Consider the following 479,415-nt stretch of genomic DNA (forward strand, 5'->3'; position numbering starts at 1 on the left):
ACGAGTAGTGACAACGTGGTCGCCTTGGCTGCCTGGCTGGAGGAGCAGCTGGGCCCCCAAAGGCCCCCCGGAGATAAATATTGTTTTTCATTTCTATCTGATTTCCTAGTATCAGTAAATGCCCCCTGGCCGCTACAATGCTGTTAAAAATGCACCAGCAGACCCTGGTGGACACCAATTAACCTCCGAAACAAGGAACAGGAAAGGAAACGTGCTGTGGCAGGAGGCCACCCCCACTCCTTCCCATCCTTGTCTGGAGATGGAGAGGGACACCTTTTTCTCACGTACTGAATGTGTACTAAAAATGAGTAAGAACTGAACAGAACAGTCAGTAGAGACTCCAGTGTTCGCTTCTGAATGGTTCTCCGGCAACAGGTAACTGCTCCTGCTCCCAGAAACGGCGCTCTGCACGGATGAGCAGGACACAGTGGCCTCCCTGAGAGGCGTGCCCGGTCAGAGCCGCACCCCGCGGAGGGGAGCAGGGGTCGTGGATGTGCCACGGGAAGAAGGCAGAGGCTCATCCGCACAATGACCTGCGGAAGGTGGGGGCCGGAATTCCGGCCCCCCAAGTGGCCAGAAGACCATTTCCTTGTTGGTCTCTGAGCATACACGGAGCAGCACCTTGTCAGTGGGTGTGATTCTTGTGACGTTGTGACGTCCAACAGCCCCCATTAATTCACACTCGGTGCCAGCATGACTCATGGCCTTGAATCAGCCATTGTTGAGTCTGAGGGAGGCAAATGCAAAAACCAGTGGGAAAAGGTGTTGAGAGGGAACGTTCTGTTCTGTCCTCCCGTGAGAAGTGCCTGTTTGGCAGAGCTGTGGCAGGGACAATGATCTAGGAGATGTCCTTGACAATTCTCAGGCTGTCAGGCTGAGAGGCAGCGAAGATGGGGACGTCACTGGCAGCTCCTGATGAAAGGAGGAGAACAAGAACCCATTCATTTAGTCACAGCTATTTATTAGGCTTCTCCCTGTGACCAGCACCATTCCAGTCGCTGCAGATATGCCGGCGATCAAGGGACCGTCCTTCTCATGGAGCTTAGCGGGGATACACACAAGGAAAATGGGTGCTCTCATATCAGTTTTCCTGAAGCTTCTGGGAGCCAACGCTCAATTCCGTGTAGGTGTGTTGAGATCGTTGGGGAAATTCTACCTTAGTCTGTTCCAGCCGCTACAATAAGAATAGCACAGACTAGGTGGCTTAGAGACAACACAACTTTATTTCTTGTAGTTCTGGAGGCTGGGAAGTGGTGTTTAGTAAGAGCTGGCTCCTAGACTGTGTCTTCTTGCTGTGTCCTCACATGGTGCAAGGGGCTATGAGGCTCTACGGGGTCCCTTTTACTAGGGCACTAGTCCCATTCATGAGGGCAGAACCCTTACACCCTCATGACTTAGTCACCTCCTAAGGGCCTCACTTTTTTTTTTTTTTGCAAGTTTATTTATTTATTTTGAGAGAGGGAACGCAGCAGCAGAGGAGGGACAGAGAATCCCAAGCAGGCTCCACGCTATCAGCACAGGGCCCCACCATGACCTCAGCTGAAATCAAGATTAGGACACTCAACTGACTGAGCCACCCAGGTGCCCCTAAAGAACCCACCTCCTAACACCATCACCTTTGGGGTCGGGTTTCAATATAGGAATTTGGGGGGACACAAACATGCAGATATGGTCCCTGCCCTCACAGAGTGGCCTTCTCGTGGAAGAGGTACCCGCGGGCAGTGGTGAGGCATCCTGAAAGATCGGGGAAGTAAGGGAGAGAAGGTTCACCTTGGAGAAGCTGAATTATGGACTTGAGACCTCCTACATCAGAGCTCAGTGCGCAAAGTCACCTTAAGAGAGAGTCAGTCAGCAGGGCTGTAATTGGATTTAATGCGGAACTTACATCAAGAAAGACCGTGCGGTGCAGAAAACAAATCACCGGACAGGACCCCCTCCCCCGCCTGCCCAGCACAGCTGGGGATTTGGCGCCCTGGTCCCACCCTGCGGCAGGGGTGTCCTTGTGGCCTGGAGGCACTTCCCGGGCTGCTCGTGGGTGGCAGCTTGCACTATTTGTACCCAACTCTTCCTTCCCTCCCTGCCCTTGCTATGCTTTCCCTGAGGCGAGTCTATTCCCAGCCCTGTTGTCTTTGGCCTTGGCTTGCTTCAGCCAGTGGAATGTTCGTAACCGTGATGTGAGCAGGGGCCTAAACGTGCCTGCGTGTTTGCCTGCTTCTTATGCTTCTGCCATTTGCCCCGAGAAGAGTTTGTCCCAGAAGCCCCTTCAGTCCGGGTCCCCAGAATGAGACACATGTGGAGCTGACCTGACCCCACACTGCAGCCCGAAATAGGGCCTCCATAGTCCACCTGCAAACTTGTGAATGGGGAATGAACGCTGGTGGTTTAGGCCAGTGAGGTGTTGGGTTTGTTAGGTGACATCATCATATAACACCTGACTGATACACAGAGCCCAATGCGGTGAACACGCCAATCACGAAGTGGCTTAATTGCTCACTGCTGCTCTGGTTCCCGGCTCTCTAAACCACCTTCTATTTACAATTGGCTTCCTGTACAGGGTGCCTATAGGGAGAGGAGGAGCTGGTCAGGCTTATGTTAATATCTTTGTTAGTTTGATCTCCTCATAAATTGTCAAGTTGGCCTTACACACCAGTCTCCTGTGAGTGGTTAAGAGGAGACAAGCCTGAGGCTGATGCTCTCAGAGACGCTGGCAAGGTTCACCACGTGGGGCCGGCGTGTGGCAGACGTCTGTGCCACGTGGCCTGACAGGCAGCCAGCCTTCCTTAAGCTACACTGCCATGCGGCCAGAAGAAACTCCTCAGAGCCAAGTTCACAGATCACTGCAACACCATGTAGCACCACCAAGATGGAACAGCCATGTCTGGTCACAGCGGTAGCTCTCAACTTGGTGAGGGGAAGCTATCATATGATACCAAGTATCATGGTTTCCAGGGGCAGGATCACAGTGAAGGGGACTGGAGGGTGGGGTGTAATTATGGTAACGTTCCCTGGTCTCCCCCATCACAAGTTGGTGACCACTGAGTCAACAGGATCAGAAAAGCTTTGTGGGGGGGATGCATCATCCAAGATAGGTTTTGGAGGATGGACAGAATTTTGTTAAGCAAAGATGGGAGTGCAGGCATTGCAGGTGCAGAGAATGACACCGGCAGGAGTGCGAGTGGGTCGGGGGGATGTACAGGATGCACTGGGGGAAAGGCAAGGCGAGCTGATCCATGTGTCTAGAGCACGGGACGCAAGCTGACACCGTGGGAGATGTGGGGATGGGAGGTCAGGCCTGTGCGTCGCGGAGGGTCCAAATGCCTGGGTGCGGTATGAATATTCCGAGGGGCAGGCATGGACCTGGGATCACTGCACCACAGTTCAGGCCCCTTCCAGCCAGGCCAGGCAAGCAGACCAAGATCCCAGGGGCCTATTGTGACCCTGATGCCCTGAGAACCAGGGCCCATACCAGTGGCTGAAGCCCCAGCTGGAGGAACACCTGGTCTGGATCTTGGGGATGAGAGGGAGGCCAGGGACTGGCCTCACTCCATTCTACGAGCCATGATTGGCCTGGCCTGTCTCTGCTCGTCCCTGCATCTGACTTGGCTCTCGGTCTCAGCTCCGGGTGCACTGGTTGTGTTCCCAGTGATTATGGCAGGCTCCGAAGTGTGGCTTAGTGAGTGATGCTTGGGCCGCATCCTTGGCTGGCTGTGGCCCTACTGGACCGGGTTTCTGTTTTGTTCTTCCTTCTCTTTTCTTGGAACAGAGGAGAATGGGGCAGGGCTGAGGTCGGGGAAAACTCTCTCTGTGGTTGCTTCCCCTAACCTCCCTATAATGATAAAGACCCACGTGGCCCAAGAGAGGGGCTCTGGTTCCATAAGCCACGTTGGCCCCATGTAGGACTTGCAAAGAAGGGTCAGATCCTTCTGTGAGCCAAGGCCTCTGCCTGATGATACTTGGCCTCTAGACGTGCAGGCTGTTTCTAGAGAGGACTTTGTCCGGAGAAACCAATCCATTCATTCATGCCCTCATCAAGCATTTCCCGAGTATGGCCAGGTGCTGTGTCAGGTCTTGGCAGGATAGCGATGGCCAAGACAGACAAGGCCTCTGGAACTGACACTTCGGTGAGGCACATCCGGGCCTCCGAGGCAGGTCTGCACCAGCAATAGGGAAAGAAGTCTGGTGTCCCTTTTGGGGTGGGCTGTGGTTGGGCAAGTCTTTAGCTATGGCTGAGGAGGGCATGGAGCCACTGAAAGGAGCTGTCTGGGTGCACTGCAAACAGCCCACTCTGCCTGACAAGGGCAGGGGGGGAAGTACGTGTTCCACGGCCCCCTCACTGTCACCCAGGCCTGTCCAGTGCTGGCCTGTGCCCCACCCCGTTTCCAATGCCTCCTTCTTTCCACTCCTCCCCTTCAAGACCTCGAATCCCATTTTAACCAAACTCCACATACATAAATGTTCCTGTGCTGCACATGGGAGATGGAAGTTGATTTGCCCTGATTTACCCTTGTTTGCGAAGCCACTGAGAGGGCTCCACCTCTGATCCTTTGGCAGAGCCGCCGTCCAGTCAGTCCTGCAAGGAGACTGTGTCCCTCCCACTAGGGGCTCAGATGGGTGGTTTGGAGGGAGAAGCCCTTTGTAAGTTTTTGCGTGGGTGACAATCTGCGGTGAGTTCAGATAAGAGCAAAGAGGCACTGAATAAACATAAGTCATTTTCCCCATACACTGTCTTGACCTGGTCTTATCAGTAGCAGGTATTTGATACATTCTGGTTGGATTGTTTTTAGGCCTTTCCTGTCCAGAATGCTGCAGTGTCGATGCAGGGAAGACTTGGAAGCCATTATACCACACAGCCCAGCAGCTTCTCAACAGTATGACCCCAAGACAGAAGCTAAGAGCGCCTGGTCTGTCCATTTTTCTAATTAAGGTATCTTTTACACAGAGCAAGACGCACCCTTTTTAGCATATGGTTGGTTCTATGAGTTGCAACAGAGGCCCAGAGTTGTGCAACCATATCATCACCCCAGAAAGTTCCCTCACGCCTCTCACATAGTCAACTTGTCTACCCATTTCCTGCCTCTGGCATCCCAGATCTGTGTTCTGTTTGTATAATTTTGCCTTTCCGGAATATCGCATACATGGAGTCATACAGTATGTGGCCTTCTGAGTCTGGCTTCTGTCAGTTAGCAATGCATTTGCGATTTAGCCTTGTTATTGTGTGTATCAGTCGTTCGTTCCTTTTTATTGCTCGGTAGTATTCCATGGTGTGGATGGACCACAGTTCATTCATCCCTTTCCTTCTTGAAGGCATTTGGAAGGTTTCCAGTATTTTTTGGTGATAATGAATCAAGATACTTTAAGTGTTCCTTTTCAAGTTTTACGTGAACATAAGTTTTCATTTCTCTCAGGTAAATAACCAGACGTGAGATGTGCTGGTCTTATCCTAAGTGTATGTTTAACTTCGTAAGAAACTGCCAAACTGCTTTCCAAAATGGCTATACCGTTTGGTATTCCTGTCAGCAATGTGTTATGCTAAGTGAAATAAGTCAGGCTGAGGAAGACAAATACCATATGATTTCACTCATACATGAGATCTAAAAAAAACCCAAGAACCAAATGAATAAACAAACAAACAAACAGCAGAATCAGGCTTGTAAACACAGAGAACAACCTGATCGTTGCCAGCGGGGAGGGGTTCCGGGGGGTGGACAAAATGGGTGAAGAAGGGCAGTGGGAGATTCAGGTTTCCGATTATGGAATGAGGAAGTCAGAGGAATAAAAGGCACACATAAGGAGTACAGTCAATGATACTGGAATAGTCTTGTATGGTGACAGATGATAGGGATACTTGCGAGCAGAGCTTAAGGCTTAAACGTGTCGAATCACTATGTTGTACACCTGAAACTAATGGAACATTGTGTGTCAACCACACTCAAATAAATTTAAAAAAATAGAACAATGTTAACTAAAAAGTTCTTGTTCAATGTCTCCCCAGAATATGACAGCCAAGAACACTCATTTAATTTTAGGATATTTGTTGTGGAAAATTTTAATTTCTATATTTAAACTATAAATAAACTCCTTTTATAAATTAAAAACAAAACAAAACAAAACAAAACAAAAGCAAAACACCCCAGACCCCCACAGTGCATGAGAGTGTCAGCTGCCCCATCCTTACAGGCATTCAGTGATGCCAGATTTTTGTCGGTTTGAAGCCACTCCAATAGGTAATCAGTGGTATCCTGCTGTGGTTTGAATTTGCATTTCCCTGATGACTAATGATGTTGAGTATCTTTTCATGTACTTATTTGCCATGTGTATATTTTCTTTGGTAAATTGTCTGCTCAAAACTTTAGCCCATTAAAAAAAATTAGATTCTGTTTTGAGGTTTTTTGTTTTTTTTTTTTTTTAGAGTTCTTTATACCTTTGACACACAAATCCTTTGTCATAATATATTGCAATTATTTTTGCTTTGGATACTCAGGTTTATCTCTTAGGACAGTTTAAAATAAGAAAAAAAAAGTTTTAAAAATCTTTACCTTCTTTTAAACTGTTCTTGGAGATCTTAATTTCTTCGTGTAGATCCAGATTTCTGTCTAGTACCATATTCTTTTTCCTGAAGAATTTTCTTACACTATATATCTGCAGATAATGAATTCTTTCTGCTTTTTTTTAAGGTGTTTATTTTATGTTTATTTTTTGAGAGAGAGAATTCTAGGGTGACAGGTCTTTATCTTCCAATACTTTAAAGATGTTAATCTGTTATCTTCTGGCTTCCATAATTTCTGACGAAAAATCTTCTACAATCACACCTCTGTATATAACATGTCTGTTTTCTAGTTGCCCTCAAGATATTGTCCTTATCACTGGTTTTCGGAAGTTTGAGTAAGACTTGTCTGAGTTTTTTGTTTGTTTGCATTGTAGGGAATAGGCTATTTATTCTGGTGTGGCCCTCTGACCTTCTTGGGTTTGTAATTTGATGTTATTTTATTTTTGGAAAATTATTGGCCATTATCTCCTCAAATATTTATTCTGCCTTATTGCCTCTCTCTTTACCTTCTGGGATTTCAACTATACTTGTTAGACCATTCATTATTGTCCAATATCTACTGGATGCTCTATCCTTTAAAATGGTTTTTTGCTCTTTTTAAAACTCTTCTTTGTGTTTTAGTTTGGGTAATTTCCATTGACCTCCCTTAAAAGTTCACTTTTCTTTTCTCAGTAGTGTGAATTATTCTGATAAGCTCTTTGAAGGCATTTCTCTTCTCTTTATTACTATTTTAAAAAATTCTACCACAGTTGATTTTCTAACAGTTTTCATCTCTCTGCTAAAATTTCTCAGCTGTTCATGAATGTTGTTCATCTTTCTCACCAGAGCATTCAACATATTATTCATATTTATTTGTTTAATATTTTAAAGTTTATTTTTTGAGAGAGAAAGAACACACGTGGGGGAGGGGCAGAGAGCGAGCACATGAGAGAATCCCAAGCAGGCTCTGCACTGACAGCTTCCCGTGGGGCTTTAACCCACAAACCCCTCAGGGATGATGACCTGAGTGGAAATCAAGAGCTGGATGCTTAACCGATGGAGCCACCCAGGCACCCTTATTTATAGTTATTTTAAAAATCTCTGTCTCCTAGTTCTAACATCTGGGTCATCTCTGAGTCTGGTTCTTTTTATTATTATATCTCTTTGCAGGGAGTTGTTTTTCACTTGCTTTGTTGAATGTCTTATAATTTCTGGTTGAATGCCAGACATGGTATGTAGAACAGCAGAGACTGAAATACTTATGCCTGCAAATGGGCAAGCCTTTTCTTCTGCTTGACTGCTAGTGTGGGGGGTGGGTCAAACTAGTCAGGAATAAAACTGGGTTTGGGTTTTGTTGATGTAGTTACCTTCAGTGCACCACCAGCTTCAAATTTTTCTAGAGATGCTTTGTGTTTAGGGTGGTGGCTGGGGTGCAGAGAGTTTCTATCATTTCTGTTACATTCTCAGCTTTCAGTCTTGTCTGCATGTCTGCACCTCAAAGAGGGTGTCCAGGTCACGTGCCTCCCCCTTGGTGCTAGTCTGGGGCTGGTGGACAAAAATATTCTGTTTCCTGACCCAGCTTTGATCTTAGGCAGGTCCTGTGTCCTTGGGTCTTGGGGGTGAGGCTTTCTCCGTGATCCAGCCCACCTTCCTGTGGCAGCCAAACTCTGTCTTGTAACTGGTGGGTCTTGTGAAGGAGAGAGTTTCCTATTCCTCTACCAGCAGAAGACCTCTAAGGATATTAGTATAGGATTCTGGGCTCAGAATGGTTTCCTCCTGACCCCACTTCGGGGTAGACTTTTATTTTTTTTTACCCTTACGCCACCTGCAATAGGTCTTTACCTGTGTTCTGGGGGTGATAGAGTTTTCTGTCCCTCCCCTCTTAGGACGTTAGGGCTTTATTCCAAAGGAGGCAGGAGTCCTGTATGCTGAGCTTTGTGCCCCTGCCACAGATGATTCAGTGATGTGTCTCATTTTTCCTTAAAAGGGCCCATCTTTACTTAGTTTTCAGACTACTTGGTTGTCCTGCAACCTTGGCTTTCTGATGGGTTCAATAAAAGTTATGGTTTTCTTGTTGTTAGGGTAGGAGTGACATTCTTTCTACCTTTCTTCATCCAAACCGGAGACAGAATTATCCATTTTGAATGGGAAGGAACAAGAAAAATGGAGGATAAACCACCGTGGAAAAAGAAAGGAGACTTTTCACTAATGGAGAAGAAGGATGTACCAGCAGACCAAGGACATGGTATCCCAAGACAAGGATGGGGGAGGTTTGCTAAATCACAAGAAGCGGAAAGGTGTGGCTCAATTAGCAGTTAAAATGTGCAGTTGTTCACTGAGACAGACACAGCCATTCACTGGGGCTGAGTCTGTGCGTGTGTCAGCCATGCAGGGCGAGCCCGCTGGAGGTGACACGGTGAAAACATGCCCCATAAGGTTAAGGAGGCTAAAACCCACAAGCAAGAGTCCCACTGACCCCTATTCTTCACAGAAACGGTAACCTTATCCTTTAGGAGCAAACAACAGGAAGAGCTCTAGCCGGCCCAGGCCAGTTTGAACCTGACCACTGACTCACACCTGCATAGATGGACCACGGAGTGTCCACAGTTACCTCTACCTCTTTACAATGCGAAAATCTCCACCCAAAGAGGAGCACCAACCTCATTAACATAACACGGTGCACGTATAGGCATGTTTTCGAAGCATGCCTGTGTAACAACACTAGGCCCCCCCCTTTATGTGTGATCACAAAACTCCTCTTTCCGAATATTCATCCTAACTCTAAATAAAAGAAACCCATTCATCCCCATTCAGGGAGTCACGGCTTTGGAAGTTATTCCCCATGATCCCCATTTGTTGCAAATCATTTTCTTTGTGTGACAACTCACAACTCAGAACTCTGGGTACAATGGCAGAAGCCTACTCCCCTGATACGCCTGAGGGACGAGAAAGAGGGAGCGGGCAAGTACTGACCTTTGCACAATGAAGGGTGGCTGGCATACAGCACCACGTCCCCAAGTGCCCAGCAAATGAACCCTGCAGTGTCTTCTCCCCGGCAACTCTGAGACTGCTTTGTGCATGGGGAAATTTCCATCTCCTGATTTCAGTCACCTCTGGATTCCTGCCTATTCTTTCCCCACAATATTTTTCTTTCCACCCTCATTCTGGACTCCTGTTTGTCTCTCTGTTTATAATCTCCTCTCTCCCCTTCAGTCCATCCTATGATTCAGCATCATAAAACATAAAGCATCAATGTCTCTCTTTATTCTCACAAAATGTCAACAACTCTCTCTTGCCTGGGCGACAGTCACAGACTCCAATGCCTATGGGGACCAGGCAGGAAGCATGACTAAGTGAGGAAGGCAGGACTGAGTAGGAGCACATACATGCCTGGTCACAGCGAACAAGTGCTTCTCAACTCCAGGTTACCCTTGTCAAGTGAGAATACAGGCCATGTGGACAGGTTTTCCGATTTTCCCGGGTAAGCCGGAAATCTGGCTTTTTGCATGAATTTTCCTATTTGTAATGTTGGCAACTAATTTAAAAATTTGTCAAAATAGTGTGTGGGCCAGAGAAAACAATCTGTGGCCGGATATGCCATGACAGCTGCCGGTCTGCACCCCTGGTGTGGAAAATCAGCTCCACGCTTCTCAGCCGGATATGAGAGGCATTGCTCAATCCACCACCCAGCCTTTTCTTCAAGGATTCAGGACCTGAGCCCGTACACCAGAGAATTCTCCTTCTAGTCCACGGTACACATTACACAGCAGTCTTCCCGCTCATCCAGTTGAAGAATGCCCATTGGCACTGACCTGTCCTGCATTTCTTATCATTCAACCCTCCCTGATTTCCAGAGGCTGTGTGCCTCCTCTCCAAGTACAAGGTCTTTGACAGCTTCACAACCCCTCACCTGGCTTTTCTTTGTATCTGTAAACTTCCTTAATGAATGTACTCATTTTAAAAATGAGTTATATTTAAAATGTAACTTGAGTTATACAGACCAGACAATTCACTACTGAAGGGTACAATTCCACAATGTTTAGCACATTCCCATTAACCAATTTGCTATTTGTGTCCTACTGACTTCCAAATAGGATTTGGGGTTGCTTACAAAATTAAACACAATACAAACAGGACAACTAATAAGAACAATACACCTCCCCAGTTATCAACAGACTTTGCCAGGCATCCAAATGAGTTACTCCACTTGAGCATTTATTTTAGCCTGAGTTCCCTGGCAGAGAAGAAAAAAGAGAAATGAGTTGTCTGATAAAACAACACAGACAAATTTCTCAAGAGAGATGCTCTTTCCTGGCTAAGCGTCCAAGGAGGATGTTTGCATAAAGAGCCATTATTTGTGACTTTTATTGATAGGCAAATGACTTTCGTTCAGAACAATATTGACACTTCTCCACTTAAATAAATTATTGACACAATAGACTTGTTGGCAGGAATAAAATGTTCAGTATAACATTGCAATTAAGAACACAGACTTTGGGATCAGAAAAACTTCAATTATTAGGTGTGTAACCTTGTGCAAGTTACTTTGTCTCTACAGGCCTTAGGTGCCTCATCTGTAGAATGGGGTTAAAGGCAGGGTGTCTTTCAATGAATTTTGGCAGGAGGATTAAATGAGAAAGTAAGGTTAAGGTGGTGCCTACAGCATTTCTCCACTGCAAAGATACTGTTTCATCTTCCCCTTGATTAATAAGTATCTTTTGAGGAGATACTTTGAGAGTATGTAAATATCTTGTTACCTCTCAAACTTTAACCCACTCGTTTTAGTATTCATGGATAATTCTCGCCCAAATCAATCATTACTGCCAAAGGATGACTGCCAAATGACGATCTTTTAATATCATCATTCCTTCTGCAATTATAAGTTGACTTTCAACAGTAAAAAAAAAAAAAAAAAGCTTTCTGAAATTAAAGATTGTCTAAATAAATAAAAAGATATCCCATGTTCATGAACCAGAAAACTTAGCATTCTAAAGATGGTAATACTCTCCCAAATTGATCTATAGAGTCAACACAATTCCTATCAGAATCCTAGCTGGCTTTTTTTTTTTTTTTTTGCAGAAATTAACAAGAATTAAGAAGCTGACTCAAAATTGATAATAGAAATGCCAGAGTCCCAGGGCAACCAAAACAGTCTTGAAAAAGAAGAACAATGTTGGAGAACTAACACTTTCTAATTTTAAAACTTACTTCAAAGCTACACTAATCAAAACAGTGTGGTACTGGCATTAAAGGATAAATGTACAGATGAGTAGTACAGAATTGAAAGTCCAGAGATAAACTTTTAAATTTATGGTCACTTGGTTTTCAGCAAGAGTGCCAAGACAATTCAGTGGGAAAGATGAGTCTTTTCCAAAATGGTGTTGAACAATTGGATATCCATAAGCAGAAGAATGAAGTTGGATGCCTTATATTATACGATGCTAAAAGAAAAAAAAAAAAAAAAAAGGACCAAAGTCCCAAATTTAGGAGTTAAAAATAAAACTATTAGAAGAAAACATTAGAGTAGATCTTCAAGACCTTGGGTTAGGCAATGCCTTCTTAGATAAGGCACCAAAAATACAAATGACAAAAGAAAATATAGATAATTGGACTTCATCAAAATTAAAAACATTGGGGCACCTAGGTGGCTTAGTTGGTTAAGTGTCCAACTTTGGCTCAGGTCATGATCTCATAGTTTGTGAGTTTGAGCCCAATGTCAAGTTCTCTGTTTTCAGCACAAGGCACACTTTGGATCCTCTGTCCCCCCTCTCTCTGTACCTCTTATTTGTTCTCTCTCAAATAAATAAATATTTTTTTAATTAAAAACATTTGTGTTGTAAATAATGCAACCAAGAAAGTGAAAAGACCACTCACCCACAGAATGGAAAAAAATATTTTCAAATCATATACCTGATAAGTGACTTGTATCTAGAGTACACAAAGAGCTGCTACAACTCAATAATAAAAAGATCAATAACCTAATAAAAAATGGTTAAGGATCTGGATAGGCTTTTCTCTAAAGAGGACCTACAAATGGACAGTAAATGTATGAAAAGATGCTCAGCATCATTAGTCATTAGTGAAACGAAATTCAACACCACAACGAGATACCATTTCACACTCAGCAGGACAGCTATCATCAAAGAGACAGATAATAATGGGATAAGGAGAAACTGGAACACTCATATTTTGCTAGTGGGAATATAAAACGCAAAATGTGAAAGGAGTGAAGCTGCTGTGGAAAACAGCTTGGCAGTTCTTCAAAATGTTAAACACAGAGTTACCATATGCCAGCAAAATCACTCCTAAAGAAATCTACCAAGGAGAAATGAAAACATAGATCCACATAAAAATATGTACATGAATTTTCATGAATCTGTACACATAAAAACTTGTACACATAGTTCATATATTTATTCATACTAGCTAAATAGTGGAAATAATCCATATGTCCACCAACTGATGAATGGATAAACAAAATATGGTATGTCTATACAGTGGAATATTATTTGGCAATAAAAAAGGGTAAAGTAATGATACATGCTACAACATGAGTTAACTTTGAAGACACAAATGAGAGAAGCCAGTGACAAATGACCACATATTGTGTGAATCCATTCACATGAGATGTTCAGAGTAGAAAAATCTACAAAGATAGAGAATAGACCAGCCTGGGGCCGAGGATGGGGTCAGAAGGGAAGAATGACTGCTGATGGGGACACGGTTTCTTTCTAGGGTGATAAAGATACTCTAAAATTAGATGTGGTCATGGCTGCACAACTCTGTGAGTATACTAAAACCACTTAACTGTATACTTTATTTTAAGTGTGTATATATATATATATATATATATATATATATATATATATACACATATATATATACACACACATATATATATACATATATATATATAATATATAAGTATAATATATATGTAACATATTATATATACATTTATTTATTTATTTTGAGGCAGGGAGGAACAGAGAGACAGGAAGAGAGAGAATCCGTGAAATCCAAGCAAGATCTGTGCAGAGCTCAACCTGGAGCTCGATCCCACAAACCACAAGATCATGACCTGAGCTGAAATCAAGAGTTGGCTGCTTAACTGACTAAGCCACCCAGGTGTCCCTCAACTGTATACTTTAAATGGGTGAATTGTACAGTATATGAATTCTGTCTCCATTAAACTACTGAAAAAATCAGTACAGAAACATAAAAAACATTAGATTTATAAAAAGGGAGAACTTTTCTTCCCCCTATTATTTATTTATATCAATATGGATTCATGGATTCAATAGGTTATAATCCTTTGCCATTACCATTTATTTTGATGCTCAACTTGCCCCGTTTTGCCACCAGGAACACCTTCAAGCTGGCTACTGTGTCCTTTTGACGTGTATCGATAATTCCTGGAGCATTTCTTTACTATTGTTTTCTTTCCTTCTTGGCACACGATAGCCCAGGCTTATCTTACATTTTTCCTTTCCAGACTGGGGCCAGACATTGTTCCAAAGAGCCCTGGTTTCTTGGTGGAGAATAGTACTTAGAAACCAAGATCTGGGCACGAGGTGTGTTCATTGTTGGTGGGGTGTTAGTGCTTCTCTCAGCAAACAGAACTGAGATTTACAGAAATCTGAATCATCATATGTATGTACATACATGCATGCATACACATACATGCCCTCACAATCTATATCCATTTCTATATTTAACTGGACTAAAACCTACAAGTTTACACCAATACTGCCCATTTCAACATAATGCCAGAGGGTCCATTCTCTGATTCTCTCTTTCCATATTTGTAACTCCTTTTTCTGATGGTAATAAACCTGATATCCATTATCCACAATAAATGTACTTATTAGCTCAATCCTAGAATATTCAGAAAGTAATTTCAGAATTGCTAGCTCATGCCTCTGAGAAAATGAAGCCTACTAATTAGAGTTCAATATTTATTTAGTGGGTTTTGTTTTTGTTTTTGTTTTTAGCCCAAGAGTATTGAGTCCAAATACTGTGTTCAAAAGTTAATTGGGTTAGTTCTTTTTCCTCCATTTCAGTGTGGTCACGTTATTCATTTGAATTATGGTTCAGTTTGTTTTTGTTTGTATTCAGTTTTGAAATTCCTCCCCCATCCTTGCGGATTTTCTTCCTTCCTTCCTTGCTTTCTTCCTTTTTAAATTCTTTCTTTCTGTGTGAAATATTAAGGTGGTTCCAAAGCTAGGGATTGAACAAAAAGTTATATTTGAAAAAGTGTCATTCTCCCTCTCATTCCCTCTACCCTTTTCTCTCCATTTCCAATCATATCCTGTAGGTAACCAATCTCGTTAGTTTCTAGTTTATAGTATTTCTCTTTGGTCAAATGAGTAGATAGAAAGATACATATTTCCTAATTTACTCTCTTCTTTTCACAAAAGACAGCATACTGTAGATGCTTTTACATGCTTTACTTTTTTTTCACTTAACCTACATCCTAGAAATCATGCTCAATCAATGATTAGAGATCTTCTTCATTTTTTACAGTTGCATAGTACTCCATTGCGTGACTGTACCAGTTTATTCCATCACTCTGCTGTGTGTGTATAACTAGGTTGTTTCTAGTATTTTCTATCGTTGGAGTGTATCTCCAGAGAAAATCCTCAGAAGTGGAATTGCTGGGTCAAAAGGTAAAAGCATATGTGGTTTTGTTAGCTAGACAAATTCCCTTTATGAGGGTTGTAACGATTTGCACTCACATCAGTAATCTATAAGAGAGCCTATTTCCCTGCAGTCACACCAACACTGTGTGTTGTAATGCTTCCTAATTTCTGTCAATCCAATGATGAGAAATGGTATCTCTATGTAGTTTTCATTGGCATTTCTCTCATCATGAATAAGGTTGAGCATATCTTTATACATATAAGGACCATTTTTGTATCTTTTTCTGTGAATTGTTGATTCATGTTTTTGCCCATTTTTATTTCATGGTTTTTAAATATTCCCCCATTTAAAAATAGTTGTTTATATAATACATATATTAACTCATTACCTGTGATGTATGTTGAAATGATTTTCCAAGGTTGTTAGCTGCCTTTTAACTTTATATATATGAGGAAGTCTTCTTTAATGTAATTGAATTTATTAATTTTTCTTTTATCGCATTGAGGTTGTGAGTCACAGTTAAAAGCCTTTCCCTACATCCAGGTTCAAGAGGAGTCCATCCATGTTTTTTTTTTAATTTTAATTTTTACAATTTAATACATGTTTATTTATATAATTACTAATTTACTGGATACTTATGCATGTTTTATTTTAGTCCTTGTAGGATTTTATTTACATAAATTTAGATTTATATAGCTTTTTAATTTTTTTAAAAAATTGAATTTTAATTACAGTACAGTTAGCTAACATTCAGTGTTGTTAGTTTTAGGTGTACAATATAGTGATTCAGCACTTCTATACATTATTCAGTGCTCATCATAATAAGTGTACCTTAATCTCCTTCACTCACTCCCCCCCCGCCCCACCTACTTCCCTCTGGTAAACCAGCAGTTTGTTCTTTACAGTCTCTTTCTTGGCTTGTCTCTTTTTTTCTTTGTTCATTAATTTTGTTTCTTAAATTCCACATATGAATGAAATCATATGGTACTTATCTTTCTCTGACTAACTTATTTCACTTAGCATTATATTCTCTAGCTCCAACCATGTTGTTGCAAATGGCAAGATTTCATTCTTTTTTATGGTCAAGTAATATTCCATTACATATATATACACGTGTATATATATACGTATATATATGCGTATATATACGTATATATACACGTATATATATACACGTGTATATATACATATATATATATATATATATATATATATATATATATAACCACATCTTCTTTACCCATTTGTCAATTGATGGACATTTGGGCTGCTTCCATAATTTGGTTACTGTAAATAATGCTTCAATTCACATAGGGGTGCATATATCTTTTCAAATTAGTGCTTTTGTAATTTGGGGGGTAAATACCCAGGAGTGGAATTATTGGATCCTATGGTAGTTCTATTTTTAATTTTTTGAGGAATCTCCATACTGTTTTCCACAGTGGCTGCACTGTTTGCATTCCTACCAACAGTGCACAAGGGTTCCTTTTTCTTTCTCTAAATCCTTTCCAACATTTGTTGTTTCTTGAGGTGTTGATAGCTTTTTAGATAGTCGATCCAGTGGGAGTTTATTCTTGTATATGATACGAAGTAGGAGGGATCTACTTTTATTTTTATCTTTAAAAACATTTATTTTTAATATTTTTTAAACATTTATTAATGTTTATTTTGAGAGAGTGAGAGAGAGAGTGCGCATGGACGCAAGTCTGAGACAGGAAGAGAGAGAGGGAGAGAATCCTAAGCAGGCTCCACACTATAAGCACAGAGCTCCACTCAGGGCTCGGTCTCACCAACCATGAGATCATGACCTGAGCTGAAATCAAGAGTTGGAAGCTCAACTGACTGAGCCACCCAGGAACCCCATCTATTTATTCAAAACAGGCATGTGAACTGTATCCTTGAGGACACCCGTAACTTGCTTCCTCGGGTGTATCCTGCATTTAAGTCCAATGTCAAAGTCCATGCCGGGGGTGGTAGCTGCTCCCTCGCTTCATTAAAGATTATGTCTCCTCTCCCTCATGTTTTGTTATTCTTGTTTTTTGTGGGTTTTAAGTAAAAAGGGTAGGGTAAAACTTATCTTGACTCTGCTATCTTTAACTGGAAGTCTGCTAAAATATATTTTTTATTTTTATTTATTTTTTCAAGATTTTACTTTTTAAAGCAATCTCTATACCCAATGTGGGGCTCGAACCTACAACCGTGAGATCAAGAGTCACATGATCCAACAACTGAGCCAGCCAGGCAGGCGCCCCTGTTAAAATGTATTTTTAACTATGACATTTTAGCTTTACTAAAAATAATTAAAAGTACAGTTTGAATTTTTATAAAAAGTAGTTCAGTTGACTGGGAGTGGGAAAGATGCCTCCTGGATGAACAGGGAGAGTGTTAAGTATAAATGAAAGCATTAGGGTTGGGTAAGGCAGCTAAATTTATAGTAAAAACAGGTTTCAGGGAGTTCAAAACCTATGAAAGTATGGAAAATTGTAGGTTTCCTCCTACAATCCTCCAACTGGCTGAGTTAGATTGTGCCATTCTTCTCAAATTTGCAATATAACCAGACGGTGGGGACAGCAAATCGTCACTGAGCAAAGTATGTGCATTTTCTTAAATTATGCTCCGAATTATAGATCATCCTTCCAAAGGCAAACCATACAATTATTAGCAAGATTCCTATTAGCTCATTGACTATTTTAATAAAACCTTCTATTTTAATAGAAATAACATAATTAAGTGGAAAAGCATCCTAAACTTTTGCTCATTATTTGTATACTTCTTATTCAGAAAGTCTGGCCACTGGGACCATCTCTCTAGCTTAAGTGCCATTATTAACCTGCTGCGAGTTACTCAAATTTCAGCTAGGAAACCTAGAAAGAAAGAAATAGCTTCTATGTGTAAATTCTGTCAAACCTAACCTATAGCATGGCCAGTATCAGTCACTAAATCTTAATCTCTAAGACTTTACTGAGGATTATTTCGTCAGATCAGATGTGCGGTGAGGCAGCCAGGTAACTTGGGAGTGGTTGGCACGTGTGGGCTAGGAAGAAGTCACACTGAAAACAGGCAAATCCTTCTTTATAATTTTGCTCAGTGCAGGCCTTCTCCCAATATCCAAAGGGACTGCAATTTGTAACCAAAGAACGGGCCATGCATCTTCTTCAAGAAGGGGTTGCCATGAACATCGGGTCAAGAGTGCGGGTGAACTTGGCTTGTCATCCTGCCTTTACTCTTCAGCTAAAGAAGGAAGTAGGTCAGGGAAGAGCATGTGGAAAAAAAGATCAAGTGTTCTCATTTTTATTTTCAAGTTCAAGCTGTTTTAGGGTCATCATCCAACCTTTGCAGAGTCTTCCCATAAAGTAGAGAGGCCCTAAATTAGCTGAGCAACTGCAGTTTCCAGATAGAGGAGAGGTCATCACCTGGTAACTGGTCCCATCTCCCAGCCCACTGCACGACCTCATGGACCAGGTGTCCCCTGAGTTGTCTCTTTACCACTCACTTGGCAAATGCCTATTGCCTACTCCGTGTACTTTGTAATGTATTAAGTGCCACGAGCCTGTGAAAACAGTTGAGGGGATTTTTGCAATGTTTCTGTATTAGTCTGCTCTAGCTACCATAACAAAACAGTACAAAACTAAGTGGCTTAAATGACAGAAAATTGTTTTCTGACAGTTCCAGAAGCTGAGTCTAAGATCAAGGTGCTTAGTTTCTGGTTAGAGCTAGTTAGAGTTAGCTTAGAGCTAGTTTCTGGTTGAGGCCTTTCCTTCCTTGCTTGTAGACTGTCACCTTCTTCCTGTGTCCCCACATGCCCTATTTTCTGTGCCCATGTGGAAAGAGAAAGATCTATGGTGTCTCTTCCTCTTCTTATAAAGAGATCAGTCCCATCAGATGAAGGTCCTACCCTTATGACCTCATTTAACCTTAATTACCTCCCTCAAGGCCCAATCTCCAAATGGTCACATTTGGGGGTTAGGGCTTCAGCAAATGAATTTGGGGGGACACAATTCAATCCCTACCAGTTCATTTCTGGAATTTTTAGATTTTTTTTTTTTTTTTAAGTTTGAATCACAGATACTTTTGGTCTATGGGAGATTTTACCTAACGTATTATATACATTCACCATTACCTAAAGTAGGCGGGTTGACTGGGAAAACCGGATCAAGGACTCCTACTCCCAAATACCTGGGTGTTAACAATGAGATGGATCCACACAGTAATCACATCTACAGGGCCGCTCGTAAACTTGTAGGGTGGAGACTCATCTCCACAGTCCTGCCAGAGATCACCCATATGCTCCTAGCATGGCGCCTTGCACACAGTGGTCACGCCATCCAAACGGGCTGAGTGAATAAATGAACAAATGAGTGAGTGACCCATGATGACTTCCACCGAATCTTGGAAATGTCAAATATATGGGATTTTAGTAAAAGGAGGCCTGCTCTTTCCCTCCTGTCTGTCATTCACACCGTTCTGAGTTTGAACCTTGAACATCTTATCTTTAGCTCTGGGTTTACTTCACGTGCTTTAGGAAGGGTAGGGCTCCCTCCAAGTCTTTGTGAAGTGAGCCTTGGATAAACGGTAGAGGTGTGAAAAGCACCTGTCTAAGAAGATCTGTCAGACGTCTCCTGTGGGTCTTTAATCTGTTTCTTCCAGGGAGTGTGGCACTGGCAGTTCACGGAGGTTCAATCAAATGCAGACAGGTGGGAATGGGTTTCCTTCTCCACACAGCTGGCTAGATGGTGAGTCTCTTTCTTTTCTTTCCCTTTCCTTTCCTTCCCTTTTCTTTTCCTTTCCTTTCCTTTCTCTTTCCTTTCCTTTTCTCTTTTCCTTTCCTTTTCTTTTCTCTTTTCTTTTCTTTCCTTTCCTTTTCTTTCCTTTTCTTTTTTTCTTTTCTTTTCTTTTCCTTTTGCTTTGCAGTGCTCACAAACTTATTTTGAGCTCTAAGATGACTGGGACTCCAAAGGATAAGACTAATGCTGTTTGATAATCAAGGGGAAGACTATTTTAAAAATCTTTTTAAGGATTCTGCCAGCTTAACTTTAAACTACATATGAGCTGCACTGCATAGGGAAAATGTTCAGCCTAGGTCTACTTCACGATGATTATGTTAACGATAAAGTATTTCATAATTTTTTATCTATTTGGGATAAATTAAGCAAATTAAGCCTACCTTGCAAAACCTGAATTGGAATAAAGCTATTAGAGTAGGATTCCTACTCTAGCAAAACTATATAATTAAATGTAGAAGACTTAATAAATATTTGATAAACTCAATTCGACTTAACATCCACTGAGTGCCTACTATATATGTATGAGGCATAATGCTCAATGCTATAAGGTTTGCAAGAAAAAAATAATTTCTCAAGTAGCCTTGGCTTCCTAAGTATTTTATGTCACAATAATGTGACAACATATAGTGTCTTTTTACAAATCAGCTTATGCATTGCATCTTTAAGCACTCAGCTTCCCCTATTATACAATTTTCATCCTACTTTACCTCAGAGGAGTTCTGTGAAAATGAACAATTATAAAAAGTTCTGACCTTAAGAATCCCTTGTAAAATGCTACAGCTTAAATAATCCTGTTAAAAACATTAATTTAAACAGAGTATTCTCACTGAGAGCCAAAACAAAGGAAAGAAACTCATTTACGGACTTCTCTGCCAGGGGTACACAGACACACTGTCATTTGCTGATCTAATTCTCTCTTCGGCTTGCAATGTTTTCCCTAAGCTCACACGAAGAAATCTACCAAGAGAGAAGAGAGTTCTCTCACCTACAAAACTCAATCTGGATTCAAGAGCCGACGGATAACACTAGTTCCTCTCAAAAAGGCTCTTATTACTGAATGGATTTTTTTCCCCACCCCCTTCCTGCACTCACCAGAAGGCTCCATAGAAAGTCTCCATAATTTGCTCCTTTGTGTTTCTCATTAGGGCCTGAGAGGAACCCTATTGAGCTTCCCTGACATTATCTCGGTCCACCTGATGCCTGGGTGTTTTGAAATGTCATATTGTTTGAGGGATAATACCAGCCCTGATTGTGTCAGTCACAGAGCTGGGCATGGAATAAGTAAGTGAAGGGGGACCACAAGGAAGAAAGTCAAGGTCATTCACACATGTCGAAGAACTGGGCCCTCCTTACTGTCTGGGACATTTGGGAGCCAAACTGGCACCGGCCGCGCAATCCCAGGGTGAACTCCATGTATGCACCTGGCAGCTCGCTTCTTGGTCCCAGTAAGAAGTAAGTTTGAGCCCCTTCATCACAAAGAGGGGGAATCAGGGGCAGTGAAGCCTTGTAACTATGACAACCACAGACAACGAAAGAGAGCAGTGAGCTGGATCTGTCAAGGTAGATGCTTAGCGCAGTCAAGGTTGATCTGCTCCCAGGGGAATAGGTTTGCAGCCACAGGCAAGTCCCACTTGCCCCAGTGTGGGTAACTGCAATGGTAGACCCTGCCAAAAAGTACAGGTCCTCGTTTCTGCTGGCTGCTGATGTTTCCCTCCCCTCATGGGCGTGCCGACCATCCCTCCCAGTCTGTGAATGCGAGCGGAACATGGCACCCGCTTCCTCCTTCCCTGCGAAAACCCATCAGTGCTGCACCCTCCTTGGCTCTGTGGGGTGGGCTAAAGTAGTGGGCAAGGCCAGCCAAGTGTCTATGATCCCAGGACACTAAGAACACGCAGGGCCAGCAAACCACTCTGGTTGCCTCGCTTACTCTGCCCTCCTAGGCTCTCGAATCTCCTTAGGGAGTTCTTGGGGGGAAATAAACACAATTGGCATGTGCCTCAGAGATAATTTCATCCCAGATCTGCAATCTCAACAGCCTGCTGAGATATGTGCCAGGTGAGTGTGTAAACATGTAAATCAGGCTTAAGACAATAAGGAGTTGTGGGGCCAGTGTCTCAACTGGCCATCTTAAAGGAATGCAAATTTAATACAATGAAAAACCAAATCGAAATGAAACGGAACATGCAGCCTAAATAAAACACATCTGTGGGCTTCAAGGGTCCCACAGGCCACTAATGTGCAATTCCTGATCTGGTCTATGCCCTCTTTTTATGGATGCAGAGACCGACCGAGTCCCAGGGGGGAAAAGTTACTTGTTCCTGGGCAGGGCTAGAACCCAAGTTACCTAAATTTCCACCTATGGCTGGTGACCTCATAAAGCCTGCCTCATTATGTGTTGGGGGCTCAGCAATGGAAATTGCTAGACTTCTAAGTCCCAAACCTTTGGATGTATGGACACCAAGCCCCACCTGACCAGGACTGCCTGGGGAAGGCTGAGCCGCCCATTGTGGACAGGGTTCCCAGACAGACCTCATGGCCTCTGTGGCTCAGTTTCTATATCTAGAACCTGGAGATGAGCTTCCCAATTTGCCCACCTTTTATCACAAGAGGTTCCTTAACCATTGAGCTTCCTTGTCTGGGGGATGGTGGTTCTACAGAAAAGGCTGCTGTGAGGAAGTAATGAGCTGCTCATGGAAGGCCCTGAGAAGAGCACCTGATGCAGAGTAATTGCTCTTTAAGCGTCTGTTAACATTGTGGGGTTGTTGTATAGGTGTTATTACTGTTTGACGTAGCCTACAACACCGTTGGCAGATGAGTGAATGAAGATGTGGTGTCTCTCTCTCTACACACACACACACGCACGCATGCAATGGAATATTATTCAGCCATAAAAAGGAATGAAACCTTGCCATTTGCAACAACATGGATGGATCTAGAGAGTACAATCCTGGGTGAAATAAATCAGAGAAAGACAAATACCATATGGTTTTGCTCATATGTGGAATTTAACAAACAAAGTAAATGAGCAAAGGAAAAGAGAGAGAGAGAGACCAACCAAGAAATAGACTCTTAACTCTGGAGGACAAACTGGTGGTTACCAGAGGGGAGGTGGGTGAGTGAAATACGTGACGGGGATTAAGTGTATAAGAGGACACTTATCACGATGAGCACTGAGGAATATACAGAATTGTTAAATTGCTATATTGTACACCTGAAACTAATATAACACTGTACGTTAACTATGGTGGAGTTAACATTAAAAAATTAAAAAAAAAAAATGCCATTGGTAAAATTAAATGTTACCCAAAAGCCTAACTAATAGGAAATGACTCAACAGAAGTTTAGTATGTGATTCACACAGCACACCAAGGAAAATTACAAGGAGAGAAATTACACGGCCCAGCCAGGAAAATAGAATAATGAAAACCAAGCAGCGATGCTATCCAGGGTAAACCTTTTCACCAGCCAGGAAGATAAGAATTAAGCAAATTTGTTCTCAAGAAAGATATGGCAGAGAGCTTTCTCTGAAAAAGAAAAATGGAACAATCTGCTTACTAAGTTCTCTCAGGAAAGAAAATTTCCTAAGTAAATACTTCGTATTCAGAATGATCATGAGCCACAAAAGGCATTTTCCTCAAGCGAACTGAGATAGAGTTTCTTGTAAATTAAAAACTTTCCAAAAAAACAAAAAAAGGGGAGAGTGGAGGCCAATTCATCAGGAGCTATTCAAATGAGCACACCTTCCCAACCACTTGAAGATGCTGGCCTCAGCAGAGGTTCTGCGTGCGGGAAGCGAACTGAGGAGTGTCCCCTTCGGAGCCTTTCCTCCTCACCCACCTCAGCCCCGCAGACATTTCTGCCTCACTTGATGTGCAACACTGCTTTCTCCAAGCTTCTGAGATCAGCCCTCGCGGCACGTTGTCGCCTTCCCCAGGGGTCAAATGCAGTGCATGGATATAGAAGCACTTCCACATCAACATCTCGTGTGCAATCTTGGGCCCCTCTCCCTGGGTGGTCCAGGGCCCCGGAATCCAGTCCCTATGTACCTTCTCCTGAGGACAGTCACCTTCAGTTATCAGCAGGCCTTGCTCTTCCCCAGCTGGACTGTGGTAAGACTCGACCCCTGGTTTTGGTCTGGTGTAGGGAGGGGAGGCAGGGGCACATCCCGAGAGGGGTACACATTCATTGCCTCGAGAGGCAACAACACCTGCATGGTCTTCCAGTCCTCTTCTAGCTGGGGGAGGGAGGGCACCACGGCAGGGTCTCGAGGTTTCAAGAGATCTGGGGCTTCAAGGTTCTCAACTGCATCTCCCAGAATGACCCCATCTCCATCCTCAGGGTGCCTCCTTCCCAACGCAGGTCCTGAGTGGGCCCGGCAGACTTGCTGGGGTTGAGAATGCAATGCTTTCTGGGGGACTGGAGGCTTCATGCCCTGCGTGGGGCTCAAACTCATGGCCCCGGGATCAAGACCCGAGCCGAGATCAAGAGTTGGACACTCAACTGACTGAGCCACCCAGGCGCCCCCCCCCCCCCACTCTGCTTTTCATAGTCTTTCGCCAAGGTGTCAGCGGAACTCATTAAAAAGCATCTCACCTCATTGGGAACATTCATTTCATTATAATATTAGTTTAGGCCCTTAACCTCTCAAGGGCTGGAGACATTGGCTTTGCCAGGACTCCTCCCCCAATCCCAGCCCCACTCTCCTTCATGGAAGTCTTCCAGTTTTACCACTCTGTGTGGAGGGACGCAGGAGGAAGGAGCTGAGCCGCAATATGGTTGAAACAGAGGCCTCAGCATGTTCCACAGGAGCTCTGGAGCCGGACCGCCCTGCCTGGAGACAACAAGGCCCGAACCCTGAAACTGTCCCATTGTCCAATCATTGGATGTGGCTGCCCTGGTGAGCAGTGGGCCATGGACAGTTCCCAGGGAGGGACTCAGCTGAGAACAGGGATGGTCGCCTGCCCAAGCAGCTGAGGGACAAGTGGCCTGGCCCAGGGGGGGCCGAGAGGTGCATACGTTGGAGGTACACACGTGGCACACCCTTCTTTTGTTCATGCAGATGACGTTGCCTCATCACCTCCTTCCTCCCTGGGCCCCTCCACCTGCAGCCAGGGATCTCTCCAAAACGCAAATCCAATCACACGATGGCTGACCTGCCTAAAACCCTATCGTGGTCTCCCGATGCCCTGAGACTAACATTCAGTTGCCTTAACATGGCTCATAAAATTTTGCATGGTCTGACCTCTGCTTATCTTTGTGGTCTCATTTTTCAACACCTCTCTTGAATGTCTTGCTTCTGACCACAGGAAGAGCATTTAATTTCATCGCCGTGCCAGGCCTGTGCACGTGTGCGTGCATGTCCGGGGTGGGGCAAGTGAGGGGTGTCTGGAGGGTACTCCTTCCGCGCTCGTCTCCTCCCTTCCCGTGACCACTCCCTCAAGCACCTCCGACTTGCTCATTCCTCCTTATCCTTCACTCCTTACCACTCAGCTCCTCTGAGAAGCCTTCCCTGATCCCCCAGTGTAAGGAAGGTGTTTCTCCTCTGTGTTTCTCATACTTCCTGTACTTCTCCTGCAACCATGCTGTTCGTCCTATGTTTTAATTGTTTGCTATTCGGTCTCCCTGAAACAACAATGACCGTGGCTATCTTATTCACTGTCGTATTTCTAGCTCCTTGCAGGGTGCCTGGTGCACAGTCTCCTAAACGAATGAATATACGGTGGCTGGAGAGGGGAGCAGAAAGAGGCATAGTCTGACCATTCAACAGAAAGAAAAGACGGAAATTAACCACTGAAGGTAATTATTACCACTTTTGGTCAAACAGGCTCAGAAAGAGAACGGAAGTAGTTCTTAGCGCAGATTCTCTCTGAGCACAAAAGCCGATGGTATCTATCAAGCAGGTGAGGAAGGTGAACTCACCCAGTGAAAACGGGATTCAACACTGACCTTTACAGAAGAGCTTGGTGCCATTCTGGATGCGGGAACCCGGGGCGGGAGCGGGAAGGCCAGAGATCTGCAGGGAATCTCAAAGAAAGCCAACTAAGCAGTCAGGGAGTCAAAGTGATTCCTGCAGAAAGACAGAGGCACCGGACAGGTTAGGACCCTGGCTTAGAAGGTTTAGGCCAAACGGCACAGGCTGAAGTCTCCAAAATAATACAGGATATGAACACAGACTAATGTGTGGAGGCTGAAACACTGGAATCAGAGGCATCCTGGTACATGACATCAACATAAGGAATGTAAAAATACTTTCTGTGGCAGGAAGCAGATATACAGACTCCACTTCCAAGAAGTAACGGAGGCAAAAATGGGCATATCCCTCACTTGGAGAAGGGCTGGATAGAGACATCGCTGCCTCACTTCTCCAACAAAGTGGGAGGCATGGACCCAAAGGATCGCCCTTCTCTCACTGGATCTGTTCCTCATGATGCCCCACACAGTCAGGGTTGCATCCACAGTAGGCATCTCACTGGTGGTTGTTAACAAGTCCTTCAGTTATGAAAAAGACATAAATAATTTGGCAAAGCACCTTGGCTTTTAGTAGAAAAAAAAAAAAAGAAACTCAAAGTACAGTCCTTTAGAGCACAGAACCTCTCCTGAATGTAACACAGCCTCTCTAGACAGCCATTTATCGTTTTGTGCCCCAGTTTCCTTCTCTGTAAAGCTGGATTGTTACAAGGATTAAATAACTGAATATATGTAATGTTTGGCTGGCCATTTACCTCTCTGGCTTCTTCATTGGTAAGAAAGAAAATGTAATACCCCACACAGGGTTGTTATGGATATCAGATGACAAAGCACCTAAGAAATCTCTGCATGTGTTCAAAAAAATTTTTTAACATTCATTTATTTTTGGGGGGTGGGGAGCGTGAGTGGGGGAGGGGTAGAGACAGAGGGAGACACAGAATCCGAAGCAGGCTCCAGGCTCTGAGCTGTCAGCACAGAGCCCAGTAAGGGGCTGAAACCCACAAGCCATGAAATTATGACCTGAGCCAAAGTCAGACACTTACCAGACTGAGCCACCCAGGTGTCCCTCTCTGCATATGTTTTAAAGTGCTGCCTGTGAGTTAGAAGGTCAGTGTGTGTGTGTGTGTGTGTGTGTGTGTGTGTGTGTGTGTGTGTGTTCCTTTAAGCAGTTTCTGTTGTATGTGTCTTTTAAGAATAATCTCTTATCGCTTCTCGGCCTTTTGGCTAAGATCAAGTGTAGAATAATCTCTTGATGCTGGGAGTGTGCCCGGTATGTTTCCTGAGAGGCCATGAATGGATGGTGGACAAGCCCATGCACAGACCCCAGGGGAAAGCATTTCGCCCCCTCTGTGGAGCAAAGGTACAGAAATCTATCCAAAGGGAGGGATATTACCGCTCCTGTCTGTGGCCATTCCCAGCCTCTCAGACCCTCACTGATCCCCATCCAAGGACAACAGCTACACCCTGCCACAGCCATCTCAGAATGTGCCTCTGCTCTGGCTGACCTGGAATCCTCTCTTCTTACACCAGGGTGCCAGATGCTAAGCAAACAGAAAACCACATGCTTAGATGCGCTCGCTCTTTTTTGGGGTGTTTTTGTTACCTCTTGACGACAGACGTTTGTATCTGAATTGCTTCCACAACATTAACCTGGTATTTTGCCCTGAGAGGTTTTCAGTGTTGCGATGCAGTAAAGGACAAACCCCAAAGCCATGAATTGCTATGACTGTATACGGTCATCTCCTAACTCATGCTCCCTCTCTGCTCCTCTCTTAATATATATGCCTGCTATCGACAAATCACACCTTGTATAAACTGTGTGCTTGAATCTTTTCCAGATGCCGGAAGTATGATGTTAACAATGAGAAAAAGGGAAGGGAAGGCTTTCAAACCTTGAAGCTGTGTTTGAGAAATAGTTACAGATAGAGATACAAGCTATTAGGCCTTTTCCCAGAAGAACACGAGTAGAATGAAAAATCTATCTCAGTATGGGCGAAAAAACACATACAGTTTGTTTTGGTTTGAAAGAATATCGGTATAATAAGGGCCAAACTGAACTCTGAGCATGTACAAGCCTTTGGCACTTATGTGCCATCAAATCCAAACTGTTCAATTACATCACGTTATTAGACCTGCTCTTTTTATTGCTATCACTACCAATACTAGTCTTACTATTACTACTACTACTAATTAACGAGTATCGCTCTGTACCAGGCACAATGTCCTCTACTTGACAGACACCATTTCCCCAAAGCCTCACAACAATCCCATGAGCAGATAGCATCAGTCCCATTTTACAGGAGAGGAAATGAAATCTCAGTGGTTAATGAGGTAACTGGCCCCAAGTCACAAGAAGGTAGTGATGCCAACAGGATTTGAACCCAGGCTATTTAATCTAAAGCCGGATTCTTAAACTCTATGCCACCGCTGGCTGTGGGCTTTCTTTTTTCAGGATCGTGTTCACAATTTAACCCCAGCTATTTTTCACATTATGAGAGGCCCTGGATTCACGGAGATGGAAAACAACAGACCCTCCCTGAGAAGTGGAGGTGGGCCACTGGCTGGTCTCTCCAGCTAGCAGACCAGCAGCGTCTGCACGTCAGCTTCAACGGGACCATGAGTCACGCTTTTGCCTTAACAAAATGAGATGTATAGCATTATGGACTTTCAGAATAAAGTTTGCGTGTCCTCATTCATTTGGGCATTAGCCAATGGATTTCAACCATTCTTTATCCTTACGCTAGGTCGAGTTCCAAGCTGGTGATGATGTTTTTCTCAGAAATCTGAAGGCGATGCTGTACTGCCTTGTAGAGTTAAGTGTCGCTACTGAGAAATAGGATGCCATTCTAATTCCTGATCCTTTCTTTGTGAATTGTTTCCTCGGGAGCTTTGCTTTTAGGGATTTCTCTTCGTCTCCGGTATTTTGAAAGTACACGATTATGTGCCTTAGTGTGGGTCTATCTTTGCAGTGGGCTCTTGGTTGTCCCCTCAATCTGAGCACTGGGATTTCTGGGGGACATTTAGAAAAACAGATTTACTGACATATAATCTACATTCCATAAAATTTGCCCACTTAAAGAAAGGAGTCAATTCAATAGTTTTTTTGTTTTTTTTTTAACGTTTATTTATTTTTGAGACAGAGAGAGACAGAGCATGAATGGGGGAGGGTCAGAGAGAGAGGGAGACACAGAATCGGAAGCAGGCTCCAGGCTCTGAGCCATCAGCACAGAGCCCGACGCGGGGCTTGAACTCACGGACCGTGAGATCGCGACCTGAGCCGAAGTCGGCCGCTTAACCGACTGAGCCACCCAGGCGCCCCATTAGTTTTTAGTATATTTACAGAGTTGTGCAGCTATCACCGTAATCTAATTTTGGGACATTTCCATCACGTCCAAGACAAACCTTGTACCCACTCGTCATCATCCCCTATTTGCTCCCACCAGCTCTAAGTAATCACCCATCTATTGGGGGCCATTCTTTTGAGTTATTACTTTAATAATCCTCCTCAATTTTCTTTGTTCCCTCTTTCTGGAATGTCTTTTATTCAGGTATTGGGTCCCTCAGATTAATGTTTTAGTTTTCTTACCCTTCCTATTTCCATCTCCCTTTTTCTGTTCTGTGTAAGGGATATTTCCCCCACTAAAGCTCCACACCTCTTATTGAAAGTTATATTTCCAGCAGAATATTTTTAGTTTGCAAGAGGCCCTTTTTCCCCCCTCTGAACATTCTTTTTGTAACATTCTGTTCTTTTTTTCATGAATGTAATGTCTTCTTTTATCTCTGAAGATATCACTTATAGCTTTTGTTGGAGTTTTCTTCTGCTTTTTGCATTACTTATTTCTTCTGAGTTTGTTTTTTTTTTTTCTTCTTCTTCTGTTGTTTTGGTCTCTGAGTTTCATAGTAGACCTTCCTCAAACATTTGGTGACTGCCGATTCATACTTAAGAGTGAAGCACTCAAAAGTATTTCTGTGTGTGTAGTTATAAGTTTATTGCGTGGTGATCACCCCTGCTCCTGTGTTTTCATCACTTAAGGGCCTTTAAAACCAATACAAATGCCAAAGCCCACCCCTGGAGTATCTGATTTAATTGGCTGGAATCTTGTCATTCATATTAAAAAAATTTTTTTTAATGTTTATTTATTTTTGAGAGAGAGACAGAGACAGAGCATGAGCAGGGGAGAGGCAGAGAGAAAGGGAGATACAGAATCTGAAGCAGGCTCCAGGCTCTGAGGTGTCAGCACAAAGCCCAACACAGGGCTGGAACTCTTGAGATGTGAGATCACAACCTCACTTAACTGACTGAGCCACCCAGGCACCCCCCGCCTCGTCATTCGTATTTTTTAAAACTCCCCAGATGATTCTGTTGTAGAGGGGAAGGAATCCCTGTGGGGGCCCGAGGCGGGGGGAGGGGGGGTCCTCAACTACCAATATAGGATATATTTTTCCCCCAGAGTAATCAGATCCCTCAGAAAAGAAACTTTCCATCTCTTACCTTGGCATCTGACTGCTGACATCCTGAGACCCGCCTGGAAGAAGGGGCTGAGGGTCTCCCAGTCAGCATGTAGGTACTCACACAACCTGGTGTTCTGCAGAGTGGTTGCACCCTTGACTTTGCCCTGTGCGCACAGGTCTGGAATCAGAGAGGAAGTCTCTGGTCCAGTGGTTCTCAATGCTTAGTGTCCAGCATCAGCAACACCTAGAAATTTGTTAGAAGTGCCAATTCCCAGGCCCCATCCTGACTTGCTGCATCAGAAACTCTGGTTGGGGGGGTGGGCATCTGGGTGGCTCAGTTAGTTGAGCGTCTGACTTCAGCTCAGGTCATGATCTCACGGTTCAAGGGTTCAAGCCCTGCGTCAGGCTCTGTGCTGACAGCCCAGACCCTAGAGCCTGCCTCTGATTCCCTGTCCTTCTCTCTCTGCCCCTCTCCCACTCGTGTTCTCGCTCTCTCTCTCTCTCTCTCTCAAAAAGAAACCAAAAACAAAACAAAAAAACCTCTGGGAGTGGGGGCCCAGCAACCTCCAGGGAATTCTGATGCCTGCTCACGCTTGGGGACTACTCCTCTGGGCTTCTGTCGAGGAGCAGGGACTGCGTGGGTGCTCAGAGCGTGGGAGGGGACCTGAGGATCCAGGAGCTCTCGAGCAGGCCTTCCTCCGGTCTCCAGCATCTCCAGAAGTCCCTGGGCCCCTCTCTCCACAGCCCGAGATTTTGTAGTGGAAAGCAGTAATTTGGGGTCTTTCTTCCATCTCCAGTTTTCACTCCTCTGGTTTCCTAAGACAGTTTTAGCTCCTCCATTTGCTTTCCAGTCCCTGGATTTTATTGTTCTCTCCTCCTTTGCGGTGCTGTTTCTCCTTGCAGCGCATGTCCTTTTTAGTCCCTTGGCTGCCATTTTAAGTGAGGTTGCAGGAGGGTATTTAATCCACCAGGCTTAACTGAAGTCTCATGATATAGATTAAGTGAATAAAGCACATTGCAGGGTGAAAAAAAACAACCCCAAAACTAGATTCTATATTAACAAAGAAAGAAATAAAAAGCACAAAACCACGATATATGATTTCTATATTTGTATGTGCCTGTACGTGTATTTTAATACATGGTATGGATATACTCTCAACTCCTAATGTTACCTCATGGTAATTGTCTTAGGGAGGTGGGGATGGGGGGAGAGGGAGGGACACTATTACTTTTTAAATTTATTTACTCCTGAATTATTTGAATTACTACAAAGAACAAGTATTACTTGTAAAAAAATTTTTAATGTTGAAAATCTATTTGCTTTGCACGAACTGACCTTATTTATTTAACTCATTTAAGTTTATTTATGTATTCTGAGAGAGAGCAACTGGGGTAGGGGCAGAGAGAGAGAGGGGAGAGTGCGAATCCCAAGCAGGTTCCCCACCATCAACACAAAGCCCCATGTGGGGCTCAAACTCATGAATTGTGAGGTCATGACTTGGCCCGAAACCAGGAGCTGGGCGCCCAACAAACCAAGCCACCCGGGCACCCCTATTTATTTATTTTTTAAACATGTTTATTTACTTTTGAGAGACAGAGAAAGAGAGTGCAAGCAGGGGAGGGGCAGAGAGAAAAGGAGACAGAGGGTCTGAAGCAGGCTCTGTGTTGACAGCAGATAGCCTGATGTGGGGCTCAAACTCACCAACCGAGAGATTGTGACCTGAGCCGAAAGTGGGTGCTCAAATGACTGAGCCACCCAGGCCACCCTGAACTGACCTTTTTAAATTTACACAGTGGCCTGTGTGACCCATCCAGGGGTGGGAGGGTCTGGGGTTTCAGGGAAGAAATAGCCCTAAGTCCCAGATGTTGTCTCAGATTTAGGCTGGCCCCAAACAAAGTCAGAAAGATCCAAATATTCAAGTACCCAAAGTACCTGCTTCTATCCGTATATTTGGTATAGAATAAAAGAAGTGTTCTTGGGGCGCCTGGGTGGCTCAGTCGGTTGAGCGTCCGACTTCAGCTCAGGTCATGATCTCGCAGTTCGTGAGTTCAGGCCCCACGTCGGGCTCTGTGCTGACAGCTCAGAGCCTGGAGCCTGCTTTGGATTCTGTGTCTCCCTCTCTCTGTCCCTTCCCTGCTCGTGCTCTGTCTCTCTCTGTCTCTCAAAGATGAATGAACGTTAAAAAAAAAAAAAAAAGTGTTCTCATCCCTAGCTGGAGATTAGACTTGCCCTGGAGTACAGAAGAATGTGAGCAGCCACAGAAACAACAAAACACCTCACTGCCCCACCCATGGACTAATTAAATCCCAGGCAATTCTAATGTGCAGCAAGGGTTGACACTCATTTATGCAGATGTTATTTTAATCCCTTAAAAAAAATTTTTTTTTAACATTTATTTTTTGAGAGACAGAGACAAAGCATGAGCAGGGGAGGGGCAGGGCAGAGAGAGAGGGAGTCACAGAATCCGAAGCAGGCTCCAGGCTCTGAGCTGTCAGCACAGAGCCCGCCATGAGGCTTGAACTCATGAAGTGTGAGATCATGACCTGAGCCAAAGTCGGACACTTAACTGACTGAGCCCTTAACTGATTTAATCTCTTTAAAATCAGAAAGATCAGCTCTCTGAGGTCACTCGGATCTTAAAAACAGATCGCTTTGCTAGATTTTTAAATTCTTCAACTTTCTGACATCAGATAGCACAATACTGGGGAAGTTTTTAGTCTGTCTTAAAATACTACCTAGATTTGGCTTTGCAAGAACCACAGTGATCAACTGTGCACTATATCTCACAGCATTTGCAAGCTGAATGCTCTCTCATGGGCCTCAGAGATAATGCGACTCTTCATTTTACAGATGAGGAAATGTCGCCCAGAGGTATTCTCTCACAGATTTACTAAACTGGGGGGGGGGGAGGGTGGAGAAAGAGAGAGAGAGAGAGAGAGAGAGTGTGTGTGTGTGTGTGTGTGTGTGTGTGTGAGAGAGAGAGAAAGAGAGAGAGAGAGAATGAGAGAGGAAGAGAGAGAGAGAGAAAGTGAATATTGTAAAAGACTTCTATTACTTTTACAAGTGTATGTAACTGGTTTATTCTATATTATGACAGAAACATTCTCTAAAGATCAGTTTTACTTAACCTTGAAAAAAAAATCAGTCAAGGTCCAAATGAATTGAGAATTGCTCATCTATTCTTCCTTGTGGATTTGTACTAACTCAAGTCCTGGCCTTGGCCTCTTGCAGAAAACAAAGAATAATTTTCTTTAAAAAAAAATTCTGTATCTTTATCCAATGTGCTTCTCTAAGCTTCTTCTTTGCAGCTTTACTGAAAGTATTTTGTTTCAGAGAGAAATCCTCTCGGCTTAACCTGCAATGTCCCAGAACAAATGGTGTGCTGTGTGAGCCAGGCACTAGATTGCCAGCTTCTGTGTCTGAGAGCCACGGAAGGCTTGAGGTCAACGTGTTTTCCTTACTGAGGTCAAAGTGAGTAACAAGAGAAGGTACTTCACAGCAGGAAACAGGTCACTCATGTAATGAGCTAGGACTCTTAAGTTCAGGAGGGAGGAAGGAAATTAATGCTCATTGGGTGAAAATTTATTCTTGGGTTTTCCTCTATTAAAATCACATTACATTTCCAATCTACACCATTACAAACAACATAACATGTGCTATGTTATCTCAAATGTACATTTATGGCTTCTTAGGCATATCTGTTAACCTACATGTATATTTACATCCCATGCCTGCATTATTTAGATGTACGTATTCCCATATGTACAAAAGTATGTCCTCATGTACGTGGTCTCATGTGTACTTTTGTGTTGCATCACGTGTATACTCGATCATTGGCATATTTTTTCCTATTTTTATTAAGATTTATTGAGGTATAATTTACATGAAATAAACACATATTTGAACTGTACAATTTATAAGTTTTTATATATGTATACACCCATGAAACCATTACCACAATCAAGATAATGAATATATCCACCTTCCCAAGTTTCTTTTTGGCCATCTGTAATCCTTCTCAGTCCCTCTCCACTCTCCTATTCCCCCTGCTGATCTGTTTTAATTTTGCATTTTGTAGAATTTTATACAAATGGAGTCATGAGTATTACTCTTCTTTCTCTGGCCCCTTTCAGTCAGCATAATTATTTTCAGATTCATCCATATTGTTACACATATTGGTGGCTCATTCTATCTTGTTGCTGAGTATTTACCACAATTTATTTATTCATCCACTTATTGATGAACATTTGGATTATTTCCACTTTCTGACTATTATGAATAAAGCTGCAATAAACATTCATGTACAAGTCTTTGTATGAACACAGCTTCCTTTCTCTTTGGTAAATACCTTGAAGTAGAGGGGATGGTTCATAAGTTAGGCATATGTTTAACTTTTTAAGAAACTGTCAAACTTTCCCATAGTAGTTGTACCATTTTCTACTCCTACAGTAGTATATGAGAGATCACCCTGGCTAACACTTGGTGTGGTCAGACTTTTTATTTTAGACATGTTAGTGGGTGTGTAGAGGCATCCTGTGGTTTAAATTTGCATTTATTCAATGACTAATGATGTTGTGTATCTTTTCATGTGCTCATTACCCATCTGTATATCATCTTTGGTGAAGCATCTGTTCAAATCCTTTGCCACTTATTTATTAGGTTGTCTCTTTTCTTATGATTAAGTTTTAAGACTTTTTATGAATTCTGGATACAAGGACTTGGTCAGCCCTGTAATTTGAAAATATTTTCTCCAATTCTATGGCATTTAAAAAAATTTAACAGTGTCTTTCAAAGAGCACAAGTTCCTAATTTTTGTGAAATCCAATGTATTACTCTTAGAAATGGATTGTTCTGTTGGCTAAGAAATCTTTGCCTATTCCAAGGTCACAAAGATTCTCCCCTATGTTTCTTTTTTTAATTTTTTAATGTTTATTCATTTTTCGAGAGACAGAGCGCGAGCAGGGGAGGGGCAGAGAGAGAGGGAGACACAGAATCCAAAGCAGGCTCCAGGCTCTGAGCTGTCAGCACAAAGCCCAACATAGGACTCAAACCCACGAACCGTGAGGTCATGACCTGAGCCGAAGTCGGATGCCTCCCCGACTGAGCCATGCAGGCGTCCCGTCTCCTTTGTTTCTTCTAGAAGTTTTATAGCTTTAGGCTTTATATTTAGATCTATGATCCATTTTGGATTACTTTTTAATATCACGTGAGATATAAGTCAAACTTCATTTGTTTTTGGCATAGATACAAAATATTTTTTACAAAATGTTCCTTGGGGCACCTGGGTGGCTCAGTCGGTAAGCGTCCGACTTCGGCTCAGGTCATTATCTCCTGGTTCGTGAGCTCAAGCTCCGCATCGGGCTCTGTGCTGACAGCTAAGAGCCTAGAGTCTGCTTTAGATTCTGTGTTTCCCTCTCTCTCTGCCTCTCCCCTGCTCACACTGTGTCTCTCTCTCATAACTAAATAAACATTAAAAAAAAATTTTTTTTTAATTCTAAAAGATGTTCCTTTCTCCACTGTACTTTTACACCTTTGTCAAAAATCAATTGACTATATATGTGGGGTCTATTTCTGGACTCTCTAATCTGTTCCATTGATCTATTTGCTTATTATTCCTCCAAAACCACATTATCCTCATAATTGCAGCTTTAAAACAAGACTTAAAATCACATAATGTAAATCCTCCAAATTTGTTCTTTTTTTTTCAAAAGTGTTTTGGCCATTCTAAGTCCTTTGAATTTCCATATGAAATTTAGAAGTAGACTATCAATTTCTATAAAATAGCATGGTAGAGTTTTTATTAGGATTGCACCGAATCTATAGGTCAATTTTGGAAGAAGTGACAATGGTGAGTCTTCTAATCCACAAACGCAGCATATCTCTCCATTTATTTACATTTTAATTTTTCTCAGCAGTATTTTGTATTTTTAATGTACTAGTCTTGCACATCTTTTGACATTTATTTCTTTTTTTAAGTTTATTTATTTTTGAGAGAGAAAGAGAGCAAGTGGGGGAAAGGCAGAGAGAGAGGGAGAAAGAGAAAATCCGAAGCAGGCTCCACACTGTCAGCATGGAGCCTGATGCAGGGCTCAAACTCACGAACGTTGAGATTATGACCTGAGCCAAACTTAACCAACTGAGCCACCCAGGTGCCACAATATATATATTTCTAAGCATTTCATAGTTTCGTTGCTATCATATATTTTTAAATTTCAATTTCTAATTGCTGCTAGTATATAAAAATGCCACAGATTTGTGTCTGTTGATCTTGAATCCTGAAATCTTCTTAAACTCACTTATTAGTTCTAGTAGCTTTTTTTTGCAGATTCCATAGGATTTTCAGTGTAGATAATCATAGAGTCACCATAGTTATTATTTCTGGTGTTTATTAATCCTTCACAGACCCATATTACTACCACTTGGTATAGTTTTTCTTATGCCTGAAAATTACCTTTAATATTTCTCACACCATGGATGTTCTGGTGACAATTTTTCTGTCTTTTCTTTTCTTTCTTTCTTTCTTTCTTTCTTTCTTTCTTTCTTTCTTTCTTTCTCTTTTTTTCTTTCTCTTTCCTGTATGTGTGAAATGTCATATTTTGCTTTTGTTTTTGAAAGATATTTTCACTGGGTTATGAAATTCTACATTCACAGATTTTCTTTCAGTAATTTAAAGATGTTCTGACTGCTTGTAAGATTTTTCTCTTTATCAGTGGTTTTAAGAAATTTAATTATGATGTGCCTTAGTGTAGTTTCATTTATGTTTATTGTGCTTGGGGTTCACTGAGCTTCCTAAATCTATGAGTTTACAGTTTTCATCAATTTTGGAAAATTTTAGAACGTTATTTCTGCATTTTTTCTGTTCTCTTTCTCTATCTTCTCCTTCAAACTCCAACGACCTCATTGGCTTATTTTAGATTACCTAAAAAATAAATAACTGTAGCCCATAGATGGATGGGACACAGAGAAGGTAATACAACTGGTCTTTGATTTATCATAGCAAATGAGATGGAGAAAGAGATAATCAAGGCGAGATGGGTAATGTGCTGGGTGAGAAGTCAGAAGTTCCTTGTTTGAACTGCACCAAAGTTAACTATGCAACTTGACATTCGCCCCTTTATCTTTTTGGATCTCAATATTCTCAACTGTGAGATCTGGGAGTTGTTCTAGGTGACACTTGAAGTTCTCATCAACTTACATAGTTTTTGATCCTGGGTGAATTTTGTTGAGAGGAAAGGGGAAAGAAAGGACTGCATTCATTCTCATATCTTCACATGTGTCTAGTATCCATTCATCTTCTCCCTTCTTAGCGTAACGAGTTTGAGCAATCTGAGCTCAACAGTTAGGGAACTTGGTTATTTGGACCGATCCTCTCTTTGAAAACAACTAAAAGCTGAATTTTTTAAAATTCCTTAAAAACACCAAAGAGTCTGACAAGGTTGTGTGAAATTACTAGGCAAATCAGGAACTGAAAGAAATAAGCAGAATACTGAAGCCACACTTGCCTGTCCAGGGAATTGATTTATTATTGGCCTAGATCCCTAAAGATAAGGATGTTCCCAGTGACTGAGAATTTGATGACATAATTTATCTTCATCCAATGGATGGGACAGTGACCTTAAGAACACGGTCCATCTCTACAGTGAATTCTTTATTTAATATTAGTTGTGTTCAAGGATTGGATGTTCTGTCTGGAACAAAAACTGTCATTATGTAAGAGAGCTCAAGCTGAGCTTTTAGATCATTAAACTACTTGACATGACTCTAAGTTCTTATTTCACAGCCAGAAATTCTTAAACCATATTCCTAGGCCTTCCATAGGTTCTGGAAAAGATGTGCAATTTCGCCGGGCAGGACCTCCCCCTCATTCTGCCACTTACTTTCCCAGTTGCTTTCATTTCTCCCAACTGTCAGGCATGTTGTGAAATTGAGTTTCAGTATCATTCTATTCCAATCCATCAGCTCAGATACTAATCATGAAACAGGTCAATGTGTTAGCTCCCAACAAAGCATTTCTGTTTTAGATTTGCCAAAATAGACTTCCAAAGGCATGTGCTTATAAGGATGATTGATGAGTCAACAAAACTTCAGTGGGGTCACTTTTAATTTGGGCCTGGGAAAACTAACAAGCCCTTTGTACCTCCCGGTTGTCAACAGTGGCCCACATGAGTAGGAGGCATCACAGAAATAACTCCTGTTCAATCCAGGCCAACTCAAAGATTCCCCTGGTGTCGTGCTTATAGCTTGAGAATTATGGCAACCAGGATATAAGCAGTGCTGGAGGTAAATGTTCTCATTCTTTTGCTTTGTATTTCCAAAGTTCCATTCACAATGTCCATTACATGTGTGTCTGTGTGGCTTGGATGGTGACTGAGGCTCCATAAGGAGTGTTAATTGCAATGATGTAGAGAGAATAGTTGAGGCTTATGTATCCTAGTGGAAAAGCCTTTTCAGGCCTGTTCTCTGTCTTCTGCTCCTTCTCCTCAAAGGATGCCCTTTTAAGGTTTTTATTCTCTGGAGTGAGGCTGTTATTCCATTCTCTAATTCCCCAAGAGGCAGTCAAAATTAGGAGGGCTTCTGTCTCTATTGCTTTTCCTGGACTTACACATCTCCAATGTATAATTACAATTGCAACATAGTAGTAGTCTTTCCTGCAGTTTTCAGAAGCAAATTAAGCTATCAATAAACCTTCTAGATCAAGAAGTTAGGAATGCATCTTTTACTCTAAATCAGTATACCGCCTATTCATGGGAATGATGTTTTGGGAAGCATACAGCCCCTCTACCACAACACACCTTTCACAACGAATATTGAGCTTTTACAACGTGCCAGGCACTATTCTAAGCCAGAGACACAGAAGTTAATAAAAACAAAGTATTTATCTCTTATCATTATACAGTTGAGATAATACTCCCTGGCCAGTTTACTCTGTGAGCATGATCTTCAGCAAGACTCAAAGCACTGTGAATTACATTTATGTAGCAATTGGAGGATTTACATTGATTTCAACTGCAAAGGAAATGGCAATGTCCCTACCTTACTACCCACCCGCCATGACACCTAGCAAACACATACATTCTTTATACTACGTGGCTTAGGTGCTTTTCAAACCAGGACTCATGATACTGCTTATTTGTTTAAAAATAAACACTAAACATCAAAACATTAGCTGCAGTTTCAAGTAGCATACTCAATGCATATTTATTTTGTTACAGCGTTTGGAAAGTGAGAGGATTCTTTTTAGTGCCAAAATAGCAAAGAAAAATATGAAACACAATAAAGAGACTGGAGCCTAAGCTTTGACCTAAAGTGCTACACATTGACTCTGATTCTTTTTGCTTTCATATGCCACGAGAGGTTCTTTTTTTTTTTCTTTTCCTTTTGGCATTAAATTGACCTTATCTGTCAAACCCAAAGACTCAAGGCTGCAATACAGCATTATGCCTTTGTTCTCATAACCCTTTTACTACCTTATGTAGTTTTCAGGAAGCTAGACTTAAAAAACCAATCATAACACAGTGTCTCTTTCCACCAAAGATTTTTTCCTTCATTTTAAGAGTTTTTAAATATTTTGTAATGAATTCCAACTGGGATGCACATGGGTTGGGCAGTGGAACAAGGATCATTTAACTGGCTCTTGCTGAAGAAGAAGGAAAATCTTAATAGGAGAACGTATTTATTTAGGTTGCTTGCATTTAAGAGAAATGTCCTTTCCCCCCTTCCACTCAGATGGGCTGTTCATTAGCTAGACTGAATCACAAAGCAGAAGCAGAAAGAGTCTGGTTGGAAGCTGCCACCTCTTCAACAAAAGCAGCCACGTACATGAAGGGTTTAATTCGCTTCATGTGGTCCAGGGCTGAGTGGAGAAGGCAATGGGACATCTGGAACATAGATGAACATATTCCCTGATGGAGGCTGGGAGCAGTGCAATTCCTCTCTGATTAGCAATCTAAAACATGCACTCTCTTTGCACCTTTCATTCAGCCAGAGAGAGGCTGTTCCAGGTATGAACATCAAGATTCCATGGGGAATAAGTAATTCAGCTGAGATGAAAGAGCCAATAAGTATTTCAGCTCAGAGCTCAAGGAAACTCCGAACCTAATATGTTGAGAATAAACATCTCCTATTATGGAGAACTTGTTTTGGCTCTAACCCTCTATTACCAACTGCTCTGAGGGCTCGGAACCTCTGATAGTGCTGGGAGAGAGGTTCATTCTTTTAAATTTCACCTTAACCCCTGCCAAGTGGTGTTATAGAACAAGCAGGAAAAAATGCTAACCCTTCCTCCACCATTTCTGTAACACTTCCATCTGGGTATCCATCTGGGAGAATTTCAGAAAGTCTGGAATGTGTAGACATTTCAGACACAAATTCCCACTTTCCTTTGCTCAATTAAAACTGAACATTGTTACTACTTACACTTTGTTCATTCTTGCAAGTAGCTTACTATGGTCACCTGGCCAAAATAATGACCCTGTCTTTCCTTATGCAGACTAGGCGAGTGACATCTACTGGAAATGAGATAAATTTATCCTAAGGTATCCTTGGAAACAAAGAACAGATTTGGAACAGAGGACTAAAAGTCAGACATTGCTAACTGCATATCTTGTTTTCCTCCAAGGGCTTCAACTTTTTCTTCTCTTGCCTGCTCCTTCGGATACCCAACATTCCTATCAAGCATACCTTCCACTATCTTTTTAAAGGGCTAATTCCCAACTTTTCCATGAAAAAGTCCCTTGCCAATCTAACATAGTGACTTTCCTCCTGCCAAACCACCGAACAAATCATACATTGAACAAAATCTTCTGTTTCTCTCTCAAAGTACTACCACTATTGTGCACATCCAACGAGATATTTATTGAAAGGAGAATGTACATCAGACCTAGATGTTGCCCTTACGGAGCTTGTAGTCCAGTGGAGAAGATAGTTATATTACAAGCTGAAAGTAGTAAGGAAAATAGAGAATGCAAAGATAAACTACTGTCCTTTACAGTGTCACTTTGGACTCAGCAAAATCAGGGTAAACTTTGGGAAGAAGGTAAGGTGTGTGGAGAGCTGTGACGGATGAATGGCTTATGTGGCTCTAGAATTGGCAGAAAGGTCATTCCAGACATAGGAAACAACGCGGGCTCCAAATCTGAAGGAAGGAAAGTATGGATCATGTGTGAAAAGCATCAAATAGTTTCCTTTGATTACAGGGAAGTGATCAAGAAATATTTTATAAAATGGGGTTAAATAGGAAACTGGGGGGCACATAATGGAGACCAAAGAGTTTACAAATTTGCATCGGGACACACGGGAGGTTTCTGAGAAATTATATGCTTTCAGGGCTGTATTTCAGGAAACTGACCTGGGAACAGCATGTATGCTGAAATGGAGACAGTGGAGTTAGAGAATCCAGTTAGGAAGCAGTTGTATAGTTTAGAACAGAAGTAATGAGGTTGTGGCAGTGAATGGAGAGTTGACAGATTGTAAAAGTACAACTGGAACTCAGAAACTGATGAGAATTTGAATGAACCTGGAGGGCGGGAGAGGAGACACTGATAACTCCAAAGTGTTCAATTTGGAGGACTTGGAAAGCATTAACACATCGCCGTAGGGAATACAGGAGGAAGGAAAGAGAAATGAAGAAAAGAACAATGAATTTCGTTGAGAACGTGTTGAGTTAGAAGTGGAGGTGGTGTATCATTGACATGTCCAGCATGCAATTGGTTTATGATGTTCCCGAGCTCTGTGTAGGTCAGGGGCAGAGTCACTAATGTAGAGATCATTGCTAAAAGCATAAACCTTGTTAAGGTAGAGAGCACTGTGAGAGAAAGGAGAGAGATAAGACAACTCAACTTTGGACACATTTACTGAAGGGGTAGGCTATGAAAAAAGACCCAGGGAACAAACAGAAAAAAAAAAATGCTCTGAAAGCAAGGAAGAAAGCCAGAAGAATACGCTATTATAGAAACTAACAATGGAAAAGTTTTGTTTGTTTGCTTGCTTGTTGTGGAAAAGTTTTAATAATAATAAAAAAGACTTAGCTAACAATGTTGAATGCTGTAATGAGTTCTAGGAGAATTACAAAAAGTGGTCTTTGGATCTGGTGTGGCAAATTACTGATTTTTAAGAAAGCCGTTTTTGAAGAAGCCAAGCATTTTAAAGGGTTAATGAGTAAGTTAGGGAGTGGGACAGAGAAAAGAGCCCTTGACCGGGAACCAGAGACCCTGAGTTCCAGCTTGGCCTTGCTGTTAAGCTGCTGTATGACCTCTTAACCTCTCTTGAGCTGTTTCTCAGTCTTCAAAATTCTATAAAATCTCTCCTGACTATCATTTCCAAAGATTCAAGTAAGCTAACTATGGACCTAAACTTTACGGAGATCCTGAGCTACTGATTTTTATTGGGTATATGCCAATTTCAATACTTGTAACTTGTGTAAAAGTGAGGCTCTAAGTGTTTCCTAATACAAAATAATTCAGACCGTATTCAAGTATCTGCTTCAAGGAAACCTTCCTCCAGCCTCCTCCCATCCCCAGTCCTTTACTTTTAAAAACTAAGCTAAGATAGTGTCTCTAGTTTATCCAGCAACTTGTCCTATTGCCTAAAATCAGGGGGTGCCCCCAAAAGCCTTTTTTGTTTGTTGAAGTCTATTGGGTAGTATTAACAATCAATCCCCAAATCATGGCTTTCCAGCCACGTATGATCATATTCTTGTACAAGGGCATTTTCTGAAACTCAATGTCTCATATCACAAAATCAAACCAGAAATATGTTATTCAAGAAGAACCCAGATGCACTGAAGAAAGAACATTTGCTTTATCTGGGGGCTTTTAATCTATCAGGATCCTATAGCAATACAAACTCAGAATCACTGAAATGTTAAGTACTATAAAACTTTTAGTTGGGTTCAAGCACATAGTTTCGTAATATATTCGAAGTTAGTGTAGGTGTGAAGTAGTTTGATTGAATCTTGCGATTAAAGTTAAAAAACAATGCTTTAACACACACACACACACACACACACACACACACACACACACACACAGACGAGGATAGGATAACTTTCTCTTGTTGAGACACCAGTAAATTTTCCTGGAGTTCTCATCCCTTGCCTTTCTTTCCTCCAGAGAGGTTGGCCTGTTCTTTCTCAAGAATTCTTGTTTTAATTCCAAATGGATATTGTAGAAAATAAAGGGGTAAAAATTTAAGTTTGTTTTTGAAAGAACATATAACTCAGCTCCAAATTTGGTGGAGAAAAGGAGAAAAAAAAGGACAGTTAGCATCTTTTGTGCACCTGTTATATGCCCAACACGTTCATGTACATTATCTTACTCAAGCCTGACAATAAGACTTTGCAGTAAATTTAGCTTTGGTGTTAGAGATAAGAAAAATGAGGCTCAGGGAGGTTAAGCTATCCTCTCAAGGTCAAATGGCAAGTTATAAAACTAGGATCGAAACAAGAGCTGAAACAAGACTCCAAAGCTCAAGCATGTTCTACTTTACCATGCAGTTCAGTCTAGTGAAAAATTCACTCTTGAAAAGGTCTTAGCATTTGAGGCATAAAAGAGTATTTGTTACAATTCACTGGAGCCTCCAAATTCTGTTGTATCTGCACTGAGTCCGATCGAAAAAAACTTAAACAAAACAAAAACATCCCAAAACATCACACACACTCTTAGTTCCCCTCCCAACTGAAATTCAGTAGGGAGGACAGTTCCTGAGTCATGTTCACAGAAAGCTGTCCTTGGATTCTGTTATTGAGCTCACACCCCCATTCCTGACTTCCCAAGTGGCACCGAGAAAGAGAAGAGGAAATGTAAGAAAAGTATAAGATGGGATCCTCTGACACCGTGGTGGAAATTAGCACATTTCCCAGAAGACCAAGATAAAAATGCATGTGAGAAGAACAAGGGAAGCAAACAGATGGGGCAATAAAATGGAGGCGGAATGAGCTCATCAGGATTTCCAGCACACGGTTTAAGTCCATACTGGGCTCTCAGCTGACCTGGGAGCCAGGAGACATAGTGAATGAGTGGGTGGTTACTATGCTGCAGCATCAGTTACACGAAGAGATTAGGTGGAGCTGATTCACTGCGGCAGGATCGGCACGACTTTTCAAGTGGAGGAAAATCTGTGGGCCCTGGTCTCAGCCACTCGCATAACCATCCTTATGGACAGCATGAGTCACATGTGTGGGATCCTGCAGGTAGACAGTATTGTGCCGTGAGTAAACCAAGGGCAAGCTTTCACGTCGCGGAGAGCAGGTCTCAACCACAGCTACGGCACATCTTTGTGTGAAGGTTTATCCGCCGGATATGCAAACACCCCGCCTTCCCATACTCCTCCTGGGCTACAGGTGGTTCGTAACACAAACAGAAAGGACACGGCTCCGGAACGCTCGTCATACCGAACTGTGATTCTTTTCCAAACTATCAGACCCCAGAAGGGTCTTTGGAAGAGTCTAGTCTAAGCTCCTTACCTGATACACAGCAAACTGAGGTCCAGGGAAGAGGAATGACTTGCCCCAAACCACTCAGCTAGTGACAGAGTGGGCATGAGGACTCAGTTCCCCCCGTTCCTAAGCCAGCAGACTCTCTGCTGCACCAGCAAGCCAAAGTCAAACCCTAAATAGCATACACCCCGCGAACTAAGCCCTCTAATTATACTGCCTCCAAAGGAAATAACATCTTAAATGCCTGGGTCTCTCTCTCCAGGCTTTGGCAATTTCACTGACAATTTCCCGTACTGGAATCTCTTTTGAGAACTTTAAAAGTAATTATTTTCGGATATATGCTTTGTTATTTTTATGCCTTCTTACACACTGCTTTCTTTGTTCATGAGAAAATTAGGATTCTGGAAATACACTTGACTTTATTTAATTATTAAAGGAACAAGCATCCATTTCAAGTAGTTGCGAACGTAAATGTCATCGGTGTGCGTCAAGAATGGATGTATGGGAACAATATAGGCTATATTACTCTATTTTGACATCCAATTAAGATCTACTTTGGTCTCAGGAAAAATCATCAAACCTATGGAGTGAAAACTGAAGAGCGAAATCCTTACCTGGATCATTCTGAACATGTCTGGATTTGGTGCCTTTATGGAATCATCTAAAACATAACATTTGTTAACATGTTTTGCAACCTGACTGCCTTCATTATTGCAGCCTGTGTATATGTGGGCTCGCTGGAACTTTGGGGGTTTTCAAGGAGCTGAAGTAAGGATGTAGAAGGAATGAGCCCATTCAAGGTCATGCTTACTAGGTGACGCTGATGCCTCCTGGTGACCCCTACCAGCAGCAGCATAAGCCCATTACCCAGTCTCCCTCCTCCCCACCTCATACCTTTCTTACAAACTTATATTCTTACCTGAGCCATCATCACTTCCATTGTCCTCTGCTTTGGGTGTTGTGGAGAACAGATTTTCTGGCTCTAATGTTTATCCATGAAGAGATTTCCACGAATAGAACTTTCCTCGTAATTTAGTAACATTGTCCTTGAAAACCCCACGACTATTTACATAACAGAAGCTATTGTTTGAAGTGCAAAGCAGGTCAAAATTTGGTTTCTGGAGATTAATCACTGCGGTCTGTTTTATATTATCATAATAATTTCATTTATTTTGATACAATTTGTTTTCAGCATCAACCTCCGCTTCTGTGCACAAGTGACAAATCCATTTGTTTCTGGTATAATGGATAATGTGATTAATGACCTTGCAACAGGATTTCTTAAAAACACGGAGGAAAAAAAAAGTTTCCATTTATAATGTGCAGTAAACCAGCTCAGTCTGTAGCTGTGCCTCAAAAATCCCTCTGAACTTGTTTGCACGCCACAGCCAAGATTTTCAAACAAATTTGCTCCTGCCTTTTGGGGTTTCTGTCCAAAGCTGTGCTCTCCAAGAACGAGCGGACAGCGGAGTCAAATTGGGAAAGTGGATCTACGGGCAGCCCGCTCGCAGGGGTGGGGCCCCGGTATACTACGCGGTGCCATCTCCGTGGCCGCGCTCCGACGAAGCCAAGGAGCCCAGGCCTCGCTGAGTAAGGTCACACCACCTACTGGGCTGTCGCCGGGCCCGCACGCGACGGCTCTGCGGGCGGCCTCGTGACTCCGGCCCCCGCGCCGGGCCCCCCGGTGGGGGCCGCGCGCGCGCGCGAGGGTGTGCGGGCGCCCCCTCCGCGCAGTCAGCATCCGGCGCGCGTTTCCGGTGCCCGCGGACCTGAGAAGTCTTCCGCAGGCGGCGGGTGGGAGTGGGGACCGGGGGGGTGGACGTGCACGGGGGCGACCGTCGTGCGTCTCCTTCCCGCCTTCGGGTGACGCGGGCGCGGCGGCCCGCACCGGGAAGCCCACGAGGCCCGCGGGGGAGGAGGGGTCTCTCGACGGCAGCCTTGGGTTCGAGTTCCTCCTGGGGCTCCTCCTCACTGTCCTCACTTGGGGGGCGGGGGTCCCTCCCCACGGGGGCGGCGGTGGCCGCTGAGCGAGGCCTCGCGCCGCGCCGGAAACCCAGAAGGCGCCCCGGGGAAGCTCCCGGCTTCTCTTCAGCCCGCGACGCCTGCGTCCTCGGGTGGGTCCTCGGGGCGCCTGGACACGCCGGCCAAGGCTCGCGAAGGCACTCGAGAGTGTTTTTTTCCCCCTTTTTCCTCAGTTCTTCCTTGCTGGGGGCCCCGGGACCCCGCGCTCGCGCCCCCGGCTCTGGCCCACAGGCCCGCCCGCCAGCCGCGAGAAGGCGCCCCCGCCCCGCCCCCTCGCTGACGTGCGCCCAGCCGGACCAATCAGAGCTCGCGGCGCTGCGCCCCACGCGCCGGGGCCTTCTCCCCTCCCAGCTTAAGAAAGGGCGCGCGGGCCGGGTAAGAGCAGAGTGCTGCGCCGGGCGGAGCGAGCGTGGTGTGTTAGGCGGACGGTTCCACCGGCTCCCGCGCTCTAGCTGCCCTCGAGCGGCTTGCCCGGCCGCAGCCCGCCGCGGAGGCGCCTCCGCCGCGCGCCCCGACGGCGCCCTCCCGCTCGCCCGCAGATGCTGGAGTGAGCGTTGCGGCGGCGGGATGCTGGCGCTGCTGGCCGCCGGCGTGGCGCTCGCCGTGGCCGCCGGCGCCCAGGACGGCCCGGCGCCCGGCAGCCGATTCGTGTGCACCGCGCTGCCCCCGGAGGCGGCGCGCGCCGGCTGCCCGCTGCCCGCGATGCCCATGCAGGGCGGCGCGCTGAGCCCCGAGGAGGAGCTGCGGACCGCGGTGCTGCAGCTGCGCGAGACCGTCGTGCAGCAGAAGGAGACGCTGGGCGCGCAGCGCGAGGCCATCCGCGAGCTCACGGGCAAGCTGGCGCGCTGCGAGGGGCTGGCGGGCGGCAAGGCGCCGGGCCGGGCGGCCGCGGGCAAGGACACCATGGGCGATCTACCGCGGGACCCCGGCCACGTCGTGGAGCAGCTCAGCCGCTCGCTGCAGACCCTCAAGGACCGCCTGGAGAGCCTCGAGGTAGCCGGGTGCGGGGGTTCTGGTGGGGGGAGGATCCGAGGAGAGGGGCAGAGGCGGGGCGCAGGGTCCTGGCTGCCAGCCTGGGCGGGCCCGGACGCGGGGCGAGCTGCGCTTGGGGCCAGGGGAGGGCTTCTCGGTCCTGCTCGCCAACTTACTTGGGTGGCTCTCAGTCCGCCCCCACCCCGCTTCCTGCTGGAAGGAAGGGGTTAACTCCCTCCCCGCTCGCCGGGACTGTCCGCCGGGTGGACAGTCACTTCCCGAGGTTCCAGCGAGCGAACCTCTAACCTCTTGTAGATCTCCGAGTCCCTCGGAGCCGGACGCGCTCCCAGAAGCTGTGCCCGGTGATACGAGGCTGCCGCGTGAGGTCAGCTGCCCTGGGCGTCCCGTGTTCTCCTTTTAGAAATCAGCTCGTGCTGGACCCGAGCGGGCGGAGACCTGAGGGTCTTGCCGGGGGCGATCGCGGGCGGGTCACGGGCCACACAGTTCGCGCCTTGGAGGAAACCCCGTTAACTTCAAAGACACTGTCCACAAATTGCGACCTTCTGAGGTGCCCTTCCAAAGGAGAAGGAGCCTTACTCCGTGCTTTCTTGGAAGGCGTATGCAGTTTGGAACTTTGAAAGAAATTCTCATGTAACTTCATCTTCACTTTAGAATCCTATTTAAGAAGCGTGGATGTTTCTGTTGGAAACGTTTACCAGAATACTTATTAGGGAAACTAGGTTTCAATTACAGGTGGTAATTATTGCAAAATTATTTGAGGATTTCCCGCGGCATGATGGCTAAATACAGTATTTTCAGCATCTGTATGTTCCCTGATTCATGGCGGTTAACAACAGCGAACGTTTCTAGTCACTAAATATGCACCAGTCGTGCTGTCTAATTTTAACCCTTACAACAGTCCTTTGAGGCAGATCCTACTGACTGCATTTTACAATTCGGAATGCTTTAGAGAGAGGGTACATAGCTTGCCAAGGATTCATGGCTAGGCAGCGGCAGTGTGCCTCCAGAGCCAACATGATGGTAGAAGAGTAGAATAAAGAGGAAGTGAGGATTTAGAAACAGCATTAAAAGCAGAGATTCCTGGAATTCAGAAGTGTCATGTTTTAGAGCTCTCATTTTCCAGTAACATCTCTGGCAAGCATGGTTATTCACCTTTTTGCCACACGGGAATTTGGAAGCTGTTTTCATTTCTAGATGAAGGCTCATCAGCTTTGAGTACCATTTGATAAGCAATTTTTTTTCAGTCGTAGCTCTGTTGCAGTCTTAACCCAAGAATGGTGGATAGTGATTAAAATTTTGACTTTTTAGCAAGAGGAGAAAACCAGCTTTCTGAGAGAGAAAAATGAAATTCCTGAGTTTCAGATATTGCAGCAAGGTAATTCTTGTTTGGCTTTGAAATCCTTTCCATACAAAAGAAGAAAAAAAGCATCAGTGAAGTGCGCCCCTTGGCACGGTTTAACACTCCCGTTTGGGAAGCTTCTCCCCGTGTGGTTGGGCTTTTAGAGCTGCGTTTCACAATTTCTGTCTCAATGGCCTTAATACTTCTTCACGCGTCCCTCTCCCCAACTGGAAGCACCAGCTCCGAGTGAACGTGTCCACCGCGGTGCTGCCCGGCGACTTCCGAGAGGTCCTCCAGCGGCGACTGGGGGAGCTGGAGAGTCAGCTGCTGCGCAAGGTGGCCGAGCTGGAGGACGAGAAGTCCCTGCTTCACAATGAGACCTCCGCTCACCGGCAGAAGACTGAGAGCGCGCTGAACGCTCTGCTGCTGAGGGTGACTGAGCTGGAGCGAGGTGAGTTCTTGGCCGGCTCCTCTGTCGCCCTCTGGCTGACGTCCCTCCCAGCCCTCCACCCCACCGCCTTGGTGTTTGGCTGCAGGGTAAGGGCGGCTGGGCTCCAAGCGGGGCAGAGAGGCTGGCCCCGCAGCAGCGGTCTTCCCCATTTACACATCAGGCCACTAGGGCCCTTGAGGGAGTGGTGGCTTCCAGACCCCTCTGCCTGCTGACTCTTTTTGCGCTTGGCTCTGGGGCTGCTCCTCCCACATCGTCCCCAAACCTGCCCGTCCTACGTGCGGAAAACCACGGGATTCTTTACCATTCCAGCAGCGCTCCACTTTGCCTTCTCCATTTCTCAAATGAAACGGGGTCTCTTTCAACTTGAGGCGTCGCTCCTGGTGCACAGGGGTTTAGGGTTTCTGCCTGAGGGTTGCCCGGCTTCACAGCCTCGTTGACACGCCTTCCGACTTGGTGGAGACTGAAGGCGCCGATGGCTCCTGGGAGCGGCCTGGTTTCCATCCCTTGCAGTTGGACCCAGAGTGTCTGCAGTGATGGGGCACTGCGTGGGGATGGCCTGTGGCTGGCTGAACAAATAATAAGTGTGATTGAGGATGGTCCTGCCAGGAATCAGCCCCAACCCTGGCCCACTGGCGTTATGCACGGATACACTGTGTAGCTTGCCAGGCACGGTGGCCAAGTTGCTACAAGGATGTAGGTCGATAGAAGGCTGCCGAGTTAGTGTGGAGTAGTGCCAGGCAGTGTGCTGAACACGTCACACCGGTGAGACGGGACTTCTCTTACACCCGTGACACCAGTGAGAAAAATGCTCCAAAGCTTTCAGCCAGAGGTATGTTGTGGGGGGGATGGGGGGAGGGGACCGAGGTGGGGCCTGGGCCTTGGCCACACGGGAGCTGCCGCTTTGTCACCGTCCCTCCCATCCCCAGCCTCGTTCCAGCACCCACACCCTCAGTACGTAAGTTCTGCAGAAGCCCTCGGAGCTCTTCTGGCACAGAAAGGAGGGCCATGTCCTAGCTGGAGCCCAGTTCTGCAGGCCAGGGCCCCTGACTGGCCTTCCTGTAGGGCCCCCAGGACCTAGACTCTAGAATTCTTCTGTGTGCTCCACCCGGTTCGGGGATGAGTCTTTCGAGGAAAGTGATCATTTGCTGACCAGTTTGTCTCCTGGGTAACTTTGAGTTTGTATCTGTCCTGTTTGTGGTCAGTCTAAAGGGGTACATAAACTCCCAGTCCCCAGATAGACCGCGAGTGGAAAATATAACGTGTTCTTCAGAGCATCCTGCTGAGCCCCGCGGAAATGGACCTCAAGCATGTGCAAAGTAGGGGACTTAGGGGGTCTCTGGCCCTCGGTCCATCATCTCCTGCCCATTAAGTGCCTGTTCTGGGCCAGACACTAGGCTGTGACTTCCACATTCTGTGACCCTTGCAACAACCCTATGAGGTAGGTATTAGTGATGGATGAGAGACCGAATCAGATACCTGCATCCACGTGTCCAGCAGATTGCAGAGCTGGGGTTGAACTTGGTGGTGACCCCCGCAGATGAGAGGCTTGGAGGCTGTAGCCTAGAGTAGTGTGTGGGCTCTAGCCCTGTTGAGCAGCAGCCTCCCCAGAGCCCAGTGGTGAGCGTCCAACCCTGAGTGGCCCCTGGACCCACAGATGCTCATTTTCTTTGTTGTGGGACCTGCTCGTCTGCAGGGGCTTCCAGAGTGGGGGCCGGCCAGCCAGCCAGGCACAGCCCGCCTCAGAGTCTTGCCACTGGGAAGAACACTTCTCTCTTTGGCTCCCACTGCCCCCACCCGTTTTCACTTGTCTGCCACCTGCAGCCTCTGATTTATTGGTCAGGCCTTTTAATGCCTTAATTGGTTTTAACTAAGTTTCCTCTGAACCTCCAAGCTGTTTGATATAGAGGGCACCAGCTTTCAGGGTGTGGGCCCCCTCCTCTGCCCCTCGGCTCTCCCAGGTCTAATTAAACCTATCTGTTGTCACCTAGCTAACGATATTACCGACACTGAGCCTTATTAAATCAGCAAACCTGCCCACCTGCCGGGATAGAAGCCATTTCTCTTTATTAGATAACCATGCGTTCGTGAAGAACAGGGCCGTTTGCAGACTAAATACTAGGGGCTGCACATGGTTGAGGGAGGACTGCCACTCCCTGCTCTGTCATTCATTAGCTGTGTGACTGAGGGGTAAGTCATCTCGCTCCTCTGAGCCTTGGTGTCTCGGCTACACAACCTGCAAAATCAGGAGTTGGGGCTTTGTAGTCTCTTGATTTTGCTTCAGCCTAACACGGGGTGAGCCCCAGCCTATGCCCTGCCGGGGGCCCCCTCACCTTCCCCAGGTGACCAGGTCTTGCCAGCCCTTACCAGGTGCTTAGCAGCCCCGAGGCCTGGGAGGTCAGGACGGATGAGGCAAGACTGCACAATCAGCCGATCCGAGTAAATAGTACCCATGAGACCCAGAGTCTAGTGTTTCTCTGCCGCCTGTTCCGGAGAGGTTGAAAGGGCGATGCTGAGCCCTGTTGCCTTTCTGTTCAGGTCTTCCTTGGTTCTATGGTTCACACCACGGCACCAAAGAGCTTCTTATGCGTTATATACTATGAACACAAATGAATTGGGGGCATTGTAGTGGAGAAGGGCTCATCCATTCTGGCTTGCGTTCTACAGAAGGGGCTGATTCATCCACCAGAGACACAGGCAGTTTGGCTCCATCGGTTTTGGGTCCAGAGATCCTGGCTGTTTCTCATGGTGACGGAGTCCTTCTGGCCCCTCGCGGATGTCTAATAAATACTTGTCAAATGAGCGAAGGGTGTTCGGGCTCCTTCCCTGGCAGCATCTAGTGCCCAAATAAGAGGGAAGCTTTTGCCCTGACAACTCACAGGGTTGGGTGGTACCCCACAAACTTCAGAATCTGTGATAACCAGAGACCGGGTCGTGCCTTCCATGTATTTATTTTTGTTGTTAATTTTGGGATTAAATCAAAACTGTTGGAAATTACTTAGACCCCGTGAAGAGTACCAGTTGCTTTCAAAGATTTTGGAAACCCCATTTACATGGGGACAGTCAGGGGGTCCTCATCAGTCCCAGGTGGGCCCCAAAGTCTCCAGGCTCTGGCGAGGTGTGCCTAACCTCAGCGGGGAGGTAAACCTCCGTATTTCTCTGCCTCCCACTGGTTCCAAACCGCAGGAAATGGTCAACAGATGCAGTCTTCTCTTGAGGAAAGGGCAAATCATGAGCAAGGTGGTCCGTGTCAGGGATTTAGTCCAAAAAGCCACTTCTAAATTAAGTTATAGTGTCCAAACATGGCCGTGGACTCCTTTGCCTGGGTGGCAGTGATTCTTTAGGGTGAGAAGTGACAGGGACTTGACAAGTGTCCACTGAGTGCCCAGGTCCCTGTTAAGACTTCCCGCCTCCAAGTCCATCAGGGTTCCAACCCCGCCCTTGCTGAAGGAGCCGGGATTTCAAGAAAATAGCTGAGGAAGGGTTTTCTGGCTTAATTTAATCAGAAAATTATTTTTGTTAAATGTTTGTTTTTGCAAGAGAGACAGAGATAGAGCACGAGTGGGGGAGGGGCAGAGAGAGTGGGAGACAGAATCTGAAGGAGGTTCCAGGCTCCGAGCTCTCAGCACAGAGCCCGATGTGGGGTTTGAATCCATGAACTGTGAGATCATGACCTGGGCCAAAGTCAGACGCTCAACCAACTGAGCCACCCAGGCGCCTCTAACCAGAAAATTAAATCCAGCTTTCCTCCTTCCTCCAGCTTTTAGGAGCAGGGAGGTTCTTGTTTACTCCTGGGTTGTAGAACTTTGAACAGCGGCTTCCCAGTAGCAGGTGCTCTGGGGCTCAAGGGACCAGTCTGGGGGAAGTGGGGGTCCAGGAGAGCAGTCGCTCTGGGCTGCACCAGCGGGGAGCAGGCTAACGCCCCGCGGCCTCTCTTCTCCACCCCCCTAGGCAACAGTGCGTTCAAGTCTCCTGATGCGTTCAAAGTGTCCCTCCCCCTCCGCACAAACTACCTGTACGGCAAGATCAAGAAGACGCTGCCTGAACTGTATGCCTTCACCATCTGCCTGTGGCTGCGATCTAGCGCCTTGCCGGGCATCGGCACCCCGTTTTCTTACGCGGTGCCTGGGCAGGCCAATGAGATTGTGCTGATAGAGTGGGGTAACAACCCCATTGAGCTGCTCATCAACGACAAGGTGAGGCCTGCTTAGACTGCCACCTTCTCCCATCACGGCAACGGTCAGGGTGCTGCAGAGTCTGACAGCCAGCTGCTGTAGGGCTGTCCTCCTCCGAATGGTGATAGCTCTGCACAGACTCAGCCCGGCCTAGGGCAGCAGGGGCGGGCGGCTATGGCTGGTGGAGATCCAAGGTGGGAGTCTGGCCTAGAAGCATCTCAGGGTCCAGGCCAGAGGTCATCGAGGGAACAGAGCTGAGGTCTCTGTGGGCCAGCCTGAATCGTCACTGGCCCTTGGGCCAGTCAGTGAGGGCTGTTCTCCAGGGCCATGCTGATTAGGGGAGGGAAAGTGTGTGTGTGTCTTTCTCTGTGGAGGATACTTCTCAGCATATCTTTTGGGGGTGGTTTATTGAGATATAATTTACATACAGTAAGACCGAGAGTTTTTAGCATACAGTTCGACCACTTTTGACAAATGCATGCAGTTGTGTGACCGCAAGTAAAATATGAAAGCGTTCCATCACTCCCCCCCCCACACACACACAATTTCCTCATTCCCCTGTGTAATTAGCTTCTGCCCCTACCCCAGCCCATGGCAACCACTGATCTGTTCTCTGCCCCTATAGTATTGCCTTTTGTAGAGTAAATATCCTTTTTTAATAGACGGGCTGGTCTCATCGTTCAAGAGCATGATCTCCTCGAGAACTTGGCTCTGGGCATCTGTGAGACCTCTAGGAGCCCCACTTAAACTTCCATTCTGAAGGCAGACTCAACATAGCCAAAAATGTGTCCTCACATCCTTGCTGGAGCTGAGCACTTGAATGGCCTCTCCGGCTCCCTGCTACCTCTACCCCGGCCTCTTACCCTGCTTTTATTACTGAACTGCCCTGGGTGGGGTTTGTGTAAGTGGGAAATGGCGTGGAATCTCCCTGCCAGGCTCCGTCTCACGGTGACCATGTTCCTGAGCCAGGGATTAATTGTTCTAAATAACGCTCTTGGACACAGGAGGGCCCAGAACCTTGTTTTCCTTTTGGGTTCGGTGGCATGTAAACAGCCAATTCCCAGGAGGAAGCGCCAGGTTGCTAGGATACCAGCAGTAACAACAGGACAGTTCCTGGTTGGGCTGGTCTGTGGTGCTCACAGGATGCTCACAGGCGACCACGTGGGTCAGAAATGCCCTTCCCCTGGTTCTGTATGGGGGTCTGAATGTGCAACCTCCCCCCCCCCACCCCAGCACACTCTCCCACATAATTGTAGGCCTTTGGTTTTCTGCACAGGAGGACACACACAGTCCCCAAGTGCCGTGATAGAATTTGAGACCCTGCCTCCAGTGTAGATGCCTAGTCTGATTGTTTTCCAAAGATTCCTTCAGGTTCTTCAGCACGAGGCATTCGGGCTGAGTGTGGCCAGGCGGGGGCTGATTCTTCACATCTGCTTGGTCTGCACAGTGTCCCAGATTCTCAGCCAAGCCGGGGACTGAGGGTGTCCAGTTGCAAGCAGGGCCACCCTGGGGGCAGGGCATGTCCCCAGGCTGTCTCTTTCCTCTTGATTGTCTGTGTTTCGCACACACACAGACCAAGGCCCTGTTTCCCACATAGCAGAGAAGGGGTAACCAGCTGGGAGCAGCACGATCTCTGATCTCTGTGCGCGTCAGACTCCTGGGAACCCCATGGGGGGCCCTTACCTGCATGTTGCTGCCTACAGGTTGCACAGCTGCCCCTGTTCGTCAGTGACGGCAAGTGGCACCACATCTGTATCACTTGGACAACACGGGATGGCATGTGGGAAGCTTTCCAGGATGGAGAGAAACTCGGCACGGGGGAGAACCTGGCCCCCTGGCACCCTATCAAGCCAGGGGGGGTGCTGATCCTTGGGCAAGAACAGGTAGGTGCAGGGGATGCAGGATGGGGTGTGCTGGCCAGCCACGCGTCACGAGGCCGCACCTGCAGGCTGCCCCCTACCCCCGCAGCCTGCCCAGCTGTCAGCCTGCCACACCTGGTCACTGTGGTGTGATGGCCACTTGGGTCCATTCTGTCTTGTGGCCTGAGCGGCCGGGGGCGGGGGGACCCGGTTGTGGTATGGTGGGTCCAGATAGATTCCAGAATGGAGTCCACCGTAGGTGGGCAGGAGTGTCCCTGAGCTCATGCTGCCATGGAGTGACCATGGGTTCTCTCTCTAGGCGTTTGACCTCTTCTGGGCACAGCACTGATTCAGGGTGCCCGGGGCTGATATGGCATCTTCCGGGAGCTGCTGGCTCAGTGTCGTGGGGCATGCCTGTGTGATGCTCAGCCCCTCGGGGGAGCTAGGGGTGGGAACGTGACCTCAGAGGCTGTCCTTACTCCCTGAGACAGAGGAAATCTAAGTTGCTTGTCTGCTCTTGGGCAGATAAGAGTTGACGTTTGGGTCTGTGTTTGAGGTTTGCTGAAAGCCAGGGAGTAGAGACCAGTTCCTTTGAGAGCTTTGAGTCTGGGCCCATCCTTGGCCCACTCCCTGCCTCACTACCCTGTGACTTCCCCTCTGGGAAGGGCTGGGAGTCTGGAGACCCGGGTCTAGTGTTAGCTTTGGGACTTTGGGCCAGTGTCTTTCCACTGTAGCCTCGGGGTAGTTTGGCATGTCCTAGAGGTCTGGAACGTGCAGGAATCGGGTCAGGGAGGGAGTGAGGTCAGAGTTGGGGGAGTCAGGAAAATGCTTCAGTCTCCCCCTCTCCCTCCTCACTCTGCACCCCTTCCCAAGGCCATTACATCCCTGGAGATTTAGCGGGCACGTTTGCTTTCTGAACCTGTGCCGATGTGGTTCTGTTCCCCCCCTTCCCAGGACACTGTTGGGGGCAGGTTCGATGCCACACAGGCATTTGTGGGGGAGCTCAGCCAGTTCAACATATGGGACCGCGTCCTTCGCGCACAAGAAATTGTCAACATCGCCAACTGCTCCACAAACATGCCAGGCAACATCATACCCTGGGTGGACAACAACGTTGATGTGTTTGGAGGGGCTTCAAAGTGGCCCGTGGAGACCTGTGAGGAGCGTCTCCTTGACTTGTAGCTACCTTCTCCTCTGTCTAGGGGTCTGGGGCTGGTGTCTCCTGTCGGAAGTGCAAGGCCACCTGCTCCCCCAATTAAACTGTGTATAGAGCCCCTGCCACAGTGGCCTGGGGCCCCCAAAGCTTGTTCCCAGGGAATCTCTAAGACTGAGGCTCTGTGGCAGCACCTGTCACTGGATTCTTTGTTCCTTCCCAAGATTTTGTTGTGTCGAGTAGGGAAGAGGCCCTGAGTTGCAGGTGGGAAGATACCTGACTTCCTGCTGGGGGTGGGGGGGATCAAGGTCTTCGGGGCCCTGTTCAGAGCCCCTACAGTTGCTAGTGAATCACAGCCTTGCCCACCCTCCCGGATCCGTGGTGTCTCACGTACGCCTTCTGTCTGTCCCCTTTTGAGGCCGTGTGGCCATCCCACCCGAGTATCTGTGTCCCTTATGTATCGAGTGTATCCTGCTGTCCGCCGAGCACGCAGCAAAGCAGCCCCCACCACCTGCGGAAGGGCTTTCTCTTGGTGTTCTTTCCGCTGTAAGGAACCCTTGAGCTTGAGGAAGGCAGGCTGCCCAGACAATGCCCTGCCTTCTCCAAGGTGGAGGGGGCGTCACTGCCTCTAGAGGGGGCGTCACTGCCTCTAGAGGGGGCTGGGAGCTGGAACTCAGAAGGGCGTTCTGGAGAAGGGCCGCGGCAGCCTTCCATCCCCCTCTGTCACCTCTCCCTCCGACCGATGCTTTGATGGGATCATCGCTGGGAATGGCTTCTCTGAAAAGCCTCTTCACTCCTCTGGTGCCAAACGTTCAGTTGCAGCTTCTACAACCATCCGGTGTGGTCAGGGGGATTTCATTTTTTTTCCTAACAGAAAAGAACGGCCATTATTAGCAGGCTCCCATTTTTGATGTTTCGCCCCACTGTGAGGAATGTGCTAGTTTTCATTCACGTTGATTGCTATAAGCTGTGGACTGTTTCAAGGATTTCCCCCAGAACTTCTTCAGGAAAAGGAAGTCATTCGGCCGATAGTTGCTTAGTGACTCCAGGCTGCTTAATTTATTGGACAGAGGATAGTAATTTATTTTAAGGACAAAGTGGTAAAGTGGGGGAAATTTATAAAGTTAAATATTATATATTTTATTTTTCATACATGTTTCAAGTGCGAATTGTGGAAATTCCATTTGTAGGACCAAGCTGACATGCCCATCCCAACATTGTATGCTATGAGAACTCTTCGGATGATGGAATTCTGATTAAAGTGCACTGGAAGATGCCTCCGTGTCTGTTTGCTCCAGGTCTGGGGCTGAGGGTGGGGGTGGGGCTTTGCCACAGTCGGCACGTCTGGGGCCTGTGTGTCTGTCGGACCTGGGGGCGCCGAGGTGCAGCACTGACCCCTTCCCTCCTTGGTGCCAGGCGCGGACTGCGGACGCCCCACGGGCTCTGCCCTGCCTCCCCGCCTCCAGCCGGCCCCCCGTTCTCTCAACCAGGAATCGAGCTTACCTAGAGGTCCCTGAGCAACCCGTCCCAGGCATGACCCCTGCTCACCACCCACTCTGTGTGTGCTCACCAGATGTCTCACTTACCCCTCCTAACAACCCCCTGAAAGTGAATCCCGATCGTAGGTGACTACGTGGAACAGTTGAACGGTGACTTGGGTCACACGGCTGGTTAAGGGCAGAGCTGGGGGTCAAGCAGTCCTGAGACCCTGGAGGCCCTGCCCCTGCTGTGATTACCCCCGCGATGGCGTGGTTGACCGGGAGCCGTGGCTCGCCCAGCCACCCAGCATCACGAGTATCGTGTACTGCTTATCGCTCGCCCAGGAAGAATCAAATATCAAAACTCGAAACCGTTTCTACTGAACGTGTGTTGCTTTCATGTCATTGTGAAGTCGAAAACTTGTGAGTCAGGGACCATCTGTACACTGAAAAACTACAGAACACGATTATTTTTTTTTCTTTTTTTTTTTGATAGAAAATTATAGAGGGAAATCAAAGAGAATCTAAATACATGAAAACGTATCTGTGTTTATAGATCAGAAGAACTAATATTGTCAAGATTGCCATTGTGGACACGTGGTGGGAAAAATTTGGTTCAGATGTCAAGTCCGATGACACTCATATACCCCTGAGAGGGCACGAAAAGGTTTAGTAGATCATGAGACTAATAACCGAATGGGGGAGATCATGGTGGTACCCACATGGGTCCGAAAATGGCTTGAGAGAACAGAGAGAAAAACTGGCTTGGTTTTTTTATGGTGGCTAGTGGGTAGGGCCAGAGCGATGATTCTTCTGTGTAGTTAACACACCTCACTGGTGTCAAAGGAAGAGGAATTTAGGCTCTCCTGTTACTTGTCCAGATGTGGGGAAAGAGGGAGAAGTGAGGCTTAAGCGCTGTCAGCAGTCAAACATCAGAAAGTGTAGACAGACACGTGATTACAGCACACCTCAGATGTTCGATGCCTGAAATGCACCATGTTGCATTTAATTAGATTTGAACTTGTGTAAGTCGTTGTGAGGTCTGTAGCTTGAGGCTGGTAAGAATTCTGGAGGTAAGAGTCCTGTCGAATGCCTGTTCGGGGGCCCAGAATTGTGTATCTTGAGAGGTACGGTGAGTATCTCGACCCCTGTCAATAATATCTAGAACTGTGTAGGAGACCAGTATTTTGGTGAGGTCTTGCATTGTGGCTTTCATAAGTAGAGAGACTCGTGTGATCTTGATTTATATTTTGGGTATCTGTGGGACAGGACATTCCCAGAGTTCTTTACCCCCAAAGGGGCAACTTGGTTCAAGAATCTAAAGATGTACAGATGGGTCAGTTGTTGGCCAGGGCCGCTAGTGCTAAGATTACTCTCTGAAGTTTGGCCAGTTGTGCTGACCCTTGGGTCCTACTATCCTTCAGGAACATCCTGGGTGAGGGATAAAAAACATTAACTCCCCGAGGAACACTAGCAGGTATCATGGTGGTAATACCATCTGAAAAATGTGAGGACTCCCTTTGCTGTTTCCTTAGCTGATGGCAAGGGGCTCCTCAGGTGGCCAAGGGGTCTGGGAGCAGGGTGACGTCCTCCAGCACCAAGGCATCTGGCAGGGGACTGAGGACAAGGAAGGCCACCCTCTGCTGCAAATGAGCTATGCCAGAGGGTCCAAGATTAGCTCTGTTATGTAGCAAAAAGGCCTTGGTGACTGTGCTGAGCTTGTTGCTGGGATGTTGGCTTTCATGGCCCAAGACATATGGACAGCTGGGCATGGGAGGCCTCAGGCCAGGGCCTGTGACAGCAACTGTTTCCAGAATCACATAGTATGCAACCAGCAATTGCTGCTCTAATGGCATGTAGCATGAGGCCAAGGAATCTCTTGTATTAGAAGCCCATGAGTAACTTAGAGTGGTCCACAGGCTCTGGGAGGCGTGAGAGGGGATTGCTGAAGCCTCTGTAGTGAAGCACCCTCTGGGGGCACTGTTGGGAATGCTCGTTGCATTGCAATTTGGACAGATTCTAGAGCCTTTTATTGTGGGGGCCCCACTTGAGGTGGGCGATTTGCAAGTAACAGCACAAGTGAGCTTAATAAAGTCTGTAAATGCAGATTGCACTGCTTCCAGAACCCAAGAAAGTCCTAGAAGAGGTTAGGCTTGTTTTAATGTTGAGGATACTGAGAGACAATAGCCATTTTTTGGCAATGCCCAAGATGGGATGGCCTTCAGTTTACCAAACAGTTATTAGGAATTTAACCGAGGTTTAGGGGTCTTGCAGTGAGAGCAGGACAATGATCTGCTATAATTGCATCAAGATACAGGATTCAGTCTGCGACACACAGTTAAGTGTCGGCCAAGGCATATGACCCAGGGCCACTTTAAGGAGAGAACCAACCCCACGTTCCTGTCTAAAATGCCACTTACCTAAACTTCTGATGCAAGTCAGTTAAATCCGTAACAGTGACTCCCAAGCTGGTGTGCAGTTGGCTTGAGGACAGGGAAAGGACACTGGCTTGGGGTTTTTACAATGGTTAGAGGGTGGGACTGGGGTGAGGTGTCCATGTATAGTTTGAACTTCTCACCTGCACCAAGGGAGAGAGCACCTGGGCTCTCTCATCAGTTTGCCCAGGTGTGGGGCAGAGAGGAAGAGGGAGGGAAAGGCAGACATCAAAAAATGGAGTCAGAGGATTTCCTTGCAATGACAGTACCCGCCAACTGGATGGGCAGATTTAACACCATCCCTATTAAAAACCAACTTGACTTTTTCCAGAAATTGGCAGGCCAATCCCAATCCCAATCCCAATCCCAATCCCAATCCCAATCCCAGGTGTCTCAGTCAGTTAAGCGTCCGACTTCAACTCAGGTTATGATCTCATGGTTTGTGAGTTTGAGCCCTGAGCCGGGCTCTGTGCTGACAGCTCAGAGCCTGGAGCCTGCTTCTGACTCTGTTTCTCCCTGTCTCTCTCTCTGCCCCCGCTCACACTCTGTCTCTCTCTCTCTCTCTCTCTCTCTCTCAAAAATACATAAACGTTAAAAAAAATGCAAGAGACCCAGAATAGCCAAAACAATATTGAAAATAAAGAACAAAAGTTGGAAGACTCCTACTTGATTTCAAAACTGACTACAAAGCTATAGTAACAAGACTGTATGGTCCTGGCTTAGGGACAGATGTATGGTTTAATGGAAGGGTTTCAGAGTCCAGAAATAAACCTATACTTTTATGGTCAGTTGATTTTTGACAGAAATGCCACGACCAGTCAGTGGGGGAAGAAGAGTCTTTTCAACAAATCCTGCTGGGATAGCTAGATATCCACACGGGGGGAATAATGAAGCTGGATTTCTGCCTCACACCATAATATAAAAATTAAGTCAAAATAGATGAAAGAGCCTACATTTAAGAATTAGAACTATAGGGGTGCCTGGGTGGCTCAGTCGGTTGGGCGTCCACCTTTGGCTCAGGTCATGATCTGGTGGTTTGTGAGTTAGAGCCCCACGTCGGGCTCTGTGCTGACAGCTCAGAGCCTGGGGTCTGCTTCAGATTCTGTGTCTTATACGCTCTCTGCCCCTCCCCCACTTGTGCTCTCTCAAAAATAAGTGTGAAAAGAGAAGATTTAGAACTATAAGCTCACAGAAGAAAGCATAGGTGTAAATATTTGTGACCTTGGATTAGGTACTGATTTCTTAGATGTGATACCAAAAACAAGCAACCAAAGGAAAAATTAATAAGTTGAATTTCATCAAAAGTAAAATTTTTTGTTTCAAAGAACACTGTTAATGTGAAAAGGCTACCCAGAGAATGATAGAAAATATTTGCAGCTATATATCTGATTTTAAAAAGCCTAGTATCCAGAATATGTAAAAAACTCTTAATCCAGTAACAAAAATTGACAAATAATACATATAAAAGTGAGCAAAAGATTTGACTAGGTCCTGCTCCAAACAAGATATACAAATGACCAATACCACATGCAAAAATACTTAATATCATCAGTCATTAGGGAAATGCAAATTGAAACCACAATGAGATACTATGTCACATCCGCTGGGGACAGCTGCAACTAAAAAATAAGTAAATAACACATGTTGGAGAAAATCCAGAGAAACTGGAACCTTTGTACATTGCTGGTGGGAATGTAAAATGGTGCATACACCTTTGGAGAAAGCGTTTTGTCAGTTCCTCAAAAAATTAAAGTTACCGTATGACCCAACAATTCCACTCCTAACTATATACCCAAGAGAACTGATAACATATACCCACACAAAATGAGTACACAAATGTTCACCACAGTGTTATTCATAATAGCCAAAAAGTAGAAACAACCCAAATGCCTAGCTACTGATGAATGGATTAAAAAATTGTGATACATACATACAATGGAATACTATTCTTTAATACAAAGGAATGATATAGTGATGTACACTCTAATATGGATAAATCTTGAAGACACTATGCTGTGAGTGAAAGAAACAAGTCCCAAAGGACCACATCTTATGTCATTGATATAAAATTTCCAGACCAGGCAAATTTATAGAGACAGAAAGTAGATTAGTGGTTGATGGGGGCTGGGTGTAGGTGTGGGGATAGAGAGAAATGGGAAGTGACTGCTAACGGGTATAGAGTTTCTTTCCAGAGTGATAAAAATGTTCCCAAATTGGGGCACCTGGATGGCTCTGTTGGTTGAACATCTGACTCTAGATTTTGGTTCAGCTCATGATCTCATGCTTCATGAGATTGAGCCCCGCATTGGGCTCTGCACTGACAGTGTGGAGCCTGCTTGGGATTCTCGCTCCCTCCCTGTCTGCCCCTCCCCCACTTATTCACATGGGTGCTCTCTCTCAAAATAAATAAACTTAAAGTGTTCCCAAAATGATTGTGGTGATGGTTGCAAACGTCTGAATATTTTAATATCTACTGAATTGTACATTTTATGAGTGAATTTTATGGCATGCAAATTAGATCTCAATTTTAAAAAGAAAAACGTGAGGTTTTGGACCTGAACAGGTGGCAGATGCCATTTCTTGAGATGGGGAGATGGGGGAGAGCAAAAAAGCAGGTTTGAGAGGGAGGAGACTCAGGAGTTCTGGTTTTGAACGTAGATTTGAGATGCCTTCAACTCATTTCGGTGGAGCTGTCCAGTGGGCAATTGGATTTTGCAAGAGGTCCGATGTGGAGATTAAAATTGGGGTTAAAAACACGGCTCCTACCAGGGTGATTGCCCACCCTCTGCACTTTTTGAGAGTAAATGTAAAGAAGCATTTGAGCTCATCCTTCAGTGGACGACAGGCTCCTCCTCCCTGGTAGGAGCCGTACTCATGCACAAGCCAGTCTAATTCGACATGCATTTATGGATCCTATTTGGGACAGTATTTAGAAGGTTGGACCTCCTCTCACAGTCTGTTGTGAGACACAGTCAAACCGATTAAGCCAAGTAAGCAAAGCATCGTCTCTGAAAGCTTATAGATGGCCAATGCTGGGGTATGGGCAGTTTCCATAGGGACTTGTCTGTTAATGACCCCTTGCTCCATATTCAGCGGCAAGCTGAACCCACCCAACCATTGACCTTGACCTCAATGGCTCATAGAGCAGCCAGTTGACTCTGCCTGGGGTTGGCTTTGGGCAGTCATACAGAAGCCACTTGAGTGTTACTAGGGATTTCAGTAGGATAGGGAAGCTTGTCAAGGCCAGGATTACGTGTGTTTGGTTACGGGACTTTGGCCTTGACAGGCTGCTGGCCTATTGTTTTCTCAGGGAAGCACCGGGCAAATTTACCAGGTGGTTTTACTTCTCTCTACAAAGCAGTCCTGCTCTCTGCAGTTGTCAGTGCAAATATCCACGAGCACATTTTAAAACCCTGTTCAAGCAGAAATAAAACACAGAAGACTGCAGCTTGTGGATAGATTCACATTTCTTTGTCACTCATTATCATGCCCCAGAGAGCACGTCCTGAGGGAATAATGCAGTCATATCCTGGCTTTCTGTGCTCAAGGGAATGGCATAGATCATGAAGGGTCTATATCTCCACTTGAGATTCAGGTCTTGCAAGAAATACCACGTCTATTTTCTTCCAAGACTATTTTGAGACATCCTATATACAACAGACTAGGTGTAATATATGTGTGCAGTTTAAAAATAATCCTAAGTGAACATTAGTGTACCAGCCACTCGGTTTAAGGAATATTTGTTCAGGGTCTGCTTTGTGCCGGATACTCTTCTAGATACTTGGTAGATGCCAATGAATGAAAGAGAAAAAAATCCTGCCCTTGTGGATCTAACATTCTGGAGAGAGGAAATCAACAGTAACTCCTAGATGCTTGCATGAACAGATTATAGAATTTGTTAGGAGTTGGTGAGTGCTCTGGGAAAAGGACTAGTAGAGCGGAGTGGGGTGAATAGGAGTGTGGTTGTGGGGATTTCTCAGCAAGGTAGGTTGATGGGGGGCACCTGGGTGGCTCAGTCGGTTAAGCATCTGACTCTTGATTTTGGCTCAGGTCATGGTCTCTCTGTTTATGGGTTCAAGCCCTGCATCAGGCTCCGTGCTGACAACATGGAGCCTGCTTGGGATTCTCTCTCACTTCTCTTCTCTTCTCTTCTCTTCTCTTCTCTTCTCTTCTCTTCTCTTCTCTTCTCTTCGCCCCCCCCCCCCATAAATAAATAAACATTTTTTAAAAGGTAGGTCAATTAAGTAGGCTTTATTGAGAAGATGGTGTTTGAGCAAAGATTTGAAGGAGGTGGGAGTTTTGACCACACAGATCTTTTCTGCATGATCAGACTATGGGCTCATCTATGACACGATTTTTTAAAAAAAATAACTTAATATGACACTTTTGCTATTTCTCCAGGATGGTGTGTGTAGCTGTAATTTATTAAATTTCACCACTGTGTAGTCTTTCTTGAATGTCCAAACCTCATTCATCTATTTGTTCCTTAGCCAATGAACTTTCTTGGATGGCAGATATCTACTGGTGCAACCTGCAAGAATTTTCTCCAGGGCTAATGCCTAGGAGTGCAGTTGCTGGGCTGAAAGGTAGGAACGTCTTCACATTTAAACAAATGTTATGGTTGGAAATGCATCTCCCCACCAAAATATGTCGAAGCCCTAACCCCCAGGATCTGTGAGTATGACCTGATCTGGAAATAGGGTCTTTGCAGAAGATGGAGTTGAAGTGAGGTCATTGGGATGGGCCCCAATCCAATATGACTGGTATCCTTATAAAAAGAGGAAACTTGGGTGCAGAGACAGACAAGCACAGGGGGAAGACAACGCGAGGACACAGAGAGAAGGCCATCTGTAAGCCAGGGAGCACCTGAAGCTACCAGAAGTGAGGCGACAGGCCTAAAACACACACCAATCACAAATCCCATGTTGCCAACTGTACTTCTGGCCGCCTGGCTGTAAATTGGGTTCCCATGACCTGCTCCTTGGGTTTGGTAATTTGCCAGAATGGCTCCAAGAATGCAGGGAAATAGTTCCATGTGTTGGTTTATTATAAAGGAAATAGTAAAGGATAACAGATAAGCTTCCAGGTGGAGAGACACACAGGGGAAGAATCCCAAGTTTAGGAATTTCTGTCCCATGGAGTTGGATCGATGACCTTCCCGACACGCGGATGTGTTCATCTCCAAACCTCACACTTTGGGGATTTTTATGGAGTATTCATCACATAGGCATGACTGTTAACTCCATTTCCAGCCCATCTCCCCTCTCCAGGGTAGAGTGATGAAATTTCCAAGCATCTGATCATGGCTTGGTCTTTCTGTGACCAGTTCCATCCAGGAACCCACCAAGAATTGCCTCATTAAAATAAAAGATGCTCTATCACCCAGGAAATTGACAAAGCATTTAGGAGTTCAGCTTCAGGAACTGGGGTCAGAAACCAATGTGTATATATTTTATTATTTCATAATGCCTCACGTAACTTTTTGGGCATACAGAGCAGAAAAACTTTTTAAGTTTATTTTTGAGAAAGAGAGAGAGAGAGAGAGTGCATACTTGTGTGTGTGTGTGTGTGTGTGTGTGTGTGTGTGTGTGTGTGTATGCTCGTGAGGGCAGGGGAGGGGCAGAGAGAGGGAGAGTATTGCAAGCAGGCTCTGTGCTCAGTGCAGAGCCCTCCTTGGGACTCACAAACTGTGAGTTCATGACCTGACCCCAAATCAGGAGTCTGACCCTCAACCCACTGAGCCACCCAGGCACCCCAGAAAAAAATTTAAACATATTGAATGAACACTTACAATAATTGTTTTAATGTCCTTGTCTCTTTATTTTAACATCTCTGTCAATTCTGGGCCTGGCTTCCAGGAGCCCTGCCCCACAAATGCTCAGTAGTCTGGGGAGGGGTGTGGTCTGTCTGCCATCTCTGACGTTGTCTGCCCCTCTGTCCAGACACAGTGGGATGACTGAGTTGTCTGCCCCGGGAGGGTGGCAGGCCTGACTGGGAAGAGCCTTCTAATGACCTTCTTTTGGGCACATGCTCATGAGGCCCAGCAGCCCCAGCCTGTTGTGAGCTGGCCGGTGTCGCTGGGAGATGTGGCCATGCCCATGCCCTTCCCCGCGGGGAGCTGTTCTGCAGGACCAGAACCGAGGACTGGGTCTTCATTGTCACCCAGGGCAAGACTTCAACTGGTTCCCAAGCAGCCCATTAGAAGCGGGGCCTCTGGCAGAGCGGAGGAATCCAGGTGTGGCAGACAGAGTCTGTGCCCAGGAGCATCACACCGTCCTGATCCCGGCCCTTGTCTGTGATGTGTGTGTGTGTGTGGGGGGGGGGGGGCAGGGGGGTGGAGGGCTGAGCTCAGGTATCCCCACCCAGCTGCCTCTCGGCCCTCAGAGAGGAACTTCTGCCTGGGACCTCTCCTTACAGCCCACCTCCTGTTCTATTTTAAGAGTCTCCGGTGCAAGAAATAGGAAAAAAGGAATAAATACATATATTTGTGTTCCGGCAGAGAGAGGAGGCAGAGTGTAGATGGCTGCAAGGAGACTCTGAGAACAGTGTCTTCTGAGAAGAATCAGACTCACTCAGGTGGGCGAGGGTAGGGGCTGTTTACCTGTGGGGAAACTGAGGCACCAGACTTCCAGAAAAGCCAAGAGTCAATCTCAGGCCTCTTAGTAGTATACCCTGCATGCTTGGTCTACACGTATTATTCTCTTGGTAATAGGATGTAATCTTTTTTACTCCCTAGGATGTAATTTAAAAATAGATGCAGCCTTTGGCTGACTTACAAATCAAGGTGTGTACCTGGACCCATTAACCTGCAACCCGAGGTGACAGGGACGGCCCGCAGGGAGAGCCCCAGGTCCCTTCTTCAGGTTTCTGCAGGAACACTGAGCCCCTCCCTGGCAGTGCAGGGCCACGGGCTCTGCTTCCCTGGCTCTCTCTGCTGAGACATACTTGGCAGAAACTGTCCACGTGCCTGGCACACCCCGAGCCCTGACCCAGAATGTGGCTAAGCCCTGAGCACATCCACAGGGCAGCACACTGATGCCATCATTCACAGCCACTCAGCTGGTGACAGTTGGTCAGGGGGGCCTCGTGCCCTGAGATGACAGCAGAGCCGGGTGGCTGGGTTCTGGGCTCTGCTGCACTTGCTGTGTGGCCTTGAGTAAGCCACTTCCCCTCTCTGGGCTATCTGGAATGTGGTCCAGAGATCTCGACATCCCTTTGTCCTGGAACCCAGCTGGGGGGATATTTACAATAATCCCTCATGGGGATGTTCCAGGGGGCTGGAATTCATTTAAGCCACGTGACATCCCTGAAAAGGCAGGCAGGTTTGTTGTTCCCATTTCACAGATGAGGAAAATGAGACCCAAGCAAAAGAAGGGGCTTACTGACACAGAGGATGCCCACCCAGGATCTGGCCTTGGACATGCTGTCCTGCAGGCATATTTCACCCAGAGACTTGGGGAATAGGGGCATGAGGTGGGGCACGTACCCCTGGGTATTACTAGAGGCATCTGAGTGCCCCCTCCCCCTGGGGACCTGGGGACAGCCCCCAGCCAGCTGCGGGAACCCACAGCAAAGCCTCGTTCCCATATCCTCAGGTCTCTTCTCCTTCCTACCTGGCTCTTTCTCTCTCCTTCAGCAAATATTTGCTATTGCTCAGCTAGGTGCTGCCATGGTTACAGGCATCCCAGGAGCTAAGGGTCCAAGTCGGACTTTAAACCTCTTTAAAATTCAAGACCCAGAGTAAACAGCTGCTTCTCGAAAGCTCAGTCCTGCAGGTGACAGTGCTCCCATCACTCCAGACTGCAAGGCCCTTGCCGGCGGAGGGGTTGAGAGCAGTGGAGGCGGGGCTCCAGGGTGGCACCAGGGCCCCACAGCCCCGGGTGGGAGAAGAAGAGCTTGAGGCCACGCAGGCCCCCTTATGGGGACACCCGGGCATGGTTTCTGCTCTGAAGAGGTGCCTCCTCTGGGCAGCGGGGACCCAGCTTCCAGTGACGCCAGGGGACTGCGGACCGGGGTCTGAGTTCTGATCGGGCACCCTCCATCCCAGGTGTGAGCCTGGGGAAAATCTCGGTTCTCTGAGCCCTTAGTTTGCTCATCTATAAAAGAAGGGCAATTAGCCCTCCAGGGCTTATTTGGAGGAGTGAAGCCTTCAGAGGAGGACATGTTTTCTGAGTAGGAAAGTGTGGTTGTCAGCGGATGGGAGGCCCAGAGGTCTGGTTCTAATAGATGCAAATGCCCAAGTTTCTTTGCACAGCCTCTCCCCTGGGTGACTTGGGGCCGGGACTCCACGTCTCCGAGTTGCAGTTTCCTGCCTGTGTGATGGAAGAGAAACAATGCACAGCACTGGGTTGTTCCAAGAACTGAAGGAGCTAAAAATGCCTGTATCAGTTATCTGTTACTGTGTAACGAATTACTCCAAAGCGGAAGGTCTGAAGCCAGGCAGACCTTTATTGTCTCGCCAGATCTGTGGGCTGGGAATCCAGGAGTGGCTTAGCTGGGTGGTTCTGGCTCAGAATCTCGGGCTTGTGATTAAGACGCTGGCTGGGGCTGTGGTCTCTGAAGACTTGACTGGGCCTCAGGGGCCACTTCAAGATGGCTGTTGGCAGACCCCAGGTCCTCACCACGTGGGCCTCTCCAAAGGGCTGCTCGCGATGAAGCAGATCTGACCGCAGTGGTGTCTGTCGTAACCTAATCTTGGGGGATGTGCCATCACTTCTGCTGTGTGCAACACGGCTCCAAAAGCCCTGATGTGATACAGGGGCAGGTGGGGCTACTCAAGGCTCTGTGTTCAGGAGGTGGAGATCACGGGGCGCCATCTTGGAGGTAGGCTACCACCCCTGGAAAGGGCCCACCCAGTGCCCCGGTGTACAGGAGGCGATACAGTTGTTATGCAGCACTTACAATGACTTAGGTTGGAGAAGGGAATGTGGGAAAGATAACAGGCTGAGAACTAAGTCTCCAGGTGCCAGCTGAGACACGTTCCCTGGGCCAGGCAAAGAGACTCGGTGACCAGACTTACAGCGCCAGCAGGAGGGGCAGGAGGGGATCCCTCAAGGGGAGACTGGCGGGCACCAGGCACAGAGAGGGCCGGGACAGCCTCCGTCAGTTACGGCCAGATCCAGGTGACACGCCACGGAGCAGACAGGCAGGCTGCGGTGGCGTGGACACCCTGGGCACTCTTGTCCCTGGAGCTTCCCTCTAAAGCTGCTTGTCCCACGCAGCACACTGTGTCCACATGCACTGTGAAGTCTTGGGAGCAGCTCTGCTTGGCTTCTTAGGGTTTCTTCTGATATGAGTCTATTCCAGGCACCAGTCACTTTCGTGCATTCTCCTGAGCACCTTGCTACTCACCTGTATTCCCGAAGCCTCATTCACCCTTCTTGGGGCCCAGAGATGAATTCAACAATCGCCCAAGTGCTTGGAAGATGCAGTCTGGAATGAGATTCTCTCCACATGCCGCCTCTCTCCCATCGCCCAGGAACCTACTCAAATGACACGGCCCCCAGAGAAGCCCCCGTCTCCAGGGCCCCATCTCTCCTTCCCTGACCCCTACCCTGCTTTGCCTTCTGCAGGGCACAGATGGTACTGTGCCCATTACCTTGCATTTAGGATGGCTTGTTCACCTGCCGTCTCCCATAGGGCCGAGGGCTCCAGGAGAAGCTGGACTGTGTCTCCCCGCCTGGTTCTGTATCCCCTGAGCCCAGCCCCGTGCCAGCACCCGGTAGGTTCTCACGAAAGTTTCTGTAGGAAAGTGAATGAAGGAGGAGAGAGGAAGCTGCCACTTTCTGGTGGGGAGGCCCTGCCATGCCCAATGGAATAGCCATTATATTTTGAGACACAGATGAGACCATGGAGCCTCCTGGCTCTGCAGGGACAGGCTGTGCGAACCCAGGGAGAAGGCAAGGAGAATGGGGAGCCTGTCTAGCAATTCAAGACAGAAATGGCGGTGGCTGAGCCAAGGGTGGTGGCAGGGGAGTTGGCGAGAAGGGCTTAGCTTCCAGACTGACTCTCAAGGTAGGGCCGCCAGGGTTTCCCTGCAAGTTGGCTGTGAGGATGAGGGTTTGGGGCAGAGCCCGGGGTGTGCTGGTGCTGTGTGCTGACCCTGAGAATAGGGGCAGTGGATTTGGGGACGTGGTGTGGCCGGTGTGGGCACTGGAACTGGAGGGGTCTGTAGGCATCCAGTGGGGACATGCGTCAGAGTCCAGAGACCAAGAGTCAGGCTGGGGATGGGAATGTGGGAGCTGAGGCGCAGAGATCAACATGAAGCCATACAGCACCCAGCTGCCCAAGGGGGCGCTGGGTCCTGAACACCCCAGGTTAAGAGGGCAGGAGAGCAGAGGAACTGAGTAGGAGCAGCTGGGGACAGGACGAAAGTGCACAGTGTGGCATCCAGCACGCTTTGGGAAGGAGGGAGACAGGTGACCACCTGCCAAGTGTGCTGGGTTGAATACCTTCCGCCCCAAATTCATGTCCACGTGGCCCCTCAGTGTGACCTCAGTTATAGGGGCTTCGCAGTTAAGATAAAGTCATACTGGATTCGGGTGGGCCCTGCGTTCAGTGACGGGTGTCCTCATAAGGGGGAGACACAGAGACACAGAGGAAGAGGTGATGTGGTCACAGAAGTAGGGATGCAGTTACTAGCCAAGGAGTGCCACCTGTGAGCTGGCAGGGGTGAGGACAGGTCCTCTCCTGGAGCCTGCAGAGAGAGCATGACCCTTCAGATACCTGATTTTGCAGAACTGGGAGAGAATAAATTTCTGTTGTTTGAAGCTGCACAGTTTCGAGGCGCTTTGCCCCAGGAAACGAACACAGATCCCTCTCTGTTGCCAGCCCACCCCAGGGGACATCCAGAGGGTTGTCCAGAGGGTTGCACCTTGACCCACTCTGCTTTGTCCCCTCTGTCCTCCTCCTGCCCTGACACACCGCAGCCGAGACATATAATGACTCTCTGTGGGGAGCCTCTAGATGAGACCTCTGTGTCCGGGGGGCCGGGGTTCGAGTCCTGCTCTGCTACTTTTTAGCCTTGCTTTGTCCTCACCTGACAAATGAGAGCAACAGCATCATGAAGGCCTGAATTCACCCACAGAGGTCTGCCTGGAGGGCCCGGCACAGAGTAGGCTCTTAGAAATAGCAGCTTCCGCCCGGCACAGAGTAGGCTCTTAGAAATAGCAGCTTCCGCTCCCCACCGTGCCCAGGTGGGGACGTGATCTGTGGAATTCACCAGGGAGGATGAGCCCCGCCCCTTGCATCACAGGATGTTGTGGATGGAAAGAAGGAATGACAGGAAGACTGTTGTAGGTCTTGCTGCAGAGGGGAATCTTTGCCCCGGCCAGCTTTGGGGGCGGGGGTATGTCTGGGCTACAGTCTAGCTTTTGGCACCAGGGGGGCACAATACGCCGTACTCTTAGGGTTAACAGTTAAATACAGGATGCCCAGTAAAATCAGAACTTCAGATAAACGGCAAATAATTTGGTAGTATAAGTATATCCCAAATACTGCATGGGATATACTTAATGATACCAAGTTATTTGCCGTTTATCTGAAATTAAGCGTGGTGGGGTATTTTGTGTTTTTATTTGCTAAGTCTGGCAACCTTTCATTTGCTAAAGCCTGCTTCCCTCCACTAGGATTTACGGTCAGGTCTTGTGAAGAGGCCATCCACCGACCTCTTGGCTAGAGAACCACAGAGTCATCCCCTCACCCACCTCGGCCTCTCTCCACCTCCCACAATTTGGCTCCTTGTCCGCCATGGGCGAAACACTCTTTCCCGTTACACCTACGCCCCCAAATATGAGGAATCAATCACAATTTTAGGAAGAAAATACAGGTGTCGTGGGAGAAAGACAGAGTGAATTCAGAGTTCATTAGGCAAGCTAATCAAGTTGTCCAGCCGTGCCTTGCCGCTTCTTGGAGCCATCTGGCCCTCCTGGATCAACGCTGGGCCCAGTGGGAGGTGTTTTTCAGTGGAGGAGGAGCACAGAGATGCCTGCAGGTAACTGGACGGGAGACCCTGGCAGAGCCCGGAGGCCCTCGGAGTTCATCACCTCCCACAGGGCAGCAAGCTCAGTCAGGACCTCCCGCCAACTCCCATACTCCTTTTCTCTCGAGCTTCCTGCGCAGGAGAAAGAGGAGCAAAGGGCTGCCATTGGCCGAAGAGCGTCTGCTCTCCCACCGATGTGTCGTGGGCACCTGCCACCCTTCCGGGCGGTGAGTCGGCCAGACCACATTCCTGTGCTCCCAGAGCTGATGGTCCAGACTGGGTGAGGCAGTCAGCACAGCAGCAAGGACTTTCAGAAGGACCAGCTTCCCGAGCTGCAGGACTGCTATGGCCCCCACCCAGTTCCCTGGCAGGCCGGACCCCCTCATCCACAGGGGCCAGCGATCCGTTGTCTTGGTGGGCACCAGCACCAGGCAAATTTATCCTTCGCTTGGCTGGCACGTCAGACCCCAGGGTCAGAGAGCAGGCTCGCTTGCCCACCAGAGCCCAGCCGCTCTGGATTCTCAAGATTTCCCTCCCACCACCTCCCTTCTCCCTGCAGAGCGTACTGTCTGGGCCAAGGTGTCAAATGGCCACCCAGAAGCTGCAAAAGCTCTTCTGTCCCTGTCCTGTATGTGTCTTAGCTTTGGTTCCCCAGGAGCAGACCCGGAACAAGGACTCAGGTGCAGGTGGTGACTGGGGAGACGCGCCAGGTAGGCATGGATTAAGGAGCAGGGAGAGCAAGGCGGACAGGGAATCCGTGAGGGGCGTGTTAATGAGCGGGCTCCCGTGGGAACTGGGACTCACGATTGTCCCACCAAGAGACGATTTAGCTACTTCTCATCCATGTTCCTTTCCTCCACAGCTGATGCTGATTCTGAGGGTGTTAAGTCCCTGGATTGCCTGGGCTTCTCTGACCACGGGCTCGGCTCCTTCCCAGGCACCAGAGGCAAAGCTGCCATGCCAGTGTGTCCAGGGGCTGCCCGTGGGGGCGGGTGAACCCAGAGTCATCTTCCCAAACTGAAGCTCTGTCCCCATTAAACGCTAACTCCCCAGCCCCCTCCTCCAGCCCCTGGTAACTACCATTCTACTTCCTCTAAACATTCTATCATCTGACTCTCCTAGGTCCCTCATATAAGTGCAATGATACAGTATATGCATGTTTGTGCCTGGCTTATTTCATAACATAATGTCTTCAAGGTTCATCCATGTGGTAGCATGTGTCAGAATTTTCTTCCTTTTTTTTTTTTTTAAAAATGTTTATTTAATTTTGAGATAGGGAGCACCAGTGGGGGAGGGACAGGGAGAGAGGAGGGCAGAGGATCCAAAGCGGGCTCTGGGCTGACAGCAGAGAGCCCTATGCGGGGCTCAAACTCATGAATCGTGAGACCATGACCTGAGCCAAAGTCGGACACTCAACCAACTGAGCCATCCAGGCACCCCTAGAATTTTCTTCCTTTTTAAAGGCTGCATAATATTCGATGGTAAGTATAGACCGCATTTTGTTTATCCATTCACCTGTCGATGGATACCCGGCTTGCGTCTACATTTTAGCTATTATCGATAATGTGATGAACACGGGTTTACTCACCAGGGATTTCTGAAGAGACTTGAATGAAGGGTCTGTTGACAGAGTTAGGGGCAAAATGGAAGAACCAACAAAAATGGTGATACACCCAGAGACTCCCAAGAGTGGAAAGTCATTACCACCTCCAAGGCCTGATGGGCAAGGTCAAGGAGAGGAGGTAGCAGAGTCCAGGGAGTGTTTGGGGCTGCTCAGCAGGAACTGTAGCTTCTAGAACCACAAGGAAGCAGAGGGGTGGCAGGCCCATTGGTGATGGGACAGTGATACCCTGACATCCTTCCTCCAGCTATCTGATCTGGTGAGGCCTTCCAACAGAGCCTGGGTGTGCACTGGTCAGCTATTGTCATTATCATGCTGGTAACGTGACATTCAGTGGCTTCAAACAACAATCACTTATTCTCACATTCAAGGATATTCCGATCAATGGGGCAGCTCTGCTCCATCTATCTCATATCTCGTCCTGTGGCCCAGCCGGTACCCAGGGTGCGTCCTTGTCGTGGCCAAATAGAAGCACAGGAAGGCAAGTGCATTTTAGCCTGAGTTCCTCATGTCCGTTGGCTTCCCGTTGGCCAGGTCAGTGGGTGGGGAGGACCACTCTGCCTGCCACCAAGCCATGGCAAGGGCGTGGGGGTGTATTTCTGTTATTGGGGAGTGAGGAATCAGAAGCGGTGATCCATCAACTAGGGAAGGGGGCGGATAGTCTTCAGAGTCAGGTTCTAGAAGCCGAGGGAGATGGGGGTAGTTGGATGGGCAAACAGACTGGGGAGTAGGCCCCTTCCCTCTGAAGGCTCATCCCACCCCCTCTCCACGTGAGTCTGCATAGTCCCCCCTCCCTGCCACCAGCACACATGTCCTGCAGAGACTTAGCATGTGGTGCTCTCGGCCGCCCTGGTCAGAGGCCGGAAGGGTTAACTGGAGAAGAGTGCACCGAATCACAGAGACTTTTTCAAAGACTTGATAAATAAATCACCACTCATGTTTAATTCAAAGCCCCCGCTGCCTACAGAGAACACAGGGAAGAAGCGATCTTTCAATTAAAACAGCTCTGAGGGGCTTCTCCTGCTCTCCTGGGGCTTTCTGGCCTCTCCCTCTGGCTGGAGGAGGCCCCGGCAGGGAAGGCCAGCGTGATCCTGCAGTGATCCCAGGACAGCTTGGAACAGAACGCAGACCCCTCATGTGGGCTGTCCGGGGTCCCAGCCTCGGCTCACGGGCCACCCTCCTCCCCGATCTCACTCTCCCAGATTGCCCCTTCCGGGTTCCTCTCAGAACCCGGTTTTCTCTTCTCCATAGCTCACGTCCTTATGCGAAGTTTTTCTGTAGGTTTTCCTTGTTTCTTTATCGTCTTTCTCCCCGGCTAGAATGTCATCTCCATCAGAGCGGAAACTGGGTTCATCTCACTCCCTGCTGAATCCCTAGCATCCAGGAGAGCGCTTAGTAACACAGTAGATGCTCAATAGCTGTGTGTCTATGTTTGCGCCTTCCCACTTCTAGGCTAAACACCCCCAGCTCCTCCGTTTTCGAGCACAAAGCAGGACCTGGAGCATCTCCTTTGCTCCCTGGGTTCCCCGAGCATAGGTCTGAGCAAGAAGGCCAGAGAAATGTGGGGCCCCATGTTGCAACAGCCCGGCACCATGCTGAGCACTTTGCACGGATGGACCAGCCCGGCACCACCAGAGCCCATTTTACAGATGAGCAGACCAAGGCACATTGAGATAAAGTCACTTTGGCCAGGTGGCACCATTAGTAAGTGTGGTGGAGGCAGGACGTGGACCCGGGCCCAGGGCGTCCAGCACAGGAACCCTGAGTCACTCTTCTCAAAGGTGAGAGCTTTTTATAACCAGCGGGTGCTGTGAGGGTTGGGTTACCACACACCTCAGGAAACCCCAAGTGGCAAAGTCAGGACTGGAGACTAAAGAGAGACCGACTATTCTTGTAGGCTGGGATCAAAATAAACTCTCAATCAATAGTTTGGACTTAAAACCTAGTCTTTCATGTTTGTCAGAAATATATCCTGTTCCCAGGATAGCTCTCTCTTTTGGGAGTGATCTAGGTGCCAGCATTCAGCACACCTTAGGTGATTTATCTCAGCAATATCATGCAATTGATATTTTTTAAAAAGATTTTATTTTTAGAGAGAGAGAGAGGAAGCGTGTGAGCAGGGGAGGGGCAGAGAGAGGGAGAGAGAGAATCCCACACAGAATCCATACTCAGCACAGAGCCTGACTTGGGGCTGGACCTTACCAACCGTGAGATCATGACCTGAGCTGAAACCAAGACTTGCATGCTCAGCTGACTGAGCCACTCAGGTGACCCCATGCAACTGATACTTTAAATCTCCATTTTCTCTGTAAGAAAACTGAAGTCCCCCAAAAGTCGAATAACCCAGTCATCCCCCTTGGGAGTGTCAGAGTTCGGACCCCAGAATCATGTTCTTTCTACAGCAATCCCATAGTAATTACGCTGTTTGTTGTAATCACCCTCACCAACATTTAACGGACACTTACTGGATGCCAGACCGTGTGTTCAGCAATTACAGTTGTTAACTCATTTGATCCTAATTACAACCCTAGGAGGCAAATACTATTTTTATCTCCACTAATTACAACCCTACAATAAAAAAAAAAAAATTTTATCTCCATTTTATTTTTTTTAAACATTTTTTATTAGTTTATTTATTTTGAGAGAAAGAAGGAGCTGGGGAGGGGCAGAGAAAGAGGGGGACACAGGGTCTGAAGCAGGCTCTGTGCTGAAAGCAGCGAGCCCAGTCCAAGGCTTGAACTCACGAACCATGAGATCATGACCTGAGTCAAAGTCAGTAGGTTGAGCATCTGACTTATGATTTTGGCTCAGGTCATGACCTCACGGTTTGTGATATTGAGCCCCCCTGTCGGGCTCCGTGCTGGGATTCTCTCTCTCTCTCTCTCTCTCTCTCTCTCTGCCTCTCCTGCTCGCACTTACTTTTCTCTTTGTCTCTCACACAAAATAAGTAAATTAAAAAAAAATAAAGATGAGGAAATTAAGGTCCAGATGGTTAAGGAACTTTTTAAAAATGTAGGTTGTACATTAGCATTCAGGGGTGTTGAGGCCACCAGATCAGGAGACAATTGCCATTGAAAAGATAGGTTGTTGGGGCTTCCGGGTGGCTCAGTCAGTTGAGCGTCCAACTTCGGCTCAGGTCACGATCTCCTGGTTTGTGGGTTCGAGCCCCGTGTCAGGCTCTGTGCTGACAGCTCAGAGCCTGGAGCCTGCTTCGGATTCTGTGTCTCTCTCCCTTTCTGCTTCTCCCCTGCTCACGTTCTCTCTCTCTCTCTCTCTCTCTCTCTCTCTCTCTCTCTCAAAAATAAATAAACGTTAAAAAAATTAAAAAAAGGAAAGATAGTTTGTTTCTCATAGTTCCCAAGAGGCCACGCCACACCATGCCACGCTATGCAGGTTACACGGGAAATCACTATCATTGGTCAGAAGGCAGAGGCAATTAGGGAGAAACATAGGCAAGAGACTTTATTGTGGCTTCCAGGGGAAGGCGGGCTTAGGACTGGCTAGTTTGAATAAGTTCAGAAGCCTCCGGGGCGTAGGGCTATCGCTAGTTGTCTGGTACCTGGCTGTGGGCTAATGAGGGCAGGGGGTAGTGGCCCAGAAGGTGAGAGCCTGATAGACAAGGAGGCTGAGGGTATGAGCTCCAGACTGGTTGGTATGCATGTAAAAGACACAAGGTGAGCACTTGAGAGGCCCCAGGAATTGGCTTAGCCCTGGGATGGGCCAGTCTCTCCAGGGTCAGCAGCACATGGTCCCCCGAGGTCACCCAACACAGGACCGGAAACCTAGGTGGGCTGGCTTCAGAGCCCATGCTCTTAGCCCGTCTACAGTGAGATTTCCTCTCTGCGGCAGAGACCCGCTAATACAGCTCGGGGAGAGCTCAGGGGAAGTGACCGCAAACACTGATGTCTGAACAGAGATGAGCCGTGGGAGGCTGCAGGCGGGAACGTGGCGGGGGGGGGGGGGACAGGAGCCAGGAAGGCTGTTTGGGGCTTTCTTCAGGCAGACAAAGAGTCCCCGAGAGGCTGGTTATGAGCCAGCATTGCTGTTGTTCATACTATCATTTCAATTTGGGAGAAAACCAGCCACACCTGACGGCAACGTGAATCCCACCCCCATCGCGAAACAGCCCAAACTGGATCCAACAGACCCCACTGCCTGGCTGGGCCGCATCCTGATTGTGTTCTGACACGGGAGCGTCACCACCGAGCTTCCAGATTATTTGGATAATATGCCTTATTTGGGATAGGCAGCTGGAAGAGAGGAACAGCCTGCACTGAAATAGCAACATCTGTTGAAACCTCCCAGGAGAAAAATTCTCCTTTTGTTGTATATTAAGTCATTAAAACACAAAAAAGGAAAAGGGACATTAATTTCCCCACCATATGCAGACAATATTTTAATGCAAAGGTACCAAGGGAAGTGTCGCCTGCCTTCTGCTGACAGTCTGTGGAAGGAGTGTCAGGCAAGCGGGGGAGTGGGGTGGGGGGGAGGGTGACCCTCCACAGGAACCAATTTGTCCCCTGCAGACAGGGGACCAAGGAGCCTGGACTGGCTCTGCTCAATCCCATATTCTGAGTTTCTTTCTGCTTCCTGGGTCTGAGCTTGGCTCGGAGCTCTGGGGTCTGCACCGGGGTCTCGGGCTCGTGCTTAAATCATTGTCCCAGGTCCTTTTCTTATTTTATTTTTTTAATATAATTTATTGTCAGATTGGCTAACATACAGGGTGTAAAGTGTGCTCTTGCTTTTTGGGGGTAGATTCCCGTGGTTCATCACTTACATACAACACCCAGTGCTCATCCCAACAAGTCCCAGATCCTTTTAGAGGCCACGGTCTCCCCAAACCTGGGTTCCCTCACCTTCTGATGGCTGATTAATGACACTCGTTCTTCCTGTCCCATCGTGCTCATCCGGATCACCACACGCAGAGTGTGCAGTGGGTTCGTCCAAGCTGCCTCATGAAAGGTTCTCTTGTCATGCGACCCCTTGTTGCAGGGGCTTTTTGGCCCACTGCCTCTAATACCCTCTGCCAGGGTATTAGCCCCTGCACTCTGCGTGCTGAGAGTGCAGCAAATGCACAGAGCCACTGCCTGTTTCTGTATTGAGGGAGCAAATTACCCCTGGGCCGGTGCTTCTGTCCTCTGCCTTCCCTGACTTCCTTGGCCCAGACAGAACATCCTTCCTGCTCCATCCCCTGGGCACAGGGGCCCCATCTCTGCCCTGAGCCGGACATCCGCCCAAACAGCTTCCCCAGGCAGTGCCTTCCAGGCCAGGCCAGCCCTTAGCAAAGCCTGTTTGCATCTTGAGGATCAGCCCTCACACAGCCACTGCCTTTTTATTTTTATTTTTTTAAGAGAGAGAGAGAGAGAGAGGCAGAGGGCGGGGGGCAGGGGGAGAGAGAGAGAGGCTCCCAAGCTTGCTCCAGTGCAGAACCCCCTATGGGGCTCGATCTCACGAACTGTGAGATCATGACCTGAGCTGAAATCAAGAGTTGGATGTTTAACCAACTGAGCCACCCAGGCGCCCCAGAGCCACTGCCTTTTGTGTGCCTGGGACAGCCCTCATGAGTGGATAAAAGCCAACGTCTTCCTTCCAGAATGCCCTTGATGCTCCCTCTTGGGGAAACATGGTATTCGTTTTCTACCCTAGGAACAAAAAGCCTAGAACAGAGTGTCGTTTGCAATGGTAGCAATCACCCCAGCAAGGATCCTGGCTCTTGTTACCAGTTGACTGAGTAGTTTCCCTGGAAGAGCATATTAGTCAGGTTAAGCGAGGCTCTATGGCAGCAATAAACACTCCCAAATCTCATGGCTTTAACCCAGTTGATGTTAATTTCTTGCTCACATAAGTTCCGTGGCTGGTCCGGGTGACTCCCCAGACAACCTTCCTCTATATGTTGTCCTGACGGATACAAGCTCTGTGGTCTTCAGTCTCCCCGTCAGCACGACCTTCCCAGGGAAAAGGGGTCCTGGAGAGTCACACTAGCTTTCACAGGGTTTCACATGGAAGGTCACATGACCCTGCTGCTCCCATTTCATTGGCCAAGGCAAATGACACATCCATGCCTGGTTCCAGAGGAGGGCAGGAAGGTGCAAGCATCCTCGGAGTCAGAAGGAGAGGAGAGTTGGAGGGTGGGGGGCAGTAGTAATGCCCCCCACAGCCAGCCCCTCGCAGCGCTCACCGTGATCCAGCTGCTGTGTGTGAACCCATTGAATCCTCATGGCGATCTACTCTCATCCCCCTTCTACAGATGAGAAAACTGAGGCTCAGGTGAATGAAGTGACTTGCCCAAGGCCTGCACAGCCATCCAGTGGGTGCCACCTCCAGATGAATAGCACTGATAGGGACACAGAAAGCAGACCCCGAGCTTCTTGGATTCCCCCAGAGCTGGCTGGGGCTGGACTCCAGTCTCCTCGGAGGGGGAGGGGGCAGTGGTGGCAGCGGCCCAGCAGGGTATAAACTGAGATCAACACCAGATTCCCAGCTCTCCTGCGGGGAGCAGCTTCTCTGCAGAGACCTCAAAATCTTTGTCCCAGTCATAACGCGGTTGAGCCACTGAAAAAATGGAAATTTCTACCCCTAAAACTCTCTGGACACTCTGGTGGTGTTTTAAAGTCAGAATTCTTGGCTTTTGACAAATGGAAGTTCATTCTAATGCTGTTTTCCAGGGCCCAGCCCAATGCCCCCTTGATGAGCAGCCTCAAAAGTGTGCAACACCATGGGCTGTGGAGGCCAGGGGTCAATTATTTTTATTTGCTCATAAGAAGCTACAAATCCAATAAATGGTGGATGAAATAAGTAAGAAATTTCTTTGCATCATGAAACAAGGATCCTGGGGAGGGCTACCCTTGATGTCATCAGAAATCCAGATTATTTCTACACTCCTACTCTGCCATCCTTGGCATGGGGATTTGACCTCATGGTTACAAGATGGCTGCTACGCCTCCAGGTATCATACCTGGACTCCAGACAGAATTAAAGGGCAAAATTTGAAAGGCTGAATTTGCTCCAAGAGCTTCTTCCTGGTTCTTTTCGCTTACACGTCGGTGGCCAAAACTGGTCACTTGGTCACTTCTAGCTGCAAGGAAGTCTGACGAGATGAGTGTTTTAGCTTTCCATTCTCTTTGGGAGAGAAAGAAAGCAGGTCGGGAATGGCTCTGGGCACCGGATGCTCTCTGGCTGCCAGAGACAGGCAGATCTGGCAACATCACTTACAATGACCTTGCACAAAGTATTCCTTTGAACTTCTATTTATTCACTTGGAAAATGAGGACAATTACAGCGCCTCCCTCCCGGAGTCGCGATGCCTGGAATACAGAAAATATCGAATACATGGTAAATATTATTTTAATTATTACAATGGGAAAACAATATTTATGTAAAAGGCAGGCAGCAGACCCAGTTAATATATTTCTGGAAAATTACCCAACTATCCCAAATCACACAGAAATATATTCCAAAAGTCCCTGTAGAGGTAGCTTAGAGTTCTGCTTGAAGAGGCCTGAGGGTGAGGTGGAAACCCCTAACCTGCTTCCCTCCGCAGCCTGTAGGGGAGCAGAGCAGGGAGGAAACAGAAGGAGAGTGTGACCAGGGTGGGGCGCTCCCAGGGCCATAGTTCTGAGCCTGCCTGGCCCCTGCAGGACTCATGACCGGATGAGACAGCAGAGTGACAGAGCCGCAGGAACCCAGCCGCCTGCCTGGCCCACCCTTACCAACCCCCCCACTCCCCCCGCAGAGCTGGGACCCTCCCCACCCCCACTCACTATGATGCATTTTTTTCTTGGAACAAACAGATGAAAGATGAAAGAAAGCTGGGGGCGGCTGGTCGGGCCACTGGAAACATCTCTGAGCAGGAAGCAGCAGCTGAACTGACTACCCTTTGGAGCCGCGGGCTGCAGCCCTGGTTGCCCTGGGGTTCCTGGGGTCCCGTGAGGATGAGAACCAGAGAATGAGAAGAGCAGGCAGGCTGAACTCCTGGGGAGGAAAGTTCCAGTCTTTGCTCCTCTCGCCCAGGGAGCCCCAAGGGGTCAAGAATGGGAGAATGGACGGATCAACCATTGGGTGCCCCCAAGACCATTCTGGTTGGGGCTTGTCTCCTAGGAGCCCTGTCACCGCTGATCCTAAGGAAGGGACGTGAAAGTGTCCTGGGGTCGCGTAGAGGCAGCAGCCACAATCCGTATGGGCCGAGTGGGTAGACGCAGTATCCGGGATGTTGTAGGTGCTCCAGAAATCCGGGCTGGGGTGGCAGATGTCAGGTGCCGCTCCAGGAAATCCACACAGCCACTACTGAATTGGCTGGATGCCTGGCCTGACTCCCTCTGATGAGCGACCTCTGTCCTGCCACCTCCCCAGCTGGCCCGCCTCCTCTAGTGTGCCTTTGCAGCAGGAGAGCCAAAGGGGGACTAGAAACAGAGCATCCTGACCGGTGAGGTCACGCACGCCTAGTGAGCATACATTGAGCACCATCTGTGTGCATGGCCCTGGGCCAGAAGGGGTCAGCGCCCAGCGTTGGAGGCTGCCAAAGGTCTGTATGCAGCTCTCGATTTTCATTTAAAATCTGCTGTTTTTCATCTCCGGCACGTTCTTCTTAGAGACGACTCATGGAGTTAGTCACTCAGAGAGACACAAAGGAGAAATTAAATTAGGAGTATTCCTGTCCTAATGGCAAATCCAAACAGACACCAAGCAGCTGGCTCTCTTGGGGAATCAGCCTCCCCACGTGAGGTTGGATTTGGGAAAGAAACCAGAGGCTGTTAACTGACACATAGGGCCTCCTTCTGGGGCCTGTGGGCTAAGCTGGGACAGGGGGAATAGCGTCCATCAGTCCATCCCTCCCCCTACCAGCCCCCACCCATCCCCAGAGCCTGACCTATAACCAGGTTTGACTCATTTATTTGAACTTCTCATTAACCTCCAAGGTCATTCATGCCTCAGGCCCTTTGCACTTGCTCGGCCCTCAGCCAGGGAATGGGTTCTCCCCCAGATCTTCACAAGGTCCTTTCTCAGGCTTTAGCTGTCAGCACAAATGTCATGACGTCCTAACAAAGAGTGGTCACTCAACCCCTATGCCCTTTCTCCTGTTCTATTCTTTACTAACACTTATCTTGAGACGTCTCCTTCTTCGCTGCTGATTTGCTCACTGTCCTCCTCCCTTCACCTGGGAGCGGGTGTCGTGACCCCAGTACCCAGAAGGAACGTGCACACGGTAGTGCTCAGTAAACATTATCGAGCAAATGAAAGAACCCTATTTGGCGGATCATATAACGGAGGCCCAGAGGCTAACAGAGTTGCCAAAGTCCACAAAATGGGTCAGTGCCAGGATTCAAACCCAGGTCTTGGGTCTCCACATCTTGTGTTCCTGCCATCTAGCCCCACTCTCTTGAAGTTTCCAGGCTGCTTCTTGCTTCTGTCACAACTTACCCCTCCTGGGTCCTGCTCCCTTGAGAAGGGCAGTGACCTTTGAAGCCACGCATCCCACCTCCCTGGGAGGCGTTTGGTGCATCGACTGGGCCCAGAGGTTGGGCGGCCTGGCCTCTGAGCTCAGTTCTATCACTCACAGCCGCTCGACCTTGTTAAGTCACTTACCATCTTGTGCCTCTGTTTCCCCTTCTGTAAACTGGGGGTGATAGTAATATTGCCCCTCTTAAAGAACGTGTAACAGTTAAATGAAGTCATACACATAGAGCCTCGGAACTGAGCCCTACACAGAGGAGCAACAAAGGAACATCGTTGTCATTGTAGGGATGGCCTGTCCTCCTAGCCGTCTTGCCCTGAAGGCCACACGGCATCTCCCGCCGACCCTCCACCCTCCCCACACGCCACTGCTCCCCTCAGCTGCAGCACCCGCCACGATCCCTGAAGCCAACGAACTAACGAACCACATCCTCCTGGTGGGAATGCTTTCTTTCCTCGGAAAATCCCTCTCCACAGCCGCCTCCTCTGAGAAGCCTTCCTGGATTCCCGGCCCAGCAGCAAGCTAACACTGGAGCGATACCACAGGGAGGTCAGGTGGCAGGGAGCCAACTCACAAGCCACGTGGAGCCATTTTAGAAGCAAATCTCCAGCCCCGGGTGAGACTTGCCACTGATGTCTCAACTGCAACCACCTGGAACCTAAGCTGGAACCACCCAGCTGCATCACTCCCAAGTTCCCAAGCCACAGAGAGCAAGGTCGTAAGTACTCTTGTGGGGTTTTTAATGTTTGTTTGTTGGTTGGTTTATATATTTTATTTATTTGTTTGTTTGTTTGTTTGTTTGTTTTTATTTATTTAATTTTTGTCCAAAGCTTTTATTCCCATGCTTGGTACAGTATCCATACAAGCAGCCGGCCCTAAACAGTAGCTGTTCTCAAATAGGTCACTGCCACACCTCGGCCAGGTGAGTTAAATTCATGCAGCCTCAGGACCGAGACCAGCTCCTGTCAAGTAGACCGCGGTCCTCAAACTGCTCCCGGCCCCTCACTGCCCTCCCTTCGGGGCCCCCCACGACGCGGTTAACCCGCAGGTCCCGATGATCACGTGAGAGGACAGCACTTCCACAAAAGGAACAGGAACGTGCGGACACGGAGTAGCAGGGCCTATAGGACGTCTCCCCAGGGCCCTTTCCATAAGGACCCCGACCTGCTCGCAGCCGGGTGTCCCCGTGTTGCTCACGGTTACAAGGGCCGCGGGGGGAGGACCTGGCGGCCCCAGTTATGGGCAAGCGCGTGCGTGCCTCCTGAACCCGGCGCCACGCGCAGGCGCGGCAGGGGCTCAAAGGCAGCGCGTAATGTTTATTTATTTTTGAGAGAGAGAGAGAGAGAGGGCGCAAGCGGCCGCGCAGAGAGAGAAGGAGAAGGAGAATCCCGAGCGGGCTCGGCACTGTCAGCGCAGAGCCCAACACGGGGCTCGAACTCACCGACTGTGAGATCATGACCTGAGCCGAAACCAAGAGTCAGATGCTTAACCAACCGAGCCTCGTAAGTACTCTTGTTTTAAGCTAAGTGTTGGGATGACTTTTTAATGCTGCAATAGATGACTAATGTCGCGTATAAAACCCCACCAGAGGGCATTGCGCTCTGATGGGGTGACTGTGAGGTGGTGCTCCGCCGGAGTCCTGGGGTGTCCCCATGGGATTACTGCCCGTATCTCACTCTCCCACCCCATATCCTTCCCTCCCAAATAAGCCACTTGTCCTCAAATCCTTGTCTCTGAGTCAGCTTCTAGAGGCCCAAACGAAGACACAGGGAATGTCAGTCTCCACCATGTGGTCCTGCCTCCTCTCTGAGTATCACTGCCGGGGGGGGGGGGGGGGGGGGGGCTGCACACACACAGCTCATCCAGCCCTGAGGGCCTGCTTCTTCTATGGGTCTCTCACCTCCCAGGAAACTCACCTCCTCTTTCCTGAGCAGAAAATCCCTCCTGAATCCAGGCTGGTGTCAGCACTCAAGGCCTGAGGATCCCAAGGGCACCCCAAACCCTTCCCTGTCCACTCCTGTTCCCAGCATGCGTCCAAGAGTTCCTACCAGTGTAGAGAATCTGCCCTTCACTCCCACTCTGCAGCTGGCATAAATACAGTCTCCCCACAGTGGATTAGTTTTCAAATGTATGGAGATGGTGTGATAAATAACTTTTAAATTCTTTTTTAAAATGTGGGGTGCCTTTGCACCCCAATGTTTATGGTAGCACTATTGACAATAGCCAATGTATGGGAAGAGCCCAAATGTCCATCGACAGATGAATGGATAAAAAAGAGGTGAGATATATGTGTATATACACAGTGGAATATTAGCAATAAAAAAGAATGAAATCTTGCCATTTGCAACAATGAGGGTGGAACTAGAGTGTAATATGCTAAGTGAAATTAGAGAAAGACAAATATATGACTTCACTCATGTAGAATTTAAGATACAGAACAGATGAACATAAGGGAAGCAAAAATAATATAAAAGCGGGGGGGGGCAAAGCGTAAGAGACTCTTAAATATAGAGAACAAACTGAGGGTTGCTGCAGAGGTTGTGGGTGGGGGGATGGGCTAAATGGATAAGCGGCATTAAGGAATCTACTCCTGAAATCATTGTTGCACTATATGCTAACTAACTGAGGTATAACTTTAAAAAAAAAAAAGTGTGCCTGAATTCATTCGAATAGCTGTTTGTTCTCTACTGGTGTCTCCATCCACAGGCTAAGTGGATTTTTCTGACATTACAAAGGGGTCCTCCCCCTGATTAAGGTTGGGGCCCCGTGGTGCAACATAGGCCATTAACCCAGGGTAGCAGTGTGGTGACAGCCGTGGGCAGTGCCAGTTTAGGAAGGGAATTGGGAGGTGGGGGAGGCTACCTCACAGGTGATGTCCAGGTTTCCCAGGATACGTGAGACTCCAAACGGCGATCTTGCCGTCAGACGTGGGGTCTGATTTGTGTTCTGAAGTTGAGGTCACTGAGGCCTCGGTGGCATCTGCATCAGCTGTCCCTGTGTCAGGACTTTTTGCCTCAGTCCTGGTTGTTGACTTTTCTGCTCTTGATTTGGGGGGGGGGGGGTCTGCAGCATCTGGGACCTCCAACAGGTCTGTTGTCTACAGTTGTGCAGGGTCATAGACACATGGTCCTAGAGGGTTCCATGCACAGGGATTTCTCCAGAGCATTCCTGCCTTCCTGCTATTTTCATGCTTTTCATTTGCTTGTCTGTGTCCCTCCAACCCTGAGCCCCATGTGAGCTGAGTCTTTATCACCCCTGTGCTGCGTGCCCAGCTGAGGCCGAGCCATCAACATGGCCACCAGAACCATCACACCAGCCACACGTGTGATCTAAATTCTCTAAGAGCCATTTTAAAACAGCAAATGCAGCAGAGGAGATGGATTTTAACATTATATTTTATGTAAGCCAAAATACCCAAAATGTTTATCATTCCAGCATATGATCAATGTAAGATTTATTAATGAAATGTTTTACTTACTGCATATCCCTATTCAGACCCCTAAATTTTCACCAGAAACACCTGATCTGTATTTAGACTTCATAAAATTTGTGGTTGAAAAAAACAGATTCATGGGGCGCCTGGGTGGCTCAGTTGGTTAAGCGTCTGACTTCTGCTCAGGTCATGATCTTGCAGTTTGTGAGGTCGAGCCCCGCGTTGGGCTCTGACAGCACAGAGCCTGGAGCCTGTTCAGATTCTGTGTCTCCTCCTCTTTCTGCGCCTCCCCCACTCATACTCTTTCTCTCTCTCTCTCTCAAAAATAAATAAACATTAAAAAAAAATTTTTTTTTAAGCAGATTCAAATGTCCAAGTTGTTCCAAACATCCTTGAGGGTTTTCCAAGAACTGTGTCAAGCATCTACTTTAACATTTAAATGAATGCAAAACAAACAAAAATTTTAAATGAAGCGTTCAGCTCCTTGGTCACTCTAACAACATTTGGGGCCAGTGACCACTCTACTGGGCAGCGTAGATCGAGAACATCCCACTGGGCAGAGACTTCTGTTGGACACAACAGATCCCAGCCTTCATGTTCTTTGGACAGGGGTGCTTATTAACAATGAGTTGGGACCCGTCTGGACGCTGACTCAGACCCTCACCTCACCCCCGAGGGGTTTGGGGTGGAGACGCACGCTCCGCCTGGCACCCCCACCCGTGAAACTCGTAATGCCTCTACAACCCTCAAACACAATTCTGCAAAGGACGTGGGCAAGAAAGCCCAGAATGAGAAGGTGGATTGATTCAATATTCCCCCTAGACCTTTGTGTTCCAGATGGGGCCTTGGAACCTAAAAATGTCAATATGCTCCTCAGAGACCAATGCTTCCAAGAACGTGTGGAAAAGCAAAGTCTGAGACCAGCGCATCTTTAAACATTTCCCGGGTGGGGCCCATCTAGTTCATTTCTGGTGACACTTAAGGGTGGTGAGGGGCTGTCTGCCCATTAAGCCGGCCACAGGCTGCCGCTTTAATTTACTTTCCGCTATTTCGGGGCCTTGGTCTGCTTGTGTGGATTTTCTCTTAGCCTCAAACAAATAAATAATTCATCCCCAAAGCGGCACATTTGCTGGTACTGCTTAGATTAAAATCCCTAAAATATGTATTTCATTTGGATTTGGTGGGGCCGTTATCAGTCTCAGATAGCACTGGAGCTAAAATAAAATCTGGAGCTCTTATGAGATAACCCACAAGTCAACTCCGGACGTTCTCTGAATCTGGATTCTTCTCACTGTGGTCTCTCCTAATGACCGGCCTGGAGACAGCAAGTGGCGGTGTTTTTATAGCGCAAGCTGGTCCTCTGGCTGAGTCCTCCTAATTACCGTGTTGGAGGGCATGTAGCACCTGCTTCCTGTGCTTGTAGAACTGAGGAAATGTGCTATGTAATATTTATGGTTCCTGTAAAAATCACGGAATAATTTTTGGGGCCTAGCATTTGGTGGTGTTTGCAGTAGAGGCTCCCAGCCTTCGAGAAGGTGCACCCTCCCCGCCGCCTTCAATGGGGTCAGGCACACCTGCCCGGGGATCGTGCCCTCCTTAGGGGCGTGTGGCCGGGCTCTCCTGGCAGCACTGGCCTGAGAATTTGGGTCAGTGATGGGATTAAAACCCCATTTAAAGATGCTCAGAAACGTGTTAGCCTCCGGCGAATTCATTCGGAATCCTCACAACTGTCCTGCGTTGACCTTCATCGTGTGTCTGGCAGAAGCTGGAAGAAACCAGGGAGGAGGGGAGAGTCTTGAAGATGGTAAAGGTGGAGGGGAGAGGGGGACCCCAGGAGACCCAAGATTCTGCCAGCCTTCCTCCCTCTCTCCTTCCCTTCCTCCCTTCCTTCCTGTAACATTAAAAACTTTTTTAGATGGGGCAGCTGGGTGGCTCAGTCAGTTAAGGGGCTGGCTTCGGCTCGGGTCATGATCTTGCAGTTTGTGAGTTCGAGCCCCGTGTCGGGCTCTGCGCTGACAGCTCAGAGTCTGGAGCCTGCTTCAGATTCTGGGTCTCCCTCTCTCTCTGCCCCTCCCCCACTCACTCTCTGTCTCCCCCAAAAAATGTTAAAAATTTTACAAAATTTTTTAAATGTTAATTTATTTATTTTGAAAGAGAGAGAGCGAATGAGGGGGGCAGAGAGAGAGAGAGAGAGAGAGAGAGAGAGAGAATCCCAGGCAGGCTCCAAACTGCCAACACAGAGCCCCACATGGGGCTCCAACTAACAAACTGTGAGATCATGACCTGAGCTGAAATCAAGAGTTGGACACCCAGGTGTCCCCTTCCTGTAACATTTAATAAATACCTACTAGGGGCACCTGGGTGGCTCAGTCGGTTAAGCGTCCGACTCTTGGTTTTGGCTCAGGTTATGATCTGACAGCTTTGTGGTTTCGAGCCCCACATTGGGCTCTGTGCTGGCAGCATGGAGCCTGCTTGGGATATTCTCTCTCTCTCTCTCTCTCTCTCTCTCTCTCTCTGTCTCTCTCGCTCGCTCGCTGCCTTTCCTCCACTTGTGCTGTCTCTGTCTCTCTCAAAATAAACTTTAAAAAAATTTTAGTAAGTACCTACTATGTGCCAAGTACCCATAAAGAGGCCAAATATCACCAACGACACAGCCACGTCCTTGAAGCACACGGTCAAGAAGCACATGGCCTGGAGGAGGGGAGTTACCCTCAGGAATCACACGTGTAAATGCACAGTGGTGCCAGCCGCTACAGAGAAGCATCCAAATGAGTGTTTCTTGAACATGTCAGAGGCCAGGGCAGTACAGGTTTTGGTCCTCACTGGCCTGATACCCACGTGGGCGCAGGGCAAGGCCTCTGCGTGTGCCGGCACTGTGACGCCCAGCCCGTAAACGTCCGCGTCATCGATGCCTTCATTCACTCCCTCCATCCACGAGCACTTGCCATGCGGGCCCCGTGCTGGGCGCTCACAGGCGACCCTAACCCAGCTAGGAGACACCAGTGGCAGGGGTGAGCTGTGGAGGGTGAGGCCTCGTGCTCAGGGAGGAGAAGGGGGGGTCAGTGTGGACAAAAATGAAGGCCCCCCCCAAATGAGGACCAGCCACGGCTATTTATTCAGAGCCTCCTAAAGCAAATAAACCCGTCATTTGTGTTTGGCAGAGATCAAAGGCGGGCAGCAGGGTGGTGGAGTTTTACAAGGGGCCACAGGGAAGGCTCAGACTTGCCCTGGCTGGGGGGCCTGAGGAAGCTGGAGGCGGGCTCCCTAGAAGTGGGACATTCTATGTGATCGGTTAGGGGACCATACTTGGCTTTCTCTGGTTTGTCCTAAGTTGGAATCAGGAACAAAAACGAGCGAAGCGGCCAGCCGATGAAGTCCTGGCCGTCTGGGGCCCGTTGCTGCGGGGGGGGGTTCAAGTTCTGTCTTCACATACGGTCTGGCCCCTGGTTGGCATTTCAGTCTCTCCTCTTGAGTCCCCCTGCTCCCTGCCACCCTTCGAATGAGACTTCATTCCACGTCCTCACATCAGGAAGGCATCATAGAGGGGGGGTGCATGAGCTGAGTCTGGAAGGGAGAGGAGAGTTGAGTTGTCTCGGGGAAGGGCACTCAGGGCAGAGGAAGCAGCCTTGGGAAGGAGCCCGGGACCCAGGGAGTAGTGAGCACTTGGGGGCGGGGGCACCAGAGGGCTTCGTGCCCACAGAGGCAGGGAGATGGGATGAGACCAGAAAGAGCGAGAACCCGGGTCATCCGGAGTCTGGAGGTTACCTGGGGGCAATAGGGAGCCACCCGAGGGCTTTCGGAAAGGGCAGGCCACGATCTAAAGTGAGAACTAGAAAGTGGGATGTGCCATCCTGGGGACAGTTCATTGTCGTGGGGTGGGGGCTGCGGGAGGCGGTGCTCAGGGGGAGATGGGAAGATTTGCTGTCGCACTGGTCTGGCCAAGAGACGAGGGGCCAGAGCCATAAGAAGAAGAGTCAGTGGAGACAGGATGGACAGCCCCAGCCGTTCCCGTGAGGGATCCTGGGTGTGGAGGTGACACAGAGATGCTCCTGGGTTCCACGCAACAGCCTGGGTGTCCCTAGGAGCAACTCTCAGGATGTGTGGTGCCATATTCTCCAACTCGTCCTTCACTGAAATGTTACGGGGCAGTACCTCATAGTTAGCGCAAGTTAGCTTGCACAGATGACCAAGGAGGCCGTGGCCAATCACTGAGCATGTGCAGTGTGGTACTATGAATGAATGCATGCACGAGTGAGTGGGTGAGTGAGTGAAGGACGGGATGAATGAATGATACAACAAAGCTCCTTCATCCAACCAGAGCGCTTCCTTGCAAAGCAAGAAGTCGGCTCCCTCAATGACTGGGATGTAATTTAGTTCCTAATGAGCCTTTGAGTGTGTATCGTAATTAGGGAGCACTCTGGCGGGCGAACCTGTCGGCCGGACAAGCCACTTCTTTGTTGAGTTGAGCTAAGATGGTGATTTACCAGAGTGAAAACTAATAAGATTCCATAGTCACCAGCTTTTATGTGCAGTCATATAATATGGGTGTAATTATACGCGCGCATCCGTAAATTGGACACAGACCTAAAGAGCATGTTTCTTCTGGTAGCAAAGCGAAAGACTCGGCAAAGCCATAAAAGATATCACGGTGCCTGCTGTGTGCGTGTGGAAGCTGCCATTGGTGGGGTGTCTGTTTCCACGAACTCGGTGATCTGGGGGCTCTTTTGTGATTCGGCAGTCTTGCCCTTTCTTCTTGAAGTCAGGCAGTGCCCAGTCTTGGCGGCCTCCCCACGTCTCAACCACTAACGTCGGCGAAAGCTTTGTGCTGGCTGAGAGCATTTCTTGCACTTTGTGTGGCTTCCAGCCGTGTTGTTGGTTAATCACAGAGCTTAAAATGTGATCAGACAAGATCTGACTTTAGCCTTTCTAAGCTGGCAATTTTGCAGAAGGCCCACGGAATGACATTCGTTACTTTAATTGTAAAGCCCTTGAACTACTGGTTCTACCTGAAGCAGATAGAGTGGCGGTGGCTGGGGTGGGGGTGGGGGGGTGGATTGAACAGCAAGCCTGCCCCCTCCTGGAGCCATTCCTTCTCCTGTAAAGGAGGGGTTTGGTCCAGGCTGCCTCCTTGTAAGACCCCCCCCCCGCCACCCTGTAATATTCTAAAACCCTAATTACTCCCTAGGACATGGCTTCTGTAACTGTCTTTTAACCCCACCTTGTAGGAACCAGTCCAGAATTGGGTAAAAAGGCTGAGAAACAGATACCCAGGACAGTTTGGCTGCTCAGTGCTCAAATGACTCTGGGGAGATACTCTTGTTACCCATTTGCCAAGTCAGGTTGATTCAGCCTGGCCCTTGCAGGCTCTTTGAAACCCTGGAGGGAGAGTCTGTTGGGGGGCTGAGCTGGGGTTTTGGGGGGGTAACTTGTGTGCAGATTTCCCAGTGCTTTTGTGGCTAATCCTATGTGTCGGCTGCCCTCTGGGGAGGCTGTGGGGGATGGGGGGGATCCAAACTGTCCAAGGTCTCTGAGGCCTTCCAGGAGGAGACAGACCGGTGGTCACCTCACCAGCTGGGTGGGATTCTGTTGGACAGATAGAAAGAGACAAGGCATTCCGTGTTTTCATCTGGGCGGTGACCACCTGGCTATGTGTGCAAAGATCCGCTGAGCCCTTGGAATGCTCCACCTGATAAGAGTGTCTTTGCTTACTTGGAGGCCTTGGGCAATGGCAGACAGTCTAGTAATATGATTTAGGATGGGGGCTTTGGGTCACAATGGTCAGCTTGACCTCCAGAAGGGCTGGAGACTGAGGTCAGCCATACGGGGAGTCAACCATGTCTGTGTTATGGATCCCCAGTAAAGACCCTGGGGGCGCCTGGGTGGCTCAGTCGGTTGAGCGTTCAACCCTTGATTTTGACTCAGGTCATGATCCCAGGGTCGTGGGATCCAGCCCTGTGTCGAGCTCTGCGCTGGGCTTCTCTCTCTCTCTCTCTCTCTCTCTCTCTCTCTCTCTCTCTCTGTCTTCCCCTCTGCCCCTCTCTCCCATTTGCGTGCTCTCTCTCTTTCTCTCTCTAAAATAATAAAAATAAAAATATAAGACTCTGGACACCGAGGCTGGGGGGCTTCCCTGCTCATGCATATTGTCACATGTCACTGGGAGACATCTGCACTGCCCTTGACTCCACTGATAGGTGACAGCTGGAAACTCCGTGTTTGTGTCTTTTCTCTCCTCTGCCCCATGAGCCTTTTCCTTGTCCTGATCTTCATCTGTATTCTTTCACTGTAATAAACCTTGACCTTGTGTGTAACAGCTCTTGGCGCATTCTGTGAGTCCTCTCAGTGAATTAACCAAACCTCAGGGTGGTCTTGGGGACCACTGACGTCAGAAGTAAGGACTCGTGGACTGTTCCCCTGACTCTGGAAATGGCCAGGCCCGCAACTGGGTTTTCTACCATTTGCAGAATACACGCTCAGTCTAGCTCACACCGGCCACCTGCACCTGGAGGAGATGAGGGAGGACGAGGGAGAAGTCCCTTGAGGCCCTTTCTGGAAGCTATTTCTCTTCAGAAGAACAGGTCGCTGCCACCTGGGTCCTCGCACGGAAACTCCAACAAACAAAGAAACAGGCACATTCCTGATCTGCAGAGTTACGGACCCTCCTTGGGACAGGGCCCTTTGAGTCTCATCCTCCCTTCCGTTTTCGCAGCGGCCTCTCCTCCCCCGTCACGTGTCCCCGGAGGAAAGTGAACGTTTCCAAGAAACCGCGGACCGCGTGAGATCAGTTTCTTTAGATCCCATTGGACGTTCCCCCCCTGGTACCCACAGAATCTGAAAAAAAGCAAATGAGTTCTGGAGAGAATTTATTGGGGGAAGACAAGATAGCAAACAATTATGTGTATCTGTTGGTTTGTTTTTCACATCTGGTCACCAGGCCAAAGAAACATAATTAATTTTTTGGTTCCAAAGAAACAATTCCACCAATGATACACATCTTTAATTAGCCCAGCTCAACAATTGTGCCCCTGTACTTTATTTCAGGGAGCTCCACGCTGACACGTTAATGGAAGATGGTTCCAGACTCCGGGGTAAGAATAAAAGTGATTGCGCAGGCCTGAAATGAAGGTGGTTGCTTGCACAAGATAAGCCCTGGGTTTCATTCTAGAAGTGATCTAATCGGTGGCGCATCTAGGAGCCACATGCAAATGGGAGAAGAGCAGTGTGGAATCCGTTGGGGGGGAAGGAGGGGGTAGGTTCGTCTCTTGAGGCCGTATTTTGCAAGTGGTGGAAATGCAATACGGACTAGCTTGAACATCCAGAACTTTTGTCATCTTACAAATCTGAAGGGTTGTGGCAGGGCTCTCCGAGCGGCCTCCGACCCGTTTCTCTGCCATTCTCTCATCTCCCTTCCTCGGCTTGTCGGCTTCCTTCTCACACTGGTTTCCCTCCCAGTCACAACACGGCTGCCAGGAGGCCTGGCAGGAGGCATGTGGCTGCAGGCCTCCTCCTTCTCGTGGGGAGGGTTGGGGGGAGTGAGCAGAATAGCCTCCCACAACCCTCGGAGTCCTGAGCTCGGCTCTGATGGGACCAACCCGGCCGGGGCCTGATTGGCTTAGGTGAATGACTCACGTATGTACCAAATGGCCACACGAGGAGGAGCTGAGTGTGGTTAGAAAGGAGTGATGGGTTGAGGGGCGCCTGGGTGGCTCGGTCAGTGAAGCGTGTGATGCTTGGCCTTGGCTCAGGTCGTGACCTCACGGTTTGTGAGTCAGAGCCCCGCGTCAGCTTTGGTGCCGAAAGTGCGGAGCCTGCTTGAGATTCTCTTTCCTTCTCTCTCTGCCCCTCCCCTGCTCTCTCTCTTTCTCAAAATAAATAAATTAACATTAAAAAAAAAAAAAAAAGGAGTAATGGGTTGATACCAGTAGCATTAGTAGGATAATTTGAAGAGAGCTGACTAGAGACTCAGAGGCGTGAGCAGGGGGAGAGGAAAACCGTGAGGCTGAGGCGGTGCCCTGGGCTCCGTGACTGCCCCTAGGCCTGCGGGGGCCAGGCGCGGGCATGGTCACTGAGACTGGCATCAGAGGGACCAGAGGGGAGGGAACCACCTGGCAGGACCCGTGGCCCTGGTCCAAAGAGCAGCCAGCTGGTGCTGACAGTGCCCATAAAGAGCTGAGAAACAAATCCCAGACCCCACTCTCTGCCCTCACTCTATCACCTGCTGGGCTCCCCATTGCCAAACCTGACAAGAAGCCAGAGGGCAGGGAGCCTCAGGGTGTGGCCGGCACAGAGCAGTCCTGGGCTGAGAACAGCTTGGAGGAGCCTGGAGGAGGGTCCCCAGGGCAGGAGACGGAATCCTGGCCCGTGGCGTGGGGTGCAAACACAGCTCCCGGCTCCCTCCAGGAACCAGGCAGGGGCATCTACAACAGGTCAGACCAGCTTCCCCAGCAAGCCTGTTGGTCCTGATGTGTGAGCCCTCTAGGACCAATAGGGAAAGTTTGCTCTCCTAATCAAAAAGTTGCTCTGTGAAATCTAAACCTGGCAGATCAGGTTTCAAATCGTGGCTCTGCCATTTACCAGCCTTGTGAATAGAAAGAAGTTAACCTTCTCATAATCTAGCTTCCTCATTCATAAGAAGGGAAGCATAACACAACTGGCTGTTAGGGGCATTAAGTTAAATAATGTGTGCCAGAAGCCTGGCATGTAATATGTGCTTGATATATGCTGTTACTGTTTTTGACTGAGATACACTGTGATGTATTTACATTGTGATACAATGTGATACATTGCCCATAAAGCCTTAGACGATGCTCTACATGGGGCCCTGCGCTGTCTTTTTTTTTTTTTTTTTTTTTTTTGATGATTTCTCTAAAGAGTTGGCATCTCAGCTAGACCAGAATGGGCAAGAAATTTTCCAGGTGAATGCCACTGTAAGGAAGATCTTTCTCTAGCTGCTCCTTGATCGCATCATTGTGCTGCTCAAACATCTGCTATGACTCCCTATTTCCTGCCATAATAATTCTGAGCCTGTGTGACCTGAAGTCATCTGCCCACACCATCCCCATCCATGGGAAAGCTGTGCCCGGGCCCATAGTTCTAAACAGCTGGAAGTCTCCCCCCCCCCCCCACATTCTCATCTTCCCAAATCCATAAATCCATCCCACTTAAGCTTCAAGACTCAAGGAGGCTCCCCTGATCTGCACAGCCCTGTTTCCACACCCACACATCCCTCCCCGTTGGATCGCTGCTATCTGCTAAGGCCCTTACTCACCAGCTCTGAGTTGCTGGTTGTGGGAGCTCAGAATCCTGGCACATAGCCTTGTTCACAGTAGGCACTCCATAAATGTTGGTTGAGTAAATACGTCATTATTTGCAACTCAATAATTTAATATTTTATTAAAAATATTTGATAAGTGACAAAGAGTCTCCATTTTCTCATTGGTGAATCTTAAGGATTATGATGAAAAATTAACCGATATGAGTCCCCACATTTGATGTATAAGACATCACAGGGATATATATATATATATATATATATATATATATATGAACCCCTTCCCACTAAACATACCCTCACTGCAAACTACAGGTAACCATTGGTCTGCTGTCCAAATGGAATAGAGATCTCTTTCCTAAAGTGTAATGAAAGAATTAGACTACAAGTGCTCTTAGTGGGTTGGCTTCTTTCACTCACCTCGATGTTTTTAGATCCATCCATATTGTTGTATCCCTTTTTAAGACTCACTAGTATTCCATTTCATGGATGTATCACAATCTGTAATTTGTCAGTCTTTTCATTTGTTGATGGACATTCGAACATTGTCTGATTTGGGTTATTATGAATAAGCTTTCATGAACCTTTGTGTATGAGTCTTTGTGTGGACATATGTTTTCTTTTGGGTAAATACCTAGGAGCGGAATCACTGAGTTGTACAATAAGTGTATAATTAACTTAATAAGAGACTCCCAAACTGTTTTCCAAAGTGGTTGTGGCATTTCACATTCTGGCCGACAAGGTATAAGAGTTCTAGTTGCCCCAGATCCTTGTCAACATTTGGTGTTGTCAGTGTTAAATTTTAGCTACTCTAGTGGGTGTAGAGGTAGCATCTCACTGTGGTTTTAGTTTGCAATTCCCGGGCAGCTAATGATGTTGACCATCTTTTCATGTGCTTGTTGGATATTCACGCATTTGCTTTTGTGAAAGGTCTGTTCAAATCTCCTGTCCACTCCTATGGTTTTAAAGCCTGCCTCCCACATAAACCAAAAAAAAAAAAAAAAAAAAAAAAAAAAAAAAAAATTCCTGAGTGGTGTCACTTTCCCAGCTTCCCTTGCAGCTAGCCTGTACTCGTGAAATCTAGGATTGATGAATCCGAGGCAACCGGCCCATCCCACATAAACCAAAAAAAAAAAAAAAAAAAATTCCTGAGTGGTGTCACTTTCCCAGCTTCCCTTGCAGCTAACCTGTACTCGTGAAATCTAGGATTGATGAATCCGAGGCAACCGGCCCATCCCACATAAACCAAAAAAAAAAAAAAATCCTGAGTGTCACTTTCCCAGCTTCCCTTGCAGCTAGCCTGTACTCGTGAAATCTAGGATTGACGAATCCAAGGCACCCGGCCCAATCTGTGCTTTCTGAGCTGGTGATTGGACAAGTAGGGATGTTTCTGCATTGGTGGTAACACTGGCTGCCGTGGTACCCGTGGCCACACACATTGACCAGTGACCTCTATCAAGTGTTGAAGTGAAGCCCAACCCACTTGATTTTTTAGAGCCCAGCAGCAGGGGCCTCACCATGTCAGGCCTGTGACTGACTCTGAACCAGCTTCCCCAAATCCTGCCTGTGATCCTGGAGCCACCCAACCTCCTTTTAGTGACCTCCTTTCCTGCTTGCATCAGCCACATCCACTGAGTCTGTTTCTTTTTTTTTTTTTTTTTTCAATTTTTTCAATGTTTATTTGTTTTTGAGATAGAGCGTGAGCAGGGGAGGAGCACAGAGAGAGGGAGACACAGAATCCGAAGCTGGCTCAAGGCTGAGCTGTCGGCACAGAGCCCGATGCGGGGCTCAAACTCGCAAACTGCCAGATCATGACCCGAGCCGAGGTCGGATGCTTAACCGACTGAGCCACCCAGGAGCCCTGCTGAGTCTGTTTCTATCAGGACACAGCTTGGAGCACAGTAGGTTGGTATGTTGATTTCTGGCGTACTGGGAACGTCCAAGATTGTGACTTTCTCGGTCTGAACGAGAGCCCATGAATTAACATGCCACTTGTCACTGCACCCATTACAGGTTTGGCTTGCTTGTCAACTTTTTGCCAAAGGGCTTGACAATAAAAGACACTGTTGAAAATGAAATCTTATAATTGCCTTTTTTAAAGAGGGCTCTTTTCCAAAGGCTGGATCTCCGCCTGCATTTGCATTTGGACTTGGGAAGCGAATACAGTATGATAAGTATTTATTTTTAATAATCTGATAGCATGCAAATACATTTCCCATTTCCCCACTTCTTTCCCTTTGTGAACCTTTGTGCCCCTGACAGAAATAAGAACGAGCAAAGACTCAACACCTAAAAATGCAGCTGGGGGTTTCTCCACCACTGTCCTTTGGGAATTGCTAGAAAATTTCTGAAGTTACAGGCTTGGCACCCCACTCTAAGTACAATTTTGGGATAGCACTTCTCAGGGCAGGGCAGGGTCTAGGTTTTGCAGGCTCTGAAGTGCCTATGATTTGGGGGCTAAGAAGAGAATGCAAAACTATCACGAAAGCATTAGAAGCAGGTGTTGGAGGGACACCTGGGTGGCTCAGTTGGCCGAGCGTTCGACTTCAGCTCAGGTCGTGATCTCACGGTTCTTGTGGGTTTGAGCCCCATATCGGGCTCTTTGCAGACAGCTCAGCGCCCGGAACCTGCTTCAGATTCTGTGTCTCCCTCTCTCTCTGCCCCTCTCCTGCTCATGCTCTGTCTCTCAAAAATATATAAATGTTAAAACAAAATTAAAAAGAAAGAAAGATGCAGGTATTGGAACGGGCCCTTGCAAGGGAGGGAGCTGAAGCCTGAATTTCATTAGCTTCATAATATGTCTGTTTCTTACTACCACTGCTATTCTTTAAACATCAGCAACAAATTGTAGAGGCTGTGTGCTTCCTCCCATGTCGTTGGTCTACCAGTTGGTTGAACTGCCCCCAGAGCTCTGGGCTTTCTCCACTTTGGTCTGATGCCCAAACAGCGTGAGCCAAGGGACACAGATTTCCGTGCTCTGTGGTCAGGGCCAAGTGTAAGTTCCATGCTTGTACAAGCGGCACGGGGTCAGCTCATTCTCAGCCAAGACGCTGCCCTCGAGTAGCTGAATGTGTGCGCTACATCAATGCGGCCACAGGAACAGCGGATGAAGCCTCACCACGTGACTCACTCCAAGTCTTAGCACGAAGGAGGACGGAGCCAGAAGAGGATTTGCAGCATGATCTTACTTTTAAGATCGTGTGTGTGGTCATAGATACCTTTACAGTGAGGATGAGTCTATGCTCCAGAGATGGCTGAAACCTCATTTCCTCCCTGCCAGCTCTCCTGCAGTGTGACCTCGCTACTCCCTTACCAAGGGCTGGGAGGGTCTAATTCTCTTGCCCTTGAACCTAGGCTGGCCTTGTGACTCACTTCTAACTGATAAAACGGAGGGGAAAGGGAAGCCTATGACTCGGAGACTCTTGAAACCCTTCCTCTCCAGACCAGTTCCTTTTGGGACACTCTGTGCGCGAATTGGCTGCTATGCTGTGAGGATGCCCACGCCACACGCAAGGTCACGTTTAGGCACTTCGGGAACATCACTTGCAGGTGGGCCCAGCCTTCAAGACATCCCAGTTCAGACAGTGGCTGCGTGAGTGGAGAAACCTCCAGACAATCCAGTCCCCTGTCGCTGTAGGGGTCTTTCCAGCTGAGGCCCCAGACGTGTGGAGTGCAGCATGTATCCTGCCTGGATTCCAGACCCACAGACACCGTGAGCTTTCGAAAACATTTGTGTTTCATGCCACTTAGCTTAGGATAGCTCATTATGCAGCAACAGATAATGAGATATATAGCTATATGTTTGTTCAAGGTAATATGAACAGAGAAGGGATGGGTTGAGATGTATGCCAGGCCGTTGACATTGGTCAGAGATGAGGGAAGGCAGGGAGGGAAGGAATGGGGGAGAGAGAGAGAGAAGATAAGCCAAAGAAAAGTTTCCCATGATTCAGTGTGCTGTGTGTCTGTGTGTAAATGTTTGGTTTTTAAAAATTAATTTATTTTTTAATTTAAATCCAAGTTAGTTAACATATAATGTAATTATGATTTCAGGAATAGAATTTAGTGATTCATCACTTACATATGACACCCAGGGCTCATCCTAACAAGTGCCCTCTTAGTACCATCACCCATTTGGCCCATCCCCCACCCAATACTCCGCCAGCAACCCTCAGTTTATTCTCTGTATGTAAGAGTCTCTTATGGTTCGTCTCCCTCCCTGTTTTTATCTTATTTCTGCCTCCCTTCCACTATGTTCATCTGTTTTGTTTCTTAAATTCCACGTATGAGTGAGATCACATGTTTGTTTTTCTCAGACTGACTTATTTAGCTTAGCATAATACCCTCCAGTTCCATCCATGTAGTTGCAAATGGCAAGATTTTATTCTTTTTGATTCCTGACTAATACTCCATTGTACATATAGACCACATCTTCTTTATCCATTCCTCAGTCAATGTACATTTGGGCTCTTTCCATACTTTGGCTATTGTTGGTAAGCGCTGTTATAAACATTGGGGTTCATGTGCCCCTTCGAAACAGCACACCTGTATCCCTTGGATAAATACCTAGTAGTACAATTGCTGGGTCGTAGGGTAGTTTTATTTTTAATTTTTTGAGGAACCTCCACACTGTTCTCCAGAGTGGCTGCACCAGTTTGCATTCCCACCGACAGTGCAAAAGTGTTCCCCTTTCTCCGCATCCTCACCAATATGTGTAAATATTTAAAGAGATTTTCGTGAGAAGTTGGTCTCCAAAATGTTTGTGATCGAATGTAGGTGGTTTTTCTTCCTTATAATTGTCTATGTTTTTGCAATTTTCTTTACAATTATCAGGTGTTTTTATATAATCAGAAAACAGGACAAGCTTTTTTATAAAGTTTTTATTAAAAATTTTTACTTAAAAAAAAACTGTTTGGAGCGGTCCTCACTGAGCAGAGGGTCATGCTACAGTGAGTCAATCATCCCAAAGCCCACGGCTAGGTGCAGCCTCTCAATTATTGACCCTTTCCTGGACCAGGGTCCCCAGCCTTGTGTCCGGGGCTCTGCAGTAACCTCCAAGGATGTGGCTTTCTGGAACAGCCTTCACTCGCCTCCCTCCACGCCCCTGACCCTCAGGGGATCCTCTGTGAGTCCCACCGTTTGCCTGATCAGCCACTGGTCATGTGGGTGCGTGACCACTGGCATGACCTTCCCCCTCCAACAGGACCTGCGTTTTCTTCCACAAATGGTAGTAGAAGCCAGAAGAGGCAGGGGTTGAAGGCCTGCCTCTGGATTGACACCTTCCCCTGGATTTTTTTTTTTCTTTTTTTTGAGAGACGGAGAGTGGGATAGAGGCAAAGCGAGAGGAGAAAGGGAATCCCAAGCGGGCTCCACGCCGTCAGCGCAGAACCTGACGCGGGGCTCCATCCCACGAACTGCGAGATCGTGACCTGAGCCAATAGCAAGAGTCGGATGCTTAACTGACTGAGCCACCCAGGCGCCCCTGCCACTGGACTTTTTAAATAGCTTTATTGAGATATAAGTCACATACTCTACAGCACACCCACTCAAAGCAGACGAGCCAGTGATCTCTAGCATGTTATGTAAAATGTTTTAAATTGTGATAAAATACAGATCACGTAAAAATTGCCATTCTAATCATGTGTAGGTGTATAATTCGGTGGCATGAAGTATACCCACAATGCTGTGCAACCGTCACCACTATTTATTTCCAAAGCTTTTTCATCACTCCAGACAGAAACTCTGTATCCACTAGCCAATAACCGCCCCCCCACCCTCCTTCCCCCAGCCCCCGGTAACCTCTGATCTACTTTCTGTCTCTACGAATTTGCCTATTCCAGATACTTTACATAAGCGGAATCACAGGGTACATGGTCTTTTGTGTCTGTCTTCTTTCACCTCGTACAATGTCCTCAAGATTCATTTATGTCGTAGCACGTGTCAGTAAGTAAGTTCTTCATTCATTTTTTTAAAAAAAATTTTAATGTTTATTTTTTAAGAGATGGAGAGACAGAGTGTGAGCGGGGGAGGGATAGAGAGAGAGGGAGACACAGAATCTGAAGCTGGCTCCAGGCTCTGAGCTGTCAGCACAGAGCCCGATGCGGGGCTCGAACTCATGAGCTGGGAGATCATGACCTGAGCTGAAGTCGGACGCCGAACCGACTGAGCCACCCAGGCACCCCCAGTTCTTCGTCCATTTTTATGTCTGAATCACACCCATTGTACGGATGTACTCCACTGTGTTTATCCATCCGCTGGTGAGCACTTGAGTTGTTCTGTCTTTCCTACCACTGGCTTTTTTGAGACCCAAGAGTGTGTTTCTCCTTGAAGATACAGGACACATTTTCCTTGATCAGGATTCAAACTCTGTCCTGGGGACATTTCAGGTCTGGAGTAGGGAGGGACCGGGTGAGGAGGAACAGCTGTGGATACGGATGGAGCCTCACAGGTGGCTGGCCCACACCTGCCAGTGGCTAACACAGACTCTGGGTCATTCCCTGCACTCCGACCTGGGCTAACTCCACACCCTCTCCGGAGCTCAGTTTCCTCATGAACGCCTCCACGTGGGCTGCTTCAAGGACCAAATGGGATGTGCAGGTAGAGCACTTTGCCCAGCGCCCGGTCCGTGATGAGCACACAGCGCGGGGACATCCTGCAGCTGGCACCTTCCACCTGGCACCGTCTGCGTCCGTCTGCCTGTGGCTTTCCTGGAAGCTCTGATGGTGCCCATGGCACAATAAACAGGGACATACAGCCACCCCTATTCCAACAGCCTCCCGCCAACCGTGTGTAAACACCAGCCCCCTCGCACTTGGGCGTGGGTATCCAGGTGCGTGTTTCATAGCGCTTCCCAGAGTCCTCAGTGGGGTGAAGCTCCAGTTGGCCCTGGGGGGAGGCCGGCTTGGTGTCACCCCCTCTGCTGGCTGCCTTCTCTTCCTCGTCTCGCTTCCCCTCTCTTCCACCGATGTTCCGTGGGCTTCCTGAATAAACAGCATGTGCTTGAATCCTTGTCTCAGGGTCTACTTCTAGGCAGAATTCCAATTAAGACCCCCATATACTAGTAGGAGTAGCAGCAGCAGTCAACGGGGTCCCATCTCAATCTCCACCTCCTCCAAGAGGCCTCCCCTGACTGCACCCACCGCAGGGACCACCCTCTCCTACAAAGTTGCAGCCCTCGGCGGCCGGAGTTTTCATTTCTCTCTTGAGCACGTCCGCCTTATTTCATTCCAGGTCTCATCAGTTGCATGCAGAAAATGCTAATTCTGTGGGCTGGCCCAGGGGGCTGACAATGGCACGCTCTGAATCTGTGATGAAGCCATCCCGCCTTTGATGGAAACAGAAGATGAAACGTGGCTCAGCGCATCCCAGGGAGACGGGGCCCGGCATGCAATATTTAAACGGCCCTTTCATGAAAGGGAGCTACCCAGGCTCTTAACATCGGTGTTCAAGAAAGTCAGACTCGATTTTTAGCCTCAGACTGATGTTTGGGTGCACTTCGTGTTTTAAATACTCATTTCTGTGGCCTTGATATATTAATCCATCTCCTTTCAAGTTTTACAAGCCTAACGTGCTATTGTCGGTACTTTGTTGGGAGGTGGGCGTGAGAGGTAGGGACTCATCGCATCGAAGAGGGAATTTCACTGTCCCTCAGAGGTCAGTAAAGCTGACGCCTTCGACGTGGAGACATGAGACACCAGAGGCATCGTTCACACGATTCAGGGCCTTGTCTGTTCTTCCTCTTTCTCTTCCCTCTTTGTTTCTGCTTTTTTATTGAGATATAACTTCTGATAAAGTGGACAGATCTACGCTCACAGCTCAGTGAATGTGTGTGCATGTGCCCCGTGTAACCACCACCAGATGAGGGTGTAGAACATTCTGTCACCCCAGAGGGACCCCCATGTTCCTTCCTATCCGGCAGCCCTAAGGAAACCACTATTCTGACTGTTGTTGCCTAAGATTTGTCTTGGTTTCAAACTTCGTATAAATGAGGGGTGCCTGCGTGGCTCAGTAGGTTAAGCATCTGACTTCCGCTCAGGTTCATATAAATGAGGGGTGCCTGTGTGGCTCAGTAGGTTAAGCATCTGACTTCCGCTCAGGTCATGATCCCGTGGTTCGTGGGTCTGAGCCCCGAGTCGGGTTCTGTGCTGACAGCTCAGAGCCTGGAGCCTGCTTCGGATTCTGTGTCCTCTCTGTCCCTCCCCTGCTCATGCTCTGTCTCTCTTTCAAAAATACACATTAAAAAGAGAAATAATTCTGCATGGACCTTCAAGTACAGGTTTTGCCATGAACATAAGCAGTCATTTGTGTTGGATGTACACCCAGGTTTGGAATCATTGGGTCATACAGCATGAATGACTTCAGTCGATCCTGCTGAAATAACTCTCCCAAAGTGGTATACCAGTTGACCTTCCCACCTGTTGATGTGAAGTTTCTATGTGTTTGGCATCTGTGACAGTATTTGATTGTCTTTTAGCCATCCTAATGGAGATGCAGAATCATTTCTTTTTTAATTAACTTTTTATTTTTGAGTAACTGTAGACTTACAGAAATGTTGCAAAGATACTACAGAGTTCCTGTATTCTCTTCACCAGCTTCCCTGAATATTAACACCCGAAAACCACACATATACATATATATTATTAATTTATTAATACTAAGTCCTTTAAACATATTTTTTTCTATTAAGTTTATTTATTTTCAAAAGGGTGGGGAGGGACATAGAGAGAAGGGGACAGAGGATCTGAAGCGGGCTCCATGCTGACAGGAGACAGCTTGAACTCACAAACCATGAGATCATGACCTGAGCCAAAGTCAGACACTTAACTAACTGAGCCACCCAGGTGCCCCTTAACGCTGACTCCAGGTTGTCTGAAAGTAAAGTACATTCTCCTATGAAAAAAATAAGATACCCCCAACCTATTCTGCACAATAACTAAATTTGCTTATATGCTTGTAAATGTTAACATTTTCAATGGTACCAATGAATGATATGTCACTTGTTTAACGAAAATATCTAAATTACACAGGCACCTTAAAATGAGCTTAGGCCATACATTTATTTTGGATATTTGGAATTTTTTTTTCAGGATAATGAAGGTCTTCACACTCCTCCTTATTGTGGTTAGAGAATTAATCATTCTATGCATATATTGAACAAATTCTCTTTACTTAAAAAAATCATTTAATGTTTTTATTTATTTTTGAGAGAGACAGAGACAGAGTGTGAGCAGGGGAGGGTCAGAGAGAGAGGGAGACACAGAATCCAAAACAGGCTCCAGGCTCCGAGCTGTCAGCACAGAGCCCGACGCAGGGCTCGAACCCACGAACCATGAGATCATGACCTGAGCCGAACTCTGATGCTTAACCGACTGAGCCACCCAGGCACCCCCAAACAAACTCTCTTTAAATCATCCCATTTTTTTTCTTCTTACCCCCCAAATCAGAGGAGAAAATCAAACAAAATTATCAAATACCTATATGGGTAAAGTTCACACTTAGATTTCTTTTTAATTGTGGCAAAATACACATAACAGAAAATCTACCACCTTAACCATTTTTAAGGGTACAGTGCAGTCACGTTAAATACATTCACGTTGTTATGCAGCCGGTCTCCAAAACGTTTTTATCTTGCGAAACAAACTCTATACCCATTTAGGATAACCTTATTAAAGTATAAACCAGATATTCTCTTGCTTAGAACCTTCTGAAGATTTCCCATTTCTCTTACAAGTAAATCTAGGCTCCTAACGATTAGGGCTTGCCGAACCATCTGGGGCCCCGGTGTTCTTGTTTCTTGGCCACACGCAGCCCTCCCCACCAAGGGCCTCTTCCGAATCCTCCCATGGCTGGTCCCTTCCTTTTTCATTCTAGTCACCACCGTCTGAAGTGATCGTGCTCCGTGATGGATGTGCGGTCCACTGTCTGCCCGCCCTACTGGATGCAAATGCCTGGGCTGCCTTCCCGATTACAGAGACCCCAGGGCCTAGCACGGGGCCTGACATTAGTAGGTACTCAACTAGGGTTTGTTGAGTGAATAATCAAAGGTCGATGGTGACAGAGAAGGCGACAGGCTAGATGCTCTGGAGGAACACACAACCCACTGAGGCAAACGTGCCTCCCCACCCCCGCCCCCATCCCCATACACCTGCAGGGGTGCCACTGGGTCAACTCGAGAGGACACGAACAGTGGGTGGTGGCGAATGAGTCAGGGCTACATCAGAGCCACAGAGCGATGCATACAGAGACTTACTGTCGGTGTCATGGGCTGAATTGTGTCTCCCCCAACCCACTCACAGGTTGAAATCCGGTACCCCAGAATGTGGCTGTATTTGGAAATAGAGTCTTGAAAGAGGTAATTCAAAGAAACCAATGCCGCCAGTGCCTTGATTCTGGACTTCCAGCTTCCAGAACTGTGAGAAAATTAATTCTGTTGTTTAAGCCTCGGGCATGCAGCGCTGGTTAACTCATACAATAGGGCTGACCCTTCCCCCATTGAGGACCCGAGGGACTTATGGCTCGTGACCTGGCCAGTGGCAGGTATGAGCTGGAGGGGAGGGGAGGCAGGCAGGACAGACCAGGCCTGCCAGGAGACTAGTACCCGTGGGGACCGGAGAAGCTGCCGCTTTTGCTGCAGAACCCCCCACACAAGGGCATGTGGCTCAAAGGTGGAGCTGCTTCAGCTCTGTGGCCAGAGCTGGAGGATTGTGCTCACCTTCAGCAAGCACCTGCATGGCCTGCTGGCCAGACCTGGCTTCCCAGGGACTTGGAGCTCAGTCAGTCACCCAAGGGATCAGCAGATCGGCCTCCCAGTGGTGTGATGGGATGCCCGGGCCACAGGGTGGCACCGATTTCCTGGACTTCTGTAGACAGCTACAAAGGGTGCTTCTGATGGGCCAACAGGTGCCCAGCGACCCAGGTCACCACATGGCCCCGTGCCCCATGATCGGATCCTCATTCCTCATGGCGTTTGTTACTTCTGCATTTCGTGGCGCATTGAACCAGTTGCTCAGCTGTTGGAGAATCACTCCGTGGATTCTGTGCCCATCGTGCGTGTCAGATGAAGCCGCGTCCAACGGCTACTTATCAACGAAGGTGACTGCATCTCGAAATAAAAGTTGTACGTGTAATTTGCCACGGATCGCATGGCTGAGACTTTAACAAGACACAGGAATTTTGAAAAAATGTTTTTACTTATTTATTTTGAGCGAGAGAGAGAGAGCAGAGGAGGGGCAGACAGAGAGAGAGGGAGTGAGAGAATCCGAAGCAGGCTCTGCACTGACAGCACGGAGCCCGACATGGGGCTTGAACCCATGAAAAGTGAGATCGTGACCTGAGCTGAAACCAAGAGTCAGATGCGTAACCAAACGAGCCACCCAGGAGCCCCAACAAGATTCGGGAATTTTTAGAAATATGCTGCCATTAGAGCATCAGCTTTTCCAGGATAAGCTTAGCATGCGGGATGTTAACAAGCCAACCTTCTATCAAATACAAGCAAGAGTGAATCTTCTGTGTGGCTGGAACGTTATTACAGTTACAGAAAGAAACCACAGGCCTTAAGATTCGAGCTTCTTTTTCAGACGTATTTTAAAAATCTCAAACCAAATGATATCTTAAGTAGACAGAGACTGATTTTCACATAATCCAGGGATCATCTGTCTCAGTGGCTCACAGACAAGCCCTCATTAGCTGTTCCACAATATACTGGAGTCGAACGTTATCGCTTACATTAAGCATCGCAAATTAAAGGGAAGGCCTGATTTGCTTGGAACAGAATACTCCATATGCCACATCAAAATCACAGAAATAATTGGATGTCAGAAATACTTTTTAATTGCTGATGGTGTTCTGCCAATAAACAAATTACTTTTTACCGGATTGTGTTTTGGGACATCCGGCCGACCCTTTGACACCAGAAAGAAGGATTTCCCATAAATAAAAGCTTCAGGGCAATTTCATGTTGTGATTAGTGTTTCTTTCCCATGCCACCGGATTATTAATAGTTGGGATTTGTGTTTCATATCAAGGCAGGAAATTAATCACGTCATGTACAGGACTCCATGTAAAGAAATACTTCACGAGGTCCCATTTATTTCAAAAAGGAAAAGGTAGTTAAGCATTTAAATTAAATAAACGGATCGATGTGACAGCAATTGCTGGGGAATGATTTGTCACATGGCAAAGAAAACGCACTGAAGATACAAACAGCTGTTTCTCAGCTTAAAGTTTATAGTGTTTCAAAATTCAGGAAATGACTTTACAGTGTTCTGGTTAGATTCAAATTTGTAAAATTAACAGAACCAGCCCGTAATACAGCGTTCTGCATTATAAAGACATTTGGGTACATTTACCAAAGTACAACATTCTGGCAAAATGGCCCACTTGTCTGTCATGTAATTAAAGCGGGCTTCGTGTTAGAGTTACGTATTATGTTAGTGATAATTTCACTACCAAGATATCATTTATATACCAAACCCAAGCCCGTGCGTAGCTTTGCGTGGCAGTTGAAAGAAGAGTTACTGAATTTAATGCAACGGGGTAATTATGGTATAAAATGTAAGTAGCTTTATTCTGAGGTTGGTTCAAAACTAAGATCAGGCATCTGAGGCCTAATAATCTTTGAGAGCTCTCCCTGGAGAATGTAATGTTATATTTATTCTTGAGAGAGAGGGGGAGACAGAACATGAGTGAGGGAGGGACAGAGAGAGAGAGACACACACACACAGAATCCAAAGCAGGCTCCAGGCTCTGGGCTGTCAGCACAGGGCTTGATGCAGGGCTTGAATTCACAGACTGTGAGATCATGACCTGAGCCAAAGTCAGATGCTCAACTGACTGAGCCACCCAGGCGCCCCTCCCTGGAGAGTGTTTAACATGCTGATAACAAGTTAGATCGAGCAGACTTTTCAAGTATAAAGTCCCCAAGGGAAGAACAGAAACCCCAATCAAGGGGTTTCTCCACCAAACCCACCCCAGCTGATCCCTTTGGTTTGCCCTTTTTTTCCAAGGTCCTCACTAAATATCTGCTTTCTTAAGAGAGGGGATTTTGAACATCAGTGAGAGAAATCATTGCAATGATTGAAATAACGGATTCTTTTGGAAGTTGGTTAATAAAAGCAGGGGAAAAAAATCAAGCATTCATCCTGCCTTTTCTGTATAAATGTTTCCTCAGAAAAACCAAATACTTAGGGGCATTTTTTCCTTTGTAGAAATCTTCCAGCTAATACACACAGAAGAGAACATAGACATTGCAAACTAAGCAATGACACAATCTTTAAAAGAGGCCATCTGCCATAAAACATGTCCTACCGTCACTCATGAAGCGATCTTGCCAAAATCTCAGCCTGAATCTGACAAATCTTTGGATTTACTTGATTGACTTAAGTGCAGGGGACAGGGAACAGGTTACAGGACACCAGGTAGCTGCAATCAGCAAAATCCAGATTGGGGAATCCAACGGAGCCAGCAGCCAAGTTTCTTCAACAAATAAATCACAAAGGAGGGAGGGGAGAAAATAAAGAGAAAGATCCAGGGAGGGGAAATTCTCCACAATAAAAGAGACATAGGATGATTCCATTGCAATGTGTGGGCCTCATCTGGATCCTGATTCAAACAGCCTGTAGTGGGGGCGTCTGGGTGGCGTTTGGTCAGCCAAGTATCCGACTCTTGATTTCAGCTCAGGTCATGATCTCACAGTTCGTGAGTTTGAGCCCCACATTGGGCTCTGTGCTGACAGCATTCCCTGGAGCCTGCTTGGAATTCTGTCTCCCTTTCTCTCAGCCCCTCCCTCACTCTCTCTCTCTCTCTCAAAATAAATAAACTTAAAAACAATGTTTAATTAAAAAAAGTCAAATAGCCTGTAGAAAATATATACATTTTTAAGAGAACTGGGGAAATGAGAAAATCGAATGCTTGAAAATATTTGCAGTATTGGGGACTTAGAGTTAAATTTTTAGGTATAATAATAATACTGTGGTTATGTTTTTTAAAAAGCAAGTCTTTGGGGCACCTGGGTGGTTCAGTCAGTTAAGTGGCAGACTTCGGCTCAGGTCATGATCTTCCGGTTTGTGAGTTCGAGCCCCGCATTGGGCTCTCTGCTGTCAGCACAGAGCTCACTTCGGATCCTCTGTCCCCCCTCTCTCTGCCTTTCTCTCTCTCTCAAAAATAAATAAACATTAAAAAAAAAACAAAAAACCTTATCTGTTAGAGAGACACATTACCGAAACATTTACTGATGAAAGATGATGGCTGGAGTTTACTTCAAAACAGCCCCGGGTGGGGAGGCTGGGTGTGATGTGGGGGACAGAGGTGGAACACGAGTGTAACTGAGCCCAAGCTCCTTCCTTTCACAGGACGGGCCAGTAAGTCAAGGAACAAGATGTTGGGGGCAGGGAAGGCAACTTTACTCGGAAAGCCAGCAAACAGAGCATGTGGTGGGCTCTTGTCCCAAAGAAACAACTCCTCTCGCCATGAAATTCAAACTTCTTTTCTGCCCGCAGAAAGGGGGACGAGTGAGGGGCATTGGAGTCAAAAGATCACTAACCTCTGTAGCCTGGGGCGGAAGGTCATGCAACTTTTTTGTTCTCAGTTGATGTGGGGGTACAGGGATCTGGTCATGCCATTCCCATAAATCTTAAACATGGAGTCATTTCTGTCTTCCTTGCCTCCTCAGGTGAGGTAGGTTTTGGGTAAAAAAGCAGCTTTTGCAAATCTGAGCTGTAAGCAAAATTCCTTCGATGAGCAGCAGGCCTATGTGCAGGGCTAATCAGAAGTTCCTGAGCTAGGGGCGCCTGGGTGGCTCAGTCGGTTAAGCATCCGACTTTGGCTCGGGTCTCCATCTCATGGTCCGCGAGTTCGAGTCCCGCGTCGGGCTCTGGGCTGATGGCTTAGAGCCTGGAGCCTGCTTCCGATTCTGTGTTTCCCTCTCTCTCTGCCCCTCCCCCATTCATGCTGTGTCTCTCTCTGTCTCAAAAATAAATAAACGTTAAAAAAAAAAAAAAAAAAAAAAAGAAGTTCCTGAGCTAGAGGAACTCTAAGCGTGACTCTCGGTTTCGGCTCACGTTTTCATGAGACGGAGCCCAGCTTCCGGCTCTGTGCGGAAAGTGCAGAGCCTGCGTGGGATTCCCTCTCTCTCTCTGTCTCTCTGCCCTTCCCCTGCTAATGCTATCTCTGTCTCTTTCAAGGTAAAATAAACTTAAAAAAAAAAAAAAGAAGTTCCTAAGCTAATAGGTCACAGCAGCAAGGGAAACCGTAGCAACATGGAGTCAGACATGCTAAGTTTCTCCCTCGGGAGTGACTGTAAGTTGGCCACTTACTGAAGCTGAGGTGGGGGTGGGGGTGGGGGCGGGGGCGGTGGGTACTTGACATTTACTTTCTCTATTGTTATTTGTATTTGAAATTTTCCTTAATAAAAAGGCTTTTGTTTTTAATGTTTTTTTGATGTTTATTTTTGAGAGAGAGACAGACCATGGGTGAGGGAGGAGCAGAGAGAGAGGGAGACACAGAATCTGAAGCAGGCTCCAGGCTCTGAGCTGTCAGCACAGAGCCCAACACGGGGCTTGAGCCCACAAACCGTGAGATCATGACCTGAGCCGAAGTCAGAAACTTAACCCACTGAGCCACCCAGGTGCCCCGAAAGCCTTGGTTTTTTTTTTTTTTAATTTAAGATGCAGTGAACTTCCCAAAGTAGTAATAACTTTTTAACCAAGTTCAGAAGTTAATTTTTAATTGGCTAAAATATCTGATCAACAAATGGGTTTTCTCTCAGTGGAAGAAAAAAGTGATTTTTTTCCCTCAGAAAAGAAAATTTTGCCTGATATGTTATGCTTACTAGTAAATTAAAAAAAAAAAAAAAAAATATATATATATATGGCCAGCTTGAGGACCTCAGTGAACCTAATGTCTTACCCCCACCTCTGTGATGATTTCTCTGGAACCCTGTTGCCCAGCCCTGTATGCCCAGGGTCCCTATGCCTCCCAAGGCAGTTCTCCCGATGCCTCAGCCTTTTTTAGGTACCACCCTCTCCAAACCTTCTCAGTAGCTGCTAGCATTCCACAGCCCCCCCACCCCCGCAGCCCCTTTGTGTGTCTTTAAGGCCAATTTGTCCCTGGCTTCCATGGCTTTGTTAATTAAATTTGTTCTCGAAGGTGTGGCTTATCAACAAACCTTGCATTTACTGAAGTGGCCATAAAGGAACTCCTAGTAGGTCAAATTTCACCATTGCCCCTGCAGGCTCATCTACAGAAAAGTTTTGCTTTTTGCTAAAAGGCATGCCCCTCTGGGCTGAGGGCTCAGTGTGCCCGTGGGACTTAGTCGTCTGTCCAATTCATCAAACCCACTGATTCGGTCCCCAGGAGCCAAGAGTTTTGCACTGCACATGTTGAAAGGGTTTTCCACAGGTGTTCAAAGACATGCCCTAAAGTGGAGGTCCTGTGGCGCCAGCAGCCTGAGCGGTGTCTGTGGCCCCCTGCTCCTTGACCATGTGTCTCAAGGTCTGAGGTCACGAGCACCTCCTGGGATCTGAGGGGTCCTTCGCTGTCAGCCTGGCCTGCCTGTCTGGGGCAGCTGCCGCGGGAGCGACCTGGACCCAGAATCACCCTCCAGAGAGCAGGGAGGGAAAGTTGGCCCTGACACAGCATCTCTGAGCCTCAGTTTTCTTGTCTGCAAAATGGGGAGAGAATAAGGGTACCTACTGTATTGGTTTCCTGGGGCTTCTATAACAAATGACCACAGACTTGGTAGCTTAACACAACAGAAATTTGTTGTCTCACCATTCTGGAGGCCAGACGTTCAAACCCACGTCCCTGGTCTAAATTCAGGGTGCTGGAAAGACGGAGCTCCCTCGGGCGGCTCTAGGGGAGGATCTGATTCTTGCTTCTTCCAGCCTCCAATGCTGCCTCCATTCCTTGGTTTGTGGCAACATCGCTCCAGCCTCTGCCTCGGTGGTCTCGTGGCTTCCTCCTCTTCTGTGCCAAACGTCCTTCCGAATCTCTCTTATGAGGACACTTTGGGGAGCATGTTAGAAATTCAGACTCTTAATGCTCACCTGCAGAGATTCTGATTCTTTAGGCCTGGGGGCAGGAATCTGCACTATTTTTTAAAGTTATTTGTATATATTTATCTTTTTGAGAGAGAAAGAGAACAGGCTGCGGAGGGGCAGAGAGAGGGAGGGAGAGAGAGAGAAATCCCAAGCAGGCTGCACGCCGTGGGCACAGAGCCCAATGCGGGGCTCAAACTCACAAGCTGTGAGATCGTGACCCGAGCTGAAACCAAGAGTCAGACGCTTACCCAACTGAGCCACTCAGGCGCCCCTATGTGTTCAGAGCTTTTATGAAAATGTTTCTGAAATGTATTACGTATTCTCCCCGACAGTGTTTCCGGACAGTAGCTCAGCCTTTTACAGTGAACACAGCGATGGAGGCCACACGATTCTTGCCTTGCCCACCTGTCATCGGAGCAGCCCAGCAGGTGGAAAGACGGCGAGGCGTCTGCTCCAACCTGAAAGCACGGACGCCTTTAGCACTCAGGTTCCCGTTTTCGATTTTCCAGTCTCCCTCCTCCTGCCAGGTAACTATTGTTTCATCTGTAGGCATCCCTCCTGCAGGCAGACGTCCCCTCTCTCTCACTTCCCCTCATTTTATTTGGACTCTTCTAGCAGCTGTGGGCTGGGAAGTGATACTACCGAGGCTTGTTAGCACTTTTTGCAAAAGAACAGTTAATGGCCTTGAGGTAGGAGCCTTGAGGAGGTCTCTGAGGACAATCATCTTTTATTATTATTATTGGCTTATGTACCTTCCTCCACCACCAAGGAGAAACGCTTTGTATCCCTCACGTATTTTTAGTTGACTTCAAATTTTTTCATGAATTTAAATGGTTGCAAAGGATAAAATGTCTTACAGTTTGTAAATCTTAACATTGTAAAAATACTACTATGATATCACTCTCTTAAATGTATCCAATGAAACCTAAATGCCATGGTAATTTGATATCCATCGTCCTTCATTTAGAAGATACACGAAAAAGCTCTTCTTTTAATAGTCAAAAATTTTGTAACTTCTGTGTCTCTCCTTGAACTCGTATTTCCATTCCATTTCTTCCACAAAATTGCATTCTCACGTAATATATTTTTATGCTTGAAAGTATTTTATTAATCATCCTATCATAATTCTCTCAACAAAAAATACAGAAGTTAAAATTACATTTTTTAATTACCTGTGACCATAAAGCTCCAGAGTTAAATTTTTTTTTTTCTGGGGTTTGAACTAACAGTACAATCATGACTATCCAATTTATCAAAACCAATTCATCGCACATCTTTATAAATAATTATAAGCATAAAAATAAAAGTTGTTAGGACTGCATCTGTTAGTGAGTTGGATAGGCTGTCTTTATTCTGTTAGTTCGGGAATCTGTGGGTGAGCATAACCCTTGCTGCAAAGACCCAGAATTTAGCGTCGATTTTTCTCCTGTTTAAAAAAAAAATTTTTTTTTTAATGTATATTTATTTTTGAGAGAGAGACACACACAGTGAGCGAGGGAGGGGCAGAGAGAGAGGGAGACGCAGAATCCGAAGCAGGCTCCAGGCTCTGAGTTGTCAGCACAGAGCCCAACACGGGGCCCCGAACTCACAAACTGCGAGATCATGGCCTGAGTTGAAGTCAGATGCTCAACCAACTGAGCCACCCAGGAGCCCCAGATTTTTCTCCTTTTTTTTTTTTTTTTCAAATGTAAACTTAAAAAACAGACTGGTTCAGGGGTGCCTGGGTGGCCCAGTCGGTTAAGTGTCCGACTTCGGCTCAGGTCATGATCTCTCAGTTTGTGAATTCAAGCCCCACGTCAGGCTCTGTGCTGACAGCTTGGAGCCTGGAGCCTGCTTTGGATTCTGTCTCCCTCTCTCTGCCCCTCCCCTGCTCATGCTCTGTCTCTCTCTCAAAAATAAATAAACGTTAAAAAACCAGACTGGTTCATAAAATAAGTAGATGGGAATGGAGGGGGTTTTGTTACAGCAGCTCTCCTCAGCCATGTGAACTCTGTCAGCCTTATGGCCAAAACTCACATGCTGATCTATCATGAAAAACTTTCCATCCGGTGACAAGTTCATTTGGGCTGAAAGCCCAGTTTTGGAAACACTGTGATTTGTACCCATTCTCCCTCTGCAATAGGGTTCTAGATGGAGGCAGAGAAACTGTGGGGGTTGGGGGGGCAGAGAGGAAAGAGAGGAGACAGGAGAGAGAGAGGAGAGAGGTAGAGAGAGGGGAGAGAGAGGAGAGGAAAGAGAGAGCTAGGGATAGGAGAAGGGAGTCTTCGGAGGGCAAGGCAGCTAAGGGAAAGGTTGATGTCAGCTGCCTTCTCTGCTGAACACAATCCAGGAAGCTGATTTCCTTAACCCCGTGCGCCCCAGTTGAGATGGGAGTGCCAGAAGCTCCCAGAACTTGGCCTCGGAAGCCCAACCAGGTGAGCACTTGGATTGATGGAGGGCTGTCTCACGCCTGGAGAATGTCGGCTTCCTGGGGACGGCCCTCCTGGGCCTCGCTTTGCTCAGTCCCCAGCGCCTGCGCAGGGCTGTCCACGCAGGCAGGGGAAGGGGATGTGTGAGGCTGAACTGTGGCGGGAGGCTGGGCCGGGAGACCCCCACGGCGAAAACGCCGCGACACCCACACTGACAATCAAGAGCGAGGAGGCCATCTGGGCATTGCTTCCGTGGTGCCAGCCTTCAGCTCGGCCCGTTTCGACGTGTTTCTGACAGAGCTAACCAGAGAGTCATCAGTAGAGCTGAAACCCTTTTCGATTTCACATTTGTGTCCATTTCTTCATTCACCGATTGGGCGGGCAGGAAGCCTTCATTAGGTTTCTGCCTTCCGCGTCCCGCACCCCATACAGAGCACAGGACACACACGTGAGTTGGGGGAGCCTCCCGTCCTCAGGGGCCTCACCATGGGGAGGAGGGACCGACAGGGAGACAACAACCCTCACCTGGAACAGAAATCCAGCCCTGGATGTGGCAGGAGGAGAAGAGATCTGGGATCTGGAGGGCTTTTCAGTGGTGGCCCTTCACGCTGTCTGCTCTGGACGGGCACCCACACCCACCTTTTCCCATCCGGGTAGGTTGGCATTTGGGGGAGGGGCAACTCTGATCTCGAAGCGTTCCCCAAACACTGACAACTTCCAAATGGTGCCTCTTTTTATTTAATTTTTTTAAATGTTTTATTTTATATTTGAGGGGGGGGGGTGAGCAAGGGAGGGGAAGAGAGAGAGGGAGACACAGAATCTGAAGCAGGCTCCAGGCTCCGAGCTGTCAGCACAGAGCTGGATGCAGGGCTCGAACTCATGAGCAGTGAGATATGACCTGAGCCGAAGTCAGACACTTAACAGACCCAGCCACCCAGGCGCCCCCACACTGTGCCTCTTTGATGCGTGATGTGAGAAAAGTTTTGGGGTGGGGGAACTTCAGTGTTCCTGATCTCCCCAGGTGGGTGCCCCCAGCTCCCCATCTAAACCAGAGCTTAATGCTGGGCTGTGTCAGGTCACTGTCCTTGCCTGACTATCCTTGTCTTCTTGTCTCTCTGTTTTTAAAACAGTGATGATTTAGAAAGCTTAATGTTTGTTGAGCATTATCTTTTTCTTTCTTCTCTCTGTCTCTCTCCCCCACCCTATTCCCCACCTCCCTTCTTCCTTCTCTCCTTTTTTTTTTCATTTTGAGATCAAATTTATCCAAGCATAATTTACATACAATAAAATTCACTTCTCCACTTAGACATTTCTAAGAGTTTTCACAAATGCCTATAGCGTGTAACTCCCATAGTCAAGATACGGAACATTTCCATTGTGCTAAAAAAAACTCCCTCACACCCCATTGGAATCAACCACTCCCCCTCCCTCACCCTGGCAACCACAGACAGATGGACAGATGTGTTCTCCATCCCTAGAGTTTTTTCTTTTCCAGATTGTCATATAGATGGACTCATGCAGAAGGTTGCCTTTCACTTCTGGCTTCTCTCAGCATAATACACATGTGATTTACATGTGAACTACAGGGTATCGATCCACTCCCCCATCGAGGGATGCCTGGGTTGTTTCCAGTTTGGGGCGATTATGACAGATTTGCAGTGGAGATCAGAGCACAGGTCTCTATGTGGACATAAGCTTTCATTTCTCTTGGATCAATGCCCAGGATTGTGCTGGCTGGGTCAAATGCTAAGTACTTTAAGTTACTGGTTCTCAACTGGGGGTGATCTTGACCCTCAGGGACATTTGGCAACACTGAGGCCATCTTTGGTTGTCACACGGCAGGTGCACATGACAGGCCCTAAGGCAGAGCGTTCAGGCCCAAATGTCCGCGGGCCTCAGGGTGAGAAAGTCTGGCTTCCGCTTTTGAAGAAACTGCCAAGCTGTCCTCCACGGTGACCGAGCCAGCGTTGACTGAGAACTTTGGTTGTTCTGTGTCCTTGCTGGCATCTGATGCTGTCAGTCTCTCCTTTTCAAAATATTTTTTATTTTAGGGGCATCTGGGTGGCTCAGTCAGTTAGCGTCCAACTTCAGCTCAGGTCATGATCTCACAGTCCATGGGTTCAAGCCCCGCATCGGGCTCTGTGCTGACAGCTTGGAGCCTGGAGCCTGCTTCAGATTCCGTGATCTCTCTCTCTCTCTGCCCTCCACAGCTCACACGCTGTCGGTCTCTCTCTCTCAAAAATAAACAAACGTTAAAAAAAATTAAAATATTTTTTATTTTAGCTGTTCTAATAGGTCATGTCTCCTTGTGGTTTTAGTTTGCATTTCCCTGATGACTAATGACACTGAGCATCTTTTCAGGTGCTTTTTGCCCGTCCATGCACAGGTGACCCTTGCACGATGCAGGGGTTAGGGGCACCGACCCTCAACCCCCCTCCCCTAGCTGAAAATCCACATGTAACTTTTGACTCTCCCTAAATCTAACTATGAACAGCCTACTGCTGACCAGAAGCCTTACGGGTAACATAAACAATTAACACATCTTTTGTATGTTATTATTATATACTGTGTTCTTACAATGAAGCAAGCTTGGGAAAAGAAAAATGTTATTAAGAAAATCATAGGGAAGAAAATAATACATTTTACAGAACTGTGATGTATTTATTGGGAAAAAAATCTGCCTATAAGTGGACCCGTTCGAACCTGTATTTCTCAAGGGTTAATTGTACTTACCTTTGGCAGTCTGCCCAAATCTTTTGCCCATTTTTTACGGAATTATTTGTTTTCTTTATTATAGACATTTCTTATTTCTTTCCTATTTTAATCCCCATAATAATCCTGTGAAATGGATTTGACAACTCACATTTAATGCATAAGAAATAGAGACTCTGAGATGTCATAGGACACATGGGAGACCCCAGGGATCTCTGACTCTTCCCCGCCCCCCCCCCCCCCCATCCAGGCATCTTTGGTGACAGAGTCCGTGCTCTAAGCCATAGAGAGCATCGAACCACTTTCCTTTCTCCCTTCCATCCTTCCTTCCTCCCTCCCTCCTTCCTAACTTCCTTCCTTCCCTCCTTCCTTCCTTCCTTCCTTCCTTCCTTCCTTCCTTCCCTGATCTGTCCCTCATTTTCTCTTTTCCCCTCTCTTTTGTCAGACAAGTTCTCTTTGAATGAACAAGAAAGAAGCCAAACCAATTTTTTTAAGGAAACAAATTCTGTGTATTTCTTGATGAATGCTGGCCTACTTAGCTCAGAGGAAGAATTTGAGAACAGAAATTTCTTTGCTTTTTCCTGGCCAGAACTCATGCTGAGATGGGGGAGGGGGTTAGATTATTATTTTGACAGAGCTAAGAATTATTTGGATGAAAAATGGATCCCCACTTGAGCGGGAACGAGATCTCATGGCAAGAACACAGGGGTGAGGTTACCGATGGCCTTGATATACAAGACTCCAAATTAATAACTTAACTCCCGCTTTCTTGCAAACCTGAGATATCAGCAGTGTTTCCTTGGCTGTGACTTAATAATTGCAACCTGTGTTCCAAGGAAGGCTTCGTTCTTCTCTAAATGAGCAATATAAAAAGCCAGTTTCCAAGTATGTGCAGCATGAGACACGTTTGGTAGAGTTAACATCAGAATCTCATCAACAACAAAAGAGAGGAAGTAACACTTTGGGAGGCTGCCCGTTCGATTGATCCAGTAAATTCTCCCAACAAAGCACCAGGGTCCCCAGCTTTGCCGCTCACGTGCTGTGGTGACCCCACCACCGGTGCCCATGACCCTGGCCGCTCCTTGGAAGAAGCAGGAGGGCACAAACGTGCAGCCCATTACATGGCCGGGCTCGTGGGCGGAGTGGGCTCGCCACACAACGGAAGCCCCCAGATCTCTGGCTGGTCCCACATATCTGCTCCCACATGTCTCCGTTTACGAGGACTGTCTGATGTCCTTTTCCTTCCCGACACCAAAAATGTGATGTCTTCTCTGACATCCAGTTCTCCAACTCCCCACACACCAATGGCGTGTCCTGCAATTCAGTCTTATTGTGACGCTAACTCCCAGGGTTGGCACGGAGCCCGCATGTTAAGGACTCAGGCCCACAAGATTAGCCCCCTACTTTAGACACCGGTCACAAGTCCCAGGGGCCACCTGCACTTGTGGTTGGCCGGCTGTCAATTCAGGGGTGCCCACGCCTCCTCCTCAGGTTTGATAATTTGTTAGAACAACTCACAGAACTCGGGAAAACACTGCTCACGTTTACTGGGTTTCCTATAATGGGTACAACTCCAGAACGATCAGAGGAAGAGGCCAGGTGTGGGGGAAGGGGTACAGATCTTCCGCGTCCTCTCCGGGAGCACCACCCTCCCAGTGAGTCCGTGTGTTCACCAGCCCGGCAGCTGATGCACGTTTATAACCCAATCTCCAGCACCCCTCCCCTCCCCGTAGTCTGGGGGGAGGGGCTGGTGAGGCTGAAAGTTCTCACCTTCTTTGTTTAATTTACTTTTTATTTAATTTTTAATCGTTTTATGTTTATTTTTGAGAGATAGAGCAGGGGAGGGGCAGAGAGAGGGGGACAGAGGATCCGAAGCAGGCTCTGAGCTGACAGCAGCAAGCCCGACATGGGGCTTGAACTCACAAACCGTGAGATCATGACCTGAGCGGAAATCATGAGCCAGACACTTAACCGACTGAGCCACCCAGGTGCTCCATAAAAGTCTTCACCCTCTGGTCCCATGTTTAGTCTTTCTGGGGACCAGCCCCCATCCTGAAGCTATCTAGGGGCCCACACAGAGTGACCTCGTTAGCATAAATTCAGGTGTGGTGGCGAATGATGATAGCAGTTAGTGATGAGGGGCCTGAGAGCAGGCTGGAGGGCAGGGGTGACTCAGAGTTGGGGTGTAGACATGAGCTGGTAGGGCCTAAAGGTGGGTGGAACCAAAAGTAAAAAAAAGTGGAAAGAGGGAGAGGCTGGCTGGAAAGAGGCTGGGATTAGGCGGGCGGCTAGCTAGCCCAGGTGCCCTGTGCGCCACCCCGGCCGGCCAGCCCCTCCCCCTGCGTGTCCCGCTCTGGCAGGGCTAGGTTTGTGCACATCAGTGGGAGCCAGGCCCCAGCTCTGAGGGAGGAGTGGTGCGAGGGGTCAAGAGAGTTGCTCCATCCACAATTCAGTCCGTCCGGCTGCCATCAGAGGCAACTAGAATTTGATCCAGGGGTTCCTGCTGACCCCAGGGAAGAGGCCAAGCGTTAGATGCCAGTGCAGAAAGGACACCCGGGTGACTCAGTCGGTTGAGCATCCGGCTCTTGATTTCGACTCAGGTCATGATCTCACTGTTGTGGGATCGAGCCCCATGTCAGGCTCTGCACTGAATGTGGAACCTGCCTGAGATTCTCTCTTTCTGCCCCTCCCCCACTTGCACTCCCTCCCTCCCTCCCTCCCTCTCTCTCTCAAAAAAAAAAAAAAAAAATCCAGTGCAGAAGGGCAAATGTGAGCACCACCCCCTTGAAGGGCAGCCTGCCCCAGGCCATGGAACTCACAGAATTCACAGCTGCCCCTTTCCCTAGACCCACAGCCAGATCTGCCAAAGGCTTGGAGGCAGGGAGTACCCCTCCCCACTTATTATGCCAGGCGGGGCCTCTAGGCTCTGACGTTGACCCCAACAAAGGCTGAGGCCCCAGTGGTGTCCTGCCAGCTCCTGGGGTAACAGGTAGACCAGGGCCCACGTGGTTGTTCTGGAGTCATAATGAGAATGCTCCAAGCCCCTAACCACCAGGTTGCTGGGGATCCAGAGCCTGGAGATACCATGACTCATTAGCTATTATTTTTAGTTTTATGCCACAGAAGATGTGCAGGAACGAGATCAGCTTAAATGTCTTGCTATAAAAAGGATGATGGATGGGGGGCGGTGGGAAAAGACAGAAAGCCAGACAGACATGGACAGACAGAGACCGAGGGGAAGAAACTAAGAAATACACCAAGATGTTAGCAAGAGTTTCCCCTAAGTGGCAAGATTAGGAATAATCTTAAAATATTTCTATAAAGAATTCATATTATTTTTATAATAAAAAAATACATGTTAAATAAATGCACAAGGCATGAGAAGTCCTGAGAAGCTATTCTAGAATCAGCATTACGCAGGCCTTCTACCTAGTTACGGGCCTTGCTGGTAGAGAAGACCGCTTCTCTCCCAGGGGTTTCAAAGAAAGTTCTGGAACCAACATGAACTACACATGCACTCCTGAAACAAAAACGGCTTTCTCACCTCCTGGAGTTCACACTGTGTAGTCCTCTCTCCGTGGATAGGACTGGTCTGTGTAACTAAGAGAATGTTGCTGAAATGAGGGAGTGTGACTTCAGAGTCCAGGTCATAAAGGACATTGTAGCCTCACCTTGTACATCTTAGCTCTCTCACTGTAGCCAAAGCCAGCCGCCATGGCAGCAGAATACTCCAACAGCCCTGTGGAGAACTGAGGCCTCCCTCCAACAGCCAGTACCAACATGGCAGCCATGTGAGTGAACTTCATGGAAGGGGCTCCTCCAGCCCCAGTCAAGCCTTCAGATGACAGCAGGCTGGGCTGGTCACCTGACTGCAATGTCATGAGAGACCGGGAGCCAGAATCACCCAGCTTAGCTCCTCCGGAATCCCTGAGCTACAGAGACCATGTAGAACCTTTGTTCTTTTAAGTTTGAGGTAATAGATAATTAACACAAATGGTGACCTTATTTTTTGTAATGTTTATTTTTGAGAAAGAGAAAGAGAGAGAGAACGTGTGAACAGGGGAGGGGCAGACAGAGAGGGAGACACAGAATCTGAAGCAGGCCCGACGTGGGGCTCAAACTCACGAACCATGAGATCATGACCTGAGCCCAAGTCAGACGTTTAACCAACTGAGCCACCCAGACGCCCCTATTCTTTATTTTTAATGTGGCCCATATTCTATTTCTATTTGGGTGGCACTCTTCTGGAATCTTCTCTGCTTCTTTCGCCAGGACTGTTTCCTGAGTACCCTTCAGCTGAAGAGGAACTCCTCTTAGAAACTCAGCCTCGACCATCCTAGTTCATCTTGAGGCTGTATGAATGCCCTTGACTTCCAGAAAAGAAAAGCACAGAGGTGAAAATTGTAAAATATTGTCTCATTTTTGGCTTATCTCCCCATCACTCCCTTCTGTGGGAATGGAGACACCCACGTGTTCTAGCACTTTCTCTCCTATCTGTCTCTCTCTCCCCTCTTGCTCTGCCCTTCAGTGACATCTCTTCTCTTCCACCTCTAGCGGCCCACATGTGTGTCCTCAGACACCCGAAGGGCGTTGGGAAGGGGGGAGACCTGGAAGGTGCAGCCAGGACCCTAGGATAGAAGCCGCAGAAGGCGGGTTTCAGCTCCAAGAGAAAGAAATGCATGGCCTGTCACGGCCACAGCATGTGAGACAGGCCCCCTTGGGAGTCTGAGCAGAGGCCAAATGACCAGCACTGGGGTTACGGTGCAGCACAGGCTCTCAAATGCTCATCTGCACCAGAATCGCACAGAAAATACATTCAAAAGGTGGATTCCCAGGGATCCACGCCCCTAGAGGTTCTGAGTCATCAGCCCTGAGGTGGAGCCCCAAAGCCTGAGTTTTTACAAGGAGATCAAAAGAACACATTCTGAGAAGAGGAAATCCCTCTGCTGGCTGGGATTAACTCTAGTAGGCTATAGGGCTCAGTGCTAAATTGGTGTTTGTTGAATGGCTATATGCAACAACAAATAACGAATGACTTTGAAGACCTATTAATACTCCTCTGGCCTCCTCCTGTCTTGGGTGAGGCAGGCAACAGCTCTCGGAAAGGAGACTTTACCTCAGCAACAACCCTCTGGAGTCCTCAGGGGCCTGAAAAACTTGCTATCTTCAACAATGTTATATTAAAAGTCTTGGCTAACTTGACCTTGAGACAGAATCCTTCCAGCCCAAGCATCCTTGACATTCTCAGACGAGCACTGGGTCTGAGTTAGAAGAAACAGGCTACTTTATCTCCATGGGTCATGTGAGAGTTATTCCGCTCAGGCCGCCATAACAGAATACCACAGACCGGGCAGCTCGAACACCCAAAATTAGTTTTCTCACAGTGCTGGAGGCTGGAAGTCTGAGGTCAAGGTGTCAGCAGGTTGGTGTCTCCTGAGGCCTCTCTCCTTGGCATGTGGATGACTCTCTTCTCCCGTGTCCTCAGTGGTCTTCTGTCCATGTGTGTCTGTGACCTAATATCTTTTTTTTTAATTTTTAATTAAAAATATTTTTAATGTTATTTATTTTTGAGAGAGAGAGAGAGAGAGGCAGAACATGAGTAGGGGAGGGGCAGACAGCTAGGGAGACACAGAATCCGAAGCAGGCTCCAGGCTCTGAGCTGTCAGCACAGAGCCCGACGCAGGGCTCGAACTCATGAACTGCGAGATCATGACCTGAGCCAAAGTCAGACGCTCAACCAACTGAGCCACTCAGGTGCCCCTCTTCTTTTTTTTTTTTTTTTTAAGTTTATTTATTTATTTTGAGAGAGAGAGCCCGAGCAGGGGAAGGGGCAGAGAGGGAGAGAGAGAGTAAGGGAGGGGCAGAGAGAAAGAGGGAGAGAGAGAATCCCAAGCAGGCTCTGTGCTGTTAGCGCACCATCTCACAACCGTGAGATTGTGACCTGAGCTGAAATCAAGAGCCCAATGCTCAACCAACTGAGCTACCCAGGCACCCGTCCTAATCTCTTCTTATAAGGATACTGGTCTTATTGGTGAGGGTCAACCCTACTGACCTCATTTTAACTTAATCCCATCTTTAAAGACCTCATTACCAACTACAGCCACATTCTGGGGGCCCAGAGGTTAGGACATCAACATATGAATTGGGAAGGGGGCCCAGTTCAGCCTGTGACCATTTGCAATCAGAAATTTCTGATTTCCAAAGAGTGGTGGGTCCCCATTTATTGGAATGGAGCCTATACCCCAAAACCCATGGAGGTCAGGGCTCCTGTGGACGCCCAGATCTCACACAAAAAAAAGTGAAGCAGAGTCATTTCTATATGTTCTGCATATGACGTGGTCACAATGTTGGTGCCACTTCTGTGGCTAAGAGGTGGCACATAGGGTGGTTTCCTTAGTCACCACACAGAGAGGGCTCTGTCCTGCCTGCCCCATGGACACCCTTCCTGACATGACCCCCTGTCTGGGCACAGCCTCCCCCTCCCTGATCTTTCTTTCTCTTTTCTCACATTTGGGCTTGGGGGAGGTTGAGTCACTGAAGGAGCTTGACAGAATGGCTCACAAAAGTGGTTTTATTTTAATAATTATCAGCCCCAGATGCTTCCCCCGTGAGGCTCCTCACTTGAGCTGTGATAAACCCAGCAACCGGAAAGTCACTTTATTAAACCATAAATGTTTGCCACAAATCACAACTAAATTAGCCCTTGGTGGAAGATGCACAGAAGCCCAGCCTGCTGCTTTCATTCTGTGAGCTGGGGAAAGGTAAAAACACACTTGGAACACTGTCTCATTAGGCTATAAAAAATCCCCAATGCCTGCGGGTTTGGACGTGCGTGACATAAATGCACATGAGTGGGCACATGTGTGTCGAGGATGTTGAGAGTGGAAGGGACAGGAGCAGAAGTTGCCCTTGCTGCCATCCCAGGCACACTGGTCCCCACCTCAGCACACCTGTCTGTCAGTCCTGCTGCTGAGCAGAGGGCCACCAGCACTGGTCCCGCCCTGGGGGGCCCCAGATCTCCCTCCACCTCAGTAATGCCCACATTGGAGCAACGACCATCCAGGGACCCAATGCTGCAAAAACTAAGCCAGGAACCCCTCTCCCAACATGTTCTTGAGAATCCCTGCTTCTCTCTTGGACTCCTTTTTTTAAGCTGTAAAATGGAGGAAATGGGGTAAATCAGTGGTTTTCAAACCATACCCCATGGAACCCCAACAGAGACACATCAGAGACCCCGGTGATGATCCAGGGGCAGTCTGAGCGGGCAGGCTCCAAGCTCCCACTTCACTTCTACCCGAACAATTCTATCTTTACCTGCTTTGTATGTGGTCCTGGAGGGGATTTGTTTTAAAGGGGTCTGAAACCAAAAACTGTTCACAATACACTTGACTTAACGGCCTCTCGGGAGGTTTCTGGTTCTAGGCTTCGTGAGATTGTGATTCATTCATGTGATTCTGGGACCAGAACAGACTCTTGGTGGGGAGGGTCTCTTCCCAAGCTGCTCATCAGTGGATGGTCACCTCCACAGCTGTCTGGTGGTGGGGTCTTGTGACTCTACCTGGTATCATAATTAACCCAGTGCTTGCTGCTTGTTACTATGACTGACTGCTCCTATGTCCCCCGGAGAGCCTGGCTATGGTAAGTCAGAGCAATACGGGTGCATCTGTGTCACCAGTCCCCATTCCTGTGCCTGTGGCAGGCATCGCCAATCGATCACCATGCTTTCCTGCTGAGCCCAGACTGGTGCTATTCATTCCATTGTTCCAGATAGCCCCACCAATTGATATGCAAGAGCATGCAAGATACAACCTGCTTGCCATGCTTTTCTCCTTCCCTTCCTGAAAGAAAAGCCCCTGAAAACATGGGGACGGGCTTTGTTGTGGCTTGTACATGATGTTCTTCAAAGCATTTCCTAACCCATTCACAGGGAGCTTGGGGAAGATCTTCTGTATTTGTGGTGGCTCTTATCCAAGAAGGCCCCCCTCCCACACTGAACACAGCTGACCTGCATAATCCCTGGGATGTTGTGGAAATGACAGCATGACTTCAGACACTAGATTAAGTAAGACCTTGTGGCTTCCGCCTTGTTTTTTTTTGGGTCACTCTCCCTGGAAGAAACCAGCCACCGTGTTGTGAGGTGGTACCCTGTGGGGAGGCCCGCATGCCACCAGCAGCCAACACTTGGCTTGCCAGCCATGCAAGCGAGCAGATCTTCCAGTCCCGGTCAAGCCTTCAGATGACGACAGCACCAAAAACCATCTTGACTGAACCTTGTTAGTGAGCCCCCGGCTAAGCCGCGCTCCCATTCCTGACCCACAGAAATTGTGTGAGATGATAAATGTTTACTGTTTTATGCTGCCAAGACTCTGGGGGAATTTGTTACGCAGCCGTGGGTGACCGTTACAGTATCTGAATCCACACGTGCCGGAGCAGAGTGGGGCACTCCAGCACAAAGAGAGGTACTATGGTGATGTCATAACTAATCACGGATTGTCACAGAGCTCTGTAAATAGAGGATAATTTGACCCCAAACAAGGTGGGATGTTAGTAAGGAAATGGAGTGGGAGTTTCTTTGACGTGGTTCTGACTCACCCAGTGATTCCTCACTCCGGTTTCCTTTTCCTGCCATCTCTGCTTGTGTAAGCACATCTCGGACTGTACTTACAAATCAAAATCAGAAAGCCTCAGATCTCTCTCACCCTGAGAACTTATCATCTAAAATCACAACCAGGAGGCCTAAATAAAGAGAAAAGAAGGAACAAAAGGAAGAAAAAGGAACGTTTTGGTCTCCCACTGCCCTTTCTCTTTCTATTAAAATACTTGTCCATCACGGTTATGAATCTTGAACCCTAATGAGTCGCCAAGCACTGCTGGTGTTTATTGCTGTGATCTGAGACCTTTTTGTGTTATTTGTTTGGACTGAAGCTAAGTCATAGATTTACTGCTTTCCTCGTGACCGGTCTTAAAACGCGTGATTTAAGCTGTCAGAATGCAAATAACTCCAGATATCCTTGTAAATGGAGACACCAAGGAGGGTTTTATTGTTGGAAAGAAAATAGTGGATGACAAGTAATGCTGATAACAGTACAATGGACTCTATCCATAAAAGAAAATAGAAAGAGAAAAGAGACACCAAAAGAAGGAGGAAAAGAGGGGAGGGAGAAGTGTTAACAGCTAAATCTCTGGCCAAACTTAATTTTAAAATCCAGACAACCAGCCTCCCTAACTCTTACACCATCAGTGGTCTGTGAAATTAAATGCCCGCTTTCCTGGCCTGTCTCTGGAATGTCTCCCCCCACCAGCTGACCTACAAATACTTTATATATAGAGAGAGAGGACCCCATGACCTCACAATGGGTCCAATCGATGGAATTTTGGCTGCACATCGGCCACTCTCAATGCCGAACCGCCAGCCTGGTGCCCCCCTAAGCCAAAGCTGCTCAGCCAATGTTTGTCAAGTGACCAAGTGAATGAAAGATGTGTCCTGTGCAGTTAACTGGCACTTGTGACTACGATCACGCTGGAGTCCTGATGGAGCCTGGCAAGGGAGATAATATTCCGATTTTACAGATGAGGTTATAAGGCAGGGCCAAAGTTGCAGGGGGTCGTGGTGAAGGGAAGTGGGCTCCATCAACCTGCAGCCGGTTTGTACACCCTGCAATCAGCAGACATCCCATAGTGATGCCTTCTCAGCAGTAGAATGCAGGTTCCGGACATCGGCTGGAACTTCAGAATATTCTGTCCCCTTCCTCTGATAGCAGCATCTTTCATGTTTGGAGGCTGGGGAGGCAGGGAGAAGGCAGCGCGGTCTCGATCATCTTCCAGAGGGTCAGCCTCCCCTCTTTCTTGTCTCTGCTCAGTGCCCCTCAGCAGAGCTGTTCTTAACCTGACTGCACACTGGACTTACCTGGGAGCTTTAAAAAATACCACTGCCCTGGCCCTGGCCCAGAAAGTCTATAATTCAAAACCACACCAGGACCGAGAAGAGCTGCCCCAGGGAGAGATGGTCACCTTCTAGGAAGAATGTTCCAGCTTCATAACCCCTGGGAAATACCACCGTCTTGATGTTGGAGGTTTTGGACTTCAGTTCTGGAATCCGGGCCTCACCCCGGCCACCTGGCGATCTGTTTGAAATGACAAATGTCGTCCCCAGCTTCTGATCCAGTAGCTTGGGTGGACCCAGGAAGCGGTGGCTTTGTTGAGACACACATGGCTGGAGAGATCCAGGAACTGGGCTGGGTTCGGAGGGAGAGAAGTGGCTCTTTTCAACTCTCCCTTCGGCTGTGTCCTCTTAACCACAAAGGACAGGAGTGCTAACGGCTGCTATTGGGGAGTAGGTGGTGCCGAATCACCTGCAGGCAGCCATTACTCTCTGTTAATGGGGGAAGGGACTCAGGGGAGCCGCTGAGCCCAGGGTTATATAGATGTATATGTAGATGTGTGTGTGTGTGTGTGTGTGTGTGTGTTGTACACACACACAACACACACACACACACACACGCACACACACACATATATATATATGTATATAGATGTCACTTCTCAGACTTGGTCTGCCATCACTGAGGTTGTGGTGGCCCCAGTGCAGGGCTGACGACCATTCTGGATCTGCTGGGAATGCCTCCACCCCCAGTAGGTGCATTCGGATATAACTAGGCCAATGGGCACTGAACCCCACTGTGCACCAGGCACTGCGCTGGGCCAGGGAGACAAGTATGAGGGACCCTGGGCCCATGAAGTGACCAACCAGGAGTAAACAAATGAGGCCACATGAGGAACAGACACTAAGCAGTGGGGGAGTAGGACCATGGGGGCTTCGTGGGAAATGTAGCCTTGGGGGAGTGCCCTGGAGGAGGGAAGTTTTCTTAGGTAGACATTCAGATGGGGCAGAGTGACAGGGGTTGAGGAGACAGCACTAAAGCCTCAGAGGCCTGATTACCAGGGCCCATGAAGCCAGGGTAGGGGTATAAGCCATGATCTTAAGAACAGCAGAGAGGCTTTGAAGGGTTTAGTGGGTGGTTCAGAAATGGGGCCAGCAGGAGGGGGCTTCATCTGCCACTGGTCTGGGCTGAGACCTAGGCTTTTGAGTCCAGAGGCCAGGTGTAGACCCTGGCTGTGTCACTTCCTGTGGGGACTCCCTGGGCAAAGTCTCTACTCTCCTTGGTTCCTATTCCCACTATTGTAAAATGGGGGTGAGGGTACCTGCCACATGGGGAGGGGGAGGGAGCATGAAGTCTCACAATGCCTGTGAAACATTCAGCACAATGTCTGCCCCATGACAAGCTGCCAATAACTGTCAGCTCTTACAATTATTCCCCTGCAGCTCCTAACATAGTCCCAAACATATCTGATGTTTAGACTATATGAATGAATGAATGAATGAATGAATGAAGTCCAGCCTCATTTAAAAAAAATTATTTATTTAGGGGTGCCTGGGTGGCTCAATTGGCTAAGCATCCGACTTCGGCTCAAGTCATGATCTCACAACTCGTGGGTTCAAGCCCTGCATCAGGCGCTGGGCTGACAGTTCAGACCCTGGAGCCTGCTTCGGATTCTGTGTCTCCCTCTCTCTCTCTCTGCCCCTCCCCCACTTGTGATCTGTCTCTCTATCTCAAAAAAATTTTTAAGAGAGAGAACATGAGCAGGGGAGGGGCAGAGAGAGAAGGAGAAAATCCCAAGCAGGCTTTCTGTTAGCACAGAGCCAGACATGGGGCTTGAACCCATGAACCGTATGATCACGACCTGAGCCAAAAGCAAGAGTCAGACACTTAACTAACTGAGCCACCCAAGTGCCCCGGTCTAGCCATATTTTATAAACATAGGACCTGAGAAGGTCAGGTCAATCAAATCTATGGCCCAGGGCAACACAGGTATCAAGGAACAATTTAAGACAGATTTGTACACTGAGCATGAAGGGCCAAAATAATAATGCAAAGCCCTCCAAAATACTGCAGTGCCTTCATCAACGCTCTCTCAGGAGAGACACAATAAAGCGATGGTCCGAACTGGAGTTGTCACTGAGTCTTACCATATTTCTGTTATTTTAAAGTTCTTGTATTAGTCAGTATAGGAGAAGCTTTGTGCATTAACAAAATAACCCTAACATCTCAACGACTCAGCACAACACAGATTTCATTCTAGTTCACAGTCTATATCCAGCACATGTAGGCAGGACCAGTGGAGGGACCGGATATATTTTCTCCATGCAGTCACTCAGGGATCCAGGTTGATGGGGGGCCTTCTCAACCATCCAGACAGGGGAAGGAGAAGCTGGGGGATGGTGCCTCCTTTACGGTGCCTCGGCTTGGAAGTGATACATGCCGCTTCTCGTACATCATCAGCCAGACCAGGGCTAACAGCAAGGACGCAGCTGCCGGGAGCTGGGAAGGAAGAGGAGAACAGAAGATGGGTGCACAGGAGTAATATCCACACCGGTTCTTAATCCCCCTTTATTTTCTAATGAGAACTTTTCATCAAGACTCTAGAGCAGCTAGGTGGGTCAGATTCACAGAAATCTGACTTGAAACTTTCTATGCCTTCTCTTTTCTCCAAGGCCGGACTGCGATTTGCCTGTGTGACCTCTCTCTGTAGCTTGTAGAGACACAGGCAGAGAGCATTACAGATCTATGGTGGCCTTTGCTATACATTTTATGCTTTGATTTTGTCCATGCTCATGTTCATTATATGGCTGCTATTCCTTTATTTAGCCAATTTGACGGCGACAAATCCAAGCCTGGATGGAGAGTAGGGGGTTAAATTAATCTGACAACAGTATCCTTGCTATTACAGGGGAGCTTGTAACATCAGTTGGGCTGATTTAACAAAATTTATAATGTATTCCGCAGTTGATGGCTTGAGCCTAATTGAACACAAATTTATAATACCATCCAGTGTTGTAATTAAAATGTGGTAAAATTAGCCCATCAAATATTGTATATACACACACTCTCACAGAGCCATCAACGGCTTTGTTTTGTATACGGTCAATTACGTTTTCAAAGTGGAATCCTCAGAAGAATCCATCAGACATTTCGAGATGGAAAGAAACCAATTGAGGACTTAAGCCTGCTCTAAATTGACCAGGAAACACCTGGAAAATTGTTTTCAAACAATGAGAGAAATTAATTTTCCAACACAGTGATTTTGGGGTGCAATTAGTCTCCCACGTTATTTGAATGACCACAGGATTAAGGGACCCCGGTGGTGGCTCGGATGCATGAAAAGGGAGTTGTCTGTGTATCTCAGTCTAGAGTCCAGGCCATGCAGGAAAGAGAAGAAAAGACATCCGTCCCTGCCCCCCAAAACCACGATGACCCTTAAAAGGCTGATCTGCTTCAAGGTGGATCATCGTGCGGGCTTCCTTACCTACAATGACTCTTTTTTATGTGACGACTTATTCTACCACAAGGGCATCTTCAGATCAAAAATTACATTTGAGTCTAGACATACTCTTTCCTTAAATATTTTAAGAGGAGAATAAAAGGAATGTGGGGACACAGTGCTAGTGATGGGGAAACCATTCTCACCACCAGGGACTCATGTTTGCATTTTTATTAGCCTCCTGCTGAGGTAGAGCGGCTGGGGCTCTGTCTTCAACTTGGAAAAAGCAGAGGAAGGGGTGGCCTAATAATGAGATGTCTTGGTTGCTCCTCTTATTTGGGGCATACACACTGATCTGCTCTGGGCGGCAGGGTGGGGTCCTCCACCTGAGCCAGCCCCATTCTCCCCTCACTGCCCCCTGGCAATGTTGGGTTGAACTTGGCATTAGCAGAAGGCAAGGGTAAGACCCCAACTTCAAGCTCAGGGTCTTTCAGGTTGGATCATCCACTAGAATAACTCATGGGACTCGGGAAAACACTGTACTTACTGTTACAGTTTTATTAGAACAAAGGGAGACAAAGGGCAAAGTCGGGCAGGAGCCCAAATTTGAAGCTTCTGTGGTCCTCTCCCCATCGAGTCCCAGACGGTGTTTCCCCCTCCCAGCTGTGATGTGTGACAATCGCTCAAAGAATATATTGCCAGTCAGGGAAGCTCTTGTGAGCGTCAGTGTCCTGAGTTTTTATTGGGGTTTCACTGTATAGGGATGACTGAATCCCCTGGCCACGAGGCTGAGTCTCCAGCCCCCTCCCCTACCACAGGTCAGGCTAATAATACATGCCTGAAAGCCCCCAGGGCTCTAATCATGTGGTTGGTCTTTCCACTGTGGCCAGCCTCCACCCTGAGCCATCCCCTAGACCTAAGCTACCTAGGAGTCTACCAGAGTCACCTCATTAGCATAAATGATCAGCTGTGGCCTGAGGGTCCCATGAATAACAAAGACCCTTCCATTACTTGGGAGATTCCCAGTGCTTAAAGGTTAACTCGCAGGAGCTAGGATCAAGGCCAGACCTCTTTTGGGGAGAAGTCAAATTCCTTAGACACAAGGTGATATTCCTCCCTGGGAGGAAAAACTAACTGCCTCGTCAGGTTTTACCTGTGGGCAGACTGAGCTAGAGATGCCCAGAGAGGCCAGGCTCTTCTCCCATGTTGCCCAAATCACACACACATATCCGATCACGTCTCTCCACCCTCACCCCTGGAGCTGCACCGGCCTCTCACTGTGCCCTCTTCTTTTTTTTTTTTTTTTTTTTTTTTTTTTAATTTATTTTGAGAGAGAGAGAATGCGAGCAGGAGAGGTGCAGAGAGAGGAGAGAGAGAATCTCAAGCAGCCACGTGGGGCTCGATCCCACAAACTGTGAGATCATGACCTGAGCCAAAACCAAGAGTCAGATGCTTAGCCAACCAAGCCACCCAGTGGCCCCTCACGGTGCCCTCTTCTTATAAGGACACCAGTCATGCTGGATTAGCATTCATCCTGATGACCTCATCTTGATTACACTGGCAAAGATCCTGTTTTCAAATAAGGTCACATTCACAGGTACTGAGGTTGGGACTTAAACACATCCTTTTGGGGGGATGCAATCCAACTTGGAAGACAAAGAAGATTCTGGACATTTCTGTCTTGCTTATATCCTGTCCTGGATCCCCCCGCCCACCATCCCCAGCCCCACAAAAGTCCCTACTGGAAGGAGAGACGATGTCATTACCCGGCCCCACCGACACCCGGTGCACATGCTCACCAGATAGAACTTGCCCTGTGCCGGGAGCAAAGGGGGGCCCCGGTGCCTTCGGGGTCTCCCTGGTGGGCTGGGGGGACCAGGCCTCACGTCTGCAGTGGGGCCAGGCCGGGCATCCGGGGTCCATGCCCAAGCAGGGAGCCCGCTGAAACAGCAGTGGGTGTCAACGTGGTGTGGGGCCACCCTCTCTGTTGTGGTTGGTACAGGGTCCAAGCCTCCACGGAGACGGTAAACACTCCAACCAGGGAGCCCACTAGTGACTTGTGCAAGACGCAGCAGGGTTGGCTGGGGGCTTCTCCAGGGAGGGGACATCGTGTCCAGGCTGGGCCCTAGAAGGGCCCTGCTTTCTCAGGGAGAACAACTACCCTCATCTCAGGAAGCTAGTTCTTCATTACTTTAATCTTTCCCTCAGCTCTTTGCAGCTTTTCTTTTATCCAAGCAAGTCAGCCCCCGCCCCGCCCCTGCATCCTGGGAGCAGGTGGGGCAGGAAGTCTGTGCCAGGAGACTGTCCCTAACCTCGGCTGCTTGAGGGGAGGGTGGGAGGGCGTCATCTTATCCCCACAGTTAATCCTGAGGTCTGCTGTGACACACCCGCTCCCAACGCATCCTGGGTTCCCCCCACTCCCCGTGCACCCCGCAGCCATGCATTGGCTCGAGCTATTGTAACAACGCACCCTCACCCTGTGCAGCTTTGACAAGACAAGTTCACGGTCTCACAGTTCTGGAGGCGAAAGTCCCCACTCAAGGTGTCTTAGGGCTGCGAGGGACAGTCGTGTTCCAAGGCTTTCTCTAAGCTTCTGGAAGTTCCCTGGCTTGTGGCGACATAAGTCCTAACCTCATGTGGTGTTGTGCATGTTCAGGCATGTGTGCATGCACGTGCCTGTGTCCACATGTCCCCCTCCCCTTTTTTTAAATGTATCTTTTTAAAAATGCTTATTTATTTTGAGGGGGGCGGGGCAGAGAGAGAGAGAGAGAGAGAGAGTGAGAGAGAGAATCCCAAGCGGGCTCTATGCTGTCAGTGGGGCTCAAACTCGGGGATCGTGAGATCGTGACCTGAGCCGAAATCAAGAGCCAGACACTTAACCGGCTGAGCCACCCGGGCACCCCTATACGTCCTCCTTTTTAAGAGGACATTGGTCATATTGGATTAGGGCCTATCCTAATGATGTCATTTTAACTCTGTAGAGACCCGATCTCCAAAACGAGGTCACATTCTGGCGTCCTGCGGTTTAGGATTTCAACATTCGGATTTGGTGGGAGACGCGATTGAAGCCCTAACATGGCGGTATCCAGCCCGCATCGCAGCCTCACCTGGAGGCAGTCAGATCCCTGCTGCTGTGAAGCTGCCACTCCCACGGGGACCCTGTGTCCCTCCAGAGTGGTTCCACAGGACCCTGGGACCAGGGCTTTTATCCGGGATATTGTTACAGATGGCACCTCTAAAAGCTGTGTTTTAATACCCTCTCAGCGGCCAGCCCTGCTCCCCGCGACCTCCCAGCCACAGCCTCGTGTCATCACGGGCCCCACCGGCTGTTAGCACTGGGCGGGGAGGTGGGTGTCTGTAATCATCTGAACTGCTGGGAATGGGGGGCAGTTATTTGGGGGACACATTGCAGGGGGTAGGCGCCAGGCGGCCAGCCTGCAGCCGAGCCCGGACGTGCCTGGACGCACGGCGGCAAGGCTTGAGATTCAACCAGAAATCAGGTCCCCGCCCTCCGCTGCGTGGTTCTTCTCTTTCCCAGCCTTTTCTGCAGGTGATTTGGAAGCTTCCAGTGGAGATACCCTGTGGGCACACCGTCCCAGGGGTGTGTCCCACCCTTATTCCTGCTCAAAATGCAAAATACACACGCAGCCAACCCTCACTTCTGCAGACGGCAGCTTGGATTGCACACCTGTTCCCAACACAGCCTGGAAGAGTGTTTCATTGTGTTCCTTCGACGCCCCACATTCAGTTATCTCTTGACAAACGGTGGGCTCGTATCTAAACTAAGATAAACTAGACGGGAGTGCCTGGGCGGCTCAGTCAGTCAAGCGACCGACTTCAGCTCAGGTCATGATCTCGAGGTCTGTGAGTTTGAGCCCCGCACCAGGCTCTGTGCTGACAGCTTGGGGCCTGGAGCCTGCTTTGGAATCTGTGACTCCCTCTCTCTCCACCCCTCCCCTGCTCATGCTCTGTCTCTCTCTGTTTCTCAAAAAAATAAATAAATGTTAAAAAAATTTTTTTTTAAATAAATAAACTAGACCCCTTGTTTTTCATCAGAGGCAGATGGGCTCGTGCCTTTGAGTCGGGCTTCTTGGGCGCATCCGAAGAGCTCGTCAAGGTCACGGGGCCCAAGGACTTGCTGTGACAAGGGAACAAATCATGTGGCATGTCCCCCAATCTGACAGGTATGTGGATTGAGCCGAAAAACTCTGTCACAGAAAAAGAAACACTAATGCCGGTGCTGGGTCAAGGGCAGCCTTGGGTCCCAGGGGACCCCGCCCAGCAGCTGTTCTGTGTTTGGGTGGGGGACGGGGGGCCGAGGATGAACAATCAGAGTGCAAGGGCACACAGGGACCCTGGAGTTAACGTCATAATCACCATAACTGTTATTGGTGGGGAGTTAGCTCCAGACCAAGTGCCCCGTATCCGTTATCCTCTGATCTCACCATCTCCTTCCTCCTCCAGGACCCCCAGCGCCCAGGGCCCAAAGTCGCAGGGTGCCGTGTGGAATCCACACCCCTGACCCTGTTTGTGGGCGTGTCTGTTGGTGAGGCCGGAGCGTAGTACTTGAAATCAGACCTGGAATCTGAGCCGGGCTGTGCCATCACTCACCGTGTGGCCGGGACTGACTCACCTCTCAACCCCGACCTTCCCCGACCTTCAGGCTCCTGATCTGTGAGTGATCACTCCTTACCCACTCCACTGCTTTAGAGGAGAAGACAGGCAGATGGGACATGATTCAGGTAGGAGGCGGATGGAGAGGAGGCTGGACAGCTGAGTCTGTGGTGATTACAGTGGGGAGTGTGAACTTCATGCCACAGGTAATGGAGAGCCAAGGGAAGGCCTGTGACTTGAGGAAAGAGTGTTCTAGGATCATCGCTGGGGCCAGACCGTGAAGGGGGTGGTGATGAGAAGGGGTGGAGGGGAGGACCCGCTCTCCCCGGTGGGCCCGAAGGACACCTGCAGGGCCACAAGGCAGCAGCCCAGGGCTGGCTCTGAGGGCACACGGGGAAGGGACAGCCAGGCCCCGGGCAAGGTGTACCCCAGGTAGAGCTGAAGCTGGAAATACATTTTCCCATCCAGACCCCTGTCGATTATCCTGAGAGAAGCCAGATTCTGCCTGGGGCCTGGGGCTGTGTCAGGCACTCGGGGAGACACATTAGCCATTCGGGAGGACTCTGAACCATCCCCAAACCCAGCCCTTCCCAACACTTGGCGAGACCCTGACCTGCCAGGCCGGTGTGGTGGGGAGGGCCCAGGAGTTCAGGCTCAATCTCGAGGCTGGCTCTGTTGGCCTGGAGCTGTGGCTCATCAGAAGAGAGGATGTTCCTTACAAGGCCTGGTCACAGACAGAAGTGTGGATCCAGATGCCCCCAGCGTCACCCCCCAGCCCCCGTTCACAGCTGGGTCTTGAACCTGGGTCCTCAGGCCAGCGTGGCCCGAGTGCAGCCCTCAGCTGGGTAGAGGTAGCTCGGGGCCGATTCAGTTTGATTGAACCAACACCACCTGCAGGCCTCAAAGCCCTCGGCTCCCCAGGGCTGCAAGCTGCACCCCGCCTTGCCCGTGAGGCTCCTCCACCACGAGGCCCCTTCAGCCGGGCCCGGCTCTTCTCCTTTGTAGGACCCACCGTGACCTCGGCAGGTGGATTCTGTGAGGTCGTGGGTTTCGTGTGCATAGATACACAGCCCCCCAGATAGAAACTGCTTCACGTGAACAGGGCCACCACTGCCACAGCCTTCAGCTGTGTCTCACGCTGGAGGTGCCCCGGGATTTTGTCCCGTCTCTCTGGATCGAGTGTCCCTGCTTTGGGCCTGCCCCACGGCCCAGAGGGAGGCGGGGACACAGCAGGACGGTCCTGCCCCTCACTCCCCTTCGCACTGGGAACACGACCCCGCCCCTCACCGGTGGCCCTCGGTCTGAGTGCCTCATTTCCCGTCTTCACGGAGAGACCCTGTGTCAGCTTGCTCAGGCCGCTGTAACAGAGTACCACAGGCTGGGGCCTTAAAAGGGAACTTACCGTCTCACCGTTCTAGAAGCACAACATCAAGGTGTCGGCAGGACTGGTTCCTTCTGAGGCTTCTCTCCATCCCTTGAAGATGGCCGTGTCCTCCCCATGTCCTCACGTGGTTATCCGCCTGTGCACGTCTGTGTCCTGACCTCCTCTTCTTACAAGGACACCAGCCACGTTGGGTTAGGGCCACCAAATGGCCTCGTTCAACCTTAGTCGCCTCTTTATTTTTTTATTGATTTTTAATGTTTATTTTTGAGAGTCAAAGAGGGACAGAGTACAAACAGGCGAGGGGCAGAGAGAGGGGGAGACACAGAATCCGAAGCAGGCTCCAGGCTCCGAGCTATCAGCACAGAGCCCCACACGTGGCTTGAACTCACAGACCGCGAGATCATGACCTGAGCTGAAGTCAGACGCTTAACCGATTGAGCCACCGGGTGCCCCAAACCTTACTCACGTCTTTAAAGGCCCTGTCTCCAGTCACGTAATGGGGTACTGGGGACCTCAATATATAAATTTTCAGAAGACGTGATTCAGCCCATAAAAGCCATCTCCTCAGAAGGGCCTTCTCTGACCAGCCCTGACCCCAGTCTCCCTCTCTGTCACATCCCCCAGGAGCACCCAGCGCTCCTGACAGACCCTGTGCTCCCCGCACTACCCAGCCCCCCACCAACCACGAGGACGGAGGCCTCTCAGGAGCAAGGGCTGTCTGGCAGGGGGTGGCCACTGTGCAGGGTGTCTCTGCCCCATGCAGGCTGTTGAAACAGGCCCTCCCGGTCCAGGGAAGGGCACTGGCATTCTCCGGAAGCTTCTGCATCTCGTGCCTGTGGTTTGGGAGGAGGAGAGGCTGCCCCATCATTTCTGGAAACAGAATTCGGTGGGGCGGGTGAGAAATAGCCTGTGGGCTCCAGCTCGCCTGCCTGCAGCCTGGCGGGCACGAGCAGCTCTTCCCCCTCCGTCCCAAACCCACAAGGGGCAGGCGTCCCAGGGAGCCCATGCTCCCCATGCCCCCTGCCTGCACCTGGGGCCCCCGCGTGCCAAGCCCTCTGCTCCAAGAGGCTACGCTTCCCAAACCCACTGCCTAATTAGTTTGCTCCCACCAACCCCTGACAGGCAGTGACCACAGGGCAGGAGACCTATTTGGTGGCAGATGTCACACGGCTCCCCAGCACGTCCCGGGCAGGAGCCCTGCACCTGCACACCTTCATTAAGCAAGTTAATTACTTGCCAACTTACGGGCCCGATCAGGCCTTCTGCATGGAAAGCTTTGCACCCTCGCAGCCTTGGGGCATCCCTGACTCCCACATAGGACCCCGCTTGGGGCTCTTCTGAACATTCCAGAATCCCTGCTCATCATTTAGCGAAGAAATCTGGCCGCAGACTCACAGGCAGAATGAGCGAGGATATTCATAAAGCCCAAGGCACGAGGGAGGAAACAAGTATGTTATGAAAATGTTTTCAGCGACAAACATACCTCGTTTGCCCCCGGGGAAATAGTTCTTCTCATTTGCTTTGTACCTACTGTGTGCAGGTGGGGGTGGGATGCAGGGGACCCTGCGGTGTTTGCACTACGGCACAGGCACTTGCTGACCTGGCTGTGGCTCAGGACCCCAGACAACCCTCTGTCCATTCTTTAATCCCCCCTCTCCACAGCAGTCTCCTTCTATAATAAGGAAGTGTGAGGTCCCCATCCACAAAGCCACTCAATATTTCACAATTAACAAACTCTTTTGTGATGCCTGGGTGGCTCAGCCGGTAAAGTGTCTGACTCTTGATTTCGGCTCAGATCATGATCCCATGGTTCGTGAGATCGAGCCCCACATTGGGTTCTGTGCTAACAGCATGGAGCCTGCCTGAGATTCCCTCTCTCTCTCTCTCTCTCTCTCTCTCTCTCTCTCTCTCTGCCCCTCCCCTGCTTGCTTGCTCTCTCTGCCTCTCAAAAAGTCAATTACAAATTCTTTTATATACTAGGTTATTGGAATCCTCTCTGAGAGATCCTGTGTCCACTTTACAGGTGAATAAACTCACGTGTAGAAGAGGTAAGTATATTAGAACTCTTCCAGTGGCAAGTAACAGAAAGTATTCAGCTCAATTTGATTATGAAGTGCGGGGGTGGGGGGAAGAGTAATCTCTTGGGTCATACAAGTGAAGATTTAGGAGTAGGGGTAATATTGGCTTCAGGTATAGTTGGATCCAGGTGTCAAAATGGGTCTTCAGTAATCTATCTATCCTCAGTTCTTGACTCCAGGCCCTCTGAGCTGGCTATATTCTCGGACAAACTCTGTCCTTACAGTGCAAAAGGACCAGCAGCTACTCCAGGCTTCTGTCCCACCAAGTGCGTCACCACACTGAGCAGGTCAAAGCGAGACAGGTACTGGGACCTACCTCCTGCCCTTGACACCTTGCTCGAGGATTCACAGAGACCATCCAAACCCCCTTCCTGGCCTGGGCTGACTAAGCTTGCTGGCCCCGGGCTCCCTTGGACCACCTTGCCCAATGGGGCAAGACATCGGACTCTGCTTCTCCAGAGTCCCTCCATCCTGCTGCCTGCTCTGTCTATACCACCAACACCTTTTCTCTGTGGCCCAGCCACTGTGCTCTGCTCTAAGTCATGCGCAGTTACCAGAGGGTACCGGCCAGCTGGTGGTCTACAGGGGCCCATCTGAGGTGGAGGACCCTCCAGCTCACGGGTTATGTTCAACGGGCACCTCCGTCTACAATAGCTCCCCAGACCCACCAGCTAGAAACCCTACGGTGCATGGTGAGTGTTGGTCCACAGAACGGCCACCCAGAATGGAGCTGCATCCACAGTGGAGGTAGAGGGTGAACCAGCAGCCTCAGCAAGGGGCCACAGGAGTCATTAGGAGATGCTGCGGCCTGCACTCAGGGACAGGGGACAGTCCCGCCTGCAGGCCAACCACAACTTTAATGAGCTGGGCCCAGCATCAGGGCCCCCCGTTCCCAAGACTACAAGATCTGGAAGACAGCAGCTGACACCACAGCTTCTGGAACTTCATTGCATTTGTCTGTCCCCTGTATCACCCAGAATTTGAAGACTCCAAGCTAGGCATGCACCAGAAACTCAACAGATGCTTGTGGAAGCTAAAACGTTTCTCATCCGTCTGCCTTGGCCCCATCTGTAACACTCACCCCTTCCTCCCTCTTGCAATTTCCTGAGGGATCACCCCCCACCATCACGAGGCCAGTGGCTATAGCATAGGGAGGCTTGGCTGCTGTGGCTTGGGTAGAAGAATCTGCTTGGATTGCTCACCTAATTTCAGTTTTTCGTCAATAATATGGAAATATTAGTAGCCCTCTTTCCATTGCAAGTAAAAGAAACCCAAGCTCAAACGTTACTTAAGCAGAAGGAAAAATGTGAGGATTCAAGTTACTAAAACATCCAGAGTGAGGACTTCAGGCACAGTCGGATCAAGGGGCACAAGCCTGGTGTTCAAGGCTCATTCTCTGGGCCACACTAGCCTCTGAGTTGGTTTTGTGTGGATGGGCTCCTTCTTCTGTGCCTGTGTTTGAATCTGCACTCCCCTAACACAGATCCTGAGACAGATATTTGAGTGAAAATCTTTTATTTGGGAGTTTTGGGAGGTAGGAAGTGAGACAGGGAAGGGAAACACTCAGCATAGTACATTGCTAAGCAAATTGCCCCTACGGGCACCTGGAGGTTAGGCCCACTGAGGAAGCCAGGGAGACTGTTCAGCACGTGCCCCAGGGTTGTTCTGCCTGAGGGGCGAGGGAGCTGGGCTGTTTGCCCACCATTGCGCATCCGGCCATCCAGTTAACTCCTGGCACCTGGTGAGCTCACTCCCCAGCCGGGGAAAGCTCTGAGGCACGGACCCGGACCCGTAGGAAGCAATGCCTGGGGTTTGCTCTGTTTGCACCAACCGATTCTTGTTCCGGCCTCCGAGCCAATCACTCTGGCTAGCACTGATTGGCCGAGAGGGTCACGTGCCCCGGCCTCCGCGGAATCTGCTCAACGTCCTGTTAGGTCGCGTGCTCACCCCAGAACTTGGCACACGCGGACTCGTCCTGTATCGCGTGTTCGCCAGGCCTCCTGCTGGTCCGCCCCAAACTATTAGACGAGGGGAGGAAAAGGGGGTGTTATAACCAGGGAAAAAGGGACCGGTAGCTGAGTAGGGGGAGACCACAGACCTCACCCCCAGAGACCCATTGGGTCGTTTGAGAATCAAGGACAGCCAGCTGCGGAGTGTGGAGGGCAAGGCTCGGCACCTGACGGGCACCTGGGGCTCGTCTCAGCCAGCGACCCCCACGCCCCCACGGGATCCACGGATGTGCCGCCCTAAGCCTGCCGCTTCGGTTCTCCCTTTTCGGGGCTTTCTTTTTTCTTCCGCTAGATTTTTGCATTTTTCTAAAGTCTCGGACTTTGTTTTTTTATATATATACAGAAAAGAAAATGGGGAAAAAATTTTTTTTAGGCTGCAAGTCGGAGCTCCCAGTGCCTGCTGCCTTCCCCGACCCTCGCATCAGCTTTGCGAGAGTGTGCTCGCTCCCCAGATGGCAGAGGCAGCCATCGGGTCGGGGGCCAGGCCTCGGCAGCGGCAGGTGACGGTGATGAGGGGGGGCAGCCGGCCCCATTAAGTCAGCACAACCCGCCCGGGCGTGGGCGAGCAGAGTCCTCGGACTTGGCCCTCGTCAAGGGAACCGTGCAAGCAGCCGGCTAAATTCTACAGCCTCGTGGCTCAAACACGGGCTCATCACAGGCTCTCCTAAGGTCTAGCTGGGGCTTCCTGGCATTATGCTTTCATCCGGGACAGGCTTATTGAGTACTTGCTACCTGCCAGGCACCGTCCTAGGCACGGGGGACACAGCAGTGAACGGAGAAGCCCAAACCCCTGGCTTGGTGGAGCGTACATTCTGGCAGGGATAACTAATTGTAAAGGTAACGATTAGGTGAGTTGGATGGTGTGTTAGGAGATAGTAAATGCTATTTAAAACTAGATGAAGGTAATAGGGACCTGGAGAATGGGAGCGGGGTGGGCGTGGGGTCTTAAGGGGGTGGGCCAGAGTGGACCTCCTTGAAAAGGTGAAGTGCCATCAGAGATTTGAAGGAGAAGGGAAACGAGCCGCTGGATGTCCCAGAGACCAGGGTCCACCAGTGAGGACAGCCAGCGCAAAGGGCCTGGGGTCACGCATGCCTCGTGTGTTCCAGCAGCAAGGAGACCAGTCGCAGATGGGGCTTAGGCAAAGAGGACAGAGGTTGGAAGTGGGGTCCTGCCCGCCCTTGTAAGAACTTCCCTCTGTGAGGTGAGCCTTCAGAGGGTTTGGACAGAAAAGGGAGGGGAAGAGGCAGGGCCCCACCTGGTGCTTTCCCTCTGGCTGCCTGCTGAGATTCGATTGCAGGGACAGAGGTGGACTCGGGAAATGCAAATGCAGCTGAGGAGGACGGCTGGGAACTGGGTGGGAGCAGAGCAGGGTGGATTCTGGATACCTTTGGAAGGACAGATTAGGCAGGGGGTGTGAACAAGGAAAGGAAGTCAGGCAGGTCTCCAGGGATGGGGCCTGAGTGTGAAGTGGCTGGAACGGCTGTTAACCTAGGCGGAGACGTCCTTCAGCAGGGCTCGGGGTGGTGCAGGGAGGTGCTGGGAATTCAGTTTGGGGATGGAAAATTTCAGACACCCAAGTGAAAATGTCAAAAAGGCGATTGTGCGTGTGGGTCTGCAGGTGTCAGAGGGATGCGTTCCGGGGTCATTGAGGGAGTGCAGCGGAGGGAGAGGTCCAAAGCCCAAGCCCTGGGGCCTGGTTAGGACTTAGGGAGTGATAGAGAAACCTGCCTGCAGGGTAGGAAGCCAGTCCAGGAAGCCAGGGGGAGAGATTCTCCCAGGGGCTTGGACTGAGCTCACAGAGCTCCAGCGGCCGAGGTTTGAGTTTTCGAGAGGAAGGGAGCCCAGGAAGGTCGTGCCGCACAGGCGAGCAGGCAGATGGGCCACTGGAGCAGGGGGTGGGGTGGGGAGAGCTTTCTCGGCTGCAGCAATGCCGGCACCTCCCTGCGTCTACACCGCGGGAGTAGAAAGAAAGGGCGCATTCCTGATGCAAGTCGTGCCTTCGCCGCTCACATCCCCGGGGGCTTTTACCAAATTCAGAAGGAATCCAGGCGGCCCACAAGCTACCAACGGCCACCCCCAGACAGATGTCACCACTTTCCCGCCCGTGACTCCTTCAGGCTGATGCAGGGCCTGGCAACCCGTTCCTGCCCCCTCCCTCCCCCTCCCTGGCTGAATAAGTTAGGCACTATTCTAAGTTCAAACTAAATAAAGCAGTTTAGAGTGACTAATTCTTTGTGAAATGTATGCTCCCCAACGTCTTTGCTGCTACCAATGCCGGGCACCATTTATCACCCTGATTTCAGCTGTGTGGATTCTGGAAGGAGCTCCCAGGCTGAGGTGGCCTCGTTTCCAGCAGCAGGGCAACCGCACCTGAGTCCCCCACCCCTTCGTCTTCCTCCCCACCGGGGGCAGGGTTGCAGGAGTGACTCTGGGGTCTGCAGTGAATAGGGGCGGGTTTGTAAGAGATGCCATCTCCCATGTGGCCATTCGCGAGGCCACCTCAGGACTTCACAGTTGGAGAGGATGGAAGGAAGGTGCTGGGCTGGGCTGGGCCAGAGACCGTTTCTTAGAGAAGATGTGACACAAGCAGGACCCCGAGGGCCAGGGGCTTCGGAAAGGTGACCGGAAGCTCTGGGGGCACCTGCTGAAGGGCTTGGAGTGAGCAAACACGTGGAGGAGGGTCTAGAAGAACATGAGTGGAGCATAGAGGGGAGGGAAGGCCCTTCTTCCCCCAGGCCCCATCCTTGCCTGTTCAAACCTGCCCCTGATCCTCAGGCAGAGCCCTCTCTCCCTGCTCTGGACTCCCAGCCCCTCAACCTTCCCTGACCCCAGCCCAGTGGGGTCATCTGTGTCCAGACTGGCCTTCCCCTAGACTAGACACTCCTTGCTGTGTTGAAGTCTAGGAGGAGGGGCATCTGAGAGAGAGAGAGGGAGCAGCCAGTGCAAAGGCCCTGAGGTCCAGCATGCCTCCATGTGCGCAAACAGCAAGGAGACCAGTAGCCAGAGAAGTAGCATCCCAGGTCTGATCCATAGGCTGGCGCAGGGTGGGAGCCTTCAGGATGACAGGTGAATGAATGGAGGGAGGGGAGGATAGAGAGGTACGCGCGTGTCTGGTGGACAGCCTCCATCCGGGTTTTACCGCAGTTATGTTATGCTCTGGTCCTGAAACGTGCCTGTTTCGGTGTGCCATGAGCGTGGGGGTGGTTGCGGAGTCCTGTCTTCGTCTTGCTGGGACCATGCAAAGCCGTCGGGAGCTGGATATCAGGACCCCGATGATGAACCCAGGCTGGTGGCACCTGTCTGCCTGGAACACAGGCACCCCTCATGCCCATTGTGGGAGCCTCACTCTTCTGTGTAAGATGGGGGGCTGGCTGAGGTGTCTGGAGTGGAGAGAGGAAGAGAGGCCTCGGACAACCTAGCTCTTGTAAACAGCGCTGTGGGCTGGAGTGGGTTTCCTTCTAGATGCAACTGGGGATGGCAGGAACCTCCCTGGAGACCCCAGAAAATTCTGAGTCACCTTAGGGAAGGCACTAGAAGCAGGGACAGGGGCCTGGGAGCCCTGAAATCCTCGGCATCTGGCTCCGAGTTGGAGCAAAAAGCCGAGCGTGGACCCTCCTCCATCCTGTCGGAGGAGTGAGGGCTGCAGGTGTGGACCCTGGAGGCTTCCACTCAACTGATGTTTGGTGCTGCTTTTTTTTTTTCCTCCAGAAGGAGTCAAGTCCAGGGGCCAACTCAGAGGGGAGGCCTTGACTCCTGAGGGATCATCTTAGTAAACAAACATGTATGTACTAGATACACCCCACGGGTCTGTTTGTTACTTCTCATAACCTTGGAGGCAGCAACCCATTTCCATCTTAAAAGTGGGAAAGAGGCCCAGAGAGGTTGTGCGACTAGCCAAAGGTCACAGAGCACATGAGTGACTGAGTTGGGATCCAAACCAAGATTTTTCTGGCTCCCAGGGGACTCTACCGACCCACTGCTTAATATCAGTCTGAATCCTGGTCTCAAGGAATGGAGGTTTTGAGGTTGGAGAAAGCATTCGATTTTCACCTTGAAGGAATGATTCTCCCATCCCCAGAGTTCAAAGGGGCCTCGGTTATTCTTTCTACTGTCAGATTTCCCAGAAAATCAAAGGCCCTAAATTTATTGTGTTTAACACGACTTCTCAAGCATCCCAATAATGGCTCTGATTTATAGCCAACGCGTTGTTTTAACCACATTACAAATGATAAAAATCAGTCCTGCAAATACACCTCAAGAGAAACCGTATTAAAGGAAGAAAAGAAGCGGTGAGATTAGATGTTGCATTAAAAGATAGAGTGATGGATTAAGGCCCAAAGTGTAAATTTAGTGAGACTCGCCAGAAAAAGTTGGAGGGGCAGTAAATCCAAAGTGACAATCTCTGTGCGGTGTACCAATATTTGTCACTTTTATTATAGTTTGTTCAGAAGTTGTAGATGGGTCATTATTTTTTTTTAAAAAAAGCACAACAAAGTTCAATAAAGCTTAGAAATGAAAGCTGCTTTTGCTTCAGATACAACCTAAAACCTCAAATCCAACCCACTGTGTCTGATCACAGAGTATTACATAATGGAAGTTTCTTCCTGTGATGTCCAGAAACCATTCCAAACCCAGAAAATGTGGGGAAGGCTCTTGGAGGATCCCAGGTCATACCCGGAAGGCAGGGAAAGACAGTGCCCACATCTAGAAAGTGGCAGAACCCCACCCCCACCCATGCCCTCATTAACGGCAATAACAATGACAATATCAGAGGGTCTGACGTTTCTCCCTGTCACTCATTCAAGGGGCTTCTGAGAGCCATCTTTTTGTCCTTTCTGGTCCAAGCTGACCCATCCATCAACCAAAGTGGGTATGATCAGTCCTTGTAGCACCAGGTGGCTTTGTAGGCACCTCTATTCTAGCCGCTCCCTCTGCCTGTTGTGACTCCTTTCACCTACTTGGCTTCTTTCCCTACCTCCTCCTTTTTAGAAACCCCCACTGTCTCGGGGCACCTGGGTGGCTCGGTGGGATAAGCGTCCGACTCTTGGTTTCGGCTCAGGTCATGATCGCGTGGGTGGTGGGTTCAAGCCCCACGTTGGGCTCTGTGCTCATGGTGTAGAGCCTGATTGGGCTTCTCTCTCTCTGCCCCTCCCCACTTGCGCTGTCTCTGTCTCTCTCAAAATAACATAAATAAACTTTAAAAAAAGAAACCTCACTGTCTCAATGAGGTCTACTCTGAGCACTGTCTTTTAAATGCTCTGTTTATTGAGGTGTGATCTGCAGGCAGTGAGAGGCATAGAGCTTAAGTGTGTAATTCAATGAGTTTTGACAAATACATCCAGGTAAACACCACCCAAGCCTAGATATGGAACAATGACCATCATCCTTCTTTAAAACTTCAAATTGTTTCCCCTTCTCCATCCCCCGCTGCTTGATATTTTTCTTTTCCCATGATACTCATCACCTTCTAATTCACTTAGTGATTTTTATGTGTATTTATTTACTTATCCATTCTATTTTTTACCCATTTACAGTATTACTGCGTATGGTCTTTTTCACCAAAATAATGTAAGCACCACAAGGGTGGAAATGGTTCTCTCTCTTGTTCACAGATCCCAAGAGCCTAGAATAGGGCCTGGGACATAGTAGGTGCTCAGTAAATATATTTGGAATGAATGAATGAATCCCCACTTCATAGATGAGGACAGTGAGTAAATTGCTGAAGAGAACACCATGAGTTGGTAAAGGAGTAAGAAAGTGAACTCAGGTGGTCTGGCTCCAGGGTACCATGGGTGGTCAGTGTCTCATGATGCCTCTCAAGAATGAGAAGACCCACCAGGTTAGGCTCACCCAATAGTCCACCCAATAGGCCCAATAGTCCTGCCTTTCCCAAGGCTTCCAGTCACCATCTTGCTTCAGCCTGCACTCATGAGTCTCCTGTTCTTTGTGACCAGCTCATCAGGCAAAACAGAACATCCACTGATGGTAGAGACTGGCCTGTGTGCACTCGTGCTCTGGACTGTGAGCTCATCAACTGTGGGGGCCATGTTTGGGTCACACTGAGGTCCATGTGCCCACATAGTGACCTCCCAAGGTATAGACCAAAAATGCCTGTTGAAAATAGGTGGATAGATAAATGGATGGGTAGATGGATGGATAGATGGATGGGTGGATGGATGGACAATTGAATAAGTAACGACATAAATACATAACTGTACTTCCCAGAAAATCTTCTGGAATCACAGAGTATATCACCAAGGATGGAGACATATTAAGACAGTGAAGGTTAGGTGGAGACAGACTTGAAAAGCAGCTGGCATTTGTTTTGGGGAGATCTGCTGCCCAGATACCAAGGCCCTCATTCCACCCAAAGGCTGATTTGCTTGGATGGAGTGAAGTGAAAATACAGAAGCAATTGGATAGGACAAATGCACACTACAGTGTGGACAACCTCCAGACCTCATGGCTTTCCCACTCAATTTAAAGATGAGTTTATAATCTGGAGGAATCTCAAGCATGATTAGGAAAAGGATTATTTGGGGATAAGAGACAACCTCCTAGTCCCAGCCCCAATGCCTTACTCATACATGTCATGTAGGTAGCTTCCCACTCTGCCTTCTATTTTAGGGGAACTCTGATCACCTCTAAATCCTTCCCCCGAGCCCTGTCCTCCCAGTAGACTCAGAGGAAACTGTTTCCCCTAAGGGTGTAACTTTGAGTATGTTTCTGTTCCCCAGAATTCAAGCTTCTGTCAGTTCTGTCGAAAGAGGTTCTTTGTTGTCATATTTTTAAAGAACTCTAGAATTGCTCTACCAAAGTTTCCCCCAAAGAGCCCGAGACCCAGACCTGCTTATCAGATGTTATTAGGACCTAGCAGAATCCTGTGGACATGGGAGGGGAGAGGAGACAGACTTGGAGATCTAGCCAAAAAGCCATTCCTTCTCTTTCTTTCCTTCCCCTATAGATTGGCACATGGCCAGTGTGAGGACAGTCACGTGGGGGTTCCCCCATGGACCATACCCCCAGCATTCACACTTTTGTATGGTTTTCTCCCACTCTGGGCTTGGCCATGTGACCTGCTATTGCCAACGGGATGTAAGGGAGCTTGACCCAAGCAGAGTCCTGAAAGGGCACATGCAGATTAGGGCTTGTGATCTTGGAAGATTCCCTGTTAAAACTCTAACACCCTGCTGGGGAGACCATGCTGGGGTGAGAGATGTGCTCAGCCAACCCTCAGCTGTTCCAGCCATCCCAGCCGAAGTGCCAGGCATATGGGTGAAGCCATCTGGAGATTCTCAACCCCAACTGAGCCCCCAAGTGACCACAGCTACACAAGGAACACCAGATGAGACCAGCAGAAGAAACTTCCAGCTGAGCCCAGTCCAGTTAACAGAATAAATACATGGTTGTTGTTTTAAGCCATCAGCTTGTAGAGTGGTTTGTTATACAGTGTGGTGGATTAAAATATGTCCATAAGTTTTTTGTTACTCCCCCCCACCACCACCAAAAAGAGCCTAATTCTCCTCTGCTTGTGTGTGGACTGGACTTGGTGACTCACTTCTAATGAATAGCATTAGGAAGTTCTTGTGTGTGACTTCCAAAACTAGGTGATTAAAGGCATTGCTGCTTCCTTCCTCGCCCCCTTCTCCCCCTCTGTCTCTCAGACAACTGACTTTGAGGAAAGCTAGCCACCATGTCATGAAGACACTCAAGCAGCTCTAGGGAGTGATCCACACGTGAGGAACTGAGGCCTCCTGCCAACGGCCATGTTGAGTGCGCCATCTTGGAAGCAGATCCTCCAGTCCCAGTTGAGCTTTCAGAAGACGGCAGACCCCACCAACATCTTGACTGCAACCCACAAGAGACCCTGAGCCAAAACCATTCATCTAAGCCACTCCCAGATTCCCGACTCTTGGAAATCGAGTGAGATAATAAATGTTCATTATGTTGAGCTGGTAAGTTTTGGGGTGATTTGTTATACAGCAGTAGATAATTAACACACCCAGCAAGAGATAACTGAAATAGCTGGTGTGCTCTGGTACCATGCCAGAGGTTGTCAACGTTCTAGACTGTGACATGGCATATGGCCTCTCCTCCAAGCTTCCTGAGTGTTGCTTGTCCTGGCTACTCCCCTGGAACCCCCAAACCTTCTCTTGATTTCCCAGTTATAAGGGGGTCATCTCTGGCCTGGCAGGGGTCCTACAGAACCCTGGAGCCTGCTCTGGCATATGGCCATGTCTATCCACAAACACCAAAGCCCAATTCATGGTGATGTCAACTATTTTGATGCCCCCTCACTCACTCATTCTAGGGGTTAGCAGAGAGTTGTCATGGCTGTCTTCATCATGGCTGTCTTCACAAGGGAGACCTGTGGTGTCTCCCTCCCTATCCTGCCTCTCAGAGGGAACAGCCAACAGGGTGGTTTGGGGGAGGATGTTTTCCCAGGACGTCTCCCTAAGGAACAGGGTCTCTTGTGCAAGAACCAGAAGGCTGTTTGATTCCCACCTCTTCTGGAGCCCCTCACCCTGCCTAATACAAGCAAAAAACATCTTGCAGACAAATGCATGTACATCTCTCTGCTTTCCATCCCTCCCTTTGATGGATTTTCCTATCAGTAGAGGGATGCCATCAGAGCATCACAGAATGAAGCTCTTATGTAAATCTGCCCCTTAGGACTCCCCCTCCTATAATCAGGCATTTTCATACATTGCTGGTAGGAGTACAAAATGGTACAACCCTCCCATGGAGGGAAATCTGATCATAGCTAACAAAACTTCATGCCTTTTCCCCCAATCCAGCAATCCCAGTTTCTGGAATCGACCCTGAAGATACACTTCCAATGATACTACACAGATATACTGGTAAGTGATGACAACATTATCCGTAATAAACACTCATACATCTGAGAGTGGCTGAAAAGCCTGTGGTACATTCGCATAATGGATACTATGCACTTGTTGAAAAAAATGAAGATCTCTATATCTTGATATGGAGTGGTTTCCAGGATACACTGCTAAGCGGAAAAAGCAGAGTATAAAAAGTATTTACTGTGTGGTTGTTGTTTGTATAAAAAAGAAAGGAAATATATATATATATATCGGCTAATTTAATATATATATATATATCAGCTCTATATATTGACTAATATCGGCTAATTTTTGCAAACAGAAACATCAGACAGTAACCTCAAAATTAATGAAATTGGCTACCCCAAGGGGGCTACTTCTCTGACTATACCTTTTTTATGCAGTTTTCACTTTGGTATCCAAAATGAACTCAACAAGGTTGGAGGGAAATGCCCCCAAATGATTAAGAACATAAAAACAACAACAACAACAACAACAACAACAACAACAACAAACCAACAAAAAATGAACCATACTATATATGAAACTGATGACATAACCATATAGAGAACTTTTTACAAAAAATAGTTAATCCAGGAGCACCTGGGTGACTCAGTTGGTCAAGCATCTGACCCTTGATTTTGGTTCGGGTCATGATCTCACGGTTCTTGGGATCGAGACTTGCATTGGGCTCTGCACTGAGTGTGGAGACTGCTTGAGATTCATTCTCTCTCTCTCTCTCTCTCTCTCTCTCTCTCTCTCCCTCTGCTCCTCTCCCCCACTCATGTTCTCTCTCTCTCAAAATTAAAAAAATTTAAAAAAATAAATGAAAATAGTTGACCCAAAGTTAAAATAATTTTTTTAATGTTTATTTATTTTTGAGAGAGGGAGAGAGAGAGACAGGGCATGAGTAGATGAGGGACAGAGAGAGAGGAAGACCCAGAACCCGAAGCAGGCTCCAGGCTCTGAGCTGTCAGCACAGAGCCCAACGCGGGGCTTGAACCCACAAACCTCATGATCATGACCTGAGCCAAAGTCAGATGCTTAACCGACTGAGCCACCCAGGTGCCCCTCATCCAAAGTTTTTTTTAAATCCCCTCAAGCTTTCTTAGTTGGCAAGTCTCAGCCACAATAGGCATTCAATAAATGCTTTCTGAAGTGAGTGAGTGGATGGGTGGATGGATAGGTCAAGGACAAAGGCAGGGAGCTGGGTGTTTTATTTTCCCCTTAGCCCAGATGTCTCTGGGCCAGTCACAATTTATGTAATGTAAGGTCTTCGTATTGCAAAAATGAGCCGCAGGCTGTTTCCATGGCCCTCTATGACATCTCATGCTCCCCAACACGATTCTGAAATCCCACTCTTGCTGGCTTCCTCCCGTTCCTGGTCCTGCCCACCCCCCACTTCCTTACCAATCTCCCAGGGGAGATGCTTCTTCATAAAACAATTGCTATTTCATTTGTTTGCTGGGACTGCCATAACCAAGAACCACAACTTAGGCAGCTTAACAGAAACGTATTGTCTCTAGGTCCTGGAGGCCTGGGGGGGTCCAAGATCAAGGTGTTGGCAAGGTTGGCCCCTTCTTTGGGATCTCCTTGGTTTGTAGATGGCTGTCTTCTTCCTGTCTCACATTGTCCTCCCTCTGTATGCGTCTCTGTGTCCAAATTTCCCCTTTTATAAGGATGCCGGTTGTATTGGATTAGAGCCCACCCTGATGATGTCATCTTAACTTGATCATCTGCAAACAGCCTATTTCCAAATAAGGTCACAATCACAGGTACTGGAGGTTAGGACTTAAATACCTTCTGGAAGGATACAATTTAACTCATAACACTTGCAGATGACCTTGACCTGGACAAAGGCATTGCTGGTAACCAGCAGGACTACTATACGGATTAATTATTAATACATATAAAACATCAACAACAGTGGGGGGGGACATAGCAAGTACATGACTGTTTATGACGATGACAATGATGATGATTACATACTGAGACATGGCCTCCACTCTCACTCATACTCTAAGGGCTCACCAATGAGCAGATGACACCCCAGTGAGCCACCTGCCAGTCATTTTCTGTCCTACCCTCAATGACTGGCCGCTTGACAGGTTCACCGGGCCCATGGCCCAAAGTGACAGGTCTGGTTCTGTGTGTTCAGGCTCAGAGGAAGCCCAAACCACTTATAGAAAAATGTGAATCCGAGAAGGAAAACTAATACCGGAGGGACCAGGGCTATCTCACATTCCCAATGCCAGTAGCCTTGACACTCTGTTGTAGATGTGATCAGAAAAGTTTCAGCTCTCCAGAGTCTCCCCTAATGTTCATAACTGTACACAGGATTTAGCGTCAAGAAGACGCCCAAAGAGCAGGCGGGTTTGTGCTGCGTTGGCAGACATCAGGGTCCTAAGGATCAGAAAGGCCGGCACTGCCCACCGGCCCACGCGGCCGGGAGGTCTGCCTAGGACAGCCTAGGAGGAGGGCTGGGGAGGAGAGGCCCCTTTCTGGCCCCCGTATCACACAGACTTGCGGCCACCTTTGCAGGGAACTCAGGCTGGTGTCTGTCCGGCTCTGCCCCAGGGTGTTGCCCTGGCTCCACAGTTCCCTCAGGGTTGGAGAGCCTAGACGGCCCCTCCTCTTTCCCCTCATCAAATACTAAGCAATTATGTCAAAAGGATGCTGAAACAGGAGGCCGCCCTGGCAGGGCTGGGAGGTGGGGAGTGGGGGGGTGGGGGTGGGAGGCGGGGCCGCAGCTCTTGGCTTAGTTCAAGGCACAGGGTCCCATGTGCTGCCAGATGACAGAATGCATTTGTGCATGAAAAGAGAAGCCTCAGAACAAAAGACAGAGAACAACACATGCCCCGCTCTTGGCCTTGGTGATGCTTGACATTTCTGGGAAATGAATTTAGCGCAAAAACCAACAATTCAAAACCTTGTGCCAAGTAGCTGATGCGAATAGAACCAGTGGGGGAAGGAATAACGTGAAGATGAAGCAGGTCCCAAAATAGCTGTCGTTTGCTGCTGCGTCCACACGGGCAGAGGGAGGCAGGCTGTCAAGGGAGCTGTGTATGAAAGCAGGAAAAGAGGTGGGAGTGAGGGCCCGGCTATTGAGGGAAAGAGTGTACGTGTATGGGTGGCGGGGCTTGGCGGGGGGTGGGGGGGGCGGATATTCTGCTTTATTCAGATTCTCGGTCTATAAACTCCCATCAAACCGTCCAAACCCAAATTCCAATTCCCCCGAGGGTCTGGCCGCTTACCGAGCCGTGGCCGTCGTGTCCCAAGGCCCTTCCTACTCAACATGTCCCAGAAGGACTTATTCTCTCATTGCCCGCCCCCAACACACCCCAAACTCGCTCCTCCCCACCGCCCCCCATCTCAGGGCGAAGGGGGGTTGTCTTCCCCTCGCCTTCCCCCATCCAAACTGCCTCTGTATCTTCCATGTAGAGACGGCCTTGGGCCGTGTGAATGGGTACAGGCTTGAGAGCCAGACTGCCAGCGTTCTGAGTTCAAATCCCACTCTCCCACTTGCTAGCTACGTGACCTTGAGCAAATTTGTTTCAGGGTCCCCTTCCGTAAAATGGTAATGACAACAGTACCTGTTTTCTACGGCAGGTAGGAGATCTCAATGACTTAGAACTTGTAACAGGACAGAGCTGTCTACATTAAATACTCAAGAATGTTGACTCTTATTATCTCTGTCATTAGTATATCCTTGCTCTCAGATATGCCCCATTTCCCTGTCCCCACCGTCCCTTCCTGAAATCTTCTCTGCCCTCTCAATCTTCTTCCAACCTCCCCCTGCCACTGGGGCATCCAAGGTGATGGTCAGCCAGGAGGGCTGGCTCCTGGGCAGGGCCAACGCTATTCCTCATCTCAGAGGTTGAAGGGACAGCCCTGTCCCTCCCCTTAAGACCACTCCCGTCCTTCCTGGCCCCTAGATACTCTTACCTTGGAGGCTGTAGTGTGTTGAATAGCATGTTCTCCAAAATTCACATCCACGCAGAACCTCAGATCTTGTGATCTTATTTGAAAATAGGGTCTTTGCAGATGTCATTGAGCTCATTTGAGGTCATGCTAGATTAGGGTGGGTCCTGAATCCGATAGCTGGTGTCCTTATAAGAAGAGGACACGACACAGAAAAAAGTACACACAGAGAAGGCGGCCGTGCAAAGACACAGACAGAGACCAATCAGAGTGAAGCAGCCAACACACACATGCCAAGGATGGAGGGAAACCACCAGAAGCTGGAAGAGGCAAGGGGGGAGACCCCCTAGAGACTGTTGGGAGCGTGGCCCTCCCAACACCTTGATTTTGGAACACCGACCTCCGGAAGTGTGGGAAAATACATTTCTATTGTTTTACGCCATCTGGTTTGTGGTAACTGGTTACGGTGGCCTCAGGAAACAGCACCTACGTGTCCCCGTGCTCCTCATTCAGTACCCCTGACAAGCAGCCACCTGGGAGTCAACCTGCGTCCCTGCTGACCAGCAGCCAGGATGTGACATTTTGTAGGTGTATTTTATTTTATTTTATTTTATTTTATTTTATTTTATTTTATTTTATTTTATTTTATTTTATAGAAAGAGAGAACTAGCACGAGGGAAAGGGGCAGAGGCGGGGGGAGAGAGAGAATCTCAAGCAGGCTCCATGCTTAGCATGGAGCCCAACACCGGCTCAATCCCACGACCCTGGGATCGTGACCTGAGCTGAAGTCGGACACTCAACTGACTGAGCACCCAGGCGCCTCTATTTTTTTTTTTTTTTTTGACGTTTTGTAGATGTTTAATTAAATTGGTATTGATTCAGATTTTGCAATTTCTTTTCCATATTGCACAGCCAGCGATAGCTTTTCCCTGTTTCAAATGTTTTCTTAGTCTTTGAAAAGCCTCAGCACAAAGGCCCTGTGCTTACATGACCTGGCAGGTGGAGCACCCCCACCCTGATGCCTCCTTTCTGGACTTGGAGATGCCCCCGGGGACAATGCGAACCCTGCCCAGCCGCCACTCGCTGCCTGCCCTTGGTCAGAGAAAGCGGGCCCACTCCTGCACGGCCAGGGACCGGCCTCAACACCTCTCCCGTCGGGGCTATGGAGGGGGCAGGCGTCCACTCTCTCCCCACTCCCTGGGGCTCCTCCAGTTGGACCCCTACAGAGCCAGGCAGAGGTTTGGCCAAGGGGCAGTGGGCGCCGGTGGGCGGAGACCCTCCCTAACATTCCTGGCCTCCTCCAAGCCTCTGAACTGTCTTAGAGATCGAGACTTTACGAGAGAAAAGGTCAATGCCTGACCTTGGGGAGAGCCCCCCTTTGCCCTGCCCCTCCTTCGTGGATTGCACCCCTGCCCTTTGCTTCCCGTGGCTCCCTCTCTGCCGGTCTCCCGTGTGCCTGTCCCCCACCTGGAAGGCGCCTTCCGCCTTTTGTGCCACCCAACGCTGACTGTGTCCACGAGATTCTCGGGAGGCCTCGAGCCACATCCCGCCCTGAGCCTCGGTCTCTTCCTGTGATGAAGCAGGAGCACAGAGTGCGGGTGAGCATGAGAGAGGGTGCCTGTCTCTCGCGTCACTGGGCGGCCAGGCGATGCCTCAGGACAGAGTGTGACACACGTGCAGCCAAGTTGAAGGCAGTAAGTACCACCCAGGGAAGAGACCAGTGCACGACGGAGACCATGGAGAACACACACACACACACACACACACACACACACACACACACCGAGCTCAGGTGGTCAGGTGGGGCGGGGTTTACTCTCAGCGAGGTTGGAGAGGACAGATGCACAAGCGCCAGCCCCTTGCCGTGCCTCAGTCCCCCATGGGCTGCCCGCACCCCACTTCCTGCTGCAGTGGAAGGGCCCCAACCCATCCCGTGTAGGGTCTGAAATACAGACAGCCGCGGGCACGCCCGAGGGCCACTGACCCGCACGCTCGAGCAGAACGAAGGAACACACACTGGGTCTGAAATACGTAAAGGTCCCCCCATGCGAGGCAATCATCCCTTCCCAGCCTGCGCGGGCTCCCTACCTCCTGAGAAAGAAGGGTTCCAGGCCAGGGTCCATCCCTATGTGACCAAGCAGGGACCAAATGGCTGCCTTTCCCAACACAGCTCGTTAAGTGACACCCGTTATTTTACCTCCAGGCTTTCTCCCCTTTCCCTCCGGGGGCCATACCTCCACTCACCGTTATTTCACAGGCTGTGAATCCCTGACCCGCCCCATCCACCCATACTCTAAGGGGGTGGGGTATCCTGCAGAGCAGATCACAGCTCCCACCCATCTCGGGACACTTAACCCTCTCGTGTTTGCAGGGTACCCACCTACAATGTGGAGCCCCACGCCACATTCGTGGGCCGTGGACCTCCTCTTCGAACAGCGGCTGCCCCTCCCCTCACAACCTGTGCCATTTTACGGGATCGTTACCTTGTGGAAATGGAGACAAGTGGCAGCTACATCCCCGGTCTCTATGGCTCCGTCCATATCATGAAGCTCCAAGATCTTAATGTCCCCGTGGTGCAACTTTTAACTTCTTCTTAACTAAGAATTAGCTCAGAGGTAATTGCTTAAATCGCACCGATGAAAATCAATATGGGGTAAATTAAACGAAAAGCAAAATTTATCCTGAACGTGTTCCTTGTCGCCTTTGAATAATGCGATGACAAAGCAACTATTTTACCTCCCAGGCTTGAAGTCTTTGTTCTTGGACATCTCGAACGGAGATGTAATTATAGGGCCCATTTATCAAAAAGATTAAGGAAATCGGGGAATGGGAATTGGTTTGCAACAGTTGTGCGGAAATTAGATCAACGTGACTCTCGGGTCTGCGTTTTTCATGCCGTGTCCGGAAAGTTTCTCCAATTGCACCATTTTCTGGCTTCCCTCCCGGCCCCACAAATCAACAATCACACACAAGGTTGATCCAGAAGGAGTGTCGGAGCCGAGTGCAGGAGGCCAAAGAAAGGCCCTGCGTCCCGTCCTAACATGGAAGCCTGGGCCTCTCCACACTGGCGGGAGAAAGACTTGTTTTTCTCAACCCTCGTTGCCAAGGATACGGCATCCAATCCTCCGGATCTGAATGAAAGAGCCTGGTTTCCGGGGTTTTTTGTGCATTTCATAATTTAGAATGCGTTTGGCTTTCATTTGCAACCCGGCCTGCCAGCCCATCTCCCCACAGCTCCGCAAAGCTAACCCGTAATGAACATGAATAAATCAAACCTTCTCCGCTCCAGCTGCCTCCTCGGGAGGAATTTGGGGTGTTGGGAGGATCAGAGGATTCTCCTGGTTGGGGGTTCTTGAGACCCACCCTGGGAGCGGCACCCAGGGAACTTGTACAAAATGCACACTATTGATCTCTGCTCACAGGGAGAGGCCCGGGTGGGTTTTGCAGAAGTTCCCTGATTGTTGTGGCACACACTTTGCTCAAGAACCTGGAGTCCACGCCCTCCCTTCTGGTGAGGCCACTGAGGCCCCAGGAGGGGAAGAAAGGTCTCCAGGAACAGCCCTGAAGGTCATTAGCAGCAGCCCCGGCAGTGCCACGGAGATGGGAGCAGAGGCCCCTCTCCTGGCTCTGCTACTTGCCACCCGTGTGACCTTGGGCAAGTTACTGGATGACTCTGTGGTCAACTTCCTTGGCTATAAAATGGGGAGAGTAACAGACTGTCCTCTTGCCGGGTTACAGGCGATAATACACATATACGCCGGCATGTAGTGTCCAGTGTTAACTTTTACCATGTGTGTTTGTTGGTTCTGCATCATAATGAAGAAAGTGGGGCCTTGGAGATGCCTCCCTGCCTCAGCTGGCCATTCCAGATGTTTCCAGGGACGGTCATTTCCTGGTCCAACCCTGGCCTGGCCTGCCCTCTGGGGAGCACTGAGCCATGCCAGGTACCCTAAGGGCCCTGGGCACTCAGGCCTCCCCACCTCCCGGTTTCTGGGCACATCTCCAGGCTCCTTCTTTGGCTGTGTCATCTTTGCACCCAGAGCCCCGCTCTATACCTCTCTGAAAACTCTGGGAAATTGTTCCCCATCTCGAAGCTGTATTCGTTTCCTGTAGCTTCTGTAACAAAGTGTCGCAAACTGGGGGGCGAGCGGGCTTATAAAAGCGGAACTGCATCCTCTCACAGGTCTAGAGACTAGAAGTCCAAAGTCAAGGTACCAGCAGGGTTGGTTCCTTCTGGCAGCTCTGAGGGAGAATACATTCCAGGCCTCTGGCTTCCGGAGGTTGCTGGCAATCCTTGGTATTCCTTGAAGGAGCGTCACTTCAGGTCCTGGCTCTTTTCCGCCACATGCCTGTGTCTTCTCTTGTTTCTTATAAGGACACTTGTCATTGCATTTAGGGCTCACTCTGTTAATCCAGGATGCTCTCATCTCGAGATCCTTCACTTAGTTACATCTGCAAAGATCCCTTTTCTAAAGAAGGTCATATTCCCAGGTTATGGCGGATGGGGGAGAGGGCGGTTAAAACTTAGGTATATCTTTTGGGGGCCACAGTTCACTCCACAATTTCTGCATTTCCTTGATTCTAAGATTCTGTTTCCTCCCATATTTTAATGTTCCTGAAATCTGCATGTATCTCACGACCAATGATCATCTCTGATGCAGTATTTTGCCCCCTGCCCCAAGCTGTTATTAAATCAGTGGTGGTTGTATCTTCTTATCTACAATGACTTGATGAGGAGAAGGTAGGTAGTTCAAGGCTCTGGTCAAAGGAACCCACGGGGCTTCCAGGCTGGTGACTCTTCTTACTGGAGGCTAGCCCTGTCCCCTCTCCCTTTGCCACCTGCTAGCAAACATAGGGCACCCAGGTTGAGTCTCAGAGGGCTCCGGACCAGACCTCTCCTTTGGCGAGGCCAGCCTAGCTTTCTCACCACCACTGGAGGGCTGTGGTTCTGTGACCTACACCCCACAACTGCAGCTCTCCAGGCCCAGAGAGGAGAGGATCAGCCTCTCCTTTGTTCATATCCAACCTTTCTCACCCCCCGGGGCTCATTCCTGATCCTTTGAATGTCAGCTATAAATGTTACCTCTTCAAAGAGGACCACTCCGTCCCAGGCAGTGCCCCTTCCCTCGCCCCTTTTCATCCCACCCAGCATACACACACAGCTAATCCCTCTTGATCATGACAGTGGTAATCATTTTGTTACTTTTTTGCTTTATTTTGATCAGTCTTCCCCCCCTAGACTCTCTAGCTCCATGATGGCAGTGCCCAAAACCCACTCATTCACTCCAATTTTCACATTTCCAACTGGCCACCCAAACCACCTGGCAAGCGAGTGAAGGAACAAATGAACACGTGAATGAAGAATGAATGAATGAGTGGGTGAATGACTTCAATCCACAAAACACCCCCAGGAGAGATTTTTACTGCCCAAGACACTGAGCTCAGCGAGTTACGTCTGATGCAGGGAACACACAGGCAATAAGTGAGGCTCCAAAGTCCTTTATTAGCAACAGACAAGTGTCATTAGATACAGTTTGCTGTCAAGTCAGAGCTGGCCCCTGGTGCACAGAGGGTCCCCATCAGGAGCAGCTCAGGCTGGGCGCCCTGGCACTCAGCCCTGCTCCTCAGGGTCCAGCCTGGGGATCCTACAAAGGGAGGGGTAAGACCCCCAGCGTGAGAGTCTCCTCGCAGACCTCCCCCTGCAGGGAGGTGGACTGACCCAGGACCCCCAGTGCTGTGCTCTGGGACATGCTGCTCCCAGCTGGTGACTGAGGACTCCAGGCCTCCCCAACAGCCTTGCCAAGATCCTACGATGCTCCACCCCACAGCCCCTCCCTCATTCTTGCCTTCCCTCAGTGTTCACCCTACATCGTGGGCTTAGGGGACCCCAGTTTTTCCCACAAGTGTTTCTCCTAATAAAATTTTAACACGGGTCTTAGCACCCAATCTCGGGGGTGCAGAGGGAGTCCTATCTGCTTGTGAGGGGACCTGTAGGGATGAAACTCCAAAACAGTCACTGTCCTAGGCAGTGGGGGCAAAGAAGGGGGTCCCCAGCTGGAGCCCCATGAGGCTGCCAATGTGCTGGCAATTGGGTTGGGGGCACTGAAAGGGAGAAGCTTGAACTCGAGCAGTTTCGACTGCAGGCATTCCAACTCAAACCGGCAGAAGCGAAAAATGAAAGGCTCATGTATTAACCGAAAATCCGGGGAGGTCTCCCTCCCGACCAGGAGGGTGCAGGGTTCCGGCCTGCGGGGCGACTTCCCCCGCGCGCGGTCGTCCAAACGCCAACTCCCGGCTCAGCCAGTCTACGGGAAAGCCCACATGGAACCCTGTTTCTGATTGGCTCAGCTTGGGTCACATGCCCAACGTTGACCAATCACTTTGGCCAGGGAAATCAAGTGTTCTGATTGGCTAGGCCTGGACACGTGTCCGGGGCCTTGGCCCAGGGAGAAAAGCGCTGTTCCGCGTGGAAACGTGAGGAACGTTTACAGCTACTGTAAGAGGGGAGCTGAAGGGTGACCGTCAAGGGCAGCGTGTGCCCCACCTCGGGAAGCTGGCCAGAGAGGAGCCCCGGGGCCCACGGGGGCATCCTTTACTCAAAGTCCGGGCTCACCCAGGAACAGGACCAGAGACATTCCCGTACATCCCAGAACTTTCCGGGGCCTCGTCGGTCTTATCTCCAAGGTCAGTGGGAAAACTGAAAGTGACGAGGATTGGCGTGGGGCAGACTGCTGCGGAGACAGGCTTGGTCCTGAGGAAACGGGACAGGTGTGTGAGGTCAGCTTTAAGAAGGAAAGGAAAGAGGCTGAGCCCAGGGTCTGGGCAGCAAGGGGAGGGAGGGGGTGGCCAGGAGTTTGAGCCAAGAACTCCCAGAGTGCATGCTTTGTGCACAAATGTCCACCGAGAAGATCCTGTGAAGCAAGTAAATAAACAAGGAACAGAGGTCTGGCCAGCCAGGTTAATCTTGATAAATGGGTCTGTACCCTCAGTCCCTTTTCCCCTCGGAATCCACAACCACCTTTGATGCCTTTCACAGCTGGGCCCAGATATTTCCTGGTTTGGGACAATAGGGCATTTGGATTTTTTTAATGGCAGAATCGGGAAGCTAATTAGGCCATTACTCTTCAAAGATTTAATTTGCTTTGATGGGCCCATCTATAATCATATTTCCAAACAGCTTCTATTTAATTACTGCACAAAATGAATGAGGTCCTTGAGCAATTTGTGTCTGATAAACTCACCTCCTGTTTTAGTTCCAGAGACAAAGACAAGGGGGGGGGGAACAGATGGAGGGGGTGGGGGTAGGGGCTGACACCTCATGTGGCCATTGTCTCCCCTCCTCGCGCCCGCCCCCGCCCCACCAGGAGAAGTGTTGTAGGGATCTTGTCTCAGAGCACTGATACCACAGCAGGAAGGACGCCGGTGGGAAAGGTGAGGCCCCACTTCCCTCTGGAAGGGGATCATCAGAGGTCCGGGGATAGAAGTCCCAAGAGGGCAGGGATTTTATCCAACTTCTTTATATATATAAAGTTCATTTATTTATTTTGAGAGAGACAGTGTGTGTGTGCATGTGTGCATGAGGGGGCGGGGCAGAGAAAGAGGGAGAGAGAATCTCCAGCAGGCTCCGCACTGTCAGCACAGAGCCCAACTCCGTACTCGGTCTCACAAACCGTGAGATCATAATCTGAGCTGAAGTCAGGAGTTGGACGCTCAACCAACTGAGCCACCCAGGCGCCCCCTCGTCTGGCTTCTTTACTGCCACAGCCCAGTGCCTGAACAGGGCTGGACAGCAAGAGGTGCTCGTAACTTAGCTCACCGCTAAGTGGGTGCATTGGGTGGACTTGACTGAAGTCTGTGTTCTTACTCCCTAAGGGGTGGGACAAAGGTGTTCACTGCCATGCTGGCCCTCTGCCATCTGATCACCTGATCAGCTAAGGAGTCTGTCATGTAGCCACCAGGGCACCCGTTGTCAAACCACCCAGCCTTCATTCTCCCTTTTTCCGGGGATGGCACCCTCAGTTGGTTATGAGGGACCTCCTTTCTCCCTATCCTCTGTCTTGGTGGGTATTATAAGTCGAGTGGTCTCCCCCTCCCTAAATTGGTATGTTGAAGTCCTAACCCCCAGTGCTTGAGCATGTGACCTTATTTGGGAATAGAGTCATTGCAGATGTCATCAGTTAGGGTGAGGTCATACTGGAGTAGCTGGGCCCTTAATCCAATAAGGCTGGTGTCCCTGTAAAAGGGGGAAAATCAGACAGAGACACACAAACTCAGAGAGACCACCACATAAAGACTAGAGTGATATTACCACAAGGCAGGAAACCACCAGAAGCTGGGAGGGAGGCCGGGAATGGGCCTCCCCCAGTGCTTGCAGAGGGAAGATGGTCCTGCCGATGCCTTGTATATCAGCCTCCAGAACTATGATACAGTACATTTATGGTGTGTAGGTCACTCAGTTTGTGGTATTCAAAACATTTTTTTCTAAGTTTATTTAGAGAGAGAGAGAGAGAGAGTGAGTGGGCAGGAGAGGGGCAGAGAGAGAGAATCTCAAGCAGGTCCCACGCTGTCAGCACAGAGCCCGATGCAGGGCTTGGACTCACAGACCACGAGATCATGACCTGAGCTGAGACCGGGAGTCTGATGCTTAACCAACTGAGCCACCCAGGCTCCCCTGTGGTATTTTTTTTAAGTAAGCTCTACATCCAATATGAGACTCGTGCTCTCAACCCTGAGATCAAGAGGCACATGTTCTAATGACTGAGCCAGCCAGGTGCCCCAGTTTGTCATATTTTTAATGGCAGCCATCATGGACTAATACTGTGGGAGCATCAGTCACAACACCCCTACTTGCTCTGGCCCTGATGCTGATGTGATGCCGTGTCCCTGAAATTCGAATCCCATAGTTATGGTGAGGCCTGCCATATTCCACCCACCAGCTGATTTTCCTGGGGGAACCCCCCTCCAACTTCCCTTTCAACTCTCAGCTGCCTCAAGCCCCCTAATAGTGAGTGAGGCTTACGGTATTTGGAACGTTTTTCTGTTGCTGGCAATCAGATGTTCCTGACTGATGCCAGAGCTACAGAGCTGCAAGGCAGATCCCCAGGCAGGGAGGGAACATCGGGGTTGCTCAGCATGGAATCACCCGCTCCTTCCTGCCCCAACCACACACATCGTTCAGCTAATCTGTATCATGTGTTTGGTTCAGGGATGCTGCCGTGAATAAGGCAGCAGGAAGAGAGATGATTAAATAAGCAATTACAGTTCATCTGGGTGGGTGTTCTGACAGGGCTCTCTGGGTGCACAGATGAGGGGCACGTAACTCGGGGTGGGTAGGGTGGCTGGTTGCTAATGAGGAGGGAGCAGTGATGCCAGGGGAAGGAGAGAATGGAGCTCGGGTGACCAGCTGTCCTGGTTTGCTGAGACTGTCCCAGTTTAGCATTGAAAGCCCTGAGACCTGGGAAGCCCCATGATATTAGGAAACCTGGAGTATTGGTTCCCCCCAAGATGGGGCACCCAGGGGATTGTGAGTGGCTGGAGCAGAGAATGTAGGACAAAGGACAGAAATTGAGAAGGGACAGGATCGTCAGGAGGCTTGCTGTCCACGGAAGAAGGTACGGATCTTAGCAAAAGGAAAGGGATAATCTAGGGACGCCTTATGCCAGAGCAGGACGTGCCAAGATCTGTGACTTTTCCAAGGGGCTCCTCTGGCTGCTGTGTGAAGAATGGAGTGTGGGGGTTTATGGGGGCAGACAGACCACCCTCGCACAGGTGCGCTGCGGGCAGGGCCCCGGGTGGCCATGGAGGTGATACAGGCAGTGATTCTAAGCCTTTTTGGGGAGAGTGGTGGCAACAGACCTACTGTGAGACCCTGATGAGAGTCCTGGATGCTCTTCCCCACGGGATGCACGTGGCTATATGCACTCACGTGCTCTTTCTCTCTCTCTCTCTCTCTCTCTCTCTCTCTCTCTCTCTCTCTCTCTCTCACACACACACACACACACACACCGTTGCAAATGGTTTTGGGGATTTTACAGATGCCTAAGACCCACCATGGAGCCAAGATTCTGAACCCTCCATTAGAGCTCTGGGTGGTCACATACTGTGTTGGCATTTGCCATTTCTTTGACAATCCTGTGTCACATCTCTCCTTCCAGTACCTGCCTCCCACCCTGAGGGCCAAAGACACTGGACAACCCCCCCCTCCCCCGCTCAGCAGGAGCAGAGGAAGACCACTAGGCTCATCCATCTGGCTCCTGGTTCTCATCAGCCCCAGGCTATGGGACAGTGCCTTATCTCGGGCTTCTGTCGTGACGGGCCCTCTCCCAGGCTGTCACGGTGGTCTTTGCTTCCTTGGGCCTGCTGGTATAACAAGTAAGTGGTGGGCCCAGGGTTCGAACTTGGGTAGGTCTGACTCCCAGCACATTGCACTTCTGAATATCTCAGTGCCTGCAACGTATGTGTGTGCACTGTGTATAAGATCAAGAGAGGGGAGGGGCATGCCCAGCACTCTCCTTTTTATTTGAAGATGATGTTACAGATGAAGGAACGGCCTGCACATGGCTGAAATACAAATGGGTAAGCAATTTTGTTCCACTCCAAACTCCACGGACGAAATCGTGCCTGATGCATTATGACGGATTCTTGGGGGCAACGCAGCAGAAGTGCTCTGTCTTCTCCAAGGGGAAGTCCCAGTCTTTGACTTTACCACCCAGCATCCCGGCCCCCAGGAAAGAAAGCGCATACCAGGCATACACGTGATGATGCTGTCTCCAGGAAGCAGGAACCACTAGGAAAACAAATAATAAATAACACGATTCAAGAAGGAAGAGCATTTCCCTGCCTTCTCTTTAACCCATGGGGACAGTGATACTGATGGGGTTTTAAGGTCTCTGGGAAGGAGACACATGTTTGGAGCTCCTGGGGAGGTAGGTATTGATGGGATGTTGGTATAGGCTACAGGCGCCTGTTGCTTGTCACTGGGGGGGGGGGGGGGGGTCTGAAAATGAATGTGAACTATAAATTCCACCAGTAGAAACTTCCTAAGGTAGGACTTTAAAGCACTTGGAATTTTCGCAGCCAGCAGCCAGAGGTCTGGCCTTGGTCGACAAAGGGCTCAGTGTGGAGCAGACGGGCCCCGTCTGTGCTGTAACATTGCCACCACCTCCAGTTCAGACCCACACACCGAGATGAGACACGGCTGTTCTGGCCCCGTCCCTTAGCCTTTAAGCCACGCCACTGGCCACCATCAAGTGCCCGAGACTTTCCAGGGACCCTCTGGCTCGCGCTTCGCTGACCTAAGCAATGCTGTTGGCTCAGACCCTGGCCCGGCTGCCCCGCTCTCGTTCTTGCCGCCTACAGTTCATGAATTGGGAAACAAAGGCATCGATTCAGCCCACGTGGTCGCCGTGTTTCGGGGTGTAGTTGGAGGAGAAACAACTTCAGCCACAGGTCACGGTGGAGGGAGACCCCAGCCAAGGCGGGTACTGCCTGTCCAGCCTGGAATGATCCCAGGAAAGAAACCGACTCTGCTGGAGCCACTGGCTCGGGGGGCTCTGCCAGGCTGTCCCGGGCAAGGGTCTGACCTCACCAGACCTCTTACTCCCTGCTGTTCACGTCACCCACCTCCCTGGGCTGTTGTGGGGGGTTAAAAGATAGATTCTTTGGGGGCACCTGGGGCTGCTGACAGCTTGCAGCCTGGAGCCTGCTTCAGATTCTGTGTCTCCCTCTCTCTGTGCCCCTCTTCCACTTATGCTCTGTCTCTGTCTCTCAAAAATGAATAAACGTTAAAAAAATTAAAAAAAAAAAGATATATTCTTTAACTCAGGTCACCATAACAGAATACCGCAGACTTGAGAGGCTTGAAGAACAGAGATCTATTGGGTCACAGCCTGGAGGCCGGAAGTCCAACATCAAGGTGTCAAGAGGATTGGTTCCTGCTGAGGCCTCTCTCAGTGGCTTATAGACAAACGTCTTCTCCCTTTGTCCTCATGTGGTCTCTGTGTGTCTGTGTCCTGATCTCATCTTACAAGGACACCAACCAGAATGGATTAGAGCCCACCTTAATGACTCTGTTTTAACTTAATCACCTCTTTAAAGACCCTGTCTTTGGGGCACCTGGATGGCTCAGTAGACTCAGCTTCTGACTTCCGCTCGGGTCATGATCTCACGGTTTGTGGGTTTGAGCCCCACATCAGGTTTTATGCTGACAGTACGGAGCCTGCTTGGGATTTTCTCTCTCCCTCTCTCTCTCTCTCTGCCCCTCTGCCACTTGTGTGCACGTCCTCTCTCTCTCTCTCAAAATAAATAAATTTAAAAAAATAAATAAATAAAGACCCTGTCTTCAAATACAGTCACATTCTGAGGTCCTGGGGGGTCAGGGCCTTGACATACAAATTTGGGGGGGGGGTGCATAATTCAGTCCATATCAAATGAAATGCTACATAGAGACTGCCGGACACGTTGAAGGTGTTTGGTAAGCAGGAGGAGGCATGATTCCCATCTTTAGGGCAGCTGAGAAGGCAGACAGAGACAGAGTATAGGAAACACTGCAGAGTTCTGGCATCTTTCCTCAGTCTGCCCTTCTGTCCACCAGGAAGCCGTCCTGGGCTTCATAGTTAATTCTTCAGAGAGGAGGTAGTTCAGTGTGTGGCCTTGTGCGAACCTGGATCTCCCTAGAGCTTCTGATGATGGACTCATGGGGCCTCGCGGCAGGAATCCGAGGCCTGCTCCCCTACGGCCAGTGCCGATCGTGGGATGTCAGTGGAACCTCTGGCCCGTGACGGGGTCATGGTGTCACGACCTGCCTCTGTGCTCCTTCCCGTGTTTGAGTCCACTGGGTCATGGGGCAGGGAGGCAACCCAATTTCTGCCCCTCTGACTTTCTTTTTCCTGACCTGAACCTTTGGCAAGATTTCCTCCCCGCATGCCCCCAGAGCACCTCAGGATTGTTTAGCCAGGAATGACCTGGCCCCAAAAGCAGCGGGCAGGCTCTCGGCTCCATTCAGGGCCCAGCAGCCCAAGAGAAGGGTCAGAAGAGGGAGGTTTCCTTACAAAGCAAGATTTCATAGCATCTCCTGGCCGTCTCTCTGGTGGCCTCCCCTTCTCCCCACAGATTTAAAAATCTGGCCAAGCCCAAGACAGGCTTTTCTAAGCTGGTTGTGTCAAAAGGGGGGTCCTCTTGGTCTGCACTGGCCCATCTTCCCACACACATGGATGTCCTTTCTTCCCTGAAACTTTGACACATCATATCCATTGGAAGATAGTTTCCAAAACCGTCAGCAAATTGGTGATAATCTTCTGCACCAAAAATACAACTAAGGCTCTTGTTTTGTTTTTTTACATTTAAAAGTTGGATTACAGTAGACTTGCCCCCTGGAGGCCTGTGTGTATGGAAACAATTGTTTCGAGTCCAGACGGTTTGACTTGATGCATTTTACAGGGGTGCCGTAGCCAGTGTCTGTTCATTATGCACAGAGCTGAGTTCTTGCCCCGACTAAACCACACTTTGAGTAACGGAATTTCTGCTTTTTCCTGGCCTGCCTGGTGGATCTCAAAAGCTATAAGCGGCATTTGGGGTCAAGCTTCAGGACCCGGATTGCACAGAATGGAGCAAAGGCCACCCTCTTCCTCCAAATCTCTCCTTCCCCGAATCATGAGATTTCTCCCGAGGAGCATTCATGTCATGTTGCCTACCCATCAAAGCTCCTTTCTTCTTTCCCTTGGAAATCTGATGAGATCAAAGTGTCAGCTTTCACCAGCAACAGCCTGAAGGAAGTGAGAAGGCAGATGGGCCTCGCCCACCTCCGCGGCCCGAGCCATGCTGCCAACGCCTTTTGAAGGAAATGCTAGACTTTTCCCCCATGCACCTGGCTCCCCTGCAGATTCATAAATGGCAGTGCCTACAGGAAGTGGATGGGCTCCTCAAAGAATTCAAAATAGAGCTACCATATGATGCAGTAATTCCACTTCTGGGTATTTACCCAAAACACTTGAAAGCAGGGTCTCAAAGAGAAATTTTTTACACCCGTATGCATAGCAACATCATTCACAAGAGCCAAAAGGTGGGAGCCACCCACACGTCCATCACCAGATGAGTGGATAAACAGAATGTGGTCCATCCGCGCAATGGAATAGTATTCAGCCTTAAAAAGGAAGGCGATGCGGTCACGTGCCACAACATGGGTGAACCTTGAGGACGTTGTGCTGTGAAATAAGCCAGTTACAGAAAGGCAGATTCTGCATGATTCCACTTACATGAGGTCCCTGGAGGAGTCAAATGTAGACGGAAAGTAGACAGAAGCCAGCAGTTTATGCTCTGGCTCCCACTGTCATTGGCCACAGGGCTGTTCTCTTGGTGCTCAGCACATGCGGATCTGTCCCACCCAAGTGTGAACCAAGAGCAAGCCCACGCAGAGCTGGAGGTACTCAGGCCCAGCTGCCTCCCACGTGACATGCACTGTGTGGCCTGAGGTTTCAAGGTGTCCCCACTACACTGGCTCCCACCTCGGTTATGTGTGCAGTGAAGGTTCTGATGTTGCGTGTGTGGGACGGCAGGATGGGTGGGGGAACCTGTGAAGGTGGCAGTCCCCCAGTCGTGGCTAAGTGGGAAAGGGAGATCGGTAGGAGTAAGTAGGAGAGCGTGGGCCTGGAAACCAGCAAGCCTGGGTTCACATCCAGCATCCACATCCACGAGATGCATCAGGACATGGCTTCGAGCCTTATCTAAAAATAAAAAATCCTACCAGATGGGGAGTATGGTGGGAAGCCCTGTGAGATTTCACAGGGGTCTGGGGAGTGTGGGCTACCCTGGTGACTCACTTCTAAAAACAAATAGAACATGGCAAAAGTTATGAACTGTCACTTCCAAGATTAGGATAGAAAAGGACTGTGACTTCAACCTTGCTTGTCAACTTTTGTCTCTCCCCTCGCTCCAAGGGAATTGAGCCACCATCTTGTAAACTAACTTCTGGAGGGACCGCATGGCAAGGAACAGGGGGCAGGTCCTGGTCAACAGCTAGGAAGGAACTGAGGCCCTCAGAGAACTGAATCCTGCCAACAGCCAAGTGACTGGATGTGGAAGTGGACCCACCCCAGTTGAGCCTTTAGATGGGACCATAGCCCCAGCCAACACCTTGATTACAGCGAGAGGTTATCAGCTGAACTCTCCCAGCTAGCTGTGCTCAGATTCCTCACCCACAGAAAAACATGAAATAAAATGTGTTGTTTTAAACCACTGCTCTTGGGGTAATTTGTTACAAAGCAGTAGACAGCTAATAGAGGGGGTACAGGGTTTGGTATGCAGTATTCTTACAGATACTGGTTCGTTTCTTTTTCTCTCTTCCTACCACAAATCTCTCTTTCATAGCTCTGCCAGCCTGCCGTGCTCATGCACCCGGAGGGAGATCTGCACCAACCCCTCAGAACAATAGCTTGCTGAGTGACCCTGAATCATCTGGAGCAGGTCACATTGTGCCAGCCTGTGTAAGACTGGGTGAGTAATGGCATTGTGAAAGTTTTCCCTGAAAAAGAAGTGAAATCATACTAAAAATAATAATCATGAAAAGTCAAGCCACTTAGTTAAAAAGAAAGAACTAGAATTCACCTCAGAGAACTTGAGTCTACCTCCTCACCTGGCAAGTAGAGAAACTGAGGCCTGGAGAGTAGGAAGGTTGTTTGAAGAGCAGAACCAGATAGTTAATCATGGAAAAGCAACGCTTAACTGGGTGTTTCTTGGTGAACTAGAACAGATTGTCTGTGATTGGGCCAAACTCAAGACGTGATTCTTGGGGAAGCAAAACCGGGCCTCAGGGCACCACGGGCCTGCCGGACATGAGTGCCTGAGATGAGAGGGTCCTTGGGAGTGTAAAGGGGCACCATTTGCTTGAGCTCAAGAGGACAGCCACCCATGTATGAGTGGGCTGGAGGGGACATGAGTGAAGAAGGGGCTTCTGTGTTTGGAAAGCCAGAGGCTCCTAGACTCCTACAAACACCTGCAAAAGAGGGTGCCGCCGTGGGGAGGGAGGTGAGATGGCCATCGGAAGTGCTTCCTGGGTCCCCTGGGCCTGGCTGGCCCTCAGGACACAGGTGAGCTCTTGGTCTGTCTCCATCTGGGTGCAGCCACCCATGTGCACAGGTCACTGAGGTCCTGGCCAGCTCCGGGAGGCTTCCCCCAGGACCAGGACCCATCCTGGGGAGCACAGGGGGTCCAGGGATGGCTCCAAACTAAAGCTGCTTGGGACAAAGTGGGGATGAGGTCTGGGTACCAATAGCTCTCCAGCACCTCCAGGTGATGCCTGAGCTCCTCGCCTCTGAACCTGTTCTGCCTTCGCCTTGCCTCCCACCCCCTGCTGTAACGTAACACGCAGTGCTCCCACCGCTGGATAAACAGAACGGCACCTCCTCCCAAAGGTGAACGTGGGATCACCACACAACCCAGCGCTTCCACCCTGCATATATACCCGGAAGGGCTGAGCGAGGACTTGAAGAAATACTTGATTTTAGCGCTGTTAACTCACAGTTACTCACACGAGCCTACAAGAGAAAGCAACCAGATTTCCATCAGCAGACCAGTGGACCAACAGAAGATGGTCTATCACATAGAATAGAATGTTATTCAGCCTGAAAAGGGAAGGAAACTCGGACACGTGTCACAACAAGATGAACCTTGAGGACACAGCTTGGTGGAACGAGCCAATCACAGAAAGACAAAGGTTGTCTGATTGCACTTGTACGAGGTCCCTAGAGCTGTCAATACAGAGAGAAAGTAGATGGGGCGTGCTCAGGGCTGAAGGGGAGGGGAATGGAGGGTTAGAGTTTAATGGGTGCAGAGGTTCATTTTGGGGAAGATGGAGAAGTTCTGGAGATGGATAGTGGTGAGGAGAGCACAACGGTGTGAACGTGCTTAATGCCACTGACCTGTGCGCCTAAAAATGGTGAAAATGGTCTATTTTATGTGTGTTGTACCACAGGAAAAGTGAATACATTAAACAACTCGGTAGTGGTGAAGGGGCTTTGCTCTCTCCAGAGTGAGCAAGATCATCTACTGAGCACCCCCTCTGTGTCCGGGCAGACCCAGAACCGGTGGTCTCCGGGGTCCTCATGCTGAGGCAGCCCACCCTGGGGTCTGGAAAAAGACCCACTTTGAATCCCAATAGACCACCAGACAGACATAGCCCTGGGCACCCATCGCACGAGATTACGTCCGGAGCTACAGGCCCTAGGGAGACATCAAGGCCGATGCCACACAGGAAGGCCAGATTGCTGTACCCATCCTTTGTGTCCAGCTGTGTCAGAGGCCGGCGGAGGTGTGAGCCATGCAGACTAGGCACTGCACATGTAGGGACAGAGGTGGGCAGGGCAGTGGATGCTGGCTTCGGGTTGAGGGCCATGAGGGAAGGACAGGGCAGCTCTGTGTCCGTCAAGCCTTTGTAAGGCTGTGAGCTGCGGCTCAAGCCTATCCCTCCCTGTCCCTGGTCCTCTGTCTCCCCTGTACGAGAGTCGGATGGTCCTTAAGGGCTGTCCCAGGACAGCAGCCGGCTGCAGTTCCCTTTGAGGGATGAACGTGTCCTACACGAGGGATGAACGTGTCCTACGCGTGGGATGAACGTGTCCTACGCGTGTAGAGCATCACAGCTGGAGCAGTGTAGCAGACACCCGTGCTGTTGCCTGGCCAGTGGTTCCTAGTGACCTGGAGAGCTCATCAAATTAGAAGTGCCCCATCTTGCCCCCTGAGAGTCAGCACTGGGGGCTGTGGACTCTGATGATTCGGACCTACCACCCCAACACTTCTGAGCCTGGGGGGCCCCCACCATTCACTTCACAGATGAGACCCAGGGAAAGATGAAAATGGCACCAAGATAGGTTTTCTCAAAACGAATAACCCAAAAGAGGCAGCTCGTATTCCTTTCATTTCTTGGGATCCAGCTGGACAAGGCCAGGCAGGAGGTGGAGGAGGGGAGCCTCTCTGTCCTCTGTATCATCTTTGTTGCCATGACAACAGCAGCCATTCTCTCTGGAGTGTTCCAGGTGCTGATGCTTTACAGGGGCTTTCTAATACCTCCAGACACTCTCTCAAGGTAGTTGCTACTCTCCCCACTTTATGGATGAGAAAATTGAGGTTCAGAGCGGTTGGCAGACTGGCTCAGGGTCCCCCAGCAGAGGTAAGGCCAGGATTTGAACCTAAACTAATCCCCTTACATCACACAGCCTCTGAGGTCCAGAACTGAAGTGACACCCTGAGCATGGGGGATGACCGGAGCTGAGGAGCACCCCCCGTCCCCTCGTGATTGTGGCAGGTCCCCAGGGCCAGATTGTCAGCACTGGGCTCAGCAAATGCTGCTGGTTGGAAAGCCCAGGAGCCACCCCTGCCCCAGAAGCCAGCTCCGGGGGAACTCACAGGGCTGCACCGTCCAGCCGACTGGACGGCAGGCCAGCAGCGAGCGCATCCTCTTCCCAGCAACATTCCCGAGAGCCCGAGCAGTGGGTGCATTCCCTCAGCTGCCCCTGCACGTCTGCATTCCCTGTCCCTGCCCCCCCCAGAGGGTCAGTTGTACCCACAGTGTTGGCCAGTTTCCAACCCTGTCGGGGAGGCGCTAATAGCTCACAGCGGGCACGGGCTCAGTTTGAATCAGGTTGCTGTTGATGTTATTTGCGGAGAAATGTTCACTTCCAGCCCCCACGCTGTACAAACAGACCGGGGCTCATATCCAGGACTGAATGCCAACCAATTCCAGAGGGGTGGCGGGAATGAACTCCACTGCCATGCCGGGATCAGGGGGCAGGCTCTAGCCTGACGGGGGACTCCAGGGATGGGCTGGTGGGAGCTGTATCAGGGTCAGGGGCAGGGGGTTTAGTGGGAGAGGTGCGGACAGGCAGACTTGCCCAGGGGCAAGATTTGGAAACTGCAGCAGCCGGCCTGGGGTCCAGGCTTGCCTCCCTGTGCCACCAGGCCCAGGATGTGAGTCCCTTGGGGCCACAGGCCAGGCAGCGCCAGCCCTGGAGGGCAAGACCGGCATGCAAGTTCAGCTTGCCCTGAGCACCAGCCACAGGCTCCGGGGCCAGGGGCCAATGGTGAGAGAGGACAAGGTCCTTTTGTGCCTCCTGCAAGGATGGCATTCTTCCCTCCAGTTCTCCCCTCCAGGCCTCTCCAGGACTCACGCTCAGGCCCTCCCCTCCACGTCCAGGTCGTGCCTTGGCGTGCGGACATCTGTGTGCGTCGTGGTCCTGGGAGCAGGGACTGTCTAGTGCGTGCCTCCTGGACACACAGCTAGACTGTGCTTCCCAGCCCCCCAACCCCTGGGAGCCTGGCCCATCAAACCCTCCTTCCCTGGATCCCAGGCCCCCCCCAGGGAGAGTGGGGCCATTTGCTGGAAGGAGCCTGGGCCCCTGCATGACCGTGTGGAGCTGAGCAGCCACAGAGCCCACGTCAGGCTCAGGTGTGAGAGACAAGTAGATGTCTACTGTGGGAAGTCACTGAGCTGTGCTGTGGTGTGTGTGTGTGTGTTTTTAATGTTCAGTTTGAGAGAGAGTATGAGAGAGAGCAAGTGAGGAAGAGGCAGAGAGGGAGACAGAGTCCAAAGCAGGCTCCAAGCTCCAAGCTGTCGACACAGAACCTGACACGGGGCTCAAACCCACAAACCGTGAGATGCTGACCTGAGCCAAAGTCGACGACACGAACTCGAACTCTGTGTCTGCCTCCACATGGCTTTACTTGGCGTCTGTGTGCAAATGCATGCATCCGGGCCTCTTCTCTTTTAAGGACACCACTCACTGAGCCAGGAGTTAAATCACTGCCCTGTTGCACCAACCTGTGGATGGGATTGGTGGCCCGGTGAACCACGGCCTTCTGGTGTTCATGCCCTCCCGTGGTCTTCCTCCCACTGGAGCCAACCCTGTGACTAGAATGTGCCACATCCGGGCCTGGCCTGCCAGAGGGCTGCCGGCCTCTGCTGCTCCCCTCCTGGACCCTGCACCTTGGGGAGCTCTGTGCACCCACCTACCAAGTCCAGGTCCCCTCCGGGAAGATGAGCCGGAGAGGCAGGCTGTTGTACTGTGCGGAGCAGGGAGAAGCCCAGTGGCCTCATGGTCCCGTCGAGCCCCCGGATGACACCAGCCCAGCCTCTCTCTGGAGGCTTTCAGGGGGATCAGAAGAACTGCCCTGCTGAGCCCCGCCGGCCCACAGGACTGGGAGAGAGAACAGAATGGCTGTTGGGGAGCAGTCTGTTACTTGGCAGTGGAGAAATTCAGTTACAGGAATCACACTCCACCTCCTTTGGGACTGGAATCTGCAGAAAAATCCTTTGTGAAACCTCAGTGGGAAAGGACCCCAAGAAGCACGTGTTTGTGTGTCTACTGGGATCGAGGCTCTTTGGGGAGGCTCCCTTTTCCAACCATCTCTACTCTGCTGTCCTTTCTTTGATGTTGGAACTAAGAATTATGGAATTGTTGGAAGCAGTAGGGCCCAAAGAGACTCAAGCTTAGGGGCCTCGGCATGATCCCACAGGTCGCCCTTCTGACGAAGGTCTCCAGGGACACCGGCCTGTGTCAGGACAATAAGCCTTCTCCAAGGAGGGCTAGCGCCCCCTCTGAGAGCCACAGTGTCACAGGGAAGCCACTGAACCCAGTCACCCAGGTCCAGGGAGTGCAGCTAGAATGTGGAGGAGGAAGGGCCACAGGCAGGGACAGGGCTCACATCTGCGCTGAGGGGAAATGGTCCCTCCACACCCAGCAGGCACCTGCTTTCAGAGGGTCCTGCAGCTGGGTGGTCCAGCCCAGGCCTCTGTGTAGACGGGGCCCAAAGAGGGCAGGTGCTGCCAGCAAGGCACTGGCCTGGTCTGGCCTGCTCCTTGGTCCTGTCCCCATCCAGGGCTCCTTCTAAGTACCCACATCCCTGCTGAGGTTGTCCAGGCCAGAACAGTGGCCCTCTGGGGCACAGCGCTCCAGGCTGAATCCTGGGTGGGCAGAGAGAGAGAGAGGCAGGAGAGCCACCCCCACACAGCATCCTGTCCCCTCTGGCTGCAAGCACAGCTGGACTCGGGCTGACTGGCTGTCACGATTGTCATCTGCCCTGGCAACAAGCCAAGGCTGTTACCGTGAGTGCCATTGCCATGGAAACCATGAGTCAGGGCCGCACTTAACAGAGCCAAACCTGCCAGGGGCTCTCAGGGCCTCTCGTCTGCCAAAGGGAAAGGCGACACCAGCATGTAGCATCTCCTTGGGACTCATTAACAGGGCGGAGCGGGGGTGACAGGCAGGGGGCACGTGGGGAGGAAAGGAGAGGGAGAGAGGCAGGGGAAGATAGAGGAACCAATAGTCCCGGGACAGGCTTAGGGCCTACAAGCTCAGACCACAAAGACCAAGGGGTCTCTCCCAAGCGCCCAGATCTGCCACTTATCAAACCCAAGAGGCCAAACTCCCAGAGTCCAGAGCCCAGGGCTGGGCCCCACCATGATGACGAGTCGGGGTGCCTCTGGATCACAGGGTTGTCAGGCCCCCCAGCACAGCTGTCACTTCCAGGGGTGCAGGTGGGGGGGGGTTGAGGACTTACCCAGGGCCACACAGTGGGCCCGTGTGGGGCCAGAAAGGCAAGAGGAGGAGAACCTGACCCCGTCCACATGAGCCTTTTCCAGCTCCTCATCGTCCCATGGTCAGGTGGCCTCGAGGCTGCTGGCTCTGGAGGTGGCAGGCCCCACACAGGTGTCCCCGTGGCTTGGGCCCAGCAGAGAGCAGCCCCAGCCCCCAGATCCACCCTGGGTGCCCAAGTTGTCATGGTAAGTCACCTGCCAGGTTCCCAGGCTGGCCCACACAAGCCTCATTGCCACATTCCTCTGCCTCATGGTCCAGAGTCTGACCCTTCCTGAGAATCCGGCAGACCCCGCCCCAGGGAGGCCCCAGCCGTCTCCAGACGCACAAGCCCACGGGTGAGCTGTAGGTGAGGACAGCCGTTACCTGCCCACCCCGGGGTGACTATTCTCTCACGTCTTCACTGATAACGGCCAGTGAGGTGACTTAACAAAGGCCACAGAACTCACTTTGACCCAAGGACTTGGTGATGACAGAACAGCGTCGGTGGCCACTCTGCCACGGAGCACGGGCCAGGTGGCTGAGCCGTTCATGGGAAGCCCTGATGTCCACGCTCACACATCTGATGCCAGGGAGGCTGTGGGGATGGGGGCAGCCCCTTTCTCTCAGCCAAGGCCACGTGGCTCCTGAGCTCCAGGGTGGGGGAGGGGCTGGGGCAGAGGGCTGACCACCAAGGGGATGCAACCATTCAGCTGGGAGGGAGGTGCTCTGGCCTTTTCTGCCGGTTTGCCGAGCGAGCGACAGAAAGTTAGATGAAATGTTCAAATTGCCGGGGAAGAAAATCAAGCATCATATGCTGGCTCCCTGGGGATGGTTGTTACCACTGGTCCTCAGGCAGCAGAAAGCAGAACGAAGGGACATTGGAAAGCCGGCCAGAGGAAGAGCCATTTCTGACCTGACCACCCTTGTGGCTTTCAACAAGGGAGGAATGGATAGATCAGGGGCGTGTCTGTCAGGTCCCCTGTGGCCCTTCAGCTCAGCAGCCAGGGGACCGCTGGGGCCAGGAGGCCCTAGCATTCCAATGCGCTGGGGGGCGGGGCTGGATTCAAAGGCCCCTCCTCCCTTGTGCAACAGACACCTCACCCCGGGCTTGGGCCCCAGCCCCAGCTCCTCTCCCGAGTCAGGTAAGTGTGATTGGTGCAGAGCTATGAACGGGTGAGTATGTGAGCAAAAATCACACATCTCTGTCAAGGCCAGCACTTCTCACCTTTTTTCGCATTATCACCTTGCTAAAGAGACTTTTTAGACATCTTTTAAGTAATCGTCGCATCCCCCATGAAATTAAATCCCAGGGAATATGACTTTAGAGGTAGCACTGAGCTTTGGACCAGCACAAACTGTTGCAATAGCTTCGACTCGCTTGCGCCCTCCTCCCAAAGCAACTCTTAGGTCTTGGGGGTGCTGTCACCCCATGGACAATGTCTGGTCTAGTCGGCACATGGGTGTTGCATGTTGGGGAATGGCCACCGTTCATCTGTCCAGCTGACATCCTGTGATGGGTCCCGGGACTCAGCACCAAGGCCAGAATCTCCCTACATCCTGTCCATGGGAAGTAGACTTGTGGGAGGCCGATGGAGAAGCCATTTCCAGATTGTTCACCGATGTGACACGCGTGTCCACTACCCAGGACCCTTTTCCAGTGCAGGAGGCAGTGGGAGCTGGACATGGAAGGGGAGAGAGAGATGAGTTGTCCTGGCCGGTGTGCTGGGCCAGCCTGTTCTCGGCAGAGAACAGTTTTGTGGTGATCGAGCCACAGGACAGGACAGGACCGGACATGTGCCCCCCGCTCACATCTCTCTGAAGTCCCAGCTTTGTGACCGCACACTTGGCCTTCCTGCGAGGTTCTGTGACAGATGCCGCCAGCACTGCACCCGGATCCCCTCAGGCCACCGCGATTCCAGCTGGCAGCCTCCATGTCTCGTGGCCTGAGGACTTGCTCCTGCTCACGCAGCTGGCCGGAAGTCTCCAGGGCCCATCTTCAACCGGCGGCTGCTGGGCGCCCCGGTGCATCCATACCCCCCGGGTGGGTAACTCCACAGTGCGTGCTCCACACTGTCTCCCGCGTCTTCCCAGAAGCTTTCAGCTTTCAGCTTCCCATTGTGCAAACTGGCTGCTTCACTTTTCATTGGCCGCCTTGCAATCCCTGCCTCGCAAAGGCCCCTGGGACGCCTCCCAGATAAATCACTAGCAGTTGACGCCTTGTCTCAGGGTGTGTTTCTAGAGGAGCCCAAACTGAGGCCCCCATCCTGCCTCATTCTGCAACATTCGTTTGCTGTCCACTGTCACCTGCTGCTTTGTGGCTCACACTCTGAGAGCCACGGCTGATTTTTGTTCACTATCTGCGGATGGCTGGACACAGCTCAGAGAATGGAGTGAGGGGAGGCCTGGCAGAGGAGGGGCCACTTGAATGAGGTCTTGAAGGATATATAGGAGTTTGTGGAGGAAAAAAAGCACAGGAATACCACTACCCCCACCCCCATCATCGCCCTGAGCTATTTGCAGAAGGTGCCTGGACAACTGTGGGGTCCTGAAATGTGACGCTGTATAGGTCTGACTGGTCATTCCTCAGCTCTGGAACCTGCAGTGGCTCCCCACGGCCCGTACCAGGTCCAAGCTTTTTGGCTTATCGTTTGAAGTCCTCTGTAAACTGGCCCCACTGTGCTTCCACGCTGTTACTCATGTCATTGCTGCCGCTGACTGCCCTCCTCCGTGAGCCCAACCTGGCAGAATTCTGTCTGTCCTTCTGCGCCATCCAAACACCCTGCCCTCCAGGCAGCCATCGGTGGTGGCCTCAAAATAACAGCTCTCAGCTTTGTGCCCATAGAGCACGATTGCCAGGCTCTGGGGCACCTCCCAGCCCCAAACTAGGGTGAGTCACCGATCTGTGTCAAGCAGAAGCTATTCGAAGTCAGGACCTCTCACCTGGGCTCCCTCATATCCCCCCGTTCCAGCAGTAACGACCTAATGCATCTGGACCATCTCAGAGGTCCCTTGCATCTCTGCTTTGACCTGGCATGGAGAACGCATCTCCCCCAACATGGGCTGATTCTGATGGACCGTACGGGGTTCCCATGCAGCCCCCCCGCCCCTGGGATGGATTTACAGTTTGGTTTATGGTTTATCAGGGAAAGAATGGAGCTCATCAGGAAGGCTGCCGCCATCCCAAGTGCTTTTTAATTATGTGAAAGACGAGGGCCCACTCTCTTAAGGGAGGAACCCGTCCTTCACCTCTTCCCCCCCCCCCCTCAAATGTCACATTATCAGAGGCGGGGTCGGGGGAGGAGACCCTTGGAGCGGGGACAATCCAGGTGGCTCAGGATAGGGCTGATTCCCCTTGCCGATGAGCCTAAGGCCTGAATCAGAAGTTTTAACATATTCCTTAATTAGAGCCCGACCTTGTCCTCAGCTGCCCAGCAGAGTGGGCCCCCGATAAGACCAGGCAGTACTATTGTCTTCATGCTTATGAGGTGGGCCCACTGGAAGAGCGCATTCGAAATGAGATTACATCTTATACATGTTTAATGTACTGTTCTCGCCATTTAAAATGCGGCTCTATTAAAATAGCAGGGAGGGAAAATTGACTCTCCGAGCTGGGTGTGAGAGAATAGATCACTAGTGAAATGAATAATATATTAACAGAATAATGATGTTGCTTCTCATATTAATCGTATAAATCACAAGATTCTCAAGCTGTCAGCAGAAGTTTAAAAAAAAAAAATAAATAAAGCTGACTTCCAGACGGAGAGTACTGAGCCCCGGAGGGTGTGGGAGCTGGGGTCACACTGGTTATGAAACGGGTTCTCCACGCAGGGCTGCCAGGGACCGGGACTTGCCCTGGAGGCGACAGCGATGTTGTGGGGAGGCCACCACTCCATTCCAGCCAGCAGCCTTTACTGTGCCAGCCAGATACAAGAAACATCAATGAGATGTGGCCCCCTGCCCACAGGCCAGGCCAGAGGGACAGGAATGCTTAGAGGAGGCTCCAACCTCGTCATACAAGCCAGGACAGAGACTCAGGCGGTGGAGGGGGCCAAAGCCCCGCGTGCCCCGCCCCCAGGGCCTGGCACCAGCCAGCCTCCAGTCCTGTCTGTAGGTCCAATACTACAGTCATTTGCTGAATGAGCGTCTGGTGACTCCGTAGGGTCCTCCCAGGGCTCTTGAAAGAGAGAAAGAAGGTGCTGTAGGGATGGGCGGGGCCGGGTGTGCGGTGTGGTGGGGGCCGTAAGGAGTGACTACAGTGGTCGTCGCCGTGGCAATGAATGCCACATGCACACATACATACATCTGCATGTAGCTCCACCGAAGGGAGGTTGGGGGGTGGGATGCACCAGAAATTGGGGCTGGGAGCATCCTAGGAAAATTCCTCCCATCCTCTCAGGAATGTTTGCCATCAGGACTCTCTGCCCCTTGTGTCCCTGTGGACCACGAACACTGAGCTGGCTGCACTGACCTCTAATTGTTTGGAACATAGAGAAGAAAGCTACCTCCCCACCCCCCGCCAGCCTCACTCAACCCCGGGAGCAGAAATCCCGGGACTCACAGGCAGCCCCAGCCCTGCCAGCCTTGACACACGCCCCAGGTAATCAGCCACAGTCACTTCGTGTGAGCACTGGGCTGGAACCCTCCAGGCCGTCTTGGCTCATGTCCACAGCCAGCACATGCTGTGTGTGGTCCCCTGCTTTACGGGTGAAAGAAACGAGGATCCCAGTAAGTAGGGTACGTGCCCACAGCTGCCCAGCTGCTGAGTGGCAGGATCATTTGGGCTTTTGAGGGCATTTTCTACTCCTGCACCCACTAGTTTTGGGCTTAACCAGGTGACCCAAGCAATGGGATCCAAGCAGATGCTAGAGGAGCAAAGACACACAATGTGCCAGCCCTCTTCTGCTTCTGCCATTGCGGTAAGGAGCGCTTCCCCCCCGCCCCGCCCCCAGGAGCTACGGCCCCTTCATCCTGAGCCCCAACATGAACACAGGACAGACCCAGGCCCCACTTGCATACGGAGCAGAGCTGCCCTGCAGAGCCCAGCCAGGTTCCGGGGCCCGCAGCAGATTGTGGGCCCACGAGCATGAGCATAAGGGCTTACTATTGTGAGCCACAGAGCCCTGGGCTGGTTTATGATGAAGCATCTCTGTGGCCATTTCTGGCTGGGCCCCAAAGCCCAGGCTCACCGATGTGCTAAACCACCTCCCGCAGGGCTGTAGTGGGAGGGTAGAGGCTCACACAAACCCACTAACTTCCCAGCTTGCGTCCCACCGACAAGTCTGAAGAATTGTCTTTCTGCAGGAAATCCCCTGCCTGCCACGGCCATGGCCAGTGCAGGGTCCTCACCATGGACGTCTGAGTCAAGTCTCAGGTCTAAGCCGCCTTCCCCACTGGACTTATGGGGGCCTAGCAGCCATGTGTATCCATCAATGCAGGAGTATTAATAATCCTCAGAACTAACATTTCTGAGCCCTGATAGCGTCCACCCCTTTGCTGCACCATTTCTCATCATCCTCATGATCCATGAAGTGAGCTCCATCACTACCAGCCCCAGTTTTTGGAGGAGGAAAGTGAGACCCAGAGCACTTGCCCAGTGTCACGCAGCTAATAAACACAGAAGCTGTTTCTCCAACAGAAAGGGGCATATCTCCCTACGAAGAGTTCCCACACCCAATATCCCACTCAACCCAACATCTACTCCCAAATAGCCAAGACCTCCACTCCGGGCCCTGGGGGTGGACCACTGGGTCCCACCCGGCAATCAGTCTCATTTGCAGCCTCATCAGCCCTGGCTGACGGTGGAGGTGGGTGAGCATGTTGAGTCCAGCATGGCCAGCTAGGCCACGGGTGAGGCTGGACCAGGCAGAAAGGTGAGCCGATTTCAGTGGTGGTGCCCGGCCTGCTGGCTGGGGCCTCACCAGGTCTAGGGCACTGATGAACCTGTGGAAAAAGCGCCATCTCTGATTGCCTTTGTGGCCCTGTGCTTCTCTCTCAAGGCTGAGGACTCAGAGGTGGGCAAAATTCGCCCTATGTTTCCCCACACAGACATTTTAGCAACCACCAGGATCCATCTCGCCTGAGAAATCATTGGCAGGGCATCACTACTGGTCATCGAACGTGCTCGGGGACAGTGTCCCCCGGATGTCCACAGTGCTGATGAGCCTGGGCCTAGGGCTGCAGCCTTGCCCTCTAACGGCACCCACCTCCCTGGCTGGGGGTGGGGGGGGGGGCAGATGGGGGAGTTCCTGGAGGTGCTTGTGGAGAGCCTGGCAGGCCTAAGCTCTCAGCATAGCTGACTCCCCAATGACTGTTGTCATTGGTGCAAAGCTGGACTCCCTTCTGTGCTGGGGGGCCCCCCCGTTCCCCTGGCAGGGACCGCATCTGAGCAGGGAGCTCTGCCCAGTGGGGCCAGCCTTGTCTGGGCAGATGCTGGAGGGGCAGAACTGGGGCTCAGCTGGCTGAGAGGTAAAAGCGTCTCCATGGCAACCAAACCCACCCCCCAGAGGGGGGTCACTGGCTTCACTTTTCCAGGCGACAGGAGGGCAGCCAAAACCCACAAGCTGGAGAAACTGGGGCATAGACCAAAGGCTCTCACTGCACCAGATCACAAGCTCCCTAGGCCCCTGGGCAGCAGTGGAGCCGGGAAACTAGGCCAAAGCCCGGAAGTCCCATCTCCCCCTTGCTCCCGCGCTGGGAAGGCTCTTGAAGACGTCTCGGGCCTTGGTGGGGTGGCTGTGAGCTATGACACGGAAGGGAAGCTAGTATCGGGCTGTGGGACTGGAGAGCAGGCAAGGGATCCCGCCGAGTTGTCCGGAGTGCCGTCTCCCTCCTCCGAAGGAGGAAGGATAGGAGCCCTTTACTCCTTGGTGGCTTTCTCTCCACGACGTCTTGAACGTCCACCTCTGCTAGCCAGGGATGACCGACCATCAGTGTCCCCGATGACATAGAACAGATCGCTGTGTACGTAGTTCTGCCTCCATGTAGGGAAATAGAAGGAAACCAGAACTCAGCAAGGACACCAGTGTCACTCGACGAGGCAGGGCCAGAGTTGGAAGCAGACCCCAGCTGCCCTGACCTCCAGTGAAATCATCTAGGGAGATTTAAAAAAATCCCAATGCCCAGGCCCTACCCGGGGCCGATGAAACCAGAATCTCTTGGCGTCAGCGGCAGAGATTTTTGTCAGGGTCCAGGTCCCGTCACCGGGCAGGGTCGACATGCCGCTGCTCGGTCACCCGCCTGCTCCCCAGCTGACTTCATCCATAGGCTGTGAAGTCCTCTGCAGGGCTTGAAGCACTTTTAAAAGCAACATGTGAACCTTCTCCCTGCAATCTTGTCTACATCATTCACTCCCTTGACAGACTACATCTTTATAGATGGTTACAAAGTCAAATTCAAATGATCCAAAGTTCTCAACAAGTGGAGACCATTCAACTTCCCTTCCTTCCCACAGCCTCTGCTGAGGCTCACACCCGCTCACACGCAGATGCCTTCCTAGGGGGTTCATGTCTGTCCTCTGCACTGCCCCCCCCCCCAGGGCTCTTACCCATCCTGGGCACTGAGCACCTGTGTCCACATCATCTGCCCCTCCCACCCTCGGTGTGGACTCCACGTCTAACTCACACCGTCGGTCCCTGACATGCTGTTCCTGGCCAGGTGGGTGAATATTGAGGTGCACCTATCATGATGGTGACTGTCAGGTGAACCTGAAAAATAAACATGAGATACGGAGATGTCCCCACTGACAGGTTTTTTTTTTTTTAATGCTTATTTATTTTTGAGAGAGAGAGAGACAGAGCATGAGCAGGGGAGGGGCAGAGAGAGAGGGAGACAGAATCTGAAGCAGGCTCCAGGCTCCAAGCTGACGGCACAGAGCCCGATGCAGGACTCGAACCCGTGGACCGCGAGATCATGACCTGAGCCAAAGTCAGACGCTTAACCAACGGAATCACCCAGGCACCCCGGGCCGCCCCCTTCTGCCGATAGTTGTGTTTCATTCTGACCTACCTTTCTGGAGGTCATTGTCAAAGAAGCAGCTTTGAAACTCCCTGCCTAGGAGGCAGCTCCTTTGGGAGAATTGAAGCCCGTGAACGTTGTACTCTGAAAAGCGTGTAGCTACCTTTTGGTCATTTTAAGAAAAGTCTCCGCTTTCCTTCATCCTAATTGACACAAAATCGTGAGGGTGGAGCCCTCCGAATGGGATTAGTGCTCTTATAAAAGAGACCACAAGTGGGCTCCCTCTCCCTTTCAGCCTTGTGTGAGGACACAAGGAGGAGAGAGCTATCCAGGAACCAGGAAGTGGGTTCTCACCAGACACCAGATCTGATGCCTTCATTTGGATTTCCAAGCCTCGGAAGTGTAAGAAAGAAATTCCCCTTGTTTATAAGACCCCCAGTCTGTGGTAGTTTGTTAGAGCAGCCCAAACAGACTGACATAATGGGTCTACAAAGCACACAACCACAGTGCCCCCCACCTCCAGACGCCATGTCAAGCACTCGTGGAGGACTCCGGCGATCGAAGGAAACCTGCTGCAAGGCCAGCTCAGCGAGGTCGGGCAGGAGAGCTGACAGGTCAAGGTCCTGATTGTAACTGGGCAGCTCCCCGGCTCCGGGGTCCTGGGCACCGTCTCTGCGCACTCGCAGATGCCCACCCACATCCAGGGGCCGCCCGGGATTGGGGGGCAGGGTCTCCATGCACAGAGCCTCCGTGGAGCCTGCATGCAGACCCACGGCCCCCAAAAGCAAGCTCCGTGGTGGCGCACGAGGCTCCACTGGCCAGGACATCTGCAAGCACCATGCATAGGCTGGAAGAGTCCCGCATCAGGGACCTGGGTTGTAACTTGGAACGCCCAGCTGGGATCCAGGCTGCAATTGAGAGCGTTGCGGAAACAGACGGCGTCCTTCATATTCATGCACGGGGGAAGATGCGATTCTTCCCGAACTTGCCCAGAGCTGACAGCAGCGGTGAAGTCCACAGCCTCGCTCCCGGCTCTCGGTGTCCCCCAGGCCCGCACCTTCCTCTGAAGGACAGTTTCTCCAGGTGCCCATCAAGGAGTGTGTGGCCCAGCCGGGCCGAGGTGGAGACTCAGAAATCGGCTCTCGCAGACACAGACTTGCTTTTTCTTTGAGCTCAGCAGGCCCCGCCCCTCTCCACTCCTAGCTTGGGCATCAGCAGACGATGCTGGGAGTGCAGGGCCAGGTGGCTGTTCAACCCAGGATGGCAGCCTGGGAGTCTATGCCCCCTTGGCCCATCTGGTCAACAAGGAATGGAAGATCAGAGGATTGGAACAGGTTAATGGAACATTCTAGGTCTCAGCTATGAGAACCTTTGCTCGAGGGGAGAATTGAAGGAATGAAGAAGGAGGGGGCAGTTTTATCCTGGTCTCATAAAAAGGCAATGTGAACAATCCTCAGCTGCTACTGGGCCCATTAAAGGCCTAATTTCCATTCACCTATAACTTTATTAGGCTCATCCGAGCTATTCATCAGACAAGCCTGTCTTGAAAAGGGTGGATAGTGGCTTTTATTAAAATGTCTTCCCCGTGGCAGATGCATTAGGTTTTATGGCCCCGCACACACAGCTGCCTTCACAATGGGAAAGAGCTGCCTCACCATTGCTAGGGACGACAGAGGTGACAGGTAAGACCTGGGAGACCAGATGTCCCAGACATCCATTCCCCATGCATGGGCCTCAGCGTCTGGAGTGGGTGTTAACCTCATCTCTGCAAGTTTGGGTAAAAATTTCCGTCTCAGAGAGCTACCAGAGGACTCTTGCACATCCCCGGCCCCCACCAATTCCCAGCTGCTCTGCCCTTCAGCCACGTGCTGGAGTCTGTGTGTATTTTTGGAAACTGGTCCCAGAGTAGAGCCTTTGGAATCTGGATAAGGGGTGGTCAGGCTGCTGGAAAACTGTGATAGGGGGCCCTGGGGTCCCAGGGCTTGGCAGGTTGTGGAAAACGTGGAGGGAAAGTGACACAGGAAGCTAGACAGAGAGCCGCTCAACAGTAGAGAGAGAGGGAGGAGAGCCCCCAGCAATGGAGGAAGGGAGCGTCTTCCCTGACTTCCCTGTGGGGTTGCAGGTCTCTTCTGCCTTGGATAAAAACCCCTTGTGGGGACAAGTGGGCCAGGGGGCTCAGAGTGAATCCCCCAGGATCAGGGCCAGCTCTGCAGTTTTGCCACCAAGTGGCCAGGAGCAAGTTACTTCGCCTCTCTGAGCCTTGGTCTCCTCATCTGTGAAACGGAGCTCACGGGCCATGATGCTGAATCGTTGGTAGGATTAAAGCAGACAGATCTCGCAAAGCATTTAGCAGCGGGCCTGACACATAGCAAGCCCAGAACTCGCACCAGCTGTTATTATGATGGTGGCAATCGTGCCCCATGATGAGCAAGTGTTGATGGTGACAGAGATGCCAGATGTTCTCCCCCGTGCTCAGCTGGAATGAGGAGGCTGGGATATCAACTCCTCCCAAGTTAGTTCCAAAGCCAAGTGGCTGCTGAGCCCCAGCTGACCACAGGAAGGGAGGGTTGTGCTCTAGCCCAGGTGAGTTGGGTTGCACATTTGTCTGTCTGCCCCAGGAAGAATTTCTAAATAATTCATTGTCATTGACAATCCTTGCAATGTTACTAAAGAGAACATACCGAAACCCTACCCATCTAGAGATAATAGTGCTAACCTGTCTCATGGGCCGTCGTCTGGATTACATGAGTCAAATCACAAAAAGAACTTGGAGCCAAGTGCTGTGTGTGTATTTAGAGTTTTCTTGGGGATTCTGGCTGCCATCATGAAACAAAATGGCAGCCAGCATATTTCCCACAAGCAGATCGCTGGTTGTTTGTGGGGCTGTTTCCCGGATTGGTAGAGGTTGTAGAGAGAGGGGAAGAACCTGAGTGGAGTCAGCTCACCTCTCGAGCCCAGGTCCTACTCTGGTGCCTGGTCACAGGATGGGCGTCTCTTCCCATACCCTTGACCCCTGCTGCCCATGACATTCCCTTGCTGCAGTACAGGGAGTCCAGAGAGAGTAAGTCGGAAACCCTGAGGGGCACTGGGAGACTTGGGGGCTTTGGGGCAGGGGTGAGGCATAATCCACCTAGGTTTTAACGGGCTGAGACCAGACCACGAGGGGATGGGACAGAAGGTATGGCAGTAATCCAGACAAGAGATGGTGATGCCATGGACCCAGGCTAGGACATGTAGAAGTGGAAAGAAGTGGGTAGATTCTGGATAAAGTGTGAAAGCTGCCAGTGGGATTTGTTGACAAATAAATGAGCTATTTGAAGAAGAGCGAGAGCAAAATCCAGAGCAAGCCCAAGTGTGGCCTGAGACACAGGAAGAATGGAGCTGCCATCACCCGAGATGGGGAGGCTGTGAGGAGCAGGATGGAGGTGGACCGATGCTGACAGGAGATGAGGGGCTCTCCCCAAGCCCACTGGGAGCCCGTTTCAGGAGACAGGAAGAGGCGGCAAGGGCAGGAAAGTGGGAGATCAGGGACCCCACCAGCCTTTTGAGTGTTCGTCTTCAGGAGGGCTGCCCCGCGGAGCCCTCACCGGCCAGCCCGGCCTTCCACTCCTGCAAAGCCTCGTGCCTGTCTTGGGGGAGAGAGAGAAAAACACCTTCAGGGAGGAGATTGGCACTTCTCCTCGTCATCACACAGCCCCGAACTTCTAACAGAGCAGAGGGTCCTCTAAAAGGAACTGTTGACACCTGGCCCTGCCTGCTGCCTTCCCTTTGATGGGCCTCCTCGTCTCCAGGCTCGGCGCCTCTCAGGCCTGAGCCTGCTTGGACATTCTGCACAAAGGTGCGACTTGCCTGGTAAAGAACCAGAATTCCTCTCACTTCAGAAAGAAAACCTCCGCGTCTGCCAGTGGCCTCACATCTCTCCCTCTCCATTCTCAGCGTGAGGCTTGGGCTCTTTATAATTCATCAAAAAGGCCACACATAATGAGCTCAGCTCGTACTCTGCAGCGAGGGCTGTCAGCTCACCTCTTAAGAGCCCCCATCCTGGCCGGGGACCCTTAGATCTCGTCGTCCTGAGGCTGAGGCTGAATCACCTGTGAGTCAGGCATCGGGCTGAGCCAGCACTGCCCTCCTCCCGAGGACCTTGCAACCTGTGTTCCAAGGAGGCCTGGCCAGCGGCTTTCACTGATGCCATCTCAAAATTCTCCTGACCATGCTGGAAGGAAGGTACCTACATACCCATTGTGCAGACGTGAAAACTGAGGTGCCGTGAGGTTTAGCAGCTTACCTGAGGTCCCTCGGCAGGTGTCTAGTAAAGAATCAACCTGATCCTGGTCTTTGTCCTCACCTCCTGGGAGGTGGTCTCTTAGCCCTTGGAATGTCCCGCCTGACAAGAGGGTTTTTGTTTACCATATGGACCACGTCTATATGCCTGAACCCCGATGAAGAACACCAAGACTCAGGTGAGCCCCCTGGTGGACAGTGCTCCATGCATGTGGTCGCATGTTGTTGCTGGGCAATGTGAGCACTGTCCTTGACTCCACGAGGAGGGGACAACCGGAAGCTCTGCATGGGGAGCCCTCCTGGACCCTGCCCCACAGGGTCCTTCAGCTGATCTGAATCTCTGTCCTTTGCTGTAATAGACCATAGCCATGAGTACAGCAGCTCTCAGCAAGTCCTGTGAATTCTTCCAGTGAATTAATGGAACCTGAGGGTAGTCTTGGGGACCCCCAAATTTGCAACTGGTATCAGAAACGAGAGTGGCCTTGGAAACCCCTGAATTCTGCCACTGAGGTCAGAGGTGAGGACTTGCGACCTGTCCCCTAACCTAGTCCGCTAACTTCTGGACTAGAAGAGAAGAAATTTCGGGGGCACCTGGGTGGCTCAGTCGATTAAGAATCTGACTTCAGCTCAGGTCGTGATCACACAGTTTGTGAGTTTGAGCCCCACCTTGGGCTCGCTGCTGTCAGCACAGAGCCCGCCTCAGATCCGCTGCCCCCACTCCCCATCCGCCCATCCCCTGCTCATGTTCTCTCTCTCAAAAATTAAAAAAAAAAAAAAGATATTTATATATATGTTTATATAATCTAATTGTATATATAATTATAATTTATATTTAAAAACAGATATCTCTGCTGTTTTTAGCCACCGTAAGCCCAGGATGAGGACCTCAGCACCTCTGTAACTCACCAGCTCTGAGTCTGTGGTAATTCTATAGCTGCCCTAGGCAACAAATACAGGCCTTCCCCTCCAGAAGCTTCTGCCAGAGCAACGCTCTGCTTTCAGCTCCTAGAGAAAGGCCCCTGCTCCGACAGCATCTTTCTCAGGCCACCGGCAACTTGCCTTGTCTGTTCGTTCCCTCAACCACCGTGGTGGCCCTGAGAGCAGGCTTTCCTTGCCCCTCCCCCACTTTCTCCCATTCAGGGCCGCATCAAGGGTCCTGGGGCCGTCCTAACAAATCACCGCAAACTGGGGGGCTTGAACAACAGAAATGGATCGTCTTGCAGGTTATGGCGCCTGAGTCCAGGATCAAGTTCTCAATCCCCTGTGGAGACTGGGAGGGAGAAACCACTCCATGCCTCCCTCCCGGCTTCTGATGGCTGCTGGCCTGCAGACACATCAATCCAACCTCTCCTCCACTGTCACTGTCACATGGCCTCCTCCCCTGTGTGTCTCTGTGTCACCTCCTCTTCTTCTAAGGACACCAGTCATTGGATTAAATGATCCCTAAAACCGGAGTGGTTTCCTCTTGAGGTCCCGTAACTAACTCTATCTGCACAGGCCCGATTCCAAATAAGGTCACCTTCTGAGGTCTGGGGGGACATGGCCCCTGGCCTCATGGGACACATGACTGGGGAGGACCAGGCCGGACCAGAGGGAGATTCACTGGGCCACCCGCCCACCGCCCGGCCGCCCTGCCTCCCGAGGGGACGGGGGGCACTCTGGTGTCACCGTTCCTGCCAGAGGAAGGAGGACCCGGTTCTGGAGCCAGGCGCTGGCTTCCAGAGTGTACGTGCTCAGGAGGCTGTCATGTTGATGAAAATACCGCAGAGCCGTCTGCAGGGTTCTTCCTTCTCACTGCCTCTCCAGCGCCTGAAATAAATGAGAAAGAGATGTTCCTGGCAGAGTCTGTGGAGGAACTCCATGGCAGGAATGAAAATTGGCTGCAGCATCCAAGAAATCCTTGAATGGAAAGGGATTTCTAGGACAACACACCTCTAGGAACAGAGAGTGTCAGTGGTAAAGCCCGGGGGAGGGAGGGAGGGAGGGACGCCAGCCTGCAGCGGGCGTGTCTGCGCGCGTCCACGGACGTGCCCCCCGCGTGCACACCGGCGCAGGTGCACACACCTGCTGGCGGGGCAGGAGCGCGGGCGGGCGTGGGGGACGCAGCCCAAATCACGGCCCACGTAGGCTTTCTTCTACTGGCGGACCATCTGTCCGCCCCTCCTGCCACCCCCACGCCCACCGGCCAGCTGGGGTCACCTTGTCCTGCTACATTTTCACAAAACTGGCCTTGGCCCCTGTCCAGGGCCTGGGAGGGACGCCAGCCGCCTGCTGTCCCCCGGCGGGTTCCGCTGAGGCTCACGCGGCTGCAGCCCCCCCTGGCGCCAAGTTCCTGCTTTCACTGAAACCTGCATCCGCCCTGCGTCTGGTCTCCTCAACCAGCTCGCCCTTTTCCTCCAGGCATCACATCTTTGGAGCTTCAGGGACTGGCTGAACTGCCCGTGAACTTCCGCCTGGCTCCGTCACAGCCTCCAGCGTCCTTAAACTAAAACGAGGCAAGCCCGCGGCCAGTCCTCCTCTGGGGCCGTCCTGGCCAGAGAGCCCTCACCTACCCCTGTTCGGGCCTCACCAAGGCCCCTCTTTCATCAGAAGGCCCACGAGGGGTTGGCCAAACAAAGACCGTCCCTGCTGCACCCCCAGCCCCTTGTCCCTCCAATCCCCCATCCCTGCCTCAAATGGAATCTGCCAGATCCACAAGCCCCACACACCGCTAAGGCCAGGAACACAACCCCTTCCAGCCCCGCCCTGGGGGACCCTCTCAGCCCTCCTCAAGGCAGTCGATCTCTTGGTCCTTCTAGAAACACATGTTGGAGAAACCTGCTGGTGTTTGCCCCAACCTCAAGCTGTGGTGGTGAGAATCCAGGGAAGTGTGTGCCTGATCTGAAACCCTTTTCTTACAGAGAGGAAACTGAGGCCAGAGAGAGAATCAGCTCGCCTAAGTCACGCCATGAGTGAGTGTTCCCAGGGAACAGAGACCCCAAGTCTCCTGACTCGGCATGAGGTCTTTATCCCAGCCCGTGGGGCCGGCAGGCGCTCCCAGGCACTGAGCTATGAGTGGGGGTTTCCTTAAACACCCCAGAATCCTCGAAGCTCTTGGAATCCCCAGCTCTCTGAATGAGCGTCTTTTCCCGGCTGTTAGAGCTGGGATCTCTGATGCAGCCAAAATTCGGTTGCAGGCAGGGCCTGGATGTCTCTTGGGAACCCCTTTCCCTGTCTCTAGGTTCGGGGGTGCCAGACTATGATGCAGACAGAATTTAGCACCATCCTGTCTTGTCTCCACTCCAGTCCCCAAGGTACTCAGCGTCCCCATCCTCCTCCCCCTTGGAGGAGGACATTTTTGCCAAAAGCATTAGAGAACTGTTATGGACTGAATGTTTGTGTCCTGCCCACTCCGCCAAATTCATATGCTGAAACTCTGATGCATCCCCAGTGGGACTGGTATTAGGATATAATCCAGGTTAAATGAGAGCACAGGGTAGGGCCCTGACCCAACAGGATTAGTGTCCTTATAAGATGAAACACCAGAAGGGTGCCTGGATGGCTCAGTCTGTTAAGCAGCTGACTTTGGCTCAGATCAAAGTGGGTTCGAGCCCCACATCAGGCTCTGTGCTGACAGCTCAGAGCCTGGAACCTGCTTTAGATTCTGTGTCTCCCTCTGTCTCCCTGCCCTTCTCCCACTGTCACTCTCTCACTCTCTCAAAAAATAAACATTAAAAAAAAAAAAAGACGAAACACCAGAATGTTCTCTTTCAAAACCCATGCACCGAAGAGAGGCCATGTAAGGACACAGCAGGAAGGTGGCCGACTGCAAGCCAAGCACAGAGCTCTCACTAGAACCTGAATCAGCCGGAGTCTTGATCTCAGACTCCCAGCTTCCGGAACTGTGAGAAGATAAATCTCTGTTTATACCCAGTCTGTGTGGTATTTTGTTGTGGCAGCCCCAGCGAACTCAGACAAGAACCAAAATATTTACAGATTGAAATGAAATCAAGTGTGAGAGATGCCTCAAAGCAGTACAGAAGAGGAAGTGAGCAGAGAATAAACAGGATTGGCTGCAAGCCGATAATTGTTGAAGTTTGGTGACAGGTGCATGGCAGGAAGGGGGGGGGTCCCACTTTTTCTCTCTACGTTTATGTGTTAGAAATGCTCTCTAATAAAATATTTGGGTTTTTTAGTTTGCTTATTTTATTTTGGAGGGGGAGGGGCAGAGAGAGAGAGAGAGAGAGAGAATCCCAAGCAGGCTCCATGCTGGAACTCATGACACATGAGATCATGGCCTGAGCTGAAATCAAGAGTTGGACATTCAACCGACTGAGCCACCCAGGCACCCCTCCGATGAAATGTTTGTAAAAATAGTATAGTGGAGTGGGCTATGAAATCATTTCAGTGGGTCACAATCAGCATTTTTTAAATGAGAAAGAATAAAATAGATTATACTAGAATCACAGAATTACAATAATGTAATACTTTGTGAAACTTTTACAGGGTGTGTGTGTGTGTGTGTGTGTGTGTGTGTGTGTGTGATGTACTGGGTCTGAATGTAAAATGTACTTCTTACTGTGGGTCATGGTCAAAAGACCTGGAAAGTCATTTCTCATGGTTGATTTGACCATGGCCTCCACAGTCAGATTGCCTGGGTTCTGGTTCGGCCGCTTCCTCCTGGCTGTGTCGCCTTGAGCAAGTTACTCCACTTCTCTGTGCCTTAGTGCAGCTAATAATCACAGCCTCCATCCTAGGATCGATGTGAGTTTTAAGTGAGCTAATACGTGTCAAGTGCTTCCAGCCATTCTCCTAACACAGTGCAAGAGCTCAATACGTAGCAACTATTACTGTAGTGGCCATGATATATAAAGCGGATGGTACTATCGCGTCAGGAATTTGTTGGCCTGAAATGGGAGGACGTAGGTTTTATAAGAAGAGAAAGACAATGCGCGACCACTGTTACAGAACGAAAACTCACTGAGTAAATTTGAGGATCCAGTTGGCTTTAATCAACAATTCGTGATTCGGTCAGCATCCCATCCAGTATCAGACAGATATCTGCTCCCAGGAGCTGTACAATATGGAGGGCTTTTACGGGCAGGGGGCAGGGCAAGGAGGTTATTAGCAAAAGAAAAGAAAGGCTTATTTCAGTCAAGGTATCTTCCCTCAGGGAAGAGATGTGGTCTTATCATACCTCACTATGCTGATGGGGAAATTCCAGACTGATCGCTTTAAAGTTCCACTTCTAGGGGCCCCTGGGTGGCTCAGTCGGTTGAGCGTCCAACTTCAGCTCAGGTCAAGGTCTCCTGGTCTGTGGGTTCGAGCCCCGCGTCAGGCTCTGTGCTGTCATAACAGCTCACAGCCTGGAGCCTGCTTCAGATTCTGTGTCTCTTGCTCTCTCTGCTCCTTCGCCACTCATGCTCTGTTTCTCTCTCTCTCTCAAAAAATAAACATTAAAAAAATAAATAAAAATGAAAAAATGAAGTTCCACTTCTGGAGAGGCTGACATTTCAGTAGTCTTAAAAAAAATTCTTTTTTAACATTTATTTATTGAGAGATGGAGCATGAGCCGGGGAGGGGCAGAGAGAGAGGGAGACACAGAATTCGAAGCAGGCTCCAAGCTCCCAGCTGTCAGCACAGAGCCCGACTCGGGGCTTAAACTCACGAACCGCGAGATCATGACCTGAGCCGAAGTCAGATGCTTCACCGACTGAGCCCCCCAGGCGCCCCTGACATTGCAGCAGTCTTAAGTTTACTATCCTGGGGCAAGTGAGTCTGCTTTGGGCCTTTTCTTTTCTTCCTTCCTTCCTTCCTTCCTTCCTCCTTCTCTTTCTCCCTTTCTTTCTTCCCTTCTTTTTTTAAACACCACAGAGGGAATAATGGTGGAATTTTAGGCAGCGTGGCCCTTCAGTCATTTACGAATATTAACTATTTCACTCAGTAAGTATTATGGAATGCCCACTATGTGCTAGTCCCAAGACACTGGCCACAGAGAGTTGAACAAGACAGATATGGCCCATGCCTTCATGGAGCCCACCCTACCTAGGAAGAAAAAGCAAACAATTCATTGTGATAAAAATGTCATTATTAGGAGTCGCCTGGGTGGCTCAGTCAGGTAAGTGTCTGACTTCGGCTCACGTCATGATCTCACGGTTCGAGGGTTCGAGCCCCGCACTGGGCTCTGTGCTAACAGCTCAGAACCTGCTTCTGATCCTCTGTCTCCCTCTCTCTCTGTCCTTCCTCTGCTCTCTCTCTCTCTCTCTCTCTCTCTCAAAATAAATAAACATTTTTTTTTTAATTCCATTACTGGGATGGGAAACAAAATAGGGTGATGGGGAACCGCAGAGAGGGGGAGGCGGTAACCTGACAACAGATTGTTGTTAAGACTCAGCCAAGGGGCGCCAGTCTGGCTCAGTCAGTAGAGCACGTGACTCTTGATCTTGGGGTTGTGGGTTCGAGCCCCACGTTGGGTGTAGAGATGACTTAAAAAGACTCAGCTAAGAGGAAGACTGGGAGCCAATGCTGGGAGGCGAGAGGTCTGGGAATGAAAGCAGCTTCCCAGTAGGGTAGCTGGCCCACCAGCCAAGTGTGGTCTTTACGTTGAAATCCATGAAAATGAAACAGAATTAAAAACTCAGTGCCTCAGTGCTCAAAAGCCACACTGTGCCAGACAGCGCCTAGGGCAAGTGTCCAGAACATTCTCATCATCTCGGAAAGTCTGTCAGCCGGCGCTGGTGGAGACCCCAAGCTGTGCTGTCCATCGTGGCAGCCACTGGCCACAGGTGGCAGCTGAGCACTTGAAACGTGGCCTGTGCCACTGAGAAATGGAATCTCAATTATTTTATTTTAATTAATTAAAATTGAAATTGAAAAAAGGATCTCTAATTCAGTCATTGGAAGACTTTTTTTTTTAAGTTTTCATTTATTTATTTATTTATTTATTTATTTTGAGGGAGAAAGAGAGAGCCCGTGGGCAGGGGGGAGGGGCAGTGAGAAAGAAAGAGAGACTCCCAAGCAGGTTCCGCACTCACAAACCGTGAGATCATGACCTGAGCCGAAATCAAGAGTCGGATGCTTAACTGACTGAGCCGCCCAGGTCCCCCTGGAAGGCTATTAATTCTATTTGGAACAACTCGGGTGTATGAATCCAGTTTCCAACTACACATTTTATGAAATCTAAATACAGAGCAAGTTGAAATATGCTCTCAGAGGAAAACAAGCCCACCGGATGGTGAAGACGCAGTACAAAACAACAAAGGTAAACCATGTCATTAATAAACTTTATATTTGATCATATATTGGGATGATAATATTCTGAGTATATTGCACTAAAAAAAGATATTATTAAAATAATCTAGCCTGTTTCTTTTCATTTTTAAATGTGGCCATTAGGAGACTGTCAATGACTTACGTGGCTCAAATTTATTTCTTTTTTAAAAAAAATTTTTTTTAAGTTTATTTTTATTTTGAGAGAGAGAGAGAGAGAGCACGAGCAGGGTTGGGGTAGAGAGAGAGGGAGAGAGAGAATCCTGAGCAGCGTGGAGCCTGACATGGGGCTCCATCTCATGAACCATGAGATCATGCCCTGAGCCAAAATTGAGAATCAGATGCTTAACCAACTGAGCCACCCAGGTGCCCCAGGTCAAACTTATTTCAATGAGACAATGTGGGACTAGGGTTTAGAGAGATGGGCAGTGAGCCAAGAGGTCTGTAGTAGATATGGAGGTCTTGTTGGCTCAACATGGATTTTGAACTTCTTCCTGGGTAATGGGGAGCCACGGCAGGTGTTTGAGCAGAGCAGTGATGCCTCTGGAGGCTCTTCCTGGCAGCTTTGGGGAGAATGGGGTGGAATGGGATACCAGTTGGAAAGCCATGGTCATCAAGCTCAGACAGGAGAGTGGCTTGGATTTGAACGGTGGCTGTAGGGACACAGGGGTGCTGCCTGTTTCCCTTTCAAGGGGATTTTGCAGACATTTCATCCCAAACTTCTGCTTTTATCTTATCAGCCACCCCCAACTGTGGGGGGACTGGAAAATGTAGTCATTTAATTGGGCTCATGGCGATCCAGAAAAAAAATGGGACCCCGTCCTAAGGAAAACAGAACAGAGGCTGGGTGGGCAGGTAGCCCCCTCCACTGAGAGAAAGTCAGGGAAAGAGAGACAGACGGCCCAGCCAGCAGGGTGGGAGGGAACCAAAGGGAACACGGGGTCTGTACGATTCTGAGAGGGTGGGCTTGGCAGAGGATGTCACCCACCTTGATTTTGACCTCAAACTTTTTTTTTTTAAGTTTATTTATTTATTTTGAGAGAGAGAGAGAGAGCACACAGGAGGGGCAGACAGAGAGGGCGAGAGGGACAAATCCCAAGCAGGGCCCGCACCATGAGTGTAGAGCCCGATGCGGGGCTTGAACTCAGGAACCATGAGATCACAACTGAGCTGAAAGCAAGAGTCGGCCACTTAACTCACTGAGCCGCCCAGGCGCCCCTTGATCTCAGACTTTCTAATGAGTAAATTTCATCTTTCCCGCTTATGTTTGAATTCTGGCAAAAGCTCCTGTGGGCAGAGTACCCGCTTCACACGGTAAGAACTGCCCTGAGCCAGCAAGACCCCACGTGACTGACCCCAAGACAGCGATCCCCCTGGCCTTTGCTGCCCCACCTGCACAAACCCCCAACCTCTGTCCCGCATTTTCCTGATAGAAACTGGGAAGTGTTTTCCGTGCTTGGGCACAGTCTTTGAGACACCAGTGTGCTCTCGTCCCGGTGTCGGCCTTTCTTGAAATAAACCCCTTTCTTGTTTCACCTGGTCTGTTTGGGACCCCCAGAGTCCGGTGCTCCTGCACCCCTGAGCCCCAGCTACAGGCTGCTCCCAGGACCCAACGCACCTGAGCGCCAGGCAAGACGAGGCCCCTGGCTCACGGGAGGCGCTCGACAAATATTTGTCCAATAATGTCCGTTTAGCCACGTGAGCATTACTGATAACCTTGGGAAGAGCAGTGTAGTGGAGATGTGGGTGGGCAGGGGAGGGAGAGGGAGGTGAGGCTTGAGTGGGTGTGATTCTTTCCAGAAGTTTGGGTGGGGAGGGCAGAGGCGGAGAAGGAGGCAGGTGGAGGGAGGGACCGCGTCCTGCTCAGCTCTGAATCCCAGGACCTGGCATTATTATTGTTTTTTTATCCCCATGCAGATGAAAAAGCTAAGGCTCCAAGAGGAGGACCGACTTCCCGGGTCTCCAGAGGGGACTGAGATCCAGGCCTGTGCCCTGAACCCCGCCCACCCCTGCCCTCTCCCACTCCTTCCCAGCATCGTTTTTTCTTTAATGAGCTGGCTCTTTGATAATCGCAGTGGGCCTTTTATGAACTAAACAAACCGAGGCTGCAGGGCATTTTTTTTTTTTTAACAAAAGAGCTCATTGAATAAGCAATGGGCTTTTCTGCAACTATTTTTAAAGATGGAGCTGCAGGCTGGGCTATGAGGAAAATCACAGAGAGCAATCTTCTGAAGGTCACCCAGCACCCAGGGAAAACTCCAGAGCTGGGGTGCACCTCACAGACCCCCGTGCGGGGCCCTGTGAGAAGGCGGAGGTCCTGGGTAAGAATCCAGGCACCCGGCTCCGTCCCGCCTCGGGGGCATCCAGGGCAGCGCTGGCCCAGCGTGGCCCTCCAGCCTCTGCAGTGGCCCCAGCCTGCTCCCTGGGACCAGAGGATTCTGCTCTCCGAAAGGTGCTAGCTGTGTAACTCCCATCACCCCCTGCGCTGCCTCTGCCTCTGGTGCCCGCAGGCAACTATTTTACCAATCCGCTCCCTCCCCTGTGCCCTGGGCCAGAGACATGGCTGCCTGTATTTAGGGCATATTCACCGCAGACAACTGCTCCGTGCTGGGAACCAAGACCTCTGACTCGACCCCTCGCTCAAGGAGCTTGAAGGTGGGACCAACGTTTCTGGGGACGAAGAGCTTTCACGTACATACATCCCCACACCTAGTTCCCATCCACTTCCAAGGCACCGTTTCCAGGGAAACAGAGTCTCAGAGAAGTCAGTGGCCACATGTGGCTCAGCTGGGACTCTTCCTGTGTCCATGGTTCCAGCCTTCCTTGTACATGGCAGGGGGCCACCTGTCCCCGTATGATCTCGGGCTCAGGGGACGTGGAAGGTCCTGGAACTTCCTGTGAGGGCCTGATTGGTAAGTGCTGACAACCAGATGTTTAGCCAGCCCCGGGAGGGACAGGCTCACTCTGGCTCGTGTGCCAGTAACTCTGACTCTCTGGGCCTCAGTTTCCTCCGCTTTAGATTGGGGTTGGTAACAGTACCAGTGCTATTGGTGGCCGCTAATGTTTCCTGGTCCTCACTATGGGCCACGTGGCACAGAGTCTCCTAGGCAGGCCCCGTTCTTTCCCCCAGTTGAGACAAGGAAAGTGAGACTCGGAAGAACAAAACGACCCGTCCAAGTCCACACAGCTTGCAAGGATTTGAGCCTAGGCAGTCCTGCCCCCGGCTTACTCTGCTGGCTGGAGAGAGGTTGCCTTCCTCTCCCCAGCCTTCGACCCTGGGCGCCCCCTGGTGGTCAGAGCTGCTCCTGCAGCTCAGCCTCTGTTAACTCCCAGGACAGGTGGACCCCTTTGAAGGCCTGAGGAGCAGCAGCTGGGAGCCCACCAGGGCCCCACAGAAGCCAACCAGCCAGGAGGTCAAATCCCAGCTGGCCCACCCCTCCCCCAGCTCTTCTGCCCTTTCTGAAACAAAAGCGGGCCTCAGTGTCCCTTTGCCTCCAGGTCTTTGTATCAGAGGACCACCCATCACGGCTTTCTGGCTTTTGTGGCGAATGCTGAACTCGAGGGTTTGCTCCAGGCCAGACCACTGGGGAGATGGGGGTGCAGAGCCCAGAGGGAGGCATCCGTTCGTTAGTAAGAATGACTGAGTAGGCTACAGCTGAGCTGTGCTGCGTTCCTAGGAATGCTGGTGTTGGCTTGTTTGGACACGAATGCCCTTCCCCCAACACACGGTGAGCCCCCGCGCGTGCAGCCTAAGGCAGGTGGGCATCAGCTGCTCCACCCTCCTAAAGCTTGATGATCTGAGTCATCGGCAACCATCTTCCCGTTGTTCCCTCCAGAGTGTCAAATAAAAACAAATCCAGGCTTCGTAAGAGAGACTTTATGCGAGAGGGAGAATGCTCTGGCCATCGGGTCTGTCTGGGGGGAGGCAGAGAGCCTCTCTGCTGCAGAAGGGAGCAAGCAAAGCAAAAAGGAGCCGGCGTGGGAAAGCGGGATGGAAGGTCAGCGAAGGCCTAGCTCTATTCCAGGGATTGCTGGAGGGGCTGACTGGTGATCCAGGCTGAGGACTGAAGTTCAGCGGCCCTGAGGAAGGAGAGATGTGTAACCAAAGTTTGGTTAACAAGCCCTTGGCTCTGACTGACCAATGGAGAAACACAGTTCAGGTAATCATTTATGAGTCCACAAAAGGGGATTTGGAGGGTCTGTGTCTGTCCTTGTCATAGGTAAACAAGGACGGGGGGGTGGACATCCATGAGTCTTCTCTACGTCACGTGGAGGAGGTTCATTCTTTGCAACAAGTCATTTTCCCGAACACAAAGGGTGGGGGGTTCCTTTAAGAGCTGCTGTTTTGCAGGAGCACGGGGCTTAGGTAAAAATCCACATTGTCGGGAGTCAGAACAGTGTTCTCATTAACAGATTGAATCTGAAGATAGCAAAAATGTTCATTGTGTCCACAACGAAATACAGGAGTAAAGAGATCAGGGGCAATAATCTTGGTCCTAATTGTTAAAATCGGGCAGAAGTGAGCATGTTGCCCTGGGAATAGCTAATAGCTAGTGGTGTTGCTCGTAACAAGGCACTGGCTGGACTGTTTGCCGCGGTCTGTGCCCCATTGAGCTCAGAAGCCTAGAGCGTCTCCCTGGGAGACCTGGGCCCGGGAGGAAACCTTGTGGTTTTCTGCCAGAAGAGCCACACACACATGGTCACCAGAACTCTCGTCGCTATGGTCTGGGCTGGAATCAGGAAAGTCAGCCTCTTCTGTACCAGGCCCTGTGCTGGGCTCTGCACAGATTTTGGGCATGTTCTCCAGGCAGGCATGGGGACAGCAGGAGCGACAGTCCCTGACATTGGTGGCCGTTTCTGTGGCTCTTGGCTGGTCATCCCGGGGATGGAAAGCCCAGGAGACTGGGCCTTGCTGGTTCATGGCTGCGTTCCCAGCACTTGGCAAGGTGTGAGCATGCCGAATGAATGAAGGGTGAGCCCTGACAGCACTGGGGGTGTGGTTAGACCACACGCATCATGGTGAAAGGGGGAATGTTACCGTGAACGAGGCGGGAAAGCCAAGTAGGAGTAGCCTGAATGCCAAGCTAAGAGTTTGGACTTGGTGCTAAAGGTGATGGGGGTGCCTTTGAGGTTTTCCAGCTGAAGAGTGAGCTGATCTAAGCTCCACTTGGGGCCAGAGGTTGTGGTTTCTGTTGGCACCTGTCATGTCCCTCCAGTCTCCTCTGGGACCAGGCTGGGGGTGGCCCAGCGCCCAGTGGAACACTCTTGGGGAACGGGTGGGGGAGGGGCGGGGGCGGGACGGAAACTCCTGCTTGAGTGGGAGCCACTCTGCCAGGGAGGCCCTGCCTTCCCTACCTTGCTCTGCGGCTGGCTTCCTCTCAGAAGAGCTTAGAGCACCCCCTGCTGCCTGTTCCGGGATGCACGCTGGGGCTTTGCGGGGGGTGGGGAACAAAATGAAAAGGAAAGCTAGGTCCACATCTCCGCTGGCAGGACCTCTGCTCTGACCACGGTCTCCGAAATACTAACTCAACACATGACTCTCATGACTTTACAATGTGGCCAGCATGCTTTGCATCACCAGCTCTTGAAGCGAATGTGATTCTTCACGCTCCTGCTTCCCGGGTCTGGGGGTCTCAGCTCCCACTCTGGGGGCCCCAGGAGCCTCCCCCCCCCAAACACACACACATGTCACCAGGTTCTGGAGAACTCCAGGTTTGGCCTGTGTCAAGGGCTGAATAGTGTCCCCACCCAAGATCATGTCCGCTTGGAGCCTCAGAAAGTGAAGCTTGTTGGAAATAAGGTCTTTGCAGGTGTAATTAGTTAAGGAGCTCAAGATGAGATCATCCTGGATTTCCAGTGGGGCCCGAATCTGATGGCTGGTGTCTGTGAGAGGAAGGAGCTCGGGGACATGGGGGAAGAAGGTCACGTGGAGGAGGCCCGAGACTGCAGCGACGGGTGTCAGAGACAAGGAGCCCAGGGTGGCCGGCAGCCACCAGAAGCCCCTGTGTGAGGGTCGCCACCAGCATTTTATCCCACTCCCGAGGCCCAGAGCACTCGGTGTGCCATTCACTTGCATGCTTGGACCCACACCCATGCATGCACACCCATGTGCACAGGCACATACACATGCATGCATGTGTGCAGTGTACAGAAAAGAAGAGACGCAAGCTGGTCACAGAGACAGAAGAAGTAGATGTGGAGGGAGCCTGCTGTCACAGTGGTCCTAGCTGGGAGCAGCAGCTGGCCAGCACTGAGGGAGGGGTGTTTAGCACAATGATTAGCACACCCTGGATCCCTAAAGTCCTCCCTGTCTCTCCAGGGTCTGTGTGCAGGGATCCAGCCTGTGGCCTCTGCTCCCACTCCTTCCGTGACCCCAGCTCTGTTTCCTCCTGCGGGGGCGAGGCAGCCCCTCATCACAGGGGGCGAAGGTCCCGCGAGCAGATGAGAGATGCTGCCAGGGAGGCAGAGATGGCTTTCCCGCCTCTGGGCCATGGGGGGGTCAGAAAGACACCCACTGATGAGGAGTTCACTTAGGAACCATCCCTCACCAGCGAGGGGCGTGTGCGTCTGCGACACGGATCTGGTCAGAAGCCGGAAAAGACGGCGGAGACCCCAGGAGGGTCGTGCAGCGCCCCTCTGTCTCGACGCACACCTGTTCCTCCAGAATCCTTCATCTTCGGTCTCCACAACAGCCTCTTGCCATGAGGCAGCGAGCCGGGAAAGAAGCGTGCGCGCCTGGATCTGCTGCGCCCTCGGTATAGGGTCTGTCGATGCTGCCGGGATGTTCTCTGAATGAACGCCTGGAAGATGCACCCATTCACTGTCATTTTTTTTTTAATTGAAAAAGAGTTGATGAGGTTCACGTAACATACAATTGACCGTCTTAAAGCAAACAGTTCAGTAGTGCATTCTGGACACTACCCCTGTCTCTAGTCTCCAAGTGTTTTCACCGGTTCAGAAGAACACCCGCTACCGGCTAAGTTATCACTTCCTGTTCCTCCCTCCCAACCGCCGGCCAACCACTGATCTGCTTTCTGTCTATGGATTTGTCTATTCTGGACATTCCATACGCATGGAGTCACATAGGTGGCCTTCTTTCACTGAGCATTGTGTTTTCAAGGTCAGTCCACATCATGGCAGGTATCAGTACATCGTTCCTTTCAAAGGCAGAATAATATTCTATTGTGTGTATACACCACAACCCAACTTGTTTGTTTATCGAGAGAGAGAGAGAGAGAGAGAGAGAATCCCAAGCAGGCTTCACACCCAGAGCCCAACACAGGGCTCCATCCCATGACTCTCGGATTGTGACCTGAGCCAAAATCAATGAAGAGTTGGATGCTCAATCGGCTGAGCCACCCAGGCACCCCCACAATTTTTTAATTCTTCTGTTGATGGACGCTTGGGCTGTTTCCACCTTGTGGCTATTGCAAATAGTGCTGCTATGAACATTCGTCATGAGTGCGTATCTGAGCATCTGTTTCCAGTTCTTTTAGGTGCATACACCTAGGAGTGGAATCACCACACACTAAGCATGTAACTTTTTGAGGAACCGCCCACCGTTTTCCATTTTCCATTCTCACCAGCACATCCTCGCCAATACTTATTATTTTCTGTTCCTGTTGTGTTCTGTTGTGTTGTTATGATAGCCATCCTAGTAGGCATGAAGTGGTATCTCATTGTGGTTTGATTTGCATTTCCCTGATGACTAATGATGTTGAGCATCTTTCCATGTGCGTAACGGCCATTTGTATATCTTCGTTGGAGAAATGTCTATTTCAAGTCCTTTGCTCATTTTTTAAATTGGGTTGTTTGTCTTCCCGTTGTTGGATTGAAAGAGTTCACTCTTCACACAAATTGTGCAGAACAAAAAAACGAAGGCTAGGATTGTCACTTGCCCGAGGTCTTGGGAACCTGGCGACCCCTCAGATCTCCACTTCTGCAGCCCCCTCCCTGCCTCAGCTGCAGTTAGGTTATTTCTGTGGCTGGAGCTGTTGGTTCGCGCTGACCTGTGGACACCTCAGAAAGGCTATTAGGGAAGGAAAAGATGATGCAGAACAAAGGGGGTCCCCTCTTCCTGAGTCCCAGGAATGCCTCTGTCTTGGAAGGGGCTGAATGCTCTGGAAGCTGATTCCCAGGTAGGCTGCTCCAATTGTGTGAGTGTGAGTATGTACATGTGTGTGGCGTGTGCCTGTGTGTTCGTGCATGTGCACAGCTGTGCACGCGTCTGCAGTTGACAGAGCTGCCAGGACCCACACCATCTGTGTCCTTTGTGTCCCCTGCTGTGGCACCTGCCAGCCACCACTGGAAGGAGGAAACTGCGCGAAGCATGGCTGGGTGGGGCTGCCACCTGCTGGCCACACTGGGCACTGCAGGTGGACCTCAGGCTAGTGTGGGTGGCCCCGCCTCCTCTCCTGGGTCAGATGCTCAGGGCAACAGCCAGAAGAAAATAAAGTCCCCCCTGTTGCCCCCGCGCCCTTAGGGCCTCTCTAGGGGGCCTGATAGCCTTCTTAGTACCATGAGCCTCTCTCCAGTTCAATCAAACCCTCAGAATAAAGTTTTTAAAAACTTAATATAAAATAATAGGAATTCCAAGGAAACTACACTGAAATACAGTTATCAAAATAGTGATTGTAATATATGTCCTTAGTGAAGTAAGACCCAGCAGCAGGTCTACCAGCAAATGTAATTTTGAAGACGTGGCCAGCATAGAGGACGTTTGGGGAGACCCGCAACAATTGAAATGTTTTGTGAAAACACTTGTGATTTCTATGGAAGGCAAAGCCATGGGAACTGCTGATGGCACTGCCTAGATTTGTGGTGGATGGAAACGCCACGATTTGATTAAAGGTTTGTGATGTTGGAGATGCAGTTTCTCCCACCCGAGCTTGCAAATTCGCTCCATGGATCCCTTGGGGGTCGGGCACCCCAGGGTAAAAGCCCCTGGCCCAAACCCTGCCTGGTGGCTCCAGCTCCTCCTCAGCCCCCTGGCCAGATGCCAAGCAGGTCCCCTCCAAACTCACCCCTTCAGCCCCTGCCACACCATCCACAGCCTGGCTGCCTCCCTGCTCCCACCCTCTGATCCCCTTGTTCAACACAGAACGAGGCATCATGCTCAGAAGCCAGCCCAGTGGCTTCCTGCTCTGATGGCCGACAAAGAACAGAACCAATTTCTGAAATGCTGTCACATGAGGCAGCTCTAGGTCCTCTAGGCAGAGAAGAACCACCCCCTCCTGCCCCCCGCAACTGATAACGGTCCCTCTTTCCAGGATACAGGCAGGGAGACCTCTGAATCCTGTCACCTGGACATCACCCCAAGACCCAAACAGAGGCTTCCAGACCATTTGTCCTTCTGGACCATCTGGGGAGAGATACTGAGTCCTATCCTTAGAATCTTCTCTTTCCTACATTCCGGACATTGTGAAGCCACAAAAGGGGGAAGGGCATTTTTCCTCCCTTCCCGGTGATACTTAATGAACCCCTGCTGCGTGTTGGGCACTGTCCTAGGTGCTGGAACTACAGACAGTAAATGCAGTAGTCCAAGGCCCTTCCTTCCTGGAGTTTTTGTTCTGTGGAGGGAGGCAGGCTAAACAAATAAATTAGTAAAACGAACAGTACGCTCTAGGGTGATCTGTGCTCTCGGGAGTGGGGAATACGAGGTACAGGAGGCAGGGAGTGCGGGGGTCAGCCTCACTGAGCAGATGGTACTGAGCAGGAGGGAGCCCTGTGCCTGTGTAGGGAAGAGCATCTGGCAGGGGGACAGGCAAAGCAAAGCCCCGAGGAAGGCAGAACAGCAGGGGGGTGAGGGCAGGGAGGCCAAAGGGCCAGGTCCTGCTACCCTACGGGCCGCCGGTAGGACTCTGAGCTGGGAGACACCGAGGGGTTTGGGTGGACGAGGACAGTTGGTGCAGTTGCGCGCGCAGGCTTGGGGCAGAGTGAGGAGTGGGGCCCTGCAGCGGGGAGGCCTCCGCCAGGGCGGGGGAAGCGGTCGGGCGCCAGACCGGACCCGTTGGCTGGGCGGGTGGGCACGCAGCGGGAGACGGAGCTGCCAAGCGGACACGGGGAAGGGCATCGGTTTCCTGTGGCTGCGGAAACACATCCCACAAACCGGGTGGCTTAAAACAACAGAAATCTATTTTCCCTCCAAAATCCCCTCCCCCCACGTCTCATTGCGCAACCGCAACCGTATTTGGAGATGAGGCCTTTAAAGAGGGAAGTGGGCAGAGACCGCATAACAATCCAGGGGCACCTTGAAGACCCGCCTTGCTCAGGGTGAGGAGACAGCCTGCAAAGTATACAGCTCTGCCTCTCGGCCCAGCGTGTACCCGACAGCCTGCGTACCCCCAAAGTTTGCAGGCCGAATGTTTTCCTCCCGAGTCGGACCGCAGCTGTGTGCATCTTCAGTTGGCAAAGTTACCCCTCCCTCTACCGCTCCATTTTTCTCCTGCATTTCTGTCCCAGTGGTTCTTTCTAGCTCTTTCATGTGGGTGACTATTTGTTTTTGTTTTGTTTTTATTCTTTTTTTATGTTTTATTTATTTTTGAGAGAGAGAGAGGCAGCACGAGCAGGGGAGGGGCAGAGAGAGAGGGAGACACAGAATCTGAAGCAGGTTCTGTGCTGTCAGCACAGGGCCCGACGCGGGGCTCGAACCCGCAGACTGCGAGATCATGACCTGAGCCGAAGTTGCACGCTTAACCGACTGAGTGACCCAGGTGCCCGTTTTTTTTTTTTTTTAACTGTCTTAACTTCTGTAAGACTAACACTGGAGCACCCCAGTTTTTACAGATACAGATCTCCTTCTGTAGCACAAACAACCCCTTCTGAATTCCTCTGGGTGGAGTTTAGGTGTCTTAATCCTGGGTTCTCTTGAAGGCGAGTGCAGGGACAGAAGCTGTATATATCCCAGCAGGGAGTGGTTCTAAATGACGTGTGACGCGTAGCCCTCATCTGTTGGGAGCACACTAAAATAACTCAAGGCAAGAACAGCCCCCTCTCTCCCCCAGCTTTCTCCAAGGTCTTGTTTGATCCTCGGACGTTATCCAAGGCACAGGGGTCCCCCACAACACACTCAGGTCCCTTCTCATCCCGAGGCCTGACATACCGACCCCGGGTCGGGGGGCAGAGCAAAGGTGTAGGTGGCAGCATCCGCCCCATATGCCAATGATGCTGAAGCCTGACAGAGTTCCCCCCATGACTTGGCTCATTAAACGTGGGGCTTCCCAGAGTGGGACAGCCACGGTGGGGTTGGGGTTCATTCCTACCCATGTCCAGCTTGGGGCTTGGGGCACACCCGCTGGCTGGGTTGGGTGGTGAGGGTGGTGGGAGAACAGAGGTAATTAAGAAAAAAGCCCAGGGGCACCTGGGTGACTCAGTCAGTTGAATGCTCAGCTCTCGATTTCAGCTGAGGTCATGATCCCAGGGTTGTGGGTTCAAGTCCTGCATCAGGCTCTGCACTGAGTGTGGAACTTGCTTGAGATTCTCTCCATCTCTCTCTTTCCCCCTCTCTCTCCCTGTGCCCCTCTACCCTGCTCACTCTGTCTCAAAAAAGGAAGGGGGGGGTGCCTGGGTGGCTCAGTCAGTAAAGGGCCCGACTTTGGCTCAGGTCATGACCTCGTGGTTCTTGAGTTCGAGCACCGCATCAGGCTCCGCGCTGATAGCTCAGAGCCTGGAGCCTGCTCCGGATTCTGTGTCTCCCTCTCTTTCTCTGTCCCTTCCCTGCTCATGCTCTCTCTCTCTCTCTCTCTCAAAAATAAATAAATGTTAAAAAAAATTTTTTTATAAAGCCCAAACCTCTTCTGGAAGAAAAGGAGCTTAGGAAGAAGCGGACTCGGAGCGTGCAACTCAAAGTGTGGTCCTTGGACCAGCAACATCAGCGGTATCTCGAATCTTGTTAGAAACCTAGAATCCCAGGCCCTACTCGTGACCTCCCGGATGAAAGTCTGTGGCTTAGCAAGACCTCTGGTGATTCTCAGGCACATCCAAGTTCAAGAAGCCCTGCAGGGACCAGAGGCGCTCACACTCGATGGGGTACCAGGACTCCCGCGGGCCTGTGGGGACACAGGTGGCTGCCCCTGGCAGGTGCGGACTCAGGTGGGAGTGGGGCCCAAGGCTCTGCGTTTCCAAGTCCCCTGAGCGCAGCCTTCCTCCCCACTCCATCTAGCGTCTGCTCGTCTGCTCGGAGCCTCAAACCTGGCTGCATGCTGGAGTCACAGGGGGAGAAGGAGGAGGTGGAACCGGACCCGCCTCCACGAGACCCGCCTCAGAGTCCTGGTGGCTGTTTAAGGAAGACTAGTCAGCACGACTGACCGGTCCCCGACACCCCAGACAGCAGCTCCGTCCACACCTGCCAGAGAACACAGAGGGGATGCCCTGCTGCCACAAGGCCCAACCCCCTCCCCGCCACCCCCCCTGCACAGAAAAGAAAGGGACTCTGGCTGCCTGGCATATGCTTGGCTATTTGAGAACACACAAGCTTTATTCAGCAATAATGGCAGTATTTCATGAGAATGAGCTGGAAACAGCAGGAGTGCTGTTGTCTGCACAAAGTCTGACAGCAAAGATTACGGCAACGGGGTTTTGCCCCCGCAGCCCTGGCCCTGCCCCAAACAGGGCCCACTGACTCCAGGCTCCTGCGCGGCTGTGCTGGGGCCTCATTGCGGCCTCTTTCTACACCTGCACCTGCCCTCTCCTCGTGCTCTCCCTCCGCGGGCCACTGCCCAGCCCCCTCGGGCTCCCTCCAGTCCTGCCTCCTCCTTCCCAAGGCCACGCAAGAACACCGTCTCCCACAGTGAACCCACGTCCCCACCGGCGTGCTCCTCCTTTGCTGTGAGGCCTCTTCCTCACTGGATGAAGGCGCTATTTTGAAAGCACTTCGCACTCACCAAGCGTTAGCCCTGCCTGCACCCAACCCAACAGCAAGCAGGCAGGAAACGGGACCCGGGAGCCACAGGGACAGTGCACAAAGGGAGGGACCGGGACGAGGAGCTGTGGGGGCCAAATGGAAAAAGTCAGATGTCATTTTGGTTCGAATTCAGGACCCAGAGAACATTAACTGATACACAGGAAATCATCTGAGATGCCTGTGTGACGCATGTTGTGTGTTTGTGTGTGTGTGTGTGTGTGTGTGTGCGCGCGTGCACGCATGCACTTGTCTCCGTACATACGACCTTTTGTGACATAGCCTTAACCATTGGTGACCATCCACCTGGTTCTCTGACCTGGGCAGGGCCATCTGGGGGAGGGAAGCCCGAACCGCAGACGGACGGCCAAAGTGCCGACATGGGAAGGATGGGTGAGGGGCAGCCAGGCACGCCTGGGAGAGAGGAGGGACCCCGTCGAGTGTTGGGGTCCTGCTTGGGGATCTTCAAAGGCAAGGGGGTGGGGTGGGGCTGACTGAGAGGGGCTTACAGCAGAGGCTGGACTGTACAGATGGGCTGATGGCAGGGGTGTGGGGCTGAGGTGGGGGGGGCTCGTGGCGGCAGCTGGAACTACGGATGGATGGCCAGCAGGGTGGACAGCCCCGCGCACATGAACCCCTCTCCTCGGTGGCACGCGCCACCCTGTCTGAAGCGCCCAGCGGGCAGTCAGTTAGTGCTGAGACGGGACTGGGGGCTGCTCACACAGTGTAAGTTTTGACGGATTTGTAGAGGGGCGGCAGGAGCCCATGGTTCTCGCGGACAACTTCCAGGTACTCAGATGGAGTCTCCAGCAGGAAGGGCCCACAGCACATCTGGCAGCAGCACCTGACCCCAGCGGGCGGCTCCGGGTTCTTGTCAGACATGGGGGAAAAGTCAAAATCAGCCACCTATGGTGAACAAAACCCCATGGGTCAATCACCCGCCTGCCGGACCCCCTTCAGGTGGCCTTATGAGCTCAGCTGCCTGGAGACACACAGTGCTTTCCCTGTGCCTTTGGCTTTTCTGCTCTTTGGGCCTCCCCGTGGTGGCTGCCCTCTCCCTTACCAGGGGCACAGCTGCTAGGCAAGGGGTGAGCACAGGAGTTAAGTCACATGGGAAAGAGCCAACTCAACTTGGCCCAGTCTGAGCGCCTCTTGGGCACATCCTCCCCAGCCCCAGGACCTCACTCTGACATCCAGACCCCCTCCGGGTCCCGTTCTCCAGCCGGAGCCTGGTGACCCGGCCTCCACCCCCCTGAATACCCACCTCCACCATGTCCTTCTGATGAGCGGCATTCCGCAAGGTCATGTACATGATGAAGGCCAGCATCATGGTGATAAGTGTGGCGCACGGGAAAGCAAAGACAGCCGGCTGGATGCCTGGGAGTGAGAGAGGATGAGGTCATGGGTCTGGGGAGTTGGTGGAGAAGGCTCGCTCTCAGACCACAATGGGGCATAGGACAGTCAAACCCCACAGGAGCTATCTTTTCCTTATGTACATGCATTGAGAATCTCATCTAGGATTCTACAAAAACCAAGCTGGGGTGTGTGAGGGCGTTAAAATATGTCCACATGGGGCACCAGGGTGGCTCAATCCGTTAAGCATCCAACTCTTCATTTTGGCTCAGGTCATGATCCCATGGTTCCTGAGTTCGAGCCCTATATAGGGCTCTGTGCTGACAGGGCGGAGCCTGCTCAGGATTCTTTCTCCTTCTCTCTCTGCCCATCCCCCACTCACACACGCATATGCACACACATGCGCTCTCTCAAAATAAGTAAATAAACTCTGGGGCGCCCGCATGGCTCAGTCGGTTAAGCGTCCGACTTTGGCTCAGGTCATGATCTCATGGTTTGTGAGTTCGAGCCCCATGTCAGGCTCTGTGCTGACAGCTCACAGCCCGGAGCCTGCTTTAGATTCTATGTCTCCCTCTCTTTGCCCCTCCCATGCTCATGCTCTGTCTCTCAATAATAAATATGCGCTAAAAATTTTTTTAAATAAACTTTATTTTTTTTAAAGTTTATTTATTTAGAGAGAGACAGAGACAGTGTGAGTTGGGGAGGAGCAGAAAGAGACAGAAAATCCCAAGCAGGTTCCGTGCTGCCAACGCAGAGCCTGACGCGGGGCTCGAACCCACAAAGCCGTGAGATCGTGACCTGAGCTGAAACCAAGAGCCTGATGCTTTATCAACTGAGCCACTCAGGTGCCCCAATAAATAAACTTTAAAAAATAAAAATAACACGTGTCCACATATTACTTGACAGTCACTTTCAAGAGGTGTACCCTGAGCGTGGGCTGGACTCAATGGCTTGCTCCTACCGAACAGCACAGGACAGGAATGACGACTTCCCAGTCCAGGCCATAAAAGACACCGCAGCTGCCTCCTTGCTCTCTTGGGTGATGTGCACTGGGGATGGGAAGCCATGCTGTGAGGACACCCAAGCAGCCTCGTGACTTGTTGTTGCTTTCTCCCCTCCACCAGCCCTGGGCTCACTCACTGACCCTCCTGTCAGGAAACTGCACGGGGGAGCAGGAACAACCCAGTGTCTGCAGTTAGGCGGTCCTGGGTTCGAACCCCAGCTCTGACCAAGCTCTCTGATGCTAACACTGACCCATGAGGCTGCTTCGGGGACGCCACGAGGTGAGGGGCATGAATGTGTCAGGTGCACGGCAGGTGATCAGCAAGTATGGGTTCCCCTCACTCCTCCCCGACCCTGCCCCTTGGTATAGATGCCACAGTAAGGCATGAGGCTGTGCTTTCCAAGAAAAGGCAGCACTGATTACCCAGAATGCTATCTTCTCTGCACAATTCAGGGGGAGCCCAGGCACTCCGTGCCCAGGAGATCTGGGGGAGGCAGCGCCCAAGACCTCTAACAATGGCCACAGGTCACAGAGTCTCTCCACAAGGCCAGCCAGGGCCCAGAGTGGAGCACGGCATCTGCCCAATGGCTCAGACAGGGACTGGGGAGACTGGAGGGGACAGTAGCAGCATCCGGGGCACTTGCCGGGCTGACCGGGGGGGCAAGTGCGGCCGGCAAGGTTTTTTGTGTACCCTAGAGGCTGGGACCTGGGTGGGCACCTGAAAGACCCTTCCTCAGGGTTCTGGCATCCACTTTCTCCTGTCTGTAAGGAAGTGCTTTTCTGGGGTCACGGAAGAGCCCCCCTGGAAAAGAAGGGTAGAACTTCACGCCGCCATTGGCCAATCCTGTGACTATAAGCCAGTGGCCGGGCCTGATATGACTCGGAGAAGAGCATTCGTTGCAGGGGAGACGGCCAGGGATCCTTACAAATGACAGGAACCTTTGTGAGTACCTCCCACTCCCCAGGAGAACCACAACATCCTGAGGGTCTGAGGCTACCACTGGGGACGCTGGTTTTAATGGTGGCAACAGCGGCAGGATCGGGGAGATGGTGGAGGAGGGAGGCTCGTGATCGTGGTGGCTTATTTAGGGGAGCAGCATTCATGATGGGGACAGCGTGGCATTGGTAACATGTGGGAAGGACACGGTGGCGAGAGTGATGGCGGCAAGAGAGAGACAAAGCCGGGTTGGTGCTGGGCAGCATGGATCAATGGCACGTGGTCCAGACGGTGGGCATCCCAACTGGTGTGGGGGAGGGGAGGGGACTGCCGGCAGCAGCGAGGGTGGTGGTGGTCGAACCGCGGGGTGCTCTGGCCCTGGTGTTTGGGGAAGGTACAGGCACGGGCCAGGAGGTTCAGCGATGACTGTCACGTTGGTGGGTCAGCTGGAGGGAGCATACTGGTGGCGGTGGCAGGCTTGACTGTGTGTTGCGGCCTGGGTGGCACGGGAGCAGAGGACGAGGGGTCACTTACTGGAAGGCCACACCTGGATCCTGTGGTACTGATGCGTCTTGCTGATGACATTCTCGGCCCGGATGCTGAAGCAGTAGTCCCCGGGATCCCTGAAGGTGTGGGTCAGGTTGTAGGCCGTGCTGGCCACGGACACCGGGTGGCATTCCCCTTCTTCCAGCGGGAGGCACTCGGGCTTGAGACGCCAGCACACGGTCAGGGGAGGGCTGCGGGGAAATGGGGGTGTCTTTTCAGAAATGGCTCCGCAAAAGGGGCGCCTGGGTGGCTCGATCGACTTTTGGTTCGCGTTCAGGTCATGATCTCGTGGTTTGTGGGTTCGAGCCCCACGTCAGGCTGACAGTGCAGAGCCCGCTCGGGATTCTCTCTCTCTCGCCCTCTCTCTCTTTCTCTCCCCCACCCCCCAAAATAAATAAAATAAAAAGTTAAAAATACGGCTCAGCAAGGAATGGGAGCACAGACCAAGTCTGAGAAAGGCCAGGCAGCCGTGAACTTCAGTGTACTTTTCAGGACAGAACACCTAGCTGTCCTCTAGGTGGTCCTTCCTCTTTACACCTTCCAGACAAGGGAACATGACGGTACAGGTACATAAGATGGTCCCAGAGCCCAAGAGGATGCCAGGCTTAGTGAAGCAAACGGGGACAGGCTGGTAAAACACCCCCCCCCGCCCCCTCAACCATCACATCTGCCGAGTCCGAGTAGCTCCCACCCCATTCTTCAAGGACCAAGCCCCTGCCCCCAAAGCTCCCGGAAAGCTCCAAAGACCAACTCCAGCCCCATGGCGCATCTTCCTCGTTCCTTGGTCACTTTGCTTGCTCCCCATCTAGACCTGCTTCCCGCCGGGGAAGCTTCATGTCCGGGGTTAAGGGACAAGGGTCCTCAGAGGGCTGGGGCCCGGCCGCTGACCTCTGCAGCTCCGTCCACCCTTGTGCAGAGAACATGTCCAGCTTCTCTGTCGCTTACTACAAACTCGGCCCGAGGCTGTTCTTGCTGACGGCCAGGCCAGTTCCTACCCGGGACGGTCTCCTTTCTGAGGCCATGGAAGCAGACCGAAGCCACATACAGAGGGCTTTTCACACGGCTGCTTCCACACCTGCCTTTGCCTCAACACCCACACCGCAGACAGCTCTAAAGGGCCCGTGCTCCCTCCCCGGGACCTCGGGTGTGGAGCCCTGCCCGCAGCTCCTCCATGGCTGCAGGGCAAGGTGGCATAAGCCTTCCCCGGCCCCTAAACCTGGGGCCCCTCAGGAGATGGAGCAGGCTCAGGGTCACCCATGGGAGAGTATGGGCAGGGCAATGCGTCACCCGCTGTCCACCGTGGGGTTCACTCACCTCCCCAGGAAGTTCAAGGTCACTGTCATCTTTTGGAAGGTCTGAATTAGGGTGGGCCCCAAGACCTGGATGCCTCGAAGGGTTTCTGAAAGGCAGAGAGGGGCCCCGTTAGACCCGGAGACTGAGGACAGCTGTCTCAGCGCTCCCACAGCTCAGGGCCGTGTGACCACCGCCTTGTCCTCCCCCAGGCTCTCCCTTCCAAGGGCAGGTGGGAGGTCTGTCCCGGGCGTGCTTGGGTCCTGCCTCCCCAACAGCAGCAGGTTCCAGAGCCCGCTCAGAGTGAGGACACTGGAGGAAGCAGGCGGAGCTCTGGGAACCAGGACCAAGGGCTGGCTCGGTGTCAGTGCCCCTCCCCCATCGCCTGGGCACCGTGGGGAAAGCACCGGGCCCATTAGCCTGCCCGGCAGCACACAGAGAAATCTGCCACAGGGGCCCAAGCGCCCCCTCTTGCCAGAGTCGGGGAGAGGCGGGTTGGGGTCTGGTGGCCACGTGACCTCCTCTGTGGCCTTCAGTGCCCTCTTAGAAGCGGGGATGATGACAGACCACGCAGAGGGGATGTCAGGGGAACAAGAACAGGGGGTGCACAGCCAAGCCCAATCTGGGGCCCGACCAGAGCCCCTCTGATCTGCGCCTGATCCAACCTTGGAAGGAGTGGTGCCCAGGGCTGCCCAAGGGGCCACGTGCTCAACCTGCACCAGCCCCCAGGGACCCACCCTGCAGCTTCAGGGAGGCAGAGAAGTCTCCTGTCTTCTGCAGAACACCCTTCCCGGCATCCTGCGTTGCCTGTTCCCACTCTGCCACCACCTTGAGCTTCACAGTGAAGGTCCCAATGATCGAATAGTTGTAGTAGACCACTGCATCTTCAGTCACCATCTGGGTGCTGTAAGGTGGCAGGAGGGAGACAACGGAAGTGACTCACGTGACCTCTCAGAGTCAGGGGTGTCTGCGGGGTGACAAGCTCAGCCCCCAATGCCTTGTGAGAAAACCACTGGTCATCATAGCAGCAGCCCCCAGAGCCACCAGGACGCAAGGTCAGCTGTGCTTGGGTCAAGTGGCTGCCTGTCATCCTCGTGCTTGTAAGTGACAGGTAGGAGAACTCCCAGCAACAAGTGCCTGTCACCTGCCAGGAAGTGCTCTGCCCCCTTCAGCCAGGAATCTAAAAGAGGCCCTGCATTAGAGACAAGGACAATCCTGGGAGGGAAAAAATATGAACTTTGGAGTTAAGACATACTTGGCTCTAAATCTCAATTCTAGATGTCTTATGTATAGAAATGTAAGCCTTACTTTTCTCATTGTAATAGAGAATCATACCTCCATATAAAGTATATAAATTCCTGCAATTACCTGAATTACTTCAAAAGGAAGTCTAATAACAATAAAGAAAATCTTTGTGTTGATTTCTCAATGCTCTTTATATTTGAAGTTTAACAAACCTTTACCTATTTTCCAAATATTTTCTCCCAGTTTAACCTTGTCTTTTGGTTTGATTTACTTCTTTCATACTCAGATATTAAATCTAGTGATGCCAAATCTAGCATTTTTTTCCTTTATAGTGTCTGCCTGTTTTTATTCTTACAAAATGCTTTCCCCACTGCCAAGTCATCCAATTGCAGGGGATCATCTACATCTCAATCTAGTCCTGGCTCATTATGTGTACTTTGTAATCTATCTGGAATTGCTCTTGTTAAGGATCAGATTGTTTTTCTTCTAAATAGTTAACCCACTGTCCTAGTAACATTTATTAAATAAGTAATATGTCTTTACTCACTGGCTAGAAATACCACTGTTATCATATACTAGATGTGCATTTAAACTTTGATTTGTGTCTGCCTTTTCCATTCTGTTCTACTGAACACACTTTTGTGATTTGTAGTTTTTAAAATACATTTATGTATTTCTAATTGTACTCCCCAACCCCATTCATCATTATTCTGCTTTGATGATCTTTTTTTTCCTTCTGACAATATTCAGAAATTCTCTCTTAAAAGTCTTTTTGAGGTTCTAGGTATAATCTGTGGTTTTATCCACAGAAATCCTACAATTTTAGGTTAAGTTCATTCTCTCAGCTTTTACAGTTTATAACTATTGTGAAAGATTTTTTCCATTGCCATCATATGGAAAGGCTATGATTTTTGTTTTGTAAGCACCCATATTACTAAAATCTCTTTTTAGTTCTAAGATTTTTTTAGTTGGGTCTCTTGTGTTTTCTAGGCCATCTGTGTGTGATGTTTTTGTCTCCTGCTTTACAATATTTATATCTCATTTCTTTTTCTTGTTTTATTTCATTGGCTAGTAAGAATGTTCAAATATAGTAACAATAGTAAATAAAGCATTTAATATTAAAAGAAATGCCCCTAATTAATATAGATGCTGTCCCCTGGTTTGAGACAGATGTTCTAGATGTCCTTTATGTTCTAAAACCACATATATGTTTATAACCATATGTTTTTATATACATACACACGTATATATACATTTGTGTATACGAATATATGTACGTGTGTGTATATGTGTGTATTTACGCGCCAAATTTAGATGCACTGTAGAAGCTTTGTCACATTCCAGAAATTATACTTATTGGAATATTTATTGGATTTGCATCAAGCTTACAGGAGAACTGGAAGGAAATGGGCATCTTTACAATATTAAGATTCAGCATCCTGGTCCTGGACATGATGTACATATGCATCTACTCAAATCTTTGATACCTCTTGGCACACCCTATTGTTTTCTTCACACGGGATCTTGCCCATTTCCAGGTAAGTGTGTTCCTGTGTTTGTTTTATGAACTATTTTTGCTATAATTAGGAGGAGTCCCCACTTTGCTCTCTAATTGATTACTGTACATAAGAAAGCATGCTGGGCCTCTAAGTCTCGTGGGGGTGAGGAGTGGTGCGTGAGAAAGATTACTGAGCCTTCGATGAACTTGGAAAATTGGTCTGTTTCTCTGCCAGACTGAAAAATATCATAAGGAACGCCAAGAAGTGAAAGGCGGAAAAATATGGAATAGAGTGGGAAGGACCATCAGCCCGGGACTTGACGGGACCTAAGTGGAGTGAGGGGTCTCCACGGGGCACTCACCCTCACATGAGCTCAGGGTATCTGGGGGCTGGCTGCTGGAGCTGCTGGAGCTCAGTGCTTGACCCACTTCCTGACCTGCCTCCTCCAGCCTGGCTTGTTTGGAGAGGGGAAGTCAGGAGAAATGAAGCTATAACACCCGAGTTCTAACACATGCGTATAATCTCACACGCCATCACCCAGGTATGTCCTTCCGGAGTCAAATGGAGAAAAATTCTACTCTGACCTTTCTTAAAAGGCTGTCTGGAGGCACCAATGACCTCCTCTACTAGGTTGCAGGCACCTAGAAGGCAGGTCCTGTGACTAACTCACCACTGGTCCCCACACACCCCGAGCTTGATACAGAGCAGGTGTTGAAGGAATGTTTGGAGAGAGAGAGAGAATGGGCAGGTGAAGGTCAGAGAGTACAGAGCACCCTGCATGGGACAATGGGGCCACCACCCATAGGCCAAAACTTTGGGGCATCAAGAGGGAAGAGCATACCCATCTCCGAAGTCCCAGTTGTAGAGAAATGAGGCGGTCTTGAAGAAGTTGCTCGGGTCATGGAGGAGGAAGGAAACTTTAAGGACTGTCTTGGTGAGGTAAGAGCTGGGCCAGGGCAGGGAGGTGTTCTGGGAGACAACGAGGTTCCCCACGAGGAGCTCTGGGAAGAGAGACCGAAGGTGGGTGAGTCCACCAAGGGAAGGGGAAGGCGGAGCCAGGGAGTGACCTCACATGCTAGCTGGCAGGACAGCCTCTCCCTGCCCTGCCCTTCTGGCTGTCAGGGCTGGGTGGTGGCAGGAGAGGACGCTGCGGGTCCCTGAACACAGAGGCGCACGCCCCCCACATCATTGCCTCTGCTGCACGGACACTGGTGCAGACTCATGGCACACATCACATGCTCAGCGTTGCTCCTGCACCCCTTTCGCCAGGATCCTGAACTTTCTTAGCACAAAAGATGCCCAGGACCAGAAGGAAATGCGTAGGCTTTGAAAGAAGTTTTTGAGAGATATTTCAAATTATTAGAGTCTAGAAAAAAAATGAGCATGTCTACTGATGGGCTCTGTACCCAGTATGCTGGGCTGGGTAAGGACCACCGTTCTGTGTCTCTGTCTGTAAAAAAAAAAAAAATTTAGGTACTCATTTTTTTTCAACCCAAAAGCAGAAAGTAAGGTGTGCCTGATAAAGCTCATTTGGAAAATGCAGAAAAGTAGAATGAAAACAAAAGAGACTGCCTATCATTAGGGCACCTGGGTGGCTCAGTTGGTTAAGTCTCCGACTTTGGCTTAAGTCATGATCTCACATTTTGTGAGTTCAGTTGAGCCCCACGTTGGGCCATGATCTCACGGTTTGTGAGACAGTCAAGCCTCACATTGGGATCTCTGCTGTCAGTGCAGAGCCTGCTTCGGATCCTGTCTCCGTCTCTCTCTGTCCCTCCCCCACTGGTGCAAGCTCGCTCTCTCTCTCTCTCTCTCTCTCTCAAAAATATAAACATTTAAGTAAAAAATAAAAAAAGAAACTGCCTATCATTCAAACACAACTATTCTTGATGTTTTGAAGAACTGCAAAGCATTTGTGCCTACGTTAATAGCTGGGGTATTACGTACACATGCACATATTAAACAGTTGATCAAATTGACTATAGAAGTTTGCGCTTTGCTTTTTAAAATCTAATACCCACGAGTATTCTCCAGAACATTATCAGTTGTTTGGAAAGATCATTGTTATTTGTTATACAAATTATATCCATATACTTAGCTAGTTCCCTTACGGCTGTATGCTTAGTTTGGCTAATGTTTTCTTCCGTTATTAGATATTACACACACCCCTGCCAGGAACATTTTTGTGCACAAAGCATTACCCAAATGGAAATGCATTTCCTGAAGACAAATATACTCCAAGAGAGCAGGGCCTTTTTGGAAGGAGAGAGCAGTGGTGGGGTAGGAAGGTGGGAGGAATGAGAACCGACAGACCAAAAGCTGAAACAGTGCATAACCATTGATACATATGAATCAGCTGCTCTCCAGAGGGCTGTGTTAATGTATGTACCCCTAGGAGCAACATTTGCTTTCAGTGTCCCTTGCAGCACAACCCTGCCAGCAGTGGGTATTGCCATTTTCTGATCCTCTGTTAACAAACACAGAAGGGACCATGAGTCTGCTTTGGGTTTATGTGATTACTGACCAGGCTGGATGTTTTCCTCTGCCCCACATTTGAAGGCAAAGTAGCAAACAGAAAAGGTCCTCACCTGTGATGGGGAGGACAAGGAGGCTCCTCGCCACGGGCTGGCACATCCAGCAGTCGGCAGCGGTGACCCAGACGGAGACAGGGAAGTCCCCAGGCACGTTCCCCACGGCACGGATGGTGGAGCTGAAAGCCTCGTCAGTCTTCCCCGTGAGCAGCAGCGGGGTATGGATCCAGTGGAAGCGGTAGACGCGGGTGTTGGAGGGCAGGACCAGGCTGCCATTTTCGTTGGCCACCAGGCTGGCTGTGATGGTCACCTCCGCCCCTGTGGTGGCAGGGCCATCAGTGGTGAGGCGGAGTTCATATAGCCCTGGAAGCCCAGAGACAAAGACTATTTCAGGAGAGGTGTGACAAGGAACCCCACTGTCCCTGTCTGGGCTGGCTTTTATTATCCTAGTCTACAAGTGGAGAAACTGAGGCCCAGGCAGCTCAAGTGACTTGCCCAAGGGTCATATGGCTAGTTCATTGTCAAGCTGGGATTCAAACCCAGGCCCAACTGACTCCATATATTTTCTTTTTATGCCAGCCAAGCAGGGCCTTCCAGAACACAGGCCTGACCCGGCCAGACTTATTTCTCAGCTGTGAAAATAACTGCCAATGTATGTCACAGGAGGGATTAGCTGCCAAAAAATGCCCTCTATTACCTGGTCTTTTGGACCAGACGACATGTCAAACAAAACTCCAATCTGAAACACAAAGCTGAGTCTGGACCCTGTAAGAGTCCTAACGCCTAGTGACAGAACAAGCCTTGGGACAAAGGTCCACTTTGATTCGAGCCAAGCCCTCTTCCATTGTGGTCGGTTTCTGAATCTGTAAAGGAAGAGGTTCTAGATCCGCACTGGCCACGCGTGGCTGTCTGAGTTTTGACTAAAGTGAAACAAAAGTTAAAGCCCACGTTCTCAGTCACGGTAGCCTCATTTCAAGCGCTCAACAGCCACGTGTGGCTAAGGGTCGCCATATTGGCACAGATACAGAATATCTTCATTATCACAGATGGTCTGACCCGACTGCATTGTTCCAAGCAACCTCTGGGATTTCTGCTGGGGACAATGCAGCAACTGTGTGACACCAGCAGTTGACTCCTTGGGGGACTTGAAATGAAATCCTGAGGATGCAGCTCTTACGGGGAACCTGGGAATTAGTCTTGCAGGATCCCAGCAGAGAACAGGGCCTTGAGCATATGGGACAGAGGTTGGGTAAGAGGGCTTTTAAGTAACACTCCCTTCCCAACTACCACATTGAAGGGAAGACTGCTTGTAAACTGAAAATAGAGAAAATTAAAAATTAAAAAATTTTATTAAAAATTAAAATAATTGGGGTACCTGGGTGGCTCAGTCAGTTAAGCATCCGAGTCTTGGTTTCGGCTCAGGTCATGATCTCACAGTTCATGAGTTCAAGCCCTGCATCAGGCTCTGCGTTGACAGTGTGGATCCTGCTTGGGATTCTCTCTCTTCCTCTCTCTCTCTCTGCCCCTCCCCTGCTCTCTCTCTCAAAATAAATAAATAAACTTAAAAAATTAAAATAACCAGTAACAATCACTGTTACCAAATTTGGGCATGTCCTACTTAAAAAAAAAAAATTATGCTCGTACTTTGGAATTACATGTTCCATTGTTTCCAATTCTGTATCATGGGCATTTTCCGAAGTCATTATTCTTTGATTGCTTTACATAGCTGCACAACATTTTGTCATACAAACAAGGTAAGATTTTTAAAATAAGGTTTCTTTCCATCATAAAAGTAATACATACGTACGTGTAAAGAATAGTAGACGTGTCCCATTATCCTACCTCCTAAGGACAACAGTTACAACCATACTGCTGTCCTCATGTCTGTTTTTGACGCACAGGAGTTTTTAAATTTTTTAAAATTTATTAAAAAAAATTTTTTTTAGTTTATTTATTTGAGAGAGACAGCTTGAGCAGGGGAGGGGGCAGAGAAAGAGAGAGGGAGAGAGAGAATCCCAAGCAGGTTCCGCACGTTAGCACAGAGCCCGATGTGGGACTCGAACATGCGGGAACATGCGGGGCTCAAACTCTTAAAATCGTGAGATCATGACCTGAGCCAAAACTGAGAGTTGGATGCTTAACTGACTGAGCTACCCAGGTGCCCCTAGAAGTTTTTAATTTATTTTAATTGAGACATAATCACACTCTGCACACAATTTTGAATTATTTTCTCATGTGTCATGTCCGTGGTTGCACTAATGTGAATTTCACTATCGGCATGAGAATCCATCAAGCAGGTGTATCTTTTTTTTTTTCTTTTTTCAAGTAAACTCAACCTCGGACTCATGAGATCAAGAGTCTCATGCCCTACTGACTGAGCCAGTCAGGAGCCCCAAGCCTGTGTAGTTTGATTCACAGAACCCTTCCCTCTTGTCAATAGCATTACTGCTGTGTCTTAGTGACTATTTTCCTGTCATTTGTAAATTTCCTCTATAGGTGAGATTTCTGAAGGGCTCCAGGTTCGAGAGCGTCCAGCCTACGACAGCATACGCCTCACCAGAAGAAGTGATGCAGAAGGAAGGCTGGAGGGGCTGCAAGGCTCACCCTGCTCATTTATTTCACTCACTCCCACCCACCTTCCTGGCCTCACGCACCTGCTCTCCTGGCTTTAAGCACCTCCTGAAAGAAACCAAGTAACAGACCTACTTTCTGGGCTCCAGACCTGCACTGAGCAAAAGAGTAGCTACTAGCCACAGGTAATTAAGCTTAACTTAATTTGATTACTTAAAACTAACCAATACTAAAAATTCAGTTCCTCGGTTGCACTAGCCACATTTCAAGTGCTTCATAGCCAGGGGTGGTTAGTAGCTACTCTTCTGGACAGCACGGACGTAGAATATTTCCTTCATCACAATGTTCCGTTGGAAGGTGCTGGCTCTAGACCCTCTGGAGTTCTCCCCTCCCCATTTTCTGCCATTGCTCTCTGTTGGGCCTGGAGGGACCAGCTGTCCCAGGAATCTACCCTAGGGCCTTGTTACTACCCCTTCCAGCCAGGCACATTTGCTTCCCCTTCATCACTACTAGCATTGCTGAAGGCCAGCATTACTGGCTTCATCCTTGGCCCTGGCCCTCGGCCTCCAGTCCTTCCCCATCTCAGCATCATCCCTCCCACCCCCACCAACAACCTTCCTCCATGCTAATGTGTTCATGGACCAGCTTCAGTGTGGAGTCCAAATTCACATCTTGGCACATCCATGCTGGGGCCGGCCGCTTTAACTCTTACAGCTTCTCCCCCATGTTCTGTCCTTCCTAGCCTCGGGGTCTTTGCACATGCTGTCCTCACTGCCCTTCTCCACCTACATGTCAGGGGATATAACCTCTTCCAGGAAGCCTTCCCTCAACCCCTCACCCCCTCAGGGCTCTCTGAACAGCTTGAGCACTCAGTGGTCCCAACCCTCCTGAGTTGGGATGAAGGTTTCTTTGTCTCCTTTGGCAGGTGCACCACAAGCTCGAGGGTAGGGGTTATCCTCATCTCCCCATGTGCTTAACAAAGTGCTTGGCACATAGTAGGTGTTCAACACTGCTGCTGACCATGGCACCTGGAGAGAAGAGTGTGGCTGAGGGACCAGCCCACCTAGCAGTGCCCCAGGAGAACATTCACCCAGGTGGTACTGACTGAGCCCTTTGCCTTGTGCCCCACAAGTGCTGGGAAGGACCCAGAAGTATAGGACACACTTCCTGCCCTCAGGGAGCTCATGAGAGACCCGCTAGACTCAGCAAATCTGGGACAAGAGCGAGTGTGGGTCCTCAGTGGCATCCCATTTGCCTTGTGGCCGCACTACCTGCCCCCACCAGGGACTCCTGCTCCAGCCTTTCCCCTCGTCCATGTCACATATTCCCTGTTCTGAATCCCCTTCCCCAGAGCCATATTTTGGACTGTACGCTCATTTGGACTGGCACTGAAAACGGGACCTATGGTGTCTTAATCCCAGAGAGTTCCAGATGCTATGGCAGAAATTCCTGCAAGAAAATACAGTGTGTATTTTACACTGAGGGAAAGGAGTGCATTGAGGTCCCCGTGGAACTACCTGGAGTCACCAAGCAGATCCGTACCCACCACCCCCTCCCCTGGGCTGAGTTCTCTTCTCCCTCCCTTTGGCTGCCAGGCTTCACAGAAAGACCATCTCCTCCCTTCTCCCTCTTGCTCCAGCCCCCACCCCCCCACCCCAGGCGAGGAGTGTGGGCCAGAGCTAGGCTGGCAGGTGGCAGGGACATTCGGCTGCATGCTAATGGCCATCCAGCATCTGCAACGAGACTGGAGACAGGCGCATGTCAGCGCTACGCAGATCCGTTGCCAGGGGAATAGAACTCACTAGAGAGCAGACTGGCTGGGAGGAGGGATGGGTGGGGGCGGGGAAGGGCTGTGGCTACAGACACTGGCCCAGCTCCTAAGAGCCCCCACACCTGTCCAGACACAAGGAGGCTCCAAGGACATTTTTTCTCAAGCTTTTTTTTTTTTTTTTTTTTTTTTTTTTTTTTTTTTTTTTAAAGCAGATGTTTCATGCCCCTGGTGATGCTGCTCCTCTCTGTCAGGGCTCTCAGAAGGGCGCAGGGCATCCAAGTGGACCGTGAAGGCTGTGCCACTTGTGGCTGATGGAACCAAGCCCGAGTCCTATTGCCCTCCCCATCTAAACCCATCTTTTCAGGTTGGGGAGCCCAGGCGACATGGCCTTGGAGTACAGAACAGCTAAGGGAGGGGCTGAGGGGGCTCCACGGGTGCACTGAGTGACCCAGAGCTGAAAGGGTCAAAGCACAAAGTGAAGTGGCCACTGCCAGGAAGCCTGACCCACAGAAGCAACACTCACTCACTAGCAGGTCCCCAGGGCTTCCACTTGGAGCGCATTTTCCCTGACGACACAGCATGTGGGAACCTGGAACGTTCTAGAAAATGGCTACGTCAGTTCTTTCACACTGCCCATGTAGGTAGCCTCAAACACTTCCCAGGGTACGTCTGAAATCTGAACATAACCTGGAATTAACGAATGATCCAGGACAAGGACTCTGGCCTATGCCTCTCATGTGGGAGGCACCTGGTGTGGGCTGACCCAAACCCCAGGAAGAATGGAAAGGGCTTCCAAGTCTCTCTGCTTTTCCTGTGGGAGAAGGTATGCTCCCCAACCTCATTCCCGGCTCTCTGGCTCACATCACGAATAGGCCAGGCTGGAAACCACACATGATCTCCAAAAAATTAATTTACCTTTTCTTTTTTTTTGTTTTAGAATTTTGGCCACCATTGATCACTTCTGAACACAGGTAAACCCAATGGACAAGAGACCCCGTCTCTCTGTGAATTTCCAGGAGGGAAGCAGGTAATCCTGACCAAACATAATTCCCACAAAATTCTATTTTCATCCCTAAGATGCAGGTTTTTATTTTACCTTGGGGCTTTTCTTTCACAATTTTGATTAAATCTCTTCCTCTTTCTACCATTATTGGAAGGGGGCGCGTAATGAAAAAATGTTGGATATTTAACACAAGCACATCCCCAGAGCTGTCCACATCCCACCTGTCCCCCAACAACTCTCCAATCCGGGTCCTTTTGTTGTCACCAAAATGTGGCAGAAAGGTTAATGCTGGCCTTCCGGCGGTGGGGTTGGGGGGAGCACCCAGCAGAACCTGTCAGCTTGGGGTCCATTTTGGAAACCATTCCAAAGACGAAATGGCAGACTGGCCTCTTGGACTCTAAAATCGCAACCTCGCCAAAGTCTTCCTCGAGCGGGGATGGGGGTGGGGGGGGGTGGGTACCTCTCCAGATAAGGCGACATTTAAAGGCGCTGCTCCGGGGCAACCTGCCCGCGCTCCCTGGGGGGCTGTGGCGTGATGACCGACCCGCACACTCCCGGTGTCCCCGCATCGTCCTCCTCACCGCTCCCCCCCCCCCCCCAGCGGCTGCGAGGTCCCCAGCCATCCCCCCGGATGCACCGGCCACCGCGCGCGGTTCCCAGGGCAGGGGCGATCCGGAGGTGGCAGCGGGAACCGAGGAGCACGGGGAGACCCCTCGAGTGCCGGGACGACGTCTGGGGAGAAGGATGGAGGGAGAGATGAGAGGGCTTCGAGGGGCCGGCTGGCCACGCTCTCCTCCGCAGCGCGCTGCGGAGGTCTCCCGGGAGGAAGGAGGCGCGCGCAGAGCGCACGGCGCCACCTCCGCGGCCGCGGCTGGCGGCTGGAGCGCCCGCCGGAGACCGCTCCGAGGCCCAGCGGAGGGCGCGGCGCCTTACCTGCGGCCACCCCAGCAGGGGCCAAGGGCAGGAGGCAGGCGAGCCAGAGGACGCGGCTGAGGCGCGGCCAGAGGGCCGGGGTCATGGCTGCGCCGGGAGCCGCAGGAGCGCCGAGGGGACGCGGCAGGCTCGGCGGCGGCCGCTCCTCGGGGCGCGCGGGGCGGGCTGCGCGGGGAGATGCGGGCGCGGCGCTCGCTCGTCCTCGCCTCGCGACGCTGTGTCGCTGCGCGCCGCCGCCGCCCACAGCCAGCCGCGCCGACCCCGGCCCGCGTCAGCCGCGCCGCGCCCCCTCCCCGCGTCCCTCCCTCCTCTCGCCGCACCCCCTTCGGTCCGCACGAGCCCCCGCCTCCCCGAGTCCGCGCTCCCGTCGCCTGCGCCGCCTCCCCCTCCCCTCCCCTCTTCTCCCTCTACTCCTCTCCTCCCCACGATCCTCCCCACGATCCTCCCCTCCTCTCAGCGCCCCGCGTCCGCGCCCGCCGGCTCTGACTCAGCGTCCCCTGAGGCGCGCGCACCGCTGCAAAGCCGCGCGCAGGCCCCTTTCGGTTCTTCTCCAGGTGCCATTTTCCCTCTTGACGCACACGATTTGGAGATGCGGCTCCTCGTTCACTTGGAGCTCTCACTGTGTGCCAGGCGCTGGGAGAAGGGCCTGCAAACGCCTCATATCCTCCCGGAGAGAGGGGCTCAGGTGCCCACCCTGAGACATGACGTTCCTCTCTGTGCTTGCTGTAAAATGGGCTCGTGCTCACACCAGGGCCCTAGCTGTCACTGAGGGCCTTGTGACACTCAGAGAACTGCAAGGAGGAGTGACCAGGCCCCTCCTTGGACACGCCTTGGCCTAGGCAGGCGCTTCCACCTGCCTTAACGGAGCGGAACATGTCTTTCCTTCTGGAAGGTGGCTCTGCCTGTCTGGCCTTCAAGACTGGACGCTGGTTACCAGGATCCCTGTCTCAGCTCTGCCTTTGCTTTCCTCTGTACTTGGGCAAGGGATCCCACCCAGAGGGGGTGGGGGTGGGTGTTGGATGGCCCCTCTGGCCTGGTGGGCACTGATGGGCCACTACTTGAATTGCAGCATGGGAGTGAAGGCACCTATAGGTATGGCCTCTGTCTCTGTGACAGCTGTGGTCCCCACTGAGGATGGGCCCGCTGGCCACACTGCCATCTCACCTTGATGGAGGGGGAACAGATTGGAGTGAGCTCTCCTTCCCCCATAAAGTTAAAAATGCTAGTAGGTGTCACTCCACAGAAGCATCAGTCACCAGCATGGGGACAGTACCAGGCCTAGGAACCGGGAGACTTTGGATCCTTCCTGAGAGTTATGTGACCTTGGGAAAGTCACTTCCTCTCAGTGCCTCACTTTCCTTTTCTTGAAAACGGAAATACTCCCTATGACATATGTTGCCAGGATTAAATGAGTTAATGCTTAGAACAGTGCTTTGGACATTGCACTCAATCAGTGTTGGCTGTCATCATTAGAATTGCTTACAGACCTGGGAAAGTTGTGCTTGTCCATCAGGAACTGAGAAGAAAATTGTGCTTGGAAAAAAAAGTTTGTTAAGGTTAGAAACTGAGATTCAGATATTTAACTATTTAACATTATTCAAAGATCTGGTTATTAGTTTCTTTTAAAACAAACTAAATGCAGGGGCTCCAAGCTGGCTCAGTGGGTAGAGTGTATGACTCTTGACCTTAGGGTTGTTAAGTTTGAGCCCCATGTTGGGTGTAGAGATTATTTAAAAATAAAGTCTTTAAAAATCTTTTTAAATAAATGAACTAAATGCAGAAAACAAAATAATAAGATTTTTTTATGTGTATCTGTATTGCATTGAATGTTACAGTAGTCACACATAGTCGTATCTATGTCACAGAAGCCAAATGCAAGGCCACCCTGAAACTGATACTCAGACTGTGAGGCTATTGGGGGAAAATACCGTATTATGAGACAGTGAATGAGAGGTGGAAGGAACAGTGGTTTTCTTATATTGGATCTTAAGAAGATTCTCTCTGAGGAGGTAACATTTGAGCTCGTCAAGGATGACAAAGAGCCAGCTTTGTGCCTCTGAGGCACAAAGGTGGGCATGATGCATAGTAAGGCAGGCCACCGTGGCTAGAATATGAAGAATGAGGTTGGGAGGTACATAGGGCCAGGGAATGAAGATGAGCTGAAAAGACTTTGGAGGGTTTTAAGCAGAGGTGGCATGGATCTAATTTACCTGATAGGGATAGAGTTGACACTGTCTCTGACCTCTAATTCAGGGAAGAGACAAGAAAAGAGATAAAAATCATTACAGTATTTTGGGTACCTTGCTAGGAGAAGCTGGGGCCATGGGAAGTGTAGGGATTTAGCCAATGTTAGAGCTAGGCTTAACTATAGGTCTCTAGCCTGTGCAATGCATCTGAAACTTATCAAAAGATGTCTACCCTCTGCTTTTTTCTCTACCCCCTTCCCACCAAACAATATTAAACAACAAGTGTTTGCACACTGATTTCAGCTCTCAGATTATTCAACCTTCCCCAACTTTGGACTGACTACTTTTGGGGGTGGGGAGTGATTTTGGCTGCAACTTTTTCCACAGTGGAAAAGGTGTTCTGACCCATTTTATTTCTCCCAGGGTAGAAATAAGTGACACTAAATGCATCCACTTAAAATTCCAGCACTTCAATAGAGGATTGTTCTTGGGTAGCAACGTTAAACAAGCAAGGAGCATGCTTCTGAATAGGGCTTCAGGATTTCTTGCAGGCATTACAAGCTGTCTTTATTACGAGGTGTGAAATGTATCTGTCTGGGAAGGGGATACAAAGACTTTGGTAACTTAGCGATTACAGGTCCTGGAAGTGGTGGAGAGTAGTCATCACTTTAATGCTCTGTCCACCTAACCATGGGTTACCAGGAGCAGTTCACTATTCAACCACTATCCTAGATGGAGTCGTAGGTGAGGCCCAACAATACTTTTCCCTTCTAAGGCCCCTTGGTCCAGCCCACGCCATCTCACCTGGGCATCAGGGCGTTATGCCCCACTCCCCTTCCTTCTCATCACTGCTCTATCCTGGTCCAGAGACATATGCCCGCCAGGTATGAGGTGACAGAGATCCTCTGCGCGGTCCAGCCTCTGGGTGATGTAGCCGCAGAACAAATGATCAGGTCGACAATCTCCGAGCAGAACACCAGGGCTTTCCTTGTTTTCCAGCCTTCGCCTTTCCAAGGCCTCTGCTTGCCTCCACCTTTCCACTGGGTTAAGAACTACCCCAGAAAAGGAAGGAGGTGGGGGAGAAAACCCCGCCCCACTGCCACGTTCAATTCAGGGATGGACTCTTCCCGGGCCTGACCGCCGCCTCCTAAAGAAGCCCCTTGGGGGCCCACCGCCCTGCAGCAGCCCCCGATGTCCCTACCCTACCCTCTCGGGCCTGGCTCCTTGAAGTCAGATTTAGGGCAGCAGGAGCCCAAAGACTCCCGCCACCTGCCTGCCCACTTCAACCTTGCCGGCGGCCCCGCCCACGCAGGCGGAGGTTTAAAGGGCCGGGCGGGCCCACCCGGGCGCAACGCCCCTCCCTGCTCCCGCCGCCTGCCCAGGCCGCACCCACTTGGGGGCGGCGCGCCCGGGCCTATTTCACCCGCGGCGGGCGCGGCCGCTTTAAGCGGGGGCGGGACTGCACGGCGGCTGTGGCTGAGAGGGCTTCGCTGGGGGTCGCGGGCTGGAGCTGCAGGAGGCCGGCCGCCGAGGTGAGGGTAATCGCGGGCAGGCGCAGGCAGGCGAGGGAGGGCAGCGGAACGGCCCCAGGAGGCTCGCGCTGCTGCCCGGACCAGTGCGGCGGGGACCCGGCGTGGGGAGGCCTGTGCGGCGGCTCCGCGGAGCGACAGAGGTAGGCTCCGTACGCCGGGTCCCCCTAGGTCCCCCCCCCTCCCAGCCCCCACCGGGGTCCAGCCCGGGAGGCGGGGGCCGGCGGCCGCCCTGTAGCCTCCGGCTGCCTGGCGGCGCTGGGGAGCTCTGGGAGGCGGACGGCTAGCGGAGCGGGAATTGGCCCTCGGCGCTCGCCGTAGCACGGCTTGGAGGGCGGACGCTGGGTGCCCGGGGACGACGACAAAAGGAGGGAAGCGGAGAGCCGTTTGAGACCGGGAAGAGAGAGCGTGAGGTTGGGGCCCCGTTCCCCCGGGGGCGCCCCGGGCCAGCCTGGCACCTCCCGGCCTCCACGCAGGCCCCTGGCTCGTCCGGTCCGGCGCGGAGAGCGAAGGTAGCGGCGACGACAGCGCCCCCTCTGGTCCGGCGGCGCCGCCTCAGTCGCGGCGCGGCGCGGCGGGGCGGGGCGGCCGGGCCGTTTGTCTGTGCGCGGGCGCGGCGCCGGCTCCGGCCTTCCCACCTGGGCCGGGACGCGGGCTTCCGTCGGGCCCATGGCCGGCGGCATCATCGAACTGCTCTCCCGCAGACGGGCGGAATGGGCCGTTTTCCCTTCTCAGCCCACCCCCCACCCCCCACCCTCACCCTCACCCTCACCCTCACCCCCAGGCCCAGCAGAACGCGGGGCCTGGCCTCTTGGGGCCCCGGGCGATGGAAGAGTTGACTTCGGTGAAAAAGGGGGTCCAAGGAGTTTGGGCACGACCCGAAGTTTCGTAGGCACAGAGAGGCCCTCACCCTGACGCTTGGGTCCCCAGGGATGAGAATATGGGGGCATTCGGTGAAATGCCCGAAAGAGGAAGCAGTAAGTAGTCAGGTCTTCCAGCAGGGCTGACGGAATCCCCCTCTTCTGTCTCCGTGAGTTTTCCTGCCCGGAGCAGGAGGAGCGGGATAGAGCACCTCTCGGCGTCTTTTCTGCATCCAAGTGCTTTTTTTGGTGGTCTCGGAGACCGTGGCCAGAAGAGGCTTTGTGGAGTCAGGGTGTCCCCATCATTTGGGGCACAAGTGTGAGCTGCAAGGGAGTGCATCCGGTAGGCAGGGCTTTTCAAAGGTCCGCAGAAGACGCAAATTAAGTCCTGAAACTGCGGCTTCGTGCCCAGTGGAATTAAACAGTTCTATACACAAGGAAGATGGGTAAAAGCAAATTCATCAGGTTCTCAAGATACTTCTGTGAGGGCTCTTAAAATTCAAACCAAGTGTCAGCCTGGAGAGGTAGCTCCTGAAGTGTGGTCATCAACGACCTGAAGCATGCATGCATGCATGCATTCATTCATTGAAGGAGTATTTTCGAAGTACCTACTTTGTGCCAGCTGCAAACAAGATTTACAGCTTCCTGGGCCCCTCACTGAACCACAGTCTCTGGGTAGTGCTTGGAAGTCCGTCTTTGGCACCTGGTGGTCTTAGTGCACACAGAAGTTTGAGAACCAATCACCTAGGATAGAGGTTGCCAAATCCAGTCAGCTGCCTGTGTTTGTTTTTGTTTTCTTTTTTAGGATTTTTATTTTTAAGTGATCTCTATGCCTCTGCACCCAACGTGGGGCTTGAACTTACACCCCAGAGACCGAAAGTCTCATGCTCTACTGACTGAATCAGCCAGGTGCCCCTCAGCTGTGTGTTTTTATATAGCCTGTGAACTAGGAATGCTTTTTACCTTTTTTATTATTTTTTTAATGTTTTATTTATTTTTGAGAGAGAGACAGAGTACCCACGGGGGAGGGGGAGAGAGAGAGGGAGAGACAGAATCTGAAGCAGGCTCCAGTCTCTGGGCGGTCGGCACAGAGCCCAATGTGGGGCTCGAACCCACGAACGGCGAGATCATGGCCTGAGCCAAAGTTGGCTTAGCCGACTGAGCCACCTAGGCACCCCGGTTTTTACATTTTTAAATGGTTGAGAAAATCCACAGAAGATTTGTTTCACAGAAGAAATGTTTCATGACATTTGAGAATTATATGAAATTGAAATTTCAGTGTCCATAAATAAAAGTTCTCTGGATCACAGCCATGATTTTTCGTCTGTGTGTTGTCCATGACTATTTATTGGCTATAACAGAGTTAAGTGTTGTGATAGAGACTAAAAAGGCTAAAATGTTTACTTTCTGGCTTATAGAGAGTTTGCCAACCCCTGGCCTAGGGAAAGAAAGATATACAGTAAGGGGGGGAGGGGGACATCTATTTATAAAAATCATGTTTAGAAGTTAATAGATAAAATGGATATAAGTAAATTTCATTTTCCAAAAAGAATGAGTAGTATTCTGGGTTAATTAAAAAGTATTTAGTTTAATGTAGTTATTTAGGTAAGATTTTCCATAGAGATTGTGAGCCTGTGCCTGTAATAAGTTGACAAACCATGTGCTTCTTTTCACAGGCTGGGTGAACTCATGGACCTGATACCTTTCTCTTGAGAAACAAACCAGCTGAAAAAAAAAAATGGCATTTGTTGCAACACAAGGGGCCACGGTGGTTGACCAAACCACTCTGATGAAAAAATACCTTCAGTTCGTGGCAGCTCTCACGGATGTAAATACACGTGAGTCAATTCTGTTGTTAAGAAGTACATTATCGGGACTCATTCTGTTCCGTTCAAATGACATGCACCTGGAGTTAAATAGTAATGTCAGCTTTTATCCTAATTTTCCCATTCCCTGCCTTGTGGAGAAGCAAAGTGATGAGCATTGCTGGCTGGAGCCCCAAAGAGGCACACGTGTGTGTGTGTGTGTGTGTGTGTGTGTGTGTATGTATGTATATATCTGTGCCCTTGTCTGTGCATGCACACATATGTCTGGGAGTATGAGTGTGTGTGACTGGTGGTAGGGAACTAGTTATGTGCCTTCTGTTGGACCATGACAGTCAAACTGATAAGATCTGATTGCTTCTCTTAACTCCCTAAATCTTATCATTTTCTGAAGATCCTTAACGTAATTTCAATTACCTGATGACTTGTTTTGTCATTTACAGCTGATGAAACAAAGTTAAAAATGATGCAAGAAGTTAGTGAAAATTTTGAGGTATGAGCTTAATTTATTTTTTTTCTTGTGAGCTGAATATTCACATGTGCTTTCCAACTGCTCCTCTGTCAATTTTACTAGTAAGTCAGAAATCGTTCTCTCTGTTAGTGTGACCTATTGCATTTCAGAACTGAAATTTGACCTGCACACAGTATTGTCCAACTTCCTCACCTAGTGACCGTGAACTTCAAGTGATGTTGAGGAATGTTGCTTTGGTTTTGGTGGTTGAACTTGTTTTCGTTTTGAGGCATATGCTTTCAGGATGTGCTCACACTTGTGTGGTAGATTTGTTGTATTCACATAATAACAGGTGGAGTGAGAGCTGGAAGTCCGTTGTGGCTCTGTTACTTAATCACTTCCGTGACCTTGAGCAGTTTCTCTCTTCTGAGTCTCCCATTCCACGGTTTTATAGTGTCATGTTAGGTCTCTGTGCACTTTTCTTCAGTCTGTCTTGTCTGTGTTCTTTAGATTGGATAATTTCTACTGCCTGCCTTCAGGGTCACTGAGTGTTTTGTGTCCTCTCTAGTTTGCTGAGATGTTTTAAAATTTCAATTTATTTTTTATATTACTTCAGTTATTGTCCTTTCAGTTTTGGAACTTCCATTTGGTTCTTCTTTTTAGATTTTGGGTCTTCACGGAGATGATCATCGTTCATTCATGCCCATTTTGTTGTTCTTGGAACACGTTTATAATGACTGCATTCAAGTCTTAAGTGAATCTGGGGAGTCACATGATCCTGCCTCTTTGCACGTCTGGGACTTTTTGAGTATGCTGAATATTGTATGTGAAACGTAGGGACTCTAGCTTCTTCCGTTCCCTCCCTCTGAAGAGTGCTGGTATGTTGATTGTGGTAGGCAGTTCAGTGGCCGGCTGATCTCCTCGAACCCGCAGAGGCTGGGTTTTATGCTATGGTATGGAGGACCTGTGGGAAGGCTGAGACGGTCCCCAGGTGTCTCTGAGTCAGTGGAATTTAGCCTCCAAACTCCAGCTCCGGGTGATATCAGAAGTTGATTTGAGGCTTTGCTTGTTTAGAGGCCTTACTCTAGGGCATGGACCTTGCTCAGCTGGGTGTCTGGGGTGAGAAAGAGGTGTTAAGAAAGTGCAGTGTGACCAGGCTGGACCCACAACATCCTCCAGCACTGCTAGACCCCTGATGGGTCTTCGTCCCTCTTGGTGAGCTGCAGGTAGCGTTACCTCCTCTTACCTGGACGTGCAGCTCAGCCCTCAGTCAAGGTCTCAAGGACTCAGAGAAGACCATCCCTGTACTTCCTGTTTCTCTGGGGTTCTCCTTTGCAGGTTCCAGCCACCTGAACTGCCTGAAACTCTGGTGTTTGCTCCTCAGCTCAGCAGGACCATCATACCGTCCTTGGGCGCCAGCGTGCCGAGCCCCTGTCAGGGCATCCGTGCCTGAGCAGAGAGCCGTTGTGGCCATATAATCTCCCCTCTGGAGATCGTGGCCCTTGTCCAGCACCTGAAAACTGTTCTCTCGTGTTTTGTCCAACTTTATGGTTAGTCTGGTGCTGTTAGTTTCATAGGCAGAAGAGAAGGTCACCTTTCTTACTTTTCGTGTGGAGATAATAAAACCTTTCTCAGAGAGTTCATGTAATTAACAAAATGTTTCTAGCTTCTGACGCGGTCATTTGAATTGCAAAGGTCGGAATCAGTGGGGATGAATCAGATGCCCTAGGATCTGTAGTAATGGGGAGTATTTCCATTTGGTGGGAGTTTTTCTTTGGTAGTTTTGTTCTAAGTAGACGTTAAGGACTTGTTGCCCTGAACTGAGCTGGAAAAAAAAAAAATCCTGAGATATTTAGAGATTGAGCTAAAGAGCTTTCTTTTCTGCCCAAGCTGCTAACGCAAGCTGTTAAAAACAAAACCCAAAAAAACTAAAAAAAGAGGTGGAAGGGAGGACACGATAGGCCTGCGTTCTGCGTTTTTGGCAGAACTGGTAAGTGAGAGCCACAGCCCCAGTGGGTTTGAGAGGATCAAGTCATGGAGGGTCTCGTGAACCTGCCGAAACAAGCAGTTGAATCCGGCCTCTGAGTGTGGGCACGAGGCTATCTGGATTAAGTGTCTGGCCCCTTTGCCTCTTGTTTCATTTCTCGCTGTTAGCAAGTTAATTTTGGACTTTGGTCCCCAGTGCATTGATTCAATCCAGAGAACTAAACGTTTACCAAAGCAGTATACTTCGGGCTTTTTAAAATAGTGACTTTTGAAATCTGTATGATATGAACGTTTGCCTTAAGTAAAATCCAGAAAACTAAGCCCTTCAAAGAATTAAATACTAGGATGAGCATCGGTAGGTAATTCTGAATTGCCACCATTTCCACCCTGGAAGAAAGTCTGAATGGGACGAGTGAAATTAAAAACAATTCCAGTGCTTTCAGGAGCCTTAGAAATTTCCTCAAGCACTTAGGAATAAAATTGTGATCTAAGTAAATGTTCTATGGACCATCTTTCAGAACAGAAAATAAAAGCTTCGAGTTAGAACTCGCATGAAAAATTCATACGGATCAAAGAGCTGGGGGCTAAGTTGTAATGCTGGCAGCACAACGGGGCATCTTGTTGAATGAATGAATCTTTTTTATGGGAGAAATTTGAAACTGACGTTTTGAGAGCTATGGAATCAGTGGTTGCTAATGGGCTTATGTGCGGATGAGCTGGGTTTCTTGGTAACCTTGGTAATGTTCCAGCATGAATCTTCTACCTTATGCCCTTGAATGTGGGCATCTCCCTAAAAAGTCTTAAGCTCTAGGCATGAGAGGTGACAAACACAGTTCCTGCTCCCAGTGAATTCATAGTCTGCTCCGGGGGAGCTGCGAGGCATGGTGGGGTCCCCCACGGTGCACTGTGTGAATGGAGCCCTGGGTTTGCCCCGGGAACCTGGTGGTGCTCAGGCGTTATTTTTGCATGGCACCACACTCTTTTCTGGTTTTCGCCTTTTCCTCTGTCTTACCCTTCGTAGATTCCCCTTCCAAGATTACCTTAGTGTGATAGACAACCCTACACTTTTATTTTCAGCCCAGATCAGTGTCTGGAGTTTGAGACACTTGTATTTAGTTAACTGCCCAGATGCTTCTTGCGATAGTAACAATTTAACCACTTAGTCCCTTGCTGCCGTCCCTCCCATTAGGAACTAGTTTTAGTGCCTTTTACACCCAGGCTTTCTCGTAATTTTGTGCCTTTGTGTATGTTTTTCTTCAAACCTTGTCCTTTTCCACTTTTTCACGTGGCTAACTCCTGCTCACCTTTTAGGTTTGAGCATAAACGTGGCTTCTTGGGGAAGGCGTTCTCTGCCCTTGGTTCCATTCACTACATCGTGTCCCATTTATAGATGTGCCCTTAGTTGCCATTACCTCCTCCATCATAATTCTGTATTGTTCTTTATCGGTCTTCCCAGCACATGACTGCCTTCCCCATCTCTGAGGGCACGAATTGTATCTACTTTCTTCATTGTATCCCCGCAGAGCACGTGATAGAATCCTCAATGAGAATTTGTTGCATGAGCAAGTGAGGCCTTAGCAGGGGAGGGGACTTGGCTGTTAGACTTAATTTGCATCCACTTCTAAAGCTTACAGACGGACTGACATTCAGCAACGTTTATAACCTCTCTGAGCTTCTTTATCTGAGAAATGGAGACAATACTTACGTTGGGCTTGTGAGGACCAAGAGAGAAAGAATAAAAAAAAATGTATTACCATAGCACGGCGCTCTGGTAATAACACCAGATGACATTTATTGAGCATTTACCGCAGAGCATTTGCTGCATTGTATATCAACTCATGTAGTCTTTTTTTTTTTTTAATTTTTTTTTTTTAACGTTTTATTTATTTTTGAGACAGGGAGAGACAGAGCATGAACAGGGGAGGGTCAGAGAGAGGGAGACACAGAATCTGAAACAGGCTGCAGGCTCTGAGCTGGCAGCCCAGAGCCCGACGCGGGGCTCGAACTCACAGACCACGAGATCGTGACCCGAGCCGAAGTCGGCCGCTTAACCGACTGAGCCACTCAGGCGCCCCTCAACTCATGTAGTCTTTACATGATTACTTACATCAGGAAATAATAGGATTCTCAACAGATGGGGATGCTGAGGCACAGAGGCTGAGTAACTGCCCAAGGTTCCCGCTTCCTAAGTGGGTTCCAGAAAGTGCTCTAGGAGCCATTTTACTGCACGGTCTCCAGACTGCAGTTTCATTTTCTGTTCTTTTAGAATCAGTGCTGGGATAAATAATGGATTAGGTTGGGTTATAATCCAATTAATGTAGATCTAACCAATAAATTAGCTTCAGATTAGAAAGAGGTGTCAGTGTGTTTAGGCTCTTTGTTTTCCACCTGAAGAAAGTAAGATCTAGAAGCTAAATGACCTTTCAGAAGTTTCTTACTCAGGTGGTGGCACAGCCACCTTCTAGAGCAGGCTCGGAGTTCCACATTTTCCACAGTGCTAGTATTTCTACTTTTAACAGTAAATGTTAACATTTGGGCTCTTAAATTGGATTTCAGGAGCAGTGGTCATTTTAATAAATTTAAAACTGCAATCACGAGACCCCAGGGGCGCCTGGGTGGCTCATTCAGTTGGGCGTCCGACTTCGGCTCAGGTCCTATTCTCGTGGTCTGTGGTTCAAGCCCTGTGTCGGGCTCTGTGCTGACAGTTCGGAGCCTGGAGCTTGCTTCTGATTCTGTGTCTCCCTCTCTCTGGCCCTCCTCCTCTCATGCTCCGTCTCACTCTCTCTCTCAAAAATAAATAAACATTAAAAAAAAAAATTTTAAGGGCGCCTGGGTGGCTTAGTCGGTTAAGCGTCTGACTTCAGCTCAGGTCACGATCTTGCGGTCCGTGAGTTCGAGCCCTGCGTTGGGCTCTGGGCTGATGGCTCAGAGCCTGGAGCCTGCTTCCGATTCTGTGTCTCCCTCTCTCTCTGCCCCTCCCCCGTTCATGCTCGGTCTCAAAAATAAACGTTAAAAAAAAAAAATTTTAGGGGCGCCTGGGTGGCTTAGTCGGTTGAGCGACCGACTTTGGCTCAGGTCATGATCTCACGGTTTATGAGTTCAAGCCCTGTGTCGGGCTCTGTGCTGACAGCTCAGAGCTTGGAGCCTGCTTTGGATTCTGTGTCTCTCTCTCCCTGCCCCTCTCCCACTCATGCTCTGTCTCTCTCTGTCTCAGAAATAAATAAACATTAAAAAAAATTTTTCAAAAAGTTTTAAAACTTCAATCACAAAAGCCTCTAAAAGCATTAAAAATTACTGTTGGCCTCGCTAAAGTGTTTTCTCTTTTGAGGTTATAGTGTGAATGGGAAATGAAAATATGAAAATACGCAGACTTAATGGGGTTTTCTTTTATCCTTGCCTAATTAGAATGTCACATCATCTCCTCAATATTCCACATTCCTCGAGCACATCATCCCCCGATTTCTCACATTTCTTCAAGATGGGGAGGTCCAGTTTCTTCAGGAGAAACCAGCCCAGGTAATCTGTTCAGAAATGTCAGCGAGCAGAGAAAATGTTGGCTTGCAAGCATTTATGAATTAACACAAGTGAGAAAACTTAGGGTTCCACTTTAAAATAAGAGACGTTTTGGGGCACCTGGGTGGCTTAGTTGGTGAAGCGTCTGACTTCAGCTCAGGTCTGATCTTGCCATTCGTGGGTTTGGGCCCATGTCGGGCTCTGTGCTGACCGCTCAGAGCCTGGAGCCTGCTTTAGATTCTGTGTCTCCCTCTCTCTCTGCCCCTCCCCTGTTCACACTCTGTGTCTCTGTCTCTCTCTCTCAAAAATAAGTAAACATTAAAAAATAATAAATAGAGTAGGAGAGGTTTTGTCACGTAAGGATAGTTTTGTCCCAAACCATGCCTCTTCAGTTAAATGTCTTGGTTTTAATTCTTTACTTTTGCTGACTGGTGACATGTATACACTGTGTATTATAGACGAGTTCATATATCCACAAAAAGAAGGAGTGATCCCTTAGGTGACCCTCTCCATAGCTAGTGCCTCATCCATTCTCGTAACTTCTGGCCAGTTTTGCTTTATCTGTACCCGCCCCAGTGCTTTGCACCCCCCCCTTCCCACCTTGATTATTTTAAGACTGTCTCATCATAATTTTTTCTATAAATATTTCAGTGCATGTCTCTTAAAAATAACTCTTTAAAAGTTAACATAATGCTAAACAAAGCATTTTCATGTTGTACCAGTTGAAGATCTACACATTTGACCTACCTTTTAGTAGTTGACTCCACAGTCGTACTCCAGGAGCTTAGTCAGCTTGTGATGCAGTCAGTCCTCGGGCCCAAGAGAATCAACCAGGGAGAGGATCATAGGAACCAAACACATGATGGAGGGAGATCCCAGACCAAGTTCAGTTTGTGTTGTGCTCTTTCATGTGAAATGCAGCCAGCAATCACACACTCGTGCCCTTCCGCTGGAAATAGTGATAAGTTTTCAAAGAGGGAAGGTTAGGCTTGGTTGATTTGGTACACGACTGTGGACAGCTTGAAGTAATGGCTTGCGGTATGTACCTGGGATTACGTTTAAGTAATTTACAAGACTGTTCCTGAAATGGGGTCCATCTTGTAGTTGGGTGGTTCCCAGTGTGGGGTGCAGACAGCCGTGTAACTTGGAGAGTATAAAAGAATTATTCTGGGATTCTTGGAAGGATCTGATATTTATGTTTTTTATTTTTCTTCACCAGCAACTGCGGAAACTGGTCCTTGAAATAATTCACAGGATACCAACCAACGAACATCTTCGTCCTCATACAAAAAACGTTCTATCTGTGATGTTTCGCTTTTTAGAGGTAATCTTTGAGAATTCTTGTTATTTAGCCATATTCAGACTTTCAGTGGTTTTCTTCTTGTAGAATCTGGTATTCCGGGCTTACTTCCCTTTCACTGAAGTTGTGATTCGCATGAGTAAAAACTTTCTTAATGTCCATTTTGCCAACCAAATTACTAAGAAATATTAATTGAAGATTCATGGAGTCAGCAGGGAATTGAGTAGACATAGTGGAAATGTTTGGAAAGGTTTGGGTAGACAGACTCAGAGTGCAGGGCCCTTTGGTTTTCTTCTACTTCGGGCACAGTAGATGCTGCTAAAGAGTTCCTCAAACTCTTCGGGTGAATCCACCTGATACCTGTTAATGTTAACCTCTAAAACTTCCCTTGCTGGTTAGTCCCAACGGGTGTAGAATTCTGTTGTATTTCGGGGCCGCTTGGAAGGGTGAGCTTCGGAGGGGGATAGAGTTGGATTCAGAGCCTCTTCTGCCATGGGTTAGCTGCTGTGGTAGCCTCATTGCTTACCTTCTCTGAGCCTTAGCTTCCTCATAGGTAAGATGTGGAGGACACCCCCATTCAGAGAGCGTAAAGGATTTAGCAGATTGTCCAATACGGGGTGTATGCTCACCAGTTCTGTTGGCAGTATTTTTAAGCAACGAGAAAGCGTCCTTTGGACCATTAAGACCTTCCTTCATGGTGTGACTTGCCAGAGTGTTGCTCTCCACAGCTCACTGGCAGGATACCCTTCCGTTGGTCCACCAAAGACCTCAAAAGCTTCTTGTCTGAGGCTACTGTGTTCTGTGTTCAACACATGAAATCTGGGTTGGCTGACGTTGGGTGCGTGTACAGAAAAATGCTTAGAAAATAGCCTGTGATCTTTAGATTAAAATAACCTTAGAAGTATAACTCTTTTTAAATGCCTTTTTTTTTTCTTTTTTAAGACGGAAAATGAAGAGAATGTTCTTATTTGTCTAAGAATCATTATCGAGCTACACAAACAGTTCAGGCCACCCATCACACAAGAAGTAAGTGTTTAGACTGATAGCATTTATAAAAGTATGTCAACAGGCTTTTTCTTTTGCATAATTTGTGTACTCTCTTTTAGAATTGATGGGACATGCTGCTTTCCAGAAAAGGATAGCCTCAGTCTGGGGGAAAGTCTTTATGGGTTTCACAGTGACTTTTGTTTGGTCCATGTTTATATGAATATTCTGCTGAATTTGTACATTAGTTGAAACGTGGTAAACTACTAAACTGGCAGGGCTGCTTGGGTAATTCTGGTATTTACAGGTCTGATGTGCTGGAAGGCTCCAGTCATTGTATGCTCTGCAAGGGTGTGAGATGTGGGTTCTGAAGTCAGAACTCGCTTGGAATCTCAGCTCTGTAACTCAGTAATTGACCATCTGTAATTGGCATTGGGTCAGCTCCTAGCCCTTTGGAGCTTTTTCCATAAAATGAGCGCCCTCACAGGACATAGCCACAAAAGATTGCTTGAAGAATTCAGTATGAAAGTTAAGTTCTTAGCAGAGTGATTGGTACCTACAAAGTAAGCATTAAACATGCTGTTAGTCATAATTAAGGTAGTATCTTCTCTAACATTAACTTTAGTAAATGCATGTTGTAGATTATTTTGGGGTTAAAAGAGTAAAGATGAAATAGAATTCCTGTCATCTTAAGAAAGCGATTTTGATGTCTTGATTTCTGTTCCTTGTCCCCATCTTATGTATATGTATATTTCCTACGTAAGAGTGTTTTCCCAATCGTAAAAAATTCTTTACAAAGTTGATTTTTAATGGATGTGTAGTAGTCTTTCTTACGATGCTCTTGTTTTTAGGTAGTTAAGGTATTGCAGAATTTTTATGTTAGGACTATTGCTGAATATCTTGTTTACAGTTCAAATTATTTCATAGACTGGTTTTGTAGTAGAGTTATCAAGTAAGCGAGTTAATGTTTTAATGCTTCTGAGAGATATTGATTGTCATTAAGTTGATTTCCAGAAGGGTTTGAGCGGTTCATGCTTCCCTTGGTAGTATAGCAGAGTCTCCCTCTGGTTGGATTCCATCTCACATGGGTAGTAGTACTTTTTGAAAGGCAATAAGTGGTATTTATTTTCATTTTTGTTCCTTTGCTCTTCCTGATTTAGAAACTTACTTCCTTCTTATTTCTTTTTTTGTCTGTTCACGTTCATTGCCTGTTGGAATTTGAGTCTGACATTTTTCCTGCCTGTTTTATGAGTTCTTGTACATTAAGACTATTAGCACTTGCATTACTTACTGTATTTTCTGTTTATAAATTTCTTATGTTGTCTTTTTAAAATTTTACTTTCAGATTCATCATTTTTTGGATTTTGTGAAACAGATTTACAAGGAGCTTCCAAAAGTAGTGGTATGTTTTTAATATCATTTGAATCTATTATTTGTATACATTTATTCCTCATTCCAAAGGGAATTTGAAATCGTTGGGTTGAAGGAATAATTGGGGGGAATGCAAATTTGAGGATGAGGAGTGTTTAGTGGTGGTCAGAATGGAGGTTGATAAATCAGCCATTTAAAAGGAGTTCTTTTGGTTTCACTGTTTAAATACGTCATTTTTTACGTAAAAGCAGTGTGTTTTAGTGTAGAAATTTGCAAAAAAACAAAAAACCCAAGGTAAATTGTCTGTAATTTTCTCACTTGTAAGCAACCATTGATGTTAAAGTTTCACTTTTTCACTTTTTTCACGCTTTTTAAAGATGGTTGCACTCCTATTGGGAGGTTTTTTTGGGAGGTAGTGTCTGCTTTTAGATTCCTTTTCAGTGTCATTAAAATTCCTTCCTGTATTGAAAGAAGTCTTTCTCAGTGGCTTCAGCAGTGTGGAAGCGCATGGCGTGCATGAGGGCGGTCTCCTTCCCACCTGACTCTCACCTAATAGACGGTGCCACTGGGACCAGTTTGGAACATCCTATAACACAGCTCTCTGCCAGCAGTCATAGTTCTTAGTGGCCCCATAATTTCTCGTCCTGTGCGTGTACCTGGATTGTCTCCTTGATGCTGGTTTTCCCAATTTCCACTTCCTGTCACAATCACAAGTAATACTGGTAAAAAATTTTTGGTAAAAATCATTGTGCATGAGTCTGTTCGTGTATCAGAGTTTTTCTAAAGATTTTTTTTTTTTAAGCTTTAAAGGAATTTTTTAAAAATCAAAGAAGTAATATCCTTTTGGTATTTTAAGGATTTTAATCTACGAGCGTATAAAATTTCATTTGTTGCATTCTGAAATTGTCAAGTTATCATTATTACTGAGTTAGCAAGTGCTGACACTTGAAATTGAGTCAGTAAAGCTGCTTTTCATGAGAAGTGGTCTTATTTAATCTAAAGCCCAAATCGCATTGAGAACTAAGGATGGCAGTGAGGCCCTGGCTTTTAAAAATGTCTGTGCTTTGCTTCCATTTCTGTCTTTGATCTATGTGTAGGAGACTGTTTGGAAAGTGGATTCAGTGGGGACTAGCTCTGAGTTTCCTACCACCAGAGGGAGGGGCTACATCCCCCCCCCCCCAACTGAGGTAGTGACGTAATGCTATGCACCTGATCTCTTACCAGCCAGGAAAAAAGGAGAAACTACTTTGGCTGAGTTTTTTGTTTTCCATTGTTGACGGTAGAGAATGTCGCTGTCATGTTCTCTTTGTCCATAAAGAGAACCCCAAGTACTATGGCATCAGTGCAACGGAAAAGCGTACAACACTGGGTTTGCTCCATCAGGTGTCAGGTGTGTCTCATTGAGGAATATTGTGTCTGACTCGGAAGAATGATTTCTGCTCTTTCTATGCAGAACCGCTACTTTGAGAACCCTCAGGTGATCCCCGAGAACACAGTCCCTCCCCCAGAAATGGTTGGTATGATCACAACAATTGCTGTGAAAGTCAATCCAGAGCGCGAGGACAGTGAGACAAGAACAGTAAGTTTTTTTCCATCGTTTTGCTTTGTTTTTATGCATGTCTCCTATACTTCGTAGAGGAAAAAAATGAGGTACTCTTCATGTATATTTTTAGTGTATTTTGGGGATTTTTCCTCTAAGCACTTGAGGTATTGAAGATCAGAGGCGTGTGAGTGCTTGAGAGTGTCACTGGTTCTGCTGTGCAGCCCGCAAGTCCTGAACGTGAACTGTTGCTCACTGTGGATGGGAAGATAAAATGATAAGACAGTAGTGCAAATCCAGAATCCTCTGTTGGGAAGAGCAGCTGCCCAGGCGAGGTGACCTCTCTTCCATCCTTAGCTTTGACATTGACGACGTCCCTTTAAGCTGCATATAAATTTGCGATTCAGTACCTGAGAGCATGGGCTCTGAGGACAGAAGCTTAAAACTTGGGGACGATGTTCCAGCCCCGCCACTTAGGCTTTTTTGGCTGTAGCAAAGTACATAGCTTTTGTTCTGTCCTTAATTTTCGTCTCCTTATCTGACGAGCCCGTCTGGTGGGATTTTGTGAAGGTAATGCCAGTATTGTCTGCAGGTGATGTGAGGTATTTGACGCGTCTGGGGTAAAGGTAACCTGTACTGAGCAGTTACTGTGGCTGTGTTATTAGGATCGATCCAAGGATACTACCCATCTGTATTTATTTCACTGCCACCGTTTTGCAGCATGTTTCAGTTTGTGCTAGAATAAACAGGAAACTACATGTTGGAGAAAGCTTTCTTTCCTTTTCTCCTCCTGAATTAGGAACTCGGTTTCGATGTCCGTCTTTGTGTTTCTTTTCTTGTTTGTCTGTTCCCGTCCGTTGCCCCTTCTGGATCTCTGTGTCTGACATTCTCCTCACCTGTGCTGGGAGTTCTTAATATGTTAAGACTAGTGAATTTTTTCTTATGTTTATCGTAAGCGCTCTCTATTTATAAATACCTTTGAATAAAGCTGGGTAAATTTGTACTTTTTGCTGTTGTTCTTTTAAGTAAAATAATAGATACTAATTGGAAATTTCCCTGAAAAATAAAAAATAAAGTTTCCTCAGGTGATTTGAATGTCTGAGTTTAGACGAATTTTGCTGATGTTTTTACCATAGGTGGTGACGTTGGAAAGTATGTAAAAACCTTTATATTAAACGACAGTTCTCTGTGCTTTATTTTCAAAGTGGTTTGGATCTTTCACTACAGATATTTACAAAGATATGGCAGTATTTTCCTCCTCGTTTCCCTGGGGCGATGCTGAGTGGTGGGTTATTTTAAGTGCCATGGTGATAACCTTGGCCCCATTTGCTTCTGTCTTACAGCATTCCATCATCCCAAGAGGGTCTCTTTCTCTGAAAGTGTTGGCAGAATTGCCCATTATTGTTGTTTTAATGTATCAGGTATGTGTACTGCTTACTAGTTTCTTGGGGTTTTGGCTTCTTATTTTATGACAAAATTCATTTCTGATTTTCTGTGGCAAACAGAACGTGTGTGGTGCACACGTGCTAACTAATGTAATGAGTCTTAGAGTTTTTCTTGGTATGCCAAATTATTTTGCTATAGCAGAGTGTAAGAGCCTGAAAATCTGATATGTTTGCTTTTAGCTCTACAAACTGAATATCCACAATGTCGTTGCTGAATTTGTGCCCTTGATCATGAATACCATTGCAATTCAGGTATCTGCACAAGCCAGGTGAGATTTCTCCGGATGGCGACATGGCTCACTGCCACGGTTCTTTAATTCCAAGTGAAAATATGCTTACTGTCGTCTTTCGTAAGACACGAAAATTTTGAGTGATAAAAGTTCTGGTAAAGCGATACGCGTTTTTGACTTTTTGAACTTGTGTTTCAGTCAAGATGTTAGTGGTTATTTCAGTTCCTTGTTCTGTAAAGATGAGCTGATAACCGCGGGTTTGGGGGTCTTGTGAATTTAGAGCTCCCGTTACGTGTTCCTGTGCTCACTCCCAGCTGTGGGATATCCAAGCCTCTCCACCTTCAGGCCCCTGCTCTTGCTGTGCCTTTCAGCCCGAGTGCTGGAACGTTTTCTCCCCCTCGTTCCCTTCCCCTCCCTGTCAGCCTTAACCACCGAGTATGTGAACCGTGCACATTCATCTTGCGAGGCCCCCTTGAAGCTTTTCCCCAAATGTAACAGCATTCCTCTTAAGACCTTTGTCACTTACTCTCTTGACTGTAACCCATCTGGCTCTGAGTCATTGGAAGGCAGGACCTGAGGTTAATCAGCCGTAACAAGCCCCGGTGGCCCTTTCTGTGGTCTTTTATGGAGCCCCTGGTCCCCTGATGCAGTCTGCTGGCTGCGTTGATCAGTCTGGCGTTGGCTGTTTGGGTGCACGTTATGGCTGCCGTGCCGCGGCTTGGAGAACGGCTTGCTTTTTATGCTTTTAAATCCTTTGTGTTAATCTGAACTGGTTGGTGCTGTGTTTTTGTCTGTGTAGAAATCAAACTTTTGGGGCTTAGTAATTATCGTAGGCTTTGATTAATATTAACATAACCTAAGGAGTTAAGAGTTAATATTGTAAATTCTATTCATTCCTCATTCAGGCAACATAAGCTTTACAACAAGGAGTTGTATGCTGATTTTATTGCTGCTCAGATCAAAACATTGTCATTTTTAGCATATATCATCAGAATTTATCAGGTAAGTTCACTGATTTTTAAGGCAGGTTTACTGAGATCTAATTTTACACACAGTAAAATTCACCTTTCGTAGGTATACAGTTCTTCGAATTGACAAATTCATACAGTTGGTAACCACTAACGCACCAAAATCTAGAACATTCCTACCACCCCCAAAATTCCCTTTTATATGTTGTCCATTTCCTCCTCGGTCCCTGGCAAACACTGACTTTGTGGCCCCTAGTTTTGCCTTTTCCATAATGTCAAAAAAACGAATCCTATGGTGGGTAGTGTGGGTAACCTTTTGGGTGTCGCTTCTTTGACTTAGCAGTAGTGCGGAGGTTCATCCTTGTTATTTTATTTTTATTGGTGGATAGTCGTCTTAGTCTGCTTAGGCTTCCCTAACAAAATACCATAGACTGGGTGGCTCGACCAACAAAAATCGGTTTTCTCACAGTTCTGCAGGTTGGGAAGGCCACGATCAAGGTTCTAGCTGGGTTCAGTTTCTGGTGAGGACTCTTCCTGGGTTGTGGATCACTGCCTTCTTGCTGTGTCCTTGCCCGGGGCGGAGAGTGGTAGTGAGAGATTGCTTTTTCTCTTCTAAGGCCACAGTCCTATTGGATTAAGGCCTCATTCTCAAGATCCCATTTAATCTTAATTACCTTCAAAAGACTCTGGTTTCCACGTCCAGTCACAGTGAGGGTGAGGGCTTCAGCCTGAATTTGGGGGGTCACAGTGTGGTCTATAGCCACAAGGTATGGATGCACCAGTCTGTGTTTATCCATTCCACAGTTGCTAACCATTTGGGTTGTTTCTGATTTTTTTTAAAGCAACTTTATCAGGATATAATTCACATATCCTAAAATTCACCTTTTTAAAGTGTATAATTAAGTGCTTTTAGTGTATTCATAGAGATTTATACAGTCAGCGCCACTATCTAATTTTAGAACCGTTTCTTCACCCTCTGAAGAATTCCCATACTGATCGGCAGCGGTGTGATTCGTTCTAGGCCCCTAGCCCTGGCTACCACTGATGTCCTTTCTGTCACTAGATGCGCTGATTTCATTTCTGGCCATTGTTGATAAGGCCGATATAAATAAATACTGGTGCACAGGTTTTTGTGGGGACGGATTTGGTGCATTGAGTTTTGCTGTTGGAAGTTGGTGTGACAGCAAGTTATGAGGAGAGATTGGAACTTTAAGATAAAAAATGGCATCCTTAATTAACCGGTGAGAGAGGGCGATGATGTCTCTGTTTTTCCCCCACTTGTAGTTGTAGTCTGTCCTTATTTCAGTCTTGAAGAACTTGAAGGAGAGAAACGACACCTTATTTCCCATCAGTCATACCACGTTTTTGAATAAAAGTCTTGTGTAGCTGTAGTTATTGTAAAGTGTGGCATGAATTTAATCCTGATCTATCCTGTAGCAGTGAATTAAAATTTTTTTCTTAAGGGAGAGACTTTATTATTTTCAGGAAAAGTGAAAATGGAAACGTATGCCAGATTGTTTACAGTAAAAACTACCTTTGAAAGCATTCTTATTTTTGTCCCTTCTTAAGTGCATTTGTCTCAATAATGACACCGTATACTACGAAAATGTATGTTTGGTTTCAAAAATCTGAATTAGTGGTGGCTCAGTCAGTTGAGCATCTGACTTCGGCTCAGGTCACGATCTCATCATAGTTCATGAGTTCGAGCCCTGTGTCGGGCTCTGTGCTGACAGCTCAGAGCCTGGAGCCTGCTTTGCATTCTGTGTCTCCCTCTCTCTCTGCCCCTCCTTTGCCCGCGTGCTCGCTCTCTTTCTCTCTCTCTCTCTCTCTCTCTCTCTCTCTCTCTCTTTCTCTTTCTCTTTCTCTCTGTCTCTCACAAAAATAAATAAACATTGGGGCACCTGGGTGGCTCAGTCTAAAGTGTCTGACTTTGGCTCAGGTCATGATCTCGCGGTTTGTGAGTTCGAGCCCTGCGTCAGGCTCTGTGCTGTCAGCTCAGAGCCTGGAACCTGCTTTGGATTCTGTCTCTCTCTCTCTCTCTCTTCCTGTTCCTCTCCCACTTGCTCTCTGTCTCTCTCTCAAAAATAAACAAACGTTAAAAAAAATAAAAAATATTAAAAAAATTTTTTTAAATCTGAATTAGGTACTCCTGGATATTTTATTTTATTTATTAAAAAAAATTTTTTTTTAAATGTTTATTTTTGAGAAAGGGAGAGAGAGCATGAGCGGGGAAGGAGCAGAGAGAGAGAGGGAGACACAGAATCCGAAACAGGCTCCAGGCTCTGAGCTGTCAGCACAGAGCCTGATGCAGGGCTTGAACTCACAAACTATGAGATCATGACCTGAGCCGAAGCCGGACGCTCAACCAACTGAGCCACCTAGGCTCCCGACTCCTGGATATTTTAATCAGCTTGAGCTACCTTGGTGAATTGCCTTCTTAACATGCCTCAAAAGGAAACGGATTAGAGCTTATCCTGAGTTGATGAAAGGTGTCTCTGGTGTCATTCACAACTTAACGGGATGACGGAGTGGATGATGTATGTCTTAGGAAATTTTCAATATTTACTTCTGCTTTCTCACCACTGATGAAATGATTCAGATTCATTATTAAAAGTTGGGAAAATACAGAACAGTACAAAGAAGTTGTCTGTAATTCCATTGTATAGAAGAAACCTTACTTACATTTCTGTACATCCTTCCACTGTGGCAGCATGCATGCAAACTACAAAAACTTTCTGGATAATACTTGCTTATTAGGATGACCACTTTATGAGGGTCCCTTGAAAGAAGCTTAGTCTTACTGAACTCTTTTGAAGTTTATAAAATGGGGGCTTTTCTTACTACCTATCTGTAACTGTTGCTTTCCTCCTTCTTTTTATAGGAGTTGGTGACTAAGTACTCTCAGCAGATGGTAAAAGGGATGTTACAGTTACTTTCAAACTGCCCAGCAGAGACTGCACACCTCAGAAAGGAACTTCTCATCGCTGCAAAGCATATCCTCACCACAGAGCTAAGAAACCGTATGTCCACCTTGTCTCGGGATGTTTGTGCGGCCATACTGGCGTGGTCCTGTCACGATCTTTGGGGTGGGACCGCGGGTCTTTAATTCCCTCAGATGTTTTAGGCTCCATGTGTCCTTCTTTCTGTATTGCTGTGTTGTGTTTGCTTTTCCCCTTCCTTTCTCTGCCTCTTGCCTCCGCCCTCTTGGGCTGCCTCTCTTTGCCTGCCACCAGGTTTCTCTGTGTTGTCCGAACAGTCTCATAATTAGCGTGGTCGTTCCCTTAGCGTAGCGTATGTCCTCAGCATCTCATGGTATTTCTCTGCCTTTTGGGTGCATATCTTTTGAAATGGCAAGTAACTGTTTGCTTGTTGATTCATAGCCAATAACCCTTGAAAGGTGAGAAGAAAACTGTTTTCTTCCTCCGTGCTGTGAAACAACTTGGGGGATTGGTCCTGTTTTGATGCATAAGACTGATAATTGTTTGGCTAATCTGATAATTATATTTTTTCTGTCGATTATTGATACATTTTTTTTTTTTAATATTTACTCATTTTTGAGGAGGGAGGCAGAGAGAGAGGGAGATACAGAATCTGAAGTAGGCTCCAGGCTCTGAGCCCAATGTGGGGCTCGAACCCACGAACCACAGGATCATGACCTGAGCCAAAGTCCAGACCCTTAACCAACTGAGCCACCCAGGTGCCCCGATACATAATTTTAAAATATTTTTGTATTTACTATGTCCAAATTCCATCCTAAATGTTTTGAGGGGGATAATCTTTTCCCCCAGTAATTGTTCAATATTAAGTGGGTTTTTTTTGCCTCTGGTTTGTAAATCAGAACATATATAAAACTAAGATTGGACTTTTTTTACATAATTCTTAAACATGAAGGGAAAGATACAGTTTATGTGCTTACACGTGAGCTAATATAAAGCTCAAATGTTTTTGTTATTAAAATACAAGTTATGCATGTAGATATAGCTGAGTAGAATATAGATATTTTTAAAACCCTTTGTGTGTGAAATGTAACATAGCAGAGTGCACAAAAGAAATGTATGATTTTGCCAAAAATTACAGAACCGACGTGCGTGAACATCACCCAGGATGAGAAATTCAGCGTCACCACGCAAAGCCCCCATGTGCCTCCAGGGCCGAGGGCCATTGCGACTTGTCCAGTCACGGCTCCATGGCTGTATGTGCTTTTTCTCCGTGTTCATCTCTGAACACTGTTGAAATAGAAGAATTTTACACGGGACACTTTAAAATCTCTCCACTGCAGTTCTCGGTAACTGTTGGCATTCCTGCCATTTCGAGTGAGGAGGATCTGGGGGTGTCTTTGGGGAGCTGTGTAGCAGGTTTCTACTTGTGGAAACGCTGACAGAGCGCTTCTCGGACAGCCTGTGTTCCGTCCCCCACAGCCCAGCCGTGTGAAGCCACGCGGCTCGGGTTCGGTCTTCGGGCTGTGCCGCCAAGACGGGTGCATTTCTGAGCTGCTGCTCTTGGGGTTTGACCACATCAGTCGTGTTGAATACAGCTTTTACACCTCCCTTGCACCCCCCCCCCCCCCCCCCCCCCCCCCGCGCGCCCTCCTGCCTTTTAAGTCTTTCCACTGATGGGTTTGATTTTTTTTTTTTTTTTTAAACAAGCTGTTTTAGGATACTTTATTTTGAAAGTATCTTAGGTAACAACATCACAACTTACAAAGGTGTCTATTTAAAAGACACGCCTAATCACATTCGTTATTAATAGTATTATATATTAGTAAAATATACAAAAAATGTGTATATATACATAAAATTTACACGTCCACCAACATTTTAAGGTATCTGAAACGATACTAATAGTAACCCCTTTGCACGAATTCTGAAGAGCAGTAGTTTGAGAAAACCTGGCTGTTTCACAAAGTTACCCATTTTCTTAGAGATTCTGATTCTGGGTCACGGAGGGAATCTGGGAACTCATGCCTGCGCCTTAATTTCTTACCACTTCCTCCTCCCACTCTTTGCTTGTCTGTAGCCAGCCCGCCAGTGTTTGGTGCCTGAGTCCTTTGCATCTTTCCTTCTGTGCCTCCTTCCTATTGACTACCTCTGAGGACGTTCCAGGCATGTCCCCTTCTCTGACTTCAGAGGGGCAGTTTGTCACTGCTTTCATTTCATTTTCATTTCATTTCATTTCATTTCATTTCATTTCATTTCATTTCATTTGGTACTTGTCCCTGTGCTGCCTGGCTTTGGGAATTAGCCAGAGATGTGCTCTGTGCCTCTCTGCGTCTGTTGTGTCTTTGACCCTTAATAGCTATTAGCTGGCGAAGGATGTATTTTATTTGACTTATCAAAGATGGCCACGGTGTCAGACTTGTTCTAGAATCTAAACATTCTCTGGATGTTTGTGGCCAGAGCTCCCGGCAGCAGGGCGGGGGGTGTCTGTATGGCAGAGAGACCTAAAAAATGTGGGTTGCTGCCCTCTGTGCACATCCTCAGAAATGTGAGTTGTCCCTGAGTGAAGACAAGCTGTTTCTACTCTGGTTGGCTCTACAGGCCCACAGGGGAGCAGGGAGGGGGTTTGGTGAGGGTTCCACCTGTAGGATTAGAGACAGAACCCTAGTGAGCCTCACTCATCCAGAGAGTTGGGACCTATGTCTACCAGAACCCTGCAAAATTTCTAGACTTTGGTTCTTTATGTGGAGAAATACCCTTCTTTCTCCGTATTTCTCCATAATGAGTAAGCATAAAATGTTTAAGAAGGGGAGGACTCCAGGGCAGTGAATAAAGGGGCACTTAGAGGATACTGCCCCTCTTCTCCAGGCAGGTGTGGGCCAATAGTGGCAGCTTTTTTTTTCCCCCTAAGATTTTTAAGTAACTGCTATTACTTAAAAATAGCACTTACTGCTACACACTTAGTCCAGTGTGGGGCTTGACTCAACCCCAAGATCGAGAGTCACGTGCTCTTACGGCTCAGCCCACCAGGTGCCTCAATGGCAGCAGCTTCTGAGGAGGATGGGGTGGGCCTGCAGTGAAGCGCTGGGGCAGGTTCTCTGCCAGGGGCCGGGAAGCTCCCTTGGTCTGGTTTGTCCTCTGATTCTGCGTGTGATCCCAACTGTGTCTTTGACAGCACACGGCCCAGCAAAGCCGGGGTCTTTGACTGAAATACAGCACGTGTGATTTTCTCCTGCCCACGTGTCTCCCAGTCTAGATGGCTTGTTGACAGCAGGCTGGCTACCGTGAGGAAGCCTGCTGTGTCATGGGTGTAATTGGTGACGTGTGCACCGGGTGTTTGTGTTCTAGAGTTCATCCCTTGCATGGACAAGCTCTTTGACGAATCCATACTGATTGGATCAGGATATACTGCTCGGGAGACTCTCAGGTACGATATTCAGCCCATGAGATCTGTTGGCTAAATCGGGGGGGTCGGTGTGGTGGGCCCTGGCCCTTCATGTGTGAGCCTTTCAACAGACGCTCTCAACAGACCTTTACTCTCCCGTGGGGATTTAGAATTGTGGGAAATTTGGAAATGATTTAGGTTGGTTTTTGTGTGTTAGCTTAAAGGGAAGATTCAGAGTAGTTGTCTTGATGTCAGTTGTAGGGACAACTTGATCTGACTCGTATTGGTTTTTTGTTGGGGTTGTTTTGTTTTGTTTGCTATTTATGTAATAAGTGCATCTCTTTATTATAAAAGAATGTTTAAGTACCCAACGAGAAGAAAGAAGGGAAGAAAACAAACCTCTTTGTTCTACATAAGGAGTTCAAGTAACATGGATAATATTTTGGTGCATTTCCTTCTAGTCTTTGTTTTTTATTCATTTCATAAAATAAATGTGGTTATGACCATGTTTCTTTCTAAAGGAGAAAATTAACAGTTTATCATTTTTTACAGTGTAAAATGAGTCAACATTAGTAATTTTTTGGTTCTAATTTGGGAGCTGTGATAGATCTTTTGAAAAATAGGAAGAATACTTTGAATACGATGTAGACTATTCACTGTGATGGCCGTGTAAAATTGTTACAAATACGAAGACACTTTTTTTTTATTTTTTTAATGTTTGTTTATTTTTGAGACGGAGACAGAGTGTGAGTGGGGGAGGGGCAGAGAGAGAGGGAGACACAGAATCTGAAACAGGCTCCAGACTCTGAGCTGTCAGCACAGAGCCCGACGCGGGGCTCGAACTCACGAACCATGAGATCATGACCAGAGCCAGAGTCGGAGGCTTAACCGACTGAGCCACTCAGGCGCCCCAATACAAAGACACTTTTTATGTAGCTTGGGGTTGAACCAGCCTGCAACTGGGCATCAGATGGTGTCACTCCTAGAAGACCTAGAAAGCGTGCCCCGGGTGCACCGCCCTGTGCTGTGTTCCTGGGGCAGGTAGTAGGAGAAGTGGTGGCCCGCAGACGCGGCCCTGCGGGCATGTTGGGACGGACGCTCACTAGTGGGGGGTCTCTGCACACAGGCCCCTCGCCTACAGCACGTTGGCCGACCTCGTGCACCACGTCCGTCAGCACCTGCCCCTCAGTGACCTCTCCCTCGCCGTCCAGCTCTTTGCCAAGAACATCGATGACGAGTCCCTGCCCAGCAGCATCCAGACCATGTCCTGCAAGCTGCTGCTGAACCTGGTGGACTGCATCCGTTCCAAGAGCGAACAGGAGAGCGGCAACGGGAGGGACGTCCTGATGCGGATGCTGGAGGTACCAGCTCTCCTGGGAGGTGTGGGCATCCTGCATGCTTTCATCCCGATGCCCACTTATGGACTCGTACCGGTGGTTTACTGACCAGGTCATGCAGCCTTCCGATTGCCGAGCTCAGTCCCGGGTGTCAGACCACCTGGGTTCAAATCCCCTGCTAGCCAGTGCCCTTGGACAAGATGCTTAACATCTCTGTGCCAGCCTGCTCCTAGCCAGGGATACAGTCAGTGTCTGCCTCCCGGGATTGTCGTGAGCGCTAAGTAAATGATACGTGGACGCTCCCCACACTGTTCCTGGCGAGTATTTCAGGGACACTGTGTGGTTCCTGGCAAGTGCCTAGAAGAGGGATTACAGAGATGCTACGGTTCCTGGCGAGTACCTAGAAGAGGGATTACAGGCACACTGTATAGCCAGGGGAGGCGCCCGGTTGGGTGCGTGGGGACAGAGTACAGTGTGATTGCTGAGGCCAGCAGGTGATAGTGTGGGTCTGGAGTAGTCCGGGCCACGCGTCCAGGCTTCTGCGACAAGTCCCCCAGCTTTTCTGAGCCAGATTCCTCACAGTGACAGTGGAGGTAGGGACGCCACTGGAGTTCTCCTTGGGGAGGATGGCACACTTCTCTTCGGCAAGTGGCTTCAGAGAGCTGCTCCTGTCTCCTGGAAGGGCTGCCAGCCTGTGGAAGAAGAATGATTTTTGTCTTTCTCTCCCCTTGCTCTTTCTGCTAGGTCTTTGTCCTCAAATTCCACACCATCGCCCGGTACCAGCTCTCTGCCATCTTTAAGAAGTGCAAGCCTCAGTCAGAACTCGGAGCGGTGGAGGCAGCCCTGCCCGGGGTGCCTGCTGCCCCTGCGGCCCCGGGCCCCGCCCCCTCCCCTGCGCCTGTCCCCACCCCCGCCCCGCCCCCACCCCCGACCCCAGCCACCCCCGTGACCCCGGCCCCTGTGCCTCCGTTTGAAAAGCAAGGAGAAAAGGATAAAGAGGACAAGCAGACATTCCAGGTCACAGATTGCCGAAGTTTGGTCAAAACCTTGGTCTGTGGCGTCAAGACCATCACGTGGGGCATAACGTCATGTAAAGCACCTGGTGGTAATTCCGCTCTTGAATTATTTAGATGGGATGTTTTCTGCAGAGTGGGTGTTGTTCACCTTAACTGATTATGCTCTCTCTTTTCCAGAAGCTCAGTTCATTCCCAACAAGCAGTTACAGCCCAAAGAGACTCAGATTTATATAAAACTTGTGAAATATGCAATGCAGGCTTTAGATATTTATCAGGTAAGGAAGTGCCCTCAAACCAGGCTCCTGAGTGTGGGAAACGCCTCTGGGGTGAGGGTGCCGGTGATGTGATGGAAGGGGTCCTAAAAGGCTCGTTTTGGATTGTCTGCAGTGTTCGTGTCCCCAGATTTGCTCTTGTTCTGTAGTGTAGCATTGCTTTAACGGTGAAGATTTTCCTTTTAAGTGTCAGCGTGAGCATTTGGTGGGGGAGGCGGTCTGTGTACATGGAATGCAGTGGAAGCAAGATGGAAGTTTTACTAAATTCTTGTGTGGAACGCTTAGCAAAGCTTTTTTGCTTGTTTTAATTATTTTCCAAAACTAAGCTGAGAATAGAGAATTAAAAAGATGGGAGAACATTTATTATGTAATTCAAATGCTGTGTTTTAAACATGCAGCTGGTCCAGTTATGTTATGGAATACATTCAGAGACGCCTGGTTTTAACATCCATGGGTTTCTTCCCTGTGCTAGGTCCAGATAGCTGGAAATGGACAGACCTACATCCGAGTAGCAAACTGCCAGACCGTCAGAATGAAGGAGGAGAAGGAGGTGTTGGAACACTTCGCCGGCGTGTTCACAATGATGAATCCCTTAACGTTTAAAGAAATCTTTCAGACGACAGTCCCTTACATGGTGGAAAGAATCTCAAAAAATTATGCTCTTCAGGTATAAAACTCTGTCTTATCCTTTGAACGTTGATTGTAAAATTACTTGTTGATGTGTGGAGCGCTTGGCATTTTCTTTATTTTGAGGGTGTTCTAAATGATATGCCTAAGGATGTGCTGGTAGAAAAATGTAGAGAGGTGTTAGGACTTAATATTTTTTGTTCAAAATATCAAGATGTCTTGGATCAGTTTCTTTCATTAGTAGAAATTAAGTATATGTTAGATGTAGGCTCCTGGTATTTGATAGTGAAGATAAAATAACGGACGTGAGTGTTTGAAGTGAACGGCCCTACTCCGTGCTTGGCAGATTTACAAATTTTTTTCCTAGGGTGGATAATTAATTTCTTGTGCTGTTACAGATTTGGTTTTGTGTTTTTGGAAAGTTCATTACTTAGTGTTAAGGCTACTTTGAGGATTGTTTTTGTCAAGCACGTTTCTCCTTTTGACAGATTGTTGCCAACTCCTTCTTGGCGAACCCTACTACCTCGGCTCTGTTCGCCACAATCCTGGTGGAGTACCTCCTGGACCGCCTGCCGGAGATGGGCTCCAGCGTGGAGGTCTCCAACCTGTACCTCAAGCTGTTCAAGCTGGTCTTTGGCTCAGTCTCCCTCTTTGCAGCTGAAAACGAACAAATGCTGAAGGTAAAGCTCGTGGAGCCAAGTGTACTTTGTTTTGGGGGAGTTTTTGGTTGTGTTTTGCTTCCTGTTCTCCATTGGCACGGAAACGGGAGGTGTTGTTTTTAGATTGGTGAAGTGCTCTTTGAGTTCATAGATATTTGGGCCAGTAAGGGCCTAAATGTGAAGAAGGTTTCAGAGGATTCATCCATGATTTGAAATGAAACTTCAGAGTGCCCGTGGCAGGCAGTGGGTTGTCGTTAGTATTGCCACCACTAAATTTTTTTTTTTTTAATTCCAGTTTCTTTCTCTGGATTACACAAATAAAATAGCACATCGTTCGTATTTTAAAAATGGAGTGATGGGAAAAAAACAAGGGAAAAATCCCTTTACCGCCTTCTCTTGTCCAAAGAGAAACAGGTGGCTTTTGTAACAGTTCTGATTCTGCCAGCCGTCTTCCGCTCTAACTTTGTGTCTTCGCCGTGTTCTTATCTTCCTTGGCAGTACGGGGAACATTTCATTTCAGGACCACTTGTTTGTTTTTCCTCTTTATGAATTCTAACTAATTGGTATCCCTTACTAGGACCGTTTCGGAGGGACATGTCTCCTAACGTAGTGGATGACCAGTGCAGTCTAATTCCATCTCTTCAGTTACTTGATTTTAGCAAACGGCTAAAAAAAACTTACCCATGGTTATATGTCCCACTGAAAAGGCAGCAGACGGTGGCACAAAAACCTAATAAAAATTCATTTCCACTTAAGGCAAAATATTTTAATTCCTGTAGGAAGCTGAGTATTAGCAGCAGTTTTATCTGAAGTGTGATGTCTTCCCGTGGGGGGGGCTTCTGAAGACACAAACAAGATCCTTTTTTTTTTTTTCCTCCTGGAGCAGTAAATGTACAGGCGGTGACCAGGAGCACCAGTAATCTCTGTTTTCATGTGACCGCTCCCTCAGGTTTTCTCCATTCTGTCGCAGTCACTTAGCAACAACCTGAACATTACTTTTGTGTTCACCTAAAAGAAAAATACTTGTATTTTTCTAAGAACAAACGCTTAACTGTAATATGCGTCCACACAATTTGGTGTCTTTGAAAAATTTAATTTTTGCCGATATTAGATGCACAACAACAAAACCAGAATAAAACCTGATGGTGGGATACATGCATACGTACATTGTGCCACGTATGACAACAAATTGGGAACGATGTCAGTGACACAGTTCACTGTAAACATACCTGTAGAATATTTCGTGTGCAGCTGAACCTGTTACATGTTAAAATCAGCATTTGAAGTACAAAATAAAAAGCTAGTCTGGCTTTAGATGTTAATTAAAGTTACTATAAGCTGATAGAGTACTTTTTTTATTATTATTATTATTATTATTATTATTATTATTATTAAAGAAAATTTCTTGATTAAGTCTCCCAAGATCTTACGATCTCAATTTTTGAGGCTCTTCCAGACGTTGTGTGTATCCTTTTTGATCGTGAGGTTTCACTTCCTTTCGGTTACTTTCTGCGTTTAGATTGTTCTAGGAAATGGGCATCTTCATCCTGTTTGATTATTTAGTCTTAGGAGGGAAGTGGCCATATTGAGTTGCAGAGCAGAGCGGACAGACCCTCTGGTTCCTGCTCCAGAGCATTACCTTTTCAACATCGTGTAACTGCACAGTAACGTAGGAGCCTATTAAACGCTTCTTCTGCAGCCATCCTGGTGGAAACCAGCATAATATCTCAAGGCAAATTAATCTGAGCCAAATAAAGGATGGAAAGGTCTTGTTTTGTTTTGCCTTTAGGAGTGAACTCGTCAGAACTACCTTCCATCCCTGTTTACAGTGAACCTTCAGCATGAGTTCTGAGGGTGTCACCCATCCTCATTTAGAGCATGTTAACTTGCCTTTTCTCCACCGCGCAGCCCCACCTGCACAAGATCGTGAACAGCTCAATGGAACTTGCACAGACTGCCAAAGAGCCCTATAACTACTTCCTGCTGCTCCGGGCCCTGTTCCGCTCCATTGGGGGAGGTAGCCATGACCTCCTGTATCAGGAATTTTTGCCTCTCCTACCAAACCTCCTGCAAGGTCAGAGCAGTGATTTTGGTTGCCTTTTAGTCTTGTGTGCATGTATGGGTTTGGCTGACTGTGGTTGTGGGGTCCATTCATCCTCTGCATCCAATGATGGTCTTGGTGAGGGGATATATGTACGTATCCCCTGCCAGAGGTGTGTGTGTCTGTCCATGTGTTCATGTTCCCGTGTCCCACTCTCTTTAAAGGCAGTAGGACTTTTTTTTTTTTTTTTTAAGTTTATTTATTTTTGAGACAGAGAGAGACAGAGCATGAACGAGGGAGGGTCAGAGAGAGTGGGAGACACAGAATCAGAAGCAGGCTCCAGGCTCCGAGCCATCAGCCCAGAGCCCGACGTGGGGCTCGAACTCACGGACCGCGAGATCGTGACCTGAGCCGAAGTCGGACGCCTAACCGACTGAGCCACCCAGGCGCCCCAAGGCAGTAGGACTTTGAAGGGAGCCCCCTTGTTCAGGGATGGACCTTCCCCTCCCTACTCAAGAGTTGAACAGGAGTTGGAAGGTTTCCATCACCCTGGTTAGGACTTGGTTGTATTTTTGTAGCATTTGGTAAGCAAGTCTACAAAGTGGTTTCTAGTGGCTTAGTAGTAATATCAGGGATCCCTAGTTTGAGAGAGAGTCAGAATAAGAAGAGAAAAAGCAGTTATAAAGCTGATTGATAAGTGTGTATTTTTACTTTGAGGTAAACTTACGTAACCAGAATCCTGCAATTCCGGTGTGACCAGGAATGCTTTCAAGATATAGAGCTAAAGGGGATCCTTAAAGAAAAGCCATTTACAACGTATAGTACCCAGGAGGCTTTGGGAAAAAGTCGGCCATGTTGCCTGTAACATGGCCATGAGTCCACCCTGCAAGGTGGCCGGCCCATGATCCAGTTCCGCCATCTGTTATTTAACCCCATCTCCAGTCATTCCCCAGCCTGAGTCCTCTGTTCTGTGGGGTCTCATTTCCTCCTCCCCAGGCTCATTTCTCCCTACCTAGTTTTGTTTGAGTGGATCCCCTTCTGGGAACTTAACCTTTCTCCTTCTCCTCCTTTGGACCCTGAATCCAGTGCTGTTACTTTGTGATGCCTTCCCTGATCGATCTTTTCTCTGCGCTCTCTCCATCCTGCACTGCCTGGGATGCATCGACTGTTCTAGGCCTTTCTCTTTCTAGCTGGTCTCTGAGCACTCAGGGCAGGTCCTGATCTGACATGTTTCAGTTAGGAAGGAGCTCAGCTTACCCTCACAAAAAGTAGGGATGTTGTCTTTGTGAGAAGGAAGATCTTCTCCATTTGCAGGAAATGAAAGTGGATTTAAAAAAAAAAAGTTTATTTTACAGCGGAGACCTCAACTGTGGTCTCTTGGAAACCTGAAAAAACATGTGAGGTTGTAAACCTCAAGCTTGAGGTGAATGTACCTTATTGGAGTCTTGTGTCTCTGGATCGGGCTTGTTAAAAACAACAACATGATTCTTAAAAGATCCATGTGTGATATTAGGTATCTCATTAGGATTAATTAACATTAAATAATTGTATCATAGCTTACGTTATAGTTGTATGCAGCCTGCTGTTGTCACCATGAACTTGACGGACAGAAGGGTCATGGTTGTAGAATAGGTTTAGCTGATGTAGTAGATGAGACCTAAAACGTCTTCCTGTCATTGCGCTGACGTTGACAGTAGAAGGTGGAACAGTTATTCTGTACGATTAACTCTGGCCCGTCTGGGGGTGATGTTCTTCTCTGATGCCTGCAAACCCCGCTTCTAGGCCTGAACATGCTGCAGAGCGGCCTGCACAAGCAGCACATGAAGGACCTGTTCGTGGAGCTGTGTCTCACGGTGCCTGTGCGGCTGAGCTCCCTCCTGCCCTACCTGCCCATGTTAATGGATCCCCTGGTGTCTGCTCTCAACGGCTCACAGACACTGGTCAGCCAAGGCCTGAGGACCCTGGAGCTGTGCGTGGACAACCTGCAGCCCGATTTCCTCTACGACCACATCCAGCCTGTCCGCGCGGAGCTCATGCAGGTAAGTGTGCGTTCTCGCAGGGGCCGGCCCAGCGCCGGCTGTCGGGCGCTCACGGATCCGGTTTTCCCGGGGCTTCTAGACTAGTGTTTCCGGAAATGACAGCCCCCCCCCCCCCACCCCAGTGAGCTGCCTGCGCCCCGTGTTGGGCTCTCTGCAAGATGAAGTGGTGTAGTTTTTAACCTCTTCATGAGTCTCCTGGCTTATGAAAAGATGTGTAGAAATATGTATTAAGTAGACATTTGTTTTGCAGTGTTGCCCTTTTTTCAGAGGGTTTTCATGAGGGTCACAGACTCATTAAGTTGATGACCTGTGAGGGCAGGTGCTGTGGTTACTATGTGCTGCCGGGAAGAGACTTTCTTTGATCTCAGGATGCTGCAGTGAAGAGAATCACGCTCCTGAGGGAAGTGCAGGTGTGCACTTTCGGGTCAAGGGAAATGAAGCAGATAATTGAGATGGTTTTGAAAACATGTTTTCTTCCTTAGAGTTTGTATGTCACATACTAGGTTTTGCCTTCACGTTTTGCTGTCGTTACGGATTCGTAATGTAGTCGGTAATTGTTCGAAGTGTAGGCTGCCTGTCACTATACTGCCTCTCTGCTTTGGAGTATTTGGCCCCAACTAGAGGTCCGAATGCCAGCTTCAAAGGATGGAGACTCAGTAACCCTAAAAGACAGGAGTCTGGATTGGAAACTGCAGTGTGTGCACTTGAAGCTGGGTTTGGGAGACTTTCCTCCCCAGTCCTGAGATAGGGACCCTGTGTGCCATCTGGGTGGGAGAGGATGGGCCTGGCGGTTGGGTCAGGGCCTCCAAGTCCACTTTCCCAGCCATCCTTTGGAGGATTGACGGAGAGCCTGCCTCAGGAGAGAACGGCACTGTTGGTTCTGGAAGGCAAACCCTGGGCCTGACCCAGGTGTGGGTGAGCAGCATGTGGGAGGAGGAAGTGGGGCTGGGCTCATGGGCCTCTTGCTGTTTCATGAGGCAGACAGTCCTGGGAGACAGGGGCGAGGCTCCTTCCTGCTTTTGGAGCCCCAGTAATCCCCGTCCCCCACACTAGACAAGTGTCATAGTCTGTTTCTCTGTGGTCTCCTTAACCAGCACTCGCTCCCAGTGCCACCCCCTCCCGGGGGATTAAGCAGAAATTCCCTCTCCTGAGGGTACGTGAAGAGTGGTGGAGCCGGGTGGAGTGGTAGAGGTTGGGGGGGGCGGGGGGGGGGGGCTTAGCACCTCTCAGCAGGGGTTCCTGACGGACAGGCCTTGGTGGACCTTTAGGAACATAAGAGAAGTTGAAATTTTGCCTTAAAGAAAATTCTAAGATTTTACGTTGGCTGTTGTTAGACGCTAATATCTGGTATTGTTATGGAAGGTGATCTAAGAAAATAGACATTTTTTTTTTTAAGTTTATTTTGAGAAAGCGAACACACCCGCACCTGCACATGAACTGGAGAGGGACAGAGAGAGAGCAAGAGAATCCCAAGCTGGTTCCTTGCTGTCCATGCAGAGCCCAGTGAGGGGCTCAAACTCACGAACTGTGCGATCGTGTCCTGAGTCAAAATCAGGAGTCGGACCTTAAACCAAATGAGCCGCCCAGGTGCCCCTAGACAGACATAGTAATTTGGAGGACTTAGATAGTTTAGGTGAAAGAACGTGGGAAGATTGACAAGAGTTTTTGGAAACAGTTGAGTGTGTGTGGTCCTTATGCACTGATACAAGGTGCGCGTACTTGTTACCTGTTCCCAGAATGCGGCCTGTCATGATTGTGTTTTCGCCCTTCACCATCCTTTCTAACATGAAGTTTGAAATGTATAAGATTGTTTATATATCCTATTTGTAGGAATTTATCTTGTTTGTAAGTTATAAAGCCTATTAATCAAAGTAAAAACCTGAGAACTCACCATCAAATCCAGGACAAGAACTTTAACAGTAAAGAGCATTTCCCTCCATGCCTCTTCTGGTCCCATTTTGTATATATGTTTAGACGATATATTGCTTAGTTTTCTTGCTCTTGAGCTCTGCGATATTTATCATATGCTACTGTGTGTGTTTCAGGAGCGTGGAAGAACATTTATGTTTAAATCTGCGTTTTCTTTTAAAATTTTTCAGGGAGGATACATAAGATTAATAACATTGGCTTCTCCCAATAAGGGGAAATTTGTGTTTGGGGGACAGAGATGGGAGGAAGAATTTTTGCTGTATAATTTTCTATAACTTGAAAAGTTTGATTTGTGAACCATGAGGATGCCTTGCCTTGCAAGGATTTTAATCAAAGTACTTTGGTTTTTAGGCTTTATGGCGCACTTTACGCAATCCTGCTGATAGCATTTCTCACGTGGCCTATCGTGTACTTGGTAAATTTGGTGGCAGTAACAGGAAGATGTTGAAGGAGTCCCAGAAGCTGCACTATGTTGTGACTGAGGTTCAAGGCCCCAGTATCACGGTGGAGTTTTCTGATTGTAAAGCATCTCTTCAGCTCCCGATGGAGAAGGTAAATTTGGAAATCTGCAGGAGCTTCTTAAAGATACTATACATTTCATTTTAAGAAAGTGAATTTCTGTTTGAAAATATGTAAATAAAACATGTCTTTCTTGCGAGGGAATTTCTTTTTTAAGATTTTGTTTGTAAGTAAGCTCTATACCCAGTGCGGGGCTCTAACTCACAACCCCAAGATCAAGAGTCAAACGCTCTACTGACTGAGCCAGGCAGGTGCCCTTTGGGAGGGAGTTTCTAGGTCAAAGGACAAACTGTTTTGGGGGACCAGCTTGGGTGGCAAAGGGGCTTTCCTAACACCGGGAGGCCGGTGGGGGTGTACTGCCCGGAGAACTCTGGAGCAGTTTCATGTTTCCCGATGGAACAGGAGACACTGCCGCCCAGCCCACCCCTTCCTTGAACTTAGTCCGTTTCACCGCCTAACAGGCTTTACTTCAAGTGTCATTAGAACCCAAGTTTATCCCATACTTGTCATTCCTGAGCCCCCACTTCTCCCATTCTCTATCGAGACGTAGCACCTGCTGTCTCTCCTGGCTCCTGAGCCCTCTGCGGGCAGCTCTGTGGTCTCTCTCCATCTGCCATTTGGAACTCCTGTCCCGTTGGGTAGCAAATGGGCAGACAGTGTGCCCAGCATCATGCCCGAGTGTCCACTCTGCTACTTTTGCTTTGTCATTTTGAAAACTCTTCCCCCTTTCACCTCATCGAGCCCTCCTGGTCCTTTGTCACATGCATCTTGGTCCACTTTACCATGATCTACATTGTTGAGGTTGACTTCTCCGCCTTATTGTAGAGCCAGCCTTCTTCCACCCACCCTTAGTGTCTTTTGTTACCGTGTCTTTTCAGGATGTTTGTTACCATGTCTTTTCAGGATGTTTATCTAGTTGTTACATACTGGGTATTTTTTTTTTTTAATGTTTTGTTTATTTTTGAGAGAGAGCATGCAAGTTGGGGAGGGGCAGAGGGAGAGGAGGACAGGGAATCTGAAGTGGGCTCGGCACTGACCGCAGCAAGCCTGATGCGGGGTTTGAGCTCACGCACCAAACTGAGATCATAACCCGAGCCAGAGTCGGACGCTCACCCGACTGGGCCACCCAGGCACCCCATACTGGCTGTTTTTTTAAAGGGTGTTAGAGTAGGCCTCCACGTGCATCTAAGTGACTCCGCCGTTTTAGGAAGCCAGATGCCAGCTGGATTCCTGAACTCCTTGCAGACAGATCTGGTCTTAAACCAGCATTTCGTGGCCTGGACCCACTCAAAGCCCTCCCTTTGCTCAGGGCTAACTGTCCTGTTGTGTCATAGTGTAGAGCTCTGCCTGTTCACTTCTCTGTATTCAAACCTTACCCACATAGTGAGTTCTGTGATTTTTTTTTTTTTTCAATCAGGCTTTATTAAATATCTATGGGGAACGATGCCTATCATGGATAAATGTCCCTCTGGGGTTCTCATCCATCATCCTCTCTCAATATCCTGTATCCCCCACTTCTCAAGCACTCACATTGTCCCTGACCCTCCTCCAGCCCGTAGATAGGTGTCCTCTCCAGGCCTCAGGGTGAGACGCAACCCTGGCTTCTCCCCCAAACCTTAATAAAAATATTTGCCAAATAAGCACTGGTTTCCTCCTAAGAGAATACAGCTAAAATGCTGCCTTTACATTGCAAGTTACTGAAGTGAACACCCTGTGTCTGAAGCATGTTCCCACAGTGTAGGTAATTTCTTAACCCAGGACTATTTGCTTCAGCCCTGTCAGTGGCAAGCTTGGTATTAGTCATGAAAACTAAGGTATCTGACTTTCATTTGATGCTGCATAGACTAAGCAGAGCAGGAAAATCTCTTTCGAAGTAGTTTTTCCCCCAAAGAAGAAACCAAGTTTTGAAGATTGGCTCCCACATCCTCCTGGACTCCCCTACAGACTTCGGGTGCACGAGGGGCCGGCTTCCTAGCAGGCAGAGGCCGAGGGCGCGCAGCACCCCACACAGCTGATGGGGCTGCCGGGGCCAAGGGCATGAGCTCATGGCCAAGCCAGGTGCTGGCGAATTCTCACAAATAATCCTACTTGTGGCACGTTACAACGCTCTGTTCTTTTGGCAGGTAATTGGCTCAAAGGTTGCATTGATCCTTACTGCTTCTGAAATTGTCTCCACATGATTTGTTACCTGTTGGTGACCAGGGCAGAGGCGGTGGGAGGAGGGACAGTGCTGCGGTGCCCTGGGCTCGGGCACAACAGTGAGGACCTGTTGTCATGCTCTTTGTGACCGTGTGTGAGTGTTTAGGGCAGGGCTGCTGGCCCTGTCAGCATCCACTGCTTCCTCACACACAGCCTAGATGAATCTTTTAACGCCCATCACTTCTTCTGCTCACAGGGTTTATAGCTATAGAATTGTCATTGAGGCTAATCTCTTAGCTGTTAAAGGCTTCACGTGATTTTTTGTTTATGATTATGCCTCCCCAGCCTTCCTGGTCAACCTAATTGAACAGGATAAAATGTACGTATAACTGTGTAGGTTTTCTGAAAAAATAAAGAAAGCTCTTTTGTCTTGTAAAGAGAGAATTTTGTAGTCAGGTAATTTCTGCATAAACTACGCTTTTTGTGTTTCTTTGCCGTAGGCCATCGAAACCGCTCTAGACTGCCTGAAGAGTGCCAACACGGAGCCTTACTACCGAAGGCAGGCGTGGGAGGTGATCAAGTGCTTCCTGGTGGCGATGATGAGTCTGGAGGACAATAAACATGCCCTCTACCAGCTTCTTGCACACCCTAAGTATGTTGGGGACGTGGTTTTCTGCGATTGGTGCATCTTCCATCAGGATTTAGGGTGGAGAGCACCTCCCGGATCTCCGCGGTGCTAGGACTTTGCTCCGTCAAGTCGGGAAATCAGCCTGTGATCTGCCTAGTGATGCTTCTCTGGGCTTTTCGAGAAAATGAAGAGGCGAAACTGGGTGCTTGAGGATTAGAATTTACCTCCTTTGTAGTCTGACTGTTGCCTCCTGAGGCTGTCAGCTTCAGGGAGCAAGGGTCCTGGCCTTTTCTGTCCTGTTATGAACCATTATATCCTTAGCGCTGGGCACGTGATAGACATTCAGCGGATCTTTTGCTTTTCTGGTCCATGGTGACCCTTCCATTCCCCAGATGCTTGTCATGTGATATTTATATTTTGTTCTTATCAGTTATTGCTATGACCTTATATGGTGGTCTTTTGTGATCATGTGTGGGTGTTAATCTTTCTGTGTTACATGTTTCAGGGAGGGGACTTTGGCTCTGTATTTACACGTTTCTCAGAGCATCGGTGGTGGGTGGTCCATGTACTGTCAGTGAGGCCTCTAATAACCGGGTCTGATATAGTTCCCGTGGTGATTTTTCCTTTCTTTTCTTTTTATTTTTTTAAATGTTTTCTTTATTTTTGAGAGAGAGAGAGAGACAGAGAGCTAGCAGGGGAGGGGCAGAGAGAGAGGGAGACACAGAATCTGAAGCTGAGCTGTCAGCACAGAGCCCAATGTAGGGCCCAAACCCATGAACCGTGAGATCATGACCTGAGCCGAAGTCGGACGCGTAAGACTGAGCCACCCGGGCACCTTGGCATGGTGTGATTGTTCAACATACAATAGGTGTATAGCTGCCTTCAAGAGTTTTCATTTCTATTTGATTGTTGATGGGTTTCTTTCTTTCTTTCTTTCTTTCTTTTTTTTTTTTTTTAAGTTTATTTTTGAGAGAGATAGCGCGAGTGGGGGAGGGGCAGAGAGAAAGGGAGAGCCAGAATCTGAAACAGGCTCCAGGCTCTGAGCTGTCAGCACAGAGCCCAATGCGTGGCTTGAACTCAAAATAGCAAGATCATGATGTAGGCCAAAGTCGGATGCTTAACCGACTGAGCCACCCAGGCACCCCAAGTGATCGGTTTATTTCTTAGAATTTGACTTAGTTATAAAAGACAGAAGTCCAACATCCACTTTCTTTAAAAACTATAAAGATACTAAATCTGTTGCCACAGTGTAATTTTGCTCTGATTCCTTGCCTGTGCTCATATTAGGTAGAACACACTTGGGATCTCTTGAACCATTGGTTATAGATATTCTTGATGAAGTTCATCCTGTTTGAATCCAGGTGTTACTGGATTTAAAGCAGAGAAATGAACGCACTTCGGCCTGTCTGAACAAGGGGAAGGTTGGCAAGCTGAAAATGAAAACAGAAGTGCTGGTGACATCATCAGGCCGGGACTTTGGTGTTGTGATGACAGATCCAATCTTGTCTTTCAGCTTTACAGAAAAGACCATCCCTAATGTCATCATATCACATCGCTACAAAGCACAGGACACTCCAGCTCGGAAGACGTTTGAGCAGGCCCTGACTGGGGCGTTCATGTCTGCCGTCATTAAGGATCTCCGGCCCAGCGCCCTGCCCTTTGTCGCCAGCTTGATCCGCCACTACACGATGGTGGCAGTTGCCCAGCAGTGCGGTGAGTGGGGCGGTGCAAGTGCTCGCGTGACTTCCTGGGGCTGCTTCCGAAGCTCCACGAGGACTGCGTGGTATTTCAGAGAAGCCGTTTGGCTGGTTGATTTTTGGCCTTTGCTTTTTTAATCCCCACTTATTGAGGATAATTGATATTTCAGTGATGGGTGCAACATTAACTTAAAAATTGTTACCACGTTTCATTTGTAAAATATGTCCGTTTAATATTTTGGCCCTTTGTTCTTCATGAAAATGGGGGCAGAATACTTTTGGGCACTCTGCATGTAAAAGTTTGTGGTCCCCCTTGTTGCCGGTCTTTCTTGTGTTGTTTTCCAAGGCCGAGCCTCCTCCTCTGTCCTCCTGCTGTCAGCTGGCTTCCCCCAAGTCTTTGTGCTTTTCTCGGTTCCTGGAGTGGTCATCCCTGCCACCCCTCAGGCTCTGGATGGGGACGGGCCACTTTTGTTTGTCTCTTTGCTTCTCTTCCTAATCCATCCGGACGGGTGCTTTTGCAGAAGGCAGTAAAATGTCCTGACACTGTCAGTTGCTGTGTAAGTTTCTGAACACTTACTCCCAGCTTCTGCAGCTCCTCCCAGACCGGCGCTGGGCAGGTGTTCCCAAGACCCCTCACCCTCCAGAGCAGCAAAGCAACTTCCTTTGAACACTGCAGAACACCTAGAACTTTCCCTCTTGTATCTCTCCTTGGCTTTCTTGGCCCGGATAGTCAATGCTGTAAGGTTTATTTTAGATCATTCCTCAGTGTCTCTCCGTTAATGTCTTTTCCAGCAGACTTGTAAGCTGCTTGATAATGCCTATCTTGCTGGGTGCCTCCAAGGCATTAATTAATAGCAGATTATTTTCTGTGTGTTGGGTGTCAGGCCCAAGTTGCTTTTTAATTGTTATTTGTATGTCAGGAAGTCCAGAGCATAGCCCACAGTCATTTCTGTGCTGTGCCCCTTGGTCTCTTCAATGATTTTTACTTTTTTTTCTTTATGTTTAATTTACTTTTGAGAGAGAGCATGAGTTGGGGAGGGGCAGAGAGAGAAGGAGGCTCAGAATCTGAAGCAGGCTCCAGGCTCTGCTGTCAGCACAGAGCCCGATGCCGGGCTCGAACTCATGAACCACAAGATCATGACCTGTGCCGAAGTCGGATGCTTAGCCGACGGGGCACCCAGCCCTCCCTAATTTTTTTAAAACAAGGAACCTGATGGTGATTTTCATCTTAAACTAATGCATTTTTGAGTTATGACCGAGAAAATCTGAAAAGAATGCTGTTTATAACGGAAATAATTCAGAAAAATCACCTTAGTGTGAATTAGACCACTTAGTTTACAAGTAATTGCAATTTAACAGAAGTTGGTCTAAAGTACCAGTGCTGGCAAATTAGTCGGAGAAGGACAAGTCTCACATGGTTTCGTTCATAGGAGGTCTTTAAGATACAAAACAGATGAACATAAGGGAAGGAAAACAAAAATAATATAAAAACAGGGAGGGGGACCAAACATAAGATACTCTTAAATATAGAGAACAAACAGAGGGTTGCTGGAGGGGTTTTGTGGGGGGTTGGACGGGCTAAATGGGTAAGGGGCACTAAGGAATCTACTCCTGAAATCATTGTTGCGCTATATGCTAACTAATTTGGATGAAAATTTAAAAATAAATAAATTATTAATTAAAAAGTTCTTTCAAAAAGGAAAAAAAAAAGTACCAGCGTGAGCTTTTATTGAGCTCCTGACCTCTAGTTTGAAAACGAGGTAGTTTAGGGGTGCCTGGCTGTTGGAGTTGGTAGAATATGCAAGTCTTGATCCTCAGTCTTATGCGTTTGAGCCCCATGTTGGGTGCAGAGACTCCTAAAAACATAAACTTAAAAAAGTTTTAGGGGCGCCTGGGTGGCTCGGTCAGTTAAGCATCCGACTCATGATCTTAGCTCAGGTCATGATCTCGCTGTCATGAGCTTGAACCCTGCATGGGGCTCTGCGCTGACCGTGCAGAGCCCGCTTGGGATCCTCTCTTTCCCTCTCTCTCTGCCCCTTCCCTGCTTGCACAGGCGCACGCTCACTCTCACTCTCTCCCTAAAAATAAATAAACTTAAGTGTTTTAAAAATGAGGTAGTTTTGGGGCGCCTGGGTGGCTCAGTCGGTTAAGCGTCCAACTTCGGCTCAGGTCATGATCTCACAGTTCGTGAGTTCGAGCCCCGCGTCGGGCCCTGTGCTGACAGCTCGGAGCCTGGAGCCTGTTTCAGATTCTGTGTCTCCCTCTCTCTCTGCCCCTCCCCTGTTCATGCTCTGTCTCTCCCTGTCTCAAAAATAAATAAAACGTTTAAAAAATTTAAAAAATGAGGTAGTTTTGCCATTTGAGGGACAAGAACGTCCATGGAAATAACCTTGACTTTCTCCCATGCCTGCTGCCTCTCTTTCAGGTCCTTTCCTGCTTCCTTGCTACCAGGTGGGCAGCCAGCCCAGCACAGCCATGTTCCACAGTGAAGAAAATGGGTCCAAAGGAATGGATCCCTTGGTCCTTATTGATGCAATAGCCATTTGCATGGCATACGAGGAAAAGGAGCTTTGCAAGATTGGAGAGGTGGCACTAGCTGTGATATTTGATGTTGCCAGTATCATCCTGGGCTCAAAGGAGAGGGTAAGGAAAGACTGAGAAGCATCTGCTCTTTTGGGGGTGTTTGTGCCTGCGGGTAGCCTGGAAACTGGTGGTTTAAGAGTTGCAGTAACATGATAGTTTGTGCTTCTGTTTTTCTCCCCAGGCCTGCCAGCTGCCTCTGTTTTCTTACATCGTAGAACGCTTGTGTGCGTGTTGCTATGAGCAGGCCTGGTATGCAAAGCTGGGGGGTGTGGTGTCCATTAAATTTCTCATGGAGCGGCTGCCTCTCACTTGGGTTCTCCAGAACCAGCAGACGTTCCTCAAAGCGCTTCTCTTTGTCATGATGGACTTGACTGGAGAGGTAGGTAATGGGTGGTCCCAAACCTAACCAAGCTGTTCCAGAAACTGATTTGCCTGGAGAATAGTTAGTATGAAGCAGTTCTGGAAATGGGCTCTCCTAGCAGCTCAGATTTCGTTATGGCATCTTTAATAAAAGGACAGGTCAGAACCACCATAGGCTCTCCCTGGTTGTCTAAATATCTGTCTGCCTTGCTAAGGAATAGTCACAGGCCAGAGTGCATAACACGGCACATCTCTCTGTAAAGGGAAACAGTACTACTTCTCACTCTTGCCATAGAGCTAAATAGTGCAGGTGTTGCAGGAGTTTCTGTGGAAGCTGCATTTTTCGGAACCTACGTGCAGGTGTAACTCGAACAAATAGAATACAGTGGGCATTGCCAGCTCGTCTGTCACGTAAATATAAGGAGTGTGTCCAGATCTGCATTTTCTCTTCTGAGTGACCTATGGAAATTGTAGGAAGGCGACTTGGCCCCTGAAGTACTGAATGGGGGTTGTTAAATTAGCTGGTGTAAGGGGTGCGGGTGCTCAGCCACAGCCCTTTTCGTTCTGAGGAGTCCCTGGCCTGCAGGTTTCCAACGGGGCGGTTGCCATGGCAAAGACCACCCTGGAGCAGCTTCTGATGAGGTGTGCGACACCTTTAAAAGACGAAGAGAGAGCCGAAGAGATCGTGGCAGCTCAGGAGAAGTCCTTTCACCACGTGACACATGACTTGGTTCGAGAAGTCACCTCTCCAAATTCCACTGTGAGAAAACAGGCCATGCATTCCCTGCAGGTCTTAGCCCAGGTCACTGGGAAAAGTGTGACAGTGATCATGGAGCCCCATAAAGAGGTGAGATTTCTGCCACTGGAATTAGGATCATTTGAGCAAAACTTTTGAGACAGTTTTCCTTCAAATCTGACTTGAAGGTGATGTATGACTGGGAACTGTGTGTCCACCTCACGGAGTGCTACTGGACGTGCTCTCTCTGATCTCAGAGGCAGAAAGCGGCGTGCTTGTATCAGTGGCTATACTCGTAGTTGTCAGTGTCAGGAGAACAGAGGGCCCGTTTCCTGGGTCTCTGTAGTACAGTCTGGTCACTCTTGTTTTAAGAGCAGTGACTCTGGAGACTCAGGAGGTAAATGTATTTGACACTTAACTATCTATGATCCGGTGTTCGCACACGGAACCTCCCCTCCCTTCCCTAACTAAAGGACGTTCGTGATAACTTTTTATCTCGTGGTTCTCAAATTGGTAATTATTTTCGAGTACTGTGAGGAGCAGTATTTGCTTTTTAGGGACAGCTGGTCAGTAGTGCTTCCTCCTTTCCTCTCCCAGGTCCTCCAGGATATGGTCCCACCCAAGAAGCATTTGCTCAGACACCAGCCTGCCAATGCGCAGATTGGCCTGATGGAGGGGAACACGTTCTGTACCACGCTACAGCCCAGGCTCTTCACAATGGATCTTAACGTGGTGGAACATAAGGTGTTCTACACAGAGGTAGGGGGGTGGTGGTGCGGCGTGGTGTGGATGGTGATGACGTGTGTCTGGTAGCCTGTCTTTGTGCGCAAAGACTGGTCAGGCAGCATTCAGAGAAGGCATAGGTGGCGACCACAGGCAATCAACCATAATCTGGCCCAGCACGCCGCACAGGTACGTACGTGACAGGCCTGGTGACGAGAGATGTTCAACCACGTGTGGCTGTTTTCCGAGTCCATAGAACTGTGTGAGCCCTCTACGAGGAACCTTGCTGTCCAGGGCCTTAAAGATGTCATCTAGAGAAAGATGTACCATCTGCTCTGATCACCGTCATCAGCTGGTGCCCAGAGTAAGACTGGCTCAGAGCAAGGGCCGGTTTATTGAATATGTTCGTCACTTAAGAATGTGCCATGCACCGTGGAGAACCTACTTCACAGGAATGCCTTTATTTGGCCCTGATGGCACTCCATGAAATACAGATACTGACGATCCTCGTCTTGGGCAGTGGCAGATGGCATCTTAACAAGTGTTTGTCTCTGTAAACATCCCAGTATGGGGTGACATTAGACAGTGAGAAACAAATTGAACTATAGATACAATCAAATTCTAAGCATTAATTCTTAGAATACAATGTTGGTCTGGGGATCAGTCTCTAGACTGATCTTTTTTAAGACCTGAATCATACTCTGGAGGCATTGTCAGAGTAAACTGAGGCAAAGGTCATAAGCAAGTTTTTTCAGTCCACACTAAGTTTGAATTTCCAGGTATGAAAAATTTGCCTCTTGAGTCTTTAAGTCCTATGTATTTGCTTGGACGTACGATTGTATGATCACGTGGTCTAGCTCTGATCTTTTATACCTTGTTGCGTCCCTTGTGTAAGAGTCGATGCTCATAGGACCTGCCAAGGTTCTAGGAGAGCCACCAGAGGATGGGAGGAAGTTTCCTTTTGGTGGATCCAGGTAGATGTGTTTTAACCCATGTGGAAAATTCCTCACCGAGCTTAAGACCAGATCCTTAAGTAGTGCTGGGAGATAAATCTCAGCAAATGTGTCTGGTTTCCCAAGTGCTAATCAGTGTACCAGCTGCATCAAAACATGTGAGGATCTTTTGAAAAATAGAGCCTCTGGAGTCCTCTCCCTGGAAGTTTGGGGTCAGACCTGCAAATCTACCATCTGCAAGCTTCCCCCAGCTTCCCGGGTGATTCTGGTACAGGTCATGTTCGGAACTCGCTCTGTCTAGATGTAGATACAGATACAGTTGTCTGTATGTGTGTGTGCACACGTGTTTTATATGAGGAGAGTAGTACTGATGGAGTGGAATAGGGTGGTGGCTTGAAGTGCTTTCTACTCTCTGTCTTTTTTTTGTTGTTTTAAATCTTTTACTAGGTAGGAATCTTTAAGGAAAAAACAGTAAAGTTAATAGTGTTCTTTTAAGATGTAAATAGAAGGGGAAAATAGTAGTAGAACCACATATGTGGTATTTTAGGTATTAGACATATAAATATATGCTGGCTTGTGATAAAATGTCCAGAAACATAAAACGTAGCTACAGGAATCTCTGACTAATGGTATTCCCAGTGACTTTCAACTTCTTTCTTTATGCACTTTTCTGTACTTGGCGGGGGGGCAAACTAGTATCACCACTGAAATGCTGAATTATAGAACACACACGATTGTCGAGCACTGGCCCGAGACATTGGGAAGCAGCTCTGAATAAGGAGGGAGATGTACCTGCCACCATGATATCTGCAGTTCACGTGGTCCCCTGTGTAGAGAAAAAAGGTTACGGTATCAGAATGGGTGAGAAAATGTCTCATTTCACTGCTGAGGCTGAGTTTGCTTTAGAAGGAAACTCAGTTCCATTTGGTATTAAATTCTCTAGGATTTGAATTTAGTTCGTTGATTGTGGTGTGTGTGTGTGTGTGTGTGTGTGTGTGTGTAAGATTGCTGTGTTCTGTTATTTTCAAGGTTATTGTGTCTTGACAGGAAGAGCAGGCTAAAATTATTGTATCTTTTGCAGCTGTTAAATTTATGTGAGGCTGAGGACTCCGCTTTAACAAAGCTGCCTTGTTACAAAAGCCTTCCGTCACTCGTACCTCTGCGAATTGCAGCGTTAAGTAAGTTAATCAAAATTAAGTCATGAGTATGAAGGTGCAGGGAGACAGTGGCTTTTTCTGTTTTTTTTAAATTTATTTATTTGAATTCAAGTTAACGTACAGTGTAGTATTGGTTGCAGGAGTAGAACCCAGTGATTCATCACTTCATGTGACACCCAGTGCTCATCCCAACAAGTGCCCTCCTTAATGCCCATCACCCATTTAGCCCATCCCCCACCCACTGCCCCTCCAGTAACCGCCAGTTCTCTATATTTAAGAATCTCTTACGGTTTGCCGCCTTCTCTGTTTTTATCTTATTTTTCCTTGGGTTTTTTTTTTTTTTTTTTTATCTTTTTTAAGGTGGAATCAAAAAACTTGTGTTTGTAGGAGAACGTAGGGTAGTCAAGCTTCCAAGACTCCAGACACATCCAAATGAGGCGCTGCACGTGGCAGTCTGCCTTTCTTCAAAAAAAAAAAAAAAAAGTATTTGTGAAACTACCTAATGAGATGTCAATAGATTATACCGATTGTTAGGATTTCAATAATTTTTTACTCCTATAAATGATGCATTTTACCCTATAATAATTAAATCTCTATTCTGTAGTTCTGTCATGACTCTGGTACTCTGGTTTAAGAATTGTCATAGCTCTCGGGGCACCTGGGTGGCTCGGTCAGTTAAGCGACCAACTTCAGCTCAGGTCATGATCTCACAGTCCGTGAGTTTGAGCCCCGTGTCAGTCTCTGTGCTGACAGCTCAGAGCCTGGAGCCTGCTTCGGATTCTGTGTCTCCCTCTCTCTCTCTGCCCCTCCCCTGCTCATGCTATTTCTCGGTCTCAAAAATAAATAAAAAAACATTAAAAAGAAGAAAAAAGTATTGTCATAGCTTTCATATATTGCCATTTGCACCCAAATCAGAGTATACAGTAAGATTTACTACAACCTGTATAGGCTTCTCAGTGGCTCCATAGCATTTGAGAATCCTGCCACCTCTAGGCTTTTGTGAGGAACGTCAGTTACACTGTTGAATTTTTACTCCTTTGAATTCTCACTTAGAATGGTCCCCCCCCTTTTCTTTCTTTCTTTCTTTCTTTCTTTCTTTCTTTCTTTTCTTTTCTTTTCTTTTCTTTTCTTTTCTTTTCTTTTCTTTTCTTTCTATATATATATAAATACCCAGTACGAGGTTTTTTTTTTTTTTTTTAGTTGACTTTTTCTCTTGCTCTGTTGGGTTTTACGTTCCTAATAAAACATTGCCAAGATCTTCCTTGAGTTAGGGGTAGAGGAGGTAAGAGGCAGACCATTATACCTGCGCTTGAGCAAGGGGCTGGGGTGTGGACGACACAGCAGGTGGGAGTGAGGGGGGTGCTCCGCAGCCACGGTTGGAATCTTTGCTTGTGTCGGGATTGCTTTCTCTGCATGCTTTTCATTCCTGTTGGCTAATAACAGGCATTACTCTTGGATGTTATCTCTCAGCTAACATGTGGGATTAATGTGTGTCCCCTTTTCTATGAATATTTGCATTTTCACAGCCTTTAACTCCCCAAGATGGGAGGAGGCTGCCTGGTCAGACATGGATAGTGGAAGAGAAGCCGGGCTGTGTGTGTGTGTTCCCTTCAGCACTAGAGTTCAGGGCCAGCCCTCTGTCAGTCCAGCATGCGTCTGCTTACACTCAGCCATGCTCTCACCCCATGTGAGGATGGGGGAAGTGGTGTCAGTGCGCACTCCCGCTTTTCCCCCTCCGGCCCTTCTTCCTTCTATCTGGACCGGGTAATATTTGTCATGGCCTTTCTGACAGGCTGTTGACTTCCCTCCTAGATAACCCTGAACATGTACGTGAGCTAGAAGACCATGTATTACTTTGTCTTTCTTGAGGTTGGACACTTGGGAGGTGGTTCAGTGATTCATAGTTTGTGTTGATCGGTAAGAGCCTTTAGACAAGGAAATTATTCATATAATTTTCAGGTTAATAATGAAATTGTGTTGATCTGTCTCCCTAAAGATGCGCTTGCTGCCTGCAACTACCTTCCTCAGTCCAGGGAGAAGATCATCGCTGCCCTCTTCAAGGCCCTGAATTCCACGAATAGTGAGCTGCAGGAGGCTGGAGAAGCCTGTATGAGAAAGGTGAGTGAGTGCGTGTGTGTGTGCGCACACACGGGTGTTAGTTCTGCCTTTAGGTTCATCCTGTTCACCTCGTTTGTGTGCCTGGAAGTCTCTGTTTCGTACACACTGCACTCTGATAACGTCTCTATTTGTTTCGTGGTCCTCATGAGCCTTTTAAAATATTAAATAGTAATGAGCAGTCTCGTTCATTTCATCATAAACTTCCAGAACGTATATGGTTAATATTCCATTTTCCAAGGAAAACACACACTTATTGCTAGAGCTGAATGAGCTCATTCTGTTTTAAAGTATATTCTGTTAACTGTTTTCCTTTGTAACTTTTTTTTTTTTTTTAATAGTTTTTAGAAGGTGCTACCATAGAAGTGGATCAAATTCATACACATATGCGGCCTTTGTTGATGATGCTGGGGGATTATCGAAGCCTGACACTGAATGTCGTGAATCGTCTCACTTCAGTTACCAGGCTCTTCCCAAATTCCTTCAATGATAAATTTTGTGATCAGATGATGGTAAGCCAAATGCATAAATACTCTCTAATCAGCCTGAAATTTTAAGTTATTTTTTTTAAGTAATACATATACGTGGTTTAAAATTCAAAAAGCATGAAAGGGGGAGGCACCTGGGTGTTGAGTACCCAACTCTTGATTTCAGCTCAGGTCATGTTCTCACCATTCGTGAGTTCGAGCCCCTTGTCAGGCTCCAAACTGATCACGCAGAGCCTCCTTGGGGTTCTCTCTCCCTTTCTCTCTCCCCCTCCCCTGCTTGCATGCATGCGTGTTCTTTCTCTCAAAAATAAATAGATATTGGGGTGCCTGGGTGGCTCAGTCGGTTGAGTGTCTTACTTTGGCCCAGGTCACGATATTACAGTTCGTAGGTTCGAGCCCTGCATCCGGGCTCTGTGCTGACAGCTCAGAGCCTGGAGCCTGCTTCGGATTCCGTGTCTCCCTCTCTCTCTCTGCCCCTCCCCTGCTTGTGTTCTCACTTTGTCTCTCTCAAAAATAAATAAACATTTAAAAAATAAATAAGTACCAAATGAATATCTTCTCGATTTTGTAAATAAATAGATAAATAGATAGATAGATAGATAGGTAGACAGACAGACATTAAGAAAAAACAAGAAAGGGTTATTGTGAAAGACCCCCCCCTCGTTCCTGTCCTCCAGTGGCCGCCTCCGGTTCCTGTGTTAACAGTTTCCTGTATGTCCCTTAGAGATGTTTTATACTCAAAATAGGACATAGGTATATTCTTTTGTTTCCCTCAAAAGGAAGCACAACGTATACACAGTTGTTACTTTGTTTACGACTCATCATTTCAGATGAGAACATGAAGTGCTTCTTTCTTCTACTCCTTTCTCCTATTCCCTTACGTGGACGTGCCCTAATTTGTCTCACTGTTCCCCTGCTGAGGAACACCTAGGTTGTTCCCAGTCTTCTGCTGTTACGTAGACAGTGAAATAGTGGAACATGTGTAAGAACTTTTGAAGTATTTTGGGTTTTTAGAGATACCAAGGAAATAATTATGCAAATAAAAATACCTGTTTGACCCTGTTTAAATTTGAAGCATAAGCAGTTGAAGGAGGTTCAACTATTAACTTTCGTGTACGCTCAGTTTTGCTCCTGGGAAGTAGACGGTTACAAATAACTTTGGGTTTCGTGGCACATTACTGCAAATGTGCATGTACTTGGCATGCTTCTTTCTTAAGTAGCCTTTGACCATTTAGGTATCTCAAAATATCGAAGGTATTCGTTTTGGTTTTGGCACAGGTTTTCCGCAGCCGTAGACAGGAGTAGACAGGTACAGATAGAGCGTGTGTGGGGTGCAGATGTGTGAGGACCACACCGCTTTTACCTCACGTGTGGTTTCTTCATGTCTGCAGACCCCGAAACAGCGAACAATCACCAAAACACCTACCTGGGAATTGGTAGCATTACGGTTGGTCCTAAAAATTGTAGCTGCTGCCCTATTGGAGTAGAACTGGGAAACAGGGTATCACATGGAAATACATTTTCCAGATTGGAAGCCGCCTTCCCGTTAAGCATCCAAGCGTAACACACACCCCCCGCCCCACCAGTTTACATCCGTACAGACATTCACAGATGTGGTTCCAATAAATGAAGTTGTATCGCCTCCTAACGAGAGCACATCAGTTACGCTCTTTATCTTCCGTCACGTCACAGCTCTTGGCACACTTGTGTGTCAGATCTGTGCGTGTTCTCAGTGTCTCTGTATTTGTCTCACCTCTCAGCTGTCCTCTCGCTGCTTTTGCAGGCCTGCAGGAAGCAATGTGTTTGTGATCCGTTGGTTGTTTTACAGCCAGTCTGATCCTTCAGATTTGCTGTGAGCTGAGAATTCATTTGGTGAACATCGTTACCCAGACCTTTTAGAACAGCGTGAAGAGACTTACTACCTCACAGCCTGTAGTTCCTGACTTAGGCCCGGAGTCTTTTCCCGGAAGTCAAATCCGTGGGTTTGTGTTTCTGGTTTGTGTAGGGGATCCCCCCTCCCCCTGCTCTGGCATTACAGCTGCTTTCAGAATGGTGAAAATTTCTCTAGGAGCAGAGAGTGTTGATGTACTTGGATAAAGAAAGACTGAAGCTGCTGTTGGTGTGGCCGTTCTCATTTGACACCCACCTTGCCAGAGACCAGCCTGTGTCCGTGCCGACTCTGCTTTCGTGTTCCCGGCATGGGTCTCCTGATGTGCCCGTGCCCGTGCCTGCTGCTCTCGGGCAGGGCTGGTACGCTGGTCAAGGACAGACACATTTGCCCTTCTGTGTATGTTCTTCAGAGCCGCGTTCCATCACTGAGCCTTCGTCTTGCCACGCATGATCCGCTTTTGAGGAGAACGGCTCAAGCCCTTGGTATAATTTTACGAGCGAAGACACCTCGGTGTGTAGGATAGGCATTCATGATAACCACCTTAAAATTTTTGGTGATTAGTATCTTTCCAGGAATTTTACTGGCAGAATGTTGTTAGCTTAGTGTATTTAATTTCTTTAAAAGTGTGTGTATTTTAGTGTTTCTCACTGCCTGTTCTTGGGAGCACTGGCTCTATAAGCGTTTAGGTGTATTCATATCATCCGTCCCCAAGCCTCTTTTATCCCGGAGTCTCCTTTAAAACAGCTAGTTAATTCCCCACAGGGCATCAGTGTTTGAAGGACAAGTTTGGACATGTGGGACAGTGAAGATAGTTGAGTTATTTGGATGCTCTTGGGCTTTTAGCTATAGGTTCTGAGTGCTTACCTGCCAGGTTTTGCCGGCCACTGTGGCTGGGAGGCTGGCCGGCATACACCCAGGCCGGGCCAGAGTTACGCCGGGCTCGGGGATCCCTCTTCTCGGGTTCTTGCCGCAGAACACGGAATCTTATTATTAGCTCACAAAGGTTGCCCTTGCCCTGCACAGAATAGAATTGCTCCGTGTTTGCACTAATTGTACAGCCTCTGACTAGATGGGATCCATGATCATCTCCCAGCCCACCCCCCGCACCCACCTTGTGCCCCCTCCTGCTCAGCCAGACATTATTCGTGGCTTTAGGGCCTTTCTCTCTCCTCTTCTCTGCCTGGTGTGCTCTTCCCTTGTGCTTCTGGAGTGTCTGCCTCAGCAGGGCCCTCCCTGACCTTGACCCCCTTATCTGGCTGATGCCTGTTCCTCTTTGACAACCCCTTGCCGTGACTGTTCATGGCAGGCACCTGTGTACTTTACCTTATTCTCCCCACTGGAACCGAAGCCGAACAAGGAGGGATGATGTCGGCTTGTTCCTTCTCCACAGGGTGCCTCGCCTGGCTCCTCGAGGTGCTCATGAACAGCTTCAGGGCAAAGGGACGTGGTAGTGAGAGGGTAGCAGTAAAATCCCAACGTCAGAATGGCCGGGTTTCGGGACGTTTTCCACTCTACCAGCATAAACTCAGCCTTCTAGAAGTGACGCAAATGCCAACTGCTCTCTTCTCCAGTTCGGTGGTTGGGCCATTTCAAACATGAGTGCTGCTGTCCTCACATTGAATATGATGGAAATTCATGGTTACATATGAACTTCCACCTAAGAACAGCAAGGCCTTGAAATGATCCTGTGTGAGGCAAAAATGTCTAAGAATGTGGTTTTTTTTTCAACAGCAACATCTACGAAAGTGGATGGAAGTGGTGGTCCTCACCCATAAAGGGGGCCAGAGGAGCGACGGAAACGTGAGTGACTTCTTCGCTTCTGGGCAGGGCAGCTGTGCCCGGCACTGCTGTTGCCAGTGTTAGTGTTAGAGCAGTGCTTTTAATTAAGACGCTGGTCAGAAATCTAGTTTATAGGAACTGTTGACCATATTTTATTAGCATTACGTTTTGCTTTTATTTTTCTGGATGATTGAACATTCCTTTTTATGTTTCTTTAAAATCTCTTGTTCACTTTAATATGACATTTTCATTGATGAGAATTCTGGGAAGCTTGAAATGTTAGTCTTTTAATTCTAGTTTTGCTTTAAAGTGTACAAAGTGTATTTTCTAGACTGTTCTTGGCAGCTGCTGTTTGCATGGTGGTGCATTCCTCAGCTGTTGTTTTCCATTGCTTTCCATCATCATTGCCTCATAAAACTAAGTATAGATTTTAGGACTTGAAACAGTAAGGATAATGCAGTAAAGCATCACATAAGTACTGGTGTGTATGTTTATGGGTCTCAATCCTCCACCCCAGCTATTTGCCAAAAATCAAACAGCCAGTACTTCGAAACACATTTTTATGACTTTAAGTTAAATATTTTTACATGTCTGACGTTGGTCATTCTAAGACTTTGCTGTTAAAAATAACGGTTCTTGCTGTTTTGAATCTAATTTGTATATGTTAATATTCTTCTCAAATATTTTTTAAGTTGATGACTGTCCTATCGGTAGGATCATGTTTTCCCTAAGTTCCTGTTACACCTGGTGAAATTGTACGGCAGTGTCCTAAGGAGGGAATGCTAGAGCTCTTCAGAGGCGTGATCAACGTGGCTTTCTGTATTCTGTGCCTGTTTGTTGGATGCTGTGTTTCATCCCAACTTGAATTTTTTTTTTTTTTTTTTGGCTTTATTATGCTTTGTTTTGACCATTCTGTGTCAAGGTGTTTTGTTTATGTAAGTCTTGATTCCTGCTGCTTCTAAACAGCCAGCTGAGCAAAACTAATCCAGGATTCCAAACTTTCTAGGAGCGTTAATACCACCATAATAACCTCTTTGAAGGTTTGTTATCAGTATACACAGGGGAATATCAGGAACTCTTGGTGGGGGAGAGCAGAGTGGGTTTTAAAAGCCTAAACTCTTGGGAGTAGGTACGGGTGCCTCTATTGTTTTTCCTCCCCATCTCTCATCTGCTAGGTATTTTTGCTCTAAATTTTTTATATTTGTTTTATAATAGGCTGTTAATTCCCCGAAACACACGATTCTAGAATAAACATTTAAAAACCTAAGGGGCAGGTGAATTCCTTCCATTAGATCAGAAAGATTCCATAAAGTTTGACGGAAGTCATTTGGAGGGCTCCGTTGGATGGGGCAGTGGGCGGGGGGCGGAGCTGTGGGCCTCGGGAGATCTTCCAGCTCCCGTGGGAAACATGGTGACCATCCATCCTGGGAGCGTGCTCCTGGCAGGCCTGGGAACACCCAGCTCTGCAGGTGCGGCCTCAGGCCATGGTGTTTGGGGTCTACCTGCAGCGTGCCCACGGTTTCGTCATCTCAGCCCAGGGCCAAGCCACCTTTCTGTTCTTGAACTCTGATCATTTTTTATGGATGTTGTTCACGATTGGGAATGGATCTCAGAACATAGGTTGTCCCCATTTGGTTGAATCCCCAAATAATAATTACATAAGGGAGAACCTCTAACTGAAGACATGTTAAATATAAATAGTTGACTATTTATAATGCTGGGTGTACCCTGATGATCAGAGCTTTGCACTAGCACCGTGTTGAGAAAGGTTTCCCATCTGAACATCGAACCCCCCCAGGGGAGAACTCACAATCGCTTGTGGAGCTGTGTCTGTGTTGGCATGCATGGCTTCACTTGGCAAAGTGACCCAGGTATCTGTGCGTTCTTCTGGGTGTGGGGGCTGTGTCACCGTGACCGGCTGATGGGGCTAAACCACCTGGCACTCTCCTGGCTACAGCTGGGAAAGACAAAGAAAAATTCTTTAATGACAGCGCTGTACATGAAAACTTACTCTGAATAGAAACAGATATTTAAGTGCATTTGCACACAACTGGGTCTGACAGTTTCTCCCCCTGGGCAAGAGTTCCAAAATTCCTGCTTTTCAAATTTGATTTAAGGAAGGGATATGCTCCATTCTACAGTCTCTGAAGGGCTCTATTTTGACATCTGAAGGGTGGAAAGTGTGCTTTTTTGCTGTTGAGCATTTGTTAATTATTGTGCTTTTTCATCATTGTCTTTACTGTCTTGTTTCCCCCAATAATCCTTACTGTGTATGAGTATATGGGAAGTTTTTATGTAAATAACATAAATAGAAAAAAAGATGATTTTCCTCCCCATCCTCAGGAAAGCATTTCCGAGTGCGGGAGATGTTCCTTGTCTCCATTCTGTCAGTTTGAGGTGAGAACAACCCTATTAAAAGTCAGTTTATGACTTGCCTTGTGAAGAACGGTTTATATTTTCTTTTCTTTTCTGTTCTTTTTACCTTTCTGTTGCCTTTTTTCATGCTGTAATTTTTGTTTTGGTTCAGCCTGCCATGGAAGGGGTAGAGGTGAGAATCTCAGTGGAGGCCCAGGAGGGGGTGTTGTCGTATTTGGTTTTGCTGTGATTTGTGGTTCTGTGGTGGACGGAGTGCGTTGTGCCTTGGAGTGCAGTGAGCCGTATTGTCTGTCTGTGGCGGAGTTGTATCAGTACCGTTGCTGTGAACTGTCCGGATGCCACGCATGTTACCTATAGGACGTTTTCAAGCAAGAGTCCAAGTGCTCTGGTTTCTGTATGTTAGAATCGCAGTATGTCAACACCGTTTAAGATTCAGCCGGGTTTTGCTCTCATAATGGTGGTACGAACTCCTACATCTAACAGCCTCTTGGGAGGAAACTACACAAAGAACATCACCCCTGCTAGGGACTGAGAGGAGCTGTTTTCTTGCACACACCTGAGTGCCTGGCTGCCTGCCCAGAGTTTAAAACCTCCCTGCCCCTCCGTGTCTCGTCCCCCCGCATCTCTCGCTCATGCACACCACACTGACGTAGTCCCCGACACCGTGACTTTGGACAGTCAGGACCCTGAGCTTTCCCTCTGCTGTAAAATGGGAATGATAGCATCTTTCAGTCCTGGCTTCTGGCGATGCTGTGGAGACCAAAAGAAGTGATTTTGTGCCCGCGCTTGGAAAACGTAAACCACGATACGAAAGTACCATTCTTAGAATGTTACAATTTCAGAGTAGACCTTGCTCTGTGTTCTGGGGAATTCCGCAGCGGAGAACTCTACAGGTGAGGTGGGGTGACACTGAGCCATGTTTTCTCGTTTCTTCCCCATCTCACTGTTGGCCTTGTGGTTTGTCAAGGCATTTGCGGAGGTATCTCAGATGCTCCTGGGATGGGGCCCCTCCTGACGGGTGTTTATCATCCCCATTTTACTGTGCTTAGAGTAACGGACATCCTACTGCACACGGTGCGGGGGGGTGTACATCAGGGAGTCTTCCCTTCCGTGGCCGTACTTCTGGCCACGTGGAATCTCTGAATTGCGGATAAAAACTGTGGGAGCCAACACTGAGCATGGAAAGTGGGACTGAGAGCGATTGACCACTGAGCTGTCAGCACCTGGAAAAGTGCAGAAATCTTGGCAATTCACATTCTTTGTACGATTCCATAGAGCCATCTGTCAGCCTCATCTGTAGGTCTGGTTGACGAATATTTTTAGTACCGTGGTCAGTCGTTTATTTACGTTCATGTTCAACTTTCAGGATAAATACTTAAGGATTTTTTGAAGGCTTTTCTCGTGCTAAGTTTTGAGGACAAGAGAAGTCTGTGTCCTCAGAACTTAGTGTATTGGGAAGACCCCGTGATGTCACAGCAGAGCAGACCCCGTGATGTCACGCTCCCCTGGCCACAGGCTTGCTCGTTCCCTCCTCCATGAGGCTCTAGCGTAGCAACCTGTCAGGTCACGTCCAGCACTTGTCCATGCTCTTGAAAACAGACACGGCACAATCACATCAGGTACACAGCTCCCTCTTCCCTCCGTTGACAGATGAAATCTGAAGGCCAAGGGCAGTTAGTTTCCTTGGGCCACGGCAGTAATCTGACATTGGTAAATTGTGGCTTTTTACATGTTAATTCTTTGCTTCTGGTGGCTAGCCTTGCGAATGTAGCTAGACCATTGTAGGGTCTGTAGTGATGTTGAGATCTCTGGCTGGCAAAATTAATTGGCCTGTTTTGTAATTTCTGGGTTTCTTCACTAGGAAATGAAAATTTGTTCGGCAATTATAAACCTTTTTCATCTGATCCCAGCTGCACCTCAGACTCTCGTCAAGCCTTTGTTAGAGGTTGTGATGAAAACAGAACGGGCTATGTTGATTGAGGTAATGGTCAAATTGGGGTTAATTCTGATTCTTCCACCATCTGTTGGCTTGTGATGTTTTCACTTCGTCATATCTTAGATGGGGTACTCTAACAGCACAAAGATGTTCCGTGCTAGTATTCGCTTGTGACTGTTGCATGCTCTGGTTACGAGGAGGGACAAATGCATTCTCCTGCCATGGTAGGTTGGTGGACCTAAGAAGCTTCAAGCCCTGAGAGGATGCTGTTTCACCCACATGTTTTCTAGGCCGGCAGTCCGTTCAGAGAGCCTCTCATCAAGTTCTTGACTCGGCACCCCTCACAGACGGTGGAGCTGTTCATGATGGAAGCCACACTGAACGATCCCCAGTGGAGCAGAATGTTTATGGTAGGCACACGGGGAGCTGGGGTCCAGTGTCCCTGCAGGTTCCTGTCAGCCGGTGTGCTCTGCAATCTGAAAGTCATACTTCGTTGTTCAGTGCCCTGCTTTTCTTTTTCTGTAACATATCCAAGTGTTAGAAACCTCATTGTCGTGTACGTGGAAAGTGTGGGCCAAGGAACCCCTCTCTGTAGGATTTGGGTGGTGGTAACAAATGAATGAACTGCTAGGATTATGGAGTCCACAGTCACGAAGTATCATTACCGATAAGGAGCTTTTTGTTAAAAGGGTGCTTATAGCAGCTTTTTAGCCTGCCTAGACAGATTTGGAAAGAACCATAGTGCTCATTCATCTAAACCCTTTGTGAGCCCTGACTGGTTTAAAATAGCTTGTTTGTTCTGTTTTCAGAGTTTTTTAAAACACAAAGATGCCAGACCTCTGCGAGATGTGCTGGCCGCTAACCCCAACAGGTTCATCACCCTGCTGCTGCCCGGTGGCCCCCAGACCGCCGTGCGCCCTGGCTCGCCCAGCACCAGCACCCTGCGCCTGGACCTCCAGTTTCAGGCCATCAAGGTAGCGTCTCCTCACCAGACACCTGAAATCTTCAAAGTTCAGGTGAGATGCTTAGAGAACCCCGCCAGTTCCCTAATTGTCGCTTCTTTGACAGATCATAAGTATTATAGTTAAAAACGATGACTCCTGGCTGGCCAATCAGCATTCTCTGGTGAGCCAGTTGAGGCGTGTGTGGGTTAGCGAGACCTTTCAAGAGAGACACCGGAAGGAGAATATGGCTGCCACCAACTGGAAGGAGCCCAAGCTGCTGGCCTACTGTCTGCTGAATTACTGCAAGTGGGTGCATCCGTTTTGCTTTCTGTCCAGTGACTTGTTCCCTCCCCCCAGTAAGCTACACCGGAGCCCCTCTGAGAATTTGTGCTCAGCCGTGGTCCACTGGCCACGTGCACCCACGTTGTCGCGAAAGCAGCCATAACATAGCCTGTTCTCTCATTTGACCCTGCAGAAGGAATTATGGAGACATAGAACTGCTCTTCCAGCTGCTCCGGGCCTTTACTGGTCGTTTTCTCTGCAACATGACGTTCTTGAAAGAGTACATGGAGGAAGAGATTCCCAAAAACTACAGCATCGCTCAAAAGCGTGCCCTGTTTTTCCGTTTTGTGGACTTCAGCGACCCCAACTTTGGAGATGAACTGAAAGCCAAGGTGAGTCTCACGGTTAGGCTGTTGTTTTGCCGTGGGCGTCGGGGCTAGTTTTCTAGGGAACCAGGGGCACTGTTTGTGTTCTGCTATGCCTCTGCGGACACTTAACTAGTAGTCTGGACTGTTGGCGAGGAAGATGCCGCCGTCGAAAAACTTACGGCGGGTCCAGAGTGAGCCAGTGTTGCAAAGTAGGTTGTTGGAGTCCTTGTTTTTAGTAAATGCCTCGTTTGACACGGGAAGAGTAGACAGACTCAAGTTGCTTTTCCTCCTGTTTTGACCCACCTTTCTTGCTGACTGCTTGCGTCAAAGTCAGGTGATGGGTCACACCCTTGACTGAGATCTCGCTGCACGGGTGCAGTGTCCAAGCAAACCCTGGGGGCCCTACCCACCTTGGTGAAGAAATAAAGAGCACGGAGCACAGCGTTGTTTTCCTCCTCCTTCATGTTTACGTTTTCTTGTAGGTTCTGCAGCATATCTTGAATCCTGCTTTCTTATACAGCTTTGAGAAGGGAGATGGGGAGCAGCTCCTAGGACCTCCCAACCCAGAAGGCGATAACCCGGAGAGCATCACCAGTGTGTTTATAACCAAGGTGGTGTCACTATCAGTGCTTTGGCATGAAAAGCAACGTAGTAGATGAGAGAGAACGTGTGAGTGTGTGTGCACGCGTGTTTTGTATGATGGGTTCGCTGAAATAAGCTTATTTCCCTAAGGTTCTAATCTTCCACAGTTGCATTGGTTTATAGAATTGCGTTGGTCATATTAGAATGCAGTGCATTTTTTTGAGGATACTTAAGAATGAACTGACTTTCCACACAAATAGATTCCAGTGAGAAACGGAACATATGTCAGTAAACAGTTAGATGTTGGAGTTGTTTTGTAAAAATCCCTCTTGCTGGTTAGAGTCTTGACACACGGTTTTTGTCTTCACTTTTGCAAAAGAATCTACTAAAAGTCAGTGGAAACAGACCAGATCTAGTTGCCACCATGACCCTTATTGTCAAGTTAACGAGACCAATGTGGCAGCAGGGATGTGTGAGGTTACCTTAGGTGTTAGGTCTCTGTATGTTTACAGTAGCGTTTCCGGTTTGTGCTAGAGAGGTTTTCCTGAGTGACGTGTTTGAGAAATGGCTGCCCGGCGTTCCTCTTGGTGCCTCGGCTGTCCTATGCTGGCTTGGTCTTTGAACTTTGCCTGCAGGTGCTGTGTTCGCCTGTAGGCTGGTAGAGCATTCTGTATACACATGGTTTGTTGGAGTGCTGTGACCAACGGGCATTCCTCTGCAGGGTGTTGTCTGAACGCCCTTTAGGAGGACCCGGTTTTCTCACTCCTTCCATCACCGTTCCGTCCTGGGGCCCAAGTGGATGGGACTGTTCCCATTGGCAGTTTACTGGTTCCTGAAGATGGGCGTCCTTCCTGCAGTTTTCACCCCACCTCCGCTCTCTCTAGGAATGAGAGCTGAGCCCAAGGAATTGTTTTGGGTCCCCATATTGACACTTGCCTCATTCCGGGCAACTGGGGGAGATGGTGCCTGAGATGCGGCCCCTTCCCTTGTGCTGCCTTCTCTAGACTGTCTTTTGGGTCAGATGCTGCTGACTCAGCACAAGTGAGGAGTTGGGATTTCGAGGTCAGGTGAGGGTTAGTGGCACCGGGCAGGTGGGGGCCCCGGGAGAGGCTGCCGGGAAGCAGCAGGTCCAGGGGAGAGGGGACTCGGGGAGCCAGAGAAACCCCAGTAAAAACACAGTTGTGGTGGAAGACTTCAGCCTTTCAGAACTTTCTGGAAGAAAATGTAGTTAGGCCTGGAATGGAGAGTCAGCGCACTTGATTCAGTAGAGACCTGCGGGGTATTCCTCGGGGTGGACATGTTTTCTCATATTCATAAAACAGAAATGTGTCCGATACTTGATGACAGAACACTGTAACAATTTCTTTAGAGATTTGTTTTCCAGGTAGCATTTTCTTACGATAATACTGCAAAATAAGGACTAGACAGACACTTAACAGCTGACTAGGCAAAAAATCTCAACTACTTGGAAATTAAGAAACTCTGTCCTTGGGGCACCTGGGTGGCTCAGCCAGTTAAGTGTCTGATTCTTGATTTAGGCTCAGGTTGTGATCTCATGGTTCATGGGATCGAGCTCTGCGTCCCTGCTTGGGATTCTCTCTCTCCCTCTCTCTCTACCCCTGCCCCGCTCTCATGTGCGTGCTCACTCTCAAAATAAAGAAACGTTAAAAAAAAAAAAAAAAAAAAAAGGGGCACCTGATTTTCAGTTGGTTAAGTGTTCAACTTTGGCTCAGGTCATGATCTCGTGGTTTGTGAGTTCGAGCCCCGCATTGGGCTCTGTGCTGACAGCTCAGAGCCTGGACCCTGCTTTGGATTCTGTGTCTCCCTCTCTCTCTGCCCACCCCGGATCATGCTCTGTCTTCTCTCTCAAAAATAAATAATTTTTTTAAAAAATTAAAAAAAGAAAAAAGAAATCTCGTCCTAAAGAAGAGGCCCTCCTTTTCCCCTGAAGGTCCTTCACCCACTGTGTTCAGACTTGTAAGCCCGCCCTTCGTCAGTGAAATTCGTTCCGTGAGTCTCTGATCCGCACACATAACGGGAAAATGGGCATGACCTCGTTGGTTCTCTTGTAAAGCTTGATGTTGTATATGCCGTGCGTGTGCGTGTGTGTGTGCGTGTGTGTGTGTGTGTTTAGGCGCGCTCGTGCATGTGTGTTTGAAGGTGTAAACCTGTCGTGTGGCCCTTGGCTGGTGACACGGCTCAGGACTGGACCCGAGCTCCGTTCTGCTGGTCTCGCCCGCAGGTGCTGGACCCGGAGAAGCAGGCGGACATGCTGGACTCGCTGAGGATCTACCTCCTGCAGTACGCCACGCTGCTGGTGGAGCACGCCCCGCACCACATCCACGACAACAACAAGAACCGCAACAGCAAGCTGCGCCGCCTCATGACCTTCGCGTGGCCCTGCCTGCTGTCCAAGGCCTGCGTGGACCCGGCCTGCAAATACAGCGGACACTTGCTTCTGGCGCACATCATTGCCAAGTTTGCCATACACAAGAAGATCGTCCTTCAGGTACCGCGGGGCGCCCTCCCAACCCCCCCCCCCGCCCTCCCCCCCCCCACCCCGCCCCAGGCGTTGGGCAGATTTGCACACACGCTTCCCCCCACCCCCCCTCCGCAGTTGTAGCCTCCTTTGCTGTTGTCCTTCCCGGCACCGTTGAAAAATAGCTGGTTTCTGCCGCGTTACAAACACCGTGAACCCTCCCATGACCGCTCACCGTGTCCCCCCGCTCCGCGGTTACTGCTGTGCTCCGTCGGCCCTCTGCGGCCTTGCTGCTGAAACAGCAAAGCATCTCTTTTGCCCATCTCCTGCTCCTCTGCACGTTGTAGCCTGGCTTCTGACCTGCTGGTCCATTGAGACCATTCTGCAAGGGCCCAGCCCGTTCCTTAGTTAAAGACACTAGACACTCTAGAACCCTCATCCTGTGCTGATCCTCTGCCAACGATGAGCACCCTTCTCCGAGTCCCCGGAGGGGTTAGGCCTTGACGCCAGGCCGCCCTGGGTTTGAGTTTCTGTTTTGCAGTTGCAAGTTTGTGACCCTGCGTTTAGTGTTGTCTCTTTAAGAATTAAATGCGGTAGTACGCTTTAGTGCTCAGTTTGTCCCATTCACGTTGCCTAAGCGATCGTCCTTGTCCTCTTCTGTGCGGTCACTCCTGATTGTTTTCCTCTGACCACTTCGTCTAGTGACCTCTGAGGTGTTACGCCCCAGACCACAAAGCCAGCGGCCCCTCCGTCATCACCTCCCACAGGCACGTCTCTGGGGCGCTGCTCTCCCAGCCGGAGACGCAGGGACCATCCGCGATGCCCTCTAGTTCCCGGTCGGGGCATGGGCGAGTCCTGTTGATCTCCGGCACCTGCCCTGCCCCCTCCATCTTCCGTACCCATCAGGTGGTCTTCGTGTCGTGACCTTACTTAACGTCAGGACGTCACCTCTCACTTGCGCTTTCCCAAGACTGCCTCTGAGGGCAGTCCCTTTTACTCGTGTCACGTTGTGGTGAAAGAAATGATCCCTGTACGTCAGCTAACTTCCCACGAGTTACGCGAGGCAGAGTCCCTGTAAGGAGCCAGATCTTCCTCTGTGTGCTCCACCCTGGCCCAGCACGGGCACGAAGTGGGAGCTCGGTAGGAGGAGGAATAACGTATTCATCTCAAAACTTAAGGAAGGAGAAAGCAGCTTTGTTGTTTCCTGAGAAGACAGCCCTAAGCAATTTTGTAAAAACCGTTTTTGCAAAAACACCCGGTCTCGGTTCAAAGTGATTGTTCTCGTCTCCTTTCTCCAAGCCTTCGTTCTCACCGTGTGTAAGAACCTCTTCCCTGTTTTAGGTCTTTCACAGTCTCCTCAAGGCTCATGCGATGGAGGCTCGAGCCATCGTGAGACAGGCGATGGCCATCTTGACTCCGGCGGTGCCGGCCAGGATGGAGGACGGGCACCAGATGCTGACGCACTGGACGAGGAAGATCATTGTGGAGGAGGGCCACACGGTCCCGCAGCTCGTTCACATCCTGCATTTGATCGTGCAGCACTTTAAGGTGTGTAGATAGCACCACAGGGGGTGGGGAGCGCACGCTGAGAGCACCGGAGGACCATAGGGGGTGCGTCCCGCGCGGTCAGGCATTTGCTTTCACCTCTTGCTTATCTCTAATTGTTTGCGGTAATAACGTGGTTAGTCATCTCTCACTAAAGGTATTTCTGGTCCATTGGGGGGTGGGGGTGTATACGTGTGTGTGTGCCCACTTGTGCACGTGTGTTGGAGTCGCGAGGCGGTGGTCCCGGTGTGACCCAGGCCCCGTACCCGCAGGTCTACTACCCTGTGCGGCATCACTTGGTGCAGCACATGGTCAGCGCCATGCAGAGGTTGGGCTTCACGCCCAGCGTCACCATTGAGCAGAGGCGGCTGGCTGTGGACCTGTCTGAAGTCGTCATCAAGTGGGAGTTGCAGAGGATCAAGGACCAGCAGGTACGGCTGCCAGACTTGTCCCGTCGTCCCAGACTGAATTCCTTCCGCTTCTCCCTAGAAATCAGTTTGTAAAGTCACACCTGTGTGTTTTTTAAGCCGGATTCAGACATGGACTCAAATTCAAGTGGCGAAGGAGTCAACTCTGTTTCATCTTCCATTAAAAGAGGCCTGTCGGTGGATTCCGCCCAGGAAGTGAAACGCTTTAGGACGGCCACTGGAGCCATCAGCGCGGTAAGATCGAGTGCTTTCTGTTACGGGTTCTGCGCTTCTTTCATTCATTCCACAAATTCCGAATGTGGGCTAAGTGCCCAGCACCGTGCCTGAGACACAGCCGGGAAAGGCTGCACTCACAGGTAGAACCCCAGTGACCTAGGACTTGCCGTGTTTCTCATGTCACCAGACACGGTTGTTTTTGTTTTTTTGTTTTTTACATGTGTATTTAATACCTTAGAGTTCCAATGAGAATGGCTAATTCCTTGCAGGGAGGCATCGAGAGAAACGCTTTGGGGTAAGAAAATTGATCGAGAATGTGCACCCATTTGTGTTCATTTTTTTCAAAGTGAACAAATGTGTTCTGTTTTGTTTGGAGAACACAAGAGAGCCAGGGCGGGGGTTGCTCGCTCTCCTCAGCCCTTGTTGAGGTGATGGCTCTGTCACTCTGTGCCTGAGGTTGAACCGTCCCTCCCCTCTACTGGTCTCTACTTGTGCTCAGGTCAGACACCTCGGGCCACAGATTTTGTCCATTTACGTGTCAGGTCCTGCTGACCCGGCCGCGGACCCTTCTTGGCGTGCGCCCAGCCACCTCCCCTGCTGACTGCAGTGCCTCCCAGCTCCTCTCTCCTCTCCTGCTGCCTCTTGTCAGAATCTAAGGGAAGCTGAGTAAAGGGAGCCTGGGGCCTCTGTACTGTTACATCGTTTAAAAATGAAACTTGAAGATGGGGCACCTGGGTGGCTCAGTTGGTTAAGCATCCGACTTCGGCTCAGGTCAGGATCTCATGGCTCGTTTGTGAGTTCTAAGCCCCGCATTGGACTCTTGGCTGTCAGCACAGAGCCCTCTTCGGATTCTCGGTCGCCCTTTCTGCCCCTCCCCCACTCGTACTCTCTCTCAAAAATAAACATTTAAAAAAAGAAAAAGCTTGAAGAAGCAGTAGGTTAGGTTGTCTCTCCCCGGCCAAGCCCTCTCTGGGGCTGCGGCCTTCAAGGCCTGTGTGACTCAGCCCTGCTGATGGCCTTCGTGCCTCCCCTGCCCTTCCCTCCCCCCCCCCCCCCCCCCCCCCGCCATTCTTGCTTACGATGCTCCAGCCACACAGGCCTTTCCTCCACTTCGGCAGTGCCCCAGGGTCTTTGTTCACTTGGGACTCATCCACTGGCTCCTTTTCCTGTGCCTGGAGCAGCTTTGTCTGTGCTCTTCTCCTGGCTGCTGCTCCGTATGAAGAGCCGCCTTGGTGTCCTCGCGACTTTGTCGGTTGTGTCTGCAGAGACGTGCCTGCCGCCGGTCTCCCCACTGCCCAGAGCCGCCGCCCCCAGGAGGACTGTGTACCTCGAGCTGGCTGTACAAGGCCGCGCCCTGTCAGCTGGACGCATTGTTGAGAATGCTCTGCTTGCCTTTTCTAGGTGTTCGGAAGGAGCCAGTCGCTGCCTGGAGCCGACTCCCTTCTTGCCAAACCCATTGATAAGCAGCACACGGACACAGTGGTGAACTTCCTCATCCGCGTGGCTTGTCAGGTGCGGCTTTTGAAAGGCTTCTGTTACAGATTCTTCAGAGCAGAGACTGCTTAATAGATTCTAGATTGTTATCTCTGATAGTGTAGTCAGGAACAATGTAGACAAACCAAGGTCTGAGGCCAGCTCTCTTGTACCACATTCCACTGATTTCATAACAGGCCAACGTTTCTGAAACTTGCTTGTTTTATAAGTGATGGGATTTTTAAAAACATTTTTTTCTTTCTGCGATGGTAAAATATTGGTATATCTCATGATTAAGGTCATCTTGGTGTTGACACAACATGGCAGTCGGCCAGTGACCTTGGGCAGATTATTTAACTTCCAAGTACATCTTGTAAAAAGGTGCTGGGATGATCCGGCCTCCATAAATTGTGCACAACGTTTAGTAATTTAAGTGCTTTTAAAACTTGTGTTTATCATTTACGTCAATATGTATTTTCATGTATTTCTTGGGAATCTATTTCTGAAACAATTTGAAAAAAGCATTGTAAATGAAATTTTCTTAGGTAGTTTTTTTAGAATTTGGGAGTCTTAAGTTTGTATGATTACTAAACAGAATAGTAGATCTTGCAAAACCATTGAGGGCTTCAAAGTACTGAAAAGAATCTGCTGAATAATTCAGCCAGTACCTTCTCGGTGCTGCGGTGTGCCAGGCCCAGCCTGTGAGGTCCGTGGGAGGAGCTTGGGTGTGCTCCTGGGGAGCTACCTGACGCTAATCCGTCACTCCTACAAATGAGTGCAAATCCCCACCGACCCCACAGCAAGAGAGCGGGGGTGGGGGGGGGGTGGGGGAGGGCCTGTCGGCAAGAGTCCCTGAAGTGGGGAAGGTTGAATTGAGTCAGGTGGGAAAGGAGGTGGCAGTGAAGTGGAAGCCGGGTGCCAGGGCGAGAGGCAGTGTCACAGTGAGACGTGGCCTTGAATTTAAGTGGATTTCCAGGTTAACGACAATACCAACACTGCGGGGTCTCCTGGGGAGGTGCTGTCTCGCCGGTGTGTGACTCTCCTGAAGACTGCCTTGCGCCCAGACATGTGGTCCAAGTCTGAGCTCAAACTGCAGTGGTTTGACAAGCTCCTGATGAGTGTGGTAAGTGGATGTGTCTGTCACTGCCACCCGATCTTGGGGCTGGGCCACCAAACCCCAAACCCTCCGTTCTCTTGGCCAATCGTGGCTGCTAAGGAGGGGGGGGAGTTTTACTCCCTGAAAAAGATCTTAAAACTTGAGCTCATGTCCCCAGCCCCAGGCAGCAAAGAGCTTTGAAAACATGATAGTTCTCTTGCATCTTGAAGCATCTGTTCTTAAAGTGACCTCTCGACTGGCTTGGCATAAACAATTTTAGTTGGTGTATGAAACAATCTTTAAAATAAACTTAAAACTTTAGAACAGACATATAATTTGTTATCGAGCACCATAAAATAAGGTAATAAAATTAGCCCTGGGATGCCTGGGTGGCTCAGTCAATTATATGTCTGACTTTGGGGGCGCCTGGGTGGCTCAGTCGGTTGAGCATCCGACTTTGGCTCAGGTCATGATCTCATGGTTCATGAGTTCGAGCCCCATGTTGGGCTCTGTGCTGACAGCTCAGAGCCTGGAGCCTGCTTTGGATTCTGTGTCTCCCTCTCTCTCTGCTCCTCTCCTGCTCACACGCTGTCTCTCTCTCAAAACTAATAAAGATTTCAAAAAAAATTAAAAAAAAAAAGTCTGACTTTGGCTCAGATCATGATCTTACGGTTCACGGGTTTGAGCCCTGCGTCAGTCTCTGTGCTGACAGCACAGAGCCTGCTTGGGATTCTCTCTTTGTCCCTTCCCCACTTGGGCACGCGCTCACTTGCTCTCTCTCTTTCAAAATAAATAAACTAAAGGGGGGGGTAAGGGTTAAAAAAATTAGCCTCTAATGCTGCTGATTATTTGGTGGGTCTTTGGTCTGTTTCTGTAAAAAACCATGATCCTGTAATTTCTGGGCAGCTGCAGACTGATTTTAAGCATTTGTTATTTTGCATGGCAAAGACTAATATGGTTGTCCGAGTTTTTTTAAAAGGTTGCACAGATTACCTGCACCATGAAAACAGTGGGATCATAGGCTGCCTGTCTGCAGTATATGCTTTGATTCTAGCTTGACATATAACTTCAGGATTTTCTGTATATTTCTTTTCTCTTTTTCTTTCTTTCTTTTTTTTTTTTTTTTTTTTTTTAAGTTTATGTATTTATTTTGAGAGACACAGGCAGAGAGAGAGAATCCCAAGCAGGCTCTATACTGTCAATACAGAGTTTGATGTGGGGCTTGATCCCAGGAGCCGAGAGATCATGACCTGAGCCCAGATCAGGAGTCAGACACCCAACCGACTGAGCCACCCAGGTGCCCCATCCTCTTTTTCTTTTTGAAAGGTCAAACTACTTCCCTATCCAATGCAGTCGCATTGAGTTAAGCTCAGCCATTAGTGAACGACCTCTGCCACGTCACAGGCTAACATTTCCATCATACAACGTGCCCAGCTCGTGGTGACTTTCCAGTCTTTTCCCATAGTAAGTGTGAGAAGATTTTATCTCACAACCCAGTGTGTACACACAGTACATAGACAAGGCATCTGTGTGTGTAAACCACAGAGACAAAAGTTTCAAGAAGCAATACTCTGTTTTCTAATACTGTTTTTTTTTATGACGTCATCTTTTAGATTGATTTCAAGATCCACAGTTTCAAAGATACTTCCTTTTGGAAGGATATTTGAATTTTATTTTTTAGACCCGATTTTAATGACTTTCAGATTTTTAATATTGAGTATTAATGTCTTTCATAAGCATTTAAAAGGGGGTTTGACTAAATATTTAAAGCAAATTTGTTAAAAGAAATGTGAAGTCCTCCTGTATTAATAAAATGTGGTCCTTGTGTAGTGCATGGCACCGGAGTGTTGACGTCATCTGTGTGTGGCCTGTGTTCTCCACCGCAGGAGCAGCCTAATCAAGTCAACTATGGAAATATTTGCACGGGATTGGAAGTTCTGGGTTTCTTGCTCACTGTCTTGCAGTCTCCAGCCATCCTCAGCAGCTTCAAACCTCTGCAGCGTGGGATCGCTGCGTGCATGACATGCGCGAACACCAAGGTTCTCCGAGCGGTCCATAGCCTTCTCTCCCGCCTAATGAGCATTTTCCCAACAGAGCCAAGTAGGTGACCTTTGCTCTGGTGCCTCAGTGGATGGGAGGGCACGGAGCTTGTCACTCGAGAGTGCTCCTCCTCCGGTTACTATAGTGAGCGTTTGCTTCGGGCTTTCCATCTTTCTTTGAAAAAAAATTTTTCTTGACCTAAGAACTTAACGGTGGCAGTCGTTGCATTATGTTTTTGTTTTGCTTTGGAAATGCTGTTACTCATCAGCCGAACGTGACTTTCCTTAGGCAGTAAAGGAAGTTGGGTTACAGCGTTTTGTCCACTGTCAAACGGTCGAGGTCAAACTTTGGCATACCGTAATTGAGTGGATCTTGGGTGCGCTCCGGGAAAGCTTGGGGGATAAAACGTTGTCACTTAGCTCTGTAAAGTCGGAATCCTCTCCGAGATGAGCGCCACAAGTCCTGCAGTGTGAGAGAAGCGCCCATGCCAGTTGTCCCACATCCCAAGATAACTAAGGCTCCAGACCTAGTGTGAGGAAGGTCAATGTCCCGGTGCCCTGATGGGCCTGAGAACCTAAACCGTAGGGCCCAGGTTCTCGCTTCTGTTTCAGGCACTTCCAGCGTGGCCTCCAAGTACGAAGAGCTGGAGTGCCTCTATGCGGCCGTCGGAAAGGTAATCTATGAAGGACTCACCAACTATGAGAAGGCCACCAATGCGAATCCCTCCCAGCTCTTTGGTGAGTTTGGGTCCGATTTAGATTTTCTGTAGCAGCGGTTCCTTTTGGCGTCGGTCTCTGTGCTCTCTGGACGAGCTTTCCTTCTCGGAAAGGCTCGGGATGTCAGCTGGAGCTTTGAGCTGACATGCGCTGAAGGTGTCGTGTGTGGCCTGGTACACGTGAGGCCCCAGTGCCCTGTGGTCTTTGAGGGAAACGGCCTCCACCCAACCAACGTCTGTGTTCCCTCGGTTCCTCCCGCCCCAGCCTCAGGTGCGGGATTGGGTTGTGGGGGAGCTGCCCCGTGTGGTGCGGGTCCTGCTGCCCCGGCTTCACGTCACACACGGAGCCGCTGCTAAAGCAGTGTGCACAGACGTGTAATTGCTGCCTTTCACGATACGGTCACCTGTGTTGAAGCCACTCCCAAGACGAGAACTAGTCCCTGTCTACGTGGTGAGGCTCTGGCTGCCCCAGGTGAGACAAGAGTTGGTTTTTCAGGTAATCGGGGCAGCCGGACGACTTGGGCCTCCAGATACTCAGAAGTCAAATGCGTAGCTGCTTTACTCTGCTTTTTGTGAAAGTCACGGACTTAGGGTTAGCAGTTTAAAAATGCTCTTTAACTTAGTCATTGTATGAAATTTTGAAAATACAAAAGAAGGAAAACTAAAAGTTTCTTTGCTTAGTAAATATTCACTCTTAACGTCTTGATGTGTCTTTTTTTCTGTGTACTTGTATCTAAACACATAGGTAGCTTTATCATGCACACACTTGCATCTGAATCTGCAAACTGAATACGTTACATCTTAATGAGTTTCTTGCTCTCCAGACCCTTGCTACTTGCTATCTGAAATTCGGGAACCAGATAAATTTATCTAAAATTGTATCCCTTAGTATTCAAGCTTGCCGGCTCTATTCTGGAACCGGGTGGATTTAGATGGTTGAGGAATCCTTTTGTGACTTTTGTTAAGGCGGGTCGTGTAGTAGGTCCTGCTTCGCAGCCTGGCTTCCAGAGTTTGAATGTCTTCTTAATTCTCTGGAGGACTCTGAAGAGCTGACCACCGTTGGCCCTGCCTCCCTCCTTTGTGGGGGTGACAGCAGGCCGGGGGCAGCAGTGGGGCTACAGCCTGGAGTCTTGTCACACCAGTCTCCCTGCCCTAGACCCAGGGCTCAGTTACTGACTCATCACCAAGTGTCACCTCTCTCCTGAGACTCAGCCTTTTAACAAAGCAAGCCTAAAATTGTCCAAGTCTGTGATGATTGCACCCATCAATGGCAAATGAATACCCTTATATTGGTCTATAATGGGAACCGTGAATACAAATTTAAAATTTCATGTGTAGGTCAGGGTTAGGATGTTCCTAAAAAATGTCAGGAAAGATTACGTTTTTTGCACATACTCAGTGTTCATGCTCTGATATTAGTTTTGTTGACTTTTACTGGATTTTTACTGATCTTACTCGGTTTTTCAGAATGGGGTACAAATTGAATTCTAAAATATTTATCATGTCCAAATAGTCTAGATTTGTTTTTAAGGATTTTCTTTTTTCTTCTTGTTCTTTTTTCTTTTTTTTTTTTTCAATTTTTTTTAATGTCAATTTTTTTTATTTTTGAGAGTGGGAGAGTGCAAGCAGTGGAGGGGCAGAGAAGGAGGGAGACACAGGATCTGAGGCAGGCTCCAGGCTCAGAGCTGTCAGCACAGAGCCCAACGCGGGGCTCAAACTCACAAACCGCAAGATCATGACCTGAGCCGAAGTCAGATGCTTAACCCAGGGGTGCCACCCAGGCACCCCTCTTTTTTTTTTGCCCAAACTTATCATGGGACAATAAATTTCACTTAGGGTGGTTTGCTATAACAAGGATAAAATCCAGAACTGAAGGTACGAATGTTGTATCTACCAAAGCATAAAAATCGGCTCCCGTGCTTGGTGTGGACCGTGAATTCAGAATTGGGAGTGAAAATGCAGTGCTCCAGAGTGTAATGTGTGTGGACAAAAGCTTCTAATGTTGACACTTGAGGCTCATCCGTACTTGGTCAGAAACAACACATTTTTATTGTACACTTTAAAATGTTTTAAGTAGCCCATTTTTGTTGATTACTGAGTTTTAAAAAAACTTTTCTTAAAACCGAACACACTGATTTCTACCTCTTAGGGACCCTTATGATCCTCAAGTCCGCCTGCAGCAACAACCCGAGCTACATCGACCGGCTCATCTCGGTCTTCATGCGCTCCCTGCAGAAGATGGTCCGAGAGCACCTGAACCCACAGGCAGCGTCGGGCAGCACAGAAGCTACCTCAGGTGACAACCAGGGCCCCCACGTCTTTTTCTCAGACTTCATGGAACACCTAAAGGGTGCTGCTGTGTGATTGAATTCTGAAACCAACGTGAATTCCTGTTTTTTTTGTGCAGTCTGCTCTCCGTTTGCTTTCAAAAAAGAAGTTGTGAGCATTTCATATAAAACCAAAGTGAGACTCGTTTTTAAAATGAATTACATTCCAGGGGCACCTGGGTGGCTCAGTCAGTTAAGCCTCTGACTTTGGCTCAGGTCATGATCTCACAGTCTGCGAGTTCGAGCCCCGCGTTGGGCTCTGTGCTGATGGCTCAGAGCCTGGAGCCTGCTTCGGATTCTGTGTCTCCCTCTTTCTCTCTGCCCCTCCCCTGCTCGTGTGCTCGCTTGCTCTCTCAAAAATAACATTAAAATTTTTTTTTCATGAATTACATTCCAAATTTGTGAATGTAGGGATGAGGAAATTTTTAAGCGGGCTGGATATTTATGTGGGGCATTCACTGCTAAGTGAGAGCTATCCAGTGGTTTTGCCGTAAAACCAAATGCATAATCAGAGCTTTATGCCTTATGAAAAATGAAGTTGCAGGTTCTGGGCCCGAGCAGTGGGCCCCAGGATCCTGAGGGATAAAGTTGTTGGCTGTGGGGGTGGGGCTACGTGTGCCCAGAGTTGGCACCACTGCTAGAGGCCCATCGGAGCAGAAGTGCTGTGAACATGGCTTAGGACTGCCTGTGTCTGGGTGTCCGGCACTGGTCCATCCGCTCCATCGTCCCCTTGCCCGTGCAGAGGCGCTTATGAGGCCCCTCTTGCAGGAGAGTATTTGGGGGGCAGGGTGGGACAGAATCTGACGTGCCACACCATGCATCATGTGGATTGTTGGGGTGCTCCCCTTTTCTCTGCACAAGCAGGAACAGGCGAGCTGGTGATGCTGAGTCTGGAGCTGGTGAAAACGCGCCTGGCCGTCATGAGCATGGAGATGAGGAAGAACTTCATTCAGGCCATCCTGACCTCCCTCATTGAAAAGTCGCCGGATGCCAAAATCCTCCGGGCTGTAGTGAAAATCGTGGAAGAGTGGGTGAAAAACAATTCCCCGATGGCAGCCAGTCAGGTGGGCAGCGAGAGGGCTGTGCTCGGGTCAGGCACCTGCTGCTGTGCAGGCAGAAGTCCAAGCATGGCCTGCTCAGCTCTTCTCCTCACGCTTCTCCGGCAAAACGCTTTTTCCCATGTTGGCATTCGCAGGATTTTTTCTTAAGATGGATTTCTCTCATGGCACTTAACAGATTTTAAGTAGATGCTCAAGGTGACCGGTCACTCTTTTTAATGTGTATTTGTATTAAGATGTTAAATGAATCTTATTTCTTAGTCTTTGTGGTGCTAAAGGTAAGCATCCAAAAAATTAATGATATGGGACTGTTACTGAATTTAGTAAGATGATTGCAAACTTCTGATTTGTTTGATAATTTAGTTACTTTCTCTCCAAAGTGAGCTGCAGCCCCTAGGAAAATCAGATTGGCAGCTGTCTTGATTTTAAGGATTTGCAGACAGCCAGAGGCGGGCTCTTTCCATTTAGAAATGAACTCGTCTTACTTTACTTGACAAAATTTTAGGAGCTTAAAAAATAAAGAAGATGGCTGAAATGCTTTTGAATTTATTTTTTCTTAAATAGACGTAATTGACCTTTTCTTTTAAAAAAAACCCAATTCATACAGACACCTACACTCCGGGAGAAGTCCATTTTGCTTGTGAAAATGATGGCCTACATAGAAAAGCGCTTTCCGGAAGACCTTGAATTAAATGCCCAGTTTTTAGACCTCGTTAACTATGTCTACAGGTAATGACAGCAGTTAACCAAACATTGCACGTATGTGTCTACAGTATGTTCTTTAATTAACCTACGTAACGTTGAATCTCTTCATGATGGTTAAATTTTAAACATACCTACACTTAATCCCAGAACATATTTTTGTGCCATTAACGCACCTTTTGCTCAAATGCTGCGTCAGCCTGTGGTAATTCATGATCCACTCTCGGCTTTCGTAGCGGCATTTAGGAGCGTTCTCACCCTCTTGTTTTCTGCCTGTTTGCTTCCGGCTTGCAGAGTCCCCCTCTGGTGTAGCTCTTCCACCCCGTGTTCCTCTTTCCATTTCAGGGATGAGACGCTGTCTGGCAGTGAGCTGACTGCGAAACTCGAGCCAGCCTTCCTCTCCGGGCTGCGTTGCGCCCAGCCTCTCATCAGGGCAAAGTTTTTCGAGGTTTTTGACAACTCTATGAAACGTCGGGTATACGAGCGCCTGCTTTACGTTACCTGTTCCCAGAATTGGGAAGCCATGGGGAACCACTTCTGGATTAAGCAGTGCATTGAGGTAGGACGGGCTCAGCTCGCCGTCGCTGGCAGGGCACTGAAGCAGGAGGCATCAACATTGTCTGAGATGAATTAGAAACCTCCACCATAAACTGCTGTCCTCTCTTCAGGAAGAAAAAAAAGACTTTTAAAGCTTTGTTTTCAGCTCGAGGGGTTTTTTTAGGGGTGGTCTTAAGCTCCTAGAAAATTGAATAGTGTTCTTTAGTGTGTAGCCAGAGGTTTGTTTTTCCTCAAGTGTGAAAATTGTAAATTCTGTCTATGCGCCCTTGGAGATTTAATGTACTGTGTCACGTCTCATCATTCTTAGAGCAGGAAGGTAGAGCAGCCAGGCCAGATCAAAGCCATGGACTTTGATCCCCTAGTGTGAGGGGCCAGCATGCCAGTGACAGAGGCCTGTGTGAAATGGTCAGACCGATTCAGTGGATGGTCAGATGTTTCTAACAGGATTGTGGGGAGACTTCTGTTTTCTTGTTTGTTGTTCATATCCACTGCCTTTCATTGGCTTAGTTATCTGCTTACTACACCAGGCAGCCTAGTTTCCCATCAGTTATCGATGCTATGCAGATAATTCTAGTCTGCTTGTTTACAAGTGAGGCTAGAAGGTTACCAAATTACTTTGCCTAATGAGATAAAAGATTGTGGAATCTTCTTTAGGGGCACAAGCTGGGGATCTGCCATTCCTTGCCTTGTTTGTCCTGTGCATCTGGTCCGTCGCCAGGGGTTACCAGTTCAGGGCCACCTGCTTCTCACCCTTTTTTCTTCTTCTGCCCTCTTGGGGCCACCATCATTGCTCACCACCCCAGTTTTGTTATTGTTGCAAAATTGTCCTTAATAATGCTGATTGTGTGTGTCACTCCTTGCCTTTATACTTGGCACAAAATCCAGCCTCCAGGACATGTCTTTCCAGCCCCCATGTGACCAGACCCTTTCCTCTCTCCAGCCCAATACCGACCTCCCTGTCTCCCTCCTCCCTCAGTGGTCTCCAGCCCTACTGGCCTTTTGTGTTCTCAGACATGCCACATTCTTAACACCTAAGCTAAAAGGGGCACCCTTTTGTTCTGTTGGTCTCCCTGTTTCTTGGCTCTGTTCTTACAGTGAGTATGTATCTTTTTTGGTTTGGTTTTGGGTTATTGGTTGTTGTCGTTGTTTTCTGTTTCTGTTTGTTAGTATGTATCTGTTTATGTGTTGACGTTGGGCTTGTCCTTCCCCCTGACACTTCAGCTCCACCGGGGCAGGGGCAAGAGTGGCTTAGTTTGGGGGGCAGCCAGGTCAAGAGGCAAAGGCCAGGTGGCAAAGCGTATTGGGAGGTGGGGAATAGTTGTGGAAGTATCGGGTGTGGGTACGAGTGTTAGGTCAGGGACGAGCTCGTGAGCCATGCTGAGTAGCTCGCACTGTCCCCTGGCGGCCATGGAAGCCACTGGGGTCCACAGGGAGAAGAGCACTGAGTCAGCTGTGTGTGAGGAGACGATTTGGGAAGAGGAAGTCCATGAGTTAGGAACTTAGTCTGGGCAGTAGTTGATGGCAAGAGGAAGCCCGTCTGGTAGGGGAGAAAAATACTGAATTTCTGCTTAGACACCGAGTCAGAGGTGCCGAGTGAGGGGTGTCTGGAGGAAAAGTTCAGACCCTTTGTCTGGCTGAGCTGGGGAGAAGCAGAGCTGTGGGCTCACGAGTCAACACCCTATGTGTGCCAGTTGTGAGAACTAGGTGTCAACCATGGGTCCCTGCACCCCAAATGCCAGGCTAATGTTCTAGGTTTGTCTTCTTTTCATAAATCCTTTTCAGCTGCTTCTGGCGGTGTGTGAGAAGAGCACTCCCATTGGTACCAGCTGCCAAGGAGCCATGCTCCCGTCCATCACCAATGTCATCAACTTGGCTGACAGCCACGACCGAGCGGCCTTCGCCATGGTCACACATGTCAAGCAGGAGCCTCGGGAGCGAGAGAACAGCGAGTCCAAAGAGGAAGTAATGCTCCAGATTGTGTGGTCCTTCCTTTTCACAGCAGAATTCCCATTTCTGTGGACGAATTTTATATCAGCCTTAGATTTTGGGGGGGCGTTGGGAGGGCAAGAGCAATGTATTAAAACCTGTCTCTACCTGAAAGTTCTGGATGTGGTACCTCCGTTCAGTTAGATGTTTCTTTTTTTTTATTATCGAGGTGTAACTGACATACAACATTATGTTAGTTTCAAGTGTCCGATGTAACGATCCAATATTTGTATATATTACTAAATGATCACCAGGATACCTCTAGTTAACGTGCGTCACCATGCAGTTACCAGATTTTTTTTCTAATGAGAGCTTCTAACATTTACTCTCCTGGAAACTTCCAGATATGCAATACAGTAGCATTACCCATAGTCACCATGCTATACATTGATTGCATTCCCATGACTGACTTATAACTGGAAGTTTATACCTTTTGACCCCACCCCACCCCACCCCCGCCCTTGGCCCATTTTGCCCTCTCCTAATCCTGCTGCCTCTGGCAAGCACCAGTCTGTTCTCCGTAAGATTTTTTTTTTTTTGTAAGATTCCACATATAAGTGAGAACATATGGTTTTTGTCATTGTCTGACTTCTTTCACTTAGCAGAATGCCTTCAAGATCCATCCCATGTTGTTGCAAATGGCAAGATTTCTTTCCTTTTTATGGCTGAATAATACTCCATTGTACTTACACACACCACATCTTTATCCATTCATCTGTTGATAGACACTTAGGTTAAATTGATAAGCATCTCGTACTGCCATTTAATTTCGAGATAGATCACTTTATTGTGAGTTAGTCTTGCTTAGTACAGGTTATTCTACTGTTCGGTGATTTTTCTCTCCCAAGTGAGAAGAAGCCGTGTTGTGTTAACAGCACTACCCTAGGGAGGGACACCTCCCAGGGCTCTAGCAGGTTCTACCAGCAGCCTGCTGTGAACCTCCCAAGTCTCCATCTCGTCCTGGCGGGGGCAGCCCTGGAGCCCAGAACTGGCTAGCAAGGCCGAGGTCTTCGTCCTGATGGCCCTCAGTGCTCCATGAGGAGTAGCCGCCACTACTCCAGGCATAGACCTTTAAACTTGGGTCTCCTTTAGGTTGTTTGCTCTTGGAAGCTCAGTCTTTCCCCGGAGTGCTGGGTTTTAGAAGCAGCCACCCAGGATTGCAAAAGGAGGCACCCTCTTTGCTCTGAAAGGGTAGTCTGATGCCACTCCTGAATGTGGGATATCTACTCATTCTATTATCAAATAAGAATTTAAAATCTCCTTCTGTTGCTGAACACTAAATGATCTAGTGGTACAATCTTTGCTTCCTGTTACTCTCCTGTATGAAATAAATTGCCAACTTGGAAGTCATTGTTGTGGTTTTTCAGGGGCACATACCAAATGGTTGATAACTCAGAGGCTTGCTTGATGATTGAATTTTGGCTGTGACTTCTCAGAGGCTTCAGACAGAAAGAAGGGTTTATTCCTTTTTGGGAATGAGTCCTATAAAACATTGTGCCAACAGGTTCTGTGCAGTGACCCTGACCATATTCTTAATCTGAATGAGCGAGGCAGCTGTACTGCATTTTGAGGAATGATAGGCTGTAATTCCTTATCATTGTTATTTTTACTGTTTAGAATTTGCACTTTTTCATTTTGCTTTCCACAATCCAAATAGAAGAGCAAAACCGTGATCTTTCCATAGTGTCATTTAGAGAGAGAGAAGTCTGATCTAGTCCATCTGCTTTGTTTATTTTAGAGCTCAAAGTATTTACATAGTTTTAAAATTCTGGGAAACTGCCTAGAATTTTACTTGCCAAAACTGTAACAAGGAGTTTGCAAGAGCTGTTTACTGGGTTTTCTCTAACTGTCTGACTTTTTGTTTTTGCCTGTTTGTGTTCTGTTTCACAGGACGTGGAGATTGACATTGAGCTGGCCCCGGGAGACCAGACCAGCACGCCCAAAACCAAAGAGCTTTCTGAAAAGGACATCGGAAACCAACTGCACATGTTAACCAACAGACACGACAAATTCCTTGACACTCTCCGGGAGGTGAAGGTCTGTGTGGCTTCCGAGGGACGGTGGTGGTCTTCTCCCCTGAATATTTTGAATCCTAGAGCAGGATTACCCCACGGCAGTGTGAAGTTTTCTTCTACAAATTAGATGTATTTTCTCACTTTTTTCAGTTGACGCTATCATAATTCTGTGAGACTAAAGTGGATATTCTGTGTAAAGATTTGAGGAAGGAATTAGAGTATCTTGTGGGAGAAAATAATTTTCCCACTGCTGTCCCTTGAAAGAAAGGATGAAATTGTTTACTAAAAATATAAGATGAGACACTGCTGAATTATTTTTCAAATGCAATAAAAAGAAAATGAGAATAGGTTAACATGGTAAATGAAGTTCACTTTGTAGGGAGAGGTCCTCCAGACGCACCTTTTGTTTTGTTTTTTGTTTTCTGGGTTTTTTTGAGAGAAAGCACAAGTTGGGGAGGTGCAGAGACACAGGGAGAGAAAGAATCCCAAGCAGGCTCTGGCTCAGCACGGAACCCTACATGGGGTTCCATCGATCTCATGACCTGAGCCGAAATTAAGACTCGGACCCTCAACCGACCGAGCCACCCAGGCACCCCCAAATGCATCTGTTTTGGGATATAGCCAGCTAGAAGCTTTTTGACTTCCTCAGACTCTTAGGTTAATTATAGAAGTGATGATTTTTAGTTAAAGACTACAAGAATTGGTTAAGGCCAGTACACCAAGTTGTTTTTGAAGAGTGTTACAAAGAAACAGCAATGATTCTGTTCAAATCAGGACCTAGGTGAAAAAAACTAGAAACAAACTACTTGTCACAGATAATTTGTACATTTAAAATTCTCTGGTAACCCATTCTGAATTTGTGCGTTAAAGCAAACTTTTAATTTGCATCTGAGTGATCATTGTGTTTATGTGTGGATAAACACAACACTTCGTCTTCCTGTGCACAGAACGGAAGCAGAGCATTCTTACATGTAGGTGACACACTTTTGTTCACAACTGAAGACTTAATAGGCCCTGTCCCTCCTGTCATTTCTGCTGGAAAGAAGGGTGGTGGGTCAGTGCCCCCAAACCCAAAGGCCTTTCTTGGCTGACAGTCACCATGATAAGTCACCATGTAGATACTGACTCATTGGTTGCTTTGGCATAAGTTTAATGATCAGCTCATTGTGAAAGATCAGAGTACATTTTAGCAGTTCGTGTGACTGAATGAAACAGACAAGAGGACCAGCCCCGTGGGGCTCCTCTTCTACTGGGGGAAATAATAAACAGAGGTAAAATCGGTGTGGCTGTGTGGGCTGGTGAGTGCTGTGGAGAACAGTGAAAGCCACCAGGAGGCTTCAGAAGTCGGAGTGGCGTTCATGTTATTTTATCACGTGTTTATGGAAGTTATTTTTCATATTTCTGTTTTTTGTAGAGCAAGGTGGGGTTATAAGTCCCTGCATTTATAAGTCTGTTTGACCTTGACATTTTCCTTCCCGAGGCCCCTCCACCCGTGAAGTGGTTAGGGGCCAGTCGGTGCCTCCAGACAGTTTGTTTCTAAGTCCAGAGGGGCTAGGAGGCACGTGAATGGGTCGGGTCCTTCATGGAACCAGGCGCTCCTGCCCTCTTCTCTGCCCTGGGCGTCTTGTCCCAGAATTGGCTGTCTTCCTCCCTGTGAGAAACGTGTTGACGCCAGTGTCCCCTCCTGTTCTCCCTGGCGTTGGCAGAGCCACCAGCCTCTCCGTGACAGTGCGTGAATGAGTACAGGCCGGGGACCTGTGGAATCCCCGACTCACGGCTCGAGATGAGCAGCAGGTGTGTGAACACGTGTGGCCCTTCAGCGCTCCGGTCTCTGCTAGATTGACTTGGAGGCAGGAGGCCCCCGAGGCCGGGGAGGAAGGGGCAGCCACCGAGGTCCTCCGTGGTCGTTTCATCTCCCGTCTGCCTCATGGGGGAGCCCGAGTACCAAACCGGAGCATTCTTCACTTATTAAATGTTTTCACCCATGTTCCTTGAAATGTTCGTAGCTTTGCTTTCTGCATTTTTAGTAGATGTGGACATGAGGGTGATTTCCCTTCCTCGGTTTGCTGTTGGAAAAAGGAGAGCCTGGTCATGACGCATGTGTCCCTGAAGCCCTGTCTCTGTGGGGAGGTGTGCCCCATGGGCCCAGTGGGCTTCCAGCAGGCTTGAAACCTGCCTGTTTGTAGGAAATATCGGCAGCCGATTCAGACTTTGAAAACCAGCAAAGCTGTGGACAAAGTCAGAGGCATCTGTGGATTTGATTCACCATCCGGGCTTTTAGTTCCTGACCCTGGCTCTTTCCATCTCGCCGGCCATCAGCTGCAGACACTCTGGATCTTCAGTTCTTGATCTGTTCTGCAGAATTGTACTCTTTGGCCAAGAACTTCCCTTCTATGCATGTGCTCCTCCTCTTTTCCTCTTTCATGTTTCCAGCTTTGATGGAGTCCCTGTGCCTCTTGTTAACACATCTGTGTCAGCATTGCGTTTATACTTTTTGGACGTGGTGGAACCATGTTAGAAAATGCCCTTAAAAGTTAGAAAATGCCCTAAAAGTCAAAAAATGTAGAGGCGCCTGGGTGGCTCAGTCGGTTAAGCATTTGCCTTCCACTTAGGTCATGATCTCATGGTTCATGAGTTTGAGCCCCTATATCAAGCTCTCTGTCAGTTCAGAGCCTAGAGCCTGCTTTGGATCCTGTCTCCTTGTCTCTGCTTCTCCCCCCACGTGTGCACGCTCACTCTCTCAGTAATAAACATTTAAAAGAAGTTAAAAATATGTAGGCACGTCACTGACTCCTAAGCACCCATGGGTTCCTCATGCTCAGAGTCTGTGTTTATGCTCTGCTATGACACTTGATCTTTGAAAATTTGACAGTGGATAAGTGTCTGATAAAGCATGAGACAGCAGAGATAGCAGTATCTTGAGCGTGGACATGAGACCCCTGCGTGGTTACATGGACCTTTGTTCTTTCCGTAGACGGGAGCACTGCTCAGCGCTTTTGTCCAGCTCTGTCACATTTCCACAACACTGGCAGAAAAGACGTGGGTCCAGCTTTTTCCCAGATTGTGGAAAATTCTGTCCGACAGACAGCAGCACGTGAGTCTGTCTTACATCCTGTTTTGGAAGATGTGGTTTTCGGTGTTGATAAATCTCGGTGAAAGAAAACAATCTTGGCTCAGTTTCAAAGGATGAGGCAGCCACGCCCCATTCACTAATGGTGAATCCTCCCCAAATGTTGTCAGATGCTGGGTAAGAGAGCGAAGACCTCAGTTCACGTGTGCTTCGCTTGTAGGCTCTGGCTGGTGAGATCAGCCCGTTCCTGTGCAGCGGCAGCCACCAGGTGCAGCGGGATTGTCAGCCCAGCGCGCTGAACTGCTTCGTCGAGGCCATGTCCCAGTGTGTCCCCCCAATTCCCATCAGGCCCTGCGTTCTGAAGTATTTGGGGAAGACACACAACCTCTGGTTCCGGTCCACGTTAATGCTGGAGCACCAGGCTTTTGAGAAAGGTCTGAGTCTGCAGATTAAGCCGAAGCAAACCACGGAATTTTATGAGCAGGAGAGCATAACTCCACCCCAGCAGGTGAGGCCCACCTTGTCTTCTGGGTCACGTCTTCCTGGCCTGGGGCCTCACGGTTTCAGTAAGCCTCTCCCGAGCGATTTTAAGTTACAGCCCAGTGACGTTGCTTTATTGGGAGGAAGAGGAAAGGTTTTTATCAGGAGCACTCAAGAAACCATGCTCTGTTTTCAGGAGATCCTGGACTCCCTGGCTGAACTGTACTCTCTGTTACAAGAGGAAGATATGTGGGCTGGTTTGTGGCAGAAGCGTTGCAAGTATTCAGAGACGGCGACTGCCATTGCTTACGAGCAGCACGGATTCTTTGAGCAGGTAGCCACCACCCAGTGTCCAATGAGCCGGCCGAGCCGGATGGAGGAGGAGAGGTGGTTTCTAACATTGTCAAGTCCAGAGTTCACGTTAAATAAGTTCACGTGTTTATTTGAAACACCCTGCGTAGAAAGGCCTTCTGATTGAAATCTCAGTTGAAGAGAAACACACATACATGACACAAACATTTTTGAAACTCAGTCCACGATCCTTTACTGTTAGTTGCTAACGTGGATGCTTTTTATCTGCAGTCAGTGGTCCTGTTGGAAGTGGCAGGTAGATTACATTCAGTGTTGAAATCTTAATCCTCGTGTTTGTCCTTTGTATGTAGCCTGGGCCGCTGTCCCAGGATATGGCTCTCGGCCTTGTGTAGGACACTGAGCCGCAGAAACTCCAGAACAGGCACGAGCTTTGGGCTCTGCTGTCCTCACTGAGGGACAGAGAGATTCATCCTGGGGCTCGGCGGTCTCTACACTGTCTGTTGTGACGGGCGAGGGGGCGGGAGGTACGGGGGCCATCCCTGTTCCCTGTGCACGTGGAGCCTCTCGGGTGGCAATGATCTTAGAGAAGAGCTTAGGGCACCCCCAGGCCTGAGGTCCAGGTTGTCCTAAATAATTGAGAGCGTGATTAACTTCTTCAGGCACAAGAATCTTACGAGAAGGCAATGGACAAAGCCAAGAAGGAGCATGAGAGGAGTAACGCGTCCCCTGCTATCTTCCCAGAGTACCAGCTTTGGGAGGACCACTGGATTCGGTACGCCAGCGTGCTTGATGCATTCAGGAGTCCGTGAAGAGATCCAGTAAAAAAAGTCTCTGAAATTTCCTCATGTGTGTTTTTAAAAGGGGACTTCGCTACTTTCGCTATGGCCTTATTATGAAGAAAGGAACAACTTCTTCCAGTTCTCCGAGCTCTCCACTGTGTTGTGGCGGGCAGCCCTTGGTGTTCTGGGGGAGCTGTTATTTCAGAGAGCGGGTGGCTCACTGCCATGGGCACCTTGGGGGAAAAATTTGCTCTGGGGGGAAAATTTCTGTTTTCTTCTGTGGAATGGCAACAAACGACTTAATGTCTCGTCTCCTGCCCTGTCTCAGTCTGCGAGTGTGTTGGTACCTGACCTTGTGCTCTTGAATCCCTGGTCTTCTAGGTGCTCGAAGGAGTTGAACCAATGGGAAGCCTTGACGGAGTATGGCCAGTCCAAAGGGCACATAAACCCTTACCTCGTCCTCGAGTGTGCTTGGCGGGTGTCCAACTGGACCGCCATGAAGGAGGCACTGGTGCAGGTGAGGCCACTTTCCTGCTGCCTGAGAACTCGCTGGGCCCAGATTATGTTCTCCACAGCCGCGTGGGTCCCTTCCACAAAGCCCTAAGTCTCTAGAGTGTTCTCCTCACTTAGAACAAACTGGGCATTTTGGCAGATGAAAAATAGCACTTGGGAAGCAGGCATTATTTTTGGTCGTCTCTAAGCCCTTTCCTGGATCGGTTCCATCTAGGCGTTAGATTAAGTAGTAGTCCGTCGAGGCGGACTTGGTGCAGAAGCACGGCTGGAAGTGCAGGCACAAGGGCACATCCCGGGCCGGGCCTGGCGGTAAGGTCTGCTGAGTGATGTGGTGTTACAAAGTGTGTTCTGTGTCGCACGAGTGAAAGCAGCGTAGTGTAACGGAACTTGAGTCATTAACTTGGTTGAGCCCCACTTCTTTTTTTAAGTTTATTTTGAGAGACAGTGGGTACACAAGTGCAGGGAAGGGGCAGAGAGAGAGGGAGAGAGAATCGCAAGCAGACTCCATGCTGTCAGTGCAGAGCCTGACACAGGGCTGGATCCTGGGAACTGTGAGGTCATGACCTGAGAGTCGGATGCTTAACCAGCTGAGCCACCCAGGTGCGCCCTGAGCTCCACGTTTTTTAAGGTGAAGTTCCATCCAGCAGAACTGAGTACCCAGTGGGAAGGTGGGCACAGAGGTGCAGCTCCCTCTGTCTCCACTGGGGGAGATCAGGCCCCGAAAGCTGCAGTATTGCACGGTACGACTCTGTGTCATCTGGACCCCACGTTAGGCAGTCCTCGGATGCAGCCGTTCTTTTTGCTCCTCATTTGTCATCTGGGCCCTTCCTCCTGTTCCCCTTCGGCCTCCTTCCCTGCTCCTCCTCGGCTCTCCACCTTTTCCCTGTGACGTTCATGCTTGGGGTTGAGCTGAAGGAAGTGCTACCGTCCTGTCCTCACCTGCCCTTCTACCCAGTAGGGTTTAGTTACATCCACACCACTGATTTTCCTCTTCTCTTGTCATTTGGAGACGGCAAGAGCACGTGGGATTATGGGGCTGCTTTCTCGCAAATGAGGAGTCCAGAATTTTAACCTGTATTGTGGTTACTGTGGTTCCTGATGTTACTCTTTAACAAACATGTAGAAGGTCATGGAACTGAGATGGTCACAGACCGTGTGAACAGGGCTTGACTTTGGGGTTGGGATCTGGAAATTGCTCATCTGATGCAGGGAGTTTGTTACTCCCAGAGATGACCAGTCTCGTGTTATGGGTAAAATACAGATTTTTTTTTTTTTTCTGACAAAATGTATTTACGTTCTACTGAGTAAATATTTATAGCTCGATCTGATGTTTCCTTTTTACTCCCTTCCCAGGGTTTCGCTTAGCCAAATACACACAGCGTCGTGCTATCCATAATCTGATCAGTGAATTTCTTCTTTCAGAAGCACTTGATAATTTTCCAAAGACTTGTAAGGCACATGCTGATTAGGAAAAAGCTCAAAGTATGTGAATAAACATTCTTAGGAGTCTGCAATAAGTAGTCTTCATAGTCCAAAATTATTTACTCATTTACTAATACTTAAAGGAAAAAAATCAAATGACTTCTGTTTTCGTTCCTGTGCATTGTGATTCCAGGGCTGCTTGCAGAAGTACCATTATTTCTTGGTTTGGGTTAATAAACGGCATAGGAAACAGAAGAGATGCCTGTGTTCTTGGTTTACGGAGGATAGGTGTGGTGATTGACAAAAGCCCATCTTCTTGAATAGTGTTTAAGTCCAGAAAATGTGAGGTCGGTGTGATTTTAGAGGATTGTATTAGAAGCACATGTTTTGACAAGTCTGTCTTCCTGAATTTCTTCCATCATTGGGTTATTGAGATCGAGAGAGGCTGTGAACGTGAACATGCTTGAAGAAGTGAGGTGTCAGAAAAAACAAGCCAGAGAGTTCTATGAATGCAGGATGGCGCTGTCTTCACCATCCTCATCATACTTGCGTGATTTAGGTGGTATTAGGGCACTAAAATGTGTATCGGGTTTATTTGCTAACGATGCTTCAGAATGAATGTTATGTTGGTCTCACATCGAATCCTATAAAATACCTTCAACGGAGAGATGCTTTCTTCTTAACACACAGAGATTATTTTGAAAAGACCTTAATTTTTTTATCATTTGTTTTTGAATGCTCTGTAAGAGACTGATCAAATGAGACAAGTTGTAATGCTTTCTTCAGCAGGTGGTTGGCAAATAGAGCTTTCGAGGGCAGAAAGGGGGAGCATGTGGAGCCTTTACGTGGCTCTGGGCCATGTGTGTGTGTGTGTGGGGGGGGGGCCCGGGTCAGAGCCAACGAGAGGAAATGTGACCGCTCTGGGCTCAGTCTGCTTCATAATAGAACTGATAACTAAGATAGAAGAAATCTAGGGGAAATTAAGTGACAGTGAAATTTATGAGTGTTTTCTCATATTCCTAACCTAAACCATCGACTTTTGCTTCCTTCTATAACATGGAACAAGTTAGATTAGTTTCTCAGGCTAACAGTTATGAACTGGAAACAATTCAAAATTATATCGATCCGAGTGGAGTTGAACGTATATTTAATACTTTGGAAATTCTCTGGCTGACTTTGTAGCCGAGCGGTGGTCGTTAATCTTTTCTATCACAACAGCGATCAGTTTCCCTCTTTTTTGGAATCACTAATGACCTTAAAGTGAGGACCCTGTAGAGACTTGGGTGCTCACTGGTTTTGGGAAAAGGAGAGTATCTAGGAAATGTAACCTACATGCCTGACTTCTGAAAAGAAAAGAAGCATCTATTCATGGCTTAATGTCTGTTTATCTCCTTGTAAAATTGGCTCCCAAACAATCGGCCTACCATGTTGACCCTTCACACTGAAAGGAAGTTTGCCCATTGCATCCACGCACTGTGTTTTCACCACCAGGTGGAAGTAAGTTGCCCCAAAGAGATGGCTTGGAAGGTCAACATGTACCGCGGGTACCTGGCTATCTGCCACCCCGAGGAGCAGCAGCTCAGCTTCATCGAGCGCCTGGTGGAGATGGCCAGCAGCTTGGCCATCCGCGAGTGGCGGCGGCTGCCGCACGTGGTGTCGCACGTGCACACGCCTCTTCTCCAGGTGGGTACGCGCGTGTCCTCGGGCGGTCTCGGGGGCCGTCACAGCAGGCCACCCCCTGGCCAGGCTTAGGTCCGTAAACTGACCTGGATGACCGAGAGGAAGATCCTTTCACCTGTCCTGTCCTCTCTCATTCAAGCTGGTCCTCAGCGAAAGGAAGGCCAGAGTCTCAATCCTGAGGGATGAAATGTGGCTTCTCTTTTGGGAGCTTCTGTGGCCTGTAAATGACAGATGACATCCCACGAGTGACTTTGAGGATTCTTAATTTTGCTCTAGGCATTTTCTTTCACGTCCCCTGTGCCACCATCAATGTGTGATGCCACTGCACAGCCTAAAAAGTCCTGCGTCCTCAGAGACCCTTAAGATTGCCGGTCTAGCCTGTGCCTTAGCCTCTTCCTCTGTGGGTCATCTCCCTGTTGCTGACAGTGTGTTCCAGCCACACAGGCCACCTGTTCAGCTGCTCAGCTCTGACGCAGTCTCTCCCCACAGCCCCTCACATGTGCTGCTTCTCTCCATAGAACCCCCCTTCTTCCCACCCCTCTGGCTGCCCTTGAGGCTCTGTATAAGCAGGAAGTGACAGCTAAGGCAGGACTGAAAATCGCCTGGTTGAGTGTCAAATGCATGCCAGGGCAGGCACACGGCCCCTCAGCAAAGGCCGAGAGACTTGACTGGTTCTGGTCTTTGGGGAAATCTCTGGTTAGCTAGCTGACCACAGAGCTAACTGAGCAGAGACTTAAGTGGGTGCATTTTACAAATAATATAGAAATAGTGTACCAACGTATTTAACCATAGTAGGGATTCCAGAAGGAATGAAGCCAGAAAAGGGGCTGATGGGGCATTTGAAGAAATAAGGGCTGAAAACTGCCCAAATTTGATAAGGAACCCAATTTCATTTACAAAGGAGATGTACAGATGATCTTACAAGCAAGGGAACAGCTGCTCAGCATCAGTCATTAGGAAAATGCAAATCAAAACCATGGCAAGATACTATTTCACACCTACTAGGATAAAAAAGATAGTAACATGTTGGTGAGGATGTGGAGGAATTAGAACCCACATTATACTGCTGGTGGGATTATAAAATAGCCTGGAAACAGTCTGCCGGTTCTTCAGAATATGAAGTGTAGAATGACCATATGACAGCTGTTTCAATCCTAGAGAAATTAAAACACAACCACACAAATACTTGTATGCCGATGTTCCCAGCAGCATAGTGTACATTAAATAGCCAAAATGTGGAAACTAGCCACGTGACCCTCCACTGACGAGTAGATAAAAAGTGGCGTGTCTGGGCAGTACGAAGGAGTGGAGTCCTGGTACAGGTGGGTGAGCCTTAGAAATACCCTGAGTGAAGAAGCCAGGCACAGAAGGCCATATGCCGTCTAACTCCACTTAGGAGAAGTGCCCAGGATAGGGGACTCCACAGAGACAGAGCAGGCCAGCGATTGTCACCTTCGTGGGGAGGAAGGATGCAGCGAGGCCGCTGAACGGGTCCAGGGCCGCTGTGGGGAGTGATGAGAATGTTCCATACTTAGGTGCTGTTGATGATTCTGCAGTGCTGAGAATATATTAAAAACTACTGAACTGAAAACTTGAGTGATTTCAGTGATATTTTAATTGTATGTCTGTAAAGCTGTTGTAGAAGAAATACCCCACTGTTGGGTTTCTGGTGAGGTTTTGGTGAGAGGGAGGTTTCAGGACACTGAAGGCAATGCCCTGAACTTGAGGTGCGGATAGAGAGCAGAGATTCATGCAGGCAGTGTCTACCACTAAGCTCAGTCAACGAGCTAGCAGGTGCCAAGCCTAGTGCCATGTTGGCGAGGATGTAACACTTTTGAAACAAAAATTCTGCCCCAGAGGAGGATCCAGCTGGAGAGAGGGCAGCCATAAGAAGCAAAACTTAAAACAAGAATTCAGTGCCGTGTGGTAGGACAGGGAGTAAACACAGGATTTAGAGAAGGGAGAAATCCCTGTGGGAGGGAGTAGAACCTTCCAGGTAGGATTTGGATAGGATCGGGATTGTGCCAGGGCATTTCCATCAGTTTGGAGCCAGCAACTCATCAGGGTGTAAAGGGCAATGAATTGGACAGACCCATGAGAGACATGACTGAAGATGTATGTGCCAGCCCAAAGGGATCACCTGTGAATCCTGTTTTCAGATGCATGGTGTGGCTCTGGGTTTAAGTTGCTGGAAGGAGGGCCTGAGGGCAGGGGGCCATGCTGCTGTGGTCCGAGCTCGGTAGGAGAGCCACACTTCGTTGGTGGCAGAGGGAATGGGAAAGAACTAGTGTGGGGGGACTGCCGTTAGCAAGGTGTGCTGCCCACACCACTGTCGTCCCTCTCCTATCGCAGTAGCCGCAGAGCTGAGCTTTTAAAAGTGGGGGGAGCACAAGAGCACACTTTGGGGTGAAGAGTAAGTGAAGCGTGGCCTTGAGGTGTCTATACGAGCTGGAGAGCTTCCTCGGTGAGTCGTGACAGCCTGACAGTCATTGGATTGCTGAAGGGCTCTGATTTATGTTCCTCATGTGCCCTTCAATGCTTACCGTGGAATCCCTTCTGCCGGTCCCATTCAGGCAGCCCAGCAAATCATTGAGCTTCAGGAAGCTGCACAAATAAACGCAGGCTTGCAGCCGACCAACCTGGGCCGGAACAATAGCCTACATGACATGAAGACGGTGGTGAAGACTTGGAGGAACCGGCTGCCCATCGTGTCTGATGACTTGTCCCACTGGAGCAGCGTGTTCATGTGGAGGCAGCATCATTACCAGGGTAAACCTACCTGGTCCGGCATGCATTCATCATGTAATTTTCCAGACACCCCACTGTTCTGGTTTCATGTCTTGGTTTTGTCGTGTTTTTTTTTCTTTTACCAGATTTTCTATTTTCTGGCAGGTTGGGTAGGTGGTGGTTGGTATGGCAAGGGTAGAAGTGAAGGCAGTGAAAGGTGGGGAGATTTCCCCACCCTGTTAACACTTTGCTGGCACAGGAGCTGCTGGGGTGCAGGCTGGGGGATCGGAGCTCCGGGGTGTGGCGCTCGTTGTGAAGGTCCCCGAGGAAGAGCCACTTGAAGGTGGCCGTGTGGAGGCTTCTCCAGTCTTCCTGGGCCTTTTGGCTCATCCCCTCACCCCGCCAGACTTCTGTTTAGAGCCACCTTTGCCATTTAGCCACGATGGTAAATGCTCAGCTCACTAGTCAGCGCTTTTTACACCTTACTCTTGCGTAAAATACTTTCTTTGTGTAAAATGCGAGGAAAGGTAACGGGTTTATCACAGAGCTTCCCGTTTTCATAAGCCATGTGTGTGTGTTTTTCATTTTTTATTTAAGCCTTATCGTGGAACACTTTGAGAAATGTTGCGCGGGGACTGATAGCTCTTTTCTTTGCTCTCTAGCGATTGTAACTGCATATGAAAACAGTTCTCAGCACGATCCAAGTTCAAACAATGCCATGCTCGGGGTGCATGCGTCTGCTTCTGCGATCATCCAGTATGGGAAGATTGCCCGAAAACAAGGACTGGTCAATGTAGCTCTGGACATACTAAGTCGTATTCACACTATTCCAACTGTGCCTATTGTGGATTGCTTCCAGAAGATTCGACAGCAAGTCAAATGCTACCTCCAGCTGGCAGGAGTCATGGGGAAGAACGAGTGTATGCAGGTACAGTGACAGCGGAAGCCCCTTTGCTGAGGTGGTCCGGCGAAGAGCGAGTGCCCACGTGCGAACTCCTGGTGCAGATTGTAGGGAAAGCGAGCCAGAACTTTCTGAAAGCACAGCGTCGTTAGTGGGAGACTGTCCTTTCAAAAACCGAAAGGGAAAGGAAAGCAGTGGAGCGTTTGAAGTACATTTTATGGTCTCAGCTCTATACTACGCTTGGTTAAGGTTATGTAAGGAAAGAAAATGAAAAACTGATTATGGGGGTATAAGGGAGATTTTGACGACGATCAGAGGAACGTTAATAAAAACGAAGAGACGAACTAGACGCGTAAAGTTATAGAAAAAAACAGTATCCTTTAAGGTGTCCAGCACTGAATCTGGCATTTAGCAATTCACTTAGGAGCTGTCTGTCTGTCCATCTAGAGCTGTTTGTGGTGGGCGAGGTCTGCTGTCAACTTCACGTACACTTGTCGATGACCTTTAGGGCTTACCGCCTAGCTAAATATTTTGATGAAATTTCAGTAACTCTTTTCCTACTTGTTTTGTTTGTTTGTTTTTAAACAGGGCCTTGAAGTTATTGAATCTACAAACCTAAAATACTTCACAAAAGAGATGACTGCTGAGTTTTACGCCCTGAAGGGAATGTTCTTGGCTCAGATCAACAAGTATGTATGTTACGTAGAAGGAGAGTAAGAGGAAAATTCGTCAGATTATGTAAATAGTTTTTTATAACTTGAAGTGCCTGTGAAGCTCAAAGTCTGTATGGTTCGGTGACAGTTGTCAGGTGTGATGTTTCAGGTGTCCTATCTCTGTGAAGATCGTAAGTTGCGGCAGATTGGTAAGCCAGTTTGATGTATAGAACTGAGAGGCGTTTTTTTTTTTTTTAAATGAGTTGCTTGAACACAAAAATGCTGATGGCATGGATTCATTTCCCCATTTTCGCAGCATGACATTTTGGACCAGAGGTGATTTCATTCCTTTTATGGAGACATTTCCTGTTTTAGAGCAGGGGACCAGTCGGTAGTAACATGCAGGCCAAACCCAGCCAGGATCTGGTTTTTATAAGTGATGTGCTGGGACACACCGATCCCCACTGACACTGCCTGTGTGGCCACTTTCACACTACAGCCACAGTTGTGGCAAATTGTTGGGCCCACGAAGCCTAAACCTGCTTATCATCTGGTGCATTACAGAAAAAGGTCACAGAATCCTGTTTTGCAGAAATGCACATCAGATGAAGTTTTATAAGAAGTGTACAAATGAGATATACTGACAAGATGCTGCTCGATGCCGTATGTAGAGTTTGAAGCGCTCTCAAACTCTCACGTTTTCAACAATAGGGGTTACTTCTTTAGCTTATTTTAAATAAGGAAGTGATTTTGTCAAAGTAAAAGTTTTTTTTGGTTTTTTTTGTTGTTGTTGTTTTTAGTGTTTTAAATTCATATGACATAAAATAACCCATTTGAAAGCATACGGTTCAGTGGGTTTTAGTACATTCACAGAGTTGTACACATCACCACCTGCTATTTCTAAAACCTTTCCATCATCCCCAAAAGAAACCACATACCTGTTAGCAGTCACTCCCTATTTTCTCCTTCCTTTGTCCCCTGACAGCTGCTAATCTTTTCCTATCTCTATGACGTGCCCATTCTCAACATTTCGTATAAACGGAACCATACAGTCTGTGGCCTTTTGTGCCCAGCTTCTCACGCAGCATCATGGTTTTAAGGGTTGTCTGTGCTGTAGCCGATGCAAGTGCTTTGCTCCACTTTGTGGGTAAAGAACGCTCCACTGTGTGTCTATACATTTTATTTATCTGCTCAACAGTTAATGGGCATTTGGATGGTTTCTGCTCGTGGCTGCTGTGAGTCATGTTGCTGTGAACGTTCACGTACGAGGTTTTGTGTGAGCATGTGCTTTCACTGGTCTTGGGGACACATACTTCAGAGTGAAATCACTGGGTCACGTGGCACTTAGCTTTTTGAGAATCTGCCAAATGGTTTTACGCAGTGGCTGCTCCATTTTACATTCCCACCAGCAGTCTCTGTGCTTTCCAGTTTCTCCGCATCTTTGCCAACACTCATTACTTCCCACTTTGCTGATCACGGCCATGCTGGTGCCTCGCGGCAGTGTTGACCGTCCTTTTCCTGGTGGTGGGTGGTGGTGAGCATCTATCCTTCTCCCCGGAGACGTGTGTTCGGTTATTTTGCCCATTTCTTAGTTGGATTATCTGACTTTTTACCTTCGAGCTCCAGTTCTTACACGTGTGGACGAAGGTCTCTCTGTCGGGTGTGTCACTGCAACGCCTCATGTTCTTGCCGGTGCCCCCAACGCACACAGCCTCTCGTTTCGAAGTCCAGTGCATCCGTTTTCTTAGGCTGCTCGTACTTCTGATGCCATAGCTAAGACCCCACCGCCGAACCCACGGTCACAAGATTTACTTCTGTGATTTCTTGAAAGAGTCTTACGGGTTTAGCTCTCGCATTTAGGTCTTTAACCATTTTGAGTTAATTTTTATACGTGGCATGAGGTAGTGGTCCAGATACGTTCTTTGGCACTTGTACGTACTGTGTCCCAGCACCATTCCTTGAAAAGACTTACTTCCCCGTAGAATGACCTTGGCACCCTTTTTGAAAGTTAGTCGACCAGAGGAATCCAGGTTTGCTTCTGGACACTCGGTTCCATCCCCTGATGTACGTCTGTCCTTACACGGCTGCCACACCGTGTTGCTCACTGTTGCTTTGCAGTAAAGTTTGAAACAGGGAAGTGTTCTTCAGCTTGATTCTTGTTCGAGATTGTTGGCTGTTTGGAGTTGCTAACATTTTTCCACGTGAACGTTAGGTTATCCATTTCTGTAAAAGAGGCAGCCAGGATTGTAGAGCTTGAATCCGTAGGTTAACTTGGGGAATATTGTCATCATAATGATATTAAATCTTCCCATTCACGAACACAAGAGGTGTTTATCTTTGTTTCATTTAACAGTGTTTTATAGCTCTTAACGTCCAAGTCTTGCATTTTTGGTGTTAAATGATTCCTAAAAGATCTTAATGTTACTGTAAATCATTTTCTTAACTTTATTTCTAGATTCTCCATTGCTAAAGTATAGAGATACAACTGAATTTTGTATACTTCTCTTACATTTTCAACTTTGTGAAGTGTTTATTTACTCTGATCGTTTTGTGTGTGTGTGTGTGGATTCTTGGGGGTGTTCTTTACGTAAGATCGCGTCATCTGCAAATGGAGATAATTGTACATCTTCGTCTCCAATCTGGATGCCTTTGCTTTTTTCTTGCCTAATTGCTCTACCTGGGACTTTCAATACTGAGTTCAGGAGAAGTGGTGAAAGTTCTTGCCTTGTTCCTGATCATAGAGGAAGACCTTTCAGCCTTTCCGCACTGACTGTGATGTTACCGAGGGGCTTTTTGTGTGTGGCCTTTATTCTGTTAGGGTAGTTTCCTTCCATACCTAGTTCGTGGGCCGTGTTTATCATGAAAGGGTGTTGGATTTCATCAAATGCTTTTCCTGCACCAACTGATGGGCTCCATGTTTTTCCTCTTCATTCTGTTCATGTGATGTGTCACATGGGCTGACTTTTTGTTTGTTGATCACCACCTTGTGTTGCAATAAATCTCATTTGACCTTGATCATGGTGTATGATCCTTTTCATGCGGTTGGATTCGATCTGCATTTAGATTCACAAGGGCCAGGAATATCTAGTTCTTTCGTGTCTTGTACGTTGTTGGAAGATGCAAAACCGTCTCTTATTTGCAGCTAGTGACGTGGTGCAATCACTGTGGAAAATGGTTTGTCAGCTCCTCAAAAAATTACATGCAGAATTATCCTATGACCTGGGAATTCCAGTCTTAGATGCATAGGCAAGAGAATAAGGAATGGTGCTCAAGCAGGCACTTGCTCACGAGTGTTCATAGCAGCTCTGTGCACAGAGCCGGCACAGACAAAACTTGGCAAAACAGCTCAAGTGAACGGGTAAGCAGTGCAACGGACAGAAGTGAGACGTAAAAAGGAACAAGAGGCTGACGCTGCCTACAACATAGGTGAACCTCAGACGCTGTGCTGAGAGAAGCCAGATGCAAAATCACATGATACATAATCCCGTTTATACGAACCATGCAGATAAGGTCAAGGCACAGAGCCAGAAAGCTGGCTGGCAGTCACCAGGGGCTGAAGGTTGGGGGAAACAGAGACCGACTGCTCCGTGGTGTGGGTTTCGTTTTGGGATGATGACAGTGTTTTGGAACCCAATTGAGTAGCAGTTGTATGACATTTTGAGTATACTAAACGCCATTGAATTATCCATCTTAAAATGCTTGGTTTTATGTTACACAAAGCTCACCTAAAAATAATTATGCTCTGATTTGTGTCCTCTCAGATCTGAGGAAGCAAACAAAGCCTTTTCTGCAGCCGTACAAATGCACGACGTGCTGGTGAAAGCTTGGGCCATGTGGGGCGACTACCTGGAGAACATCTTCGTGAAGGAGCGGCAGCTGCACCTCGGGGTGTCCGCCATCACCTGTTACCTGCACGCCTGCCGGCATCAGAATGAGAGCAAATCGAGGAAATACTTAGCCAAGGTGAGAACGAAAGAACCGGTTTTCCCCGAAGGCCTCCAGTAGCCTTAAGGCTTCCACGAGGAATCGGCTGTTTCCTAATCCGTGCTGGGGTGGGGGGGGGACTGTCTCACGCCTGCACCATCGGTCCCCATCACTCTTGACAGCATCTGTCATGGTTCCATTTGCGAACTAAGAAAACTTGAGTCCAGTGTTCTCTGTGGGGTCTCCCTCTGGAGACTGCCGGGGAGGCTGTCGGCGGGTGGGGTGGGGGGAGCAGTGCTTACCTGCCGGACACCCCATAGATGCTCACATCTCACCTGCAGGGAAGGTGCGCATGGTCACAGAGCTGCTCAGCTCTAGTCGCAGGGGGCGTGGGATCCTCTGACTTCCACAGACACTGCAGGGTGAGGTCACAGCTGCTAGAGTTCTTGTCCCATATCACCCCAGCACCGTGCCATGGACCATGCCGAGGGTGACTGCTTGACCCTGAGGCTGCTTCCTCAGCGTGGCTTCTCGTCTTTTTACTTACGTAATTCTTATCAATTTATTCAAGAAACAGAAACAAAACCCAGAATTAATCCTTGTAGAAAACGTAGGAGTAAGTTCTGCTTTTCTGTTTTGTCCGTTAAGGGTTTGGGTTTCTTAGGATTCCTTGATTTGACGTCAACATCTGGAATGAATGTCAGCACCTGGTATTTAAAAGTGACCCTAGAAACACAGACTAGCAATAGTGATGCAAAGAAGCTGCCTAAGTATCTGACTTCGGATTTGCCTACTTCTCAATATAATTGTTGGAGACAGTGGACACCAGGCTGCCGCGTGTGGCCCACCTGACGCCGGGGTGCTGTTCATCAGAGATTTTTGGCAAAAGGCCCTTTTGTTTTGGTGAGGTCATGAGTGTGAATTCGGAGGTCACTGGCCACTGGTCGCCGGCAGGTTGGGGCAGTTAATGATTGGCAGTAATGCTGAGTCTACATAAGGACCGTGTGCACACTTGGGGTTTTATCCGTCTGTGATTTATACGTGAAGTTTAGCAGCATTGGCCATTTCGTACGTACTTTTCACACATTGCCCATAAGGCTATTCTATGTGCTATGTTGGGGAAAAGGCACCGGATTAAGGGCCTCAATCTTTATTCACCTCTAGGATTTTTCCTCCTGTCTTAGGTGCTGTGGCTTCTGAGTTTTGATGACGACAAAAATACTTTGGCAGATGCTGTCGACAAGTACTGCATCGGCGTGCCGCCCATCCAGTGGCTGGCCTGGATCCCCCAGCTGCTCACCTGCCTGGTTGGCTCCGAGGGAAAGCTGCTTTTGAACCTTATTAGCCAGGTGCGAATAACAAGGTCTCTTTGTTCACAAGAAAATTATGTCTTCATTTCACATTGTTTTTTCTGGAAAGAAGGTGCATGCTCAAAACACTGAAAATAAGTGAAAGATAGGAAGATGTACACATTTAGACATCACTTGATCTGAAGCACAATTAGATGTGATCGCAGAATTAGGGGCACCTGGGTGGCCCACCCAGTGTGTTAAGCATCCAACTTCACTTCAGGTCATGATCTCGCAGTTTGTGAGTTCGAGCCCTGTGTCGGGCTCTGAGCTCCGTGCTGACAGCTCAGGGCCTGGAGCCTTCTTTAGATTCTGTGTCTCCCTCTTTCTCTGTCCCTCCCCTGCTCACTCGCTCACTCTCTCTCAAAAAATAAAAGCCTTAAGAAAAAAAAAAGAAACGATTGAAGAATAGGTCAAGGTTGCAGTGAAATAAGCCACTCGGTTGTTATGTGTTAAAATGCTAATTTTTTTGCTTGCGTATGATGCCACATAAAGATGCAGACGAAACAAGCATTCTCTTAAAATGTACAGTTACTAGTGGTTACTCTGAAATACAGTGAAATGCGTATCTGATCGTAATTGGTTTCCCATCATCGTGCCGGAACCCTTTGGAGCCTCCCTTCAAACTGAAGTCAGCATAATGGTAGCCTTGTCCCACCTTGTGCAGTTGTGCAGGGTGAAAGCTGTGTGCACTGGGGACGGGCTTTGGAGATGGGACACACTGGGGTCCTGTGGGCTTTCATGACCATTAGTTGAGATGATTTCAGATTGTCCCTCTTCTGTGAGAAGCCTGCTGGGTAGAGGAAGGACCCAGACAGTAGACGTTTGGAGACTGTTCTGTCTCATGTACAGTCCCCTTGACTGTGTTTCTTTCTGTAAAGTTAGCCCCGTGACTGACTTCATGAATGAAGTGGCTCCCAACTGAGCGTTTAGGAATATGACACTCATCTGTCTTTACATGAGATGCATCATGCATGTTGTACCCAGAAATGGTTTTACTTTTTCCCTCGAGAGACTGCAGCTATGTTCCTGGATGCTGGCATTTTGCTTGACGTTTATCTGCTCGATTCAGTCCATTTGGTATTGTCCTCATTGAACGTCTAGAGCTAGATGTCATTGGTGTCTTCTGGGCACATTTTGAAGAGTGTGAGTAACATGATAGTAGCTATTCAGACCTTTTGAGGAAGCCATAAAGCCCCAGTTTGGTAAGACTGTTGTTTCTTATCTTAAATAGAAAATTTTCAGCATCCTCCTTGCTGACGTCATGTACAGTAAAGTTTTTCACTAATGAACCTAATAGAATCGGTTCCCAGTGAATTGCCTAACAGAAAGACTGACTGGTGTCATTTTGTGTTTCCCTGTTACTTACCCAAGTAGGATCCAGGGACCAGTGTGTTTTGCCCTCCTCAGATTTACCAAATCAAACGAAAGTGGTTTCTCTGTCATTAACCGTCCGTCCCTAGGCAGAACCAGTTGGGCACCACGTTGATCTCTCTCAGACCTTTCGAGGGAAACTAGGTATTTTACCTGCTGTTTAATCCGAACTCATGTATTAGCTCAGTGGTATAGTATTTTGCCTCCTTGGTCCAGATGCAGACCCCCACCCACCATTTATGAACGACAAGTTATTTTCCATACAGATTGTCCTCATCTAGAAGCACAGTGGTGAGCAGTGCTCTTTATGCTCCGTGTCTCTGAGCAGGTTGGACGCGTGTATCCCCAGGCGGTCTACTTTCCCATCCGGACCCTGTACCTGACCCTGAAAATAGAGCAGCGGGAACGCTACAAGAGCGGTATGTCTCGGGCGGGGCCAGCTGGCCAGACCGCGGAGGGCTCATTGCGTGGGGGCATTCCATGTGCCGACGGCTGTGGACACGCTCCCGCCCTCAGCCTGTCTGTCTCTAGCCAGTGAGAGGACACTTCGGGGCTGGGAGGCAAAACCTGATCACTGAGGGAAGTCGATGGTTTGCCGTTGCTGTGGTTTAATAGGGTTTGTTTACCTGAGTGATTTGGTCCATAAGTAGAAAAAAATATATGAAATTTTTACCTCAAATTGTAAAGTTCAGTAATGCGTCCTGGTAAGCAATGTAAGTGTCACCTACTGTACGTGTCCTTTGTAAGAAATATCTTCTGCTGTCAGAAGAATCCGCATAGAAATCAGTCTTGCCAGTTGTGAAAATTTACTCAAACCAGAAGGGTTTTAATCCATATTGAACAGTACTCGTATGTGAGTAACTTACTAATGGCTTCAGTTGCCCACTGCACATGGTACTGTGTGAGCAGTTGAAGCCCCTTCGCTTCAGGACGTTTTTAACAGCCGGTCGTTTATGCTGCAAGGGCAGAGACTATTTAAAAAGGTGACCTGACCCACTGGGCACGTTTGCACCCCCGGCTGATGAGCTGGGTGAGCCAGGGACTGCACGCACGTCTCTGTGCTGGCCTCACGGCCACCACACCCAGGTGGATGTGTGGTTTGGTCGTTTGAAAATTAAGGTTTTTTTCTTCTGACTGAGCCGAAGCTAGAAAAACGGCCCTTGGGTTCTACGACGTATTTCTCACATGGCAGATGACTGTATTTTTAAAAATACCTTTTTAACGTACATGGTCTGGCTTTCCTCAATGAGGACATGGAGACTTGCCCATTAAATACGTTCAGATTCCCTGAGCTGTCTGCAAGGAATGTGAAGAATTTTTTTCCAAACATTTAAAAAATGCTCAAGCTTTGAGCCAAGTTAAAAAGGAGAGGACCACGAACACTCATGCACCCTCACCTCACTTCACCGCTCAGCACACGGGCCCGTTCGCTTTCCACCGACACATTGGAGGCCAGGCTGTAGGCAGTGGCGTTCTGCGGGCCTGAGTCCCTCGGTGCACCTCTCCGCGGAGCCGGGGCGGCTCCCACCCAGCCCCCGGGGAGCCGGCTGTCGTGATGTGCTAACACGCCGGCAGGAACAGCGTTGCTTTGGCCGATGGGTCCTCTAGAGCACCGAGCTCTCGCATCGGGCCAGTTTTGCGCTGACATTGGCGTTGTGTGTGTTGCTCTCAGATTCTGGACAGCAGCAGCCAAGTTCAGTGGGTAACCAGTCCCATTCTGCATCAGATCCAGGGCCCATAAGAGCAACAGCACCAATGTGGCGCTGCAGCCGAATCATGCACATGCAGCGAGAACTGCACCCAACACTTCTGTCTTCCCTGGAAGGCATCGTCGATCAGATGGTCTGGTTCAGAGAAAACTGGCACGAAGAGGTACGTGCAGAGAACCCGTCGTCCCGTGTGCTTTGGGCCGTGTTGCCTTCAGATTGGGTGCCTGCTCATTTATGTCTGTGTTGTCGAGTCGAACAGTAGAGTAAGCAGATAGTTAATGTTTGCGCACTAATGCAGCCCCAAATATTTGAAGCAGGAAAGTTGAGAAGGAGGTGAAATTGAGAAAGTTCCGCTGGCCTTGACGTGCTTATTACTGTGCTCAATTAAGTATCACTTAGCAGCAGTTCCCCGGGCCGCGGTGGTGGTGGCTGTGCGCTGGGTGCAGGTGTAGGTAGCAGAGGCGGAGTTGGTCCTCCAGTGAGCTTTTCCACAGCCAGGCCCTCTCCTTAGTGGTGTTAGCAGTGCAAGCTGATGACAGAGTGATGAGCCCTGTTATCTAGATGTTCATCTTGTTGGCCCAGAGGCCCCCTTGTTACTGTTACCTATGTGTGTGTCAGACACGCAGCAGTAACTTCAGAACTGGCTGCATAGAAAGGGTTTTCCAACAACAGAAGGGTATGTGTGTGACCCAAAAAGTGGAGTTTTGGTTTGGGTTTTTTTCTTTCTCTCTCTCTCTCTTTTTTTTTTAATGTTCAAGACACTTAGTCCCCATCATTAAAAACTCAGCTGACACCGTGGAGTGCACAGGCGTTCTGTCCCTTCTGTGCTGTCTGATTTTACACGTGCTGTGTGCCGGGAGGCGGTGGTGGGACCTGCCAAGCAGGTGCCGTGTGGTTGGTTAGCCGCTTGAATTGGGAGCTCTGTTTTGTGCATTGTCTTGGGTCTCTTTCCACTAGGTTCTCAGGCAGCTCCAGCAGGGCCTGGCGAAATGTTACTCTGTTGCATTTGAGAAAAGCGGAGCGGTGTCGGATGCCAAAATTACCCCCCACACTCTAAATTTTGTCAAGAAGTTGGTGAGCACGTTCGGAGTGGGCCTAGAGAACGTGTCCAACGTCTCGACCATGTTCTCCAGCGCGGCCTCTGAGTCCCTGGCCAGGCGGGCACAGGCCACCGCCCAGGACCCTGTCTTCCAGAAGCTAAAGGGCCAGTTCACAACCGGTGAGTCCCTTCCCTATACCTACAGAGTTCCACTTGGCTGTTCTTGGTCTGTCTTTAACATCTCAGCCAGCTAGTTCTTTGTTTTCGTGAGCACTCTACTAGGTGAGCTGGTTGCACTCTGTTTAGAATGTAGCCTCAGGTCACAAGGTCACGGTGACTCTTGCCAGCCTGTGGTTGCCCGTCCTTCTCTGAAGTGAAGGGTTAAGGTTTGGAACCAGGCTCCGCCTGAGGGATGGAGGGTGTGGGGAAGAGGAGGGTTTCAGGCTAAACCTGCCCTTCCCTCCCCTCCCCCCCCTCCACACTTGGTTTTTGTAGGAAAATTGAACAGTGTGAGGTGAGGCAGTGGGCTCAAGATGACAAGTAGGGCTCAGACTCATAGTGGATTCAGGTGGCACAATGACCAGGAGGTCGTATCGTCATCACTTGTCCCCGGTTTGGATCCAGGCCTTTTCCGAGAGCCCCAGGAGTATGAACCTTGGCTCCAGCCTGGTGTGATCGAAGGCGAGGTGGTCCGATCTCCTGTGGCCTCAGTCTTCATCTGCCAGACGGGGGCCCTGGTTCCCACAGCGCGTGTGCACAGGGGCCGACGGTGTCCCCCACGCAGGCTGTCTTTGCCACCTGTGTCCTGCCACCACCCTGCCAACCTGCCCGCCCTCTGGCGGAGGAGCCCAGGCGAGCACCGGGGCTCAGTGCGTCTAAAGTATCTTTTAACAACTTGCGTCCCAGAGAACACGGCTAGAAACCTGCGCTGTGTAGACTCTGTTGAAATCACATAAAAGAAAATATGTCCCACTAATTACACAGGATGCTTTGCAGCTACAGCCATGACTTACTTTTGATCCATCCAGGATAGGGTGCGTCCTGCCATCATTCCAGGCAGCCCGGGGCCCCTGGGTGTCTTCCCCTGCTGTGTGAGCTGGGCATTAAAGGTAACACTGGACTCGCCTTAAGGTCGAGGGGCTTCCCCTGCTGATCCCACACCTTGAAGAAGATGCTCTTTGAGCGATAAAATACGAGCTTTTCCTATCTTTTACCCTGAAGCACTTTGGTCACCTTAGATTATTTTCCTTGTGATGTTCACGTGACATGCTGTCAGTCTTTCCTGAAAAAGGAAAAGTCTGAGGTGAATTTTGTGGAGACTGTTGTATTTTACTTAAAAAATAGGACATTGTCTTTTTTTTTTTTTTTTTTTAAGTTTATTTTTGAGAGAGAGAACACAAGTGAGGGAGGGGCAAAAAGAGAGAGGGAGAGAGAATCCCAAGCAGGCTCCACACTCGGCACAGACAGAGCCCAATGTGGGGCTCGAACTCACAAACTGTGAGATCATGACCTGAGCCAAAATCAGGAATTGGATGCTTAACCAACTGAGACACCCAGGTGCCCCTGTTTAGTATGTCTTTACCTTAAAATGTCTGCTGGTTAAATCAAATGTCATCTGAAACAGAACATTCAGAGGGAGACAAGTCATTTGGGTGTCGATGCAAAAAAAATTTTAAAAACTGAACTGTGAGAGACGACAGCCGTGAGGCTCTGACCCTCTTCCAAGTGTGGGCGTTTCAGATACTTCACTCCGAGCTCTGCATCCCCTCTGGTCACCCGTTCCCAGGAAGGGCCGTCTCTGGGTCCAAGCACCACGTTCTAGTTCCCACAAGGGAGCAAGAGTTGCCCAATCCCGTCTTCGGCCAGTATCGCACGTGCTGGCTGCTACCTAACCCAGTGAGGAGGTGGGAGAAAGCTCAAAAACAGGTCAGATTTATCCCAGAGAATGAAGACTTCTTTCCCTGCACGAACTCGTCCATGAATGTCACAGCCATTTTGTTTGCAGTGGCACCAAACTGAGAATAAGAATGGGGAGTGTGTGCTTTTTCGCAACGGGTTTGCCGCCAGAACACAGGTGTCGTGAAAACCACCGCTAAACCTAAACCAAAATGGGAAAGGAAAAGACTCATATCAACATCGTCGTCATTGGACACGTAGATTCGGGCAAGTCTACCACTACTGGGCATCTGATCTACAAATGTGGTGGGATCGACAAAAGAACTATCGAAAAATTTGAGAAGGAGGCTGCTGAGATGGGAAAGGGCTCCTTCAAGTATGCCTGGGTCTTGGATAAACTGAAAGCCGAACGTGAACGTGGTATCACCATTGATATCTCCCTGTGGAAATTCGAGACCAGCAAGTACTATGTGACCATCATTGATGCCCCAGGACACAGAGACTTTATCAAAAATAAGATTACGGGCACATCTCAGGCTGACTGTGCTGTCCTGATCGTTGCTGCTGGTGTTGGCGAATTTGAAGCAGGTATCTCTAAGAATGGGCAGACCTGTGAGCATGCCCTTCTGGCTTACACACTGGGTGTAAAACAACTTATTGTCGGTGTTAACAAAATGGATTCCACTGAGCCACCCTACAGCCAGAAGAGATACGAGGAAATCGTTAAGGAAGTCAGCACCTACGTTAAGAAAATTGGCTGCAACCCCGACACCGTAGCATTTGTGCCAATTTCTGGTCGGAATGGTGACAACATGCTGGAGCCAAGTGCTAATATGCCTGGGTTCAAGGGATGGAAAGTCACCCGTAAAGATGGCAATGCCAGTGGAACCGCACTGCTCGAAGCTCTGGATTGCATTCTGCCACCTACTCGTCCAACTGACAAGCCCTTGCGTCTGCCCCTCCAGGATGTCTACAAAATTGGTGGTATTGGTAATGTCCCTGTGGGTCGAGTGGAGACCGGTGTTCTTAAGCCAGGCATGGTGGTCACTTTTGCTCCAGTCAGTGTTACAACTGAAGTAAAGTCTGTTGAAATGCACCATGAAGCTTTGAGTGAGGCTCTGCCTGGGGACAGCGTGGGCTTCAATGTCAAGAACGTATCTGTCAAAGATGTTCGTCGTGGCAGTGTGGCTGGTGATAGCAAAAATGACCCACCAATGGAAGCAGCTGGCTTCACAGCTCAGGTGATTATCCTGAACCATCCAGGCCAAATCAGTGCCGGATATGCACCTGTGCTGGACTGTCACACAGCTCACATCGCCTGCAAGTTTGCTGAGCTGAAGGAGAAGATTGACCGTCGTTCTGGAAAAAAGCTGGAAGATGGTCCCAAGTTCTTAAAATCTGGTGATGCTGCCATCGTTGATATGGTTCCTGGCAAGCCCATGTGTGTTGAGAGCTTCTCTGACTATCCTCCTCTGGGCCGTTTTGCTGTTCGTGACATGAGACAGACGGTTGCTGTGGGTGTCATCAAAGCAGTGGACAAGAAGGCAGCTGGAGCTGGCAAGGTCACCAAGTCTGCCCAGAAAGCTCAGAAGGCTAAATGAATATTATCCCCAATACCTGCCACCCTAGTCTTAATCAGTGGTGGAAGAACAGTCTCAGAACTGTTTGTGTCAATTGGCCATTTAAGTTTAATAGTAAAAGACTGGTTAATGATAACAATGCATTGTAAAACCTTCAGAAGGAAAGGAGAATGTTTTGTGGACCATTTGTTTTTGTGTGTGTGTGTGTGGCAGTTTTAAGTTATTAGTTTTTAAAATCAGTACTTTTTAATGGAAACAACTTGGACCAAAAATCTGTCACAGAATTTTGAGACCCATTAAAACAAAAGTTTAATGAGGAAAAAAAAAAAAAAAGAATGGGGAGTGTGTGATGCATCCGTGCTCGCTTAAGATTGACAGAATGGAGTTAGCCATTGATTGAGTGACTTGGACGAGCCTTGGGTTATGCCGAGTGTGAAAAGCCAATTCAAAGGGATGCCTGCCGAGAGATTGTTACGAAGCGTTTTTGAAATCACGTAATAACGGGGGTGGAGAGCGGGTCGGTGGCCAGGTGTTCAGATTCAGGGTGGAGGTGGGCGTGGCCACAGGGCTGACCCGGGGTTCTGTGGATTGCGGTGCTTCTGGGTGTGCGGAGGCTGGGTTTGCATTTGGACGGTCGCAGCCCCTCTGGTGCCTTTGGGCCGCCCGTGTAGGTGTCGATGGGGCCCTCACCGGGCACATCGGTTACCCCCGATCGCCTTCCTGCATCGGTCCAGCCTGCAGCACCCTGGTAGGGGAGGCAAGTTGGATAGGGGACCGGGGTCTGGGCTGGGCGTGCCTCTCAGGGCTGCACCAGGCTCACCCCACACGACCTAACTCTGCAGAAGAGCGTTTGCAAGAGGCTCCGGAGAGCCCTTCGGCTTGAGTGCAGAGGTCACCCCGCCATATCACAGATCCCGGTCCTGTCGGCGCGAGGATGGTGGCTCCCTCGGGGTCCGTTTCCCACAGAAACGGTGCGGCTTATCCTGATGTTCGGGCTCCTGCGAGCGAGAGTCACGTGGAGCCCCTCCCACCAGTGGTGCTCATCAGTGTGGGGTTGAGGTCTTTTTTGAAGACGGACTTTTCAGTTTAATTGCCTTTTCAATACTGAGTCTCAGTAAAATCTGAGGAACACAGTCATCTGGGATTTTTATTTGTTTAAATATAAAACGCATGCTTTCCATGTTTGGCACTTTAGTTTCTTGTCTAAATGTCTTCTGATGAACCGGTTTATAACCTAGCATTTGCCTGGATTGGATTACTGCCTTGGCCCCTCACTGTGGTGGTTGCTCTCAGGTAGGGCTGCCGGCCCCTTGGGTTCCCGTGCCCCTCAGGGTGCTCCCCGCATCCTTTCCTGAAAGGAACCTGTGACAGTTGGGGGTGAGGCTTCCTGTCGGCGCTCCATGTGTTGTTCCCTCCTCCAGCCTTGGGGGGAGACCGGTCCCACCTGAGGGTCCCCATCACTCGGTCAGTCTTCAGCTTACACTTTAAAGAGTGGGAGAGGCAAAAATGCTTTGCTCCAGGTTAGGTATAGAGTAAAACATCCCTGCTTCCTCTCTGGGACGCTCTTGAGCGTGATTTTGTAGTGAATTCCGGGTCACCCCAGATGACTAAAAATGTTTTTAATTGCATTTTATTTTGAAGATTTTGACTTCAGCGTTCCAGGATCCATGAAGCTACATAATCTTATCTCTAAGTTGAAAAAGTGGATCAAAATCCTGGAGGCTAAAACCAAGCAGCTTCCAAAGTTCTTCCTCATAGAAGAAAAGTGCCGGTTTTTGAGCAATTTCTCAGCACAGACCGCTGAAGTAGAAATTCCAGGGGAATTTCTGATGCCAAAGCCGACACATTATTACATCAAGATTGCTAGGTAAGTGAGCCGCTCGACTGGCCTCAGGGCAGACCTGGGGCTGCCGTTCTGGTTACTTCTGGCCCCTGAAGTGGGAGAACGAGAGATTGTTCTCGGATCTGAGCCATCAAGCACGGTAGAGGGTTCTGGTCGAACTGATGGGGTAAATGTCTTGCTTGTGTCCCCTTTGTGTTTCTTTTGTTTCTAAAAGTCTCTTTTCTGATTTCCACAGAACTGGACATGATAGAAAGGTTATCGGTCTGTAAAACTTTTAAAGCTTAGTAGTCAAAGCAGAATTGGGCAATTATAAAATTTATTAGTGTGTATACTGTGTCTTATCTTAAACGTAGAAGGTGTGGTAACAAATGGTCGTAATCAGACCCGGAGCTCTGCTCTCTCGTGCATCTGGACTTGGATTTCCCAGTCCTCCAAATCTGACTCCCTCTTCCGGCCGCCCACCCTGCTCCTCCTCTTCCGTCCGTAGCCAGGGCGCACGGGAGGGAGGTGAGGGCGAGGGTGTGTCCATCCTCACGCCTGCTCCTGGGGCAGCTGCTCCCCATGGCCCCTGTGCCAGACCGTCCTGTCCCCCGGCTCTGTGGCTGGGTGCTCAGAGCCCAGTCAGCTGCCCATCTGGAGCCCCTGAAGTCGGAGCCCGGGGCCCGATTGTTTTACGACGACAGCGTCCTCTGCTCTTCCGCCTTTGATTTTCCCTGTGTCACGATGTCTTCCCCCACGTCATAAAATCCCGTCGTACCATTTAAACCTGGTCAGAGTGACCCTCTGTAGCTGCGCGTTCTGTCTTTTTGTGACGATTCCGAGTGCTGTCTTTGTAAAGTTCCCTTTTCTTCTCAAAGAGGATTGGAAGTCGAGCCTCAGGTAAGGGGAGTTGGTGTTTCATCGTGTGCTTGTTTGGGCAGGTTTATGCCCAGGGTGGAAATTGTGCAGAAGCACAACACGGCGGCCAGGAGACTGTACATCCGCGGGCACAACGGCAAGATCTACCCGTACCTCGTCATGAACGACGCCTGCCTGACGGAGTCCCGGCGAGAGGAGCGCGTCCTGCAGCTGCTCCGGCTGCTGAACCCCTGTTTGGAGAAGAGAAAGGAAACCACAAAGAGGCACTTATTTTTCACAGGTATGACAGGTGCGCTTTGGGGGCACACAGCCGGTCCCGTTAGCCTTTGCGGATTTTCCCGTGTGCCTTCTGGGGAACTGAGAATGCCCTGAAGCTCACCAAGCAGGGAGGGTTCTGGAATGAGGACCCTGTGCCGTGAAGAAGCCGCTCCCTTCTCACTGCAAGACGGGTGCTCTGATGAGTGTTTGGGAAAGGGGGGTGCCTGCCTGCCTGTGCACGCTGCTGGTTTCCCTCGCCCGGAACCCGTGCTCTGGGGAAACGTGCACTGGCACCGGGCCTGTTGTGGGCGTGTTAGCAGCGTGTTGTGAGTGTGTTTAAGTGCGGTCTTCAAACGACTCCTGGAACTCACAGTGCACTGCACGGCCCCTGCTGGAGCGAGCCTTCGTGGAGTGAAATGCGGTGCAAGGGAAAGTCAGCAAGGCCTGTGAACGCTACAGAAATCGTGGCCAGGTGGCCACCAGTAGCCTCCGAGTAAGGCCTTTCCATACGTAGTTGTCCTGGGTGGTTCATGAGTGAGCCGTTTCTGTCTGTAACGGGCAGAGATGAGATGCCTGTGATCCCGCTTAGAGAAGAGAACCACGGTCGAAACATTTTAGCATCTAACCTCTGAGGTTGGGAGCCTACTGCAATGCATATTAGCCAGTCCCATAGGGAACTTTCTTCTGATGGCTAAGAATCCAACCCGTTTTGACTTCATATCTTTCACCCTAAAGTTCACTATCCCCCAAATAAGTCAATTGAGGAACTAGAGTATACAGAAAACTGTATGCATTTTAACATGCACATGATGTGACCTGTAGTGTTGATTACATCTGTGGGTAATAGATGATTCTTTGTCTTTTCCAAAGAAACAACCTCTTGGTCAGCACCAAATGACAGTCCAAATACATGCCCTTGAGTCACTGTGGGATGTCTTTATGGGTTGAAACCATGGAACAAGCCAGTAGCTGTGGTTTGACTGAGCTTAGACCAAATTAAACCTATGTTCGTTAAAAGTCAGAGGCGTGTGTGTGTGTGTGTATTTGGAGGGGGAGGGTGTGTTTGTGTACACGTACCATGCTGACACTCAGGGCAGGCGCAAGCAGTTATTGTGGCCTAGGGACAGGCTGGTGCAGATACTGGGTCATAGCTCCCACTCCCTCCCCACCCCCGCAACACCAGTGCGGCTGCTGCCATGACCCTGTGCTGGCACACTTCGTTTGCTATCTTCTGGAAATTACTCAGCTTTCTACAAAATATCTTCAACAAAATGTCTTCAGGGGCACCTGGCTAGCTGAGTCAGTAGAATATATGACTCTCGATCACAGGGTTGTGAGTTCAAGCTCCACGTGGAGCATAGAGCTTGCTTTAAAAAAAAAAAAAAAAGTTTTAATAATATTTCCTTGATCTAATATCTTTTTTAACTTTTTTTAAACTTTTTTTTTTTTAAACATTTGCTCATTTTTAGTATATGTGCTGCCAAAGCGAGCACACATTTGTTCATTTTTGAAAGAGAGAGTACGCGCAAGCCGGAGAGGGGCAGAGAGAAAGGGAGACACAGAACTCAACGCAGGCTCCAGGCTCCAAGCTGTCAGTGCAGAGCCTGATGCGGGGCTTGAACTCAGGAACTGTGAGATTATGACCTGAGCTGAAGTCGGACACTTAACCGACTGAGCCACCCAGGTACCCCATTGATCTAATATCTTTAAAGTGTGATTTAATCTACCAGCAACCCCATGGGTACATATTGTAGTCCCATTTATAAATGAAGAAACTGAAGTTCATACAAGTCCAGTGACCATTCCCAAGGTCACGTCACTGGGAAAACAGACCTCGGGATGTGAGTGTGGACAGTCTGGCTCCAGGGCAGCCATACCCAACACTTTCTGCTTGAGTGTGGTCATGACGTGGGTTATCCTCATGTGGGGTGAATTGCTTCATAAAGAGTGCCCATCACTGCCCATACAGCTCCACAAAGTGACTGAGCAGAATGACCAGGTTGGTTCTGGAAACTTATCTGAGGCACAGAAAACGATGTGAGGGATCGTTTTCCTGATTTCCTGAAGACGGGGCCCAGCCATCCCCGACGCCGGAAGACCGCCTGACAAAATCACACTCCTGCCTCGGAGTGAGTGGGAGGATTGATTTCTCCTGACAGGGTGCCGATGGAGGGGGACCTCTGAAGAGCGGACGAGGTTGGCAGTCTCCGATTTTTAAAGATTGCTTTCTAAAGAATTTCCGTTCATCTGTGTCTTAAGCAAAAGGGGCTGGCGGCTCAGGCTCCGTCGCTCAGCAGATTGGGCTTCGTGCCACGTGCTGAGTGGGTAGGCAGTGTGGGACTTCCAGCTTTCCCCCGACCCCCGTCCTCTGCTCGTGAAGGGCCGAGTGACCTCCTCCCAAGACGGCCCTGGAAGTGGAGTCGAGCGCTGCCCCCTGGCGTCGTCTCAGTCATTTCCTCCTTTCTCCTCAGTTCCTCGAGTTGTGGCGGTGTCCCCTCAGATGCGCCTCGTGGAGGACAACCCCTCTTCTCTTTCCCTCGTGGAGATCTACAAGCAGCGCTGTGCGAAGAAGGGCATCGAGCACGACAACCCCATCTCCCGCTACTATGACAGACTGGCCACGGTGCAGGCACGCGGGACCCAGGCCAGCCACCAGGTACCGAATCGGGCCGGCCGCGCTCTGTGGCGGGGCTCCCCCGACACGAGCGCTTAGAGGGGTAGCGGGCGGTTGAGAGGGACCTTTCTCCCTCATTGGACTTGTGAGTGGTCAGAATTAGGCGACCATGGCCCCTGATGTGGTGACGTTTGCTGCAGAATAACTTGACGGCAAACTCCTCTGGCAGCCAGACCTGCTCTGAGGGACATGAGGCTGCTTATCCAGTCCGCGTTCACGCTCCTCTGGTTTGCGGCCAGGGCCGGGGTGAGCCACGGCCTCTGTGTTGTGTATGCTTTTTTAAATGTGGAAAGTGGCGAGCCCTGAAACGAGTCAGGCCCAGTTGTTTTGGTCGCCTGGTGTGGGAGCACAGTGCCTCCCACAGGTGTCCCGCGCGGCTCTGGCCTCGTCAGGTGGGTGGAGGGCCGTCCCCACCAGCAGATTCCTGCCCTTGCTAGAAAGCAGGGCAGGTGGGGGTCTGGGTGAGGAGGTTTTGTGCGGGATTGTGTGCATCACCAGAAGGTAGCTCTATCTTGGCCTGCTCCCCCAAAGCCACTGTGGTCCTTCCTGTGGCTCCCGAGAGGGCCTCGTGATTTTTAGGAGAGATGCCACGAAGCTGGAAGCTCTGATCTTGCTTCCATCCTCCCAGGGACTCACTTCAGTTAGCCTGGGACCTGGAAGACTGTTTCTAGGAAGATGGAGCCCACAGGGTGCTTGCCTCACCCGCCTGGGCAGTGCTCAGGGTACAGGCAGGGCCTGAGGTGGTCCGGGCCTCGGGCTCTGTTGCAAGTCTCCTACCTTTGTGCAGGCAAAACGAGTGGAACCTGTCTGTTGATGGGTGTCTGTGGACAGACCTCGTGGCCTCCCTTGGGAATTGGGTGTCAGGGCTTCATCAGGGTGTAGGTGACTGCCTGGTCACTCTGTGGACCAAGGACAGTACTGAGGTGTTTGTGCAAGATGCATGGATTCTATTCTTAAGACTGCATTTATTTGTCTTTGACATTATGGAAACTGGTGATCTCTATCTGCAAATACATATTTACATGAGGTTCCATGTGTTTTACAAACTATTTGTGTGATATTGTTTATTCTGAGAGAGAGCAAGAGAGCACATGTGAGTAGGGGAGGAGGACAGAGAATCCCAAGCAGTCTCTGTGCTGTCAGCACAGAGCCAGACCCAGGGCTTGATCCCAGGAACGATGAGATCATGACCTGAGCCAAAATCAAGTCAGACACTCAACTGATTGAGCCACCCAGGCGCCCCTGAACATTCACCCTTTAAAATGTTCGATTCAGTGTTTCCGGCATATTCACAGAGTTGTGCAGTCATGACCACAATCTGTCTTTAAAACAGTTGAGGGGCGCCTGGGTGGCTCAGTTGGTTAAGCACCTGACTTTTGATTTCGCCTCAGGTCATGATCCCGTAGTGGTGAAATTGAACCCTGCTTCGGTATCAGTAGTTTGTTCCTTTCTATTGCTTAATAATAGTCCCTTGTATGACTATATCACATGTAATTGATCCGTTCATCAGTTGGTAGACTTTTGGATTGTTGATACTTTTTGACTTATGGCCCGTGCTAAGGACTGTAAGCATTTGTGTATATATTTTTACACGGACATATGTTTTCATTTCTCTTCGATACATACCTAGGAGTAGAATTGATTGGTCACGTGGTAAGGTTTATGTCTAACATTACATGAACTCCCAGACTATTTTCCCAGGTGATTGCAGCGTATGAGGGTTCTCTTTTCCCTGCATTCTTGCCTACAGTTATTATCTCTTTTTCTTATCGTCATTCTCATTCATTTTGGTTGATAACAAGTGATGTTGAGCAACTTTTCGTGTGCTAATTGGCTGTTTGCATATTTTCTTTGGGGAAATGTTTATTAAAGCCCTCTGCTTATTTTTAAATTGTATGATTTGTTTTTTTGTTTTTGATGCTGAGAATTCTTTGTATGTTCTGGATGCAAGTGACTTGATACGAGTGGTTTCACTTTATTTCCTGTGTATTGGCTATGTTTTCCTGAGCCTTCATTTATCTCGTTTTTGCTGAAAACTGGACATTTTTAATAATATATGTTAACTCCAGAAATCAGATCCTTTTCCCTAAGGTTTGTTATTGTTGTTGTTTGCTTAGTGACTTTCCTGGACTGATTTGTAAATTCTCTGTTTTTGCCATATGCAGCCATTGAAGTCTCTGCTCATTTAGCTAATGATTTGACAGATTTTCTTAAATGCTTAAATGCTTAAACCAATAAGTCTTCCTTCCGCCTTTTTTGAGGGCCTCTATGGGGGGAGGGGCATGCCTTCCACTTGGCCAAGTAGTTTATGTTCTGCCTTAGCTTCTACTTCCTGTTTGTGCAGATCAAGGTCAACCAGAAGTGGAAGCATTGGGCTTTCTGAGGTTTTTCGTGACCTTCTAGTGACCTTCTAGATTCTCAAGAATATATCGAAGCTTTTCGAAGCCTCCTGTGGTCATCTTACTCCCTCACTCTTCCTCTTGTCTGCCATCATCTTCTGTGCTGCAGCTGGTATCGCTGCCTTGGGCATCTGCAGGGTGACGTGGTCGTCACTGACTGCTTTCAGCAAACACCTGTCGGATAGGGTGCTCCTCGCTGGCTGAACTCGAAGTTCGCTCAGACACAAGCCCAATAAATGGGGCTTCCCCCTCCCCCCAGCCCCACCCCCCACCCACAGGAAGCTGCCAGATAAGTCAAATAGTGACACTTCTCTGGAGATGAGGTTTTTGAACGCATTTTGCCCACTCCTGGCTGTTAGGCTGCTGGTTTCTACAGCTGTCATGGTCGCAAAGCCACTGTGGAGCTGGGTAGATGGGAATGGTATAATTAAACTGCCACAAAGATCACTGTCAACAAGATTCAGCCTTTTTTTTCCCTTGAGTAAAAGCTACTCAGATTGTTGTAATAAGCCTTTAATTTCCAGAATTTAAAAAAGTTTTCCAGGGGCGCCTGGATGGCTCAGTCGGTTAAACGTCCGACTTCGGCTCAGGTCATGATCTCACAGTCCGTGAGTTCGAGCCCCGCGTCAGGCTTTGTGCTGACAGCTCAGAGCCTGCTTCGGATTCTGTGTTTCCCTCTCTCTCTGACCCTCCCCCATTCATGCTGTATTCGCTGTGTCTCAAAAATAAATAAACGTTTAAAAAAAAGAAAGATTAAAAAAGTTTTCCAAGGTATATATAAGGGTTTGTTTTTTGTTTTTTTTTTTTAAGTTTCTGATGTTTGCTAATGTTCTCGATGGTCTTTGTGGTTCTTGGTTGCTTAGGGCCTGCATTTTAGTGGCTAGTCAGAGCCCATGGGTAGGACTTAGCCCAGAACAGACCTGTGCCTTTACCATTTGGTCTAACAAGAATGGAATTAACTCGGCAGACTTTTTACTGAGACTGTCTCTGAATCAGTGGTGTTTGAAATAGTGTTGTGAGTCCTCCAGCACAGAATTCACTTTAAAGTGTCGTGTAACACCTGCTCTACTTTGATAGACTAGCTCCTTCAGTTACACACCTTTCGTCTTTAATAGTCTAAGGTGTGAATTGTTGTCATCCAACTATTTGTTCTTTTTGTTAACCGGCGTAGCGTTTTCTCTGGTTAGCAGGTTACGGTATTCAGATTTTGCCTAAATTCTTGGCAGGACAGATATCACGCATCATGCTCTTAAGGCTTTTGTTCAGATGGCAGTGGTGTTGGTTTGAGCATACGGTGTGGAGCCCTAGAGGGAAATTGACATCCCTGTATTTAGTCAGACAACATCACATACGTATTTCTCAATAGAATTCATTCTGTTGGTGCCAAGTAAGTACAAAACTACAATTGGAGAGTTTTCCTTTTGGGGAAAAAAAAACGAGCGAATTGGAGGGAGGTATCATGGGGTGATCTATCCTTGCAGGTCCTCCGAGACATCCTCAAGGAGGTTCAGAGTAACATGGTACCACGCAGCATGCTCAAGGAGTGGGCTCTGCACACGTTCCCCAACGCCACGGACTACTGGACGTTCCGGAAGATGTTCACCATCCAGCTCGCCCTGATTGGCTTTGCAGAGTTCGTCTTGCATTTAAATAGACTCAACCCCGAGATGTTACAGATCGCTCAGGTAAAGGGTGTGAGGAGACGGCGCCTCTCCCCAGACCCCTCTGCTGTGTGGTTTCAGTTCCACAAGTGTCTCCTTCTGGTGTTTAGGACACCGGCAAACTGAACGTGGCCTATTTCCGATTTGATATAAACGACGCGACCGGGGACTTAGATGCCAACCGTCCCGTCCCTTTCCGCCTCACCCCCAACATTTCCGAGTTTCTGACCACCATCGGCGTCTCCGGCCCATTGACAGCCTCCATGATCGCTGTCGCCCGGTGCTTCGCCCAGCCCAACTTCAAGGTAGGCCACGGTGGCTGGTGTGGCACGCGGCTGGGGTCACTTGGGTGCGCGCGGCCTCACAGCTGCTGGTCTGCCAGTACGGAGGGAGAGTGTTGTGGCTGCACAGTTAAAGCTTCTGCATTTTGGAAAAAGCGTTTCAAGTTTTTGCTGTCTCAAAGCACTTACAAAAAGGAGTCAGAAGCCTCTACTGATCATTTTCCCAACTATCACTGTTGCTTGCCGGTTTCGTTTATTCCATTTGGTATCCGTTGTGTTTGTGTAGATCTTTCTTCTCTAAAAGGGCAGAAATACTGTCTGTAGGGTTGTGCCGCCTTCCTGGCACCGCGGTTATGGGTCCTAGAGGACAGTCGTGGCGGTAGGACATGCCCCGGCCGCAGGCGGGTGTGGGATGGCGCTGCCCTCCTCTCGGCGCCGTCCCTGCCCAGCACCGCACCGGCTGCTTCGGCAGCCTCTCCTCAGACTCTCCCAGCGGTTGTCCAGCTGGCGGGCAAGGTGGGCAGCTCAGAGCTCGTGCCGCCGGCAGAAGGCAGACTGGGATTCGAATCCAGTTCCCACTGACTCCAAGCCCGTCTTCACCACTGCAGTTATTCTCTCCTCACGGTTGGGGGCTGAACGCAACTTATTTTTCTTCTAACTTAGGAGACCGGTTGTACCTTTTTTCCCCACAGATGAGCAGTTTGTGTCTAGAGACGCCTGCAGATACCAGTTGCTTTTCCAAAAAATTTGCTCAGGACAGTTGTAAGATTGTCAGCTAAATGCTTAACTGTGAAGACAGACTTTACATCAAACACATCTTGTGCTTTCAGTGCTCGCTTGTCTGTTAGCGAGGAGTGCTTCCTGGAACAGGAGTACGAATAGGAGGAAAAGCGGCCCTGTGGCTCTTCCACGAGTGAGCGGTCTGTGCTGTGACCATCACTTAGCTGGGGCATAAGGCTTGGAACAGGAAGTCCTCACTTAGAAACGTTACACTTCTGGAAACATCATAGGGCAGTCCTTACACTGGCATTTACTTTGAAAACCTTAAAAGAGAACAAAGAAGGAAGCACTACCCATTTCTCACGGGCCTGGTACAATGTGGAGTAGCACCGTGCATCGTTCCTTGTGTAGATGGGCCTGGCCAAGATGAGGAGGAGTCGGGCCACCTTCTCCAAACTCTGGACCCAGATTTCTTAACAGCCTAAATGTAGAGGATGCTTTTAAGTTCACTAAAACATAGACCATTTTGTACAGGAGTGTCTTTTAAAAACACATCTGGGAGGCTCTCTTACTATGCCCAGTATATAAACAGGGAAATTGAGACACAGAGGGCTAAGTAAATCGATCAAGGTCACCCAGGCAAGAAGGTGGAGCTGGGGCTAGAACCTGAGTCTGTGCCGTGGCCCCGCGGAGGCCCGGGGATGGCCCTCCTTGACGTGAGACACATGTCCTGTGACACGCACTTGATTCCTTCCTGTCTCCACCCAAATGTGATCTTGTCACCAGCCCCACCCCCCGCAAACCCCTCTGAGCCCGCCTTACCTGCTGTTTCTGCACAGTGCCCGTCACCACCGGGCATGTTGAACATTTCTCTGTTAGTACCAGAGCCTCCATAAGGGCAAGGGGTGTTCACTCTAAGCTGCGGTGCTGGGAACGGGACTGCCCAACCAAGCCCCTGTCAGGTGTGCAGGTGCTCATTTAAACGCTCGGCACCAGGAAGCAGCGTGACAGCAGCAGGTGCCCCTGGACACATGTGCTCCGGCTTTGCAGAAGACCAGACCAAACCCTGTGCCTTTGGGCCCTCGCTGCTCTAAGTGAGGAGGTGGTTTGTACCCCTGGGGGCCAGCCCCACGCATCCGCCAGGCACACACCGCGGCCCGGGTGCTGGGGCTGACGGGCCGCGACGGCTCACTGTGCTCGGGCTCCGTCTCCTTAGGGAGCTGCCCCTCTGGGTCGCTCCTGGTTAATCCAGGATCATCTCATTCTCTCTTGGCACAGGTGGATGGCATCCTGAAAACCGTGCTTAGGGACGAGATCATTGCTTGGCACAAAAAAACGCAGGAGGACACCTCTTCTCCTCTCTCGGCCGCCGGCCAGCCCGAGAACATGGACAGCCAGCAGCTGGTCTCCCTGGTGCAGAAGGCCGTCACCGCCATCATGACCCGCCTGCACAACTTGGCCCAGTTCGAAGGCGGGGAGAGCAAAGTGAACACCCTGGTGGCCGCTGCAAACAGCCTGGACAACCTGTGCCGCATGGACCCCGCCTGGCACCCGTGGCTGTGAGCGCGCCCGCCCTGCCGCCCAGAATGGGAAGCACGCCCGCCGGCTGCTGGGCCTCCTCTCTGCTTCACCCGCCGTGTTCACGGAGGCCCCGACAGCGCGTGTGCAAACGCGGGTAAATGGAGTTCTAGAGGAGCTGCCTGTTACGGCGGCAGAGCGGAAACGTCTAGGCTTTTAAAATTCCCTTGCAGGAATCAGGACTCTCCGGTCTGGAATTTCTTTGTGAAACCTTTTTTATCGTACTCCTTCCTGCGTGTGAACGTACAGATGGAACTGTAGGAGACAATTCTATATTGTCCGTTTTTAACTCAGAAATGACACCTCACAGGAGCCTTGTGCTTTTGTACAGACCTTTGTAACAAGTGTACAGAAAACCCACTTTGTTAGAGAAACAGGAAATTATGAACAAGTTGAGCTGGTTTTTCTCTAAGCACAGACTTTTATGCTGTACGTAACTGGCTCCGGGATCTCCTTGCGCGTTGGATGTGGGTCAGCACGGCCTCGTCACCCTGCGGGGACGCCGTTCCTCACGCGGTGGATTCAGATCCCGCCGGGAGAAAACTGAGCCCCGGGGGCGGCAGGTGAATCTGAGGCTTTTCATCGGCTGGCTCTTCGGACGCCTTCTTGACATTTACTATCATTGTACCAGGAAAAAAACCTTTTCCTTCCTAATTTAAAAAGAAACAGCAAGAAAAGTTTGTCCGTTCACTCCAGTCTGTCATGTTCACATTTTTATAAATATGAGCATTGAGAATGTTCTATCTAAATTTGTACAGTGTGATTTTTTTTTTTTTTTAGAATAAATATTTTATAAAAGGATGTGTCTGCTCTTACATGTATGGAAATGCTTGTTTCCTCTGCCTGAGTGTCCCTCAGCCCCTCGGGGACCGAGCCCCCTGGGCCAACACAGCCGTGCTTCAGGGTGGCTTCCTGGGGATGGACAGACAGGTGACGCCTGGGAGGGGGTCTTGGCTTGGAACTTGGGGGTCCGGACCCACGCTCAGCGTCTTCTGTGATGGCGATGAGGCTGGTCCTGACTCTGACGGTGTGAGACATGTCTGGGAATCTGGTCCCTTTCGGCTTGGTTTCCCCACCTCAGGGCGGCTGCCAAGGGACCTGTGTACGCAGGGGGGAGGCGGCCCCACCCCACCAGCGTGGTGTCCTTCCCCCTGTGCATCCTTCATCCTGTGGGTGGGGTGGACGGTGCAGAATGGAGGGGGAGGCAGTTCCTGAGCACACGGTGTAACTCATGTCCGAGGATGAGAAACGGCGAAGCAGGACTGGGGAGGGATGGCAGTTGCTGCTTTAATTGTAAAATGAGGATTCTGAATTTTAAGGACTCACTCCATTGGGAAGCGCTTCGTCTGCTGTGAGGACAGCTTCACCCAAGTCAGGGTCTGGTCAGCAAGACCCCTTCCAGGGCCAGAACTCCAAGCCCTTCCCAGGCATCACCTTTCTTTTACTCCTCGTTGTGCCCCGTTGTCCCCAGGCGAGCACAGAGGGGAAGCCTGCAGCTGATTTCATGCAGTCTCCCCACGAAGTCCAGTCCCAGGCATGTAAACCAGTGTGCCGTAAGAAGTGTAGACGATCGTGGGGGCTCCGGTTTGTGTGGGTGGCCGCAGGTGGGGCCGTTACACTGGGCGCTTGTCCTCAGAGGCAGATGGGTCCGTGAGCCCCGAGGGGGTGGCCCTCAGAGGATGGGTTTCCAGCTCAGAGTGGGGAGTAGCCCTTGGAGGGTCGGCCGGGGGGCGTGGTGGCTGCAGACGTGTGTGGATGGTGTTCGGAGAAGGGAAGTTGGTGTACTGAGGGCCCCGGGTTCTGTGCCAGGCTCACGACACCGTGCCCTCCGTGCTGCCCCTGGTTTCTAGGAAAGCCAGCCCTCGAACAGGCAGGAGGGTGGTCCTCAGCGGAGCTCCAGCTGGAAAGATCAGGGACCTGGAGTTGGGAGGCCAGAGCATGGGCTTGTTTATGGGGGCCTCATGTGGCGGGTGCCCCTTGTTCTCCAAGCACTATTGCAAGGTAAGTGCTGTTATTAGCCGCTTATTAATTATCGGAAAATAAACATAAAATTCACCATTTTAACCACTTCTGAGTGTCCAGTTCAGGGACATAAAGCACATTCACATTGTCGTGTAACCCCCACCACCGGCGGTCTCCAGAACTTCCTTCATCTTGCCAAACTGAAACTCTGCACCCGTTAAACACTGACCCCCAGCCCCCAGCCCCCACCCTTGTACTTTCTGTCTCTGGATGTGTCTAGGAATTTTCTGTAAGTAGAACCACGTGGTATTTGTCCCGTGCCCGGCTTCCTTCCCTCGGCATATACATCAAGGTGCTTCTGTGTCATGGCAGGTGTAAGAACTCCCTTTCTAAGGCTGGATGATATCGCGTCGTGTGGATATACCGTGTTTTGTTTGTTCGTCCGTCTACGGACACCTGGATTGCTCCCGTCTTCCGGTTACTGTGAATGACGCTGCCGTGAACGTCGGTGTGCAAATACCTGCGGGACCCCCGGCGTTCGGGTCTTCCAGGACTACCCACAGAAGCGGAGTTGCTGGACCAAACGGTAATTCTGTTTTTAATTTTTTGAACGACTGCCATATGGTTTTCCGTAGCCGCCGCGCCACTTTAAACCCTCGCCACGGGTTCCGGTTTCTCCCCGTCCTCCTCGACACTTGTTCCTTTGTTGTAATAACCATCCTAGCAGTGTAGAGTGGCGTCCACCTCCTTTGTGGCTTCGGTTTGCATTTCCCTTTGTGACTAGTGACTCTGAGCATCTTTTCACGAGCTTCCTGACCACTTGTGTATCTTCTTTGGAGAAACGTCTCTTCATGTCTTTTGTCCGTTTCTTAATTGTGTTGTTTGAGTCTTTTTTTTAAGTTGTAGGAGTTCTTTCTATGTTCTGGATACTGCCTTCCTTTTTTTATATTTATTTTGAGAGAGAGCGTGGGAGTAAGGAAGGGGCAGAGAGAGAGGGAGAGAGCGAATGCCAAGCAGGCTCTGCACGGTCAGCACAGAGCCTGATGTGGGGCTCAGTCCCACAACCATGAGATCACGACCTGAGCTGAAATCAAGAGTTAGACTGAACCACCCAGGTGCCGCTGGATACTAACCTCGTATCAGATAGATGATTTACTATTTTCTCCCACTTTGTGGGCTGTCCTTTCATTTTGTTGATAGTGCCCCTTCATGCAGAAGTTTTAAATTTTGATGTAGTCTGATTTATCTGGTTTTCTTTTGTTGCCTGTGCTCTTGGGTGCCATGTTCAAGGAATCATTGCCGAACCTAATGTCGCAAAGCTGCTTTTTCCCCTATGTTTCTCCTAAGATTCTTACAGTTTTATTCTTACATGTAAATCTCTGATCCATTGTGAGTTAATTTTTATATATGGTATAAAGGGTTCATGAGGGTTCAACCTCATTCTTTTGCATGTGGATATCCAGTTTTCCAAGTGCCATTTGTTGAAAGACTGCCTTTTCCCCCATGGAATGCTTGATTTGACCATATAAGAGGGGGCTTTGTTTATGGGTTCTGTGTTCTATTCCATTGGTCTGTATGTCTGGATTGATTGATTGATTAATTGATTATAATCTCGGCACCCAACATGGGGCTCAAACACTTGAGATCAAAAGTCTCATTCTTCCCACTGAGTCAGCTGCGTACCCACTATATATGTCTGTATGTCAACACCAAACTATGATTATTGCTACAGCCTTGTCATATGTTTTGAAATCAGGAAGTGTGAGACCTCCAACGTTGTTCTTTTTTAAGGTTGTTTTGGCTAGTTGGGGGGTCCCTGAGGTTCCATATTAATTTTAGGGTAGATTTTTCTATTTTTGGATTTTTGTAGGAGTTGCTTTGAATCTGTAGATCATTCTGGATGGCAAAGACACCTTAGCAATATTAAGTCTTCCAATCCATGAACCTGAATGCCTTTCCATTTATTTTGTGTCTTCTTCAATTTCTTTCAGTTTATAATTGTATAGTTTTGAGTGTATAAGTGTTTTGTTTTCATGGTTAAGTTTATTCCTATTTTATTCATTTTGATGCTACTACAAATGGAATTGTTTTCTTACTTTTCTCTTCGGGTTGTTCATTGTTCGCCTGTAGAAACACAACTGATCTTTGTGTGTTGACTTTGTATCCTACAGCTTCAGTGAATTCGCTTTTTTAGTTCCAACAGTCTTTTTGTTCGTTTTTATCAGGAAGAAAAGACATTTCTTCCAAGATGGTGTTGGCATAAATTTTCTTAGGGGGAAAACCGTTTTAGTTGCCAGACAAACATGGTAAAAAGTCTGAAAAGATAGGTAGCTTTAGTTTAAATGGGGGAGAATAAGCTTGCAAAGGTGATGGGGCACTTGAGGAGGGGAAACGAGTATTTTGATGGACACTTGGGCCCCTCTGGTGAATGAACCAGCTAACAGGGGCTGGAGGGGAGAAAAGGGTGAAAACCAGGGGGTGACAAACACTAGCTTATGAACATCTATGAGTTGGTGCTGGAATTTTTGCCCGTCAGTAGAAAAGTGAGAAAAATTAATGCATCAAAGTTGAGGTTTCTTATGGATAATCAACCATAGTCTTTTATCGTGAAAAGTTGTGCTGTTAAAATGTCCTCGTGAAATGAAATGCTAGTGTTAAAGATAATTGTTACTAATTTTTTATGTCATTTCTGACAAACTAAAGAATTAATAAATATATACCAGCCTAGGGGGACCTGAGTGGCTCAGTCGGTTGAGCGTCCGATTTCGGCTCAGGTCATGGTCTCATGGTCTGTGAGTTCAAGCCCCACGTCGGGCTCTGTGCTAACAGCCTGGAGCCTGCTTCGGATTCTGTGTCTCCCTCTCTCTCTGCCCCTCCCCCGCTCATGCTCGCTCTCTCTCTCTCTCTCTCTCTCTGTCAAAAATAAATAAACATTAAAAAAAATTTTAATATATACCAGCCTACTGATTATGGTCAGTATATTTCACTGGTCTATAAAACAGAAGAGTTTGGGAAATATGAGTCTAAACAAGTCATAATTATATAGGATTCTGTATAGTAGTAAGATAGTTCTTATCTTTAGCTTATTTTTAATTACAAAGTTGAATGACAAGTCTAAAAAAAAAAAAACATGTGAACCTACGTCGTGCATACATAAAAGATGAAAAATCTTAACACCAAATACAATTCAGGACTATTTTTACTCCTACACTTCATGAATGTAGGGTGACAAAAACTTTTACGTCTTTTAGGATAACATGCATTATTTTTAGTCAATTATTTAGAGTTACTGTACTCATCTCAAATGTATCACAGTCTGCTTCCAAATGATATTATACCACTTCGCTTACATTGCAATCCTACAACAGTAAACTTCTGTTTCTCCCCTTCCATTCTCTGTGCTATCGATATTATAATTTTTACTTTTACATACGTTATTAACGTCACAACACGTTATTTTTACACTAGGTCATACTTCCATTCTTATGTATGTATGTACGTTAAGTAATCTCTACACCCAACTGGGGGCTTGAACTCACGACTCCAAGATAGAGTCACATGCTCCAGTGACTGAGCCACCAGCCAAGCGCCCCTAGACCATACTTTCTTTTTTTTTCTTTTTTAATTTTTTTTTAGGGTTTATTTATTTTTGAGAGAGACACAGTGAGAGTGAGGGAGGGGCATAGAGAGAGGGAGACACAGAATCCAAAGCAGGCTCCAGCCTCCGAGCTGCCAGCACAGAGCCCGACGTGGGGCTCGAACTCACAAACCGTGAGATCATGACCCGAGCGAACTCAGGTGCTTAACCGACTGAGCCACCCAGGCACCCCTAGACCGTACTTTGTCAACAGGAGTAGTATTGTTCCCCTGTTAAGGGGGCTGATTTGATAAAAAATACCTAAAGGGCTCCTTAGGAAGATGGTATATATTTGTTTTTTGTTCTAACAATTTTTTGGTATGTATTTTCTTAGGTTTTTCTGTATGTAGGATTATGTTGGGTAGTGTTCTGCAGGGGTCTTTTGGGTATGATGGGTTTAGAGTTTTCATTACTGATCTTCAGTCTGCTTGTTCTGTGTATTATTGGAAGTGGAGTATTGGAAATATCCCACACTTACTGTAGAGCTATTTCTTCCTTTGATTCTGTCAATATTGGCTTCACATGTTTAGGAGCTCCGATATTTGGTGCGTGTATGTTTGTACCTGTTCTGTCTTCTTAGGGAATTGACCTTTTTATCATTATATGCTGCCCTTCTCTGCCTCTGAAATAGTTCCTATCTTAAAGTCTATTTTGTCTGACATCAGTATAGCTACTCCTGCTCTCCTGTCATTACTGTTGTGTGTGGAATGCCCTTTTTCATCCTTTAACTTTCAAGCCGTGTGTGTCCTTCTATCTAAAGTGAGTCTTGTGGACGGCGTGCAGATGGATCCTGGTTTTTTATCCATTCTGCCAATCTGTCTTATTATCATGGAGTTTAATTCGTTTACATTCACTTTTGCACTTGCTTCGGCAGCACATATACTAAAGTTGGAAGGATGCAGAGAAGGTTAGCGTGGCCCCTGTGCAAGGATGATACGTTTCCATTCACTTTTTCAAATTAGTTAATTCATCTATTTATTTATTTTGGGGGCGGGACAGAGAGGGAGAGAGAGAGAATCTCAAGCAGGCTTCACGCTCAGCCCAGAGCCCGGTCTGGGGCTCGATCTCACAACCGTGAGATCATGACCCGAGCCAGTGTGAAGAGTCAGACACTGTGGGGTGGCCCAGTTGGTTCGGCGTCTGACTCTTGGTTTCGGCTCAGGTCATGATCTTGCAGTTTCATAAGTTCGAGCCCTGGGTTGAGCTTTGTGCTGGCGGTGTTGAGCCCGCTTGGGATTCTCTCCCTCTCCCTCTCCCTCTCTGCCCCTCTCCCATTCACGTGGTCTCCGTCTCTCTCAAAATAAATAAACAAACTTTAAAAAATTTTTGTAAATGAGTCAGATGATTAACTGAGTCACCCAGGCACCCCTCATTCATTTACATTTAAACTAATTACTGACCAGGGAGGACTTACTCTTGCCATTTTGTTACTTGTTTTCTGTGTCTTAGAGCTTTTCTCCCATTTACCCAGTTACTGCCTTCCTTTGTATTCAGTTGGTTTTTCGTTTGTTTTGTTTTTCTGTGGGGACATTTTAGTTCCTTCTCATTTGCTTTTGTGTATATCCTACAGATATTTTCTTTGTGGTTACCATGGGGATTACACTTAATACCTTAAAATTATTGCAATCTCATTTGAATTGATAGCAACTTCAACCATATACAAAAACTCTACTTTTTTATAGTTCTGCCCTCCATTTGTTGTTGATGTATCAAATCACATCGTTAAACGTTGTATATCCACAAACACAGGTTTTACACACTTGGCTTTTAAGTCGTGTAGCAAATTAAAAGTCAAGTTACAAACCGAATCGCCATACTTGCCCATGTATTTAACCATTACTAGAGAACTTTATATGTTCGTATGGCTTTGATTACTGTCTAGCACCCTTTCATTCCAACATGAAGGCCTATGCTGTTTCTTATAGGGCATCTCTAGTGGTGATGAATTCCTCTGGCTTTTATTTATCCGGAAATGTTTTAATTTCTTCCTCATTTTGTGAAGTTTTGCTGGATATAGAAAATTTGGCTGGCAGCTTGTTTGTTTTTGTTTTTGTTTTTCTCTCAGCACTTTAATCATACCACTCTTCCAGTCTCCATGGTTTCTGCTAGGAAGTCTGCTGATCATTTTGTTAGGGATCTCTCATACACGGTGAGCCACCCTTGCTGCTTTGGAAGATTAGGTCTTTGGTTTTCAACAGTTTAATTATAATGTGCCCCAGTATAGGTGTCTTTGGGTTTATCCTCCTTACAGTCCTTGAGCCTCTTGGATTTATACATCCATGTCTGTCCTCAAATTTGGGAAGTTTTCAGCCATTATTTCTTCAAATAATTCTCTCTTTCTCTCTCTCCTCTCCTTCTGGGATTCTCATAGTGCCCATTTTGGCCCCCTTGATGGTATGCTAGACAACGCTTAACGCTTAGCCTTTCTTCACTTTTCTTCATTCTGTTTCTTTCTGCTTCTCTGAGTCAGTGATTTCAAATGACCTGTCTCCCAAGTTCACAGAATCTTTCCTCTGCCTGTTCAAGTCTGCCAGTGAACCCTCTAATGGATTTTTTTCAGTTTACTTACTATATTTTTCAGCTCCAGAATTTTTGTTCATCTACTATTCTCCTGATTTCCACTGCTTCTTTGCCCATGTTTCCCTTTAGCTCTTTGAGCATTTTTAAGACAGTTGCTTTATAGTCTTTGTCTTAGAAGCCTATGTTCGTAAGCTAATGTTAAGCCTTTGTCTTGTACTGTTTCTTCAAGAACCATTTCTGGGTCTTTGGGTTTTTTTCCTTCATTTGAAGCATGGTTTATTTCTGCCTTGTGATATTTTGTTGAAAATTGGGCATTTGAAACATGTCCCAGTTTTCAGAGACTGGTTCTGTGCAGAGGAAGACTTTTGCTGTTCAGCACAACATGAGGGCTTAAAGGTGTGGGTTTTATCTGGGTGTGCATCATCCCGGGGCCTGTGTGTGTGCCTAATCCTTCCTGGATGCCTGGCTGCTTTTAAATGCCTTAATTTCCCAGAGGTGCCTGGATGGTCAGTCAGTTAGGCATCTGACTTGATCTCAGCTCAGGTCTTGATCTCAGGGTCATGAGTTCAAGCCCTGCATTGGGTACCATGCTGGACTTTAAACAACGAATGGATCAATCAGTCAGTCAGTCAATGAATGAATCAATGAATCAGCGAATGACTTCATGTTCCTGAGAGTGCCACCCCTGTCTTCTCGAGCCTCAGGTGCCCTATCGTGTTCCTCAATCAGTAACCTTGTGCCGGGTGTCTGCAGACGGTCCTGTTGTGGGTTCCACAGGCCATGCCTGCTGCTGCTTGCTGCTTCCTCTGCTCTGAGATTTGAGCTGTGCTGCTTTTGACTGGGCTCCAAGTTAAGGGACCCAAAGATCAGCCCCTCAGACAACCCTTGACAGGCTGCTTTGCTCTCTGGTTTGTAAAAAAGGGGGACCCAGGACCTGGCTGCCACTTCCCCCAAATCGTGCTGTGCCACACCAGGGAGCACGTGGGGAAAGGGCGCGTGAAAACACCTTGAAATGTTCTATCATTTTGAATGTAGCTTTTTCTTGGCTGGGCATTTGCTTACTTGCTGTAGATTCCCAGAGCTCCCGCAAAGGTATTTCAGCTGGTCTCTGGTTCTTTGTCACATGTCGGGGGGCGGGGGGGGGACGGGCCCGGAGCTTTCTAATCCTCCATCTTGCTGACGTCACTCTCTAGGCCTTTCATTTAAATTTGTTACTTTTATTTTATTTTTTTATTTTATTTTATTTTTAACATTTATTTATTTTTGAGACACAGAGAGACAGAGCATGAGCAGGGGAGGGTCAGAGAGAGAGGGAGACACAGAATCCGAAACAGGCTCCAGGCTCCGAGCTGTCAGCACAGAGCCCAACATGGGGCTCGAACTCACTAACCGTGAGATCGTGATGTGAGCCAAAGTCAGACACTTAACTGACTGAGCCACCCAGGCGCCCCAAGGATTCACATATTTATAATGCACGTTTAGAAATCCTGTCCTGAGAATTCTAGTATTATGACACTATCATTTGAGCTATTATGGAATCATGTAAGTAACAGTGATAAAACTGAAAGAGGAAAATGGTCAAAATTGCCTTAGAAATTAGTGCTTTATTTATAGATTATTTTAACAGACTTAGTAACAACAAAAATTCTATATTAATACTACCTTCAAATAGAATGAAGTGGAATCATTTAACTTTTAAGATTCGCATTTGAATATTCTTCTGTTATTAATCATTATTTTGAGAAAAATTTTATCAAGATTCTAATTTGAACCCCACTATATATACTCTCTGAACTAAAAAAGCAAGGAGGCTAAAAGAGAAAAAAATTCAAAATTACTTGAGTGCAGAGATAAAGCTACCTAGGTAAGGTCCTGGACCGTCCGGTTGCTGCGTTAGAAGGCAAATCACCACCTCGGACCGTGTGGACAGAGGTGGAATCCAGCACCGGATGTAGACATTTCTATCGTCTGTGGAGTATGTGTTGGGCCAGCAAAGACCGCTGGAGGAGAGAATCCCTGGAGGGCAGGATCCTCGTTTTCCTGAGCGAAGGGAAGGACGGGTGCTCTTGGTCTCAGTCCCTGGGACCTCTTGTTCCTGGGTGACGCCTGAGTCGGAAGGAAGTCCAGCATCTCAGCCAGCTGTTGTGGACAGACGAGTGTCTGTGCGTCTGGGCCTGGGTTCAGGAGGATGACGCACTCAGTGGAGGGTCTCTTGTCCAGCGGGCCTGAGCCTGTGGGGGACGTGGTTACACTTGGACCCTGCACCTTTACAACCCCACGTTCCTTCTTATTCCTGAGGAGTCTGGTTCCAGAGGATTCCCTGCTGGGCCTCATGAGCCCCTGCCAGATGCTTTGCCAGAAACATTAGAGATATATGTTAGGCTTTTCATTTCTTCTGAGTAACTTTTGTCTGAAGTCTGCCTCACCTTCTTGTAAATTACTGTGTTTCCCTCATGGGAAATGAGCTGGCCTTGAGAGAGGCCATTGAGGATTTCTGACGTTTCCGGAAGAATTTTGGTCTCTTGACCTGGTTCCAGCTCTTCACATGTGTGTCTGATCTTCTAAATTGCTGCAGAAAGATTCTCCTTTCTCTTTACACAGGGAATTCATTCTTGATTAAATGGTCAGTGGAGATTCATTTCTTCTTGCAGTTTCTGCTGGAACTCCTAACTTTCACTATCTGTGACTTTATTTAGGGAATCATAAAAGAAAATGGAAAGTTTAAAAAAAAAATTTAATGTTTCTTTTTGAAAGAGAGAGGGAGAGAGTGTGAGCAGGGGAGGGACAGAGAGAGAAGGAAACACAGAATCTGAAGCAGGCTCCAGGCTCTGAGTTATCAGCACAGAGCCCGAGGTGGGGCTCAAACCCACCAACCGCGAGATCATGAGACTAGAGCTGAAGTCCGACGCTTCACCACCCAGGTGCCCTGAAAATGGGAAGTTTTTGGCATCCAGGTTCTATGCCCAGCACAAGCTTTCTTAGGTGATCATGAGTTAATGTAAGTTCTCTGTCTCTAGAATTAGAACCTGGTTCCTCTAGAAGCAGTGATTTGGACTACACCAGCCCCATCAGGTAAACACCAAGCCCATTTTGAATATTTTTCAAACCCTGGGGACGGGGGATGGGCAAAATGGGCGAAGGGGAGAGCTCGGAGGTACAGGCTCCCGCCTATGGAATGAGTAAGTCACAGGGATGAAAGGCACAGCACAGGGAGTATAGTCAGTGGTGCTGTGATCGCGTCATATGATGACAGGTGGTAACCACACTTGGGAGCACGGCATGACGTCTAGAGTTATCGAGTTCCTACGTTGTATACCTCAAACTAATGTAATATTGTGTCAACTATACTTCCACAAAAAAAATATTGTTTCAACCCCAGAAGATCCTATAACTCTCATATGTGAGTTATTATTGACACATTTTTAAATGATTGTGAACTTTTTTATGCAAGTTTATGAATTTTCATTTTTTCCAATTTTATTGAGACCCGACTGACACAGAACATTGTATTCATTCAAGGCATGCGACATAATGATTTGATGTGTGTATCCATCACCGTGTTTTCGTGTGTGTGACTACAGTGAAGCATTCTCTGGGGATTTAAAGATTTTTTTAACTTTATTTTTGAGAGAGACCGCAAGCAAGTGGAGGGGCAGAGAGAGAGAGAATCCCAAGCAGGCTCCACGCTGTCAGCGCAGAGCCCGGTGCGGGGCTCAAACTCACGAACCGTAAGATCATGACCCGAGCTGAAACCAAGAGTCTGACGCTTAACCAACTGAGCCACACCAGGCGTCCCTCCCTGGGGAGTTTAAATGTGACCTGTAAGAGCACTGGTGGTTTTATCTTTCCTTGCTACTCTAACACACACGTGGTTTTGTCTTTTCTCAAGGCTTGTGAAAGCATCTCACTGAGCCGCATCGGTCAGTTTCTTCCAAACCCCTCGTGACCTGCCTTCTGTGGGCTTTCCAGGTCCCGAAGGAGCCGTCCCACCCGCGCCCCCCTCCCTCCGTGTCCTCTCCATGACACTGGCCAAGACTTCCTGGGGCTGAGCTGCAGGACAGGCTGGGGGTGGCCAGTGTCACTGGGGGAACTGAACCGGACTCCGGGCCCGTGAACCCTCTGGGTTTGTCTGACTCTTCGTTCGATGTGCTGACCCTTGTCTCTTCCAGCCCCTCTCCTGCTTCTGAAAGAGGCTTTCTGCTTCCTTGGAGAGGACACTGCTGAATCCGGGCGTTCCTGGGGCTCATTCCTCTGCTGGCTTTTGGAGGCCGTTTTGGTTGGAGTCCCCTCGCCACTGGGTGTGTTTGGGGGCGTCTTCCAACGACTGACGGCTCCGTTGTTCCACATGCTGAGATTTCTCTTTGCTCAGTTCACCTCTGAAACTTGACATGAAGCCCAAGTACAGAGTGGGAGCTTTCCAGATCTTTATGAATGGCCTCCAGATTTGATTCATTTTTCTTGATTTCTCTTCTGGTCATCTGGCTTCCATTAACTTTGTTCCAAGGCCTCTAGACTCTTTGGGTGTAAAGCTGAGCTCCTCCGGGGAGGGCACCTTGTCCTGTCTACACAGAGCAGGCGTTCCGTGATGAACAATCAAGTATGACCCTCACTGTGGCCATCTCCCCCAGTGATCCGTCTCGGGTCCCCTGCCACCGTGTCACCACTGGGCACCATGACCAGCATGGCAACAAGCACTGCAGCCGTCGGGAGGCCACCGGGTGCTCCCCCGGCACCCACAGCATAGAGGAACCCCTGGGGCAGGTGGACAGGGCCCCGGGGGCCACAGGTGGTTCCTGGAGTTCGGGTCACCCCGGCCCTACCCATCAGCCCAAGGGCTCAGGACACGTGTGTCTTATCACATGAGCCTGTGAGCCGCGGGGGCTGGCGTGCCAGCCAGGCCAGCACCCTTCCTTCCCTGCATCATTCTGGGGCCCAAGGCCCTACCTGCCCTGCAGTGTGCACAGAAGACTCCTGCTCACGGGCCCCTCCTGGTTTGGGTCTGGCTTTGAATTGAGAGGCTTGTGGAAGGGGTTCTGGAGGGTCCCACACAAGTGACTGCACTACGGTCCCTTAAAAGCCAGAGGGATATTCGGTGTTCATGTCTCAGGAATGTGAGGTCTGGCTGTGAGCAAGGAAACCTGATTCTGAACCCACCCCACAAGTCCTTGATGCTGATGTCACAATGGGACTCCAGGGGGGCCAAGTGCTCCTCCCGGGGGCCGGACGGCTGGCGCTGGGCATCTGGGTCCCGGGAGGCTGAGCCCTGGCCAGCCCCCAAGCAGCTCCATGCAGGTTCCCTGAGAGGAAGCAGAGTCTCCCTGGCTGAGCTGCCAGGCCACAGGCGAGTCCGCCCCACATCCTTCCATTTCCGTGGGAACAGAGAGGGTGCCCTGCGGTGACATTTTCACAGCTCCTCTGCGTGTGGTGAGTGGAAAAGGGGGCAAAAGGAAGAGGGCAGTACAGGGGCATTGGGGTGGTCTTGGGGAGGTGCAGATACTTGGACAGGCCTGCGTCCGGCCCGCCCCTGCGTCCAGGCACCCCTCCCCCCCCCCCCCCCCCCCCCCCACCCAGCTCAAAGGTCACCTGGTGGCAGAGAGCACAGCCGTGGGAAGGCCGCTGGGGTGCAATCAGCTGCTGGCGCGGAGAAGGGCTCCCAGGGAGGGCAGCTGACGGGGCGAGTGTCAGCTGGGGAGCTTGCACAGCCCCGTACAGAAAATGAAAGAATGGTGGGGTGGGGTTTCTAGACCATATGCGGGCACAGAGTCTTCCCCAGGTCACCCGGCACTGCTCCTCTGTCCAGGGCTTGAGGCGGTTTGGATCTGGGGTCCCAGCCCTTGTGTGGAGACCAGGAGGTCTCTTCCAGGAGGAACAGGGCAGATGCCCCTCAGGGGTCTCTTCTGACAGGCTGTGGCTGCAGGTTTGAGGGTGGGCCCGTCCTGTTTCACTAAGCAAACAACTTGACTCTTAACATCTGTAATCACTCCCTCACCACCACCCAGACCAAGGAACCGTGCATCTCCAGGGGCCCAGAAGCCTCCTGCAGGCCCCTCTTGGACATCACCATCCTCAGACGGAAGGACTCTTCTGACACAGCATCACCTTACCCGAGTCATTTGTCAACGTTTTGAGAATCCTCTGTGTTGCTCTTTCGGAGGCTCAAGAATTAAGTAATCCCCCCAACGTCATATGGTTATGAACTGGAGCAGGATTCAAACTCAAGACTCTCCCAACCCCTCCTAATCCTTCCATCTCCTGGCCCAGGGCCCCGAAAGATGGTTGGAGACTCTGGTTCCCATCCGGCGCACTGGGGGGCAGGGAGCCCTTGCCAGAGTTCTCTGCATCCCCTGGGGAGCTGTTTTTTCTGTCAGCAGCTGCCCAGGTTCCCAGGACAGCTCCTGGCCAGATGGGGAGAAGCAGCAGCAGCCGGCCATCCTGTGCCCAAGGTGCGCGAGGGGAGCAAGATGCAGAAAGGTAAGACTCTCATGTGGAAAGCGTTGCTTCACATGAACATTATGACAGAACAGTATGATCCGTTATGACAGAGCTTGTCTGTGTGCAACATATTTCAATGGTGCACTACCCCTGGGAGAAAGATGATGTTTTCCCCATTTGACAAATGAGTAAACCAAGGCACAGGGTAGGTAACACGTTCAAGGTCAAATTACAAAGCCAGGATTCAATCCCATGTCTTGCCATTCTGCCTCTTGAGGGCATTTTGTATCTATCCATCTGTTTCTGACCATCAGGTAAGACAGGTGAGCTGTTATGTGGCCAAAAATAATATCGGGGTGCTTGGGTGGCTTAGTCAGTTAAGCGTCCAACTCTTGATCTCAGCTCAGGCCTTGATCTCAGGATCTTGAGTTTAAGCCCTGCACTGGGCTCCGTGCTGGGCATGGAGCCAACTTGAAAAAGAATAAAAAATTGTCAATAGATACAGAAGTTATACAAAGGAACCAAAAGAAAATTCCAGCACTGCAAGGTGCAATAACTAAAATGAAAAATCCCCTAGGGGAGTTCAAAAACACATTTAAAGCAGAAGAAAGAATCAATGAATTTAAAGATAGGACAATTGAAACTGAGAAAAAAAGTGCACAGAACCAGAGTCCCATGGGACACCATTAAATAGAAAAACATAGATGGTGGGAATCCCAAAAGAACAGAGAGTAAGAAAGGAGTCAAAAGAATATTTGAAGAAACAATGACCAAAAACCTTCTCAGTTTGATGAAAGATATGAATCTACAACTATAAGAAGTTGGATAAACTCCAGATAGAACACATTCAAGGACATACCAAAGAATCTTGAAAGCAGCAAGAGAGGTGACTTTTCTCATACAAGGAATCCACATAAGATGAGCAGATTCCTCATCAGACCTTGAAGGTCAGAAAGCAGAGGGTTGATTTATTCAAATTGATGAAAGAAGGTGCCAGAATTCTATATCCAGCAAAATTGCTCTTCAAAAGTGAGGGAGTTTGTTACCAACAGAACTGCTTACAAACAATGCTAAAGGAGGCCCTTCCATTTGAGATGAAAGGATACAGTAAGTCAAAGCTGTAAGCAGAAATCAGACTCTCCAGTAAAAGTAAATACATGGGCAGTTATAAAAGCTATTATTATAATTTCGGTTTGTTAAGTCCACTTATTTTCTACAGGATTTAAAAGGCACATGCATTACAAAACCTAACTATAAACAGATGTAATTTGTGACATCAGTAACAGAAGGGGGAGACGGAGCCATTCAGGATCAGGGAGTTTTATGTGCTATTTAAGTTGGCATAAATTAGGTTGTTGTAACATTAGGATGTTAAGTGTCATCCCTGTGGTAACCACGAAGAAAATATCTATAGAATATACACAAAAGGAAATGAGAAGAGAATCAAAATGTCACTATAAAAAATCAAATGCAAAAGGCAGCAGTGGAGGAAGTGAGGGACAAAAAAAGCCATAAGGCACGTAAAAAACAATAAAATGGAAGAAACAAGTTCTTTCTTAGGAGTAACTAAATGCAAATGTATTCAACTCTCTAATCAAAAGGCAGAGATTGAAGATGGCCAAGTAGGAAGCTCCAGGCCTGTGCTACCCCCATGGAAACATTGAAAATAAATACATAAAAGGACCTACAGACTGACTAAAATAACTATGGGACCTCTGGAAATCATTCCAAAATCTACAGCAACCAGGCGAACGCCCAATCGAGAAAAAGCCATGGTCAAAATGGTAGGGGATTTTGTGGCAGTTGTACTTGCCTTTGCCTCAACCCTTCCTGGCACGACAATGTGTGGTTGGGAGGAAGCAGCCTCCTCCTGGCTTCCTCCCTTGTGCTGGAAGGAGGAGAGCAGAACTCATTGGCAATGTTCTGACCTGTCTGTGGACTGCCCAGGGGACTGGGGTTTCTGTTGTGCCTGACTTGGAGCTCAGGGAAAGATGACCCATGGAGGGCTGGGGCACGCTCTCATGGGCAGAAGAATACAGTAACATCTAAGGTTCTGAGAAGAAGCTGGGGGGAGACTCTGGAAAATTAAGACTTTTGAAAAGCAGCCAGGTATACAGGCTGGGGATTGGAGGAAGTACAGGCCCAGGCATAACACGTGCCCATAAAAGACCCAAGACTTAAGCCATTACCCTGGGTTGATCACAAGTCTTAGAACACACCCTGCAATTTAGTGAAGGTCTCCTGCCATTGTGCAAAGACTGGGCAGACAGGGCTGTTTTTTTCAAATGACTACTTTTCAACAAAGATCTCAAGGCATACAAAGAGACAGGAAAACAGGGCACAAAGAAACAAAATCTTTATCTCCAGAAACCACACAAACCATCCCTGAAGAAACATAGGTATCTGACTTACTAGAAAAGACTTCAACCAAATAACTGTTAAATATGCTCAAAGAGCTAAAGGAAATCAAGAAACTGATATATGGACAAAATGAGAATATCAAAAAGTTATGTATGTTATTAAGGGGCTCCTGAGTGGCTCAGTTGGTTGAGCATCTGATTCTTGATTCCAGCTCAGATCATGATCCCAGAATTGTGGGATTGAGCCCTGCATCAGGCTCTGTGCAGGGCATGGAACCGGCTGAGGATTCTCTCTCAAATAAAATAAAATATAAAATTAAAATTAAAATTAAAATTAAATTAATAAAATCTTTTAAAAAATTCTGGAGCTGAAAAAATACAATAAAGGGATTCAACAGCAGACCTGAATAGTGAAAAGAATCTGTGAACCCAAAGACAGGTCATCTGAAATCACTGAAACAGAGGAGCAAAAAGGAAAAAAAAGTGAAGCAGGCCTAAGGGACTTATGGGACACCACCACACAGACAAACATATGCACTCTTGGACTCCCAAAAGGAGAAAGAGAGAGAAAGGGGCAGAGAACTTATCTGAAGAAGTAATGGACAAAAATTTCTCAAATTTGAGTAAAGAAATGAATATACAACTTGAAGAAACTCAACAGACTTCGACAGATAAATCCTGAGACACGCACAGCAAACACTGAAAGACAGGAGGGCAAAATGGAAATTTTACATTACAGTAATCGGACTCTAGAACAACCAGGTAGGTCAGTAAGGAAAGAGAGGACTTGAACAACACAACAGACCAACTGGACGTAACCAACATATATACAACATCCAACAACAGCAAAATATGCATTTCCCTCAAGTGCACGTGGAACATTCTCCATAATAAATGACATTCTGTGAGGCCACGAACCAAGTTTCAAAAAATTTAAAAAGACAAAGCATATAAAATATTTGCTCTTCCCACAATGTACTGAAGCTAGAAACCAATAACGGAAGGAAAATTCATAAATATGTGAAAGCCAAGCAATAAATACATCGCAAGGGAAATTAGAACCCATCTTGAGACAAATGACTGTGAAAATACAGCATACCCGAACTGAAAACAGTGCTAAGAAGGAAACTTAGAGCCATAAATGCTTACATTAAAAAAGAAGAAGGGCCTTAAATCAACAACTTACTTTATCCCTTATGGAACTTGGAAAAGGAGGAAGGCTAAGCTCAAAGCCAGCAGTAGGAAGGAAACAACATTACAGCAGAGATAAAATAGAGAACAGAAAACAATAGAGAAAGCCAATATAAAGCCAAGAGGTGGTTCTTCCAAAAAAACAAAAACAAAAAAATGACACAATGGCAAACCTTTAGCTAGATGCCTGCAGTGGGAGAAGAGGACAAGGACTCAATGACACAAGAGGGCATCTTACTGCAAATTTACAGAAATAAGGGTTATAACAGAGCTCTGTGAATAACTATATGCCAACAAAATGGTTAACCTAGAAGAAATGGACAAATTTCTAGAAACACACAACCTACGGAGACTAAATCATGAAGACATATCAAGTCTGGATAGACCTATAACTAGTAAGGAGATTGAATCAGTAATCAAATACCTCCCGACAAAGAAAAGCCCAGGACCCAATGGCCTCATCAGCGAATTCTACCGGACATTTAAGGAATCAACACCAATCTTCCTCATACTCTTCCAAAAAAAGGAGGGAATGCTTCCTAACTCATTCTAGAAGGCCGGCATCACCCTGATACCAAAGCTAGATGAAGACACTACAAGAAAACTATTGGTCAGTATCCCTCATGAATATGGATGCAAAAAATCCCCAACAAAACATGAGCAAGTCGAATCCAACAATAGAATAAAAGTTTTATACACATCATGACAAAAGAGGATTCCTAGGATGCAAGAATCACTCAGTATACACAAATCGATTTAATACTCCATATTAACAGAACGGAAGGGAAAGTAAATACTCTCAACTGACACAGCAAAACCACTTGACAAAATTCAATACCTTTTCATGTTAAAAACACCCAACAAACTAGCAATACTAGGAAAATAACTCAACACGATGAAAACCGTATATGAAAAATCCCACAGCTAACATCATACTCAAAGGTGAAAGACTGACAGTTTTTCCTCTAAGGTCAGGACAAGACCAGATGTCTACTCACATTGCCTCTATTCAAGATAGTACTGGAAGTGCTAGCCAGAACAATTAGGCAAGAAAAAGAAAGAAAAGGCATCCAAATTCGAATGGAAGAAATAAAACTGTTTGCAAACAATGCAATCTTATATGTAGACAACATTAAGATTACACACACATCATTAAATTAGCAAAGTTGAAGCCTAGAAAGCCAACACACCAAAATCAGTTGTGTTTCTAGACACAATGAAGAATCTGGAAAGAAAATTAACAATTCCATTTAAAATAGCATCAAAAAGAATGCAATACTTAGGAATAAACTTAACCAAGGAGGCTAAAGACTTACGCACTGAGAGCTGCGGAACACTGCTGAGAGAAATCCAAGACCGCACAGATGTTACTCTGTAATGCCTTTTCTGGGTATCATGGCTGGGTCAAGTCAACCAGAAAATGATCCCACCAAGTGTCCATCAAATCAACGGAAAAACACAATGTGGTACATTCCTACAGTGGCATGCCATTCAGCCATAAAAAGGAGTGAATTTTGATAGATGCTTCAACATGGGTAGACCTTGAAAATGTTACGCTAAGTGAAATAAGACACGGAAAGACCAATATTTTATGATTCTACTTACATGAAGTACCTAGAATAGGCAGGTTCAGAGACCAAGTAGGACAGGTATCGGGGGAAGGAGGAGCAGCAGTTACTGGTTAGTGGGTCTAGGTTCTAGTTTGGGAGGATGAAAAAGTTTGGGTACATTGGCAGTGATACAATATTGTGAGTGTTTTAATGCCACCGAGGTAGACCTTAACCAGTGGATACACTGACAGATACTACGTGTAGCTTACCACAATAAAAATATCCAAAAAAGAAAAATAAAAATGCAAACCAACAAACATGACCAGCATGTGAGGAACCAGTCAACAGCTTCAAAAACTTCTCGAGCCCACAAGTTTCTGCTTTTGGTAGAGCACTTTCAACTGCCTGCCGTGTTTTTTTCGGTTCCTTCTACAATTCTGAAGTCTGTCCTTTTTCCCTAGAAGGCCCTTGTCAGTATTTCAAGCCATTGACTTTCTTTTTTGCGGGACTGGAGAGAAAAAAAAGGAATCTCATCTCCACACCAAAGTATCAGACGCCAAAAAAATGTAAAGTCGTGAGTTTATTGCATATGTAACAAAATGAACCTGACCTCCTGGGTCCAGCCTGCTGTACAATCACTGTTTGTTTTTGTGTTTCCAGCTGGTTCCATAACCACATTAAATAGAACTAGTATTTCTTTAAATACTTTTGATTTTGACATAAAACGGAACATTAGTGTACAATTTTCACAAAATAAATCAGCAATAAAAACAGTGGGAAGAATAACAAGGATAGCAGCAATACTTAAAAACAAGACATTACAAAATAAATTAAAAAATACATTATAAAGTGGTTGAGAAACAAAAATAAACAAATTTTAAAAATTCATACTATGTTTCGGGAGGGCTGCCGTGCGGCACGCGCCTGGCTGCGGACAGGGCCTGGGGGACGGGGCGGGTTCTCTGCGGAAGGCCACTCCTGACAGCTCAGGGTGGAGGACCCCCTCACCTGAATTGGGACCACGCGGCCGAGCAAGCTTGGGGAGCACGGGACTCCTGGCGGGCAGAGTCTCCCCTCGGGGAGAGCTGCCCTGACTGTGTCCCCCAAGCAGCCCCTTTGTTTCTCCTTCCTACAGCGCTGGCAGAGCGGTGGTTTGCTGCATCCCTGAGGGTCGGCTGATGACCGCTGGTGAGGGCAAGCCTGCAAGTCGGGCCCCTGAAGCATCTGGGCCAAGGGGTGGGAAGGGGACGGCGGGGGCGGGGGATGTTGGGGATCACCAAGGGCCACAAACGAGAGCTCGTGGGAACAGGGTCCACGTGGACCCAAAGTGGAGTCATCGGGAGCTTTTACCCACTGTCTGCCACACTGCTCTTTCCGTGGTTCAAAAGGCCTAATCCAAGGTTCTAGAAGTGCAATGCTACTGACGGGCCTGTCTGGCGAGAGTAAACCAGGGCTCTGGAAAGTTCTGCTCTTTCAGGCCCCACTGTAACACACAGCTGACGAGGACGACTGATGAGGGAGGAAAGCCCCGCCTTACAGGCCAGTCCCGCCTGCTGGGCCCACGCCTGACACCCGCGGGCAGCATGGGGCTGGCAGGCGCGGGTTCTAAGGACTGTTCCTCCCGACAGCAGGAAGATCGCCTTACAGGAGCCACGTGCCACAGTCCCGCTAGACCCTCGTCTCCCCGCTCATTCCTGCAGCTCTGAGCCAAACCACAGGAACAATCCGTGGTTCCCCCGCTCAGTCTGGATGTGCCCTCAGCTCTCCGTGGAGGTCTCCTCCTCACACTGGGGGGTTGAGGGGCACCTTCGAGAGGAGGCCTCTGTGGGGGAAGGGCCATAGCCGACATTTCCTTACTCTAGCAGAGGAAGGTTACGAGGGAGGACTAGAGAGTCAGGGGGAGCCAGCTTCTAGAACGCCCTCTGAAGGACGATGGTAAACGAGCGAGACTCGGGGTAAGCCTGACGAGGGCAAGGCAGAACTTCTGACAGTCCAAGCCCATGATACGGCCTGGACTTCCTGAACGGATTTAATCTCTCCTCTGCAGCAGTCACCCTTGACATCTCTCTACCCTGGCACCTCCTCCGTAAGTGGCCAGACGCGCGCTCTCTCACAGCTCTTGGAACCCACAGCCGCTAGCCCACGGCCCACCGAACCAGGCGAACTTCTTGTTCCGAGGGAGGGTCTATCTCTCCCAGGGGTTCCCGAGCTCCCGCACGGCAGCCACAGAATGCTTCGGGGCAAGCCGAAGAACCACACGGCAAGACCCACAAGGGTGAGCTCGCCTCCAAACCCACCTAGCTCCGGAGGTATCCGTGACAAAAAGAGAGTCACCCGAAAGCCTTCCAGACCCACCTCAGACCTGCAGCTGGATCCCAACGCTTAACTCCGAAACCAACGGCAGACTTCCAACAGTGAAATGTCTTCCTGATGAATTACCCCGCATTTGCCCCCCACCCCCCCCACCAAACAAAACAACAACAAAAAACCAAACAGGACGATTGGCTGCTGCCCTTCACGGAAGTTCATCGCAAATCAAACCACCTTGTTCAAATACTGTTGAACTTCTGTGCAAATTGGAAAATGGTGTTGGAAACTCAGGGTCCAGGCTTGCTTTGGCCTTGCTCGTCACGTGAGGACGTCTGGGCGAGCGAACTGAGTAGTAGTGATTGTTCGCGTCTCCACCCGACACTCGGGAAACGAGCAGAATGAGCCAGGGTGAAGGGTCCCCTCCACCGACAGGTTTGCGTTCGTGCCCTACTCTTCGTAAAACCGTAACTCGGGGTGGATTTAAGTCAGTGGGGTGGCCCGTTCCCTCTCTCCCTGTGAGGCTACTTTGCACCAAGCCAGCAGCTACAACAGCAGAATTCTGTTAGTTCAGCTCTTAGCAACTTCCGCACAACACTTGGTTAGTATTCAAGTGACCCAGCCGACCCTCCTCGACATACACGTGGTGGGGGAGCCGCAGCCCGGGACTGGCCGCATGGATCTGAGGCTGGTTTGGTGTGTTCTTTTATAAGCTCTGTTACGTGGTATTTTCACTGGAAAAATATCTCAAGCTAGATAGATAATGTGGCAAAAGGGACTCTTAAAAGGAAAGATCATTTTTCTCTATGCAAGTTTTTTCAGCCAGGATCCCCTGAAAAATACCCCAGGCCTCCAGCAAAAGCTGCCCCAGTTCCTTTACTTTTCCAAAAGGGAAGCACACTTTGGATGCAAGCTTCCTGCTGGGGCAGAATTCCAATGGACAATACGGTTATTTTTCAGTTAGAAATTAATCTGCTTCCCAGAGCAGGCTGCTAGGGTGTGACTGGAATTTGAGCTGCAGAACTTGAAAAGGGACCTCAGGACTGTCTGGAGACACAAGAGCTACCGGTTACAAACCCTCAGTAAGCCAAGCTCAGTTCCAGAACTTGTGGGTCGATCCTCCTATAAAGACCACAGGGCAGTGAGCCTATCACCAACCATGTGGGTTACAGTCGCTGCAGGGTATCCTGTGTGACCGAAGCCAAATGCTAAACCTGGCTGCATTTTATTGGATGGGCGATGGAAGGGGGGGGGGGGGGGGGGGGGGAGGGTAGGGGGCGGGGATCACTGTCAGAAAGGAGGAAAATATGGGTGGGAGCCGCCAACCAAAGTCCCCCCACCCCCCTCGCTCCCCCAACGAAAAGGAGGGGAGAAAACCCTTTCCCTCGGGTCATCTAGGGTTCCCGGGCCTCAGCCAGCTTCGCAGGAGGCGCACAGAAAGCTTGCTTTTGGTCTGGTGGTCGTGAGCTAGAATCTGTTGCCTTTGGTTGCTCTCTTCACTCCACGGCAAACCCGCAAGTCTCCTCCACGGCCGTCAAAAGCTTCTCGTAGAGCTTCTCGTACGACTCGTAAGGTGGAATGTCGATCCGATTAAAGCTGGAAGAGGACAAAAGAGCGACAGAGTCACTGCTGGGGCCATCTGGACCTAGGCCCTGGTTCGAGGACAAGGGCAGGTGGGAGCAGAGCATTCAGGGCCTCGAGCTAGCAGCGTGTGAGTATACAGGCGGATGGGGCCAAGCATCTCATCGCCCAGCTGGGGTGGGGGGTACAGGCAAGTTTTCCACTCCCCCCTCGTGCTTTTCTGTTTCGAAAGCAAAGACTTTTCATGGAACACAGAACAAAGTAAGTCCTAAGATCTTGAAAGCCAAAATTAAACCGATTACTATGTCCTGGTTATATCAGGACAAAGATCCTTCCTGATGCAGTGGTGGTTGTCTTCTTCGCACGTGGACCACCGTAATCCAGACTGGCCGACTGTCAGATCACCGCTGACAATCCACTGCCTGTCTGTGTAATCCTCCGTGACTTGACCTGAGACCAAATGGGGCAGTCTGGGATGTTTCCTGCAGAAACAAACTATTATCTCAAAACTAGTAAAACGTCAAATCTCTGATAGGAGGAGATGAATCAACATTTCCCTGGAGAAATTCTAGTGTTGTATTAAAAAAAAAAAAAGAAAGAAAAGGCATCCTTTAAGAAGGATATCCTCTCCTAATAAGTCAAAACATAGAAAATTCTGACCAATAGTGACCTACTGAATTACTAGCAGTCAAGCAGTTAAGGATGGTTTTTGTCAAGAAAGAACTGGGCTAAACCGTGTGATAGTTTTTTTCTTGAAGCTGGGACTTCAGCATCTGAGGACAGTTCTCACATCCATTTTATTCTAAACGTTCCACTATGAAAGGGCAGAGTCCTAGGGAAGAAAGCGGCTGCCGTGGGTCAACACGATGCTGTGTCTGTAACGGCCACGCGGGGCTGGGCGCCACAGCCTCGGTAGGGCCTTGGCCATGTAAGCACTTGAACCCACACCCCTGGGTTCCCAATCAGGAAGCTTCTGTTGCAATGTTACACATCTCGATGGCAAGGAACTGGCTCTCGCGAACTAGACACGCTGGTCTTTTTGATACGTGGTTTCTGAGACAAAGCGTACGTAAGTGACTTGATTTTTAAACCGCAAGGGAAAATCATCTGCTACAGGTATGAGTGATGTTAAAATTTAGGAAAGTTAAGAAGTTTTCAATGTGCAAGATGCATCCATCACAAAGTTCCAAGAAGGAAAACACAGGAAGCAAAGACTGGGAACTCCGGATTGAAAATGACAGCTCCCCCGCAGGGAGGTACGTGTGTGCACACGCGAGGCCCAGCAAAGGCAAGGCTGGAGCTGCCGAGTGCCAGCCGCCGTTAATCACATCTCACGACAAAACCGGTTTCACGAAAGAGACTTCTGATAACCCTCCTGTGACACACTGCCAAGCACTCATCCCACCTGACACTGGTTCCACGGCCAGTTGTCCTGGGGCGCAGGTAAAGGAAGCATGGGGAGTCACGCGCGGGGTGGCAGGCGCAGGGACAGGCTCCCCGCGATGCCACAGCGAGGTCCTTACCAGGTGTGGGCCTTCGGAAGGTTGTCTGTGTTGGCGTCAATCAGGTGGATGGTGAAGAGCCGGGGCCCTGCCGCGCCTGTAGAACCTTACGAGACAACATTCTAGTTAATGCACTTCAGAGGCGGGCCCCGGGCCCCACTGCCAACCACACCCTCGGCCCGATGCCCGGGCAGGTCGTCCTGCTGGACGGTCGTGGGCTTCACGCGGCGGCATAGCCTGCACCTGGGTTAGGACACGCTGACCGTCCAGCGACCTATCCCAGCCATTCTAGAAAATCGCAGGGGCAGAGACGCGTGAGAGCTCTCCTCCTGGACCCTGGCCGTGGGCCCACTCGAGTGGGGATATTTGAAGGACAAAATCCTTAAATCACCAGTGACGGTTTTTCTTTTTTTTAAACAAAATGTTTAGCAAGTGGGCCCGCCCCTGGCAGAGGACAGCAGGGTTATGACAAAAGCACCATACACGGTCATGAATCCCCCAGGCGGAGGGACGGTGGGAAAAGAAAAAGACACAAACACCTAGGACAACAGCCCAGGGGGATGGAAGTAGCTTCTGTCACTCAAAGAAGTCCTTCAAATCTGGAAAAGTCTACAGGGAATGTTCTCTACATGAAATACACCTGCTATCTCTAGGAACATGCAAAGGTCCATCTGCTACATTTTAACATACTAACATTCTTCACCTTTTTCCTTCTGGCTCTCAGGGTTACCAAAATCTGGATATCAGGTTTTTTATCAGCGTCGGAAGGGACCAGAGAGGGGATGGGTACCTACACCAGACAGCGGAGCCTCTCAGGCAGTGCCTCTGCATAGAGGAGGAAACCGAGGCTCAGGAAGGACCCCTGGAGCTCATGACCAACACGGCAGCAGGAGACTCCATCTCCTGGCACTCAGGCCGGGCCGCTCTCACCTCAGGGCTGCAGTGAGACGGCTGCTACCAGAAGACTCAGGAACGAATCCATGGTGCACTTTAGAACCTCTAATTTCTTTCCCCAAAGCCTTGCTGCTATTTGTACCCTCCCTCTGTCCCCCAGTTCTGTAGGGGTGGGGGAGGGACCGGCTCCATGGGGTTCTTTCTCGCTCAGGTCTCGCCCAACTCAGCCCTGGGCAGGCACCAGGCTGGCCAGCACCCGCCACAGTTGCGCGCCCCAGATGACGCCCCGCCTGCTGGGCACGTGGCCTGCAGGGACACCGAGAAAGGTGGGTTTGACAGGAAGCTGGGCTTTGTTGTGCTGAGATTCTCCCCCCCTTTGCGTCTACAGGTATTTCCTCTCAGCTTGGGCAGAGGCTAGCACCCCCGGAGCACTGGGGGACCGGCAGAGAGAATGGCAACAAGAGGGCCCCCGGGGGTGGGGGTGGCCGCGGCCCCCAGCGTTCGCTACGAGAAAACACAGGCCGCGCCACTTCCTAGGAGACGTTTCAGGAAAACACCACCACGGCGGTCCAGCTCTTCCTGCCGTGGCCTGGCAGGGGACGTGCCTGGCGGAGACGCGTGGGGCCAGGAGCCCCGCCTCCACATCAGTCACCTTGCAAAGCCTTGAAGCCTTGGAGAGGGACCCGAGTGGACCCGGTCACGAACTGCAGCAGCCTGGCCCTCCTCTCCTCATCGAAGGTCTCCACGGCCTGCCAGAACCAGCGGACGATGTTGCTGTCGGCCACACAGTGCTTCAGCCGAGTGTTGGACTTCCAGTCGCTCACGTCGATCTTATCCAGGCCGCCTATGATCAGCTGCGAAGGCGTTTAGAGGCAAGTTATTTCTCAGATGTACAGACCGGGTCATGGCAGCCTCCCAGCTTCCCAGCGTCTGAAAGGAGGGAATTCGTGGCGTCCGAATAAACTAGCCAGAGACTCACACAAGCGGAGAGGGAGACGGGCCCACGCTCCCAACAGCGCCTTTTCTTACAACCAGGTCTGCTCTCCTCATCCGCGAGGAGTCAGTACCAAAGGGCCGACCGGCGAGACTGAAGGGGCTGACTGTAAAATGGGGCCACCTCCCCGGGACCCCAGGGGCCGTCACAGCAGGGCTGGGAGGGGAGTGGTGTGCGAGTTTCTGCACCGGGTGGGCGGCCCACCCAGAGCTGCTGCCCGCCCACGGAGGCGCCTCGCTGCGGCAGAAAGACAAGGATTTCAAAGCCGTGAGCCACTTGGCACGGACGTGGGTAAGGGATGAATGAGTCTCTATGTTCACACACGCGAAGCGGGACACGAGAAGACAATAACACTTTGTGCGGAGTCTAATAATAGCTAGAACAGAAACACAAAGTTGACATGGTGGGAGAATCTGGTTATACGCGAGAGAATTTCCTCGATCCGAGGTAAATACGTGGGAGGGGTTTGGAAACCGCCACGGCTGGAGATCTTGAACATGAGGATAAGCCACAGGACACCCCGAACAATGTCCGGAGAATGATCTGGACTCGTTGCTGCCAAGCAGACACCTGTCCTTGTCATAAACAGGCTCAGACGCCCTCGACACCCCGCTCGCTCTAGGCCTGCTAGTCGGGAGCCCCGACAAACCCCCGGCCTTGCCGCGGGGACAGACAAGCCTCATTCTGCAGGCAGGTTGTAAAACAAGAAAACACCGATCTCATTTGCGCCCTTTAATGCCTCCTTGGCTCAGCCCGATGAGCACGTACCTCTAGTTCCTTCTGGTCAAACGGCTTCAGTAAGTGTTGAGGAATGAGTTCATTAAACCCCTTCTGAAGAGCCAAGAACTGGGCTTCAATCCCCCGCATGAACCTCCAATTTACATACAACCTGAGAAACAAATTCACAAGTTGGAGGCAGCATCAAATGGTTCATGAAACAAAAAAAAGTTTTCTCCACAGAAGGTTCTGACACCTGAACCTGGCAGCCTGCCTGCCGGGCCTCCCCTTGGGGCGGGAGGCGGGGGCGGAGGTGGGGGCAGACGGGAGGAAACCCCCACCGGCCGACTTGCCTAGCCTCAGTATCAGGTTAAAAATAAGTCAGCACAGGCCCTTACACATGCTGATGCTTCGCTAAAAATAGCTGTAGGAATTAACCTGACCTGTTAGAGCAAGCGCCATAAGTGAAAAGTGGACCTGAAAATAACACACAGGATACGTGAGAACACGCGCCAGTCTGGCAGCCTCCGCACACGCACACGCCCGCATGCTTCCAATTCCCCAGTGCGAGCGACTGGCCGTTTATTTGCCTGAAGAGGTGGGCGCCTGGGCGGCTCAGCTGGTTAAGGGTCCGACTCTTGATTTCAGCTCAGGACACCATCTTAGGGTTTGTGGGATCGAGCCCCACGTCAGACTCTGCACCGACAGCGCGGAGCCTGCTTGGGATTCTGTCTCTTCTCGCTCTGCCCGACCCCTGTCTGCTGTCTCTCTATCTCAAAATAAACATTAAAGAAAAAAAGAACAGACTACTGTGGAGTAGACTTCCTCGAGACTGATCTCAAGGAAACTTCTAGGCTTCTATTCTGTCCTGCGTTCACCACCCTCACACCCAGAATTGGGAGGTCACCTGCAATCCCTTCCCCAGCTTGGGCTCTGGAGTCATTATCCTCCCTTCAACGGGCCGGCTCTGGTGGCACTAGGGGCACCTCTGTGCACAGCCCCCACCACTGAACCCGACCGTGGCTGAAAGTCTGTTCTGTTCCTGGGATTCTGGTCACAGGTGCCGGCAGGGAAGGGAAGCCTCAAACAGCCATGGAGCCTCGACAACCTAAATGTGAACCCAGCCTTGCCCAGATGGTCCCAGGCACCTGGATGTCCCCGCTGGCAACCTCCAAGGCTCCCCAGAACATTACCGGACATATTCTTTCTTGTTGTCCTCTGTGACAGGAACGTTGCGACCATTGGGTTTCAGTTCATGCTGAAGAATCCTCCCGAAAGCATTGTGTTCCACACAGAAAGTGTGGTCTAGCACAGGGGTGATATCGTTCTCTCTGTTGAAGTTAAGACACAAGATGGATGTCAGACCTCTGCCAGCATGCAGCAGCGAACAGAACCTTAGACGGAACATTCCGGGAGAAAGACGGCACTTCCTGTCCGTCACCCCAGAGCTGCGGTGGGGGGGGGGGGGGGGGGGGGAGGAAAACCTAGGGCCCAGAGCACGTGTGAGGGCAGGGGTGCGGGTACTGAAGGGGTACCACAGCTCCACTCTGCATGTGCCCGGACTCCGGGCTCCCACATTCATAGGGAGGTGATGGTAGCTCTCTCGTTCTGGGATTTTATGAGACACGGCGGCCTGACTGCCTTGTAAACTGAGTCTCCGAACAGAAGGCTTCACGAAGAGGAAACGGGGTCAAAGGAAAAGCAACCTGCAGAAGACACACCTAGAAAACACTCGCAACCCCTCCTTTAAGGCAGCCATTCCAAATGCATCCATTCAAACAAAGTAGCCCTTGGAAGTTCAAGTGGACTCCTCCGCCCCCCGCATTTGCTGAGACGCAAGCAGAGTAAACGATTTTGTACAGGATGGAGGCCCTAACCCCCCCGGACTACCCATTTCCAGCCGGGGCACGTGAAGTGAGGCCGACCGGCGCTTGGGGTGCAGCTGGCTCCAGCTCCCCCTCTCGCTCTCCCCCTGCAGAGCCTGGATCTCTCCCTCTGTGAAATCGGCTCGTTCACAAGGACCCGCAACCCCCGCGGTTACCACGTGACTGTGCCGACAGCTTCCAAGAGAGTTCTAGGATAATTCTAAAACAAAGTCGACTAAATATAGTTTTTCCTGATACTTTCTCTTACTATCAAATACTCTGCCACTAATTTTGTGTTGGGTGCTTTCCGTCTTGAGATTCACTGGAGAGTCCAAAACAAAACCCGCCACCCACCTATCAGGCCTGGGGATTAATTTTGTGGCCAGACCTTAATAATTTGAGGAAGAAATTAGTCTATGAAGTGAAACTGGCCAAACGTCATGAAGGAAGAAAGTCAACTGAGTATTTCTTGTTAAATCCACTTTTATGTTTTTGGCTGTAAAACAGCATTTTCTTTACTTCTCTTTCCTGACTTCACACCCATCCCTCGAAAACATTCACATGCACGCACACACGCACACAAAACAATTGTATTTGGTGGACAGTAAGATGGGTGAGGCATTTTCCATTAACTGAACAGTGAGTCGGTACTTACAGAATCCACACTAAGCTCTTATGGAGTTCTGGGTCCACCGACTCCAAATCAGAGAGCTGGATGGGTTTCCCCAGTAGCTGCTTATAGAAGGGAACCGTGAAGCCCCCGTTTATGTAGTGTCCGTGGAATACGGCGAGACCCATGATCCGACCCACAAAATGGAAATAAGACAGATGGTCCTGTAGGGGGCACCAGAGAACACATTTATTAGAAAAATGACCAGCCAGGGTGGATACCTTGTGCTTTCTCCAAGCTTCTTGGGAGACCTGTCCCATGGGCAACCCAACGCTGACTCAGTTGCTCACAGGTTGTGCTCACGATCAAAGGAAAGAAGGCTAGTTAGGTAGTCAAAATTCAGAGCATGCATTTTGTATAGATCATCTGAACATTTTACATGCCCTTCGTTCAAACATGGCCTCAGAACTGCTACATCATTTGTGGTACTCAGCCTAAAAGGAAAATGCAGAACTCTTTGCTCAAAAATTAAGAATTTCAACATGGCAGCCACAGAGAATCAAACCAACACAGGCGCTTCTAAGTGCCAGGCGCCCAGGAAGCCGGCCCCCCGTTTTCCCCACTGCACTACAAACAGAGCAGGGGGCAATTCTCCCTGAGTCCCAGGAGAAAGCAGAAGAGAAGAAAATCCAAAGGAAATAAAAAACTAAAGAGGAACATAGAGGAAAATAATGGACAACCCAAGTAACAGAATCATTCTAAAACCAGAGCTGTTCTGGTTTTTAACTGGGGAACCTCACATCTCTGCTTTCCAGGTGGAATTATAAGCAGAATTAATGAAAACCCCATTTCCATTTCCTGCTCTACCTTTCAGTGTCTATTTACCAGAGACTGAGTAAGTCCACAATGGATAAACCAAGGACTGACACTGGACCTGGAAATCTAGTTAAAGAACTTTCCAATTCGCCCTCTCTTTATTCATGGGTACTTACGGGGTTGATCGAAGAATCCGGGTTGATTTGCAACATGTAAATGTTGTCCGTAGAATACTGGAAGAGTCCATAATACGGATTCAACATTTCATGGCACAATAAATAGAGCCACTCCCTAGGAACAACAAAATGACAACCATTTTATGTGTGTGAAAATGTCCAGTTTAGGTCTTACCAAAAGGACCGACTCCCTGGGTCCTAGAAGGCCACACTGCGGGATAACCAGGCCCTGAGAGAAGGTGTAGATCGGGCAGATTAGTCTGAGGAAGTAACAACTTGCGTCCGGTCGTCTGAGAAATGGCTTTTCTGGCCCAAACTCCCACGGGCTCCGAAGCCGAGGAAGAAGGGCGGTGGGCTTTACCCAGCACCACCTGCTACGGGCAGTGCTCTCAGCAGGGGGACTCATCAGCCTGCCAGAACCTCAGCTAAGGTGTTCTCTGGGACTCTGCAAAGACCAGATCTCAGGTGATGATGTCAATCGTGTGGTTCTAATGGACAAAAGAGCAATCAATAAAGAGCGGTCATATCCTTCTACTTATAAAGGGTGTGCGTGCACGCGCGTATGTACACAAAACAGGAAAGATCTATATGCAGAGCAGAGAGGAAGAGGAGGAGGAAGAGGATTTACACAGACACTTGGACAGTAGTTAACTTTAGAATCAGCATTCTGGGGGATCTTCAGTTTTCTTTTGCCTCTTGCTAGAGAGTTTTTACATTTCCGACAGGAACATGTTATTCACATTTAAGTCAGGAGAAAACAGTTTGCAGTCCAGGCAGACAGGGATTGAGAACGACTTTCACCCTTTATGACTTTTTTTTAAAAAAGTTTTTTTAGCATTTATTTATTATCGAGGGACAGAGAGAGACAGAGCATGAGCATGGGGGGGGACGGGCAGAGAGAGGAGGAGACACAGAATCCGAAACAGGCCCCAGGCTCTGAGCTATCAGCACAGAGCCTGATGCGGGGCTCGAACTCACAAACCGCGAGATCATGACCTGAGCCGAAGTCAGACGCTTAACCGACTGAGCCACCCCAGCGCCCTTACCCTTTATGACTTTCTATCTTGTTGATTCTACCTTTTGTCATAAACATTTATCATTTTTATAATTTTAAAAAACAAGCTGAATCCATAACAAGATATAATTTCATGAGTTCTGAAATCTGGACAAGATACATAATAAATTATTTTTGGAATTTCTTTATATTCCAATCATTTCATTATATATTAAAAAACAAAACAAAACAAAAAGCCCCATATCAGAAACATCCAACAGGGGCACCTGGCTGGTTCAGTTGGTTCAGCGTCTGACTTCAGCTTCAATTCAGGTCATGATCTCGCAGTTCTGTGAGTTTGAGCCCCACACTGGGCTCTCTGATGTCAGCATGGAGCCCACTAAAGATCCTCTGTCCCCCTCTCTCTGCCCCTGTCCCGCTCACGTGCACACTCTCTTTCTCTCAAAAATAAATAGACATTAAAAACATTTTTTTAAGAAACAATCGTATGGAAGCCAATTTGACAATTATATTTAATTTTTTTTGAAAAAATAAAAAAAATACATAAATAAAATTAAAAAAGAAACAATCCGGCAAAACAAGCACTCTCAACAGCATCTGTGTGATTTGGCTCCAGGGTCAGGGGCGAGGAGCCCAGGACCGGGAAAAAGCTTATGCAAACACCTGTGTCACTTCTACAGTGAGCCTTTTATTCTTTCTACTCAAATCTCCTTCCTAATGGATACATTTCGTTAAGATAGCAGCCCCAGATTTTATTCTCGAATTTCTTACTCTGTCAAACACAAAAGGCATGGAATTGAGATCAACCAGGAAAAGGATGAGCACACGTGCAAACGATCCAATACAATACACAGAAAGGATCAGACTGCAACAAGATTACGTATCGAACTCAAGAGAACAGAAAGGAACTGGCAGAAACCAGGAGACTCCAAATGTCACACAATTCTTTACTAGAAAGGCAGAATTTCCCGGCTATAAGACCAAGGTTGAGAGTTTGGGTTTGAGAGGAATCCTTTTCAAAAGCTGAGGACCTGCAACCGTCTAGACAGGAAGTGATCAAAACACAAGCAAATATTCTGACCGAGTCACGCACAAGGGAGGGAGGCGTATTAGGGATGTTAAGGAAGTGGTGAGGGGAGAGCTAACTATACAGGCAAAAGGGATTTTTAACGAGACAGGAAATGGTTGGGAACCAAACACCGGGGAAGTGAGTGTAGACTGATTCTCATCGGCCAGATGATGAACACACACACACACACACACACACCCGTGATTTAAATCTCTCTGCAGCTCTCTGAGATAGGTCTGATCCCCTGTAGATGTGAGGAAGGATCTGAGGGGTGAAACAATGCAAGATCACACTGGACTAGGAAACCCAGGACTCACAGCTCTTTCCGCTAGACCACCGTGTCAACCAAGGGACCTCCAAAAAGGCCTCTCTGTGTGGAAGACTGGATAAAAACTGGGACATGCAGAAGCAACAGAACCCCTGTCAGATCAAACCAAGCTATTCACATGCGTGCCTGGGGATACAGAACACAGCCACGCTAAGACGGATGGTAGGCTGGAACAGTTTAGGGTCCTGAATTCCTGAGACTGTAAAGGAAATAGCAGAGAAGAGAAGATGCAAGTAGTCTGATGTGAACTGTTGGGGCAAACATGAACATCTAACTAGGAAGCTCCTCACCTAAAAAGGGGGACAGAAAGCCTGATCCACTTGGCAGGAAACAGAACTCGCTTTATCATGGGCAAACAGAAGTTACGTTTGCCAAAAGAAAGATGGTTTCTAGAATCAACATGGAGATGATTAAGGAAGAACTCTGGGACAGTCTTTTTTGTTTGTGTTAATGTTTTTATTTATTTTTGAGAGCGAGTAAGACAGAGTGTGAGCGGGGGAGGGGCAGAGAGAGAGGGAGACACAGGATCCGAAGCAGGCTCCGGGCTCCGAGCTGTCAGCACAGAGCCCGACGTGGGGCTTGCACTCACGAACCACAAGATCGTGACCTGAGCCAGAGCCCGATGCTTAACCGACTGAGCCGCCCAGGCGTCCCTGGGACAGTCTTGAAAGGGAAAGCATTTCCCATGGAGAGCCAGTGCCCGCTGTGAGCTCACTACTGGGGACATGCGTGCCTTTCTGTGCCCTTCATCCCAGGTGGACTCAGGAGCAGCCGAGGGCAGGAAGATGAAGGGCAGAGACGGGAGTGGAAAGAAGGTGGAGGAATGATTTTCTCCAGGTCCAAAGGGCAGATCGTGACTTCTAGCTGACACTAACCAGAGTTGGTGTTTTACGTGTATTTGTGTAATTCTCCAATTAATGCCTGTACCTCGTCAGATTGAGAACGCCTTTGGATGGGGACTTTGGAGGGGTGAAGGGGGCAGAGAACATGTTACTTTGCTCACTACTGTGTCTCTAGTACCTAGTACATGGTAGAGTCTCAATATTTAATGGTTAATAAATAAACACAATTCTTACAAGAGCATACAAATTTTACGGGTGTTCTCCTTTAAGAAGATTCAATCCTGTAGGGCGCCTGGGTGGCATTGGTTGGTTGGTTGAGCGTCCGACTTTGGCTCAGGTCACGATCTCATGGTGTGTGGGTTCAGGCCCCGCATCAGGCTCTATGCTGACAGCTCAGAGCCTGGCACCTGCTTCTGATGCTGTGTCTCCCTCTCTCTCTGCCCCTCCCCTGCTCACGCTCTGTCTCTCTCTCAAAAATACACATTAAAAAAACATTTTTTTTGAAGATTCAATCACAGGTAAGAAATTTTTAATTTTTAAAGTATTTTGTTGCAATGGAATCAATAAATCAGTATGTTACGATCACATAAAAAGTGAAAACAATGTTGGAGCGGTACAGCCACTGTGGGAAACAGTGTGGAGCTTCCTCAAAAAATTAAGACTAGAAATACCATGCAATCCAGTAACTCCACTACTAGGTATTTACCCAAAGAAATGAAACCACTGATTCAAAAAGATATATGCACCTCTATGCTTCCTGCAGCATTTGTAAGAGCCACGCTATGGAGCAGCCCAAGTGTCCGTGGACAGATGAACGGATAAAGAGATGTGGTATATACGCATGATGGAATGTTAATCACCAAAGAAAGGAGATCTTGCCGGGTGTGGCAACGCGAATAGACCCAGAAGGTATGATGCTAAGTGCAATGAGTCAGAGAAAGACAAACACCACATGATGTCGCTTTTATGGGGAATCTAAAAACACAACAAAGCAGAAACAGACCCATAAATACGGAGGACTGATGGCTGCCAGAGGGGAGGGTGCTGCGGGGCCGGGCAAAATGGGTGAAGGGAAGAGGGAGGTCAGAGAGCGCTCCCTGTTGGTGACAGATGACGGCTACGCTTGTAGCGAGCAGAGTGTTCGACTTTTCAAAACGCTACATTGCACACCTGAAACTAATGTAACATCGTGTGTCAACTATGCCTCGTGAAAAGTAGGAACTCGGAGATGAGCGAGTAAAATCAAATAGACTGTCTAGAATCACCACTTTTGTTCACGTAAAGAAAAAATCCTGAAGCACCGGAAGCTGAACGCTCCTCGAAGGTGGGGGAAAACAAGCAAAGATGGGAAATAAAAAGAGAGACCTGGAGGGTCCATCCAGGGAGTCCAGCATCTGCGTAACTGGCATTTCAGAAAGAGCAAAGCGGGGAAACAGAAGAGGGGAAACTGAGCAAGAAGCCGCTGCTGGTTCGGCTGATCCAGGAGGGAGGTACGCTGGCGTGGCAGGTGCTCGTCGGAGCTGGGGGTTCCGCGAGGAGGGGATGGGAACTGGGGTTTCGGAGGGGATGGGAACTGGGGTTTCGGAGGGGATGGGAACTGGGGTTTCGGAGGGGATGGGAACTGGGGTTTCAGCGAGGACGGGACGGCTCCGAGCGCACGCTCTGTGACTGTGGGCCATGCAGCAGACCGGGGCCAGGGATCTCGGGATCTCGGAGGCAGAGAAGGCCCTTTCGGGGGGCGTGTGAGCAGACCCAAGGGAACAGAGGGAATGGGCTACATGAGGGTCTCAGAGACACTCTAGGCAGAGGGGAGGTGAAGGCCAAGGCCCGAGGCAGCCGCGGCGAGAGTGCAGCAGCCGAGGGGGAGCAGCCAGGGTCGAGCCTGGAGCACCTGCGGGGGTTCAGCTGGGGGCTCGGGGACAGGGGATGATGGCCGAGTCTCCAAAAAGCTCACGCCGGCTGCTGCCGAGCAGCGGCCTGTGCAGGACAGTGAGAAGCAGGGGGCACGTTCAGAGGAACAACGACAGATAGGACAGATAGGCCCCGAGCGGGGGGGCCAGGGAGCTGGAGGGCAACATGTGGTCGGGGCAGCGCTGTCTGCTGAGGACCACGGACACGGGCCCTGGGAGACGACAGGGGAGGGGGTGAGGGCGGGCACGGAGGTGGGACAAAGAGAAGCTGATGAGGGGCCCTCAGAGATTCGGGACCATCAGGCTTAGAAGGGTTCAGAAACCCCCACGGAGGGCCCAGGGCAAGCAAGTGTGGTGTTGACGGGAGCAGCATACAGATGGAACCCAGGGTGCCCTCGGCGACCCCGGGACTGAGCCGGGGGCCGCCGATGCTCCGGGTGAGGAGCACCCGCACGAGGACTGGCAGGGAGCCAGGGGGCAAACCAGGAGAGGGTGGCATCCGGAAACCAAGTGGAAAAAGTGCTTCGAGAATAGGGAGCGACCAGAGGCGTCAGGTTCCGCTGACAGGCCAGGGGACGTAGAGGCCCAGGAGTCATCGCGGGGTCTGGGGGGAGATGGAAGCCGAGGAGGGCATCCGAGGAAGCGGGGCAGGGGCGGTGTCGAGAGGAAGCAAGAGACATGGGAGCAGGACGAGGGATGCTCACAAGTCCCCCGAGGGCTCCTGCTTGAGAACAAACAGGTCAATGACTGAGGCAGAAGCACCTTTGAACAAATTTGTGTTTTTCCTGGGATTTCTCTTTTCTTTGCTTTATTTGCCTCGAGTGCCTCCTTAACGTGTAGACAGGAAGGGGATCGCGTCCGGGGAAGGTTCAAGAAGGGCGCCGTCCTAGCGCACACACGCGGAGACTGACTCCACAGAAAGGAACACGGTGAGGAAGCGAGGCGGATGCGAAATAAGAGTAGGACACGCACTGTGCGGGGGACAGGGTGGCTCTCCTACAGGGGGCCGTGCAGGGAACACGGGGCCACGTGGGTAGAGGTGCCGGCAGACAGATACTCGGTGGCGGTGGAGAGACTCCACTGGGGCCGTGTGTTGTCAGCGGCAGAGGAGGCGAAGTCGGCAGCCGAGGGTGAAGGTGTCGGGGCCGAGGCAGAGGCCCCGGGGGGGGGGGGTGCACAGGCGGGGACGCAAGGAGCACAGCATGGCTGCACCGGCCGCAGGGACCTCCCGGGGCTCGTGGGCGCCAGCGTGGGAGAGGCCACAGCGTGGAGCGCACCACCCCCCGGCTACCCTCCGGGCCCGAGGACGGGACTGTTCAGAGACGGGGGTTTGCCAGGCAGGGGCAGCAGGCCGAAAGGGCGGCGAGGGGGTAATCGTGACGGCGGATGACGCAGAAGCAGGGAGCAGGGATGGGAAGGGGGGCAAAGAACAGAAACAAGGTGGCAGACTCCTAGGGTGACGGGTGGTCCTGGATGAGGCCAAACCACTTTGGGTGAAGTTAGGACTAAAATCAGATTGGCTCCAGACCACTGCTCGGTGGTGTTGGGTGCCGGAAGATAGGACAGCGATGCCTTCCTTCAAAGTCCCGAATGAAAATTACTTTCTTCCTAGAAATCTATAAAAAGGGCAAACTGCAAATGAACGTTTTTCATAAGACCTTGGAAAATTCACCTCCCACATGTCCTTTCTAAGAAAGCTGCTTGAGGGTACAGTCCAGTAACACAAGGGAGTAAACCAAGGAAGAGGGAACTACAGGATCCACAAAACCATGCTCCAACCCGGGAAAGCAGTGATGCCCGTGACCACGACTGTGCAGAAGACCTAAGGAACCACCAATCAGACTGGGCAGTGTCCACGAGGGAGACACGCGGGGGAAGCGGGGGCGGGGGGTGGAGGGAGGCAAAAGATCAAGCTTAATCGGACAAAGTAAAGACAAAGCCTGGTTTTGAAAAAAAAAAAAAGAAGAAGAAGAAGACAAAGATGAAGAAATTCTTGGAAAATTAAAATTTGTTCTAAAGGCAAAAATCCTAGAAACCACTCAACCCCCTCGGTGAACAGTATTTACACGGTCCTAGTAACGTAAACAATGTATTGATTTTCAAATTAAAGTCAAATTTTTTTTGTAATGTTTCTTTTTTTGACAGAATGCAACCAGGGGAGAGTCAGAGAGAGAAGGAGACACAATCTGAAGCAGCCTCCAGGTTGAGCTGTCAGCATAGAGCCCAACATGGGGCTCGAACCTATGAGATCATGACCTGAGCCGAAGTCGGACACTTAACTGACTGAGCCACCCAGGTGCCCCAATAATGTACTGATTTTCAACACAAAAATACTAGGTAGATAAGCAGGGGGAGCTACTTAATTTTGGCTACAGAACAGACTATAAATCTCCAATCCTGGATGACACAACATAGGAGGGGAGGGCAGAAGGACTCCTGGAGGGGAAGTCAAAAGTATTTATATCCTTGCTTATGAAGAAAGAGGTCAAGAGACAATGTGTCCAGTTGACAAACCAACAAACAATGGTGAAAACACATCATGTCAAGTTACCAGGGCAATGATGGAAGATCTAAAAATCGTGACGGCGCCAGACTAGGAAGTGACAGTGTTAAATTAGATCCAGTCTATCTGTGTCTGTGACCATAAATCCTGAAGTCAACGGATTATGCCTGAACTTGATCAGTTTAGTGACATAAAGTCACCCATCGGAAGAAAGTGTTAAAAGGCAGTGGTCTCAAAGGTGAAAAGAGGCAGGACGGGAAATAGCAACTTTTAATTCTTCTACTCTTAAGGTCCTTGGCACGAATGATCTTGACCAGCATTTCACTTGACAAAACTCCTTTGACACAAATGCAATTTACATGCCTTTCTCCCACCCTGAAAGTCCTCTACTGAGAAAAGTAAGGCTGCCTCCCTCCCAGACTAATTTCAGGAGCAGGCCTCTCATGTCTCAGAGCTGCCAGATGAAGCAGTGGGGGGACGGGGAGTTGAAAAGTTTAAACCTATCTTTCCACAAAATAACGGAGAAGGAGATGTGTCCTCCGGTGGTTCTCGGGACATGCTCACAGAGCCCGGACAAACCCTTACTCCCAGAAGCACCGAATGCCATGCGGAGACACACCCAGCATGAAGCGGGGCTGACCGAGAGCCTCACCTGGCCACTCCGCCATAATCCAAACCTTCTTCTCCCCGGAACTTGACCATCAGTCGCTTCTTCAGATCCTTTGGCCGCATCTTCATGATCTGGCGATAAGACTCCTGCACGGCAAAAAAAAAAAAAAAAAAAAAAAAAAAAAAAAAAAAGCGTCAGAGAGAAGAACGGGTCGCATTCTTACTGTTCTACAGAGATTCAAGGTTGTTGGTAATGGAGCCCGAATCAGGATAAATAGTCATTTAAATCTGAGTTTCATCTGATTCCTAGTCCGAATGTTGGTCTGATGTCCAGTGTCTGATGTGGGGTAGCCCCTGTCGCCTGATCTCCCCGGGTGTCCCTCAGGAACAAGGAGCTCGTGCCGGGCAACGTCGTACCCAAAGGAAACGCACACCCACATTTTCAGCACAATCGCTAAAGGCCTAGGGACAGACGTCCTCACCAGAGTCCATTTTCTCTACACAAATTGATTTTAATGAGGCCATACTAAGAACGACTTCTGTATTGTAACCAAAAGGAAGATGTCACTGGAGAATCTGAATAGTAAAAGAATTCGGAGCCTGTTTTTGTATCTGAGGTGAAAAATCGCATAATTTCCAGGGAGTCAAAAAAAGCAAAAAAGTATTTAAAGTAAGATCTATGGGGGAATGCCTGGGTGGCTCAGTCTGTTAAGCGTCGGACTTCGGCTCAGGTCATGATCTCACAGCGTGTGAGTTCAAGCCCCATGTCGGGCTCTGTGCTGACAGCTCGGAGCCTGGAGCCTGCTTCGGATTCTGTGTCTCCCTCTCTCTCGGCCCCTCCCCCGCTAGCGCTCTGTGTTTCTCTCTGAAAAATAAATTAAAATGTTTTAAAAAAATTTTTTTTAAATAAAGTAAGACCTATGGGAGCTTACCCAAAACACAGAACACAGGCGGCTAGCCTAACCTTCAGCTACTTTTTTGAGTTTTAAGTGCAACTAGCTAAACGCTTGTAGATATTTTCAGTGATAAGGCACTTCAGACTCTTCCCCTGCTTTCAATTTAATGTAATTCAAGCTTTCCCATCCCAAGAGGGAAAGGGGATGCTGAGTGGAAATGATCTAGCAGCAAAATGTGAAGAATGCAGCTCTTTTCTCTCCCTGCTCCATGGCCATTCTGGCCAGTCCATCCATTCGCCTAACTGTCGTCTGTGCCCGAGCATCGAACAGAAGCGCCCAGTGAGGACGGCACTGGGCTGCCTGCCGCTGTGTCCTCACCTTCCGTGTTCAGGTCTCACCCAGCCTCTTTTGATCACTCCTGCCCATGATTCCACAAAGGCAGGCAGGACGCAGCCCAAACATCACCGAGACTTTACCTTCCCATCACCTGCCTTGAGAAAAGGGCCCTGTCTACAGGAGGTCCCGCCTGTTCGGTGGCCTTGATCCCACAGGGGAGCTGTATGAAAGACAACCCTTTCCAGGAACCATCGGATCTTCCCATTTCCAGAAAACACAATAAAGTGGCCACTGGGCCCCGAAGCTTCTCTGAGGAGGCGATGCCCTTAGGTGAGATGGCAAGAAGCAGAAGGAGGGATTGGTTCTGGAGAAACCATGCGGACTGCAGGAATATATAACCGGCACACAGAAGAGGATTTACAGTGTTATTTAGTGCTAGTTTCTGTGTGAGTCTCTATATTTTTGTTTCAGAAGCTCTCTAGCTTTTAAACTCCTACCACAGGAGGAAGTCCAGTCTGTCTCTCTGTATGGCCATCGGTCCTGATAAAGCCCTGCAATTCGCTGAATGATAAAATCGGTACCCGAAACACCAAACAGAAAGAACCTGCTGTCTGTCAACAGGGTTTAACAGTCTATGCCTCCCTGCTGGTCGCACCGAATTCCATACCTCAAATATTTCTTCTCTGGACACTTCGATGCGGCAATGACCAGCTTGGGGTTGCTGAAGCGAAAGCTCGTGTCTGAGGACCTTCAGCTTCTGGACTAAATCCCTCTCGTATCTCTGGGCGGGAAGCTCCTCATCCTCCACCGAGCCCTCGCTGGGCAATGGCAGCGGCTGGCTGGGCTCCTTTAGTTGGCACTGGTGACTTGAGAAGAACAGAAACATCAAGGTCACCCCAAAAGTAGCGGCCCAGGGAGCCACAAGCAATGCCCCCCACTGGTGAGGGACTGAGAAGCGAGCTCATCACACAGAACTGCAAGAAGAGATGTTCCCTCTGCTGACATAACCATGTATGAAGACACATAAACGCTGACGGTGGCCACCACTGGCCTAAATACAGAGGTCCAAATATGGCTTCAATCAAGAAGATACCCCAGTTCCAAGCAACTGCTTGGATTATCACTACAGCTTATCACTGCTGTAAATAAAAACAGAAATTGCTGTCATTTATCACACATCTGGTATGTATCTGAGAGACTGACCGATGCATTACTAGATGCGCCTTGGTAGTCAAAATTCAATGGAGCTGACGTGAAGACTTTCACGAGCAGGTTATCGTACAAGAGCAAACAAGGCAAGTGCAATCTAATGGGAACTAGTCCTCATTTTCACGACCAAGAGATTTCTAAGCCCACTCACAAAACTCCAGCAAAATCAAGGACTAGGACTAGTAGAGGGATGAAGTGGCATTCGTCTTGTCCAGGTTTGGCCCCTAAGGTCAGGTGTCGGTGAGAAGAGCCACACGGGGCTCTTACGTTCTTGAGAACACGACAGGCCCAGAGCACTGACTGTGGGATCCAAGATAACTCCCAGGTCCAAGTCATCCAGGAAGGACGGGCCCAGGAAAAGGCTCTGGCAAGCAGCAATATGGACTGCGGCAGCCCGTCCAGATGGTGACGAGCGGGCACTAAGGAAGAGCCTGGTTTCAGGGGCTCTCGTGCCAAGGGCCACACACTCCCTCAGAGAGCCACGTGCGGAAGCTTTGAAAATGGAGCTGTACTGCCTAATGCTGTCATCTCAGTGACTTTTATTTAGGCTGCAAGCAAGAAAAGACGGCAACAATACAGCTTCAAAACTGTTCACAACTGAGGCGCCTGGGTGGCTCAGTCGGTTAAGCCTCTGACTTCGGCTCAGGTCATGATCTCACAGTTCGTGAGTTCAAGCCCCGCATCGGGCTCTGTGCTGACAGCTCAGAGCCTGGAGCCTGCCTCGGATTCTGTGTTTCCCTCTCTCTGCCCCTCCCCAACTCATGCTCTCGCTCTCAAAAATAAACATTAAGGAAAAAAAACAAAACAAAACTGCTCACGGCTGTCCTGGGAGTTTAAAAACCCGCAACTGTCCACCAGACATTTATTATATTTTGCTTACACTTAACCTCCACTAATAAACAACACAGTCGACAAATTAAGAGAAATATTAGTAGAAAACATTAAATTACAAGCGTAAGAAATCTACAAAGATTCTGTACAAGTCTTACTTCATGATGTGATGTAACCTTGGGTCTGTAAACTGGGTTGTTCGGTTATTATGATCTACAAAATATATTCTCCCCGAGACTGTACTTCTGACTTCCCAGCCTGGTGGCAGTGGTCCGAGTTCATCACAGTTCACGCTGTTAAGGTCTCTGCCGAAATGGAAGCGAACAGACAGGTTTGTCCATCTGAGTGTGGAGGCACGAAACCAAAATGTCAGCAAGAGGAACCACAGGAGTCCCTGATCAATGCGGCCAACGTCCCATTCTGCTAAGAGGGACAGTCACGGCACGACTCACGCCAAACTCCCACCGAGTCCAGGACTCCGTGCTGCAGGTGGCAGCGAAACCCGACAGACAAAAACGGAGCTCTAGGAGCCCACGACCCTGATGGGGAACACGGCTCACGGTCTACCCGGGGAAACAGCGTTTCTTCCTCGAAAGAGGGCCGAGTAGCAGGAGGTAGATGATTGTTGTCAGAAAACCATCTGAATTTACAAGTTAAATTAAATGCTCAAGGTCACAAAGGCGGCTTCACTTGAAAGGCTCCCAGAAGCGCAAGTTCAAGGGGATAGACTGACATCCCTTCAAAATCTCACAGTTCAGAACAGCAGCACCGGGAAGCGGCATTCTCGTGCTTTCCTTGCCTTTGTTACACGCGTGTCTCTGATTCTAACCTCTTGGTGAATGATCTCAGTACAATCCGGCCACATGGGAACACGACATTACTGGCCAAGTTGCTTGTCTAATCAGCACAAAGCCTGACGTTTCTTACAGCGGGTACTAGAGACACCTCATTCGTTTGCAGGTAATATTTCCATTCTAATTATAGACACTGAATCTTAAATTCAACAGAGACTTGGAAAGTCAGCAACAAGAAGTCTTTCTCAGATGAAACAAGTGATGAATAAAAAGGATGTGAGCATTACTAGAAATGTTATTAGGTAGTAATGCTATTCTGAAACAAAACAAAACAAAACAAAACAAAACAAAACAAAATTTGGAAAGGAAAGCAAAACGAAGAAAAAAAAGAAGAAACTTAACTCCATTACAGGGTGGGGGAGGGGCGGGGGTCTCTCTGACCTGGGCTCAGATGTATGGCCTTGTAGAAGGAAATCGCATAGAAAAGCTTCATCTCCCCCAGGAATGGTCCCCAAGGGACTGAGGCAAGAGGGACAGTAAAGTAGAAGAGAGAAAGGGTAATAGAGTCTTTACATTTCCTTTGTAACTTTTTATTATGGAAAATTTTAAGCATATAAAAAAGTAGAGAGAGACCACTAATGAATAACCAACCTCGACAATTATCAACTCGTCACCCTATTGCAAACCTAATCCCCCCTCCACTCCCCCCAGTTACTTGAAGCAAATCCCAGACGTGCTATCATTTCATCACCCGAAATGATATCAATATTGATATCAATACATCGTTGGTATTTTTAGTGTAAAATGGGAACAGCACATCTCGAAGGGCTTATTGGCTTTTCAAGCAAGGGCACGTGTGATTTCATCTAGAGCGAGGGTCTCTTTCAGTTACATGATCTGATCTCAAGACACAGGTTTGCTTCCTAAAGGACCCCCGGGGCGGTACAGTAGCCGCCCACTGACCACGTGGAGTCTGAAGGGGGCAGCAGAGAGCCTGGGTCCAAGACCCTGGGATGACTCCTTCAAGCCCCAGGGGTGCTCCCTATCGCGGAGGGCAGGGGTGAGGGAAGAAGTGCTGGCGGAGGGGCGCTGACGGTGCACGTCCGTAGCAAACGTACCTTGGTATCCTGGGGTCGTGCCACGTGCTAACTCCAGTCTGTGTGTGCAAAAAGTAAACTTGCCCCTGCACCGTTGTCCTTTGCTCTGCACAAGAAATCAGAGGGCGCAATTAGTTCAATTCCAAAGAGTTTTCAACGAACCCTCTTAAGCACAGAGTCTAAGCTTCCTTTCAATATTCTTTAAAATCAGGGAGGAAAGGACAGTGGGTAGCTTCCGCCTGACCTCCCACTTGACAAGCCCCATGGAAGTATCTGGGCGGCTCTCACTTCTTCCTGCCCACACCTGCGGAGGCAGCGATCTCCTTACTTGGCCACACCCCAGGAGTCCCTTCCATCCTGGTGCTGACCTCACCTTGGCCCCGTCACCTCCATCTGCTCTCACTTCTGCTGTTCTCTGCACATCTAAATTATATTCCTCCCTCACCGGGTTCTCCTCTCTGCGGCGGTCAGATGATCCCTTCCGTCCCTTCTTTCCCTTGTACCCGACGCCGAGCTTCCCACATTCAAATTACTGAACGCTCCATCCACCCTCATCCAGCCCACGCATCATTTTGGATTTTTTTTGGTATTCATTTGCCTAAAATTTTCACACGATTGCTAAACTGGGAGACTGGAGTGATTGCTGACAAATTCATGATGCACCAGATTTATCACCACCTTTTTTACTTGGCTTTCTTCTGACACGACCGTCGCACGGCCCCGCTCTGCAAATGTCCACAGTTACCGCACGTACAAGTTACTAAAAAAAGCTTAAGAAACGCAACCCTGCCGCTCACGCTCCGGTGTGGCTGGGTGGGTTCTCTCACCATAGCCTTCGGGCAGTTCTGGCGACTGGTGGCCGTGGGGACGGTTCTGAGGTGTCTGTAGTGACCCCCGGACCTCAGGATTTCGAAGTCGCTGTGCCTGGAGCCTTTGATCTTGACTTGGGGATTCCACAAACCTGCAGTCCCCTCCCCCAGCCGCAGCACCAGTACTGTCTGTGTAAGGGGCTGGCTCCTCCATGAAGCAGCTGAGAGGCCTTCCAGGTCCTGAGTCTTCATACACAGTTCTAGAAAGGAGAGCAGCACAGCACACATGGGAACACCGGCCCAACACAAGTGCCCAAAACCACACCCGTTTACTGTGCTTTTCTTCAGCAAGATAGATGCCCCCAAGTGCCCAGCTGTACGAGATTCCTTCTGTCCCATCTAAACAGAAAGGTAGACTTTTTCATGAGGAACAAGCAGCCAGAGGGAGCCATCTGTCAAGTGCCATAGAGGCCACGGGCGGGATCTCATCCTCGGGGAGAGCTGAATGATTCAAAAACCCAACCTTGTACTGTAAGGAGCTCGCAAAATGAAATTTCATATTTCTTGCTTTAAAATCAAATCCACGGGGGCACCTGAGTGCTTGGTCAGTTAAGCGTCCACTTCTGCTCAGGTCATGATCCCATGGTTTGTGAGTTTGAGCCCCACGTCGGGGTGCTGACAGCTCGGAGCCTGGAGCCTGCTTCAGATTCTGTGTCTCCCTCTCTCTCTCTGCCCATCCCCCCCAGCTCTCTCACTCTCCCTCTCTCAAAAATAAACATTTATATATATATATATATATATATATATATATATATATATATATATATATATATATATATAGTCGAATCCATACTCCACTTTCCTTGTTACTTTACGCTCTAGTAGAACTTCAGGTTACATAAATACAGCAATGACTTTAAGTGCTAACATAAATCTTTACCTCCTAAACTTTTCTGAAGACAATTCACCTTAAAGGCTATTTTTTGAAGACTATTCACCTTAAAACCTATTTTCCCTCATTAGCATTAAAAAAAATCATACATTGAAAACTTTCAAATATATACACAAATTGAGAGACTATCTCAACAACCCCCCCAAACTCATCACCCAGCTACAACAATGGGCATCTCACAGCTACTCCTCCAGTGTCTCCCCTCTGCCAGGTTATTCTGAAACCAGTCCCAAAGTGTTTCCATTTCACCCTTAAATACTTCAGCTTATGTCTTGAGAAAACAAGGACTTCTTCCATCATCGTGACTAAAAAAAGTACACTCATTTTTTAAATATCATCAAATACTAGTGTCCAAATTTCCCCAGCCAATTGTCTCATTACTCAGAATATAAACAAGGTCCCCAACGTGCATTTAGTAGGTAGGTATGTCTCTTTAAGTCTCTTTTATTATGAATTTGTAGATTCTCTTCCTCTTTATTTCTCTTCCAACGTAATTGTTGAAGAGTTGTCTTCTACACTCTCCAGAGCGCCCCCTCCTGGATGCTGCTTAGTGTTCGGCAGCAATTTCTCGGTCCTCTTTCCAAGGGGTGTGTTAATGTCAGATTAACTCTCTTTTGTGCTGTTTTAGCAGCTATTAATGGTTACTGCCCAGCTCCATTAAGGCACTGGGGATCACAAAACTGTGATAGTGACCAATGAGCTTTTAAGTTTTTCTGTGTGTGTTTTAGGGTTTTTCTGCTGAGTGTCGTTATGAACTCAAGAATTTTAATATATTTGATTTGTTTCAATCCACTAGTTATAATTCTTTCTTTAAATTTGTAATGTTTATTTATTTATTTAGAGACAGATGCAGCAAGTGGGGGAGGGGCAGGGAGAGGGAGAGGGAGAGAGAATTCCAAGTAGGCTCCGTGCTGTCCGCGCAGAGCCCAACATGGGGCTCAATCTCACAGACCTGATCATGACCTGAGCTGAAATCGAGAGTCGGAGGCTTAACTGACTGAGCCACCCAGACGCCCCTACGGTTATAATTCTTACTGATGCTCAAACTCCCATCTTTGGCCAGCACAAACCTCTTTAAATTGGATCCTGAGTCTTAGGGGCACAACCCCACTAGTCTTTACAGCTTCCTTTATAAACAAGGAAACTGGACCCCAGTTTTATCCCAAACTGCATCTCAAGCATTCGGCACAAAGGTGTGAAGGCTGTTTCATAGAGAGTGAGAGCCCAAGGCAGCAGAGAACTCAGCAGGCATCGCCACGGGGATACGTACCCTTCATTCTCTAACAGTCCTCGGCAGTCTACCACAGACCCTCCAGTGCCTATTCTGTCTCGTGTCTGTAAACTGACTAAAACAGAAAAGAACGTCTTGCATTAAAATCCAGTGGCATTCCATACAGGTGTGATACAGTGAGCCATTGCAAAGGTGTAACTTACGTACAATATTATTATACAAAGCGAGGCACATGTATATACATAAACACAGCTAGTCCTGTGCTTTCATGTCTGAAGCATTTACTCCATTACATTAGCTCTACACCACTGCATACTGTTTGGAACATTCCTTGTAAATGTGGAGGAGAGGCTGTGTTTTCACGCTCTCCGTAAAAATAACAAATTCCCGGTATTCACTTCCTCTAAGTTACCTCACTTTTTAAGAAGATCTTGACTCATGTTTCATAAGGACACGGAGAGCACTGTCAGTATCTGCAAAGTCTAGATGAATTGAAATATTTATTCTCTATCCCTACTGTGAACAACAAAGCCGTTTACAAAGTTGCTTCTAGTTACTCGTTTTTCCCCTGGCACATCACTCCACAGAGAAAAAGAAATCGCAAACAGGAAAAGCATTAAGTGAGAACTTTCTCATTATGATAGTTTTCAGGATGCATACCCACTGTTGACTTATTTCGGGTCAGATATATTCAAGACAATACCTAAAAGATTTGGGGTCGTGATTCACTCCGGTACACTGCTAAAATACTAGGTTTTCTCCGATTCCTTGCAGTGCACACAGGCAACATTTGAATTACCCTAAAATGCTAATGAAATGGGGTGGATAACAGAACAAGTCACTTAACAGGTAAATAAATCACTTCCTATGGAACACCTCCAGTCAACACTTGTAACACTAGCACATTTGATCTTTTTTTTTATCCTAAAGAATTCAATCCTGACTCTATAAAATCCTATCACATGGAAGTCTTCAGAAGTCATCTTTGCCTTTTATGCATATTACAGGTCTTCCTGAAGAAACTATTCCTCAACTCTGGTACATGTGGCCACCATTCTTCTCACGTACACTTGGTTAAGACCATGGCAAATTAATTGTCTATTAACGTGGTGATGAAAATTATATTTAAAAATTATAACCTGAAATCTTTTTGTAGCCTAGTCATTTTAACTCAACTTGGAATGACAGGATGAAGAGAATTCAATAAAATAATAAAACCACACAAGACGAAAGTTTCTAGCGCGGAAAAGATGGCCCCGGATGTGGCTCGTCCTTTGAAAATATGTCACCACGGTCAGTGCCCGAGTGTGCTTTCTCGGTGATGGAGAGCTGAATGTTAAATTTTGAAAAAGCATCTCTTTATACAGATGAGAAAGTTCTTACCCACTATTTGGCCACGAACTGCATCAGTATCTGAGGGAGTTAGTTTGCATAGATCCAAACGCTGGTCTGCAAACAAATAATTCAAAACTTAACCCAGGGAAATATTAACTAGGGAGGAGGGCAGGAATTCTGTATTCGGTATTCAAAAGGAAAAAAAAAAAACAAAACGAAAAGATGCCTCATAACCCTTCTTCAGTTGTACTATAAGGCAGAAGAGCATTTTGGTTCTTACATCCAGTATCTTTTAATCTGCTGATGGCGTTGGAAAGCAGCCGCGCACAGCCCAGAAAGCCAGCTCCCTGCTTCTTGTGAATCTTCTTGTGGTTCCACACGCTGATGGTTATGGAATCAGTTTTCCCAACATATCTGAAAACATACAAACTCCTTTTTAATTGCCTCTTTGAATTATGATAGCCCGTTGAGATTTCATCTGATTGACTTCTTAGTACAAAGGAATCCTTTTAAAATGATGTTGGCTCTATATACCCCACACATAACAGGTGCTCAATAAATACACATCTACTAATTTCAAGGGGCCGGGGAAAGGCCGACAGCCAGTTATGTAAGAAGCATACGTGCGTAACTACATCATGATAATCATCTTATAACAGAGATTCACTATATTTTTATAGTTCCAAAGGACGATGACATAATTCATAAAATCTCACCAATTAAGCTTAACGTAGAATGCTAGTTTGCAGCAAGGGCCTACTTATAAACCACAGATGCACTCAAAGCACATTCAAGAGTGCTTTCTACCTCCACCTACTCTTCATGCAAATCAACCAGAGGGCAGTTTTCGGGAAAAGGGGCAACAACCATCTCCCAAGCCACTTAGGATTCCTGAGTGTAACTAAAAGTGAGTCTTGGAATCTGGTTACAAAAAATCCCACCCAGACTCCGTGCAATCTGTATTAATACAAAACCAATAATCACTCAGTGTTCTTTTGATGACACTGTCTTAGCAGGGCCATGAAAACATAGGTGTATCTAAAATCATGGTCTTCCAAGTGCGATCCATCTTAGGAATGAATGTTACATCCGTTCGATCATACCGAGCTATATTTTCTACAACAAACTTCATCTTCTCTTGTAGAAAATATAGTTCCTACTAAAAAGTAGAAATTTTAAAAATCAATAGAAATATAAACAATATATATTTGAATAATAAGTATGTACAATAATAATGCATTTTCAAAAAGATTTTATTTTTAAGTAATCTCTACATCCCACATGGGGCTCGAACTCACAACCCTGAGATCAAAGAGTTCCTTGCTACACCGACTGAGACAGCCAGATGCCCCAATAATAATGCATTTTTAAAGTAAAACTCTACAACAAGCTTCAGAGGTTCACTGTGGTGGTGGGGGGGGGGGCGGGGGACAGCATACAAAGGACCTGAACTATACCCCTTTTTCTCCTGTCAGCATGGCCAGGAGATGGAGAAGTTTGAAAAACACAGTATGGAAGCAAACCATAAAAATCTATGAACATGTCAAATGCAAGAACTTCCAAGTATACAATAAAATTAGGCAATATGTATTCATTTGGTTATCAGTGAGAAGTTAGTAATCATTTTTATTTTATTGTTAAGTGCTTCTCTTGAAAGCTAGATTCCTGGTGCTCCCCAAATGGCTTAACAGAATATTCAACTCACAGATCATAGTGCTGGTTCCATTTTGGGTCCAATGTGTTTTTCACAGTGTCCGTTGAGTGGCACTGCCCAGATCCATCCACCACAATCTTTGCAAAGGGGTCGGGGAGTCCTAAAGGAGAGGAGACGGCCACACCGGGATGAGACTACACATCCATCCATGTGACACAGAACACAGTCTTACAGGCTACAGAGAGCTTTGAGATCATCTAATTTGGTGAAGAACTTTACCCTGGGGCACTGTGTTCTCTAATTTAGGGTTAGTTTGATCAGCAAAATAAGTTATTTCTATTTAGCTTTCTAAGAAAGGCAACCCAGTCTGACACCACAGATTTTTAGGGGCTAAAACTACAAAAAATAGGCTTAAATTTAGAATCATTTCCGATGATCACCAACTGGGCTAATTAAATGGAAGAAAAGAGATCTATAATTCATTATATTTATACCTGCTAAAAAAATAACACCTAGCAATCTTACTTACTGGGCTTTGTCTATTTTATCTACGAACCCAAGTATTCACCAAGTCTTAATTAGGTGGGTTCCTAAATGCTGGTGTATGAGTCGCACAGATTTATAGGATCAGAGAGGTGGCAAGTTAAGGGTTTTAGAGACATGCTTGATGGGGACCACTACTCCGGAGGTTCCCAGCTCCTTGAATAAGGCCTGTGAACCTCAGTTTCTTCACCTTTAAAGTGTGAATAATACCACTTAAGAACTGAGCTGCATTCTTGTGAGGATCAGAGAGTGAAGAAGTTCATGCTGCAGGCACCGACTTGATAGTGGCGAATTTCTGCAGTTAAGGGGTGATTTCTTCCTTCGGAAAAAGATCCCCTCTGGTTTTTACACTTCCTTTAATTATGAGGCTTTTAAAATGTGATTTCATTTCTAAAATTGGACTAACAATTTGACTCAAACCCAGCTCTTTTACAGAAAAACGTCTCGTGTGTATTTGAGCTGAGAACACTTCATCCAGCAGAAAGCAACAGATTCAGGGCTGGAAAGACGGAGAAGACAGGGTGCGGCCGGAACAGGGAGTGAGACAGTTTCTCTTGTATGAGTTATAACGCTAGGAGCTCGAAGCCTAGGAGCTCGAAGCCTCCACATTGTTGCCAACTTGGAAATGAAGTTTGTCAAACCATGGGTCCGTTCGGTAGAAGGCAGAACTCTGAGGGGAGTATGTCCAGTGTTGTCTTTTTTTTTTTTTTTTAAGTTCAAATTACAAAAATATGTGAAGAATACTAATACTGTAAGAGAGCAAAAGCGGGTGTGTACTTACTGAAGAAATCTTTCTTTGCAAGGTTCTTGGCACATAACACTGAAAACAAACAGAAATGCTAGGGTTAGCATTTATGGAGAAGATTTTCATCGCACCTAGTTGCTATGGACTGGGTTGTATTGGACCCACCCCCTGGCCCTCAATTCACGTGTTGAAGCCCTAACCCCACTGTGATAGCATTTGCAAGAGGCCTTTATAGAAGGTGCTTACACTTAGATGGGGTCATCAGGGTGGGGCCTTAAGGTGGGATTAGTGCCCTATAAGAAGAGACCACAGAGCTCGCTCTCAGTCTGTTCTCCATGTAAGGGCGCAGCAAGATGGCTGTCTATACGCCAGAAGTGGGCCCTCACCAAGAACCAAATCTGCCAGCGCCTTGATCTTGGGCTTTTCCAGCCTCCAGAATGGTGAGAAATAAATGTTCAAGCCATCTAGTCTATGGTATTCTGTTATATCAGCACAAACAATTGAGACACAAGTCTATATTTGCAACACAAAAAAAATTCTAAAAATTATCTTTGCCAATGAGGTCTTTCAAGTTTAGTAGCACGTCACACACACACACACACACACGCACAAACTGACAAGCAACTAAAAAGTATTTTCTCCTCCAATTGGGAGTCAGCCATAACAAATATAATTTTTTTTTTTACTTTTTTTTAATGTTTACTTATTTTTGAGACAGAGAGAGAGAGAAAGCACAAGCGGGAGAGGGGCAGAGAGAGAAGGGGACACAGAATCTGAAGCAGGATCCAGGCTCCAAGCTGTCAGCGCAGAGCCCAACACAGGGCTCGAACTCATGAGCCATGAGATCATGACCTGAGCCAGAGTCGGCCACTTAACTGAGCCACCCAGGCACCCCTAAAATGTTTTAATTTAAACTTGAAATCTGAAACACACAGAAATGGATTTATCAATATGCTCTCATGACTGCATAGGATCCCATGAATGCCAATTCAAATGAAGACCTATAATATTTACCTGTATAGCTCCTGCTGATAGCAACAAAAGGAGCTGTGCATCTCTGATAGTCTAATAAATAAGACAATTTTGCAAATGCTAGAGAACAGAAAGCAAGGGGAGATTGATAGAAAATATTGGGCCATCATCAAGTGCTGTGAAAAGCAAATGAGAAAATACATATTAAGAATTTAGCACAGGGGCGCCTGGGTGGCTTGGTCGGTTGGGCGTCCGACTTCGGCTCAGGTCACGATCTCGTGGTCGGTGGGTTCGAGCCCCGCATCGGGCTCTGTGCTGACAGCTCAGAGCCTGGAGCCTGTTTCAGATTCTGTGTCTCCCTCTCTCTGTGACCCTCCCCCGTTCATGCTGTCTCTGTCTCAAAAATAAATAAACGTTAACAAAAAAAAAAATTAAAAAAAAAAAAAAGAATTTAGCACAGAGGTGCCTGGCTGGCTCAGTTGATTGAGTGTCCAACTTCAGCTTGGGTCATGATCTCACAGTTCATGAGTTCAAGCCCTGCTTTGGGCTCTGTGCTGACAGCTCAGAGCCTCAAGCCTGCTTCAGATTCTGTGTCTCCCCCTCTCTGTGCCCCTCCCCCACTCATGCTCTGTCTCTGTCTCTCAAAAATAAATAAACATTAAAAAAATAAAAAAAGAATTTAGCATGGGGGTGCCTGGCTGGCTCAGGCAGAACAGCATGTGACTCTTGATCTTGGGGTTGTGAGTTCAGGCCCCACGTCAAATGTAGAGATTACTTAAAAATAAAATCTTTGTTAAAAGAAAAAAAAGAATTTAGCACAATGTTGGCATAGAGACAGAATACAATTAAAGCTACTGTTATTATTGTAATAATGAGGTGGCATCAATTACTGTGAAGAAATTTTGTCACCTAATCTGTCACATGATTAAAGCTTACCAGATCAAGGGAAAATACACCAATGGCACTTTTAGAGTGCTTCACAAATTTTGCCAATTTTCAAGAATGTAGTATTTTTTTTAATTTTTAATGTTTATTTATTTTTGAGAGAGAGACAAGGCACAAGCAGAGGAGGAGCAGAGAGAGAGGGAGACACAAAATCTGAAGTAGGTTCCAGGCTCCAAGCTGTCAGCATAGAGCCCAAAGTGGGGCTCGAACTCAGAAACCATGAGATCATGACCTGAGCCGAAGTCAGACACTTAACCAACTGAGCCACCCAGGCACCCCAAGAATATAGTGTTTTACTATAAACATTCTAATATATTCATATGATATATTGCTCTGCAAACGTTTCACTTAATATATTTTTTGTATAACAGCATTATCAGATATAATTCATACACTATACAGCTCATCTATTTAAAGTGTGTGATTCAGTGGTTTTTTAGTATATTCACAGGGCCACAGGATTGTACAACCATCACCATCAATTTTATTTTATTTTTTTAAGTTTATTTATTTTGAGAGAGAGAGAGAGAGCGCACAGGAGTGAACGTGAGCAGGGGAGGGGCAGAGAGAGAGGGAGAGAATCGCAAGCAGGCTCCATGCTGTGAGCACAGAGCCCAAAGTGGGGCTCGATCTCACAAACTGTGAAATCATGAGCTGAGCTGAAATCAAGAGTCAGACGCTTAACCAACTGAGCCACCCAGGCACCCCATCACCATCAATTTTAGAACATTTTCATCATCCCTCCAGATAGAGATCCCCTACTCATCAGCAATTACTCTTCATTTAACCTCAACTCCCTCTACCCCACTCCTAGGCAGCCACTTATCTACTTTATGTCTTTGTGGATGTGCCTATCCTGGTCAGTTCATATAAACGGAATCATACAGTACACAGTATTTTGTGACTGGCTTTGTCCACTAAGCAGGTTTTTTAAAGTTCACCCATGTTGTAGCATGAATCAGTGATACTCCACTGTACGGAAAGACCACATTTTCTTTATCCATTTATCAGCTCATAGACATTTGGGTTGTTTCCAATTCGGGGCCACTATGAATAATGCCATACAAGTTGTTGTGTAGACATAGATTTTTGTTTCTCTTGTTGGGAACCTACGAGCTGTTATGCTGCACATTTCGAGGACGTGTCAGACTGTTTTCCACAGCATCTGCACCATTTTATCTTCCCACTAGCGGTGTCTAAGGGCTCCCATTTCTCCACGCCCTCACTAATACTTACTGTCTCCGTGGCTTTTCATCTCTCTGGTTGTCATTTGCATTTCTCTGATGACTAATGACTTTGAGCATCTTTTCATGTGCTTACTGGCTACTGGTATATCTTCTCTGGAGAAATTTCTATTTAAAACTTTTTTTTTTTTTTTGCCCATTTTTAAGTTGGGTTATTTGCCCTTTTATGTGAGAATTTTTCATTCTAAATATGTAGATATCTACAGACAAGATATCCTCATCAGATACAGGATTTGCAAATATTCTCTCATTCTGTGGGCTTTCATTTTCTTGATGGTGTTCTTCGAAGCAACAAAGTTTTAATTTTGAGAAAGCCCAATGTATCTATTTTCTTTGTCGCTTGTGCTTTTGGGGTCATGTTTAAGAAGGCCTTGCCTAACCAAGGTGTTAGAAATTTACTCCTTTATTTTCTTCTAAGAGTTTTAATACTTTTAGCTTTTTTACACTTTCAGTTCTTTTTTATTACAAAAAAAATTTTTTTTAAGTTTATTTCCAGAGAGACAGAGACAGCGCAAGTGGGGTAGGGACAGAAGGAGAGAATCCCAAGGAGGCTCTGTGCTGCCAGCACAGGGCCTGACTCGGGGCTTGAACTCGTGAAACAGTGAGATCATGACCTGAGCCGAAGCCAAGAGTTGGCTGCTTAACCAACTGAGCCACCCAGGGCGCCCTTTTACACTTTCAATTCTTAACTAGACATTTAGCCTATGATCTATTTTGGGTTCATTTTTGTGCATGATGTGAAGAGGGCCAACTTCACTCCCTGACAGATGGCTATCCAGTTATACCAGCACCATTTACTGAGAAGAATATTTTTTCCCCATTGACTTGTCTGGACTCTTGCTGAAAATTAATTCCCTGTAAATTTGAGAGCTTATCTGTGGTCCTTCAATTCTAGTCCGTTGATCTACATGTCTTTCCTCATACCATGACCACACTGTCTTGATTACTGTCTTAGTCTGTTCAGGCTATATAACAAAATACTACAGATTAGGTAGCTTATAAAAAACAATTACTTCTCACAGTTCTGAAAGTCTGAGATCAGGGTGACAGCACGGTTGGACAAGGGTTCTCTTCCAGGATGCAGACTTCTTGTATATCCTCAGCAGAAGGGGCTACAGATCTCTCTGGAATCTGTTATAAGGCAGTAATCCTATTCTTTAAATTTCCACCCTCATGACTTAAGTACCTCCCAAAGGCTCCACCTACTAATACTGTCACCTTTGGGGGGAGGGGGAACATAAACATTCAGACCACAGTAATTACCATTAGCTTTATAGTAAGTTTGGAAATTAGGAAGCATGAGTCCTCCTTCAATTTCATTCTTTTTCAAGATTGTTTTGGCTACTCTGGATCTGTTAAACTGTCATGAATTTTAGAATCAGCTTGTTAATTTTGGAAGGGCAGTGAGGGAAAGCCAGCATGGAATTTGAAAAGGATTTCACTGAGCCTGCAGGTCTATGTGGGGAGTAAGTGTCATTCTAACAAGCTTAAATCTTCTACTCCATGAACATGGGATGCCCCCCTCTTTCATTTAAGTCTTCTTTAACTTTGTTTCATAATTTTCAAAGTATCAGTTTTATACTTCTTTTGTTAAACATATTCCTAAGTACTGTATTTTAATCTTTTAGATGCTATTGCAAATGGAACTGTTTCCTTCATTACATTTTCAAATTGTTTCTTTTTTTTCTTTTTTAATGTTTACTTATTTATTTTGAGAGAGAGAGAACAAGTGAGCAGAGGAGGTGCAGAGGGAGGGAGAGAGAGTATCCCAAGCAGGCTACACACTGTCAACGCAGAGCCCAACATGGGGCTTGAACCCATGAACCACAATATCACAACCTGAGCCAAAACCAAGAGTTGGATGTTCAACTGACTGAGGCACCCAGGGGCCCTTCAAGTTGTTCATTTGTAGTATACAGAAATACAACTGATTTTTGTATATTCAACTTGTATCTTACAATTTTGAATTCATTTATTAGCTCTAATACTTTTATTATTTTGAATTTTCTGTATGTAAGATCATACCATCTACAGATCTAGCTTACTTCTTCCTTTCCAATCTGAATGATTTTCTTCATTTCTCATGCTTAACTGCCCAGTACTTCCAATACAATACTGAATAGAAGGGGTGGACATCCTTTATCTTGGTCCTTATTGTAAGGGGAAAGCATTCAGACTTTCAACCATTGAGTACGATGTTAGCTGTGGGGTTTTCGTAAATGCCCATATTTAGTTGAGGAAATTTCCTTCTGTTCCTAGTTTGTTGAGTGTTTTTATCATGAAGCACTGTTAGCTTTTGTCAAATACTTTTTCTGCATCTACTAAGATGATCATTTAGTGCTTGTCCTGTATCTGTAGGTATGAGGTAGTACATTAATTGATTTTCAGATGGTATGCCAACCCTGCATTCTGAGATAAATTCCACTTGGTTATGGTGCATCATCTTTTTAGTGTGCTGCTGGTATTCAGTTTGCTAGGAATTTATCAACATTTTTTGGTCTATATTCATAATAGATATTGGTCTATAGATTTCCTTTCCTTTTCATTTTGTATCAGGGTGATAAAGACTCATAAAATGAGTTGAAAAGTGGACTCTTCTGTTCTTTCTCTTTAAGTTGGTGAAGAATTGTATTCATTTTTCTTTTTTTCTTTTTTTAATTTTTTTTTTAAATTTTTTAACGTTTATTTATTTTTGAGACAGAGACAGAGCATGAACAGGAGCATGAACAGAGACGGAGAGAGAGGGAGACACAGAACCCGAAACAGGCTCCAGGCTCTGAGCTGTCAGCACAGAGCCCGACGCGGGGCCCGAACTCACGGACCATGAGATCATGACCTGAGCCAAAGTCGGACGCCCAACCGACCAAGCCACCCAGGCCCCCCTCATTTTTCTTTTTTTTAAAAAACATCTTTTTAATGTTTATTTTTAAGAGAGAGTGCGCATGTGTGCACAAATGGGGGAGGGGCAGAGAGAGGGGGACGCGGGATCTGAAGCAGGCTCTGCGCTGACAACAGACAGCCCAACATGGGACTCGAACCCATGAACCACAAGATTATGAGCTGAGCCGAAGTCGAACGCCCAACCAATAGAGTCACCCAGGTACCCCGGTATTCATTTTTAATATTTAGTAGAATTTGCCAGTAAGCCATCTAGACCTGGCTTTTTCTTGTGGAAAGTGTTTTCAATTACTTATCTAATCTCTTTACTTTTTATACATCTATTCGGATTTTTCATTTCTTCTTAAATCAGCTTTGGTAGCTTGTGTCTTTCTAGAAATTTGTCAGTTCACACAGGTTATCAATTTGTTGGCATACAGTTGTTTACAGCATTCCCTGATAATCCTTTTTTATTTCTATATTGTCAGTAGTAATATTTTTTCTTCAATATAATCTTTTTTTTTTTTTTATTTTTTATTTTTGGGACAGAGAGAGACAGAGCATGAACGGGGGAGGGGCAGAGAGAGAGGGAGACACAGAATCAGAAACAGGCTCCAGGCTCCGAGCCATCAGCCCAGAGCCCGACGCGGGGCTCGAACTCACGGACCGCGATATCGTGACCTGGCTGAAGTCGGACGCTTAACCGACTGCGCCACCCAGGCGCCCCTCTTCAATATAATCTTTATGCCCTTCCTTCCCAATGGAAATACACATACACACACTTCCTCTCTTTTTCGTCTTTTCTGTGGATAGATCATAATTTATAGCTCTTGCTTGCTGTTTTGTTTCTGTAATTACAAAAATACTTGTAAAAAATGAAAACTTGGAAATGTGAGTAGAAAATGAATGCCCCTGAAATCTCATTATTACTCTTTGCTTAGGATTCTCCTGGCTAGTTACACATGCTTAACATTCCCACTAAATTTTAGGATCATTTTGGGGCGCCTGGGTAGCTCAGTCGGTTAAGTGTCCGATTTCAGCTCAGGTCATGATCTCATGGTTCATGAGTTCGAGGCCTGTGTGGGGCTCTGTGCTGCCAGCTTGGAGCTTGGAGCCTGGAGCCTGGAGCCTGGAGCCTGCCTTGGATTCTGTGTCTCCCTCTCTCTCTGCCCTTGCCTTGCTCACACTCTGTCTCTCTCAAAAAGTGAATAAATGGTAAAAAAAAAAAAAAATTAATTTTAGGATCATTTTGAGCAAATTCAAAAAAATTACTTCATGAATAAATTTGAGGGGAATCTATCTCTTTACCATATGAAGTATTCCTATTGTTGAAGGCAGTACATTGATCCATTTATTACATTCTTCTTTAATGCTCTTAAGTGATGTTTTAAAGTGTGTCATAAAAGTTTTCCACATTTCTAATTGCATTTATGCTGAACTGTCTTTTTGTTACTATTGTGAATGGGAGTGTCCCTTTCACTGAATTTTCTAATTGTTCTTTGGATATAGGAGAGCTATTAATTTTCTTCCATTAATTTAACATCAGCCATCATTTTCAACTCTCTTCAAATGCACCTGCGATGTTCTGTTCCCTTCAACTTCTCTTTTCTTTCCCACAATTTGAAAGTCTCAAAGGCTCTCACATCAAACTAAAATGTTCAAAACTGAAGTTGAAACCTTCCTACTCTACTTCCTACTCTCCCAGAATCCATTACTTCAGAGACGGTCAGCTACGCGCAACAGCTGCACAAGCCAGAAATCTATGCTTTTCCTTCTCCATCTCTCTCTAATGCCTTGACTCCTCACCATCTCTACCCTTGTGCAAGTCCCCAACATCGGCCATCACCAAGTACTCTTTTCAAAATTTAAACCTCTGATCTCTTTCCTTTTTAAAAATTCCATACTGGCTTCCCATTGCAAAATTCCATCTGTCATGTTCTGACCCCAACCTACCTTGCCTTTCCAGACTCAAACATTATCTACCAGCTCCAGGCCCTCGTGTTTCTAAGGTGCTGGTGCTGGGCTGCTTCTGAATGGAAGAATTCTGCTCGCATCTCAAAAAGATGAATCTTCGCTCATATTTACAAGACTAGCGATGTTTTAATTTAAGGCTCATTCTAGTGGAATTTGATGACATCGTGAAGTGGAGAAGGTCTCAATAGAGTCAGCAAAGATCATCCTGCCTCAACTTTGTGCAAAGATCATTTCGGGCCATAGTGAATCTAGTTTGGTTAGTGGAATAAGATTTCTCCTACTAGAATAATTTTGTGATCTTACCCACTCTAGGAGATAAAATGATGAAATGTAATTTATCACAGCATAAAATCGTACTCTATCTGGAACTACGACTCATTTTTAAACAAATACGTTAGACACCAATTCTGTGTGAGGCTCTGAGGATACAACGATGGACAGAAAAACGAAGCTTACTTCTTTCAGCATAGACCACAGCGTGGTGGCTTCAACTCCCAACTCCTGGCTGCCCCTCTACTGTGGACACATCTTGTCTCTTACATTCCATAATTTCCTAATCACATACCACCATCTCCTCATGTTGGGGATAAGAGCAAATTACATAATGTCCACTTCACGTCGGGAAATGCATGCAAGTTTTAACTTGAGGTATCTTCAATTAGTAAGACACCCTCTTCACTAGGTCGCTGACAAAGGCAGTTTCCCTAAAACACCGTTTGTGGTTTCACCCACCCCCAGGATGAGTGGCCATGGCACAAATTTAGTACTTTATTATAATAACCAACTTTAGAAATTTTCTTTCTTTTTTTAAGGTTCTGTATTTTGAGAAAGAGAGAATGAGAGAGCGAGAGAGAGCAGGGTAGGGGCAGAGAGAGGGGGGAGAGAGAATCCCAGGCAGGGTCCATACTGGCAATGAGGAGCCTGATGCGGGGCTCAAACTCACAAACCATGACTTGACCTGAGCCAAAACCAAGAGTTAGATGCTTAACCGACTGAGCCACCCAGGTGTCCCAAGAAACGTTCTAATTTGTGTCAATACTTCCACTGTTTTTCTGTTTGCCAAGGCTAGAGACTTCTGGCTGTCATTTTTATTCCCCCCTGCTCCTGTACTTACACGTGTCACCGAGTCCTATCTTTTCCTTCTCCTACAGGGCTCTCGAATTTGCCCCTTCCCCTACTTTTGTACCTGCTCTCCCATTCTTGGCTTCACTGACTCACAGCTCAATGGAAAAGCAATGGCGCCCTCCCTCTTCAGGACACTCAGCCACAGCAACATCAACCTTCTGAGACGCTATTTGCATGTCCCAAGGCTCCAAAAGCTCCAATGGCTTATTTTATTCCAATGCATATTTTACCGCTAATCTAAATTTCTCCCTGGGTTCAAAAGTGCTCCATTCCCTCATATCACTTGTGTTTCCCACCATTCTTCAAAGTATAGCTTGGTTCATCACCGCCTCCTACCACCCCAACTGTTACCACCTCTACGCCATTATTATTCCACTCGACCCACTCGACAGCCTCCTTCTCTTCGCTGAGCTCCAGTCTTCACAGTCCAGGCAAGGCCCCTTGTCGGTGAAGCCACTCAGGCCGGTATTTCCTGAATGCCACTCAGTGATAACACTTTCACTAGTGCCAAAATGAAAAAAGTGAGGACAATATGGTGTGGTTTTTGTAAAAGGGAACTAAATCATTTTAAATGCCTGTCCTGTGTTCTGGTGTTAGGTCTTTTCTCTATTTTTTTCCTATTACGATATCCCATCCTTAATGAAAATGAGGTAAGAGAAAATAGTGATAGTTTCACCAGTGACTTGGCAAAATAAATAGCTGACAATTTTATGTTACATTTACGTTAGTTTCGCCTGATCTGAAAATTGCTGCTCATAACCACCAGCAATCTACTCCCTCGTCTTGCTCCTAGTTAGGAACCATATGGTTGAGCCATCTGTTACTTTTCACACAGGCGGGCCTCACCACCCCCCCCCACTCACCCCCCAGGTAAGAGAGGGGCTTCGACAGGGGTTTCATGTAGAGCTGGCCAAACAATCGACAGCCACGAAACATAGACTCTGATAAGCAAGAACCAAAAAGCCAGAGAGAGTAACAGTGATATAAATACAGAAAATTAAGGTATCTCAATCATTTAAAACATCTAAGTAGGGGCACCTGGGTGGCTTAGTCGGGTAAGCATCCGACTTCGCCTCAGGTCATGATGTCACGGTTCAAGAGCTTGAGCCCCACATCGGGCTTTGTGCTGACAGCTCGGAGCCTGGAGTCTGCTTTAGATTCTGTGTCTCCCTCTCTCTCTGTTCCTCCCCGGCTCGTACTCTGTCTCTCTCTCTCTCTCTCTCAAAAATAAATACATTTTTTTTTTAATTAAAAAAAAAAAACAAACAACTGAGTGTTAAGATAACAATTACATTAAAAATTTCAATTCAATGTGGCCAACACTGGATTCATAAGATCACTTAAATTTAAAAAAAAAGATCAATCATGATCCAGCAATTCCACCCTTAGGCATAGAATCAACAGGAATGCACACGTATGTTCACCACATAGAATGGTTGTAGCAGCACAGTTAGCAATAACCAAAGACCAAGAACCAATGAGACATCTATCAAGAGTACAATGAAGTTGTATTCACAAAATAGAGTATTATACAGCACTGAGACAGATGAACACAACTACACACAAAATTAGGAAGGAATCTCACAAACACGATATGAACGGAAGACACAGCAGATGTTATACACAGTGCCATTTACACAGAACACAGAATCCACAGAGTTAATATATACTGTTGAAGTCAGATATGGCCAGGCTCTGTCTCTTGATCTGGGTGCTAATGACACATGTGTGTTCAGTTTGAGAATTCAGTGAGCTGTACACTTAAATATTTATAAATCAATCATAAAAATCAATGGAACAGAAAATACAAATATAGACCCATAGGTATGAGATCAATTGATTTTCATCAAAAGTGCCAGGATAATTCAATGAGGGGGGAAAAAAGGATAGTCTTCTCCAGCCTGGAAAATGGGATATGCAGTTAGAATAAATCGGATATCCTTAGGGTAAAAATAAACAAGCTTCAACTCCTACCTCACATCATACACAAAAACTGACTTGAAATGGAGCACAGACTTAAACATTAGGTACCATTAAGAAAATGAAAAGGCACTTTTCCCCAGTCAGGGAAAAATCTTCAAAATACATATATCTGACAAAAGGTTTGTAAACAGAATATATAAAGAACTCTTACAACTCAATAATCAAAAGAAAAACCACCCAACTTAAAAATGGGCAAAGAATGGGCACCTGGGTGGCTCAGTTGGTTGGGCATCTGACTTCGGATCAGGTCATGATCTCATGGTTTGTGAGTTCAAGACCCACGTCGGGCTCTGTGCTGACAACTTGGAGCCTGGAGCCTGCTTTGGATTCTGTGTCTCCCTCTCTCTCTGCCCCTCCCCACTCATGCTCTGTTTCTCTCTTCTTCAGATATAAATAAACATTAGGGGCGCCTGGGTGGCGCAGTCGGCTAAGCGTCCGACTTCAGCCAGGTCACGATCTCGCGGTCCGTGAGTTCGAGCCCCGCGTCAGGCTCTGGGCTGATGGCTCAGAGCCTGGAGCCTGTTTCCGATTCTGTGTCTCCCTCTCTCTCTGCCCCTCCCCCGTTCATGCTCTGTCTCTCTCTGTGCCAAAAATAAATAAAAAACGTTGAAAAAAAAATTAAAAAAAAAAAAAATAAACATTAAAAACAATTGAAAAAAAATAGTCACAGAAAACTCAGACACTTCACTGAAGAAGATATCAAATAGCCAGTAAGCACAATTAAACATGGCCAACATCACTAGTGATCGGTGACATGCCCCTGAAAACTACAATCAGGTGTCACTACAGTACCCACTAGAATAGCTAAAACTAAAAAGACTGACAATACTAAGTGCTGGCGAGGATGTAGAAGAACAACTCTCAGACATAGCTGGTGGAAGTGTAAATCAGAACAGCTGCTTTGGACAACTGTTTAGTAGACATGTACCCTGTGACCTAGCAATTCTACTCCTGGATTCTTGTCCAAAGAAATGAAAATATAATAGCCACAAAAAGATGTGTACGTGAAAGCTGACAACAGTTTTATTCATAATCACTAAAATGATAACCTAGCATCTATCAACAAGTGAACAGACAAATGGTGGTATCTCTATAAAAAAGAATGAATTACTGATACAGTCAAAACATGGGTAAATCTTAGTAGCATTAAAAACACTTTAGAGTACATACCATATGACTGCATGTATATGATACTTTAGAATGGGCAAAATTAATCATTATAAAAAGCAAATCACCGGGTCACTGGGTCCAGGGGCTAGGTGGGGAAACTAGCTGCAAAAGGTCATCAGGAACTTTCCAGAGTAATGAAAAGATTACAGATCTTGACTTGCGTGGTGGTTATATGAGTGCCATACATTTGTTACAACTCACTGAACTATATATACACTTAAAATGAGTGCACTTTACTCTAGGTCAATTATATTTCAATAAAGGTTATTTTAAAAGTAAGAAAAGTCATAGTGGTGGACAAGAATACAGAACGACATGAGAAGATAATCGGTATATTTAATTGGAAAAAGTTAGGTTTCTTTTTTTTATTAATTTTTTTAAGTTTATTTTGAGAGACACCAGCAAACAAGCAGGGGAGGGGCAGAGAGAATCTCAAGCAGGCTCCACATTGTCAGCGTGGAGCCCAATGTGGGGCTCAAACTTACAAACCACGAGATCGAGATCCAAGCCGAAATCAAGAGTACGATGCTTAACCAACTGAGCCACTCAGGCACCCCAAAATGTTACATTTCTACTATCATCAACCATTAAAAGAAAAAAAGGCTCCATGGAGAAATGTATGCTTCTAGGACCAGGACATGTAATATATACTTGTGAGCATCTTGTAGTGACAAAAAGTAAGAAAATGCTCAAAAAAAAAAAAAAAAAAAAAAAAAAAAGGAATGAAAGAAAAAGAAAACAAAGGGAAAGAAATAGAATCCCACCACACTTCCAACTTGAATAAAACTGACATGTTACTTACTAGGTTTCCAGAATGACAGAACACACACTGCTGTCTGCCCCTTCCTCCAAAACCAATAGGAATGATGAAATAGATACATAAGACACACATACACATAGCTCTGCACACAAATTAAAGGAACCTCTAAAAGATAGAGACCAAACAAGAAAAAGAGGGAAACTTTAGCCATAAACAGATGACACAGCCACAGGCAGGTGACTGTGACTGCAGAATGTGGGACCAACATTGTGGCATCCCAGGCATGGCCACAGGAGTGGCGAGTCACTGTGGCAGGTGTGGCAAGGTTCCTCGTCAGGCATGCCCACTGTCCAATGGGAGCCAGCGACCCAGGGCCAGGCTCTGCCTCCAGCTGCCGGACTGACTGCAGAGTGTGGTTCTGGGACACAGGATGGGGTGTGGGCAGAAGCAGGGGGCGGGGTTCAAGTTCAGAGCTCATTCATCGCACAGAATAACAGCTCTCCTGCAGCACGTCTCTCCCTCATCCCTCCATCCCTCTCACACCTTGACTGAGAAGCAGGAAATCCCAGTTGCAGAAAGAAATACATAACTAGGAATCACTAAATGTTTACAGAAGTTGCATCATGAGAGAGAAAATAAACTCAATAAAATCATTTTCCTTCTAAAACAGAGAATACCCATTCTTTTCGAACACACGTGGAATTTAGAAAAGCGCACTGTGTTCTAAGCTACAAAGGAAACTTAAACAAATTTCCCAAGCTGATAAACAGTCCACATTCATTCACTAAATGTAATAAAACATCCACACCAAATATATAGCCTAAACAAATCCTCACTTCTGGAAATTTTTAAATCTATTTTTAAATAACTCTTGTGGTCAAAGTGGAAAGGAGAAGCTATTTACAATCAAATGAAAACAAAAAATACTATATATGTTAAAATACATAGGCTTAACTTCATTCATTAAAAACCCAGAAAGATGGAAAACATGTGAACCAAGCTTCCAACTCAAAAAAGATAAAGGGGCTTCTGGGTGGTTCAGTCCGTCAAGCGTCCGAGTTCGCTCAGGTCATGATCTCACAGTTCGTGAGTTCAAGCCCCACATGGGGCTCTATGCTGACAGCTCAGAGTGTGGAGCCTGCTTCGGATTCTGTGTCTCCCTCTCTTTCTGCCCCTCCCTGCTCACACTCTGTGTGTGTGTCTCTCTCTCAAAAATAAACATTAAAAAAAATTTAAGATAAATAATCCAAAGGCAGTGAAAAGAAGGAATTAATAAAGATAACAGCACACATTAATGAAAAAGAAAAGAGTTGCCAATAAAATCAGAAGCCAGTGCTCTTAAATAATTAGTTTTTTTTTTTAATGAACAAATCTTTTTTAAGTAAGCTCAAGAGAAAAGAAAGGCAGCATAAGTGACCCATGCAAAGACAAAAAGGAGGAGATAAAACCCAAAGACTAAATTTTACAAATTGCAGTAGTACACAGGTGCAACTTTAAACCAATGGTTAAAGTGGAAACTCTTCTAGGAACATATACATTGCCAAAATTGGGCCCCAGAGTAGTAAAACCCTGACCACTACTCATAGTTAGGTGAAACGGTAATTGAAAAGCTCCCCACAAAAATAAGGCATCAAGCCCAGACAGTTTTACAGGAGAATTCTATCAAGATTTCCAGATACAGATAATTCCCACCCTATAATAAGAGAAGCCACTCCAACCAAGTTCATGAGGCTGACATCAAAACCAGAAATGACGAGAAAAGAAAAGAAAATGGCAGACCAAGGTAGATATCCATAATGCTCCCCGTATCTGGTTCTCCTCTTCCTTAAGACAAATGCAAGACTACACTTCCCAGCTCCCTCCAGTTGGCTGGGACCATGTGACCATAGTACTCCTGGCAGAAGTGGTGTGTGTCACTTCTGGGCCAAAGTACAGCATAACTGGTAAGTGATCTCTGTGCCTCCATGAGATAGTACACCAGCAGAACCCCTATCAGCCAAGAAAGCTGACTGACTATATGGAAAACAGCCCCCACTGACTCACAGTGAACAGGTACAAAAAGTAAATAATGGTAACCTGAGGAGAGTGGGTAGGGAGGGCCAGCGAGGGGACAGAGGATGGTACAGGGAGAATACCAGGCTAGGAACTAATGGACTAGAGGGACTTTGGCCTGACATTTGTATTCTTCTATGAGAAGGACGTATTTATTTATATATTGCTTTTTAAAAAGAGATCTCAGGGCGCCTGGGTGGCTCAGCTGGTTAAGCAACCGACACTTGGTTTTGGCTCAGGGCATGATCTCACAGCTTCGTGGGTTCAAGCCCGGCATCAGGCTGTATGCCAGCAGCACAAAACCTGCCTGGGATTCTCTCTCTGCCCCTCCCCCACTCATGCTCTCTCTCTCTCTCTCTCTCAAAATAAATAAACTTAAAAAATAAATAAAAATAAAACTAAATCTCATCAGTCCCAGAAAAAAGAGAAAAAGATAATAGACACAGGAGAGGGAAAGAAGAAGGAAAACCTGAAGAGGGAAGAAATTCACTTAACAAATCTGGAGAAGAATCTCATAGTATTTGTAGAATCTTGGATTGGGAGAAATTTTGACATTACCTTTTAACAGATCGAAACGATTTATTGGTACTCCCCCCTCCTCCCCCCGTTTATCTTCTTTTTAAACCAGGGGGGAAATAAACACAGTACTTATTTTTCAAAAAAGTTTCCAGGTTTGATTTTGTGGGAAGCAATGTCCTGGTGCGGACTTATATCTAGGGGTAAAGTGAATAATTATTAACTGTAAGACTGACCACAATTTCTGATATTTATTGAGCCTACTCTATGCCAAACACTATTAATAGCACTTTACAGATGATACTTTACCTAGTATTCACAACCGATAAGGGAACCAAGGTTAGGTGAGGTTAAGTTACTTGCCCAAGACCCAGCCTGTAGGAGGAAAATCTTGAGTCTGAAGCCCAAGCTCTACACGGCATCATATTTTGCTAGTGTGTTTTGAAAAGGTATAATTATGGTGACAAATTGACATACAACACAAAGAAGCCAAAATACTCTAGAGAAACATGTATTTTTTTTTAAAAGTAAACAAAGATGACTTTTTTAAAAAAAGGCAACTCTTCTAACTAGAGAAAGGAAAACAGTCGTAAAGTAATGGTACCTCATTAAGTATACATTTTATTTTTTTAATGTTTACTTATTTTGAGTCAAAGAGCAGGGGTGGGAATCCCAAGCAGGCTACATACTGCAAATGCAGAGCCCGACGTGGGGCTGGAACCCACAAACTGTGAGATCAGGACCTGACCCGAAATCAAGAGTCAGACTCCCGACTGAGACACCCAACTGCCACTCATTAAGTGTACATTTTAAAATACACCAACCTGTTAAGATATAATTCACAAACCATGAAAACTGTACTTTTAAAGTATGAATACAGGGGAACCTGGGTGGCTCAGTCGGTTAAGCATCCAACTTTGGCTCAGGTCATGATCTCTAGTTTGTGAGTTCAAGCCTCACATCAGGCTCTCTGCTGTCAGCACAGAGCCCGCTTCAGATCCTCTGCCCCTCCCCCTCTACCCCTGGAATAGCCAACTCGTTCTCTCAAAATAAATAAACCTATTAAAGAAAATAAAGTATGAATACAATTCAATAGGTTTTTAGTATATTCAGTTGTACAACCACAACCATTTAATTTCACAATATATTAATCATTTCCCAAAGAAGCCCTGACCCATCAGTAGCCACTCCCCATTCTCCTTTTCCCCAGTCCCCAGCAACCACTAATCTGCTGTCTCTGTGCATTTGTGAACATGTCATATACATGGAATCATACACATGTGTCGTTTATGATTGGTTTCTTTCATTCAGCATAATGTTTACCATTTCATCCTGAAAGTTTCATTCATGTTGTAGCAAACATCGACACTTCATTCCTTTTTGTTGCCAAATAATATTTAGCTATATGGATATTCCACATTCTGCTTAGCCAGTCATCAGATAATGGACATTATTGTTATTACTACATTTCAAGAGCTGTTTTGGCTACTATGAATAACACTGCTAATGCATATTCGTGTAACAAGGTTTTATGGAGACTGATGGGTTCAAATTTCCTGGGTATATGCCTAGCGGGAGAACTGCGGGGTCACAGGGTCTCTCTGTGTTCAATTTTCCTGGGTATATACCTAGGGGGTGAATTGCAGCGTCAGGGTCACTCTATGTCCAACATTTTGAGGAACTGTCCAGTTGTTTTCCAAAGTGGCCACACAATTTTACATACTCACCAGCAGTGTATAAAGGTTCCAACTTCTCCACCTCCTCACTACCACTTATTACCTGTCCCAGCACCATTTGTTGAAAAGACCATTCTTTCGTCCCACCTAATCATCCTGACAGCACAGTCAAGAATCCATTCACTATAAATGTGTGGATTTCTGGACTGCTCCATTCCATTCCATTGATCTACATGTGTCTGTTCTTACCGTGGACAACATTCTGTCTCGATTGCCATAGCTTAGTAGTAAGTTTTATAAGTGGAAAGTGTGTTTCCAACTCTGTTCTGGTTTTTCACAACTGTTTTGGTTATTCTGGATCCCTTGCGTTTCTATATGAATTTTACAATCAGCTTGTTAAATTCTGCAAATAAAGCCGCTTGGGATTTGGATAGGCAGGTCCTGTGCGGCATCCGTCCAGGAATCTGGAGAGTGCTGCCATCTTAACGATTTTAAGTCTCCAGTTTATAAACATAGGACGTCTTTCCATTTACCTAGGTTTTCTTCAACGGTGTTTCGTTGTGGTTTTTGGCATACAAGTCTTGCTAAATTTTTTTGTATTACTTTAAGGGGAATGGTTTTTAAATTTCTTTTCCAGTAGATTAGTGGCTGCAAAGGAAAGGTGGGGATGACAGCTAAGGGGTAACAGTGTTTCTTTTTGGGGTGATGAGAACGTTCTACAGTTAGTTGCATGTTGTGATGGTTGTACAAGTCTGTGAATATACTAAAAACCACTGAACGGTATACTCAAATGGGTGGATTTTATAGGATGCAAATTCTATCTCAATAAAAATGTTACAAGAGAAAGAGACAGAGAGTGACACATAGAACAAATCCTATCAGGTAGATGAAACAAACTTAGCACGTTGTACTTTCCCATTTATCTCAAAAGGAAGGACCGTTCCATTTCCCCAGGCCAATGTCAAAGACACTGTTAATACACTGGTGGTTGCTTAGAAACACTAACTCCTATTAAGTTGGTCTGCAACAAAGTTTGCCATGACTGCCATAATATTAAACTAGGGGGAGGGGGAAAGAAAGCTTCTGCTGTTTACTTTTCTAATGTTGACCAAGTGCATTTCAGAGTGACACATTAAGTCACCTGCCCATTAAGCAAACCACCTAAAGGCAGCTGCGATGGTTTCAAAATTGTTCAGACAGCCTCTCAACTGAAATCCCTGCTTCCTCTGTTGGTTCGAATCCAGTTGTTCTTAAAACACTGTCAAAATCCTTTTTGATAGTATCTGAAGGGTCTCCACTGTCTACAAACTGCTTTCTTTGGCGTTCAAAGCACAACATATGGTTTCTCTTGATTTACTTTACCAACCTTATCACCTAAATACGGTTCATTTAACTGTTTCTAGACAACATGGCAATTTTTACCTCTGGGCCTTTTTTCGTGTCACATGCTGTCCTCTATGACATCTAACCAATGTTTCCTGACCTATAATATGGGCTTCACAATAGTGCGGGTACACGGTCGGCACTCGGTATCTGTTGAAGAACCCTACTTCCTGTTTGATGCTAGGCTCTGTCCCAAGCACTTCACCTACGTTATCTCCTATAATCCTTCCACAAACCCTGTGAAGAAACCCAGGGTCTGAGAGGCTACATGCACGGACCCACTGTCTGGCGATAGAAATTCTACTCATTCTTGGGCTACAGCTGATACCCTATCTCTTCCCTGTTAAACCGACAGCAATTGCTCCTTTCTCTGAACTTCTGAAGTATTTCCTGCCTTTGACACGTAAATCTACCCTACCTGAATTTGACTTGGGGGAGACCTTCTTTTTTAGAGCAATTTTAAGTTCACCACAAAACTGAATGGAAAGTACAGAGATTTCCCACATCCTCCCTGCCCACCCCCAACCCACTATCAACATCCCTCACCGGAGTGCTGACACATCACGGTCACCCAAAGTCCACAGTTTTACATCAGGGTTCATTCTTAGTAGTGTACATCCTGTGGGTTTCGACAAATGTGTAATGACATGTATCCAGCATTTTAGTAGCATCCGGAAGAGTTCCAGTGTCCTGATACTCCTGCACATTGCCTGTTCATCCCTCCCTCCCTGCTGACTCCTGGCAACCACCGATCTTTTTGACTATGGGTTTTGCCTTTTCCCGAATGTCATATAGCTGCAAGTATACAGTACGTAGCCTTTTCAGATCTTCTTTCACTTAGTAACAGGCATTTATGGTTCCTCATGTCTTTTCATGATTTCATAGCTCATTTCTTTTTAGTAGTGAATAATAGTCCACTTGTCTGGATGTATCACAGTCGCTTCCCAGTTTTAGGAATTACGAACAGAGCTGCCACAGACATCTGTGTGCAAGTTCTTGTGTGGACGTTTTGCGTCCCCACCAGCAATGAACGAGAGTTCCTATTTTGCTCTACATCCTTGCCTGTACTTGGTGGCACTGGTGTTTTGGACTGCAGCCATTTTAATGGGTGTGTAGTATTTCACTGTTGCCTTAATTTGCATTTCCCTGGTTGATATATGATAGGGAGTCTCTTTTCATATGCCCATTTGACATCTTTAGATCTTTGGTGAGATGTTCATTCAGGTCTTTTGCCATTTTTTAATTGGGTTGTTTCTTTTCTTGTTGTTGAGTTTTAAGAGTTCTTTTTATATTTTGGATTAACAGTCTTTTATCAGTTATAGCTTCCGAAAGTATTTTCTCCCTATCTGTGCCCCTTGCGTTATTTTTTTATTTTTCACATTTTTATGTCTTACAAATTCGGGTTAATTTTTTCTTTTTTTCTTTTGTTAAAAGTAATCCCTATGCCCAACATGGGGCCCAAACTCACAACCCCAAGGTCAAGAGTCATCCGCTCTACTGACTGAGTCACCCAGGTGCCCTTGAGCTTAAATATATCAAAGTTATTTTGAGTAGCCATACTGCTCCTTCACCTTGGGAAGTAATACCACCCAATAGTTTAATATTTAATGAAAAGTCTTATCTTTCACATAGAAGACCATGGGTAGCCCTTCTATTTCGTGGCAGCCATCAGTTACCAGGTGGATAGCTCATGGCACACTGGAAGCTATGCAGAAGAACACAGGCTTGCAGGCAGTACACCTGCTCCCCGTGTTCCCATGCCTCTTTAACCCCAACTAACCCAATAAAGCCTCAGCCTGGGTACATGGCTAGTCCCTATTTTGTCATTTTGCAGATTTGTGTCTGCTGTGGTAGATGCAAGTGCCCAGATCCTAAGGGTGCAATCCACAGCAAGCCTGGCTAACCATGGGTCCTAAACACCTGCAGCTTGCACATGTAGCTGGAACTGGTCACCTCTGGGACCTTAAGAGTCCTAAACTCCTACTAAGCTGGTGAAAATTCCACACACAAATTCTTTGAAGTTATCCTTACTGATTTGCAAACCAGAGTCATCAGAAGATATCGGGGGTATCACCAAGCCAATCCATAGACATGAGGAGATGGGTGGCCAGACATCTCCTGGCTGCAACTATTGTGGCTTTGGAAAGGACTTTAAGTTTCAGGACACTATCGATAGTTCTCACAGTGTTGTGTGAAAAAGTCCCAAAACTCTTCAGATCCACAGTCACCACTAACTTAAGCAACCTCTGTAAAATTCAAACCTTAAATTTGATCTGTTAAAACGGTAGATGTCTGCACCTTATTTCATGAATGTGTTGTCAAACTTACAAAAATTAAATAGTGGTCCCAAGCCAGTTCAATGAGAAGAGAACAGTCTTTTCAACAGATGGTGCTGGGACAACTTGATATCCACATGCAAAGAATGAGGCTAGACCCCTACCTCACAACATTCACAAAAATTAGAAGAAATTGTAGGCATAAATCTTTATGACCTGGGACTAGGCAGTGATTTCTTAGATGTAGCATCAAAAGTATAAGCAGCAAAAGTAAAAAATATATAAATTGAACTTCATCAAATTAAAAACTTTTCTGCTTCAAAAGACACTATCGAGAGAGACAGAGACAGAGAGAGAGACAGAGAGAGAGAGAGAGGGAGGAAGGGAGGGAGGGAGGGAGAATCCTAAGCAGGGTCCACACTCAGTGCAGAGCCCAATGTGGGGCCCGATCCCAGAATCCTGGAACCATGACCTGACCCAAAATCAAGAGCCTGATGCTCAACCTATGGAGCCCCCCAGGCGCCCATGAATAGATATTTCTTCAAAGAAGATACATAAGTGGCACCTGGGTGGCTCAGTTGGTTAAGCATCCAACTTCGGGTCGGGTCATTATCTCGCAGCTTGTGAGTTTGATCCCTGTGTTGGGCTCTGTGCTGACAGCTCGGAGCCTGGAGCCTACTTCGGATTCTGTGTCTCCCTCTCTCTCTGCCCCTCCCCCACCTGTGCTCTGTCTCTCTTTATCAAAAATAAATAAATGTAAAAAAAAAATTAAAAAAAAAAGAAGATATATAAGTGACCAATAAGTCCATGATGCTCAACATCAAGTTATCATCAAGGAGACACAAATAAAAACTATAAGGAGATACCATTTGGTGTCACTTTGAAAAATAGTCTGACAGTTACTCAAGCTGTTAAGCATACAGTTGCCATATGAACCAGCAATCCACCCCTAGGTACACACAAGAGAATTGAAAACAGAATCCTGCACACAAGTGTTCATAGCAGCATTATTCATGATAGCCAAAAAGTAGATACAACCCAAATGCTTATCATCTGATGAATAAGGAAAATGTGGTATGTTCCATACAATGGAATATTATTCGGCCATAAAAAGGAATGAAATCCTGATATAGGATATATGCTACAGCATGGATGTACCTTGAACATATTATGTTCAGTGAGTGAAGCCAAATACAAAGGGCCACAAACTGCATGATCCCATTTATATGAAATGCCCAGAATAGGCAAGTCTATTGCTATAGACTGAATGTGTCTCCTCAAAATTCCTATGTTAAATCCTAATTCCCAACATGACAGTAGCTGGAGGCAGGACCTTTGGGAGATGATTAGGTCATGGCGTAGAGCCTCAGGAATGGGATTAGTGCTTTATAAAAGGGACCCCAGAGAGTTCCCGCACCCCTTCAGCTGTGTGAGGACACAGCGAGAAGGTGCCATCTATGAACCAAGAAGCCGCGTTCCCCAAGCAGTGAGCCTGCCAGCACCTTGATCTTGGCCTTACCAACCTTTAGAACTGTGAGAAATAAGTGTTTATTGTTTATAATCCACTCAGTCTGTGGCATTTTTTTATGGCAGCCTGAACAAACTAAGCCATCTATAGAGACAGAAAGTAGATTAGTGGCTCTAAGGGCTGAGAATAAAGTGGACAGGGCCTGACTGCCACAGTATGTGGGCTTTGTCTTGAGGGGGGGGTGATGACAAATCCCGAAATTAGATGGTGATGATTGTGCAACTCTGTGAACATCCTATACTACATTCAACACTGTAGTTTTTGTTTTTGTTTTGTTTTGTTTTGTTTTGTTTTGTTTTTTGAGAGAGTGTGTGCCCACGAGCAGGGAAAGGACAGACAGAGGGAGAGAGAATCCCAAGCAGGATCTGCACTGTCATTGCAGAGCCCAATGCAGGGCTCGAACCCACAAACTATGAGATCATGACCTGAGCCGAAATCAAGAGTTGGATGTTTAACTGATGGAGCCACCCAGGCACCCCTGACTTGTAGAATTTAAAGGGTAGAGTTTATGGCATGACCATTATGTTGCAAGTAAAATATTAAATGCACTAGCGGTTTGAGGACTAAGTGTTGTTTGTGTTTTGTAAGACAAACCCTTCAGTCTCAGCTTTCTCTTATTGGTAAGTTACAGGTCATTGTTTAACATGTTCTGCAGACTGTGTGCAATAATACATGTTAAATAAATTCTTCAGGCGGGGCTAAAAAGATAATGGCCAGCTACAACGAAAGGAGTAGATGATGTAGTGTCTGTCCCAAAAGAGATTACAGTTTAACTCAAGAAACAAAACGCATCAACAGGAAAACCAAACAATAGTGCAAAGCAGCTCACTTTTGCTAACCAACATTCAATTACTCATCAAGTCATATCAATTCGTCTTTTGTAGTATCTTAAATCTATTCTTTGCAGTCCCAGCGCCATTGCTCAATTCCAGGCGACTCTGGTCTCATGTCTGGGTTCTTACAATAGGCTCTGGCATCTCTTTTCTCTGATTCATTTGAATCATGAAGTAATTATTTGTTGGATAAATGAATAGAACACTCTTCATTATGTAACTCCCCTACACATAAACCTCTGAGGTTAACTCCACTTCCAAAGTGAAGTACAAATTACTCCCTGCCCCACGCCCCTCCCCACTGCATGTCCCCATCCCCCTACCCCCCACTCCTTTGCTGGAGTCCCTCCCACCACCACCTCCTCCTCTTCACCATCCAGATCTCTGCTTCCCTCTGAGCCTAGTTCAAGTTCAAGGCTCTCTTCCTCCATCAGCCATCCCCTATCCTGTACTGCCCTGTCAAGTTACACTTTTTATTGGTTACTTACATAAGTCTTCAAACAGACTATAAACTCATTGAAAGTAGGACCCATGACAGAGGTAAATCTAAGACTAACATCTTGCTCAACAAACACTGCCATACGGACTCGAACTTCCAAATGAGCTGTGCAGATGACCAGAATGCAGAGAAACAGAACATTATTGTGGGGATGCTTGGGTTGCATGTGCTTATTTCTGTGTAGGTGAGACAGGCTGAACTTCAAAGAGCGACAAGTTTTGGATATATGAAGAGGACGCAGTGTCAGAAATCAGATGGGGTGTGCAGGGGGAAGGAGGCGTATCACGGGACCCACGTGCCCAATGCTTGCGTTTCACAGGGAGGATCTACACACTGATACAAATCGAATCTTTAAAATACAATTAACTGGGTTTTTCGTCTTCAAAACCTTTCAAAACTCTACCCTACTCATGAAAATCACATTGAAAAGTAAACTAGCAATGATCCCCTGAATAATTTGGCACTTGCATGGACACAAAAGTCTACATTTTCTGCCTGTTACTCACCTGTAATAAGATTTTGGGTTAACTTTTCTGCAAATCCACCTACATGGATCTTTTTATCACACTACTAATTTCTGCTCAATTTAAATCTCCAAATAGATGGTATGTGTGCAGTAGGAAGGGGCTCATTCTTCATATGCTAATATTATTATAACTGCTTAAAGGACATTGGCCTTCATTTGACAGCATGTAAAAAAGAGCTTACTTCCTGAAAAGAAAAAAAAAACCACATGAATTTATGAAGGCTGGAAACTAAAAAAAAAAAATTTATGAACATAAATTAGTAAAAGTCAGTTTAGAAAAGGATGGTGGGAGGGTGCCTGGGTGGCTCAGTTAAGCGTCCAACTTCAGCTCACGTCATGATCTTGCAGTTTGTGAGTTCAAGCCCCCCATCAGGCTCTGTGCTGACAGCTCAGAGCCTTGAGCCTGCTTCCGATTCTGTGTGTCCTTCTCTCTCTGCCCCTCCCCTGCCTCACACTCTGTCCCTCTCTCTCTCTCAAAAACAAATATTTTTTTTAATTTAAAAAAAAAAGAAGAGGAGGAAAGAGATGGTGAGAAACAGGTGGAGAGCAGTTGATGCTTCTCAAACGTGCACCATTTTTCCCAGCAGAAGCTGCACACGAACACGTGACTCCTCTGTGACCTAGACCAGGTGGTGCAGGGGTCTGGGTATAATCTCAGGTGTTTTGAGAGGGGGGCATTAGAACAAAGCTCTCACAAAATGGATCTTCTACTCACTGATCATGATTAAAGCAACCGTCAAGGTCAAACACACTGCTCAGGGCTTGAGAGCTACCAGCCTGCCCCCTCTTTCCCTGAAGCTTACCACTACCTCAGCTTGTTGCCAGCCCCCCCCCCCACCCCGTGCCGCCCCCATCTCTTCTTCCCACATAAATCCATGCCCCTTACAGGCAGCTTCTCTAACCCAATGTGGGAGGTGGGAGGGTGGGGAGGGGGAAAGATGGAAAAGGGGAGAGTGAAGGCAATGAATTTTAGGGGAAAACTAATTAGCAACCTCTGCCTTCTGTCCTGAGACATTAAATACCCCAGAGCTTATCATTAAATGCACAATTCGTAACAGAAAAAAAAACTGGTGAAATGTGAGTAAGCTGTTACAGTTCCTGGTATTTAATTTCAATTTTCCTTTCCTACCACCAACCAAAAACGTCCCATAAATGTAATATCTTGGTTTAGAATCTTTTTCTTAGAGCAAAATTCATAAGAGATGACAAGTTTTCTATATAACGTCACTTTCGCTGCCCAAGGTTACACTGCAAATTTTTAAACGCTGCACACACAAAATTCTGCTAGGGTTTAACCCTACAAAGGAGTCAGCAATGTCTTAAAGTAACAGCTATGCTCTAGACCAGGGACTGGCTAACCATGGCCCGTAGGCCAAATTTTTGTAAAAAACAGGCCTTCTGCCGGTTTTTGTAAATAAAGTTTAAATGGAACACAGCCATGCTCATCTGTTTACTAAGTGTCTGTGGCTACAATGGCAGAACTGAATAGCTGTGACAGAGACCATATGGCCCACAAAGCATAAAATATTTACTATCTGGGCCTTTCAGAAGAAGGTTGCCAGCCCCTGCTCCAAATTTATAATAGTACTGACTGTATACACAGAATAACCTCAGTGGACAAGCTTCTCAAGGATTCATGAAGAAAAACGTATCCCCAAAATACCACCCTGGCTTTTGACTACTTATTCATTTATTTATATGGATGCTAAATACAAAAACAATTTGAAATTTACGCAATGCATATCCCCCGAACTTGAACCAGATGTCAGACACAGTCATTCCACAAGAACACCATGAAGCATTCCTCTCAAATTGCTATGTTGTAGTCTACTGAAAACCATTTGCAGACTACAAGTAGAAAATGATGGAAAATGTCCATGTGTCTCTCCGAGAGTCTGGGCATTCACAACACTCAGCTCGGCCTTGACTCAGAAAAACGTGTCATTGTCCGAGGGGAGAGTGGAAACTGCCTTTCGGAGGCCTTTACTTCCCAAAATGCCAGGCCCTTAGGGCTCTGAGAACTGGGATGGTTCCCAATTCACTCCACCCACAAACACGAACTGTGTGAATACGGGAAGCCCTTCTCCAAAACCACCCAAAGAAAGGACCCATCTCTGGGTCCATCGCCTCCCTCAAACATAAGGGGTCCTTGCCCAGGTCTTCATGCCAACTGAGGCTAAGACCTCTATTCTTCGGAGCCTCCTTTGGCCTCTACCCCAATCTATGTTATGATAATTTTGTCTTTGCAGTCCAAGACTCGTCATGCAGATCACTCTGGGCTCTATCTCTCCTTAATGTCTCCCACTCTGGGCCGGAAGCATAAGCTCCCTCCTTCTAAGACAGTCGTCTTTGCCTAATCACCTCCGCCCTCACCCGGATGTACAGATCCATCCTAGCTGGATCGCGAGGGACCCAAAGCCATACAGAATCCTTCTTCACTTGAAATTATCAAGGCCTGGGTTCAAATTGCAGCCCAGCTAGTCAGCAGATGGGTAGCATGGAGCACACTACCCAACCTCTCAGGGCCTCCAATTTCTCATCTGTACCACAGAGATAATACTTCCTACTTTTCAGGGTTACTGTGAGCGTCAGAACAGGCACGTGATAAAGACAGTTGCTGTTAGAATTAACTATCTTACTAACTACTACTAACATTACTACTCATCAAGGACTTACTGTTTATCTGACAATGTGACGGCAACTTTACTCATTTCAATCCACTAACTCTTGGTGTAGGTAGTATTTATCCCCAGTTTACAAACATGAAAACAGACATAGAGAGGCGAACTTGCTTAAGATAACAATACATGTATTGCATGGTGGGGGTCAGGACCCAATCCTAGTCATTGGAGTAGCTGAACCTCATTAGTCATGAATTCTGTATTTGTGAATTTGCCTACTTGTTAAAATTACCGGCGAGGGGTGGGGGGGGGGGGGGCGCGGGTTGGGTGGCTCAGTCAGTTAAGTGTCTGATTTCAGCTCAGGTCATGATCTTACAGTTCGGAGGTTCAAACCCCACATCAGGCTCTCTGCTGTCAGCTTGAATGCACTTTGGATCCTCTGTTCCCCTCTCTTTCTGCCCCTCCCCAGCTTGTGCTCTCTCTCCCTCTCTCTCTCTGAAAAATAAACAAACATTAAAAAAAAAAAAAAAGGTGAGGGGGAATGGAAGCTACACACTAAAAATATACGCCGTTACTCACTGTTCCTTCCTACTTCCAGAATTATAAGCAGCTTTGTTAATCTCGGAAATCCCTATATTCAGAAAACATTTCCCAAAATGAATTACGAATTAATCAAATTTAAAGCTGCCTTCAATCTGGCATTCTCAATACTGTCAAATTTCCTTTCCTCTCACTGCAAAGCCAACCTCCTCTCTGCTCTCAGCTCTAGCTCTAGCAATTAGGACAGAATGCAGACAGTCCTACCACCACAAAGATGTATTGTGTTTCGTCCCGGAAAACAAAGATTTCCCTGGAATTCACTCCCCCAAATTCAATAAAATACACCAAAGCAAATACCCTATAACAACATTAAATTATTACCCAAGTCACCAGAGCCCTACAGAAAAGGCACCCAAATTTTGAAGAGTTTTTGTCATTTTTTCCCTAAAATTCTCATGCAAAAAATCATTTTATGCCAAGCTAAGCACAATTTGACTTCTCTTCTCCTCATGTAAAGGACTACTCTTGAAGACATGGTCTTCATTTAAAACAAATTCTAAAATATATTGTCCTATATGTACACTCTGCTGTATGTATACTTCAATTAAATGGGGGTGCCTGGGTGGCTCAGTCAGTGGAGTCTCTGTTCAGGTTCAGGTCATGACATCACGGTTCATGAGTTTGAGCCCCATGTCAGGCTCCACGCTGACAGTGCAGAGCCTGCTTGGGATTCTCTCTCTCCCTCTCTCTCTGCCCTCCTCCACTCATGTTCCCTCCCTCTCTCTCAAAATAAACAAATACACTTAAAAAAAAAAAAAGCCAAGTATATAACCCTAGGTTAAATTGAGATAAGCCAATTTTTCAATTATGAAATGATTATAAATAATCTGCTGAAATGAAAGTTTTGCAGTCAAAATATTAAAGCTTTGATAGTCTTTCTACATTGTAACACATTAATGTGAATTTTCAAAAATAACAGATAACAAAAGTCAAATTGTGAGTTTCATTAGTAGCCCAATTGATATGCATGAGATGAAAAATAATTGAAGAAAGCTGTTTGAAATTACATATATCTCAAAATTACAGTCCAGTAGTTGTTACCTAAAAGTAACCTTAAATATTTCAGGACAGCAAATTAAAAATACTAGAACTACAAATCAGACCAAACTAAAATTCATCTAGAGGTTGAAAGTGAGCATAAGTTACATGGAAAGCTTGCAGGATCTCCCATCAGTTGTTGGAACCCCCATCTTCTGTGCACACAGACATCAATTAAATAAAATAGTGATGGAATAATAAATTACAATAATTTTTAAAATTCACAAATAATCCCTCTTATAACAACGAGTAGCTTTGTAGATCATAAAGAGAATATCTCCTATTAATTGAAAATGTTAAAACTTAACAGTTGAGGGCAATACTTATCAATTTTTAAATAACTCCACAACTCTTTTTTAAAAAAATTTTTTTTAGAGTTTATTTTTGAGAGAGAGAGAGAACGCAGGGGTGGGCAGAGAGAAAGGGAGACACAGAATCTGAAGCAGGCTCCAGGCTCCCAGCTTGTCAGCACAGAGCCCAACGCGGGGCTTGAACTCACAAACCGTGAGATAAAAACCTGAGCCGAAGTCGGATGCTTAACTGATTGGGCCACCCAGGCACCCCTCCACAACTCATTTTTAAAATACTTATAGCTCTGACTAAATTCCTGTCGTTTAAGTCACGTTAACCTCGGCAGCTGCACAGGACACTAACAGGTGAATGTGGAGAATACAAAAGGGAATTCAATTCAAATACCATCTGTTCTGCTGCGAGTTTCTGTAACACAGATGACCTCATGTTTGATTGGTAAGTGGGAATGACATCATTACAGCATGGAAGCGTCGCCGATTCATTTGTGAGTTTCCAAAGCAAAGAAGGGGAGGGAATGGAATTACGCAAAATCTCAGGCAAGCAAAAAAAAAAAAAAAAAAGCCCTCACCTAACTTGCCTTAGCAACAAGTTGTAGTTTAAGCAAGCTGCGAACGGGAGCCTGCACCCGGGCCTCACTCCCCAGAGGGGTGCGGCCACAGCCAGGCCAAGGTCTCACTCAGCTGGGCTGTGGCATTGGCTCCTGTCAACGCTCCCTGTGAGGACGGCGCCACTGGCTCCGAATTCGACTTGTGTTTGCATCGTCAGACACCCACTATCCATGCACCAATTCAAGCTTTGCTAGAATTTCCACTTTGCTATTTTTGTATACTTTTAGTATCCATTTTAGCAACCTCTGCCTCTGGTCCAGGTAATCAACTGAGGTACCAATTATGCTTTTGCTAGTAATTACTAAGCAGCATACATCTTGAGAGATCTGCCACAACCTTCCTTACTCGTCTTGTAAGACACTTTCTCTTGAGAGCGTGCGTGCGCATGCGCACACTTGCACGCCTAAGCGGGAGGAGGGACCGAGGGAGAGAGAAAAAGAGAATCTTAAGCAGGCAGCGCGAGCCCAATGCAGGAATCAATTCCATGACCATGAGATCCTGACCTGAGCCAAAATCAAGAGTCGGGCGCTTAACTGACTGAACCACCAAGACACTGTTTTTAGTGCATGTTTTGCAGGATACAAGATTTTTCATGAACATAAATATTCCATTATAGCACAAAAAGCTCACTTAAACTTCAGGACCTAAAAAGAAGATATTTTCTTAAAGATCTCAGCTTAGAGAAAGGACCGTCTCTTCATCAGTTTGCCAAAGCTGCCGTGACAAAAGTACCAGGTGCTGGGGGCTTCAACAACAGAAAATTTAGCTCACATTTCTGGAGACTGGAAATCCCAGATCAAGGTGCCTGCAGGGTCGCTTCCTTCTGAGGGCTGTGAAGGAGAATCTGTTGGACGCCTCTCTCCCGGCGTCTGGGGGTTTGCTGGCTCTCTCTCGTGTTCCTTGGATGACCGACACAACTCCTGATCTCTACCTTCATGCTCACATGGCATTCTCCCTTTGTGCTCGTCGCGTCCAAATTTCCCCATTTGATAAGGATACCAGTCATAATTAGATTAGGGGCCTACCTGACTCCCTTTCACCTTGCATCTGTGATGAACCTATTTCCAAATGGGAAGACACCTTTTTTTTTATGTTTCTTTTTTTTATTTTTGAGAGAGAGAGAGAGAGAGAGAGAGAGAGAGAGCGAGCGCGCACAAGCAGGGAAGGGGCAGACGGAGGAAAACCCAGAATCCGAAGCAGGCTCCAGGCTCTGAGCTGTCAGCACAAAGCCCGACGCGGGGCTCAAACTCAAACCGCGAGATCACGACCTGAGCTGAAGTTGGACGCTTACCTGAGCCACCCAGGTGCCCCAGAATTGGAAGCCACCTTTTGAGATACAGCGGGGACTGAGAACTTTAATATTATGAATTTTGGAGGGTCAAAATGCAACCTATAACAACCTGTATCTAATTCACAAACTGGAAAAATACTAAAAACCATCAGTATTTTCAGCGCCTGGTAACAGCAGATGAGGTAAATCGATCTGCTGAAAACAGTAAAAGCTGTGAGAATATGACAAGCATGTTCCTAAAAGCACCAAATAGCTAACAAGGTAGGGAGGATGTACTGAACCCTAATTCAAGTCAGTACTTGACCCAGAGAGAACCAAGAAGTCCGGCTGCATCTTGCCCTTCGGTTATTTGCTAAAAGGTTGCCCTTTTAGGACTTGGGGGATGAGCGCTGGAATCTGTTAACTGCCAAGGATGGGGTCCTGGTGAACAGTATCTAAGTTTGGGCCGGCCCTCAAAAGACAGCAGGCTGGGAGTAAGAATTCTGAGCAGCCCAGGTTTGTATTAGCTGGATGGCCAAGAAAATCTCAAGCCTTGATTCTGGACTACTAGTGACAACTTTCAAATACAAATGTCTAGTGCCCTTGAACTATGGGGTAAACCGCTGGCCAAGCTCCAGGTGGTCACTTGCGGGCTACAGACAGGTGAGATACAAATAGCACTGCAAAGGTTATGAACACAGAACTGAGACACTGAAACCACAACCCACAGAAAGCCATTTGGAACGCACACCCTGAGTCCAACCAGGTCAACGCCTGCTAAAACAAATACATCAACATTCACCATAGGATTTAAACAAGACGCAGAGCCTCATAGCGTAACATTCAAAATGTTGAGGATGTAATCCAAAATTAGTCAGCATACAAAGAACGAGGAATTGCCACTCACATGGGGGAAAAGATACACCATGCAAACACTAATGATAAGAAAGCTGGAGTGGCTCCATTAATCTTGGACAAAGTGGACTTCAGAACAAAGAAAACCATGGGGGATAAAGAAGGACATTCCATGAGGAAAAGATGGTTAATTTGCCAACAAGGCAGAACAGTCCTAAATGTGTATGCATCTGACACCAGAGCTTCAAGACACATCGAGTAAAACCTGACAGAAGTGAAAAGAAAAATAGAAAAATCCAAAATTACAGCTGGAGACTTCAGCACTTCTCCCAGTAATCGACAGAACTGACAGACAGAAGGTCAGCAAGGACACAAGAGGACTGAACACCCTCCACTAACTGTATCGAGCAGACATTCATCGAGCACTCCACACAACCACAGCAGTGTCACCTTCTTTTCAACACACATGGAACATTCATTAAAAAAATCTTAACAAATGTAAAAGAATTGAAATTGTAGAATTAGGTTCTCTGATCATAACAGAATTAAACTACAAAGCAATACATAAGGTAACAGGAAAACCTCCAAACACATGAATAGTAAACACCACACTTATAAATAATTCATGGGTGAAAGGGAACATCTCAAGGGAGGGGATAAAAAAATATTTAGAACGGAAAGAAAAAATTTTAATTAATGCATCAAAATCTGTGGAATCCAGCTGAAGCAGTACTTAAAAGGAAATTTAGAAATTATTTCTCGGGACACCTGGGTGGCTCAGTCGGTTGAGTGTCCAACTTTGGCTCAGGTCACGATCTTGCAGTTTATGAGTTCGAGCCCCGCATCGGGCTCTGTGCTGACAGATCAGAGCCTGGCGCCTGCTTCGGATTCTATGTCTCCCTCTCTCTGCCTCTTCCCCACTCATGCTCTGTCTCTCTCTGTCTCTCAAAAATGAATAAACATTAAAAAAAAAATTTAAATTATTTCTCTATTTTTCTAATGTAAAGGGCACAGTGGAGTCATAGCTGAAAATTAAAATTTAGTTACTTTCTGGGGCTTGATATCCCATACTGTAAAAGTGGGCAGAGGACCCACCAGTAGGTAATCACATTAAGATTAAGAAATCAGGGGTGCCTGGTGGCTCAATCGGTTAAGTGACCGGCTCTTGATCTCACCTCAGGGAATGATTTCACAGTTTTTGAGTTCTTTGAGTTCGAGCCCCACATCGGGTTCTGCGATGACAGCACGGAGTCTGCTTGGGGTTCAGTTTTCTCTCCCTCTCTGCCCCTACTCCACTTGTGCTCTCTCTCAAAATAAATAAACTTTAAAAAAAAAACTTTAAAAAATTAAAAAAAATCAATACCTACTAACTCTAATTTAAACTGCATTTTTACAATTTCTCAAAAGTCATTAAGAAGAACAGTAACAGAATATTGAAAGTATCTTTTGTTGAGTACATCAATGTCCAAAGAGTATCCCAACCAATTTGGCTTAATATTTTCAACACACGCCATTTAAAAGGCTATGTTTCCAATCAAACTAAATAAAATACAGTAAAAGTAATAGAAAAAGATGGCACAGGAATTCTGAAAAAAAAAAATCTCCATTAGCTAGCTTCTTGTGATAAAACATAAAAAAATTCACATCTTTAAATAACCAGAGGTCTTGATCATTACCCATAAAACGTTACATACGAAATTTTTATTAGAAAAGTTGCAAATGGGGGCACCTGGGTGGCCCAGTCGGTTAAGTGGTTTAAGTGTCCAACTCTTGATTTTGGCTCAGGTCATGATCTCATGGTTTGTGAATTCAAGCCCCACATCAGACTCCGTGCTGACAACATGCAGCCTGTTTGGGATTCTCTCTCTCTCTCTCTCTCTCTCTGCCCCTCCCCTGCACGCGTGCAGGAGCTCGCTCTCAAAATAAATAAAACATTAAAAAAATAAAATATAACAGATAATTGCCTTATTTTTAGTAAAGAAATGGAGGTTGGGAAAAGGAAACTATAATATTTTAATTCCAAAAGAATACCTTATGGACATTACAAAAAGCAGTTGTATTAGAAGGACATCTATGAACATGCTAACCAAAGAAAGAGGCAGAGAGATCATAAAACACAGTATGCCAGGTGGTCTTACAATGTAAAGGGAATAATTCTTAGAACTCTGACATTTTATGACTGGGCCTATAACACAGAACACTCCACTTCCTTGTTTTCATCACTAACTGATGCATATTTCTGTCCCATGTCACCACACATCAGCCCCCTATTCACAAATACTCTGCCTGGAGCTATATGGAACAAAGGACAGCAACAGAAAATGACACAGTGCACCTAGAAAGTGCACTGAACAGGGGCGCCTGGGTGGCTCAGTCGGTTAAGCATCTGACTTCAGCTCAGGTCATGATCTCACGGTTCCTGGGTTCGAGCCCGTGTCGGGCTCTGTGCTGACAGCTGGGAGCCTGGAACCTGCTTCGGATTCTGTGTCTCCCTTTCGCTCTCTCTGCCCCTCCCCCGCTGGCACCCTGTCTCTCTCTCCCAAAAACAAACACTAAAAAAATTAAAAAAAAAAAAGTGTACTGAACACTAATAAGCTTTGTGACTGATTAAAATTGGACAGATTCATGTCTGTACCATATCTGGTCAAGAGAAACTGCAGATAAACTTAACTGCATAATACAGTTTTCCATCCAGCCATGTATTAGGGATTTTCAACCCTTTGAACATCTTCCCTGTCCATTAAGATTATAAGGTCCTTTGAGCAGTTTACTCTACCTCCTTCATTTAAAATAACATTTAAGGAGCGCCTGGGTGGCTCAGTTGGTTAAGCATCCGACTTCGGCTCAGGTCACGATCTCACAGTTCGTGGGCTAGAACTCTAGGGCTCTATGCTGACAGCTCAGAGCCTAGAGCCTGCTTCAGATTCTGTGTCTCCCTGTCTCTTTGCCCTCCCCCACTCAGGCTCTTTCTCTTTCTCTCTCTCTCTCTCAAAAATAATTAAATATTACAAAAAATTAAAATAACATTTAAGAATTGCTTTGGCCAAGCCCTGTGCCACTGGAGAAATAGAGGTGATTGAGTCTCCGCCTCTCATCTTTGGCAGCAGCAAAGACATGTATAATGTGAAAAAGGTTGTGCAGACACAGAGGGAGGTCATTCTACATGTACGAGGACATGTTGGAGAGGCTGATACATTCAGGGACAAGGGTGTGCTTCTATGGGATGTTGGTTTAGGAGGCAGAGAAAGGGCTGGGCCATACTAGAAAAGGTCTCACCAGCAACTGCTCAAGAATTTGGACTTTACCCTGTGGGCAATGAGGAGCCAAACAGGATCAGACTGGCTTTTTTAGGAAGCTATAAACTCTGGTACTGGAGTAGAAAATGAGAAGGAATGGATGGGAAGAGGCAGGAAGCGGGAAGACTGACCCATCTGGAGGCTGTTTAAATAGTCTAGGGAGATCTTATTTCGATTTCCTCCCCCTGCAGCAGCTAGTGCACAGTAACCTTATGCATAGTAAAACAAACAAACAAACAAACAAACAAACAAAAACAATGTTGGACTGAACTAACTCAAGAAGGAAAATACCTAAGTTGCTTACAACGTGCTTTTCTGTTTCCTGAGACAATTCCTTCCTCAAGACGGGGTGGGGGGAGGGGAGGAAGAAGCCACAACATCATCATATACACTCATAACCAATGCCTTTCACACCATCCTAATATACAGCTAAGATCCTTAAGAATCTGGGTTCTCACAGATTTTCCTTGTCTTCATTTTATCACATTTTCACTCATCTCAAAACATTAGTGGAAAGAGTTTCGAAAAAACCTGCTAAGCAAATACCCTGGCCAGCGCATGCCACATACACATTTCAAATAACGAAACCAAGGAAGGGGGTCAATATATAGGTAGTGCCAGTTTGGGATATGCACTGATTTATCCATCAAGATATAAATCTTCAATGGATACTCCCAATAACTGTTCCAGAAGCTGAATGTAATCAATCGTAAAGATGTGGTAGACGATTTAAAATAAGATAGCATCTAGTCAATGCAATCCCTATCAAAATTCCATCTGGTTTTGGTGGGGTTTTTTTTTTTTGCATAAATTGACAAGCTGATCCTAAAATTTGCATGGAAATTCAATGGACCCAGAAGCCAAAACAATCTTGAAAAAAAAAAAAAAAAAGAACAAAGTTGGAGATTCACACTTACCAATTTCAAAACTCACAACCAAGCTATGATAACCAAGCTGATGTGGGACTGATGTAAGGCTGAACATACATAGGTCAATGGAAGAGAACTGGAAGTCCACAAATAAATCCTTACATTTATGTCACCTGGTTGTGGACAAGAGTGCCAACATAAGTTAACGAGAGAATAGTCTTTTCGACAGATGGTGCCGAGACAACTGGATATCCACATGCAAAAGAATGAAGCTGGAGCCTAACCTCATACTGTACATAATAATTAATTCAAAGTAGATAATCCAAAGTTAATGTAAGAGTTAAAACTATAAAACTCTCTTGGGGTGCCTGGGTGGCTTAGTAGGTTGAGCATCAGACTCTTGATTTTGGCTCAGGTCATGATCTCATGGTTCATGGGATCGAGCCCTGTGTTGGGTGGGCTCTGTGCTGACAGCTCAGAGCCTACTGGGGATTCTCCCTCTTCCTTGCTCTCTGCCCCTCCCCCACTTGGCACATGCTCGTGCACCCTCTCTCACAATAAACATGAAAAAAACTCTATAGAACTCTTACAGAAAGAGAATAGGACTGAATCTTTACAATCTTGGGTTTGGCAATGGTTGCTTATTAGATATGATGCCAAAAGTGTAAGTGACAAAAGAAGTAATACATGAATTGTATTTGATCAAAATTAAAAAGTTTTGTCTTTCAGAAGAGACTATCAAGTAAAAAGACAATCCACAGAATACTTCAAAACTATTGGAAAATGTCTGATAAGGGACTTGTATATGGAGTATATTTAAAAAGCCTCTCTTATCTATGTAGATATAAATAGATGTTAAGAGGGATGCGTGGGGGGCTCAGTTAATGATCCAACTCTTGATTTCGGCTCAAATCATGATCTCACGGCTTTGTGAGTTTGAGCACTACATCAGGCTCTGTGCTGGCAGAGTGGAGCCTGCTTGGGATATTCATTCTCTCTCTCTCTCTCTCTCTCTCTCTCTCTCTCTCTCTCTCTCTCTCCCCCCCCCCCTTCCCCACTCATGTTGTCTCTCTCAAAATAAATAAACTAAAAAAAAATAAAAATAAAAAATAGATGTAAAGATATCTATTTATAGCTAAAGGGGATTAAGAGGTATGAACTTCCAGCTATAAATAAGTCACAGACATGAAAAGTACAGGAGAGAATATAGTCAATAATATTGTAATAATGCTGTTTGGTGACAGATGGGGACTTTACTTATTGTGGTGAGCACTGAATAACATACAGAATTATTGACTCAATATGCTGTACACTGGAAGCTAATATAACATTGATTACTTCAATAAAAATGTTTTTAAAACTCCTAAAAATCAGTAATAAAAAGACAACCAATTTCAAAATGGGCAAAGGATTTGAAGACTTTTCTCAAAAGGAAATATACAAATGGTCAGTAAGTACATGAAAAGATGCTCAACATCAGTAGCCATTAGAGAAATATAGATCAAAACCACAGACACTAACTACTTCACACCCATTAGGATAGCTAAAATAAAAATGACAATACCAAGTACTGGTGAAAATGTGGAGAAATCAGAACACTTAAGCTTTACCGGTGGGACTGTAAAACGTTTCAGCCACTTGGGAAAATAGTTTGGCAGTTCATCAAAATGCTGAACACAGAGTAGCATATGACCCAGCAATTCCCCCACTTAGGTATATTCCCAAGAGACCTGAAAACATGTAGGTCTACATAAAAACGTGTGCATGAATTTTTATCACCAGCATTACTTACAATAGCCCAAAAGTGAAACAAATCAAATGCCCACCAAGTGATGAATGAACTAAGAAAATACGGTATACACACACAGTGGAATATTACTCTGTTATTCAACAATAAAAAGGAATGGGTGATCTTGAAAACTTCCCTAAAGTGAAAGAAAAAATGACATATTGTATGACTCCATCGTTATGAAATGTCCAAAACAGACAATGCCCATACAGACAGAAAGCGGATTAGTGATTACAGGGGCTGGGGAGAGGGGATATGGGGAGTGACTGCCGGTGGGTACAGAGTTCTTTTTAGGCCATGAAAATGCTCGTGCTCACTTCCGCAGCACATATACTAAAACTGGAATGATACACAGAAGATTAGCACGGCCCCTGCACAAGGATGACACACACCTATGAAGGTTTCTACATTGTTTTCTTGCCATTTGCAATGACATGGATGGAACTAGAGAGTATAATGCTAAGTAAGTGAAATAAGTCAGTCAGAGAGAGACAAATACCATAGGATTTCACTCATACGTGGAATTTAAGAAACAAAACAAATGAGCAAAGGGGGGAGAAAAGAGAGAGACAAACCAAGAAAGACCCTTAACTATTTATTGAGTACTGATGGCTACCAGAGGGGAGGCGGGTGGGGGGACGAGTGAAACAGGGGATCGGGATTAAGGAGTGAGCACCAGGTGATTAAAATTAAAACTTAAAGGTTGGGGGGGCCCTGGGTGGCTCAGTCGGTTGAGTGTCTAACTCTTGATTTTGGCCCAGGTCATGACCCCAGTATCATGGGAACGAGCCCACAATGAGGATCATGTTGAACAAGGAGACTGCTTAAGATTCTTTCTCTCCCTCTGCCCTCTCCCCTACTTGCAAACTCTCTCCTTCCGTCTGCAAAGAAAAAGAAAGAAAGAAAGAAAGAAAGAAAGAAAGAAAGAAAGAAAGAAAGAAAGAAAGAGGAAAAAAAAACTTCAAAAAATTGGTCTAAAACAAGACATGGTGATGGTTACGCACCACTATGAATATAATAAAAGCCCCTGAATTGTATACTTTTAAAGGCACATGAATTATATCTCAATAAAGCTGTTACACATGTATATATTTTTAAGACAGTACCCACCTGTGGTTTATCAACTAGATCGGCATCTGCATCAATGGCTTATTTTTTGTTCTATTACCAATAAGCTTAAAAATTATTTAGAAAAATACTAAACCAGAAAATCATCACAAAGGTGGGATGGACAGCATAGAGATAGGACTCTATGAAGATTTTTCACCTTAAATACCACCAACATGTTATTCTCTTTCTAAACATATGCAATTAAGATCTATCTTAAAATTGTCGGGTTAATCTCTTCGGCGTGAACAGTCTGTTTTTACGAAGTCCAGAGCTATTCAGGCATGTGGGCTAAGGAAAAGTACATGGTGAAAACGTGGGCTGTAACAACTGAACCAGAATGGTTTCCGAGGGACTGAAACAAACGATGCTTGAAACTAAACGAGTCTCTGCCTTGTATTTTTAACAATCAGTCCTGGGTCATTATTAACAACTAAGTTTATAAATACTTGTGAAAATTAATGAAGGGAAATCCCACGAAAGTGGATTCAGGATGCCAGAAGAGGAGGCTAGAGGGACACCACTCAATGTCAATTACAGACCGTTAACAGAAGAATCTTTGACAGGAAAGAATCATGGATTCCAGGCCCCAACACTGAAATATGCATTGCATCTCCTACAAGAAATGGACCATCCCAGCAACTCGGCCCATGAGAAATCATCACCCTGAACTCCTGCCTTTCTCCACTGGACTTCCTCTCAACTTCCTCCTTCTTCTCCATAAAATAACCTTCTTGTCCTTTGTTGGACTGGCCTATGGCTTTATTGTAGCTTGTTTGTCCTGAAATGCAATTCTCTGTTATTACCAAATAAACCTATTTTTGCTGGTAAAACAACTTTTATTTTTAAGGTTAACGTACTCAAACGTTCACTTAAAATACACCGAGGTTAACAAGCCAGATAGCAGGAAATCTGTGAATTTGGTGCCGGAAAGATGTTGCACTTCATCTAGTAAGAAAGAGAGCAACCAGCACCTCAATTTAAAAATGCAGTGACAGGGCACCTGGGTGGTTCAGTCAGTTAAGCCTTGGACTCTTGATTTTGGCTCAGGTCATGATCTCACGGATCATGAGTTCGAGCCCCAAGTAGGGCTTTGTGCTGACAGCACAGAGCCTGGCTGGGATTCTCCCTCTCTCTCTGCCCCTCCTCTGCTCACGTTCTCTTGGACTCCCTCAAAATAAAAAATAAAAATTAAATAAAACTAAATAAATAAAAATACAGTTCCAAATTCTGAGCCAAACATTATAGAAATATATATATATATATATATATATATATATATATATATATATATATATATCTCCAGCCTTCTTGGGGAATGCATGAAAAGAAGCACATTTATCTTAATAAGTTTTAGATCTTTGTTAGAAGACAATTATTAGCTCCCACTAATAGTTTATAAGTTAATACGGGACACATTCTATCAATGATCAAACAGACCAAACTCAAAGATTAGACAAGGAAGACTGCACGATGTGGACTGAAGGAGAGAAGAAATGTAGATAGACTCTGTGAAGCAACAAGAATATTCAGAATCAAAGACAGACACAAGATAATACTCATCAAATTTCAAATCAAATCCAAGAAACTATGGCTAGAGATAAATCTGGCAGGCCAAAGAAATCTTTACTTAGTAAAGTGATTTTAAGTTTATTTATTTATTTTGAGAGCAGAAAGTTCAAGCAGAGGAGAGGCAGAGAGAGAGAGAGAGACAGAGAGACAGAGACAGAGAGACAGAGAGAGAGAGAGGGAGAGAGAATCCCAAGCTGGCTCCACACTGCCAACACAGAGCCAGATGCGGGGCTTGAACTCACAAATCATGAGATCATGACCCGAGCTGAAGTCGGACGCTTAATGAACTGAGCCACCCAGGCACCCCAGTAAAGTGATTTTGAGACTAAAAAAAATAATTATGGGGCACCTGGGTGGCTCAGTTGGTTAAGCATCCGACTTCAACTTGGGTCATGATCTCACGGTTTGTGAGTTTGAGCCCTGAGTTCAGCTTTGTGCTGACAGCTCAGAGCTTGGAGCCTGCTTCAGATTGTGTCTCCCTCTCTCTCTGCCCCTCCCCGGCTCACGCTCTGTCTCTCTCTCTCTCTCAAAATTAAACATCAAAAAAAAATTTTTTTTAAGCAATTAGATGAAGAGGTAACCAAATTTTAACTGCACTCTAATTTTTCTGCCATTTATTTTCATGTTAGAACTCAGTTCAATCTTCTGAAAAGTTACCAATGAACCTGATTCTTAACGAGCAATGCTACTATTGCGTCCTAAAGAAATTGGGGGCGGGGGGAGGGGCAGTCATGGTAACAATGTTCCAGCAATGTTAACATGCCATTTCCACTAACTTAAATAGTGGGATACTATGTTCCTGGCTCATACTTGTGCAGAGGTTTAAACATGCAAATAAATACACTACAGGAGGGGCGCCTGGGTGGCTCAGTGGGCTGGGCATCTGACTTTGGCTCAGGTCATGATCTCGAGGTTTGTGACTTGAGCCCCAGAGCAGGCTCTGTGCTGACAGCTCAGAGCCTGGATCCTGCTTCAGATTCTGTGTCTCCCTCTCTATCTGCCCCTCCCCCACTCACACTCTGTCTCTCTCTCAAAAATAAATAATATTTAATATTTAAAAAAATTTTTAAATACACTACAGGAGACATGCACAATTAAATTTCAAGCTGAAACGCAATAGGTATATTAATTGTATGACGTGCAATCAATTTTTGCATTAGAAGTGTGAACTCCACATCTGAAGATCCAAACATTTTAATTTTACATCAGAGGAAAATAATATATACAAAAATATACAGTAACTTCGTTTTTCTTAATTTGCATTCCCATGTCTAGACAAGCTTAAAAGACTATTTTAATATGATACTGGAGAGGGTGGGGAAATAAAAATACATATATTATGGTGTGGATTTGAAATAAAAAAGATAAAGAACCATAAGTTGGCTCCTTTTATAGGAGCATACTAGGATTATGAATTTTGATACCATTTAAATCTATACTCTGCACAAAATACAGGCAAAATATGATTTTCTATAAACAGAAACTTGCAATTTTTATATCTTATTCTAAAATGTCACTAACATTTTAATGGAGTCATCTCAATATTTTTCTGTTCTTTAGGGGCACCTTGGTGACTCAGTCTGTTCAGCATCCGACTTCAGCTCAGGTCACGATCTCACAGTTGGTGGGTTCGAGCCCCATGTCAGGCTCTGTGCTGACAGCTCAGGGCCTGGAGCCTGCTTCGGATTCTGTGTCTCCCTCTCTCTCTGGCCTTCCCCCACTCATACTGTCTCTCTCTGTCTCTCAAAAGAATGAATAAATGTTAAAAAAAAATAAAAATAAATAATATTTTTCTGTTATTTGTACATAGTACTAACATCCCATACATTTGTCTCTTAGGAGTTCTGAAAGAGAATTTATCTACTGTAGCCAAATCAATATTATAACAAAGGCATGCTGTATGGCGGTGGCGGGGGGTGGAGTGGGGATAAATTTCTGGATTCACTGATTAAAGAAAACAAGGACTAGGGAGTAAACGGTCTGGTAGAAATTCACTGAGAGCAGAGACTATGTGCTGGTCTGATGTGCAGGTGCGATACTTACAAACAAAAGTGGGCAGGGGGCAGTGATGGAAAAATTAAAACTACAGATGGCAGCTATCTTCTAGCAGAATCTACACAAACCTGGAAGTTCTCACAGCAGAGTCACAGCATTCTGCAAAATTAAGTAAACACTGAGAAGTGTATTTGTATTATCTGGAGTCACCAAAGGAACTAAAGATGGAAACTCGGGGGCGCGGACAAAGGAAGGAAAAGGTATTGTCAATTTTTCAACCTAATCTCTTCGGTACTACTTTACCATTTTATTTATTACCAAATGCAGGTATTCAATTTTTAACACCAAAAATTTTAATTAAGGATGAAAGAAAATGACATCGTTTGATCTCCTTATACACACAGTAGATCTGTTTCTAATCTGAAAAACATTCGAAAACAGTGTTCATACGATCCCATGACAATAGAACATAATAACAATGATAGTAAGAAATGTTGATACAGGCACAGAACAAAATCTGTAGGCTCATTTTTTTTTAATTAAAAAAAATTTTTTAACATTTATTTATTGCTGAGAGACAGAGAGACAGAACACAAGCAGGGGAGGGGCAGAGAGAGAGGGAGACACAGAACCTGAAGCATTCTCCAGCTCTGAGCTGTCAGCAGAGAGCCTGAGGCAGGGCTTGAACCCACAAACCGTGAGATCATGACTTGAACTGAAGTCGTATGCTTAACGGACTGAGCCACCCTGGGCGCTCCTGTAGGCTCACATTTCAAACTCCTATACCAAATTATCTTATGGGTTAATGGGGCGGGAGCAGGGGGTAGGGGAACAGCAAGTAACTTTCACTTTCTATACCAAGTAATACTGTAACTTTAAAATTGAATATACCCTGGGGTGCCTGGGTGGCTCAGTTGGTTAAGCATCCGACTTCAACTCGGGACATGATCTCATAGTTCATGAGTTCGAGCCCTGTGTCGGGCTCCGTGCTGACAGCTCAGAGCCTGGAGCGTGTTTCGGATTCTGTGTCTCCCTCTCTCTCTGCCCCTTCCCTGCTCATGCTCTGTCTCTCTCTCTTTAAAATAAACATTAAAAAAATAAAAATATTCTATAAAATTGAATATATATTACTTTTGTCAGGGATCCTAAAGATAAAGAATATAAACTAAAACACATACGCCTAGAAAAGTAACTGAGAAACAAAATCAGAGTAAAAGATTAATAGCAGTATTTCTGAGAGAAAGAAAGAATGGGCAGGTTATTTTTTCCCTTCATGTTTTTCTGGGTTTTGCCCCAAATATCATACAAACCAGCTATATTCCTTTATAATGGAGAACTTGTATTTTTTACAAACGATTTTTAAGAATATACTCAGATGAGAATCTTCTAGTATAGGCATGTTGACCCACCACTTCCTTACAAGTATCCAGCTTTATGGAATATCAACATATAAATATTTCGTCAATTCTAAGGCCTACATATTAACATCTCTGAAATCAAGATGCATCTTACAATCAGCCAGTGACAGTTGGGATACAGTTGTCATTGCCTGGATGCGTGTGGCGATCAAAAGTACCAGCACTAGGGGTGCCTGGGTGGCTCAGTGGGTTGAACGCCCCACTCTTTTTTTTTTTTAATTTTTTAAAATATTTATCTATTTTTGAAGAAAAGAGAGACAGGATGTGAGTGGGGGAGGAGCAGAGAGCAAGGGAGACACAGAATCCAAAGCAGGCTCCAGGCTCTGAGCTGTCAGCACAGAGCCCGATGCAGGGCTCGAACCCACAAACTGTGAGATCATGACCTGAGCCGAAGTCAGACGCTTAACTGACTGAGCCTCCCAGGGGCCCCAAGCATCCCGCTCTTGATTTCAGCTCAGGTCATGATCTCCTGGTTCGTGGAATCAAGCCCAGTGATGGGCTCCTTGCTGGGTGTGGAGCCAGCTTGGGGTTCTCTCTCTCCCTGTCTCTCTGCCCCTCTCTCGCTCATACATGTGCTAAATAAATATTTTAAAAAATTAAAACATTAAAAAAAAAGCACCAGTAGTAAAACTTAGACAACAGGGTAAACACAGAACTATCATATGACCCAGCAATTACACTCCTGGGTATATACCCAAAGGAATTGTTAGCGGGGGCTCAAATACATACTTGTACACCCATGTTCACTGGAGCGTTATTCACAATAGCCAGAAGGTGGAAAGAGCCCAGGTATCTATCAACTGATTAACGGATTAACGAATTACAGCATACCCGTGCAATGAAGTGGTATTCAGTCATACCATGGAAGGAAACTCTGACACACAGACATGAATGAACCTTGAACATTATGCTAAGTTGAAAGAAGCCAGACACAAAAAGACAAAATACTATATGATTTCACTATTTTTTTAAGTCCACTTATTTTGAGAGCGCATGAGTGCACATATGCACGAGCAGGGAAGGGACAGAGAGAGAGGGAGAGAGAATTGCAGGCAGGATCTGCACCGTCAGCACGGAGCCCAATGTGGGGCTCGATCCCAGGAACCACGAAATCACGACCTGAGCCGAAACCAAGAGACAGACGCTTAACCGACTGAGCCGCGCAGGTGCCCCTGTATGATCCCACTTTTACGAAATATCTACACCAGGCAAATGCATTGAGGAAGTAAATGAGAGGTTACCACGAAGCTGAGAAAAGTGGAGATGAGCAGTTATGACTTCATGGTCACAGAGCTTCTGTTTAGTATGATTGAAAAAAAAAGTTTGTAAATACACAGTGGTGACATTATGAATGTAGCTAATGCCACTGAATTGTATACTTAAAAATGGTTAAAATGGTAAATTGTTAGATATTTTTACCACAATTTGTAAAAATTACTAATGTAACACACCAAAACCCACTGGATGGGTAAACTGTATGAAATGTGAGTTGTATCTCAATAAAGTGGTTTTTAAAACTTGGGGAGCTAAGAATAGCCCATCCTTCTGAAAAAGTGTCAGTGTCAACACTATGGCACAGCACGTGGAAATATACAAATATCGGTGATTCTGTGCCAAACGGTTGAGGAGAGATGGACACTGAATATGAAGATACCTTAGGAATTCTTTCATCTCTCCTGCTTTTTCTTTTTAATTATAACGCACAAGAACACTACACGATAAAAATCTATATTTCAGTGAGCTACCTGTTCAAGACTGTAAAATAAAAATGTCAGATCATAAGAAAGCCACGTCACTGTTTGACTCTCAGCATTTTGCTCATCGAGGGGCACCTGTAACGGCGCGTCTCGCAATCAGTGTGCACACGCCACTCACAGCGCCATGTACATATGGGCCCGCGTGCACACACACACGGGCCCTTTCCCTAAGCAACCTGTGAAATCAAACACACATTTGCATTCCCAAACAGTAATTTCTGAAAATAAAAAAGCACCAGGAAGAATATGTGAAATGAATACCATTTGGCCAAATTCCGTGTTGGCTGTTGCAAGCACTCAAAGAAGGCACTGGCTTCACATGGAGGTATGACACAGCAGAAATCTAATACAGATATAATGTCTATTACTCATTTGGAGCCATGACTCAGAGTATTTTAAAAATACATATGGAAACCAGAGTCTTTTCATAACTAGACTACAAACGAGAAACTCGTGCCAAGACGTGACAAACACAAATCTTAAAAAGCTTCACAGATTTGAATCTCCCATTTAAAACACAAACTATTTTATCAATGCTTTGATGTAATCCTGAAATTGCAGGAGCCACAGAGTTTAAAAGCCCAGGAACATTTTTCTGGTTTTGATGATGCTAATCACCTGTCCAATTAATGGTCAATGATCACTGCAGGACATATACAAGTTCAGGGGAAACCCACGTATTGATGGAGGTGATAATCGGGGTCTCTTGTTGCACATAAAAAGCAATCTGCAGCGGATACACCTGGACGCAACTTTTCAGCTGGAAGAAAAGTACTGCAAACTTTCCATTTTTACAATAACTTAATCATTTGGGTCACTATAGAAGTGACGGATGCTCATCAGAAATCAGCGTAAACAATAAAAGCGCGCCATAATCTCACCACCTAGCTCTGACTTCCATTCCTGTTGTCACGTGGAGCCTTTCCGTGCATGTCGGAGAGCGAGCGATGAAGTGCCCAAGGGCCCAGCTCTGGGCCGGACTTACAGATTCAAGTCTGACCTCTTCTGCTCACTGGCCGAGTGACCATGGGCCAACTAGGCAACAGTTCTGTGCCTGTCTGTCAAGTAGGAATAACAGAAGCTCCTTCATCAAGTTTTTAAATATAACGATCCCACACATACAGTTTTGCTACCTGCTTTTTCGCTTAATAAAAAAAAGCGTGAACCAGTTTCCATGTCATTAAATACCCTTTATGTTTAAGGGCCACAGTGCATTCCATTACACAGTTGTTCCACAATGTACTCTGACCCTCAGAGCCAGGCATTTAACCATTCCCAGTATGTCTGCTATTCCAACAGGCCTTTACACGAGACCAGGAACGGCTGGGAGGTAGACGTCCTAAATCTCAGGGACAGAGACCCTATGCACACACAGACCAGGCCATTAGCCTAGGAGATGGCCTTTGTGCCTCCCGGCCACCTGAGCCACCTTAGGCTTCTCACCTTTGGTGCCCAGCCTCCTGGCCATTCGTGAGTCCCCAAGAGTCTTGCAATAAATTCTCTTATGCTTAAATTAGCCAAAGTCCGTTTCTGTTACTTGTCACCAAAGCACTTTCCTGATACACACGATAACATTCTCTCCCATAATATTCCATTACACACACACAAATAATGACGCCACCAACCAACCTCTCCAAGTCAGCTGTGTCCCAGGAAGGAGTAGGTAAAACCAGACAGCTCTAGTGCAAAGCACCGAAGTTCTCTGAAAGATAGACATTTTTATCCCAGTGAAAATTCTGCTCTGACAGTCTTCATGCACTTATAGGCCTGGGATGCTACAATTAATTACACAGAGTATATAATCTATAAAAAGACCAATCCAATCTTTCTCAGAGGAAAAAAAAATCAAATTGCAAATACTACTATTACTACTAATAACTAGTAATATTTATATACTGTTGTAAATACCTTACCTGCTAGTCATTTAATCGTGGCAATAAATTTGTAAGCACTATTGTTATCCCCATGTTATACACAAGGAAAGTGAGGCATCAGAGAAACTGAGTAACTTGCCCGAGGTCACACAGCTACTCAGGATTTGAACCCAGGCAATCCAGCTTCAAAACCTATGTTTTCAACCACCATATATACTGCTTCTTGATTTTTGTCTCATAACGACAGATTTTTTAATTATGATCACATATTACATCTTCATTATTATGTGTCAGAGTTGGATGTAAATGGCAAAGGGAGATTTCCCACATAGATGAATTCCAGTAAGTACTTCATCTTCTACCGTGGCTTCTCCTGCTAAGACTATGTATGATCCCAGTACCTAAAACAATCTATGGGGCGTCTGGGTGGCTCAGTCGGTTAAGCGTCCGACTTCAGCTCAGGTCATGATCTCACGGTTCGTGGGTTCAAGCCCTGCATCAGGCTCTGTGCTGACAGCTCGGAGCCTGGAGCCTGCTTCAGATTCTGTGTCTCCCTCTCTCTCCGCCCCTCCCCCAATCGCATTCTGTCTCCCTCTCTCTCAAAAATAAATAAAAAACATTTAAAAAAATAAAAATAAACAAAACAACCTATCATTCCCCTTCCTCCCTGAACAAATGCCAAGTGCTGTTCCGTTTCTAAGCCTTCCCTCAAGCGGTTTCCATTATTTAAAACACCCTCCGAACCCAACACCCACCTGCGTATTCCCATCCAGGAACGAAATGGCAATCTCAAATGCCACAATCCCCACACACCTCCCTCAAGCCTATCCAGATGGAATGAATCCGCCTGCCCCCATAGTTCTGTGATTCTGTTTACCTCCAGTAGAGCATGCATTACAATCTGCTAGTTTTTTCTCCCCATCCATCCCTTCCCAATGTAAGGTTCTAGAAAGCAGAGACTACATCTGATAAATTCTCTTCTTTTACTTGGTACCCTCCACCATACAGAAAAAAGTTATCGCAAGAAGTAGTTGCTCCATTAATGATGACTGAGCTTAAGGGAAGCAGGCTGTGGAAATCTATCGAGAGAGACTATCCCAAAGAAGCAAAAGGGAAAATATCAAAGATCTAGAAAAATTTAGCTTATCATTAAGCTACTCTAAATCCCTGTGAATAGAAATCTCAACACCTATCATTAAGAGACACTATCATTTGTGGAATTTTAACATGTATCTCAATAGGTCCTTTTATGGTCTGAATGTGCACACTGTGGGAAACGAACAAGGAAATTTTTTGGAAAACTATTTAAAACATTTGGTAAATACTGGGAACACAAGGTCATATGAACCACAAAGAAAAAGTCGAAACTCTGGCCACCACCATAGTAAGCAGTGAGGGTTATAACTGCAGGCAAACCAGACAGGTGGTCAGCTCTCACTTTAAGAAACCCATTGCCGGGGTGCCAGGGTGGCTCAGTCGGTTGAGCATCCGACTCTTGATTGTGGCTCAGGTCATGGGATCGAGCCCCACGTCGGGCTCTGCGCTGACAGCATGGACTGCTTGGGCCTCTCTCTCTCTCCCTCTTTCACTCTGTCCCACTCTCTCTCTGCCCCTACCCAGCTCATGCTCTCTTTCTCAAAATAGAATCCCATTGCCTTCTGTATCTCTTATCTTCCTTCTTTGGTTTTCCTCAAGTCATTTATGGATTAAATCAAAGCTAAGAAGCTCTTTACATTTTCTGAATTACTGCTCATTCCTACAGTGAAGATGAAATATTCCCTTTGAGTTTTTCCCATATTGGAAAAGTAAATGTGGAAAATGGCAGGAAGAAATCCAAATAATTGTAATTATTAACCAAATGGAACTAACGTACTATTACCGTTGATTCTATGATAAGTTTTGGGGAAAAGAAGATTCCTGCATCAACAAAGACAACTCCCTGCCCACACCACCTGTGGATCAAACAGAGAAGGAGCCCTCCTGTGCCATCTGTAGGAAGGGGTAGAAATGAAATCCACCCTTACCACCTGACACATGAAGTCCTCTGCCACCATGAGGAACCCTCGCCAGAAGGAGCATCTGAAAGAATGCATTCTTTTCAGAAAACTAAAGCCTCACTTTTATTATTTTTTGTAAAGATATTCCTCTTAAGCAAACTCTACACCCAAAGTGGGGCTCAAACTTACAACCCCAAGATCAAGAGTTGCAATAAACTTGTAAGTTTACTGCTCTACTGACTGAGCCAGCCAGGCACCCATCACCTCTCACCCCCAAAATAAAACCCACCTTGAGGTCTTTCTGATTGGACTTGGTTGATTCCTTCTGATTCATACTCATTAGGAGTTCCTGGAAATCCCTTGCATATAAGACAACTAAAAACAGGAAAACAACTATCTTCAAACTCAGAGAAAGTTGCATACACATGACCTCCAACAGTTTCCACCGGAGATGATCTTTCTGTTCGATTTGCGAGATTGCCTGTGCCAAATAGCATACAGTTATAGGAAGCAAGCAATATTAAGCTGGTCCCAGCCTTTCCAAAGCCAATTCCAAAGTGGCACCAAATGGTATTCCCAGAGAAAAGAGGTTACCCTTAATGAAATCGCACTTGTTCTTTTGAGTATTAGTAACAACACCGGGGTAGTGAGACACATGATTGTCCACCTCAACAGCAAATTTATTTGCACTTATCTACACCTGGCCCAGAAAATATGTGACAAATATCCCGAAAGAGTGAAAAGGAGGAAAATTGAGGTTGTCACTCTAATTTGCCTATCTGAGAACACTTTCAAAATTGTTCTTAAAAAAAAAAAAAAGGATTCATAATAGACATGTCTAAACTCACTTAAAAAAGTTTTAAGAAAATCCCATGAAAATGTGTGAAAGGCACTAACAACAGAGCTAATCAAACCACAGTGAAAGTCAAACCCTGCTCACAACCTAAAGAACACTCGGCCATTGTTGCTGTGTGGAGTCTCAACAGCTGGTCCATACCAGGCATTCCCTGTTACACCCTTGCACTCAAGACTTTCAATTTGTTTTTTAATATAACTTATTGTCAAATTGGCTTACATACAACACCCAGCGCTCATCCCAACAAGGACTTTCAATCTTTAAAAGATGAATAGGATCTCTCATCTTGAAAAGAAGCATTCTTTTAATAAAGAATAACAACACCAGGATGCTTGGGTGGCTCCGTTGGTTAAGCATCAACCTCCTGATTTCAGCTCAGGTCATGAACTCACAGTTGGTGAGTTCGAGCCCCGTATCGGGCTCTGCACTGACAGCACGGAGCCTACTTGGGATTCTCTGTCTCCCTCTTTTTCTGTCCCTCCTCCCCACCTCAATAAATAAATAAGTGAACATTAAAAAGGGGGAGGGTTCCTGGGTGGGTCAGTGGGTTAAGCATCTGACTCTTGATCTCGATTCAGGTTCATGATCTCATGGTTCGTGAGGTCTAGCCCCACGTCAGGCTCTGAGCCTGATTGGGATTTTCTCTCTCCCTCTTTTTAGAGATGTGCACATGCCTGGAGGTATGTGTTTAAATCCTGTGAAAGCACATAAGTTAAATAAACATCCTTATACGTTATGTCTATGCAACTACATATGCAGTCACAGGCCCCTCTTGTTAACCTCAACCCCAGATTTTACTCTCTCTGTATGACTTCCCCACATGGTGACCAATGAATGACACAGCTAACATCTCAGAGGCTAAGTTTTCAAATTTCCTAGAATAAAACTATACCAGAGAAGATGGCTTAAACATCAGTCAGATGGGTAAGTTTCCTATCCAGTGACCGTATCAACCAAACTAGGGCACGTTTTAGAAAAAGAAAGGGTACTATTATTGATTATGCCAGGACAGCAGGTTTAAAACAGAATTGTTCCAGACAGAAACAAAAAATACAGTTACCCTAGAATATGCCCACCAGATGAAATTTTTTTCCACTTCCAAGAGACATTTCTACTGTTCTATAGATGCCAAAACATGCAATAAATCACCTTCTCTTAGGCATGCTATTTGATAATGGCAGATAAATTAGAACCTGGGAGAAAAGGAAGGCAAGATATGACTAAGTCTTGAAATATGTTGTCCAATAGACTAATGCAGAAACTGATAGCATTCCTGCTCATCCAAGATTTGAAAAGGACACAGAAGCATTGTCCATTAGATGCACATCACTTTCCAGAGTCATTTTTTCAATTTAATCACTAAAGACACAACTGTAAGCCTAAAGTAATATACACAGCTTAAATCAAGAGAGAGGGTTACTAAGAACCATGGGTGGGATTCTCAATCTACAAGATTAACAAACCTGTGTTGTGAAGAGATTAATTTCTTCTAACTGATATTAAGAACCTAATTTCACTTAATTCTAAGAAGTTGAAAATCAGTCTGCACCCTTGGAAATAAGATGTTAAGGGAATCAGATGATTTTTTTTAACGTTTATTTATTTTTGAGAAAAAGAGAGAAAAGCCACAAGCCAGAAAGAGGGAGACAGAGGATCTGAAGCAGGCTTCTTGCTATGAGTGCAGAGCCTGACATGGACTCGAACCGAGAGATCATGACCTGAGCCAAAATTAAGAGTTGGCCGCTTAGCCAACTGAGCCACCCAAGCACCCCTGGAATAGGACAATTTCTTATGTGCAACTATTTACCCATGTTCTCTCCTCTTCCCTACTCTGTTATACTCCATCCTGTGATACTGGGGCTAGGACTCCCAGATCCCATGCTGGCAGGCTCCCTGTTCACTTCTGCAATGCAAAGTTCTAGAGAGAGGGTGAGAGATGAGGAAGAAAAAGAGGCTTCTTGCCTGTTTCCCTATTTCTGTTAACATCGCTCCAGCAGCAGCTGAATTCCCAAATGTAGAAATTTATCCACAGATAGGCTTGCTGATGGGTAAACTGACACACATGCATTACAGCATCGTGTGTAAAAGTACAAGATTATAGACACCCTATATGTCCGTTAAAGATGGTCAGGCAATTTAACATAAATAAGGCAGTAATGGAGGAATAGAGTAACCAAAAAAAGGGACGTAAGACATACAGAAAACCAATATCAAAATGGCAGGGGGGCCTGGCTGGCTCAGTTAGAGGAGCCTGCAACTCTTGATCTCAGGGTTGAGTTTGAGCCCTACATTGGGTGTGAGATTACTTAAAAACAAAAGCTTTTAAAAAAATAATAGACATCTTTGTAACTTTTTTTTTTTTTGGCCAGTGACAATAATTAGCATTTTATTTTCTTCACTATGGACCCGACAATAAAGCCCAAGTCTAAAAGCTGTACCTGGTTATAGTCTCCTTAGTATAATTGGCTATGTAACACAAATGTAAAAGCTTCACGGATATTGGTAGAAGTTTTTCTTTATCAGCAAATACATAAATGTATATTAAACTCTTCAATTGAAAGGCAGAGATGGATGAAATGGATAACAAAACATGATCCAACTATATGCTATTCACAAAAGATTCATTTTAGATTCAAATACACAAATCGGTTAAAAGTGAACGTATAGAAAAAGGTATTCCACACTAACAGTAACCAAATTCAACAGCTGGAATGGCTATATGAATTAATATCAGACAAAATAGACTTTAAGACAAAAACTGTAACAAGGGACAAATAAAGACCTTATGTAATAATAAAAGAGTCAATTCATGAAGAAGATAAAATAATTATAAATATTTATAAATATATATGCACCTAACAATGGAGCCCCAAATATATAAAGGAAAAACTGACAGAATTGAAGGGAAAAAAAAGAAAGTTCCACATTAATAGTTGGAAGTATCAACACCCCACTTTCAATAATGGATAGAACAATTAGAATAATGGATAGAACAAAGAAATAGAAGACTTAACACTACAAACCAACTAGACCTAACAGACAAATAGAACATCCCATCCAACAACAGCAAAAAACACATTCTTCTCAGGTGCATTCTCCAGGATTAACTATACATTAAGCCACAAAAAGTCTTAATAAACTTTAAAGGACTGAAATAATTCCAAGTATCCCTTCCAAACACAGTGGAATGAAGTTGGATATCAATAATAGAAGGAAATTCGTAATTCACAAATGTGTTGAAGTTAAACAATGCACTTTTAAAAAATTAATGGGTCACATAAACATTACAGGGTAAATTAGGAAATACTTTGAGATAAATGAAAATAAAAATACCACGTTTTGAAACATAGGAGATGCAACAAAAGCAGTGCAAAGAACTGGAAATTTATACCTGTAAATGCCTACATTGATTGAAAGAGGAGGATCTCAAGTTAATAATCTAACCTTCCATCTAAATGAACTAGAAAAAGAAGGGCAAACTAAACCCAGAGGAAGCAGAATGAAACAATAAAGATCAGAGCAGAGATAAGTGAAGTAGAAAATTAAAAAAGAAAATCAACAAAACAAAAAGTTGGTTCTTTGAAAAAGTCAACAAAACCAACAAATGTTTAGCTAGACTGACCAAAGGAAAAGACTACTCAGATCACTAAAATAAGAAATGGAAGTGAGATTGGTCATTCTTGCTGATCTTAGAGAGATGAAAAGGATAAGAGAACACTATGAAACACTGTATGCAACAAATTAGAAAACCTAGATGAAATGCAGAAAATCTTAAAAACGCAGAAATCACCAAAACTGACTAGAAAAGAAAGAGCAAATTCCGAATAAGTCTAGAACAAGTAAAGATTCAGTAATCAAAACACATCCAAAAAGGAAAAGTCCCAGGACCAGATGAGTTCACTGGTGAATTCCACCCAACATTTAAATAAAAATTAACACCAACCTTCCTAAATTCTTTCAAAACTAGAAGAGGGAATACTTCCTAACTCATCCTGTGAAGCCTCTATCACCCTTATACCAAAGTCAGACAAAGACATAGCAGACCAAAATCTTGTGAATAGAAATGCAAATAATCCTCAGTGAAATACCAGGAAATTGAATACAATAACATATTAAAAGGATTCTATACCAGAACCAAGTGAGTTTTATCCAAGAAATGCAAGGGTGGCTGAACAATAAAAAATCATTTAATGTAATATATAATATTAACAGAATTTTTAAAACTGCAGTATCATTGAATTAATGCAGAAAAAGAATCTGACAAATTCCAATATCTGTTCATGATAAACAAAAAATAAAAACACTCAACAAACTAAGAACAGAAGGGAACTCCCTCAACTGGAAAAGGGCAGCTATGAAAAACCCACAGCTAACATCATCTTTGGTGATGAAAGGCTGAATGGTTTTCCCCTAATAACAGGACTAAGATTAGAATGTCTACTCTTGCCAGATAAAAAAGCATCCAGATTGGAAAGGAAACAATAAAACTATCTTTTTCACATATGACATAATCTTATCCACAGAAAACCCTAGAGTCCACACAAAAGCTATGAAAGCTAATAAATGAGCTCCACAAAACTGCAGAACACAAAATCGGCATACTAAAATCAGTTATATTTCTATACGCTAGCAACGAACAATCCAAAAAAAAAGCTAACATGCCACTTTACCTTATTGAAAAAAAGAACAAAATACTTAGCAATAAATTTAACCAAAGAAGTACAAGACTTAGACACTGAAAACTACAATACATTGTTACGTGAAATTCTAAAAGACCTAAATAAATAGATATCCCTTTTCATGGATTGTAATGTTCAATAATGTTTAAATGGAAATAATTCCCAAATTAATCTACAAACTCAAAGCAATTCCTATCAAGACCCACCTGCCTTTTTATAGAAATGGACAGGTTTGGGGCGCCTGGGTGGCTCAGTTGGTTAAGCGTCCGACTTCGGCTTAGGTCATGATCTCACGGTCCGTGGGTTCGAGCCCCGCGTTGGGCTCTGTGCTGACAGCTCAGAGCCTGGAGCCTGCTTAGGATTCTGTGTCTCCCTCTCTCTCTGACCCTCCCCCCGTTCATGCTCTGTCTCTCTCTGTCTCAAGGATAAATAAACATTAAAAAAATTAATAAAAAGAAATAGGCTCATCCTAAAATTCATACAGCATTGCAAAGGATCCTGAAGTCAAAACAATCTTGAAAAAGAATAAAATTAGAAGACTTACACTTCCTATTTCAACTTACTACAAAGCAATAGTTATCAATATAGTATGAAACTGGCATAAGAAGAGATATTCTAGACCAACAGAATACAATTCAGAGTCCGGAAATACAGCAATACATTTATGGTCAAATGATTTTTGACAAGGTGCCAAGTCCAATCAATAAGGGTTTTCAACAAATGGTCTTTCCAACAAATGGTGCTGGAACACCTAAATATCCACTTGCAAAAGGATACATTTGGACCCCTATCTCACAACATATACAAAAATCAATTCAAAATGAATCAAGGACCTCTATCTAACCGCAAAAACTATAAAACTCTGAGGAAGAAACACAGGGGTAAAGCTTTTATTACTTTGGATTAGGCAATGGTTGCTTAAATACGACACCAAAAGCACAAACAACAAAATTAAAAAAACAGATAAATGACTTTATCAAAGTTAAAAAATCTTGTGCATCAAAGGACCCTATAGGAAAGTGTAAAGACAACCCACAGATTGGAAGAAGGTATTTGGAAATCATACCAAATAAGGGTCTAGAATCCAGAATATGTTTAAAAAAAAATTTATAACTCAAAACAAAAATACAAACAACACAATTGGTAGACATTTCTCTAAGGAAGATATGCAAATGGCCAATAAGCACATGGAAAGACCCTCAACATCTTTAGTCATTAGGGAAATACAAATCAAAACCACAGTAACATTAGGATGGCTATAATAGTTAACTCTTAGGAAGGAAGGAAAAAGAGAGGGAGAGAGAGAAGGAAAGAGACAAAGAGAGAGAAAGAAAGAATGAAAGAAAGAGAAAGAGAAAAAATGAATAAGCGTTTGCTAAGATGTGGAGAAACCGGAACCCTCATACACTGCTGGTGGGAGGATGGTAAAATGATGCAGCCACTATGGAAAACAATTTAGCTGTTGCTTTTTAAACACAGAATTCCATATGACCTAGCATTTCTACTCTGAGGTATATATCCAAGAACACTGCAAACATATGTTCACACAAAAATTTGCACATCAATGTTCACAGCAGCTTTATTCATAACAGCCAAAAAGTGGGAACAACCCAAGTGTCCATCAACTGATGGATATAGAAAATGTGGTCCATCCATCCAATGGAATATTATTCAGCCATAAAAAGGAATGAAGTAGTGATACACACTACAACATGAATGAACCTCGAAAACATTATGCTAAGTGAAAGAAGCCAGACTAAAAAAGGCCACATATTGTATAGGACTGCATTTTTCTGAAATGCCCAGAATCAGCAAATTCATTGAGCTAGAAAGCAGATTAGTAGTTGCCAGGGCGAGGCTTGGGGGGGGGGGTGTGAGGGGGATGGAGAGTGACTGCGCAGTGGGCATTGGATTTCCTTTTTGGGATGATGACAATGTTCTGGAGTTCGACAGTGATGACGGTTATACGTTGGGAATGTACCAAAGCCACTAAATCATACATGACACCAGTATGTATCAATCAGACTGATATATATGGAAGCTTTCCAAGATATATTACTGGGTGAAAAAGCAAGGCATAGAACTGAGTATATGTTCCCCCTAAAGAAGAAGGGGTGTGCAGGGAGAGGAAAAATATATAAGCATTTTTACCTAATACACCTTTGCAAAGATAAACAAGAAGGTTACCACCAGACTGTCTCTGGGGAAAAGAACTTCAAGGATAGGGGCTGGTGCGAAAACACTTCCTTTTTAAAATGAGCCATCTTGTACAGTCTACATGTTGCTCCATGTATAGATCCTCCCCAACCCCTGCCAGAAAACAGCAACAACAACAAATTGACCTTTGTGAAAAGGGAAATATTTAAATAAAGGGGTGGTTATATAATGAAAATACACTAATGGGAAGATTGTTGACCCACACTGGGGGAGAAAGCGGGGTGGGAATGAGATTCTACATGTGTTTGACAATGTAAGGGACTGGTATACTGTTTTAGAATATAATTACACAAATCCCAAATATAAGGGCATATGGATAGTGTGATGATTGCACAACAGACACTGAATGGCTGTCTGAGTATGTGACAGCCTCAGTATGACCAGCCTGAGTTTGGCTGGTCCAGCTACAAATACTGCCCAGGAAGCCGTCCTCAGGCTCCCTGACTCCCTAGGGGCAGGGAAGCCTGGTTCCTCCCTCCTTCCACTTCAGATCAAGCTCTCCAGCTGGGGCCTGTGGGCACCAACAAGTAAGGTGGCCCATGTTGAAAGGATGTAAAAACATGTTTTCTCGGACTCTGGGAGAAAGAGGGAGATTGTGCAGCACACCCATGATTGCCATCAACGACCCCCTTTCAACTCTTTCTTTCAGCTTGAAAGATCTTGCAGCTGTATTGTTCTCCAGAAAAATTAAATGTACTGGCTTATTAACTCATGGCTTCTAAGTCTCCAGGTACATTTACAAGCATACACAAGGAAGTCCTATCATTACCCATCACTACCTACAATACAACCCAGACAAAGTGCTGGTTTTAGCCGTACTTCCTTGGACTGGTGACTGTTTCCCATTTCTGTTGGATTACCATCAAATCTTGCCTCCTAACCTTTAAATTCACCACAGAAGCTGCTAGTGATTCTGGCTACCATGACAGAACCCCCTGAAGCAGCTGGGGGTGACAGCCAGTCCCTTCCTGCCCCATCTTCTTTATTTCTAGAGCGGGGGGAAAAAAACAACACCAAACCTGGAAGCCCCACATAGCAGCTGCTTTTGTGGTCTGTGACTTAATTTAAGGAAGTATTCTATGAAACCTCCAAAAAGAATCTAAATTTAGATCGAAGTCTTTCACCACCAATGCCAGCCTCTCCAGCTAGGAAACCCACACGCACAGCAGCACAGTAAGGGGGGAAAACAACAAATTTAAAATACACATAAAAGTGTCATCATCGAGGGATTGAAGCTAGAATTATTCAGGCCAAAGAAATTTTCTTCTGGTACCACCAACATCTTAGTTTTTGATAAAGGAGTAGTGATTACAGAAACTTTTAGGGAGAGAAGCAGTGACATAAGGGAGACAGGTTTTCTTTACGAGATTTCTACTAAAAGAGCTAGGAACTACTGTATATACCGGGATGTCTGTAATGACTTAAGTCCAGCATCGAAGTATTAAGATCAACATATTGCCTAAAAAGAGTTCTCTAACACTGAGTCAGACAGGAAGGAAAAACCACCTACTTAACACTACTATTTCCCCAACACCTCACTCTTCCCAAGTGTGTCAATTTAGACCTTGAACTCTGAGATAACAGTCACACTGGGATGGCTTGATATTAATGGCAATTAACAGGGAGATAGCACTCTCTCCTCGGCATTTTTTTTTCACCTTGAAGAGTGAGTCTGTCTGATCCATTTATTTATTTTGAGAGTGAGAGAGCATGAGTAGGGGAAAGGCAAAGAGGGAGAGAGAGAGAATCCCAACCAAGCTCCACCCCGTCAGCACAGAGCCCGCTGCGGGGCTCAAACCCATGAACTGTGAGATCATGACCTGAGCCAAAGTCAGACGCTCAACCGACTGAGCCACCCAGGCGCCCCTTGTCTGATCCATTTAAAAACTAATCTTCCCAATGTTCCACTCTCCCAATAAAATTAAAATACTATATATAATTTGAAAGTTAACATTCAACAGCCTATCCTACTTCATACCCCAGAAAGGTTCTATTTTGCAAGCCGTATCTGTAGACAGATTTCAGCAGATAACTGTGTAAAAGATAAAAAGAGAGTGAAATTTTCTCTGTTCTTTCCGCCTTGCATCCTCCTCTTCTCCCCACCCCCCATCAGCTGGGAAACATTCCCAGATTCTTCTCAAGCTTAGTTTGGAAGTAAAGCTCAGCCTTGATAAACACATAGCCCAGGAAATGCTCTGGATCACAGACCACTTAGAAGACTCGGTCTATCCTCTCCCAAGAGACCTCTTTCAAACTCCACTTGATAGGGTGGGCAGGCAGTTTTAGATTTTCACTAAAACCTCCTGGAACATTACTGAGTGATAAAATCATAGCAGTCTGGCAACTATACAAATGGTGGAGAGAGCACCACACCCAAAACAAGCTCCTGAGACTTCAGGGAAACTATGGTTCCAGTGAGCTCCCCATGTCGTTTACCCCCTGTGGAAATCAGGGAGCCGGAAGGGGAGCAGTGTCCACTAACATCGCCTCTGCGCATAACTCCTCCAAGACGGCTGCTTGATGCTGGTGGGACACAAGGAAACAGCTACAGGGACCTGTTTTTAGTATTTCTGAAATGTTAATGTCCTTGGCCCAGCACTACCAAAAGGACGGACTCGATCACAGACATCAACCATATTTCTTTTTCCATAATCACGATTTCACGTCCTTTCTCCTGTGTCTTTTGGCTAACCACTGGTGTCACACTCGGTTTCTGTTAAAAATGTCTCCAAGACCCAACCATTATCTACGCTCGCAAATTCTCTCCTAAACTTGGTTCATGAGTTCAAACGCTGGGTTAAGTGGAACCACAAAACGCTCTATCTCAGAGGGGTAACCAGTTTCATGATACCATTAAATAGAACATACCATTCTTTCACACGGAGAGGGTGGTGATGAGGCCTGAGGACCAAACCAAATAGAAAAACAGCACAGGCACAGCCTGAACCAAGAATGCTCCAACTTTTACCAACTGACGGTTGCCAGAGGGAAAAGGGGATGGGGGGGGATGGGGGATGGGGGATGAGCAAAATGGGTGAAGGAGAGAGGAAAGCACAAGAAGGAGGAAGTCATAGGGAGAAAGTACAACATAGGGAATATAGACAATGGTACTGTGATAGCGTTGTATGTATGGTGACAGATGATGGTGACATTTGTAGTGGGCACAGCATAATGTACAGAGTTGTCAAATCACTATATTTACACCTGAAACTAATGTAATATTGTATGTCAACTATACATCATTTAACAAAAGAGGGGGGGGAAAGGTGAGTTCAAACTTTTGGGAATCACTAAAATTTTACAGTTGAGTCTTGAAATGAGGGGATGGGGGGGGTTGGGGCACTGACACCCCCTATCCCTGTGCAGTTGAAAATCTCTGTGTAACTTCTGACTCCCCCCAGAATACAACTACTCGTAGCCTCCTATTAACTAGAAGTCTTATTGATAACATAGACAGTCAACTAACACGTATTTTTATGTTATATGTATTATATACTGTATTCTTACAATAAAGTAAGCTAGAGAAAGAAAGTTAAGAAAATCCTAAGGAAGGAAAGACATTTACAGTCCTGTACTACGTTTATTATATATAATAATATATATAATTCAACACAGTTCAAACCTATGTTGTTCAAGGGTCAGCTGTATTTATTTTTCAGAAGTGTAATTACCGAGTAATGTTACAGTGATAATATACATGACACATAATAACAAGGCACAGTTTATTCTGATTTTTAGTAAATAATCAATAGGAATGTACACCAAGTAGGAAACGGCAATAAAAAATATTAAGTTAGTAAGAGGTGGTGGAAATTTGAGAAGATTCACTTTCCTTTTTATATTGTTCCTCATCTCTGTCACAATAATGCCAGTGCCATTTGCCCCCTCCATAAACAATCTTGAAGCGATCACTTTCTGGGAAGGTTGGCTGAAAAAGTGAGCTCCTAACTGAATGACGTTTAACGGCGATTTTAATTTGAAGAAAAGAACTAGCTTCAGAAACAACGTTTACGCCAACACAGAAAGTAAGAAGCAAAGTTAACTTCACGAAGCCGTCACCTTTAATCCACTTACAAGATAACTCAGTGAAGCCTTAGGCCAGGGAGCCTCTACCATATGCTGGGCAACAGCTGGGCACCAAATTACTTCATTTATTCCTTGCAACAGCCTTAGGAGGTAGGTCTTATCTGAGGCTTAAAGCTGAAATGCAGGGCTTGCCCAAGGACACTGGTATGCGGGGAAACTGGGAGGACTGACTCCACAGTCTCCAAAATGAGGACAGGAGTAGTACCTACCTAAGTAAGTTTACTGAGAGGAAACTCGTGAGAAGTGCCTAGCATCGTGCCTTCCTGGCGAGTAGTAAAAGCCTCAATAATTGACAAAAAGCTTCATCATTACTGCCCAGAGTGACCCCAATCCTGAACAGCAAATCTGGACAGGAAACCCCGGTCAGGTGTATCCTAAAACCCACATCCAACCACAGTGCTCACCTTAGAATTCCACAGGATGTAGTTTGTATACCTGACCTAGTTTCCATAAAAAGAGCCAAAGGCCAGAAGAGGCACTCCAAAGAATAACGTCCCAACACTAAAGCTTCAAGCTGGCATTTGTCAGACTCTCAATCTAGAATCTCTTTGGAGAGACTCCAAACAGGGTGTGAAGGTTGTACAGCCCCCAGCATAAGTGATCTGGGGCAAGAGCCCTGGACCTTCCACGGGATCTGCCTCCCCACCTCGAGGAATTCCCTCCCGTGCACTTTAAGTTTAACCTATTTTGCCCGCAAAAAGATTTTAAACAGTACCTGACTGTAAATGGAAATAGTTCCAGTGTCAAAAAAAAAAAAAAAAAAAAAAAAAGATTAAAAAAATCACTCCACAAACACGAATTTACCATCCATACTGGAGGAGCCATAGTTGGGCTCCAATTAGAACTTCTAAGAAGGATTTTCAGAAAGCATGTTGCAATAAACCAGCAAGATACTAAAGTGAGCACATCAGAGGAAAGGCTAAGGCAGCCTTCCCTGAACACCTGCTGTGTTTTATCAGGATGTTCAAGATCATTTAGTATTTACATCACTTAACTTGCTTCACAGACACTTATCTCCGACCCCCCCCCCCCACACACCCACCCAATTGGAATGGTTTTTCAAGGGCCATACAGGGAGTCTGACGTTAACTTTGTAACAATGCACAGACTGGGTAAACAACAAGTATTTCCCTTCATCTGGTCTCTGACCCCTTCCTGGTGTCCAGTATGTTACTTTCCAGACAACCTAGCACCTAGTAGTTATTCAATAAATGTTTGTTAAAAAGAAATTTTGTAGACCATTTAGTCTAAACTTGGCCCCCACAAAGGATTCCTTGTAAAGCCTCTAGAAAGACTATCATCCAGTATTTGCATAAAACAGCAACACGCAACACTCACTTTGTGAAGGGGCCGAATTTATTCGCTCATTAGACAGTTCTCACTGTTACCAAGTTCCCCTCCAAGAGGCAGCTGCACACAGTAGGCATCACAACTGTCATTCTCTAAGCACTTACCCTGCAGACCCTTTTTCTAGAACTTTCTAGAGTTAGAAAGTGGCAAAGCCAGAATTGGAGCACAGGCCTCTAGCGTGGCTGGCTCTTAGCCATGGTACTACATTCACTGGATCCTGTGCTGCCCTCTGGACACAAAAGACCCCCTTCTACACATCAGAATTTATCAGGTCAGTTCCAGATCAAATCTCTCTACTGCTACCCAGACCCCTCGGCCTGTCACTGAAGCCTGTGTCCTCTGTTCCCTCTGTTTGGCCACCCTCTTGCCCCATTCTGTCTCATGCAGATCATTCCAGAGCGACTTCAAATTTGGCCTCCCCAGCGCTAGGCCTCTGTGGCCCACAAAGAGCTGTCTTTTCAATCTAGCACCTTTGTTTTTTTTTTTTTTTTTTTTTTTTTTTTTTAATGCTTAACTGTTTCTAGTGCCTGTCTCACTCCCTACTGTTAAGTTCTGGGTAGAGACTATTTTTGTAACCTTTCTCTCATCCTTAACACCTGTAAGTATTGTGCTCAATCCTGAGTAACACAGTGAATTGACTTCGGTGCCTACCCTCCTTTCAAAATAATCTGACTAGAAAATTAATACCAAATTCGGATGCAAAAATTATAAACTATAATGTTAAAGAATGAAGCCTCACTCAAATAATAAAGTGCTTATTTCTCCTTTGTATTTTTCAATAGATATATATTCCCTTAAAGGATAGATAGGCTACAATGATGTAGTAACACACTGTAGCCACAATTTCTCTGGTATTTGTTTATTTAAAATGATTATTCTTTGGGGGCACCTGGGTGGCTCAGTGGGTTAAGCGACCGACTCTTGATTTGGGCTTGGGTCAGGATCTCACAGTTGTGAGATCAAGTCCCATTTCAGACTCTGTGCTGACAGCACAGAGCCTGCTTGGGATTCTCTTTACCTCTCTGACACTTCCCCCACTCTCTCTCAAAATAAAATAAACTTTATTTATTCGTGCATGCAAATGGAGGAGGGGCAGAGAGACGGAGAAAGAGAGAATCCTAAGCAGGCTCCACACTGTCAGTGCTGAGCACGATGCTGGACTCATACTCACGAACCATGAGATCATGACCTGAGTCGAAATCAAGAGTTGGATGCTTAACCAACTGGACCACCCAGGCGCCTCTAAAATGGTTATTCTTTATTGAGATGCCCTTTTGTTCTTTCATGATAATCTGAACTGGGTTTATTTGGTGCTACGTATTTCACAGCTGTTAAAAAGAAATAGGCAACACCAATCAGGAAAGACTGACATGATGTAAAAACAAATGAACATAACAGAGGTTTTATTCCCTGCCAGCACTACATGTCCAACACAGGTTGTGTTGTCATTGTCGGGGCGGGATGGGGGGGGGGGGGGCGGGGAGTACATGGACCAGGGCAGAAGGGGACTCTCCGTGCCACGTAATCATTCAGGGACCCAGGCTGACAAAGGCCCCACCATGCGCCACATGGTCCCCAGTGCTCCACGGAAGAGCTGGAGGCTCTTCCTGTTTTGGCCCCACAGTGGGACAAATCACTTCTCACACTTCACTAGCCAGAACAAGTCACGTGGCCCCACCTAAGCAACAGAGATGTTTCTGCTACAGAGACAGCTCTGGGTGTACGGACAATGGAGCGATCCCTGATCTATATTATGTGAACAAGCAAGGTGAACACAAGTGCACATCATATACTGTCATCTGTGTTAAAGAGAGAGGCGGGGGACAAAGGGAAATGAACAGAGACCCTTTGGAAGAATCCAAGAGAAACCAGTAGTGCGATGATAATAACAGCTACTTCTCTAGAGGCAAGTTCTTGGCTGACAAAGGACAAGGAGGGTAGGAGACTTATTTTTAATGAATACCCTTTTATATCATACGCGTACATCATCTATTTAAAAACTCCGACTGAAGTTTTTAGGCTGTGATGTATACACTTCAAGTTAATGAGTTGTTTTATTTTTCTTTTCTGAATAAAGTCTCATCTATTCTAATATAAGAAACGCCAAATCCTTGACTCACACTGCCTGAAATTAAACACCTGGAGTAACACTGACATCATCATACCCTTTTGAAAAGCCTTGCTGAGAGATTTTGACTGGCTCCTGTCTATTCTAAACATAAACATCACTACTGTACAGGTGATAAGAAAAGTGCTGACATTGATAAACTGTTTCCTTTTGGGAATATTTTTTGTTGGTATTTCAACAGAGGTACCATTTCCTAAAGTCAAACTCCTTGTCTGAAATAAAACATAAAAACTTTTTTTTCCCTACCATTAGGCTGAACCCTAGACAAAATCCAGAAGCCAAACCTGGGTTTCCAAAAAGAAAACACACACTGTTGTCTCAGAATGCATGAAATTATGGAATGCGCAGAGTGAGTCTTTTCCAAAATCATCACCAACACCCTCAAATACTATTTAAATACTTCATGTGCCAGATGTGCCTGAGGACAGCCTCTGGGGCTTATGACGAGGCTCGAGGTAAGCCATCGGCACATCTGTTCCTCTCCTGCAATTGTCGTGAACAAAAGTGGAACCCCGCTGACATTCAGTTCGTGAAGTAAGCCATAAATAATGCAATAAGTAAACAGGTATGACAAGTCTCCAAAAAGACTTCCGTGATTCATTTCAAAGTTAATATCAAAAATAGACCTAAAAAAAGAGAAAGCGAGCCAGAACAGGCTTACACTGCTCCCGTCACAACACCCGAAATATCAGGCTCCAAGAGAAACAGCACGCTATCGAGGCTCTGTGCTATCCTCATAGATTTTACTCTAAATTCCAGCGTAGCGTATCACATAGCAACTTTTTACTGCACCAAGTTGGTACTTAAAGAGCCTGTGACTACCGCTCAAACTCTACAATGTACTTCCACATTTAAATTTTAGTGGAAAATCAAATACCACGCAATGCTTCCAAATATCAATATTATGCCTTCCAAACTGAATGTGTTTGCGTGTATCAAAGGCGCCTTCCTAAGCAGGCTCTCTGCCAACAACCTGTGCTGTTCTAAAACGTTCCGGGCACTATCATTTCAGCTACCTTGAACTTCTGATGAGTGTTATCCAACCAATTTTTGATGATTTCCAAAAACATTATTTCCATTTTTTTCTAAAGCGCTGAAGAAAGCGAATCACCAGTTTCCAAGCCTATCATGGGTCTTGTATAATCCATTACTAAACCTACAGAATGAAGTAGCAATTATTAAATCACCAATATCGCAACACATGAGACCAACACCAACATAAGCTTAGGACAAACACCAAAACGAAGAGAAACTTCAGATCACACCATGTCTTCAGTCTGAAGACAGATGGCATTACTTTGTGGTACTTTGTGGGTGTGCACACAATTTCCAGGACTTGCAAGTCAGAGTAGCCATAATACCGTGTACCATTGATTCAAAGACATTTTCTCTTATTTTAACATCTCTGAAATCTTCAAATGAATCATGCTGTAGTGTTTCTTTTTTAGTGGTACATAAGGCAATGGTGTGACTTTCAAAGTCACCTTAGATTCACTGAAAGATGACAATATTAATATTAGCTAACATATAACTATGTACCAAACACTGCATGTGGATTATTTCATTTAATACTCATAAACTCTAAAGTGGCTCCAACTATTTCCCACCCTCTTTTTTTTTTTTTTTTTTTTTTTAAGCTGAGAAAACTTAGAGATGAGGTCACTCATCTAAAGGCACAGGCTGGCTCCAGCCCAGCTCCTAACCACCCTACCTGGCTGGCTCCATAGAGGAAAGAACTGCCGATGAGAGCGCCAACCATTCCTTGGAACATGGGTTCAAAGCTCAGCCATGAGCGCCCTCCCTCCATTTTTTAAGCCTGTTTATAAGCCCCCCTCCCTGTTTTTTAGGAAAATGGCAAAGAAAATGCAGGGCTCCAAGTATCACAATGGATATTATTTCAAAGACTTTATTATAAAGAAGGATTGGTAATTGCCTTATAAAAAATTATTTTCTTGCATAAAGAACAATTTTTTTCCTTTCTATTCATCCTGAATTCAATGAACAAATAATTAACATGCATTTTTCCCCTCTCAAAAAATACCCTATCATCTCTAGGGAAATGACATAAGAATTTCTAGAATCTGTACCTGAATTTTGTTTAAGTCTTCGTACTTGAAATAGTCCCAAATAACACAACAATCCAGAAACATTCTATAACATAAATCAATAACATTTGTTGGGGTAAGTTTACATATAAAGCTACCATTCCTAACTCTTAGCAAAAATATTTGGCACCTTTACAGAAATACATCTTTTGCTTCACACAAAGAAGGCATACTTATTTTTCAGAAGTTCATTAAATGGTAGCTTTCTCATCCGCATGTTCAGCATACACAAAGCCAGAATTATACATTTTTTTAATGGTATCATCTAGTTAGTTGTTGGTTGCCTTCCCAGCATCCATTTTTCTGTTCCCTCAAAATGTCCCAGTCCTGTATGCTGGGTAGGACGAACACCATTACTAGATTCCAAGATGGATCCTAACTGCCCACCCGGCACATCCCATCAACCTTACCACAGTGGTTGGTTCAGAGATGGATACATGACCCAAATCAGGCCAACCCAACAAGAGGATTCAACTCCAGGACTTCTACTCCAGCAAAGAACTATTGGAAAAGTGGACTTTTAACATTTCTGCTGGTTAAAGCCAGAAGGAAATCACTATGGGAGCATCTAGAGCCATCTTTTGATCACGAGAGAAAGAGACAGCCAAGAATGGTTCTGAGGTCACAGCACTGAGAACCAAAGAGAAACTGGGTCCTTGTCATACAGTGAAACTACTTTTGGACTTTTCAGTTAACTTACTGAATAAAATGCTTTCTATTGAACCAGTTTAAGCTAGGGTTTAAACCACTTACATCTGAAAGCATCTTGTTTTTAAAAACTAATAAAAAAACCCTCAATGTCATGAAGTGTGGTATTGTAAATACATGGCAGAAATAAAAACGTGAAACTGGCTGAACAAAGGAGGCAGGGTAAAATTCAGTGAACACCCTACCTGGTCAACGATGTCACTTACTAAGATGGTGTGGACTAGGATCAGAGCGCCTTGGGGAATGGCTGTCGTGGAAGGGGGTGGGGATAAAATCATGAGCTATCCAGAGACAACTGGCTGCTCCTGTGCAAGAGAATGTAATGCGCGCTCTGAACCATAAAGACTATCTATTTCCCCTTCTCGGTTCTTTCAAATAGTAGTCTTCAGTTTGGTCTCCTGATCTCCCTCCGTGGTTGTACACAGTTCAACTTGCCAGTGTCCATCCCTAAATCATCCGACCATGAGAAGCTCCACGACCCTGACAAAGACACCCGGCCATCTTCACCAATGCTCCTGGAGCTGAAGCTAGAGGCAGTGAACACCGAAGCAGACGGTGATGGAGCCGTCCTAGCCAAGAGAAAGGACAATGTGAACAAATCTCTTTCCAGCTCCCCTTTAGAAGAAGCGAAAATGAGGGCTTTTGTAGTTAATCTTTTAACATCTTGGAAATCGAGAAATAGCTGATGCTGTAGCAGGATGGTTTTGGATGCAAGTCACATTCAAATCGAAAAGGGCACAAGGCAGCTGTCCAAACAAGAGATGCTCGCAGCTTGAACTAAGAGAGAGGCAAGGGGCATAGAGAGAAGACATGCTCCAGATGAACCATGGCTGCAGAAACGAGAGGGCTTGAGGAGTTAGATACAAAGGATATGACAACATGTCTTGGTTTGGGGTTTGAGCAACTGAGTGGATTTAATGAAGCGAGCAAGACTGGGGACAGGAAGGTTTCTGGGGAGGAGAAAATCAGGAAGACTGGGACATGTAAAGCTGAAGGTGTCTACTAGGTGTGTGTGGGAACAAGAACGTCACCTTTCCAATCTTGCACAATCAAGGAGGAAAAAAAAGGCTACCTTACAAAAAAAAAAACAAACAAACAAACAGAAAACACCTTACCTAATGTTGTGAGTTTGTGGATTATCCTCACTGAAGCCTAAGGAGAGTTAAATCAACATCCCATGAGAACATGTAGGCCTTCTCCTGCATAGGATTATTGATTATTGTAAAGTATATGAATTTATTATAGTTAGATTAAGTGTGTTTCTGAGTATTTCCGTAACTGCACATGATATGATTATCCATTTAGGACAAGAGGAACTATCCTTTTCTGTCCTGTAAAATGTGTTTTTAAAGAGTAAAACAAGTTGCATGCTATCTTTTTTAACCTAGAAATAAAAACACTACAAAACAAAACAAAACAAAACACACAACGCTCTTGGGGCTTGGTTTGACAGCTTGGCTCAAGTGAGGAAATATACTTGAGAACTCTTTGGAAATGAAGAAACGCAGACAGAGAAGGCATTGCTATTATTGACATGTACGAGCAAGCATCAAGCAAATCTCAAATCTATCATTTGTAGGTAATATATGTAGAGATACAATTCAGTAAAATTTAGACTTTTTATCCCAAAGATCTAGGAGAACTATAAGGCAATAAATGACAGGTGGTTACAACCTTTTCTACTTTTATCGAGTCAGTTAGTTCTTCTTTAGGCACAGCTAAAATTAATAAGCAAGCCCATAAAAAGTTTAAAGCAAATATTGATCATAAATATTTAGGGAAAATACCAAGTTATTGATGCTGGTTTATGCAAGTTAGCATTTTTGTCCCCACTTTAGGGATGAGGTTATTTTCTGAAAATAGGTCAGAGGTAACCCCAAATGATATTCCAAATAAATGATATAAACCAGCACTGTTATTTAGAACCAAGACCCCAATCTTTCAAAGGGCTCACTATAGAAAGTAGATCTCAGGGGCACCCAGCTGGCCAGTCGGAGGGGATGTAACTCTTGATCTCAGGGTCATGAGTTTGAGCCCCACGTGGTGTGTGGAGATTATTTGAAATTAAAATCTTAAAAAAAGAAAAAGGTAAATTTTTAAAGAGGGAGAAAGAAAGAGAAAGAAAAGAAAAGAAAAGAAAACCAAAAAGAAAAGAAGAACGAAAAAAGATTGATTTCGGGACCAGATTTCTCAATCTGGAAAAAATTTGGGCTTACTTAGTTTCATGCGGGAACAATTTGTGTGTGAGTGTGTGTGTGTTTGTGTGTGTGTTTAAGTATCAGAATAAACATATTCTCTGGGAAAAAAGTTTGTTCAGATCTACAAAGTATGCAGAGTATTTTTCACTCTCCAGAACCCAGGAATCTTCCTGTGAAGAAATACATATAAGCATGGCTATATGCCTTTAGACACTATTTTAGCCTTTTAAAATATATTTGACACAATTATTTTGAATTTTCAGAACACCTGCATTTGAAAACAATTTCAACCAATGTACTAGTTGCCCTAAGAGATTGTTAAGAGCTGTAGATTCTTTTTTGTTTTCAACATTTTTAATTGTTGAAAAGCAATCTATTCTCAAGAGGAAAGAGGGGAGAGATCAAACAGTACAAAAGGAATACAGTGAAAACATGTCCCTCTCACCCAGATAGATCCTCAGGCCCTGGTTCTCCCCCAGGGACAATCACAATCAGTATTTTCAGCAGTACCCTTGCAGTGATACCCTATACAAATAGGTCAATAAATTTCCCCTTTTATTTTTTACTTATTACTCAAATAGTATTACAACATTCACTCCTCTGAATCTCTTTCCCCCACACAATAATGTGCCTTAGAAAGTGCTTTGTATCAGAATCTTATAAGCACAATCTTATTCTGTTAAACAGCTACACATCCTTGGGTATATAACATAATTGATTTAACTAGTGCTCTATTAATGGCACATTTAGGTTGTTTTCTCTCCTAGTCTCAAACAATGCTGCAATGATTTTGCATAGATGTTTTTTTAACTTATTTACTTATTCATTTTTAAGTGATCTCTATACCCAATGTGGGGCTCAAACTCGTGACCCCAAGATCAAGAGTCTCATGCTCTTCTGAGCCAGCCAGGCGCCCCTTGCATATATCTGTAAGAAAAATTCCTGGAGGCAAAATTGGTCAATCAAAGGCATAGACATTTATTATCTGATAGTACCAAGCTGCTGTCCTTACTCTATTGTATCAATTTACATTCTCAGCCAACAATGGAAAAGAGCTTCCGCTTTTCCACACCTTTGTCATCATAACATATTTTCAAACTCTTTGGTCTCTGCCAATCTGCTTAGTGAAAAACTGTTTCACTCCCAGTTTCAACTGGTATTTTGTTTGGTATGTAGGGCTGGGTATCTTTTCCCATGTTTGAAACCCATTCTCTGTCTTTTCTGAAGTGTTTGTATTCTTTGCAAATAGGTTATTGGCCTTTTTCTAATTGATTTTGAAAGCTCTTTATATATTAAAGAAGCTAGACTTTCATTTTCATATAGACTGCAAATTATTTTTCCTAGTTTGTCTCTGCATATCAACTTCTATCCATTTTTTTTCTCACGGAGAAATTTTCTATCCAACTACTTAAGTCTTTTTAATTGCTTATAATTGTTTATCAGCTGATTCTTTTGGACTTCTAAAACAAATAATAGCAATTTTGCTTTCTGCTTTCTCTAGTTAATAACAATTTTGACAGAGCACATCCCTGTATTGTTCCCGATTTTAATGGGAATGCTTCCAAGGTTTCACAATTAAAGATGAGGCTGGCTTTGGCAACTAATGCTATTTCTCCAGGGAACTTTCTGAATGCATAGAGAATTTAACAATTTGTTCTTGAGTATTACTTTTCATGTTTATCAATAGGTTTTATAGATTTTCTTCAGTGTCAAAGCATACCATTAGTGTTAGCACTGACATAATTATTTGGGAATAAGAGATAACAGGAATATGGCCCTCTATTTACACCAGGCTACCCTATAAATAACCCATAACTACGCATCAAAATATTTAATCTGCATCAAGTCCTTGTGCAACATGCAAAGGCAGGTATCTTGCATCACAGACAGGCAAACGGAGTCTAAAAGATTGTAATTCCACCCACCCCCTTTCTTCACTTCTGTGAGTTAAAAATCAAATTCAGACCTTCTGACTCCCCGAGTCAGTGTTTAAGCCACAAGAAAGTACCGTGCGTGGCCTTTAGAGAACCTAGCGAATGCCCAACGTACAAAGAAAAACGCAGGCCGCTGTCTACATCCCGCAGTCTCACAACGTTCTCTTCCAGACTCCTGAAAGCAACCTCCAAGTTGGACTCGGGAGCTGAAAACATCTGAAATGCATCACCCAGCAGCCGGCAAAATAGGTTCATGCTCAGTGATACACGATGTTGCTGACATTCCTCAGCCAATTAGAATTCCTTTCAGCTGCAATGGAGGTGAACACAGCTGGAATGAGACTGGGGCGCGTCACCAGGCGCATTGATTGTACATTATTTAAGCCTTGTTTTAAAACAATAAAAGAGCTCCCCCCACTTTAATCCGGAAGCATGGAAACAACATTCCACTTAGTTCAAATATCCAAATGGATTACATTGCATCTATAGACACAACAGTAATTCTAACATTTTAAAAAGAAGATATTTCCAGTCCACATGGCTAGGTGCTTTTGTGTGTGTGTGTGTGTGTGTGTGTGTGTGTGTGTGTGTGTGTGTGTGTGTTTTCAACAGAGCTTTCCAGCTCATCTTTAAGTAGCATGCCTTAGGGACGTGGTCAGCTAGAATGCGGTGGATGACAAGCCAATTTAAATTAGGGGTTGTCTCTCAATAACATTCACTTACAGAACAACAAGCAAACCAGTCACTTAGGTTGTTCAGTGACAAAAATAAAATAAATAAATAAATAAATAACCACATATTTTTAATTCTCTACTGGTTTAAAAATATTTAACCTCTAAAACGGTTTGAAATTACAACAATTTGATCCAAGTAAGAATCCTAAAAGTTAGGGTTTCTCAACCAGAGAATCAGAGCACTGCCAGGATACTAAATTATTTCATCTATTTCCGAAGGTTTTTGAACTTCCCTTTTGCTCTTGGCACTCAATAAAATGCACAATTCAGCTACTTTAACTTTTAACCAGTGTCCACAAACATGTTACAAAACAGCCCGTTTAGTTAAGTGGATCATTGAGCTGATGTTGAAATATTATGGGTCAGTCTTTTTTTTTTAATTCATGAGGAAATACTTCTTCCCAAGTGACTCAGCCCCCAGAACCTCCCCTTACACACAGCACAACATGCTAGAACCCGACAAATTCGACCAAACAGAGAAAATGAAAATTTGGGGACTAGAAGGAAAAACTCAAAGTTCAGACACCACTTTTATGGTTGCAGAAATAGGAGTTGTGAACTGAAATAATTAGACTTGAAGTCAAAAATTCTAGTTGGATATCACTACAATTACTATCGAGCTATAGACAGAAATAAAGTGTACAAGGTATTTCGTCTCTCAGGTCAGTTAGGGGGTCAAGAAGTTTTAAAAAACGGATTTGGGGGGGGGGAAGGTTTTTCTTAAGACCTCTCCAATGTGGTCAAATCACAAATACAACCTATATTTGGCAGAATGTGATTCCTTTTCAAGTAAAACTGAAGCTTAAGTTTTGCAATAGTTACTTGAGGTAGCACATCCCACACCCTTAACCAGCATTAATCCAGCCAAAGAAGTGCCTTCACAGTACCTTCATAAACCTGAGGCTGAGCCCGAGGAAAACTCAGAAGCAGCTCAGGGCTAAACACTGATGACTTATGCCAGCTTATCCCGGTTTCGTCGTTAAAAACCAAAGTGTTGCCTGCCTTACATAAGCGAGGTTCTCTGCTGCCATAAACCAATAAAGGGAACTCTCTTAACAGCCTTCTTAACCTTTAAGAGAAACAGAACTATTTCAAATCAATTAGACCACCTGTTATTGATCAATTACAGTTATTAACAGTTATTACTACAACTGTTTCTCTCCAAGTCGCATCATCTGGACGCCAAACCCCAAGTCGGCCTTACTTTCCATGTGCTACAACTTTAAAAATAGCCTCCATTTCCATATGCTATCAAGGAAGGCCTCTTCCCCTCTCTCTACTTGGAATTAGAATTTTTCTCTTTGCAACACGCAGTCACGCTTCAAAAGATATAAAAACACAAGGAAGTCTGAGAGTGTTTCAAGGCCTAAATACCCAAAAAAGTTTAGGCATTTGCTATTTCAACTAACTGGTTAACATTGGAATAAAATTTAATTTGCTTGAAGAGCACTGTGGAACCCTTAGAGCCCAAAATTCCATTCTTTTACCCAAAGTGGCCTAAATAATGTATCTGGGATTCATTTGTGTACCACATAAGAAACAAAAGTTTTTGCAAATCCTGCTTGAACTTAAAACGGTTTCCGAAGTGTTTGATTTGCCAGTGAACTCTAAATGTCTGCAAGATAATGTTAAGATCACTTTGATTTTGCACATATTATGCCCCAAACCTACTGAAACTATTTAAAAACTATTTTCCTGTTAAAACATCACAAAGACATTCATTAAAGTTAAATTCTTTTAAATATAAAGACTCAAATATTCTTCTACTACATAGGCCAGGCTTCCAAAGCAGCTCCATATATCACTCAATAGTTTTCAAAAGCTGAAAGGGCTCCAGAGGAAGAAAAAAAATATATCATAATCAATACACAAAATTAATGCTTAGCATAAATCAAACATAAGAGCTGTGTTTTAACACAAATTTCTGAATATCAGCATTGAGATTTAATAACACAAAGCATAAGTACCCAACATAATTTAGAATAAGTAGGTAGCCAAATGGAGAATCAAAGATGTTAGAATAAAGTTGAAATCTCGGGGCATCTGGGTGGCTCAGTCAGTAAAGCGGTTGGACTCTTGACTTTGGCTCAGGTCACAATCTCATGGCTCGTGAGTTCGAGCTCAGCTGTTAGCGCAGAGCCTGCTTGGGATTCTCTCTCTCTGTCCCTTCCCTGCTCACTCTCTAAATCTCTCTCTCCAAATAAATAAACACTTAAATAAAATTTTTTAGTTGAAATCTCATTTTATATGATGAAACTGAGACCCCAAAAGGTCACATAATTGGTTCCATATCATGCAGTTTAGGATAGAGCTGAACAAAATCAAGTCTTTTTTTTCCTAAGCAGGCTTCACGTCTACCACGGAGCCCAATGTGGGGCTTGAACTCACGACCCTGAAATCAAGACCCAAGTTGAGATCCAGAGTGAGACACTGAACCCACTGAACCGACCCAGGTGCCCCTCAAGTCTCTTAATTCTAAATCCAATCCTCTCTTCATCACCAAATACAACTGTGGACCCCAAAGTTCTAAATGCTCTTTTATAACTCCCATGCCATCAGATGTCGCCTTGAATTATGCTCTGTGTGATATTACTGACTGGTTAGAATGTCCCTCATTTTTAAAAAATATTTTTTTCAAATATCACAGGTAGAAATAAACTCTGAAACCTGTAACAAAAGCATACAACTTTTACAAGATGGCTATCCAACAGGCCAGAAGTGAAGGGAGTTCAAACTGCCCCTGAAAGCTTGAAGAGGAGGCCAAAACCACCCCCTCTTCAACAAAATATCTGGTTCCAACGTTACAACATAAATGAACTTTCAACAGACAACTGCACGTGGGTCTACAATGACCACTCAACTCTCCATCCTGTTGCGGGGATGACCACACTCACAGATCATCTCAGACCGCCAATAACATCACCAGGGGTGAAGGGAAAAGGTGCTTTGGAAACAACACTCTTTACCTGATCCTTCAATATCAAATGCCATCCAAAACTCTCCAAAGCATTTCTACATCTGTGGCACCTAAATTTCTGAATCCAAAAATAATTTGGGAGGACAAACCAAGTCCCCCCCACCCCCTTCACACGGGAAAGGCCCAGACCTGCCAATTAGGCTTGATTAATATATATATTACACCTGACACACTCTCATTAGAACCTATTCCTTCTGAAACATTAATCATATTTCTACCAAAACTCATGAAGTCAGTTACTTCTGCTCTTAACAAAATGAAACCAATCTGATGTCAATTACAGTTTACACTGTAAATGAGAATCAAATTAAAGTTGTCAGTAATTAAAGTTTTACAAGCATCACAAAGTCAAAAACATGGCTTTCATGTAACCATAAAAATAACAATGTTATACATTGTATCTCCATAGTGAGAAGTGTTTCCTACAAGTCCTGGAATAAAGGATGATGTTTCCCCAGAAGTAAAGATCCCTGGAATATATGGCTGTCACTCCACAAAACCAGGGTCTGGATTTGGGTCCAAATCATCTGATCTGAACATATCATCTCATCATAACCTAATGTGACATCTTTATACAAAAATAAAAATTATAACTCTTCTCTCGAAACAAACAAAAAATCATGCAACAACTATGTACCTTCAAAGGAAACTTTAGTTTTTAAACAATCACCCATTGTTGTTTTCATGGATTATTACCGACGAATTAGTGTTACGCATCTGCGATAAAGTGTCCAAAATGCTCATTCTGTCTGTGAAAGGATCTGACCAGACTCTGACTTCGGAATCCTCACCACACGGGCCACCGAACAGAAAAATCCAGGGGAAAGCCCCCGTCAGGAATTAGCCTGAACTTTTTATTTCCTTTCCAGGGCTGGAAACATTCGAGTTCGGAAAGTCCCGCAGCAGAACCGCATCTGCAGCCCTACAATCCCGCCTCAGGTGTGAATTTGAGCTGGGAGGCGCGGCCGCAGCGCCCTAAGCCCTGAGGACACCGAGAAGGGGCGGGCGAGGGCGCAGACCGGCCCGGGATCTCCGGGGCCCGCTAGCGAGGGGCGCCTCCCCCAGACAGCTCGCGTCCACACTCCTCCAAACCCGCGCGTCGCCGGCCCGCAGAGCCTCGCGCTCACCCTGGAAGGTGGCACTACAGGGGCTCCTAGGAGACGCGGGCATTTCATTGAAAAGACTCAACGGGAGCGAATCAAGGAGCCTGCGTTAGTGCAGCTGCCAGAGCCTCCAGTGGGGGGCGGGGCGGGGGTCCCTCAGCGCCTCGGCAGGGCTCAAGGATGCTGGGGGAGGAGGGGGGGGGGCGGTGACGGCAAAGTGCATTGCAGAGAAGGAAAGAATTGAAGAAGCACGGTCAGGAGTAGATAGTGGCCTGGCCTGAGGGAGAAAGGAAGTGGAGCAGACCGAAGAGGTCTGGACCAGCGGGGAAGTGAGGAGAACAGGACGGGGAGAAGCCACGAGATAGGACTGAGGAATTCGAGGCTGAAGGAAAGGGTGGAGGCAGCGAGACAGAAGCAAGGGGGCGGGGCCGGGAGATAAGCAAGGGAGGGACTAGGTAGAAAATGAGGGGCGGGGCTTAGGGGGAAAGTGAGGGAGCCCGGCCAAGGGAGAATAAAGGGGCGGGGCCGGGAGGGGAGAAGCCGGGGGGCAGGTGGGGGGGTGGTAGCGGGAGGAAGGTACAGAGTGTGGGGGAGGGGGTGAGAGCCGGGGGCAGGAGGCAGAAGCTAGGGGGCACGTCCGAGGGCAGACAGGGGAGCGGGAGACGACGGGAAGGTGGTGAGAAGCGAGGGGCGGGACCGAGAGCAAGGGGCGGGGCCTGGAGGGAAAAGCGAGGAGGCAGGTAAGGGGAGAGGGAAGAAAGCGAGGGGTAGGAAAGGGGGGGGGGGAGATGAGGAGTAGGGGCGGGGCCACGAGGGGGAGAACGGAGGGGACAAGGCGGGGATGAGGGAGGGGGGCGACCGGGGTGGAGGGGTGAAAGCAGGAGGGGAGAAGCGAAGGGGCAGGTGGGGGAAGGAGGAGGAAAGCGAGAGGGCCGCGGGGGGGAATCGGGGTGAGAAGCGAGGGGGCGGGGCCGGGAGCAGCGAGGGGGCGGGGCCGGGAGCGAGGAGCGAGGGGCACTCGCCGAGGGGGGTGACGAGGTCCTGGGACAACGGCCGGCGTGGGGGAGGGCCACTCCACCGGGGCGCTCTGCGGGAAATTCCGGGGCTGCTGGGGGGCCGTGCGGGGCGCCAGGGGGCGTCGGGAGAGTGGGGGGGGGGCGGGTGGGCCTCCCACCGGCCGTACCTGTCAGACGGATCTTGATGCTGGAGCCGTTCCTGCGCGTCCCGGGGTTCGACATCTCCCGCCAACGATCGGGCAGCCGCGGATCCAGCGCCGCCGCCCCCCGGCCCGGCCCGGCCCGGCCCCGCCGCCGCCGCCTCAAGGTTACGGCTCCGGGCTGGGCGCCGGGGTCCGAGCCGGGACACAAACTCCGCGGCCCAGGCGTCCGGGCGGCGGGAGGACGGTCGAGCCGGGGGATCCGCGCTCGACCCGGCGCCCCCGACCCTCGCTCGCTCCCAGCCGAGCCCAGTCCGGAGCCGCCTCCGCCGCCACCACCACCACCTCCTCAGAGCCGGACGCCCGCCGCCCTCGCCGCTTCCGCCGCCGCCGCCGCCGCCTCCCGGAGCCGCGCGCGCTCCCGCCGCCGTGCCGGCCCGGCCCTGCGCGCGCCCGCGCCGTGCGCCCCCGCGCCTGCGTGCGTGCGCGCGCCCGCGGACACGCCGGGGCGGGGCGCGCTGCGGGGCTACGTTGCCGGCCCAGCCTCGGGCGCGCGGACTCTGGGAGCCGGGGCCCCCGGCTTCCCGCGTCTTCCCGCTGGGAGATGAGCGAAGGCGTTCGGGACTTGGGAGTCGAGCGCGCCTTGGAGGCCCGCGGAAAGAGGAACGGGGTCCGCCTGGGCCCGCGAACCGTTACCCTCGGTCTTCGCCACGTTCTGCGAGGGAACGGGTTTGCAGATGCGGACAGAATGGATTTTCCAGGTCTGTGTCTCAAGCCTCGGGGCCCCCGATAGCTATTGAAAAGAGGATTACGTGAAACCGTGGCCTGTCACTACACCAAGCACCTTGCGCAAATAGTCATGCAACACTTTTTTTTTTGAGCAAAGGGCTTTTATTTTTTTTTTTTACATTTTTATTTTGTTTTGTGTGTTTTATTTTTTTTTTAATTTTTTTTTTATTTTTTAATATATGAAATTTACTGTCAAATTGGTTTCCATACAACACCCAGTGCTCATCCCAAAAAGCAAAGGGCTTTTAAATAATGCACTTTCAACGGAGAGATTTCTCAAAGACACAGTCCCCTAGGTGTGTTCTGTGCAACTAGTGCGCTCTATTGACCCATGACAAAGTCTCCAGAATCGCAGGAAGTGCCATTTATGGCCACGGTAAACAAGATGGGAGAGAAGGATAAAGTTGAGAGGTAGATGTTTGTGATTATCCAATCTGCATACAATTCAACCCAACACAAAGGCAGCTTTACAGCCTACCTTCCGCTAACACTTCCCCCTATCAGACTTGCACAGTAGGACTAAAAGCTAACATTTCCCCTCCTCCCGAGTGGCAGGGTAGAACTAAATCTCGTTAGGCTTTCTCCAACAAACTCCTCTCTTTGTTAACCTGTAATGGAGAGGAAATACTATGTTAATAGAGAGGAAAAGCTGGGCGTGTTTACCAAATTTGTTTTTGACCAACTACCTAATTCTTTGAAAGCCTCTATTTGGTTTGTGTCTTAAGGAAACCAGGCTCTGAGCCATTGCAGCCAGGGAATTTTCCTGGAGTCACAGTCTTCAGACTAGAGCCCTTTTTCTAGCGCCCCTTGACATGCCCCCCTGCCTCAGGCTGAGCCCAGTGAGAGGGGAGTGTGTGCTGGGCTGGATTCAAAGCTGCTTCTTGAGCCTCAGTCATTCAAATAAAAAGACAGGCCTAGATCATTTCTATGGCCCACTTGCAGCTCAAACGTTCAATAATTCTAGCGAAATATCCAAGAATACAAGCAACAGAGCAGTAGTCCCAGAATCTAGCAGTTTCTCTGTAGGCGACTGTCACTATGAGTGAGTCCCTGGGGTCTGAATAAATCCTTTTAGAGTCTCTAATCCTCACCTCCAAGTGATCTCCATTCTTTTTTCAGTCCACCCCAGTATCTCACCCTTCTTTTCATTCCCACATTCAAGAAGTCCCTTCTTTCTCAACCAAGCTAAACCTCTCTCTCTCTCTCTCTCTCTCTCTCTCTGCTTACCTGAGTGGTGGCCCCTGTTCTGATCCCCAACTATTCCTGCCCTAAAATCTTTCCATTTCTTAACCTTCCTGTTTTCTCACCTGCCTAGATGTCTGGGCCTTCCTTTTCCTGATCATTTGTTTCCTCAACACCTGAGGCAGAAGGTCACTTCTGGAGGTTATTGAAAGGCATTTCATTTACTCATTAACAAGTAATTGCTGTTGTCATTTAACCAGCTACACCTAATGGTGTCTTTCAACACAGCCTGCACTAGTAAGACTTTCCTAACTGGAAGCTAATGTATTATTCATCAGCAAACACCAGCCACCTACTATGTGGTTAGGGACAAGGAATACAAAATAAATAAGTCAGAGCTGTAGCATTTCAGAGGCTCAGTGGACTGGATGAAACAGACAGGAGCAGCTGACAAGGACACAGTGACAGAGGTGTGTACCGAGGGCTAGAACATAGATTACAGGACCGTTCTGCCTGGGAGGAGGGAGATGGGAAGATCACAGAAGAGTCCCAGAATACCTTGATCTAGGACCTAAACACAGTGTTCAAGTTCGTCGGGCAAAGACATTGTAGGCGGAGGGGCTGACACAGAGGCATGAAAATAAATGTTTTCTCCAACCGGTCATGGCACAAGGACAGAGACACAGCTGCCCTATCTTCTGTCCTCACACCTGACTCTATTAAAAGCTGACAAAGATGATAAAAGGTATTGGCCCATGTCAAATTCAACAGCCACAATTTTGGGCTAGGCCTGTGGGCCAGCCCTTATATTGAACTTCAGGTACCTTGATTTCCTTTGATCGTGTATCAAATTTGTCAAAAATACTATCTTCTAAAGACATCGGGAACAAATAGATGGGAAATGCTTAACAATTCTGCTGAGACAGAGATGAAATTTGGTGAGTGTCTTCAAGGATCCTCTTTGCAATGCCTTTACAAACGAGCAGTTTTGACCCTGCTTTCTTTGTAGGATTTGGCAGCTCATTTTATTTCTCCCAAATGTATCACTCGCCTTTGTCAGTGTTATTGGGCATTTGAAACGCTTTCCAGCGGGGGAGGAAAAAAAAAGTCTCTCTTTGGATCCAACGATGCAGTAGTTCTTAACCTGTCTTTGGAGTCCCAAACCTTTTCAGGGAATCTGGTGGAAATAATGGATCCTTTCCCCCAAATTCATGTGTGCAACTCTGCACCAAATTTTACATCCAATTTCAATGGTTCATGCATGATCTCCTGAAACCAATTTGTGGGCCCTGCAAGGTCCCACAGCCCCTAGATTAAGAACTCCTAAAGGAAATGATCAAGCAAATCACACTGGGAATACCCCATTTATGGGTGTTGAGGAGCCAATACAGGGGTAGCCCCTTTTGAAGGCAGCGGGTATTCTTGCTAAAAAGTTTTAATTTCTCTGGAATAAGTGCCCTAGAGCTGTGGCCCACACACACCCACACTCTACCCTGGCTCCACCATGTTACCATTTGGTGCCAGAGCGGGTTCATTAAATTTGCCAAGCCTCACTTTGCTCATCTGTACAATGGAGATAATAATGCCTCTCACCCACAGTTATTGTGAGGTTTAAATTGGAGGTAGATTTAACAGTCTACTAGAGCAGACACGTGGTAAATGGTAGTTCTGATTAGTACAGGTAAAATACATATGCTAATCTTTCCCCCAAACTTGCTAGTACTATCACCCTAGGGAAATTAGGGATATTATGCAAAGGATCCCTGGCGGCTATACCAAATACCCCTTGAGAGCATACTGCTATACCTGAGCTGGTGCCTCTGTGGCAAGTGGCTAGATCAGACCAGCCTTTAAGGTCTTGGTGTTGTGTTTTTTCTTAACACTTATTTCTGAAAGAGAGAGACGGAGCACAAGTGGGGGAGGGGCAGAGAGAGAGGGGGAGACACAGAATCTGAAGCAGGCTCCAGGCTCTGAGTTGTCAGCACAGAGCCCGATGTGGGGCTTGAACCCATGAACTGTGAGATCATGACCTGAGTTGAAGTCAGATGCTTAACCAACTGAGCCACCCAGGTGCTCCTAAGGTCTTTTCTATATCTAGGATCTAGGCCCCTTTTGCTTTTCACCCAAACATTAAGTTTTTAAAACAATCAGATATACAAAATTTATGATTAATTAGCACATTTATTCTTTTATGCAGTTTCTCTGCATAAAAAGGAGAAGTCTTTAGGATCTTCCTCTAAATTACACCCTAAGCTTAATATTACCAATATGCAGGGTAATATCGTTGGCAGGGTTTATTATCATTGGTAGGGTCTTTTTTTTAATACAACTGTTTATTAAAAAAATGTTTGAGATCACTGTAAATTGACACGCAGTTGTAAGAAATAATATAGAGAGATCTCTTGTGTACTGTGCCCAGTTTCCCCAATTGTAACATTTTACAAAACTGTAATATAATATCACAACCAGGATATTGACATTGATACAATCCATTAATACTCAGATTTTCCCAGTTTTACCTGGACTGGTGTGTGTGTGTGTGTGTGTGTGTGTGTGTGTGTGTGTGTGTGTTAAGTTCTACACAGCTTTAACACCTGTGTAGGTTTCAAGTAACCACCACCACAGTCAAAATACTGAATAGTTCCAACACCTTCCCATCCTCATGTTGTCCTTTTATACCCCCACCTTTTGTCCCACCCCCCAACACCTGGCAACAACTATCCTCCATTTCTAAAATTTTATCAATTCAAAAATGTTACATAAGGGGAATCATATACAATGTAGAATTTTCGAATGGAATTTTCTCACTCAGCATAATGCTGGGAGACTCATCCAAGTTGTTACATGTTTCAGTAGTTTGTTCCTTTTTATTACTGAGTCGTATTCCATGGTTTGGATGTATTACCTTTAATACATGAATGTTTAACCATTCACCCTTTGGAGGCTAACTCTGGTTTTTGGTTATTACAAATAAACTACTATGAACATTCATGTGCAGGCATTTATGTGAACATAAGTTTTAATTTCTCTGGAATACGTGCCCTAGAGTACAATTGCTGTGTCATATGGAAATTACAAGTTTAGTGTTTTAAACTCAAGTGGCTTGTAGCATTTTACTTTTCTACAAGCAATGCTTCTTGGCATCCTTGCCAGCATTTGGTATTGTCACTATTATTCCTCTTAGCCATCCTGATAGGTGTGTAGTTGTGTTTCATGGCTGTGGAATTATTTGAGATTTAGATTATTTCTTCAAATATATGCAGCCAAGGGATTAGGGACAATTCTAGAAAAACGTAATTCTAAAGTCTTTCTTTAAAGATCCTAGTTGAACCCCACAGTCTATGTTCAGAAACAGCTGAGGTCAAAGTGAACATGGAAAATGAACTGCTATTATACATTTTAAAATGTAGTTTATGGGGCACCTGGGTGGCTCAGTTGGTTAAGTATCCAGCTTTGGCTCAGGTCATGATCCTGCAGTTTGTGAGTTCGAGCCCCACGTGGGGCTCTGCGCTGACAGCTAGGAGCCTAGAGCCTGCTTTGGATTATGTGTCTCCCTCTCTCTCTGCCCCTTCCCACTCATGCTCGCTCTCTCTCTCTCGCTCTCTCTCTCTCTCTCTCAAAAATAAATAAAACATTAAAAAATTTTTTTCTTAATATAGTTTTGTCTATGGAGTGCTTCCCACTTAAATGAGCAGTGTTTTAAACAATTGACTATCCCAATAAAAGTAGTTAAGACACTATTAAGAATAAGCTCATTGTAAAAAATTCAGACATGACATTTTTCTTGTAAATAAACAAAGGTGATGTCCAGACTTCTGATCTACTCCTCCTTCAAAATCTCATGGGGGCTCCTGGGTGGCTCAGTCAGTTAAGTGTCCAACTTTGGCTCAGGTCCTAATCTCACACTTCATGGGTTTGAGCCCCACATTGGGCTCTGTGCTGACAGCTCGGAGCCTGGAGCCCGCTTTGGATTCTGTGTCTCCCTCTCTCTCTGTCCCTACCCTGCTTGTGCTCTCTTTCTCTCAAAAATAAAATAAACATTAAAAAATGGTTTTAAAAATCTCATGATTTCTATTGATCTAGAAAAATAATATAAATATTCCCTAGGTTTGTTGTATCTCATCTGTAATATATTAAGCAACAATAACCAGAGAAATCAACAAAACAAAAGGATTCCCAAGTAAGACCCTGAATCATTGTTTATTGGCTAAAAATTGATGCTAGCTTTTGGACAGAATTAGAGGAAGCTCCTCTATATTCTGAGTATTGGTTCTCAAAAGTATGGTCACCCAAAAAGCAACATTGCCAGGGAACTGTTAGAAATGCAAATTCTCAGGCACCACCCCAGACTTACTACATCAGAAACTCAGATGGTAGGTTCAACAATTCACGGTTGAACCAACCTTGGGGTGATTCTGATGCAGGCTTGGGTTTGAGAACCACTGTGAAAGGCAAATAATTACCTTCCTCTTGTCCTAACTCAAGGAAGAGAGCCGTGATGTGCAAAATCCAAAGCAAAGGTATTTGGGCCACAATGTCAAAAACAACTATAGGTTGTTTAAGTTACTATAGGTAACTTAAGCAAAAATGGGATATATTAGAAGAGCTTCAGGGAGGTCACAGAATCCTTGCTAGATTTTATGATGGAAAATGGGCAGTGATCAACACATCTGAACAGCCAAGGAGCAGATTTTTTTCTTAATCAGAAACAGTCTGGCCAGGACGACACCCCTAGAATTAATGCTCCCCTAGGAATTAATGCCATCTGTCCTTATGTCTCAAGATTGTAAGCACCAGAAGGCGTTCCCGGTTGGCTAAGTCTAAACCAGGCCCCAAGCCCTGGCTGCCTGGGGATAGCGAGAAGGGAAGATAAAGCCACTCTTACTTTTGTAGCGGGAAACTGAGCCACCACCTCGTGCCCAAACGATGCACAGGAGGGCTTTCTCCCTAATAGGAAGGGAACTGAACAACCCCTACATGGCTAATGTCTGCCTCACGAATACGATGGGAGAGGGAGGGCAGCAGACTAATGTTTGATATGATTTGATTAAACTGATACCAATAACTTAGAGTTTGGGTTTTGATTCCCCAAGCTCACACTGACTCTAAGGTGAAAACGGAAGCAACCTAACGAGAGCAAAGGCAGAAGGAATTCTATGATTTAAAACAAACTGGAAAATTCACAAATCGCACACTCTTGCACTATTAAAAAAAAAAAAAAAAGACTTGCAGTATGTGACAATCATTTACCATGGTCTATGATGGCAAGGAGGTGCCCCAATTCCCCGATCCTCCAGATGCGCTGAACCAGTAACCAAATCCCTGCTCTCTCTGCATCCTGCACAGTGTCTGAATCAAACTCATCTTTCTGCCGAGATCCGGCAAGGCTCTAATCTTACCCTGATTGTGCAAAAATAGAAACGAGTGCAGATGAATGTGACAAAGATTCTCCTAGTACCAAGAAAGGGGCGGGAGCTGTGTACCTCATTATTTAAAGGCATTCATGTAAACAAATTAAGTTAATTTGCGGTTCTGGTTTGTGTGAGGGAGGGATGCTTATATAATTATTAGCTTCTATTCCTGCTTAGTGAACGTGATAAAGATTTTTGAGGATAGCTATTTCCAATCCAAGTTCACGCTTTCTTCAGTGCCCGTCCATAGAACTG

General features: G+C 47.5%; 7 protein-coding genes, 4 long non-coding RNA genes and 3 other non-coding genes across 38 annotated transcripts; 9 read left to right on the top strand and 5 right to left on the bottom strand.

Annotated features, from left to right (window-relative positions):
* Window positions 1–226: 226 nt before the first annotated feature.
* On the bottom strand, window positions 227–46,509 carry LOC122234615. Its single transcript, XR_006212459.1, has 3 exons — window positions 45,727–46,509; window positions 25,900–26,020; window positions 227–912 (listed from the first exon to the last, which is right to left on the bottom strand). It is a non-coding gene; the product is annotated as an uncharacterized LOC122234615 (long non-coding RNA).
* An 887-nt stretch (window positions 46,510–47,396) lies between these two features.
* Window positions 47,397–58,072, top strand: NPTX2 (neuronal pentraxin 2). The gene is made up of 5 exons (XM_042972072.1): window positions 47,397–47,822; window positions 49,396–49,612; window positions 53,561–53,805; window positions 55,488–55,667; window positions 56,598–58,072. Exons 1-5 carry the CDS (start codon window positions 47,397–47,399, stop codon window positions 56,823–56,825), a joined length of 1,296 nt encoding a protein of 431 aa, XP_042828006.1. The 3' UTR covers window positions 56,826–58,072.
* A 12,306-nt stretch (window positions 58,073–70,378) lies between these two features.
* LOC122234712 lies at window positions 70,379–73,822 on the top strand. 3 transcript variants are annotated; one of them, XM_042972166.1, is made up of 4 exons: window positions 70,379–70,430; window positions 72,337–72,701; window positions 72,818–73,399; window positions 73,552–73,822. In XM_042972166.1, the coding sequence occupies exons 2-4, from the start codon at window positions 72,692–72,694 to the stop codon at window positions 73,683–73,685; spliced, it is 726 nt and encodes a 241-aa protein (XP_042828100.1). In that variant the 5' UTR covers window positions 70,379–70,430; window positions 72,337–72,691; the 3' UTR covers window positions 73,686–73,822. The 3 variants fall into 3 exon arrangements, with proteins under 3 accessions (XP_042828100.1, XP_042828099.1, XP_042828101.1); XM_042972165.1 differs by lacking the exon at window positions 70,379–70,430 and having other exon boundaries at window positions 72,314–72,701; XM_042972167.1 differs by lacking the exons at window positions 70,379–70,430; window positions 72,337–72,701 and having other exon boundaries at window positions 72,855–72,916; window positions 73,249–73,399.
* Window positions 73,823–84,945: 11,123 nt separating this feature from the next.
* On the bottom strand, window positions 84,946–85,070 carry LOC122234802. The gene has a single exon (XR_006212753.1). It is a non-coding gene; the product is annotated as a small nucleolar RNA SNORA76 (small nucleolar RNA).
* A 34,971-nt stretch (window positions 85,071–120,041) lies between these two features.
* Window positions 120,042–156,513, top strand: LOC102965876. Of its 4 annotated transcripts, XR_006212477.1 has the most exons (11): window positions 120,042–120,106; window positions 122,301–122,588; window positions 122,888–123,009; window positions 135,992–136,119; window positions 136,400–136,609; window positions 139,914–139,981; window positions 140,178–140,313; window positions 142,394–142,868; window positions 149,686–149,976; window positions 150,820–150,882; window positions 156,369–156,513. It is a non-coding gene; the product is annotated as an uncharacterized LOC102965876 (long non-coding RNA). The 4 variants fall into 4 exon arrangements; XR_006212476.1 differs by lacking the exons at window positions 120,042–120,106; window positions 149,686–149,976; window positions 150,820–150,882; window positions 156,369–156,513 and having other exon boundaries at window positions 122,028–122,588; window positions 142,394–142,915; XR_006212478.1 differs by lacking the exons at window positions 120,042–120,106; window positions 135,992–136,119; window positions 136,400–136,609; ... (4 more) ...; window positions 150,820–150,882; window positions 156,369–156,513 and adding an exon at window positions 126,543–129,023 and having other exon boundaries at window positions 122,253–122,588.
* Window positions 156,514–158,725: 2,212 nt separating this feature from the next.
* On the top strand, window positions 158,726–197,833 carry LOC122234753. Its single transcript, XM_042972411.1, has 7 exons — window positions 158,726–158,732; window positions 161,268–161,472; window positions 162,153–162,219; window positions 164,943–165,159; window positions 170,152–170,277; window positions 195,751–195,822; window positions 197,748–197,833. Exons 1-7 carry the CDS (start codon window positions 158,726–158,728, stop codon window positions 197,804–197,806), a joined length of 753 nt encoding a protein of 250 aa, XP_042828345.1. The 3' UTR covers window positions 197,807–197,833.
* Window positions 197,834–208,274: 10,441 nt separating this feature from the next.
* Window positions 208,275–225,492, bottom strand: TMEM130 (transmembrane protein 130). 4 transcript variants are annotated; one of them, XM_042971470.1, is made up of 9 exons: window positions 225,408–225,492; window positions 219,187–219,492; window positions 217,443–217,602; window positions 214,595–214,761; window positions 213,882–213,966; window positions 212,556–212,758; window positions 209,993–210,105; window positions 209,450–209,598; window positions 208,275–208,814 (listed from the first exon to the last, which is right to left on the bottom strand). In XM_042971470.1, exons 1-9 carry the CDS (start codon window positions 225,490–225,492, stop codon window positions 208,718–208,720), a joined length of 1,365 nt encoding a protein of 454 aa, XP_042827404.1. In that variant the 3' UTR covers window positions 208,275–208,717. The 4 variants fall into 4 exon arrangements, with proteins under 4 accessions (XP_042827404.1, XP_042827403.1, XP_042827406.1 ...); XM_042971469.1 differs by having other exon boundaries at window positions 209,450–209,634; XM_042971472.1 differs by having other exon boundaries at window positions 208,722–209,598.
* Window positions 225,493–229,040: 3,548 nt separating this feature from the next.
* On the top strand, window positions 229,041–343,201 carry LOC102948714 (transformation/transcription domain associated protein). 10 transcript variants are annotated; one of them, XM_042970831.1, is made up of 71 exons: window positions 229,041–229,125; window positions 231,659–231,820; window positions 232,249–232,298; window positions 237,648–237,758; window positions 238,975–239,079; window positions 239,998–240,081; window positions 241,385–241,441; window positions 242,864–242,989; window positions 244,294–244,371; window positions 244,576–244,664; window positions 245,531–245,627; window positions 248,475–248,613; window positions 251,878–251,956; window positions 253,041–253,275; window positions 253,996–254,356; window positions 254,445–254,542; window positions 255,012–255,206; window positions 255,655–255,846; window positions 257,734–257,899; window positions 259,649–259,905; window positions 262,186–262,386; window positions 264,993–265,144; window positions 266,634–266,833; window positions 269,243–269,460; window positions 269,582–269,779; window positions 270,347–270,607; window positions 271,094–271,255; window positions 273,254–273,350; window positions 275,326–275,447; window positions 275,786–275,956; window positions 279,555–279,623; window positions 283,840–283,959; window positions 284,205–284,324; window positions 284,724–284,888; window positions 284,983–285,164; window positions 285,334–285,532; window positions 285,991–286,119; window positions 288,333–288,599; window positions 289,911–290,117; window positions 290,387–290,545; window positions 290,642–290,776; window positions 292,160–292,270; window positions 293,208–293,354; window positions 295,214–295,427; window positions 295,979–296,104; window positions 298,232–298,378; window positions 299,271–299,473; window positions 300,075–300,196; window positions 300,515–300,728; window positions 302,510–302,689; window positions 304,604–304,750; window positions 307,703–307,822; window positions 308,019–308,306; window positions 308,475–308,612; window positions 309,250–309,362; window positions 309,751–309,886; window positions 312,796–312,987; window positions 315,558–315,786; window positions 316,374–316,639; window positions 317,201–317,301; window positions 321,027–321,228; window positions 322,374–322,538; window positions 324,241–324,331; window positions 325,585–325,784; window positions 326,579–326,840; window positions 331,778–332,003; window positions 332,900–333,117; window positions 335,567–335,751; window positions 339,650–339,853; window positions 339,940–340,134; window positions 342,109–343,201. In XM_042970831.1, exons 2-71 carry the CDS (start codon window positions 231,721–231,723, stop codon window positions 342,391–342,393), a joined length of 11,580 nt encoding a protein of 3,859 aa, XP_042826765.1. In that variant the 5' UTR covers window positions 229,041–229,125; window positions 231,659–231,720; the 3' UTR covers window positions 342,394–343,201. The 10 variants fall into 10 exon arrangements, with proteins under 10 accessions (XP_042826765.1, XP_042826767.1, XP_042826764.1 ...); XM_042970833.1 differs by lacking the exon at window positions 229,041–229,125 and adding an exon at window positions 229,144–229,265; XM_042970830.1 differs by lacking the exon at window positions 229,041–229,125 and adding an exon at window positions 229,404–229,634.
* Window positions 271,221–278,910, bottom strand: LOC122234492. 2 transcript variants are annotated; one of them, XR_006212253.1, is made up of 5 exons: window positions 278,688–278,910; window positions 274,633–274,762; window positions 273,618–273,787; window positions 272,965–272,998; window positions 271,221–271,770 (listed from the first exon to the last, which is right to left on the bottom strand). It is a non-coding gene; the product is annotated as an uncharacterized LOC122234492 (long non-coding RNA). The 2 variants fall into 2 exon arrangements; XR_006212252.1 differs by having other exon boundaries at window positions 271,223–271,770; window positions 273,618–273,791; window positions 278,688–278,908.
* On the top strand, window positions 328,697–330,453 carry LOC122234491 (elongation factor 1-alpha 1-like). Its single transcript, XM_042970846.1, has one exon. The coding sequence runs from the start codon at window positions 328,769–328,771 to the stop codon at window positions 330,155–330,157; it is 1,389 nt and encodes a 462-aa protein (XP_042826780.1). The 5' UTR covers window positions 328,697–328,768; the 3' UTR covers window positions 330,158–330,453.
* A 5,668-nt stretch (window positions 343,202–348,869) lies between the features above and the next one.
* Window positions 348,870–348,971, top strand: LOC122234788. Its single transcript, XR_006212740.1, has one exon. It is a non-coding gene; the product is annotated as a U6 spliceosomal RNA (small nuclear RNA).
* Window positions 348,972–355,265: 6,294 nt separating this feature from the next.
* On the top strand, window positions 355,266–394,220 carry LOC122234493. Of its 3 annotated transcripts, none has more exons than XR_006212255.1 (3): window positions 355,266–355,951; window positions 356,527–356,998; window positions 393,910–394,220. It is a non-coding gene; the product is annotated as an uncharacterized LOC122234493 (long non-coding RNA). The 3 variants fall into 3 exon arrangements; XR_006212254.1 differs by lacking the exon at window positions 393,910–394,220 and adding an exon at window positions 368,733–369,033; XR_006212256.1 differs by lacking the exon at window positions 393,910–394,220 and adding an exon at window positions 362,522–362,677.
* On the bottom strand, window positions 365,619–472,145 carry SMURF1 (SMAD specific E3 ubiquitin protein ligase 1). Of its 5 annotated transcripts, none has more exons than XM_042970842.1 (19): window positions 443,837–444,735; window positions 441,306–441,378; window positions 394,267–394,305; window positions 392,994–393,102; window positions 391,569–391,702; window positions 391,337–391,402; window positions 389,993–390,068; window positions 387,789–388,030; window positions 386,983–387,067; window positions 385,229–385,375; window positions 383,698–383,896; window positions 381,842–381,945; window positions 373,523–373,637; window positions 372,576–372,754; window positions 371,249–371,386; window positions 370,107–370,227; window positions 368,997–369,198; window positions 367,472–367,547; window positions 365,619–365,963 (listed from the first exon to the last, which is right to left on the bottom strand). In XM_042970842.1, the coding sequence occupies exons 1-19, from the start codon at window positions 443,972–443,974 to the stop codon at window positions 365,864–365,866; spliced, it is 2,343 nt and encodes a 780-aa protein (XP_042826776.1). In that variant the 5' UTR covers window positions 443,975–444,735; the 3' UTR covers window positions 365,619–365,863. The 5 variants fall into 5 exon arrangements, with proteins under 5 accessions (XP_042826776.1, XP_042826775.1, XP_042826778.1 ...); XM_042970841.1 differs by having other exon boundaries at window positions 367,472–367,556; XM_042970844.1 differs by lacking the exons at window positions 441,306–441,378; window positions 443,837–444,735 and adding an exon at window positions 471,806–472,145 and having other exon boundaries at window positions 367,472–367,556.
* LOC122234778 lies at window positions 432,137–432,243 on the top strand. The gene has a single exon (XR_006212732.1). It is a non-coding gene; the product is annotated as a U6 spliceosomal RNA (small nuclear RNA).
* Window positions 472,146–479,415: the final 7,270 nt, after the last annotated feature.

This window comes from Panthera tigris, chromosome E3 (genome assembly GCF_018350195.1).
Source record: "Panthera tigris isolate Pti1 chromosome E3, P.tigris_Pti1_mat1.1, whole genome shotgun sequence".
NCBI lineage: Eukaryota > Metazoa > Chordata > Mammalia > Carnivora > Felidae > Panthera > Panthera tigris.

Coding starts and splice junctions, on each gene's coding strand:
- LOC122234712 (XM_042972166.1), top strand. Junction 73,400..73,551: donor TGACTGGGGAGACGCGCCAG/GTAGGCATGGAT, acceptor TTTCCTCCACAG/CTGATGCTGATTCTGAGGGT.
- TMEM130 (XM_042971469.1), bottom strand. CDS start 225,492: ATGACCCCGGCCCTCTGGCCGCGCCTCAGCCGCGTCCTCTGGCTCGCC. Junction 209,635..209,992: donor ATCAGAAGGACATGGTGGAG/GTGGGTATTCAG, acceptor TGTTCACCATAG/GTGGCTGATTTTGACTTTTC. Junction 208,815..209,449: donor TCCGTCAAAACTTACACTGT/GTGAGCAGCCCC, acceptor TGGCCCCCACAG/CTCCTCGTCCCGGTCCCTCC.
- NPTX2 (XM_042972072.1), top strand. CDS start 47,397: ATGCTGGCGCTGCTGGCCGCCGGCGTGGCGCTCGCCGTGGCCGCCGGC. Junction 47,823..49,395: donor ACCGCCTGGAGAGCCTCGAG/GTAGCCGGGTGC, acceptor CCCAACTGGAAG/CACCAGCTCCGAGTGAACGT. Junction 53,806..55,487: donor AGCTGCTCATCAACGACAAG/GTGAGGCCTGCT, acceptor TGCTGCCTACAG/GTTGCACAGCTGCCCCTGTT.
- LOC122234753 (XM_042972411.1), top strand. Junction 162,220..164,942: donor GAAGGACGCCGGTGGGAAAG/GTGAGGCCCCAC, acceptor CTCTCCTTCCAG/TACCTGCCTCCCACCCTGAG. Junction 195,823..197,747: donor CGCAGTACAAAACAACAAAG/GTAAACCATGTC, acceptor ATCCCCATGCAG/ATGAAAAAGCTAAGGCTCCA.
- LOC102948714 (XM_042970831.1), top strand. CDS start 231,721: ATGGCATTTGTTGCAACACAAGGGGCCACGGTGGTTGACCAAACCACT. Junction 293,355..295,213: donor ACAAGCTCCTGATGAGTGTG/GTAAGTGGATGT, acceptor TCTCCACCGCAG/GAGCAGCCTAATCAAGTCAA. Junction 340,135..342,108: donor TCGCCCAGCCCAACTTCAAG/GTAGGCCACGGT, acceptor CTCTTGGCACAG/GTGGATGGCATCCTGAAAAC.
- SMURF1 (XM_042970841.1), bottom strand. CDS start 443,974: ATGTGTATGCAACTTTCTCTGAGTTTGAAGATAGTTGTTTTCCTGTTT. Junction 393,103..394,266: donor TGCAAAGAAAGATTTCTTCA/GTAAGTACACAC, acceptor CCTCTCCTTTAG/GACTCCCCGACCCCTTTGCA. Junction 391,403..391,568: donor CAGATTAAAAGATACTGGAT/GTAAGAACCAAA, acceptor ATTTGTTTGCAG/ACCAGCGTTTGGATCTATGC.
- LOC122234491 (XM_042970846.1), top strand. CDS start 328,769: ATGGGAAAGGAAAAGACTCATATCAACATCGTCGTCATTGGACACGTA.